Source organism: Schistocerca cancellata, chromosome 4 (genome assembly GCF_023864275.1).
Source record: "Schistocerca cancellata isolate TAMUIC-IGC-003103 chromosome 4, iqSchCanc2.1, whole genome shotgun sequence".
In the NCBI taxonomy this organism is placed as follows: Eukaryota; Metazoa; Arthropoda; class Insecta; order Orthoptera; family Acrididae; genus Schistocerca; species Schistocerca cancellata.
The window spans coordinates 81,329,374-81,906,089 of NC_064629.1; the positions used below are offsets into that span (position 1 = coordinate 81,329,374).

The window sequence follows — 576,716 nt, forward strand, 5'->3', positions numbered from 1 at the left end:
ACAACTGTCTGCTTATCCATCTATGAAACTCTCAGTGGGTCCTTCGCCCCAGCTGTTAAAACCTTTACAGAAGCTTGACAGATAACCCATCCCATTTCTTACTTTTGTCACCAACTTATTCACTGTGCTGAATGAACTTTCTACACTGAAAGTGGAAATGGGAATGGACAGCACACATTCAGCGAGTGTCCCTAGTGCTTCATGGGTGATATCTGTCCTTATAATAAAAGAAGCATCGTCAGAAGACTTCTCTTCTGATTTATTACAAGCAATGTACTTAAAAGAACACAAGTCTGCAAAAACAGAGTCAAAATTTTTAAGTCATAACATCATACACAGTTCTTCACAATTTTTATCATTAAATTCTTGAAATGTTTTAATTTTCAAAGTATGCACTTCGTTCTATCACTTTCACATTCTTGTCACTGAACTGTTGCTTATCAATTATACTTTTCACAAATTTTCCTACATTTCCCATAGTCTGTTTCCTGTCATCTGTGAGTAACACACTTTTAACTTCTGTTGCATCTACTTGCAGTTTTTTAATTTTATTCATTGTTTCATTTTCCACATTGTTTTCATCACAACTGCAAAGGCAATCGATGTGTCTTAAATGTTCTAGAGTTCCAGAAACAAGTACAGAGAGTTGTCAAATTTTGAACGATTGTGTTTGAAAAACTGTACTTAAGTTTGAGGCAGCGTTTAATGTATTGACCAAAATCAGTAAATCTACTGCACAATGACATTGCAACTCATAATTTCTAACAAGACCTTTCTTGCTAAACTTGCTAAATCCGCATGTACCTGTGCATATGTTCACATGTCGTCATAATGGTCTTGTAGTTTAGGAGTATAGCAAGAACTGTGCCCAGTGGAATGCAACAGCATCAGGTATTTTTGAAAGAGGTTGTCCTAAAGCTCACTGAATTTCACACAATACATTTTTTCGTGAAAGAGAAGCATCAAAAGGTGTATAAATGTCCTTAACAATATATAATGTGCATTTTATTGTAGGGCATTTATTTCTACAGTTGGTGACAGCAGTTGACAAAACATGTCCTCTGCATTGAATGCATGGCAACTCGTGGCCCCTTTTCTCTGTTAACTAAGCACAGACCTCAGTGACAGAACCACTAAAATGAAAAGCGCCATTGAAAGACTATGTTACTAATTTGCCACAAGAAAGATTTTGTTTCTTTAGTTCACTATCAATTGCTGTAAATACAGATTAAACTGTTTACTCTTCAATTCAACCATACAAGAAAGCCTTTCCTTCACTTCAAAGGATGGAGACAGTACAACACAACTACCTAGTAAAGACAACTGACTTTGGTTAGAAACACTTTTACATTCGTCTGCCATTAAGGAAAAGTATTTACCATGAAGAATTGTTTCATCTTTATCCTCTACAACCTCACCAACGCAATTCAATAATTCTGAAGCAGTATATTTCCTAAAATATGTAGACCATTCACTCTGAAATATAATACACTTTTCAAGATTAACGTAGCTTTTTAGTACTATCTTACGAATTAGAGATTCATATTTTGTTGTGTGGATAATTTCTTTCTTACACAGATAATACACACTTCGAATTAAAGGAGACACTGCTCCGCAATTTAAGTACATTTTGAAGTACATTGGTATTTGCATATTTTTCTGACTTGGCGTGCTTTTGTACTTTTCCTGTGCTTCCAGCAGCTTTTCTACATTTAGTGAACTATACAGAAATGAACACCCCCCCTGTTTTCTGTAGAGCTTCAGTATCGTTTTTGAAATGAATTTCACACAGTTTGCAAAAAAACCCACTCTGATTGCAGTCTAGGTACAACTTATACTTCCATTTTTGCTGGTACTTAATCTCACGTTCAACACTTTGTTTAGAATGACAACCTAAGGACAGACCAGAAATAGGGCATTTTATATTCGAAGACAGGAAGGATAACTGAAGATTCATAAAGCAATTCACCATCTCATCCACTCGGATTTTTTTTTCAATAGACTCACACTCATCTATGTTTTCTGCAATAGATTTTCCTTTAGTAGAAAAGAAAGCAAATGAAGTTTGTTTTTTAATGTAGTATTTTGGCATTAACACCTCTTTTTATACGATGAATTAACGAAGACACATGCACATTGCATAATCGTATCACTCTCCAATAGTAACCTGTGGACTGAGTAATCGTTAAAATAGCTGTATACAAGAAGTTAAAATTTATTGCAACAATTGAAGTTCATTATTGTCACAGTGTGTAGCAGGCAGTAGCCTTTGTGTTTAGATAGATCCTTCTCGTACATATTTTATCACTACTTGTCCATAGTTGATTCCACACTTCATATACAGCTTCTGATGCTGCAGTTAAAATTTGCCAAAACAAAACATGCTCATTCGTTATTACATGACACCATCCCATTATAGGTCATGGATGCACTATATGCAAGGAAGCAGTTACTAGGGTAGCAAAGTACATGTGACGTGCACATGGGGGTATTTTAGGTCAGTGAACTCCTCCCCCCCTCCTTTGGGTTCAGTGACGAATTGCCTATTGCCTACCAAAATCAAAGTTACGTCAGTCACAATGTTCTCAGAGAATGCTCGCCCACGTTGTTTAGATACAGCAAAAGTTCATATGATTTTAGTAAACTGCAGGAACATTCAAAGAATGTTCAAGGAATTAGTATCGCTTATTGAAGGTTATGATGCCCAGATAGTATTATGAACAAAAAGGTAACTGAAACCAGAAGTGAACAGCAACAAAATCTTAAGTTCAGATTGGAATATTTATCTCAAGGGTGAGTTAGTCGCCAATGATGATGGCGTATTTATTGTAGTAAAGAACTTGATAATATCTAGTGAGGTTATCATAGATCTCGAATGTGAATTAATGTAGGTGAAGTTAAGCATCAAATGTCTGTCAAAAATGGTAGTCGGATGCTTTTATAGACCACTTGGGTCACGAGCTGTAGTGGTAGGATGCTTGAGAGAGAACTTACAGAATATCAATTTTAATTTTGCTGGTTGTGGTGTTATAATGGGGGGTATTGCTGGTATAGATTGGGAGAGCTGTGCTATCGAAACTGGTGACATAGAAAGGGATTAATGTCACATTCTTCTGAATGTCTTGTCTGAAAATTACTTTGAGCAGATTTAGAGTGCCAACTCGTGAAGATAACATCTTATCAACAAACAGACCTAAACTTATTAAATCAGTTAATATAGAGACAGATATCAGTTATCACAAGGCTGTGATAGCATCTATGACTACAGGTTTTGCAAGTAATGCTAAGAAAGGTAGGAAGATATTCTTCCTTAGCAAGAGTGACAGGGTACAAACTGAGTAGTCAGAATCAAATATTCAGTGATGACGGCGAAAATATGGAGCACAACTGGAAAAAATTCAAAAGCATCATTGAATGTGCCTTCGAAAAATATGTACCGAGCAAGATCTTGGGATATTGGAACGATCCACCGTGGTTTAATAGTCGTGATAGAAAACTGTTCTGCAAACAAAGAGACATTCATCTCAGAGTCAAGAGATGTCAAAATATAGGTGAAAAACAAAAGCTGAACGAAGCGAAAATGAGTGTAAAGTGAGCAATGGGAGAAGCGTTCAGTAACTTTGAAAGTGAAATATTTTCAACCGATGTGAGAAAGTACTCTAAGAGGTATTATGTAAAATCGGTAAGCAGTTCGGAATTCACTCAGAGACCGCTCCAGCACCAAACAGAAGATAACAGAGAGAAGGCTGAAATACTGCATTCGGCCTTCCAAAACTGTTTCACTGCGGAACACTGAGTCCCTTCTTTCAGTCATCATATGTATGTTGAAATGGCAGATATTGAGATAATCGATCACGGAATAGAGAATCAATTACAATAGCTTAGTAGTGGGAAGGCATCAGGACGGGATGAGATATGTATAAGATTCTATGAGGATTGTGGGAAGGAACTTGCTCCCCCTCTAGCAGCAGTTTCTCTAGATCATTGGAGCAACGAAGGATACCTAGCGACTGGAAAAAGTGCAGGTAACACAGTTAATAGACTTACAGCATTGACGTCAGTGTGTTGTAGAACTGTGGAACATGTTTTATGCTCAAGAATTATGATATTTTTGGAGAATGAAAATCTTTATAAAAATCAACATGGATTCCGCAAACAGAAATCTTGGAACTTCAGCTCGCTCTGTTCCCCTAAGAAATCCACAGCGCTGTGTTCAACGCGCTCAGGTTGAGCCGTTTTCCTTGACTTCAGGAAGGCATTTGACACAGTCCTGCACTGCCGTTTATTGGAAAAAATACGTGCTTATCGAGAATCAGACTACGTTGCAGATAGAACTCAACACGTCGCTCGTAACGAAACAAAATCAATAGATGTAAAGGTAATTTCAGAGTACCCTAAGGAAGTGTGATATAACCGTTACTGGTTACATTATATATTACTGATCTAGTAGAAAGCGTCGGATGCTCTATCAGATTGTTCGCAGATTATGCGTTTGTCTATAACAAAGTAGCAACCTCACAAGACAGTATCGATTTACAGAACGACTGCGGAGGATTGATGAATGTTGCAGGCTCTGGCAGCTGGCAGCTTTCTTTCCCTCCCCCCCCCCCCCCCTCAATTTTGTTAGGTTGGTAGCGAAAGCGCAAGTGACCTTTCTTTGCTGCCAGAATTCAAACTCGGCGACGGTTCCTAGGAAGAGGTAGCAGTCTGGTCCTTGAAAAGTAGTTGAAACTAGGTAGTTGAAAGTATAGTGAACACCTTTTCATACCTATATGAAATTGCAAATTGAATTATTTAATATGATTAAAACTGAAATGCAATTAAGTTCTTAGCTAATTAATAGGTTAGATGCACGATGTGGGTGTTAGCCTATTTACAGAAGTTTATGTCTGGCGTGTGTATGGAGGTGGCGGCTGGGGGTGTGTGATGCAAGTGGTCGGACGCCCGCAGGCCTTTGGCGAGGTTCGTGTTCGGTTATAACCCACTCGCGCACGAGAGATAGCAGACGATCTTGTGTCATCACATAACGTCACAGTAGCATCCTCTGGCTGTCGCGATATGAAGTAGACTCTGGATCTCGTGGTGGTGGATACACTGGATGCAGCCATCTTGAATAACGGTACTTGCGTCGTGATTGACGTCAGGAGAGCACCGTCTGCTGGCACTGATATGAACTAAGCCAGTTGGATGCCCAGACTCAGTGGCGGACACATCTGCTTGAAATTGGTTAAATAATAAAGACAAGTGCATTTTCCCTGCCATTTTCCTAGGTGTGACGGATTATCATGTTGGAATTTGAACATCTCACCATTTCCTGGGGGGAGGGGGGTTAGGTTAGTGGTGGTAGCCCAATCGACCTTCTTCCCGCCAAAATTCAAACTTCCTGACAAAATCTGCCATCTTGGATGATGTCATGGTGACGCTCTCTGGTGGCGACGATACCAACTAAGTCAGTTGGGCTCTAGAGCTTGTGGCGAACACGCATACCTGAAACTGGTTAAATAATAAAGAGAAATCCATTTCTTCCGCCATTTTTTTGGTGTGACGCATTATCCTGTTGTAATTTGAAGTTCCTGTCATTTTTATGGGTGAGGGGGTCGTGGCACTTTCCCAACAATATTCAAACTTCCCGCCAAAATCCGCCATATTGGATGACGTCAGCGCCGCCATCTTGGATGACGTCATTGCCGCCATCTTGGATAACGGTACTTTGGGGCAGAATTGGTGTTGTTGTTCCAATACCGACGATACCCTTATCTCTGATGAACACTCGCTATCTTGGAGCCATTCACATATCTGTGAACTTATTCCATATGCTTGTACCTCCACTTACAGCCTGTAATGGTGTACCGTGTCAAACGCCTTCTGGAAATCTAGAAATATGGAATCTGCCTGTTTCCCTTAATCCATAGTTCGCAGTATGTCATGTGAGAGAAGGGCAAGCAGAGTTTCGCCAGAGCGATCTTTCTTTTTTAAAACAACACTGTTTCGTGAACATAAGCTGGTCAGTCTCTAGAAAGTTATTATTTTGAACTGAGAATATGTTGAAGGATTCTGCAGCAAACCGAAATTTGGTATATTGGTCTGTAACCTTGCTGGTCTGTTCTTCTACCCTTCTTATATACTGGAGTCACCTGTGCTTTTTTCCAGTGGCTTGGGACTGGGCGAGAGAGTCACAATAAATGCAAGTTAGGTAAGGGGCTAATGCCGTAGAGTACTCATTGTAAAACCGGACTGGGATTCCATGTGGACCTGGTGATTTATTTTATTTCAAACCATCCAGTTGTTTCTCAACGTCAGGGAAGCTTTTTACGATGTCTTTCGATGGTCAAATGATGGTAAGTTTGTACGATTCTGCTGTGTGAACGATTTCTTGAACGTGAAATTTAAAACTTTGGATTTAGTTTTGCTATCTTCGACTGCCAAATGCACATTGACAGCATGTTACATTTGAGGCAGGTTCTTCAGCGTGGTAGTAGGCATTCGACAACTCCAACTGTTGAACTTTTTACATAACAGCTCACTTAACATGCAAATACCTATTCATTTTAATAAACTGAAAATACCTCCACTATATAACCACGAGTTCAGTGAAGTTAATATGCCTACTCACATAAGGGAACTGAACAGTAAATGATGGGGATGTATAGTCTGCCTGTAAAGTGAAAAGCGAGTAACGCTTGTGGTGGTTGAGGTTGTCTTTCCCAGAAGAATGCTACAGCTGCCGTACCGGATGACTAGAATCGGTTTCCCGTCTAGCAGTGTATAACTGCTTGCTGGTTCTGTCTATATGTGTTTCTTGCGTTAATGTTACTAGTATCTCATACCTATATTTCATGTATATATGATGCAATTTGTGGAAAATAAATACCATCCACCCCCTCTTACCCCCCACCCCTCTCCTGTGTGTGCCCGTGCTCTCTGTTGCCTCTGATTCACAAGGAGAGTTGCAGAAAGATCTGTATAACTTTGTGAAAACCCAGTACTGGTTCTTGAGACATTGTGGTGTAAAGAGAGTGGGAAATCGCCTTTTCGCTGTCCAGTTTACAGACGTTTGAAGGAAGGAAGTGCATATCACAATCCGGCGACCTAAATACCCTCGCGCTTCTACCCTGCATCCTAATTTCTCCATCTTGTTACACCTCCTGAACACACTTCATCCCTTAATGAGGCTGTTTATTGCACTTCCATGTGGTATAAACATTTAATATCTGTTCTTAACCCACTTCATTTCACAGTAAACATTACTTTTATGCCATTAAAACACTGTTTCTAATAATTTGTGAATCTTTAATCTGCTGCAACACGGGAACTATTAGTCCTAGAGAAAAAAATTAATTGTTCCTTTTTTGTAAGAAATTTAATGTAGTTTAATTTTTTACTGGGAAACATTTTCGCTAGAAGCCGCCGTTTTCGAATTATTTAAAGGAACATAAAAAAGTGACCTTCAAATTTCTCCCATTCCCACGCTCACACCCCACCCGTGGTATTTTTAGTACGATGGTCGTGACATTCCCTTTTAGAATTCTACAAAAATTTGCAACTACACGTTCGATCGTTTTTAGTATTCGTTGACTGGGCTATTTGATTTCATGTGATACTTGAGTGCAGGATAGATAAGACGCTTGATAATTGGGTGATTGGACGTGGTCATATTGCGTGACGCCGAAACATGGGAGATTCATTTTTGACATCGAGCAGGAGCTGGTCTTTTCACGTGCACCGTGAGGACGATGTTATAACGCGTTGTCTCTAAATAGCGTCCCATCTTGCAATTACTATATTAGCTGTATAGGAAATTTTTGCCTTAGCATATGCGTATAAAACAGCTATGTGTAGTGTCCTAACGCTTACATAGGGGAACATATCTGTATGGCATCGAGACTGGTGGTCTAGCGCTAAAGTACGTGCCTAAAAACAGAAAGTTCGTGGAATTGAAGCCCAGGCAGACCACGATATGCATTGCCTGCCAAAAAAAGTGAAGCACCCAGAAGACATGGTCGGATGGTAATGTAATAACTACATACGTACTCCACAAGCCACCGTACGGTGCATGGCGGAGGGGACCCTGTATTACTACTAGTCATTTCCTTTAGCGCTCCAGTCGCAAATAGAGCGAGAGGAAAAGGTCTGTTTGTATCCCTCCTTACGAGCCCTAATTAGTCTCATCTTATCTTCCTTACGGGAAATGTGTTGGAAGCAGTAGAATCGTTCTGCAGTCATCTTCAAATATAGGTTCCCTAAATTTTCTCAATAATGTTTCTCGAAAAGAGCGTCGCTGTGGTGTCACCGCCAGACACCACCCTTGCTAGGTGGTAGCTTTTAAATCGGCCGAGCGCCACCACACGGCAGGTCTAGAGAGACGTACTAGCACTCGCCCCAGTTGTACAGCCGACGTTGCTAGCCATGGTTCACTGAGAATTACGCTCTCATTTGCCGAGACGATAGTTAGCATAGCCTTCAGCTACATTTGCTACGACCTAGCAAGGCGCCATTACCAGTATAGATATTGAGATTCTATTAATGTATCATCAAGAGCGATGTCCTACAAATGTGGATTAAAGTTAAGTATTCCAGAAGCTACATACTTTTCTTTATAGCATTCATTACGTATCCTGTTTCAGACCTCACGCCAGCCTGCGTGAGTTTAAGCGCGTGCCTTTCGGCTTCCTTTCATTGTGTCTAGGCTGTCTTGTCTAGACACAACAGTCACCTTCCCTTCAGGGATTCTCATTTCAGTTCCTGATGCACCTACGTAATATGTGCGTGTTATAACCTACCAATAAAAAATTCTAGCAGCCCGTCTCTGGATTGCTTCGATGTGCTTCTTTACTCCGACGTGATGAGGATACCAAACACTCGAGCAGTACTCAGGAATGGGTCGCACTACTGTCCTATGTTAGGTCTCCCTTGCAGATGAACCATTCTGCCCAAAAATTCTCTCAATAAACCGAAGTCGACCATTCGCCTTCTCTACTACAATACTTACACGTTCTTGCCATTTAATATCGCTTTGCGATGTTACGTCTAGATATTTAATCGACGTGACTGTGTCAAGCGGCACACTACCAATGCTGTACACAGAGGTGACAAAAGTCGTGGATTAACGACATGCAAACATACAGATGACGATAGGTAGTGCATTGGCAGAACTGTCACTTGTACTCAGGTGATTCACGTGAAAATGTTTCTGACCTGATTATCACCCCACAACTGGATTTAGCAGACTGAATACGGAACGGTTCGAGCCAACGCATGGGACATTCTATTTCGGAAACAGTTAGGGAATTCAATATTCCGATATCCAGGCATTACCTCACCACGGCCAACGCAATGGCCGACTGCCTTCACTTAACAGCCGAGAGCAGCACAATTGTCAGTGCCAACAGACAAGCAACACTGCGTGAAACGACCTCAGAAATCAAAGTGGACATACAACGAACGTATCTGTTGGGACAGTGCGGTTGAAATTTGGAGTTAATGCGCTATGTCAGCAGACGGCCGACGTGAGTTCGTTCCCTAAAAGCACGACATCGACTGCAGTGCCTCTCCTGAGCTCGTGACTATATCGGTTGGATCCTAGGCGACTGGAAAACCCTGACATGGTCAGATGAGTCCCGATTCCAGTTGGTAAGAGCTGATGGTAGGGTTCGAGTATGGCGCAGATTCCACAAAGCCACGGACCCATGTTAGCAACGCGGCTCTGTGTAAACTGATGGTGGCTCCATAATGGTGTGGGCTGTATTTACATAGAATGATTTGGCCAGCCAGGTCGCCCGACTTGAATCCCATCGAACATTTATGGGACATAATCGAGAGGTCAAAAATGGTTCAAATGGCTCTAATCACTATGGGACTTAACATCCGAGGTCATCAGTCCCATACACTTAGAAGTACTTAAACCTAACTAACCTAAGGACATCACACACATCCATGCCCGAGGCAGGATTCGAACCTGCGACCGTAACAGCAGCGCTGAAGCGCCTAGAACCGCTCCGGCACAGCGGCCGGCAATCGAGAGGTCAGTTGGTGAACAAAATCCTGCACCGGCAACACTTATAGAGACAGCATGACTCAATATTTCTGCTGTGCACTTGCAATGACTTGTTGAGTCCATGCCACGTCTTGTTGCATACGAGCACACGGAATAGGTTCCCAGATATATGCTGGGCAAAAGGCAGTCTGACACGATATTAGGAAGTATCCCATGACTTTTGTCACCTCAATGTATTCGAACATGACGGGTTTATTTTTCCTACTAATCTGCATTAAACCAGCTAGAAATTTTGCCTAAGTCATCTCGTATCTTCCTACAGTCACTCATCGAAGTCGTCTTCCTGTACGCCATAGCATCATTAGCAAAGAACCGCATATTGCCGTTTATCTTTACCGCCAGATCACTTATGTTTACAGAAAATGACACTTCTCTAGAGCACTCCTGACGATATTCTTGTCTCTGATGAACACTCGCTGTCGAGGGCGGCGTACTGGGTTCTGTTACTTAAGAAATCTTCGAGCCACTCACGTATCTGGGAACCTGTTCCGTATGCTCATACCTTCGTTAACAGTCTGCAGTGGGAACACCATGTCAAATGCTCTTCGGATACCTAGGAATATGGAATCTGTCTGTTGCGTTCATTCGTAGTTCGAAGCATATCGTGCGAGAAAAGGGCAAGCTGAGTTTCGCGTGAGCGATACTTTTTAAAATGTGCTGATTCGTGGACACACAAACTTTGGTGCATACGTATGCACCATTGGTGGGTATGTGAATGGTCAGAGTTGCAATTCTCTAAGTCCAGTAGAACGGTCAACAGAGTATATTCGTGTTGTTCATGTTTAGTGTTATTACTAGACGTAGTAGGGTATGTAAGTGGTGTAAACACTGTCAGATATTGTCACTGTAAAGGACGCAGAGATGCCGTATACTCGTCGAGCATGTCTGATTACCACAAGGGAGGCTTGCCGCATTCGTTGCAACCCCTTCACATCTGCGCCTACCATTTACGAAGAAGTAATGAACGCACTACTGTACATCATTGGTTGGAGAGTAGCAGCAGCTGCGTTATAGAATTACCATCCCATATGAAGGCTGCTGCTGACACCACAATCCAAACGACTGTTTTAGGAGTTGTGTCGTGATCAGGGAGCGTAGACCACTGATGAATGGTGTAGCATTGTGTTCAGCAACGAATCACAGTTCTTCACTACCTCAGTTGACCATCGTCGAAAAGTACAGTAGCTACCTGGGAAGATCTCCCATTCTCCAATGCTTTTTAGTGGAAAAAACGATGTTCTGTTTGCGGAGATGGTGATTGACTTGTTGTAAGGTATTTTGGTGGCACAGCAGTGTTACTCCTGGTGGCATTGTGTGGGTATCTGTTGGGTATGTCTTCAGGACACAGGTGGTAGTGATTGAGAGGACTCTGACAGCACAACAATACGCCACCGACATCCTGCGACCGCACGTGTGCCAGTACCACAGAGCCATTTTTACACAGGACAATGCTGGTCCACACATGGAGTGTGTATCTATGAACTGCCTGCACGATGTTGAAGTACTCCCGTGCCAGTGCGATCCGCAGATTTATCAGCGATAGAACATGGCTGGGACCAGCTCGGATATCAACTCGATCCCAGTACCAGTAACTAGGACATCAAGCAACAGTTACGACAGATTTGGGGCTGCTTTCCCGAGGAGATGATACAATGGCTGTATGGTACCCTTACAACAGAATCAGTACATGTATCCAAGCCGGAGGGGGCCCAACGTCATTTTGATGAGTGGACTCATATTGCCAAGTTCTTTGTAAATTTGACTCGATTTTTTACGAACTTCTCGTCCAGGTCTTGAAGACACAAGGGATGTCAACTGGACACCGTGTCATCCTCTGCCTTATGGCGTCATGCGGATGCAGTGTGGAGGTGCACATGGTCAGCACACTGCCTTCCCAGTCATTTTGCCAACTTCCCACACAGTATAGCCGCTACTTCTCATTCATGTAGCTCCTTAATTAGCACCTCATACCAGGAAAAATCCTTGCCAGTACTGGGAATCGAACCCAGGTCTTCCGCATGGCTGCTATCTACGTTGACTGCTCAGCTATGGAGGCAGACTTAGGCTCGATTTTGTAATCGGTGATATAACACCAGATACCCACTCAACTCTTGTAGTTTCATCTGGTTTCCTCCTCGCCTTCTGTGTGCTTCACATTTTTGTCAGGCAGCGCATTTCAGTCTGCCTTTGCCTCTTAATGATGTGATGATTCACCAGGAACAACATGTGGTTCGGATTACACACGAAACTTTAGGTCCCATTTCCCTGGTAGGATTACTGGGTAAGGTTAACGACACCCAAGTCGCCATACTGGCGTGGTGTTACACGGTATTTTTCATCTGAGTGGTTTAAGGTAAACTGCATTCTATAATAAGAATAAGTAATTCTGTTACGTAAAGTTTCACGTTTTGGTCCTATACAGGCCAGTCGGGTCCGACCGATCACTGTGTCATCCTCTGCGAATGGCGTCATCGGATGCGGTTTGGGGTGTAAGTGGTCCACACTGTTCTCCCGGTCGTTGTCGAGTTGTCGATTTGGAGCCGCTACTAATCGGTCGAGTAGTCACTCAGTTTGCCTTACGTGGCTGAGTGCACCCTGTACCAGTTCTTCCACCAAATAAAAATCCATGGCACTACTGGGAATCAAACCTCAGTCGCCTTGTGGCAGTCAGCTGCACTGACCACTCTGCTATGGGGGCAGACAAGTAATTCTACTGAAACAATGAAATCCAGTCACAAACATTATAATTATTTGATGTGTAATATTAATCAGAAATTTCTCGTATTAAAAGTTTACAGAAGCTATTTCACTTTGGAAATAAATAATAGTCAATGAATGTATGGAAATTTGTCAGTCATGGAGTATTGTAGCATATTGTGCACTGGCAATCAGAAACTGTGCAAGGCAGTAGCAGTTGAACAGTATTCAGTAACTCTCTAAATCTCTGGCTACGCTTTCCATTACCAGTTTGATTGCGTAAGTAAAGCTGTCCTCAAACCGAAAATTGGATTGAATGCTACAGTGCTTTTACCGTGCATGGTACTAGTAGAGGTGATACGATCTTTCCTTCCTCTAATCTCTGATCCATCTTACATAGTGAGGGAGAGGAGGCTCTAAAGTTCCACATTGACTCCAAATTACAGGGCAACTTAGAGTTTTTCAGATGTAAAAATCATTGTTTTAGATGCCAAAGGTGACAGTTACCAGAAATAAATTGTAGAACTGACTGTCGCTTGAACACTATACATTTTTCATTTGCAGCCTGACGCTTCCCTACTGATCCACAAGCTGGTTAATGTGATGGAGAGTCCTATTATATTGTACCTACACGCTGTACAAAAACAATAGAATTGATTCAACTGATTTAAACAAGTAATGGACTAACACCAACACAATCCCTTTGAAGAGGAGGCTGTGTCTGGTGACAGGGTCTCTGCAACAGGGACGTCAGACCGTGACAGCTGTTATCAACTTCTGTCAGAGCTGGACTTACCTGGTAACATATCCCCTGATAAGGCGGATACACTAGTGCTGTTGTTACGTTTCATTACATTCCATGATTCATATTCCATGAATATGATGGGGAGAAGTCCTTGGGATATAACATACAATACAATAATATAACTTTGTTACATATTAGATGTAATTGATATTATAGCTTAATATATTAATTTTAAGTCCCTATAAATATACTTTTCCATGGAGAAGAAAGTGTTATCCAACAGAAAGCTTTTTAAGCCATTCTTAGTTCCTCTATATCAGCCATGAGACATTTCATATTTTCTTATAGGTTGTTGAACACACTTGTACTCATTTATTGGACACCACATTGTTCTAACTGTAAACGCTTTAAGTATTTATAGAGATTGTTCTTGGCTCAAGTAATATAATCACGCTTTGTACTATTATCTGAGAAAACAGAAAGATTGTTCATGACATAGAAATTCTGATAATGTCGTTAATATTCCAAGTTTCTTGCATCAGTCTTTGTAGGTTGTTCTAGGGTAACACCACATACAATTCTACAAAACGCTACTGTATTCTAAACATCTTTACATTGTAAGTACAGGATCTGAAAAAAATGAAACTATAACTAATTAAGGAATGGAAATATACAGTATAAACCATTTTCTTCGATTTGTCATCACCCATAGCTGTAACTATAGGTACAAAAAACTTAGCTGGACTAGAGTACTTCATAAATCTGGAATGTGGATTTACCCATAAAAGTTGTTTCTGTGGATCGTCCCAAGAAATGAACACTATATACTGCTTGTATTTCATTGTTTGAAATACTTGTTGGTTCTGGAGTTATGTGAAAAGTACTGAATTCCATTTACTAAAACTTGTCAAATTTAATTAAAGTCCATTTACTTTGAACCATATGTTAATTTTTTCCAAGATCAAACTATCTCCCTATGCAGTAAAGAACTAACTGAATCGTTTATTCCTTTATGGGCACAATCTGCATAAGGCACAAAGGATTAATATTTGACTGTTAAAATGGAAAATCATTAATGTATATCATTATAGAAACAACAAGGAACCAAATACAGAACACTGTGGCATGCAATATTTAATTGCTAGAGATTCAGAAGTGCCCATTTGTGTGTGATGGACATTACTTAACGCACACTGCTTTCAGTGTTGCAGATAAACTGAAAACAAAATTTCTATAATATTTTAACTTTTGTACGGTGGTATACTTGGAATACTCCAGAAGACACTAAAAGATTCCAACTGGATTACCTCATGGTCGGACCGAGATTCTCGAATCAGAAATAGCTATTGTTTTGTAAGGCATAACGAGGAGCAGATATAGTCTCAGTTCACAATTTGGTAATGATGAAGAGAAGACTGAAGCTCAAGAGAGTCGTCCCAAAGAACCACTGTGGAAAGAATTGGGATACTGAAGTAGTGATGAATGATGAAGTGTGGTTGCAGTACCCTAAGACTGTAGATATGGCGATAATGAATACCACAGTGGACAGTTCAGTTGAAGAGAAACGGAGATCTCTGTAGAGGACAATTACAGAAGCAGGACTGACAAACATCGGTACAAGGAAGGTAACAGAAGAAATACTTCCACTGCTTGACAAAAGAAGGAAGTACAAAAATATTCAGAGAATGACAGGAATACAGCAATATAAGTCACTTAGGGCCAGCCAGAGCGGCTGAGCGATTCTAGGTGCTACAGTCTGGAACCGCGCGACCGTTATGGTCGCAGGTTTGAATCCTGCCTCGGGCATGGATGTGTGTGATGTCCTTAGGTTAGTTAGGTTTCAGTATTTCTAAGTTCTAGGGGACTGATGACCTCAGACGTTAAGTCCCATAGTGCTCAGAGACATTTTGAAGTCACTTAGGAACGAAATAAATATGGAGTGCATGGAAGCAAAGGAATGAAGGCGAAATGGTTACAGGAAAAATGTGAAGACATCTAAAAAGTAATGGTCGTTAGAAGGACTGAGTCAGCGTATAGAAAGTCAAAGCTAGCTCTGGAGAAACTAAAGGAAGAGCATGAACATAATAGGACAGTTGGAATTTCACTTTTAAATGCGCCGGAGAGGGCATATATGCAGAAAGAGTGCACTGAGGGCAGAGGACTTGTCTGCTGACATGATGGGAGTCGACAGGTAAAACATGGGGAATCCAGTATTGGTCAAAGTTTAACAGGGGTCTGGAAGACTTGCGATAAAATACGGCGATCGGATAGATGACATTCCTTCGGAATTTCTAAAATCATTGTGTGAAGTGGCAACCAAACGACCATTCAAGTTAGTGCAGACATACCATCAGCCACACAGTCAAGAAGAGTGGAAGATAGTTAAGTGCAAGAACCCTCATACTGTCAACTTAATAGCTCATGAATCCATGTTCCTAACAAGAATGATACCCAGAAAAATGGAAAAGAAATTGAGGATCTGTTAGGCGACGTTCAGTTTGGATTTCGGAAACGTGAAAGCACAAAAGTGGCATTTATGATGTTATGACTGATAATAGAAACAAGACTTCTGAAAATTCAGGGCCCACTCATAGGATTTATCGATCTAGAAAAAGCGATAGTCAATGTAAAATGGTGCAAGATGTTCGAAATTCTGGGACGAATAGGAGTAAGCTATAGGAAAAGTCACGTAATACACAATATGTACAAGGATGAAGCAGCACTAATATGAATGGAAAACGAAGAATAACTTGCTCGGATTAAAAAGAATGTAAGACATGGGTGCAGTCTTTCGCCCTACTGTTAAATCTATACATCGAAGACGCCATGAGAGATTTAAAAGGAAGATTTAAGAGTGGGATTAAATTTCAGGGTGAAAGAATATCGCCGGCCGGGATGGCCGAGCGGTTCTAGGCGCTGCTGTCTGGAACCGCGCGACAGCTACAGTCGCAGGTTCGAATCCTGCCTCGGGCATGGATATGTGTGATGTCCTTAGGTTAGTTAGGTTTAAGTAGTTCTAAGTTCTAGGGGACTGATGACCTCAGAAGTTAAGTCCCATAGTGTTCAGAGCCATTTGAACCATTTTTTGAAAGAATATCACTGACAAGATTCGCTGATGACATTGCTACCCTCAGTGAAAGAGATGAAGAGTTACAACATCTGCTGAATGAAATGAGCAGTCTAACGACCACATTCTGTGAACTGAGAGGAAACTGGAGAAATACGAAAATTTAAGGAGCAGCAGTAACGAGATTAGCAATAAACTCAACATCGAAATTGGTAACCACGAAGTAGATGAAGTTAAGAAGTTCTGATATCTTGGAAACAAAATAACGCATGATTGATCATGCAAGGAGGATGTAAAAAGAATACTAGCATGGGCAAAGAGGGAATTCCTAGATAAAAAAATCCAAACATGGGCCTTAATTTGAGGAAGACATTTCTCAGAACGTACATTTGGTGTACAGCACTACAGGGAATATCAATAGTGGGAAAACTGGAAAAGAAGAGAATCAAAGCATTTCAGATATGGTGCTACAGAGGGGTGTTCAAAATCAGGCGGACTAATAAAATGATGATTGATAAGGTTCTCTGCAGAACTGACGAAGAAAAGAACATGTAAAAAAACACTGACAAGAAGAAGGAACAGGATGATAGGACATGTGTTATGACATCAGTTAATAACTTCCATGGTACTAGATGGAGCTGTAGAGGGTAATAAAACTGTTGGGGAAGAGAGAGATTGGAATACATCCAACAAATAATTGAGGACATAGGGTACAAGTGCTACTCTAGAATGAAGAGGTGAGCACAAGGGAGAATTTGTCGCAGGCCACATCCAACCACTTATGATTGAAACATGAAGATATCATACAATACACAATAAAAATCTTAACTAAATCACAAAATGTTCCAAATGCTAATAATTCATTATATACTGAGTCACAAGTATAGTATGTCAAGATAAACATAATCTGTTCAGTGGACAAAACTTTTTGAAATAATACTACCACCAAGAACTTTTCCTGAATTACATATTTGTAACTCTACTATGCAAATACTTATGATAATATTTAAAAAGTATGACAATAATGAAATGAACCAGTAATTCTTTACCAATAGTTAGCTCCTTTTTTCACATGTGGCCTGACAACAATATATTTTAAGTTTGCCTGAAAATATACCACTGGAATGAGAGGCATTTCTTAAGCAACTTCATATATCACCAAGTTCAGATAGAGAAAATTTTCATATGTTAATTTTGATTTCAGTGTGACTACTATAACATTTAGAACAAAGCTGAAAACATTTAAAAATCCTTTTTTGAGTGGGGATGCAGATGAATTTTATTAAACTTGTTTTGGAAGTTTTATTAGAAGCCATTCAATGTATCCTAGGAAACTTTTCAAACACAAGGTACCTACTAATGACAGAAATAAGTCTCTAAAATAGGGCCATCCTTGATCAGTTCCTTATTTACTCTTAAAAATGTTCCTCATCTACGCAATTAAAAAAAAATGCCTGTCTCATGTTGTACTATTGTTACAAATGTTTGTTAATAAAGGATAATATTATTCATTGGGAATGCTTTTATTTTGATCGTCTGATAACTATATAGATTTTTATGAGATTCTTTGTAATGTGATTTATTATTATCCTTATTCTCTTTATTTTGCATAACTTTCTGATTCTGACCCCATTTGTTGAGAAACACAGGTTAATTTATTAGGAGAATATTATTTAAAATACTTCATGAATACATTGAATACATTACAGAAGATGGTTTATTTTAATTTATTTTGACTGTATGATGCATGATTGTTCTATTTGAATTACAAAATACCCTTTATATTCTTGTGTGTACAACTAGGACTGACTGCTTGCCAATCTTATCTGCAAATAATGCCATACCGATGTGTTTGAAAATTATGTTGCAGCCTAGGATTCATCAACCAAAGAAAAATTACTTTTACATAATTCTTATTATATTAGTGTTAACAGGAGTGAACTTAAAATTTTGCTGTTAATCCTTACCATTGGGTTGTTTAAGTTTAATCTGTCACTCTTCTGTTACAATTAATCTGTTACCTGTCTGCAGCAAATTATAGTGTATCAATTTTTTTTGGTTGTTTGAAACTAACTTGTGATTCCCAGGTCACCAATGACCCAAGGTAGTGAGATAATGAAGCTATTACTTATAAAACTAAATCATTTATTTCATTTGGTCACCTAGAAAAATATTTTATTTTGCATTTCCTTTATTAATTTTATTTTTTTACATTTCGTTTCTGGCAGTGTATTTCAAATGTATACATTAATATTGTTTGAACAGTTATTCGAAAGTACAAATAAATATATTCTATTGGCAATGACAGGGCTTTTCACTCTTTTCGTTATTTTGTATTGGGTTGTCATCTTTTGGACTCATTTTGAAAGCTTTCCACAGTACAGTAAATGTAAAAATGAAAATCTAATACAAACTGCTGATTTATGGCTAATTACGCTTCTTCATAATTTATTTTTTTTTACCACTTGGCCACAAACTCTCTTAACTATATCAGTCTGTGACAAAATAGATATTCCTCTGTATTAATATATTTGATTCACCTCAAATCTAAGCAAAATATTTAAATGTTTTATGCACTGCAAAATTTTGTACATGTGTTGTGTGTTTGCTTAAGTTGGAGAAATTTACTTTCTTCCACGATTGAAATTGAACTGCTTTCGACGAGATTTTGCATCCACAATTATTTGGGCCTGGCGTTTCAGATAACTTCTTGTTGGTACATCATCCTCTTCGTCAGTCTCTGAGGTTGGCAAAATAGAGGTCCGAGACTCTTGGTTGGATTTTTGTTGGTTCTGTTGAAACTTCCAGCTTTCTTCAGCAATCAGTCTGCCACTACTATATGCCTGTGAAGACTAAATAAACATTGTTCATTAGGTTTATATAGCTCAATGTTGCTGAAAGTGCTTTAAGATAGGCCATAAACAATAACGTGTGTTCACTCCTTTTGGAAAGTCTGTAATGCATTAGAAAACTTGTGAAAAAACTTCCTCAGATACTGAAAATAGAAAATACAGTTAGTTTTATCTGATTTGTTTTGTTATTAATGGAGGAAATATAAAATATATAACTCATGTATATTACCTTAGATTTTTTTATGACTCCCATTACTCAGAATATTATAGAAACTGAAGCTAGATGAAGTTCTGTTGATTGCAGGAAGGAAGTTATTTAATGAGTAATGTTACTCCTATTTATAAGAGTTCAATGTAGTGAATGACAACTTCAGACAATTCCAAAATAAAGCTGGACTTAGACCCTCAAGAAGAGTAAGAATGAACAGAAAAATTTGAAATTTCATAGCTGAAATGAAGCTGGATGGTGAAGAACCCTCATATGCACTCATCGACTTCAGTTTTTGAGTTTAAGCATTTACAATGCTTTCAGCGTTAAAGTCATATGCATTTGTGTCGCCAGAATATTTTAGATATGAACATCTTACTGATACAGTTTGTTGGTTAAAAAACAAGTGATGAAGACAACGAAATCTGACGCAAAATGTCCAATTGTACAATCTTCTGCACAAAATTGACGAATGAATTGCATGACTTAAGTGAGTGTCTTGTGACAGTATGCATCCATTTCTGTTGGCTCTTAATGACTAGAAACTGACATCACATAAACACCCGAACTGTTTTCTAGCCATCACGATCAATGCTTCAGTTACTTCACCACCAATTCTACTCCTAGCTTGCAGACTGTGTGCTTCAGTTACTTGCAAAACTAGTTGTTTCCATTTTGCCTTCAGTTATTGATGTTGTTATGCAGTCATTCTTAATCAGCTTTGTTATTTCACTGTTGACGTTTCATTTATTTTTCTTAAACTTGAGTTCAGCATTCACAAGGGGTGTATGTGGAATGTCCTTAAGTGTAATAAATTTAGTTCCCAAATTGTCATTGCCGAATGAGGAAGGTTCATGCAACTGATGTTATTTAAGTATTGAATACACAAAAATAATGACAGAAACTGGAAATCAATGTTTTGAAAGGTTCTAAATAGCTAATGTCTATATTTAATAGAAATGTTTTCTCCTCCCAGAAACACAAGGTACACTATCTGATGAAAAGTATGCAGATACCTATTAGTGGATATTAATATAGGTTATGACCACCCTTTGCTTTTACGGCGACTTTAAATCTTCTGGGGTCACTTACAGTAAGATGTCTCAATGTATGTGGAGGAATGGCATTCCTCAATTGCCAAAACCAGAGAAGGTGGTTTTGTTGGAGGCTGGGGTCAAGAGAGAAATATGTGTTTTAACTCATCTGAAAGGTGTTCCATCCAGTTAGATCGCGATTCTAGGTAGTCCAGTCCTTTCCACGAACATTATTGCTGACAAACCATTGCTTCACAGGTGCTGCTTTATATGAGGATGCACTGTCATGCTGATACAATCATCATCTCCAAACTGTTTCTCAACTTTACACACTACACAATACTGTAAAATGTGTTTATATCCTTCCACATTTAGCGTTTTCTTAAGTGCAATAAGGAGATGATAGTATGCAATGCTACCATGAAACACTCATTGTACTTACATGAACAAGAAAGGTGCAAGAGTTAGTGTGGGTTGTCTACATGCAGCGGTAGGGAAAATGACTTTGAAAGTAGGACATCAACAAGATGGCGCTGGTGGACAATTTAAAAATGGAAAAGGGCAGGTTGTGGGAAAATAAAATTTTCAAAATTACATGAAATTAAAAAAATAATTTCCAAAATGGAATTTAAGATTTCAAAAAATCCAAGATAATGGATCTAGCTTAGTCATGGTTTTATTAATCTGTCCTCCTCCCCTGTTCCCATCTCCTCTCCTCTGGATACAAGCAAGTATTAAAACGAAACACTCAGTTTCATCCACGATAATTGCAGAAACCTGTAAGTGCGTTATTTATGATTTAAAATAATGTGCTTGATAATTGAATAATTTAAATAATTATAACAATTTAATTAGTAATTAAATAATTATACATATGCAAAATTTAAGTAAATCACAGCTTAGTATTTTAGTGGAAATTAGATGAAATCATCTTATATGCCCCGAGAGGGCTTAAAGTAAAGTTTGTATCTTGCAGTATTTCCATATGTATAATACATCAGCAACACACACATATGCACACATCTGTCAAATATATACGGAAAATAGTACTGTAAAGTCTAAAGTAAGAACCACAATGCTATTTTCATACCTAAATATGTCAAAAGAACATGCTAAGCAGACAGTTAACATTTCATGTTTGCCTTAAAAGAGTAACATAGTAAACCTAACCTTACCAAGGAATACATTACATGTTACTTAAAATACTATACTAAAGAGGCAAACATACAAACGAATGGACAGATGAATTACTGAAAGAATCTGATTATATAGACCTACACCTGCTGTAAGGCACGATGCATTCACTAATTAATTATTTCCACATCTACATTGCTCTGTAAGTGTTACAATGGTATAGCATAAAAAGGATGATAACATTTCAGTCTGAATGCTGTGTTATAGTAGTGTTATCACCTAATGTTTTTACAAGTTGTACAGAGAAGTTTCACCGCCAATTTAGGAGGAAGATGAAAATCTATCACTAGAAAATGTAATCGATATTGTTAATAGCCTAATATTGTTTTTCATTTGTATTTAAACTGATCATAGAAGTCGTTAAGCAAAAAGCAAACAAATATTCGATTATAGTTGCAAATTACCAGTAGGAGTTGTGATGATATGCAACTACTAAATAACAACCAATATCTAAGCAAATTCCATAATGTGAAAATACCACTCTCACACGACCACCATTTTAGAACGGAAGGAAGAAGGTGTTCTGACCATTTCACTGTCGTGTATAGCTCAAACTGCATATTTTTGCAGCACTCAGGCAGAATGTCTGCCTTGTTGGCACACAACACAAGAAAAGATGGTGACAGAGATGAAACATCACCAAAGACGATGGTGCAGCAAGATAGAGTCGATAACTCGGAAGTAAAATTATTTATCAAAACACATGCACGTTCCACACAAGTGCAATTACAGGCCTCGAATATTTCAACTGTGCACCAAAATAGAATCATATTACATGCAAAATTTCGAGCACAAAACACACTTTACATGCACAATGGACCTTCAGATGAAATATTTCCACATTTTAATTGCCTGCATAACTAATTAATATACACACAGCTCACTTATTGACACTACTGAAATAAACTGTAGGTTAGTTCATGACCATAGATCGATATCTATTCCACACAGTAAACTTATCAGTACTTGGTGGCAAAACATACACCTGAGCACTACTGCTGATCTGACTTACAGCCTAAACTGTACTTGTCAACAACAATTTTTAAGATAAGCAATGCTCGTAAAAGCAGTTTATCATTCACCGACATGTCTTGGAATGAATTTTGCGTTGCTATACGATCATAAAGTATTTTTTTTTTTTGCTGATGACAGAAACCTCCAGGAAGGAGCAGTTGTTTTCTTAATCATCTTACCTAGCCTTGGTTCAGCTGGCAAGGATATGGCACAGTGGAGTAAGTTCAGCATCATTTATCTAAGCACTTCATTTCTATAGGTAAAACATAATGTTCTTACCACTGAGTTAGTGTTGATATTTGTTTTGTATGCATAATACCACGGTCTTAGGCCATATGCCCAGAAACAAATATCAACAGTAATGCTAATACCAGCTGCAAAAGCCTTCATAACTTGATTATCACTGAATGTTTCTTTTTATTTTCCGTAACTATGTATGGAATATTACCGAGCGTTACTACCATTTCTCCTACCTAGTTTCTACTACTTTTCAAGGTCACCCCGGTACTTACTTTCCCCATCGAAAAACACGTGTAGCTTATTGTTAATAGGAGATTCTTTTACTGGGATTTTGTGTGGGGTTGATAATATCAAAACAAATATTCTTCTACCAAATCTTTATTAATTTTTGGATGTGCATTTACTCACAGAAAACTACTCATTCATTATGTTTGTTTGGAGTAATTTTAATAACATCCAGCTTAATTTTTGAATGAACATTTAAATCAACATCTGAATCATCTAATTCTTTTTCCAACAAGTAATTTGACAAAAAGAAAGAAGGTCTGTTGCTGTATAGTAATTTATGTCAATAAACTATCTTCTGTAGCCCCTTAATGATTAGCACTGACCATTTCTCTAACCTTCTAGCTGACAGTGTTTGTGAATTCTAATTTTGCTTTTCGTTTCCTCTACTACACTACTGGTAAAGCATTCCACGATTTCTTGGGTGTATACTGTCAAGTCTTTTCCTCCATATTCTTGTGGAATTTCAATAGATAAATTGAAGTTTACAACTTTTGCAAATGAATCACCATTAAATGCAGTTATTGTGTTGGTTTTAAACTCTGCAAATGGCAAAATTGTAATGCAGTCTTCATATATTCTTTAATATGGTAAACGTCCTTGGATGCATTGATGTAGACATGTACTCCATGATGTGTCCACTTTCCATTGCTTTTTACAATAAATGATTATATCTTGCATTCCCCACTCGCATCCAGATTTTCACATGCACTGTTCTTAAAGTGATATGTCAGCCTTGCTTGCAATGGCTTCACCTTTTTCCAGTAACAGTTTACACTAACACAAGCTATGGCGCATGCAGTCTTGTATATTTGTTCGCTTCGCTTGCTGATGTGATGTGGATTGCCAAACCGAACTGCTGGCAACTATTTTTTATTTAGTACTTATCATTTCTTGAAGGTTCTAGAAATATCTTGCATTTGTAATATTTGTATATTCTGGAATATGTTTGTGTAAATAACAGCATTCTGGAATATTCGACGTTTGTATAAATAACTGTACTCTTTGTCCAGGAGTTCAGCTCTGTTCTGGATATATGTTGGTGTCACCAATATATGTGCTTTCAGTACTAAGTGTTGAGCTTCATTAATGACCCTGCTTTCAGATTTGGATTTGAGTGTGACTTAGATGTGACAGTTTTCTTATGTTATGGCAACTGTTTTCGGCATATACTTAAGTTTTCGTTTTTCGACATCAATCGCTTCCATTTTCATTTTTTTATATACATAATTCATTAATTGTCCTTAAAGGACTAATTTCTTTAACATGGAAAGGTTGAAGTATGTGTGAGGCACACAACCTTTTCAAAGCAGTGTATGGCAAACAGTTAAATGGTTAAACAGTTAAATGGTAAAAACTGTAAATAGCAACTTGTTAAATGGTTAAAAGCGAAATGGTAATGGTTAAATCATAAATGCTTAAATGGTGAACAGTTGGATGGTTAAATGGTTAAACTGAACTGTAAGATGAGAGTCAATGATACCAGCAAGTCAGATGATGATGATGACAATGATGAGGCAGATGTGGAAATATTGCATACAGCAGTATTTGGTACCAGGTGAGTCAGAATGTGGCAGGAATCTTATGTGAAATCCTGAGTTCCCAACAGTTTCAAGAGCGTTCCAGTGGGCGAAAAGACTATTGCTAGATGTGAGCAGAGGTATAAACACAGATATTGGTTTGAAACTGGTTCAGATATTGACTGAACATTGCAGTTCTCAATATCCCTCTCAATTCCATTGCACAAAATATTAGTTTCAAAAGTCAGGTGCTGAAATCTTGGAGAAATATCTGAAGGAAACTGGCGTTGTTGCAAAAAGGCACACTGAATGTGTCTGAATGTACTGAAACCGATTTCTCAACTGCAACAGAGATTGGGAACAGCTATTCCTAAAGAATACTGACCAAGACAGAATATGAAGCCAAAGAATGCACTGTATTTATGAAAGGGTAGGATAGGTATATGGAACATGAAAGCAGGAGCTGGAGGAGAAAAGGGATGTGGACATGAATACGATATTGAAGATGGTGGCAGAGATGAAGAAGACTCATAAAACAAAATTATAGCAGGGATAGGTGTTGAACCGAAGGTAAATTTCGCAACATTACTGAACGAGGTGGCGCAGTGGATAGTACACTGGACTTGCATTCGGGAGGACGACGGTTCAAACCCGCGTCCGGCCACCCTGATTTAGGTTTTCCGTAATTTCCCTAAATCGTTTCAGGCAAATGCCAGGATGGTTTCTTTGAAAGGGCATGGCCGACTTCCTGCAACATTCTTCTCTAATCCAATGGGACCAGTGACCTCGCTGTTTGGTCCCCTCCCCCCAATCAACCAAACAATCAATTACGTTTTTTTTTAAGCCGACTGGTTTTATTCAGGATTTCAAAACGCCATGTTATTCTACGCTCTTTTGGCTACAAAAACCTATTTTGCGATATAATCTCCGTTCGCCAGTTTACTGGAAGGACCTATTACGCCCACATGGCACCACTCTGCTGGCGACGATACCACGTTTCATTGCCGCGACGATGTTCGATAAAACATTGTCACGATCAGCCTCATAACGAGCAAGCAATTCCGCACAGCTGGTCCTTCGTTGCTCTTTATGGTCTTCTGTTAGGCGGCGAGGAAACCAACACGAACAAGTCTTTGAGTGCCCCAACCGGTGGATGAGTGTGTCAGAGACCAACAGAGACGTCCAGTTGATCAGCGCAGTGTTTGATTGTGATCCGTCGATCACTTTGAATGAGACTGTCTGCACGTTCCAAAATGCGGGAGGTCGGACAGGTTTGCGCGACGTTGTTGCGACAGTGACAGACACCTAGCCCAACGACTCACTGTGCTTTTGTTAACCGCTATGTCTCTGTAGACATTTAGCCAGCGCCTATGAATATCGGCGATGCTCTGGTTTTTGGCCGAAAGAAACTCAATGACAGCTGTCTGCTTGGAATGCACGTCCTGCAGAGACGCCATTTTAAAGGCTATGTACAGTGGCGCCACTGGAACTTCATGAAATTATAGGGACTGAAGCGCGTATATTCCACGATGTCCCGCAACAATTTCGGTATTTTTTGAACCGAAATTGGCGGAGAAAAAAAGCTGAGTTACTTACTGAATGCCTCTCGTACATTATTTTCTACACCTTATACACTCCTGGAAATGGAAAAAAGAACACATTGACACCGGTGTGTCAGGCCCACCATACTTGCTCCGGACACTGCGAGAGGGCTGTACAAGCAATGATCACACGCACGGCACAGCGGACACACCAGGAACCGCGGTGTTGGCCGTCGAATAGCGCTAGCTGCGCAGCATTTGTGCACCGCCGCCGTCAGTGTCAGCCAGTTTGCCGTGGCATACGGAGCTCCATCGCAGTCTTTAACACTGGTAGCATGCCGCGACAGCGTGGACGTGAACCGTATGTGCAGTTGACGGACTTTGAGCGAGGGCGTATAGTGGGCATGCGGGAGGCCAGGTGGACGTACCGCCGAATTGCTCAACACGTGGGGCATGAGGTCTCCACAGTACATCGATGTTGTCGCCAGTGGTCGGCGGAAGGTGCACGTGCCGGTCGACATGGGACCGGACCGCAGCGACGCACGGATGCACGCCAAGACCGTAGGATCCTACGCAGTGCCGTAGGGGACCGCACCGCCACTTCCCAGCAAATTAGGGACACTGTTGCTCCTGGGGTATCGGCGAGGACCATTCGCAACCGTCTCCATGAAGCTGGGCTACGGTCCCGCACACCGTTAGGCCGTCTTCCGCTCTCGCCCCAACATCGTGCAGCCCGCCTCCAGTGGTGTCGCGACAGGCGTGAATGGAGGGACGAATGGAGACGTGTCGTCTTCAGCGATGAGAGTCGCTTCTGCCTTGGTGCCAATGATGGTCGTATGCGTGTTTGGCGCCGTGCAGGTGAGCGCCACAATCAGGACTGCATACGACCGAGGCACACAGGGCCAACACCCGGCATCATGGTGTGGGGAGCGATCTCCTACACTGGCCGTACACCACTGGTGATCGTCGAGGGGACACTGAATAGTGCACGGTACATCCAAACCGTCATCGAACCCATCGTTCAACCATTCCTAGACCGGCAAGGGAACTTGCTGTTCCAACAGGACAATGCACGTCCGCATGTATCCCGTGCCACCCAACGTGCTCTAGAAGGTGTAAGTCAACTACCCTGGCCAGCAAGATCTCCGGATCTGTCCCCCATTGAGCATGTTTGGGACTGGATGAAGCGTCGTCTCACGCGGTCTGCATGTCCAGCACGAACGCTGGTCCAACTGAGGCGCCAGGTGGAAATGGCATGGCTAGCCATTCCACAGGACTACATCCAGCATCTCTACGATCGTCTCCATGGGAGAATAGCAGCCTGCATTGCTGCGAAAGGTGGATATACACTGTACTAGTGCCGGCATTGTGCATGCTCTGTTGCCTGTGTCTATGTGCCTGTGGTTCTGTCAGTGTGATCATGTGATGTATCTGACCCCAGGAATGTGTCAATAAAGTTTCCCCTTCCTGGGACAATGAATTCATGGTGTTCTTATTTCAATTTCCAGGAGTGTAAATTGGTGCTGAAACATTACTGAATAACGTTAGGGGACACTAGTACATTCTATAACACAGCATTCAGGCTGTGTTGTAGACTGTTTATTTGTATACCAGTGTAACACTTAGAGAACAATTTAGATGTGTAAATAATTAATTTGAGGGTGCACTGTGCTTTATACCAATAGCATACCTACATAATTACGTTCTTTGAGCAATTCAGACTGCCTATTTGTTTGCTTGTTTGACTCTTTAGTGTAGTATACTAGCTGACATGTAATATATGCTTGGTCAGGTTAGATTTAATATGTTGCTCTTTTATGACAAACTTGAAATGTTAGCTGTCTGTTTAGAATATTATTTGTAGCTATTTTCGATGGAATGTAGCATTGAGGTACTGACTTAACAGTTTCCACTTACATATATACAAATAACGTTATGATAATTGACATAAAGAATGCCATTTTTGTGATGCTAACGTATTTTTGTTAAGAGAATAATGTGACACTTGACAAGCACCGAAGTACAATTTGGATGTGAAAAATAATTTATTTGAGGCTCCATTCTGCCTTAAATTATGTAAGGTACTCATATCGAAATTTGCACTGTCACTAGTACTGCTTAACCTGAAAGTTCATGGTATAAACAGTGTGAGTATGTGTGTGTGTGTGTGTGTGTGTGTGTGTGTGTTTTGCGGATGTATTATATATGTAGAAATCCTGCGAGGTACAACCTCTACACAATGTTTGAATAAATCGTGTGGATACTATGGAGTGCTTCCAAGTGGTGGTTATACTTTAATATTCACAAAAATTGAGTCATTTAAATTTTGCACATTTAAAATCATTTAATTATTAATTAAATTATTTAAATCATAAATGACAGTTGTAGGCTTCATCGATTATGATGTATGAAACTGACAGTTTGTTTTAATACTACACTGATATTCGCTAGAGAGGAAAGGGCGAGGGAAGTTACAGACAGCAACTGAGATGGTTGCGCCATCTTGGAGTTTTTGGATTTTTAATAATTATTTTTGGGAAATTATTAATTTTTAATATCTCGCCATCTTCCATTTTTTAATTTCACTCAATCCGCCACCTTACATTTTTTAATTTCCCACCAGTGCCATCTAGATGACATGTGTTAAGGGCCATTGCCCCTGCTACTGCATGTGGACAAGCCACAGTAGCATTTAACATTTTCAAGGTACCGAGCGAGGTGGCGCAGTGGCTAGCACACTGGACTCGCATTCGAGATGACGACGGTTCAAACCCGCGTCCGCCCATCCTGATTTACGGTTTTTGTGCTTTCCCTAAATCGCTTCCAGCAAATGCAGGAATGATTCCTTTGTAAGGGAATGGCCGACTTCCTACCCTATCATTCCCTAATCCGACGGCACCGATGACCTCACTGTTTGGTCCCCTCCCCCAAATCAACCAAACGAGCTTTCCAAGGTCGTTTAAATGCAAATGGTGCTATATGGTAGCTACAGATGCTACTGGGGACTGCACCTTAATGATAGAAAACACATCCGTACCGTGACAGCAATTACTCCGTACTTCATAGTTGGCAATACACATGATGGTAAGTGACGTGCCCCGGACATTCGTCAAACCCAAATCCTTCTGTTGAACTGCCACAGCATTTAGCACGATTAATCACGCCAAAACACAAGTTTCCAGTCCTCCTCCATCCAGCACGTCGCTGTTTACGCCACTTCAATCATCACTTAGCACTGATCACAGAAATGTGTGGCCTATGAGGAGTTACTCGAGCATTGTACTCCATTCTTTTTAACTCCCTAAGCACAGTCATTGTGCTATCTGGATTCCTGATAGCACTTTGGAACTCACGACTGATTCCTTCCGCTGGTTTCATGAGATTTTCTACAGACACCCTCGATGGTCATACATGAGGTCTGTATTAGTTTAGCTGTGGTTGTTCCTTCGCGTTCCCACTTCACAGTCAAACACCAACAGATTTAGCAGGCTTAAATACCACTTTTGGATTGGTTACATCGAATGACTAACCTGTGTGCTCTCCTGGCCGAAACATTCTGCTGTTACTGTTTTTGTTTCTCTAATCACCACGCAGTACTCTATATACTGGCGGGTCCACCTCTCGTACACAGTCCGGACACTTTTGATCAGATAAGCTGATCCTTGTGTGAGTTCTTATCTCTACGAAGAGATGACTTGTTAATGAACAACCACACCAAACAGGACACCTCTTTTATTTACTCCCTCCACCTCTCTCTCCTTCTGTCTCTCTCTCTCTCTCTCTCTCTCTCTCTCTCACTCTCTCTCTCTCACTCTCCCTCTCTCTCTCTCTCTCTCTCTCTCTCTCTCTCTCTCCCCTCTTCCTGCTCTATTGTTTCTTGTCGAAAATCTGTATAACTGTCTGCAGGTGTAAGTACAGTCTTACCGTCTTCTGCATACGTTATTCTTCAGTTCAAGGGTGCGATGGGAGAAAGTGCTAACCCACAAGAGAGTTGTTATATACTACATGTTTGATTACACTCAAAGACGACAACATTAATACAATAAGACAAAACATGTTACATAGCAGGCACCTCTTTCTACCGGTAATATGGAAAAAGTTGTTACGAACATGGTGCGTCTGAAAACACTAGAGATACAGTAATGTGATAAGACCAATCCTTACATACTTAAGGGTTAGCACTATCTTCCGCCGACTGCTTCAGTTATTAACTTGACTGACAAATTTGGATATCAGCTATAACACATTTTCTGCGTTAGTGGTTAACAATATTTGGACGTTCCACGTTAACCTCTTACACCAATGAAAAATTAATACCTAGGAAGAAACGTTTTGTTAATTTCTTCGCAAGAATAATATTTTGCTCTTACATATAAGCCTATATAGTCCATTGTTCATCGTACTGTGCAATGAAAAGAGCACCCGCTAACGTAGGAAACGTAATCTAAATCAAGGAAGTGTTGTATGATGTAGGCGCTGTGAGACTTTATTGCATTTATGTAGGATCATTCTTAAAACAGCGATATGAGTAAAATAAATGAATGACGTGTATTAATAACTAAATTAAATTAGTAAAATTATTACCAGTATTCTTGCTAATACTGTGGAATGGAAAATATGCGGAACAGATAAAGCACAAGAAAGCACTAGTAAATATTTTTCTTGTCTCTAAGTTCCGCAAAATTATTGCTTTGATTATGACTAAAATAAACATACAGACGCAACTTTTACTACAAAATTCAACCTGACTACATTACTACATCGTCAGGTTCCTCATTCTAAGGCACTTCATTTTCTAGGAGACGGAGATGTGTGCTAAGGATACTTACACCTTCCTCCATGGCCTCTTTTCTTGCTTCTTCCCTTTGGCACAAAATCTGCACAGCGCTCTGTATTTTGTGCTCTAAGATGTGAAGCACTTCTTTGACAGTACCGAAGTCAGACGTCTGTGCAGGCAAAGGTACATCGTCCACATCCTAGAACGATAATGTCTTGATTATTCGCAAAACTTGTTGTAGCCTGTAAGTTATCTGTCTAAAGGCAAAATAGCTGTCAATTGCTTTTACAGGTCCGCTTTTAATTGCGCCAAACACTAGCACCAATTGAGCAGTGCAGAAAATATAACTTAAAAACAAATTTTATTATAGTGTGTCTGTACAGTTGTAACTATTTTCTTATGAGCGGGTATGCGGTAAAAGGATGGTTTTGAAAATGGTCGCACTCTAAAAACGGTCTAAAGTCTGAAAAGGGGAAAAAAAGTTATCATTGCACTTTCTCTGTTACTTCTAATACAGACTTTCAATGTAACATTTACTGTATCGGTGAGGATGCATCGTTTATTTTTCAATTTAAATACTGTATTGTTTTCTGTTTTCTTCGTTAGCTTGGTGTACTGCACTATTTCGTAATGTCGATCATCAATTAACAAATTAATTAAATGATTTACTCTATGTTATATCCACTCATTATGTTTTAAAAACATTCCCTCCACATCTTCGAATGAATTTCACTAATTATTGAATTATTGACTATGAATTCTTGACTTTACCAACAAAGATAAACACGTACAGGCCCAATATCTGTATGACAACTACGCACTTCAATAATTCCAGATCAGTTTATATCTATATCTGTACTGTGCAAATCACTGTTAAGTGTGTGGTGGAGGGTAACTATCATTCTATCACACAGAGTGGTTTTTCCTGCAGACAGCTTGTGTGGAGACTGGTTTTACTTTCTAAACCTATGGGCACGTCGAAACTATGTACTGGGCCGGGACTCGAACCTGGTATCTTTGCCTTTCATTGGCGAGTGCTCTATCAAAACCTACGTGAGAGGACGCCTGTGACTTCCTCCAGTGACGTCACAGCCTGAGTACTACGCACAGGTAAGGGCGTGATGGCGCTAACAGTTCTTAGTGTGATTTCCAGTAAGCCAGTTTGAAACGAAAGTATGATCCGACGTATAAGGGGTATAAGGGGTTTCACACAGATTACATTACGATATAGAGAAAGCGAAGATTTTTCAAAGGAATTTTACTAAATCGAATAAGTGAAAAGATAGAAAAGGAGCTGAGTGAAGAACAGCGTGGGTCTAGGAAAGGAAGAAGCACGATCGACCTGATATTTTCTATCCATCAACTGAGGGAAAAAAGTTGGGAGTATAACAAAATGGTGATAATGGTTTTTATAGACATAGAAAAGGCATTTGACTCAGTTAACAGGGAAAGGCTCTGGGAAGAAATGAAGAAGATCGATATAGAAGATGGATACATTAATGTCATAAAGACAATGTACAGAGGACACAATTGTAGAATTAGAACACCACTGGGGAACTCTGAATACTTCGAAATAAGACATGGACTTAAGCAGAGAAGTATTCTATCTCCTGCACTTTTTAATGTTGTGATGGAGGGAATGAATAGGGCAGTTAAAGATATAGTCAAAGAAAAAGACAGAAAGATGATTTTTGGAGATGATACGGTAATACGGGTGATAAAGAGGTAGATGTACAGTTACAACTTGATACGTGGAAGGAAATAAAGAAAAGGTATGGATTAAAAATAAATAAAGATAAGAGTGAAATAATGGTATTTGGAAGAGAGAAAGGGATCAACGGAAATATTATCTTGAATGGAGAACCCCTCAAAGTGGTAGAAAGTTTCACTTATTTAGGGAGTGAAATATCTAGCGATGGAAGAATAACTAACGAAATTAATAGGAGGTTACAGAAGGGAGGCAATTTCTACCAGACAATAAAACACCTGATTTCGAATAAGGAAGTTTCAGAAAAAGCAAAACTCCTTATGTATAAGAATTATTACTTCCCTATTGTCACCTATGGTGAAGAAACATGGACAATGACAGAAAGGGACTGGAGCAGACTGCAAGCAGGGGAAATAAAATTTCTCAGAGCAGTTAAGGGAAAAACAAGAATACAAATCTTTAGCATAATGCAGCACGTCAGCAACTGTGAAATGTACAGAAAATAAACAATTTTTTCAGCCTTCAGTTGCAAGGTAATTTTTACTCGTTTACCCAGGTTTAGATTCCAGTAATGGAATCTTCTTCAGAACCTATAAATTAAACCACATACGGACATATATTACTCACTGAAATGCATTATCAGTCTAATGATTGAATAATAAAGAAATCGTGATACTTACAAAAAATTAAATTATTTTGAGAGCCAAACACTGGCCATGTCACAGATTAAAAATTAAAACAATAAAGACGCATAATCATAAGATTATGTCTGTCAAAGTTAAAACCATTAAGGCGAACGTAGACGGAGCTACGCCGGCCAGAAATAAGGACCACACATGAGCGGCTAGGAAACGAGGCGTCGTGAGCAGTTCCGCGGCGAGGCTCGGCCGCGGCCAAGCGCAAGCGCAGGCGCGACAGACAAACTGTCTCAAAATTACTTACAGCAAATACACATATAACCAAAATGTGACTGAAAGCCGTCCTACAAATGGACAAACCTATCTATTGGTGTAGCAACATTAAACAATTTACCTGAGAACAAACTATAAAGCCAAGGTATAATTTTTTTTTTTTACATTTAAATATTATAGTAAGAGGGCGAAGCCCCGCTGCAGTAAGTAAAAATTAGTGTGAAACCATGCGTGCTAAGCGTAAAATGTCTTTAACATAAAAACGCCTTAGCAACTATGTGTCATTACCAAGCATATCACGAAATACAAAGACACACATGTACAATCGCACTATAATAAAGGGACAAAGCAGATAGGGAAACAGCATCGGCCATTCGCAGCGGACTGTGGGTCAACTCCACTGGAGTAAAGGTTGAAATCCTTCGAAATAACTTCTATTTTTTAGTTGCAGCTGATCATTAAGTAAGTTGTCTCTATCAATAATAAGATGTTTAAAAATTTGCAATTCTTCGAGGGTGTCTAGCCTACATCCCTTGACTTCCATATGCAAAAGCTCTGCGTCTTTTAGAGGCTTGGGAGCATGCGCCTTTTGGACCAGATGTTCAGCAAATGTAGATCCTCGTGTTCCATCACCGCTTTTTGTCGGCAGATGCTCTTTAAACCTAACAGACAGGGCCCTTCCTATCTGGCCAATGTAATAAGAAGGACATTCAGCACACGTGATCTTATACACACCTGACAGCGATGATTTATCAGTACCTCTATCCAGAGAATGAACTAAATTCTTTTTGAGGTTGGTGGTGGTAGAAATGGTTCAAATGGCTCTGAGCACTATGGGACTCAACTGCTGTGGTCATAAGTCCCCTAGAACTTAGAACTACTTAAACCTAACTAACCTAAAGACATCCATGCCCGAGGCAGGATTCGAACCTGCGACCGTAGCGGTCGCGCGGTTCCAGACTGGAGCGCCCAGAACCACTCGGCCACTCCGGCCGGCTGTTGGTGGTAGAGTATGAAACTTTACACCCTAGGTTTTTTACTAAACGACCTACCTTATAGGATATGTTACCTATAAAGGAAACTGATATGTATTTCGTTGCCTGGTGTTGATTGTGAGTACCTGAACTGGAAAGGGTGGTAGTCTTCTTTCGTGTTTTTTTGTTGAACAACTGTCTCACTATACTGGGATTATATCCATTATTCTGAGCGATGTTTTCGAGGACTTTTAATTCGTTCTGTAAGTTGAGTGGCGAAAGCGGAATAGAAAGGGCTCGATGGATACTCGAGTGAAAAAAGGCCATTTTATGGGCCTAAGGATGGGTGGAATCAGCTGGGATGATGATGTCGGAATAGGTTGCTTTCCGAAAAATTTTGAAATCTATTTTGTTGCCAATAATGGATAGAGTCAGATCGAGATAGGACCTTAGACTATCAGCTGTCTGATTTTCTTGCGTGAAACTGATTTTTTCATGGAGGTTATTGAAAGTGGTAAATAACAGTTCTAGCTCTTCATGGGAACCTTCATACACAAACAGCAAGTCATCTACATATCTCGCATAGAATATTATATTATTTGCCAAATCTGGATAATTCCGAAAAAAAACATCTGCTCCATTGAGTTTATAAAATATCTGACATGATACCAGCTAACGGGCTGCCCATAGTTAGACCACAGGGTTGCGAATATATTTTATTATTGAAAGAGAAATAATTGTACTTGAGGGTGGTGCGTAACAGAACCATTAGTTCATCGATCTCAGGGGCAGACAATTTTTTATGGTATCGCAAATTGGTTTCTATAATGTCCATCGTCTGCTCAACAGGTACATTAGTATATGATTTTTTAATATCAAATGATACGAGTTTTGTGATGTCAGAACAGGCTAAAGTTTTAAGTTTGTTGGCCACGTCTACCGAATTTTTGACGGAGAAATTTTTTTCAAACACAAAATTCTCTTTCTATTTACGGTGTAGGAACCTAGGTAGTTTGTGGTATGCACTTTTGGTACTATCAACGATCGGACGGATAGGATGGGAAATTTTGTCAACCTTAAACTGGCTTCTCAAAATGGGTGGTTTCGGATTCATGTTTATAAGGCATTTTTTATAAAACTCGGCGATTAACTTTATTGTACTGCTAAGAGCCGACCTTATCTCTTTTTGGATCACGGGTGTGGGGTTCACCTCGATTGGCACGATGCCATTTTCCTCAAAAAGCATTTCCGTTTTACGGATGTATTCGCTTTTGTGGGCGATAATTAGGGAATTGCCTTTGTCGGCCTTAGTTATCAGTGCTTCATTATTTTTAAGCTTAAGATTAATGCTCTTCAACGTTTGATGTACAGTAGAAACAGGATTTTGAACAGAGTAATCTTTTTGGACAATTTTACAGGCGTCTTAAGCTATTCTTGTTTGCGCATTTTTTGCTATTTCAGAACAATCAGGCCCAACTTTGAGGTCGACAATTAAATTTTCTACACTTTGAGAAGTACATTTAGGTCGTACATTAAACTTGAAACCTTTACATAAAAGCTCGTTCTCAGCTTCGGAGAAACAAATATTAGTCTTATTCACTACGCGTTCGTAAAATTGGGTTAGGGCGAACGCCCCATTACATGTGTTATGAACGCCAGAAACCTCAACACAATTTAATAATTTGGCTAGCTTTCTTTCATGTCTAACACTAATTTCGGTTTTACGGTTTGCTAACCATAAACTAATATGCATCCATAAAGAATCAATTTGAAAATTAAAAGTAGTCTTAAAAATTTTTGAAAGTTCAAGATACAGTTCATAAGCTTCTTCATTCAGGCTGTCTTTCTTGGAGTACAACTCAGCACTTCTTTCATTTAAAATCGGGTGTACGAGTTTCCTTTTAAGACCAGGGGACTTATTACAAACTTTGTTATTAATATAGCCTTTTACAAAATCAGGTACTACATTTGACAGCTTCCATTGCTTAATGAAAGATATTGCCATACCCGTTTTCAGTATTTTATACACTATGTTCGTATATCTGTTAGCTGCTTTACTTGCCTCGGCAGGTACAAATTTACAAATCTTTAACATAATGCAGCACGTCAGCAACTGTGAAATGATGGAGGGAATGAATAGGGCAGTTAAAGATATAGTCAAAGAAAAAGACAGAAAGATGATTTTTGGAGATGATACGGTAATACGGGTGATAAAGAGGTAGATGTACAGTTACAACTTGATACGTGGAAGGAAATAAAGAAAAGGTATGGATTAAAAATAAATAAAGATAAGAGTGAAATAATGGTATTTGGAAGAGAGAAAGGGATCAACGGAAATATTATCTTGAATGGAGAACCCCTCAAAGTGGTAGAAAGTTTCACTTATTTAGGGAGTGAAATATCTAGCGATGGAAGAATAACTAACGAAATTAATAGGAGGTTACAGAAGGGAGGCAATTTCTACCAGACAATAAAACACCTGATTTCGAATAAGGAAGTTTCAGAAAAAGCAAAACTCCTTATGTATAAGAATTATTACTTCCCTATTGTCACCTATGGTGAAGAAACATGGACAATGACAGAAAGGGACTGGAGCAGACTGCAAGCAGGGGAAATAAAATTTCTCAGAGCAGTTAAGGGAAAAACAAGAATACAAATCTTTAGCATAATGCAGCACGTCAGCAACTGTGAAATGTACAGAAAATAAACAATTTTTTCAGCCTTCAGTTGCAAGGTAATTTTTACTCGTTTACCCAGGTTTAGATTCCAGTAATGGAATCTTCTTCAGAACCTATAAATTAAACCACATACGGACATATATTACTCACTGAAATGCATTATCAGTCTAATGATTGAATAATAAAGAAATCGTGATACTTACAAAAAATTAAATTATTTTGAGAGCCAAACACTGGCCATGTCACAGATTAAAAATTAAAACAATAAAGACGCATAATCATAAGATTATGTCTGTCAAAGTTAAAACCATTAAGGCGAACGTAGACGGAGCTACGCCGGCCAGAAATAAGGACCACACGTGAGCGGCTCGGAAACGAGGCGTCGTGAGCAGTTCCGCGGCGAGGCTCGGCCGCGGCCAAGCGCAAGCGCAGGCGCGACAGACTAACTGTCTCAAAATTACTTACAGCAAATACACATATAACCAAAATGTGACTGAAAGCCGTCTTACAACTGGACAAACCTATCTATTGGTGTAGCAACATTAAACAATTTACCTGAGAACAAACTATAAAGCCAAGGCATAATTTTTTTTTACATTTAAATATTATAGTAAGAGGGCGAAGCCCCGCTACAGTAAATAAAAATTAGTGTGAAACCATGCGTGCTAAGCATAAAATGTCTTTAACATAAAAACGCCTTAGCAACTATGTGTCATTACCAAGCATATTACGAAATACAAAGACACACATGTACAATCGCACTATAATAAAGGGACAAAGCAGATAGGGAAACAGCATCGGCCATTCGCAGCGGACTGTGGGTCAACTCCACTGGAGTAAAGGTTGAAATCCTTCGAAATAACTTCTATTTTTTAGTTGCAGCTGATCATTAAGTAAGTTGTCTCTATCAATAATAAGATGTTTAAAAATTTGCAATTCTTCGAGGGTGTCTAGCCTACATCCCTTGACTTCCATATGCAAAAGCTCTGCGTCTTTTAGAGGCTTGGGAGCATGCGCCTTTTGGACCAGATGTTCAGCAAATGTAGATCCTCGTGTTCCATCACCGCTTTTTGTCGGCAGATGCTCTTTAAACCTAACAGACAGGGCCCTTCCTATCTGGCCAATGTAATAAGAAGGACATTCAGCACACGTGATCTTATACACACCTGACAGCGATGATTTATCAGTACCTCTATCCAGAGAATGAACTAAATTCTTTTTGAGGTTGGTGGTGGTAGAAATGGTTCAAATGGCTCTGAGCACTATGGGACTCAACTGCTGTGGTCATAAGTCCCCTAGAACTTAGAACTACTTAAACCTAACTAACCTAAAGACATCCATGCCCGAGGCAGGATTCGAACCTGCGACCGTAGCGGTCGCGCGGTTCCAGACTGGAGCGCCCAGAACCACTCGGCCACTCCGGCCGGCTGTTGGTGGTAGAGTATGAAACTTTACACCCTAGGTTTTTTACTAAACGACCTACCTTATAGGATATGTTACCTATAAAGGAAACTGATATGTATTTCGTTGCCTGGTGTTGATTGTGAGTACCTGAACTGGAAAGGGTGGTAGTCTTCTTTCGTGTTTTTTTGTTGAACAACTGTCTCACTATACTGGGATTATATCCATTATTCTGAGCGATGTTTTCGAGGACTTTTAATTCGTTCTGTAAGTTGAGTGGCGAAAGCGGAATAGAAAGGGCTCGATGGATACTCGAGTGAAAAAAGGCCATTTTATGGGCCTAAGGATGGGTGGAATCAGCTGGGATGATGATGTCGGAATAGGTTGCTTTCCGAAAAATTTTGAAATCTATTTTGTTGCCAATAATGGATAGAGTCAGATCGAGATAGGACCTTAGACTATCAGCTGTCTGATTTTCTTGCGTGAAACTGATTTTTTCATGGAGGTTATTGAAAGTGGTAAATAACAGTTCTAGCTCTTCATGGGAACCTTCATACACAAACAGCAAGTCATCTACATATCTCGCATAGAATATTATATTATTTGCCAAATCTGGATAATTCCGAAAAAAAACATCTGCTCCATTGAGTTTATAAAATATCTGACATGATACCAGCTAACGGGCTGCCCATAGTTAGACCACAGGGTTGCGAATATATTTTATTATTGAAAGAGAAATAATTGTACTTGAGGGTGGTGCGTAACAGAACCATTAGTTCATCGATCTCAGGGGCAGACAATTTTTTATGGTATCGCAAATTGGTTTCTATAATGTCTATCGTCTGCTCAACAGGTACATTAGTATATGATTTTTTAATATCAAATGATACGAGTTTTGTGATGTCAGAACAGGCTAAAGTTTTAAGTTTGTTGGCCACGTCTACCGAATTTTTGACGGAGAAATTTTTTTCAAACACAAAATTCTCTTTCTATTTACGGTGTAGGAACCTAGGTAGTTTGTGGTATGCACTTTTGGTACTGTCAACGATCGGACGGATAGGATGGGAAATTTTGTCAACCTTAAACTGGCTTCTCAAAATAGGTGGTTTCGGATTCATGTTTATAAGGCATTTTTTATAAAACTCGCCGATTAACTTTATTGTACTGCTAAGAGCCGACCTTATCTCTTTTTGGATCACGGGTGTGGGGTTCACCTCGATTGGCACGATGCCATTTTCCTCAAAAAGCATTTCCGTTTTACGGATGTATTCGCTTTTGTGGGCGATAATTAGGGAATTGCCTTTGTCGGCCTTAGTTATCAGTGCTTCATTATTTTTAAGCTTAAGATTAATGCTCTTCAACGTTTGATGTACAGTAGAAACAGGATTTTGAACAGAGTAATCTTTTTGGACAATTTTACAGGCGTCTTAAGCTATTCTTGTTTGCGCATTTTTTGCTATTTCAGAACAATCAGGCCCAACTTTGAGGTCGACAATTAAATTTTCTACACTTTGAGAAGTACATTTAGGTCGTACATTAAACTTGAAACCTTTACATAAAAGCTCGTTCTCAGCTTCGGAGAAACAAATATTAGTCTTATTCACTACGCGTTCGTAAAATTGGGTTAGGGCGAACGCCCCATTACATGTGTTATGAACGCCAGAAACCTCAACACAATTTAATAATTTGGCTAGCTTTCTTTCATGTCTAACACTAATTTCGGTTTTACGGTTTGCTAACCATAAACTAATATGCATCCATAAAGAATCAATTTGAAAATTAAAAGTAGTCTTAAAAATTTTTGAAAGTTCAAGATACAGTTCATAAGCTTCTTCATTCAGGCTGTCTTTCTTGGAGTACAACTCAGCACTTCTTTCATTTAAAATCGGGTGTACGAGTTTCCTTTTAAGACCAGGGGACTTATTACAAACTTTGTTATTAATATAGCCTTTTACAAAATCAGGTACTACATTTGACAGCTTCCATTGCTTAATGAAAGATATTGCCATACCCGTTTTCAGTATTTTATACACTATGTTCGTATATCTGTTAGCTGCTTTACTTGCCTCGGCAGGTACAAATTTACAAATCTTTAACATAATGCAGCACGTCAGCAACTGTGAAATGATGGAGGGAATGAATAGGGCAGTTAAAGATATAGTCAAAGAAAAAGACAGAAAGATGATTTTTGGAGATGATACGGTAATACGGGTGATAAAGAGGTAGATGTACAGTTACAACTTGATACGTGGAAGGAAATAAAGAAAAGGTATGGATTAAAAATAAATAAAGATAAGAGTGAAATAATGGTATTTGGAAGAGAGAAAGGGATCAACGGAAATATTATCTTGAATGGAGAACCCCTCAAAGTGGTAGAAAGTTTCACTTATTTAGGGAGTGAAATATCTAGCGATGGAAGAATAACTAACGAAATTAATAGGAGGTTACAGAAGGGAGGCAATTTCTACCAGACAATAAAACACCTGATTTCGAATAAGGAAGTTTCAGAAAAAGCAAAACTCCTTATGTATAAGAATTATTACTTCCCTATTGTCACCTATGGTGAAGAAACATGGACAATGACAGAAAGGGACTGGAGCAGACTGCAAGCAGGGGAAATAAAATTTCTCAGAGCAGTTAAGGGAAAAACAAGAATACAAATCTTTAGCATAATGCAGCACGTCAGCAACTGTGAAATGTACAGAAAATAAACAATTTTTTCAGCCTTCAGTTGCAAGGTAATTTTTACTCGTTTACCCAGGTTTAGATTCCAGTAATGGAATCTTCTTCAGAACCTATAAATTAAACCACATACGGACATATATTACTCACTGAAATGCATTATCAGTCTAATGATTGAATAATAAAGAAATCGTGATACTTACAAAAAATTAAATTATTTTGAGAGCCAAACACTGGCCATGTCACAGATTAAAAATTAAAACAATAAAGACGCATAATCATAAGATTATGTCTGTCAAAGTTAAAACCATTAAGGCGAACGTAGACGGAGCTACGCCGGCCAGAAATAAGGACCACACATGAGCGGCTAGGAAACGAGGCGTCGTGAGCAGTTCCGCGGCGAGGCTCGGCCGCGGCCAAGCGCAAGCGCAGGCGCGACAGACAAACTGTCTCAAAATTACTTACAGCAAATACACATATAACCAAAATGTGACTGAAAGCCGTCTTACAACTGGACAAACCTATCTATTGGTGTAGCAACATTAAACAATTTACCTGAGAACAAACTATAAAGCCAAGGCATAATTTTTTTTTACATTTAAATATTATAGTAAGAGGGCGAAGCCCCGCTACAGTAAATAAAAATTAGTGTGAAACCATGCGTGCTAAGCATAAAATGTCTTTAACATAAAAACGCCTTAGCAACTATGTGTCATTACCAAGCATATTACGAAATACAAAGACACACATGTACAATCGCACTATAATAAAGGGACAAAGCAGATAGGGAAACAGCATCGGCCATTCGCAGCGGACTGTGGGTCAACTCCACTGGAGTAAAGGTTGAAATCCTTCGAAATAACTTCTATTTTTTAGTTGCAGCTGATCATTAAGTAAGTTGTCTCTATCAATAATAAGATGTTTAAAAATTTGCAATTCTTCGAGGGTGTCTAGCCTACATCCCTTGACTTCCATATGCAAAAGCTCTGCGTCTTTTAGAGGCTTGGGAGCATGCGCCTTTTGGACCAGATGTTCAGCAAATGTAGATCCTCGTGTTCCATCACCGCTTTTTGTCGGCAGATGCTCTTTAAACCTAACAGACAGGGCCCTTCCTATCTGGCCAATGTAATAAGAAGGACATTCAGCACACGTGATCTTATACACACCTGACAGCGATGATTTATCAGTACCTCTATCCAGAGAATGAACTAAATTCTTTTTGAGGTTGGTGGTGGTAGAAATGGTTCAAATGGCTCTGAGCACTATGGGACTCAACTGCTGTGGTCATAAGTCCCCTAGAACTTAGAACTACTTAAACCTAACTAACCTAAAGACATCCATGCCCGAGGCAGGATTCGAACCTGCGACCGTAGCGGTCGCGCGGTTCCAGACTGGAGCGCCCAGAACCACTCGGCCACTCCGGCCGGCTGTTGGTGGTAGAGTATGAAACTTTACACCCTAGGTTTTTTACTAAACGACCTACCTTATAGGATATGTTACCTATAAAGGAAACTGATATGTATTTCGTTGCCTGGTGTTGATTGTGAGTACCTGAACTGGAAAGGGTGGTAGTCTTCTTTCGTGTTTTTTTGTTGAACAACTGTCTCACTATACTGGGATTATATCCATTATTCTGAGCGATGTTTTCGAGGACTTTTAATTCGTTCTGTAAGTTGAGTGGCGAAAGCGGAATAGAAAGGGCTCGATGGATACTCGAGTGAAAAAAGGCCATTTTATGGGCCTAAGGATGGGTGGAATCAGCTGGGATGATGATGTCGGAATAGGTTGCTTTCCGAAAAATTTTGAAATCTATTTTGTTGCCAATAATGGATAGAGTCAGATCGAGATAGGACCTTAGACTATCAGCTGTCTGATTTTCTTGCGTGAAACTGATTTTTTCATGGAGGTTATTGAAAGTGGTAAATAACAGTTCTAGCTCTTCATGGGAACCTTCATACACAAACAGCAAGTCATCTACATATCTCGCATAGAATATTATATTATTTGCCAAATCTGGATAATTCCGAAAAAAAACATCTGCTCCATTGAGTTTATAAAATATCTGACATGATACCAGCTAACGGGCTGCCCATAGTTAGACCACAGGGTTGCGAATATATTTTATTATTGAAAGAGAAATAATTGTACTTGAGGGTGGTGCGTAACAGAACCATTAGTTCATCGATCTCAGGGGCAGACAATTTTTTATGGTATCGCAAATTGGTTTCTATAATGTCTATCGTCTGCTCAACAGGTACATTAGTATATGATTTTTTAATATCAAATGATACGAGTTTTGTGATGTCAGAACAGGCTAAAGTTTTAAGTTTGTTGGCCACGTCTACAGAATTTTTGACGGAGAAATTTTTTTCAAACACAAAATTCTCTTTCTATTTACGGTGTAGGAACCTAGGTAGTTTGTGGTATGCACTTTTGGTACTGTCAACGATCGGACGGATAGGATGGGAAATTTTGTCAACCTTAAACTGGCTTCTCAAAATAGGTGGTTTCGGATTCATGTTTATAAGGCATTTTTTATAAAACTCGCCGATTAACTTTATTGTACTGCTAAGAGCCGACCTTATCTCTTTTTGGATCACGGGTGTGGGGTTCACCTCGATTGGCACGATGCCATTTTCCTCAAAAAGCATTTCCGTTTTACGGATGTATTCGCTTTTGTGGGCGATAATTAGGGAATTGCCTTTGTCGGCCTTAGTTATCAGTGCTTCATTATTTTTAAGCTTAAGATTAATGCTCTTCAACGTTTGATGTACAGTAGAAACAGGATTTTGAACAGAGTAATCTTTTTGGACAATTTTACAGGCGTCTTAAGCTATTCTTGTTTGCGCATTTTTTGCTATTTCAGAACAATCAGGCCCAACTTTGAGGTCGACAATTAAATTTTCTACACTTTGAGAAGTACATTTAGGTCGTACATTAAACTTGAAACCTTTACATAAAAGCTCGTTCTCAGCTTCGGAGAAACAAATATTAGTCTTATTCACTACGCGTTCGTAAAATTGGGTTAGGGCGAACGCCCCATTACATGTGTTATGAACGCCAGAAACCTCAACACAATTTAATAATTTGGCTAGCTTTCTTTCATGTCTAACACTAATTTCGGTTTTACGGTTTGCTAACCATAAACTAATATGCATCCATAAAGAATCAATTTGAAAATTAAAAGTAGTCTTAAAAATTTTTGAAAGTTCAAGATACAGTTCATAAGCTTCTTCATTCAGGCTGTCTTTCTTGGAGTACAACTCAGCACTTCTTTCATTTAAAATCGGGTGTACGAGTTTCCTTTTAAGACCAGGGGACTTATTACAAACTTTGTTATTAATATAGCCTTTTACAAAATCAGGTACTACATTTGACAGCTTCCATTGCTTAATGAAAGATATTGCCATACCCGTTTTCAGTATTTTATACACTATGTTCGTATATCTGTTAGCTGCTTTACTTGCCTCGGCAGGTACAAATTTACAAATCTTTAACATAATGCAGCACGTCAGCAACTGTGAAATGATGGAGGGAATGAATAGGGCAGTTAAAGATATAGTCAAAGAAAAAGACAGAAAGATGATTTTTGGAGATGATACGGTAATACGGGTGATAAAGAGGTAGATGTACAGTTACAACTTGATACGTGGAAGGAAATAAAGAAAAGGTATGGATTAAAAATAAATAAAGATAAGAGTGAAATAATGGTATTTGGAAGAGAGAAAGGGATCAACGGAAATATTATCTTGAATGGAGAACCCCTCAAAGTGGTAGAAAGTTTCACTTATTTAGGGAGTGAAATATCTAGCGATGGAAGAATAACTAACGAAATTAATAGGAGGTTACAGAAGGGAGGCAATTTCTACCAGACAATAAAACACCTGATTTCGAATAAGGAAGTTTCAGAAAAAGCAAAACTCCTTATGTATAAGAATTATTACTTCCCTATTGTCACCTATGGTGAAGAAACATGGACAATGACAGAAAGGGACTGGAGCAGACTGCAAGCAGGGGAAATAAAATTTCTCAGAGCAGTTAAGGGAAAAACAAGAATACAAATCTTTAGCATAATGCAGCACGTCAGCAACTGTGAAATGTACAGAAAATAAACAATTTTTTCAGCCTTCAGTTGCAAGGTAATTTTTACTCGTTTACCCAGGTTTAGATTCCAGTAATGGAATCTTCTTCAGAACCTATAAATTAAACCACATACGGACATATATTACTCACTGAAATGCATTATCAGTCTAATGATTGAATAATAAAGAAATCGTGATACTTACAAAAAATTAAATTATTTTGAGAGCCAAACACTGGCCATGTCACAGATTAAAAATTAAAACAATAAAGACGCATAATCATAAGATTATGTCTGTCAAAGTTAAAACCATTAAGGCGAACGTAGACGGAGCTACGCCGGCCAGAAATAAGGACCACACGTGAGCGGCTCGGAAACGAGGCGTCGTGAGCAGTTCCGCGGCGAGGCTCGGCCGCGGCCAAGCGCAAGCGCAGGCGCGACAGACTAACTGTCTCAAAATTACTTACAGCAAATACACATATAACCAAAATGTGACTGAAAGCCGTCTTACAACTGGACAAACCTATCTATTGGTGTAGCAACATTAAACAATTTACCTGAGAACAAACTATAAAGCCAAGGCATAATTTTTTTTTACATTTAAATATTATAGTAAGAGGGCGAAGCCCCGCTACAGTAAATAAAAATTAGTGTGAAACCATGCGTGCTAAGCATAAAATGTCTTTAACATAAAAACGCCTTAGCAACTATGTGTCATTACCAAGCATATTACGAAATACAAAGACACACATGTACAATCGCACTATAATAAAGGGACAAAGCAGATAGGGAAACAGCATCGGCCATTCGCAGCGGACTGTGGGTCAACTCCACTGGAGTAAAGGTTGAAATCCTTCGAAATAACTTCTATTTTTTAGTTGCAGCTGATCATTAAGTAAGTTGTCTCTATCAATAATAAGATGTTTAAAAATTTGCAATTCTTCGAGGGTGTCTAGCCTACATCCCTTGACTTCCATATGCAAAAGCTCTGCGTCTTTTAGAGGCTTGGGAGCATGCGCCTTTTGGACCAGATGTTCAGCAAATGTAGATCCTCGTGTTCCATCACCGCTTTTTGTCGGCAGATGCTCTTTAAACCTAACAGACAGGGCCCTTCCTATCTGGCCAATGTAATAAGAAGGACATTCAGCACACGTGATCTTATACACACCTGACAGCGATGATTTATCAGTACCTCTATCCAGAGAATGAACTAAATTCTTTTTGAGGTTGGTGGTGGTAGAAATGGTTCAAATGGCTCTGAGCACTATGGGACTCAACTGCTGTGGTCATAAGTCCCCTAGAACTTAGAACTACTTAAACCTAACTAACCTAAAGACATCCATGCCCGAGGCAGGATTCGAACCTGCGACCGTAGCGGTCGCGCGGTTCCAGACTGGAGCGCCCAGAACCACTCGGCCACTCCGGCCGGCTGTTGGTGGTAGAGTATGAAACTTTACACCCTAGGTTTTTTACTAAACGACCTACCTTATAGGATATGTTACCTATAAAGGAAACTGATATGTATTTCGTTGCCTGGTGTTGATTGTGAGTACCTGAACTGGAAAGGGTGGTAGTCTTCTTTCGTGTTTTTTTGTTGAACAACTGTCTCACTATACTGGGATTATATCCATTATTCTGAGCGATGTTTTCGAGGACTTTTAATTCGTTCTGTAAGTTGAGTGGCGAAAGCGGAATAGAAAGGGCTCGATGGATACTCGAGTGAAAAAAGGCCATTTTATGGGCCTAAGGATGGGTGGAATCAGCTGGGATGATGATGTCGGAATAGGTTGCTTTCCGAAAAATTTTGAAATCTATTTTGTTGCCAATAATGGATAGAGTCAGATCGAGATAGGACCTTAGACTATCAGCTGTCTGATTTTCTTGCGTGAAACTGATTTTTTCATGGAGGTTATTGAAAGTGGTAAATAACAGTTCTAGCTCTTCATGGGAACCTTCATACACAAACAGCAAGTCATCTACATATCTCGCATAGAATATTATATTATTTGCCAAATCTGGATAATTCCGAAAAAAAACATCTGCTCCATTGAGTTTATAAAATATCTGACATGATACCAGCTAACGGGCTGCCCATAGTTAGACCACAGGGTTGCGAATATATTTTATTATTGAAAGAGAAATAATTGTACTTGAGGGTGGTGCGTAACAGAACCATTAGTTCATCGATCTCAGGGGCAGACAATTTTTTATGGTATCGCAAATTGGTTTCTATAATGTCTATCGTCTGCTCAACAGGTACATTAGTATATGATTTTTTAATATCAAATGATACGAGTTTTGTGATGTCAGAACAGGCTAAAGTTTTAAGTTTGTTGGCCACGTCTACCGAATTTTTGACGGAGAAATTTTTTTCAAACACAAAATTCTCTTTCTATTTACGGTGTAGGAACCTAGGTAGTTTGTGGTATGCACTTTTGGTACTGTCAACGATCGGACGGATAGGATGGGAAATTTTGTCAACCTTAAACTGGCTTCTCAAAATAGGTGGTTTCGGATTCATGTTTATAAGGCATTTTTTATAAAACTCGCCGATTAACTTTATTGTACTGCTAAGAGCCGACCTTATCTCTTTTTGGATCACGGGTGTGGGGTTCACCTCGATTGGCACGATGCCATTTTCCTCAAAAAGCATTTCCGTTTTACGGATGTATTCGCTTTTGTGGGCGATAATTAGGGAATTGCCTTTGTCGGCCTTAGTTATCAGTGCTTCATTATTTTTAAGCTTAAGATTAATGCTCTTCAACGTTTGATGTACAGTAGAAACAGGATTTTGAACAGAGTAATCTTTTTGGACAATTTTACAGGCGTCTTAAGCTATTCTTGTTTGCGCATTTTTTGCTATTTCAGAACAATCAGGCCCAACTTTGAGGTCGACAATTAAATTTTCTACACTTTGAGAAGTACATTTAGGTCGTACATTAAACTTGAAACCTTTACATAAAAGCTCGTTCTCAGCTTCGGAGAAACAAATATTAGTCTTATTCACTACGCGTTCGTAAAATTGGGTTAGGGCGAACGCCCCATTACATGTGTTATGAACGCCAGAAACCTCAACACAATTTAATAATTTGGCTAGCTTTCTTTCATGTCTAACACTAATTTCGGTTTTACGGTTTGCTAACCATAAACTAATATGCATCCATAAAGAATCAATTTGAAAATTAAAAGTAGTCTTAAAAATTTTTGAAAGTTCAAGATACAGTTCATAAGCTTCTTCATTCAGGCTGTCTTTCTTGGAGTACAACTCAGCACTTCTTTCATTTAAAATCGGGTGTACGAGTTTCCTTTTAAGACCAGGGGACTTATTACAAACTTTGTTATTAATATAGCCTTTTACAAAATCAGGTACTACATTTGACAGCTTCCATTGCTTAATGAAAGATATTGCCATACCCGTTTTCAGTATTTTATACACTATGTTCGTATATCTGTTAGCTGCTTTACTTGCCTCGGCAGGTACAAATTTACAAATCTTTAACATAATGCAGCACGTCAGCAACTGTGAAATGTACAGAAAATAAACAATTTTTGCAGCCTTCAGTTGCAAGGTAATTTTTACTCGTTTACCCAGGTTTAGATTCCACTAATGGAATCTTCTTCAGAACCTATAAATTAAACCACATACGAACATATATTACTCACTGAAATGCATTATCAGTCTAATGATTGAATAATAAAGAAATCGTGATACTTACAAAAAATTAAATTATTTTGAGAGCCAAACACTTGCCATATCACAGATTAAAAATTAAAACAATAAAGACGCATAATCATAAGATTATGTCTGTCAAAGTTAAAGCCATTAAGGCGAACGTAGACGGAGCTACGCCGGCCAGAAATAAGGACCACACGTGAGCGGCTCGGAAACGAGGCGTCGTGAGCAGTTCCGCGGCGAGGCTCGGCCGCGGCCAAGCGCAAGCGCAGGCGCGACAGACAAACTGTCTCAAAATTACTTACAGCAAATACACATATAACCAAAATGTGACTGAAAGCCGTCTTACAACTGGACAAACCTATCTATTGATGTAGCAACATTAAACAATTTACCTGAGAACAAACTATAAAGCCAAGGCATAATTTTTTTTTACATTTAAATATTATAGTAAGAGGGCGAAGCCCCGCTACAGTAAATAAAAATTAGTGTGAAACCATGCGTGCTAAGCATAAAATGTCTTTAACATAAAAACGCCTTAGCAACTATGTGTCATTACCAAGCATATTACGAAATACAAAGACACACATGTACAATCGCACTATAATAAAGGGACAAAGCAGATAGGGAAACAGCATCGGCCATTCGCAGCGGACTGTGGGTCAACTCCACTGGAGTAAAGGTTGAAATCCTTCGAAATAACTTCTATTTTTTAGTTGCAGCTGATCATTAAGTAAGTTGTCTCTATCAATAATAAGATGTTTAAAAATTTGCAATTCTTCGAGGGTGTCTAGCCTACATCCCTTGACTTCCATATGCAAAAGCTCTGCGTCTTTTAGAGGCTTGGGAGCATGCGCCTTTTGGACCAGATGTTCAGCAAATGTAGATCCTCGTGTTCCATCACCGCTTTTTGTCGGCAGATGCTCTTTAAACCTACAGAGTAAGGACACAATGGTCAGAGTAAAGAATGTAGAGATTAGAAAGGACCTTAAATAAGAAAGTATGAGAGAAGAAATTGAAAAAAAAGAGATTAAGATGGTATGGGCATGTTAAGAGGATGCATGGGCAAAGACTCCCCAAAATTATGGAAGAACTAAAGTTGGATGGGAAAAGACCTAGAGGGCGCCCAAGAACACGGTGGACAATTGGAGTGAGCATATCTGTGGAAAGTAGAGGTTTGACCTGGCAGCAAGTGGAGGAAGAAAAGTGTTGAGAGGACCGAGCCAAATGGAGAGGACTCGTCAGCACCCAGACCCGGCAGTAGCTGGAGTGGGATCCGGATATAGATAGATAGAGAAACTGAGAACAACAGGTAAAAACGATAAACACTTTTCAGCAATATTACTTTAAAAACAACTAGCCCTCGATGTGATTATTTAATTTTCGAACTTTTTTGAAATGTCAAAAATGCAGTTTATATCTCATGATACAGATAAATAAACATTCAGGAGGGCGAGCTAGTAGGTCAAAGACAAGCCTTACACAGAAATATGTATTTGTTCGAAAATTTGAGTACAAGGCAGTTGTTCTGTACTTTAGAATAATTGTTTGTAAATTTATTTGTAAAAATAATTACGAGAATCACATGTCCCTAAAAAGTGAGCACAGTCAACTCTCCTTTCCAGAAACTGTTTAAACACTTGACTATGATTTGTATTGCTTAGGAATGAAGTGTTTGAAACAATTGGTACCTTTCAACGAATATTTGAAATATTAAATGAGATGGTTATTCTACGAGGGTCACTCCAAAAGGGGTGCACACTATTTTTGCAAAAACACAGTTTTCATTCTGCATGTGTGAAAGTTTTACAGTGTGTAGATACATCCTTCCCACTTGTTTTAAAACTTAGTTCAACCTGTTCCCGTGAGTGGCGCCGTCACAGCACGTCTTCAAGATGGCTGCTACACTTGACGTTCGTCAGAAGCAACGTGCTGTCATAGAATTCCGGTGCTGTGAAAACGAGACAGTGGGAAACATCCACAAGAGGTTGAAAAAGGTGTATGGAGATGCTGCGGTCGATCGCAGTACAGTTAGTTGGTGGGCAAGCAGGTTACGTGATGAAAGCAGGCACGGCAATATTGAGGATTGTCCTCGCAGTGGCAGGCCTTGTACTGCACACGCTCCAGACAATGTGCAGAGAGTTAACGAATTGGTGACTGCTGACAGACATCACAGTGAATGAATTATCACGCTACGTTGGGATAAGGGAAGGAAGTGTTTGCAGAACACTGATGTGTTGGCATTAAAAAAGATTTGTGCCAGTTGGGTTCCCAGGATGTTGACTGGCTCACAAAGAAACAAGAAAAACGGTATGCAGCAAACTTTTGGAAGAATTGTGATAGGCGAGTAAACATGGCTCCAGAGATGAAAAGGCAATCAATGGAGTGGCATCATGCAAATTCACCCAAGAAAAAAAAATTCCAAACCACACCTTCTGCTGGAAAAGTTATGGCTATAGTGTTTTTCGATTCCGAAGGACTCTTGCTTGTGTACATCAAGTCAAACGGAACCACCATAAATTCTGATGCATATGTGACGACACTGAAGAAACTTCAAGCTCGACTGAGTCGTGTTCAAGCACATCGGCAAAAGCAGGATGTTTTGCTGTTGTACAACAATGCACGGTCACATGTCAGTCAAAAAACCATGGAAGTGATCACAAATCTCGGATGGACAACACTGAAACACCCACCTTACAGTCCTGACCTGGATCCATGTGACTATCAGCTTTTTCGGGAAACTGAAAGACTCGCTTCGTGGAACAAGGTTTGAAGACGATAACTCCCTTGTGCACGCTGCCAAGCAGTGGCTCCAACAAGTTGGTCCAGAATTTTACCGTGATGGTATACAGGCGATGGTTCCAATATGGCGTAAGGCAGTTGAGAGGGATGGAAATTATGTGGAGAAATGAAAATATTGTTCCTAAAGGCTGTATCTACACACTGTAAAACTTTCAAATATGTAGAATAAAATAAAGATTAAAAAAAATAGTGTGCATTTGTTTTGGAGTGACCCTCATTATACGCCTCTCAGTAGATATAAGTTACTGTCACTGGCTATCCCACATGCAGAAAACTCATCACTACATTTTGTCTTTGAATATCTGAAGTATGTAATGCTGTCTTACATAATGATGAAGAGTTTTGAAATATTGTAAACTAGCTGTTAAGAGCCAACGGCCTTGCTGCAGTGGTAACACCGGCTCCCATCAGATCCCCGAAGTTAAGCGTTGTCGGGCTGGGTTAGCACTCGGATGGGTAATCATTCGGTATGCCGAGCGCTGTTGGCAAGAGGGCTGCACTTAGCCCTTGTGAGGCAAACTGAGGATCTACTTGATTGAGAAGGAGGGGCTCTGGTCTTTGAAACTGACATACGGCCAGGAGAGCAGTGTGCTAACCACATGCCCCTCCATATCCGTATCCAGTGATGCCTATTGTCTGAGGGTGACACAGCGGCCGGTCGGTACCGTTGAGCATTCATGGCCTGTTCGGGAGCAGAGCTGTTAAGACTTTATATAATTCTTGAAAACAAGGAAATATAAAAATGCGTCTATCATTACTTTGATTTACTCAGTTATTACACATAGCTCTGAACAAATGGCTAGTTTCAAAGAGCAAAACTATTTTTGCCGTTGGATTAAACTGATTAGGTATGAAATACTTTGCAGTATCTGTTGTGTCCTTGTGTGAGTTCACAACTCTAGATAAAATTCCCAGATAGTGACAAAACAAAAGATACTGTATTCCAACATATGTGAAATGAAATGTTTCACAGTCAATGTCCTATAGCATCTCAGGGCAGGATGTTATAGTGGATGAGTTATAGAGGTCAAGTCGAAATCAGGATGAGGCTGACAACTGACCATCCAAGAAACACATCTATGCTGACTCCGAGGGTAGATGCCCGTCTGATGCCCGAAGGCATCACTAAAACAATATTACAATATTAAACATTTATTGTATACAAAATAGAATAGCTGACGCTTCGATGTTCATGTAGCTAGAGCAGGCAATGCTGGTGGTAGCATACCACCTTGGAATGCATTGGTCAGCACCTGGCACACGGTTGGCGGAGTGTTGGCTCAGAAGGAGTGACATCACGAGGCTGGTCGCCTTGTCTACATTAACACTCAGCTGTGTCCACACCAAGTGGCACATAGATTCCGGGAAATTATGGTCAGAGCACCCACGACCCCACTGTAGACTGCAAACAGGGAAGGCAAATATCAGTTCCGTTATAAGTGCTTGAAGTTGTGCAGAGAAGTGCCATGGCCTCTAGTCAAGAGAGAGGACTGGCACCATCGAAGTCTGCACAGGGACAGAGGTGACTGGCAGCAGTGGCATGCTCACACGATGATGGATGATGATTTGCTCCTAGGCACTGCTGGTTATATCTCCAGAAGGCCTGCTGGATGATGATGGCGACAGCTTCCATCAGTCTTGACCCAGCAGTTGTCTTTGCAGCTAACAGTGACTGAGTCCCTCCATGCAGGACTTCCTGGCCCCTAGAAGATCAAAGGCGGCAACTAGACGTGCAAAGGTCGGCTGACGTAGGCCTTTCTTCTCGACAGGATGGCTGCAAACTTACTTGAACCTCACCAGAACAGAAACTGTATTTATAGAGAATGACCTGATGTGCATTGCTGTAGTGGAGTGGTAATGACATTATTCGTCCTAGTTGTTCCATTTAGTCAGCTCTCTTGCTAACTTTAGGATTTCACAACTTTATCTTTCAGACACTCTCTCTGATAATGTCATTTTGCTACGTTGCTGGGTTGTGTCCTCATCTTGTGCAGGATGTTGCAATAGCTTTAGTGTTCACTGCTGCTCCATCAGCAGTCTTTTCTCTCTGGCATTGCCAGGGCTGAACTTCAAGATTTTTCTGGCCACAGAAGTTATACTACTCTAATGTGCAACAGTCGACTAGGATATAGAAACTGACAACACAGAAATTACTATCTTCTTGACCTGATACAGATGGTTTGTTGACAGAACAATAACACTTGAAATTATGGTTTGTTGACAGAGCAATAACACTTGAAATTACTATGTCCTTGTCAGATGCCAGACACTGCTGAGACTTTCTCGGTACAAGTCTAAGACCAGTCAGTCACCTACTCCTACCTGCCATATACCAATACTGAAACATAGAGTCCACAGGACAGCAATGTCGAAGGAGGTGAAGGCTCTGGCAGCAGTGGCTGGCTGCTTGTTGAGGCTGCTGTGATGTGTCTCCAAGATTGGTGCTGTGGCTGGAACAGGTATCGCTGTGAAATGCAGATCCACATTTGGCTCTTTGATGGAACTGCTTGGTTCACCGAACTGAACTGCATGCTAGTGGCTGGGTGCTGTCTTAAGAACAAGCCAGAATCTTTTCACTCCTTGGTGGACACATGATACCTAGATGTGAAGTACAGCCCACAAATGTAGCACGGAATGAACACAGCCTGTTTATGCAGAGTCTGCCACTATTCCTCTTGGCAACAAACCAGCGTTTTTATGGTCAGCTGTTGATACTTTAATGCCTCAAGAGTAAGATTCATAAGCTTACCTGTATGAAATATCCTCATGGGTAAAAGTCCACCCATGTTTACCTGAATTTTAGTAGCAACTTTATTGCTTTCGAAGGTTCCACATAGACACGCACACCTGTACATAACTTTTGGCAAAATATCTAAGACGATATTCAAAATTTTTCATGCCGTGTCATCTGATTAGCTTTTTCTGTTAATTATGCAACCTGACGAGCTTACACTTCAACTTCACACTTCACTTGAAAGCTTTTTCTAATTCAACGAGTGCAGCAATGAAAGTACAAAAAAATTCCTAATGTTATTGCAACCATCTGGGAACGGAAAAAACATTGAAGAAGCTTTCTGATTTTCCAAGATGACAGGGCGATTTCATGCAGGACTCACCCTGGCCTGGCACCGGATTCATGACGTCGGAGGAAGTAGTTGTCTCTTTTCGAAGACTTTATGTCGCACAGGGTATGGTTCTACCGACTGAGCTATCCAAACCTCAAAGTATGCACGAGAACTTCTATCAAGTTTTGAAGGTAGGTTATGAGGTACTGCAGGAAGAAAAGCTGAGAAGGCGGGTCGTGTGCTATGCTTGTATAGCTCAGTCAGTAGAGCACCTGCCCACGAAAGGCAAAGGATCCAGGTTCGAGTCTTTGTCGAGCACACAGGTTTTTATCGGCCAGGAAGTTTCAAAGAGCTTTAGAGGTTTACAATTGTTCTCGATAATAGCCAGTGTAAAGGTTGATACTTTAGAGGACGGCAGAAGTTTCATGTCAGATTGTGGGACCTTCATTGTGATGGTGGTATATAACGGCATCGTGGTTGTATGCAGTATTTGTACATGCCCTCAGCTGTTACTAGTATGTTGAACTTCGTTTGTAGAGTTCTGGATGTCTGGAATGATAGTTACACTGACAGAGATAGAAATTATTACATCATGAAGTATCAGTCCAATACTTATCAAACTTTCTGGAGATGTTCATCACATAACGAGTGTTAAATGGTTAAACTTCCATTCCATTTGGAACATACGTCCATCATCAACATAAGTGTGAGGTGTGATCCCTCACGGCCATGATTACAGTCAGATTCATTGTGGCATGGAAATTACCTCCATATGTTATCTTGACGAGTTTCCTACCATGCCTGAACACATGCTGCGTCAATTCAAGAAATTTCTAGCTTGAGGCTTGTATGAAAGTATACGTCTTTCCATTGCTTTCTACACTTGCTCTATAGAGGGGGAGTGAGCAAGCCAGTCAGTGATGCGCAAATTTATCAAGACATTTGTGGTGTCAGCTGCAGTGTGGGTCTTGCATTATACTGCTGAAATATGCTATTTAGTGCCCTCGTTATGAAATGTGTATCTACAGGTTTTACCATTCTTGAAAAAAAGTGGTAAGAATTACACCTCCCTTCAACAGTTACCAAATCAGTTTCGTTGCCTGCTATATGGTGTCAGCGGTAAACGATGCATAACAGCATGAGATCTCAAACCAGATTCCAGCAATATGTTCTCCATGGTTCATGAAGACACTCTGCCCGGATTTCTACTGTTTTTATGTGTCTATTCGTCAGAGTTAGTGGAAAGATTCTAGGATCTTTTCGTGGTGTAGTCCTTCTGGCAGGACTACTCTTCTTGCAATATAGCATCTCCTCATTGATTGGACTGATGACCATAGATGTTAAGTCCCATAGTGCTCAGAGCCATTTTGAACCATTTTTTTTAACCTCATTGATTCTGCAGTCATTGTCCATGTGATATGTCGGTACGATGCTCCCATTTACCACATGCCAATGATTCGACCTTTCTCCAGTTCCCAGATACGGCGATAAGCTTTTTTCTGTAATGAAAATACAATGAGTTGACAGAAGTCATGGGATACCTCGTAATATCGTGTCGAACCTCCTTTTGTCCAGCGTAGTTCAGAGACAATACGTGGCATGGACTCAATGGGTCGTTGAAAGACCCATGCAGAAATACTCAGCCATGTTGCCATTACAGCCGTCCATAACTGCGAAAGTGCCGGTGCAGGATTTTGTGCACCAACTGACCTCTCGATTGTATCCCGTAAATGTTCGACGAGATTCGTGTCGGGCGATCTGGATGGCCAAATCATTCACTCGAATTGTCCAGAATGTTCTTAAAATCAATCGCGAACAATTGTGGCCCGGAGACACGACGCATTGTCAACCACAAAAATTCCATCGTTGTTTGGGAACAGGAAATCCCTGAATGGCTGCAAATAGTCTCCAAGTAGCCGAACATAACAGTTACAAACTGGAATAGAGACTCATCTGACAAGGCCACCGTTCTTACGTCGCCTAGGGTCCAACCGATATGGTCACGCGCCCAGGAGAGGCGCTGCTGGCGTTGTTTTGGTGTTAGTAAAGGCACCCTCATTATTCGTCCGCTGCCACAGCCCATTAACGCCACATTTCGCCGCACTGTCCTAACGGATACGTTCGCCGTACATCCACATTGATTTCCGCGGTTATTTCACACAGTGCTGCTCTCCCGTTAGCACTGACAACTGCATGAAAACGCTGCTGCTCTCGGTGAACCGTTTGCAGAATGTTTTAATTCCCGAAGTGCGACTGCAGTCACGTAAGAAATTTCTTCATAAGAATCACCTGAGTACATTTGACATGTCGGTCAATGCACTGCTGCGCTTTTATACCTCGTGTACGCAATTCTACCGCCATCTGCACATGTGAATATCGCTATTCCATTACTTTTGTCACCTCAGTGAAGAAATTTTAATCAGCATAGCCCGCAAGCATATGAATATTGAAGTATCAGTTTAGTACTGTTCAGTCGAGCTGTCCATGTATCAGTCTTTCCATTTGCGTCAGTGTATGTTCTCGAATTCGTATTCCTGGAGTGGACAGAGTTGAGGCTGGAGTGGACAGATTTGAGGCTCGTGTGTTTTTATAATTATTTTTCACTTACTTCTGGACTAATGGGTATGGGCTGACAGCAACCACGTTACCACTCTTCAGCTTTTCATAAAATGATTAAGGAAGAGTTAAAACTGTATCATTAAGGTAAAATAATGAAACTTCCTGGCAGATTAAAACTGTGTGCTTGACCGAGACTCGCACTCGGGACCTTTGCCTTTCGCAGGCGAGTGCTCTACCAACTGAGCTACCCAAGCACGACTCACGCTAAAGGCAAAGGTCCCGAGTTCGAGTCTCTGTCCGGGACACAGTTTTAATCCGCCAAGAAGTTTCATATCAGCGCACACTCGGCTGCAGAGTGAAAATCTCATTCTGGAAACATCCCCTAGGCGGGGACTAACCCATGTCTCCGTAATATCCTTTCTTTCAGGAGTGCTAGTTCTGCTCGGTTCGCAGGAGAGCTTCTGTAAAGTTTGGAAGGTAGGAGACGAGATACTAGCAGAAGTAAAGCTGTGAGGAGGGGGCGTGAGTCGTTCTTGGGTAGCTCAGTTGGTAGAGCACTTGCCCGCGAAAGGCAAATGTCCCGAGTTCGAGTCTCGGTTCGGCACACAGTTTTAATCTGCCAATAAGTTTCATATCAGCGCACACTCCACTGCAGAGTGACAATCTCATTCCGGAAGGTAAAATAAGGATGATATGATGCTCGTACTGTGAATTACTTCCTATGCTCTGAAGATGTTAATGTTGTGAGCTCTTCGAAATACTGGATGGGAGAGAGGGGTTGGTGTGTAGTAAGTGGTTCCAGGCAGTGCAGCCCAATCTGCAAGTGCCAGCAAGGATTTATGCAGTCTATCAAAATACAGTTACTGGTGAGAAAAGTGCATTAATTTTTTTGGCCATTCATTAATCCAGAACCAAGTGACTACAACACTATTACACGGCTTTACAAAACGCTGTCAACGACACACAGTATCTCTGAATCTGGCACGTGCCTTCTTCACGGTTAAATTTATGCGGCCTTTCTACTTTAAATCACTCAGGACAACAATTCCTGGATGCTTGAAAGTTGTGACCAATTCTACTGTATTAACTGATCGTGCTCAAGCGGAATCTAATCATTTCGGCTGATAACGTGCATTACTTAACATTTACTAATACTATGGATCAGCTGCCACTCCTGCCTTGCGATATGTGCTGTCCATCTCCAAGTTCAAAAATGGTTCAAATGGCTCTGAGCACTATGGGACTTAACATCTGCGGTCATCAGTCCCCTAGAACTTAGAACTACTTAAACCTAACCAACCTAAGAACATCACACACATCCATGCCCGAGGCAGGATTCGAACCTGCGACCATAGCAGTCGCGCGGTTCCGGACTGAGCGCCTAGAACCGCTAGACCACCGCGGCCGGCCCATCTGCAAGTCTCTGTGCATTTCTCAACAAGCTGCTAATGATCTTACCACAACTGTACTGTGGTTTCTGATGTGAAGCAGTTCGGAAGTACTACGGCCTTCATTTTAGCATCTTCTATTTTGGTGCAGTCGTGGTCAAGGTGCATCTGGACAAACAAAGTTTTCCCATTGACGTATTCCTGTGCAGAACCAAAACGTTTTAGCATTTTTGACAACACAGCTTAAAAGATCTAGTTTTTTAGTTAACTGGACACTTCTGGTTTTTGTCTTGTACAGCTTCTGTTTGTCAGGAAAGGCTCTGCACCGTTTCATACTGCTATGTAGCTCTCTATGCTTTTGTAGTACTTCCCCAATATTGTTACTGGATCGTGGTGGCTCTTTCAGATCCTCGCTATCTTCCATGCCACTGACTTATCCAACACATGGCCTGCAACACACCTCAATTTCTGTCACAGAGTATTCACTATCTCTTCCCCAGAACTGAATGTTTTCTGCAGATTTCTCGGAGAGTTTCTAATTATCTAACCAACGCACCTGTCAAGGAGAAATATCATCCTTCCATAAATTTTTCGTTAGACCCTTGTGATAATCACGTTCGCTGCATAGAAAAGTTTCGGAATGTTCGTTGCCTGCAGATCCAGTAAGTTTTGCTCGAAGGTGGGCTTGCTCACCTGCTACTCTAAATAAGTTACAGAAAATACCCTGGCTCTCGTTCTATACGTGTGAGCCTCTCTCAGTGGAAGATTGAAGTCTGCCGCTATTGCTACGGGATCAACGGGATTTTACTCGCAGTATTTTCTAAGCGTTGTCTATGGAGTGTTGCTTGTCATAGAGGCGCAACAACAGACCAAGTTTCTCAAGGGTTCCAGAGTTGGTGGAGATATGACTGGCAGACGTTATGACATACGCATACAGAGAGACAGCGGGTGTGAGCGTCACTTCAGGCTCTGGAGAAAGCGGTCAAACCGTGGAAGAACCGACGACCACGCCAACGTTTCCAGAAGTGAGGATGAGTCGGGTGTCAGTCTTCTATACAGGGTGTTACAAAAAGGCACGGCCAAACTTTCAGGAAACATTCCTCACACGCAAATAAAGAAAAGATGTTACGTGGACATGTGTCCGGAAACGCTTAATTTCCATGTTAGAGCTCATTTTAGTTTCGTCAGTATGTACTGTACTTCCTCGATTCACCGCCAGTTGGCCCAATTGAAGAAAGGTAATGTTGACTTCGGTGCTTGTGTTGACATGCGACTCATTGCTCTACAGTACTAGCATCAAGCACATCAGTACGTAGCATCAACAGGTTAGTGTTCATCACGAACGTGGTTTTGCAGTCAGTGCAATGTTTACAAATGCGGAGTTGGCAGATGCCCATTTGATGTATGGATTAGCACGGGGCAATAGCCGTGGCGCGGTACGTTTGTATTGAGACAGATTTCCAGAACGAAGGTGTCCCGACAGGAAGACGTTCGAAGCAATTGATCGGCGTCTTAGGGAGCACGGAACATTCCAGCCTATGACTCGCGACTGGGGAAGACCTACAACGACGAGGACACCTGCAATGGACGAGGCAATTCTCGTGCAGTTGACGATAATCCTAATGTCAGCGTCAGAGAAGTTGCTGCTGTACAAGGTAACGTTGACCACGTCACTGTATGGAGAGTGCTACAGGAGAACTATTTGTTTCCGTACCATGTACAGCGTGTGCAGGCACTATCAGCAGGTGATTGGCCTCCACGGATACACTTCTGCGAATGGTTCATCCAACAGTGTGTCAATCCTCATTTCAGTGCAAATGTTCTCTTTGCGGATGAGGCTTCATTCCAACGTGATCAAATTGTAAATTTTCACAATCAACATGAGTGGGCTGACGAGAATCCTCACGCAATTGTGCAATCACGTCATCAACACAGATTTTCTGTGAACGTTTGGGCAGGCATTGTTGGTGATGTCTTGATTGGGCCCCATGTTCTTCCACCTACGCTCAATGAAGAACGTTATCATGGTTCCATACGGGATACTCTACCTGTGCTGCTAGAACATGTGCCTTTACAAGTACGACACAACATGTGTTCATGCACGATGGAGCTCCTGCACATTTCAGTCGAAGTGTTCGTACGCTTCTCAACAACAGATTCGGTGACCGATGGATTGGTAGAGTCGGACCAATTCCATGGCCTCCACGCTCTCCTGACCTCAACCCTCTCGACTTTCATTTATGGGGGCATTTGAAAGCTCTTGTCTACGCAACCCCGGTACCAAATGTAGAGACTCTTCGTGCTCGTATTGTGGACGGCTGTGATACAATACGCCATTCTCCAGGGCTGCATCAGCGCATCAGGGATTCCATGCGATGGAGGGTGGATGCATGTATCCTCGCTAACGGAGGACATTTTGAACATTTCCTGTAACAAAGTGTTTGAAGTCACGCTGGTACGTTCTGTTGCTGTGTGTTTCCATTCCAAGATTAACGTGATTTGAAGAGAAGTAATAACACGAGCTCTAACATGGAAAGTAAGCGTTTCCGGACACATGTCCACATAACATATTTTCTTTCTTTGTGTGTGAGGAATGTTCCCTGAAAGTTTGGCCGTACCTTTTTATAACACCCTGTATATGGAACATGTCTGTGCGATTTAGCCCGCATGTTCTGCAATTTTAGTAGATTTGTTCTACTATGGGCTCTTTTTTCGATGGTTTGTAGGAGAAAATTCCAGGTTACTTTTAGATCAGGTATTTCTCATTGGTATTTCAGTCTTTTAGTATCAGAGATTCGAGTTTATATGCTCGCTTTCAAGCATTATGCACTGAGATGACAAAAATCATGGGATAGCTACATGAAAATATACATACGGCTTTAGTATCACGTACACAAGGTATAAAAGGGCAGTGCATTGGCGGAGCTATCTTTTGTACTCATGTGAAAAGGCTTCCGACGTGATTATGGCAGCACGACGGGAATGAACGGACTCTGAAAGAGGGATGGTAAATCGATCGGGCATTCAGTATTCCAAGATCCACAGTGTCAAGAGCGTGCCGACAATACTATATTTCAGGCATTACCTCTCACCACGGACAACGTGGCGTATGCGTAGAGTTGTCACTGCTAACAGACAAGCAACACTGCGTGAAATAGCCTCAGAAATCAATGTGGGGCATTCTACGAACAATCCGGCAGCATAGTGCGGTGAAATTAGGCCTTAATGAGCTATCAGTAGGAAACGGACGCGTGTTTGCTAACAGCGGGACTCGGGCTGCAGCGAGGGCTCGTTGCACCCTAGATGACTGGAAAAGCGTGGCTTAGTGAGATTCATTCGACGTTGCCCCTCTTAGTGTTTCGCACACGAGACATCATTGGCAGCGCAGATCACGCCGTCAGGGCACGAAGTTACATTTGTCGGATAAGGCAGTAGATTTAGAATTCTCTCTGAAAGAAGTTCATGGTGTGGCTTCCTGTAGTCATGTCCTAGTTCATGAACCACGGGCAACGTATGAGTGGCCAAGTAAGTGGTCCCGACAGTCGGGATACCAGTTACTTTGGAATAAGGCTGGGCATCTCGGACATATTCTGAGTCGTGGTCACCTTTGTGCTCATACGGCAAAGACTACCAAATCCACCGGTTAGTCCCTCAGCCGTTAGGGGTAAAACCCAATGGGACTCGGGGCAAGTAATGCTAGCAACCTGCTTCCCTTGTACTTTAAATATGATGCTGGCAACAATCAGAGCAAAATGCCTCGGACATTTGGAGGTGACGGAGTCCCACCTCTAACTGACAAACCAGGGACTCCTAAGATACGACTTGGCAAACAAATGGTAATGAGATGGGGAGCTATTAATATCAATGGGGGCTACTCTGGGAAGAAGGTAGAGCCGGCAGAGGCTGCAAGTAAGATGGGGCTGGACGTTTTAGCTGTTAGTGACATTCGGGTAAGGGGTGAGAAAGAAGAGGAAGTGGGAGAATACAAGGTCTACCTGTCAGGAGTCAAAGCAGGAATAGCACAATGGGGTGTAGGGCTTTACATCAGGAAAGAAATGGAACCCAGCGTAGTTGCAATAACGTATGTAAACGAACGACTGATGTGGATAGATTTGACAGTGTCTAGCAAGAAAATTAGGATTGTGTCAGTATATTCGCATTGTGAAGGGACAGATCAAGATAAGATGGATAGTTTTTATGAGGCACTCAGTGATGTAGTTGTTAGAGTAAGGGACAAGGACAGTGCTCTGCTCATGGGTGATTTTAACGCCAGGATTGGAAATCGAACAGAAGGGTATGAAAAGGTTATGGGTAAATTTGGAGAGGATATGGAGGCCAACAGGAACGGGAAACAACTCTTTGATTTTTGTGCCAGTATGGGCTTAGTAATCACAAACTCCTTTTTTAAACATAAGAACATTCACCGGTATACTTGGGAAGGCAGGGGAACCAGATCTGTCATTGACTATATAATAACAGATCAGGAATTCAGGAAGGCTGTGAGGGACACACGTGTATTCAGGCGATTCTTTGATGACACTGATCATTATTTAATCTGCAGTGAAATTGGGATTGTGAGGCTGAAAGTGCAGGAGGTCAGGTCCATATGTAGGAGGATAAGAGTGGAAAAACTTCCGGATAAGGAAATCAGGCACAAGTACATAACAGCGATCTCAGAAAGGTACCAGTTAGTTGAATGTAGTCAATTACAGTCATTGGAAAAGGAATGGAAAAGGTACAGGGACACAGTACTAGAAGTGGCTAAAGAATGTCTCGGAACAGTAGTGTGTAAAAGTAGGATGAAGCAAACAGCTTGGTGGAATAATACAGTCAAGGCAGCCTGTAAAAGGAAAAAGAAGGCGTATCAAAAATGGCTACATACCAGAACCCAGGTAGACAGAGAAAGTTATGTTGAAGAAAGAAACAAAGCCAAACAGATAATTGCAGCATCCAAGAAGAAATCGTGGGAAGACTTTGGAAACAGGTTGGAGACTATGGGTCAAGCTGCTGGAAAACCATTCTGGAGTGTAATTAGCAGTCTTCGAAAGGGAGGTAAGAAGGAAATGACAAGTATTTTGGACAGGTCAGGAAAACTGCTGGTGAATCCTGTGGATGCCTTGGGCAGATGGAGGGAATATTTTGAAGAGTTGCTCAATGTAGGTGAAAATGCGATCAGTAATGTTTCAGATTTCGAGGTAGAATGGGATAGGAATGATGATGGAAATAGGATCACATTTGAGGAAGTGGAAAAAATGGTCAATAGATTGCAGTGCAATAAAGCGGCTGGGGTGGATGAAATTAAGTCGGAACTCATCAAATACAGTGGAATGTCAGGTCTTAAATGGCTATACAGGATAATTGAAATGGCCTGGGAGTTGGGACAGGTTCCATCAGACTGGACAAAAGCAGTAATCACACCAATCTTTAAACATGGAAACAGAAAAGATTGTAACAACTACAGAAGTATCTCTTTAATCAGCGTTGTGGGTAAAATCTTCTCAGGTATTGTTGAAAGGAAAGTGCGAGTATTAGTTGAGGACCAATTGGATGAAAATCAGTGTGGGTTTAGGCCTCTTAGAGGTTGTCAGGACCAGATCTTTAGCTTACGGCAAATAATGGAGAAGTGTCATGAGTGGAACAGGGAATTGTATCTATGCTTTATAGATCTAGAAAAGGCATATGACCGGGTTCCTAGGAGGAAGTTATTGTCTGTTCTACAAGATTATGGAATAGGAGGCAAACTTTTGCAAGCAATTAAAGGTCTTTACATGGATAGTCAGGCAGCAGTTAGAGTTGACGGTAAATTGAGTTCATGGTTAAGAGTAGTTTCAGGGGTAAGACAAGGCTGCAATCTGTCTCCACTGTTGTTCATATTATTTATGGATCATATTTTGAAAACAATAGACTGGCTGGGTGAGATTAAGATATGTGAACACAAAATAAGCAGTCTTGCATATGCGGATGACTTAGTTGTGATGGCAGATTCGATTAAAAGTTTGCAAAGTAATATTTCAGAGCCAGATCAGAAATGTAAGGACTATGGTATGAAGATTAGCATCTCCAAAACGAAAGTAATGTCAGTGGGAAAGAAATATAAACGGATTGAGTGCCAAATAGGAGGAACAAAGTTAGAACAGATGGACGGTTTCAAGTACTTAGGATGCATATTCTCACAGGATGGCAACATAGTGAAAGAACTGGAAGCGAGGTGTAGCAAAGCTAATGCAGTGAGCTCTCAGCTACGATCTACTCTCTTCTGCAAGAAGGAAGTCAGTACCAAGACTAAGTTATCTGTGCACCGTTCAATCCGTCGACCAACTTTGTTGCATGGGAGCGAAAGCTGGGTGGATTCAGGTTACCTTATCAACAAGGTCGAGGTTACGGATATGAAAGTAGCTAGGATGATTGCAGGTACTAGTAGATGGGAACAATGGCAGGAGGGTGTCTACAATGAGGAAATCAAAGAAAAACTGGGAATGAACTCTATAGATGTAGCAGTCAGGGCGAACAGGCTTAGATGGTGGGGTCATGTTACACGCATGGGAGAAGCAAGGTTACCCAAGAGACTCATGGACTCAGCAGTAGAGGGTAGGAGGAGTCGGGGCAGACCGAGGAGAAGGTACCTGGATTCGGTTAAGAATGATTTTGAAGTAACAGGTTTAACATCAGGTGGTGGTGGTGATTAGTGTTTAACGTCCCGTCGACAACGAGGTCATTAGAGACGGAGCGCACGCTCGGGTTACGGAAGGATGTGGAAGGAAATCGGCCGTGCCCTTTCAAAGGAACCATCTCGGCATTTGCCTGAAACGATTTAGGGAAATCACGGAAAACCTAAATCAGGATGGCCGGAGACGGGATTGAACCGTCGTCCTCCCGAATGCGTTTAACATCAGAAGAGGCACCAATGTTAGCACTGAATAGGGGATCATGGAGGAACTGTATAAGGGGGGCTATGCTCCAGACTGAACGCTGAAAGGCATAATCAGTCTTAAATGATGATGATGATGATGAGAAGTACATAACAAAGTCAACCAATCCAATGACAAAAATACGTATTTCTACAAATGTCACACTGATTGATTAAATGTTGTAATAATGCAAGTCAGTAATACGAGGGGCATCCAATAAGTAATGCAACACTTTTTTTTCTCGGCCACGAAGTCCACGAACGGCTGCAAATGGTCTCAAAGTAGCCGCACATAACCATTTGTAGTCAATGTCTGGTTTGGTTGGACCATTGGACCCAGTCAATTCCATGTAAACAGAGGCCACACCATTATGGAACAGAATTTACTGTGAGACGTAGTGGAATATTTCCGCTTTAGCCCGTATGGTTCCTTGAAGTTCCGATAGTAAATGGCGCTCTTATACCTTCATAATGGCGTCTGTAACGGAGGTGCGTTCCAAGCAGAGAGCTGTCACTGGCGAAAAACCAGAGCGTCGCAGATATTCATAAGCGATTGCAGAATGTCTGCAGACACTTGGCAGTGGATGCCCGCATCGTACCATTGTACTGGTCGGCGGCGGAGCCAAACATCTTGCTGTATCAATTACGTCCACATCGTTCACGTACTGCTTCCCGTGGGTGAGCTCCTTTCGGGTGCGCATACTAATGTTGTTGTCATGAAGAAGGAGAAGTTCGTTTGAATTTTTGTTTCGACGAACACGCTGAAGTCGTTTCTTCAATTTCCTGAGCGTAACACAGTGCACTTTAGAGTTGATCGTTGCACCACGAGGGAGTATATCAAACAAAATAGCCTCTTCAGAGTCCCAGAAAACCACCACCACTATTTTACTGGCTGAGGTTGTGATTTTCGACTTTTTCTTTGGAGGATAGATGGTGTGGCTCCACTTCACGGATTGCCGCTGTTTTCGGGTTCGAAGTGATGAACCCATATTTTATTGCCTGTGACGATTTTCGACAAAAAATTGTCACGATCATCCTCGTAGCGCACAAGCAATTCCGCACAGATGGTCCTTCGTTGCTATTTACGGTCTTACGTTAGGCAGAGGGAAACAAACCTTCCAGTACCCCAACTGATAGAGCCCTACCAACAGAGACGTCCAGCTGAGCAGCGAGGTGTTTGACTGTGATCCATCGAGCACCTCGAATGAGAGTATCCGACATTGCAGGAATCACAGTTACGTGCGGCCGGCCGGCACGCGGGAGATCGGACACGTTTTGCGCGACGTAGCTGCGATGATGACAGACGCCTCTCCCAACGGTAAATGTTATGTTGGCATGGAGGCTGTTCAAGTGTCTCAGGAATTCACCGAGCTGTTCTTCACCATGGCTCCACACCACGAAAGTATCATCGACGTACCTGTACCACACCTTAGGTTTGCAAGTCGCCGAGTCCAGTGCCTGTGCTTCGAATTGTTCCATGAAGAAGTTGGCCACCATGGAAGTAGAAAAGGACAAGAAACTGACATTTCTAGATGTGCTGGTCACAAGGGACGGCGAAAACCTGGGACACAGCGTGTATCGAAAACCGACACACACGGACCGATACCTGCACAAACTGTCAAACCACCACCCGAGCCAGAAAAGAGGCATGATTAGTACGCTCGTAACGAGAGCAGGACGAATATGTGAGCCTCAACACCTCAAACGAGAAATGCAACACCTGGAAACTGTTCTGAGGAGCAATGGGTACTCCACAAATTACATTAGAAGTGTAACAGAGCCAAACACTCGGCGAAGTAAGGAACCAGAAAAAGAAATGTCGGGTACGGCCTTTCTGCCATACATTCCCAGAGTGACGGACAGAATCGGCCGTATATCGCGCAAACACGGCGTAAAGACGATTTTCAAACCGACAAGGAAGATCAAAGAGTGTCTTAGATCGGCGAAGGAGAAAAGAGACCCACTTGCAATGTCGGGAATATACCGTATACCTTGTACATGCGGAAAAGTTTATGTCGGAATGAATGGACGATCCATTAACACCAGGATCAAAGAGCATAAGCGACATTGCAGGTTGGGGCAGGTGGAGAAATCGGCCGTGGCAGAGCACGCACTGAATGAGACCGACCACGTAATAAAATTCGCCGACACGGTAGTTCTGTCTGTAGAGAAGCACTATCACACGCGCCTGTTCAGAGAAGCTGTAGAAATCCAAAAACACGCGAACAGTTTCAACAAGAAAGAGGAAAGCCTTAAGGTAAACGGATCCTGGCTTCCCGTACTGCAGCGAACGACCGTCGCAGGTAGCAAGAGGAGAAACGCACCGGAAATGACCGCGGAGAAGCCCTCGGACGTTGGCGCGCCAGGTACATATAGCCTGCGGCCGCGAGCTCGCCTCCAGTTCACCACCGGCAATGGAGGGTGAAGCTTTGACAATGCCAACCACTCGTGCTGGCGAAACGTCAGAAAAATCATTAGATGAACGTCGGCCAGAGAACCCGAGACAGAAGCCAATAGGCAGTTTGTCATCATTGTAATACTAGTACTTCCATACGTTAAACAATAAGCAAATATTGTATTTGAATTTAGTTAATTAAAATAAGCTGTTTTGACATACCTGAAGCTTCAGACAAAACCCGAACAGTATTTCATTTATTTCAAGTAGTTGCTGAGTTATCCTTTTTATTTGCTCATCTAATTTTTCTTTTCTTTTGTTCTGCTTCTCTATTAACTGTTTGAGATTCTCAACTTCTTCCATATTCCTGTAACATTTGTGTCAGTTTGTCAGTTACAAAACGTTTTCATATCGAAGACTCAACTTAAGCTTCAGTCTCAGTCTTCTGTACATTATAGCGTTTAATAAAATAAAAATAATGTTGAGAAGAAATGAAAAAGGTATTAATTTCCATAAACACTCCTTATGTAATACATATGCTTGCTTTTTTGTGGCCAATAACTAGCACAAGTCTGTGGTCATAACAGCACTAATTAATTCTGCTCCTTTTTGAAAAAGAAAACAAAAAACTCTTTAAGGTCATAGTGACTCAACCGCTATTTATGGACATAATAGTAATAAATTACTGAAAGTTATTATAATTTCAAATTTAGGTTCAGTGTGCAACAGAATTAATACATTTTCAGCATTACAAGCAAACAATAAAGTACATCATGTATAAAAAGAGGCAAATACTTTTGTTACACACTTCATTGGAAGCCCCTGGCTGTCAATAGAGTGTAACACAAATTAGTTTTTACCTAGTCTGCAGATGAACAAAATAGAAAATTGTCAACTGACTTACATTTAAAATTCCAGTAACAATAATTAGTAAATTCTCTGTTTTTGTGCTAAAATGAATAGGGTGTTTTTTGCCATAAAATAAATATTACAGTACTAAATGGTATAAATTATATTAATGAGGTGAAAAACTACTTTTTATGCTCTTATTTTGAAACTGAACAAAACAGAAATTGTTAATAACAAGGAAAATGGTAATAGCCATAGTTTCTCAAGTGTTTGTTGCCTCAGCTAAATATCAGTATAGACAATTTATTACACACCACAATTTCAGCAGTAGCATGTAACATGAGCTATGCAGACATGCTTGTTACAATTTGAGCACGTTATAGAGGTTTCTCTGTTACAACTTCGTGGACAGAATTTGCATCTGGCATGTTTGCAGTTTTCATTTTTGTATTGGAACTCTATGTTGAAGAAATCCTTGTTTGTATTCTTTGAACAATGGTCGCTGGTTGTTCATTTTGTAGCAGCTTCTTCTTATGTTCAGTGTAAGGAAAGATTAGAAGTCTTCCTATTTCGTAAAAATATATTCTTCTTTGTAAAGAATATTTGTTTTACACCCTGGATTTCGTTCCTTCCATAGCGTAAAAGCACTAAGAATATTGTAAAAGACGCTCACTGGCCAGCTGTTCATTTCCTTTTGAATGTGTAGATATCAGTAAGTTGTTTCAATGTGTATACTGTACCCTTAGTTGCATTTGTAATGCACCAACCATATTTTTTCATAAATGTGCTAAGTTGCAAGTGAATTGCAACAGCACCAGCAACAGGCAAGAACACATGTTGTGCTTTATACAGTCTTCACAATGTTGCGAGGCCAGTTGGCATGGCGGGGTGTGGAAACAGTTGACACAGCAGTACGTAAACGGTAGATGCCCTAAGCCTGAAGTGTTCAGCGTATGTGCAACAAGGCATAGCAAAGACCAAATAAGCGCAGCTCGGAAGAGTATAAATACCTTAGCCATTAAGGAGAGATCGGTACGGTACGGGCCACTTCAAGTTTAACAGTGTTTATAAAAGAAATAGCACAATAAAACACTTCTTAAAGTTATAAAAAATCACCTTGTTGTATAACCTATCTCCGCTGAAAATCACTTAAAACTATGTGTGATCTGAGGTTTTCCCGGCGTACAGAAATCTTGAAAATTTCTCGGGTATTCAACCAGGTAGCGTCGTCCAAAAGGAGCGATATTTGGGCAAGCCGACTTCTTGCCATCTTCAGGCGTTCTTGGTGTCTTAAAACTACATGTTATGTATTTTGGCACTTTTCAAAGAAATACTTGGAGATTTCCCATTCTTCTCCACCCACTGGGCAAAGTGGGATAAAGAGATTTTTTTCGAAATTATTGCATAAACAATGACATTATTAGGAATATCATCTTAAAACTAAGACAATGACGAATGAATCATTTAGACTCAGGAATACGTAATCTTAAAAAAAAGTGAACAATAAGAAAGTATTTTAATGTCATTTTCACAAATGTGCAATTGTTTTTAATGCTTACTACCAAGTTACTTTATTGAGTCGTATCGCTCTTGCATCAGTTGCATTTTCTGGCTTGTGAACACACAACATAGGATGCCTAGTAATAAATCCTATAACGTAGCTGTGCCCAGCTAGATACGTTTCTTTGCCAAATCTGTGTGGTAAACCATATTTTCTTTTAGCTAGCTCATAGGTTAATGACCTGACAATGAGATGTTTCAAAGTTGGAGTAAATAGTTTGCTGTCCATTGCCTTCAGGTAAGTCATCAGCTTCACTTTTTGTTCTACAGTGAACACATTTTTAATTATCTGTCAATTCAGTAGTTTTGATTACTCTTAGCTTTACGAACAGATATTTCTACCGTAGATTTCGGTACGTTAAACTCTTTAAATGCTTTTAAAACTCCTATTTCAGAAGATAAAACGACTGAAACTGCCATCACCATTGACTTAATATCCAATTGCTGTCTGTCAGTTTTTCTAATTTAAGTTCACATCATCTGGAAAAGCAAGGGAAGAAATAAATACATGCTCTGAAATCTACTGGCATAAATACATGAAGGGGCAGAGCGGGACAGTATCGTATTCTGCCCTGTCCTGTTCCACCCCAAGAGCACATTTCAGGTTGACAACTCTCTTATGGAGCATAACAACTGATGGATTTAAACGTATCATTTAACTAACGTACTGCGAATGGCATGCCCTTTAAGATTACATGTTATTCAAGGTGTACAATTAAGAATTAACCGCTTATCTTGCGTTTAGATTCACTAAAAGATACGAAAACACAACTATAAACGTCAATGGCAATCGTTGACTCACAAGTCGCACCCCAAACTAAGAAAAAGGGGCTGTCGCACCTCCCCTTCCATTTAGAGACATAGTTGCAAGTCACTAGAATAGGATGCAGATTTCTCCAGTCGAGAAAACAGAACAGTCCCATTTGTGCCTCACTATCCCATTCTGCCCCGCATTCTCCAATACTAAAGTCACTGTTAGTATAGCAGCTCTATCACCATGAGGCTGTTCGCTTGGTCGCCATATGGAAAGCTGTAATAAAGTATTTGGAATTAGAGACTGTTTAATTGGTGCGACATGGCGTCCCTCCCCCAACCCACCTCCCCCAGCCGCTTACAGCTAGTGTCAGAGTACTGGCCTCGCATTTTTAGCACAATGTCTGAATCTACAGCCTATGGTACAGTGAGTTAAGAAACTTAATTGTTGTCGTCAAAGTGTCTTTGTCATATCAAATAAGTTTGGTTACAGTGCTTTTTGTTAAAAGTAAGGACCTAGTGTATTTGTCACCCTTCAGATGCAATGGGGGACATGCTTGGCTAGTACCTGTCAGATATACGCAGTGTGCCCTAGAAAGTCATTCAGCACCTAGTACAGAATCACTAGCCCGTGGTATGTTTTACGTGTAAGCATTACGGGCTCATGGCTAGACAGTGCCAGGAATCAAAATGGCTGATGATTAGACGCAAGAATTAAGTTGATATATTTTATTTTGTGTTTTGTAATTGCTGGTGATCTAAAATGAGTACCGAGATGCGCAGGACTTCGGCATTGTGAGAGATGCAAGGAGTATCAGAGCCAGAGGCAGTACTATACAGCAGAATTAAGAGTGGTCAATAGGGAGTTGAATGGTCTACTAGAAGCGTAGTCACCACAACAAAATACAAATTTATCACCCGCTCCTTTCTCTTGTAAGTCAACTGAGGAAATGCAAACATTTGTAGAGGATCTTAGGGATTTGGTAGAGATGAAAGGATGGTCTGATGAGGAAGTTTTGAGGGTAGAAAAATAAAAAAAATAACTGGGGAAGCAGAAGCTTATGGGGTTTATATGGAGGCCTCGAGGGAAATGAAACATTTGAAGAAATTGAAAGTGATTTAGTTAAAAGGTGTCGCAAGCAGGAAAGTACCGAACATTTTAGAGAACAGCTGGACTTGGTAACAAAGACGCAAAGAGAATCGATGCAATAATTTTGGGATGCGCTAAGGATAAGGACAAGGATAAGGGTTGAACGTACGAGGTGGGACAGAATGCTGTGGTCAATGAAGTAACTTTAGAAAAGGCAGATGAACGCATTTTTAAGAGGGTCGCCTTCGTAAATGTCAGGGGAATACAGGCAGGGTTCCCAACTGATTTACGCAAAGTTGTCAGATTTTAATGTGGGGAAACTGACATGTCGACTGGACAACAAGTTAGACAGACAGTGTTTTCAGTCAATATAAGGCGTTACAGGTGGCGACAGATGGGGCATGTGTGGAAGAAATGTCACCAGCCACGGGACAGTGGAATGGAGGCAGCGGTCAGCATAATGGTAGCGGTAGTTTCAGAGATAGGGAACCAGGAAAGAGGCAGGCGTTAAGTGCCAAAGGGAACCCAAGGTCCGCCTATAGGCATTCCCATTAAAATTAGTTGCTACGAAGTCGTAAAGAGAGGTGAAGTGTGTGGTGGAAGGAAAGTGGGAAAGAAGAATTGCAAGATGTTGTTGGACACAAAGGCTCATGTGTCGGTTGCCAGCAGGGATATGGTGGAACATAATCCATGGAACCTCACCACAGTATAAATCGTGTGGAGAGGGGGGATAAATATCAGTTCAGACAACGCGTAGAAATTGTGTCACGTGTAAGTAAGGGCTATGGCATGATTCTGGAGTTGTATTTATTACTAACTTAACAGTATGAATCTTGTGTGTGGTGCAACTGTTGAAAGTAAATGAAGCATTGGTTCAGACACATCATTTAGTAGAAAGAAGTGTACACGTACAAGAAGTAAGTGGGGAAAAATGGTTCCTGTGCTTGTGGTTAATTTCAGAACCAAGGATTTCCTGGAGGAGGAAGAGTGGGACACGAGAGGATTGGCCATGAACAATCCCAAACTTAATTGAAACTGCATTGCGAGGGAGATTGAAGCACCTACAGGGGAGTGATAAGGAACAAGTGGAAGAATTACTGTTGGAATTGAAGAATTTGTTATTTCCAAAAGGGCTGTGGCCAGCAACACTTATTATGCTGCACTGAATACTGATGAAGAATAAATCACCGATTTACTGCAAACCATATAGAATACCGAAGTACTTCCAGGAATTCGTCGATCAGCAGCAGAAGGATGGGATTACTGGGGAAAGTAATAGTCCCTGCAGGGCCAGGATTGTTGTTGTGCCCAACAAGTCAGCAGATGAATCATGAAAATACAGGTTTTGTTGTGATTATTGACACCTGAATGCCAAAACTGCAACAAATGTCTAACCATTGGTCAACAGAATAGAAACCATTGATATTTTCCAACAGTGGACTTCAAGAGTGGCTACCCTCAGCTAAAAGTGGCACTTTCTTCACCATGGGAACACTATCAATTCAGGAGGATATCTTTTGGATTGAAAAAATGCAGTTTTGACATTTTAGAGTGTTGGACAAGGTTGTCAGAAGTTTAAAACCACATCACTATATGGTGTATCTTGATGGTATAATCATTTTTGCGAGTGACAGGGAGCAGCATATACAACGCCTAAGGGAAATATTCCTGAAATTAAGGGCCACAAGCTTAACATTGAGTATAGAAAAGTGTAATTTTGTGTTAGAATAGGTCACATAATTAGGAAGGATGGGGTTAAGATTGACCCAATGTTGGTTACAGCTGTACATGAATTACCTGTACCTGAATCGTCGAAGAAAATACAATCCTTCCTTAGAATTGGGGGTTATTGTACAAGGTTTGAAAAAAGTTTGTAGATATTGCCAGACCATTAACGCGATTGCTGAAGAAAGGTTCAAAGTTTCAAAGATTGTCAGCTTATTTTTGAGAAACTGAAAGAAGCTTTGGCGGCGAGTCCAGTCTTTGTGTTTCAAAATTCCAATAAGGAATTCATAATCACATTACAAATTCAAAACTCAAAAACCAATGAAATCCTCAATCTTTACATGAGAGACATGATTTTAAGATTTGGTTCAAATGGACAAAGTAGAAGAAAAGATAAATTTTCGGCTGAGCGTCCCATTAAGGCCTAGGAGACAGAAGATTCATGTTTTTGTGTTTCTCAGGTACATACATAGCACAGTGTACGTATAATGTAGGCGAGATAAACTGCTGTGGGGCAACAGGGGATTTTTAGAGAGAGGAAAGGGTAATAGGAATACCTGTCCTCAGGTACGGTACGTCAGGAGACAAGATGGAGAAGGTGCAGACCATAGGCATCCTACTGGTCGCTGTTGGAGTGAAAGCATTGTGGAACCAGCACCTGGAATGGGGGGACGGGGAGTGCTGGTCGTGAAGCAAGAAGCTGCTGGGTGGTATTTACCGGATGGAAAATGTAAAAAGAGATGAGAACAGAAGAAGAAGCATTAGACAATTTCCAGTAACGTGCAAAGAGCCACAAAGTGCTCAGAGGAGTCACAGGGGAGTGCATGAGGATAAATGGGACTTATGAGAAACTGTGGGATGATGCAGGTTCAGGAGATTATGCCGTATACAAAGAGGCGGAAAGGTTGGACTAACGCGAGGGGTCGACTTCTGAAAATTGTGTTCGGGACAGCTAACGAGAAGGACATCAGGAGGATGAGCGACGCAGTGGGAGTGATGAAACAGTGGGTAAAAGGAAACAAGGCAGCAAGCGTGTGCCACGCAACGCAGATCCCAAATTTAGATAAAGATGTTTTAAACAGTACTCGGTTATTACACTAGCTGACTGGGGAAGCCATGAGCTATGCGAGAAGTGGAAGAATCAGTGGACTGGAACGTAAAGATGTGCCAGCCAAAGCGGAGACATTGGATAGGGAAGTAGCAATAGGTAAGTGGCTGCAGTCCTTGGAAAACAGCATATGGGAAGCATGCAGAGAAGTAGCGGAATTGCGAGAAGCCATGCAGGAAGCTTTGAGAGGACAACGGGGGTGAACTTATTGACATTGGATCAGTACCTGTAGGGGCTATGGGAAATGCAAAACAAAAAAATCTACACCCAAATTAAGTAACCTAATCAAGCAAACCTACCTTTCTATTTCAATCTAGCCACAGTGGAAGCGAGGACTGATGGAGCAAAGGTAGCAGGAAAACAGTCACAGTGCCGATGTTACGTAGTCCATGCATACCCCATCAAGTGGGTGATGATGAAGAAGTTTGTCCGGATAGGACTGTAGTGGCTACTCCTAACTTCAGGGAACAAGAGTGGGCATGTGGAAATAGAGGAAGTGGAGTTACAAAAATGGTTCAAATGGCTCTCAGCACTATGGGACTTAACATCTCAGGTCATCAGTTCCCTCGAACTTAGAACCATTTAAACCTAACTAACCTAAGGACATCACACATATCCACGCCCAAGGCAGGATTCGAACCTGCGACCGTAGCAGACGTGCAGTTCCAGACTGAAGTGCCTACAACCGCTCGGCCACCGCTGCCGGCAAGCGGAGTTACAGAAGTGCTACAGGGGTGAAAATACGGTTTGTTCAAATAGGGTAATGAGAGAGGGTGAGAGCCCCTGTGTAATGAAGATACCTTCGATGAAGTGACTGTAGTAACCAGTTGCTACGAAGAGGGCAACATCACACCATCAAGAAGGATGGAACTAGAGGGATCGGACTGCTAGCAAATGGGACATCATGTGCAATACTGTGACCTACTTTCTATTTGCCGCTATTTCAGAAATAACACATCTGATAATTTCACGGCCTCGTTTGTATTGGCCAGGGAGCCTACAGAAGCGTTACGACCCACAAATCTGACTGCCTTGAATAAAAGCGCTAAGTCCATAGACAAAATCGTTAACGAGCAGGAGGGGAGAATTTCAGTGGACACGTGAATGCAGCATGTGGATCGATACGAGGAGAACCAGTACTAGAAAGAAACAACATTGACGTTTGTCATACCAAGCACCAAGGCGACACTTTCTCTGCTAAGCACAGTCCTTTTTCACAATTACTAGAAGCAGAAGACGAGACGATGTTCGAACCCAGCCACTATTGAAATCCTGGAGGACTGGATTCCCAGAACATATGAGGCAGCAGAGGGAACTACACTCCTGGAAATGGAAAAAAGAACACATTGACACCGGTGTGTCAGACCCACCATACTTGCTCCGGACACTGCGAGAGGGCTGTACAAGCAATGATCACACGCACGGCACAGCGGACACACCAGGAACCGCGGTGTTGGCCGTCGAATGGCGCTAGCTGCGCAGCATTTGTGCACCGCCGCCGTCAGTGTCAGCCAGTTTGCCGTGGCATACGGAGCTCCATCGCAGTCTTTAACACTGGTAGCATGCCGCGACAGCGTGGACGTGAACCGTATGTGCAGTTGACGGACTTTGAGCGAGGGCGTATAGTGGGCATGCGGGAGGCCGGGTGGACGTACCGCCGAATTGCTCAACACGTGGGGCGTGAGGTCTCCACAGTACATCGATGTTGTCGCCAGTGGTCGGCGGAAGGTGCACGTGCCCGTCGACCTGGGACCGGACCGCAGCGACGCACGGATGCACGCCAAGACCGTAGGATCCTACGCAGTGCCGTAGGGGACCGCACCGCCACTTCCCAGCAAATTAGGGACACTGTTGCTCCTGGGGTAACGGCGAGGACCATTCGCAACCGTCTCCATGAAGCTGGGCTACGGTCCCGCACACGGTTAGGCCGTCTTCCGCTCACGCCCCAACATCGTGCAGCCCGCCTCCAGTGGTGTCGCGACAGGCGTGAATGGAGGGACGAATGGAGACGTGTCGTCTTCAGCGATGGGAGTCGCTTCTGCCTTGGTGCCAATGATGGTCGTATGCGTGTTTGGCACCGTGCAGGTGAGTGCCACAATCAGGACTGCATACGACCGAGGCACACAGGGCCAACACCCGGCATCATGGTGTGCGGAGCGATCTCCTACACTGGCCGTACACCACTGGTGATCGTCGAGGGGACACTGAATAGTGCACGGTACATCCAAACCGTCATCGAACCCATCGTTCTACCATTCCTAGACCGGCAAGGGAACTTGCTGTTCCAACAGGACAATGCACGTCCGCATGTATCCCGTGCCACCCAACGTGCTCTAGAAGGTGTAAGTCAACTACCCTGGCCAGCAAGATCTCCGGATCTGTCCCCCATTGAGCATGTTTGGGACTGGATGAAGCGTCGTCTCACGCGGTCTGCACGTCCAGCACGAACGCTGGTCCAACTGAGGCGCCAGGTGGAAATGGCATGGCAAGCCGTTCCACAGGACTACATCCAGCATCTCTACGATCGTCTCCATGGGAGAATAGCAGCCTGCATTGCTGCGAAAGGTGGATATACACTGTACTAGTGCCGACATTGTGCATGCTCTGTTGCCTGTGCCTATGTGCCTGTGGTTCTGTCAGTGTGATCATGTGATGTATCTGACCCCAGGAATGTGTCAATAAAGTTTCCCCTTCCTGGGACAATGAATTCACGGTGTTCTTATTTCAATTATATGTAAGTTAAGTTAAGCTAAAAAGTAACTTTCAGAGCTTAGGATAAGTAGTTCATAAGAAAACGTAGTAGTGAGAACAGTTTTCAGTAAAGAGCAGACTAGAGCCAGCTGGGCCAGCCGCCAGGAAACTTGTCATTCTAGTTTATATAAGAATAATTTAGTTTAAGACACCCCAAGGCACTGGGTATTGTTAAAGGAGAGGGCAATGTACTGCACTGACGATATCTGGTCATAAATGCACACATTTGGAAATGATTTGTAGCAGCACCGACTGGAAGCAAGTACGGGTATTAACCTTTACAAAATATAACACAGCCTTTGCAATGTTGCGAGGCGAGTCAGCCTGAAATGGTCTGGGTGGTGGTTAGTGTTTAACGTCCCATCGACAACGAGGTCATTAGAGACGGAGCGCAAGCTCGGGTTAGGGAAGGATTGGGAAGGAAATCGGCCGTGCCCTTTCAAAGGAACCATCCCGGCATTTGCCTGAAACGATTTAGGGAAATCACGGAAAACCTAAATCAGGATGGCCGGAGACGGGATTGAACCGTCGTCCTCCCGAATGCGAGTCCAGTGTGGGCCTGAAATGGTCTGAAAACATTTGAAACAGTAGTGCCAAGCAGTAGATGCCCTAAGCCTTTCCACACCGGTAGCCACTGATATGTTTAGTGTACATGCTGCAAGGTATAGCAAAGCCCAAACATGCACAGCTCAGAAACAAACAACTATCTAATCATTTATACTAAAGTCAGATCTGCATTATCGCAGCTCCCATTACCACAGGGCTGTGTTGCTTGGCCACCCTCCAGAATGCTGTTCGTTGGCAACAGTTCGACTGTGCATCAGGGCAGTCCACATTGAGGCTGTGGAACCTGGAGCCACTGCCACAACACGCCAACACCAGCCCTGGGAAGTAGTTCGCCAGCCATCGACTTGGGGGCACTGGGTCACTGCCATTACGTCACTGGCCTGCCACCCTCTGGACAGCATGTGACATGTGAGGTGCACTACAACACGCGCAGTTGCAGCTAGCTGATGTCACGCAGAGCTGGAGTCGCTGCTGACGGAAGCAGTTGCATCACGGGCCACTGCCCAGCTGGCACCGTGCTCTGTCAGCACTACGGGTCAACAACACGCAGAGGCCGCCGAATGCCACTGCCGAGCTACTGCTTCCTGTAGTGAACTAGGGCAGGGTGCCGTAATAAAGCATTTGGAATTACAGGCTGTTTAACTGGCACTGCATGGCATCCCTCCCCCAACTCCACACAATGTTCAGTACCTGAGAGAATTTTTAGAGTTTATTGAGCACCTCTGTAGAAGATGACTCTTGCTTTCTCCAGCAGTTGGCAGAACTGTATACTGCTGGCCTGCCATTCAGTCCTATTTTATTTCAAAGGGCGAGGAAGATTGGTCAAGATTGATTTGGCAGTTTCTGGCATCAAATGAGAAACATGATGTTGAAGAAACTGCACATTCAGTTCCAGAATGCTATCTGTGTTTTCTGAGGCATGTTTTGCGCCTGTTTGAAACTGCTGTTAGAAAATTGGAAAACAGCTCTGCTACTTCTGTTGAGTTGGACAGAATGATAAGGAACCTTAAAAGCAAGCTAGAGAGCATGGAAAAAGATAAGTTATTAGAACAGAAAGTTCGTGAAATCCTGGAAGAAATACCAAAATCACAGAGGCTGAATTTTGGAAATGATTCACCATCTTTCTTCTCATGTTGGATTGATTATTTTTCTCAAAAATATGATTTTTCTGAGAACAATGTGTTCAGTCTGCCTACAAGTTTTTCACTTAAGGAATAAGAGTATTTTCGTTTGCAATGGCAGTTTTAAAGGTGACCAGCAAATTGAATCTCAATCTGGACGTAGATCAGTTATACAATGAATTTTTTGATTTCCAGAGTGCTTATGCTGGACTTGATAAAAGTAAATTAAAAGATCAGATTGGGGTAGATTTATTTAAACAGTACATCACAAATGATGTCTTTCGTTCCCAGTTGCTTAGGCTTAGCCTATATCGTACATATTTTCAATTTCTGTCAGTAACTAATTTCCTGAGAGAATCTTCAGCATGGTGAAGGACCGCTGGTCAGAAGAAAGAAAGCATCAAATAAAAGAGAACTTCGCTGGAAGTTGTGGTTAGTTGTTGAATTTTCTGAAAGAGGAGGGGGACAATGAATGACTACTGAAAGCAGCAAAGAGCAACACAAAATATGTATTCAAAAATACATAGCAGATTGCAGTGATCATGTTACTGATGGACATTTTCTTCAAGATTCCATATCTCCTTCTTTTACCTGAACTTTGAGTTGAGGTTACTACATTGCCTGTAAATGTTCATTTAAATTTTCATTTCATGTTTAAATAACAAATACACACATTAAAAATAAGAATGAAAAGGAGACAACTTCCTCTTTTATTTTTGTGTTAACACAATATTAAAACTAAATTTAGATAAGTTTAGAAATTATAAGAAGAGTAAATTGGTAATATTACTTACGATATTTATAGTAAACTATTAGCATTTTCTTCATTTCATATGATCGAGAAGTTGTCCGTCCCAGGGTTTCTTGAAAGGTGATATCCCTAATATATATGCATATACAGATTCTGTATTTGTACATGTTATTATGTATGTATGTATATGTATAAAAAGTTTTGAAGGCTGTTGTACATTTATTTTGTATTTAATCTCTGTCCAGACAGTGTCTAAGAATTGAGTTGACATGCATACACTTTCGATATGTTACCGAAGTTACAGAAATGGATGATAAGCTGCAAAATTCGCTATTAGCCCATAAACGTAAGTTGCGACGACCAAAAGAATAACAAATAGTGCGCTTTATGGTTGCAGGGTAATAACAGTGACGTTATTCTGTGCCCAGATTTTGTTTGATCAGCACATTTCTTTTTTCATTATAGAGGTGGGATAAATAAGAATAGAACCCTACTGTTTGCTTTCGACGAACTTTGGATGTCTTTCCTCTGAAGCATGAGTGATGCATCGAACTTTTTCCAGGTACCACTGTTCCTCTAATGGAGCACATTTGCAGTTGTATACACTGCGTCACTTACTTTTCGCCTTACACGCTCCACAGTCTCACAAAGCCAGTTCGTCCCACGCATCCCCCATTCGGACTACGGCTGTGGCTGCCCGGGATACTGCCCACATTGAGGCTGACCCTTCACCCATGGTAGAGGGGGAGGGCGTCTCGATGTGTGGCAGGGGCGAAAGACATTCCGGAGGGCTGAACGAAAGGCCTCTCCAGTTTGTCTGACGAAGCGGTTTCAGGTTCTGTCTCTGGCTGATACTGATCTTCGGTCGGACATGGCTGCTTGTCCTGTTCCAGAGGCTGCCCCTCAGTCTGCAAGATCCGGGCGGTCGCAGAGGGTGGGCTTACTGGTAGTTGGGAGCTCCAACGTCAGACGCGTAATGGGGCCCCTTACGGATATGGCAGCAAGAGAGGGGAAGAAAACCAATGTGCGCTCCGTGTGCATACTGGAGGGAGACATTCCAGATGTGGAAAGGGTCCTTCCGGATGCCATGAAGGGTACAGGGTGCAACCATCTGCAGGTGGTCGCTCATGTCGGCACCAATGATGTGTGTCGCTATAGATCGGAGGAAATCCTCTCTGGCTTCCGGCGGCTATCTTATTTGGTGGAGAGTGCCAGTCTCGCTAGTGGGATGAAAGCAGAGCTCAACATCTGCAGCATCGTCGACAGGACTGACTGCGGACCTTTGGTACAGAGCCGAGTGGAGGGTCTGAATCAGAGGCTGAGCCGGTTCTGCCGCCATAGGGTGGTGGGGTTTCGGGTTTCGCTGGCTACGTCAGGAGTCCACTACACGCAGCAGGCGGCTACACGGGTAGCAGGGGTTGTGTGGCGTGGACTGGGCGGTTTTTTAGGTTAGATGGCCTCGGGCAAGTACAGAAAGGGCAACAGCCTCAAAGGGTGCGGGGTAAAGTCAGGACATGCGGGAACCAAGCAGCAATCGGTATCGTAATTGTAAACTGTCGAAGCTGCATCGGTAAATTACCGGAACTTCAAGCGCTGATAGAGAGCACCGAAGCTGAAATCGTTATAGGTACGGAAAGCTGGCTGAAGCCAGAGATAAATTCTGCCGAAATTTTTACAAAGGCACAGACGGTGTTTGGAAAGGATATATTGCATACAACCGGTGGTGGCGTGTTTGTCGCTGTTAGTAGTAATTTATCCTGTAGTGAAGTAGAAGTGAATAGTTCCTGTGAATTATTATGGGTGGAGGTTACACTCAACAACCGAGCTAGGTTAATAATTGGCTCTTTTTACCGACCTCCCGACTCAGCAGAATTAGTGGCAGAACTGAGAGAAAATCTGGAATACATTTCACATAAATTTTCTCAGCATGTTATAGTCTTAGGTGGAGATTTCAATTTACCAGATATAGACTGGGGCAGTCAGATGTTTAGGACGGGTGGTAGGGACAGAGCATCGAGTGACATTATACTGAGTGCACTATCCGAAAATTACCACGAGCAATTAAACAGAGAACCGATTCGTGGAGATAACATCTTGGACCTACTGATAACAAACAGACTCGAACTTTTCGACTCTGTAAGCGCAGAACAGGGAATCAGTGATCATAAGGCCGTTGCAGCATCTCTGAATATGGAAGTAAATGGGAATATAAAAAAATGGAGGAAGGTTTATCTGTTTAGCAAGAGAAATAGAAGACAGATTTCAGACTACCTAGCAGATCAAAACGAAAATTTCTGTTCCGACACTGACAATGTTGAGTGTTTATGGAAAAAGTTCGAGACAATTGTAAAATACCTTTTAGACAGGTACGTGCCGAGTAAAACTGTGAGGGACGGGAAAAACCCACCGTGGTTCAACAACAAAGTTAGGAAACTACTGCGAACGCAAAGAGAGCTTCACTCCAAGTTTAAACGCAGCCAAAACCTCTCAGACAAACAGAAGCTAAACGATGTCAAAGTTAGCGTAAGGAGGGCTATGCGTGAAGCGTTCAGTGAATTCGAAAGTAAAATTCTATGTACCGACTTGACAGAAAATCCTAGGAAGTTCTGGTCTTACGTTAAATCAGTAAATGGCTCGAAACAGCATATCCAGACACTCCGGGATGATGATGGCATTGAAACAGAGGATGACACGCGTAAAGCTGAAATACTAAACACCTTTTTCCAAAGCTGTTTCACAGAGGAAGACCGCAGTGCAGTTCCTTCTCTAAATCCTCGCACAAACGAAAAAATGGCTGACTTCGAAATACGTGTCCAAGGAATAGAAAAGCAACTGGAATCACTCAACAGAGGAAAGTCCACTGGACCTGACGGGATACCAATTCGATTCTACACAGAGTACGCGAAAGAACTTGCCCCCCTTCTAAAAGCCGTGTACCGCAAGTCTCTAGAGGAACGGAAGGTTCCAAATGATTGGAAAAGAGCACAGGTAGACCCAGTCTTCAAGAAGGGTCGTCGAGCAGATGCGCAAAACTATAGACCTATATCTCTGTCGTCGATCTGTTGTAGAATTTTAGAACATGTTTCTTGCTCGCGTATCATGTCGTTTCTGGAAACCCAGAATCTCCTCTGTAGGAATCAACATAGATTCCGGAAACAGCGATCGAGTGAGACCCAACTCGCTTTATTTGTTCATGAGACCCAGAAAATATTAGATACAGGCTCCCAGGTAGATGCTATTTTCCTTGACTTCCGGAAGGCGCTAGATACAGTTCCGCACTGTCGCCTGATTAAGTAAGAGCCTACGGAATATCAGACCAGCTGTGTGGCTGGATTGAAGAGTTTTTAGCAAACAGAACACAGCATGTTGTTCTCAATGGAAAGACGTCTACAGACGTTAAAGTAACCTCTGGTGTGCCACAGGGGAGTGTTATGGGACCATTACTTTTCGCAATATATATAAATGACCTAGTAGATAGTGTCGGAAGTTCCATGCGGCTTTTCGCGGATGATGCTGTAGCATACAGAGAAGTTGCAGCATTAGAAAATTGTAGCGAAATGCAGGAAGATCTGCAGCGGATAGGCACTTGGTGCAGGAAGTGGCAACTGACCCTTAACATAGACAAATGTAATGTATTGCGAATACATAGAAAGAAGGATCCTTTATTGTATTATTATATGATAGCGGAGCAAACACTGAAAGCAGTTACTTCTGTAAAATATCTGGGAGTATGCTTGCGGAACGATTTGAAGTGGAATGATCATATAAAATTAATTGTTGGTAAGGCGGGTACCAGGTTGAGATTCATTGGGAGAGTCCTTAGAAAATGTAGTCCGTCAACAAAGGAGGTGGCTTACAAAACACTCGTTCGACCTATACTTGAGTATTGCTCATCAGTGTGGGATCCGTGACAGATCGGGTTGACGGAGGAGATAGGGAAGATCCAAAGAAGAGCGGCGCGTTTCGTCACTGGGTTATTTGGTAAGCGTGATAGCGTTACGGAGGTGTTTAGCAAACTCAAGTGGCAGATGCTGCAAGAGAGGCGCTGTGCATCGCGGTGTAGCTTGCTGTCCAGGTTTCGAGAGGGTGCGTTTCTGGATGAGGTATCGAATATATTGCTTCCCCCTACTTATACCTCCCGAGAAGATCACGAATGTAAAATTAGAGAGATTCGAGCGCGCACGGAGTCTTTCGGGCAGTCTTTCTTCCTGCGAACCATACGCGACTGGAACAGGAAAGGGAGGTAATGACAGTGGCACGTAAAGTGCCCTCCGCCACACACCGTTGGGTGGCTTGCGGAGTATAAATGTAGATGTAGATGTAGATAGCACAGCTTCCGTAGAGCCCATCTGAAGCCAACAGTCGGTGATTTCGTCCTGTCAATGCTACTTAACAACAGCATGATTGTGTAGAGTCCGTGGCCAACGCGCAGTGACCAGGATTCGTCCGAAGCGCTGGCCGAGTTCATTCGTTTGTTCGGAAGGGGAGGTCGATATCGGTTGTGTGCCTTCGGCCGGTCGGCGTCACACTACGAAGACAGAAATAAAGGCGCACCACGCCCTGCCACCTTTCTCAAACCGTTAGACAGTACCAACACGGTAAAAAGAAAATCACTTTTGCGTTACTTACTGCTTTATGTGTTAGCTTCTTGATGATGTGCTTTTTATGGTCATATACATTTATTGTTTGCAGTTACGTAAGACATTGCATGAAATAAGAAAAAGTTTGCAATTAAAAATGGGGGTCGCCATGATTTTGCATTTGCATATTATGTAATATGTTGCAGTATATGAAATTTAGCTAACACATTGAATTTTTCCTTAGACTTGGGTGGGGGTCTCTAACTCTTACCAATCTCGAGAAATCTGATCTGTTGTTGCACACTCATTTCCGGTCGCCCATACCAGCGATAAAGTCATCATGGAATGTCCACAACATTCCTCATACCTCATAAAAGAGTTCAGAAATCGAAATTAGGTTTTGGTAAATGAAAACACAAAGAGGAGAGTATTTTGCCATGTGATTATTATGCAGTAGCAATCGCCGACATAGTGTAACTGAGACGGAATAGGGGGAACCAGCCCGCATTCGCCGAGGCAGATGGAAAACCGCCTAAAAACCAGCCACAGGCTGGCCAGCACACCGGACCTCCACACTAATCCGCCGGCGGATTCGTGCCGGGGACCCCTCGGGAAGCAGTGCGTTAGACCGTACGGCTAGCCGGCCGGGCCAGAGCAAATTAATAGTATGGTCCTCCACCATTCACAAGTACGAAGACGAGTGAAACTAGAAAATTTCAGTCACTGTTAATGGAAGCTCACATAATAACTTAGCTGTTACAAGTGATGAGATACTCAACTTTTGCCGGCCGCGGTGGCCGAGCGGTTCTAGGCGGTACAGTCTGGAGCCGCGCTACCGCTACGGTCGCAGGTTCGAATCCTGCCTCGGGCATGGATGTGTGTGATGTCCTTAGGTTAGTTAGGTTTAAGTAGTTCTAAGTTCTAGGGGACTGATGACCTCAGCAGCTAAATCCCATAGTGCTAAGAGCCATTTGAACCATTTTGAATACTCAACTTTGGTATCCTCGGGGGTTGTTGCTTCAGGAAGTCGTCGAATTCTGCGTTGCTACTGTACTAATTTTTAAATACAATACAGAGTATAACACTTTCCTTGTCTTATATTGTGACTGATTATCAAGTACATAGGTGGAATATATTGACAGTCTGACAGCCTGCGAAAGACTCACACAACGAGCTTCCAAAAGACAATAATGCAGGCTGACGTCGTGGGTCATGCGCCACTTTCTTTTATATAAAACTAAACAATATAATACATTACTGAATGCAAGATTCACAAAATAACAGTTAAAAGTCATGAGATGATTTTAGTTACTTACATCGAAAAATGGCCACATATTGCCCTACATGTTCTGATATTCAGTTTGGAAAAGTTTACTTAATTTCATATACAATTTCAACGAAGTTTAGAGTACAACAATTTAAATTACATTTTAGTTAATTATGAACATATCACTTTCAATGAAATATTACTAACAGTATTTCGGTTTGCTTTCCAGTAGAGCTATCATTTTAAATGATCATAATGAATAAACATGGAAGCTTTTCAGAAATAGGAGAAAGGTAAATTTTTAAGAATATGTGGTGCAACATGCTGCTCACGCTAACCACGGGGTCACGGCGCTCCTGAGCTCAGCCTAGCCTTGATGTTGCCTATCTTGCGCATGGACTACTCAGTTTTTATATTTTGCTTATTTTTTTCATAGTTCCACACAACTTCTTACTGTTTTCTCGATTGATCTGTGTTCAGTTTTTCAAGGCCTATCCACTGTGCCAACTTATAACTAAATCTGAGGGGGGGGGGGGGGGTGCGATGGGGATGTTCCCTTGTTAGTGGTATTGTGTGTTGGTGGCGTTGCCAGTTTACATACTGGGCATGTAACACACAATAAATGCGTTGGATGCCTCCTGTGATGAGTTTACTTGGAAATCGTTTGTCGTCATCGTAATTTATGTAACTGGCTCTCCAACTTCCAATTTGACAATTTGTGGAAAAATTGTTTACCTTGCTAGTCCTAGTTTCAAACATTGTTTGACAGAAAACGTAGGCGTCAGTAAAAGCAATTATTCGCTATTATAGCAAACTTTTGAATCCACTGGACACTTGAATTCTCCATATTGATTCTGAGAGTGTTGTTATTTCACTTGTTGTTTACTGTCTCAATGTCATCCGTGAGAATAAAATTAAAGGCAGTTGGATTAGGTTCCTGATCTATAAACTTTGATTTAATATTCTGCACTGCTAAGTAAATTTTGAAGGTTATATTCTTTACGTAAAACAGAGTATCGGTTTCAGTCCTAGGATTGACGATAAACTTCAGAAATACAATTACAGAATAGTGGCATATCGATTATGGCTCCTCATCATCAACAATAGTTGTTACCCATAGTTTCGTATTTGCTATTTTACCGTCGTTACCCTTTAGAGACCAACCTGATCTTTCCACAATGCCATTTTTGACTTGCTTCTTAATATGTCCTATAACTACAGGTTTGTTGAAAATATTAACTGCTAAATACGCTATTCCACAAATTAAAAACTTCCAGTTACTCTTCACATCTTGAAACTTACTAGCGTTGACTTTCGCTGAAGAAAAGATACATAATAATAAAATGAAATCAAAGAGTAGAATGTCAAAGCATAGTGTGAATGGTTAAAATGAAATGAACTAAAAATCATCTTCTTGTCTAAAACACGTTACTCTTCGAGAGAACTTCGGCACCTCTCAAAATTTTTTACACCTCTGATGTTTAGCCACATGTGGACAGATAGTGGGTCTCATGATGCAGCACTGTTTAGCCGTCACAAAATAAAGCCTCATAAATCAGTAAATAAAACTATTCTTCTACTGTTGCTCCGAATCGCATATACCAAGCGCCCTCTGCTGCGACAACGACTCAAAGTCTATTGGGTATTTAATTTTTCTCTGCTTTTTCGGGCCTCCTTACCTCTCCTTCTAGCCCAACCTTTGTTCTCCAATTACGCCTTCATCGGCGAGCTTCTCCTCAATATTTTTCATTTGTGCTGAATTGTTTTGTACCCTTCTTGCATATACACGTGCGTCATGTATTTTTTAGAGACTGCATGAATATATAAGGTGAGTATTTCTTCTCTTGTCAAGTTAAATATTACATATCTTGCTGTGAATTAATTTGTTTGTCCACATTCAACTTACTGCGTTTCCTTGAAATTATATAAAATATACGTCTCTAAAAAAATAAAAACTCGAAACAGCTGTTGCAGCTAATTGGTGAAGGACTGGAAAAAAAAACCTCTGCTGATGCTGCTTAGTATCGCGTATAGCCTCCTTCGACTTCCACAACAGCTCGAAGTCTGTTGGGCATTGAGCCCACAACTCGAGCCACGTAACTAGGAGATTCAAGTAACTCATTCCAAGCGTCATGAATCACATCAGAAAGCTGTCGGCGAGTAGACGGTGACTGCCCCTTTTCTCGTATTACTCTGACCATTTCTGCCCAAATATTCTCAATGGGATTCATGTCAGCTCCTTTAGGTCGCCATTCCGTTACAGTAATATTATTATGGTCGTCGAACCACCTTTTAACCACACGTGCCATATGAATAGGCGAGCGATCTTGTTGGAACATGATCTGATCATCGCCAAATCTTGCTGTCACAGAAGGCAACAACACGTTCTCCAGAATTGATATGTAATTGCGCGCATCGAATCTTTCTTCCACTTCCCACAGGAGCCCACACCCTTCGGCCGATATCCATGCCCATACCGTTACCGACTCCCTGCCACTCCTTCGGCAACTGTAACTATATTTTCGATTATACCTAGCACCTTTAGGCCGGTAAACAAGTACTTTTCCGGTTGATGCCGTAGCGAAAACTTTTTCGTCCGTGAAAATCACTCGCCTCCAAAACTGGAGAGGTTTGTCGACATTTTCAGCAGCAAAAGCAAGGCGAGCTTCTCTGTGGGAAACAGTCAATGTCTCTTTCACAGCAGCGCTTCTTGCTCTCAGTCCACCTTCCCTTAGACGACGAGTGACGGTCTTACTGCTAACATTGAGACCCAAAGTTTGCTGAATTTGTCGTGCGTTGACAAATGGGTGGTTCTCACTGAAACGTCGTATCTGCTGATTCTGAGCTGCTGCTGTTTTGCGGCGACGGCCATGAGGCCTCCCATTCAGGTTACCACCCTCTTCCTTTCGTCTGATCCACTTGGCTACCGTCGACTTGTGAAGACCCATAGTTCTTGCTATATAGCCATTTGAAGATCCCTCTGCATGGAGTGCTATTATAGCACCCTTGTCTGCCTCAGCCAGATGGGCCATTTAGCGTTGACTTAATGATTCGTCGCGGTTAATATCTGCTGCGGAAACAGCGCTAGCAGGAAACAGACTCCCTCCTCCACGATGGCAGCCACAACGCAGTGGCCAAGTATGTGTAACACGGAAATCGATGGCATAAACGAGAGATCGCAAGCCCGTACCCGTGTCATTACATAGTGGAGCAACTTAGAATCTGTAATTTTTCTCTGAAGGGACTGGTCCACTCTTGTCATGTCTTATCCAGATATATATTACATGAAATGAAATGTTTAAGTTTTGCATATGCGGCAGGCCTAACGCAAGAAACATTTCTGAAATATCTGAGGCAACCCAAAGAACACTTCGTGAATTTTAGCTGTACAAGGTTGTGTTATAAGAAGGAAAACGTGTTTATCCTCGCTCGCCGTGCTTCCAAGTAGGCGCAGTTTACTCTGAGGCATACATAATTCTCGCCGGGCGTAAGAAGCGACTCGACTAACGAGGGGAACTCGCCAGGTGTCATAGGCTGATTGTCCGGCAACTTTGCTCAGTGAAGGAGAGGAAAAAATAAGAGAACATGTGTTTCGACTTAACTGCAGACACTCAACCGTTTCCGAGAAAACGACGGTCAAAGTTATCAACGCGCTGTTGCTATAGTGTAGATACCTTCTGCAGCCGAGAACGCAATTGAAGCGGTGGCTCAGTGGCTACCGTAGTTCCTTCTTAACTCTGATTCCCGTGTTTGAGACCATATTGGGTTTCTTTATTATTATTTTTTCCTGCCTCTCTATCAGAATTATCTACGAATGTTTTTTTCTAATTTATGTTGAAATAATGTTGTCATTAATCGCCAATTAACTTTACGTGTAATTAATGAATTAAAAAAATAATAAACGAATGAGACAAGCTGATCTAAAATCATCTGGTCTGCCTCATGTATCGTTATATCCAAATGGTTTATAAATGTTAATCTACATTCAGATCCGATGATGGCACCTTTAGTGTGTTGAAACCGGTTATCCAGTAAACAGTATTTAAGCGATCTTGGCTTCTGAATTATTTCTACAACAGAGTGATCGCCCCACTACGCACTATGTGTTCCCTTTTTAACTTATTTCTTTACACAGTAAATTAACTGACGAATAACGACAACAGTGTTTCAACATAAATTGGAATAAACATTCGTAGGTAATTCAGAGAGTGAGGAGGGGGGGGGGGGATAAAAGGAAAAACCGGGTTTCGAACTCGCAGCGCAAAGTTCCGAAGTCGCTATGGTAGCCGCAGAGCCACCGCTTCAGTTGAATCCTTACCCGCTAAGAGGTATCTACACTATAGCAACAGCGCATTTAAAACTTTGACCGTCGTTTTCTCAGAAGCGGTAGAGTGTAAGCAGATAAGCCGAGATACGTGTTCGCTTATTTTGTCCCCTCTTTCACTGAGCGAAGTTTCAGCAAGATCGGGGTATGACACTTGGCGTGTCCCCTCGTAAGTGGCGTGCGTTGGGATTCAGTAGACAGAATGCGTCCACTTTCCTCGACTACTAATTGACATGTTTGGAAACTTTCTTTCTTGTAGTGGCACTTTGCATTATGAGGGCTGGTTTTCCTGATAACGATCTACTAATGGACTTTGCTCCTAATTTACGTTACTGTGTAGTAGACCTACTGCAACTACTTAAACCAGAAATGTTTGTTTATTTGGATACTCCGCTTCTTAGTTGCTACATTTCGCTGTAATATTTTCCTTTGTTTCAAAACGGCAAGTTAAGATGACCACTGCAACTTGGTAACATCAGTAACAATTTAATACTTTGAAACAGTTATGTGTGGTGTACGAGGAGTGTACTCTGTTGAATGAGGAATACATTAAACACGAAAGCTGCGTCCAACAACAATAATTAACTTTCGGTTACATGACAAAACACAAGTCGAAGCACTGTCAGTTCACCTCAGTACCCAGTAAAACTTAAACTGGAACGATCGAAAACATACTTTTGTGGGGAAGGCAAACGAATGACTGCGTTTTATTGGCCACACACTAACAATACGCAACAGGCCAACTGAAAACACTGCCTGCACTACATTTGTCCGTCCACTGCTATAATATCCTTGACAGACGTGATTGACTGTGCACGCAAAAACGTCCAAGGAACGGTAGCACGATTTGTAATGTCACGAAATAGGGGAGAGAGGGTGCCAGATTTGATAACTGAGTTGTGGTAACATTCATGAAAACAAAAGCGTTTTTCGTTGCCGCGAGATCTTTTCACGAAATTTCAATCACCAACATCTGTTCTGAATGCCAAAACATTATTTCCTCGGGAACTTACACAGGAAGAAACCATAGTAATAATGTAATTCAAGGCTCGCAAGAAAAGATTTAAGTGGTCCTTTTTCCCGTACACTGTCAATGAGTGGGACGGTAGAGAAATAGTCCGAACCTTCTGCCAGGCACGTAAGTCTGGATTGCAAAGAAATCATGTTGATGTAGTCATGTAGATGTAACAACGAAATTATGTTGTAATTGCGACATGTGAATTTCATTTGATGTGAACATCGAAGTTGTTTGCTGTTTATTTACTTTTTGTTCATTAGTTTCAGCCATATACGAACACCTAGGCGCGTTAAATTGATATTGAAATAAAGTGTCATGCATGGACCAATAACAATAAATTCTTACCTACTTGTTATGGTACAGCAGTATCTGCCAGCGTCTTCAGAAGTGGATATCGCATACGACGTTCCTAGGGTGTTTATAAATGGATATTGCAGACGACTTCGAACAAAGTTTGAATGTAGCTTCGTAAAAGTTCCGTGATCAAACGATCAGAGTTGCTGGCGAATACAGTTTATCCTCACTAGACAGTATATATTATCATTGTACATGAGGTGAATAGGGTTTCGCCGGGTGCGGTGGCCGAGCGGTTCCAGGCGCTTCAGTCACGAACCGCACGGCTGCTTCAGTCGCAGGTTGGAATCCTACCTCGGGCATAGATGTCTGTGATGTCCTTAGGCTAGCTAGGTTTAAGTAGTTCTAGGTCTAGGGGCTGATGACCTAAGCAGTTTGGTCGCATAGTTCTTGAAGCCATTTTTTGACCTTTCGCGTAAATTTTCTTTACATAAACGGCCGTATCTTTAGATTGCGTTGACATAGAAGCTCACTTTTTTACACCACCAAGGGACCGGTTACCGCAAGAAGTGCGATACATTTCCGCTTATTATGTCTACCCGTTCTCGAGGTAAACGGGTTTTAAGGGTTGGGCAGGCCGATAGACGGTCAAGAAAGTGAGACTAGTAGGGTTCCGTTTTTACCGGTTTAGGTGACGAAATCCTAACAACGAAAACGGCTACGACAGCTACTGAAGATGAGGGCCGCATAAATAACTCCCCCCTACTCTTTATTCGAAATGTTCTAGTTGCAGTCGATACATCAGCATATTAATCGTAGCTACGCTTTCGATCCAAATCACGTTTACAGGAATGCAAATAGAATCCATTTGCCTATACACGTGGTAATTCACATCCCAGTATTAATGCCACCGCGTTTTAGAAGTGCGAACATTCCCATTGCTAGCTAGCTTCAGAAACACTTCGGCAAATGAATGTTTTCTGGCTGTGGCGAGTCTAGTGGAGAATTCGAAACATTGTAGAATACGTTTGGCAGCTATGTAGCCGTTTATTTCCTGGGGTGGTGCAGAATTATCCTACTAAATTTACTCTCTAATAACAGTATTTTGTTATTTCGATAAAAATCCCGAATGATTGTCACATAAGCGGTGACATAAAGGAAGAAAATTCATGTTTTTGAGTCTAGAAAGCTCTATGCAACAGAAACTGCAGATCATTTCGCCATTTTCATTGCGAAATTGCCGGCTTATTTATGTCTGGGGTTATAATAGAGGGCTGTTTGCCTGGGTTGTCTGCTAGCGTAGTGAAAGGAAGGTCTGGTTTGTTTTCGGTTCTAATCTCGACGGAGGCAGGTAGAATATCAGTAAAGCAATTTTAAGAAATTCTCGCGCCCCCAATACGTTTTATCGCTACCTTTATTCTGTAGTGGCGCCCTGTGGATGTCAATGTGACACTCTTGTAGAATTTCATACATGTTACTGCCTACTTTTTCCGCTTCTGTCAATAATGGAATTGACTTAAGTGTGGCACTGAATGATTTTTAACTGAATTTCGTTATGAATCTTCACGCATTGCTAAATTTGCACACTTTCATGGTAGGTCAGCAACGGTAATCCAGTATGACTGGTCTGAACGTTGACACAAACCGTTTCGCGGCCGAATGCGGATAATATTTTGCTAATTCGTAACGATCTGGGGTTCTTTGTCTTACTAAAACAGTTATGTTATCTCGATAAGTCGAAATTCAATTTTTTGTGGTACAGTTCAAACCAATTAGCGTTTCTTCTTTCAGTTCTGTCTTATGTTTACGTGTTGTATTTAACACACTAATCAGCATTAATATAATCTTACAAATTATTGAAAACAGCCTAAAAAAGTTCAGATAGTTTGTCAATTTCACGCCTGTGCATAGTATGTTGGTAGCACTTCGTCGCCTTGCCTGTTATGCTGTGTAGCAGGCTTTAAAGCCGTGCGGATCAGTATAACGAAAAGGCGAGCGGTCTCGCTCGTTTTGTCCACGACTGTACATACAAGTTGGTCCAACGGCATGATTGAGAATTCACTATTACCAGTCAGAATAGAACTAGTCAGAACTATATACGAGGAAGATGGTATCTGTTCTTTCGGACATGTCCAAAAGAACAGATGCCATCGGTGACCGTGCAGCTCGTTAGAATGAAATTACAATTGAAGCAATACAATGAAATGAATACCCTCATCTGCATACAGACGTTGATATACGTCAACAAGGGCAGTTGAAAATGTGTGACCGGACCAGGACTCGAACCCGGGGTCTCCTGCTTACATGGCAGACGCTCTATCCATCTGAGCCACCGAGAACACAGAGGATAGTGCGACTGCAGGGACTTATTTCTGACACGCCTCCCGTGAGACCCACATTCCCAACTTATTGTCCCGCACTACATTCGTAGTGCCCCTGCCCATTACACTCATTACTCGCGGCTTTACCTATTCCTGTAAGAGTTCGGGCAATGTGTGTGCATCCGCACAGAAGATGGTCAAATGGCCGGTGAGCCTTAAGTATATATATTAACATGGTATCTGTTCTTTGCGACATGTCCACAATCTACATACGAAATGTACCTAATAGATATTTGCTCATCTACTCATTACTCGCGCACATTAAGGTGACGATTACCGTAAGAGTTCGGGAAACCTGTGAGCATTCGCACAGACAAAGGTCAATGGCTGGATAGCCTTTAACTATATATGAAGATAGTAACTGCTCTCGAAAGATCAGATACCATTGATGACCGTGCAGCTTCTCTAGAATAAATGTTAATTAACTGAAACCTTCAGCTGTCGACAGGTGGGTAGACATATTTCAGCTATCTAGGTAGCTATGTCATTAAATTAGTATGTGGAAGTCATCAGAGGAAACATACTTTCGCTGCACGTTATCACAAAGACAGGAATCAAATAAACTACACTCATATCGGTTCCAGTTACAGAAAGTCTTTGCTGAATGTTAGCAACGACAAATTTGCGAGTTACTGAAAACAGAACTATTGAGGAAATAAAGTGCCATTTACCATACAACTTTCATCATCCTCTCCTTCTCTGAAGACGCAGATTTGTAATGTGCTCTGCAAGGTGCCAGTAGAGGACATTACAAACTGGTTTGAAAACGTTATACCAAAATCTTAATCTAAAAATTCAAATGTAATTTAAAATGGGTATCTAGATATGAAATGAATGAATGTAACTTAATAGCAGAGCCTACAGACTTTAGACAAAAATATACCATGAGTACCTGATTTAGAATTCAACAACAATGATTTGGTTTAGACAGTACTGAAAATGACTAAATTATTACTTAAAAGCTTTAACTAAAGGAAATAAAAGTAATAAATGACTCCACCCTGAGCTGTCAAAATCGAAGTTGGATTTTGAATACTAATGATTTGTATTAAGAACTGAGTAATGCAGTAACACATAATAAGAATAACAATTATCTTTCTTATGACTCATGCTAAATGCTTTAACGTATATGATGGAAAATGGTGAGTCAATCAACACAAAACATTTAGATGACAGTTAATGTGAGTCAGTATTAAAATATCAATGAAATGACAAACTCTATGAACTAGTAAAAACAAGATAAACTGGCATCTAAATAAAATAAGAAAAAATGGCAATAGAATGTCTATCTTGCCTTGGCTTTTAACAAAAAAATTTAAAAACTGACAACGAGGACAATCGTTAATAGATAGTGGGAAATGAAACTATTGTTAAATGTATTGATGTGGCAAGTTTCCCAGTAATAAAGAAAGTCACTCAATATGTGAAACGAATAGTACCACATAAAATAAGAGGTATCTAAAGTAATAACAAGAGACTGAAATTAGTATTAATGTTGAACCAATCTATACTTCAATGTCATAATACATGAAAATCATCAGTAATGTTCATAAAATACCAAATGTCTATAAAGAACAAGTTACGTATTTCATGTTTGCTCAGCAGCTCTTCAACACAGTTCAAGAAATTAGACTGCAAATGAATGAAATATATTGTAGGTTAATTTTTTGGGGGAAGTTTTCAATTACCTCAATTACATGTGACCCTGTTTTCTTCCTAGGAACTTTCATACAACAATAACACTAATTTTTTTTTAGTTCTTGGAACAGAGGACCAATATTTCAACACATTAGTCTCTATTGTTACAGCCACATGCTCACAAAGGGCACACTTACTTGTTTTCCTTTTGGGAAATGACGCTAGAGAGGATTCATTGTATTACTGAATTCTCATTAATTTTATGACATCGTTGGTTTTCTGTGCCACTGCAGCATTGGCAGTCTCTGACGCGCCCCATGCGATATAAGTAAGTGGATAGGTTACCATTTATCTCACGCTAGGTGAGGAGAGTCCTACATCATAGTGACGTAGGCACGCGTCGTCATGAGTTGTCCTATCGACTGTTGTGTACATTCTGCATATAGCGACTGTTGTGTGAATGCTATCCAAGTGGACAAACCCAAGGACGTTATCCTCTTGTTACATCGTAGCATACACAGCATTACTACTTCATACCATAATTGTGGCAAACAGATGCCAAGAAATAACTAAAAACAACAAACAAATTTTTAAAGAACACTATGTAAGTAATAGATATACACAAACCTAGACAAAGTTACAGTTTAATTGAAATGAAACAGACCAATATGCATCGTGTATAAAGCCATATGTAACTGCAAGGTGGCTTGCAGCAGCATATAAATCAATAAAATAAACCAGTTATATTATCGATAGCATCTGGGCATTCGGTGCAATTACAGGGAAAGGGCCAGGAGAAGGGTGGTGATGGGTGAGGGAGAGAATGGGGGAAAAAGGGGGAGGGGAAAAGGAAAGCAGTAAAGAAAGGAAAGTGGGTAAGGTAGATAGGATGAAAGGCTTCAACAACAGGGAAAGGAAGAACCCATGTGGGGGGTGGGGAATGGGATGCAGAGGAAGTCTCGGTTGAAGATTATAGCAAAGTAGGATGCAATACTCATTTACAAATGTATAAAAAATTATAAGCATAAAATATAAAATCTGTATTACAAAAGATGCATTCAATAATTATACATAAAATTTTTAGAATAATCTGCGTACCCTAAAATAAAATGATAAAGCATAGTCTCTGGGATTCACCTCTATCATATAAGCTGCTCTCAAGACAAGGACAAACGTTTTAAACCGCTTCGTAAACGCCCACATACTGTGTGACTAAGAACGAAGTAAAACAAATCATTTTAGAGAAGATGTAATCTTATCGAAGGTAAACTCAAGAGAGAGGATTCAGCAATCAGCACCCACAAATATCCAATTGTCGAAAGTTGGGTAAAGTGCAAATGAAGTCTAGGCCATGGCCTGTTAGGGTAAAATAAGTATTTAAGATGTATGGGATATAAATGAGTGTAAATTGCAAAAATGCTTCACAACAAATACATCAAACGGATATACATAAATATTTTTTGGAATAATCTATTTATTATAAAAAATATAGACAAAATAGCACAACATAGTAACTGATATGCAATGCTAAAGAGTATGAGCCACTCTGAGGGATAAACAAATATAAGGACACTGTGGAAAAGAGGTCATACCGTCTCATAAATATAGTTAAATCCAATTTATTTTTAGAGAAGATGAGATCTTACCGAAAATAGATTCAACATGCAGCACCCGCAGAGAATTCGAATTAATGTATCAAAAGTAAAGAAGGGGTTGGACGAAGAAGGGAGGGAATTAAAAATGGGACAAGGGTGGTGGGAGGGGGTGTGCTGGGGGAGGGGCGGGTAGAGAAGAGGACAAGGAGAGGAAGGGAGGGGAAAAAAGAAAATGGAACGAACGGATGGGGAAAGGTTGAGTTGCGGTTATGCGGGTGGTAGGAAGGAAAAGTTTTGGAAGCAGGATGAAGGGAAAAAGGGGACTCGCAGGGAAAAGGGGAGGAAAGGGAGGATACACAAATATTCTAAATAAATGCCAGAAAATATGGATTACAACACATTCCCGAAGAGAGCAAAGAAATTCTTAAACTAAAAATCTACGTATAAGTACCATTTATACTACCACAGAATGGCGTTCCTTTTGAAGACGCTGACTGAACGCGTTTTCCTGTTCAGATTAACATGTTCTTTAGAACGGGTGACAAAATATCCATCCGTCTAGCCTATATAGAAGGACTCACAAGAGTGATTCACTGCTTTTGCAAAAAGCAGTCACTACTTTTCCAAAAAGATTTAAGGCTGCCTTTCGTACAAGTCACTAACGTAAATTCAAATTACGATACAGGTTGGGTGCTCAGGGAAGAGGCGCTAATGTGGGTAAATTTGGTTCCTGGACGTTCTTCTGAGTCCTTCTATATAAGCCAGACAGGTAGAAACATTATCACTCATTATAAAAATCCTGTTAATCAGAACAATAAGACAGCATTTGGTCAGCATCTTCAAAAGGAGCGCTATTCTGTTGGTAATAGTTGCTTTAGAAGTCTTAATAACAAATCTAGCAGAATGCCTCTAAATTGTTTCGATGTCTTCCTTTAGTACGAGCTGGTGGGGATCCCAAACAATCGAGCAGTACTCAATAATGGGTCGCACTAGTGTTCTATACGCCATCTTCTTTTTAGACGAGTTACACTTTCCCAAAATCGTCCCACTAACACGAAGTCGAGCATTGCCCCACCTGTTTCCAACTTGACGTGTTCAATCCGTTTCATATTGCTTTGTAACGTTACGCCCAGATATTTTATTGACGCGACTGTGTCATGCGGCACACTACCAATGCTGTATTCGAACGTTACGGGATTGTTTTTCCTACTCAGCCGCGTTAACTTACATTTTTCCTACATTTAGAGCAAGATTCCATTTAGCAAACCAACTATAAATTCTGTTCAAACAATTTTCAAATCATGATTCAAATGGCTCTGAGCGCTATAGGACTTAACTTCTGAGGTCATCAGTCCCCTAGAACCTAGAACTACTTAAACCTAACTAACCTAAGGACATGACACACATCCATGCCCGAGGCAGGATTCGAACCAGCGGTCGCGCGGTTCCAGACTGTAGCGCCTAGAACTGCTCGGCCACTCCGGCCGGCAAAGATCGGTAGTGGTGGGGGTTACGGGCAGGCACTCTAACGAAAATGCGAGCGCTGGAGGGGAAGAGCCATTTTAAACTGAAGCCCACGCTCACAGTTTTTGTAAACATTTAGTAGAGCCCCTCCACACCCGCACTGGCATGGTGGCCATTCATAAAGATCTGTTGTCACCAATGTTTTGGTTACTACCTAAAGGAATTCCACTGAAAATGCAACTAAAGCAGCAATTTATTTTTGCCTGGCTTGTTAACTATTTGTAACTTACAGAGAAGCGTCATGAGTGGCGAATTTTGAGTAAAACCTACATTTTTCTTGCTGCCATATTAAAATTTGCACATTCCTGGCCCATCTACTATTTAAATTCATATGATGTTTCTGTACCAGAGAGGTCCACTTCGCTGTATGATTTTCTGAGATGGTGCACACAAGTCCTCACCGACCTGGAGAGTGTCATCAGCAAATGAGTCTGACTCAAAAATATCCATCAACTGTTAGCTATCGTCAGTCAGTCTTGTTACATACCTTGTTCTACAACCTCTCGGGAAGGTCCTTCTTGAAACACTCTGGCTACATTTGATGAATGTCTTATATATGTTGGGCTGCATTGGAATCTTGGCAGTTTCTGTATCGAGTTTGTTAGAAACCTTTCCCAATCAGCCTTCTGAAAACTGAACCTTCCCATGAAAGGTATCTCTTTTGGCACTAACATGGCATTCGCTCTGCAGATCACGGGCCTATGTTGGGTAAGGTGGATTAGGCTTACACATCATCTTCAAGTAACTCCCAGAAACTTTGGATGACACGAAAATGTGCTTTGGGTTGTAGCCTCTCTTCCACTAACCGCTGTCAAAGGATGCTGGCGACATGGGATCATTAATTAGTTGCATATTATGAGTCTCTGCGCAGGTTTCTCTTTTTCACCATTGGTGTCAGAATCTGGGTATCCTCAAGATGTAGTTTGATAGCTGTAATCATCAAGGATGAAGTCTACATCCTGGCAGTTGAAGTTTCCTGGTTTTTCAAACGTTAAGTCGACACTGGGAGGCTTGGAAAAGTTGGGCAAAAATTTCGATGTTATCCCTCCAGCCAGTGAGGTTGATGTGGTAGGTTTGTTTAGGAAAAAATGACGCTGCCATAGTTATCATTGATCGTCTCTAGAAGAAGCTCCAAGCCTGCGATATTGGGCTGATGGCTGTTGTAGCCCCAGTGAGACTCTTGAACTAGAAGGATGTCACATATACAGTCCTTTTACGAATCAGCCAATAAGGTCCTGTTGGCATACAAAGCCGCTCAGTGTTTATCGAGACCATAATAAGTGGTCTTGAAAAAGACCCTATAGGGAGATTACTATTTCTGTGTTCACTTGTGGTTGAAGAATCGCCTGCTGGTAATAAGCAATGCTGCTCAGTGTGCACCCAATTGTACTTTGAGGAGGCTTCTTCCACGCACCCATTCTCATTACCAATATCAGTTGCCTATAATGCTATCAGCATCAGCAAAAATATACTCAGAACATCAAAGTTCGCCACAGTCATACTTCTTTCAGCCACTGACAAATAACTAAAACATCAGTCAATACATACAGACACAGCCTTATTCTTTTAAGTCTACTGCCCAACTCTAATATAAGCCTACAAGGACCGACATCTCTTTGTGACAATCTCCATTTGCATGGAACCAATGATCCCCATTACACCACCTCTTACTCCTCGAGATAACGTAAAACCAATTTAGTTACACTATGCGTCCTCTACCTTTGGAGGGAATCTATCAATCCACAAAATCGGCTCAAATAATCTCTTCAGTGTCACTCAATATAGCCACAAAATCGTATCATCACGTCCTAAACTGGAGGGTGACCAAAAACTCAGTATAAATTTGAAAACTGAATAAATAACGGAATAATGTAGATAGAGAGGTACAAATTGACACACATGCTTGGAATGACATGGGGTTTTATTAGAACCAAAAAAATACATACGCTCAAACACTTTCGGACAGATGGCGCTTCATCTGATTAGAATAGCAATAATTAGCATAACAAAGTAAGACAAAGTAAAGATGATGTTCTTTACAGGAAATGCTCAATATGTCCACCATCATTCCTCAACAATGTCTGTAGTCGAGGAATATGTTGTGAACAGCACTGTAAAGCATGTCCGGAGTCATGGTGAGGCATTGGCGTCGAATGTTGTCTTTCAGCATCCCTAGAGATGTCGGTCGATCACCATACACTTGCGACTTCAGGTAACCTCAAAGCCAATAATCGAACGGACTGAGGTCTGGGGACCTGGGAGGCCAAGCATGACGAAAGTGGCGGCTGAGCACACGATCATCACCAAACGACGGGCGCAAGAGATCTTTCATGCGTCTAGCAACTTTTTTTTTGGTTCTAATAAAACCCCATGTCATTCCAAGCATGTGTGTTAATTTTTACCTCTCTATCTACATTATTCCGTGGTTTATTAAGTTTTCAAATTTATACTGACTTTTTGATCACCCGGTATATACACACATTCACTTTTAGAACCATCGTGTAAACAAATATTTACTACTACCAAAGCCTGGATAAGCTATTTATCAACTTTAAATATCCTTTGAACAACACCCACATCTAACAATTACTCTTTTCCGTCACACAACTCACCATAGCTCACATTCTGTTCTTACACTACATGTGCATACATTCTCTCTCACACGATAACTTACTTATAACAAATGTCACAACAAGAATGCTGATAATAAAGGAATTGCATTCACACAGACACAGGACAGAACAATAGTAAGGAAACAGCATGGAAAATGAAGATGAAATATTCACTGTTTCAGCCTTGGGCTTACCAAGCACATGACCTCTCTCGGTCTCGGACACTGTCGTGTCGTATTAGGCTCGTTTCACACTGGGACACTTGTGGCGGTCACCGGTGACGGTCACTGATAGAGATACCTTCGTTTGAATTGGAGCATTCACACCCGGACACTGCACTGAGTCACCGAGTCACGGTGACCCAGCAGTGACTCACCCTCGCCACATGTGACGGACACCGACACTGTGTTCGCTGTGGTCACCGCCGGACATGCATTAGCTTGTATTGGAGTGTTCACACTGGGACACCGATCACAGACACAGCAGTGCAGAGCTGCCAACAGACAGGCAGCCGTTGCTGAGCCCAGTGGTTCTCCACACAGTGCAGCCATGAGTTTAGAGTTCATCAACACAGGAGATTTTATAAGTGAAGTGGAAAGTCGTCCCGTTATTTGGGATATGAAAAGCAATGACTACAGTAACAAAGTCATGAAAATGAAAGCGTGGCAAGAAATTATTACGAAGTTTGTGCCTGATTTCGATGAAAAGAGCATAGATGAAAGAAACAAAATTGGTAAGTTCTATATTCTTTTTTTCACTTTAATACCGTATTTTTCGGACCATAAGAATAGCGAAATATATTTTCTACCCCTGTACGAGGCTCGGAGGTTAATAACCTACAAGGAGAATGCTAGTAGTTCATCAAATGAAGTTTTTGACATTCGAAAATACTGAAAAAACTTCTTCTCAGATTGTCTCAGATCGTCATAAAGGGTGTAATACAATACTTTCTCCAGCCGATCACGTAGCAGTGGATGTATGTGTAATGAACGTTTTGTCTTCATTCTCCTCCTCCTCCTCATTACAAGTACTAACAACAGTTCCTCCTCGCTCGAGTCCATTTCACCGACTAATCAGTTGGCAACAGCTGCAGTGTGGGACACCAGTGGCCCAGGAGTGTTCGCCACAGTCACCGGTGACCGTCACAAGTGTCCCAGTGTGAAACGAGCCTTAATGTGGCCACCTGTCGGCAGCCTGAATAACCACCTTTTGCAGTGCAGTGTGGACCGCTGTAGGATTTGCAGGAAGACAGTCAGTGAGGTTCTGGAGGGCTGTCGAGGCAGTCTTATGATGACTGCCGTTTTAGGACGAAATCTAAACTAACAAATTTGTATTTCGCTACCATTTTATTTAAACGTTAATCATAAAAACACAGAATGTCAATTGCTTTTCACTAAAGGACCAATGTCTCGTAGCACTTTTCGACTAATGCTACCGGAAGGACAAGCTGTTAAGTTGATGTCTATCAGTGACTATCTGTGGGTGGATTTGGTTCTCCTCATTGCGAAAAAAGGCAGCATATACATGTAAGTCTAAACATCGACATAATAGTAACTGCAGACTTGTAAAGTCGTGAAAATTTACATTGAGGGAACACAAGTCTACGAGACTAATTTTTCTATGAAAATAATCACGCAAACGTCACACAACATATGTGTAAGTTCTAACTGTAGCCGACTTTCCACACTGTGAACATACTCTGGAAATCACTGAAACTGCGCAACCCTTTGCAAGCTGAAAAGCAGTACGGTAACTCGAGCTAACAGCAGATTCATTCGCTTAGTGTTCCTCTTGAAAACAAATGTGTTTTCATAGTGAAAACGTTGGGAAAATTATTAAGACATTTATTTCTCTGCTCCCTTATGACGAATACTTTCTTCGGTCATATCGCTTAAAAGTTTTTTTTCCATAATCTTTTGCATGAAATCTGTTGTAATATTGTTATAAACTGAATTTTTTCGTTGTGTTCAAAATTTTGAAGCACCTTAATGGAACACTATGTGTATCAAGACACCATCACATATAATAAACATATCGATTAAGTATCCTGCACTGATACATTGATGTTGATGTGTCCGACCACTTTGAAGTCCCTAAACCGACAGTCATGCTACTTTTCATCCCTTTCAAGTCAGCTACATTTTAAAAGGAGACTCTATCCTAAAACTTCAATTTAAAAAGTTAATGGCTAGTTCGCATTTTTAGCGTGTTTATTCTTAGATCCCAAAACGATCTGGCTGTAGTCGAATTACAAATACATCTAAGAAATGTTTGAAATACGGATTGCGTAAGGGGCTGTGACACACCGAAAGACGCCAAAGATAATTTTTAATTTCTATCACCTTCAAACAGAACCATATTTACTCCGAACTTGGCATAAACTCAAACTGGGAAAAACAAGTTGCAAGATCTGCAGAAAAACTGAAGCGAAACTATTGGCAGTTAGTCGTTGGAAATCAATTACTTTGCTTGTTGACTGTGTAAATATAAATTCAGGGAATACACTGAAGTCCTGTTCAGTAGCATCAATAAGCTCCAAGGAAACAGCCATTGGCTTACAATCAGATATCACTACCACTGCACATCCTCAAGAATACTGAGAGTAGATTTTTATTTAGAAAATTCGAGGAAAAGGCTACCCTGATCTTGAAATTACAAGAAGAAGCCTCATACAAACAGGAAGGGAAAACGTTATGGTGCCAGTGAATTTTAATGGGTATGTGTTTTGTAGTAACATTTTGTTAAATGTTAAAATCCATTTTACTATAAGTTTTTTTTTCTAAGCTGAGTGTCAACTTTTTTACTGTGAATTGTAACCAGTCTGCATGAAATTTTTGTAGGAAGTAGTCTTCATGTGTTTGCATGCTTCTATGCATTAATATCATCGAAAATGTTATTTGTTTATTTTATGTTCTTCAACGTAAACTGGTGACACTGTAGCGTTTGTTCCTTTTGCCCGCTTCTTGTCCTGACAAAATGAATTTGCACTTCATTTGCTGCTTCATCTGGAATACAAACGTGGCTACGTTCCCCAAAAACTTATTTTTTATGGATAATCTTCCTTTGCATTTAAGCTTTTTAAAGTATACACAACGCCATTAAGTCACTTCTTGTATGTTTGTATAATCTTCTATATACTGATGTCCGTTGTAAATCAGTAAAGCCTTCTCTTTTGTGGTCTTGGTGAACTCAGTTATCTCAGTACTAAAACACGGAACACTACTTGCCAGTCAGAGGTCAACTGGGAGAAAGCCACTGGAACTACGAACTGGTGTGGGTACAGAGAACTTATGCAGGAAATGGGCTCTGGCCCCCTCCAGAACAGGTCCCAGATAGCAGCAGACAGGCCGGTGCATCCTACTTCTGGGACACCCTGTCCACTACCTACATTGTCCTGGGCTCCGTGCAGATGTCAACACATTCCGTCTCCGTAAAAGTGTCACTCTGTGCAAGTGTCACAAGCTCCATTCTTTCTGATAAAAGATTGAGATAGTTGAAAATGGACAATCAATACCAGAACTACCGAACTTGTTTCAAAAGACCAAAAAAATCCACTAGACGTTTTTCAGTGTAATATGTATACCAAATGTCACAGGTTAACCGATAGCGGTGATCTAAATGCGGTGTCTTGTTGGTATTTTCTGTTGTTTGGAAAGGACAAAAATACTAGGTGGACCAAAACTGGGTAGCCACATTTGGGAAATTTAGTGAAGTCAATAATCATCTACAATCGTCAGTAGCTATAGCTGCTTTTGGGGAAAATAGGCAACATAATCAAAAGGCTTTTTAAAGCGGTGTATTTTCTGGGAAAACAAGGACTGGCATTTCGAAGACACGATGAAACAACAAACTCTTCATCAGGGAAATTACGTACAACTGTTGAAGTACACTGCAAAGCATGATGCTCCTTTAGGGGAGCACGTAGAAATCTCTACAGTGTTTAAAGGCACATATAATCTAATTCAAAATAATCTAATACAAGCCGGATGTTCCACCGCTTTATGGATCTCCTTTGGTAGCCCTCACGGTTGATGGAAACTTCAGATATGGAAAATGTAGCACAGTTTTCTATTTCCCAACGTTACGTGTCGAAACAAGGCACCAAGAGTAGACAACATTCCATTAGAACTACTGATGGCCTTGGGAGAGCCAGTCCTGACAAAACTCTACCATCTGGTGAGCAAGATGTATGAGACAGGTGAAATACCCTCAGACTTCACGAAGAATATAATAACGCCATTCCCAAAGAAAGCAGGTGTTGACAAATGTGAAAATTACCGAACTATCAGTTTAATAAGTCACAGCTGCAAAACACTAACGCGTATTCTTTACAGACGAATGGAAAAACTGGTAGAAGCCGACCTCGGGGAAGATCAGTTTGGATTCCGTAGAAATGTTGAAACACGCGGGGCACTACTGACCCTACGACTTATCTTAGAAAATAAATTAAGGAAAGGCAAACCTAAGTTTCTAGCATTTGTAGACTTAGAGAAAGCTTTTGACAATGTTGATTGGAATACTCTCTTCCAAATTCTAAAGGTGGTAGGGGTAAAATACAGGGAGCGAAAGGCTATTTATAATTTGCACAGAAACCAGATGTCAGTTATAAGAGTCGAGGGACATGAAAGGGAAGCAGTGGTTGGGAAGGGAGTGAGACAGAGTTGTAGCCTCTCCCCGATGCTATTCAATCTGTATATTGAGCAAGCAGTAAAGGAAAAGAAAGAAAAGTTCGGAGTAGGTATTAAAATCCATGGAGAAGAAATAAAAACTTTGAGGTTCGCCGATGACATTGCAATTCTGTCAGAGATAGCAAACGCCTTGGAAGAGCAGTTGAACGGAATGGACAGTGTCTTGAAAGGGGGGTATAAGATGAACATCAAAAAAAGCAAAATGAGGATAATGGAATGTAGTCGAATTAACTAGGGTGATGCTGAGGGAATTAGATTAGGAAATGAGACACTTAAAGTAGTAAAGGAGTTTTGCTATTTGGGGAGCAAAATAACTGATGATGGTCGAAGTAGAGAGGATATAAAATGTAGACTGGCAATGGCAAGGAAAGCGTTTCTGAAGAAGAGAAATTTGTTAACATCGAGTATAGATTTAAGTGTCAGAAAGTTGTTTCTGAAAGTATTTGTATGGAGTGTAGCCATGTATGGAAGTGAAAGATGGACGATAAATAGTTTGGACAAGAAGAGAATAGAAGCTTTCGAAATGTGGTGCTACAGAAGAATGCTGAAGATTAGATGGGTAGATCACATAACTAATGAGGAGGTATTGAATAGAATTGGGGAGAAGAGGAGCTTGTGGCACAGCTTGACTAGAAGGAGGGATCGGTTGGTAGGACATGTTCTGAAACATCGAGGGATCACCAATTTAGTATTGGAGGGCAACGTGGAGGGTAAAAATCATAGAGGGAGACCAAGAGATGAATACACTAAGCAGATTCAGAAGGATGTAGGCTGCAGTAGGTACTGGGAGATGAAGAAGCTTGCACAGGATAGAGTAGCATGGAGAGCTGCATCAAACCAGTCTCAGGACTGAAGAGCGCAACAACATGTGTATGAAGGAGGGATATAGGAAAGATTGTTAGGGTTCTGTGATATAGGTAGCGACTAAGATGCCCAGGCTACTGCAGAACTTACATGGCACTTCTTATCAGAATCCCGATGAAATGAAAAATTGATTGCAGAAACGTTTGATGGTGCGGTGACCGTGGTGGCAAATCTGGATGGGGTTCAAGCATTAACCAGAATCACACATCCAGAGGCCATATTTGTTCACTATTATGCCCACAAACTAAACCTCGTTTTGTCTCAAAGTACTGGTCAATTACCAGAGAGAAAAATATGTTTTAGTTCGCTAAATGTGTGATAAATTTTTGCAACATCGTCTTCGACATGCCAGTCCAACGTGATGGAATTCATCAAGAATGGTAAGCATTACATGCAGGAACAGAATAAAACTTTGTGTTGTGTTTAGTGCTATGCCAGAACATCCTGAAGAAATTGGTTCAGATACTTTAGCGCAAAGTGCCTTTTGGCACTTTAAGAAAATTTAAAATTTGTTTTCTCTTGAGCACATTCGACGAAATATTTACCTTCACCAACGTGTTATACTACATCCTTCAGAACCAGGCAAGTGATATTTTGTAGTGTGAACAGAAAATCAAAGAAACTCGCCGCTCCGTATCCGCGTTACGTGACGACTGTCAACGAGTTGTCCAAGAAATCGTGTCTCAAGTGGGAGAACCATCGAAAACGAAAAAATATCAATTAGAAATGCATCTATTGTGAATTGTTTTATAACACCGATAGCTATTTGGATTTGAGGTTTCAAGGCTATTGTAAGGTGAAATATTTAAATTTATTCTCCCATGAAATCTGTGGGCAATATTCCAAACAGTTACCCGAAACCAACTTACAAAGTCTCTAATGCGCAGTTGGAACATTCTTCGACACCATTCCATTAAAAAATGAACTTACTGCAATGTACAGTACTGAAGAGTTCAGAAATAAAAGCACGAGTGAACTTGCAAAACTAGTGCGTACTAATTCAATACTAAATAAAACTTTTTAACAGTTTAATGTATTAGTGTCGTTACTATACACAATTCCTGTGAGTATGTCTTCAGTATAAACGTCGCATTCAGTGCTGAAGAGAATCAAGACCTATTCTCGAAACTCTACTGGAGAAGAAAGACTGTCTCATCTTGGAATTGTTTCAATTGAAGCTCGCCTACTACAAGAATTCAGCAAAAAGGAACATTTTCTTGGGGGGGGGGAGGGTTGGTTACCAAACTAGTTATTTTCTATATTTTCTATAAAGGTTAACATACAGTAATACACATTGACATTATGTCTAATTATTTCAACATCTGTTCTTTCAGTTTTTCTTTCTATTTAAACTGTTACCAGTTGTGATTTCAGCCTTCAGTATGTATTCTTTTAATTTAAAACATTATCAGTTGTGAGTGTTACCAAGATAAGCCTGTCACCTGATTTACTATTGTTTCCTCATAATTACAAAGTTAATATTCTTATTAATTAACTAACAATATAACAATAATTATGATAATACGAACATATTGTATACACACATCAAAAAAAGTTTTGAATCACTTTGGTTCCCAGAACTCCTTGAGATAGACGTCAACTGTGGATATTCTACCACAGACACCGTCCCTCTGACTGTTCAGAGATGACACTAAACCCGCCCAAAGATGTAAACAACCATGCATGAGCAGCGCCTATTAGACGGAGAAGGTCCGACAGCCGATCAGTTCCAGTCATTCCACCAGGAAAGAGGTACATGGCTCGTGTTGTCTGTCGTTCAACCATGCCTAGAGGGTCAATGCCGCAGTTCGATAGCGTCCACATTGTCACTTTGTGCCAGGAAGCCAGGAAGCCAGGAGTGTGCTCCCTGCCGCCGTTGGATAAGCAGCTGCAGCAGCAAGTCGTATACTCCTAGCTCACTCATTTGTTACATAGTTTAATTCTTAATTTCTTTGCGTGTTTTTGGTACTTGCATTGTTTAATTCATAAATTTCGGGCGTATTATAGTATTTGAGAGTTGTAGCATCGCGTTTTAGTACCTGAATAGTGTAAAATCGCGTAGTCTCCTTCCGCCGCCGAGCAGTGCGTCAGCAGTGCACAAGTGGCAGCATTACTGCATTTATTAGGCAATCTCGTATTTTAATAACCGTTTAAATTTTGTGTCGATTTGTTTCCGCTCTCTGTAGATTAGTTCAGACGATCATTGCACAACAGTTTTTAGCATGGATAGGGACTGCAACTGCTGTGTTCGGATGCAGGCTGAGTTGGCATTCCTTCGCTCCCAGCTTCAGGCAGTGTTGAGTTCGGTCACGCAGCTTGAGGCTGTTGCCAATGGGCATCACTGTGAGGGTCCGGATGAGGGTTTGTCGGGGACGGCCAGCTCGTCCCACGCATCCCCCGATCGGGTTACAACTGTGGTTGCCCGGGATACTGCCCGCATTGAGGCTGATCCCTCACCTGTGGTAGAGTGGGAGGTCGTCTCAAGGTGTGGCAGGGGGCGAGAGACATTCCGGAGGGCTGAACGGAAGGCCTCTCCAGTTTGTCTGACGAACCGGTTTCAGGCTCTGTCTCAGGCTGATACTGATCTTCGGCCTGACATGGCTGCTTGTCCTGTTCCAGATGTTGCCCCTCAGTCTGCAAGATCCGGGCGGTCGCAGAGGGTGGGCTTACTGGTAGTTGGGAGCTCCAACATCAGGCGCGTAATGGGGCCCCTTAGGGATATGGCAGCAAGGGAGGGGAAGAAGACCAAAGTGCACTCCGTGTGCATACCGGGGGGAGTCATTCCAGATGTGGAAAGGGTCCTTCCGAATGCCATGAAGGGTACAGGGTGCACCCATCTGCAGGTGGTCGCTCATGTCGGCACCAATGATGTGTGTCGCTATGGATCGGAGGAAATCCTCTCTGGCTTCCGGCGGCTATCTGATTTGGTGAAGACTGCCAGTCTCGCTAGCGGGATGAAAGCAGAGCTCACCATCTGGAGCATCGTCGACAGGACTGACTGCGGACCTTTGGTACAGAGCCGAGTGGAGGGTCTGAATCAGAGGCTGAGACGGTTCTGCGACCGTGTGGGCTGCAGATTCCTCGACTTGCGCCATAGGGTGGTGGGGTTTCGGGTTCCGCTGGATAGGTCAGGAGTTCACTACACGCAACAAGCGGCTACACGGGTAGCAGAGGTTGTGTGGCGTGGGCTGGGCGGTTTTTTAGGTTAGATGGCCTCGGGCAAGTACAGAAAGGCCAACAGCCTCAACGGGTGCGGGGCAAAGTCAGAACATGCGGGGACCAAGCAGCAATCGGTATTGTAATTGTAAACTGTCGAAGCTGCGTTGGTAAAGTACCGGAACTTCAAGCGCTGATAGAAAGCACTGAAGCTGAAATCGTTATAGGTACAGAAAGCTGGCTGAAGCCAGAGATAAATTCTGCCGAAATTTTTACAAAGGTACAGACGGTGTTTAGAAACGATAGATTGCATGCAAGCGGTGGTGGAGTGTTCGTCGCTGTTAGTAGTAGTTTATCCTGTAGTGAAGTAGAAGTGGATAGTTCCTGTGAATTATTATGGGTGGAGGTTACACTCAACAACCGAGCTAGGTTAATAATTGGCTCCTTTTACCGACCCCCCGACTCAGCAGCATTAGTGGCAGAACAACTGAGAGAAAATTTGGAATACATTTCACATAAATTTTCTCAGCATGTTATAGTCTTAGGTGGAGATTTCAATTTACCAGATATAGACTGGGACACTCAGATGTTTAGGATGGGTGGTAGGGACAGAGCATCGAGTGACATTATACTGAGTGCACTATCCGAAAATTACCTCGAGCAATTAAACAGAGAACCGACTCGTGGAGATAACATCTTGGACCTACTGGTAACAAACAGACCCGAACTTTTCGACTCTGTAAGTGCAGAACAGGGAATCAGTGATCATAAGGCCGTTGCAACATCCCTGAATATGGAAGTTAATAGGAGGAGGAGGATATTAGTGTTTAACGTCCCGTCGACAACGAGGTCATTAGAGACGGAGCGCAAGCTCGGGTGAGCGAAGGATGGGGAAGGAAATCGGCCGTGCCCTTTCAAAGGAACCATCCCGGCATTTGCCTGAAGCGATTTAGGGAAATCACGGAAAACCTAAATCAGGATGGCCGGAGACGGGATTGAACCGTCGTCCTCCCGAATGCGAGTCCAGTGTGCTAACCACTGCGCCACCTCGCTCGGTGTAGTTAATAGGAATATAAAAAAATGGGCGGAAGGTTTATCTGTTTAGCAAGAGTAATAGAAGGCAGATTTCAGACTACCTAACAGATCAAAACGAAAATTTCTGTTCTGACACTGACAATGTTGAATGTTTATGGAAAAAGTTCAAGGCAATCGTAAAATGCGTTTTAGACAGGTACGTGCCGAGTAAAACTGTGAGGGACGGGAAAAACCCACCGTGGTTCAACAACAAAGTTAGGAAACTACTGCGAACGCAAAGAGAGCTTCGCTCCAAGTTTAAACGCAGCCAAAACCTCTCAGACAAACAGAAGCTAAACGATGTCAAAGTTAGCGTAAGGAGGGCTATGCGTGAAGCGTTCAGTGAATTCGAAAGTAAAATTCTATGTACCGACTTGACAGAAAATCCTAGGAAGTTCTGGTCTTACGTTAAATCAGTAAGTGGCTCGAAACAGCATATCCAGACACTCCGGGATGATGATGGCATTGAAACAGAGGATGACAAGCGTAAAGCTGAAATACTAAACACCTTTTTCCAAAGCTGTTTCACGGAGGAAGACCGCACTGCAGTTCCTTCTCTAAATCCTCGCACAAACGAAAAAATGGCTGACATCGAAATAAGTGTCCAAGGAATAGAAAAGCAACTAAAATCATTCAACAGAGGAAAGTCCACTGGACCTGACGGGATACCAATTCTATTCTACACAGAGTACGCGAAAGAACTTGCCCCCCTTCTAACAGCCGTGTACCGCAAGTCTCTAGAGGAACGGAAGGTTCCAAATGATTGGAAAAGAGCACAGGTAGTCCCAGTCTTCAAGAAGGGTCGTCGAGCAGATGCGCAAAACTATAGACCTATATCTCTGACGTCGATCTGTTGTAGAATTTTAGAACATGTTTTTTGCTCGAATATCATGTCGTTTTTGGAAATTCAGAATCTACTATGTAGGAATCAACATGGATTCCGGAAACAGCGATCGTGTGAGACCCAACTCGCTTTATTTGTTCATGAGACCCAGAAAATATTAGATACAGGCTCCCAGGTAGATGCTATTTTTCTTGACTTCCGGAAGGCGTTCGATACAGTTCCGCACTGTCGCCTGATAAACAAAGTAAGAGCCTACGGAATATCAGACCAGCTGTGTGGCTGGATTGAAGAGTTTTTAGCAAACAGAACACAGCATGTTGTTATCAACGGAGAGACGTCTACAGACGTTAAAGTAACCTCTGGTGTGCCACAGGGGAGTGTTATGGGACCATTGCTTTTCACAATATATATAAATGACCTAGTAGATAGTGTCGGAAGTTCCATGCGGCTTTTCGCGGATGATGCTGTAGTATACAAAGAAGTTGCAGCATTAGAAAATTGTAGCGAAATGCAGGAAGATCTGCAGCGGATAGGCACTTGGTGCAGGGAGTGGCAACTGACCCTTAACATAGACAAATGTAATGTATTGCGAATACATAGAAAGAAGGATCCTTTATTGAATGATTATATGATATCGGAACAAACACTGGTAGCAGTTACTTCTGTAAAATATCTGGGAGTATGCGTGCGGAACGATTTGAAGTGGAATGATCATATAAAATTAATTGTTGGTAAGGCGGGTACCAGGTTGAGATTCATTGGGAGAGTCCTTAGAAAATGTAGTCCATCAACAAAGGAGGTGGCTTACAAAACACTCGTTCGACCTATACTTGAGTATTGCTCATCAGTGTGGGATCCGTACCATATCGGGTTGACGGAGGAGATAGAGAAGATTCAAAGAAGAGCGGCGCGTTTCGTCACAGGGTTATTTGGTAACCGCGATAGCGTTACGGAGATGTTTAACAAACTCAAGTGGTAGACTCTGCAAGAGAGGCGCTCTGCATCGCGGTGTAGCTTGCTCGCCAGGTTTCGAGAGGGTGCGTTTCTGGATGAGGTATCGAATATATAGCTTCCCCCTACTTATACCTCCCGAGGAGATCACGAATGTAAAATTAGAGAGATTAGAGCGCGCACAGAGGCCTTCAGACAGTCGTTCTTCCCGCGAACCATACGCGACTGGAACAGGAAAGGGAGGTAATGACAGTGGCACGTAAAGTGCCCTCCGCCACACACCGTTGGGTGGCTTGCGGAGTATAAATGTAGATGTAGATGTAGAAGGGTTCTCAACAAGGGAAGTGTCCAGGCGTCTCGGAGTGAACCAAAGCGATGTTGTTCGGACATGGAGAAGATACAGAGAGATAGGAACTGTCAATGACATGCCTCGCTCAGGCTGCCCAAGGGCTACTTCTTCAGTGGATGACCGCTACCTACGGATTATGGCTCGGAGGAACCCTGACAGCAACGCCACCGTGTTGAATAATGCTTTTCGTGCAGCCACAGGACGTCGTGTTAGACTCTAACTGTGCGCAGTGATGCGTAACTTCACTCCCGACGTCCATGGCGAGGTCCATCTTTGCAACCATGACACCACGAAGCGTGGTACAGATGGGCCCAACAACATGCAGAATGGACCGCTCAGGATTGGCATCACGTTCTCTTCACCGATGAGTGTCGCATATGCATTCAACCAGACAATCGTCGGAGACGTTTTTGGAGGCAACCCGGTTAGGCTGAACGCCTTAGACACACTGTCCAGCGAGTGCAGCAACGTGGAGGTGCCCTGCTGTTTTGGGGTGGTATTATGAGGGGCCGACGTACGCCGCTGGTGGTCATGGAAGATGCCGTAACGGCTGTACAATACGTGAATGCCATCCTGCGACCGATAGTGCAACCATATCGGCAGCATATTGGCGAGGCATTCGTCTTCATGGACTTCAATTCGTGCCCCATCGTGCACATCTTGTGAATGACTTGCTTTGGGATAACGACGTCGCTCGACTAGAGTGCCCAGCATGTTCTCCAGACATGAACCCTATCGAACATGCCTGGGACAGATTGAAAACGGCTGTTTATGGACGACGTGACCCACCAACCACTCTGAGGGATCTACACCGAATCGCTGTTGAGAAGTGAGACAATCTGCAATGAAGTTGTGGATAGCATACCACGACGAATACAGGCATGCATCAATGCAAGAGGGCATGCTACTGGGTATTAGAGGTATCGGTACAGCAGTCTGGACCACCACCTATGAAGGTCTCGCTGTATGGTGGTACAACATTCAATGTGTGGTTTTCATGAGCAGGAAAAAGGGCGGAAATGTTTATGTTGATCTCTATTCCAATTTTCTGTACAGGTTCCAGAACTCTCGGACTCGAGGTGATGCAAAACTTTTTTTGATGTGTGTATATAATATCCATTGCTTCAGCTATATGAACGGTCACTGTATTCCATTGGGTGAACTTAATTGTTTGAGTAGCTAAGTAATATGCATCTCTCAGTTCAAGATTTTATCAGTATGTACACACAATAATTTGGAGCATTCTACCCTTCTTACTGAGTCGTATTCATGTGCATATCAATTACTAATATGATTATCTCGTGTACAGAGCTGAATGTAGTGTGTTTTCTGTAAATTAAGGATTCCACTTAATAATTCTTTGAAAAAACAACGTTCTGTTGCTTTCTCTCTGATCGGATTTATTATAACACTAATATCATCTGCAAAAAAGTGCAAATTCTGTTAGATAAATATATTAGGTGGAAAGTCACTGACATATTAAGAATACGAGCGGACCCAAAATCGAATGTTGTTGGAATCATTTCGCGATTTCCCCAAGTTATTAAAATGTTCCATCTATTCAACATTATCTGAATTATTCACCACAGACTTTTGCATTTCGCTTATTAATTATTATTTAAACTAGTTGTGCATAACGCCATCAGTTCCCTGGAACTAAAGTTTTTCTGAGAGAGTAACAGGATCTCCACAATCAAACACTTTGGAAAGATCACAGAAAATACCAACAGGAAGTATTTTATTATTTAAAGCTTGTAATATTTGGTAATTGAGTATATAAATAGCATTTGCAGTTGAGAAACGTTTCTGGATTCCAGAATGTGATGTGGTTAGTGAATTGTTTCTACTTAAATGTGAGGCTATACTCTCGAGTACCTTACATTTTCGAATATTTTGGAAAACGCTGCTAGTAAGGAATTTGGTTGATAATTATTCAAATCTTTCTTGTCAACTTTCTTATAGGAAAGTTGAACAATTCCATATTTTCATCTGACTGGAAAAATGCACTAAGGACACTACTTATTAAGTTAGAACATTTTTCTGAATTCCATTCGAAATTCCACCAACACCAGAAGAGCTTTATTTTTTTTCACAATTTTTATAATTCTATTAATTTCAGTTGGGTAAGTTTGTTTTACTTCTAACTTCCTGAAATTTTGTGGAATGAAATTTTTAATATAATTTCTTGCTTCTTTTACTGAACAATTAATCCTGTTTTGGTGCAACATGTGGAAAGTGATGGTTAAAAATATGTTCAGCTCATGACTTATCAGTCACAACATTCTCAGCTCGTTTTGATGTACACTGAGCCTTTCACAGTATCCTATATAGTTTTAATCTCATTACTGACATTATTAATGTCAGTCAGAAAGAGCATATTTCTGAACGATTTAAAGTCTTTCCTTAAAATGTCACAGTATTTTTTATGGTATGCAAGTGATGTTGGATCTTGACTTATTCTGACCTCTATATAAATTTCCCTTTTATATGAAATTTTAGTCCTTTTATTTGAAATTTTAACCCCTTTTGTTATCCATGGCTTACTTTTTTCAGTTGGCCATCTGAATAACTTTTTATGAAACCTGGTTTCGAAAATTGACAAACATTTACAATTAAATGTGTTGAATTTCACATCAGCACCTCCGCCTCACTGCTTTGATGAATATGCCTCAGAACTGTAAGGTGCTACATTGTTTACTTCCATTAACTGTGCATCATGACCAGATAGTCCATTAACAATTTGGTACACATTAATTGTTTCATTCTAAGCACTCTCTACAAAAATGTTATCAGCCAAGATCTGCTTTGATGTTTCACGTGAGTTGGAAAATTTACAATTGAAATCACACTGAAACAGCTAAATAATGATTCTAGTACCTTTTTTCGCTTCCAGAGTCTTTTGATAACTCCACACTGAAATCTCTACGAACTACTAGCTGTCTCTTCTTGTCCGACATATAGCTCAATAATGCACCTTGATTTCTCACAAATTGCTGAAAGTTTCCTAAAATGGATCTTTAGGCTGTTAAAGTTACAAGACAAGTATTCTGCAGTAACAACTCACAAGCACATGCTTCTAGTTTTGATCTACGCAAAAACTGCTTATGCCAAGATTTCTGACTCAGTGTTGTAGAACTAGCTTCCAGACGTTGGTCAGACGTAAACATGAGAATGTAAACATCACACAGACATTCACTGATCGTAAGTATCAGATCGCAGAAAAGACGAGACGAAAGAAACTAAAACATCGTGATATTTTTAACAACAGTACTGGACGGACGCTACTGGAAATAATGAGAAAGCTTTGTAATTAATCCAGAATGACACCAACACTCCGCACGGATAGTGCTGATGTCAGCGCACTTAGAGGATGCCACCGGCCAACACGGCTGCCAGCTGCTAAAATGATTAGAGCTTAAATTTTTTGTGACAGTTGGAATGGCTAAGAGGTCATTGTTGCTGTTCGTGTTTAGTGTTGTAACCAAAAGGGCGAAGACAGCATCAGATATTGACTGATCACAGATGCTGCATACTCGTGTGAGTCAACATTACTACTACTTGACAGAGCTTGAAAAGCGCTTCATTGTGGGTCTCCATTTAGACAGCTGGTCGAATCGTGCAGTATCCAAAATTATGGGGCATCCAGATGTTACAGTGGCACAGTGGTTAAGTAATTGTCAACGTCAATAAAATTCTCCAACAGCCATGTACTTTAAGATATTTTATTATATCCTGAATGCTACCAGTTTCGGCATTTCATTATGCCATCTTCAGGCGCCATAAGCCTATATGCAAATAAACAACCTTGTCGTATAGGGCCGTAAATCACTGGATATCGTGAATTCAATCGTTATACAATTGCTTCATTCGAAGCTGTCACGTCTTGGAATGAAGCAATTGTATGACGATTGAATTCACGATATCCAGTGATTTATGGCGCTATATGGCAAGGTCGTTTATTTGGATACATGCATATGGGACCTGAAAATGGCATAATGAAATGCCAAAACTGGTAGCATTCAGAATATAATAAAATAATATCGTAAAGTACGTGGTTGTTGGTGAATTTTATTGACATTGCGTTACAACAGTTGTGGGCCAGCTTGGCTCAGAGTAGAATACAACGGGTTTATGACACCCATTCCAACCAATTCGGTGCATCCGTCCATACCACAGTGGGTACAACAGCATCTTAATAAGTGGTTGCACACTGCTCTTTTCTGGGTGCGTCGCCTTCTTTTTCAGGCAGTTCTGGGGCGGCTGGTTGAAATTTGATGCTGTTATTTAAACGTAGAATGTTATGTAGAAAAGATGCATTTCCCTGCCGATTAACCATATGTGGGGTGGCGGGTTGAAATTTGTTGTTATTTAAATGCTCCTATTATTTATGCTGTTGTTTTGCCGTTCTCAACACCGGCTCTCTAACTACAATTTTGGCAACCAGAAAGTGATTAGCAAAACATGAAGCCTGTAATTAGAATTACTAGTGCCCACTTCACCTGAGAAATACACTTATAGCTACAGCTTATAGCTCTGAGGAATTAGGAGATTGTCTGGGATTCATAATCAAAAACGATCGTGAAAAAAAAATGTTCTCTGTATTCTGAAAGTCACAGATGAAAAAAAAAAGAATCCACACAACCTGACTAACAGAGCAGTTCAGAGTCTAATGCGCTGATGCAACTATAACTGTCCAAATTAAATGTTTAAATGAATGCTCGCCATAATTTGATGATAATGTTCATCAAACGCCACGCTAAATAATGGTAGAATGTCTGTCCCGCGGCGGCACGTGACAATACGACATACGCAAACTGAAGATAGATAATTAAAGTCATCCCAGAATTAACACTTCACTCGAAAATGATTTCATGGTTACGCGTATCCCGAGTAACTTAATACGGCATCCGAGGCTGTTTATCCTTCTGTCGGGCAAGGTGTTTGCCGCAGCGAGATCGGGCGCGGTGTATCAAATTGATCACACCGTTTATTCATGTGATCATTTATTAAATTCTGTTCACAAAACATATTATAAGTGCCAATTATATTTAAAGAAAGACAAAGATGACATACGAGCACAACTGCAGTAGAAATAGTCACCATTCAGATTTCTTATCGTCAATGTTGGGCTCTAGTAACAAATGATAAAAACGTCGCTTTTTCATTTGCTTCTTTATTATATTTCACTAATAAAACACATTACAAATGACAATTATCTTTACAGAAAGGCTATTACGACACTGGAGCAGAACAACAATGATATTACAACTCATTCATTTGTTTCATCGTCACTTTTTGACTGTGGTAACAAATTGGAAATTTTTCCGCATTCAGAGCAAAAAAGTTCAATGTGTAAAAAACAGATAGGCTTCTGACACATTTTGCAACAATATCTTGTCAGTCTTTTTTTTCTGTGCAGGTATTACATCTTTTCCTCTTGATATCAGTCCCTTGTTCTTCGTTTCTGCTTGTGTCTTCTGCTTCTTCTTCACGCGTTGGCTTATACACTCCTGGAAATGGAAAAAAGAACACATTGACACCGGTGTGTCAGACCCACCATACTTGCTCCGGACACTGCGAGAGGGCTGTACAAGCAATGATCACACGCACGGCACAGCGGACACACCAGGAACCGCGGTGTTGGGTGTTGGCCGTCGAATGGCGCTAGCTGCGCAGCATTTGTGCACCGCCGCCGTCAGTGTCAGCCAGTTTGCCGTGGCATACGGAGTTCCATCGCATTCTTTAACACTGGCAGCATGCCGCAATAGCGTGGACGTGAACCGTATGTGCAGCTGACGGACTTTGAGCGAGGGCGTATAGTGGGCATGCGGGAGGCCGGGTGGACGTACCGCCGAATTGCTCAACACGTGGGGCGTGAGGTCTCCACAGTACATCGATGTTGTCGCCAGTGGTCGGCGGAAGGTGCACGTGCCCGTCGACCTGGGACCGGACCGCAGCGACGCACGGATGCACGCCAAGACCGTAGGATCCTACGCAGTGCCGTAGGGGACCGCACCGCCACTTCCCAGCAAATTAGGGACACTGTTGCTCCTGGGGTATCGGCGAGGACCATTCGCAACCGTCTCCATGAAGCTGGGCTACGGTCCCGCACACCGTTAGGCCGTCTTCCGCTCACGCCCCAACATCGTGCAGCCCGCCTCCAGTGGTGTCGCGACAGGCGTGAATGGAGGGACGAATGGAGACGTGTCGTCTTCAGCGATGAGAGTCGCTTCTGCCTTGGTGCCAATGATGGTCGTATGCGTGTTTGGCGCCGTGCAGGTGAGCGCCACAATCAGGACTGCATACGACCGAGGCACACAGGGCCAACACCCGGCATCATGGTGTGGGGAGCGATCTCCTACACTGGCCGTACACCACTGGTGATCGTCGAGGGGACACTGAATAGTGCACGGTACATCCAAACCGTCATCGAACCCATCGTTCTACCATTCCTAGACCGGCAAGGGAACTTGCTGTTCCAACAGGACAATGCACGTCCGCATGTATCCCGTGCCACCCAACATGCTCTAGAAGGTGTAAGTCAACTACCCTGGCCAGCAAGATCTCGGGATCTGTCCCCCATTGAGCATGTTTGGGACTGGATGAAGCGTCGTCTCACGCGGTCTGCACGTCCAGCACGAACGCTGGTCCAACTGAGGCGCCAGGTGGAAATGGCATGGCAAGCCGTTCCACAGGACTACATCCAGCATCTCTACGATCGTCTCCATGGGAGAATAGCAGCCTGCATTGCTGCGAAAGGTGGATATACACTGTACTAGTGCCGACACTGTGCATGCTCTGTTGCCTGTGTCTATGTGCCTGTGGTTCTGTCAGTGTGATCATGTGATGTATCTGACCCCAGGAATGTGTCAATAAGTTTCCCCTTCCTGGGACAATGAATTCACGGTGTTCTTATTTCAATTTCCAGGAGTGTATTGTTGTAACCGCCGTTGAAGATCTCTGTGAATTCCTGAGGTGTCCAAGCATCTACGAACCAAGTGAGGTAGAACTAACGCATGTGAGAGTTGCTTCAGGAATCCTTTTATTCCGATAAAATTCTCGTTGTTGCCATAGTAAATTACTTGAGAATTGATTCCACTCATATTGATCATTGCAAAAAATATGACCATGGGCCAACGGCACAAATTTGTTGCTACGTTGTATGAAGCGGTCAACTTACCTGTAATGTCGATTCCACCTTTGGTGGTATTGTAAAATGTTACAATGGATGGCTTCTGTTTATCTCCAGTATCAGCATCTACTGAATTATCTTCATGCAAACTTGATGCCAAGATAACACACTTCCCCTTTTTAGGAACGTAGGAAACTAGAGTACAGCCTTTCTTGAAGCTAAAAAGTGAACTGAAAAGAGGCTTTGTTGCTCTCAATATACTGATTGGTATACAGAACTATAATCGACAAAATGTCGTCACCTATGAGGCAATTCCAACATTACAAAGGCGTTCTCAATGCTTTCGCCGCACCTATAGGACCAGGTAACTTTCGAATAATATTGTGGGTCTGAAACGTACTCCCTGCGATAGTGGAACTTTATTCCATTTTGTCTCTTTGTCCCTTCCAGTATAATAATGCTGGCTTTCTTCAAGTACTTCCTCGTCGTTTTCCTATTCCTGCCGAACTTCAACTGCATCATCACAATCTGCCTCTACTTCATCTTCAAAATCCTCTTGAACTTCATCATTATCCTCTTCGAACAACATTTTTTGTATTTCTGCAACACGATTTGGGTCAAGGAGGTTGTACGTCTTACTGTAGCCTGCCATGATCAAGTGTCTCACACCTAAAATGATAAAATTCCTATAAAATAACGCAGTCAGGCGCAGTGTATCAATTTGATACCTGATACTCAGACATTCTTAACTGACGATTAAACGGTCCCAAAAGAAAATAAGTGCATTACACATTGTATATTAACATTGTACTACTTACTAAGTTATGTTGATAACCAAAGAAATGAATTGTTGAAATGCAACACGAACGGGCGCAGTGTATCAAACTGATCAATCAGCACATATATTGACAACAGAGCAGTCGTATCGACACTGAAGCGCGCAACAATGACAAGCGTTCGGAAAAGGCTAGCTACTAGCGAGCAGGCGTCAGTGCTGCCACTCGTTGACAAATAATTTACAGTAAACTTCGAGGTGTATCAATTTGAACAGCCGCGCCCGACGGAAGGTTATAGCAATGATACCGACGCGACGCGACTCCCGGCACACATGGTGTGCTATACAGCATCTGGAGAGAACTGGGGCCTTGCTTCCTCGCGCAGCGTTCTTATATATAAAGCCGCGGTGCGGACGGCTAAGGGAACGCTCTCCCAACTAGCCACTGTGCTAGTAATGCACCACTTTAAGTTATTGAATAAATTATCGCTTCCTTAACTGATGGCCGATGAAGCTCTCAATTTAAATGTGCATTCAGCGCACAGGTAAGTAATCATAAGAAAAGTCTGACGTGGCTAAGTAAAATATTTTGGGCGAGAGAATTATTTTAATTACACTACATGCAGTAGACGAGCCGTGAACTTGCCCTTTGGAGATACGCTATCGCTATAGTTTGATAGTTATTCAATTGAAATTTCTCACATCTTTATGATTATAGCGGATCTCCAGTCTACTTAATTATAAACATCCTAGCCTTATTTACTAGCCTACTTAATCTATCTTGCTTCCTTAATTTTTGACAAAAACCAGAAAATATTGGATTTCAACTAAAATCTTAATTTGTGAGATCCAAAGTACTGTTTCTATTAAATTATTATGAAAAAGGAATCTAAATATAAATTTATAAGTCTCTAGCTCTTTTCTGGTGCGCCAATGATTTTTACAGAGAAACGTCCAAATTTTGAAAATGGTTAAAGTTATTGAACTGACATTAAACACATATTGATTTAGTATTACTCCTGACATGCTAGAACCGTTTCCGGTTATTTACTTGATTTTTAAAGTATTGCGCAACATTTATGACGTCAGAGCTAGTTACAGCGGACTAGGCTGGCACACAATGGAAAGACTGATAAGAATTTTATAACGGGTGAGTAGGCTGCTTCCCTACACAGTGTATTACCGCTTCTCCACTTTGTTCTGCTAGTATTTCAGCCTCTCAAAACCTCGTAGCTATTACATGCGTGGAAGAAGCCACAATACTTTTACAGCACTAATTATCTGCATAGAGAACCGACTTACTGTTCCTTGTCCTTGACTTCTGCGAACTTAAATGCTTCCAGTTCAGCCATCATAAAATCCTTTTTTATTTCCAAGTCTCTTTTCTCTTCTTCGGTGATGTTTTTCAGGTACGTGAGGCGAGACATTGTTTCTCTCTGCGACAGAAACCGGTGTAGAACTTCCTCAGTCTCCGATTCTCCTGTAACAAAGTATACTGAGATTATTAACAAGTGTGAAGCTCCGTATATAGTACAATTAAAGAGAGATATCCTACCCGCCTGTCGACATCTGCCCATACTAACATGAATAACAGCTCGAAACGTCATACCATTTCACAGAAATATTTCGCAAGTAGAATATCTTTTTAGCTGAGTGTGTATTTGCCTTTCTCTATATAACAACCCTTGCATCCTGCCTACGTCTCCCGAGGAAAAAATCCAGTATTCATAGGTCCTTCCTCTTACTGCGGGTTAGACCTTAGGATAACAGTTTCCTTGGCATTCTGACAAAGTAGTGGTATCTCTCTCGGTTTCCGCAGATAGAGTCTCTGATCCGGAACCAGTCTCTCTCCCGATTTGAAAAGTTTCATAGAGTCTCGTTCCATTGCCATCTAGATCACTGAAGGCAGTATGGACTGGAAGTCACGTCTTATGTTAGCCTGGTGTCCATCTCAAGCGCGACTAAACTAGCGCTCAGAGCATGTGCTTCGACATTTGTAGCTGAAAAAATGTTAAAGCCTGGCGAAGACACACTTGAGCTCGAGACACCATTAAAGAGTGGCAACTGTATAATTTTACCAAACCCCGATAATCATTACGCTCAGCATCACGAATTCCAAGTTAATTGTTTAATACTAATATCATATCGAGTCCGTCCAGTTCATGAAAAAGTATCTTTAACCTTCCAGTTTCTAATTTTTGTCACTTCGTTTACACTTCTAATAATGTTGTCACTGGAAACGAGATCAAAATAAGGAAACTAATATCTCAACAGCATGCAATAACAGGATAGATACTACTGTTACTACCACCTAAACAACGAATTTTGTTATTACGTGTGGAGAAATTGATTTTGTAAAATTTACGGTTTCGGAGATATTGGAAGGACTAGACCAATATCGAAATAAACAAGCAAAAGACAAGACCAATATCACAATGAATAAGTACTACATATTTATTTTTCATGCTCCATAAAATATTTTATTTACAACGAAATTTAAAATAATGAATGCACACAGTCGGTTTTTGGGTATTAATCTTAAGATCCACAGTGTGCAATGAAATACAGAGTGCACAAAATAAAATTGACCTGGAAAGTACTTGCAATACGACTGACTCTGGTTTTTTGATGTTCGAATCCATCTCAGAGAGATGCGGTTTTCATTCTTTACCGAAACCGCTTCCCACAGTTTTGTCAATAAATTTTTCACTGTAAACTTTTTTAGAGGCCTTCTGCAGACTTGCGTTTCATCCAACTGGTCACTAGACACATCTGCTACTCTCACTCTCTGGCACGTAATGAAACAGGGAGCTGACTACCATGTTGTTTAGCGCCCTAACCTATAAACCGTCGTCGTCATCATCATCAACATCATCATTACTATTATCATCATCATCATCATCGTAATGACACAACAAAGTGCTCGAGACAGAGCATGCAAGAGATGCGTATGCAACAGTTTGATGCATCGGATCACGATTTCCAGCATTTTCTATGTGAGCAGTTCTCCTGATCATAAACAAAGGTCATTATTGTTATAAATATTTTACAGGACAGTTTTATTTTGCGCACTCTTTATTAGGCTAAGAATTTTTCAGTGCCTGGTGCACAGGTACAAGGTATGGCGGTTATCGCTGAACAACCGACGTTCGGTCATACCGATTTTTTTCCACGCCAGTTTAACTTTACTCTTAAAACCGCTCATAATAACCGGTTTCTGAAACAACCAATTTTCAGTTTTTTATTCCGATCAATTCTTGCTATAAACATATAAATTGAACAAAGACTGAAAAATTTTGACGCTCTTAGTTTCAAAATACGTAGAATCAAAATATTAAATTAAACAGGCAAATAAAAGGAAACTCAGCCCGTCCACCATTCGTTGTTTCTCTCAAAAAATTATAAGCGGTTGCACACTACAAAAAATCACCAGCATTCTCCTACTGATTTTAATTTTTTTAAACTCTGCTTAGAAATCATGTTGTAATCAGAGATCATACCCCTATTTGGGCATAACGAATAGTCGTTGCTAAAGGGTGAAAAGTAACACTGAAGAGCTCTGTTTTTCGTGTCAATTTGTCCGTTTTAAAGGGCTATAAGCAGGTAAAGACGTATTATGAAGACATAGACAGCAGACCAGCTATTTTCTGTTATTGTTGTACTGTCGCAGAAGAAGTTGAGCAGCATAGGCACCATGGTGTAGTGCAGTGGTTCCCAACAGGATCTACGGCAGAGGGGTCCGCAAGATGCTATTACAACAAAACGTATATTAAATATATTTCGTACGATAGCAGATTTTTTGTTTTGGCCGCTTCCTGCATGAGCACAGCTTCAGCGAACGCTAACTTCTGCGTCTAGCGTCTTATTAGAGTCTGAAGAGATCGGCAGTGAGAATGAGCAACTTCTTATTCATACGGAAGTAAGATGGCTTTCTCGAGGTAGGACCTTGTCAAAATTTTTTGAACTTAGAGACGAGGTTTGTGTCTTCCTTCTTGACACAAAGTATGCAGATTTTCTCACTAACTTCTCTTGGCTTTGCTCAGTTGCGTAATCAGCTGATGTGTTTGAACACTTGAGTGTGTTAAACTTGAGTTTACAAGGAAAAATGTAGACATGTTCAAAGTTGAGGATAAGATTATTGCTGTGGTCAAAAAGCGTCAGATCTGGGCGTCAAGGATAGAAAACGAGTCATTAACTAACTTTTCTACTTTAAAACAATTCTTGGAGACATCAGAGGAGAGTTTGCCTGACCAGATCAAGGTCAATGTAGTCGAGCATCTACGCAGCCTAGCCACCACTTTTAGAAAGTATTTCCCTGAACTTGACCCTGACGACAGATGGATTCGAAATCGCTTCAGCTGTGAAGAAATAGACAAAATCCAAGGCCTTACTGAAGAAGAGCAAGATCAGCTAGTGGATCTGTCCAGCTTTGGTACGATGATAAACATTTTCATCGGTGACAAAATTACAGACTCTGGGCATCAGCACGCAAGGACTACAAGAAACTTGGAGATAAGGCAATGAAAAAGATCCTCCGATTTGCAAACACATATCGGCGTGAGCAAGCATTTTCTTGCATATGTTTCATGAAAAACAAATATAGGAATCGGCTCGTTATGTGGTCGGGTTTCAGAGTGAAAGTTTCAAGTTTGGAACCTAATATTTCAGAAATAATGGACTCAAAGGTCAGATTGAACTCGTGTCATTAAGAACTGAAAATTAAAACTAACTGTATACTGATGGAGTACTCTGTTGTAACTGTATTTTTTTCAAATAAATTGTGGTGTCACCGCCAGACACCACACTTGCTAGGTGGTAGCTTTTAAATCGGCCGCGGTCCGCTAGTATACGTCGGACCCGCGTGTCGCCACTGCCAGCAATTGCAGACCGAGCGCCGCCACACGGCAGGTCTAGAGACAGATCCTAGCACTCAGCCCCAGTTGTACAGCCGACGTTGCTAGCCATGGTTCACTGAGAATTACGCTCTCATTTGCCGAGACGATAGTAGCATAGCCTTCAGCTACAAATGTGGATTAAAGTTAGGTATTCCAGAAGCTACATAATTTTCTTTATAGCATTCATTACGTATCCTGTTTCAGACCTCACGCCAGCCTGCGTGAGTTTAAGCGCGTGCCTTTCGGCTTCCTCGCATTGTGTCTAGGCTGTCTTGTCTAGACACAACATATTTGGCGACGAGTCTCAAAAAGGGTCTTCTTCTTCTTGTTCTTTATACTTGCTTTGCCCTAATTTACTTGTGTCATGGCTTCGCCACATTCTCCAGATGTACTGTCCGAATTTTACCGCTTGCAGAATCAGCAGACGCAGGCCTTATTGGATGCCGTTGGACAGCTCGTCTAGAGTCAACGTGCGCTGCAAAACGATGCGGCCGCCGCCGCTTCATTGCTACCGCAGCCACAACACGCAGTTGCACCAACTTTTCGGCCTTTTGATTCAGCAATGGAAAACTGGATGGAGTGGTCACGCCAATTTGGATTCCATCTCGCCGCCTACAGAATTCAAGGTAACGAGCTGCAGCCTCATCTCCTTTCTTGTGTTGGTGTGTCCACCTACCGTGTGATAGTGAAATTGTTTCCCCGACGTGACGTAGCAACTCTGTCCTACGATGAAATTTTGTCTGCTTTAGATGCCTATTTCAAGGAATCAGTCAATGTAGTTGCGAAAAGGTACACGTTCTTTCATACACAACGTACGGCCGGTCAGACTAATAGGGAGTGGGTTGCAACTTTGCAAGGCCTTACAAGGGATTGTGCTTTTGAGTGTGAATGTGGACTCCCTTATTCAGATACTATGGTGCGTGATGCAATTGCACAGAACGTTTCTGATGTTCGCATAAGTGAACAAATTTTGAAACTAGTCAATCGCTCCCTTCAACAAGTGATAGACATATTGGATCGGCAAGACACACTTGACTTTGCTCAGGAGTCATTTGAAACATCGCCAGCTGTGTGTCACATAAACCGGCCCGCCGGGCGAGCTGCACTGAACTGTAAACAGCCCTCGCGCACGTCCGCGCAGCCATGTGTGCCGCGCAAGCAAGCAAATGCAGTGAAATCATGCCCGCGGTGTGCTACTAGACATTCGCGTGAGAATTGCCCGTCACGCCAAGCTATTTGCTTTTTCTGTAATAAAAAAGGACATGTTCAAAGTGTTTGCCAGAAAAAGCTAGGATCGGACACTCATAATCATTCCAGGCCCTTTGCTTTGCGCCGGAATCGAACCAAGAATACTCGGGCTCGTGAACCTTCGATCATGGAAATTCATGTAGTTAATGCCACTCCGCCCAGTGCTTCTCTCTCTAACAGTGACTGTGTTCGTCCCACAACAAGTGTGCGTCGCAATCGACGGAAATCCCGTCACGTCGCAAGTGATTCTGTACCAGTGTCTGTTCACGTTGCACAAAACAGTCGCTCTTGTCGTCAGCAGGACAATAAACTTTTTGTAGGCTTGGAAACTAATGGCACCGTGATACCATTCCAGCTCGATACCGGAGCTGCAGTTTCATTGCTCAATAAAGACACGTACAAACAGCTGGGCAAACCTCCGTTGCATGCCGCAAATGTTCAGTTAAATAGTTATTCAGGACAAGCTATCCCTGTGTTAGGACAGTGCAGCCTTCTTGCAACATACAAGGGACAAACAAAACTTGTGTCATTTTACGTCCTTCGTTCTTCTTCTGCAGTGAACTTGTTTGGTTTAGATTTATTTCAGTTGTTTAACTTGTCTATCGTCAATCATGTCCTATCAGTGAACCAGACTGTGCCTTCAGCCAGTGTTTCTCATCTATGTGAAGAATTTGCAGACATTTTTGCACCGGGCCTCGGTTGCGCTAAGAACTATAAAGCACATTTGGAACTGAATGTAAACACGCAACCAAAATTTTTCAGAGCGCGCAATGTTCCCCATGTATTGCGTGATGAGGTCGCAACAACATTACACGAATTGGAATCACAAGGTGTCATTGAACATGTGCAGGCTTCTCTCTGGGCTTCACCCTTAGTAATTTTGCAAAAACCTTCCGGAAAATTGTGACTTTGTGTGGACTTCAAGGCAACAGTGAATCCACAACTTGTGACTGCTACTTTTCCTTTACCCCGCCCGGAAGATCTTTTTGACAAACTGTGCCCGGCTAAATATTTTTCGAAGTTGGACCTAGCAGATGCGTACTTGCAAATACCGGTGGACGAAGAATCCCAGCGCGTATTGGTGGTTAACACGCATCTTGGTTTGTACCGATTCAAACGACTGCCATTCGGGTGTGCATCCGCTCCTGCATTGTTTCAGCAATATTTACAAACTGTTTGTGCGTCGGTCCCTACTGCAGCAAACTATCTGGAGGATATTGTGATCTCCGGAAAGACGGAAGACGAACATTTAGACAATCTCCAAACATTATTTCAGGTCTTGCGACAAAATGGTCTTCGCTTGCGGAAGGACAAATGTGTGTTTTTTGCTCGTGAATTGCCATATCTGGGACATGTACTCAATGCCCAAGGCATACATCCCAGTCCAGAGCACCTTCGTGCCATACAAGACTTGCCTTCGCCGCAGAATTTGAAGCAGCTACAGAGTGTGCTGGGTAAAATAAATTATTACCATCGCTATATCCCCCATGCCTCTTCCATTTCAGCTCCGCTTCATCGCTTACGCCGTAAAGGTGTTCCATTCGTCTGGTCGACGGAATGCGAACGCGCCTTTCGCCAGTTGAAATCGGCGTTGCTTTCTAATACTTGCCTTACGCCATTCGATCCCCAGAAACCCCTTTTGTTGATGGTAGATGCATCGGATTTCGGGATCGGAGCTGTACTTGTGCACAAAGATGGTTCGCATGATCGCCCTATTGCCTTTGCGTCCAAATTGCTCTCGCCTGCGCAAAGAAATTATTCACCGATAGAGACAGAAGCTTTGGCTCTCGTATTTGGTGTTACAAAGTTTCATGATTTCTTGTATGGTCGTCACTTTACCATCATCACAGACCACACACCTTTGACATCGCTTTTTCATCCAACCAAGCCTGTACCTCCACGTACAGCGCAGAAATTCATTCGCTGGTCTATTTTCCTCTCGCAGTACCGCTACGATATCTTGTATCGGTCCACTGCTAAGCACGGAAACGCCGATGCGTTGTCCCGTTTGCCTGTTGCCGAGGATAGAGCATTCGATTCCTCCGAACTTGCTTGCATGTTCATTGATGCGGAAACCGATGACGTGGTAGAATCGTTTCCAATTGATTTTCGTCAGACCCTGTCCTTGCTACCGTTTTGCGTTTTGTTGCTACGCAATGGCCCTTGTCAAAGTCACGGGTCGAGGATCCGTTGGTTCGCAGATTTTTTGCTCACAAGGAGAGACTTTTTGTCCGACGTGGTGTTTTGCTGTTGCGTTCTGATAATGATCAGTCCAGGGTCGTGGTCCCACGTTCGTTACAGTCCTCTGTCTTAAAGCTTCTACACCAAGGACATTGGGGTATAGTGCGAACGAAACAACTTGCTCGTCAGCACTGTACTTGGTTCGGAATCGATGCTGCGATTTCGAATATGTGCTCTTCTTGCATGGCGTGTGCCGAACAACAATCCGCACCTTCGCGGAAATTCTTTGCGTGGCCGAAAGCCACTTCCCCTTGGCAACGCTTACACATTGATTTTGCTGGTCCATTCTGGAATGCTCGATGGTTGGTTGTGGTCGATTCCTTCAGTAATTTTCCTTTTGTTGTCAAGATGTCTTCCACGACGTCTTCTGCCACCATCCAAGAGTTATCCGCTATCTTTTGCATTGAAGGTCTTCCACAGACTATTGTTTCCGACAATGGCCCGCAATTCATGTCCGCAGAATTTCAGTCATTCTGCAAGGCCAATGGTATTCAACATCTGACGTCCGCGCCGTTTTCGCCACAGTCAAACGGTGTCGCTGAACGTTTGGTCCGGACTTTCAAGTCCCAGATGTTGAAGTTGAAAGAGTCGCATTCTCGGGAGGACGCGTTATTGCTCTTCTTGTCTTCGTATCGCTCTCAGCCCCGAGATGGTCGCTCGCCGGCTGAGTTGTTGCACGGTCGTCCTCATCGAACCTTGATGTCTTTGCTGCATCCGCCGCATCAGGTTCCTGTGCAGCGGCAGCCACCTGCTTTTGCTCCAGGCGACGTTGTATTGTATCGTCACTATCGAGGTTCACGGCGTTGGCTCGCAGGGCGCATTCTTCGCTGCCTCGGCCGCGCGATGTATCTGGTTTTGGGGGCCTCTGGTGAGGTGCGTCGGCATCTCAATCAGCTGCGCCTCTGCCGCTCCCCGTCTGCTTGCAGCGACGGTGCCGTCCGGTCAGCGCCCTGGGGACCCATCTACTGGCTCGCCTCATCCCCAGGTGTTCCCGACGCTGCATTCCATTTTGCCCCATGGCGACGCGCCGCCACCGCCGCCGCCGCCGCCGACTGTTCTCTCGCGGCGCCGCCCGCAGTGGACGCGTCGCTGCAACCGCCGGGCGCCTCCCTGGGTCACGCGCCGCCGATCGCTTCCCGTGACCAGTTGTCCTCCGCCATGGAACTTTTGCCCGCTCCGGACCATCTGTCGTCTTCGCCAGTCGGGTGCTCCGACTCGATGGAGGTCGACCCTTCGGCCCCTCCTGACTATCTACGGGCGCATACACCTCCTGCTGGCGTGCACCCTGGACTAGGTTTTCAGGCGTTTCCTAGCTCCCCTCGGGCCGAATGGCTCGGTGCGGGTGGCACAGCCTCGCCTGTTGTTAGGCTCCCCACCTCATCGTATACGCCAACATGGGGTCCTCCCCACGGCGGGCGGAAGCCTTATAATACAACCGTTCGCCGATTTGCAGGGGAGGAATGTGGTGTCACCGCCAGACACCACACTTGCTAGGTGGTAGCTTTTAAATCGGCCGCGGTCCGCTGGTATACGTCGGACCCGCGTGTCGCCACTGTCAGCAATTGCAGACCGAGCGCCGCCACACGGCAGGTCTAGAGACAGATCCTAGCACTCAGCCCCAGTTGTACAGCCGACGTTGCTAGCCATGGTTCACTGAGAATTACGCTCTCATTTGCCGAGACGATAGTAGCATAGCCTTCAGCTACATTTGCTACGACCTAGCAAGGCGCCATTACCAGTATAGATATTGAGATTCTATTAATGTATCATCAAGAGCGATGTTCTACAAATGTGGATCAAAGTTAAGTATTCCAGAAGCTACGTACTTTTCTTTATAGCATTCATTACGTATCCTGTTTCAGACCTCACGCCAGCCTGCGTGAGTTTAAGCGCGTGCCTTTCGGCTTCCTCGCATTGTGTCTAGGCTGTCTTGTCTAGACACAACATAAATAATACCTTGTATGGAATTAGTATTTTCTTATTTTTCATACATGTCTACTCAATGCAATCTCAAGTATGGTACGCTTGACAGACCAATACACTCAGTTTTAATTTTTTCCTGTCTTTTTCAGTTCGTAGTCAATTTTTATTTTTTTTAAGGAGTTTGTTATACTAAACACACAGATTTGAAGACAAAGATTTTGAGCAATAATCAAAAATTTAACAATAAGCATAGTGGCTAAATTGAAAAAGTTTTAACCTCAATATTTTGTCAATAATGAATATGTCACTGTTTTTTCTAAGTACCAAAAATAGAAAACGTACAAAAAGACTCTTAATTTGGCTTTCGTAGGTACTTGATACTGTGATATGACAAGCTACCAACCATGCTCGATGAGTGGGTCCTCGAGAAAGTTTTGTTAGGAGCCCCTGGTGTAGTGGTTATGACACTAGACTACAGCAGCGAGGGTTGTGAGTTCAAAACTCGCCTGAACTGTAAAATTTTAATTTCTATATTCGGTTTGAGTACATTCTAGAAGTATCGACAAATGTCAAGAATCATTGTACTGGAATTTCTGTAACTGCATACAGGGTGTTACAAAAAGGTACGGCCAAACTTTCAGGGAACATTCCTCACACACAAAGAAAGAAAATATGTTATGTGGACATGCGTCCGGAAACGCTTACTTTCCATGTTAGAGTTCATTTTATTACTTCTCTTCAAATCACGTTAATCATGGAATGGAAACACACAGCAACAGAACATACCAGCGTGACTTCAAACACTTTGTTACAGGAAATGTTCAAAATGTCCTCCGTTAGCGAGGATACATGCATCCACCCTCCGTCGCATGGAATCCCTGATGCGCTGATGCAGCCCTGGAGAATGGCGTATTGTATCACAGCCGTCCACAATACGAGCACGAAGAGTCTCTACATTTGGTACCGGGGTTGCGTAGACAAGAGCTTTCAAATGCCCCCATAAATGAAAGTCAAGAGGGTTGAGGTCAGGAGAGCGTGGAGGCCATGGAATTGGTCAGCCTCTACCAATCCATCGGTCACCGAATCTGTTGTTTAGAAGCGTACGAACACTTCGACTGAAATGTGCAGGAGCTCCATCGTGCATGAACCACATGTTGTGTCGTACTTGTAAAGGCACATGTTCTAGCAGCACAGGTAGAGTATCCCGTATGAAATCATGATAACGTGCTCCATTGAGCGTAGGTGGAAGCACATGGGGCCCAATCAAGACATCACCAACAATGCCTGCCCAAACGTTCACAGAAAATCTGTGTTGATGACGTGATTGCACAATTGCGTGTGGATTCTCGTCAGCCCACACATGTTGATTGTGAAAATTTACAATTTGATCACGTTGAAATGAAGCCTCATCCGTAAAGAGAGTATTTGCACTGAAATGAGGATTGACACACTGTTGGATGAACCATTCGCAGAAGTGTACCCGTGGAGGCCAATCAGCTGTTGATAATGCCTGCACACGCTGTACATGGTACGGAAACAAATGGTTCTCCCGTAGCACTCTCCATACAGTGACGTGGTCAACGTTACCTTGTACAGCAGCAACTTCTCTGACGCTGACATTAGGGTTATCGTCAACTACACGAAGAATTGCCTCGTCCATTGCAGGTGTCCTCGTCGTTCTAGGTCTTCTCCAGTCGCGAGTCATAGGCTGGACTGTTCCGTGCTCCCTAAGACGCCGATCAATTGCTTCGAACGTCTTCCTGTCGGGACACCTTCGTTCTGGAAATCTGTCTCGATACAAACGTACCGCGCCACGGCTATTGCACCGTGCTAATCCATACATCAAATGGGCATCTGCCAACTCTGCATTTGTAAACATTGCACTGACTGCAAAACCACGTTCGTGATGAACACTAACCTCTTGATGCTACGTACTGATGTGCTTGCTGCTAGTACTGTAGAGCAATGAGTCGCATGTCAACACAAGCACCGAAGTCAACATTTCCTTCCTTCAATTGGGCCAACTGGCGGTGAATCGAGGAAGTACAGTACATACTGACGAAACTAAAATGAGCTCTAACATGGAAATTAAGCGTTTCCGGACACATGTCCACATAACATCTTTTCTTTATTTGTGTGTGAGGAATGTTTCCTGAAAGTTTGGCCGTACCTTTTTGTAACACCCTGTATATACCGTCTGTGTTCTGGCCGGGGGCAGTTCGCTCCGCACTCTTGTATGTGCAAGTGCTGAAGAAACATTCGTTAAGTGAAGTTAGTGTTCGTCATTCATCTACTTACACCTTCCTCACGTGACTTTATTCTGGTGGAGGCGCTGGGTATTGGAACTTGTGATACCGAACATTATCGACGACACAGTGGCTCCCATCAGGCCACGACAGAGCCGCCGTTTACTTGGCGAGAAACCCGAGTTCGAGCCATATTAAATAGATCGAAATCTATCGGAGACAGAAGAAGAAGAGGACGTTACGATGACAGCAACTGTGTGCCACCACATGAGACATCCTTCCGGGTTCTCTGGTGACAATGGCCAAGATCCAAACAAGTGGCTGAAGGTATATGAGTATATAGCCAAATTTCTCAAATGGGATGACACTGTGTGTTTGGCTAACGTATTTTTCTACTTGGAGGTCACTGCCAAACAATGGCATGAGAACAACGAGGAGAAGTTCACAAGCTGGGAAGTATTCCAGGTGGAACTGCGCAAGTATTTCGGCGACACACAACAAATTAAGTGTAAGGCTGAATATAAATTAAAGTGCAGGGCTCAGCGTTCAGGAGAAACTACAGCATCCTACATTTAAGACGTCTTGGAGCTGCGTAAAATAGTGGATTCTAGAATGAAGGAGGAAGATAAGGTTGCACATCTCATGAAGAGTGTTGGTGAGGACATGTATCAAGCCCTACTTCTGAAGGAGGTTTCGACAGCAGACGACTTCATAAAATGGTGCCAGTATATCGAGACAATGCATCAAAAAAGAATTACACGAAAGAAGTTTGAACGGCTTTCAAACGTCGTATCGATGTCTGTGATGGAGGAAGGAACTGATTTCATAAGTGTTTTTCGTCAGATAGGGAGAGAAGACGTTCAGAAGGCACTTGGATAGCACGGCGGGCAAAAAACCGAGACGCTTCAAGAGGTCATAAGGGAAGAAGTGGAATAGACACTGAACCCAATCTCTCGTCCTTCATATCCCTTTAAAACGGTGAAAAAGTCGAGACCCAGGCGAATTTACGTTCCTGCAATGCCGCATGACGAACCTGTTTGGCCACCAAGGAAGACTAAAGTCTGGAGGACCCAGGATAACCAACCTGCCGACGAACGGGACATGTGGTCCGCTTTGTCGAGAAAGGCGGCGGATATTTGATGACGCCCGCGTCAGAAGACAGCAGACCTATCTTAGCCGACGCCAACTCCGGGACGACGAAGATGAACAAGAAGATGTGGGTGCAGAACGACGTAGGTCACCATCGCAGCGAGCTAGCTGCTGGACAGGACGCTCCCCGACACGTCGATCAAGGTCTCCATCGCCGTTTAGATGTTCCAGCCGATCACCTAGTAGTCGCGGCCTGGAAAACTAAAGGGTGCGACCTTCCATGGAGGTGACGCTGCCGAAGAGAAAAATCCTCCGCCGTCGATCACTACAAAAATGATAGGAAAATACGCCGATATCCTCATGGATGGCCGACCAGCCCAAGATCTTGTGGACTCTGGAGCATCACATTCAGTCAGAAGTACCGCCGCCATTTACAGAAAACCGAATTCGTCTCTGCTGAAGGTGGCTAATGGGAAATATGTAAAACATACAGGGAGGTGTGTCATTCGTGTGGGTATAAGTGGCCATACACAGCCCTTAAAATTCATCTTCTTAGAAGAGTGTAGTCATGACGTCATTTCCGGATGGGACTTTTTGAAAGCTTCTCAGGCAATTATAGTCTGTGGTCGCTCGAAGGTTATGCTAAACGAGATGAGATACTGTGGACAGGAAGATGCGCATCCGTGTGTGTGGAGACTATGTGTACTGGATGAAGTGATCATTCCTGCAGTCAGCGCTAGAAAGGTAATTGTCATGTGTCATGCCATGGATCTTGTAGTGGAATGTAAGAGAAGCACACCACTGAAGAATAACTTGGTCATCCCAGACCCTGTCGTCTCGTTTAAGAACGGATTCGGTGAATTGTGGATAGTTAACTGTCACCGAGAACCGCAGATTCTTCCAAGACGCATGTGGGTAGCAAACGCTGAGCCATTAATTGCCGAACAGCAGAGCATCATAGAAACCTCCCATGCCGAGTCTGTGGGCGAAATTGGCGCTACCACTACGAGACAAGATCTTCTAGCTCGACTATCACCAGATCTCACTAAGGAACAACAGAAGAAGCTACTTGCCATTCTTCAAGAGTTCTCTGAATGCTTCAATCCACAGGTGAAGAGCAAATTAGACAAATCGACGGTGAAGCAACGGATTAGCACTGTGGTTCTTGTCAGGAAGAAGGATGGCAGCTGGCGCTTTTGTGTTGATTACAGGAGGCTTGATAAGATAACTAAAAAGGACGTTTACCCCATTCCACGAATTGACGGTACACTAGAATGTCTGAAGGGGGCTAAGTTTTTCTCGACCATGGACATGCAAATCGAAGTAGAGGAGGCTGATCGTGAGAAAACTGCATTCATCACCCCTGAGGGCCTGTATGAGTTTAAGGTAATGCCATTCGGTTTGTGTAATGCACCAGCAACACTGATGATGGGTAATCTTCTAAGTAACCTGAAGTGGACGATGTGTCTTTGTTATTTAGATGACATTATGGTGTTCTCAGAGACATTTGATGAACACGTAAAAAGACTGAGGGGCGTTCTTAAGTGTCTCCAACAAGGCGGACTAAAACGTAATCCAAGTAAGTGTCTCTTTGGAGCAAAAGAAATCAAAATACTTGGACACCTTGTGTCAAACGAAGGTGTGCGGCCAGACCCAGAAAAGGTGAGATCTATAACGGAATTTCCTATTCCTAAGAGCATTAGAGATGTGAGAAGCTTCCTCGGATTATGTTCTTATTACACTGTTCTACAAAAAAAACCTTTTTTTTCTATTTCTGATAAAAATATTGTGATCCTATTTGTATTTTGAGTGCTGAATTGAAAACTGTTTTTGGTTTCTTTCTGTCAGGGATAGTTTATGAGTAATCGCAATTTTATTTCTCTTTTCAGTTTCTGATATAGTGCAGCAAATGTGAGGTGAAATTCAACAAACAAATGCACATCTTTATGATGTTATAAGTTCATCACATTAATGGAGGGTGGGATCTAACACATATCACAGTAACCTTTGTGTATACACTTTGGAGCATTTATTTGACATGAGAAATTACAGAAAATTGACAAACAATGAGCCACTGCTTTGTAATGCACATCACTTTTTTCTCTTGTATTGTGAATCTTTCTTCTCTCGAATGATATTCCAGCAATAATTTGCTAACATAGGAGGTACCCACTTCCCTTCATAGCGCCTTTCTATAGTAGAAATGTCTTTATGGAATCTTTCCCCATGTACATCCGATACATCACTGCAACTCTCTGTGAAGTAGTCCAGATGAGAGTCCATCATATGTACCTTCAAAGACATATTGCGCCCCAAATCCTGATATGCTTTGATCATATCCTTCACCATAGCTTTGTAGTTAGTAGCTCTTCTTCTTCCGAGGATGTTTTCCGACACCATCTTGAAACAGTCCCAAGCGGTTTTTTCTTTATCAGTTAAACATGCTTCAAAATTTGCATCTTTCTGCAGCTCCCTGATTTGTGGGCCCACAAATGCACCTTCCTTTATTTTTGCAGCTGAAAGACGGGGGAATTTGGTAGCTAGATATGCAAACCCACAGCCTGTTGGATCCATGGCCTTCACCAATTGTTTCATCAGGCCAAGTTTGATTGAAGCGGTGGAAGTAGTATATATTCAGAAGCTACCAGACTTTCACGTTGTACATTCTTTTCGCCAACTTTCCATCTTTGCCTAGGCCATTTCTCTTTCACGTAGTGAGAATTTCGGTCTCGACTATCCCACTCGCAAAGAAAACAGGCATACTTTGTGTAGCCTTGTTGCATTCCCAGTACCATAGCAATTACCTTGAAATCTGCACATATTTTCCTTTTGTGTTCATTGTATTTTAATGAATTTAGCATCATTTGTACGAATTTGTAATTCTCTTTTATCAAACTAGCGTAAGCTACTGGAACAGAGGGTATTTTATTTCCGTTATGGAGCAAAACACCCTTCAGACTTGTTTTCGATGCATCTATGAAAAGTCTCCACTCCTGTGAAATATAAGTGAAGTTCAGCACTATCATCAGGCCAGCAACGTCATTGCAAAATGTCAGTGCTTCGTCAGTTGAAAAATGAGAAATAAAGGCATGTTCTCTGTGCCTGAACACACTGATTTTAGTACTTTGGTGCAGTAGATCATACTCTTGTAATTTTAAACCAAGCAGCTGCGCCTTTTGTTTACTTAGTCCTAGATCATGTACTAAATCATTTAAATCTGCCTGTGTTAACAAATGTGGCGATAATTCACTTGTGCAGTGATACAAAGAATCATTATGCCGGCCGCGGTGGTCTAGCGGTTCTGGCGCTGCAGTCCGGAACCGCGGGACTGCTACGGTCGCAGGTTCGAATCCTGCCTCGGGCATGGGTGTGTGTGATGTCCTTAGGTTAGTTAGGTTTAAGTAGTTCTAAGTTCTAGGGGACTTATGACCTAAGATGTTGAGTCCCATAGTGCTCAGAGCCATTTGAACCATTTGAACCAATCATTATCTGTGATTTCTTCAGTACTACTTATTTCACTGTCACTCGGAATTTGACCTCGAGCTCTTGAAGGTACTGGAAAGTTGTCGGAATGCTGCACTGGCATTCTCGCTGAAGGCAGATCTGGGTAAACAATGTGCCTCTTTGACTTTTTGTTTGTAAAACCCTGAATTTTTGTTAGACAGAAATAACAATCGTTAACATGGTCCTTAGGCTCCCTCCACACCATGGGAACAGCAAACAACGCCACATTCTCTTTACCTTTCCACCACTGAATTAGTTTGCAGTAACATGTAGCACAACAGAAATGTGGTGCCCATTCTTTATCTTGGTCTCCTACCTCTGCTCCAAAGTAATGTTTGTATGCTTTCTTTATGACTGAAGAAATTTTCTTCCTATTTCTGGCAAAAGTGAACTTCCCACAGATGTAGCAGAAGCTGTCCGGCTTATATCGACATCCACAACGACGTGGCATTTCTGCAAATTTAAAAATGCCACTTTGGTAATACACCTGTATTAAATTAATAGTAGGGAACTAGAGGAACGCTGATGTGTAAAAGCTGGCCGAAGTGGCCGTGCGGTTAAAGGCGCTGCAGTCTGGAACCGCAAGACCACTACGGTCGCAGGTTCGAATCCTGCCTCGGGCATGGATGTTTGTGATGTCCTTAGGTTAGTTAGGTTTAACTAGTTCTAAGTTCTAGGGGACTAATGACCTCAGCAGTTGAGTCCCATAGTGCTCAGAGCCATTTGAACCATTTTGATGTGTAAAAAGAAGCAGTCGTTTTACCTTCAGCACCAGGCTCAATCAGTTTACACACAGGAACCAAAAAATTCAACCGCGCTCGGAAATATGACAGACAGTTACTTGTCAGCCAAAACACCCACTCGTTAAGACTGACACAAATTGCGGCTAACGCCACTGTTGTAAACTCGATGCACCTGCCCCTAGGAGGCGTGAAGCTTTACTGCCAGCGACCGGCTGTCGCCGTTCGAGTTAGTGAGATGTTTCAGGTGGTCTTAATGACATAGGTGTGGCGTGGGATAACCTAATGATGTCCGATTCTTCCCACCTGCTGTTGCACAAGAAATTATCACGTACTATCACTACTGGATGCGGCAACATACCCGTATTTCTCTATAACGTCTCTGTGTTTGCCATGAATTGTGAATATACATATATATACATATTACATAAAAAGTATCCCTGACAACGATATTTTGTTTACACATTTGAATTTCCCAGGGTAAAATGGTCTAGAAGCACATACTTTAATATCAGAAACAGAACCCATGTCGAACAGTGTTACCGTCGTTTTATCAAAGACTTTTGTATCAAAGCCAGGCGACTCCAAGAGTTGTTAAAAGCCAATGCTAAATTTATCTACGGTGGTGCTCAACAAGATTCTTTCGATATGCTGCGAAAAGCTCTGACGACTGACACTGTTCTTGGTCTGTATGATGAGAGAGCACCTACAGAACTACACACAGATGCCAGTGGGTATGGGATCGGTGCTGTTCTGGTGCAAGTTTAGGATGGAAAAGTGAAGGTTATAGCCTATGTTTCTAGGACACTTACAAAAGCCGAGAAAAAGTACTTAACTACAGAAAGAGAATGTCTTGCTGTGATCTGGGCCATGTGCAGATTTCGACAGTATCTCTATGGAAGGCCATTCACAGTTGTTACAGACCATCATTCACTTTGTTGGTTGACAGATCTTAAGGATCCAACAGGACGACTCGCCAGGTGGGCACTACGTCTTCAAGAGTATGACATTACCATAGTGTACAAAAGTGGAAGAAAACACCAAGATGCCGACTGTCCCTCAAGAAACCCTGTGCAAAATCATCAAGACTTTGATGAAGATAGCGACTGTCTCGCTGCACTCCAGGATCTCTCTGCTGAGCAGAAGAAGGACGCCAAGATATCTCAAATTATGCTTCCCTTAAATCGGCCAGAGGATGTGAAAGGACAAGTTAAGGTAGTTAATGGATTACTTTGCAAGAAAAACTTTGATCTGTTTGGAAAGAGGTGGCTACCAGTGATTCCTGAACACATGCGCTTAGATGTTCTACAGAAATTCCATGACACAACTGAGGCTGGACATTTAGGATTTATTAAGACATACGATAGGATCCGCAAGAGATTTTTCTGGCCAAGTTTATTTAGGAGTGTCAGTCACTATGTGTCGCACTGTCGAGAGTGCCAGAGGACAAAGGCAGTTCCTCAGAACCACCTGGCCGCCTCATAATAATTCCACCAGCCGAAACGCCTTTCCAGCGTGTTGGGATTGACCTCCTCGGACGATTTCCAACATCTGCTAGTGGCAATAGATGGATTATTGTTTGCACTGATTATCTGAAACGCTATGCCATTACAAAAGCCGTGAAAACAGCCGAAGCATTCGGGGTAGCAAAATTCATCGTGGAAGACATTGTATTAAAACACGGTAGCCCAAGGTTGTTAATTACGGATCGAGGGAAAGTTTTTCAATCGAATCTTGTGACAGAGATAAACCGCCGGTGCAACATTACTCATCACATGACGACTGCCTACCATCAGCAAACCAACGGGCTTACTAAACACCTTAATAAGACGTTGGCCGACATGCTATCAATGTTCGTCAATGTTGAGCAGAGGAACTGGGATGATGTGCTACCTTTCGGGACGTTTGCCTACAACACCGCCAAACAAGACACCACAGGATTTACGCCATTTTTCCTGGTGCATGGGCGTGAGGCGACTACGACGATGGATACTTTGTTTCCGTTACAACCTGATGACGTGGACGACGACTATATGGGCCAGGTGTTAACCAGAGCTGAGGAAGCTCGGCAGTTAGCTCGACTTCGCACGCTGCAGGCTCAAGAAAATGATCGGCGAAGGTATGACGCGAGCCACAGCCCTATTGTCTACCAGCCTGGTGACCTCGTCTGGTTCTTCACTCCTGTTCGGAAGGTTGGTCTCTCTGAGAAGCTCCTCAGGCGCTACTTTGGATCTCATAAGGTTGTAAGACAGTTGTCTGATGTTACTTATGAAGTTGAAGATTTCGACCCTAACACAAGACTACGAAAGGGCAGAGATACGGTCGAATGAAGCCCTATAAGGATCCTGCAGCCCAGGGTAAATTCGAAGCTGCAGTGACAGGCAACAAGCGGAAAGGTGACGAAGAGTGTAGCGGCAAAGGAAGTTCTAAGAAGATCACCGCCAGGGCGGACATCAGTCGTCGGGAGTCCGAGTATGCAGGACCGGTTACTCGCTTCCGGACTAGGACCAACACCGAGACGCTGTTCCCTTAAGGAGGGAGCAATGTTGCAACAGAAGCTGAGTAGCGCAGTCACCCTGGTGTGGTGGTTATGATACTAGACTGTTGCGTGGAGGGTCGTGAATTCAAAACTCATCTCAACTGTAGAATTTTAATTTCCATATAAGGTTCGAGTATATTCTAAAAGTATCCACAAGTGTCAAGAATCATTGTACTGGAATGTTCTGTAACTGTATATATACCGTATGTGTTCTGGTCGGAGGCAGTTCGCTACGCGGTCTCGTATGTGCAAGTGGTGAATAAACCTTCGTTACATGAAGTTAGTGTTCGTCATTCACCTAATTACACCTTCTTCTACGTGACAGTATACCATGGAGAACTGATGTTAAGTTTTGAATTTATTAAATCGTAGGAATGGCAGACAAATCTCTAATTTTTTAAAGCAGAAGAAGCATTGTACTTCATTGCTACGTCACTTCACGGAAGTGTTTCCTGAGTAGGGTCGATGCAATTCTGCAATACAACGGATGTCCGGAGACGACAGCGAGAAACTACCGTAGACAAGAGGTGGGGCCAAGTCTTACCAGCTGCACGTGCACGCGTGCCATAACCGAAACAGAACATTATTGTCTCAGCAATGCTGTAACGATTCTTATTGCATATGCTCGTCGCTCTTTTCTGTTGGCGTTGTTATTAAAATAGCACTAATCACTTTTCTCCATTTTATGTAATAATGCAACATTTCAAACCATTGCAAATTTTACGACTAAAAATTACTCCTTTTTTTAAAAAAAAAAAGCTCAATTTAAAAATGCTGCTGGTATGGTTGATTGATATTTCAGTTTTTTTCTTAGTTATTAGTAAAAATAAAAAAAAACATTTGTTATAACTGTGACCAAACGAATACCGAAAAATACCGGTTATTCTGAACGAAAATACTGGTATCGGTTTTAACCGGTCGATTTTTCTCGTCCCTAGCACGTACTTTCGTGGGTGCAAGTGCCTCTCCATTCACCATCAGTCCCCACTGAGCACTCTCCACAGTGCATCATTCTTCCTATTAATCATACTTCTCTATTGACCATACTTCTCTCCACCTAATAGTACGAAGAGTGGTGAGATATTTTTTAGATCTGTCTCGTCTACTTTACCTTTTTGTCATTAATTTCATTACATATGTGTCCACACAATATCAAAAATAATTACATACAATATTTCCACTTCTCCCTCATGATCATCTCTCTGATTTTAGCAACACAGTAAATTTCTTCTCTCCCTCTCTCCCTCCTTTAATGAGGCAACAATAGTGTAATAGACAGGGTGTATCTGAAATGAATGTAGAAACTGAGACGGCTAGTAGAGTGGGTCATTACAAGCATATTTCACATAGCGACCTATGTCCGCATGGACCCACAACATGCCATCCGAACGGTCATGGGAGCAGGTCTTTAGGGAAACGACTTCAATGTGTTCGTGACATCAAGCTAAAAGAGACGCTGGGTTGAAGTTTCATGACCTCGGCAACGCCTACATTAGACAACAAGTGTCTGGCGCAGTTGTTAGATCGGTTATTGCCGCTGTTATGGAAGGTTATCACGATTTAAGCGAGTTTGAACGTGGTGTTATAGTCGGCGCACGAGCGATGGCACTCAGCGTCTCCGGGGTACCGATGAAGTGGGGATTTTCCCATGCGACTATTTCACGAATGTACAGTGAATATCAGGAATCCAGTAAAACATCAAACCTCCGACATCGCCGAGGCCGGAAAAAGATCCTGCAACAACGGGAGCAACGACGACTGAAGAGAATCGTTCAACGTGACGGAAGTGCACCCCTTCCTCAAATTGCTGTAGATTTCAATGCTGAGCCATCAACAAATGTCAGCGTGCGCACCATTCAACGAAACACCATCGATATGGGCTTCCGAATCCGAAGTCCCACTCGTGTATCCTTGATGACTGCACGACACACAGCTTTACGCCTCGCCTGGGCTCGTCAACACCGACATTAGACTGTTGATGACTGGAAACATGTTGACTGGTCGGAGGAGTCTCGTTTCAAATTGTATCGAGCGGATGGACGTGTACGGGTATGGAGACAATCTCATGAATCCATGGACCCTGCATGTTAGCAGGGGACTGTTCAAACTGACGGTGGTTCTGTAATGGTGTGGGACGTGTGCAGTTGGAGTGATATGGGACCCCTGATACGTTTAGATACGACTCTAACAGGTGACACATACGGCGTGAGCATTCTGTCGGATCACTAGCATCCTTTCATGCCCAATGTGCGTTCCGATGGACTTGGGCAATTCCAGGAGGGCAATGTGACAGCCCACTCGTCCAGAATTGCTACAGAGTGGCTCGAGGAACACTCTTCTGAGTTTAAAAACTTCATCTGGCCACCAAACTCCCCATTCATGAACATTATTGAGCGTATCTGGGATGCCTTGCAACGTGCTGTTCAGAAGAGATCCGACCCCTCGTAGCCCTACGGATTTATGGACAGCCCTGAAGGATTCATGGTGTCAGTTCCCTCCAGCACTACTTCAGACATTAGTCGAGTCCATGCCACGTCATGTTCCGACACTTCTGCGTGCTTCCGGGAGCCCTACACAATATTAGGCAAGTGTACCAGTATTTTTTGCTCTTCAGTGTAGTTGCGGATATTCCGGGCTGGACAACACTACGGATTTTCCGCCTCTTACTGGAACGTGAAAACGTTACTTTTGGCTGTGCGAATGCCTATTTGATAGGTGTTGCACAGAGGGCAGCACCAGTGCCACAGCGGAGTCTGGTTCCACCTATGTCAATTTGTCACGAAACAGGGACACGTTCGGCGGCTTCCAAATCGTCAAGTGCCAGACCCACGCGCATTTACTGCCATTCAAAGGTCCGTACGCGAGAGAGGTTCACTTGGGGTACGTTTTCCACGGGCACGTTCTCGCAATGGCACATGTGCATTTAAAGTGTACTTCGAAACCGGGTGTATTCATTTTGTGTTACAGGTGCGAATGCCTGACGGACACGATCGTCAACGCACAGTGCGTACACCAGGGTGTGAAGAGGAGCGTTAGTACTGCTGGAAAACGCACCTTCGACAAGGTCGCGCTGTGTTGTACGGGAAATGGGTGTAAGCCATTCCACAATTTGGCGTGTGTAGCACGAAGATGATTTGCACCCCATGAGCCTTCAGAAGGTTCACGGCCTCAACCCAGGCGATTTTTCACGTCGAACTGAATTCTGTCAGAGCTTTTTGGAAAGGTGGATAGAATCCTTTACACGAGGGGGTATGTTCAACAGTCACAATCGACACGCGTGGGCACGGGAAAATCCACACGACGCGTTTGTTCGTGGTCACCGAGATCGCTTCACTGTGAAGATTTGGATCGGTTTGGTAGGCGGTAAATGGTCGGTCCATACACGTTCATCCGGTGTCTGAACGCAAACAGATACTTAATCTTCTTACGAGAATCTCTGCCAGAGTTGTTGGAACATATTCCAACGGCGTGCGACACGGAACCGACACGACGGTGCGCCTGCAATGCGAATGCACTTGGATGAAACGTTTGATAAGGACCGGATAGGGCGCGGTGGTGCGGCCTGCACGTTCCCCCGACTTGACGCCTACTGATTTTTTTTCTGGAGCCACCTGAAATCTGTTGCCTGCGAAACACCCATTGACACTAATGAAAAGCTGACAGTACGTTTTATGGCAGCCTCCGACGCAACTTCAACTTTGCCAGGAATGTTTGAAAGAGTGCGACAGTCACTGCAGCGTCGTCGTACGGCGTGCATTCGAGCAGGAGGGCGTAACGTCGAGCACTTTTTGTAACTGTTTTCAAATAAGGATTGTAAAACTTCACCCCGACTTCTCATCTACCTCGATGCCGTAAGTACACTGAAAACGTTGCAGATCTGCAGATCTGCTACCGTGACGGCTCGGATGGCATGTGGCGTGCCTGCCCTGGTGAGGCGGTCTCGCGGTTCTAGGCGCGCAGTCCGGAACCGCGCGACTGCTACGGTCGCAGGTTCGAATCCTGCCTCGGGCACGGATGTGTGTGATGTCCTTAGGTTAGTTAGGTTTAAGTAGTTCTAAGTTCTAGGGGACTGATGGCCACAGCTGTTAAGTCCCATAGTGCTCAGAGCCATTTGAACCATTTGAACCCCGGTGAGGCGCGTGACGCTCTTCAACGACGCCTACTGACGTACGCGGACAGGGCTCGCTGTGTGGAATATGCTTGTATGACTCATTCTACCACATCTCTCATTCATTTCAGATAGACCCTGTAGATTACACAGGGAATGAAAGGCTTCAATGCTTACTTTAATGAGGAAACCCGTTACAAAATACAGAGTGTCCCGGGAGGAACTGTCAGTATTCTCGAATATGACGGGAACGAGCATTTGAAATAAAAAAGCTTCATATGGACATATGCCCTATTCTAAATGGTTTCCGAGACAGAATGCATTTAATGTTCATTATTATTTATTTTCTGTATTATTGAATATAGTGTCTGGTTTATACATGTACAACAATTATTAAACATTACAAAGGGCGTGTTACAAAGTATAAATTAAAAAATGCTTATTTGTAACTGTCCTGGCGTAAGCCGGTGCCGGCACACCGTACAGCATAGAGGTTACATGAAGATCGAGGCCTCGCTGGAAACGCACCGCCAATGCCCCCTCGGCCACCAGTATGTAGATAACCGCCGCAGAGCGGACGGCCACTTAGTTCAGTTACTTCGAGTTTGTCACATCTAGTGAATTCCGGCATGTCATCGAGAGGGAGTCACAGTCTTAGCCTCTAGCGCAGAGACGGGCAGCACACAACCTTGTAGTGAACACAGCGGTCTTCTACTTCGACAGCAGTGAGGCTAACGTGGAATATACAGAGAGCTTGTACCACACAACAACTAGCTAAAGTTAAGTAGATTTCTAGTCTTATAAATAAAGAACCCAGTTAATAATTGCGTGCAGTTTTGTATTATAGAAAGAGGATACAGGCCACCAAACAACATCCTCTCCTACAGCTCTAAAGAGAAAACGAGATGACAGAACTAACACATTCACCTCTGAGCATTATCGTACATGTCACAATACGGCTGTTGTATGGTTCACAATAAATGTACGAATATCCGTCGTTCAACTTCAGTGCATTTGTGCTCTCTCTGAGCGCCTCTGCTCGTTCCCTAATGAGGGCAGCAGCGTCCACGGCGCGACCGAGCAGCTCCTCTCTTGTCTTCACCTTTCGTTTGTACGCCTCGACTTCATCCGACCCAATTATCAGAAGTCTAATGGCGCAAGGTCTGGCGATCTCGGTGGCTAATTAATTGTACTACCACGATCAATCCAGCGATTAGGGTAAGTGCAGCTGAGATGTTCCCTCACACATGTGGTAAAATATGTAGGGGCTATGTCATACTGGAAATACCTTGCAGTCCGCATGCCCATAGGAACGTTCTCGACGTCTTCGACAAACGAATTTTCCAAAAAATGCCAGTAATTCAGTCCCGCCATTCGCTATTCTAAAATGAATAGACCTATCAACATGTTACCGATCATGCAGCACCAATCACTGATCGAAAAACCAATTTGGAAATTGGTTTCCGCCGTAGCGCGTGGATTTTCCTACGATCATCGACGATTATTATATCTACATCTACATCTACATCTACATGGTTACTCTGCAATTCACACTTAAGTGCCTGGAAGAGGGTTCATCGAACCATTTTCCTACTACTTCTCTACCATTCCACTCTCGAATGGCGCGTGGGAAAAAGGAACACCTAAATCTTTCCGTACGAGCTCTGATTTCTCTTAATTTATTATGATGATCATTCCTCCCTACGTAGGTGGGCGTCAACAAAATATTTTCGCATTCGGAAGAGAAAGTTGGTGATTGAAATTTCGTAAATAGATCTTTGTTTCGGTGACTGCCACCCCAACTCGCGTATCATATCAGTGACACACTCACCCCTATTGCGCGATAACACGAAACGAGCTCCCCTTCTTTGCACTTTTTCGATGTCATCCGTCAGTCCTACCTGGTAAGGATCCCACACTGCGCAGCAATATTCCAGCAGAGGAGGACAAGTGTAATGTAGGCTGTCTCTTTAGTGGGTTTGTCGTATCTTCTAAGTATTCTGCACACAAAGCGCAGTCTTTGTTTCGCCTTCCCCACAATATTATCTATGTGGTATTACCAATTTAAGTTGCTCGTAATTGTAATTCCTATGTATTTAGCCAAATTGATAGCCCTGTGCGATTTATCATATACCCAAAATTTATCAGATTTCTTTTAGTACCCATGTGGATGACCTCGCACTTTTCTTTGTTTAGTGCCAGTTGCTATTTTTCGCACCATACAGAAATTCTCTCTAGATCATTTAGTAATTGGAATTGACCGTCTGATGTTTTTACTAGACGGTATATTACAGTGTCATCTGCAAACAGTCTAAGGGGGCTGCTTAGATTATCACCTAGATCATTTATGTAAATCAGGAACAGCAGAGGGCCTATGACACTACCTTGCGGAACGCCAGACATCACTTCTGTTCTACTCGATGATTTGCCGTCTATCACTACGAACTGCGACCTCTCTGACAGGAAATCACGAATCCAGTCACACAGCTGAGACGATACTCCATATGCACGCAATTTGATTAATAGTCGCTTGTGAGTAACGGTATCAAAAGCCTTCTGGAAATCTAGGAATATGGAAGCGATCTGAGATCCCTTGTCGACAGCACTCATTACTTCATGGGAATAAAGAGCTAGCTGTGTTGCACAAGAACGATATTTTCTGAATCCGTGTTGGTTATGTATCAATAAGTCATTTTCTTCATTGTGATTCATAATGTTCGAGTGCAGTATATACTCCAAAATCCTACTGCAAATTGAGGGCAGTGGTAGGGGTCTGTAATTCAATGGGTTACTCCTATATCCTTTCTTGAATATTGGTGTGACCTGTACTTTTCAGTCTTTAGGAACAGACCTTTCGTCAAGTGAGCGGTTGTATATGATTGCTAAGAAAGGCGCTATCTACTTTTATGTCACTCATGCTAACAGCTGTTCTGGTTTCGAATTCTGGAATATTTACTTCGTCTTCTTTCGTGAAGGAATAACGGAAAACTGTATTTAGTAACTCCACTTTAGTGGCACCATCATCGGTAACATTTCCATCGCTATCTCGCAGTGACGTTATTGGCTGCTGTTGGTTCCATTCCGTGTAAACGTGACTTTATCAGCACACGCTGATTGTCATTTAACCAGCGACAAAATTAAAGTCGTGTGGCATTGTCCCCAGTGTAAAGATTGTAGACACGCCGTATGTGAAGTGGGTACATGCTTTAGACATGTAATGTTTGCCATACACATGTCCGTGGGACACAGATACGTACAGTCCGCAGCTCGTGGTCTCGCGGTCGCGTTCTCGCTTTTCGAGCACGGGGTCCCAGGTTCGATTCCCGGCGGGGTCAGGGATTTTCACCTTCCTCGAGATGACTAGGTGTTTGTGTTGTCCTCATCATTTCGTCATCATTCATGAAAGTGGCGAGTTTGGACTGAGTAAAGGTTGGGATTTTGTACGGGCGCTGATAAACGCGCAGTTGAGCGCCACACAAACCAAACAACAACAACAACTGATACATACAGAAAGTTTCCGTGTGCTGGTACTCGGACTAAGCTGTACCATTTAAACAACTTGTTGCTGTCCCTGCACGGGTTGTGGAACTACGTGTTCAGAAGAAAAATTGGATTTTGGAAGAATGCCCGTTTCACGCAATGTGCTGAAAACTCTGGTAAGCAATCTACGATAAGGAATTCGACTTGCCGGAAGGTGCCGACAGCAGCAGGAGCACGACCGCTACAGAAGCCTTAAACATACATCACATCTGCATATTCCTCATTACCGCAGATGTATGGCAGCTTAGACAGTGCGTGTACAGACACAATTGAGCGATGCTTCTCTCTGATACATTCCCAGTCCCTCGCAATACTTCACTCACGACGCACCACGGACAACAGCACGTTTAATGTGCTAGTGTAATGGCACAAAGACATCCCAAGCAAAGAAGTTGAAAGCAAAGAGGTAAGTTGGGCTCGAATAAATCGTCAAAGAGGTTGTCTGTGTTAAGCACATACGTGCGCGCCTCTAGCCCAAAAGCAAATGTACATTAAATGTGGTCTACCCTCGAAACCATTCGAAGTTTTTTGCTTCAGATGAACGTTCCTGTCATATCCCTGAATACTGGCCATTCTTCCTGGGACAACTTGTATATAACAGAAGGAATATAGTTTTCCACTGCGGAACAGCAGTAGATGATAACTTTTTGAACTGTGCTGGTGGTAGACATTCTGATCATGTAGTTATGTATTCTTCGATATATGATGAACAGCTTTTTATGTTGTTGTCATTGTTTACTGTGTTAACTCTCAGCGTACTTTAGGCTGTAAGTTAGATCTTTAGTAGTGGTTCGATGAATTTAATGTTGTCAGTAAGCGAGCTGTATTTTAATAAGTCGTACAGACAACATAGTTGTTAAAATATTTAAACTGAAGTCCATTGTGCCTGCAAAGTATGGTACAGCACCCCGAACTCTCATTGTTCAAAAGTGATTCTTAACCTAAAAGTTTTGGTCAGTTGCGCATTTTAATAAGTAATGCAGACAGTTAAGATGTCGAAATATTTAATTTGAAGGTTGATATTTTTCGCAAAGTGTTATAAATCTTACATACTTCGAGAAATAATACAAATTTATTTTGCTCGAATTTTCGTAGAGATCTGTGGTCTGGAATATGATTCACTCAGCCTCACAATAAAATCAATCGACGTCATTTTGCAGATAGTATAAACAGAGTGGCTTGGGGCCACTAATATGAGGAAGTGTCGAACGTTTATCGTCTTTTGCAGATAAAGCAAGTTTTTGGAGTCTAATAATAAAAACAAGAGGTTGCTTGAATTGACTCATGTACTATACAGTCTTTCATACTTCTGGATCCAGAATGACGATATTCATCGCTGTTTAAGCTATTAACAGAAGACTGTTATATACCTTTTGCTTTGTGCATTATACGAGTGATCCTATACTAAGATATTAACTTCATCTTCTGGTGTCATACAATAGAAACTACATGACGATTCGATGGAATAGCATATTTCCCAATTGAAACATCAACTGCCGACTTTTTCCTACAAATGAAAGTACTTAGTCAGTGAGTCAATACTTTTAAAATCTCCAAACATGTTATGTATCATTGACTCTACAAACTGCATGTGCGATTTTCTCAAGACATGTTGAAGCTTGCGAAATCCATGATCGGCAAGTTGAGACTTGCTAATGCCTAACTGGCATGCGTATCATACTGTGCCAAACCGAGACTCAAATCCAGTATTCTCCATCACCTGTGTGCGATCGATGTTGTGAAACAGTTATATATTTTATACTACATTTTAATAACAACATTCAATTAATTTAAACAGGCATTATAAACTTCGGTGTGAAGTTGAAGTGGATGCTTCTTGTATCACATCATCTCATGATACTCTTTGTAAGCTCTTGATGTTATGAATTATCGAATAACTACATATGGTGAAATATAATAACCGTTACTAGTCGCTACAAATAGTAATAAAGTATGGTCCCGGCGGAGGTTCGAGTTCTCCCTCGGGCATGGGTGTGTGTGTTTGTCCTTAGGATAATTTAGGTTAAGTAGTGTGTAAGCTTAGGGACTGATGACCTTAGCAGTTAAGTCCCATAACATTTCACACACACACACACACACAAGTTGTAAAGTATTATAGTATTTAGAATAAGTTTCATCATGATACTCATAAACTGCAGTGAATCTTTCGATAGTATATGTACATTCTGTTTTTGCAACCCAGCTTACTGCGCGTGGCGAAGAGTACCGGGTGCCACTACCAGTCATTTCCTTTCCTGTTCCATTCACAAATAGAAGGATGGAAAAAACGACTGTCTATGTGCCTCCGTATGAGCCCTAATTTCTCGTATTTTATCTAAAGTATGTTGAAGGCAAGACCATCGTTTTGCAGTCAGCTTCAAATGCCAGTTCTCTAAATTTCCTCGAAAAGAACGTCGCCTTCCCTCCAGGGATTCCCATTCGAGTTCCAGAAGCATCTCCGTAACACTTGCGTGTTATTCGAACCTACCAGTAACAAATCTCGCAGGCCGCCTCTGAATTGCTTCGATGTCTTCCTCTAATCCGACCTAGTACGGATGCCCCTAGTAACTTACATCGTTTTCTAGAGAAATTGCGAGAACCTGTGTTTTTAAGTATTTGAGGAGATCTAGTACCTCTTTGTAACACTGTCGGTTCTCGTGTGAAATGTAAATTAGTCATCTTTATTGTTGTCAATTCTAGCTCTTGTAAGTGCTAAAGATGAAAATTTGCTGCGAAAATTCTGAATTAATAGCGAAAAAACTGCCCCGTGAGGAGAGTTAGAGTGTTTAAGTCGTATATGAAGAAGTACGGAGCAGTAGGAATATCTGTCAAGTGAGCTTAGGGCAGTGCACACGTTGCCAGCAGTGAACTACGTGTTGTCTGTTGTACTAATGGCTAAACTATGAAATTACATTGGTAAGAGACATGGTGATAATCGGAGTACGTCGAAGTTACTTTCCATACATAACTGCCACAAATATCTAAATATTGTTATCAAAGTAAAAAGATGCTTTATGTGTTTGTGAATATTGGTTGGTTTGTGGGATTGAAGGGACCAGACTGCTAGGGCCATCGGTCCCTTTTGTGAATATTGAGACAAGGGAATCTCATAATGTGACGCCTCACGAAACTGCACTATACATCTACATTAACAGATCGGAAGACGTCTTGAGAAACTCTCTGCCAAGCAAATAAATCGAGAAATAATCATCTAGATTCTAGGGGCTGAAGCTCTTTTCTTCCGTGTTTGCTTTGACAATACGTATGTTTTGGATAGGGTCCGCCTTTAGTAAAACACAGTTTTGTTTTTTAACCCAAACATGTTTCACTGCAGTTGCAACATCTTCAGTGGGCTTTTATTTTTCATCTGTTAAAGATGAAGAGTGTTCTTTGCTGTTTGTATGCATACAGCTATTAGTTTTTAAGTCGTAATTACAGGTATTTGAAAAAACACATAAATTATGAATTCATACCTTTTTTACGACGTGGTGTGGTTTTTCTGATGTGTTGTCTTTCTACAGTGACAGGTTTGTTCCTCAGTTTGTCATCTGCAACTACTTATACCTTAAAGTAGATAAATTGTTTAAGTCAAAATTACGATTTGAAAACTTGTTATTTCTATGCCACAAATTATTTAATTCTATGTGTGTGTGTGTGTGTGTGTGTGTGTGTGTGTGTGTATTTACATAATGTTTCACTTACATTTTCTTTTTAATCATCTTCATCTCTGTCAAACACCAGATATTGAGTTGCCACTGTCACTGTCACTGTAACTGTTTCACTGCTTTACCAGCTGTAAAAACAAACATGGCGGGCAGTGGAACAATTGAATGTGTAAAAACAAGATGGCTTAAAAAAAATTCTATCTCTCTCTCTCTCTCTCTCTCTCTCTCTCTCTCTCTCTCTCTCTCTCCCCCCTTTTCACACACACACATAGAATTAAATAATTTCAGGCATAGAAATAACAAGTGTTCAAATCATAATTTTGGCTTAAACAATTTATCTACTTTAAGGTATACGTGGTTGCAGATGACAAACTGTGGAACAAAACGGTCACCGTAGAAACAGAACACATCAGAAAAACCACATCATATGGTAAAAAGGTTTGAATTCGTAATTTATGTGTTTTTTCAAATACACTCCTGGAAATTGAAATAAGAACACCGTGAATTCATTGTCCCAGGAAGGGGAAACTTTATTGACACATTCCTGGGGTCAGATACATCACATGATCACACTGACAGAACCACAGGCACATAGACACAGGCAACAGAGCATGCACAATGTCGGCACTAGTACAGTGTATATCCACCTTTCGCAGCAATGCAGGCTGCTATTCTCCCATGGAGACGATCGTAGAGATGCTGGATGTAGTCCTGTGGAACGGCTTGCCATGCCATTTCCACCTGGCGCCTCAGTTGGACCAGCGTTCGTGCTGGACGTGCAGACCGCGTGAGACGACGCTTCATCCAGTCCCAAACATGCTCAATTGGGGACAGATCCGGAGATCTTGCTGGCCAGGGTAGTTGACTTACACCTTCTAGAGCACGTTGGGTGGCACGGGATACATGCGGACGTGCATTGTTCTGTTGGAACAGCAAGTTCCCTTGCCGGTCTAGGAATGGTAGAACGATGGGTTCGATGACGGTTTGGATGTACCGTGCACTATTCAGTATCCCCTCGACGAGCACCAGTGGTGTACGGCCAGTGTAGGAGATCGCTCCCCACACCATGATGCCGGGTGTTGGCCCTGTGTGCCTCGGTCGTATGCAGTCCTGATTGTGGCGCTCACCTGCACGGCGCCAAACACGCATACGACCATCATTGGCACCAAGGCAGAAGCGACTCTCATCGCTGAAGACGACACGTCTCCATTCGTCCCTCCATTCACGCCTGTCGCGACACCACTGGAGGCGGGCTGCACGATGTTGTGGCGTGAGCGGAAGACGGCCTAACGGTGTGCGGGACCGTAGCCCAGCTTCATGGAGACGGTTGCGAATGGTCCTCGCCGATACCCCAGGAGCAACAGTGTCCCTAATTTGCTGGGAAGTGGCGGTGCGGTCCCCTACGGCACTGCGTAGGATCCTACGGTCTTGGCGTGCATCCGTGCGTCGCTGCGGTCCGGTCCCAGGGCGACGGGCACGTGCACCTTCCGCCGACCACTGGCGACAACATCGAGGTACTGTGGAGACCTCACGCCCCACGTGTTGAGCAATTCGGCGGTACGTCCACCCGGCCTCCCACATGCCCACTATACGCCCTCGCTCAAAGTCCGTCAACTGCACATACGGTTCACGTCCACGCTGTCGCGGCATGCTACCAGTGTTAAAGACTGCGATGGAGCTCCGTATGCCACGGCAAACTGGCTGACACTGACGGCGGCGGTGCACAAATGCTGCGCAGCTAGCGCCATTCGACGGCCAACACCGCGGTTCCTGGTGTGTCCGCTGTGCCGTGCGTGTGATCATTGCTTGTACAGCCCTCTCGCAGTGTCCGGAGCAAGTATGGTGGGTCTGACACACCGGTGTCAATGTGTTCTTTTTTCCATTTCCAGGAGTGTATCTGTAATTACGATTTAAAAACTAATAGCTCCATGTATACAAACAGAAAACAGCACACTTTATGTTTAACAGATAAAAAATAAAAGCCTGCTGAAGATGCTGCAACTGCAGTGAAACATGATTGGGTTAAAAAACAAAATTGTGTTTTGCTAAAGGCGGACCCTATCCAAAAACATACGAAATCGAGAAATATATTGCGAGTTACTGAATAACTACCTCCTTGTAGTCTGTCATCATGACACTCATACACTGCATTCTGTAATCTAGTACATTCTCTTTACGCACTAACCTGGCAGATTCTGTCACTGATAATCTGTATCTGCTCCACCATTTAAAATTTTGGCTCAGTTAAATATCGGCTACGTTCGCTGCTTTCCATCGTCAACGAGCAAGTTTTGTTACTTCAAATTAGTATAGCTGTGAACACTATAAATCTGATGGAGCAGTAATTATGTGCTGATATTTATTCACATATGCAACAAATAATATTACATACGTAAACAGCTTCTTACTTAAAGATTGCCGTCCATAACTGCGAAAGTCTTGCCGGTGCAGGATGTTGTGCAAAAAATTGAGCCGACTATGTCCTATATATGTTCAACAGGATTCATGTCGGGCGATCTGGGTGGCCTAACCATTATCTCGAACTGTCCAGAATATTCATCAAACGTATAGCGAACAGCTGTGGCTCGGTGGCATGACATCGTTGCTTAGGAACATGAAGTTCACGAATGGCTGGAAATGGCCTCCAGGTAGACGAAGATCAACATTTCCAGCCAATAATCGGTTGCGCTGGAGCAGAGGATCCAGTATATTCCATGTAAACGCAGCTCACACCGTTATGGTGGCACCACCAGCTTCCACAGTGCCTTGTTGACAACTTGGCTCCACGGCTTCGTGGGGTCTGCGCCACACTAGAACCCTACCACCAGCTCTTACCAACTGAAATCTGGACACATTTGACCAGGCCACGGTTTTTCAGTCGTCTATGGCCCAACCGATATGGATACTACAGTCTTTTCACCGAGAGCTGGGATGAAACATAAACAGTGTCACGTGAGCGACTACGCTCGTTTCCAGAGAAAGCATTCGGTGTTCACATGATACGTAGGGGTGTGGAAAATCCTTGGCGCACGCTTTGTGGCTGGCGGCGTTCGGCTGGCTGCCGAGCTTCACAGCGGACCGTGAGAAACCTGGGCAACAATGTACGAAATAAATTTAACAATAATGTTAAAATAATGTTAAACTGAGTTCATTCTGTCGAAGCAGATTTATTTTCATTCAGGTTGTTAACAAAACGCTCCATTCAAACACAATTAATTGTTAATTTTAATAAAAATACCAGTAATAATAATGATAAAGGACGAAACAAGGTTCATTCTGTCTAAATTGAACTGTTTTCATTGAGGTTTATAACAAACTGCTCCTTTCTCTCCTCTATAATACAGTCTAATTTCCACATTTGAGTTTCCACTCATAAAGGACAAAGTGTTGCACCCATCGCTTTCGGACAAACAACAAAATTAAATTCAAATCTTTCTGAAAATTTTCTCGCTTACACCCCCACAAAAAAATTTAAAGGGGAAAAGTTTGTCGCGTACTATATTTCGGATGATGATTTGGTAAACGTTCTGCATCAGACGTGAGATTTTAATTTATTACTTCACTATTACTGACTCTATTGCGCAGCAAATTTGCGGACGTCATCAACATATAGTACTGAAGGCAATTATAAAAATATTTTGCTGTGTGATACACAGTTTAGGACATATGGCGTGATGAATATAGAGTAACGCGAAAAAGCAACTTTTCCTGAAAGCTTAAATATTTCTCTTCTTCAGTGACAATAAATTGTAATGTAATGTAAAAAAATGTGTCGGAAGGTAGTTCTCGGATCATTTTATCATGTTCAGGTGCCAAATTATAAAAAACACACTTTCATTTTTTAAATTTCTGTCGCCCCTGCCTTGTACACCCCTCGACGGCAGCGCTGTGGTCACGCGCCTTGCCGTGTTTACAGTACGTCTCTTGTTTCGGTGAATGGAGTATAGGTCCAGGAGAGGCGCTGCTGGCTATGTTGTGCTGTTAGTAAAGGCACCCTCATTGTTCGCCTGCTGCCACAGCCCATTAACGCCAAATTTCGCCACACTGTCCTAACGGATACGTTCGTCGTACGTCGCACACTAATTTCTGCGGTTGTTTGACGCAGTGTGCTTATCTGTTAGCTCTGGCAACTCGCCGCTGTCCTCGGTCTTCAAGTGAAGGCCGTCGGCCACTGTGACAGGTATGCCTGAAATTTGGTATTCTCGGCACACTCTTGACGCTATAGATCTCGTAATACTGAATTCCCTAACGATTTCCGTCCCCTACGTCTAGCTCCAACTATCATTCCCCATTCAAAGTCTGTTAATTCCGGCGTGTGGCCTTAATCACATCGGAAACCTGTTCGCATGACTCACCTGAGCACAAATGACGGTTCCGCCAATGCACTGTCCATTTTATACCTTGTGTACGCGATCCTTCCGCCATCTGTATATGTGCAAATCGCTATTCCACGAATTTTGTCACCTCAGTGTTAAAGCCCATCCGCAGTGTTCGGTGTCTGCTGAGGCGTGACATTTTAAAAATACGGCTATCTGGAGAGTAACCTTCGAGGTAGCTTTCTACATATCAGTAACTCATACTACCTACATTGCACAAATAACCACTTAATTTTCGCTCTACAGAAGCCCAACATCACCCTCTGAACGCATGATGGATACTATTACAGAGAACGGAAATGACAAATTATTTATCAAAACCGGTTAAACCCAGTTTACGGGATGAGAGACAATGATGATTTATTCACAAGGTGATACAAGAACTATAAATCTAACTAGACTTCATCGCTGAAATAAAATTCCTCACATTCACACACTAGAAAGTCATTTCGCAATGTTGCTACTGCGAGATATATTGTCAAGAAAAGTCGTGACTACAATAAACTATAGTACAACCCACAAGAAGTTTTTTTCTTATACTGTAAGATAAAAATATTCGAACATCCTTGCGTAAATCAGTAAGTGATCGATCTGTTGAATGTGCTAATAACAAAGCATTAACTTCATCTATCTATAAACCTCCATGTTTTTGTAATAGAGGTCACTCCTTTTCTTTTTTTGGACGCTGCATTTGAGTGTCGGTTTGGCGTAATACGACTGACTGACACACACACACACACACACACACACACACGTCGATTAAGCAGCAGCAAGACTGAAGTCACTGACAAAACGTTTTGCAAGCTCCAACTTGTCTGGAACTTCTCGAGTCAGTGAAATATAAAATTTATGCATTGACAATTCAGAACTCGCAAACTATGCATTTTGCAAGTCCCATCTTGCACTGACTTATAGAGCTTGTGAAATATGAAACTGCATCAATGCGCATGCCCAGACACTTTCCCTGTTGATTCAGTGTGAAGCTCCAGAACTATACGCCAGTATTCGGAACTGTTCAAGCTGGAAGGAGGATTATAAAATTAGGAAGCAGACAGTTGTGGTAAATTATATGATGTTAATTCATCATAGTCGTCATTTCAGTGCGTTCTTCTTCCTAGACACGCGAGAAACTCTCCAATAAGTGTAAACCTAACATATATATCACTATTAACAGTTTTATATATTTTTCCATCTGTTGATTACTTGCTGTAACTAAGACTTTTTTATTCACTGTTGCAGAATCTGCACTTGATGGCGGCTATAGACTACTAGATTGGAGCATTGATCGAGGAACTGCATCGGTTGTCATCAAAATTCTACAAGTGTAGGAATTCTTTACAAAGAAATGTAAGTCTGGCATCTTCCACCTACTGATTCTTCCTGAAATATTTCTGCTTATGCAGACCATTCGCAAAGTCCCTTCTAATCTCCTCTTTTTCCTGTTATGCATGTTTCTTGGCATATCTATGAATGCAATTAAGTTAGTTTTCCTAAGGCACGCTCTTCTTCTCATTCATTGTGGTAGAATCTGCAAGCAGTTGTCTGTATTAAAATTACAGCTGATCAATTGTTGACCAGCGGAGGGAGAATCTGCAGCAGCTGAAGGACTGTTGTGGCTAGAGCGTGATCGACGAAAAAGAAGAAGATCGCTAACAGAGAAGTCGCTCAGTATTCTGAACATCATCATAGTCGACTTTGAAACTTTAGCAGTAATTGGTGAACCAGCACCAAAATACATTACATGATATGATCTTCAGTGGGTTGTTGTTGGGCCTGCATTTATAAGCTGAACATATACGGATGTGATAGGAAACAGACTTGGGTTTAAGGAGTCTAGACATTTCTTAGATTCATATTCATATTTTGGAGAACATAGATCGTCAAATTAGCCAGTCTCTTACGATATATTCTTCGTTAGACCGGAGCTTTCTCTTGCCCAAGTTAGGCCGGGAGAAACAGAGGTCCCGCAACACAAAAGATACGAGTTTAATATCATCTGAAATTATTGATGATTGGTACTCGGCTAATATTGATAAACTTTTAAAGACACATGAGATTTTTCAAACGAAAGATTCTAGTTGGGTGTTGAAGGAAACAGTTCAACTGTGTGTTAATTATAATGAAAATAAAGGATTTTATGTAGGACTGTACGTGAAACATCCCAGAGTGGTAGCAAATAAATATACGGTAATAAACGTTAAGTCAAAGGACAATACCTGCTTCAAGTGGTCAATTTTAGCAGGATTGTATCTTGTAAGGGGGAAGTTGGGATGCAGACCGAGGGTCTAAATACTGGCCTCACGTAAACATATAATAATTTGCTAATATACCATTTGCTGCAGAGCTGAATTATGTTCATACATTCGAAAAACAAAAGAAAGCTGTCTTTGTTAACATCTATGACATCCAACATTCGGGTTATAATCTATGGTCGCACGTAATAAGAGAAATGAGAAAGAATTTAGAGTTGTAGCGCTGAAAACACTGTCGAGAGAGACATGTGAATCTGTTAATGTTGCAGGTCAGTAATACAGGTGCAAAACATTTCTGTTACATAAAAAACTTGTCGAGGTTAGTATGAAGTAGCATTAGTACTCATCATGAGTACATCATGATTTGTGAACAATGCCTGCGCTACTTTCGTTCTCAGTAAATAATAGATGGACATTTATTTATCAGCGCACAGTTTAAACCAGTCAGTCACCAGTGTCATGTCGAGTGAAAAAAAAGTTTATAAAATTTACGAAGTTCTGCAACAAATGAAACTGCCATTTGTGATTCATTCTAATACACAATACATATTACAACTAGTTGCAAGCTGCAGTCGTACTAGTGACTATGGTTTGCATTCCGATCACGTACATTTGCATAAACTATTCAGTATTGCTTACAACATAAACTGCCGCTATGACCAAAATAATCCGAGTTTAAATTGTATAGAAGCCGTGATTGCACGGAATGGCTCACTGAACAGCTTTATGCAACAACTTAAAATGTGAATGACTTCTTATTTCAAAACAAAAAGATGATATTAAGCCCTGAGGAAGAATCAGCATTTCGCTCAGCAGAAGTCTGTCATACACTCCTGGAAATTGAAATAAGAACACCGTGAATTCATTGTCCCAGGAAGGGGAAACTTTATTGACACATTCCTGGGGTCAGATACATCACATGATCACACTGACAGAACCACAGGCACATAGACACAGGCAACAGAGCATGCACAATGTCGGCACTAGTACAGTGTATATCCACCTTTCGCAGCAATGCAGGCTGCTATTCTCCCATGGAGACGATCGTAGAGATGCTGGATGTAGTCCTGTGGAACGGCTTGCCATGCCATTTCCACCTGGCGCCTCAGTTGGACCAGCGTTCGTGCTGGACGTGCAGACCGCGTCAGACGACGCTTCATCCAGTCCCAAACATGCTTAATGGGGGACAGATCCGGAGATCTTGCTGGCCAGGGTAGTTGACTTACACCTTCTAGAGCACGTTGGGTGGCACGGAATACATGCGGACGTGCATTGTCCTGTTGGAACAGCAAGTTCCCTTGCCGGTCTAGGAATGGTAGAACGATGGGTTCGATGACGGTTTGGATGTACCGTGCACTATTCAGTGTCCCCTCGACAATCACCAGTGGTGTACGGCCAGTGTAGGAGATCGCTCCCCACCCCATGATGCCGGGTGTTGGCCCTGTGTGCCTCGGTCGTATGCAGTCCTGATTGTGGCGCTCACCTGCACGGTGCCAAACACGCATACGACCATCATTGGCACCAAGGAAGAAGCGACTCTCATCGCTGAAGACGACACGTCTCCATTCGTCCCTCCATTCACGCCTGTCGCGACACCACTGGAGGCGGGCTGCACGATGTTGGGGCGTGAGCGGAAGACGGCCTAACCGTGTGCGGGACCGTAGCCCAGCTTCATGGAGACGGTTGCGAATGGTCCTCGCCGATACCCCAGGAGCAACAGTGTCCCTAATTTGCTGGGAAGTGGCGGTGCGGTCCCCTACGGCACTGCGTAGGATCCTACGGTCTTGGCGTGCATACGTGCGTCGCTGCGGTCCGGTCCCAGGTCGACGGGCACGTGCACCTTCCGCCGACCACTGGCGACAACAGCGATGTACTGTGGAGACCTCACGCCCCACGTGTTGAGCAATTCGGCGGTACGTCCACTCGGCCTCCCGCATGCCCACTATACGCCCTCGCTCAAAGTCCGTCAACTGCACATACGGTTCACGTCCACGCTGTCGCAGCATGCTACCAGTGTTAAAGACTGCGATGGAGCTCCGTATGCCACGGCAAACTGGCTGACACTGACGGCGGCGGTGCACAAATGCTGCGCAGCTAGCGCCATTCGACGGCCAACACCGCGGTTCCTGGTGTGTCTGCTGTGCCGTGCGTGTGATCATTGCTTGTACAGCCCTCTCGCAGTGTCCTGAGCAAGTATGGTGGGTCTGACACACCGGTGTCAATGTGTTCTTTTTTCCATTTCCAGGAGTGTATTTGCAGGGAACCATTTGAGTAAGTCAGTGTCAAACGCAGATATTATTGCCATTTCACTGGTGTGCAACACATCCTACGTCTAATGTGAACTATACTCCTCACTATACAGCGTCCATCATATTCCACAATCCGAGCAGTTATGACGGGCATTTCTTGGTCACGAACATTTGTGCACTAAAGACGACAGGTGGTGGTGAAGAAATTAAATTAAATCCAATTTTCTATTCTGCCATCGAATATGGAAAAATATAAATCATTTACCAAGAGTATTTCAGTGATGCATCAAGAGAAAAGATGCAATATAAAGTTCCGATTTATTAATTCGCTGAATTTTTGGGCGCCATTACTCAGAAAGTATGAATCATACTAAAATCCCATGAACTCAAGATAACGAGAACATATTTTCCTGATGATCGAGAGCCTAATCTTGTTAATCGAAAGGGAGTTTTTCCATAGAGTATGAGGACAAAAAATAGTTTCTGCTCTCAGTCGAAAAGTATAAAAAGTTAATTAACTGGCAAAATGATAAAGGCTAAATATCAGAGAGCTTGCATTGCGTGGAAAGCATTTAAGTGCGATACCCTAGAAGAATATGCATATTTATAATTGAAAATTGACGTGCTGTTCCTTGCTGATGTGTTCGAAAATTTTCACGCTCTTCGTCTTAAGGTACATGAATTTGATCCATTGTACTACGTCACCTGGCTTGAAATGGGATGGTCTGCTGAAAATTACTAAAGAGAAAATGCAGCTTATTACCTGTATTGAATAGCTGCAAACATGCAGTTGCCAACAACAAACTCATGGTCAATAATGATGACAAAATTGAGAAATCTTACGTCATTTGGCTTGATGTGAATAATGTGTACAGGTGGGTTATGTTGCAGCATCATCAAGTGGCCAGTTCTGAATGGCTTCCTTCAGAGAGTGTCAAAACTTTTGATGCGAAAAACGTACCAGACGGTTCGAACATACAGTACACAACAGAAGGAATCCCGAATACGCTGAGAGTAACTGGGATTTGCCTTTACGTCCAGAAGAAATGTCACCACTATCTGACAGTAAAAAACCGAAGAAATTAATTTCGATAGTATATGATAAGAAAAACTGTTATTTATTACAGAAATTTGAAACAATGTTTGCAACATAAACTAGTTTTAAAAAAGATTCATGTAATTTTATCATCTGGACAAGCTCCCTGGATGAAGATATACGTTAAGATCAACGGAAAAACCGCGTGGCTGCAAACAGTCTGTTCGAGAACTTTTTCAAAGTGATGAATAATAATGCGTTTATAAAAGTCAGGTAAAATGGACTAAAGATGCAGGACATAAGTTTGGAAACATCTTGGAAAAGCAGATTTGGGGCAACTGCGTTAATTGCCAAACCGAATCTTCACAGCAGCGTTATTTTTAACAATTTAGCTGCTACTGAACTGATCAGGCTTAATGCAGTCTTTCATAAATCCACTGCAGTAGGAATGGCCATTTTGAATGCGTCGAAAACACTTCTGTTGGACTTCCTCTAAGGATATATATTAAACAAGTATCTAGTACATCATATAAAACAGTCCTCCAAAGATACAGATAGCTTAATCTATCACATTTAGGCTCCGGATATCTAACAGGATATCCTGTTATCTGCTATCGAGCAGGAATGATGCGCATACAGGGTTCGATACATCGAGTTTCCCTGACACAATATTCCACTGGTAAGCAAAGAAGACATTGGCTTGATGAAAGACGTATTTAATGCTTACGGAATTCGTCAGTCTATGAGCAAAAATGTATGGTCTGTAGACCGAATCTGGGCACATAATGAGTAGAGCAAAAATTAAAGAACAATCTGCTGATAAAGGATTAACCATGGGCAACTACAGGCAATGTGTGCTGGATTCGTAAGTGCCAACAACTTTGCTGAACACGATTCAGCCAAGCAACATGTAGTTTCTACTATTAGACAACACAAACTTGCTTTATCTGCAGAGAATGACAAACATTTGATACTTCCTGATAAAGCAGATGTGGTGACTTGGGATCTCTATTGCATGAAAAACGATAATTCATTTTCTTGTAAATTGTAGCTTGTGATTGTAATTTAGATTGTAGATTGAAATTTGTTGTCACTACCAACTTTGTAAGTAATGTCAATTCAATGTATATACACATCTAGAATTTTTTTGTGTTCTCATTATCTTGATGTCTAATTTTGCGATAGAAACAGTGTGACGCATTGTATGTAAGATCACTGTATGAGAAAATTTTATTATAAATTTTATATCTAAAATATTTTTGTTTGAGTTTTTGTTCCCTTTGCCACTCCCTTTGTAATTTACTGACGGTGAGGTAGTACAGTATTTTGGTGTAAACATTCCTGGAACATGACATTTACTGAGTCAAATATGAGATGAAATTTACTGCCAAGTCAGAATATTATTTACCATACATATTAATGTAGGTGTGCGTTGTGATTGGATCAAAAAATTGCAACATTTTAAGCCAATTTTTCAAATATATATATATATATATGTGTGTGTGTGTGTGTGTGTGTGTGTGTGTGTGTGTGTGTGTGTGTGTGTGTGTGTGTGCGCGCGCGCGCGTGTACGCGCGTACGCACAACACAGTCTCTTACATTTACGGCCCACCACGAATTTCAGTTTGTTGAATTTCCTGCCAATTTTCAAATTTCCCCAAAAAATGGCTCTGAGCACTATGGGATTCAACATCTTAGGTCATAAGTCCCCTAGAACTTAGAACTACTTAAACCTAACTAACCTAAGGGCATCACACACACCCAAGTCCGAGGCAGGATTCGAACCTGCGACCGTAGCAGTCCCACGGTTCCGGACTGCAGCGCCAGAACCGCACGGCCACCACGGCCGGCTTGAAATTTCCCGCCTCCATCTCTTGACGCCATCTTTGAAAAGAAGCGGTGTGATTTCTGAGGTCACAATTATGACACCACTGAATAAGAAATGAGGTTTATGACACCATCGAAATGTCACTGATTTAGATCTAGGTCTATAATGTAGGTCATGTAATGTCACAAACACGTAAAAAAGAAAGTGAGCCAGAATGTACATTCGATGGTATTTTCGTCACCATCTACGATCGATCTTTTCTTTAGGACTTCACACCATCTATTTTTTTTAAATCTACATAAGCAGGAAAGAGAAAAGACCGGACAACTTTTCCTCATAGTAAGCACTGTTCTACACACATCAAAAAATGTTTTGCATCACCCTAGTTCTCGGAACTCCTGAAGATAGACGTTGACTGTGGACGTTGTATCACAGACGCAGTCCCTTTAACTGTTTAGAGATGTCACTAAACCCTCCCAAAGATGTAAACAACTATGCATGAGCAGCGCCTATTAGACAGAGGGGGTCCGACAGCCGATCAGTTCCAGTCATTCTACCAGGAAGGAAGTACACGGCTCGTGTTGTCTGTAGTTCAACCATGCCTAGACGATCAATACCGCAGTTCGATGGAACCTGCATTGTTACTTTGTGCCAGGAAAGGCTCTCAACAAGGGAAGTGTCCAGGTGTCTCTGAGTAAACCAAAGCGATGTTGTTCGGACATGGAGGAGATACAGAGAGACAGGACCTATCATTGACATGCCTCGCTCAGGCCGCCCAAGGACTACTACTGCAGTGGATGACCGCTACCTACGGATTATGGCTCGGAGGAACCGTGACAGCAACGCCACCATGTTGAATAAATCTTTTCGTGCAGCCACAGGACGTCGTGTTATGACTCAAACTGTGCGCAGTAGGCTGCATGACGCGCAACTTCACTCCCAACGTCCATGGTGAGGTCCATCATTGCAGCCACGATACCATGTAGCGCGGTGCAGATGGGCCCAACAACATGCCAAATGGACCGCTCAGGATTGGCATCACATTCTCTTCACCGATGAGTGTCGCATATGCCTTCAACCAGACAATCGTCAGAGAAGTGTTTGGAGGCAACCTGGTCAGGCTGAACGCCTTAGACACACTGTCCAGTGAGTGCAGCAACGTGGAGATTCTCAGATATTTTGGGTTGGCAATACGTGGGGCCGACGTAAGTCGCTGGTGGTCGTGGAAGGCGCCGTAACGGCTGTACGATACGTGAATACCATCCTCCGACCGATAGTGCAACCATATCGGCAGCATATTGGCGAGGCATTCGTCTTCGTGGACGACAATTCGCGCCCCCATCGTGCACATCTTGTGAATGACTTCCTTCAGGATAACGACATCGCTCGACTAGAGGGCCAGCATGTTCTCCAGACATGAACGCTATCGAAAATGCGTGGGATAGATTGAAAACGGCTGTTTATGGACGACGTGACCCACCAACCACTGAGGGATCTACCCGAATCGCCGTTGAGGAGTGGGACAGTCTGGACCAACACTGTCTTGATGAACTTGTGGATAGTTTGCGACGACGAATAAAGGCATGCATCAATGAGGGAGGACGTGCTACTGGGTATTAGAGGTACCGGTGTGTACAGAAATCTGGACCACCACCTCTGAAGGTCTCGCTGTATGATGGTACAACGTCAATGTATGGTTTTCATGAGCAGTAAAAAGGGCGGAAATGATGTTTATGTTGATCTAAAAAAATGGTTCAAATGGCTCTGAGCACTATGGGACTTAACTACTGAGGTCATCAGTCCTCTATAACTTAGAACTACTTAAACCTAACTAACCTAAGGACGTCACACACATCCATGATCGAGGCAGGATTCGAACCTGCGACCGTAGCGGTCACGCGGTTCCAAACTGAAGCGCCTAGAACCGCACGGCCACACCGGCCGGCTTATGATGATCTCTATTCCAATTTTCTGTACAGGTTCCTGAACTCTCGGAACCGAGGTGATGTAAAACGTTTTTTGATGTGTGTGTATAAAAGTTTATAAAAGTTTCGCGGGCCTCCTTATTCACCTTCTAACTCTTCCTTCGCTTACCAAATGTTCTTCGTCGATTTTACTGTTTTCTTACAAGCCTTTGTCATATCCTTATATTGGTTCTGTCTTCTCTTCCAGCAGTCATAAAAAAGGAAAAATTAAAATCTGTAAACAAATAAGGACAAGGAAAATAAATTGTATTCTTTGTTGTAGTATCCATTCCTCGACAGTGGTGTGCAGCATGCAATTCTTGTCAGCTTGCGCTAGGCTACTAATATAAGTATGTAACATTTACACAAGTGAGTGTATTCATCTCTGATGAATTTTCTGGGAAGTTGTCGTCTTTGCACGCTTTCCTCTGGATTTAATGAAAAAATTATGATTATAAGTAATAAAGAAATAAAGATTCGAATAAAATTTTTCAAGATTGTCTATCTTACACCCGTCTAACGTTTGTGCTTGTCTTCATCTTAAAGGGGACTAAGACGCACGGGCATGTCATGTGTTTGATTGTAATGGGTTTAGAAAATTTTTGAATCGTTTGGTATACCTTGCTTTGTACTTCCACTTGAGATTGTTATGTTTTCTTCGAGGTAGCGTGAACTACTGCGTGATGAGGTTATTATTGATGGCAAGCTTGTAGTAGGTGAAATGTGACATCGGGGAAGCGCATTACAATTTCCACATGTGCGTGGTTGCCCCTTGTAAATCACGAGGGCTTTAAAGCGTTCACGTAGGGCGGCATGTGCTTCTTCACATATCTTTTTGCCGACCGCACTCTGATATATACTTTAAAGTGCTTTTACCGTTCCCATTTTTCACCTTGCACATGTAAGATGGTACCATACGGCCCCAGGACCCGTTGGATTTTGTGGAAGTAGAAGGACACATCGTAATTACGAACCGTCCGATCCCAACCAGGCTCAAGTAATTCTTAGTTTGCTGATTTCTCCATTCGGATACATTAAGCTAGCCGTGCCCTTTGTGGTTCTCATTGCTCGTAAGCGTACGTCGTCATTCGTTAATTTGACATAAATCGCTTTGGCGAGGTAATCATAGTGCATTTCCAGTACTTGGGAATCTCTGAAACCGACTACTTCAAACCAACTAACGCTGTCACTTACTGTGGGTTGCTCTAGTTCATATGCAAAGCCAGAGCAGCTTGTACAGTGTCTTACTGATGATGCCACAATTATTACTCGACAAAGCAGACAGTAGACCCGGTCGTAGCGGCAATCAATTTGTTTCCTTGACTAGATGCCTTGACAACGCAACAAGTGACCGCCCGAAATCGCAGCCAGAGTTACAGTCCAGCAAAGCAGTGAAATGAATGAAATGCTACATGTCATACTTTTTTACCTACCTTGGGAACATGCAGATGAGCAAATATTATTTCAAAAATTAGAGAAACCTGGTGTCATCAGTATTCCAGATCTTTACCATGAAGGCACAAAATCATTTCTGCAAGTAATAGGGTTGGACGACAAAAACATGGAAACACCACCAGAAATGCATGCTTGAACATGTGTAAGTGAGTAGTGGGGTAACAAGGAGACGATGATAATTTCTTAGTGTGGGTTGCCTACATTCAGGAGCAAACCTATTGTGCTCTTTTGATTGTCAGGTCATTAACCTACTGTTCTGCCAATAGGATTATGACCCCGTGGGGATAATCCTTCCTTTTCATTGACAGGTCCTTAACCTATTGTTTCCTCACCCATGACCCTCCTGCTCCTCTTCTCCCTCCCACTCCCCCATCCCTGTGGTAACTACTCTTGCCATACAAGCACACTATTGATATCAACTTGATTGAATAATTAAATAGATCGATAAATTAATTAAACCTCACTTCTGGGACCCCCACCCCCTCCTTTCCCCTCCCCTTCCCCATCTGGAAATTGGGGGGACAAGGACTCAGTCTGCACTGGAGAGGAAGAACTTCATGGCAGGAAATCCACTGTGTTTATAAAATTCAATTTGCAGGGGCTGGATCTCACTTTTATTTGGTGGGAAAAGCTCACATCCAGCAACTATATGTCATAATTATGTAATTAAATTGCTGCAGATTGGAGGTGTGTTACTGCGAAATTTTCGTGCGTGTGCTCACTTTGACATGCAGGGCTCGACTGAGCTAATGTACATTGCCACCACCAGGGGATGTCCCCTCCCCCCCACCTACCCCTCGCCCTTCCTCACAACCCTCCCAGAAAAAATTGGTAGCAAAAGACTCCCTTTGTGCTGGAGAGGAAGGACCTCAACACGAAATTCAGATCAAATTCAATAACATATTTATACATATTCTGTATTTAATCAGTTTGTGGGAGACTTGGGTAGATGTCATGACTGAATCCCCCACCATTGCTCCCCATGACATAATATGACATAATAATCATAATCACGAGGTAATGCAATGAAGTGCAGTACAGTAGCCACCGTTTGGGGTCTCCTACATGTGTTTGTATCGCCAGGGCGGCGTCACGAAGGTCAAAACAGCCCAGTGTCCTAATTACGGATCACATTACTAAACACCACAGACCACAGAATGCATATAGGCTTCCTTTGATCTCACGGCCACCAGAAAAAGCATCAAGGGGTGGCCCTCCGTTGATCAGTAAATTCCAGACTCGCTTCATGTCTCTGTCTCTCCCTGTTTATCTGTGTGAACCAACATCTGCAAACAGGATGATGGAGGTTTTCATCTCTCCTCTGATACTGTATTCCTACTGCCTAATGCTGGAGACAAAGGAAATCTGACGCAATTTAGATATCAAAAATAGAGTGAAGTAATCCATATGCACTACACTATCAAATGAACTGTATAACAATTTACAGGAGTCACATAGCACTCCGTCATCAGGCCACAGGTGGCCCATCGGGACCATCCGACCGCCGTGTCATCCTCACTGAGGATGCGGATAGGAGGGGCGTGTGGTCAGCACACCGCTCTCCCGGTCGTTACGGTGGTTTTCTTTGACCGGAGCCGCTTCTATTCGGTCGAGTAGCTCCTCAATTGGCATCACGAGGCTGAGTACACCCCTAAAAATGGCAACAGCATATGACGGACCGGATGGTCACCCATCCAAGTGCCGGGCACGCCCGACAGCGCTTAACTTCGGTGATCTGACGGGAACCGGTGTATCCACTGCCGCAAGGCCGTTGCCACAGCAGTCACACAGATCGCTTCAAAAAACTCACCTCCACCTTACAATGGTCCTTCTTCATAATAAAACATATTTTCAACGTTTGATTATCACACACAAACATTATGCAAATCAAGTAACGAAATATCCATCAGAAACTGATCGTAGTGCTAAATATATCTGATTTCTTGAACACACCGACGTTTGAGAACACAAACACCCTTGTCAACCACAATGTTTCCACTAAACATATCTGGTGAAAAAAAAATCCTGCCAAACACCCAAAATCGCGATAACGAAGCATTGTGTGTGCTAACTGCAGGATAGCGCCATCTACGCTGGCCAGGAAAGAGAGACCCACTCCCGTGCTGGCCGTGCTCGCCTGGAATGTGACATCACGATTGGGGTTTTAAAACGCTATAGAATTCCTAAATTGGTTCTCTACAATACATCCCAAGAAGGCAAGCTCTACTGTGTGATAGGATGCCTCCTCCTTCCACTATTAAGATGTGTATATGTAGCATCAGTTTACTCTTCTCCTCCAGAACAAGGAATTTTGTTGATTTTGCTCAGTACTCTTTTCATGGTATTTGTCTCTAATTTTATTTATTCTCAGCCAGTTTCTGTAATTTTACTAAGGTTTTTCGATTTTACCAATTTTTGGTATTTCCCTCAATTTTTACGTGTCTCACATCAATTTCTCGTGATTGTACCAGGTTTTCCTCGAATTTTATCGATCTTATGTCATTTTCCATCCCAAAACAGGGACCCTCTCTTGTGACTGATACCCTGTGGGATACGCCCTCCTGCAGTACAGGCGATGAAACTTTTCATTGGTCCGTGCAAGCGACTTCGATCATTGACCACCTGATCCAATGGATCAATACCTTTATATTTAATAGGATCGCCACATATGCTCGATGACAGCACAAAGATAGTATTTGTTTTCGACATTTCGGAAGAGAGATATGTGGGAAAATCCTATTGACTTCTCTGTCAGATGAAGTTAGCCAAGCTTTTATAGTCTGTACTTTTTTTCTCTGTTGGATGATGACCTATGAATGCGTGAATGTGCCCTGAGGGGTGCAGATCTCCTCATGTTCAGGAGAAAGCTTCGTTTGGCGCTGGCCTTACGCATTGGATACTGTTGCTGGAGCTATGACACCAAGTGGCTAAAAAGGATGGTCCTGTCGCATTAACTCAGTTCAACCTGTTTCTCCATGGGGAGCAGCATTTGGTAGATATAGCGCTCTCTGACATCTGTTCAGTTCTGACTTAAATTGGGACGATCACGTGGACGAAGCTGCAGGGAGGGTGGGACAGAGACTGAGGAACAGTTACAAGATGCAGAGGCACTTTCTAAAACCACGTTGAAGTTTTGCTATAGCAGCTAAGTTTCGTAAAAGGTGACTCGTTTCGAGATATGAGCGTGACATGAATACGATTCACCAGTTCCTGTAATCATTAAAATATGTCTCCAGAGGATCCATTGCAAGTATGTGGCTGACTGGATAAACTTGATTCCAAATCGCAGACTGTCTTCCTACCAGAAAGCATAACGCTATCAGCGACTCTTGTGCGTGCCTGTAGAACCGAGACAGCTTTTTATGCAGGATGACTGTAACATACTCGTTTTGATCGTGTTTTTAATAATGCGTTCCTTACGTAAAATGTATGTTGCTGGCGGTAGAGTCCTTCTGTGGTCAGCTTCAAATGTCAGTTCTCAATAGTGTTACTCGAAAAGAACATCGTCTTTCGTCCACAGACTCCCATTTGAACTACCCAGTGAGTGTAATCTGACTACTGAAAAAGAAAAATTACTCGCCATCCAAAGTAACTCTCATGATCAATTTAATTAATTAGCTTGTCAATTTTACATCAGTGACATCCCCCCTGGTGGGTGTAAACGATGGCTAGGGCCCACATATATGATTCTTGACTTGGTGTTTTTCACTTAACCATAATTAAATCTCTCGCCTACACAGGGAGAGATGTATTATCGAATTTGTAAAGTGGTACGCAGTATAAACCTTATATTCACAACTTCTCTGTGGTGTTACCTTAAGAGAGAGTCTGAAAGATAGGAGGCATCCTGTGACAGTGGTAAATCTGAGCACTCCACGAGTTTAATATTCTAGTCCTGTGATGCAGGACATGACTAATAAAAGAAGACTTTTTCTACCTGTTGAAATAATACTTAGAGGGAATGTAGCCTATGCCATAGTAACGTACAGGATTTTCATACCAAGTAACGATACTTTAGCAACGTGGAAACGTGTGAATTTTCCCATTTCTTCTATCTTCAAAAATAACTCGTACAAACTGGAGGAATCTACATTTCGCGTGAGAAATTCGAAGTGTATGGTCAACAAGATCGCTGCCTCGGATTGGGTAAAGTGGATTTTTTAAACTGCCGAATCTATTTAGGGTGGAATTGTTTAGAACTACTGTAGACGTCCAAGCTGCAGTTGCTTGTTTTGCAGTGTGCTGTGGCTGGCTGCAGCGGGGTTGCGAGGAGCCTGGGCTGGGTACGAAGAATGCGCCGACCTGTCTGATCTTGCCCACTGAAGTGACCAGTGTGAGGTGAGCGCGACAGAAGCGGACGTGTGAGAGAAGATTCAAACTGACGGAAGTTTGCATTGGATGTAGCAATAACATCTGAATTCCTACCACTACAATCATCCACGGAAGCACTCCATGGCCGGGGGCGGTGCACTCTGACATAAACGCACGTCCACGATTGTGGCTGCACCATTGCTCCTCATGACATCAGAACTGTAATCACCAGGTTATGGAATAAAGTGCAGTATAGTAGCCACCGTTTGGGGTCTGCAACGTGTGTATCTACCATCAGGGCGACGCCACAAAGGTCAAAACAGGCGTCCGCGCCGCCCAGGAGAGCGAGACCCACTCCTGCGCCAGCTATGCTCGCCCGGAATGTGACCTCGCTACTGGGGTTTTAAAGCACTATAGAATTCCTAAATTGGTTCTCTCTGCTACATCTGGAAGAAGGCAAGCTCTAATGTCCTGTAGACATTCAGCGATGTCCGACATCTACCCATGGCAACTACTGCTATGGACTGCGCTGCGGTTTAAGTGTGTCGTGTTTAGTGCTTCCCAGTACATCACAGTGGACTCTGTCTTGCAGCGTTATTTGTTGTTGACTCTATCCTATCACGCAGTGGAGTTTGCCGTCTTCCAGATGTAGCACAGAGAACCAATTTAGGATTTCTATAGTGCTTTAAAACCCCAATAGCGAGGTCACATTCCGGGCGAGCATAGCTGGCGCAGGAGTGGGTCTCTGTCTCCTGGGCGGCGCGGACGCCTGTTTTGACCTTTGTGGCGTCGCCCTGATGGTAGATACACACGTTGCAGACCCCAAACGGTGGCTACTATACTGCACTTTATTCCATAACCTGGTGATTACAGTTCTTATGTCATGAGGAGCAATGGTGGAGGGTGCATTCATGATGTCTACCCAAGTGGGAGAACCCTGTCTCCCATAAACTGATTAAATAAAGAATGTGTATAAATATATTATTGACTGATTTGAATTTCATGTTGTGAGGTCGTTCCTCTTCAGCACAGAGTTAGTCTTTTTCCTACCAATTTTTTTTCTGGGAGGGTGGGGGGGAGGAGGCGAGGGTTAGAGGTGGGATGGATGCCATCTGGCGGTGGCGCTATGCACTAGCTCAGTCGATCCCTGAATGTCAAGGTGAGAACACATACGAAAATTTTCCAACAAGACGACACCTCCGATCTGCAGCAGTGTAATTACGTAATTAGGACATGTAATTGCTGGACGTGAGCTTTTCCCACCAAATAAATGTGAGATCCAGCCCCTGAAAATGGAATTTTATAAATAAACAGTGTATACTATGCTACATAATTGAATTTCCTGTCGTAAGATCCTACCTCTCCAGCGCAGACTGAGTCCTTTTCCCATCAGTTTCCAGATGGGGGGGGGGGGGATGGGCAGGGGGGGGCGATTGCCAGAAGTGGGGTTTAATTAATTTATCGATCTGTTTAATTAGTCATTCAAGTTGATATCAATAGTGTGGTTGTATCAGCAGGGGGAATTCCTTCAGGGATAGGGGAGGGGGAGGAGGAGGTGGAGGGCCATGTGTGAGAGAACAGAAGGTTAAGGACCTGTCAATGAAAAGGAAGGATTATCTCCATGAGGTCATAATCCTATTGGCAGAACAATAGGTTAAGGACCTGTCAATCAAAAGAGAACAACAAGTTTGCCCCAGTATGTACAGTTGACGCTGAATGTAGGCAACCCACACTAACAAATTTTCCTCATGTCCTTGTTGCCCCCATACTTAAGTGCTTGTAAGTGTTAGTCATGGTCGGAACAGTGTTCTGTACAGCTGTGAGTGCATTATGTCGGATCTAGGTGATGCGAACATGGGCAAACTGTTAGTACTCGTGTCGGGGTGTTTCCATAACCAAAGTACCCATATACATGGTATTCCATAGGTCCCATGATTACTCTGCTAGGTCACATTGTTGCCAAGGATTACGAGACCATTTTGGTTTATCAGGTGCATCCCATGTCGTAACGTCTGTTCCCCATTGGTGATATTGTGATCTAAGACGACAGGGCCGTTGTTCACATAGCTTGCATCATACAGGACTGGCTTCGTGAGTTTGAGGATGAATTGTTGTATCACCGATAGCTACTATATCACCAGATCTCAACATCACTCGGCCTTTGTGGTCTGCTTTGGAGAGAACTGTGCTGATCACAATTTGCCTCCGTCATTGTTACCTGAACTTGCCATTACTTTGCAGGACAAATGGTACAACATTCGTTTGAAAACTATACAGCACTTGTATTTATCCATTCCATGACGACTAGAAGCTGTTTTGGATGCCAACAGTTTTCCTACACCGTATTAGGCATAGTAATGTGTTGTGTTTGTGGTATTTCCATATTTTTGTCAAAAGTCCAGTATTATCTGTAGATTTAGTGCACGTTAACTGATAGATTTAAATTCCTAAGTGGTTACTGTAGCTGAATAAACAATTTGCAGGCTTTATACGAGGGTTACCCAGAAAGTAATGCACCACTTTTTTTTTCTTCAGCAATTCCTTATTGAACATAACGAGAATTACACACACGAAAGTACGGCGTTTCATCTACACACCCTATTTTTGCACGTAATCTCCAACCCGTTCTATGGCCTTCCTCCAGCGCGAAACGAGGGCGTGTATGCCCTGTCGGTCCTGCTGGCAGAGCAGGTGCTTCACTGTGTGAATCACCTCCTCATCGTCCTCAAAATGTCTTCCACAAATGGCATCATTTTATGGCCCAAACAAATGGAAGTCCGAGGGAGCTAGGTCAGGGCTGTAGGATGGATGGGGTAACACTGTCCAGCCCTGTTTTTCGATGCCTCCAGCAGTCCTTAGACTTGGATGACGCCGAGCTTTATCGTATTGCAGCAAAAGATCTCTTGGGTTGCTGTGGCGCCGAAGCCGCCAGAAGCGCATCTTGAGTTTTGTTAATGTGTCGACATATGTTTCTGAATTAATGGTACCGCCTCTTGGCATCACATCAATGAGAACCACACCGTCACAGTCCCAGAAAACGGTGATCATGACCTTACTGGCAGAAGAAGTTGCTTTGATTTTTTTTCTTCTGTGGGGAGTGGGAATGGCGCCATTCCATCGACTGTCGTTTTGTTTCAAAATGGTGAAACCAGGTTTCGTCACCTGTCACAATCTGGGACAAGAAGGCCTCCCCCTCTGCTTCAAAACATTGCAACAAATCAAGACTAATGTTTTTTTCTGTGTGATTTGTGACCCACCATAGTTACATCCTCACTTCCTTTGCTAATTGACAGATGCGGCGCCAACTGCCAACTGTCGGGTCGTAGTGCGTCTGTCCTCGCGAATGACATCAGCTCGCTGCAAGATGTCAGGTGTGACAGCCGTGTATGCTCTCCCCCAGCAGTTGCAAATCGTGGAGCTCCGCCGAACCGCCTTCTGATGATCTCACCCTCCGTGTCCAGTGACTAACTGTACTTCTGTCGACAGCAAATGCTCCATAGGCTTTGCACAAGCGTTTGTGAATATTTTCCATAGTTTCTTTCTCTGCCGTGAGAAATTCAATGATGGCACGTTGCTTGTCACATACATCTCATACAGACGCCATTTTGAAACTTTCCTCCAGCTACGCTATCTGTCGGAAGTGACGAAAACTTGACCCGCTCACACAGGAGACTTCAAATGATACATATGTAATGTTTCGAATTCTTAGCATTGTTTTCGGCTGAGAAAAAAAATGCGGTGCATTACTTTCTGGGCAACCCTCGTATATAAAGCGTCTAACGTTCGAATCCATATGAATCTCTTTTCTTCTTTTTCGCCATAAAAGACACATTCTTCTGGTTCAACAATTTCAAGTCTATGAAGCCCTCAGTAGTATTATATGAAACACATTTCGATGATATGCGACAGCATTTTGGCTATAAATCAGTGAGAGTTACTTCTGGTGGATAATGACCCCCTGGAGTCGAAACTTAAATTTTCTATCTCTATTTTACATAATACGTGAAAATTATTCACACAGTTTCATTGATATTAGAAGTTAAGAGATTGACAGTCTGTCGTGGCGAGTTAGGTATGGAAGCACACCATTCGTTCTATAATAGCGAATGGCAGTGCACGAGCGAGATCAAATACCTGCATCATGTCGCTTTCAGTCGAGTCACATTGTTCATGCGGCATGCCTCATCGTCACCGGGCTATTCGTTACCGTGTCTGCTCTTGTGGAGGAAAGGAATTTGACGAAATCGGAGGGTGGGGCACGGTATGACGTTCCTGGGAGCACTGCGCGACTATGGATACAACGTTATCAAGGTACTGGAGAATCCGGTAGGCGTGTGGTAACTAGATATTGGCGTTTAACAACGCCTGTTCAGGAATCTGGACTTGTCACCAAGCCACGGCAAAATCCCTTTCTAAACGCGACGCAGTTGAAACATATTACTGCATTTCCCGAGTTGATGGACACGGTTCGACTCCGGCTTCGGGAGGCCGGAATGGTTAGCAAACTAGCAGCCATCAAGGAGAGGCTCCGCAGTCATCGAGTCTATCAGTTAGCGTTTGCTGAGGACAGTGCCGATAATGACTGGCGAGACGTGACATTTCTTAGCGAACGATGGCCCGGTACGAGTATACGCGCTTTCGGTTCGACCTCAGATACATCCATGAATCGTCTTGAAATGGTGGTGTGTCTGTGACAGTTTGGAGCTGCATGTGTTCCCGTGTACTTGGGATGGATGGTCAACTTGATGCTGCCCAGTATACACATATTATAAGCAATGTTGTGGTCCCATAAATGCGACGACTATATCCTGAGAGAGTAATCTGTTTCCAGCGGGACAGCCTCCTACACATGTCAGCGATGGTGCAGGAGTGGTTTGCAGAGTAGAATGAGATTTATCTTCTTAACTGAATTTCTTCTGCACTAGACCTGAACTCTATTCAAAACGTAAGTGCAATAACGTAACTTGCCATACGAGGAAACTGGCCCGACCCCGCGCCAAGAACCCTTAATGATCTTCAGAACGTGACCCCAGCCACACAGAAGGAGGTGGCAGAAAATGAAAAATTTATTACCCACCTCATAGACTCCCCCGAAAATGTCCTGCTAACAACCGTGATACTTCTAACGCTCTTTATTCCACATCACAAAATGAAGCCTCTTAGCTAGGTAAGAAATGCTACGAATGGTAAGGCGGCTTCTCGCGTGTTTTTGTAAGGTTTGTCCTTATGATACGTGTCAAAAAGTTGTTAATCCTTCTACTTCACACGCACTCACCCGTAATACACTGAACAGCCAGAGAAACTGGTACACCTGCTTAATATCGTGTAGGGCCCCTCGAGCACACTGAAGTGGCGCAACACGACGTGGCTGGACTCTATGTGTGAAGTAGTGCTGGAGGGAACTGACACCACGAATCCAGCGGGGCTGCCCATAATTCCGTAAGGGGACGAGGGGGTGATCTCTTTACACATTGCAAAGACGGCTTGCTGTTAAGATCATTAAATGTATTGATGAGTAGAAGCAGAAAGGTGTGACAGTGCTCGTGGAAAAGATTACGGATTGCCCAAGGTCGAGTAAGTCAATGATGTGTAAATTACGGCAGGAGAGATGTAACGCTGAGTGGAGTGGGATTCGAGTACCTACACGCAACAAGATAGAGACAAGTGGCTACAATTTATATCGATTTACGATGTGGATAACTGTATCATTAGGCAGCCGTTTGTGCTATATTACGAAAAATACAAAGAATTACCAACTTTGCGAAAACTTCACAACTGCTGTTACACAAAACTGGACTTCAAGACTAGTGAGGAAGCTCGGAGCAGAATGATGCTGTCGAAGGGATTTGGTTTTAAAAGATTCCAAAACAAACAAGTCGTCAAGTGTGCGAATGAGAAGACAGTTTCAAAAAGGGCTTAATACACTGCCTGACGAGAAAGGTGAAGCACCCTGGAGAGGAGAAAACGAAATGAAATTTCCCTGTTTGAGAGGGTAGAAAGTTAATTTTACAGTGAACTTGGCAGTATAAGCCCCCTGTGGGTGTCATAATGCCCTTGTATCCTTGTATAGTGGCTCGCCAACAACTGTGGTACCCTGGATACTGGCACTGCCACTGGGCCGGAGCTGGTCCCACGTATGGGAGAGATCTGGGGAGCTTGCCGGCCACAAGAGTACCTCAAAATCATACAGACGCGTGTCACATGTGCACTTGCATTATCCTCTTGAAAAATGGCACCACCATACCAACGAATGAAAGGCAACGCATGAGAACGCAGATGACTGTGATGTACGGCTGTGCTGTCCACGTTCCCTTAATGACTACCAGCTTTGACTCGAAGCCTTAGCCGACAGCTTCCCACACCACGACTCCAGCAGTAACACTGTGCTCCAATACCTTTTGTGCTGTGATGGTAACGACAACCTGCACGTGGGACGGTAATTCCGTAGTCCAGTTGCTGTGGTGCAGGGAGTCCATTACGTGTTCTCGGATGGCAACTGCAGGTGTGAAGGAATACGGGGCACAATGCAGCGATCCTCCCTTGTGGTGTTCTCACGTGGTCGATCGGAACCTTGACGCCGGGTATGGCTGGCCTCAAGTTTCCGTGCACTTCAAATTCGGGCCACTGTCACATCTGGATGTTCCATGTATTTGGACACTGCACGACCAGCTGGCCAAATCGAGAGCCATAATCGGGCGCCTTTCGAACTCCACTAGGTGATGACGACTGTCACACATGAGTACACAGTATCTCTGTGTCCTTCACAGAAGATCACTCAACATCTGACACTTTTCATATCCCTTGTATACCCTACACAGCCTGGTCACAACACTAAACACAAGTAATACAAACGCATTCTGGTGGCCATTGCACATGTCACAGAGAACTGCAGCTCTAATCATTTACATACCAACCCGAAGTTGTTTACATGTACAAAGTTTCGTCGACATTCGAACATGTCTTCTGGGTGCTTCACTTTTTTTGTCAGGCAGTCAGGCAGTGTATATTATACACTGAAGAACCAAAACTGGTGCATCTCGTATCGTGTAGGTCTCCTGCGAGCACGCAGAAGTGCCACAACAAGACGTGGCATGGACTCGACTAATGTCTGAAGTAGGGCTGGACAGACACCGCGAATCCTGCAGGCCTCTACATAAATCCGTAAGAGTGCGCTGGCGATCTCTTCTGAACGGCACGTTGCAGGGCATCCCAGATATGTTCATGTCTGGGGAGTTTGGTGGCAAGCGCAAGTGCTTCAATTCAGAAGAGTGTTCCTGTGTCCCATCGCTCGTGCGTCGACTACAACACCACGTTAAAACTCACTTAAATCTTGATAACCTGCCACTGTAGCTGCGCCAGACACTTGTTGTCTGCTGACCGCAGCACCGTTTTCTGCCTGTTTACATATCTGTGCATTCGAAATGGCTCTGAGCACTATGGGACTTAACATCTGTGGTCATCAGTCCCCTAGAACTTAGAACTACTTAAACCTAACTATCCTAAGGACATCACACACATCCATGCCCGAGGCAGGATTCGAACCTGCAACCGTAGCGGTCACGCGGTTCCAGACTGAAGCGCCTTTAACCGCACGGCCACACCGGCCGGCCTGTGCATTCGAATACGCATGTCTATACCAGTTTCTTTGGCGCTTCAGTGCATATTTAAGTAAGAGTGGAGCGTCAAAGTTAAACCTGCCAGTGGTTTCTTAAGAGCAAACGTACACTACTGGCCATTAAAATTGCTACACCACGAAGATGACGTGCTACAGACGCCACAGGAAGAAGATGCTGTGATATGCAAATGATTAGCTTTTCAGACCATTCACACAAGGTTGGTGCTGGTGGCAACACCTACAACGTGCTGACATGAGGAAAGTTTCCAACCGATTTCTCATACACAAGCAGCAGTTGACCGGCGTTGCCTGGTGAAACGTTGTTGTGATGCCTCGTGTAAGGAGGAGAAATGCGTACCATCACATTTCCGACTTTGATAAAGGTCGGATTGTAGCCTATCGCGATTGCGGTTTATCATATCGCGACATTACGGCTCGCGTTCCAATGACTCGAGATCCAGTGACTGTTAGCAGAATATGGAATCGGTGGGTTCAGGATGGTAATACGGAACGCCGTGCTGGATCCCAACGGCCTCGTATAACTAGCAGTCGAGATGACAGGCATCTTATCCGCATGGCTCTAATGGATCGTGCAGCCACGTCTCGATCCCTGAGTCAACAGATGGGAACGTTTGCAACACAACAACCATCTGCACGAACAGTTCGACGACGTTTGCAGCCGCATGGACTATCAGCTCGGAGACCAGGGCTCTGGTTACCCTTGGCGCTGCATCACAGATAGGAGGGTCTGCGATGGTGTACTCAACGACGAACCTGGGTGCATGAATGGGAAAACGTCATTTTTTCGGATGAATCCAGGTTCTGTTTACAGCATCATGATGGTCGCATCCGTGTTTTGCGACATCGCAGTGAACGCACATTGGAAGCGTGTATTCGTCATCGCCATACTTGCGTATCACCTGGTGTGATGGTATGGGGTGCCATTGGTTACACGTCTCGGTCACCTCTTGTTCGCATTTACGGCACTTTGAACAGTGGACGTTACATTTCAGATGTGTTACGACCCGTGGATCTACCCTTCATTCGATCCCTGCGAAACCCTACATTTCGGCAGGATAATGCACGACCGCATGTTGCAGGTCCAGTACGGGCCATTCTGGATACAGAAAATGTTGGACTGCTGTCCTGGCCAGCACATTCTCCAGATCTCTCACCAATTTAAAACGCCTGGTCAATGGTGGCTGAGCAACTGGCTCGTGACAATACGCCAGTCATTACTCTTGATGATTTGTGGTATCGTGTTGAAGCTGCATGGGCAGCTGTACCTGTACACGCCATCCAAGCTGAGTTTGACTCAATGCCCAGGCGTATCAAGGTCGTTATTACGGCCAGAGGTGGTTGTTCTGGGTACTGATTTCTCAGGATCTATGCACCCAAATTGCGTGAAAATGATCACATGTCAGTTCTAGTATAATATATTTGTCCAATGATTACCCGTTTATCATCTGTATTTCTTCTTGGTGTAGCAATGTTAATGGCCAGTAGTATGGATTCATTCACACTGCACTGTGAATATTTGTTTGAATGTGTGAGAAGCGTTTTGTCAAATAGAAACGTTTCTGTGAAAGTGCTCCACTTGTAAGGTTACGGGAGTGTACGCTGTTACTACCTCAGTGCTGCCACCTCGACAAGTCTTCAGTGCACCTTGCCGGACAATATGTCGAAGGCGTGGACTGACGTCCAGGTAAACAGCTATTGTCCGGCCGGAAGAGACAGAGCGCGCTGTCGCCCGCAGAAAGCTCGGCTAGCAGGCATTGTGCCGTCCTGCCCGGTTGGGCAATAGAAAAGCGGTGGTCAGTTATTACAAGTCACGATATCGACTGTTCAGTACAATATTATTGTAACTACTACTTTAGCAGAAAGTGAAGTTACGATGTCTTCTCATCTCCCAACCACATATTTAGCTAATGGAAAAAGACTGTTTGTGGAATCTTTAGGAGTGCAGCTTGCAAACGTGGAGAACCAAACACCAACTATAAAGTAGATCAAATTTTGGTGATACGTTGTCATAAGTGATGTTGCGGTACTTGGGCATTGGTACTGCCCAAGGCGTGCGAAATCTAATATCGTAAGCATTTTACGGTTCACCTTCGCTTAACTTCCAATCCGGAATTCGATTTACGAATCACAGTTACGAAGTAACACTGACTTCATTATTGCGACAATTATGCTGTCTGACAGAGTTTGTGATGCGCGAAGTTTCTTCTGTCTTTCTGAAGTTCTGATGAAGACCGTGTAGTTACTGTTGAACTATGAGGGGCACTCAAATGGAAATCGTACACTCGCCACAACGTGATCGTGGAAAAAGTAAACTACATCTACATCGATACTCTGCAAATCACATCTAAGAGCCTGGCAGAGGGTTCATCGAACCACCTTGACAATAATTCTCTGTTATTCCAATCTCGTACAGCGCGCAGGAGAAACGAACACTTATATCTTTCCGAGCGAGATCTGATTTCTCTGATCATCACATGCGTTAAGACACCTATCCCACTGTGAGACGAGGCGATCAGTTCCCCTCTGACAGAAAGCGATTGGCCGATGACGGATCCACAACCGCACCCACTCTTACACTTCCTCTTCCGACTGAAACCGACGCCCACGCATGTCGTATTTTAAAAAAAGTGAAATAATCGTATGGCACAGGTGGCCTGGAGGCCCCAGCTGGGGAAGTTCGGCCTCCGTGTTGCAAGTTGAGGCCACATTGGGGCAACAAAATCCAGTCCCCGAGCGGAGAAAATCTGTGACCCCACCGGGAATCAAACCCAGGCACGCTAAATGGCAGTTATATGCGCTCACCATTCGGCTAAGGGGGCGGACGTCTTCCTTTAGGTCTCAAAAGATATAAAAATCTGACCACGCTGTACAAAGGGTGATTTCGCGATGATATTACAAACTTTCAGGGACGATGGAGATGGGTAAAGGCTTTGTCACACAGGGCGTGGCCTGTCGCGGCGGGCTGTGATATCTTCTCAGCGGTCGACGATATGGCACAGAGCGATATCTGTGTCAGCCACCCGGTCAGTGTTGTAGTTTTCCGCAGAGCATGTTCACAGTAATGTTTTCCATTGGTTAAAATGTTTTTCAAGTTTTTCTTGGAAAATAAGTAGTTCCGATGACGAGCAACTCTTGCTTCTTTTAGCACTACAGTTCAGTAGAAGGAAAAGACGGTACTAGGTGCACCGAATTAATGAAAAAAACAGAGCAACTTGGTTAATACCACTGTCTCTGTAGTGAACTGCAGTCACATGAACTTAGATTCTTTTTATATTTCCGTGTGTCAAGACTAAGTGTAACATCCCACCCGTCACTTATCTGGTTTTGGCGTGTGTTCACCCCAGGTAATTGACTAACAGATCAACAGAGAGTGCAAAACTGCCGCAATATCGGATAACGCAAAGAAAGTAATAAGTCCCTGTGACTCCTGATTGAACTGCGGTGGCAGTGTTGACATTAATTGATTCAGAATTGATCCCTTTTCATTAAAAATGGGTGCACATTGATGTTATATTCAGCTATTGAACATCAAATCCAAATGTTGAACATAAAATTAATTAAGAAAGTGACTTGGGATTTCAACTACTTGATTGAAAACAGATGCAGGCGATTAGCACAAATTTATTTTAACTCCCGACCTTCAGTCATCACATTACGTGACTCTCCTAACAGGCAGTGGTAATAAATTGCGTTTACGTGGAGTAAAGTGCGATAAATCAAAATTAATTCCTATCGACTGACCCAGGCGTAATGCGAAGTGCGAGAAGAATTCTACAATACACGGCCCATGAAACCCTCATGGAAACTTTGCCGACGTGATCCAACAAATTAATCAGTCGCCTAATTCAAGCCGGAGCGGGCGCAATATCACCGAATTCAGCGTGGCGGGGCGTCGTCGTTGTGTGGACGTCGGCCAACCTCGTGGTGCTGCAAGGCTGCGCTCGTCTATTCACTCCTAGCTATCTTGCTCAGTACATAGCTGAACCAAAACTTTCTATCTCCAAGCTCAATCTTTCCATTTGCTAAGTCCTAAACTGCAGAGATGTTCACTCTCTCTCAGGCAAGCTCAGTAAAGAACGCCACGTCTGCACTCTAGGCAAGCTGGGAACGGAAGAGCGCTACGAAGACTTCTCCCAGTCCGTTCTTCACCACGGTTTCCCCTCCAGCAAAATCACTTACGCCAATTGCAGCGCAAGTCGCATTAATTATGCGTCGCTTCCCAGTGCCGACGAATGCCTGCTCTGGGAAGTGAACAAATTCCTGCAAAATTTCCCTTCCTCTCAACTTCTGCTATTTAGCTCCTCCCAGGCCACCCATCAAGGTTAGTGTCTGCACAAAACACCAATTTTTCCGGAATTCTGACTCCCAGGAGAGTACTTCAAATTCCTTGGTTTTATGTTCCCATCGGAGGCCGGCGTATTTCATTCTGTCGCTCTTCGCCTGATTTACTTCAGACTCTGCAGACCATGAGTTCAGCGTGAAGTTGCTATAGATATTTTGGCCTCTGTTGACTGCTCCACCATAGCTTTGCACGGCTTTCTCGCATGTTTCACTGAAAACGGGACGACGGACATTTATCAACAGGCGTACAAGTTCTCCATCTGCTTCCTGGTACACCAGCATGGGGTGAACCACCCCACCCTCACTATTACTCATCTTAAGGCAGCTCAAGGCCATGCCCGGTTACTGCTTTCTCAGAGTTTGAGCCGTCCTAAGCTGCCTATTGTCGCTTCCCTTTGCCGCTCCCCAGCCTGCTCACAGTCAACTCTGAATACTTCCTTGGGATAAACTAGGCTCCAGTAAATCTACGCGTTTACACAAAGTTTTCATGTCATGTGAATTACTTTAAAACCATCACCCAACATTAATTATTCCAATACATCCATACTATACTCTCTACAAGATGCATTGTGCCTTGTCAGTCATTTTTGTTCAGCCCTACTGTTCACTCAACGTGAGTTTGTTGACCTTTATTGACTTCATGTAAGGGGCATAGTTCTTGCCATCTTACAAAAGTTGCTAGGAACTAAATGACCTACTGCAACAGAACATTGAGAAGATCACAACGAACTGGAGAAGATCTATTGGAACTAGGGAAATACACTCCTGGAAATTGAAATAAGAACACCATGAATTCATTGTCCCAGGAAGGGGAAACTTTATTGACACATTCCTGGGGTCAGATACATCACATGATCACACTGACAGAACCACAGGCACATAGACACAGCCAACAGGGCATGCACAATGTCGGCACTAGTACAGTGTATATCCACCTTTCGCAGCAATGCAGGCTGCTATTCTCCCATGGAGACGATCGTAGAGATGCTGGATGTAGTCCTGTGGAACGGCTTGCCATGCCATTTCCACCTGGCGCCTCAGTTGGACCAGCGTTCGTGCTGGACGTGCAGACCGCGTGAGACGACGCTTCATCCAGTCCCAAACATGCTCAATGGGGGACAGATCCGGAGATCTTGCTGGCCAGGGTAGTTGACTTACACCTTCTAGAGCACGTTGGGTGGCACGGGATACATGCGGACGTGCATTGTCCTGTTGGAACAGCAAGTTCCCTTGCCGGTCTAGGAATGGTAGAACGATGGGTTCGATGACGGTTTGGATGTACCGTGCATTATTCAGTGTCCCCTCGACGATCACCAGTGGTGTACGGCCAGTGTAAGAGATCGCTCCCCACACCATGATGCCGGGTGTTGGCCCTGTGTGCCTCGGTCGTATGCAGTCCTGATTGTGGCGCTCACCTGCACGGCGCCAAACACGCATACGACCATCATTGGCACCAAGGCAGAAGCGACTCTCATCGCTGAAGACGACACGTCTCCATTCGTCCCTCCATTCACGCCTGTCGCGACACCACTGGAGGCGGGCTGCACGATGTTGGGGCGTGAGCGGAAGACGGCCTAACGGTGTGCGGGACCGTAGCCCAGCTTCATGGAGACGGTTGCGAATGGTCCTCGCCGATACTCCAGGAGCAACAGTGTCCCTAATTTACTGGGAAGTGGCGGTGCGGTCCCCTACGGCACTGCGTAGGATCCTACGGTCTTGGCGTGCATCCGTGCGTCGCTGCGGTCCGGTCCCAGGTCGACGGGCACGTGCACCTTCCGCCGACCACTGGCGACAACATCGATGTACTGTGCAGACCTCACGCCCCACGTGTTGAGCAATTCGGCGGTACGTCCACCCGGCCTCCCGCATGCCCACTATACGCCCTCGCTCAAAGTCCGTCAACTGCTCATACGGTTCACGTCCACGCTGCCGCGGCATGCTAGCAGTGTTAAAGACTGCGATGGAGCTCCGTATGCCACGGCAAACTGGCTGACACTGACGGCGGCGGTGCACAAATGCTGCGTAGCTAGCGCCATTCGACGGCCAACACCGCGGTTCCTGGTGTGTCCGCTGTGCCGTGCGTGTGATCATTGCTTGTACAGCCCTCTCGCAGTGTCCGGAGCAAGTATGGTGGGTCTGACACACCGGTGTCAATGTGTTCTTTTTTCCATTTCCAGGAGTGTATTAGCAGTTTCTTTGAGGTAAGTTAATCAAAAATATACTCGCATCTATCTTACATGAACAGTAACCTACTTCAATATGTCAGGTAGCATTTCAAACATAATAATAAGTAATATACATTACAAACATTAGTTATTATTTACAAATACAAATATCCAATATGATTGAGAATGGGACTCATCATTGTCATAGAAGTGACGTGGATTTTCAAACGAATCATTGGCTGATGAGCCAATGGGATTTATACTGTGATAAACTGGGGCGTATCTACCGAGCCATATGCTGTTTTATTATTCATTCAGAAATAGGGAGAATTATCAGACTGCAATGGAGAGCGGAGAGTGGATACTCCATGTGAGTGAACAGGTGTACGAAGCTCTCTCATCTCTGTTCTTACGAAGAGTGTAGCCAGCTCTTTCTACAGCATTGCTTGTGTTGTTGCCTGGAATTTTCTGAACATGTCAACATAAGTGAGAAACAAGTTATCTATGCCATCGAACTCACGTTTTGCAGGTATTTGGCTACAGGCGACAGTTTGCAGACCATAACTTTTTATTTCTGCTTGGGTCGTTCAACTGTTTGCAAGATAGTGTGTGAAGTTTATCGAGAAATGTGGAACATTTTTCAGCCAATCTGTTTGTGTCCTCCAACACCACAGTGTGGACCAAAGCTGAGGAAGATTTTTCAGCACTATGAGGTTTTCCGAATCGTGTTGGAAGCATAGATGGAAAACCCATCAAATTAAAATGTCCCAAGAATAGTGTACCTGACTACTATTGTTAGAAAAATTAGTTTTCACTCGTTCTTTTAGCTTTGGTAGACCCACTCTAAAAGTTTGTGGCCGTTTATATAGAAAATTATGGACGACATAGTGGCATTACTAGTTTTGAGATTCAGTATTCTACCGACAATATATTGCTGGAAATAAAATTCTACCTCCAATCCCACTACACACATATCCCCGTTTCTCACGTTATCGTTGGTGACGAAGGCTGTGCACTTCAAACGTACCTAATCAGACCTTATCCAAAAGCCGAAAAAAAATCTCAGGATAAAAATATTTCAATGTACAGCTCTCTCGAGCATGTCGTGTCGTTGGAAGCGCATTCGATTTATTGGCTATGAAATGGCGTGTATTTCTGAGAGCCACAGATACAGATGAGTTAGCTGCAGATTACATAGTTAAAGCAGCTTGCAGTTTGCATAACTTCATTGAAGAGAGTGAATGTTCAGCTAATGATCAAAGTGGAGAAGTCATACGGCCTGTGCAAGCGGTGTTGCCAACGTATGCTACCAATCGGAGATCAACCCATGTTGCAATTCGAGTCCTCGAAACTTTTGCTGATTATTTTGTCAGTAGGACATAAATTCAACAGACATTGTTTGTTGAACTTGTCGGTGTACCTAATAATAAATAATAACTACATAACAAAATAATTTTGTGAAATAAAAACGTATTCGTACTTACTAGTGGCATTCAGCTCTCCTGCAATCATGGCTCATGTTCCTGCTTTTTTCACATTTTTGTAGAACCGATGTGAAGTGTGGTACTTTCTCACGTTTTCTATCAGCCGTTCCGTTTCGCCTCCCACCTTGAAAAAACCTATCGACGAACTGATGTAGATCTCCTGGACCGTGCGATACTTCTGTGATTTTGTACAAACTTATCGCCTGCCGCCGCTGTCAAAACTGTTTCGCTGCGACAGGCCGCTTCGTGTGTGTCGGCGCCAATGCAGAGGTGCGTCGTAAAAACGTATCGATGGATGGCGGTGGACAGACAACGTTGTCTGCCTCTACAGACCGCCTCCTGTGTGGCAAAGCCTTAAATGTGAGGTAAGGCACCCTGGTGTGAGAACGACCGAGACGAAGGTTATAAGCGAAAATCGTTCTAATACCTCTAACAGTGGACCTCTTCAACTTCAAGCTGTTTGCTTTCCATGTTGTGGTAGGAGGCAGTACGGACCAAAACAAGAAAAACTGCCTACTAAACATGGGCTCCAAAGCTTAAGAGCTGTAGCCACTTGTTCACCTTTGCGGCTGTGAAACACGTCTATTGAACAAGTATCTCTTAAGGTAGGCAGTTTAGAGCCCATTTTTATGAAACAGTCCTTTCTTGTCTTGGTCCATATTACTTCCTCCCAAAACATGGAAAGCAAAGAGCTTGCAGTAGAAGAGGTCCACTGTCAGAGGTATCAGATCGATTTTCGCCAATAACTTTTCACTCGGTCGCTTCCGGATCAAGGTCCCTTACCTCAAATTGATACATTTACCATTCTCCACCATCCCTGAAAGCTTGTCACATCACCACAGAATCACACTGTATATCCCTTGTAGCGAACACGACCCTTGGATTAAGACAACATCCACACGGTGTGACTTTAACAAGTTTCCCCACACTCGTCTACGCAGATACTGGATGGTTCGCGCTTGTCTGCTTCAGAAGCACGCTTTACAAATACATGAAACACGAGAACGAAGAAACAAAAGTTTACACAAATTAAGGGTAGATCGTGAACACGACCTCCTCCATTTGCCTTCGGGGAAATGAAGATGTGACGGTAGGATGACGTCCAGCGAAAGAAATAAAGTAATTTACGACCGCCGGACACAAAAAATGGGTGTTACCAGCAGGAAAAAGAGATATATAAGCAGGTGCTGAGCAGCTGAGTATTTATTTGCTTATATAATCTACCAGAACCATTTTTCACGAATGAAACATGAACATCAATTCACTTACAAGGTACCAGAGACTATCAGTTCCTTGCATAGATATTTAATCAACATTTCTGAACAGGCCGCTTCCTTATTGTCTGATTTCAGCTCCTATTCCGAAAAGCTCCTCGAGTATAAAATGTAATTATATGGTCATTTGGACAGTAAAGTCTGTTTCCTAACACAAAGATGCTTACTAACAGTATTATGGAAATAGAACAAAAGTTGCTTTCGATATAAATAATCCACTTCGGTAGATAAACTGCTTCATTACTGAGGCATCAGTTTAAATACTCCTTCCTCATACCATACGGTAACATGACGGGTCAACTCGTGTGCACCTGTTCACCAAATCTTAAGTTTTCAGCAACATTTCAGGATTCCTCCCGCATTCATCAAATCTTCATCATTAATTGCAAGAAGAGTTCGTTAATGCCTAAATGTCTACGTTTGTCCGCATGTAAAAGCTGTATCACGGCTCCCACTTTTACGTTGACGGAACTAACAATCACAGAGTTCATTGTTAAAAATTACTACACAATGTGAACCGCGCTAAACAAAGCACGGCTCTTCACTGAACGCACAGAACGAGTAATATGCGGCGCTAAATAGTTGCGCAAACGTTCCTCAATTTCCCAATGTCCCTTCTTTCTTCAAGTGTGTTCATAACAAACAATTACGAGGGTACTCCCAAAAGTAAGGTCTCTTTTTTTTTGTATAAGTACCGAACTCTGTTTAGAGTGCTTCACGCGCTGTGTGTAAACATGCGAACGCAGCGCTGAGGCGCTCAGTCTTGGCTTGGCAGCCGTTGAGAATGGAGCTCCCGTTGGATGTTACCGCCAAGTGCTAATTGCGCACAGTTATTCGGTTTTTGAACGCAAAGGGCACTGCGCCGATTGAAATCCATCGCCAATTGACGGAAGTGCATGGTGAATCGTGCATGGATGTCAAAAATGTTCGTAAGTGGTGCAGAGAGTTTGCAGCTGGTCGGACAGAAATTCACGACGAACAGCGTGGCGGCGAGCTGGTATGACATGGGCATACATAAACTGCCACAGCGTCTACAAAAATGCATCGACAGAAATCGTGATTATGTCGAAAAACAGCTGTAAACTGATGTAAACCACTGTAGAAATAAACAAGTCTATGTACTTCTATAAAAAAGGAGACCTTACTTTTGGGATTACCCTCGTATTTAAAATTTATTTTGGCTCTTCATTTATGTCAGATTTTAGATATCATGCTCAATGAAATATTTATAGCACCTTTATTTATTGATGCACAATGTAGTACAAATTATTCTTTTTAACTGCCCAAATCATGCGATTTGATTAAACGTTGTAATAATTACATTGACAATATGCTGTAGCCAGTGCCGCACGAACTTTTATCTTAGGGTTACTATCCTATTTTCTCGTTCAATAACAATTACTGCAACTACCTGGTGTGTGCAGAAACGAAGAGTCTACAAGCAGATCACAGGCAAAGTGCTAAACGTTGTTATACATCTTTGCCGTGGTAGAAGTGCAGGAAACGTCGCTAGTACACTTACAAAGCCCACCGAAATGTTACCGAAGAAGACTAAAGCGATTTATGGCATTTGTTTTAGCGAACTTCAGTTGTAATGAGCAGCCAAAATATTTCGTAGCAGCCCAAGAGAGTCTTAATTTCCAGCATTTCCAGTCCTGTCTATTTTTCCGTTTCGGCCTGGATGTAAAATTTCTACATTTATTATATATTATGTGTTTGGCTTCCAAAAACTGTTACATGAATGTGTAATAAGTTTTGAGAGATTTCCAATTTCAGTGCTGTGCCGTAAATATTTCACAGACTGATGTATATGTCTCAGCTATGAGACACGATTCACATTTTTTCAGATGCTCGTGCATAAAGCTAGTGGACAGCAAGTGGTGTTAAGTAGATTTTTGTTAACTGTTTCAATAGTGTAGTAGGCGACTTCGTTCCAAGACAAGTAGTGTCCTCTGAACTAAACTGTTCTACGCGAAACTACCTGCGGAGAATGTGGTTCGTAATACGTTCGAAAGACATGAAAATCGGTCTGTACAATGTTAGATGTACAGTATAGAAGCTAGAAACAGGTGAAATGATTCCCATTCGCAGGACATTAGCGAAACATATATGTAAAGATGTGGAAATTTAACATTCAGCTCAAAATGACAAATTTACTGCGATAGATATTACGAAAATAATAAAACGACAAAAAACAAAAATGAGGATTCTCTTGGACTGACCCTAAATGATCAAAATCGTTTCGTTGCTTATCACTGCTGGATGCCAATAAAATACCAGGTTACAAATCCGTTTAATTTCCCACTCTTGTTCAAAAATGTTCAAATGTGTGTGAAATCTTATGGGACTTAACTGCTAAGGTCATCAGTCCCTAAGCTTACTTAAATTATCCTAAGAACAAACACACACACCCATGCCCGAGGGAGGACTCGAACCTCCGCCGGGACCAGCCGCACAGTCTACGACTGCAGCGCCTGAGACCGCATGGCTAATCCCGCGCGGCTCACACCCTTGAATTATTATTGCTTCTTTAGCGTTTCAACAATGTTCACAATTGTTGTGCTGTATTAGTAGGTGTAATTTTATGGATTAGTACTTAATATTTGTTTTGTATTTGTTTCTATATTCGCAAACGTGTCGTATTAACATTGTAAAGAAAAATACCGTTACACCTAGGGAATGAGAAAATAAAAAATTATGGAACAATAGAAAAGAGTGTGTCACTGCAATGCAGTGCAGATTTATTGTGCTCGAGGTATCTACAAGCGAAATCACGCAGCAAGCAAGAGATAGCAGCGCTAGTATCAAGCAGCACGGCTTCACCTGTTGCTTCCTTCAGTTTGGCAAACGCATTTTCAAGGAAATCCGTCGCCGCTGCAGCTGCCGTCTCTTCGGCCATCGTCTGAGCAGCATCGTTTGAACTCGTTGAGTCTTGATGTACCATAGGGCGACTCGTAGGAAAAATTCGTCTTTCTAAGCGCTCTAGCTCCAAACGTCGTTCCTCTACCTGCACTCTGATAATTGAAGCCGACTTGTAGCTGACGCTCTTCCATAAGATACAAAACTTTATATCTCACTTTAGCAGTACACACTCGCTGGACTATGTGACCAAAATTATCTGGACAGACAAACAAAATCAAATTTTGGTATATAACGAATTTTATATGTAAACCGCTTATCTTTACTGTGGTGTAGTCGTAGCCATCGACAACATTCTTCGTATTCACATAATTTTTGAGGGCCCTGTCATCACCATTTTAGCCTTATGTCAGTCTAAATATGTTTTACTGCACGGAGTTGCTAGTTTGACAATAAACAATCAAGGAGTAGATAGTGTGGTACATAGGCGTATTCACATAAGAAAAAGTGCGACTGTGGTTCTTATTAGACGTGGTTGAATTTGGCGAGTAAAGCGCCAGAAAAGGTGTTCCCGTGAATTTGGTGGCACAAAGCTACTTCCAGGCAAGAAGTTTTGGCTCCGTTCGCCGCCTAGGTTGCTGTCAGTGTAGGATCACCCACATTGCTCTTAAGGCAAGCTCCTAGTCATACGCCATTGCTTACGTCCGGTCTGTGTATAGCGCTTTTCTGGGTAGTGTGGAGACCGAAATCAGTGCTGGTGAAGTGTATTGTAGCGTCTGAGTGTTTGTGCAGAAACATGAAAACGAAAGATAGGGTGGAGATTTTTTTTTTGTGGTTTTAGGGCGCACAACTTCAATGGTCATTAGCGCCCTGACAACGTTAACAATGCACCGCGAGGCACAAGTTTAAAGCAACAACTAAAAGGGAAAACACGATAAAAGACAGACTGACAGGCATAGGATTAAAAAACAGCATCATCAAATGTCCTTAGAGAGGTTGGTCAAATTGATAAAACGAAGAACACGAGCAACTGCTCGTGGGTCATCCGCTAAAATGGCATCGAAAGTACTTGGCAGGTTAAGATCTAGACGCAGTGTGTTAAAATCTGGATAGGACATTAAAATGTGTCGAACCGTCAGCAAGTGCCCACATGGGCAGAACGGCGCCGGCGCAGCCGTCAGCAGATGGCGATGGCTGAACCGGCAGTGTCCAATTCTTAACCGGGCCAAAACTACCTCCTCCCGCCGAGAAGGGCGTGAGGAGGACGTCCAAGCCACGGGAAGAGGTTTTATAGCCCGAAGCTTGTTGTCTGTAAGTGCAGCCCAATCGGCATGCCACAGCGATAAAATGCGCTGACAAATGACCCTGCTAAAATCGGACGAAGGGACACAACAAGAAGCTGTCCGAGGCTGGAGGACCGCAGCCTTGGCCGCGGCATCTGCAGCTTCGTTCCCAGGGATACCGACATGGCCAGGAACCCACATAAAGCTAACCGGAGAACCGACGTCCACCAGCTGCTGAAGAGAGCGTTGGATCCGGTGTACAAAAGGGTGAACCTGGTACGGATCACTGAGGCTCTGGATGGCGCTCAGGGAGTCGGAGCAGATGACATAAGCAGAATGTCGGTGGCGGCAGATGTAAAGAACAGCCTGGTAGAGGGCAAAGAGCTCAGCTGTGAAGACCGAACAATGGCCATGGAGCCGGTATTTGAAACTTTGTGCCCCGACAATAAAGGAACACCCGACCCCGTCATTGGTCTTAGAGCCATCTGTATAAATGAAAGTCATGTTGATGAACTTCGAACGAAGTTCCAAAAAACGGGAGTGGTAGACCGAACCGGGGGTAACCTCTTTTGGGAGCGAGCTGAGGTCAAGGTGAACGCGGACCTGAGCCTGGAGCCATGGTGGCGTGTGGCTCTCGCCCACTCGAAAGGTTGCAGGGAGTGAAAAATTAAGGTGTTGAAGGAGGCGACGAAAGCGAACTCCAGGGGGTAGCAGGGCAGAGACATACAACCCGTATTGACGGTCGAGAGAGTCGTCAAAAAAGGAACGATAAGACGGATGGTCGGGCATTGACAGTAGCCGACAGGCATACCGACAAAGCAGTATATCGCGCCGGTAGGTGAGTGGCAATTCGCCAGCGTCAGCATGAAGACTCTCTACGGGACTAGTATAAAATGCTCCGATCGCAAGTCGTAAACCCCGATGTTGTATGGAGTTGAGGCGGCGTAAGATGGATGGCCGTGCAGAGGAGTATACGAAGCTCCCATAATCCAGCTTGGAGCGGACGATCGACCGATATAGACGAAGTAGGACGGTTCGATCCGCTCCCCACGACATACCACTGAGAACACGGAGGACATTTAAAGAACGGGTACAACGGGCGGCCAAATATGACACATGTGGAGACCAGCTAAGTTTCCTGTCAAATGTAAGGCCTAAAAATTTGGTTGTCTCCACGATTGGGAGAGCAACGGGACCGAGTCGTAAGGACGGTGGGAGAAACTCTTTGTAGCGCCAGAAGTTAATACAGACCGTCTTCTCGGTAGAAAAACGGAAGCCATTGGCGACACTCCAGGAGGAAAGACGGTCAAGAGAACGCTGAAGACAGCGCTCCAGGACACGTGTACACTGCGTGCTGCAATAGATGGTAAAATCGTCCACGAAAAGGGAGCCTGACACATCAGCTGGGAGGCAATCCATTATTGGATTGATCGCGATGGCGAAGAGAGCGACGCTCAAAACTGAGCCCTGTGGCACCCCATTCTCCTGGCGAAAGGTGTCGGACAGGACAGAACCCACACGTACCCTGAACTGTCGATCCATTAAAAAGGAACGAATAAAAAGAGGGAGGCGACCGCGAAGGCCCCATGTATGCATGGTGCGGAGAATGCCCGCCCTCCAACAGGTGTCGTAAGCCTTCTCCAAATCAAAGAACACAGCCGCGGTCGGGCGCTTCCGCAAGAAGTTATTCATAATGAAGGTCGACAAGGTAACCAGATGGTCAACAGCAGAGCGGCGCCTACGAAATCCACATTGTACATTGGTAAGTAGGCGTCGAGACTCGAGCAGCCAAACCAATCGAGAGTTAACCATTCGCTCCATCACTTTACAGACACAGCTGGTAATCGAGATAGGTCGATAACTGGAAGCCAAGTGCTTGTCCTTCCCCGGCTTAGGAATCGGGACAACAATAGACTCGCGCCAGCATGCGGGAACATGTCCCTCAATCCAGATGCGATTGTATGTACGAAGAAGAAAACCTTTACCCGCAGGAGAAAGGTTCTTCAGCATCTGAATATGAATAGAATCAGGCCCTGGAGCGGAGGACCGTGATCGGCCAAGTGCGTTTTCGAGTTCCCGCATGGTGAATGGGGCATTATAACTTTCACAATTCGAGGAGCGGAAGTTAGGTGGCCTAGCCTCCTCTGCCTGTTTGCGGGGGAGGAAGGCAGGGTGGTAATGAGCGGAGCTCGAAACCTCTGCGAAAAAGCGGCCGAAGGCATTGGAGACAGCCTCAGGGGCCACAAGGACGTCATTTGCGACCTTCAAGCCAGAAACTGGTGAGTGGGCCTTAGTGCCAGATAGCCGGCGCAGGCTACCCCAGACAACAGAAGAAGGAGTAAAACTGTTGAAGGTGCTTGTGAAAGCAGCCCAGCTGGCTTTCTTGCTTTCTTTAATAATACGACGACACTGAGCACGTAATCGTTTATAATTGATGCAATTCGCCACTGTAGGGTGGCGTTTAAAGGTGCGTAAAGCACGTCGACGAGCACGTAAAGCGTCTCTACATGCTGCGGACCACCAGGGGACCGGTACGCGACGTGGAGAAGAAGTAGGGTGAGGGATGGAATATTCAGCAGCAGCGAGAATGACTTCCGTGAGGTGTGCGACCTGACGATCGCAGCTTGTGAAGGTTTGATCCTGAAAGGTCGCCCTGGAAGAGAAGAGCCCCCAGTCTGCCTTGGAGATGGTCCAACTAGAGGAGCACGGAGAGGGGGTATGCTGCAGGAGATGGATAACACACGGTAAGTGGTCGCTCGAATATGTATCAGAAAGTGCATACCACTCAAACCGGCGTGCAAGTTGGGGAGTACATATAGAGAGGTCTAAATGGGAATAGGTGTGAGATGTGTCAGAAAGAAAAGTAGGGGCGCCAGTATTGAGGCAGACAAGATTGAGCTGGTTGAAAAGGTCTGCTAACAAGGAGCCCCTCGGGCAGGATGCTGGAGAGCCCCAAAGGGGATGGTGGGCATTGAAGTCTCCAGTTAACAAAAATGGTGCAGGTAGCTGAGAAATAAGTTGCATCATGTCTGCCCTGGTAACGGCAGATGACGATGGAGTGTAAACGGTACAGAAGGAAAACGTAAAAGTGGGGAGAGTAATGCGGATGGCAACTGCCTGCAGGCCGGTGTGCAACGTGATGGGATCGTAGTAAATATCATCCCGGACCAGCAACATAACCCCTCCATGAGCTGGGATACCTACCATAGGGGGTAGGTCAAAACGCACAGAGGTGTAGTGTGCCAAGGCAATTTGATCGCATGGGCGTAGCTTCGTTTCCTGGAGGGCTACGACGAGCGGACGGTGCAAGCGGAGCAGCAACTTCAAGTCCTCTCGGTTGGAGCGAATGCTGCGAATATTCCAGTGAATAAGTGCCATCGTAAGAAAAGGAAGATGAAAGAAGGGGTCACCTCGAAGGCCGCTGAGGGCCTGGCTTCGAGCGAGCACTGCCGCCGCTATCAGTAGGCGGACAGTCATCGTCCATTGGGTCGATAGGTTCATCGGCCATCTCAGGAGGATGGCCGGGAGGGGGAGCTTCCTCCGCCGGTGAACGGCCAGATGTACGGCTACCAGCGGTGCGGCCAGGCGAAACGGATGACGGCCTGGGGTGGCAACCGCTGGGTGGCGCAGGAGAAGAAATGCGCCGTGGCGGAGAAGGAGAACTGTGCTTCCTATGAGCCTTTTTGGAAGGACGTTTGGTGGAAGTACCGGTCGAAGGCTGGGAGGTCGAGGTACATAGGAAGTCTGCACGGGATGGTTCCTTCTTGAAGGCCCGTGCATCTGACTTCGGGGTCTTCGTCTTAGCAGAAGCTGATGAAGGGGCTGGTGTCTGTGGGGTGATGGGAGGAAGAGGAGACGTCGACCGCGCGATCTTAGCACTGGCCGAACGGACGACCGTGGTGCTGAAGGTCAGATCGCATGTCTGGGTTGCTACCTCCCTGGTAGACCGAGGAGAGGCGAGGACAGTACTGTATTTCCCCGCTGGGAGCAGCGTGGGCTTCCTACTAGCAAATAGCTTGCGAGCAGCCGAGGTGGACACTTTCTCTTTGACCCGAATTTCTTGGATACAGCGTTCTTCCTTATAGACAGGACAGTCGCGGGAGGATGCGGCATGGTCACCCTGACAGTTCACACAACGAGGAGACGGAGGTGGACAGTCACCCTCATGGGCATCCCTGCCACAAGTGACACATTTAGCCGCATTGGAACAAGACTGTCGAGTGTGATTGAAACGCTGACACTGGTAGCAACGCGTAGGTGTCGGGACATAGGGGCGAACAGAAATAACCTCGTAGCCCGCCTTGATGCGCGATGGCAGCTTAACACTATCGAAGGTCAAGAAAAATGTCCGGGTCGGTACAAGGTCATTGTTGACCTTTTTCATGACCCTATGGACAGCCGTCACGCCCTGCTCAGCGAGGAAAGATTGAATCTCCTCGTCAGTCAATCCGTCGAGGGAGCTAGTATAGACTACACCACGAGACGAATTCAAAGTTCGGTGGGCCTCCACCCGGACAGGGAACGTGTACAGGAGTGTGGCCCGAAGCAGTTTTTGTGCCTGAAAGGCACTCTCAGTTTCTAGTAATAAGGTACCGTTACGCAACCTGGTACAAGATTTGACAGATCCGGCTATGGCATCTACGCCCTTCTGGATAACGAAAGGGTTGACAGAGGAAAAATCCTTTCCGTCCTCAGATCGAGAAACGACGAGGAACTGTGGGGCAGGCGGTAGTACTTTTGTCACTGGTGGCTGGTCACGTTTCCGTTTTTGGGCAGAAGTCGAAAGCGATGGAGTAGAATCCATTGCGGAGGAATCCCCCATGATTGCCAGCGTCTCCGATGGCGCGCTCCTTCCTTGTGGGGACCCTCTCAGAGGGCACTCCCGCCTTAGGTGAATGTTTACACCTCAGGTCACACCTCCCGAGAAACAGACGGAGGGACCAATCGGCATGGTCAGAAGGTATCAGCTCAGGCAATCACCCCTCCCCGGGCCTGGCCTTTACCAGGGGGTACGCGCGTGCCTTACATGTCTACCCAGGGCGGGGAATTACGCGTTACCCCGTCACCGGCTACGCGTGCGAACGCGTGCGTCGGCCTTCAGGCACGCACAGGGAGGAAGGAAGAAGAGGAAAAAGAAGAGAGAGAGGGAGAAAGAGGACAGACTGTCTCAAACGCCGAGGCGGAGACCAGAGAAGGCAAGGAGAAGAAGGCAATGAGAAAGCAAGGAGAAGAAGGCAATGAGAAGGCAAGGAGAAAAAGGCAATGAGAAGGCAAGGAGAAAAAGGCAATGAGAAGGCAAGGAGAAAAAGGCAATGAGAAGGCAAGGAGAAGTCAAGGGAAAGAGTAAGGAAGACAGTGAGGTGGAGAAGAGCAAAGAAAGGAACCAAAAAAAGGAAGGAAGAAACGAGAAGTGAAAAACCAGAAAGACCAAAATTATAGGTCGTGGAACCGTCCGTCTCCGGACGCAGGCGCTAACTACCCCCGTGACGGGGATGGACTCCTTTTAGTCGCCTCTTACGACAGGCAGGAATACCTCGGGCCTATTCTAATCCTCGGACCCGCAGGGGGGGGGGGGGGAGGGAGGGTGGAGATGAACTCCAATACTGGGATACAATCTACACCTGATCCAAAGAACCATAGGGACCAGAGAGTCTCTATCTGGCGGAAGAACCACCTTCAGTCAACAACACATTGAGGAAAAGTCTGATCTATACGAGGGTATTGCCGCACATACCTCTGATTAATGGATGTATGCTACCACTTCACACGCCTAATCGTCAAAACCATTCGATGACAATTTTTATTACATCGCTATTAATTTGCACGTCGTCTGCCATCGTGACCCCGCTGTTTGGCCCGTACCGCCAAAGAGACGAGTGAGGGGTTTAATTACACTTTTTTTGGAAAGATACCGAGAGTTTAATGAATTGCTTGAACTTGAGCTTTCAGTAGCAGTTAACGCCTCCCCAGAGAAATAAGTGGAACGGGTTTCAGGTGAAGATCTGCGGCTCTCTGGACACGGTCTCCTGCAGTACGACAGTGGAATCTGATACCAGCGGGTAACGGAGGAAATACAGGGCATCCACAATTAAAGTACCAGTTTCAAAACGCTGTAGAAACAGAACCACTATTCAGAATGTCGTCAAATTTGAACAGAATATTATTGACGCAGGGGAAACATCATGGAACAAAAAAAATTAATGAAACTTTTACCAGTAGATGGTACTGTAAGAGTCTTCACGTAAATGGGGTTGGCTATAAATGACAGATGAAGCGCAATACGACGGTTATGGTTTAAGTTGCCCATTAAACCATCAGTACTGTTCAATGTACATGAATGCACTAGTTCGGCAGTCAACAGTTGTGGTACTGTTAGTTAGGCAAGCCCATCCACCACGGTAAGGGCGTACCATATCAGATGGGAAAAATGGGTTTTTAATTATCCTGAGGCCAAAAATCGCACGAAAAACGAAATGAAATCGGTATTTAATTGTACTGGGGTCAAAAACAGCATAAAAAGCAAAAAGCTGTCGGGTTCAAATTGTCGAGAGACAGGCGCAAGACATGTTCAATATGCTGTCAACCGTTTTCAGCCACAAGTTGAAATCGAGAAACAGCATGTTTCACAAAAGGTCGAGTGTCTTGGGCGTTACAGGTAGGTAGGTGGTTAGTGTTTAACGTCCCGTCGACAACGAGGTCATTAGAGACGGAGCGCAAGCTCGGGTTACATTCAGAATGCGTTGCGCAATGCGTGCCTCCAATTCAGCTACGTTCGTAACTAGAAGACTGAACAGAACTTCTTTCAAATAACCTCACAGCCAGAAGTCACGCGTTTTATGATCAGGCTGTAGGGAAATGACGGATGATAATTGTAGCGTTTGTGTCGGCGTCCGCACCTGCTGCTGTGTAATGTGCGGCGGACCAGCATCTTGCGTAAAAATGGTCCTACCCATACATGCACGATGTTCAAGAGTTAGAATGGCGGTGCTGCGGAAAAGACTCTCATAGCATTTACCAGTGACTACATGTAACAGGACCGGCAGGACTCCTTCCTCGAAAAAATATGGCCGTACGATAAATGATGCCGTCAACTCGCACCATTTGCAGAATGAAGTGGTACCTGCTGATGTGCCTGCGGATTTTACATTGCTCGTGTTCTACAATTCTGTGTATTGACATGTTCTAGGAAATGGAAATGGGCTCGGCCTGTCCACAGAACGTTCCTTGACCATTCAGTGTCCTCTTCCATGCGAGCAAGAAGTTCTAGAGCGAACATTGGTCTTGCTGGCAGGTCTGCAGGAAGCAACTCACGAGTATGGGTAACTTTGTACGGATAGCGATGTAGGATGTTTCGTAGGATTTTATGCAGCGTGCTCGCAGTCATGTCCAACGTTCGGTCAATTCCGCATGCACTGCATTTTTTCACACCACCGCTCGGCCCATCCTGCAGTAAAATGAAATGAAATGATTGTACGGTATTGCTGGCCAGGAGGCCCCATCAGGGGAAGAGCGGCCGCCGAGCGCGAGTCTGACTGCAGTCGACGCCACATTGGATGATGATGAGTATAACACAACACCCACTCCACGAGCGGAGAAAATCTCCGACCTGGTCGGGGCCCGCTGCATGGGGTTACCATTCAGCTAAGGAGGCGGACCGTCCTGGAGTATTGTGGCCGCATTTTCGACAGACATTGGATCAACTGCTTTTCTCCCTCTGCCTCATTCCACTTCAGAAGATACTGTGTTTTCGGATTTTGTAATCATTTTCTCCAGACCTTTAGCCAACATCGGACCAATGCCTTGTTTCATACTCTTCAACGTCCGGTATTTCTGCTGGGCTACTGGTGCACACTCCCCGTCCTCGTAAAAGAGCTTTACCAGTAGCGTGCGATCCTTCATGGAGACAATCGTGTTGTGCGTCTCGGACGCAAACTGACGAACAGCCGTATTCGCACGTCTGTTGATGTGCGTATTCTGAGGATTACAGTCGGATAATTTTTTGTGTTTGTTTGTTCAATGACGTTTCCCTCTGTATTAGTATTACACTATTCAAATCTGACGTCATTCTGAGCAGTTGGTCTCTTTCTACAGTGTTTTGAAACAAACTTCAATTATGGGCTGATAGCAACAGACACTTCGGTATAACACAGTGATGTACCAAAGTCACGGATAGTAGCTTGTACGTACGGAAGTGGTCAAAGCATCGCACGCGAGTTGAATTAAAAAGCAATTAATCAGTTGGATTCTTTGCGATATTTCCATTAACGCGCTTAGTCTCATGCCAACGATGCAACTTAGGCGAGATCCAATGCAGAACTCCAATTGAAGCAAAATTAATAGGAAATTCCATATCGGAAATTATTCGATCTTTGAACAGTCTTCTAACAAAAATGTCAAATGTAGCGACAGTAACTACTAAAAGAGAGCATCTCGTAGCTTGTACAGACTAACGATCTGCCACGCTTGTTTTACTGTCATTTGCTGCCGACATCTAAGAAAATTCGTCTGTGGTGACAAATAAGCGACATGCATCATTTCACTTCCACAACTAATGATTTCCGACGGAAGTGTCGCCTCGCGGATTGGCCGTGCGGTTTGAGGCGCCACGTCACGGATTGCGCGGCCCCTCCCGCCGGAGGTTCGAGTCCTCACTCGGGCACGGGTGTGTGTGTGTTGTTCCTAGCGTAAGTCAGTTTAAGTAGAGTATAAGTAGGGGGACCGATGACCGCAGCAGCTTGGTCCCTTAGGAATTGACACACATTTAAACTTTTGATAGAATTGTCCATGTGAGCGGTGTAATGACGTTTGACGTTGATGGGACATGGTATCTTTCTGAACAAACGCAATACACTAACGAAAGGGCTTATTTTTCTATTGTAGTCCAAAGTTCCACAATATTTGAGTAGTATTTACCAGATATTATTTTACCGTTTCAAGGTAATCTATTAGATGAACCCCTTTTGCACCCATAACATGCTGGTTCGACTCCCGGCCGGGTTGGGGATCTTCTCTGCCCGGGGACTGGGTGTTTGTGTTGTCCTCATCATTTCATCATCACCATCATCATTTGTGACAGTGGCTGGAGTGGGCTGTGTAACAACTGGGACTTTGTACGGGTGCTGATGACCGCCCAACACATCAAGCATCATCATTGTCTTTCCGGGAGATGAAATCCATTTCGCCGTTTTTTATGCAAGGCTACCAGTTTCCAGCGATTACTGTCGCTGTTGTTTCGTTTCCTGCGTGAAGTAGAGGATCCATGTCTCATGCACAATAACGAACGAGTGTGCGTAATTAGCTGGTTCTATTACGCAACCAACGAAACGTTCGTTTTTGCAATCGCTTGTAGACAGTATTTAACTACTGCGGCATCTGTAGTGTGCCCTATCTTAGTTGACTTTGAACGATAGTCTTTCTTCCGATATGCCTTTAATGTAAGTGATATCTTATGTATTTAGTCACCAACTGTCCGATACTATTTTGTAATTGTTTCCGTGCTTGGCTGCGATTTTAGAACACTTTTCACGTGTATCTTTTTCAAATGATGCAGTGCACGTTGGAATTCACTCACCCATTTGTGAGCTGTTGAAAATGATGAAAACTATTTATAAACCTTCACCGACATTGTATATACACTGAAGCGACAAGGTTGGTTGGTTGGTTGGTTGGTTGTTTGGGGAAGGAGACCAGACAGCGTGGTCATCGGTCTCATCGGATTAGGGAAGGATGGGGAAGGAAGTCGGCCGTGCCCTTTCAGAGGAACCATCCCGGCATTTGCCTGGAGTGATTTAGGGAAATCACGGAAAACCTAAATCAGGATGGCCGGACCCGGGATTGAACCGTCGTCCTCCCGAATGCGAGTCCAGTGTCTAACCACTACGCCACCTCGCTCGGTAAGCGACAAGGAAACTGGTATACGAATGCGTATTCAAATACAAAGATATGTAAACAGATCGGCAACGCATGTGTCTGGCGTCGTTGTTTGATCGGTTGCTGCTGCTACAACGGCAGGTTATGAAGATTTAAATGGGTATGAACGTGGTGTTACAGTCGGCCCGCGAACAATGGGACGCAACATCTCCGAGGTAGCCGTGAAGTGGGGATTTTCCTGTACGGCCATTTCAAAAGTGTACCGTTAGTATCACCAGTCCGGTAAAACATCAAATACCCGACTTCGCTGCGGCCGGGAAAAGATCCTGTATGACCAACGACGACTGAAGAGAACCGTTCACCGTGACAGAAGTGCAAGCCTTCCGCAAATTGCTGCAGATTCCAATGCTGGGCCATCAACAACTGTCAGCGTGCGAAACATCAACGAAACATAATCGATATGGGCTTTTGGAGTCGAATACCCACTCGTGTATCCTTGATGATAGCACGATACGAAGCTTTACGCCTCACCTGGGTCCGTCGACACTGACATTGGACTGTTGATGACTGGAAACATGTTGCCTGGTCGAACGAGTCTTGTTTCAAATTGAATCGAGCGGATGGACGCGTACGGGTGTGGAGACAACCTCGTGAATCCATGGACCATGCATGTCAGCTGAGGATTGTTCAAGCTGGTGGAGACTCTGTAATGGTGTGGGGCGTGTGCAGTTGGAGTGATGAGACCCCTGATACGTCTAGATATGACTCTGATAGGTGACACATACGTAAGCAACCTGTCTGATCACCTGTATCCATTCACGTCCATTCTGCATTCCGAGGGACTTGGACAACTCCAGCAGGACAATGCGACAACCCACACGTCCAGAATTGCTACAGAGTGGCTCCAGGAACACTCTGTTGAGTTTAAAAACTTCCGCTGACCACCAAACTCCCCAGACATGAACATTATTGAGTGTGTCTGGGTTGCCTTGCAATGTGCTGTTCAGAACAGATCTCCACCCCCTCGTACTCTTACGGATTTATGGACAGCCCTGCAGGATTCATGGTGTCAGTTCCCTCTAGCACTACTTCAGACATTAATTGAGTCGATGCCACGTCGTGTTGCGGCACTTCTACGTGCTTGTGGGGGCCCTACACGATGTCTTCTGTGTATTTCCGTAGGCAATAAACTGCCGAAAATAAGAAATTTTATGTATAAAAAGTTTTCGGTTTGCTTCTCACGTCAATCTGGGTACAATTTTGATTTTTCGGCGAGAACATCCTTCGTCTAACGCAGCAACAGGTGACCATCGTGGCTGCCGCTATTGTAATCATATATAGCCCATAGACGGCTTGTGACTGATCGGCATACGTCAGTACATTTCGTCCATCTTGATTTTATTGATATGTTGACGACACATTTACGGAACGTACACTGATTTATATCTTAGCTCTCGGAGTTAGCTCTTTTAAGCACGTTAACAATAGCGCTGCAACTGTTTGTGACAGCGGCAACTTAGATTCCGAGATTAATAATCTGGAGTACGTGTTCCGAAAGAACGGTTATGGGGCTCTACAAGAAACAAGAACACGAAAATGTTGGGTAACCACGTGACGATCTACCTATTGAACTTCTTCCCTTCTGTGGTGCTACATCGAGCAAAACAGGTAGACTGTTGGGAAGGAAGAGGCAAAAGACCTATTTTTCGACCGCCCAACAAGATAAAGGAGATACTGCGGCCGGTTAAGCACAGTTTCCGTTTGTAAGACTCCTTGTTTGTGAGGAAACAACTACATCGGCCAGTCAATCCCTACCGTTATCGATCGCTGTGCAGAACACCAAAGGCACAGTAAAAATCAAGTTCTCTGTAAATCAGCAGTTGATGAACACAGTTTCAAAAATAAGTACAGGATTCAGCTGAATGAAACTACGTGATGGGATTCTGTTATCAAAGAAACAGTAGAAATTAGAATATGCGAGACCAGTTTCAACTGGGACAGCGGCTATAATCTTAGTAGGGCGTTGATGCGAACTCTCGAGCTCAGCAGACACAGAGACACAGAGAATACCGTGAATTGTTTACGCGTGACTTGACTTACAGATTTCGCAACCTGTATCAGCATAACAAACACAAAATTGCCCGCAGAAAGATAATGTTCTGGGTTCGAGTCCTGGTCTAACAAAGTTTTGATCTACCAGGAAGTTTCAAAATTATGCTCACTTGCAGAAGAGTGAACGATCCATTCTGGTTCCGAAAGCAGTTCGTCGCGCTATGTGGGTCATACATGACGGGTCCCAGCACACCTCAGTTTGGATGTACACCGGGTTTTGAGCAAAACCTTGTCAAGGTGAAGGGTCGGTCGCACCAGCCTGCCAGCTCTCAGTACTTGTGCTTCAGGGAACATTTGAAAAGCGTAAAATACGCTACCCAGGTTGACAATATCAACGATCTGGAACTGTGCATCTATATCAGCAGCTTAAGCGAGTCCAGGTATCACAAACAGACTTTGCCAGTCCGTGTCGAGGGGCCGCCAAGCACGCATTGTCAATAAAGACAAACTGTTTGAGCATCTCCTTGATGTGGCCAGTGCACATCACCTAAAGCAGCAGTGTTGTAGGACATATAATCAGCGGACTTGTTTTGATCTAGGCATCAGTTGCCGCCCCCCCCCCCCCCCCAACCCTCACATCTAGAAGTTTGTTACGAATGTATACATACACATTGCGTAGGTAATGAACCAATATTGCATAGAAGATGCAGAGGAAAGGAAATACGTCTTTTCCTTGATGAGAATGATTACCGAACAGTTGGTGAACGTAGTATCAGACAACTAGCCTTATGGTGCTGTAAAAGTGCGCATGTAAGTACACAGTAACTGAAATAAGCTGAAGGATGAATGAGTCGTAAAATCGGAAAAGAAAATTAGTGTCAAGCAAAGTTCAATAGTGTAAACGAATTTCAGAAATAAAAAAAACTGAAGCATCCAGAAGTCAAGGTCGGATGTCAATGTAGCTTGGTACACATTATACACTCCTGGAAATTGAAATAAGAACACCGTGAATTCATTGTCCCAGGAAGGGGAAACTTTATTGACACATTCCTGGGGTCAGATACATCACATGATCACACTGACAGAACCACAGACACATAGACACAGGCAACAGAGCATGCACAATGTCGGCACTAGTACAGTGTATATCCACCTTTCGCAGCAATGCAGGCTGCTATTCTCCCATGGAGACGATCGTAGAGATGCTGGATGTAGTCCTGTGGAACGGCTTGCCATGCCATTTCCACCTGGCGCCTCAGTTGGACCAGCGTTCGTGCTGGACGTGCAGACCGCGTGAGACGACGCTTCATCCAGTCCCAAACATGCTCAATGGGGGACAGATCCGGAGATCTTGCTGGCCAGGGTAGTTGACTTACACCTTCTAGAGCACGTTGGGTGGCACGGGATACATGCGGACGTGCATTGTCCTGTTGGAACAGCAAGTTCCCTTGCCGGTCTAGGAATGGTAGAACGATGGGTTCGATGACGGTTTGGATGTACCGTGCACTATTCAGTGTCCCCTCGACGATCACCAGTGGTGTACGGCCAGTGTAGGAGATCGCTCCCCACACCATGATGCCGGGTGTTGGCCCTGTGTGCCTCGGTCGTATGCAGTCCTGATTGTGGCGCTCACCTGCACGGCGCCAAACACGCATACGACCATCATTGGCACCAAGGCAGAAGCGACTCTCATCGCTGAAGACGACACGTCTCCATTCGTCCCTCCATTCACGCCTGTCGCGACACCACTGGAGGCGGGCTGCACGATGTTGGGGCGTGAGCGGAAGACGGCCTAACGGTGTGCGGGACCGTAGCCCAGCTTCATGGAGACGGTTGCGAATGGTCCTCGCCGATACCCCAGGAGCAACAGTGTCCCTAATTTGCTGGGAAGTGGCGGTGCGGTCCCCTACGGCACTGCGTAGGATCCTACGGTCTTGGCGTGCATCCGTGCGTCGCTGCGGTCCGGTCCCAGGTCGACGGGCACGTGCACCTTCCGCCGACCACTGGCGACAACATCGATGTACTGTGGAGACCTCACGCCCCACGTGTTGAGCAATTCGGCGGTACGTCCACCCGGCCTCCCGCATGCCCACTATACGCCCTCGCTCAAAGTCCGTCAACTGCACATACGGTTCACGTCCACGCTGTCGCGGCATGCTACCAGTGTTAAAGACTGCGATGGAGCTCCGTATGCCACGGCAAACTGGCTGACACTGACGGCGGCGGTGCACAAATGCTGCGCAGCTAGCGCCATTCGACGGCCAACACCGCGGTTCCTGGTGTGTCCGCTGTGCCGTGCGTGTGATCATTGCTTGTACAGCCCTCTCGCAGTGTCCGGAGCAAGTATGGTGGGTCTGACACACCGGTGTCAATGTGTTCTTTTTTCCATTTCCAGGAGTGTAGTAAATCCGCATTTGTACACCACGTCAGAGAAATTTTAGCAGTGTTCCTCCACTCGAGTTTCGTCACATTGGCAACTAGCATTCTGTCGTCCCTCCAAGGGAGTTTGAGGAATGCGCTCAGCTCCGAACGGAGCACAGAGAATTTCTACCGCATTCGTCTCCTACCTCTCGTCTCGTCCTAACACCGGAGTTCGAAGATGTTAAGTGTCATCTTTGCAGACACGCAGATAGGAATTGTGTTAGTCATATTTCAGAGTCCATATTCTGAGAAGCTCGCATTCAGACTATCTAGTTGTGCAAATAGAACGCAAACCTCAAAAATGGTTCAAATGGCTCTAAGGACTATGGGACTTAACATCTGAGGTCATCAGTCCCCTAGATTTAGAACTACTTAAACCTAACTAACCTATCACACACATCCTTGCCCGAGGCAGGATTCGAACCTACGGCCGTAGGAGCAGCGCAGTTTCAGACTGAAGGGCCTAGAACCGCTCGGCCACAGCTGCCGGCACGCAGACCTCAGTGTGTCAGTATATCCCTTGTTAATTTGGAAATGCGAGCTGTGTAGGTGAACACTTATTTTTTCTTCTTTCACTCTATCTCCCACCATATTTAACTTCAGTTTTCATGTTAGTTTTCATTGTTTTTAAGAGTGACATTTCAACAGGACTCGTATTGCTGATTTTAAGAAATAATACATGTTTTGGAAATTGTAAACTCATTTTACATTTGTGAACACGATTTCCTACTACATTTCCCGCGGCTAGGCGACCCTCATTTAGTAAATATAACCAGGGCTATTCTAAGTTGAACAATACGATGATGTTTCCAGTGTGCACAGTGGCCAAATAATAAGTGCAATGCTACATAATATACAAGGGTGTTAAACTGTGGTGTTCAGCTGGAGGCATTCACACACATCGTAACAGAGTTTAATATCATTTTAGTTACTAATCCTAAATTAGTTTCAACATACTCACCATTCATAGGTAGCGAGCTAATAAGAGTTGCACTTCTCTGTGACAGGTATAACAGCCACCAGAGTGCAGTTAGTACTGCGCGTGTTAATCGTTTTAATCGTTGTTTCAAGCCTCGAAGGGTATAAAAGGGAATCGGACAGTGTCAGATGCTGAGACATCAACGTCAAGGACACGAAGAGGGCACAATTGATAACCTTTGAAACAGGCCTCAATATGGGTCTCAATTTGGCCCAACGAGCAAGGTAGCGCTGTGGTTACCACACTGGACTCGCGTTCGGGAGGACGACGGTCCAAACCCGCGTTCGGCCACCCTCATTTAGGTTTTCCGAGATTTCCCTAAATCGCTTCAAGAAAATGCAGGGATGGAAAGGGCAAAGGTGACTTTTTTCACCATCTTTCCCTAATCTGTTGGGACCTGTGACCTCGCTGTTTGGTCCCCCCTCCCAGATCAACCAACCGACCGACCGACCATCAATTTGGTCAGCTGGTCGAATCGGACAATATCCAGATATATGAGCATTTGGATGTGTCAGTGGCCCGATGTCGGTTAGCATGGAAACATGACGGTAACCATACTCGTACTCAAGTTTCCGGTCGGCCACGTGTGACAACCACACTGCAGGAGCGCCGTATTGTGCACCGAGCACACTGTAATCTCTTCACATCTGTGACTACCACCAGAGAACAAGTCACGGATTCCCTGCGACATTCTGTGCCATCCCGCACCATTGCAGCAGCCAGGCGAGGGATTAGCTCGCCGTGCGTAGGTCGCCATTAACAACACGATAGTAACGAAGACAAATGTTGATGGTGTTAGGACAGCAACCAGCCACAAATTTACTTTGAGTTCCTTTATTCAAAGGAAACCGTTACCGGTTTCGAATCGTTGTGATTCATCATCAGACGGTTTACACGCTTTCTTTCTGACATTTGGTGTGTTTTTATTGATTAATTGTCCTAAAATATGAATAAAACATAATTATAAACACGCCACACACAGATGGTTGCGTTACAGATTTTCGTTGCACGTGACTTACGTGAAACGTCGGTTTCGAGTGTTTGTTTTCATAACGTTCGTCCAATCGATGTAAATGCATTCCCACTGCATCCTCGTTGTTGCACACGTAATAGTTCTCACTGTACACTTTAGATTTGTCGCTGAGATCATTTCAACCACGCACCACATGTTTTGATACATACAAAGAGCTTACAAACATATGAGTATCACAGATGCTATGATATATCGTAACATTTGACGGTGATGTCCTATGTTTGGAAAGGATCATATATTCATTTACAAAACTGTAATGCCTTTTACATTAGTACAGAGACATTGATTTTTTTAAATCTGATACTGTTAAATTAATTATAAAGCTTTTTTAAATATATTTTGAACTGTATAGGTAAAATAGTATATTATTTTATTACATTTGGCGTCATGAAAATTATAGTAACATATAAATTTGCTACTTGATCTGCAGATAGGTGTATTAATATTATTTGCTTTGGAGTAGCCAAACCTAAATATGCTACTCTCCCATACATAGGCCCACTTTCGTACCAAATAGCAAACTTATTTAAAAAGAAGAAAAGTATCAGAATCAGCTTTTCTACAAATAATAAATTACAACAAAAAGTAATCCACGATGTAAAACCTCCAGGAGTCCCTACCATAAATCAGGAATATACAAACTCAAATGTGATACATACCCAAAATTGTACATTGGACAGACAGGCAGAAATTTTGAAATTAGATACAAAGATCATATTGATGCTCTAAGACTTGGTAACTTGAACAAATCAGCATTTGCAGCCCATATTGCTGAAGAAAAACCATTCAGTGGGAAACATTGCGGACAACTTAAAAATTTTGCGTCTAACAGAAAAAGGAGCCACTATGAATATATTAGAAGAATTAGAAATGCACACACACAAAAACAGCACCCCAGACTATATCCTTAACGAACAAACAGAGTTAGCTAACACCCCTTTCCTGAAAAATTTCCAAAAATTACTTTCCATCCTACAAATCAAATAATATTAATACACCTATCTGCAGATCAAGTAGCAAATTTATATGTTACTATAACTCTCATGATGCCAAATGTAATAAAATAATATACTATTTTACCTATACAGTTCTAAATATATATAAAAAACTTTATAATTAATTTAACAATATCAGATTTAAAAAAATCAATGTCTCTGTACTAATGTAAAAGGCATCCTTTCCAAACATAGGACATCATCGTCAAATGTTACGATATATCATAGCATCTGTGATACTCATATGTTTGTAAGCTCTTTGTATGTATCAAAACATGTGGTGCGTGGTTGAAATGATCTCAGCGACAAATCTATAGTGTACAGTGAGAACTATTACGTGTGCAACAACGAGGATGCAGTGGGAATGCATTTACATCGATTGGACGAACGTTATGAAAACAAACACTCGAAACCGACGTTTCACGTGAGTCACATGCAACGAAAATCTGTAACGCAACCATCTGTGTGTGGCGTGTTTATAATTATGTTTTATTCATATTTTAGGACAATTAATCAATAAAAACACACCAAATGTCAGAAAGAAAGCGTGTAAACCGTCTGATGATGAATCACAATGATTCGAAACCGGTAACGGTTTCCTTTGAATAAAGGAACTCAAAGTAAATTTGTGGCTGGTTGCTGTCCTAACACCATCAACATTTGTCTTCAAACAACAGCCACGGTCTCCAACATGTCGTCATATGACAAAATTGCACGATAGTAACGGCTGCGTTTGGAGTCGTGCCGTGAACGAGAGTCCCGAATGGCATCGTGTTGTGTTGAGCGGTTCTGCTCTACCCAGGATAATCGGCGACCCGGGGAGAGGTCCCATGCCTCTAGCGTTCTGTAAAGGCAATCGGTGTTACTCAGTGTGGTGCGTGCGGCATCGGCCGCGGCGCTGCCACCCGAGCAGCCGCCACCGCTGCACCAGGACGCTGCCGCGAACACTTACGCCGCTACCAATATTATGCTAGAGTCACCTCTCTGGAACTCAAGCGGGGGTCTACGTAAGTTCGAACATCGACGCACAGACCCCATTTTGTACGATTGCCATTTCGTAACATTTACAGACTTTCGTAGAGGTCAGGGGTCGTCATCTACGGAATACTCATTCTATTGAAGACTGACCGAACTGTAAACCTTTGTATCTATATACACTGATGAACCAAAACATTATGACCACCTGCTTAATAGCTTGTTCTAGGCGCTACAGTCTGGAACCGAGCGACCGCTACGGTCGCAGGTTCGAATCCTGCCTCGGGCGCGGATGTGTGTGATGTCCTTAGGTTAGTTAGGTTTAATTAGTTCTAAGTTCTAGGCGACTGATGACCTCAGAATTAAGTCGAATAGTGCTCAGAGCCATTTGAACCATTTAATAGCTTGTTTGTGCACTTTGGAAAAAAAAAATGGTTCAAATGGCTCTGAGCACTATGGGACTTAATTCTGAGGTCATCAGTGGCCTAGAACTAAGAGCTACTTAAACCTAACTAACCTAAGGACATCACACACATCCGTGCCCGAGGCAGGATTCGAACCTGCGACCGTAGCGGTCGCTCGGTTCCAGTCTGAAGCGCCTAGAACCGCTCGGCCACACCGGCTGGATGTGCACTGTGGAACGGAATACATAATTAATTCTGCATATCGAGGAACCGATACGTTGTTGGCAGATTTGTGAAAGTATGTGGCATTAGAAGCCTACGCACACGTCAAGTCATTCGCGTAAATAACGGATCGCTCATTTGCGCACGCGGTGATGGCGCCCGATAGCGACCGAGATGGGTTCTATAAGACTTACTGCTACAGCGTAGAGTCGAGCGCCGGCACACCAGTCGGCAACGATAGAGAAGAGATGGTTATGAGAAGAGGTCAGCCAATCGCACACTGGCCGACCCCTCTCGAGGACGACAACTAGACAGCAGCGACTCCTATGTGAAGAGGATATAAGCGCCACGACAAACTGGTGACGTCACAGTTGAATAGCAGCTTCAAGATTAGGCTCTCGTATAGATGCAGCAACACTAGTGACTCCGCTTGTACTCTCTATGTAGCTCAGACTCGGATTATCTATACTGAGGAAGTTTGATTACATCGTATGTCGGCCTTGCTTGCGACACATCTGTTTAACAGCAAAGTGTTTTCTCTTTACTTATTGTAATAAACTCATTAATATGATTTGTTTGAATGTTGTCTAGCGATCCGAGTAAGCAGGTTTCCTAGACACCCCACATTTGACGACGAGCGTGGAGTCGTAATACAGGGTTATTACAAATGATTGAAGCGACTTCACAGCTCTACAGTAACTTTATTATTTGAGATATTTTCACAATGCTTTGCACACACATACAAAAACTCAAAAAGTTTTTTTAGGCATTCACAAATGTTCGATATGTGCCCCTTTAGTGATTCGGCAGACATCAAGCCGATAATCAAGTTCCTCCCACACTCGGCGCAGCATGTCCCCGTCAATGAGTTCGAAAGCATCGTTGATGCGAGCTCGCAGTTCTGGCACATTTCTTGGTAGAGGAGGTTTAAACACTGAATCTTTCACATAACCCCACAGAAAGAAATCGCATGGGGTTAAGTCGAGAGAGCGTGGAGGCCATGACATGAATTGCTGATCATGATCTCCACCACGACCAATCCATCGGTTTTCCAATCTCCTGTTTAAGAAATGCCGAACATCATGATGGAAGTGCGGTGGAGCACCATCCTGTTGAAAGATGAAGTCAGCGCTGTCGGTTTCCAGTTGTGGCATGAGCCAATTTTCCAGCATGTCCAGATACACGTGTCTTGTAAGGTTTTTTTTGCAGAAGAAAAAGGGGCCGTAAACTTTAAACCGTGAGATTGCACAAAACACGTTAACTTTTGGTGAATTGCGAATTTACTGCACGAATGCGTGAGGATTCTCTACCGCCCAGATTCGCACATTGTGTCTGTTCACTTCACCATTAAGAAAAAATGTTGCTTCATCACTGAAAACAAGTTTCGCACTGAACGCATCCTCTTCCATGAGCTGTTGCAACCGCGCCGAAAATTCAAAGCGTTTGACTTTGTCATCGGGTGTCTGGGCTTGTAGCAATTGTAAACGGTAAGGCTTCTGCTTTAGCCTTTTCCGTAAGATTTTCCAAACCGTCGGCTGTGGTACGTTTAGCTCCCTGCTTGCTTTATTCGTCGACTTCCGCGGGCTACGCGTGAAACTTGCCCGCACGCGTTCAACCGTTTCTTCGCTCACTGCAGGCCGACCCGTTGATTTCCCCTTACAGAGGCATCCAGAAGCTTTAAACTGTGCATATCATCACCGAATGGAGTTAGCAGTTGGTGGATCTTTGTTGAACTTCGTCCTGAAGTGTCGTTGCACTGTTATGACTGACTGATGTGAGTGCATTTCAAGCACGACATACGCTTTCTCGGCTCCTGTCGCCATTTTGTGTCACTGCGCTCTCGAGCGCTCTGGCGGCAGAAACCTGAAGTGCGGCTTCAGCCGAACAAAACTTTGTGAGTTTTTCTACGTATCTGTAGTGTGTCGTGACCATATGTCAACGAATGGAGCTACAGTGAATTTATGAAATCGCTTCAATCATTTGTAATAGCCCTGTACTTACATCAGGCGAATTTGGTCGCCGAGACATCAACGTGAGTTCACTATAATACTCCTCAAACCACATTAGCATAATACTGCCTCCGAGACACGGACACTTATACTGCTGAAAGATGACATCCCCATTGTGGAAGAAATCGAGCGATGCACGTGGTTCGCATCTGTCTGCGTGTCTTCGATTACTAACACAGGTCCTATGCAAGCGCAGGGGAATGTCTCCCGTAGTATAACACTGCTCCCACCAGAATGCGTTTGTGCATCTGCAGCGCGCTACACGGCGTTTGTGGAGACAACCATCGATCTAGTGAAGCAGAAATGAGATTCGCCCGAAGAGCCGACACGTTTCCATTGATCGACTGACGGATCGCGATAGTTCCGTGCCCACTACAATCGTAACTAACGATGTCGTTGGGTCTACATGTGAACACATAAGGGTGTGTTGTAACCGCGACCGGAACGGTCGCAGGGGTGCCGAGAAAGCGCGGCGGGACCAAACGGAGAGCGGCCCGCGAACAAACAAACAACGGAAAGGTCGGAAACGAAACAACGACGGACGATCGAGACAGACCTTACGAGGACAACACGCAAGAAGCAACCGAGTAACAGAGACAACCAAACGAGTCCGAGACGTCCACTAGTAATGAAAACAAAGAAGGATAAACACAGTCTGTTATCGAGGCGATATGTCAAGACGCACGCAATGATTAGATTCGTTGGCTGAGCTTTTTTTTTTCCTTTATTGAGTTTCGATTCCCCCTAAAGGGGACGGGCTGGCAGCAGCTTATTACGCCGCTCTGCAGCCTGGCTGAGCTTTTTTTTTTTTTCTTTATTGTAATTTTAGCACCTCATACAGGCGGGCTGTCAGCAGCATAGTACGCCGCTCTTCAGGCTTAAGTGGTACAATCATATGACAAAGAGGCGACATAGACAATACAGTGAAAATGGCGGGCAAAAAAAAGTAGAGACAAAAAACAACAAACATGAAGCCGTTCACGCTGGACGATAAAAACAGTAACACTTGTTGGCACGGCGCACAGAACACGGAGGACGGCGACGGCACATGTGAACAGTGGAGTTGTAACTGCGAAAGAACGCGAAACACAAAACGAAGCACACACACAAGACACTGATGGCGATGATCTCCGGCACGCGAATGTTCACTGAGCGTGTGCGAGTCCGGGGACCTGCTAAGAGAGGAGGAGGAGGAGGAGGAAGGGGAGTGGGAGAGGGAGAGGGGAGAGCAGAGATGCCATGGACAGGGGAGAGTGGGGGAGGGAGGGAGGAAGGGGGAGGGGAAGCCTGGGGGAAGAGGGGCGGAGGAAGGGGGACGGGGGAAAAAGGAAAGAGAAGGGAGGGGGGGGGTGCCTAAAGGAAAGGAAACAGGAAGTGGGGGGGGGGAGGATCAAAGTTGATAGGAGGGGTAAATGGAAGGGAGGAGGACATCATCAGGGAGGGGGAGCTGGCGGAAGCCACCTCGGGAGAGGGTAACCTGGCTGAGCAAGAGGCAGGCGCTTAAATACACGGTCGGGGGCGCCGCTATTGGTTGCTTGGACCACGTGTTCCACTGTGGCGCCCTCACACTAAATGTGGGGCAGGAGGCGCGCGCCGCCATAGCTTAGGCGCGATGGTACAGAGACCTGTAGGGGTCTTCGACGTCTGGCGCGCGGTACCAGAAGGTGGTCTGCTGAAGAGCTCCATGTTGAAAAACGTACGATGAACGGTCTGCTCCGAAAGACTTGTGCGTGCACCAGCATTGTGCTCTTTCGGCGTAGATACCACAGATTACCATCTATCCTCCTTTACAGAGCAGACAAGCCTACGAACCCCATGTTCTATGAAGAGTCGTGGACGTCCAACCATATAGCGCCTAGTGTCCTATCTCTTTCCGTAGATGCTCTCGACAGTAGCACGTGAACATTCGACGAGCTTCGCCGTTATCGAGATACTCGTTCGCAAGTTGTGCGTTATAGTAATCTGCCTTTTGTCGAAGTCACTTATCTCAATGGATTTCTCCATTTGCAGCCCGTATCTGCGCTAGGGTGATTCTCCGTCCGTGTCTGCTTCACTTACAAACAATGAAGCGCCATAGAAACTGACATCGGCATGCGTATTCAAATATGGAGATATATAAACAGGCAGAATACGGCGGTGCGGTCGGCAACGCCTGTATAAGACAAGTGTCTGGCGCAGTTGTTAGGTCGGTTAGTGCTGCTACAATGGCAGGTTATCACGATTCAAGTGAGTTTGAATGTGATGTTACAGTCGGCGCACGAGGAAGCGATGAAGTGAGTATTTTCCCATACGACCATTTCACGAGTGTACCGTGAATATCAGGAATTCAGTGAAACATCAAATCTCTGACATCGCTGCGAGCGAACAAAGATCCTGCAGGAACAAGATCAACGACGACTGAACGTAATCGTTCAACGTGACGGAAGTGCAACCCTTCCGCAAATTGCTGTAGATTTCAGTGCTGGGCCATCAATAAGCGTCAGCGTGCAAACCATACAACGAAACATCATCGATAAGGGCTTTTTGAGCTGGAGGCCCACTCGTGTACCCTTGATGACTGCACGACACTAAGCTTTACGACTCGCCTGGGATCAAAACATGGACATTGGGCTGTTGATGACTGGAAACATGTTGCCTCGTCGGACGAGTCTCGTTTCAGATTGTATCGAGCGGATGGTCGTGAACGGGTATGGAGACAATCTCATGAATCCATGGACCTTGCATGTCAGCAGGGGCTGTTCAAACTGACGGTGGCTCTGTAATAGTGTGGGACGTGTGCCGTTGGAGTGATATGGGACCCATGATACGTTTAGATACGACTCTGACAGCTGACACACACGTCGTGAGCATCCTGTCGGATCACTGGCATCCTTTCATGTACAATATGCATTCCGTCGGACTTGTGCAATTCCAGCAGGACAATGCGACACCCTACACGTCCAGAATTGATACAGAGTGGCTCCTGGAACACTCTTCTGAGTTTAAACACTTACGCTGGCCACTAAACTCCCAGACATGAACTTTATTAAGCATATCTGGGATGCCTTCCAATGTGATGTTCAGAAGAGATCTCCACCCCCTCGTACTCTTACGGATTTATGGACCGCTCTGCAGGATTCATGGTGCCATTTCCCTCCAGCACCACTTGAGACATTAGTCGAGTCGATGCCACGTCGTGTTGCGGCACTTCTGCGTGCTTGTATGGGCCCTACACGATGTTAGGCAGGTGCGCCAGTTTCTTTCGCTCTTCAGTACACTTTTGTTTCCGCGTCACACTCCCGCAACGCCACTTGGCGGACTCCAATGTTGCGGTGAGCAGTGGTTACAATGTTTTGGTTGATCAGAGCATATTTCAACACACAAATCTACTGTTATCAAATGGTTGAAATGGCTCTGAGCACTATGGGACTTAACTTCTGAGGTCATCAGTCCCCTAGAACTTAGAACTACTTAAACCTAACTAACCTAAGGACATCACACACATCCATGCTCGAAATAGGATTCGAACCTGCGACCGTAGCGGTCGCGCGATTCCAGACTGTAGCGCCTAGAACCGCTCGGCCACCCTGGCCGGCTCTACTGTTATCAACTGACGTTGCAGATTCAGCAAAGGTTATGTATTACTTTGACTATTTCTTATTAGATGTAGAACAAATTAATATCTGAATCCTCTGTCCGCGAACGGCATCTGTTCCTATTTCCTGCATCCGATAAAAAATCACAAAGCGTGCAAAGGAAGTTGTACAGTCACGACTGGTACCGACAGAGGGAAGTTTGACAGCACAGCGGTACGTGACGGGTGTCCTGCGACACCCCTCGTGTGACAGGATTGTGGTGCCATTTCTCAACAAAACAATGCGCGCTCACACTTGACACGTGTCTCAACGACCTGACTGATACTGAGGTACTGTCGAGCCAGAGCTGTCCCCGATGGAGCCAAGTCAGACGTCATCTCCATTCCCTTGATATAACAGCTTATGCCATGCTTCTCAACCGAATCAGTGCATGCATCCAGCTAGAGGAGGTGCAACTTCGTACTGACTCATACTACCAAGTTCTTTGTTAATTTGGCTCGATATTGTAATCGCTGAAATAACCTCACGTACACTCTCAAACTGTGAAATTTCATTTCGTTTCTGCTTACCATTCCGAGTGCTTTACTTTTTTGTCAGGCAGTGTATAACAATAAAACAATGTTGAAAAGAATGATTACTGATTAGGATGCGTATGGAATAAGACTGTTGGCTATGAGTGTTACTGATACAAACATCAGCAGTTTCTAGATATTGCCGTCTAGTTCGGACTATTCTGAGTCTGCGGTATATTTGTCATGCACTGAAAGAACGTAACAGCGGACAAATGAAGTGCTATCTGTCCAGATGATTTTAGTCAAATGAAAAAAAAAAAAACACGTAATATATGTCGCATAATAAGGAAGAACGTGGAAGATTACAGTTAAGCTTTCCTGAAAAAGTCACACCTGAATTCCTGGAGCTGTCTCTCCCTGAGTTTCCCAGCGTTCAGAGCTATCGTTTCTTGTTTCACCAGCGTCCCTTTTGTCATGTCTCGGAGATCCATTGCCTCTTTGTTTATCTCCTGCAAAAATGTTAACAGAAAGTTTTTATCATATCTCTTTTTAAAACTTGACAATAAACATCATTTCATGAATTCAAAGGTAATAGTAAATGACTTTCTGAAACAGTAGAAACCATTGACAACTTGCTGATTACCACGAACAAAGTAAAATGTCAACAATATTAATGGTTGGTTGGTTCTGAGCACTATGGGACTTGACAGCTATGGTCATCAGTCCCCTAGAACTTAGAACTACTTAAACCTAACTAACCTAAGGACGGCACACAACACCCAGTCATCACGAGGCAGAGAAAATCCCTGACCCCGCCGGGAATCGAACCCGGGAACCCGGGCGTGGGAAATATTAATGAGTAATTGATTTATCTTATGTATTATGAAGAAGAGAAACAGGAGCGGGACGATCTGAAATAAGTTTAAATGCCGAAAGGGAAATATTTGCTGCTATATGACAAAAATTGTGGACGAAAAAATAACAGGATTTCAGAAACATTCTGGTACAAAAACACTTAAGTCAAACAGACAATGAAAGATTACTAAGAACAACACAAAAAACTGAGCTTTCTATTTCAGAGTCATTTCTTCATGCTCTAAACGAAAAATTAAGATTCCGTTGAAAAACAGGATCACAAAAATTAAGAATAATTTTGTGACTGATTGAATGACTATCACTGTTTGTGGAGAAACAGAATTTCAAGCTCCGTCTGCACAACAGCCGTCACTGCCGCCTACGCAAGAGTCTGCGAAAATTTGATGACTAAAATGGGTTTCAAAGTGTGGTAACATATGTTCCAAAGCAGCTTCTTTGTGACGTGAGAACTACGAACTTTTGCGTGCTGTGAATGGTATTGGTCATAGCAGTTACAGAATTAGTGTGCAGTGCATTAGGTTGTCTACCGGATACTCCTCCGTCTGAGATAGATGAAGATAGAGAACCCTACAGTTTTCCACAAGACACCAAGTACAACAACGTTCAGGATGAAGATGGTATATGTTACTGGTATCAAGGAGTCACCAGCGAACGTTAACAGAGCACGAGAATAAACCCTCAGTGATCGGTAGCCTCCAAAATTGAAGGAGATAGGCACAAACAAGAACGGATCAAATCTGGCGCATATGTCGTCAAAACTCAGCCACCTGTTTCTGAAACCATATTCCAAAGCAAGCTGAAGATATGTCATTGAGTGTCAGTTACCAAATGTACTCACAACTTACCACAAAGCAAGTGATGCAAAGTCCATAGAACATAGCCTAACAATGACGTCACCCTATTTCAGGTCAGATGTATGTACTGCGTGACCCTAAAACGCTTATGCATTAGTCTGTCTACTTTCCACCATCAAATATGAGTGTATCTATGTAATGGAACGAGCCACAGTGTCATACAATTCCGTTATTACTATATAAGAACGAATTACGGTCTCATGTAATGTAGATATTGCTGGGGACCAAGCATATTCCATGGATCTGATGTTAGTCGGTGCCACGGATGACGTTTCCCAAGATGAAACTGCCCCAGACCTCACTGCAGTCTACTCAAACGTGGTTTAATAAACATAAAGATAAACTTCAACACTTCCGTATGAGGAATTACGTGAAAGTTCCCAAATATGTTTATTATTTGTATTTACGTTTTAGATGTTAATATATAGCTCCAAACGTGCTGATGACGTTACTTGCACTGAGAACTTGTTAATAATAATTTAAATATCATTCTATTCATCAAGAAATTCTAATTCCACATTTTAGTTACTGTTAGTACTTATTGGTAAAATGGATGGGCCAGTCAAAAGTACACCGTGAGAGGGCAGGCGTCAGAGAGCTAAGATAGCTCATTACTAGTCGACGATCGGTTTCCGACGAGGTAATACATGAATCCATACACCACATCTGATCACATGTAAAGGCGAACCAGTCTGTTGAAAAATTGCCTCGGATGACGCTCCTGTGCGATGGTATGTTAATCCAACGCAGTCTACGGTCGCCGGCCGCGGTGGCCAAGCGGTTCTAGGCGCTTCAGTCCGTTACCGCGCGACTGCTACGGTTGCAGGTTCGAATCCTGCCTCGGGCATGGATGTGTGTGATATCCGTAGGTTAGTTAGGTTTAAGTAGTTCTAAGTTCGAGGGGACTGATGACCTCAGATGTTAAGTCCCATAGTGCTCAGAGCCATTTGAACCAGTCTACGGTCGGTTTTCAGGGTAGCAACACGCTTACTAGTGTGTGAAGTGCATCTTCGCTTAAAGAGAGAACTGCTGCGGAAAAGATACTTGTGCGATCTCACACGAATTCTAAGCTCGTGCGAAGCATTTTCTGACTTTTGCGTTGGTCGAGAACTAATGATTAATGACCGGAAATCTTGTATGAACGACACACTGGCTCTAGAATAATTTTGTTTGGCAATTAAACCTTCCCACGTGCCACAGTATTATGCACTGTGTATCGCACAAGCGTTAGAGTTCGCGACCAACGAAGAAGAAACCAATTGGGGCAACGTCTATGAGACGCTAGGTAAGCAAGTTGACTACAGTTCAGTTACGAGAAGTGGGAGGCGCACACACTGGACTTTCATCTGCAAACCACACGTAGCATCGCTGTGCGTCCCCGTGTACATATTGTAGCAGACGATATTTCCAACATTCATTCCTTTGTTAGCTGTCATAGTGCTACAAAAGCTGCTCAGATTATCTCCGAAGTCGTTTATATAAATCAGAAGGCAACAGAGGAACTATAACATTTTCTAGGCGAATGCAAGCTATTACTTCTGATTTACTTGATCACTTTCCGTCAATTAATATGACCTGTGACCTCTCTGGCAGGAAATCATGAGTACCATCGGACAACTGAGACGATACGGCGTAGGCATTCAGTTTGATTAGAGGTGTTTTGTGAGGAACGCTGTCAAAAGACTTAGGTAAATCCGAAAATATGGAATCAATTTGACATCCCCCTGTCGATAGCACTCCTTATTTCATAAGAGTAAAGAGCTAGTTGTGTTTCACAGGACTATATTTTCTGAATTCCTATTGGCTATTTGTCGATAAATTGTTTATTTTGAGGTAATTCATAGTGTTCGAACACAGTATATGTTGCAAAATCCTATTGCAAATCGACGTTACTGATATTGGTCTGAAATTCACCTTCCTTTTTTAAGCAATGAGCGCATTTCGTTTCTTGAGCACTGGTGTGATCTGTGCAATTGCGCATCTTTAGATGCGGATCTGGAGCAGTGGCTTTGCCTTTATTAAGTGATTTAAGCTGTTTCGTTACACCCAGCATATCTACGTCTAAGTTACCCATGTTGGAAGTTGTTCTCGATTCGAATTCTGGAACATTTACATCATCTTCTTTGGTGAAGGAATTTCAGAAAACCGTGTTTAGTAACTCTGCTTTAGTGGCAGTATCATGAATAACGTTACCGTTGCTATCGCGTATTGAAGGTATTGATTGCATCTTGCCGCTGTTATACTTTACATACGACCAGAATCTCTTTTGATTTTATGCCAGATACGAGGATAGTGTTTCGTTGTGGAAACTATTAAAATTCGCACTGAATTTCAAGTTTCTGTAAAACATTGCCAGTTTGGGGATTTTGAGTTCTTTTAAATTTGGTATGCGTTCTTGTTGCTTCTACAACTGTGTTCTGACCTGTTTTGTGTACCATGGTGGATCAGTACCATCTCTTATTAATTATTTGGTATATATCTCTCAATTGCCGTCGATAATATTTCTTTGAATTTAATCCACATGGGGTCTATGCTTACATAGTCGGACTGGAAGGAGTGGAGACTGCCTCTTAGGAAGGCGTAAAGCGAATTTTTATCTGCTTCTTTAATTAGATACATTTTGCGTTTATTTTTGGTGGATTTAGATGTTACGGTTTTTAGTCGACCTACAACGACTTTGTGGTAACTAATCCCTGTATCTGTCATGCTGCTCCCTATTTAGTCGGGATTATTTGTTGCTAAGAAGTCAAGTATGTTTTCGCAATCATTTACACTTCGAAAAGGCTCCTGAACTAACTGGTCAAAATAATTTGCGGAGAAAGCATTCAGTATGAGTTCTGACGATGTTTTACAGCTTTGAAATGTATTTACGCCAAAATATTGAGGGTAGATTGAAATCACCACCAGCTATTAGTGTATGAGTCGGACACGTATCCTCCCTTATGGTGGACAGATATGGTAGGCCAGAACTTTGACGACGAGTATGCCTGCCTTCACGTTTCCATGTTGGGACACTGTCACATACAAATGCCCATTATTCTAGATATTGCCAGATTCGACCGGTTGGTCAAATGAAGGCCTGCTGATAACGCTGTCTCACACAAGTACGCGGAATCTCAGTGTTCTTCATAGTTATTACGCAATATCTGAGACTATGCAAGCCCTTTGTATACTCTACTATGCCTGGTAACAACATCAAACACGAACAACACTATTGCACTCTGGTAGACGTTATTTCACCCACAAATAATTGCTACTCAACTCATTTACATACCCGCGGATGGGGAGTACATATAAGAAGCTACACTGCATCTGACCATGTCTTTTAGTAGCTTTATTTTTTGGCAAACATTGTACGTATACTGGTTTGCATAAATTACAGAAAAATCACAAAATCAGCAATATCTGGATAAAACACAAAGCATTTAATTCTAATGCTGAGTGTGTTGTGGTCACAGTGGTGTTGCACGAAACAGCTGCACGCAAACTAGCGGTGCTGCAGTTTTGGATTTACGTAAATTAAGTTCAGAAGAAGTTAACAAGTAGTTAAATATTCGTCCCTCTGTTGTATTTAGACAGTAGTAACAAACAATCAAGGACATGGTCAGATGTCAATGTAACTTCGTACACATACAGATAGGATTGGGGTGGACTGGGCCTGGGCGTCGAGACCTCGTGTTAAATAAAGTCTATTTCGCTCACTGTCTCCGCTGCTTTTACATCAGAGCGTTCTTTAAGTATTTTTGCTAACGCCACATTCCATGCGGAGCTCAGCAGGAAACCGTTGTCCCAACTGACAAGCTCGTCACGTACCTTTATTTTCAGTGCCTCTGTGATGACAGACTCTGAGAACCGTTGGCGAGGTATTCCTTGGTGGAAACCCCACAGTCGGCCGCAACATCCATTCCGTAGGCACGCGACTGGCCCATACATTGAGCCCTTGGCAGAGGAATCTATAGTCCAGCGGCTATAAAGAAACCAACTGGAAATGAACCTGACACCTCGCCTGAAGATGACGGGTAGGAAATTCGTCGAAACGTTGCGACAATATGACGTCATGACTCGACCAATGACTACATACGAGTTCATCAATAAAATTCGCTGAGAAGGGCTGCATTCCTGTATACGGGCTGTATGAGAAAGAATCATCCGATTTTAAAAAATCATAACACTTATATTATTAATTGAGATATGTGCGTGAACAACGTACTGTTGGAAAGAGCAAACTCTCGAGTTTTACGTGGTTCCCACCAGGTAGCAACAGTGTGCGACCATTTCAGTTCTAGTAAAAATCGTGTCGGGACAACAGAAAGCATTTTGTGTTCTACGTTTTGTGCAGTACGGGCCAATAATAACTGTTCAGCGTGACTTTCGCACTAGACATGGTGTGGATTCTCCTGCAGCACAGAGCAGTAGACGACGGCATGAACAATTCCGAGAAACAGGTCGTTTGTGTAAAGGCAAATTGCCGGACCGTCCACGAGTGTCTGACATAGACGACGAACGCATCCGCCATAGTTTCACAAGGAGTCCGCAAAAATCCGTTCGCCGTGCAGCTCGACAGCTGAAAATGCCTCCGATCCGTCTGGCGTGTGTTGCGTCGACTTTTACACATGAAACAATACAAAAATTCAGCTACCGCCAGCTCTTCATGAAGGTGACAAGCAACAACGTGTCGAGTTCTGTAATTTCGTTCTTGGCAAAAAAGAGCATGACAGTTTTCATCCATGCATAGTGTTTAGTGACGAGGCAACATCCCATTCAAATGGAAAGGTGAACCGTCATAATGTGAGAATATAGGATACGGAACAACCACATCAAGTTGTACAAAACGAGAGGGTCTCTCCAAAATTTAATGTGTTTTGTGCACTTTCACGGGAAAATGTGTATGGTCCATTTTTATTTGTCGAGAACACCGTTACAGGAAGCACATATCTCGATATGCTTGAGAACTTCTCCCCCACAGTTGGAGACTGATTCGAATGACTTCATTTACCAAATGGATGGGAAACTGCCACCCTGGCATCTGGAAGTGCGGGAATTTTTAAATCAAAGGATTGCTGAGTGGTGGATCGATCACAGTGGATCAACTGATTAAACCTTACATTACTGGCCTCCGAGGTCACCGGACCTGACTGTGTGTGATTATTTCTTGTGGGGGTTTATAAAAGACTCTGCTTATGTGCCCCTATTACAAGCAACAATCAATTAGCTGAGACATCGCATAACAGCAGCTGTGGAAGCTGTAACTTAAGACATGCTCGCTGCAGTGTGGGAACAATTTGAATACTTCAGTGACGTATGCTGTACATCTAAAGGGGGACATATTGAAGACCTTGAAAAGGTACGAAAAAAACTTTGAGTTCCCTGTTCATCAAAACACAAAATTCATTGTATAAGTTCATTACACTACTGGCCATTAAAATTGCTACACCACGAAGATGACGAGCTACAGACGCGAAATTTAACCGACAGGAAGAAGATGCTGTGATATGCAAATGATTAGCTTTTCAGAGCATTCACACAAGTTTGGCGCCGGTGGCGACACCTACAACTTGCTGACATGAGGAAAGTTTCCAACCGATTTCTTATACACAAAAAGCAGTTGACCGGCGTTGCCTGGTGAAACGTTGTTGTGATGCCTCGTGTAAGGAGGAGAAATTCGTACCATCACGTTTCCGACTTTGATAAAGGTCGGATTGTAACCTGCCGCGATTGCGGTTTATCGTATAGCGCCATTGCTGCTCGCGTTGGTCGAGATCCAATGGCTGTTAGCAGAATATGGAATCGGTGGGTTCAGGAGGGAAATACGGAACGCCGTGCTGGATCCCAAAGGCATCGTATCACTAGCAGTCGAGATGACAGGCATCTTATCCGCATGGCTGTAACGGATCGTGCAGTCACGTCTGGATCCCTGAGCCAACAGATGGGGACGTTTGCAAGACAACAACCATTTGCACAAACAGTTTGACGACGTTTGCAGCAGCATGGACTATCAGCTCGGAGACCATGGCTGTGTTTACCCTTATTACAGCCAGAGGTGGTTGTTCTCGGTACTGATTTCTCAGGATCTATGCACCCAAACTGCGTGAAAATGTAATCACATGTCAGTTCTAGTATAATATATTTGTCCAGTGAATACCCGTTCATCATCTGCATTTCTTCTTAGTGTAGCAATTTTAATGGCCAGTAGTGTAGTTTGAGAAATGTAGACGTTCCAAATCGGATGATTCTTTTTGGTACACCCTGTACAATGAGGTGGAAAAAGTCATAAGATGCCTCCTAATATCGTGTCGGACCTCCATTTGCGCGGTATAGTGCAACAACTCTACGTAGCATGGACTCAACAACTCGCTGGAAGTCCCCTGAAGAATTACTGAGCCATGCTGCATCTATAGTCGACCATAACTGCTAAAGTGTTCTCAGTGCAGGAGTTTCTGCAGGAACTGACCTCTTGACTATGTATATAAATGTTCGATGGGATTAATGTTGGGCGATCTGGATGGTCAAATCATTCGCTCGAATTTTCCAGAACATTCTTCAAACCAATCATGAACAATTGTGGCCCAGTGACATGACATCGTTGTTTGGAAAAATGAAGTCCACGAATGACTGCAAATTGCGTTCAAGTAGTCGTACATAACAATTTCCAGTCAACGATCAGCACCCAGTCCATTCCATGTAGACACAGCCCACACTATTATGGAGCCACCACCTGCTGTACGGTGCCCTGTTGACAACTTGGGTCCATGGTTTCGTCGGATATGCCACACTTGAACAGTATCAGCAGCTCTTACTAACTGAAATCGGCTCTCATCTGACCAGGCCACGGTTTTCCAGTCGTCTAGGGTCCAAGCAATATGGTCACAGGGCCAGAAGAGGCGCTGCAGGCAATGTCATGATTAAAACTGTGTGCCCGACCGAGACTCGAACTCGGGACCTTTGCCTTTCGCGGGCAAGTGCTCTACCATCTGAGCTACCGAAGCACGACTCACGCCCGGTCCTCACAAGTTTACTTTTGCCAGTATCTCGTCTCCTACCTTCCAAACTTTACAGGTTCGCAGGAGAGCTTCTGTAAAGTGTGGAAGGTAGGAGACGAGATACTGGCAGAAGTAAAGCTGTGAGGACCGGGCGTGAGTCGTGCTTCGGTAGCTCAGATGGTAGAGCACTTGCCCGCGAAAGGCAAAGGTCCCGAGTTCGAGTCTCGGTCGGGCACACAGTTTTAATCTGCCAGGAAGTTTCATATCAGCGCACACTCCGCTGCAGAGTGAAAATCTCATTCTGGAATGTCATGATGTTAGCAAAGGCACTCGCCTCAGTCACCTGCTGCTATAGCCCATTCACGCCAAATTTCGCCGCAGTGTCCTAACAGATACGTTCGTCGTACGTTCCACATTGATTTCTGCGGTTATTTCACACAGTGTTGCTTGTATGCTAGCACTGACACCTCTACACAAAAGCTGCTGCTCTCGGTTGTTAAGTGAAGGCCATCGACAACTGCGTTGTCCGTCATGAAAGTTAATGGCAGAAATTTGGTATTCTCGGCACAGTCATGACACTGTGGATTTCGTAATTTTGAATTCCCAACCGATTTCCGAAATGGAATGTCCTATGCGTCTAGATCCAACTACCATCCCTCGTTCAGAGTCTGTTTATTCCCGACCATAATCGCGTCGGAAACCTTTGCACTTGAGTTACCTGAGTACCAATAATTTTTGTCACGTCAGTGTATAAAATAACCATATAACTGGCTACATAGTTGGGCAGCTACATGTCAAAAAAATACAAATAAAAAACTGGGAGCGCCAGAGGCAAAAGCCGCATCTGCCCAAATTCGGATGTAGGTCTTCTGAAGGAATGATGGACGACATGCTCACTGTAGACTGGAGACAAGCCTGAAACTGGTGAAGGATGAGGGGAAGGGGGGGAATGGGTGATTAACCGTGCCCTGACAAATGAACTACCCGACTGTTGCTTTAAGACATTTAGGGAAATCACAGAAAAACTAAACCTGGATGGGCAACTGGAAATCTGAGTTGCTGCCTTATGCCCTCCCGAATGCGAGCCGCCATTGGTTTGCCACTGCGCTACCTCGCTTAGGTTACGTCGTCTGAGGTTTCCCGATTCCGCTCACGACGAATGTCGAATAAGTTTCTTTGAACGCGATATGGCCGAATTTCTCCTCCATCCTTGCACATTCTGAGATTGTGCCTATTTCTAAACACCTCGTCGAAGGGACGCCAAACCATAATCTAAAGCTGGTGCTGTATGCTTAGCCACAACAACCAGGGGAGGAAATACGACAAACATTTTATTTGCCCTTCTTTTAATCTACTCGGTTCTTTCTTCCCTTCGACCATAAGAAATGTCGCAGCTCTGACGTGATATTTGTGCGAAGTGTACGTAACGCAAGTAGCACGACGGTGTGGCGTGGGACGTAATGACAGAGAAAAATTTCGTAAACATATGAGGTGAAATATGCAGGCAGCACATAGCGGACAACTGTCCTCTGTCACGTGCAGCACAGTCTGTGTTTGCGAACTGTGGTAATGTTAAGGAGGGCAGCGGTAGCCTCACTGCTTCCTGACACCCCTCCTGCAAGATAACATAATACCTCTTACTGTCATTTAAAATATTTAGCAACGAGCTAAAATTTTACTACCATTCAGATTTTCTAGTGATTGACGTCTAGTCCTAGAATTTACACTAATTTTTTATTTCACAAAGGAACCTCAGCAATCGAAGAGCAGTATTATTCCCAATGGAGCCGTTCGAGGATTTGGCCACTAGACCAGTGACTCCCAAAGTGGTCTTCATCGACCCCCTGGGGACGACTCAACCTGAAAGGGGTTCACATCAGCGGAAAAACAAATTTGGGGGGGGGGGGGGGGTCTACGAGAGTGAGTCCCATTTGGGCAGGTCGCAAACAAAATTCCGAATTCTTCTCACAGAGCTGAAGCTTGTTATTGTTTTCATCGGCTAAAAGACAGGGTGGAGCAACCCTTTTTTTCGCTGTCCTGCCCTCAACATTCAGCGACATTATTAATTATTTGTAGTTCCACTCTGTAAAGTACCGCCCCTTACCCTTCTCCGAGGTATGGGAAGACTATCTGGCGCTGCCTGAGACGGGCCAGGAACCGCTTCGTCACTCATCTAGAGGTATTTAATTTGCGACACAACACAGGACGTCACTTAAGCAAGGTTCTGTGTTACATCCCTCATGTTGGCAGCGGCCGGACACGAAACTTGAACAGGCCGAAGTCAATCGACTTCTGCCGATCCAGAATTAAGGAACCCTCGTTCGTTACTTTCTGAACAGACTACAGTCAGGTGCTATACAAATATAGGTGAATCTATGTCATGTTGTTTGAGAGTGCCAATGTTGAAACCATATGGTGTAGTTATCTGCAAACGACCCATGTCTCCATACAGCTGGACAAGTCGACTTCACCTGGTAATGAATAGCTATTATTGGAATACATTCGTTTTGTTATGGATCAAGAAATCCATGAATAATTGTTTTCTCGAGAAATATGACAACAAACACTAAAGCTGAATCAATATTTAATGTTTTGAAAGATTATTTCATAAAAAAACGATTCCATTATCAAATTTAATAACAGCGGCAGCAAAAGAAGTACCTGCCATGTTTCTGCGCTTTAAAACAGAATGTAAATGGGGTGTTTGCACTACACTGAGTAATCCATCAACAACACTTAGTTGCTAAAAATCTGAGTGGTGGATTACATCAATCTCTTCAGTTTGATATTAACACAGTAAATAAAATTCGAAGCCACGTCTTCAGTTCTTTTGCGCAGTTATGTGAAGAAAATTACGAGAAACTGGCCTGATTATTCTTTCATACTAGAGCATTCAGGTTGTCGAAAGCTTAGTTCGGCTAGCTTTTTGTCATTTGTTGAGATAGTTTTAGAGATTTGGGATGGTGTCACCGCCTTTAAATCGGCCGCGGTCCGTTACTATACGTCGGACCCGCGTGTCGCCACTGTCAGTGATTGCAGACCGAGCGCCGCCACACGGCAGGTCTAGAGACACTTCCTAGCACTCGCCCCAGTTGTACAGCAGACTTTGCTAGCGATGCTACACTGACAAATACGCTCTCATTTGCCGAGACGATAGTTAGCATAGCCTTCAGCTACGTCATTTGCTACGACCTAGCAAGGCGCCATTACCAGTGTATATTGAGATTGCACTTATGTATCATCAAGAGCGATGTACACCAATTATGGATTAAAGTTAAGTATTACTTCAACTACGTACTTTATTTGCTATATTAATTACATTGTAATGTTCCAGACCTCACGCCAGTCTGCGTGAGCTTAACGCGTGCATTTCGGCATCCTCGCATAGTGACTTGGCTGTCTTGCCAAGTCACAACAATAAAGATCCAATTTTAAAAGAAAATTTAATCAAATGGAAACTAGACATTGTTCACTTAAGAGATTTCTTTACTAAGTTTAATGACGTTAGCTTGTAGCTACAAGATGACAGACAAAATTTGATAAAAGCAAAGTCCATCATTTCAGCTTTTCTTGTCAGAATAAACTAATGAAGCAAAACATTGGTGCAAATTTTCTCAGTCTCACAATTTGTCACAGATAAACTGCCAGAATGATGTTTCAACCTACGTTCAAAATTTAAATGTCCTTCACACAGACTTTGAAACTATGTTTGAGGATGTTTTGACTATGGAAATATCACAGTGAATTATCAATCCATACAGTGATATTGAAGCCACGCCTATCATATTACAAGAAGAACTGCCTGTTACATATCGTGTGTTATGGACTATCTTGAGAAAGTTTTTCATAGTTTTTCCATCTTCATACTTCGTGGAAGGCGTTTAAGAACAGTTGCGTCAGGTTCATCCGTCCTCTTAAAAGTATGTATTAATTTTTGTATATGTGCATTTTGTGTCGTTCAAATTAATAAATATGTAAAACTTAGCATTTTTTACAGTTTTTTACTCTAAACTTTTCCAGTTAAACGTATCAAAGTGGGTGGCACTATATCAACTGTCAAAAACACATTTGAAGTTGATGCATTTGTAAACATTCGGTATATGAAAGACAGGGTGTCTATCTAAAACAGAAAAAATTGACATGTGGTCCACGAGACAAAAGAGGTTAGGGACCTCTGTGCTAAACGAATATATGCGCACAAACAAAAACTTACCACCAACGATTGCTCCAGCCGACCTCCAACACAACAAGTCGACAGAAGCTGGACACTCCATCGCCGACCTTCTTCCGTTTGGCAACAGTTGGGCCTAGGAAATCGGACCCTGTTCAGGAAACTTCCACGTGATATAGGAATGCGGAAGCGCGATTTCCTCTGCATGTTCAGGTCCAGACAGCCATATTTAAACTCCCAGAGTCAGTTTGTCATCATTGGGACATCTGGGTTACGCTATAATGCTCAACCTGGGTCTTTCGTCACTATACTTATGACACACCCTGGATCTGAAAAAACCAGGCCACTGGCAGCCTCCATTCTGCCTGCTGTCTCATGGTCTGAGGCACAAACTGAGAGGCAGCCAGCTCCGTGTTCATCAGCCTGGCCAGTTCCACACAATAGGTCTGCCTGGCTCTGTCTACCGTCCCACCACCCTAACCGAGCAGCAGTTGTCTGCTGCAGTGAAGTGATAGCAAGGCTGTACACTACCATTTACTTCCTTGAGAAACAGTTGTGGTGACGCATCTTAGGCGCGCACCTCGCTCCAAGGTTCAACGACCACTGCTTGCCCCCTACCTGCCGCAGACAACAATCTACGTTTGTTTTCGCCACCACCCATCCGCCTCCACTTGCCCACACGTTCCTGTCGACACCGCTTACAATAAAATAGTGCTCTCACATCTGATCTGCTACCCGACCTGTTATAGTGAAAGTGTTAGACACGGGAACACCACCAGCTATTCATCAGAGTGCAACCCATAAAACTGAAAATAGAGTGAAGCACAAAAACGGGGTGACCATATATAAAAGCAATTAAAACACGATAAAAGAAGAATGATGAAGGTAGGTGGCAAAGTAGGTAGAGTTAATGATCCCCCAGACCCAGCACGCAGCGGGAGACACCCCACCCCTGAAAGTTGTTTAAACCTTTATATCTGAAAATAAAATCCACTTTGTCACAGAAGACGAAGAACCAGTTCAAACGTCGTCTGCCAGTATGAGCGGCATAGAATCCAGAAGATCATACTTAGCATAGAGAATCGGATAGAGAGGGCATTCCACCAGGCTATGAGCTACTGTCTGTAAAGCTAAGCAACCACGGCATGGGGATGGCTCAACACAGAAGATAAAACCGTGTGTTAATGTAGTATGATCGATGTGGAGGTGATATAGGACGATGGATTACTTCTAGGAGCAATGGACGGAGGACAACCATGAAACAGTAGTTTCCTTGATAGTGCAGAGTTTATTACAAGAAGCAGTAGCACACCAGATGTTGTTCTATCTCTGAGTGAGAAGGGGTCTTATTTGCACCCTTACATCCGCACCTCAGATCGCAAGTGCGAATGTTGGGCGAGTAATCGATTCCCTGGAGAAACTGTTGGCAAGTTCGTTCCCCGGGTGACTCATATTACTTGGGACCCAGAAAAATACAACTGAGCTGGCAGTTCGATTAGGACCAAAGAGAAGATGACGAATAGCAGATACCATAGGTTGAGAAGAGTAACATCGATAGATAACTTGGAGGTAGCTCATTTTAGCCACTGTTAATAAAAACGTGGTCGAGGGAGATCTGGTTAATAAAATGTAGAGGTCCGTTAATGTCCGTCAGCTCGACCACAAAAACGATATAGGTACCCAGCAAAAACTCTTATTCCTGACTAGTGGGAAATGCAAAATAACATCCCGTCCTAGCCATGGTTATAGAGCCATCAGTGTAAATGACAGTAGCACATTGATACTCATGAAGAAATGAGAGGAACAGACGTCGAAACGTCATGGGGACGATTAAAACTTTAGAGCTTTAAAACAGATTGGTAGCCGTTCATGCTCTGAGTATTAATCAAGGGGAAAGAGGATGTGGGAAAACACGAGTAGCACATTCTAATATGGTTAGGCAGACGTTCCAGTAGAGAGCTGGTAATCCCATCCGAGGGCAGGTATCAGGGGATGGACGCTCCTTATGTGGAAAAAGAGTTTGATAACTTGGATGTATAGGAAATTGCCGGGTGGTGACTGCGTAAGTGAGCAAGAATTGGTACCGCCGGAGGTGAACTGAGGAGGTAAGATTCCTGCTTCAGCAAGGAGACGGTTTATGGAACTAGTCTGGAAGGCGTCAGTCGCGCGTCTTCCTCAATGATTATGGACTGAGTCCAGCGATTTCAAAGCTGAAGGTGCCCCTGAGAAATGATACAATAATAATAATAATAAAAATAATAATAATAATAATAAACCCCGTGGAGGCCCGGGAAAAGAATAGGCCTCCGGTATGTTCTGCCAGTCGTAAAAGGCGACGAAAAGAACAAACCACTAATAGGGCTAACCCCCCTTTTAGTGTGATTACTTGGTTCAGGACAGAACTAAAGAAGCCTCGGACAAGCGCCGTCATGGTCGGGGACCACGCTTGAACCCTATGCCCGCCCACAATGGTAACGACACTGCTAGCCAACTGGAAAATTATTTAAATCCGAATAGAGGTGTTTTGCAGGATATGCTTCCTGCAACCACCCTAGAAGGAAAACAAAGACAGAGGATGAGATGGTCAGATGAAGTTAATCGACACCTCATGTTCTGCTATTACCAAGCAACAAACCTAGGAACCAACACAACTGGATACAGATCACAAGTATACACAACATTTATTACCAGATACCCGTAATTAAAATTTTTAACAGAACAACGACTAGCTGATCAGATCCGTGTAATAATCAAAAATAACAGGATACCCCAGTCAGAATTAGAAAACATCAAACAACAAGTACAACAAATACTGGAACAAAATAATGTGCAATCAGAAGAAGAAGAAAACACAGTAATGGACTCAAACATCCCAGAGCAAACAAACCAAGAACAACATGCATCAATTCAACAATCAGAGGAAAACGAAATCTTAAGACAGCCACCAGAACAAGCACAAATAGAACACAAAGAGACACACGTGTTAGATATAGAAGAGAAATTTCAGCTGACATATATAGAATACAAAGACACAAATACAGACATTAGACCATTCTTGCATAGACCGCCAAATAACCCACAAGTCGAAACAACAATAAAAACTATCAACACAATCATACACAACAAAATAAATGAAAACACAACTATGGAAGAGTTACAACTACTGGTTTATATAGGAGCACTCACTACACTAAATATACACACTAGGCAGAGATCAGAACAAACCAACACACAGAAGAAACCCACAAAACCAGCATGGCAACACAGGCTACAGATCAGAATAGAAAAACTGAGAAAAGACATCGGACAGCTAACACAATTTATAAGAAATGAAATATCAGACAAAAAACGAAAAAGGTTAGGTAAAATCTCACAACAAGAAGCAATAGAGCAATTAGATGAAAAGAAGCAGAAATTACAAGCATTGGCCAAACGACTTAGAAGATACAAAAAAAGTGAAAATAGAAGGAAACAAAACCAAACATTCAACGCAAACCAAAAGAGATTTTACCAAACAATGGATAACACACACATTAAAATAGACAATCCACCAAACATAACAGACATGGAACACTTCTGGAGCAGCATATGGTCAAACCCGGTACAACATAACAGGCATGCACGGTGGATACAAGCAGAAACAGACACATACAAGATGATACCACAAATGCCTGAAGTGATAATTTTGCAACACGAAGTCACCCGAGCAATTAATTCTACACACAATTGGAAAGCCCCTGGAAATGATAAAATAGCAAATTACTCGCTAAAGAAGTTCACCTTCAACACATTCACATCTAACTAAATTATTTAACAGTTACATTGCAGACCCATACACATTCCCTGATACACTCGCACATGGAATAACCTATCTGAAACCTAAAGATCAAGCAGACACAGCAAACCCTGCTAAATATCGCCCCATAACATGCCTACCAACAATATACAAAATATTAACTTCAATCATCACACAGAAATTAATGACACATACAACACAGAACAAAATTATAAATGAAGAACAAAAAGGCTGCTGCAAAGGAGCACGAGGATGTAAAGAGCAACTGATAATAGATACAGAGGTGACATATCACGCTAAAACTAAACAAAGGTCCCTACACTACGCATACATTGATTACCAAAAAGCCTTTGATAGTGTACCTCACTCATGGTTACTACAGATATTGGAAATATACAAAGTAGATCCTAAATTGATACAGTTTCTAAACACAGTAATGAAAAACTGGAAAACCACACTTAATATCCAAACAAATTCAGATAACATCACATCACAGCCAATACAGATTAAGCGTGGAATATACCAAGGAGACTCATTAAGTCCTTTCTGGTTCTGTCTTGCTCTGAACCCACTATCCAACATGCTAAATAATACAAATTATGGATACAATATTACTGGAACATACCCACACAAAATCACACATTTGCTATACATGGATGATCTAAAACTACTGGCAGCAACAAATCAACAACTCAACCAATTACTAAAGATAACAGAAGTATTCAGCAATGATCAATGATATAAATATGGCTTTTGGAACAGACAAATGTAAGAAAAATAGCATAGTCAAGGGCAAACACACTAAACAAGAAGATTACATATTGGATAACCACAGCGACTGCATAGAAGCGATGGAAAAAACAGATGCCTATAAATACCTAGGATACAGACAATAAATAGGAATAGATAATACAAATATTAAAGAAGAACTAAAAGAAAAATATAGACAAAGACTAACAAAAATACTGAAAACAGAATTGACAGCAAGAAACAAGACAAAAGCTATAAATACTTATGCTATACCAGTATTGACCTACTCATTTGGAGTAGTGAAATGGAGTGACACAGACCTAGAAGCACTCAATACACTTACACGATCACAATGCCACAAATATAGAATACATCACATACATTCAGCAACAGAAAGATTCACATTAAGCAGAAAGGAAGGTGGAAGGGGATTTATAGATATAAAAAACCTACATTATGGACAGGTAGACAATTTAAGAAAATTCTTTCTAGAACGAGCAGAAACTAGCAAAATACACAAAGCAATCGCTCATATAAATACATCAGCTACACCACTGCAATTTCATAACCACTTCTACAACCCTTTAGATCACGTAACATCAACAAATACAAAGAAAGTAAATTGGAAAAAGAAAACACTACACGGCAAGCACCCGTATCATCTAACACAGCCACACATAGATCAAGACGCATCCAACACATGGCTAAGAAACGGCAATATATACAGTGAGACGGAAGTATTCATGATCGCAATACAGGATCAAACAATAAACACCAGATATTACAGCAAGCATATTATTAAAGATCCCAATACCACAACAGATAAATGCAGACTTTGCAAACAACAAATAGAAACAGTAGATCACATCACAAGCGGATGTACAATACTAGCAAATACAGAATACCCCAGAAGACATGACAATGTAGCAAAAATAATACATCAACAACTTGCCATAAAACATAAACTAATAAAACAACACGTTCCCACATACAAGTACACACCACAAAACGTACTGGAGAATGATGAATACAAATTATACTGGAACAGAAAGATTATAACAGATAAAACAACACCACATAACAAACCTGACATCATACTCACCAATAAAAAGAAGAAATTAACACAACTAATTGAAATATCCATACCCAACACAACAAATATACAGAAGAAAACAGGAGAAAAAATTGAAAAATACATCCAACTGGCTGAGGAAGTCAAGGACATGTGGCATCAGGATAAAGTCGACATTATCCCAATTATACTATCAACTACAGGAGTCATACCTCACAATATTCACCAGTACATCAATGCAATACAGCTACATCCAAACATATATATACAACTACAAAAATCTGTAATTATTGATACATGTTCAATTACCCGAAAGTTCCTAAATGCAATATAACATATACCATACAGTTACAAGGAAGTCACGCTTGACCGAGGTCCGCGTCACGTTCCATTTTTAACCAGACTTAAGTCTGAGAAAAAAAGTCAATAATAATAATAATAGTAAGGAAAACAAAGACAGAGGATGAGATGGTCAGATGAAGTTAATCGACACCTCATGTTCTGTTATTACCAAGCAACAAACCTAGGAACCAACACAACTGGATACAGATCACAAGTATACACAACATTTATTATCAGATACCGAGAATTTAAATTCTTAACATTACAACGACTAGCTGATCAGATCCGTGTAATAATCAAAAATAACAGGATACCCTAGTCAGAATTAGAAAACATCAAAAAACAAGTACAACAATTTATGGAACAAAATAATGTGCAATCAGAAGAAGAAGAAAATACAGTAATGAACTCAAACATCCCAGAGCAAACAAACAAAGAACAACACGCATCAATTAAACAATCAGAGGAAAACGAAATCTTAAGACAGCCACCAGAACAAGCACAAATAGAACACAAAGAGACACACGTGTTAGATATAGAAGAGAAATTTCAGCTGACATATATAGAATACAAAGACACAAATACAGACATTAGACCATTCTTGCATAGACCGCCAAATAACCCACAAGTCGAAACAACAATAAAAACTATCAACACAATCATACACAACAAAATAAATGAAAACACAACTATGGAAGAGTTACAACTACTGGTTTATATAGGAGCACTCACTACACTAAATATACACACTAGGCAGAGATCAGAACAAACCAACACACAGAAGAAACCCACAAAACCAGCATGGCAACACAGGCTACAGATCAGAATAGAAAAACTGAGAAAAGACATCGGACAGCTAACACAATTTATAAGAAATGAAATGTCAGAAAAAAACGAAAAAGGTTAGGTAAAATCTCACAACAAGAAGCGATAGAGCAATTAGATGAAAAGAAGCAGAAATTACAAGCATTGGCCAAACGACTTAGAGGATACAAAAAAAGTGAACATAGAAGGAAACAAAACCAAACATTCAACACAAACCAAAAGAAATTTTACCAGACAATAGATAAAACACACATTAAAATAGACAATCCACCAAACATAACAGACATGGAACACTTCTGGAGCAACATATGGCCAAACCTGGTACAACATAATAGGCATGCACGGTGGATGCAAGCAGACACAGATATGTACAAGATGGTACCACAAATGCCTGAAGTGATAATTTTGCAACAGGAAGTCACCCAAGCAATTAATTCTACTCACAATCGGAAAGTTCACGTCAACACATTCAAATATAACTAAATTATTTAACAGTTACATTGCAGACCCATACACATTCCCTGATACATTTACACATGGAATAACTTACCTGAAACCTAAAGATCAAGCAGACACAGCAAACCCAGCTAAATATCGCCCCATAACATGCCTACCAACAATATACAAAATATTAACTTCAGTCATTACACAGAAATTAATGACACATACAACACAGAACAAAATTATAAATGAAGAACAAAAAGGCTGTTGCAAAGGAGCACGAGGATGTAAAGAGCAACTGATAATAAATGCAGAGGTGACATATCAAGATAAAATAAACAAAGGTCGCTACACTACGCATACATTGATTACCAAAAAGCTTTTGATAGTGTACCCCACTCATGGTTACTACAAATACTGGAAATATATAAAGTAGATCCTAAATTGATACAGTTCCTAAACATAGTAATGAAAAATTGGAAAACCACGCTTAATATCCAAATAAATTCAAATAATATCACATCACAGCCAATACAGATTAAGCGTGGAATATACCAAGGAGACTCATTAAGTCCTTTCTGGTTCTGCCTTGCTCTGAACCCACTATCCAACATGCTAAATAATATTATGGATACAATATTACTGGAACATACCAACACAAAATCACACATTTGCTATACATGGATGATCTAAAACTACTGGCAGCAACAAATCAACAACTCAACCAATTACTAAAGATAACAGAAGTATTCAGCAATGATCAATGATATAGATATGGCTTTTGGAACAGACAAATGTAAGAAAAATAGCATAGTCAAGGGAGAACACACTAAACAGGAAAATTACGTATTGGATAACTGCAACGACTGCATAGAAGCGATGGAAAAAACAGATGCCTATAAATATCTAGGAAACAGACAAAAAATAGGAATAGATAATACAAATATTAAAGAAGATTTAAAAGAAAAATATAGACAAAGACTAACAAAAATACTGAAAACAGAATTGACAGCAAGAAACAAGACAAAAGCTATAAATACTTATGCTATACCAATATTGACCTACTCATTTGGAGTAGTGAAATGGAGTAACACAGACCTAGAAGCACTCAATACACTTCCACACCTACTACAGTAGTACAAGTTTATATGCCAACTAGCTCTGCAGATGACGAAGAAATTGAAGAAATGTATGATGAAATAAAAGAAATTATTCAGATAGTGAAGGGAGAAGAAAATTTAATAGTCATGGGTGACTGGAATTCGAGTGTAGGAAACGGGAGAGAAGGAAACGTAGTAGGTGAATATGGATTGGGGCTAAGAAATGAAAGAGGAAGCCGCCTTGTAGAATTTTGCACAGAGCACAACTTAATCATAGCTAACACTTGGTTTAAGAATCATGATAGAAGGTTGTATACATGGAAGAACCCTGGAGTTACTAAAAGGTATCAGATAGATTATATAATGGTAAGACAGAGATTTAGGAACCAGGTTTTAAATTGTAAGACATTTCCAGGGGCAGATGTGGACTCTGACCACAATCTATTGGTTATGACCTGTAGATTAAAACTGAAGAAACTGCAAAAAGGTGGGAATTTAGGGAGATGGGACCTGGATAAACTGAAAGAACCAGAGGTTGTACAGAGTTCAAGTGAGAGCATAAGGGAACAATTGACAGGAATGGGGGAAAGAAATACAGTAGAAGAAGAATGGGTAGTGAAGGCAGCAGAGGATCAAGTAGGTAAAAAGACGAGGGCTAGTAGAAATCCTTGGGTAACAGAAGAAATATTGAATTTAATTGATGAAAGGAGAAAATATAAAAATGCAGTAAATGAAGCAGGCAAAAAGGAATACAAACGTCTCAAAAATGAGATCGACAGGAAGGGCAGGATGGCTAAGCAGGGATGGCTAGAGGACAAATGTAAGGGTGTAGAGGCTTATGTCACTAGGGGTAAGATAGATACTGCCTACAGGAAAATTAAAGAGACTTTTGGAGATAAGAGAACCACTTGTATGAACATCAAGAGCTCAGATGGAAACCCAGTTCTAAGCAAAGAAGAGAAAGCAGAAAGGTGGAAGGAGTATATAGAGGATCTATACAAGGGCGATGCACTTGAGGACAATATTATGGAAATGGAAGAGGATGTAGATGAAGATGAAATGGGAGATACGATACTGCGTGAAGAGTTTGACAGAGCACTGAAAGACCTGAGTCGAAACAAGGCCCCCGGAGTAGACAACATTCCATTGGAACCACTGATGGCCTTGGGAGAGCCAGTCCTGACAAAACTCTACCATCTGGTGACCAAGATGTATGAGACAGGCGAAATATCCTCAGACCTCAAGAAGAATATAATAATTCCAATCCCAAAGAAAGCAGGTGTTGACAAATGTGAAAATTAGCGAACTATCAGTTTAATAAGTCACAGCTGCAAAACACTAACGCGTATTCTTTACAGACGAATGGAAAAACTGGTAGATGCCGACCTCGGCGAAGATCAGTTTGGATTCCGCAGAAATGTTGGAACACGTGAGGCAATACTGACCTTCGACTTATCTTAGAAGAAAGATTAAGGAAAGGCAAACCTACGTTTCTAACATTTGTAGACTTAGAGAAAGCTTTTGACAATGTTGACTGGAATACTCTCTTTCAAATTCTGAAGCTGGCAGGGGTAAACTACAGGGAGCGAAAGGCTATTTACAATTTGTACAGAAACCAGATGGCAGTTATAAGAGTCGAGGGGCATGAGAGGGAAGCAGCGGTTGGGAAGGGAGTGAGACAGGGTTGCAGCCTCTCCCCAATGTTATTCAATCTGTATATTGAGCAAGCAGTAAAGGAAACGAAAGAAAAATTCGGAGTAGGTATTAAAATCCATGGAGAAGAAATAAAAACTTTAAGGTTCGCCGATGACATTGTAATTCTGTCAGAGACAGCAAAGGACTTGGAAGAGCAGTTGAACGGAATGGATGGTGTCTTGAAAGGAGGATATAAGATGAACATCAACAAAAGCAAAACGAGGATAGTGGAATGTAGTCGAATTAAGTCGGGTGATGCTGAGGGAATTAGATTAGGAAATGAGACACTTAAAGTAGTAAAGGAGTTTTGCTATTTGGGGAGCAAAATAACTGATGATGGTCGAAGTAGAGAGGATATAAAATGTAGACTGGCAATGGCAAGGAAAGCGTTTCTGAAGAAGAGAAATTTGTTAACATCGAGTATAGATTTAAGTGTCAGGAAGTCGTTTCTGAAAGTATTTATACGGAGTGTAGCCATGTAGCCATGTGTGGAAGTGAAACATGGACGATAAATAGTTTGGACAAGAAGAGAATAGAACCTTTTGAAATGTGGTGCTACAGAAGAATGCTTAAGATAAGGTGGGTAGATCACGTAACTAATGAGGAGGTATTGAATAGGATTGGGGAGAAGTTTGTGGCACAACTTGACTAGAAGAAGGGATCGGTTGGTAGGACATGTTTTGAGGCATCAAGGGATCACAAATTTAGCATTGGAGGGCAGCGTGGAGGGTAAAAATCGTAGAGGGAGACCAAGAGATAAATACACTAAGCAGATTCAGAAGGATGTAGGTTGCAGTAGGTACTGGGAGATGAAGAAGCTTGCACAGGATAGAGTAGCATGGAGAGCTGCATCAAACTAGTCTCAAGACTGAAGACAACAACAACAACATGGACAGGTAGACAACTTAAGAAAATTCTTTCTAGAACGAGCAGAAACTAGCAAAATACACAAAGCAATCACTCATATAAATACATCAGCTACACCATTGCAATTTCATAACCACTTCTACAACCCTTTAGATCACATAACATCAACAGATACGAAGAAAGTAAATTGGAAAAAGAAAACACTACATGGCAAGCACCCGTATCATCTAACACAGCCACACATCGATCAAGACGCATCCAACACATAGCTAAGAAAAGGCAATATATACAGTGAGATGGAAGGATTCATGATTGCAATACAGGATCAAACAATAAACACCAGATATTACAGCAAGCATATTATTAAAGATCCCAATACCACAACAGATAAATGCAGACTTTGCAAACAACTAATAGAAACAGTAGATCACATCACAAGCGGATGTACAATACTAGCAAATACAGAATACCCCAGAAGACATGACAATGTAGCAAAAATAATACATCAACAACTTGCCATAAAACATAAACTAATAAAACAACACGTTCCCACATACAAGTACACACCACAAAACGTACTGGAGAATGATGAATACAAATTATACTGGAACAGAACGATTATAACAGATAAAACAACACCACATAACAAACCTGACATCATACCAATAAAAAGAAGAAATTAACACAACTAATTGAAATATCCATACCCAACACAACAAATATACAGAAGAAAACAGGAGAAAAAATTGAAAAATACATCCAACTGGCTGAGGAAGTCAAGGATATGTGGCATCAGGATAAAGTTGACATTATACCAATTATACTATCAACAACAGGAGTCATACCTCACAATATCCACCAGTACATCAATGCAATACAGTTACATCCAAACATATATATACAACTACAAAAATCTGTAATTATTGATACATGTTCAATTATCCGAAAGTTCCTAAATGCAATATAACATATACCATACAGTTACAAGGAAGTCACGCTTGATCAAGGTCCGCGTCATGTTCCATTTTTAACCAGACTTAACAGTCTGAGAAAGTAAAGAATAATAATAATAATGTATACATAGCCTGTAAACTGACTAGTTCCACATCATTTCGATAAAAGAATCGTTCAAATGATCTATGGAGCATGTAAATAACTAAAACTGGTAGCCAATAGTCCGATCTGGAAAAGGCCAGGGCCTGGTAAATATGGAGTAGATTGGTATGATATGTACCCCATGAGGTATGGGCAAGGAAGGAGAGAGCATTAGACTTTATGCAGCTCTTCTTTAGTTGATGAATATAGGATCAGCCATGTCAGTTTTGTAAGGACTGAGCTGCAAAGTCCAAGCACTGGGAACCCAGTAGAATTCTGGATCAGTGTTAATCATGGTACGATGACAGAAATGTATGACTCCCGTTTTTGCAGGAGAGAACAGGAATCTATGGGAAAGAGCTAAGCAGAGGCCCTTCCTTAGGCGCGTTGTAGTTGACATTCAGCCAAGGCTATAGACTGGGAACTATCCCAAATGTAAAGGTTGTCGACACACGATACAAGGACGCTCACTGGACCGGCAGATATCACTAGGCCATTGATGACGATGAACAAGAGTGTAATACTCAGCGTGGAGCCCTAGAGAATACATTTCTCTTGGACCTGTGGGTACCTAAGTGATATACCCTCTCTGCCCCGAAACAACCTGTGGGATAGAAACTGACGAATAAAAATCGGTAGGGAGCATTGAAAGCCCCAGTCATGGAGGGTAAGTAAATTGTGATGGCGAACAGTGTCGTATGCCTTTTGTAGGTAAAAAAACTGTAATGAGATGTTGGCGTTTAGGAAAAGCCTGTCGGTTGCTCTCCACAACCTAACCACTTGGTCGATTGCGGATCGTCCCTCCTGGAAACCACATTGATAGGGGGAAAAAAGGGCCCTGCGATTCGAGAACCTGGCAAAATTGTCAGACTACAATCCTTTTATGCAGTTTGCCTGAGTACGTTGGTGAGGCTAATTGGTAGGAAGCTGTCAATGAATGTGGGGTTCTCGCCCGGTTTAAGGGTTGGAACGAAGATATTATTTTGCCACCGTGAAAGGAAAACAGCTTCTAGCCAACTACAGTTGAAGACCCAGAGAAGATAGAGCCTTTCAGTAATATTCAGATGGTGGAACATCTGATTATGAATTAAATCAGGGTTGGGGCTGTGTTGTGTGATGCATCAAGAGCCTAAAGCAGTTCCCACATAGTAACAGGATCATTATATAATATGGCTTGCAGCTGGTAAAGGATGAGAGGATGTCTTCAACTTGTCTTTTATGTGTTCAAAAGGCAAGAACAGGGTGCTGTGTTGTTGCAAAGTGGGTCGCAAGAACCGCTGCCTCGGTAGGAATAGCACCATGAATGAGGAAACCCAGAACAGTTGTTGATCTTTTGCTGCCCTGCAGAGCTTGACGCAAATCTGGGATGACAGGCCGTATGTTCCAAAATATGAAATGCAGTGTTCCCAGAATTTCTTCTCACTGCATTTAATTACATAGGAAGTATGTAGCTAGAGACGCTGCAAGGCCCTTCGACGATCCTGAAGAGCTGCCGCAATGTCTTCGGGCCACCATGGCAACGCCCGGCGGCGGAAGGGGCTGTAGAAAGAGAAATAGCAATTCAAGTGGCGTAGATGATCGCGATGGATGCGTCTCGCACAACCACGATGATGAAACTTGACAAAGAGGCATGGTGATGACAACAGAAGAGTAGTATGAAGATGGTGGCATGGGTGAAATTTTGATATAATATTGATATGCAAATTAATTGAACTGATCAAGTATTTAACCTCCTGACCACTTCCACCGCCAACCCGACCTCGACCGCGCCCACCCCAGGATGACGTTATGTGTTTTTCTCAGCATGCGCGTAGGTACCCTCACCACTCACCCTTTCCCACCCCCTCTGCTACCTCCCAAGCCTACCCTGTTGGTGGAAATTTCGATTTTTGGCAAGAATTACGAATTTTTGCGGGAGTTTCAAATATTGATGGGAATTTCTTTGTCCCAGGCCCATGCAGACGTCCCACCCCACCCCCACCCGAGAACTGGCAGGGATATATAAATGGCGGTGCCCTTTCTGGGAATCGGACACTGGACCTTCTGGATGGAAAGCCCGAGTGCACCCCCCAGCACATGAAAATTGTTCAGAGGCAGGAAAGGGAGGTTATGTTAATGTACCTTATTTATTTTTGTCGGGAAAATGAAGTAAAGCTCCCGGTCCTAATTAAGTAATTAATCATAAATATCAGCCCTAATTACAAAACTATACGCATAGCACTGCACAAGGACTGCCTAAAATCGGATACAGCTCAAAAATTGAAGATACCACGCGACTAGCGTTATCCTGCTGGGAAAAATTTCACAATACTACTTGAAACTAGTGATAGACACACTCAAATTCTACCCTTCACCTACAAGCTGGTGGAAAAAAGGCTGGGCTGTGAAATACTACCTCCATTCTTTTTGGCGAGAAACATGTTCAACTGACGAGATGCTGGTGCTGGACAGAGAGAAGTTTAATAAGTGAATTACCTGTAAGCATACAGTTGAGGACAGTATCTATCGTTGTTTGACGTCAGAGTTTACTACAAATACATGCTACACAATCACCCTGCAGTCCTCGCAATCGAAGCCAATACACACTACCACAACTGATTGCAACATGCAACACTATTCACACTACATTTCGAAATTGTCGTGACAGAATCAGCACTCATAATGAACAGGTCATAATGCAACACATGTACTGGGGAAAATCGTCGTCCTCAAAAGACTGTAGAGGGAGTGGTTGTTAAACGTGCATTCTCCTCAATGGGCGTTCACGAACTAACCAACTTGGGGACAGTCTTACCCCTACCACCTCTCGTTACTTCCCCCCTCCCTTCCTCTCCTCTGCGTAGGTAGGGATAAAGGCCTGTTCAATCTTGCCGCTGGTGGTCCACAAAGAGATCCTTCTGGTGGTATTGATATACTGCCTCCAGTCTGCAGAAATCAGTCACAGACACACAAACGGTAAGAAGAGAACGTTTCTTGCAATGTGTTTAATGTATTTCTCGGAAAGACTGCACCCTTCAGGAAGAACAACGAAATTCTGGGGAATGTTGCAGATCGCTTTATCACACAGCCAGCTGCTGCCCTGCTTTGCGGCCTACCACCCTTCTAGCATGGCCGAGATCACTGGCCACCTTCAAGCGACCTTCCTTCCCCAACACAACAGTATGTATAGGCAGCTAAACAATAGGAGATAAAAGGACGGCCGCCCCAAGTGCAACTTGTTCGTCTAAAATATAGCGACACAGCTCCGCCCCCACACGCCACCCCACTGATTAGGGGGTGACCTCACACAGACTAGGTATGCCCCGACGCCTCCAATAGGTCTGTCGTTCTGTGACGGAGAATATTTTTATTTAATGTCAACGCAACTATTGTAATCAAGCATCTTTTAATGGAAAACTCAATCGCGACGATAAGAAATGTCCTCTTTCCACCAAGATAGGCGCACTCCATTTTCTTTTAGGTAATGAACAAAATAGGTATAGTTTTTACGTTCGACTGCAGGATACAATTTGCATGTCATTATTTTGCGACATCCAACGAAGTACACCACCACTGATCACAAATGATAAGAGGCCTATACACGTCCATCCTGTGTAAAATTGGGAAACAATCTTCCTTTATTTTGCTGCGAAAATTTCTATCACCGCAAAATGTCCTTATTATTTTGAAACAATCATCTGAGTGAAGAAAAAGTGAGAATTTAAACTTGAAAGAAAAAATCTATATTAAGCAATTTCTTTCAACTTGATGTACAAATTACACGACCTGAGAGCGTGTCTCGCGTTCTGACCAGAGTGTGTAAATAAGCTGCAACGCACGGTGTATCACAAATATTTCAGACATTAGAGAATACGAGCTTCCACGCCATTTGCTCACATGTCGGAAAAAAACACAATCATTTTACGGTCGACAACAGCAAGCTATAATTCAAGGGGAGATAGCTGTTTTGAACACTATGACAAGTCCCAGTTTAACAATGCGATGCTACATCATACTAGCGTTTGTGAAAAAAATCTTTGAGATCCTCTGTCTCCCTATGTTAAGAGATATAGCCACAAAAAACCCTGTCCAGAATCAATCTGTGATGCCATAGCCATCTTTTCCACCCACCAGGAGGCATATCATTGATATCAAATTGATAGGCTAATTGATTAAACTGAAAATGACAGTCATTTTTCATGGAGAGTAATTTTTTTTTCAGCAATCGGATTACACTGACCAGGTAGTTCAAATGGGAGTCCCTGGAGGGAAGACGACGTTCTTTTTGTGGAACACTATTGAGAACTGACAGTTAAAGCTGACCCACAGAAGGACTCTACCGCCCACAACGTACTTTTCGTGTAAAGACCATGCCATTAAAAACATGATCATAGCCACTATGTTACCTTCACCTTAAATAAGAAGTTGTCTTGGGTCTCCAGGCGCACACAAGAATCTTTGATAGCGTTCACGATCTGATAGATATGCTGTCTGCGATTTGGAACCATGTCAATCCATTCAGTCACATACTTGGGTTGGATTCTATAGACACATCTTTTAATGATTAAACCCACATGGGAATCATAATCGTGCCACTCTCATATCTCGAAACGAGTCACCTATTTCGAGCCTATCTGCTAAGGATCCCATACAGACAGTCCCCTCGGCATCTCGTAACTGCTGCTCAGTCTCTGCCCACCATCCCTGCAGCTTCGTTCACATGATCGTCCCAGTTTAAATCAGAACTGAACACAAGGCAGAGAGCGCTATTTCTACGACCATCTGCATCCCACCGAGAAACAGGATGAGCTGAGTTAATGCGACAGGACGGTGTTTTGACCACTCGGGGAAATGGGAACATGTCGTAGCCAATCACGTACAATATGGAAGGTCAGCGCCAAAAGAAGCTTTCTTCTGCAACACTAGGATGTAGAGAAGATAGTACGAGCAGTTAGCGTGATGTACAGGTACTGCAGTCCGAGGGAGATCTGTGTCTCTCAGGCTGCATTCATGTCTGTCACCCATACATTCTCTCCCTCTCGTTATTTAGGACCATCCAAAAGAGAAAAGCAACGAACTATAAAAACTTCACCAATGTCATGTGTTAGAGAACTCGTTCAGATATTATCGCGGCCCTGTCTTCCGATATATCGAAAACAAATACCGCCTGCGTGCCGGCATTGACCCTATGTAGCAATTGTATTAAATATACAGGTATTGGTTTGTTGGAGCAGGTGGCTCATGATCGAAGTCGCTTTCACAGACCAGTGTAAAGTTTCGTCACCTGTACTGTAGGAGTACCATTTCCCACAGACTATCAATCACATCATTATGTTTTTTGCACCATGACTTCGAGGTCTGTGTCAGGTGCTAAACCAACATTAACACGTCTCAATCCATTGCCTCTCACAGGAAACTAGACTTCCCACGGTGTAAATTATGCTGCTGCTGCTTCCACAATACACACAGGATGACTGAAATAAAGGACAGAGGTGGTTTTTCTTATTGAACAATAAATAAATATATAAAAACGATGCGGAAAACATCGAGGCGTTTCCAAACAGCTGTTCAAGGGTGATTGATAACGTTTACATTTAAAGTCATCTGTCACAGTGACATAGTAGAAGATGTCTAGGTGTCCCATTTCGATCGATCCGTCGTATTTTAGTCATGTATGCGATCACTGTTTCTGAGCAGGCCATCCCCAGAGGGTGTTGCTGCTACTAAGACACTGTCTAAATCTCAAATAAGTGATGTCAGTCAATCATCATGTGCTAATCAACAACGTACCAGAGGACGGATGGGATGGGAAAGATGCTGTGAATTTATTGTAAAAAACATCACAGTTGATAGTGCGATCAATTCCACCAGTTTTTCCGTAATTTCAAGGCCAGCCAATGACACAGCAGACTTGCTTCCCAGTTTCTACATCATCGCTAAAGCACCCCTCCACTACTTTGCAAGTATCATGTACAATATTGCGGATGCAGCTAGCTGACTGTGCAATGCGTCCATTCGACCATATACACCAAAGTATACCAGACAGCGTCCTATACGTACGAAATTATGTTATCTTCATATTTCCAGCGTCGCGATCATAGTGCGTAATTTACGATTTCGGCGTCCATCTTTCCCTGTGTGGATGGGCGTCACAAAGTATTCAGGCATTCGTAAGGTAGTCAGAGACTGGCAGATCCCTCCCACATTGTACTTGACCAATCCTCCCTGCAGCACCAACCTTACCCACAACACCCATCCAAAAGCACAAGATCTCTCCAGATGTGTGTGTGTCGAGGAGAGCAGCGCCCCTTATCGGTGTATAGCGGACATGAGTGTGTTGCAGTTAATAAGACACGCGTGGTTTGTACATGATGGAGCTCCAGACAGAAGGAGTTTGAAACATTTCACGTAACCCAACCGCGCTATCAGTTCTGAAATATTATTCCACTGTCTGGAGTCAGTACCAGGAAGGTACCGACATGAGAGAAATGATTGAAGAGCATAAACACACGCCCCTATGGTTACACAGTTGTTAATGCTATACGGTTTCTAAAGTGTTAGTTGTGCGGAATGCAATGCTCTTAATACTCTAATGCAAAAAATGGTTCAAATGGCTCTGAGCACTATGGGACTCAACTGCTGTGGTCATAAGTCCCCTAGAACTTAGAACTACTTAAACCTAACTAACCTAAGGACATCACACACATCCATGCCCGAGGCAGGATTCGAACCTGCGACCGTAGCGGTCCTGCGGTTCCAGACTGTAGCGCCTTTAAACGCTCGGCCACTCCGGCCGGCACTCTAATGCAGAATATATTTGTCCAACCTCAGACGTACAACCACCTCGCAAGTTTCCTACCCCAATCACTACGGTGACACACTTTGAAATTATGAGACTGCTTCCTTCCACACTATGCTGGTGTCCTAGGATGGCATCGTCAGTGCATATCCACCGCTAGAACTGCTTATAAACAAACTACAACGAAGTCCGGAGACTGCTGTTCTGTCTCTTAGGGAATTAATGGCTTTTATACATCCTTTTAAGCCGGAAACACACATACTGCCAATCACACTTCTCGCTTCAGTCATGCTTATATTTAGTAGTTGTATTGATTTTGATAGACGCTGCTCTATCTCACTAGGAAATATACCGAGGAATAACAAATATGAAACTTTTCTACAGCTGATACATTGAGGTACCACCCACACCCTGCTGAACGAAAATGCACACGAAGAAGCAGCACGATCAGGTAGCCACAGGAGTTGCAACGGTCTTATTGCTGACGAAGGTTTCTCGGGTCTCCAGCTGGGTGGTAGCGTTGATATATCGCGACATTTCGGGAACTGTCATACTTCCCATCTTCTGACGAAGTGACACTTCACCAGAAGTTGAGTAGTATACACTTCCCAAAACGTCACGATATGTCAACACTACCATCTGGCTGGAGACCCGAGAAACCTTCATCAGCAGTAAATGTCCGGAAAGCCTACAGTCACATATAATCTTATTGCTGTTTACAGTAGCATCACCTCATCTCTGGTAGCATTCCTGTGCACAAAGAACTCGTGGTCTGCCAGTATGTAACTTTGCTCATGTGTGGGACACCCCCTCCCCCCCCCCCCCCACCGCAGCACACACACACACACACAACCGCACACACTATTTAAGGTGAAACATGTGACATCGGTCCACTCCCCTACACAACACTCTAGGGAAACACTTAAGTCTGATAAACGCTTTGATTCTTCTCCTTAATACTTAAGGAATACCATTGTTTGTGAGAACAGTATATACACTCCTGGAAATGGAAAAAGAACACATTGACACCGGTGTGTCAGACCCACCATACTTGCTCCGGACACTGCGAGGGGGCTGTACAAGCAATGATCACACGCACGGCACAGCGGACACACCAGGAATCGCGGTGTTGGCCGTCGAATGGCGCTAGCTGCGCAGCATTTGTGCACCGCCGCCGTCAGTGTCAGCCAGTTTGCCGTGGCATACGGAGCTCCATCGCAGTCTTTAACACTGGTAGCATGCCGCGACAGCGTGGACGTGAACCGTATGTGCAGTTGACGGACTTTGAGCGAGGGCGTATAGTGGGCATGCGGGAGGCCGGGTGGACGTACCGCCGAATTGCTCAACACGTGGGGCGTGAGGTCTCCACAGTACATCGATGTTGTCGCCAGTGGTCGGCGGAAGGTGCACGTGCCCGTCGACCTGGGACCGGACCGCAGCGACGCACGGATGCACGCCAAGACCGTAGGATCCTACGCAGTGCCGTAGGGGACCGCACCGCCACTTCCCAGCAAATTAGGGACACTGTTGCTCCTGGGGTATCGGCGAGGACCATTCGCAACCGTCTCCATGAAGCTGGGCTACGGTCCCGCACACCGTTAGGCCGTCTTCCGCTCACGCCCCAACATCGTGCAGCCCGCCTCCAGTGGTGTCGCGACAGGCGTGAATGGAGGAACGAATGGAGACGTGTCGTCTTCAGCGATGAGAGTCGCTTCCGCCTTGGTGCCAATGATGGTCGTATGCGTGCTTGGCGCCGTGCAGGTGAGCGCCACAATCAGGACTGCATACGACCGAGGCACACAGGGCCAACACCCGGCATCATGGTGTGGGGAGCGATCTCCTACACTGGCCGTACACCACTGGTGATCGTCGAGGGGACACTGAATAGTGCACGGTACATCCAAACCGTCATCGAACCCATCGTTCTACCATTCCTAGACCGGCAAGGGAACTTGCTGTTCCAACAGGACAATGCACGTCCGCATGTATCCCGTGCCACCCAACGTGCTCTAGAAGGTGTAAGTCAACTACCCTGGCCAGCAAGATCTCCGGATCTGTCCCCCATTGAGCATGTTTGGGACTGGATGAAGCGTCGTCTCACGCGGTCTGCACGTCCAGCACGAACGCTGGTCCAACTGAGGCGCCAGGTGGAAATGGCATGGCAAGCCGTTCCACAGGACTACATCCAGCATCTCTACGATCGTCTCCATGGGAGAATAGCAGCCTGCATTGCTGCGAAAGGTGGATATACACTGTACTAGTGCCGACATTGTGCATGCTCTGTTGCCTGTGTCTATGTGCCTGTGGTTCTGTCAGTGTGATCATGTGATGTATCTGACCCCAGGAATGTGTCAATAAAGTTTCCCCTTCCTGGGACAATGAATTCACGGTGTTCTTATTTCAATTTCCAGGAGTGTATATATATTCGATAGCATGTGTGAGAACACAGCTACGGATTGGGATACATATGTTTTGCACGCTCTAATATAGCATCTCTGTGTAATACTTATGTCGCCTTTGTTGAAGTACGTGTTACGAAAATCTACAGAGTTTAAAGGGGGAGGTGCAGGGTTAAAACTGAATGCAGCCAAAGCATAATTTTTAAGCTTTTCTCGGTCTTGAGTGTCCAGGTACCCCAACCCACATCATTTTCCCGCATTTCGTGTTACTTTTTCTCTAATTTTATGTATTCTCAGTGAATTTACCCAATTTTGCAAGTTTGTTCGCGATTTCGTCGTATTTCCTTACGTATTTCCCATAAATTATACGACGTTTCCCTCGATTTTTAACGATTTTATGTCATTTTTCGTGTTTTTGATATTTTTCCGTATTTATATGATCATATTCCTGGCATACCCATGCGTTCTTTGATTTTATACGAGGATATTTGAGTATCCTATACAGCAGCCTACTAAAAAAATCCTAGGAATTCCCCTCTTCCCGATGATCTACATTCCTGCATTTTGGATAGGGGAGTCATGAAAAGTATAGTAACACTCGCCTCGTACCTGGATGAGTCTCAACGAGTAGTGCAGATTGGAAACTCGTAGTCTGGAGCCAAATCCGTGTACTACTATGGCACATCAGAGAGCTTGTCTGCAGACACATGTAGTGATGCACTTGATGCAACCTCAAATTCTGGCTCAGTTCTACATGCATACGCAATCTCGTATATGGTATTTGCAAAGTAGTGGAGCGATGGTGCATAAATTGGGAAGCAAGTCTGCAGTGTCATTGGCTGGCGTTGAAATTACAGAACAACTGGTAAAATTGCTAAAACTGATCGCACTATCAACTGTGATGCTTACTACAGTAAACTGACAGTGTCTTTTCCATCCTATCCGTCCAGTGGTACGCAGTTGATTACCACATGATGATTGACTGACATCACTTGCTTGAGAAGGAGAGAGTCTTACTAGGAGCGACATCCTCTGGCGATGGCGTGCACGGAAACAGTGATCGCGTACGTGACTGAAATATCACGGACCGATCATAATGGGACACCTAGACTTCTGCTACATAATTTACATCGTGAGAAGTCTAGTTTCCTGTGATAGTCAATGGACTGAGACGTGTTAATGTCGGTTTAGCACCTGACAGACCTCGAAGTCATGGTGCAAAAAACAAAATGATGTGATTGATAGTCTGTGGGAAATGGTACTCCACGATACAGGTGATGAAACTTTACGCTGGTCTGTGGAAACGACTTCGATCATGAGACATCTGCTGTAATGAAATAATATCTGTATATTTAATAGAAACGCCACATAAGGTTAATGCTAGCACGCAGACGGTGTTTGTTTCAGATGTATCGGAAGACAGGGCCGCGATATATCTTATTGAGTTCTCTAACACATGACGTTGGCGGAGTTTTCTTAGTTCGTAGCTTTTCTCTGTTGGATGGTCCTAAACAACGAGAGGAAGAGAATGTTTGGGTGACAGATATGAATGCAGCCTGAGAGACACAGATCTCCCTCGCACTGCAGTACCTGTACGTAGTTTGGAGGCATACCACAATACAGTAGCAAAACCCTCGTCCTTCTTCCATACCATGTATGATGTGGAGTCATTGTTGTGACTTGGCAAGACAGCCAAGTCACTATGCGAGGATGGAGAAAGGCACGCGTTTAAACTCACGCAGGCTGGCGTGAGGTCTGGAACAGGTCAGAGAAATAAGACTAGCAAAACAGGAGATAAGTGGTAGAATACTTAACTTTAATCCACAATTGGTGAACATCTCTCTTGACTGTACATGCTTCACAAGATAAATAGCAAAGGATATGGCGCCTTGCTAGGTCGTAGCAAATGACGCAGCTGAAGGCTATGCTAACTATCGTCTCGGCAAATGAGAGCGTAATTTGTCAGTGAACTATTGCTCGCAACGTCGGCTGTAAAACTGGGGCGAGTGCTAGGAAGTGTCTCAAGACCAGCCGTGCGGCGGCGCTCGGTCTGCAATCACTGACAGTGGCGACACGCGGGTCCGTCGTATACTAGCGGACCGCGGCAGATTTAAAGGCTACCACCTAGCAAGTGTGGTGTCTGGCGGTGACACCAGAGTCATCCTAATTTTCCAGACAAGAAACACGACGGAAACTGCTCGCAGTTTCTACTACCAAGTGTGGCAGGAGAAAGCTTCTTTTGGCGCTGACCTTCCACATTGTACATGATTGGCGGAGCTACGACATGTTCCCATGCCCCCAAGTGGTCAAAACACCGTCCTGTCTCATTAACTCGGATCATCCTGCTTCTCGATGGGACGCAGATGGTCATAGAAATAGCGCTCTCTGCCTTGTGTTCAGTTCTGATTTAAACTGGGACAATCATGTGAACGAAGTTGCAGGGATGGTGGGCAGAGAATGAGCAGCAGTTACAAGAAGCAGAGGGGACTGTCTAAAAAGCCGCGCTGGATATTTTGCTGTATGGTTCCTTAGCTGAAGGGTTACAAAAAGGTGACTCGTTTCGAGATATGAGAATGGCTCGAATATGATTCACAAGTGGGTTGTTGTTGTTGTGGTCTTCAGTCCTGAGACTGGTTTGATGCAGCTCTCCGTGCTACTCTATCCTGTGCAAGCTTCTTCATCTCCCAGTACCTACTGCAACCTACATCCTTCTGAATCTGCTTAGTGTATTCATCTCTTGGTCTCCCCCTACGATTTTTACCCTCCACGCTGCCTTCCAATACTAAATTGGTGATCCCTTGATGCCTCACAACATGTCCTACCAACCGATCCCTTCTTCTAGTCAATTTGTGCCACAAACTTCTCTTCTCCCCAATCCTATTCAATACTTCCTCATTAGTTATGTGATCTACCCATCTAATCTTCAGCATTCTTCTGTAGCACCACATTTCGAAAGCTTCTATTCTCTTCTTGTCCAAACTATTTACCGTCCATGTTTCACTTCCATACATGGCTACACTCCATACAAATACTTTCAGAAATGACTTCCTGACACTTAAATCTATACTCGATGTTAACAAATTTCTCTTCTTCAGAAACGCTTTCCTTGCCATTGCCAGTCTACATTTTATATCCTCTCTACTTCGACCATCATCAGTTATTTTGCTCCCCAAATAGCAAAACTCCTTTACTACTTTAAGTGTCTCATTTCCTAATCTAATTCCCTCAGCATCACCCGACTTAATTCGACTACATTCCATTATCCTCGTTTTGCTTTTGTTGATGTTCATCTTATATCCTCCCTTCAAGACACCATCCATTCCGTTCAACTGCTCTTCCAAGTCCTTAGCTGTCTCTGACAGAATTACAATGTCATCGGCGAACCTCAACGTTTTTATTTCTTCTCCATGGATTTTAATACCTACTCCGAATTTTTCTTTTGTTTCCTTTACTGCTTGCTCAATATACAGATTGAATAACATCGGGGAGAGGCTACAACCCTGTCTTACTCCCTTCCCAACCACTGCTTCCCTTTCATGTCCCTCGACTCTTATAACTGCCATCTGGTTTCTGTACATATTGTAAATAGCCTTTCGCTCCCTGTAGTTTACCCCTGCCAGCTTCAGAATTTGAAAGAGAGTATTCCAGTCAACATTGTCAAAAGCTTTCTCTAAGTCTACAAATGTTAGAAACGTAGGTTTGCCTTTCCTTAATCTTTCTTCTAAGATAAGTCGAAGGTCAGTATTGCCTCACGTGTTCCAACATTTCTGCGGAATCCAAACTGATCTTCGCCGAGGTCGGCATCTACCAGTTTTTCCATTCGTCTGTAAAGAATACGCGTTAGTGTTTTGCAGCTGTGACTTATTAAACTGATAGTTCGGTAATTTTCACATTTGTCAACACCTGCTTTCTTTGGGATTGGAATTATTATATTCTTCTTGAGGTCTGAGGATATTTCGCCTGTCTCATACATCTTGGTCACCAGATGGTAGAGTTTTGTCAGGACTGGTTCTCCCAAGGCCATCAGTAGTTCCAATGGAATGTTGTCTACTCCGGGGGCCTTGTTTCGACTCAGGTCTTTCAGTGCTCTGTCAAACTCTTCACGCAGTATCGTATCTCCCATTTCATCTTCATCTACATCCTCTTCCATTTCCATAATATTGTCCTCAAGTGCATCGCCCTTGTATAGATCCTCTATATACTCCTTCCACCTTTCTGCTTTCTCTTCTTTGCTTAGAACTGGGTTTCCATCTGAGCTCTTGATGTTCATACAAGTGGTTCTCTTATCTCCAAAAGTCTCTTTAATTTTCCTGTAGGCAGTATCTATCTTACCCCTAGTGACATAAGCCTCTACACCCTTACATTTGTCCTCTAGCCATCCCTGCTTAGCCATCTTGCACTTCCTGTCGATCTCATTTTTGAGACGTTTGTATTCCTTTTTGCCTGCTTCATTTACTGCATTTTTATATTTTCTCCTTTCATCAATTAAATTCAATATTTCTTCTGTTACCCAAGGATTTCTACTAGCCCTCGTCTTTTTACCTACTTGATCCTCTGCTGCCTTCACTACTTCAACCCTCAAAGGCACCCATTCTTCTTCTACTGTATTTCTTTCCCCCATTCCTGTCAGTTGTTCCCTTATGCTCTCCCTGAAACTCTGTACAATCTCTGGTTCTTTCAGTTTATCCAGGTCCCATCTCCTTAAATTCCCACCTTTTTGCAGTTTCTTCAGTTTTAATCTACAGGTCATAACCAATAGATTGTGGTTAGAGTCCACATCTGCCCCTGGAAATGTCTTACAATTTAAAACCTGGTTCCTAAATCTCTGTCTTACCATTATATAATCTATCTGATACCTTTTAGTATCTCCAGGGTTCTTCCATGCATACAACCTTCTATCATGATTCTTAAACCAAATGTTAGCTATGATTAAGTTGTGCTCTGTGCAAAATTCTACGAGGCGGCTACCTCTTTCATTTCTTAGCCCCAATCCATATTCACCTACTACGTTTCCTTCTCTCCCTTTTCCTACACTCGAATTCCAGTCACCCATGACTATTAAATTTTCGCCTCCCTTCACTATCTGAATAATTTCTTTTATTTCATCATACATTTCTTCAATTTCTTCGTCATCTGCAGAGCTAGTTGGCATATAAACTTGTACTACTGTAGTAGGTGTGGGCTTTGTATCTATCTTGGCCACAATAATGCGTTCACTATGCTGTTGGTAGTAGCTTACCCGCATTCCTATTTTCCTATTCATTATTAAACCTACTCCTGCATTACCCCTATTTGACTGTGTTTATAACCCTGTAGTCACCTGACCATAAGTCTTGTTCCTCATGCCACCGAACTTCATTAATTCCCACTATATCTAAATTTAACCTATCCATTTCCCTTTTTAAATTTTCTAACCTACCTGCCCGATTAAGGGATCTGACATTCCACACTCCGATCCGTAGAACGCCAGTTTCCTTTCTCCTGATAACGCCATCCTCTTGAGTAGTCCCCGCCCGGAGATCCGAATGGGGGACTATTTTACCTCCGGAATATTTTACCCAAGAGGTCGCCATCATCATTTAATCATACAGTAAAGCTGCATGCTCTCGGGAAAAATTTACGGCCGTAGTTTCCCCTTGCTTTCAGCCGTTCGCAGTACCAGCACAGCAAGGCCGTTTTGGTTATTGTTACAAGGCCAGATCAGTCAATCATCCAGACTGTTGCCCTTGCAACTACTGAAAAGGCTGCTGCCCCTCTTCAGGAACCACACGTTTGTCTGGCCTCTCAACAGATACCCCTCCGTTGTGGTTGCACCTACGGTACGGCTATCTGTATCGCTGAGGCACGCAAGCCTCCCCACCAACGGCAAATCCATGGTTCATGGGGGGGGGGGGGGGGGGCACAAGTGGGTATAATCATTAAAAGACGTGTCTACAGGATCCGATCCAAGTTATGGTTCAATGGATTAACTTTATTCCAAATCGCAGACAGCATATCTACCAGATTGTGCAACACTATTAGCGACTCGTGTGTGTTCCTGTAGTCCAAAGACCACTTCTTATGCAGGTTGAAGGTAACATAGTGGCTATGATCGTGTTTGAAATAGTGTGGTCTTTCCGCGAAACGTGCGTTGTGGGCGGCAGAGTCCCTCTGTGGTCAGCTTCAGTGGTCAGTTCTCAGTAGTGTTCCTCGAAAAGAACATCGTCTTCCCTTCAGGAATTACCATTTGAACTAACTGGTCAGTGCAATCCGACTGCTGGAAAAAAAAGTTACTCTACATGCAAACTGACTCTCATGGCGATTTTAATCCATAAATCAATTAACCGCCTGGTGGATGGAAGAGATGGCTATGACACCACCGAATGATTCTGGACCGGCATTTTTTTCTGTTGTGGCTATATCTTTTAACGAAATTTCAATCTCTCACCTACACAGGGGGAGAGGGGCTCTCACGATTTTTTTCATAATCGCTAGTATGATGTAGCATCGCATTGTTAAACTGGGACCTGTCATAGTGTTCAAAACAGCTATGTCCCCTTGAATTATAGCTTGTTCTTGTGTTTTTTCCGACATGTGAGCAAATGGCGTGAAATCTTGTATTCCCTAATGTTATTACATGTGTCTAAAATATTTGTGATACACCCGAGGGTTGCAGCTTACTTGAGGACTCTGATCTGAACGCGAGAGACGCTCTCAGGTCGTGTTATTTGTACATCAAGTTGAAAGAAATTGCTTAATATAGATTTTTTCTTTCAAGTTTAAATTCTCACTTTTTCTTCACTCAGATGATTGTTTCAAAATAATAAGGACATTCTGCGGTGATAGAGATTTTCGCAGCAAAATAGAGGAAGATTGTTTCCCAATTTTACACAGGATGGACGTGTATAGGCCTCTTATCATTTGCGATCAGTGGTGGTGTACTTCGTTGGAGCCGGCCGCGGTGGTCTAGCGGTTCTGGCGCTGCAGTCCGGAACCGCGGGACTGCTACGGTCGCAGGTTCGAATCCTGCCTCGGGCATGGGTGTGTGTGATGTCCTTAGGTTAGTTAGGTTTAAGTAGTCCTAAGTTCTAGGGGACTTATGACCTAAGATGTTGAGTCCCATAGTGCTCAGAGCCATTTGAACCAACTTCGTTGGATGTCGCAAAATAATGACATGCAAATTGTATCCTGCAGTCGAACGTAAAAACTATACCTATTTTGTTCATTACCTAAAAGAAAATGGAGTGCGCCTATCTTGGTGGAAAGAGGACATTTCTTATCGTCGCGATTGAGTTTTCCATTAAAAGATGCTTGATTACAATAGTTGCGTTGACATTAAATAAAAATATTCTCCGTCACAGAACGACAGACCTATTGGAGGCGTCGGGGCATACCTAGTCTGTGTGAGGTCACCCCCTAATCAGTGGGGTGGCGTGTGGGGGCGGAGCTGTGTCGCTATATTTTAGACGAACAAGTTGCACTTGGGGTGGCCGTCCTTTTATCTCCTATTGTTTAGCTGCCTATACATACTGTTGTGTTGGGGAAGGAAGGTCGCTTGAAGGTGGCCAGTGATCTCGGCCATGCTAGAAGGGTGGTAGACCGCAAAGCATGGCAGCAGCTGGCTGTGTGATAAAGCGATCTGGAACATTCCCCAGAATTTCGTTGTTCTTCCTGAAGGGTGCAGTCTTTCCGAGAAATACATTAAACACATTGCAAGAAACGTTCTCTTCTTACCGTTTGTGTGTCTGTGACTGATTTCTGCAGACTGGAGGCAGTATATCAATACCACCAGAAGGATCTCTTTGTGGACCACCAGCGGCAAGATTGAACAGGCCTTTATCCCTACCTACGCAGAGGAGAGGAAGGGAGGGGGGAAGTAACGAGAGGTGGTAGGGGTAAGACTGTCCCCAAGTTGGTTAGTTCGTGAACGCCCATTGAGGAGAATGCACGTTTAACAACCACTCCCTCTACAGTCTTTTGAGGACGACGATTTTCCCCAGTACATGTGTTGCATTATGAACTGTTCATTATGAGTGCTGATTCTGTCACGACAATTTCGAAATGTAGTGTGAATAGTGTTGCATGTTGCAATCAGTTGTGGTAGTGTGTATTGGCTTTGATTGCGAGGGCTGCAGGGTGATTGTGTAGCATGTATTTGTAGTGAACTCTGACTTCAAACAACGATAGATACTGTCCTCAACTGTATGCTTACAGGTAATTCACTTATTAAACTTCTCTCTGTCCAGCACCAGCATCTCGTCAGTTGAACATGTTTCTCGCCAAAAAGAATGGAGGTAGTATTTCACAGCCCAGCCTTTTTTCCGCCAGCTTGTAGGTGAAGGGTAGAATTTGAGTGTGTCTGTCACAAGTTTCGAGGGCTATTGTGATATTTTTCCCAGCAGGGTAACACCAGTCGTATGGTATCATCAATTTTTGAGCAGCGTTCTGGTTTTAGGCAGTCATTATTCAGCGCTATGCATATAGTTGTGTAATTAGGGCTAATCTTTATGATTAATTACCTAATTAGGACTAAGAGCTTTATTTCATTTTTTCGACAAAAATAAGTAAGGTACTCTAACCTAACCTCCTTCTCCTGTATCAGTACTGTTTCCTTGTGTTGGGGAGTGCACTTGGGCTTTCCATCCAGAAGGATCAGGGTTCGAGTACCAGAAAGGGAATTTTTAATTCCCAGCCAGTTCACAGGTGGGGGGGGGGGGGGGGTGGCGGGGGATGGGGGGATGTCAGCACAGCCTTGGGACAAAGAAATTCCCACCAAATTCGAAATTCCCATGTGAATGGTAGGCAGGGGAAGGGGGAGAGGGGATGTGGCGGCACGAGAGGCGTGATGACGCACGTACAGGCTGAGAAAAACACAAGTCATCATCTGGCTGTGGAGGTGGGTGTGGTCAGTGTGGGGGTGGGGGTGGTCGGGGGGGAGTGATTAGTTTATCAACTTAACTAATGTGCATATCAATAAGATGTCAAAATTGCACCCATGCTGCTATCCTCCTACTACTCAGAAGTATACCACTGTCTGTCGATTTTTCAAAGAACCCTATGTGCTAATTAGTCTGCTGAGTGGTGCCAAAGAAGCGACAGAATCACTGGAAAGTAGTCACTGTCACAAAGATCGGAGTGTAGTGATCACTGTAGCGAAGCCACTTACTTGGGGGAAGTGGTCGTAATCTCGATACCCGAAAAGGTGGCATGGGTGGCACTTAAGTGAGCAAGAGTAGCGTTATTGATGAGACACAGATCGAATCAGAAAGAAGTTGGGCATTCAGAAGACTTCTATGAGACGACATGGTACTGCCCCACAGAGTGTGTGCACAGTGAATCGCCAAGTAAGAAAAGGGAGAGAGTTGTTAGATTAAGGTGGTCATCTCAAGATATGTAACTGTCCTGCCTGAAGGTAAGAAAACGTTACAAATGGCGATTGCTGTGGTCATTCGCACAAGCACTGCTGCTGCTTCCAATGTAGTACAGGTCACACACAAGATGACTGCCTGTCACGAGTGACGGTGGAACAACATCAACGAACATCGGTTCAGGGTCTCAATGCGTGGGGAGATCTGGCGCCTCCAGGGTCACAAGTGTAGCGCTCTCCCGATATTTCTTCTTTCCCTCTTTGAATACTTTTGGCGATCGAGAATATTGTGAGGGATTATCTGCTGTGGGTGTAGGAACTGAAGAGGAGTGGGCATCCCTGGGACCCACAGTCCATCGCTTCTTTAGCCACCAGCTGGTGTCGAGCCACCAGTCTATAGGTTTCCAGGTAGAGGGTTTCTGAAAGGAAGTCCTGTAAACAGTAGACATCAAAGTTGGATTTGCTTCTCTGGGTTTTGTTGTTGCGGTTTTCACTGCAAATATGTTTGTTGCACCTCTCCAAGCTGGTTTAGGCTCTGCAAGCCTCTTCGTCTCCACGCAACTATTGAGATCTACATACTTACTGCAATCTAGCATTGGAGACACTGTACAGTTTTTGGCCACACCCTCTCCCCATGCTTCCTTCCACAACCAAATTGATGATTCCTTGATGCCTCAGGGTGTGTCTCATGTCTCTTAGTCGAACTGTGTCAGACATTTCTTTTCTTCAGTTCTGTTCAGAACTTCTTCATTAGTTATTATACATACCCATGTAATCTTCAACATTCTGTAGCTCCACTTTCAAAATTTCTGTTCTCTTCGTGTATTAAGTGTTTATCGTCCACCTTTCACTTCGGGACAAGGGTACATCCCAAGCAAATACATTCAATTTTTTTAAATATATTTCCAGACTGCATATTATATTGTCTCTACTCAGTCCATCGTCAGCTATTTTTCTGCGCAAATAACAAGGTGCATCGATAACTTTTAGTGTCCCGTTTCCTAATCTATCACCGTCACATGATTTACGTCGACTTCGGTAAATTATCTTTGTTTTACTTTTGTTAATATTCGTCTTATAACCTTTTCAAGGCACTATCCATTCCGTTCAACTTCTTTACCGTCTCTGATAGTATTACAGTGTCATTGGCAAACCTCAAAGTTTTTATATCTTCTCCCTGAACGATGTCTTTCCCAATGTCTCTTTAGTTTTCTTTACTGCTTGCTCAATGTACAGACTGAACAACATCGCGATAGGCTACAACATTGTCTCACATCCTCCTCAACCACTGCCTCTCTTTCATGTACGTCGAGCCTTATAACTGCAGTCTACTTCCTGTACAGGTCGTAAATAACCTTTAGCTACCTTCAGAGTTTCTAACAGAGTGTTCCAGTAAACAACGTGAAACGGTTTCTGTAAATTTACAGCTGCTACATTCTTAGGTCCTACCCCCATGAACCATGGACCTTGCCGCTGGTAAGGAGGCTTGCGTGCCTCAGCGATACAGATGGCCGTACCGTAGGTGCAACCACAACAGAGGGGTATCTGTTCAGCAGTTGCAGAGGCAACAGTCTGGATGATTGACTGATCTGGCCTTGCAACACTAACCAAACCGGCGTTGCTGTGCTGGTACTGCGAACGGCTGAAAGCAAGGGGAAACTACAACCGTAATTTTTCCCGAGGGCATGCAGCTTTACTGTATGGTTAAATGATGATGGCGTCCTCTTGGGTAAAACATTCCGGAGGTAAAATAGTCTCCCATTCGGATCTCCGGGCGGGGACTACTCAGGAGGACGTCGTTATTAGGAGAAAGAAAACTGGCGTTCTACGGATCGGAGCGTGGAATGTCAGATCCCTTAATCGGGCAGGTAGGTTAGAAAATTTAAAAAGGGAAATGGATAGGTTAAAGTTAGATATAGTGGGAATTAATGAAGTTCGGTGGCATGAGGAACAAGACTTCTGGTCAGGTGACTACAAGGTTATAAATACAAAATCAAATAGGGGTCATGCAGGAGTAGGTTTAATAATGAATAGGAAAATAGGAGTGCGGGTAAGCTACTACCAACAGCATAGTGAACGCATAATTGTGGCCAAGATAGACACGAAGCCCACGCCTACTACAGTAGTACAAGTTTATATGCCAACTAGCTCTGCAGATGACGAAGAAATTGAAGAAATGTATGATGAAATAAAAGAAATTATTCAGATAGTGAAGGGAGGCGAAAATTTAATAGTCATGGGTGACTGGAATTCGAGTGTAGGAAAAGGGAGAGAAGGAAACGTAGTAGGTGAATATGGATTGGGGCTAAGAAGTGAAAGAGGTAGCCGCCTGGTAGAATTTTGCACAGAGCATAACTTAATCATAGCTAACACTTCGTTCAAGAATCATAAAAGAAGGTTGTATCCTTGGGAGAATCCTGGAGATACCAGAAGGCATCAGATAGATTATATAATGGTAAGACAGATTTAGGAACCAGGTTTTAAATTGTAAGACATTTCCAGGGGCAGATGTGGACTCTGACCACAATCTATTGGTTATGACCTGTAGATTAAAACTGAAGAAACTGCAAAAAGGTGGGAACTTAAGGAGATGGGACCTGGATAAACTGACTAAACCAGAGGTTGTACAGAGTTTCAGGGAGAGCATAAGGGAACAATTGACAGGAATGGGGGAAATACAGTAGAAGAAGAATGGGTAGCTCTGAGGGATGAAGTAGTGAAGGCAGCAGAGGATCAAGTAGGTAAAAAGACGAGGGCTAGTAGAAATCCTTGGGTAACAGAAGAAATATTGAATTTAATTGATGAAAGGAGAAAATATAAAAACGCAGTAAATAAAGCAGGCAAAAGGAAATACAAACGTCTAAAAAAAGGGGTCGACAGGAAGTGCAAAATGCCTAAGCAGGGAAGGCTAGAGGAGAAATGTAAGGATGTAGAGGCTTATCTCACTAGGGGCAAGATAGATACTGCCTACAGAAAAATTAAAAAAACATTTGGAGAAAAGAGAGCCACTTGTATGAATATCAAGAGCTCAGATGGAAACTCAGTTCTAAGCAAAGAAGGGAAAGCAGAAAGGTGGAAGGAGTATATAGAGGGTCTATACAAGGGCGATGTACTTGAGGACAATATTATGGAAATGGAAGAGGATGTAGATGAAGATGAAATGGGAGGAGATACGATACTGCGTGAAGAGTTTGACAGAGCACTGAAAGACCTGAGTCGAAACAAGGCCCCAGGAGTAGACAACATTCCATTGGAACTACTGAGGGCCTTGGGAGAACCAGTCCTGACAAAACTCTTTCATCTGGTGAGCAAGATGTATGAGACAGGCGAAATACCCTCAGACCTCAAGAAGAATATAATAATTCCAATCCCAAAGAAAGCAGGTGTTGACAAATGTGAAAATTACCGAACTATCAGTTTAATAAGTCACAGCTGCAAAACACTAACGCGTATTCTTTACAGACGAATGGAAAACTGTTAGAAGCCGACCTCGGCGAAGATCAGTTTGGATTCCGCAGAAATGTTGGAACACGTGAGGCAATACTGACCCTACGACTTATCTTATAAAATAGATTAAGGAAAGGCAAACCTACATTTCTAGCATTTGTGGACTTAGAGAAAGCTTTTGACAATGTTGACTGGAATACTCTCTTTCAAATTCTAAAGGTGGCAGGGGTAAAATACAGGGAGCGAAAGGCTATTTACAATTTGTACAGAAACCAGATGGCAGTTATAAGAGTCGAGGGGCATGAAAGGGAAGCAGCGGTTGGGAAGGGAGTGAGACAGGGTTGTAGCCTCTCCCCGATGTTATTCAATCTGTATAGTGAGCAAGCAGTAAAGGAAACAAAAGAAAAATTCGGAGTAGGTATTAAAGTTCATAGAATAGAAATAAAAACTTTAAGGTTCGCCGATGACATTGAAATTCTGTCAGAGACAGCAAAGGACTTGGAAGAGCAGCTGGACGGAATGAACTGTGTCTTGAAAGGAGGATATAAGATGAACATCAACAAAAGCAAAATGAGGATAATGGAATGTAGTCGAATTAAGTCTGGTGATGCTGAGGGAATTAGATTAGGAAATGAGACACTTAAAGTAGAAAAGGAGTTTTGCTATTTGGGGAGCAAAATAACTGATGATGGTCGAAGTAGAGAGGATATAAAATGTAGACTGGCAATGGCAAGGAAAGCGTTTCTGAAGAAGAGAAATTTGTTAACATCGAGTATAGATTTAAGTGTCAGGAAGTCCTTTCTGAAAGTGTTTGTATGGAGTGTAGCCATGTATGGAAGTGAAACATGGACAATAAATAGTTTGGACAAGAAGAGAGTAGAAGCTTTTGAAATGTGGTGCTACAGAAGAATGCTTAAGATTAGATGGGTAGATCACATAACTAATGAGGACGTACTGAATAGGAATGGGGAGAAGAGAAGTTTGTGGCACAACTTGACTAGAACAAGGGACCGGTTGGTAGGAAATGTTCTGAGGCATCAAGGGATCACAAATTTATCATTGGAGTGCAGCGTGGAGGGTAAAAATCGTAGAGGGAGACCAAGAGATGAATACACTAAGCAGATTCAGAAGGATGTAGGTTGCAGTAAGTACTGGGAGATGAAGAAGCTTGCACAGGATAGAGTAGCATGGAGAGCTGCATCAAACCAGTCTCAGGACTGAAGACGACAACAACAACAACATTCTTAGGTTTGCCATTCTTCACTCTAACATCTAAGATAAGTCGTAGGGTCAACATTGCCTCACATATTCCTAAATTTCTCTCGGAAACCAAGCTTATCTTCCCACTGGTCGGCTTCTGCCTATGTTTCCATTCTCCTGCAAATGATTGAAGGCTGGAAGTGGGAAACACTGTAAGTGTCATAACTGGACATTTTCTTTTTTCCTTCCCACCGCTGAATGTGCTATGACTAATAACTTGAGATAGGTTTGAAGTACTTGGGAACCATCTTTTTACTTCAAAATACTTTCACTACATTTATCATTGCGTAAGTTCCTTTGTTCGTGACATGAAGACCACTGAATGTGCCGAGCGTGTGTCGCTGAGGTAGTAAATATGTTATAATAACCTGATCCTCGCTCGCTTTCCTACAATCAGTACTAAATTTTACCTCACTAAAGTAATTTTCGACGTGGTTCTTCTGTGTCCAGTGCTTTATGATGGAAACGAAAGGCAAGATTAGCAACATAAAGGAGAAAACTGAGCTAAGGATTCAAGGCAAGCCATATGGAACAAAGGGACTCCTGTAACTCAGAAAGAAGCAGCACAACGTGGTGTAAATTTAAATCATTATAATGTAATTGCGCATTGTGCAATATAATGAAATAAAGTAATTTTCGAGTTCAGACTGCACGATCTTCCCGTCCTGCAAAATATTCCTCACTTTCCATTAATCAACGAAATAATTGCTGACAAAAAGGACTTATTAGCTATGGTCTATTTTCTTGAAGGGAAGTCCAAGGAATTTCATTTCTTGTTGAGACAGTGATATCAATACCGTACTCTTCGTTATGTCTCAGAAATAAGTGAGGTTACGCTGCGCACAGTCAGTGATTCCTTAGAACTGAAGCATGGCACTTACACTTTCATTTACATATATTTTTTAATTCTAAACTTATTACACTTTTGCTACACTTTTATGTGAAGTGTTACAAATAACATGAATCTACGATAATTTGCATTTCTTCGAAAAAATTTTTAATGTAAAGCTGTCACGGTTTTTTAATGTTTTCTTACATTTTGACATTTCACAATTTCATTATTCCCCATTTCGAGTCTACAGTTCGTGTCAGTATTACCTTGCAATTAAGGACCAGAGTTTTAAATACCCTCATCCCTGAAGTTTATAAGTTAGCACTTGTACATATGTACGTGTACACTCACGTGCATATGAGCTAGATATATACTGAGGTGACAAAAGTCATGGGATATCTCCTAATATCGTGGCGACGTAGTGCAGCAGCTCGACACGGCCTGGACTTAACAAGTCTTTGGAAGTCCCCTGGAGAAATATTGAGGCATGCTGCGCCTATAGGTGCAATAATTGCAAAAGTGTTGCCGGTACAGGATTTTTTGCACGAACTGGTTCTCGATTATGTCCTATAAATGTTCGATGGGATTCATGTCGGGCGATCTAGGTGGCCAAATCATTCACTCAAATTGTCCAGAATGTTCTTCAAACCAATCGCGAACATTGTAGACCAGTGACATCGTTGTATGGGGACATGCATTCCACGAATGCAGATGGTCTCCGAGGAGCCAAATATAAACATTTCCAGCCAATGATCGGTTCACCTGAACCGGATGACCCATTCCATTCCATGTAAACACAGCCCACACCATTTGGAGCCACCACTAGCTTGCACAGTGCGTTGTCGACAACTTGGCTCCACGGCTTCGTGGGGTCTGCGCCAAACTCGAACCCTGTGATTCTCTCTTAACAACTGAAATCGAGACTCATCTGACCAGGCCACGCTTTTCCAGTCGTCCAGGGTCCTACGATGCGGTCACGGGCCCAGAAGAGGCACTGCAGTCGATGTCGTGCTCTTAGCAAAGGCACTCGAGTCGGTCGTTTGCTTCCGTACCCCTTTAACGTCCAGTTTCACCGCACTGCCCTAAAGGATACGTTTGTCGTACGTCCTGCATTGATTTACACTTGCTTGCTTGTCTTTTAGAGCTGGCAACTCTACGCAAACCCGCTTCTCTCGATAGTTATTTCACTTAACAACCGAGAGCAGCGGGGTTTGCGTAGAGTTGTCCGCCACTGTGTTGTGCGTGGTGAGAGGTAATGCCTGAAATTTGATATTCTCGGCACAGTCATGATGATGATGATGACGTTTGGTTTGTGGGGCGCTCAACTGCGTGGTTATCAGCGCCCGTACAATTACCCAATCTTTGCTCAGTCCAATTTCGCCACTTTCCTGGCTGATGATGAAATGATGAGGACAACACAAACACCCAGTCATCTCGAGGCAGGTGAAAATCCCTGACCCGCCGGGAATCGAACCCGGGACGCCGTGCTCGGGAAGCGAGAACGCTACCGCGAGACCACGAGCGGCGGACTACGGCACAGTCATGACACTGTGGATCTCGGAATACTGAATTCCCTAACGATTTCCGGAATGGAATGTCCCATGCTTCTAGCTCCAACTACCATTCCGCTTTCAAAGTCTTAATTCCCGTCGTGTGGCCACGATCACGTCGGAAACCGATTCACACGAATACATTACCACCCTGTGAGACAATATGGTCAGTGCCTTCGTGGATAGATATTTGCAGTTGTCTATGGAAACGTGGTTGCACCCACCAGAGTGCAGCCCTTCCTCCGAAGAAAATCGACTGCCACGAATATCTTTCTTCAGGGCTACAAAAATATGGAAATCGCGTGGTTAGAGATCTGAACTGTGTGGAGACCGTTTACGTGTTTCCCAGCGAAACATCTACGGCGTAGTGTAAACAACTTCGGTAACATGTGGCGGGTATTATCCTGCGACAGAGTGATGCCTTCTGTCAACCAGCTGCTCATTGGCGTTCTGGGACACAGCGCCACAATTAAAGCACAGCGGTACGTGGACACTGCAAAAATCGAAGTGCACCATCTAGTCCAAACTCCTAAGTATGTCGATGGACGGTATTACTGTGTGGCAGGATAATGCCCGCCCACATGTTGCCAAGGTCGTTTCGAACAGGCTGCAGGAGTTTCGCTGGGAAGCCCTTACACACCCTCCATACAGTTCACGCGATTTCCATATTTTTTGAGTCCTGAAGAAAGACATTCGTGGCGGACGATTTGTTTCAGACGAAGAGGTGGACGCCTGCGTACAATCGTTGTTCCACAGCCAACCGCAAACATTTTCCCACAAAGGCACCGACCTTCTCGTCTCACACGTGTTAACTGTTCTGGCGATTACCATTGACATAATAAACAGTTTACTTACTTGTGTCCATCTGTCTGCCCCTTATACTAAAAGCGGTGCATGTGCACTGAGTTCCTGACCTACATACGTCGCAATGTGTCAAATAGGTACAGTGATTCTGTTTCTGTAGGTGAAAGGTAGCAAGGCGTTTGAAATCCACTGCAATATTTGCTCTGAAAAAATATGTAATTATAAAAATAAGGGTTAGATGCGTTTAACGTTCGCCATATTATGTTTATGACGGAGAGCAGAATGGGTGACCAACTGTCATCGCTAAAAAGTACGTAGATTGTCTGAAGAATTTCCTCAAGGTACAGAAAAAAACATTATTTATTCATCAGTATTCATTGAGACGGGTGTTACGATTAATCGAGGAAAACTCCCAGTTGGGAAAAGGGGCCAAAATTAGTTGGTTACTGTCGAGTTGCAATTTACAATTTCTTTATTGATTACTTCAACCATTAAAAGTCATTTCTTTACCACTTGACCAGGAACACATCCAAAACGCTAGCAGGCATGAGTGCCGTTTCAAAACAATTTACTTTACAGTTAACGGCCGAGCCATTTTACTTAAAACCGGCTTCGATAAAACATTTGATAACAAATCAAAATTTTCCAAGTAATGAAATTAAAAACTTTACTTTACCGTTAATAGCCAAGCCATTTTACTTAAAACAGACTTTGATAAAATATTTAATAACAAAATTAAAACTTTCCAAGTAATGAAACAAAAACACCAATTTGCATACAATTTCACTACCGAACATCTAGGGAGCCACTTCTTTTAGATTTTGGCAATACAAGATATTAAATTACAAGGGCTCGCTAAGAGGGAGGCAGAACTAACATTTTCAAAGGATGCCAAGTAGATTAAAACAATCAAAGTAAAGATACAGTCATTCACCTTTTCCAATAACTAATAATTTTAAAGTCATGTAATTTTAAAAAACCCACCAATGAAAGGCACACTTAACCTTTTTAAACAGAGGCCAAAAACAATCAGAGTAAAATAGAACCATTTAACATTTTACAATAACTAACAACTTTAATACCATGTCCTACCACCAAAATGTCCTGCGATAGAAATAATTAACCGACCGGGTGTAAGGGCGGCCACAATAGTCTCCCGAAGGATGCTCAGGCTAGAAGCGGACTAACACACCCACAACGCTTCACATTGAGCAATCACATCGACCTCACGCGAGGCCAGGGGAGCAGGAGGAATCAAATCAGGAACCATAATCCCTGCCCAAAAATACACTTCCTCCCAGGCAGTACTAATAAGAAGTCAAAAGATCACTGTCTATAATTATACCGGCAACAGGGACAGGAAATCCGAACGCAGGAGGCCACAAGACATAAAAAATGTAATCTAAAACAATAATCCCTGCCCAAAAATACGCTTCCTAGCGGGCCGTACTAATAAGAAGCGGAAAAGATCACTGTCTATAAATACACCGGCGACAGGGACAGAAAACCCGAACGCAGGAGGCCACAAGGCACAAAAGACGCTGGTCGTACAAACCAAAATTCTTCAGTTAACATCTAAACCTTTAACCAACTTAACTTGCAGTTTACCAGAGAAACAGCAGGTGAACTCCGATGCAAAGGTTCCTCACACCCGACCGTGTCCACGTCGCCAGCGTACCCAACTGGGCACAGTCACGCAGCCACGCGCTCTGTCACCGGAGCCCTCGTCTTCTCTGCACCCACTCCTCAGGTTAGGCGAGTTACTAGTCCATCATTCCGGCCTCCAGACGGTAAATTTAAAGACATCCGTTGCCGCTCCCACCAGGTAGTGACTCGGAACCACAGCTGTGGCCCCCGGGTGTTCACAGCAAGAGCTTACAGGTTTCTCCCGTCAACTCGTCCCACACGTCTCGCACCGCCAGGATAGACCACGCGGCTTCTCGGAACAGCAGCCAACTCTCCACCGCCACGTCACGCCGCGGTCTCGTCGTACGACTTTCTCTAATTCCCGATTTTAAAAACCGACCGACCGACTCGTCCCCGCTACGCAACCAACCGGCCATCCCCCCAAAGATCTTACTCCCTTACACAAGGCTAACAGGAAGCAACGACTCTAAGATCGATAAGACCAGACCCGCCGACACAGGGCAATCTCAACAGAATCGTACGCAGCATAACGATAAATATGAAAGAATCAATTAATGATGAAATGGAAGGACTCAGAAAATCTTAACAGCGCGATATATGTTGAGAGACAACACGGCTCCTTCATGTTGTCACCTTGAAACTAATCCCCCACAGATACAATACACTTGTGCCAACGCTTCTTCCAATCCTCGAAGCACTTCTCATAAGCACTTTTTGGTACAGCTTTGAGTACTTCCAGCGAGGCAGTTTTTATTTCCTCAGTCGTTGAAAATCTGTGTCCTTTCATAGGAACAGGAAAAAGTCGAAGAGGGCCAAATCTGGTGAATATGGTGGCTGGGACATGATTGTCGTGTTGTTTTTGGCCAAAAAATCTCTCACAAGCAACGAAGAATGAGCAGTTGCATTGTCGTGATGCAAAATCCGTGAATTGTTTTCCCCATTTCCGGGTTTTTTTGCGTATTTCTTCTCGCAAACGGTGCACAACGTCAAGATAATACTCCTTATTGACCGTACGACCTTGAGGCAAAAATTGATGATGCACTACGCCACTGTAATTTAAAAAAACAGTGAGCAAAACTGACATTTCATCGAGCTTGGCGTGCTTTTTTCGGTCTTGTCTGTTCGGGATGCTTCCATTGGGTTGATTGGGCTTTGGTTTCTACGTCATAACCACGAACCCATGTTTCGTCACCAGTTGCGACCCTTTTGAGCAAATCAGTATCATCATTGACGTCATTCAATAGCTCCTGAGCGACGCACAAGCTACGGTTCTTCTGATCAAAATTGAGAAGTTTTGGAACAAATTTTGCTGACACACGTCTCATGCCCAAAACATCCGAAAAAATTGTATGACACGAGCCGACCGATATGCCAACATCCTCAGCAACTTCTCTTACGGTAATTCGACGATTTTCCAAAACAATTTTCATCATAGCGGAAAGGTCGGGGAAGAAGGCCAGTGTTCACTCTGTCTGCTTGCCGGGGGGTCTCATCCGAGATGTGGAGGAGGCCCTGCCGGCGGCGATAGAGAGCGCTGGGTGCACCCGACTGCAAATTGTTGCTCATGTCGGCACCAATGACTCCTGCCGTCTGCGTTCAGAGGTCATCCTCAGTTCATACAGGCGGTTGGCGGAATTGGTGAAGGCGGAAAGCCACGCTCGCGGGGTGGAATCTGAGCTAACTATTTGTAGTATCGTTCCCAGAACCGATCGCGGTCCTCTGGTTTGGAGCCGAGTAGAAGGCTTAAACCAGAGGCTCAGACGATTCTGCGGAGGTCTGGGGTGCAAATTTCTCGACCTCCGCTATCGGGTGGAGAAATGTAGGGTCCCCCTGAATAGGTCAGGCGTGCACTACACGCAGGCAGCGGGTACAAGGGTAGCGGAGTACGTGTGGAGTGCACATGAGGATTTTTTAGGTTAGAGAATTCCCTCCCTAGGCCCGACAAGACGCCTCCTGAGACGCGGCAAGGTAGGAGTAGGCAAAATGCAACAGGGAATAACAATATTAATGTGCTAATAGAAAACTGCAGGAGCGTCTATAGAGAGGTCCCAGAACTGCTCTCATTAATAAACGGTCATAATGCCCATATAGTACTAGGGACAGAAAGTTGGCTGAAACCAGACGTAAACAGTAATGAAATCCTAAACTCAGATTGGAATGTATACCGCAGAGACAGGCTGGACAGTGAAGGGGGAGGCGTGTTTATAGCGATAAGAAGTGCAATAGTATCGAAGGAAATTGACGGAGATCCGAAATGTGAAATAATTTGGGTGAAGGTCGCGGTTAATGCAGGCTCAGACATGGTAATTGGATGTCTCTATAGGCCCCCTGGCTCAGCAGCTGTTGTGGCTGAGCACCTGAAGGATAATTTGGAAAATATTTCGAGTAGATTTCCGCACCATATTATAGTTCTGGGTGGAGATTTTAATTTGCCGGATATAGACTGGGAGACTCAAACGTTCATAACGGGTGGCAGTGACAAAGAATCCAGTGAAATTTTTTTAAGTGCTTAATATGAAAACTACCTTGAGCAGTTAAACAGAGAACCGACTCGTGGCGATAACATATTCGACCTTCTGGTGACAAACAGACCAGAACTATTTGAAACAGTTAACGCAGAACAGGGAATCAGCGATCATAAAGCGGTTACTGCATCGATGATTTCAGCCGTAAATAGAAATATTAAAAAAGGTAGGAAGATTTTTCTGTTTAGAAAAAGTGACAAAAAGCAGATTACAGAGTACCTGACGGCTCAATACAAAAGTTTTGTCTCAAGTACAGATAGTGTTGAGGATCAGTGGACAAAGTACAAAACCATCGTACAATATGCGTTAGATGAGTATGGGCCAAGTAAGATCGTAAGAGATGGAAAAGAGCCACCGTGGTACAACAACCGAGTTAGAAAACTGCTGCGGAAGCAAAGGGAACTTCACAGCAAACATAAACATAGCCAAAGCCTTGCAGACAAACAAAAATTACGCGAAGCGAAATGTAGTGTGAGGAGGGCTATGCGAGAGGCGTTCAATGAATTCGAAAGTAAAGTTCTATGTACTGACTTGGCAGAAAATCCTAAGAAATTTTGGTCTTACGTCAAAGCGGTAGGTGGATCAAAACAAAATGTCCAGACACTCTGTGGCCAAAATGGTACTGAAACAGAGGATGACAGACTAAAGGCCGAAATACTAAATGTCTTTTTCCAAAGCTGTTTCACAGAGGAAGACTGCACTGTAGTTTCTTCTCTAGATTGTCGCACAGATGACAAAATGGTAGATATCAAAATAGACGACAAAGGGATAGAGAAACAATTAAAATCGCTCAAAAGAGGCAAGGCCCCCTGGACCCGATGGGATACCAGTTCGATTTTACACAGAGTACGCGAAGGAACTTGCCCCCCTTCTTGCAGCGGTGTACCGTAGGTCTCTAGAGGAGCGTAGCGTTCCAAAGGATTGGAAAAGGCCACAGGTCATCCCCGTTTTCAAGAAGGGACGTCGAACAGATGTGCAGAACTATAGACCTATATCTCTAACGTTGATCAGTTGTAGAATTTTGGAACACGTATTATGTTCGAGTATAATGACTTTTCTGGAGACTAGAAATCTACTCTGTAGGAATCAGCATGGGTTTCGAAAAAGACGGTCGTGTGAAACCCAGCTCGCGCTATTCGTCCACGAGTCTCAGACGCGGGTTCACAGGTAGATGCCGTGTTTTTTGACTTCCGCAAGGCGTTCGATACAGTTCCCCACAGTCGTTTAATGAACAAAGTAAGAGCATATGGACTATCAGACCAATTGTGTGATTGGATTGAAGAGTTCCTAGATAACAGAAAGCAGCATGTCATTCTCAATGGAGAGAAGTCTTCCGAAGTAAGAGTGATTTCAGGTGTGCCGCAGGGGAGTGTCGTAGGACCGTTGCTATTCACAATATACATAAATGACCTTGTGGATGACATCGGAAGTTCACTGAGGCTTTTTGCAGATGATGCTGTGGTGTATCGAGAGGTTGTAACAATGGAAAATTGTACTGAAATGCAGGAGGATCTGCAGCGAATTGACGCATGGTGCAGGGAATGGCAATTGAATCTCATTGTAGACAAGTGTAATGTGCTGCGAATACATAGAAAGGTATATCCCTTATCATTTAGCTACAAAATAGCAGATCAGCAACTGGAAGCAGTTAATTCCATAAATTATCTGGGAGTACGCATTAGGAGTGATTTAAAATGGAATGATGATATAAAATTGATCGTCGGTAAAGCAGATGCCAGACTGAGATTCATTGGAAGAATCCTAAGAAAATGCAATCCGAAAACAAAGGAAGTAGGTTACAGTACACTTGTTCGCCCAGTGCTTGAATACTGCTCAGCAGTGTGGGATCCGTACCAGATAGGGTTGATAGAAGAGATAGAGAAGATCCAACGGAGAGCAGTGCGCTTGTTTACAGGATCATTTAGTAATCGCGAAAGCGTTACGGAGATGATAGATAAACTCCAGTGGAAGACTCTGCAGGAGAGATGCTCAGTAGCTCGGTACGGGCTTTTGTCAAAGTTTCGAGAACATACCTTCACCGAAGAGTCAAGCAGTATATTGCTCCCTCCTACGTATATCTCGCGAAGAGACCATGAGGATAAAATCAGAGAGATTAGAGCCCACACTGAGGCATACCGACAATCCTTCTTTCCACGAACAATACGAGACTGGAATAGAAGGGAGAACCGATAGAGGTACTCAAGGTACCCTCCGCCACACACCGTCAGGTGGCTTGCGGAGTATGGATGTAGATGTAGATGTAGACGTTATCATCTGTTGTTGATGTGCTGGGGCGTCCAGAGAAAGGTTCGTCATTGGCATCTTCTCGGCCATCTTGGAAGAGCTTGTGCCACTTGTATTTTTTTTTTTTTTACTTAGAGCAGACGCACCGTATGTCAATGGCAACATTTCGAGTGGTTTAGAGAACTTGATTCCATTTTTCACACAAAATCTGATGGAAATTTTTTGCTCCATTTTTATAATAATCGAAAATCACCGAGCACACTAAAACACGTCTAACCTTTCTATCTGTCAAAAACAAACGAAGTATACTGTACGCTTGAAACTGTGAACATATTTTCTGGACATGTGTACCAACATAACAAAAAAAGATCAATAATCGAATGCACGTTGCCCGCGCAATTTGGACAGTCACCTTACTTTTTAAACATCCCTCATACAATCACAGTAAAATTCTTTTAAAATTTTTAATATAAAAATGTTGCTTGCTTAAGAAGCACGTCTTGTAGACAGCAGAGTAATGGGGAAGCGATCGGTTCACAGAAGTATGCTGACACCTCTATATGATGCGAAATTGACTACTAGACGTCACGACAGGTGAACCCGCCAGTATAAAAGAAGGCGGGGTGTATTGTGTCGTCAGTAGAGAAGCAACGGTTCGATAAGAAGAGCACAGTGACTGCGACGTGGACTAGCCTTGGATGTCACCGGAGTGACAGTTCCACCAGGGGCGCTTCAACCCTTCTAAAGCTGTCCAACGGGATTTGCGGTTACTCGTCTCCTACGCCCGCACAACGCAGATAAGAATCCGTGTAGATGAATTTGAGCCTCACATATTCTTCTGCCTTGGCTCATTGACCGGTCAGTTCATAGTGTCTGGATTGCTTCCTTTAAGATTACAGCAAACGAATCCGCACTAGACACCTGCATTCTACTTCAGCTCGGTCCAGATGCATACTGCTAGACATTTTGCGGCAGTTAACATTTCCGATGATAGCGTACGGGATTTCTAGTCTTATTAATCAGCAATAGATTTAGTTGCGTTCAGGTCAACAACCAACTCCACCCACAGGTCTTACAGCATGCTTGCAGACAACTCTATCAGCAACGAACATCCCACAACTAAAACAAATTCTCTGCAGGCGGCTGTATAGCGCACGATGGAGGGTACATTGTACCAGTATTGTCGATTACACATTTATCGCAATCTCACACGTTGATGGAGTCAAAAATTTCGTATATACCTCCATGCATACCATAATCTACCCTGCGTTTCCGGGAGAAATACGTCGTCTTTCCCAGAGCCTTTTTTCCGTCACGTATTCGAATGGAGTAAGTCAACCTATTCGATGACATGATGACAAATTTTCGATGGCGTTGAGCCACAGTCACGCAATACTTTTTAAAAGAATAAACCGCCATTTGACTGTGCATTATTATATTTATCCTTTGTACTGTCCAGATTTCGGCTTTTGTGCCATTATCAAGTACAATGCTAAAAGTTGTTAAGTCATACCCACATGATGCCTTTGCTTCGCAGATCAGTCACGTAACACGAACAGGATTGGTAGACAGCGATTATGTACTGTGGTGGTGTTGAATCGATGGTACTGTTCACCAGTACACATCATTTAACCAAAAACGGGTCTATGAGTGTTAATCTCGGTAGAGAAGCTGACAGTGACCTCAAAGTTATAGTGAAAACTGAGAATTTATAGTGACGTACGAAGGTGAGGGCGCGGCCAGCTTGGGGAAAGCTGTGCAGCAAACTGACGTATACACTGATCAGCCAAAACATTATGACCACTGCCACCGCGACGTTGCATGCCACGTGGCTGTATTGCGGGCACGTGACGTGGTGAGAAAATTAGGCAATCGGAGCAGACATGGACGAGATACACTCCTGGAAATTGAAATAAGAACACCGTGAATTCATTGTCCCAGGAAGGGGAAACTTTATTGACACATTCCTGGGGTCAGATACATCACATGATCACACTGACAGAACCACAGGCACATAGACACAGGCAACAGAGCATGCACAATGTCGGCACTAGTACAGTGTATATCCACCTTTCGCAGCAATGCAGGCTGCTATTCTCCCATGGAGACGATCGTAGAGATGCTGGATGTAGTCCTGTGGAACGGCTTGCCATGCCATTTCCACGTGGCGCCTCAGTTGGACCAGCGTTCGTGCTGGACGTGCAGACCGCGTGAGACGACGCTTCATCCAGTCCCAAACATGCTCAATGGGGGACAGATCCGGAGATCTTGCTGGCCAGGGTAGTTGACTTACACCTTCTAGAGCACGTTGGGTGGCACGGGATACATGCGGACGTGCATTGTCCTGTTGGAACAGCAAGTTCCCTTGCCGGTCTAGGAATGGTAGAACGATGGGTTCGATGACGGTTTGGATGTACCGTGCACTACTCAGTGTCCCCTCGACGATCACCAGTGGTGTACGGCCAGTGTAGGAGATCGCTCCCCACACCATGATGCCGGGTGTTGGCCCTGTGTGCCCCGGTCGTATGCAGTCCTGATTGTGGCGCTCACCTGCACGGCGCCAAACACGCATACGACCATCATTGGCACCAAGGCAGAAGCGACTCTCATCGCTGAAGACGACACGTCTCCATTCGTCCCTCCATTCACGCCTGTCGCGACACCACTGGAGGCGGGCTGCACGATGTTGGGGCGTGAGCGGAAGACGGCCTAACGGTGTGCGGGACCGTAGCCCAGCTTCATGGAGACGGTTGCGAATGGTCCTCGCCGATACCCCAGGAGCAACAGTGTCCCTAATTTGCTGGGAAGTGGCGGTGCGGTCCCCTACGGCACTGCGTAGGATCCTACGGTCTTGGCGTGCATCCGTGCGTCGCTGCGGTCCGGTCCCAGGTCGACGGGCACGTGCACCTTCCGCCGACCACTGGCGACAACATCGATGTACTGTGGAGACCTCACGCCCCACGTGTTGAGCAATTCGGCGGTACGTCCACCCGGCCTCCCGCATGCCCACTATACGCCCTCGCTCAAAGTCCGTCAACTGCACATACGGTTCACGTCCACGCTGTCGCGGCATGCTACCAGTGTTAAAGACTGCGATGGAGCTCCGTATGCCACGGCAAACTGGCTGACACTGACGGCGGCGGTGCACAAATGCTGCGCAGCTAGCGCCATTCGACGGCCAACACCGCGGTTCATGGTGTGTCCGCTGTGCCGTGCGTGTGATCATTGCTTGTACAGCCCTCTCGCAGTGTCCGGAGCAAGTATGGTGGGTCTGACATACCGGTGTCAATGTGTTCTTTTTTCCATTTCCAGGAGTGTATTTGCGAAACACTGTCGAATAGTTTCGAAACGTCAGTCCGATGGCTGTTCGGAAAGTAAGGGCCGATCGGGTGCGAAATGGAAACCACAGTAAAAATGTGACGAAGCTTTGCGCGGATGTGTTGGGCAGTGCCTCTAGTACGTCCGCTGATCGCGTCATGGCACTCTTTTCAGTGGTGAGCGCACAGTGACTACTTAAAGATGCCTAGGACAAAAGTGTCTGCCGCCAAGCATGAACGACTGGTCAGAGATTTCGCGTAATGCAATCCAACCCACATAACACAACAGTAATGCGTTTCCTTCGTTATGACAATTCTCGGCCGCTCTCTGCAGGGGCAGTGAAGAGGCTACTGCAGTGTTTGATTACCCACAATAAAGTCCGTCATCGGCTCCCCCTGGATTTAATACACGTTCACATGAACTGCTGGCTATAAAGACAGCATTTAGGCACAGGCAACGGGCTGCAGACCAGTGTAGAGAATTAGGGGAAAGAACAGGCGGCTGCCTTCTATGACAAGGATAGTGGGAAGTTGGTACAACGCTACGACAGTTGTCTGAACCGGAGAGGCGACTATGTAGAGAAGTAGCAGGAAGGTGTAGCTGACTACTGGAAACAAAACATTTTTTATTTTCACAGTGGGTTCCATTTTGCGACCGATCGGACCTTATTTTCCGAATAGCCCTCGTACAATGATATTGTGCGTGGTACTGCCTCCCACCATTAACAATCGTTCAATTAAAACTAGAGTTTTCCATGTCATATACGTGCATACAGATCCCCTTCTCATTTCGAAATGTAATTTGCTTAGGGGGAAAAAAGCAGTTATCCAGTGGTGCAAAAGGAATGAGATGTGTGTAACTTAATCTCCAAACGTTTTTCAGGGCTACTTAAGTACAGTGATGCTATCTGTTGTACTCTTTCCCGTCATTGACAAATGTTCCATTAAAACTAGAGTCTTCCATGTCATATACATGCATGTATACTCCGTTCTAATTTCGAAATGTAATTTACATACGAAGAAAAAAATACCCTGGAATCCTACGGTGCATTGACATCAGATGCGTGTGAATTGGTCCCAAACGACTGTAAGGGCTATTTAAGTGCAGTGATGTTGTGTAAGGTCCTCCCTTCCGTAATTAACAAATGTTCCATTAAAGCTATAGTCTTCCGCCCCATATACATTCCATATTGATGTTTGAAATGTACTTCCGTAACGATAGCATTTAGGCAATATCAAATTCGAACAATCCATTTCCATAGATATAAATCAGCCCTACAGAATCGGGAAGAGTCTGCAGCAGAGCCACTGCCAGGAAGATAGGTTTTCGATGAGGTGGTGACTAGAGGTTTGAAATTCTAAGAAAATGAGCATAAGCTACAGGAAAAATAATTTTAAGAACTGATATTTACTGCGACATTCCAGATATCTGCTACATCAGAACAGCAAGTTTTACCGTCAGACATTTCGATCTGATATGATTTGACCACGGGTCTTTACGTGCTTTTTGCTGTCTTTACCTACGAGGGGTGCCCAGAAAGTAAGGCACCGCATTTGTTTCTTCGACAGTTCTTTAGTGAACATAATGAGAATTACACACTCGAAAGAATGGTGTTTTATCTACACACCTGATTTTTCCACGTAATCTCCATCCCGTTCTATGGCCTTCCTCCAGCGCGAAACGAGGGGGTGTCAGCCCTGTCGTACCAATCCTTGTCCCGGTGGCGGAGCCAGTGCTTCACTGTGTGAATCACCTAATCATTGACAGATGCAGCGCCAAATGCCGAGGCGCAATGCGTCTGTCTTCACGAATGACAACATCAGGTCGCTGCAATATGTCAGGTGTGACAGCCGTGGATGGTCTCACGGACCATTGCAAAACGTGGAGTTCCGCCGAACAACCTTATGATGACTCACCCTCCGTGCCCAGCGACTAACAGTACTTCTGTCGACAGCAGATGCTCCACAGACTTTGCACAAGCGTTTGTGAGTATTCCCCACAGTTTCTTTCTCTGCAGTGACGCACGTTGCTTGTAACGTACAGAACATACAGACGCCATTTTGAAACTGTCCTGCAGCTACACTATCTGACGGAAGCGACGGAAACTCGGCGAGCACACACGGGAGACTTCAAATAATACATACGTAACGTTTCTCATTCGTAGCATTGTTTTCGGCTGAGAAAAAAAAAATGCGGCGCATTACTTTATGGGTAACCCTGATGGTATTCCTACAGCCACCACATTGTCGTCCCCATGTAGGAGACGTGGTTTATCAGCCATGACAGAGCTGAACTTGAGAAATATACCACATACACAACTGCCCATTAAAATTGCTACACCACGAAGATGACGTGCTACAGACGCGAAATTTAACCGGCAGGAAGAAGATGCTGTGATCTGCAAATGATTAGCTTTTCAGGGCATTCACACAAGGTTGGCGCCAGTGGCGACACCTATAACGTGCTGACATGAGGAAAATTTCCAACCAATTTCTCATACACAAACAGCAGTTGACCGGCGTTGCCTGGTGAAAAGTTGATACGATGCCTCGTGTAAGGAGGAGAAATGCGTACCATCACGTTTCCGACTTTGATAAAGGTCGGATTATAGCTTATCGCGATTGTGGTTTATCGTATCGCGACATTGCTGCTCGCGTTGGTCGAGATCCAGTGACTGTCAGCAGAATATGGAATCGGTGGACTCAGGAGGGTAATACGGAACGCCGTGCTTGATCCCAACAGCCTCTTATCACTAGCAGTCGAGATGACAGGCATCTTATCCGCATGGCTGTAACGGATCGTGCAGCCACGTCTCGATCCCTGAGTCAACAGATGGGGACGTTTGCAAGAAAACAACCATCTGCACGAACAGTTCGACGACGTTTGCAGCAGCATGGACTATCAGCTCGGAGACCATGGCTGCGGTTACCCTTGACGCTGCATCACAGACAGGAGCGCCTGCGATGGTGTACTCAATGACGAACCTGGGTGCACGAATGGTAAAACGTCACTTTTTCGGATGAATCCAGGTACTGTTTACAGCATCATGATGGCCGCATCCGTGTTTGGCGACATCGAGGTGAACGCACACTGGAAGCGTGTATTCGTCATCGCCATTCTGGCGTATCACCCGGCGTGTGATGGTATGAGGTGCCATTGGTTACACGTCTCGGTCACCTCTTGTTCGCATTGACGGCACTTTGAACAGTCGACGTTACATTACAGATGTGTTACGACCCGTGGCTCTACCCTTCATTCAGTCCTGCGAAACCCTACATTTCAGCAGGATAATGCACGACCGCATGTTGCAGGTCCTGTACGGGCCTTTCTGCATACAGAAAATGTTCGACTGCTGCCCTGGCCAGCACATTCTCCAGATCTCTCACTAATTGAAAACGTCTGGTCAATGGTGGCCGAGCAACTGGCTCGTCACAATACGCCAGTCACTAATCTTGATGAACTGTGGTATCGTGTTGAAGCTGCATGGGCAGCTGTACCTGTTCACGCCATCCAAGCTCTGTTTGACTCAATTCCCAGGCGTATCAAGGCCGTTATTACGGCCAGAGGTGGTTGTTCTGGTTATTGATTTCTCAGGATCTATGCACCCAAATTGCGTGCAAATGTAATAACATGACAGTTCCAGTATAATATATTTGTCCAATGAATACCCGTTTCTCATCTGCATTTCTTCTTGGTGTAACAATTTTAATGGCCAGTAGCGTAGATAACTGGCGAGGCCACTAGTTCGTCAGTCTGACAAATCCTTCAACCAAGAAGTTGAAGGCTGCTAGAAACTCCAGAGCAGACATGATGGATCACCTAACAGCCGTCCGCGGTGGCCGAGCGGTTCTGGGCGCGTCGGTCCGGAACCACGCGGCTGCTACGGTCGCAGGTTCGAATCCTGCCTCGGGCATGGATGTGTGTGATGTCTTTAGGTAAGTTAGGTTTACTTAGTTCTAAGTCTAGGGGACTGATGACCTCAGATGTTAAGTTCCATATGGTTTAGAGCCATTTGAACCTTTTGGTCACCGAACAAGCGAACCACACACACACACACACACACACATTTCAAAAATCAATATGGGTTGTACGGATATGGTGCAGAAGACTGTAGTTTTAATGAAACATCTATTAATTGTGGAAATGAGGACCCTACACAGCATCACTGTACTTAAAAAACCCTGACATTCGTTTTGTAACTGTGTTACACGCATCTGATACCAATGCACAATAGGACTACTGAGTATTTTTTTTTTTTCGTATGCAAATTACATTTCGAAACTAGAATGGGGTCTATATGCATTTCCATTGGAATGTTCTAGTTTTAATGGAACATTTGTTAATAGTGAAAGGGAGTACCACGCACAACATCATTGTATTTAAATAGCACTGACTGACGTTTGGAAATTATGCGACAGTATTTCGCAAATAGTTTTTTTATGCTTTTAATTCCACATTTATTGCATGCAAAACCTGTTGGAGTTAGTGTACCATCTTGCAATGAAGTTTCTTTGATTTTAGGATGACTGAGTGACCGAAATCACTAACAGCACTTTTTCATCTTAATGCTTCACAATCTTAAGCAAAACAATACTACAGTTCTATTCTCGCTGCACTGCAGCACTTACCACTTCCTGCAGACGACGTGTGTTCACTGCACTTTGTTGCTTTAGAAATACATCCTGTGAAACTCGAGCTGTTAATTGTAAAGTAGCGACACCAAGCACAATGAGTATTGACGCACTAACACTGCTCCTGTCGAAGACGTGGATGCTGGGACAGAGTATGTCATACTTAGCCGTCAACTGCCCCTCGAGAGATATGTCAGTTGCTGCACAGCTTCCACCACTCTATTTGAACGAGCCCCATCTTCGTACCTCACTAATTTCCACTATAGCTTTGAGGCCATTGTCAGCTGGTCTCCGCCGCGCGGGATTAGCCGAGCGATCTTGGGCGCTGCAGTCATGGACTGTGTGGCTGGTCCCGGCGGAGGTTCGAGTCCTCCCTCGGGCATGGGTGTGTGTGTTTGTCCTTAGGATAATTTAGGTTAAGTAGTGTGTAAGCTTAGGGACTGATGACCTTAGCAGTTAAGTCCCATAAGATTTCACACACAATTGAACAATCAGCTGCTCTCCTTTCATTAATACGCTGTAAGATGGCAAGAACTATGCCCCTTACATGAAGTCATTAAAGATCACCTAACTCACGTTGAGCGAACAGTAGGGCTGAACAAAATGACTGACAAGGCACAATGCATCTTGTAGAGGGTATAGTATGGACGTATTGGAATATTTAATGTCGGGTGATGGTTTTAAAGTAATTCACACGACATGAAAAATTTGTGGAAACGAGTCGATTTACTGGACGCTAGTTTACCCCAGGGAAGTATTTAGAGTTGACTGTGGCCGGCTGGGGAACGGCGAAGGGAAGCGACAATAGGCAGCTTAGGGCGGCTCAAGCTCTGAGAAAGCGGTAACGCGGCGCGGCCTCCAGCCGCCTTAAGATGAGTGACAGCATGGGTGGTTGACCCTGACCCCATGCTGCTGTACCGGGAAGCAGACGGAGAACTTGTACGCCTGTTGATAAATGTCCGTCGTCCCGTTTTCAGTGAAATATGCGAGAAAGCCGCGCAAAGCTACGGTGGAGCGGTCAACAGAGGGCAAAATATGCGTGTTCGTGACTATAGCAACTTCACGCTGAATTCACGGTCCGCAGAGTCTGAAGTAAATCAGGTGAAGAGCGACAGAATGAAATACGCCGGCCTCTGATGGGAACGTAGGACCGAGGAACTTCAAGTACTCTCCTAGGAGTCAGAATTCCAGAAAAATTGGTGTTTGTGCAGACGCTAACCTTGATGGGTGGCCTGGGAGGAGCAAAATAGAAGAAGTTGAGAGGAAGGGAAATTTTGTGGCATTTTTGTTCACTTCCCAGAGCAGGCATTGGTCGGCGCTCGGAAGCGACGCATAATTAATGCCACTTGCGCTGCAATTGGCGTAAGTAGTTTTGCTGGAGGGGAAACCGAGGCGAAGAGCGGACTGGGAGAAGTCCCCGTAGAGGTCTTCCGTTCCCAGCTTGCCTAGAGTGCCGACGTGGCGTTCTTTCCTCAGCTTGCCTGAGAAAGAGTGAGCATCTCTGCAGTTTAGGACTTAGCAAATGGAACGATTGAGCTTGGAGATAGAAAGTTTTGGTTCAGCTATGTACTGAGCAAGATAGCTAGGAGTGAATAGACGAGCGCAGCCTTGCAGCACCACGAGGTTGGCCGACGTCCACACAACGACGACGCCCCGCCACGCTGAATTCAGCGATATTGCGCCCGCTCCGGCCGCTGATTAACTTGTTGGATCCTGTCGACATAGTTTCCACGAGGGTTTCATGGGCCGTGTATTGTAGAATTCTTCTCGCACTTCGCATCACGCCTGGGTCAGTAGATAGGAATGACTTTTGATTTATCGCGCTTTACTCCACGCAAACGCAATTTAGTACCACTGCCTGTTAAGAGAGTCATGTAATGTGATGATTGAAGGTCGTGAGTTAAAAATAAATCTGTGCTAATCGACTCCATCTGTTTTCAATCAAGTAGTTGAAATCCCAAGTCACTTTCTTAATTAATTTTATGTTCAACATTTGCATCTGGTGTTCAATAGCTGAATATAACATCAATGTGTACCCCTTTTTAATTAAAAGGGATCAATTCTGAATCAATTAATGTCAACACTGCCACCGCAGTTCAATCAGGAGTCACAGGGGTTTATTACTTTCTTTGCGTTATCCGACATTGCGGCAGTTTTGCACTCTCTGTTGATCTATTAGTCAATTACCTTGGGAGAACACACACCAAAATCAGATAAGTGACGGGTGGGGTGCTACATATGGCTGACCCATGCCAGGATACGATACTTCTGGATTTGCTAGGAAGTAGTCTTAAAAAAGAAATTTTTCCACGTGATCCATTGCTTAGCCATTTTTAATTGAAAAACGGGTAGTATTAGTTACAATTAGTTAGATTGTCTTTTTCATGTGCTGTCCTTTCAAATTGACATTTATAGGTGCCTTTGCATTGTATTTGTGATTTGTTGGAGTACTTATGATGTGCAGTGCCGTAATCAGCCGATGCTGAGCACTAAGAACACAATCATTGGTACTAGCCTTTTTGGGGGAATTCTTTATGAACTGTTTGTCGCGTCATTGCTCACACCCAGTGCATCACTTTGTGTCCTGATACATGTTTTGTGTTATCTAATTATTGAGTGTAAGGGGTACCTGGGTTTTGAGTTTTCGTGGAACATAAAAGTGCAAATGATAACGAGGGGAAAAGCCAAGACAACGGCAGAATATAATCAGACTGTTACTCGGGAGAACATGGGTGATAGTAGGGAAAACTCTACCGATGAGCGTGACGAACGCGAGTTGCAACTTCCTGAAACTGCGTCTCACGACTGGTTTAGACCGCTGAATAGCAAGGACGTTGATTCAGGCAGAGATACTGAGGGCTCGGGGGACGCAGGGAGTACAGGATTAATCCATAAGTATGGAAGATCCAGCCTAAGAAGCCAGAGTGTGTTGGAACAAAACGGTGTCCGACCATTATCAAACGATTCATTCACGAGTGATCCGACGGGGGCGGGGAGACGGTACTTGTCTAGATATCGAAGGGTTCCTCAGAACAGAGGGGAAGAGTCGCATTTTCAACCACAAAAGGACGAGGATCAAAATGCGGCTACTCTCAAAAACATTACGGACCTGTTGCAACAGATGCAAACGGTGAACTTAGAGCAGAGCGCCAGCCTTAATGCCGAAATTAAAAAGGCGAATTCGGAGCTGAAAGACAACCTAATGCCGAAATTAAAAAGGAGAATTCGGAGCTGAAAGACAACCTTAATGCCGAAATTAAAAAGGCGAATTCGGAGCTGAACTATAGGCTCACAGAAGTTCATAGGGAAGTAAAAGAGGAGGTAAAGAATCTCGGCGTCAAAATAGAGAAAGAGATTGCCATCATCAAACGAACGGCAATTGAAGCCAAATTAATTGCGAAAGGTGCAAGGAAAATAGCGAGAGAAACTCGGGACTCCACGCAAAGCACGGCCAAAGTAGGAAAGGTCATGTTATCAAGGCTACAAAGCCGGATAAAACGTGTTGAATAAAAGCAACAAGAGCAACCGGACAAAGGGCCTAACGAGATGTTGAAAGAGGAGGTGGCGATATTAAAAAGAAATTTAGAGGGCGAGGTAAAACGTCTCTTTACAGAGACATCAGGAAAGGAGAAGGGTGTAATTACTGAGTCGACTGAACCGTCACTTGCCGGAACACAGATAACCGCTTCACGGTGTGACAAAGTTGACACTATAGGCAACGGGAGCCACGCCTTCATTCACAGCTCTGAGGCAACGACCGAGGTAAACAAGGACAGCGCGCAGCAGTCCAGTGAGCACAATTGGTGTCAGCTGATTAGATGTACCGAACAACTGTCGAAAATACAGAGGGGGAGAGATGACGATAACGTGTCTGAACGAATTAGTCCACGTCCCGAAGTTCATACGAATCGTAAGAACGGTCGAAATGATAACTGGAATGATGACCGGTTTGACTACAAGCATTTTGTATCAGCACGAAAGTTCCATCACTACAAGGACGAAGGTAATAGCTTGCATCCAAAAACTTTTATGGGACAATTCGAGTTATCTTTGCCCCCACACTGGCCCTTGATGTACCAGCTGGATTTTGTGTGCTCCCATGTGGAGGGCGCGACCGCTGAGTACATGAGAAATGTAGCGAAGACGAGCGTCTCGTTCGAAGATTCAAAAATGCCTTCTTGGGCAAGTATTGGTCTAAAGAAACCCAAGAAAGGATGAAACAAGAAATTATGATGTCCAGAGATATGGAAAGGGCAGGGTACCGGAGTCCGGTCAAATTTTTTGAAAATATGACAAAAAGGAATCTGTACCTAGACAACCCATTTAGCGGTGCGGAAATCATCAGATTATGCTACCTGAAACTTCCCATCTCGTATCAACAATCACTTGCCGGTCGTTGTGGTAATGATACTGAGCTATTTAAAGGCATTTTGCGCGAACTGGAATTCGCATTTCAAGAGGAACAGGCGCGGGAGAAACGCCGACAGCGTGAACAAAATAACAACCTCAGTGGGATAGTTGGCCAGTGCCGAACTACAACGGCCACAATCAAGATAAGAGTAATGGCAACTCGAAAAGAAGGCACACGGAAGATGAGCGACACTCTCCGGTGCAACATAATAAATTACAAAGGACTTGGGGCGGTAATCGGCAATCGGGAAGGAACAGGAATAATGGTTACCAAAATAACAACCAGGAAGAGGTCGAAGTCCGCCCTCCGAAGCCTGGTCCATCCCACCTTAACGGGCAGGATTACGAATGACTAGACCAGAGCGCGGACGGGAGTTGCAAAACGTCCGTAACCTCGGAACTAGTCAGTAACATAAACATTATCGAATACGAGGATGTCACCGAGTTACTCCTCTAAGAAAGGGCAGGGCAACAAAATAAAGAAATATACCCAGTAGTCAAAATCAAAATAGGTGACTTAACGGTGGCCGCTATAATTGATAGTGGAAGCCAGCTTTCAGCAATCTCAGAAGAGGTATTTAAGACATGTAAGAAATTTGCTGAACCCACCGACTCTTGCCACACAAAAGACGAAGGTCAGGGGTGCATTACTTGGAAAGAGTATAGAAATATCTCAACAGACACGTTTAGAATTCGAATGTCAGTTGACTGCTAATCTTTTTGTCATTCCTAAACTGTCCACCGGTATTATCATTGGTATGGATTTCCTATCAACGAACAAAGCCATAATCGATTTGGGTCGAGGAGAAGTCACATTAGGAGAGGGTGACAAAATCCATCTTCGTTTCGATGAACAGGCAATCCCAGGGCAGGTACAAAAGAGCTGTCTCAGACTACAGTTTCCAAACCAGGAGGAGTCAACAGGTGAAGCCGACGGCGGGCAGGACAATCGAGATAGTACTTCGAAAGAAGCACAGTTAGGAGAAATACATAAGGAAATAAGCGAGAAATTGCAGGGCATAAAGGTCATAAGAGACGCAGACAAAGAAGGGTTAGACAATGTGCTAAGAAGGAATATTGAAGTTTTTATCCCCAAGACGGGCTCCATAAAGGGCTATCAATATAAATTTGACGTAAAGAGGCACAAACCGATTCCGTGGGCGTACCGAGATCGTGTTTTTATCGAACTCCAGCGGATGCAGAGGGAGGATGTGATAGAACCAGCAAAGTCACAATACAACAGCCCCCTCAGGATCGTAGACAAAAGGAACGGGGAAATTCGACTTGTGTTAGATTCCCGGCAGATCAATACGATCATAGTTCCGGAAACCGACAGACCCGAGAGGCTCGATGAGTTGCTGCAGAAATTCGATGGAGTTTCGGTGTTTCCTCTCTGGATTTGAAATCCAGCTCCTGGCAAATCGAGTTGGATCCAGAATGTAGAAGGTACACGGCGTTCATCGCATTTGGTAGATGCTATCAATTTAAGAGACTCCCATTTGGCCTGAATATTTCGTCTGCAGCATTTATAAGAGGATTAGGAACAATTTTGGATGAGGGGTTAAAGGAGAGAATAACATGTTACGTTGATGATATCCTCATTGCGGAAAAGACATGGGAATCTCACAACAATCTTCTAGGAGAAGTGATCTCCAAAGCAAGAAAACATGGGGTGACGGTAAATATAAAAAAGTCCTGTTTTGGAGGAAGACAAGTACATTTTTTGGGTCAGGTCATCTCAGGGGAAGGAATTATGCCAGACCCAGAGCAGATGAGGGCAATCGCAGAATTTGCAACGCCTACCACAAGGAAACAGCTGAGAGGCTTTCTCGGCGTCGTGAATTTTTACAAAAAATTCATATACACTCCTGGAAATTGAAATAAGAACACCGTGAATTCATTGTCCCAGGAAGGTGAAACTTTATTGACACATTCCTGGGGTCAGATACATCACATGATCACACTGACAGAACCACAGGCACATAGACACAGGCAACAGAGCATGCACAATGTCGGCACTAGTACAGTGTATATCCACCTTTCGCAGCAATGCAGGCTGCTATTCTCCCATGGAGACGATCGTAGAGATGCTGGATGTAATCCTGTGGAACGGCTTGCCATGCCATTTCCACCTGGCGCCTCAGTTGGACCAGCGTTCGTGCTGGACGTGCAGACCGCGTGAGACGACGCTTCATCCAGTCCCAAACATGCTCAATGGGGGACAGATCCGGAGATCTTGCTGGCCAGGGTAGTTGACTTACACCTTCTAGAACACGTTGGGTGGCACGGGATACATGCGGACGTGCATTGTCCTGTTGGAACAGCAAGTTCCCTTGCCGGTCTAGGAATGGTAGAACGATGGGTTCGATGACGGTTTGGATGTACCATGCACTATTCAGTGTCCCCTCGACGATCACCAGTGGTGTACGGCCAGTGTAGGAGATCGCTCCCCACACCATGATGCCGGGTGTTGGCCCTGTGTGCCTCGGTCGTATGCAGTCCTGATTGTGGCGCTCACCTGCACGGCGCCAAACACGCATACGACCATCATTGGAACCAAGGCAGAAGCGACTCTCATCGCTGAAGACGACACGTCTCCATTCGTCCCTCCATTCACGCCTGTCGCGACACCACTGGAGGCGGGCTGCACGATGTTGGGGCGTGAGCGGAAGACGGCCTAACGGTGTGCGGGACCGTAGCCCAGCTTCATGGAGACGGTTGCGAATGGTCCTCGCCGATACCCCAGGAGCAACAGTGTCCCTAATTTGCTGGGAAGTGGCGGTGCGGTCCCCTACGGCACTGTGTAGGATCCTACGGTCTTGGCGTGCATCCGTGCGTCGCTGCGGTCCGGTCCCAGGTCGACGGGCACGTGCACCTTCCGCCGACCACTGGCGACAACATCGATGTACTGTGGAGACCTCACGCCCCACGTGTTGAGCAATTCGGCGGTACGTCCACCCGGCCTCCCGCATGCCCACTATACGCCCTCGCTCAAAGTCCGTCAACTGCACATACGGTTCACGTCCACGCTGTCGCGGCATGCTACCAGTGTTAAAGACTGCGATGGAGCTCCGTATGCCATGGCAAACTGGCTGACACTGACGGCGGCGGTGCACAAATGCTGCGCAGCTAGCGCCATTCGACGGCCAACACCGCGGTTCCTGGTGTGTCCGCTGTACTGTGCGTGTGATCATTGCTTGTACAGCCCTCTCGCAGTGTCCGGAGCAAGTATGGTGGGTCTGACACACCGGTGTCAATGTGTTCTTTTTTCCATTTCCAGGAGTGTATATAGAGGCATTGGCGACACCACGACTGTGTCAATTAACCGGAAAGAATGCGACGTGGGTACGGGACAATGATGCAGAAAGCGAATTCAGTATGCTAAAATCAGCTCTGGTAAAGGCTCCGATTATGTCACATCTTGATCTGGCGCATGAGTTCTGTATGGCCACAGATAGCGCGAAAACCGGGCTAGGCGTAATGGTCTTCCAAGAATATGAAGAATATGGAGTAAAGATACACAAAACGATCGCGCTCGGGAGTCGGGTGCTGAGTAAAAGCGAAAGGAACTACTCAGTAACCGAACTGGAGGCCCTCGCGATAGTGTGGGGGTTCCAGAAGTTCAAGTACTTTTCATTCGGACGTAAGACACATGTCTATACCGATCATAGAGCGCTGGAGTTCTTACTTACGGCCAAATTAACGCATGGAAGGCTTGCGAGATGGGTTGCTGTCCTCCAGGAATTCAATTTCACAATAGTCTACGTACCGGACCCACAAATGTAATAGCGGATGCACTATCCCGTTCATCTCTGGGGATAAGCGATTGTCAGGCTGAAGAACTGGAACAAGAACATTTCTCCTTGTTCTATCTACGAAAAGTGGCATTTGAAAATTATATCACAGTGACAATGCGTGATATTGGGCGAGAACAAGACAAAGGTCCTGTGCTGAGAGGAATAAAAGAAAAGTGGAAAGATAGAACGTAAGCCAGGCTTAAGCAGCATTATCTGTTAAGAAAGGGGGTCCTGTTTTACAGAAGAAATCCGGGTGAGACGTTGTGGGTTGTGTGTGTGCCAGAGGAAGTAATAAACAAGCTCATCTGGTATACACATCTCAGTTATGCTCACTTCGGACCCAGGAAGTGCTTCTTGAAACTAAAAAGCGTCTGTCACTTCAAAAACATGGAGAGACGAATACGCAAGGTTCTCGCGGTATGTAAGAAGTGTCAGAAGGCGAAAACAAGTACTGTAGCCATGCAGCCGCCGCTGTACCCCATTATTCCGGAGAAATTAAGACGAACAGCGGCGACGGACTTGATGGGTCCGTTACCAACCACACAAAGGGGTTATAGATACACCATGGTGGTCTTAGAATTAACGTCTAAGTACGTCACCCTGATACCATTGAAAAGAGCAACCGGGACAACGGTGAGCAGGGCGCCAAGTAAAGAATTCCTGGCACAGGTAGGGCCAGTAGAGTATATTTTGTCAGACAGTGGGCCACAGTACAGGTCGGAGGTATGGAAGAGAACACTTGAAAGTCATGGAATTAAACCAGCTTTCATATCCCGCTTCCACCCCAGTTCTAATCCCTCTGAAAGAACAATGAAGGATTTACGAAACCTTTGCAGGTTGTACTGCAGTAAGAAGCACACCACGTTGGACATCTTCATCAAAGATTTCCAGGAAGTAATTAATGAGATACCCCACAGCACCACACTGTTAGCTCCAATTACGGTACTAAAGAACCGGGACCCGCCGGACAGGCTCCGTCAGTTAGTGGAGTTTCCTCCAAGAACACGTCAGCGACATGGGACCGTCGTGGAGGAAGCCCTACAAAATATCCGACGTGCAGGCGAGAAGCGCAAAGCACGAGCGGATAAAAGGGCGCGAGTACGACAATTTGTGGTTGGGGAAAAGGTACTGATTAAGACACACCGGCTGTCAAACAAGCAAAGGAAGTTGTGCCACAAATTCTTCGCCGCGTATAGTGGGCCTGTGCGCTTGCGGAGAATAGCGCATGCCAACGCATTGGAAGTAGAATCCATAAAAACAGGAAAATCACTGGGAGTGCATCCGATAGCACATGTAAAGGCATTTGTGGAATGATGAACTGCATACTTTGTACATGGAATTGTAGTAAATATAGGCTTAGAATAAGGATTTTTGTTAAAGTGTCTTGTTTGTTTGTGTATATACTGATCTTAGTGGTAGAATGTCTCGTTTATATGTGCCGATATTTTGCGTTTTTATTATTAATCATGATATCTCGCCTCTCGATGTTGCGAAAGTAAAGTGCACTAGAGTATTTTGTAAAGACACATGATTAAAGAGTGGAAAACAAGTATTTCTGGGCGTACCCCTAGAAAAAGATTGATTAGGAACTCTGTAAATTACAGAAAAGTTCCCCGTAATTGTATCTTCGTCATTGGAGAACATATTAAAGGTGGCCAGTCCCGTAGGTCGTTACGAGGACGCACCGAGTCATCTCGTATGCCCCTAAATACGTAAGAGGTGGACAGCTATGCGCAGTTGCGTGAATTAGCGCACCCAGTGTATGTTAAAATGAACCGGATGTAGTCATCTACAGAGCGAACAGCAGCATTGATACGCCAGAAATACTTGTTGATACCAAGATAGTGTAACAACTGCGAGTGTGAGCAGTGAGCTATATTTGTGTTGTGCAATTATGACATTGCTAATCCGAAACATGTTCACAGGCCTTATAAAACCATTCGTGAGAAAAGGAGAAAACGGGAAGAAAATAGAGGAGAGAAGAAGTGTCGCAATAGAACACGATAAAGGACGCTATCCAAACTTCCAACAAAAATCTTGGTAAGACTGACACATGTCTAAGTTTGTTGTATTTTATACATGTTCGCAGGCACAATAAGAGGGACGTCTGCCACATACGGAACTCAGAAGAAAAAACAAGATTAGAACATGTTCACAGGCCTTATAAAACCATTCGTGAGAAAAGGAGAAAACGGGAAGAAAATAGAGGAGAGAAGAAGTGTCGCAATAGAACACGATAAAGGACGCTATCCAAACTTCCAACAAAAATCTTGGTAAGACTGACACATGTCTAAGTTTGTTGTATTTTATACATGTTCGCAGGCACAATAAGAGGGACGTCTGCCACATACGGAACTCAGAAGAAAAAACAAGATTAGAGATAAAAAGTAGTAAACAGTAGATATGAAGTCGGGTTGGCCAACACCGTGTTAGTCGTAGGAATTGGTAGTTAGAAATGGTGATGGGATCCTGTCTAAATAATCTTGATTCCCTATTCCTTGATTGTGTGTGTGTGTGTGAACTGTGAAGCAAGTTGTCTTGTAAATTTTTATGTTTATGTATAAAAAAAAAGTTCTGTTACATTTCTATTTTAATTGATCCTGAAGTTGATTTACAAACAAGTAAAATTATTCCTTTTGTAATGAAATAAGTTCATTGTCTTCAAGCAAATGAAAAAAAAGTATGGTACCGATGGTTAAACATGAGCACTTTCCATGTACTAAAATTAGTTATCTTAGTGTGTTAAGGTGGCGTAACTGAGCAAGAGGGAGTTGAAGCTACGACACCTGGCACACCAAACACGAGCTGACAAGGAACGAGGACGACAGCAATGAGGGGAGCACACAGCTGACGATGGTGATGGCATGCAGACCACGCCCTGAATCGACGAGGCCGGTGGTCAACTCAGCAGCCAAGGAGAGGTGAGATCTAGCACCTCTGTGTACGACAAAGAGGTCGGTCCTGGTCTCTGTACACGGTGCGGATCGGGAGCAGCAATGAAGAGGTCCAAGAAGGTTGCCATATTTGTTGCTCGCCACGTCAGGTGGAGCGACAGCCCAGCTGACCTTTTGTGCCTAATGACACCAACTTTGAGGACCTGAGCTAACAATAGGCTCTCGTCTGATCACGGTCGCTCCCTTGCCCAAAAGCGTCTATAGAAGGAGCAATGCTCTGTGGCTGAGCTGCGAGAGGTCACCGATCATATGTGCACCGATGGGATCTTGGGCCTGTCTCGGACAAGATGTCAACAACGAGCTCTTAGGTGAGAGCCATCCTGCCTCAAGAAGATGCGGGGGCCTGTGGCGCCATCTCGGTAATCGACGCTGCTCTCTTCTCAGCCGTTAGCCATCCCTCAACTTGCTAGTCAGAACTAATGTCACTCCCACTCCTGCAAGAAACTTGGGCCGTGTGTGTGAGTGTGTCAGTGTGGATTCAAATGAATAACATGCGCCTCAACGAACGTACTCATTTGTTCTGTTTATGAATTATGTTATAAGAAGGTTACGAAGTTATAAATGTGCCATTTGTTAAAACGTCATATATTTGTCAGGCCACGTCTGTTTGTGTTAGAATAAGATTTCATACTTGTACCTTGTTACAAATACACAACAGTGGTTGCTCAATAAGCAATGATTCTTGTCATTTTGCTTGTGATATATATATATATATATATATATATATGTATATGTGTGTGTGTGTGTGTGTGTGTGTGTGTGTGTGTGTGTACACAATCCAGACACTGGACTGGGCCAGACCTTGTTGAATTGTGTAAAGATGACACTTACACCATGCATAATATACCGAGCGAGGTGGCGCAGTGGTTAGACACTGGACTCGCATTCGGGAGGACGACTGTTCAATCCCGCGTCCGGCCATCCTGATTTAGGTTTTCCATGATTTTCCTAAATCACTCCAGGCAAATGCCGGGATGGTTCCTCTGAAAGGGCACGGCCGACTTCCTTCCCCATCCTTCCCTAATCCGATGAGACCGATGACCACGCTGTCTGGTCTCCTTCCCCAAACAACAATACCAACCATGCATAATATAAACGTCCAGAGACAGACACAAAAAAAACCTTTAATTATAAAATGTCAAAGGGGGGGGGTTCACATATAATTTAATGAGAGCAACTACTATCAACTTCACAAAATGTTACACGAATATTGTTCATGTATGTTTTTAGTAATTTAAGTCAAGTAGGGATGGATAACTGAGAGTGGATGGACCTTAAGTTATAATTGCGGGTCTTGCCATTCAAATGACAAGCACAGAGGTGCTTAAACATGTGTATTTGCCTTTGCGACGTGTGTCCTTCTAATATAATTGTAGTTTTCTTTTGAGTACTCTCACCAACAATTGTTTCAGGAATCGGCAGAGATTAAAGTAAAATTAGACTAAATAATGACCATGTCTTTAACAGTAAATCCAGTCATTGAAGGCAGGTACCCTAGGAATGAGTGGGATTGTGCATCAGAGAGGAGGCAGTGGTAATCAATCGCCCATAACTACTCACGCAAACGGATTAAAAATACCAGTTATGCAGATATTAATTTTCTATCACAGGTGGTAACACCATAGGAGTCATCACCTGTACTACAAAATTGATTTGAAAAGAGGGGCTATGTAAGATGGCAAGAACTATGCCCCTTACATGAAGTCATTAAAGATCACCTAACTCACGATGAGCGAACAGTAGGGCTGAGCAAAATGACTGACAAGGCACAATGCATCTTGTAGAGGGTATAGTATGGACGTATTGGAATATTTAATGTCGGGTGATGGTTCTAAAGTAATTCACACGACATGAAAACTTTGTGGAAACGAGTCGATTTACTGGACGCTAGTTTACCCCAGGGAAGTATTTAGAGTTGACCGTGGCCGGCTGGGGAACGGCGAAGGGAAGTGATAATAGGCAGCTTAGGGCGGCTCAAGCTCTGAGAAAGCGGTAACACGGCGCGGCCTCCAGCCGCCTTAAGATGAGTGACAGCATGGGTGGTTGACCCCGACCCAATGCTGCTGTACCGGGAAGCAGACGGAGAACTTGTATGCCTGTTGATAAATGTCCGTCGTCCGGTTTTCAGGGAAACATGCGAGAAAGCCACGCAAAGCTACGGTGGAGCGGTCAACAGAGGGCAAAATATGCGTGTTCGTGACTATAGCAACTTCACGCTGAATTCATGGTCCACAGAGTCTGAAGTAAATCAGGTGAAGAGCGACAGAATGAAATACGCCGGACTCTGATGGGAACATAGGACCGAGGAATTTGAAGTACTCTCCTGGGAGTCAGAATTCCGGAAAAATTGGTGTTTGTGCAGACGCTAACCTTGATGGGTGGCCTGGGAGGTGCAAAATAGCAGAAGTTGAGAGGAAGGGAAATTTTGCGGGAATTTGTTCACTTCCCAGAGCAGGCACTGGTCGGCGCTGGGAAGTGACACATAATTAACGCCACCTGTGCTGCGTAAGTGATTTTGCTGGAGAGGAAACCGAGGCCAAGAGCTGACTGGGAGAAGTCCCCGTAGAGGTCTTCCGTTCCCAGCTTGCCTAGAGTGCGGACGTGGCGTTCTTTACTCAGCTTGTCTGAGAAAGAGAGAGCATCTCTGCCGTTTAGGACTTAGCAAATGGAACGATTGAGCTTGGAGATAGAAAGTTTTGGTTCAGCTATGTACTGAGCAAGATAGCTAGGAGTGAATAGACGAGCGCAGCCTTGCAGCATCACGAGGTTGGCCGGCGTCCACACAACGACGACGCCCCGCCACGCTGAATTCAGCGATATTGCGCCCGCTCCGGCCGCTGATTAACTTGTTGGATCCTGTCGACATAGTTTCCACGAGGGTTTCATGGGCCGTGTATTGTAGAATTCTTCTCACACTTCGCATTACGCCTTGGTCAGTCGATAGGAATGACTTTTGATTTATCGCGCTTTACTCCACGCAAACGCAATTTATTACCACTGCCTGTTAGGAGAGTCATGTAATGTGATGATTGAAGGTCGTGAGTTAAAAATAAATCTGTGCTTATCGACTCCATCTGTTTTCAATCAAGTAGTTGAAATCCCAAGTCACTTCCTTAATTAATTTTATGTTCAACATTTGCATCTGGTGTTCAATAGCTGAATATAACATCAATGTGCGCCCCTTTTTAACTAAAAGGGATCAATTCTGAATCAATTAATGTCAACACTGCCACCGCAGTTCAATCAGGAGTCACAGGGTCTTATTACTTTCTGTGCGTTATCTGACATTGCGGCAGTTTTGCACTCTCTGTTGATCTGTTAGTCAATTACCTGGGGTGAACACACACCAAAACCAGATAAGTGATGGGTGGGGTGCTACAACGCATAGGACGGTTTGTGGTAAAATGATACGTACTGGTGAAAAGTAACATCGATTCAACAGCACTACAGCACTGTCTACCAATCCTGTGAGTCCACATCTGTTCGTGTTACGTGACTGATCTGCGAAGCAAAAGCATTATGTGAATGTTACCAGGAACGTAAATGTTGGCATACTCCATTAGAATATGTGATGTGAAAAAATCTCTGGGAAAGACGACGTCTTTCTCCTAGAAACATATGGTATTTTAGAGTATGTATGGAAGTATGTAGGAAATGTGCTACTCGATCAGCGTGTGAGATTGAGATAGTTGTGTAATCGACAATACTGGTGCGATGCAACCTCCACCATGCACTGTACAGCCGTTGGTAGTGTATTTGTTTTAGATTTGGGATGTTCATAGGTGCTTGAGTTGGCTCCAAACAGGTGGGAAGACCTGTGGTGGAGTTCGTAGTTGACCTGAACGCAAATAAGTCTATTGCTCATTAATAGGACTAGAAATCCCGTACACGGTGCTAAGTGTTAACTGCCGTAAATGCCTGGCAGTTAGTATCTTGTGCGAGCTGAAGTGGGATGCAAGTGTCTGGTTCGGATTCATTTGCGTCTATCTTAAGGGAAGTAATGCAGATGCTAAAAACTGATAGGTCGGTGAACTAAATCAGATGAATAGATGAGGCTCAAATTCATCTGCATGGGTTTTTAAGATGTGACGGTGTAGGAGGCGAGTGACAGCAAATCCCGTCGGTATGTCACCTAGAGACTGTGGCAATACAATCCGGATCGAGGTGTAAAAGGTTCTACGATGACTGCTGTTGCTGGACTAAACAGTGACATTAATTTTTCCTGGCTTGTACTTATTGGTTAGTTGGCTCTCCAGGTACGATAGCTGGACGAGTGTGTAAGTGCTGGGTTTGCTTCTAAATAAACAACTAGCACTATGAAACTTCCTGGCAGATTAAAACTGTGTCCCGGACCGAGACTCCAACTCTGGACCTTTGCCTTTCGCGGGCAAGTGCTCTACCAACTGCAGGAGAGCTTCTGTAAAGTTTGGAAGGTAGGAGACGAGGTACTGGCAGAAGTAAAGCTGTGAGGACGGGGCGTGAGTCGTGCTTGGGTAGCTCAGTTGGTAGAGCACTTGCCCACGAAAGGTAAAGGTCCCGAGTTCGAGTCTCGGTCCGGCACACAGTTTTAATCTGCCAGGAAGTTTCATATCAGCGCACACTCCGCTGCAGAGTGAAAATCTCATTCTGGGAACTAGCACTATGCATATGCGTACTATCCGTGTGGATATACTGTGCTCTAGACAGAATTCGGTATCATGGTCGGTCCACTATCGAACAGCGTGTGAAAGAAAAAGAATGAGCAATGCTGCGATTAGGTTCCGAATCTCCTCCTGCTCTTGCAATAGGTCTGAATTATACGTGGAGGTCTGAGGCTGTTGCTCTGACATAAATGATTCAGTGGATAGTTTACGTAAGCTATGTGATACTGTTAGATTCGTATTATGGAGGTATGCTCCATTTGAAAAAAAGGTGATATATCTCTCACGAAATGCTATGCTAACAACGAAGACTCTGGCAATCATTCGATATCGATGTTACGCTTCTGCATTTCCTTGTACAGTCAACGTGTACTCTTCTCGGTTGTGACATTCCTCCACTGCTATTTTTCTCGTTGTGATAGCTCTCTAACTCGTCAGTGACGGGACAGGTTTCTGACTCGTGGAACAGTGCTTTCGGAACGTGATGGAATTTCGAGAGAATTAGCATGGATCTGTGACTTGCCGGGAGACATCTCTCAAGTGTATTCAAATGCTATATATCGAAGACTGGAAAATTCTTGAGAATTGGGCAGCTCTGAAGAAAGGGAAATTGAGAGGTTAGCTCTATACCGCTTCTTCTAAGTGTTGTGGGCGAACATATTACACCCTCTCACAAACGTCTCAAGCAGTGACTGCAGTGATAAAATTAGGGGTTAATACGAATTTTTTTACCGAGAGAACCGGCAACAGAAGTTACGCCTTTTGTTTTCTTGATAAGTAAGAGACAACATCGTTTTGTGTGCCTATAAATGTATGGAGTGACATCTTAATAGGTACACTAAATTTACATTTTATATACAGGGTGAAAAGTATTTTTAAATACAAACTCTGGGAGGTTGTAGGGGGCATCAAAACAAATATTTTCCCCTAATGTCATTTTTTCCTTTGAGGAGTATTTAAACTGGTAGAGGAAGATTTCTCTGGCGGCAAATTAATTAAACCGCAAACACTTTTCCATTTTTTATGACCAAGACACAACAAATTAACACAACTCAATTTCAATTACAGTGCATTTTTGAAAATGCCTCCATTGACACGTGAACAAAGGTTACACCGTCGGATCATGTTCTGTCTGACACGGGCAAAAACCCCAGGAGTATCCTGAATTATTCCTGCTGCTGCTACAATCCGGGCAACCAGATCCTCTTCTGATGCAACAGGAGTTGCGTAAACAAGGTTGCACATCTCTCCCCACACAAAAAAGTCCAGAGGGGACATATCTGGGGATCGAGAAGGCCATGGTACAGGACCACCTCTGCCAATCCACGTTTCTGGGAACCGTCGGTCCAGGAATCGACGCAGACGACGACTGAAATGTGCCGGCGCCCCATCATGTTGGAACCACATGCGTTGTCTTGTAGGGAGCGGGACGTCTTCCAGCAATTCTGGCAATGCTCTAGCGTGAAAATTGTAATAGTGCCTGCCATTTAATGGCCTCGGTAGCAGATACGGCCCAATTAAACAGTCCCCAACAACATCGACCCACACATTAACGAAGAACCGCACTTGATGAGCGCTAGTAACTGTGGCATGTGGGTTATCCTCACTCAAAACATGCAAATTGTGCATGCTGAAGACTCCATCACGCCCGAACGTTGCTTCATCGGTAAACAACACAGAGGATGGAAATGTAGGATGCATTTCGCATTGTTCCAGGTACCACTGCGAAAACTGTGCTCTGGGTGGATAATCAATTGGTTCCATGTTGTGGACACGCTGTGAGTAAAATGGACGTAACAATTGCTCTCGAAGGACTGTTCTTACATTCGTCTGATTCGTCCCCATGTTACGTGCAATTGCACGAGTGCTGATCGAAGGATCCCGCTCCACATGCTGCAAGACAGCTTCCTCAAATTGCAGCGTTCTTACCGTGGGACGGCGTCCCTGTCCAGGTAATCTGCTAAATGACCTGGTCTCACGCAGACGTTGGTACACAGCAGCAAAGGTCGTGTGATGCGGGATACGGCGATTAGGATATTGTTGTTGATAAACCCGCTGTGCATCTCGTCCATTGTGGTGCGCTACGTAGTACGCACCAACCATATCAGTGTACTCACTCCAGGTGTATCGCTCCATGGTAGTAAACAGAGACAATGCACTACTACACTGGTGGACAGCAGTTGCCTACAACTGAAGAGCGTAATACGGCCTCTAACAACTGAAGATCGTAATACTGCCTCTCGCAACTGAAGAGCGTAATACGGACTCCAGCGGTTTAAATAATCCTCATACGAAAAAATGACATTAGGGAAAAATATTTGTTTTGATGTCCCCTACAACCTCCCAGAGTTTGTCGGTTTAAATACTTTTCACCCTGTATATGTTTAATTTGCAAGACATCGCACGCTGTGTGGCAGAGAGTATATTGTACCACGACTAGTAATTCCCTTTCCTATTTCACTCTCAAACAGAGTGAGAGAAAAAAGACTATCTATATGCCTCCGTATGAACGCTGATTTCTCGTATATTATCTTCGTGGTTTTTAGGCGAAATATACGTAGGCTGAAAAATCCTTCTGCAGTCAGGTTAAATGGTGGTTCTCTAAACTTCCTCAATAGAATTCCTCGAGGGGAACGCCACCTTCCCTCCAGGGACTCACATTTGAGTTCTCGAAGCATCCAGCCACTAATTTGGTGGCAACCAAGATGAATGCTTCTACAGAGCAGGAAATGCAGGTGTACTGAAGGAAAGCCAGGTCCTCAGGCTCATATACGTCTGGTGGTGGCTGCTGTTCACAAGCAAGGTCGGTGGTGGTGGCGGGACGGGGGCAGACGCGTCACAGGGCTGGAGAAGAGAGTATAGCATCCTACCACGTCTCAGCAGGATTAATTCTGGAGCAGTATACCGGATTTCTAAGTGACTCACTTCCCCCAGCTTCACAAACGAACCGACAGACAGAGCCTAATTAGCGTTGGATATCTTCAGCTATCAAGGCTTCAGCTCTCAGCTGATACGCGTCTACAGAGTGGCAAGTTAAGTGTTTATCTCTTTCTGTGGTTTCCACGTAGTATATTTATTAAATTTCGTGCGTGTTTCTCTGTTTAAGACGTTTAATCTCTCATTTGCCAGTATAAATTCATTCGTGTGATCCCGTAGATTTTCCCCGGCGTCTTATATGATTATGCTCTCCGCGGGTATGCTGCCGGATATGATCGTCTTCAATACACGTTATTTCGGCATTCCGTCTGGCCGCCATCTTCAGGTGCGATCGCTGAGACACAGTCACGCCGGAACTGAATGAACGTCATTTTTTTTCCTTTATTGTATTTCAATGCCCCATCTGGGGCCGGCTGGCAGCAGCATATGCGCTGCTCTTTAGCCAAAAGACAGGAGTTATACAAAGAAGACAAAAAAACCACACACTGGATCATAAAAGTATTGACGGACGGCGTAGCACGTAACAATCACTGACAGTAACACTATGTAGAAGTCGAGCACACAATTAAAATCACAGTTTTTGAAGTGCTTGAGAACAGCACCGAACACAACACTGACAGAGCCCACTGATGATGGTGAACAAACGGAGGATCTGCCAGGGGTATGGAGATGAGCGAGAAGGGAAGAAGGGAGAGAGGGGAGGAGAGAGGGGGAGACAGGCGGGGGCGCGCCCTAGAGGGCCAGGGAGGGAAGGATACAGTCGAGGATGGGGTGCAGGGACTCAGGGGGGAAAGGCGGAAAATCCGCTCTGGGAGAAGGAGGCGAGAGGAAAAGAGGAACCCTGGGGGGAGGGGGGGGAGAACAAGGCCAAGTTACAGTTGGAAGGAAGGGTAGATGTCACGGTGAAGTACAACATCTGGGAGGGGGAGGTGCTAGAAATTGCCCTGATGAAGGAGAGGGTGTGGAGGTAGAGAGAGGGTGGGATACAGTGATAGAGGCACGGCAATGGGCAGGGAGTGGAGAGGAGGGAGGAAACAAGGGGGAATCAAGCCTGTGGACAGTGTAAAGGATGCAGAGGTGTTGGAGGAAAAGGAGGAGGTGGGAGAAGGGGATGAGGTCATACAGGAGTCGTGGGGGGGAAGGAAGGCGGATATGGAAGGCAAGGCAGACCACGTGGTGTTTGAGGATTTGGAGGGCCTTGTAAAAGCGGGGGGGGGGGGGGGGGGCTCAGAGATCCAGGCAACGCTGGCTGAGGGATTTGTAGGTAAGGAGATGGTGGAAGGATGCAATCCCCACGTTTGGCCAGACAGGAGCTTCGGGAGGCGGAGGCTGGAATGAGCTTTCTGCTGGATGGTCAGGAGGTGAGAGGTCCACATGAAGTGACGGTCAAGGGTGAGGCCAAGGTATCTCAGGGTGGGGGTGGGCTGGATGGGACAACCATAAATGGTGAGGTAGAAATCGGGGAGACGGAAGGAGCGGGTTGTGCAGCCTATGATGATTGCCTGGGTTTTCGAGGGGTTGAGACAAAGGAACCACTGGTTACACCAAGTGGTGAACTGATCAAGGTGGGTTTGGAGGGTGCATTGGGGCCCTTGAAGGGTAGAATAGAGAGCCAGGAAGGCGGTGTCATCAGCATATTGGAGGAAGTGGACAGGTGGGGCTGGCCTGGACATATCAGTGGTGTACATGAGATAGAGGAGAGGGGAAAGGATGGAGCCCTGGGGGACACCAGAAGTGGGATAAAAGAATGGGAGTTGGTGATGTGGAAGGTGACATAGGAAGGACAGTATGAGAGGAAGGAGGCTACCAGATGGACAAAATTGGTAGGCAGGGTTTAAAGAGGAGATCGGGATGCCACACTCGGTAATAGGCATTTTGGGGGTTGAGGGAAACAAAAATGGCAGAGTGATGGGAGTTACGCTGGAGGGAGAAAAGGTGCATGAGGTTAAGGAGTTGGTCTTCAGCAGAGAAGGAGGGTCGGAAGTTACACTGGATAAGGTGGAGTAGGTGTTGATTAAGGTGCTGATGGATACAATGGGAGAGGATGGACTCGAAGACCTTACTGAAGATGGAGGTGAGGCAGAAGGGATGATAGGAAGAGGCGATGGAAGGGGGTTTGTTGGGTTTGAGGAATAAGAGGACACAGGAAGTCTTCCACAGGTTGCGGTAGACGCCGGTAGAGAGGATGACGTAATATAAATTGGCAAGGACACTCAGGAAGGAGAAGGTGCTTTCTCTAAGGTGGCAGTATGTGACACAGTTGTGACCAGGGACCGTGTTGCATTTTGACCAGAGGATAAGTTTAATGTCTTGTGCTGTGATTGGAGTGTTGATGTCGGAGGGGGGCAACTGCCCCAAGTACTGGAGACTAGGAGCAAGTGGAGACACTAAGGTATCGGCGTGCTCCATGACGGTGGGGAAAAGAGAATAATCAAAGTGGGGATCATAAGGGATGGAGAAGACCTCAGAAAGATGGGAAACGAAGTGGTTGGTCTTACTGAAGTTGTCAGGAAGGGGGCGGTCGTTACGGAGAAGGGGATAATGGGGTGCAGAATGGGAACCAGCAAGGCGATGGAAGGCAGACCAGTACTTGGAGGAGTTGATAGGGAGGGTGGCGTTGAATCATGTACAGGTATGGCGCCATTCCCATCCTTTCTAAGTTTTAGTACATGTCGCTGTATGTGCCGGTGGCGTCGGAGTGTATCCCTGTCACAAGTGCACATGAAGGAGTGATAGAGGTGGCGGGAGTTGCCGAGGAGGACAGCTCACAGAGGGAGAGTGGGATGGTGGGGGTGGATGGTTTTAGTAGGAACATGGGCCTCCAAGGCGTCAGCAATGGCCTTCTGAAGGAAGGATTAGGCGTGGATGATGTCATCAGGATGGTGATAGATAAGAGGGTGGCTTTCGACCTGGGTGACGACGGATTCCCGGTCGGCATCCCAGGTGGCGCGATGGTGGTCATGGGCTACCTTGGGAGGGGGTGGAGGGCAGGGAACCGGTGGGGTCATTGAGGAGGGATTGTGGCCAGACAGGGATATGCTTAAGGTGGCCAGTGGCGACCCCACCATACGCTCGAGGACCAGGAGCATCAGTGCGGTGGAGGATATATGGAGAGGTGCGGTTAGCATCATTGCGCTAGAGAAAGGTTTTGTTCAGGAGGAAGGTGTCGACCTGGTAGTGGGAGAGGGTGTTCGTGGGGGTGCGGAAGGAATAGGATGCAACACTCGTGCCACTCCATGATGAGAAGAGCAGGGTGGGGGGGGGGGTGAAGAGAATGGAGGGAAGAGGCTTAAACTAGAGTGTTGAGGCGGGTGAAGGTAAAGTGGGCTTGGTTTTGGCAGTAAGTGGCGAAGGTGTTCAGGTGAAAGACGGAGCGGGCGGCAAGGGAGACCTGTTGGAGGACGTGGGGGTGCTGAAAAAGGTGAATGTTTCGGACGACTATGTTCAGAACGCGTGGGGGCCAAACACAATGTGCGGGAGTTTACGGAGGGGGTCTGGACACAGGAACTGGATCATCTTAAGGCTGTCTTCAAGCTCAATGGATATACCGATCATCAAATTAATTGTGCTTTTCAGTTCAGACCATCACGTGAACCAGCACTGGATACTAGTAAATCAGTTGCTTTTCTACCCTTTGCTGGAAGCATTTCTTCAAAAATTTCTGTAATTCTCAGGAAATACGATATTAAAAGTGCTTCTTGCCTTTGGCCAAGACTAGAGCCCTGTTTGGATCTGTTAAAGATGATTTGGGATTGAGAAAGCTCGGAGTTTATGAAATTCCCTCTCATTGCGGAAGACCTATATTGGACAGACTATTCGCACTGTTCGTGACCGATGTGTTGAACATCAGCGTTACATACATTTGCTCTAGCCTGAAAAATCTGCCGTTGCCGAACATAGTCTCAACGAAGGGCATAACATGTCGTTTAAAGAGACGCAAATTGTTGCTCCGGCTTCTCGTTACTGGGATTGTGTACTCAAGGAATCCATTGAAATACGATTATCCGAGGACATTATTAATAGAGACAGACGTTTTCCTTTAAACAAGATATGTAACTCTATTTCATCTGATATAAAACAACAACGGTTAGGTTTTTGACCCGCTACATTTCAATTTGCGATTTATCACTTTCGCCAGTTTCTGCCGTCGGCGGCGCTGCAATCCTTCGCTTCGCAGGGGGCAGCTCTTGGCTTCTCGCGCAGGCGCAGTGGCCTGGACCCGGGGTATAAAGCAGCCGCCGTTTCTGATGTTCATTCTGTTCCGGCATGAGCGAGTCTCGGCGATCGCACCTGAAGATGGCGGCCAGATGGATCACCGAAATGTCGTGTGTCGTGTATATCCGGCAGCATACCCGTGAAGAGCATAATCGTAAATTCATTCAGTCAGTAGAACAGTAGTTCCTCGTTTGTCTTGTTTTGAAAGCAACCGTCCGTTCGTTTAGTAAGCCAGTCAGTAAGGCTCCAGCTCTCAGCTGATACACGTGCACAGAGCGATACGTTAAGTATTTATCTTTTTCTGTGTTTCCACGTAGTACATCTATTAAACTTTGTGCGTGTTTCTCTGTTTAAGAGGTTTAATCTCGAGTCTTTGCTAGCTTAAATTCATTCAGTCTGTAGCGCAAGAGGCTGATCGCCGAACAGCCAGCTACGTAGCTCATTAACGCATCAGCGTCCATTGGTGACTCATCAGGAGGGCAGCAAGTTGTGTATCGAGGATTGTGTGCTTTCATAGTTCACTTCTTCAGTTAGTCTTCCTAGGATGTGTGCATGCTGTGTGCGCACACAGGAGGAGCTGGCCGCAGTTTGTGAACAGCTGAATGCGCTTTTGGCTATCACCTTCAGGCTGCTGACTCGGGGTGTAGCGGTGGCGGAGAATCTGGAGCGTCGCATGGGACACCTCAGGTGTCACTTGTTTTGCACACGGGCTCTGCTTTCGAGGCACCTCCTAGTGCACCCGACGCGGTGGATCCACCCTTACAGCAAGGTGACTGGCGCACGGTAACGCGTTCGCGTCACTCGAGGCAGAGGGCCAATTTGAAGACTGGTCGCCTGGCCTCGACCATTCACTTCGTGAGTGGACAGGTGGCCGCTTCTTCAGCAGTGCCCGAGTAGGCACCCTGTGGTAAGGGTTTGCTAGTTATTGGGAGCTCCAATATTAGCCGCGTTATGGAGCCCCTTAGGCAGCATTTAGGGCTCGAAAGAAAGCCAACGTGTGCTCGGTATGCCTGCTGGCCTTGCCTGTGGCTATCGAGCGTGCAGAGTGCAGTCGTCTGCATGTTGTGGCTCACGTCGGTACCAATGACACGTGCCGCAAGGGCTCTGAGGCGATCCTCAGGTCGTACAGGCGACTGGCGGAGGTGGTGAAGGGTGAGGTTTGAGTCTGAGTCATCCCTCGGACATGGGTGTGTGTGTTGTCCATAGCGTAAGTTAAAGTTAGATTACGTAGTGTGTAAGCTTAGGGACTGATGACCTAAGCAATTTGGTCCCATATGATCTTACCGCAAATTTACAATTTTTACAGAGCTCTCAGTTTGCAGCATCGTTCCCAGAGTTCATCGGAGTTCTTTGGCCAAAGGCTTCGACTCTGTGACGGTCTTGGCTGTAGATTTCTAGACCTGCGTTATCGTATGCAGATTTGTAGGACTTCCCTTGATAGGTCAGGGACGGAGTACACAAAAGAAGCAGCTACTCCGGTAGCAGTGTACTTGTGGAGTTCACATGAGGGTCTTTTAGGCTAGGCAGTAGTTTGAGGTGCACTGATGAACATTCGACAGTCGATATCCAGCAAGGGAAGTTAAACGGCGTTCACAATAAAGGCACTTTGACTGTCACAATTTTATCAGTAAACTGTCGAAGTATTCGTAATAAAGTTCCCGAATTACTGACCTCCAGGAAAGTCCTCGCACTCAAATTATTATTGGGACAGAGAGCTGGCTGTAACCCAAAACGGAAAGATCTGAGATATTTAGCGAGTCGTAGAACGTATATCGGAAAGACAGATAGAGGCCATAGGAGGGGGGAGTGTTCATTGCAGTTAACAAAAGCGGTAGCGTTCTCGCTTCCCACGCCCAGGTTCCCGGGTTCGATTCCCGGCGGGGTCAGGGATTTTCTCTGCCTCGTGATGACTGGGTGTTGTGTGCTGTCCGTAGGTTAGTCAGGTTTAAGTAGTTCTAAGTTCTAGGGGACTGATGACCATAGATGTTAAGTCCCATAGTGCTCAGAGCCATTTGAACCAGTTCCCAAAAACATTGTCTCTATTGAGGTTGAAGCTGAGTGTGAGAGGGAAGTCATCTGGTCACGTATACCAGGTGTAAGTGAAACCAAATTAATTGTTGGATGTTTTTACCGGCCACCCGATTCTGCTGTGACAGTTCTAGCGTCATTCAAAGGAATTCTACGGTCAATAGCGCGTAAATACCCAGATCATGCAATATTTGTTGGAGGCGACTTTAACCTGCGGAGTATAGACTGGGAAGTCTTAGGATTCAGTGTTTCTGCTATATAGAGCAGATAAGCAGTTATTAACATCTCAGTTAGGAACTGGCATCACTTAGCTCCAGTAAGGTGGATGTAGAGGAAACATCGGCAGTTTAAACAGATTGTAAATCATGGTCCGGAGAGTCATGTGCCTAGTATGTGGATAAAGGATGGAAAAGACCCACCATGGTACAATAACGAAATTCGGCGGATGCTGAGGAAGCAGAGGCTGTTGCACTCTCGGTTCAAAAGGGAACGCATAAATGACGACAAGCGAAGGTTAATAGATATTCGTGCGTCTGTGAAAAGTTCTATGCGTGAAGCATACAATAACTACCACCGTCACACCTTAGCAAAAGATCTGACAGAGAACCCGAGAAAATTCTGGCCGTGTGTAAAATCGCTAAACCGGTCAGGCCCTTGTTGACCATTCTGGTGTGGCAGTTGAAAGTAGCAAAACGAAAGTCGAAGTTTTAAATTTCACGTTCAAGAAATCGTTCACACAGGAGAATCGTACAAACATACCGTCATTTTACAATGAAATAAATACCCCTAGCTGCATACAGGCGTTGATATAAGTCAACGGGGACAGTTGAAAATGTGTGACCCGACCAGAACTCGAACCTGGGAGTTCCTGCTTACATGGCAGACGTTCTATCCATCTGAGCCACCGAGGACACAGAGGATAGTGCGACTGCAGGGACTTATCTCTGGCTCGACTCCCGTGAGACCCACATTCGCAACTTATTGTCCCGCATTATATTCACAGTGCCCCTGCCCATTATACTCATTACTCGCGGCGTGTTGCCGATTCCCGTAGGAGTTCGGGCACTGTTTGTGCATCTGCACAGAAGAAGGTTGTCAATTGGCCGGTGAGCCTTATATATATATATATACCGTCATTTGACCATCGGACAGACTCTCGTATGGACGACATAGTAATAAGCACACCTGACGTAGAGAAACAACTGAATGATTTGAAAGCAAATAAATCACCAGGTCCGAATGGAATCCCAGTTCGATTTTGTATAGAGTACTCTACGGCACGGGCCCCTTACTTAGCTTGCATTCATCGTGAATCTCTTGCCCAGCGCAAAGTGCCAAGCCAATGAAAAAAACCGCAGGTGACTCCAGTGTATTAGCAAGGTAAAAGAACGGACCCGCAAAACTACAGACCAGTATCCTAACTTCTGTTTGCCGCAGAATCCTTGAACATATTCTCAGTTCGAATATAATAAACTTCCTTGAGTCTGCGAAGGTTATGTTTTGGAAAGCATCGCTCGTGTGAAACTCAGCTTGCCCTTTCTTCGCATGATATACTGAGAACTATGGAAGAAGAGCAACAGGCAGATTCCATATTTCTAGATTTCCGGAAAGCATATACACGGTGCCAAGTTCATAGGTATGTGAGTGGCTCGAAGACTTATTAAATAACAGAACCCAGTATGTTGTCCTCGACGGCGAGTGTTCGTCAGAGGCAAGGTTATGGTGAGAAGTGCGCCAGGGAAGAGTGATAGGACCCCTGTTGTTCTCTATATATATAAATGATTTGGCTGACAGGGTGAGCTGCAATCTGCGATTGTTTGCTGATGATGCCGTGCTGTACGGTAAGGTGACGAAGTTGAGCGGCTGTAGTAAGATAGAAGACGACTTAGGCAAAATTTCCAGTTGTTGTGATGAATGGTAGCTAGTCCTAAATAAGGAAAAATGTAAGTTAATGCAGATGAGTAGGAAGATCAAACCTGAAATTTTCGGATACAGTATTACTAGTGCCCCGCTCGACACAGTGAAGTCGTTTAAATATCTGGGCGTACATTGAAAAGCAATATGAGGTGGAACGAACGTGTGAGAACTATGGTAGTGAAGGCGAGTGGTCGACTTCGGTTTATTGGGAGAATTTTAGGAAAGTGTGATTCACCTGCATAGGAGACCGCATATAGGATGCTGGTGCGACCTGTTCTTGAGAACTGTCCGAGTGTTTGGGACCCGCACCAGGTCGGATTGAAGGAAGACATCGAAGCAATTGAGGCGGGCTGCTAAATTTGTTACCGGTATGTTCGAACAACGGAGATGCTTCGGGAACTCAAACGGGAATCTCTGGAGGGAAGCCGACGTTCTATTTGAGAAACACTATTGAGAAAATTTAGAGAACAGGCATTTGAAGCTGAATGACGAACGATTCTACGCCCGCCAACATACGGAGCACGTTAGGTTCAAATGGTTCAAATGGCTCTGAGCACTATGGGACTTAACATCTGTGGTCATCAGTCCCCTAGAACTTAGAACTACTTAAACCTAACTAACCTAAGGACATCACACACATCCATGCCCGAGGCAGGATTCGAACCTACGACCGTAGTGGTCACGCGGTTCCAGACTGAAGCGCCTAGAACCGAACGGCCACACCGGCCGGCAGCACGTACGGATAAGTAACGAGAAACTGGGCTCATACGGAGGCATAGAGACAGTCTTATTTCGCTCGCTCTGTTTGCGAGTGGAAGAGGACAGTAAATATCAAGTAGTGGTATAGGGTACAATCCGCAACGCACCGTACGGTGGCTTGTGGAGTGTCTATGTAGATGTATATTTGACGACTGTTACCACCCGGTTTGGTATCAGAGGAAGTGACTACCTAGCCTGTGGGCAGCTCCCAGAGACGCCAAACAAACGCCTGTAAAGGTTAAATGGCAAGTGTAATCCGACTGCAGGAAAAACAAAAATTGCTCACCGTGCAAAGGGACTCTCAAGACCAGTTTAATTAATTAGTCAATCAATTCGATACGAATGACGTGTCGCCGGGCGGGTGGAAGCGAGGGCAAGAGTACCGTGGAGCACTATTTCGTTGCAGCGAGATCTTTTAACGAAATTTCAATCTCCTGCCTGCACGGGAAGAAATGACCATCTTGATAAAATAATCTATTTCTAAAGTGATACGTAGTATTAATCTGACATTTACAACTCGTCTATGCTTAGACATCGTAGGTGACGAGGCATTTGGCTACTTTAAGAGAACTCACTCCATCATGAGCCAAAAAAGAGTTTAATATTTTAGTCCTGTGATGCAGGACATAATAGCTATTAAACTGATAAGAACAGATTTTTTTTATCCGACTAAAGAATACTTAGAGGAAATATAACTTACGCCATACTGTTGTACAGGATTTTCACAACAAGTAACGATACTTTGCGATGTGAAAATGCGTGTACGCTCAGATTTCTTCTGTCTTCGAAAATAACTCGTATAAAACGGAGGAATCTACATTTCGCTTGAGAAATTCGAGGTACACTACTGGCCATTAAAATTGCTACACCAAGAAGAAATGCAGATCATACACGGGTATTCATTGGACAAATATATTATACTAGAACTGACATGTGATTACATTTTCACGCAATTTGGGTGCATAGATCCTGAGAAATCAGTACCCAGAACAACCACCTCTGGCCGTTATAACGGCCTTGATACGCCTCGGCATTGAGTCAAACAGAGCTTGGATGGAGTGTACAGGTACAGCTGCCCATGCAGCTACAACACGATACCACAGTTCATCAAGAGTAGTGACTGGCGTATTGTGACGAGCCAGTTGCTCGGCCACCATTGACCAGACGTTTTCAACTGGTGAGAGATCTGGAGAATGTGCTGGCCAGGGCAGCAGTCGAACATTTTCTGTATCCAGAAAGGCCCGTACTGGACCTGCAACATGCCGTCGTGCATTATCCTGCTGAAATGTAGGGTTTCGCAGGGATGCGACCATCATGATGCTGTAAACAGAACCTGGATTAAACCGAAAAAATGACGTTTTGCCATTCGTGCACCCAGGTTCGTCGTTTAGTACACCATCGCAGGCGCTCCTGTCTGTGATGCAGCGTCAAGGGTAACCGCAGCCATGGTTTCCGAGCTGATAGTCCGTGCTGCTGCAAACGTCGTCGAACTGTTCGTGCAGATGGTTGTTGCCTTGCAAACGTCCCCATCTGTTGACTCAGGGATCGAAACGTGGCTCCACGATCCGTTACAGCCATGCAGATAAGATGCCTGTCATCTCGACTAGTGATACGAGGCCGTTGGGATCCAGCACGGCGTTCCGTATTACCCTCCTGAACCCTCCGATTCCATATTCTGCTAACAGTCATTGCATTTCGACCAATGCGAGCAGCAATGTCACGATATGATAAACCGCAATCGCGATAGGCTACTATCCGACCTTTATCAAAGTCGGAAACGTGATGATACGCATTTCTCCTCCTTACACGAGGCACCAGAACAACGTTTGACCAGGCCACGCCGGTCAACTGCTGTTTGTGTATGAGAAATCGGTTGGAAACTTTCCTCATGTCAGCACGATGTAGGTGTCGCCACCAGCGCCATCCTTGTGTGAATGCTCTGGAAAGCTAATCATTTGCATATCACAGTATCTTCTTCCTGTCGGTTAAATTTCGCGTCTGTATCACGTCATCTTCGTGGTGTAGCAATTTTAATGGCCAGTAGTGTATATGGAAAACAACATCTCTGTTTAGAATTCGGTAAAGTGGATTTCTTAAACTGGGGAGTCTGTTAGAACTATATGTCAAAGTCGTTTCTGCCTGTCTCCCGGCCAGGCGCGAGGCATCGGCTGAACGGAAGCCGAAGTTTTTAATGCGGCTGGCAGGTACAAAGAATGCAGCTGTCCCGGCGGTAGTGCTCACGACGCCCTCTAGAAGTAACCAGTATGCTGGTTGTGTGGCGACAGAAGCGGACGTGTGTGTGGCGTGAGAAGATGTAGTTATTTGACGACGGCTACCACCCGTTTTGGTATCAGAGGAAGTGACTAGCTAGCTGGACACTTATTCCCTCCATGTAAATTGATCGGTTGACTACTTGGCGGTCACGGTGACAATCTCTTCGGCCTCTGAGCGTTTGGTGCGGCCGGCGTGTGGACACCTGAAGACGTGCACACAACTGCTAGTGTGATCGGCGGGTGTGTGCATCTCTTAACCTTTCGTCACGCCACGGTTCCCCAGCAGTCGGCCGACGGCGCGCGCTCCGTGATCGCGAATGTGTGCTGTTGGAAGATATTTTTTACCAGATATGTTTCGTGTAAGGTGGAAACGTTGTGGTGGAGAAGGGTGCTTGTGTTCTCAAACGTCGATGCATACGAGACCTGAGACATATTTAGTGCTATAATCTATTGGTGGTGGAAATTTAATTACTTGCTTCGTAAAACGTTTGCGTGTGATTCTCAAACGTTAAAAATGGATTTTACTATAAAGAAGAATCATCGTAAGGTAATGGTGAGTATATTAAGCCTGTAAATTGTTAAACAATTAATTAGATACGGTAGTACAAATAGATTATTTCCCACCATTTTTGATATCGAAATTGCAGCAGCTCTTCCATTGTCCTCAGCATAAGCCAATTGGAACACAGTATTCTGAGAAGGGATGAAAACCTCCATCTGTATGTTTGGACGTGTTGGTTCAGACGTATTTCACACAAACAGGAAGTAACCACATGAAAGAGACAGAGGCAGGAAGTAAGTGTAATATGTCCTGAGCAAAGGATACCGCCACCTGACTCTTTGTTTGGGGGCGGTGAGAACAAATGGAAGTCTCTCAGGCAGGTAGGCGTGTCACCTTGCTCTGCAGGATTGAGGTGCAGGTGTTACAACAGGAAGTATCCACTTGAGAGAGACTGAGGTGGTTTCCCGGATATTGAATATCAAAGAATACCAACTTCTGGTCTGTGGTCGGTGCTATTTAATAGTTATTACATCATAGAATGTGGGGAGATATGAGGGGAGAAGCCATGTCTCCTGCAGACCGATAAAACAGGGGCGGGCAGGAATTCTGCACGTGTGCGGTGCACATGCACGTGTGCAGTTAACAGGTGTTGTGCGTGCACACAGGGGCAAGCTGGCCACCCGCTTCTCTCCACTCCCCACCATACTGTCTCTCCGCTTCTTCCTATGTAATGCGTTTTGTTTCCTGGCCTGTTTTATTGAATGAACGAATAAGGTTAGTAGGAGTGCTTGAAATAAATCGTGGTTTGAAAGAGTACCTATTACCTACGATACGTTTTATTTAATTATCACAAGTGGAGTTTGCAATACGTTTAATGTCTGGAACAAAATTTCTACATACAGACAAACGCAAAGAGTTACGTAAATTTTCATTATTGATATTTGCTGTTAACCGAGACTTATTAATTTTCATAACAGAAAAAAATCTCTCACAAAAGTATGTCAAGCTCAACATTGACTATCTTCACGGCTTCACGATGGAGACGAGGAAACTCTTGCTGTGGAAAGTCGTGATAAAAATCTATTACACGTCTTTCCAAAAGGAACTTGCCTCTCAGACGAGAATTACACTGTAGATCTATTAATTCCATTTGCAAACTGAGATGAATATCATCTACAGAAACCAGATTCTCTCGAGAACTGTTCAAAACCTTGGGATAAGTAAGATATATCCCCAAATCGCTTGAGAAATTCCTCTTTTATTGCACTAAGAACGGCAACATACTGAAATTATAATGGCGTTCAATATTAAACTTCTGCTCACCAGCGAGAATACTGTCACATATTGTACATTTCCAATTTTCACGTTTTGCCACAGAGAACAAATGATTTTCCCATTCCTTTTTAAAAGATAGCAAATCTCCAATTCTCCGTTTCCTTGTTTCACTCTGCATCTGCATTTTCCGGTTATTGAAATACAACGTTCACTACGTAGTGGTCGCTTCGCTTCAACGTCCGCAGCTTAGCCTGTACTACACTGCCGCAACCTGCAGGCTGTCGGCACTGTCCCGTTCGACGATTGCACGCGAGCAGCACACGTGCACCGCTGTGTGCTCATGAGCCGCGTGCAGCGTTTGCCCGCCCCTGCGATAAAATAAAGAATATGCACATTGAATTGAACAATATATTATTGACACTGATTTGAATTTCGTGTCGTGACATCATTCTACACCAGCACGGACTGAGTCTTTTTGACGCCAATTTGCATATGGGGTGGAGAGGGGTAAGCGGGCGACGTGAGAGGAGGGCTGGGGGATTTCCCAGGGGAGGGAAAAGAGGCTCAGAACCGAACTGGGGAACGGGCTATAAAAAGGTGTCCCTATTTCCTGAGAGGTGGGGAGGAGGAGGGGGGAGGGGTGGTTGGGTGTCACAGAAGGACGAGTTATCCCCAGGGGGTCATAAATCAACCTCCAAGTGATCATAATCCACTTAACAATTGGTTCAAATTTCTCTGAGCACTATGAAACTTAACATCTGAGGTTATCAGTTCCCGACAACTTAGAACTACTTAAACCTAACTAACCTAAGGACGCCACACACATCCACGCCCGAAGCAGGATTCAAACCTGCGACCATAGTGGTCTCGCGGTTCCAGACTCAGGAGCCTAGAACCGCTCGGCCACACCGGCCGGCTCCACTTAACATAACAACAGGTTAAGGGAAGGGGGAAGGGTGGTTTAACTGATCAATTTAATTAATTAGCATATGAATTTGATTTCAAAACAGCCCCAGAGCCCGCTTAATACTAATACTATTGTTTCAGTGCGAAGTAAATCAAGAAGAACAAGCTGAGAGCGGCGTCGACACGCAAGAGAGGTAATATTTCATCGCTTCCAATTTTTCAGTGATGCGGCATCACTCTTATAGGTAATCAACGTTTAGAGATCCATCAGCCGGAGAGCATGTATCGCAGTGCCGTTAACATTTTCAACTTCCTCCATGCACTGTTAGCCATCCACACCTTGCTCGAAAAGGTCAACTGCCGAAACCTATAAATAAGAATTAGGTATTGGTGCGACATGTTGCTTTAATCTGCAAACAATAATATCGCGTTCCACCTCTGATTAGATACGACTTTGTCAGTTTCCCCCACACAAAAAACTTCCTTTTCTTGTGTTTTTCAAAATACTGACACAAGTTATGTACAAAAAAATGGAAAGACTGGTAGAAGCGGACATCGGAGGAGTATACTATGGCTTCTGGAGAAATGTAGAAACATACGAGGTAGTTCTAACCCTACGACTTATCTTAGGATACCGGTCAAAGAATGTTGTTGTTGTTGTTGTTGTCTTGAGTCCTGAGACTGGTTTGATGCAGCTCTCCATGCTACTCTATCCTGTGCAAGCTTCTTCATCTCCCAGTACCTACTGCAACCTACATCCTTCTGAATCTGCTTAGTGTATTTATCTCTTGGTCTCCCTCTACGATTTTTACCCTCCACGCTGCCCTCCAATGCTAAATTTGTGATCCCTTGATGCCTCAAAATATGTCCTACCAACCGATCCCTTCTTCTAGTCAAGTTGTGCCACAAACTTCTCTTCTCCCCAATCCTATTCAATACCTCCTCATTAGTTACGTGATCTACCCACCTTATCTTAAGCATTCTTCTGTAGCACCACATTTCAAAAGGTTCTATTCTCTTCTTGTCCAAACTATTTATCGTCCATGTTTCACTTCCACACATGGCTACATGGCTACACTCCGTATAAATACTTTCAGAAACGACTTCCTGACACTTAAATCTATACTCGACGTTAACAAATTTCTCTTCTTCAGAAACGATTTCCTTGCCATTGCCAGTCTACATTTTATATCCTCTCTACTTGGACCATCATCAGTTATTTTACTCCCTAAATAGCAAAACTCCTTTACTACTTTAAGAGTCTCATTTCCTAATCTAATTTCCTCAGCATCACCCGATTTAATTTGACTACATTCCATTATCCTCGTTTTGCTTTTGTTGATGTTCATCTTATATCCTCCTTTCAAGACACTGTCCATTCCATTCAACTGCTCTTCCAAGTCCTTTGCTGTCTCTGACAGAATTACAATGTCATCGGCGAACCTCAAAGTTTTTACTTCTTCTCCATGAATTTTAATACCTACTCCGAATTTTTCTTTTGTTTCCTTTACTGCTTGCTCACTATACAGATTGAATAACATCGGGGAGAGGCTACAACCCTGTCTTTCTCCCTTCCCAACCACTGCTTCCCTTTCATGCCCCTCGACTCTTATAACTGCCATCTGGTTTCTGTACAAATTGTAAATAGCTTTTCGCTCCCTGTATTTTACCCCTGCCACCTTCAGAATTTGAAAGAGAGTATTCCAGTTAACATTGCCAAAAGCTTTCTCTAAGTCTACAAATGCTAGAAACGTAGGTTTGCTTTTATTAATCTTTCTTCTAAGATAAGTCGTAAGTTTAGTATTGCCTCACGTGTTCCAACATTTCTGCGGAATCGAAACTGATCTTCTCCGAGTTCCGCTTCTACCAGTTTTTCCATTCGTCTGTAAAGAATTCGCGTTAGTATTTTGCAGCTGTGACTTATTAAACTGATAGTTCGGTAATTTTCACATCTGTCAACACCTGCTTTCTTTGGGATTGGAATTATTATATTCTTCTTGAAGTCTGAGGGTATTTCGCCTGTCTCATACATCTTGCTCACCAGATGGTAGAGTTTTCTCATGACTGGCTCTCCCAAGGCCATCAGTAGTTCTAATGGAATGTTGTCTACTCCCGGGGCCTTGTTTCGACTCAGGTCTTTCAGTGCTCTGTCAAACTCTTCACGCAGTATCTTATCTCCCATTTCGTCTTCATCTACATCCTCTTCAATTTCCATAATATTGTCCTCAAGCACATCGCCCTTGTATAAACCCTCTATATACTCCTTCAACCTTTCTGCCTTCCCTTCTTTGCTTAGAACTGGGTTGCCATCTGAGTTCTTGATATTCATACAAGTGGTTCTCTTCTCTCCAAAGGTCTCTTTAATTTTCCTGTAGGCAGTATCTATCTTACCCCTAGTGAGACAAGGCTCTACATCCTTACATTTGTCCTCTAGCCATCCCTGCTTAGCCATTTTGCACTTCCTGTCGATCTCATTTTTGAGACGTTTGTATTCCTTTTTGCCTGCTTCATTTACTGCATTTTTATATTTTCTTCTTTCATCAATTAAATTCAATATTTCTTCTGTTACCCAAGGATTTCTATTAGCCCTCGTCTTTTTACCTACTTGATCGTCTGCTTCCTTCACTACTCCATCCCTCAAAGCTACCCATTCTTCTTCTACTGTATTTCCTTCCCCCATTCCTGTCAATTGTTCCCTTACGCTCTCCCTGACACCCTGTACAACCTCTGGTTCTTTCAGTTTATCCAGGTCCCATCTCCTTAAATTCCCACCTTTTTGCAGTTTCTTCAGTTTTAATCTACAGGTCATAACCAATAGATTGTGGTCAGAGTCCACATCTGCCCCTGGAAATGTCTTACAATTTAAAACCTGGTTCCTAAATCTGTCTTACCATTATATAATCTGATACCTTTTAGTATCTCCAGGGTTCTTCCATGTATACAACCTTCTATCATGATTCTTAAACCAAGTGTTAGCTATGATTAAGTTGTGCTCTGTGCAAAATTCTACCAGGCGGCTTCCTCTTTCATTTCTTAGCCCCAATCCATATTCACCTACTATGTTTCCTTCTCTCCCTTTTCCTACACTCGAATTCCAGTCACCCATGACTATTAAATTTTCGTCTCCCTTCACTATCTGAATAATTTATTTTATTTCATCATACATTTCTTCAATTTCTTCGTCATCTGCAGAGCTAGTTGGCATATAAACTTGTACTACTGTAGTAGGTGTGGGCTTCGTATCTATCTTGGCCACAATAATGCGTTCACTGTGCTGTTTGTAGTAGCTTACCCGCATTCCTATTTTCCTGTTCATTATTAAACCTACTCCTGCATTACCCCTATTTGACTTTGTGTTTATAACCCTGTAGTCACCTGACCAGAAGTCTTGTTCCTCCTGCCACCGAACTTCACTAATTCCCACTATATCTAACTTTAACCTATCCATTTCCCTTTTTAAATTTTCTAACCTACCTGCCCGATTAAGTGATCTGACATTCCACGCTCCGATCCGTAGAATGCCAGTTTTCTTTCTCCTGATAACGACGTCCTCTTGAGTAGTCCCCGCCCGGAGATCCGAATGGGGGACTATTTTACCTCCGGAATATTTTACCCAAGAGGACGCCATCATCAATTAATCATACAGTAAAGCTGCATGCCCTCGGGAAAAATTACGGCTGTAGTTTCCCCTTGCTTTCAGCCGTTGGCAGTACCAGCACAGCAAGGCCGTTTTGGTTAATGTTACAAGGCCAGATCAGTCAATCATCCAGACTGTTGCCCCTGCAACTACTGAAAAGGCTGTTGCCCCTCTTCAGGAACCACATGTTTGTCTGGCCTCTCAACAGATACCCCTCCGTTGTGGTTGCACCTACGGTACGGCCATCTGTATCGCTGAGGCACGCAAGCCTCCCCACCAACGGCAAGGTCCATGGTTCATGGGGAGGGGGAGGGGGGGTCAAAGAATGGCAAACCTAAATTTATAGCATTTGTAGACCTGGAGAAAGGTTTTGACAGTGTAGACTGAAATACATAAATTATGAAGATAACAGGGATCAAATACAAGAAGTAAAAGGTTATTTACGATCTGGGAAAAAAAGACAGACTGCAGTTATAAGCTTCCCTGAAAAATATAAATTTGTTGACATACTATATAAATTTAACTGTTAGGAAGTTTTTTTCTGAAGATACTTGTCTAGAATGTAGCCTTGTAAGTAAGTGAAACGTGGACGACACACTCTTCAGATAAGGAGGGAATAGAAGCTTTTGAAACGAGGTGCTACAGGAAAATGCTGGAGATTTAATGGGTAGATTGGATCATTGATGAAGATGTACTAAATTTAACTGGAAATAAATTAAATTTACGGCATAACTCGATTAAAAGAAGGGACCAGTTGATAATACATATCCCAAGGGATCGAGGATTTGTTAATTTGGAAAGGAAATAAGTATGAGGGGTAAAGATTGTAGAGGAGACATTGGCTTGACTACAGGAAGTAGCTCCAAATGGATGTAGTTTGCAGTAGTTATGGAGAGATGGAGAGGCTTGCACAGGATACAGTATTGTTGAGAGCCGTATCAAACTAGTCTTCGGACTAAGGACTACAAAAACAACAACACTGTTGTCGTATCCACAATGACAAGCCAAGTCCTTGAAACAATACTGAAAGTAACTCAAGTGATCTGAGAGGTCAGCTGTGGCAGAACCGGTCACAGGGTGCCACACAGTCAGGGCAGAGCTGTGAGCAAACAAGTGAACCTGTGAAGTAAGCAATGCTACAGAATTAATGGCGAAAGCTCCTTTAACGATAAAGGAATAAGTAAGGCGACAAAACCAATTTGGCAAAGAAGTGATGTGACAGAATGAATGATGCACGGTCCTTGGACAATAAAGGGGGGAAACTGAAACAGAGATTGGGAGCTGCGAGAAAGGAAAAGAGAAATCTCGTGGTAGGAAATGCATTACGTCATGAGAAGCCAATGAAGGGCTTAGGACACAGTTTAAGACCATAAACGGAAAGGCTCTCTAGTCCCTCGAGTCAGCCTCTGAATAATACTTGAAGTACAATGTACCAGGGCAGCCAATAAAGCTATGAGAAGCCCTTCCACTACATGTCCTGTCAGGAAAAGGTGTAGTCTCTAGTCAGCCTCTTATCCTACACAGAGTATCCAGGAGGAGTGGTCAGTATTCAGGGATATGACAGAAACGATCATTCGAAGCAAAAAGGTCAAGTAAACATAGGCTCTAAAATGCTTAGCTTAATAGCTATGAGATCTTGTTCAGTAGAAAAGATGTGTTTCAGAGTAGCAAAGACGAATATGTGCTCATCTGACCATTCATCGTGGGACACCCTGTATATCCACCGAGGGAACTTCATCCAGACACGCACATCTCCATCTCACTTCAGTCAAAAGGCTGAATTCGCTTTAGCAGGAACTCCCACTGCTCATTCCCTTGCAAATCTCACCTTCCGGATGTGACTGAATATTCATGTAGTGTGAAGCTGCCAACAACGAGGCAGCTATCTATAAGTCTCTGCATATGTTAACAGTGGTGCTGAACGGTACAATGAAGGAAGCCCACTTTTTCCTTGTTAAGACCTAAGTTCGAGCATGCTGCAAGAATATGGGAACCTTTGCAAACATACCGCTCAAAGCGGATAGGAAAGCAACACAAAGCAGTTAGGTACGTAACTGGAGGCTACAGGAGGACAATTAGTGTCAGAGAACTGATCAGGAAACTGAAATGAGAAAGCTAATAGAAGGGAAAGATTTGACTGGCCCATATTTACCAAGATGCATGCGAAGACATAAGATGCAAACCACCTATAGATAGAGGTATAAGGGAAGGAAAGACCATCATTATTGTTACTGTGTGTGTAATAGCCCGAAACTGATTCTATTGATGTTGGTACTAGAATTCCTTCAATGACAGTAGATCGATATTGTAATTAATTTCATGTATTAATTTTACTGATGATGTGTTGTGATGAGTTATTGTGTTTCTAGTTATTTAAGGCAGATGTCAGTCTGTTGTACATACCCACTAGTTCTGGGATTCTCTCGTGCTCATTCGTGACTGTTGCTGCTCCCGTCTGGGGGTCCATGTCGAGCCTGCATTGGAAACAGCTGAGTGGGCGGGCGTTCGTTTTCTGAGCGTACTTGTTGAATCTCACGAGCTTGTTTGCTCACATGAAATTTTATATTTTATATGCTAAATTATGTGGTGCCTACCATTTAAGTAACCTGTTGTGTGCCACGGTATCTGGTTGACTGAAATTTGAATTTTTTGATAATAACAATCACTGTCGTAATGAAAGAGTACATTAGTTAGATTTTAGTAAATTGTTCTTCAACTTGATTACAATTTAGAGTATATCAAAATTTAACTCATTTCAGTAAATGTATAATAGGCCATAACTGCCGTGTTTTTATGAATCTTTAAAACTGAAGTAATTTATTTTCACCTGAATGGTAATTTTTAAAGATGTGTGGTAGTTTTAAACATGTGATGGTTTTATTTGTCAAGTTCTCTTGTTTAGAGGTATCAAATAAAATTTTCGGTGCAACTGTCGGTGGTGATTGCCTGATGTGTTGCTCTGGTCCAGTCCTACCACCCTACAGTCTATTGTGCTGCGCTCGTATCGTTGCGTAAAAGGTGGAATTACATGTTGTTTCGACAATTAATTGGTAGCAGAGCGTGGTTACGTTGCTGGGTCCCTGGGTCAGGCATCACCTTCCATTATTCTATCTGGTGATAAATTAGGTTATTTATCTTAACTTTTAGTTATCTTTGTGTGAGAAATCTCTGTTGGCTGTATTATGTAACAGGACGACGAAGCCAGTCACCCGCAGCCCCTGGGGTGTCCGGGATTGAGCCAGTTGAGGAGAGGGCAGCTAGTTTATGAGCTTAAGATACGTGGGGCGCCTACTGATGGGACGGTGACGGATCTGAGCGCACGATTGCGGGGAGTTTTGGACCGTCCGGTATGCCTCGCTGGAGAAGGCATTGGTGAGGTAGGGTCAGTGTGGTCCATGTGTGCTGCGTCGCTTTCCGGTGTGTGGGAGAATCTTGAGTTTATGAGGGACAGTAACCCTTCCCGTACACAGAGTAGCTGGGTTCTATCCCAGTTCATTCACTGGATTAATAGATTGGGAGATTTAGAACAGTTGAAGTTTACCCCTGAACAGAAGGCCAATATTGGCGAGTTGCGTCAGAGACCTATGGCATTGCAGTTTGATCCTAATGCAGTAGGGTTGCAGGGGGAAGAGAGCGTAGGAGGAGGTACATTGGTACAAGAACCAGTGAATGAATCGGAGCTGGCAGGGAAATTAACGATGGTTGGGCAGCCATTGTTTGAGCCATTTGCTAACTTACCCAATCCTATATTTCTTTTAATTCAGGGATTGAGCGTTTTGGTGGTAGACGAGCTGCCACATGTTTTCGAGGTTCTGTGGTTATTGGTACGTTCGGAAACGCACAGCGATGCACTAGGTGTTGACCACCTTGTTATTCTTTAACTCATTTATCCTTTGGCAAAGGAGTTATTGAGTATTATTATTGGTGAAGTATTGTGAGTTAAGGGTAGCCTTTCCGATTTGCGGCGGAAGATCATTGAACGTAAATTCACTCCACGCATTAAACATGATTTGGCAGGCCAATATTTTTATCGTGTCCAGCGTCAAACCGAGACCCTCGAACAGTATATTGATGAAATTTGTGCCGCCATTAAAGCGCTGGATTTAAATATAACTAAGAGGGAGGCTGTAGAGAGTTTATTGCAGGGCATCAGACCAGAGGACAGGTCGCGGGTTATGTTTGCCCCTAAGCCAACTACCTTCAGTGAACTTGAGACTTCGGTTTATCAGATCGAGGGGCTTCGTTTTACTGAAAGTAAGAGAGCCAGGGTGCGAGAGGCAGATCCTATAACTACCTCGGTGCAACCTGATCGTATTGAAGGGAAGATAAATGATGTTGGCAATAGGAGCTGTTTTCGGTGTGGCAGTTTCGAGCATTTGGTGCGTGCTTGTCCAGAGAGACGGAAACCGCACCCGAGTAGCTAACGGTTAAAGAATATGGACACCTTTAGTCAGGAGCGTCCGATGAAGCGATGTAATCGCCTAAGAACAGTTGGTAGCCATCCGCTGCCGTTCATGTGCGGTACCTTGAACCATAAACCAGTATGTGTGTTAGTAGATTCTGGGAGTAGTGTGTCCTTGTTAGACCTCAATGGTACCAGAAGTATCGTTCGGTATGTAAGCTACCCCCATTGCAACCGACCTCAGAGGTATGTCGTGCAGTTAATGAGCAAGGGTTGGCATTCATGGGCTGTTGCCAGGGAAGTGCATCGATACAGGGGTTTTCGTGGCCGATTCATTTGTTCGTGGCGGAAAACCTGTCTGTTAATTTGTTATTGGGCTGTGATTCGATACAACGGATGGGTTTGGTGTTAAATTACGCGAGTAGGATGTCTTATTTTCGGTTCGCACCTGCGAAGAAGTTTACCTTGTGTTCATGTCAGGGGAAGACCGAGGTAAACAATATATCTGTTAAGGATTCTGAATTTGGGCTCAGTCATTTGCCAGGTAGTCAGGCAAAGCAATTACTGGCGCTTCTGAGTCGTTTTCCTGATGTGCTGACTAATAAGCTCGGTGTGTCAGATAAAATTAGTTACCATATACGCTTGACCAATGATGTGCCACTTCGACAACCACTGTAAAGATTGTCACCGCCAAAGATGGAGGTGTTACGCCAGTTAGTGGATAAGATGTTGGAGGAAGGAGTGATCAGGAAGTCAACCTCTCCTTATGCTTCTCCGATGTTTTTGGTGCCTAAGGCAGAGGCTGGGTATCGCCCGGTAGTGGACTACAGACGATTAAACCAGAAGGTTGTTTTGGAGTCGGTGCCGTTGGCTGACTTGCACCATTGTTTTACCTGGTTTGTGGGGGCAAGGTTCTTTACCATCCTGGATCTCAACCAGACTTATTACCAGATTCCGTTATCTGAAGAGTCTAAACCAGTCACTGCATTTAGCACGGACTGGAACCTTTATGAGTTTAATCGGGTGCCATTTGGGTTGTCCACGGGCGCGGCAGTCCTATCTCGGCTGCTAGCTAGCATCTTGGGAGGATGTCAAGTACAAGTTTGTTTATAATTACATGGACGATGTGGTAGTATATAGTCCTACGTTTGAGGAGCATCTTCAGCATTTGGATCAAGTCCTACTCCGCTTGCGGGAAGCCGGGCTCGTGGTCAAGCCTTCTAAGATAAGTTTGGCACGCAACGAAATTTCGTTTTTGGGTCATTTGGTCTGAGCAGGGGGCGTGAGGATTGACCAGGGGAGAACGAGGGATCGACATAAGTTTCCGTCTCCTAAGACTAAGAAGGGAGTCGCCCGATTTATAGGGATGGCAAACTTTTTTCGTAAATTTGTGCCCCATTTTGCGCAATTAGCTGCTCCCCTAAAGCAACTTCGGAAGAAGAACGTGGATTTTCATTGGGGCGAATCCCAGCAATCTGCATTCGATGTCATTAATTAGGCCTTAGCCAATCCACCTGTGTCGGCTCTACCAGATTTTGGTAAGCGTTTTATTGTTCAGACGGACGCGTCTAATTCTGGGGTGGCAGCAGTGCTGCTCTAGGAGGATGAAGGTGAATGTCGTCTGATAGCGTATGCATCCAGGACACTCTCACCTACCGAGTTAAAATATTCTGCGTACGAATGGGAAGCGTTGGCAGTACTCTTCGCTTTAGAAAGTTTTTGTTTCTACCTAGAACATAGACATTTTGACTTGGAGACCGACAACCAGCTGGGTACTAGCCCGTCACAGGAAAACCGGACGTACCGCCCAGTGGGCAGTCCGCATATCAGCCTTCAGATTCAGAGTTCAACATATAAGGGGAACGGAAAATTCTATAGTGGACGCGCTGAGTCGGATGTTCGAGGAGGGACAGGGAAGAGACCAGTATACTACTGGCGTAGGGAATGTAAGTCTGGTTATGGGTGTTCTAACTGAAGTTCTGGAGTTGTCTGGCAGTTTGAGAGAAAAACAAGGCATAGATCCTACCTTGAGTTCCATAAAACAGCAGTTCCTAGTAGGGAAGCAGGTGCCGGGCTATAGCATAGAAAAGGGCATCGTATGCTACCAAACTAAGAGCGATGGAAGGGTTGACATATGTCTGCTGTGTGAACTAATCCCTGCGATTTTCCATTATTTCAATAATTATGTTGTGGGAGGCCATTTGGGAGTCGCCAAGACTATTGCTAACATTCGGGAGCACCTACCCTGCGCGACATTGTATAAAGACATTTGTAGGTTAGTAGAGCAATGCCACTTCTGTAAGGAGTCCAAGCCCAACGCTAATGCGAGGAGAGGATTACTGCAATCTACCAGGGAGAGTGCACCAATGGACAAGGTGTTCATTGATTATATTGGACCATTACCGAGAAAGCGGAATGGCAATAGGTACACTCCTGGAAATTGAAATAAGAACACCGTGAATTCATTGTCTCAGGAAGGGGAAACCTTATTGACACATTCCTGGGGTCAGATACATCACATGATCACACTGACAGAACCACAGGCACATAGACACAGGCAACAGAGCATGCACAATGTCGGCACTAGTACAGTGTATATCCACCTTTCGCAGCAATGCAGGCTGCTATTCTCCCATGGAGACGATCGTAGAGATGCTGGATGTAGTCCTGTGGAACGGCTTGCCATGCCATTTCCACCTGGCGCCTCAGTTGGACCAGCGTTCGTGCTGGACGTGCAGACAGCGTGAGACGACGCTTCATCCAGTCCCAAACATGCTCAATGGGGGACAGATCCGGAGATCTTGCTGGCCAGGGTAGTTGACTTACACCTTCTAGAGCACGTTGGGTGGCACGGGATACATGCGGACGTGCATTGTCCTGTTGGAACAGCAAGTTCCCTTGCCGGTCTAGGAATGGTACAACGATGGGTTCGATGACGGTTTGGATGTACCGTGCACTATTCAGTGTCCCCTCGACGATCACCAGTGGTGTACGGCCAGTGTAGGAGATCGCTCCCCACCCCATGATGCCGGGTGTTGGCCCTGTGTGCCTCGTTCGTATGCAGCCCTGATTGTGGCGCTCACCTGCACGGCGCCAAACACGCATACGACCATCACTGGCACCAAGGCAGAAGCGACTCTCATCGCTGAAGACGACACGTCTCCATTCGTCCCTCCATTCACGCCTGTCGCGACACCACTGGGGGCGGGCTGCACGATGTTGGGGCGTGAGCGGAAGACGGCCTAACGGTGTGCGGGACCGTAGCCCAGCTTCATGGAGACGGTTGCGAATGGTCCTCGCTGATACCCCAGGAGCAACAGTGTCCCTAATTTGCTGGGAAGTGGCGGTGCGGTCCCCTACGGCACTGCGTAGGATCCTACGGTCTTGGCGTGCATCCGTGCGTCGCTGAGGTCCGGTCCCAGGTCGACGGGCACGTGCACCTTCCGCCGACCACTGGCGACAACATCGATGTACTGTGGAAACCTCATGCCCCACGTGTTGAGCAATTCGGCGGTACGTCCACCCGGCCTCCCGCATGCCCACTATACGCCCTCGCTCAAAGTCCGTCAACTGCACATACGGTTCACGTCCGCGCTGTCGCGGCATGCTACCAGTGTTAAAGGCTGCGATGGAGCTCCGTATGCCACGGCAAACTGGCTGACACTGACGGCGGCGGTGCACAAATGCTGCGCAGCTAGCGCCATTCGACGGCCAACACCGCGGTTCCTGGTGTGTCCGCTGTGCCGTGCGTGTGATCATTGCTTGTACAGCCCTCTCGCAGTGTCCGGAGCAAGTATGGTGGGTCTGACACACCGGTGTCAATGTGTTCTTTTTTCCATTTCCAGGAGTGTATATATTGGTAGTGGTGGATGCGTTCACACGCTTTGTACGCCTTATCCCTAGCAGTGGAATAACAACGGGTTTAACTATTCGCCATCTGACTAACATTTTTTGATCCACCAAGGTCGCTTGTTAGTGATAAGGCCCGTGCTTTCGTGCCGCACCAGTTTAAGAGATTTTGATTCGAAAGTGCTAGATATATCACGTCAGTACTATTCCCTACTATCCGCAACCTTCATTTGCGGAAAGAGTGAATTGCAATTTTAAGGCTGCTCTCATAGCATTCCACCGGAAGTCGCAGCGAAGATGGTACGAGACGATCCCTTGGTTGAACTTAGCCTTCAACTCTTTCAGTTATCCTGTTAACTCCTCACTCGCCAATTTGTAGTCCATCAATGATTTACTGCCCGAGGAGGTGACCAGCGAGCTCATTCAGCAGAATTGGAAATGTGCCAGAAAAAACATCGAGCTTGCACACCGGAAATTAGCCCAGAGCTACAATGACGGGTGCCACCCATTTAAGGTCCAAACGGGGGCGACCGTTTTTATTCGTAATTTTTCAGCAGGGGGCAAGGCAAAGACAAAATCTCGAGCAAGTTACTACCACGTTTCGTGGGACCCTGCCAGATGTTACAGGTCTTGAACCAGTTAGTTTACTGGTTCGGAATAGTCGGACGGGGAAACCCTCACGGGTCCACATCTCTCAGGTCAAAGGAGGAAGCTAGCTCTTGTATTTTGTCTTGGACGAATGGGGGGTGCGGGGTGGTTTCCATTTCCAGAGGAGGAGGATAAGCCGTGTGGCTCGATCAGCGATATTTCCGACGCCGGTATGGGTCATCTTTCCGGCGGTGTGCGCAGAGCGCGCGCTGGCGCCACCTATTGGGTCGATCGGGAATGGGAGCAAAAGCTGAGGCAGAGAGGGGTGATTTTGCTTTTGGATACCGAGCAGTAACGGCGTTTTGCGAACTATGGCGGACAGCTAAGGTCTGGTGTCAGCCAGCAAGCAGGGCACGTCTAAAGGGGGCTGTTGCCCGGGTGACGGCGCCGTGGCAAATATCGCCGGCGTGGAAAGAGACGTTACTGGGAAGCCGTTGGCGTTTTCCGCTTGCTTCGTGTCACCTGGACATCTGGATCTGCGGCGGCTGGCATCGTCTAACAGGCAAGAGGGTAAGGGCCTTGCTTGTCCTGTAAATTGTGGTCGGAAACTACTACTGGCTTCTGTGCGGTTGACTGTATGTTCTTGGGCAGCCGTCGCTACTCCTACTGAGTCTGGCCTTCAATGTGTTGATTTTAATTGGTTTAATACGTTATGTTTTAAGGTGTATGTGGTGTGATCATTAACATTTACGAGGACCTGGAGTGCTGAGACATTCCATTGTAGATCCCTACTGTCAAGGTTTAACCGCCACTGAAAGCAGTTTGCTGGCCCTTGTTTGAGTACCATCTGGTTATTGTATTTATATCACACCATGGAGTTAAGATGGCCAGTCGCTATTGATATATATATAGACAAAATATTTCCCTGGATATATTTATCTCTCAATTGTAATAACATTACTGTTACATTTCTGTTTGAACTAATAGTGTATCTGTCAGACACATGTATAATTTTGAAATCAGTAGTTTCCTAAATTCTTACCAGTTATTGAGAGGCCTGTTGTTATTGTATGTTTAATAGCCTGAAACGGACTCTACTGATGGTGGTATTAGGATTCCTTCAATGACAATAGATCGATATTGTAATTAATTTCATGTATTAAATTTACTGATGGAAATGGAAATGAGCGTTTGGCGTCATTGGCCGGGAGGCCCCTTACGGGGCAGGTCTGGCCGCCTTGGTGCAGGTCTTATTACATTCGACGCCACATTGGGCGACCCAGCTGGGAATCGAACCCGGGCCCATAGGACAGCAATCCGTCATGCTGACCACTCAGCTATCGGGGAAGACAATTGATGTGTTGTAATGAGTTATTGTGTTTCTAGTTATTTGAGGCAGATGTCAGTCTGTTGTAGATACCCACTAATTCTGGATTTCTCTCGTGCTCATTCACGACCGTTGCTGCTCCCGTCTGGGGGTACATGTCGAACCTGTGTTGGAAACAGCTGAGTGGGCGGGCATTCGATTTCTGAGCGTAGTTGTTGAATCTCACGAGCTTGTCTACTCACATGAAATTTTATATTTTATATGCTAAATTATGTGGTGCCTAACATTTAAGTAACCTGTTGTGTGCCATGGTATCTGATTGTTGTCTGAACTCCTATATTATTTTAATAATAACAATGAATGTCGTAATGAAAGAGTAAATTAGTTAGATTTTAGTAAATTGTTCTTCAGCTTGATTAAATTTTAGAGTATATAAAATTTAACTCATTTCAGTAAATGTGTGATAGGCCACAAGTGCCGCATTTTTATGAATGTTTAAAACTGAAGTATTTATTTTCTCCCGAATGGTAAATTTTAAAGATGTGTGGTAGTTTTAAACATGTGATGGTTTTATTTGTCGAGTTCTCTTGTTTAGAGGTACCAAATAATATGTTCGGTGCAGCTGTCGATGGTGATTGCCTGATGTGTAACTTTGGTCCAGTGCTACCACCCTACAGTCTATTGTGCTGAGTTTGTTTCGACACTTTCCTCTCTCTCCCCATCGGCCCAGTAGGTGGCGACCCTTACCGGCGGCGGGAATATCGCTCATCGAATCACACGGCTCAATTATAAAGTAAATATATAGTGCTGGAACAATAACGGTGGTGGTAGAGGAGTAAAATATTAGAATAATTTACCAGGGTATATTATCATCCCTTTCCCAGAAAGCATCAACAGATTTAAATATCTGGTTGACAAATGGGAAAATGTCAAGGAAAATAAAGATAAATGTGAATTTAATAGTAACTTTATATGAAATAGAGAGTGGGGAAAGAAAGGGAAGGGCCGGGTGGGAATTCATGACTCTCAGCCGCATATGGCATTGTGGTAATACAATGGCGAAATTTGAATATTTGTGCCAGATCAGGACTCGAACCCAGATTTACTGCTACTCATGAGCAGTTGCTTTAACTGCTTTGGGCTTCCGGACAGTCCCCAAGTGACTCGAATTTCCAATTTATTGCATGCTACAGTGCACCATCCTTCGTATATTAACCTCTTACCCACAAATTATTGATTCCCATGGTAGTTCGGACGATATTAGTGCAGACGCACTGAAACAAACGTCAAGGAGCCGTCGCGCTTTTCCAGAAATGTGCGTATTTGAAAGGTGTCTGTTCTGCCACCCAGGTTAGGTGAGTAACTCGTCTCAGCGATAATTATTCCGAAACTATTCCACCATTTTCTCACATTTGACGATAAATTATAACCACTTAAATGTACACGTAAGTCATATGTAAAAAAAACTAAGTTATAAAGCGTAGTTTGAAATGTAAATTACTGTAAAACAATACGAAGTGTACCTTTGTGACATACTGTTGGATATCTTAATATTACTGTTTGTCCACAATAAGTTGACGATCGGCGCGATGGCTGTCGGGAACGGCCGTGCCCCCGCATTACGGCTGAGTGAGGGAAAGAGGGGGGTGGGGGAGGAGCTGCAAGAGGAAGGCAGCGTCGACTGCTACCCGTGTTTTGTGCTTAACACGAAATCACAGACGGCACTCGCGGAATTATTGGCCGCTTAAGTGACATCTGTGTGGGATCGGGAAACACCTAATTCGTTGACATATTCATGCCCGAAAGTTTCACCTATAACTTACGGATTATTTGTTTATCGAAAACAATGAAAAATGAATGGAGATGAATGTGCGACTTACGACACTATGAATCTAATGAAAAAAACTGATATTTGGAATCTGTTTGCACATTGCATTTATTAAACGCAGACAGCAGTAATGTTCACAAAGTTCTATTACGAGGATCGTTCAATAAGTAATGACCTACATTTAAAAAAAAAAGCCATTAATATACACAGACAAACGTCCTTGTTGGTGCTTCACATTTGATGTTCTGTGCGCCGGTGAAGTTTCGAACCATTCTGACAGATGGTAGAGCTGTAGTGCAGCGCCAAATTGGCGTCTACATACGGCTCACGTTGCAAGCAGCGTGCTGTTATTGAATTCTTGTGCGCAGAAAAAGAAACCGTGATGGACATCCGTAAACGTTTGTGTGCAGTGTATGGCTGGAGTTGATAGTACATTTGGGCGATGGATAAAGAAAGTTACAGCCTCAGGAAATGCACAAAAAGAGTTCCATGATCAGCCACGATCGGCTCGTCGTGTCACAGCCACTGCTCTAGACATGCTGAGTCGTGTGGATGCCATTATTCGTGCCGACTGGCGCATCACAACTCTACAGTTCGCTCTACAGTTGTCGGACAGCATTGGAAGCGCGTCTGCAATGATCGAGACTCTCGGATATTCAAAGAGGTGCTCACGATGGTTTCCACGAATGCTCACAGTGGACCACAAGATTCAAAGAAAGGCCATTTCATCTGAATTGCTGTAGCGTTTTGAGACCGATAGAGAGGCCTTCCGGTCACGGATCGTTACGGGGGACGAAATCTGGGTGCACCACTTTGCACCAGATACAAAAAGGCAATCCGTGGAGTGACATCATCCTCATTCACCACAAAAGAAGAAATTCAAGACAACCCCCTCTGCCAGAAACGTCATGGTGACAGTCTTCTAGGATTGTGATGGCGTCATTCGGACTTCCATCTCTTTGGGCCAGTTAAAGATTCTCTACAGCGAGCGCGCTTTGAAGATGACGGGAGGTTCAGTTATGCAGTGAAAACATGGCTACTACGCCTACAGGACAAGAGCTCTTGCCAGCGGGGAGTACAAGCTCTTCCACAACGTTGCCGTACGGCCATAGAACGTGATGGAGACTACGTAGAAAAATAGGACATGGACAAGACATGTTGATGTATATTGTCACCGAATTCTGAGTCTTAACAATAAATACGTTCTGAGAAAAAAATGTGGGGCATTACTTATTGAACGACCCTCGTAATTGCGCCTGAAGGTACTGTCAAAATTATGTTCACTAAAAATCGCTGTCATTTACGTTTGTTTCAATATCATTATCAGCATCATCGCTTGAAGGCATGGTATTGATGATAACTTCATCGCTGGCCGCCAACATTATTCCATCTCGTGTCCAATACTCTTGCTGCAGCTTGCTTGCTGCAGCTTGCTTGCGAGAGGCGTTCAATGAATTCGAAAGTAAAGTTCTATGTACTGACTTGGCAGAAAATCCTAAGAAATTTTGGTCTTATGTCAAAGCGGTAGGTGGATCAAAACAAAATGTCCAGACACTCTGTGACCAAAATGGTACTGAAACAGAGGATGACAGACTAAAGGCCGAAATACTAAATGTCTTTTTCCAAAGTTGTTTCACAGAGGAAGATTGCACTGTAGTTCCTTCTCTAGATTGTCGCACAGATGACAAAATGGTAGATATCGAAATAGACGACAGAGGGATAGAGAAACCATTAAAATCGCTCAAAAGAGGAAAGGCCTCTGGACCTGATGGGATACCAGTTCAATTTTACACAGAGTACGCAAAGGAACTTGCCCCCCTTCTTGCAGCGGTGTACCGTAGTTCTCTAGAAGAGCGTAGCGTTCCAAAGGATTGGAAAAGGGCACAGGTCATCCCCGTTTTCAAGAAGGGACGTCGAACAGATGTGCAGAACTATAGACATATATCTCTAACGTCGATCAGTTGTAGAATTTTGGAACACGTATTGTGTTCGAGTATAATGACTTTTCTGGAGACTAGAAATCTACTCTGTAGGAATCAGCATGGGTTTCGAAAAAGACGGTCATGTGATACCCAGCTCGCGCTATTCGTCCACGAGACTCAGAGGGCCATAGACACGGGTTCCCAGGTAGATGCCGTGTTTCTTGACTTCCGCAAGGCGTTCGATACAGTTCCCCACAGTCGTTTATTGAACAAAGTAAGAGCATATGGACTATCAGACCAATTGTGTGATTGGATTGAGGAGTTCCTAGATAACAGGACGCAGCATGTTATTCTCAATGGAGAGAAGTCTTCCGAAGTAAGAGTAATTTCAGGTGTGCCGCAGGGGAGTGTCATAGGACCGTTGCTATTCACAATATACATAAATGACCTGGTGGATGACATCGGAAGTTCACTGAGGCTTTTTGCAGATGATGCTGTGGTGTATCGAGAGGTTGTAACAATGGAAAATTGTACTGAAATGCAGGAGGATCTGCAGCGAATTGACGCATGGTGCAGGGAATGGCAACTGAATCTCAATGTAGGCAAGTGTAATGTGCTGCGAATACACAGAAAGATAGATCCTTTATCATTTAGCTACAAAATAGCAGGTCAGCAACTGGAAGCAGTTAATTCCATAAATTATCTGGGAGTACGCATTAGGAGTGATTTAAAATGGAATGATCATATAATGTTGATTGTCGGTAAAGCAGATGCCAGACTGAGATTCATTGGAAGAATCCTAAGGAAATGCAATCCGAAAACAAAGGAAGTAGGTTACAGTACGCTTGTTCGCCCACTGCTTGAATACTGCTCAGCAGTGTGGGATCCGTACCAGATAGGGTTGATACAAGACATAGAGAAGATCCAACGGAGAGCAGCGCGCTTCGTTACAGGATCATTTAGTAATCGCGAAAGCGTTACGGAGATGATAGATAAACTCCAGTGGAAGACTCTGCAGGAGAGACGCTCAGTAGCTCGGTACGGGCTTTTGTCAAAGTTTCGAGAACATACCTTCGCCGAAGAGTCAAGCAGTATATTGCTCCCTCCTACGTATATCTCGCGAAGAGACCATGAGGATAAAATCAGAGAGATTAGAGCCCACACAGAGGCATACCGACAATCCTTCTTTCCACGAACAATACGAGACTGGAATAGAAGGGAGAACCGATAGAGGTACTGAAGGTACCCTCCGCCACACACCGTCAGGTGGCTTGCGGAGTATGGATGTAGATGTAGATGTAGATGCTGCACTTTCCTGCACTGACCTTTCCAGTCCTGTGCACTAATTGAAAGGAAAGCAGTATTAACAAGACACTGCAATCTTTCCTTCGACATGTCACCAGCGACATTATTCTCCCTGAAACTGTCTTTTATTTTGGCCTATGCCAATTCTTTCGGATGTAGATCGCAACTGTAAGGCGGCCTTTGTGGCCTCTGTTCTCAGCGATTTTATCCACGAGTCACACTTTCATGGCTGGTTTGTTTTCCTTTATTGGAGATAACAGTTCAACCATCCTCATAGTGTGTCGTTGCAGTTTATTTGCCCATCTTGCAACCAGTTTAATATCGTAATCCTGAAATCATACTACTGTCGACCTTCCTGCTGCGGTATGGCGCATTATCCATACAGTCACAGAACTGGGTGGAATATGAGTTTACCAATCAATTTGTTTCACCAGAAGGCAAAGTAGAACGGCAGTATAGACGTTTTTAAATTTTAGCTGATATTTTATTTGTTACTGTAAACGTATTTGTTGTTGTGGTCTTCAGTCCAAAGACTGGTTTGATGCACCTCTCCATGCTACTCTATGCTGTGCTAGCTTCTTCATCTCCCAGTACCTACTACAACCTACATCCTTCTGAATCTGCTTAGTGTATTCATCTCTTGGTCTCCCTCTAAGATTTTTACCCTCCACGCTGCCCTCCAGTACTAAATTGGTGATCCCTTGATGCCTCGGAACATGTCCTACCAACCGATCCCCTCTTCTAGTCAAGTTGTGCCACAAATTTCTCTTCTTCTTTGTTGATGTTCATCTTATATCCTAGTTTCAAGACACTGTCCATTCCGTTCAGCTGTTCTTCCAAGTCCTTTGCTGTCTCTGACATAACTACAATGTCATTGGCGAACCTCAAAGTTTTTATTTCTTCTCCATGGATTTTAATACCTACTCCGAATTTTTCTTTTGTTTCTTTTACTGCTTGCTCAATATACAGATTGAATAACATCGGGGAGAGGCTACAACCCTGTCTCACTCCCTTCCCAACCACTGCTTCCCTTTCACGCCCCTCGACTCTTATAACAGCCATCTGGTTTCTGTACAAATTGTAAATAGACTTTCGCTCCCTGTATTTTACCCCTGCCACCTTCAGAATTTGAAAGAGTATTCCAGTCAACATTGTCAAAAGCTTTCTCTAAGTCTACAAATGCTAGAAACGTAGGTTTGCCTTTCCTTAATCTTTCTTCTAAGATAAGTCGTAAGGTCAGTATTGCCTCACGTGTTCCAACATTTCTACGGAATCGAAACTGATCTTCCCTGAGGATGGCTTCTATCAGTTTTTTCATTCGTCTATAAAGAATTCACTTTAGTATTTTGCAGCTGTGACTTATTAAACTGATAGTTCTGTAATTTTCACATTTGTCAACACCTGCTTTCTTTGGGATTGGAATTATTATATTCTTCTTGAAGTCTGAGGGTATTTCGCCTGTCTCATACATCTTGCTCACCAGATGGTAGAGTTTTGTCAGGACTGGCTCTCCCAAGGCTGTCTTCATCTACATCCTCTTCCATTTCCATAATACTGTCCTCAAGAACATCGCCCTTGTATAGACCCTCTATATACTCCTTCCACCTTTCTGCTTTCCCTTCTTTGCTTAGAACTGGGTTTCCATCTTAGCTCTTGATCTTCATGCAAGTAGATCTCTTTTCTCCAAAGGTCTCTTTAATTTTCCTGTAGGCAGTAAACATATATGCGTCAAATTTGAGATAGAAGTAGTAAATACTGCTAGCAAAAATCGAAGTGTAATTAAAAGGCAGTCCCTTGGCGAGATACCGCACCCCATTTTTGTTTCCTATTATCGAATACTTCACTATACAATAGACAAGAGACGTTCGAAATTTGCATACGACATCCTCAAAGTTCTTAATCTAAGTGAGGTCCTCTGATTTTAGTCAACTGAATAGTGTTTCTTGGTAACATCAATATGCGCTCCTCTAACTTTTCTTCTGTTTTTTTTTTTATTTTAGTGTTTCGTCACGATTTTTATTCATTAATAATAATGGCTCTGAGCACTATGGGACTCAACTGCTGAGGTCATTAGTCCCCTAGAACTTAGAACTAGTTAAACCTAACTAACCTAAGGACATCACAAACACCCATGCCCGAGGCAGGATTCGAACCTGCGACCGTAGCGGTCTTGCGGTTCCAGACTGCAGCCCCTTTAACCGCACGGCCACTTCGGCCGGCTCATTAATAATAATGCAACAACAGTGGCGATTGCTCTGGTTTTTGAGAATAATTGCTCTTTTGTAACATCTACTTGCAGCGAGTTCCTATAATAAACTTGCCCCAGTGACTTGAAGAAGTAAGCTTGAGTAAGTTTTTGTTCTAATCTAAGCACCTTACAAATGCTTACGGAATTGTTTACTATGGTTCGCATCTAGGGGCAGCTAGACGTTGGTAGCGCTCGGAGACAAATGAATAACTTTCACGTAGTGCCGATTTTCTCCGCTTCTGGCAGCACCAGTGACACCGTCAAATTACCGTGACCAAACAGTACATTCACCAACATGGCAACAGCCATAGCTGGAGCTAATAAAGAAATAAAATGAAAAACCGTAACCTTTTTCCATTTTAGTTAGTTGGAATGTCTTTCTTAGAGTCTTAACTATATGTCTCAATTATAAAGTAGTAACCTGTAGATGATTTATTTCCGCTTGTTGCTTCTGTATCATGTTTTCCAGTCTTTTCAGTGTGCTCTCAAACTCAACGCTGTCATCAAGGAGACTCGTTCGAATAGAACGGTACTTCTTTTTCACATGCTCTGCTTCCATCATGTTCATCTCCACACGATGTATCTGGTTCTCTAGCGAGCATACTTGCTGTTGAAACACAAGGTAAGTGAGAAACTCGTTGCGGCGATTATTATTCCCAAACCATTCCACCATTTGCTCACCTTTGACGACAAATTATCACCCAAATCTTTTCTTTGCGTAGAAAAAACACTCTGAAGTAGCTCTTGGTACTCACTTGCGAGTTTTTTCATTCGTCTTTGTGCCTGCAAAAAAGCGGAAACGTGAAAACATTTAACACCAAACCGAGGTAACGAGTTCCGGTTAAACTGGTGCAAACACCGTACTTACCACCCTCGACTGGTGTCGTAGCACGTCCAGCTTCTTCTTCAGGCCGCATATTCTGTCATCAAGTATTCCAGCAACTTCATAATTCTTCTTTCTCCTTAAGACGTTCACTCCCTTGGCATTTCTATAGTTAGACTTCACAAGAAGTTCATCACACTGAAAACAAATTTGACATTCATGGTGACAAAATATATTGTGTATATTTAAATATTGTAAAAAATTATTACAAATAAAAAACTAAGAAACAAATCTGTATTAAGTAAAACAGAGACCATCATTAACACTCACTCAGGCATTGTTTTCAGTTATTTCTGAATTTAACTGAGTTGCATCAAACTAACACAATATTTTTTTTTGGATCAGTAAAGAGGTAGCTGTTAAATAAAAGTAGTGTTTTAATAACTTAAAATGTTAGTAAACATACTTTAGAAAGTACTTGTGTTTCCTTGTATAAATGCGTATTGTGTGTGGTGTGATATGGCCAGGTTCTCGCTGCACTCTCACAGGTCCATTCTGGAACATGGTCTACTAGATCTCAACTGGAAGTAAGAAGACAAACACGACATTCCAACAGCGACACCTTGTCATCTCATTGAAGTGATGTGGGCCTGTAGGAGGCTGGGATCATAACCCAATACATTGGATTTAAGCTGGTGCCAGTAGTCAATGGAAGGCGCACATGCTGGTTCTGAAAGGCGGCATCATAAACACATTCATATCTGCACTATTGCTTCTGGCAAGTAGTCATTGTTGAACATAATGTGAAGTCCAGAGTGTACTCAAGATCTTAGCCAGAGAGGCATGTTAGTTTCTCAATGAATGTGGGAGGGACAACCCTAGCACCGCAACTATTGATGTGCGGTGTTGGTCTGGTGTATTTTCATATTATCATACAGCTACAGGGTGACAATTATTAAACTATATCAAAAAACGTAAATTAGTTACGGACTACGGCGAGCACACACTTTATCCAACATGAAAACGTCGCTACAGACATTCAGATTCAGGTTATAGGTTATAACATGCTCCATATGCCTGCCGTCATTGATGATGACGTGACGCAGACGAATAGTGAAATCCTGCACGACCCACTGAAGTGTCGGAACATCGATGCTGTCGATGACCTCCTGTATGGCTTTTTTCAGCTCAGCAGTGGTTTTGGGGTTATCGCTGTACACCTTATCTTTAATATAGCCCTACAAAGAGAAGCCGCATGTGTTCAGATCCAGAGAATATGGCGGCCAATTGAGGCCCATGCCAGTGTCCTCTGGGTGCCCCAAAGCTAGAATCTGGTCCCCAAAGTGCTCCTAAAGGACGTCAAATACTCTCCTATTTCGATGGGGTCGAGCTGCGTCTTGCACGAATCACATCTTGTCGAAATCAGGGTCACTTTGGATAATGAGGATGAAATCATCTTCCAAAACCTTCACGTACTGTCCGGTAGTCACCGTGCCATCTCAGTGATTATTCTTTGATTGAACATTGCACTCCGTAGAGTCACCTGTTGAGGGCGAAGAGGCTTTTCGAGCGCGAAATGCGGATTCTCAGTCCCCCATATGCGCCAGTTGTGCTTATTGACAAACCCATCCAAATGAAAGTGGGGGTCGTCACCAAACCAAACCATACAGTTCTCATCATGCCCCATGGCCAACTGTGCAATTTGAACGCCCTAACGCAAACCGTACAGAAGTTATGACGATTTTATTTCATATAGCTCACTAATTGTCATCCTGTACATGCTACCTATTGAAAGAAGGTCTCGGACAATTTTTATGAAATGGCTCCCATAAGAGAGGTTCAAAATAAGAAAATCCACAGATATTCCTTTGGTCAGAAAATCAAACAGCATACCCTCGTGGACTCAAAAGGATATGTTCATGAGATTTTTCGTCGCTGGAGCTGGTTTCAGTTTCTTGGATGGTGGGAACGATGATGTGTATTTCATACCATGCACGCTTGCTTTGTTTTTGTTGTTACCTGATCAGTCTCTATAACCACGTGGCACAAGAATGACAGTTCTCATGAAACAGTATCAAGTGCGTTGGACAGGTTCAGTCTTCTGATTTTGCGACCTTTTTCATGCCTTGACCTCCAGTATGAACAAGTCTCATAGTATGGTAGTATGGTCGCTCATGACAAGAAATGTGCATATTGCCCACAGATACACTGAGTTCATTAGCAATATTAGGGGTTATATTATATTCCTAGAGTCATCATTTAAAGCTATTTCTTGAAACTTTGTAAGTAGGCTTTCTAACGATGGTTTACTCCTATCTTCAGGAGTCTGCCAGTTCAGTTTCTTCAGCATCTTTGTCACTCTCTCCCAAGGGTGAAACAAATCTGTGACCATTGACACTTCCCTTCTCTGTATACGTTCAGTATCCCCTGTTAGTCCTATTTGGTGTTGGTCCCACACACTTTAGCAATACCCTAGGACAGGTCACAGGAGTGATTTGGAAGCAATCTCCTTTGTAGACTGATTACATTTCGCTAGTGTTCTACCAATAGACCGAAGTCTGCCAACTGCTTTATCCGCTACCGCTACTGAGCCATCGTGATCATTCCATTTCATATCCCTACAAAGTGTTAATCCAAGTATTTGTATGGGTTGATAGATTCCAACTGTAACCTATTGATGTATTGTCACAGGATATTACTTTTTTTTTTTTTTTTTGCTTTTGTGAAATGCACAATTTTACATTTCTGAACATTTAAAGTGAGTTACAAATCTTTGCACCACTTTGATACCTTATCAAGATCTGATTGAATATTTGTGCATCCTCTCTCACAGCACTTCACTATGGATCAACTTGTTATTACAGATATGCCCTCAAGGTCATTAATCCTTTCAGACCCTCTGGCTATAATTGTGTACTTTAACTTTTATTGTGTCTATTAGTTGCAGCAGAAGTATTTTTCTCACTGGAAACCTGAGGTACACATTTGTGAATGTTCAACCTTTTCATCGTGCGCAAGTGCTGCCAACTGTTGGGCATCACTATGAAAATATCAACAAGGCAATATAGCAGTGCGCAGCAGCTCGTGACTGCCAGAATACATGGATGAGGTTGGTTCACTGTATTCCACTGAATAATTGAATATTTTTATTTTGCATGGAAATTAATGACTGATCATATGTTATTTATTACAACAGAGAATAATTCGTAATTAGTTATTTTAACCCATAAAATGAATCCAAGTGTACAAAGTATGTTTTGAAAACGGGTACGTATTTTTGTATCAATCTTGCATCTAAAATCATTAAAAATCACAAAAGAGCATGACCACTTAAAGAAAATTTTCCTTCCTCCAGAAAAAATTTACGTCAGGAAGGGTTAATATACAAAATGAACAGCAAGGGTTCCAACATACTTCCATGGCGCGCACACCCAAAGTCACTTTTTCATCTGCTGATGACTCACTACCTTCCTGCTATAAAAACCTCAGTCTAGTCACATATGTTGTTTGATACCCAATACGATCCTACATGGGATAATAAGCATAGACGTGATATTGAGTCCAACGCTTTTCGGGAATCGAGAAATACTGCAGCAACTTAACCTCGCCTTGCTTTCAGTAAGTCATGGGAGTAAAGTGCAATTTGGGTTTCACATGATCAATGGATTTGGAATCCGTGCTGGTGGGCGTGAAGCAGGTCTCTTGTAGATTGGTGTGACCTGTGCTTTCTACCAACTACTGGGCACGGTCGTTTGTTCAAGAGATCTATGATAGATTATAGTTAAAAGACGGGCTAACTTAGCAGCAAATTCAGTATAGAAACTGGTAGGGATTCCACCGGTTCCTGAAGGTTGTTCAGTTTAATGGTTTTGGTTCTTTCTCAACATCACCGACTCTAATATCTAGATCTCTCATCTTTGCAGTGGTGCGACAATTAAATTTGCACAATGCCCTTGGATTTTCGGGTGTAAAGAAACATTTAAAAACGGAGTAGGTCAGGGTACTAAAGCCTTCACTTGGTTCATAAAAAGCTAAATCAAATTAATTAACTAATTTTTCCTATACATTTGTGGCCATAATTTCCATTTGTATCATCGTATTAACATGTTAGAATAATGTTGCTTCTGCGTAGTCTAATAACTTTTTCTGAGATCATATAGGAGGAGTGTTTGCAAAGTAATGAATCAGAGGAGAAGACCAATCAGATGCTCACTCAGGCAATCAGACTTATTCCAATGGACTACTTTCTATGTACTTTGAGCTACTTAGATCTTCATTGCTATGACTTTCAAAATTGTCATCCACGTACCAAGAATCCCATGAAATGTCCTACAGTTTTCGTGATAGAATTGTATTAACAACAAAAGTTCTCGTCATGTATGTAATTATATACTTTTCTTGTAACACACACATACAGGGTGACAATTATTGAACCATATGAAAAAAACGTAAATTCGTTACAAACTACTGCGTACACACACTTTATTCAACATGTAAACGTCACTACAGATATTCGGATTTAGGTTATGACATGTTCGATTTGCCTGCCGCCATTGGTGATGATGTCGCGCAGGCGAATAGCGATATTCTGCATGACCCGCTGACGTGTCGGAAAATCGATGCTGTCGATGACCTCCTGAATGGCTTTTTTTCAGCTCAGCAATGGTTTTGTTGTACACCTTGTCTTTAATGTAGCCCCACAAAAAGGATCGCATGTATTCACATCCGGATGAGATATGGCGGCCAATGGAGGCCCATGCAAGTGACCTCTGGGTGCCCCAGAGCCAGAATTCCACCCCCAAAGTGCTCTACCAGGACGTCGAATACTCTCCTGCTTCGATGTGGTCAAGCTGCGTTTTACATCAACCGCACCTTATCGAAATCAGGGTCACTTTGGATAATGAGGATGAAATCATCTTCCAAAAACTTCACATACCGTTCGGTAGTCACCTTGCCATCAAGGAATATCGCACCGATTATTCCGTGACTGGGCACTGCACACCACACTGTCACCCGTTGAGGGTGAAGACCCTTCTCAGTATAGAAATGCAGATTCTCAGTCCCCCAAACGCGCCAATTTTGCTTCTTGACGAACCCATCCAAATGAAAGTGGGCTTCGTCGCTAAACCAAACCATACAGCGCATACTAATTCCCATCATACGCCGCGGCCAACCGTGCAGTTTGAACGTCCTAGCGCAAACTGTTCGGAAGTTATGACAATTTTATTTCATATAGTTCAATTATTGTCACTCTGTATTTGAATGACTAGAAAGTAGAGGAGCAGAGGTATAACCGAAATTGGTGTTATAAAATACAGAGCATTGGCTATGATAAAATGGGGAGTACCCACTGCCTTGTGCTTCACTGTGGTTTGCGGAGTATAGATTAGATCACTTGGGCAAGAACCGGGAAAAGAAATTTACGTGGCCTTACTGAAGAAATCATCCTGCAATTTTCCTTAAGTGATGTAGGGAAATGACAGAAAAATTCAATCAGAACGGGTAGGGAGTAGTTGAATTATAGTCCTCCCAAATACGAGCTGATTGTCTTAGCTACTTTGGCCCTCACTTGATATTCGGTAACTACAGAAGTAACTACCAATTTATTACTCATCTTTTCTTTTCTAAAATGGTTTGTTTTGATATACTGTGCACTATAATTTCTCTAAATCTCTAAACAGAGTTCTGCCGTTATATAGGCAAGCTACTGCAGTGTCAGCTACTTCTACGTTTGGTTTAGAGATTGTTTAACTCATAACCTGCGTTTTGTTGATGATCCCTTTACAGATTATGACTATGTGATTTCTTCTATTAAACAATAAAAGTCATGAAGACTATCGAAAGGACAGGAGGAAAAGCTACTACTGCTACAGCAACATGGAAAATGCAGAAATACACGTCAAAAACAAACTTATCGAATGTAATATTTTGGGCAGCGTTGGCAACTCCATCTAGAGAAAGAGAATTTAATACGAGGAAGGAAACAAGAGTGTACAGGCAAGAAGGCACTGGCAGAGCGACAGCCTTTATCGTAACTGCTGTTCTCATATTGTAGGATGAAGAGCAGCTACAGCGGCCACGAGAAACTACAAGACGTAACAGTAGATTTGTGAGTAGAGACTAAGAGACAACACACTCTTACACTCTTCCTACCATAATTTTAACAAATCAAAAAATATAATTTCCTAGTCACGACTTACTGAGAACCTCTCAACTGATTCCCTGTGGCTACTGCCTTTACATCAAATTTTTATTTTACATTTTTATTTATTTATTGTCCGCCTTTAAGCATATACATGCAACTGATGTCATTTTGCTTTCATACACAAATACATGCATACATTATGAGAAATATACGGTGAGATACAAAGGGTCATTACAATCACAATATAATTTCTTCAGAAAACATTACATATTGTCACATCATAACCACACTCAGATCCAAATCCGAAAGCAGGTCGTCAGTGAAAGACACTTATCCCTGAATGCATGTTTATTACGAACACCAAAGTACAGCCAGAACGGAAATGACCACCTGGACAGAGAGTACAGAAAAGCTACTACTGCTACAGCAACATGGAAAATACAGAAATACACGTCAAAAACAAACTTAGAATATTCCAGAATGGTGGCATTTATACACACATCGAATATCCCAGAATATACAAACGTCAAAAACATAAACTGTTTCAAGAACCTTCCAGACCTGATAAATACTAAATAACAAAGGATTGCCGTTAGTAATATTTGAAATAGCGACCCACAGCTGGCCTGTCAGTGACGGTTACTGCTGCACCACCCTGCATATGCCATAACTCGCGGCGCTGCTCCCTCTCCTGGATGACAACATCACCCTTGAACAAGATCTTGTCAGTTGTCCTCTACATGACGGCGCTGGTGGATCCTCAGATTCTGGTCATGTTGTTTCAGCCTCTTTGCTGTGACGAGTATATAAGAGTAAGCCTCTTTCGTCGAAGTTTCATGATCGTGAAGTGGGTCTTCAGTATCCTTGAACCTCCCATTGTCAATCTGCACCCCTGGACTGTAGTAGGGTTTCATACGGAGGACCTGGACGACGTCTCTGCACCTCTATGTCCTTGATGAAGAGTATTAATCCTCCACTTCATATACAACGTCTGACAAGCGACAAAGGATACGTTACAGCACAAAGTAGCGCTTCAGTATATTTTCTGAGAGTCCCACTTTCTGCACAGGCATAAAAATCCATACCAAACTCCTGGACTGTATCTCACTGGTTGGCGCTTGACATTAGAACGCTCATGGTCTGTTTCCTAGGTATCCAGGGGGTACGTAGGCGAGTCAGCAACCTTGCTTCTTTCGTCCTGGTGATGAGGTGTTTCACGTAGTCGTCCTGAGTATCGTCTGGTTGAAATGGGAACAGCGTATCCATGGTTGTTTTTGCCTCGCGAACGTGGAGCAGAAAGAATGGTGTCCTGCTGCACAGTGTTGCATGCAAATGTCACAACGGACAATTTTTTTCCCAACATCTCAGTCCAACATCAATGTATAGAGACAGAATATCTGTCAACGTCTTATTAAATCGTTCTCTTAGGCCATTCGTCTGTGTGTGGCAAGCAGTTATCCTGGGAGTGACATCACAACGTGAAATCACCTCTGATATAAGTCTAGAATGGAAAACTTATCCATGAACAGAGATCATCACACAGCGTGCTCCGTGCTTCAAAGTGATATATTCTACAAGAAACATAATTTCCAGAGGTCCAACAGGCGGCACAGCTTTGGTGACAGCATAGCAGGTGAGAAAGTTAGTGGAGACTATTATCCATCCATTCCCACTTGTCAACATTGGGAACGCCCCCAAAAGGTCGATTCTAGTTCTGCTGCAGTCAGGATTGTAACCAGATGTTCCATAGGTAACAGCAGTACGTGCTTTCATCTTTGGCGTTCATTACAGTGGCTCACATAGTGTATAATGGATCAGTAGGTACCTGGCGAGTGATACCTGTGTCTGTTTCTGCCTACATCTTCACAAATTCCAGCTAACTAGACATTGCAGCGTACCAGTAATACTCAGGGGCGCTGTCTGTAGATGACTTCGGATGAAGAGCAACCATTTACACCCTCTTATGCAATGCTCCATTTATTAATTGAAATTCTCCTTTGATCGGTTCCTCCTTCTTCAAGGTTTCTGTGGCTATCAACAGTGCTGGATCTTCCTTATGCTCAGCAGCAATGTCATTAAGCAGAAAACTGAGATTTCATCCACGCTGCTGTGTTCTGCTTGAAAGATTGTAAGCGTCCTTGGGTTTGCTTCCACTGTGACATCGTACTTCTGAAGCCTCAGTGCCTCAAGCCTCTTGGCAGTTGACTCGACAGACCCCTCAGGCTAGTCAGCCGACATAGGCAATGGTGATCCGTTAAAACAGTGAATGGTTTGCCAAATAAATGCATACCAAGCAACTACAGAACTCTCTTTCATGGTAGTGGAGTAGTTTATCTCGGACTCGGAGAGTATGCTGGACACATATTCTATAACCTTTTCAACACTTCCCTGAATTTGCACTAGAACTGCACCTACCTCATAACCGCTAGCATTGGTGCGAAATTCTGTCTCGGCATTATTGTCATGGTGATGATGCCGTGTGGCTAGGGCCTCCTGGCGGGCAGACCGTTCGCCTGGTGCAAGTCTGCCGAGTTGACGTCACTTCGGCGACTTGCGTGTCGATTGGGAAGAAATGATGATAATAAGGACAATACAGCACCCAGTTCCTGAGTGGAGAAAATCTCCGACCCAGCCGGGAATCGAACCCGGGCCGTTAGGTATGACATTCCACCGCGCAGACCATTCAGTTACTAGGGGGAGACATTATTGTCATACAATGCTTGGAATGGAGAAGATGTTAGCGCCTCCCTACGGACAAAGAAAGATCTTTCTCGTACCTCGTTTCAGGAAAGTTTGACATCTCCCTGCAAATTGATGGTTTCATTACTACACACACATACTACATCAAGCACAACTCATGTCTCTTTATTTCTTGTATCGAATCTTGCTTGTCAGTCTGCTCTTGCTTGTCTATCTGCCCGACCTTTTCATCATTCAATTTACACATCCACAGAATTGATTACATGTCACATTTTATACTCAAAACAAAATTGTTCATGATTACAGCACCTGTTCAAAGAGTGACATACATGTTAGTCATTATAACACAACATTATGCTAGAAAGGTGGAGTTTGCGTTTATGTCCTAAACTCAGTCTGTTGTGAACTTGTGCCCCTTAAAATCCCTCTTGTAGCTGCGGCTGTCAGAATACGGATGACGCAGGAAATAACTGTCTGCAATGTATATCCTCATCCAGATGGTGTAGTATCCCTGAATATATTAACTGCACTGATTGATCAACTCGCTAGAACTTTCCTACTTTTGGGAGATTTTAATGCCCATAACCCCTTGTGGGATGGCACCGTGCTAACTGGCCAAGGCAGAGATGTCGAAACTTTACTGTCTCAGTTCGACCTCTGCCTCTTAAATACTGGGGCCACCACACATTTCAGTGTGGCTCGAGGTATTTACTCGGCCATTGATTTATCAATCTGCTTCCCAGGACTTATCCCATCTATCCACAGGAGAACACATGACGACCTGTATGGTAGTGACCACTTCGCCATCTTCCTGTGTCACTGCCCCAGCTTCAAGCACACGGACGCCTGCCCAGATGGGCTTTAAACAATGCGGACTGGGAAACTTTCACCTCTGTGGTCACCACTGAATCTCCCCCACACGGGAACATCGATATGATGGTTGAGCAGGTGACTACAACAATCGTTTCTGTGGCAGAAAACACGATCCCTCGTTCTTTAGGGTGCCCCTGGCGAAAGACAGTCCCTTGGTGGTCGCTGGAAGTCGCTGAAGCAATTAAGGAGCGTTGGTGAGCTCTACAGTGGCATAAGTGGCACCCTTCCCTGGAGCACCCCATAGCCTTTATACAGCTCTGTGCTCGTGTTCGCCAACTTATCAGTTGCGGGAAGCAAGTATGTTGGGAGAGATATGTCTCGACCATTGGGTGCCATACGTCACCTTCCCAAGTCTGGGCAAAGATCAAACGTGTTTTCGGGTACCAGACCCCAACAGGTGTCCCCGGTGTTAACATAAATGGCATGTTATCTACCAACGCTAAGGCTATTGCCGAGCACTTGGCTGAGCACTGTGCTCGAGCCTCTGCAACGGAGAATTATCCCCCAGCCTTTCGCACTCTCAAACGGCGGCTGGTAGGGAATCCTATAACGCTCCATTTACAGAGTGGGAGCTCCTCAGTGCCCTTGCACGGTGCCCTAACACATCTCACGGACCATATCAGATCCTCAGTCAGATGATTAAACACCTCTCATCTGATTACAAGCGATATCTCCTCGTCATCTTCCACCGGATCTGGTGCAATGGTGTCTTTCCATCGCAATGGCGGGAGAGCACCATCATTCCGGTGCTCGAACCCGCTAAAAACCTACTTGATGTGGATAGTTATTGGCCCCTCAGCGTCACTAACGTGCTTTGTAAGCTGCTGGAATGTATGGTGTGTCGGCGGTTGGGTTGGGTCCTGGAGTCACGTGGCCTACTGGCTGTATGTCAGGGCGGCCTCTGCCAGGGTCGCTCTACCACTGATAATCTTGTGTCCCTAGAGTCTGCCATCTGAACAGCCTTTTCCAGACGCCAACACCTGGTTGCCATCTTTTTTGTTTTGCGAAAAGTGTATGACACGACCTGGCGACATCATATCCTTGCCAATTTATACGAGTGGGGTCTCCGAAGCCCACTCTCGATTTTTATCCAGAATTTCCTGTCGCGTGTCCAAGTTGGTGCCTCCCATAGTTCCCCCCCATATCCAGGAGAATGGGGTCCTGCAGGGCTCTGTATTGAGTGTCTCTAGTTTTAGTGGCCATTAATTGTCTAGCAGCAGCTGTATGGCCGTCCGTCTCACCTTCTCTGTATGCAGACGACTTCTGCATTTCTTACTGCTCCACCAGTACTGGTGTTGCTGAGCGGCGCCTACAGGGAGCCATCCACAAGGCGCAGTCATGGGCTCTAGCACACGGTTTCATTCTCGGGCGCAAAGTCGTGTGTTATGCACTTCTGTCGGCATCATACCGTTCATCCAGAACCAGAACTTTACCTTAACCCTAGAATAGCAAGGTGGGGTAAAAAAATTACCCCAGTCGATATAATTTTTTATCCTATGTTGGTGACACTGGCTTCTCGGACGGGAGTCATTGTTTACCTTTCCAGTCAGTATTGTTGTTCACGTTCAGGAGGCTATAATATCTCAGGCTTTATTTTCCATGCTCCTTTAACAGGTAAAGTGTGAAATTTTGCGTTCGGTGTAAAAAATCACCCCACCTTGTTATTTAGGTTAAACTTTATTGTTTATAAAATAGGTGATACTTTGTTTTGCAGGCGTAGAAAATGTCTTCTCATGAACTGTGAAGAACTCCAGAGGAAATAATAAGAGAATTTGAGCGTCAAGAGGCTGAAAACGTCTGTTACAGTGAATCAGACGAAGATGTGAGTGAACCTGAAGACGGTCATATCACAGACGACCAGGAGGATGATGAATTCGATGTACCGCCATTTGAGGTTGATTCATCAGACGAAAGAGATAGCCAAGTAAGGACAATTTTATATGGCAGAAATGGGCATTGTTGGAACACACATCACTTCAACAAAAAAGCGTCGAGAGTGCCAGCAAAGAATATAGTGGTACATGCACTTGATGCACTAGGCAAGGAAATAAACGAAACGTCTCCCCTGAAATTATTTGAACTGTTGTTCACTAGTGACATGGTTTCACTAATAGTTACGTACACAAACCAAAAAATTGCTAATTGAAGGGAAATATTCACATCACCGCAGTGGTATATTGGAGATACCAACCAAAACGAAATAAAATACTTTTTATGAGTGGAACTCTCAAAAAATGCGCATCTGAATTGTACTGATGCGTGGTCTGTAGTATACGGGTCCCCATTTTTCCGAGGAGTTATGATGAAAAACCGATTCGAGTTTTTGATCAATAATCTAAGATTTGATGACCAACATACCAGATTGCAAAGAAGAACGGCAGACAAGTTGGCTGCATTTCGTGATTTATGGTGTGTGTTTGTCAAACTTAGTCGAGAAATGTACACTCCCTCTGCCCTCCTAACCATTGACGAGACACTCCTTAGGTTCCGAAGCAGATGCACATTCAAAATGTATCTGCCAAGCAAGCCGGACAAATATGGGCTAAAGATAATTTCATTATGTGACGCGAAGATACATTTTTATGCAGGAATTCCATATTTGGGGAAAGAGACTAGGAATAAATGTTTCAGTTCCTACATATTATGTGATGAAATTATGTGAACCTGTATATGGAACCAACCGGGACATTACAATGGACAACTGGTTTGCTTCTTGTGAAGTAACCGACAAACTGGCTGACAAAAAGTTGACAATGGTTGGCACCTTACGCAAGAATAAACCAGAAATACCTGAATCCCTGCTTCAAACCAAGAATAGGCCAGTTCCTACAGGTATATTCATTTACAGGAGAGAAAAAAATGTTGGAGTCATACAGCCCAAAGAAAAATTAAAAATGTTATTCTCTTGTTGACGATGCATGAGATAGGTGAAATAGATGAGAAGACACAGAAATCGAACATAGTACTTTTCTACAATGATAACAAAGGGGGAGTCGCTGTATTTGATTTACTATGCCACAACAAGACAAGAGCACGAAAAACCAGGCGCTGGACAATGCGATACATGTATGGGCTTTTAGATACATCAGGAATAAATGCCTATGTCTTGTATAAGGATAATGGCGGCAAAAAAGCCGAAGCAATTTTCTCAAGTCGTTGGCATTCAGGGTGGTTGAAGCAGAAACGAAGGACAAAATCACGAGAAAAAATTTACCCAAAGAGCTTCGCATAACCATGGAACAGATTTTGACACATTTTGGGAGCGATATTCCAAGATCAGCAGCACAACCAGAAACGATCTCACAAAAAAAAAGTGGACGATGCTTTCTTAGCAGTCGAAAAGAAGACCGAAGAAGTTCCTTTGAATGCTGTGTCTTTTCGAAACCAGTGTGCAAGGACCATTGGAAAAATATTTGTCAAAGTTGCCATAGCAATTTAGTTTGAAAATGTTTGGTATATTCAAAATATCATCAAATTTTGAAAATAATTTATAAAATCTGTGTTTCCTTTCACATGAGGAACTATTTTTTCTTAGTTGTTAGCTTTATACCTTTTACTAATTTACATGTTATTTCCTTCAATGATTTTTATGCCTTTTGATTTATTCTATTGTGTTTTGCAATGTCATAACACAATGGGTAACTGAACGCAATACATTAGTTCAAATGGCTCTGAGCACTATGGGACTTAACATCTATGGTCATCAGTCCCCTAGAACTTAGAACTACTTAAACCTGACTAGCACACAACACCCAGTCATCACGAGGCAGAGAAAATCCCTGACCCCGCCGGGAATCGAACCCGGGCGCGGGAAGCGAGAACGCTACCGCACGACCACGAGCTGCGGACAATAGATTAGTGCAGTGTCATATTTCTGTATGTGACAACCATGATACAATAAAATGTTATAGTTTTGATTTGCTTTGTTATGTTATAAAACTTAACTATACTTTGTAATAAATGTTTCATATTGTGTGATTATTACTTTATGTGACTCCAGAACTTCCTTTGTGAAACAAATAATTCAGAAAAACGTGGGGTAAATTTTTACCCCGCCTTGTTATTTATGCCTCGGGATTAGCACCTTGTTACTCTAGGGTTAATGACGATCTACTCACTGTAGTGGAGACACATCGATTCTTATGACTGGTTTTTGACGCCCGATTGACTTGGCTTCCTCACCTTCGTCAGCTTAAGCGGAAGTGCTGGCAGCACCTCAATGCCCTCCGCAGCCTGAGCAACACCAACTGGGATGCAGATCGCTCTACGCTGCTGCAGCTCTACAGAGCCCTTGTTCAATCCCGCCTTGACTATGGGAGTCTGGTTTATGGTTCGGCGGCGCCCTCGGCGTTGCGTTTACTCGACGCAGTGCACCTCTGTGGCGTTCGCCTAGCGACAGGAGCTCTTAGGACGAGTCCGGTGACCAGCGTCCTTGTGGAAGCCGGAGTGCCTCCATTGCAGGTTAGGCGTGCACAACTGATAGCACTGATAGCCAGTTATGCAGCACACGTTCGTAGTTCTCCTGCGCATCCGAATCGCCAACTCCTTTTCCCATCCACAGCGGTTCATCCCGTGTATCGGCGGTGCAGGTCAGGGCTTCCTATTGCAGTCCATGTCCGATCCCATCTTTCCGAACTGGAGTCCTTGCCTTTATCACCTACTCTCGAGGCCCATTCACGTACACCTCCACGGTTTACGCCGGCCGTGCGGTTCTGGCGCTGCAGTCTGGAACCGGGAGGCTGCTACAGTCGCAGGTTCGAATCCTGCCTCGGGCACGGGTGTGTGTGATGTCCTTAGGTTAGTTAGGTTTAAGTAGTTCTAAGTTCTAGGGGACTTATGCCCTAAGATGTCGAGTCCCGTGGTGCTCAGAGCCATTCGAACCATTTTTTTTTCCACGGTGTACATCTAGGCCGCAGCTTCGCCCGGACCTTTCACACGGCCCTAAGGACTCGGTCAACTGCACAGCTCTCTGCTGCCACTTCCTCTCGATTCTTGACGAGTAGCGAGGCCACAAAGTGGTTTACACCGACGGTTCAATGTTTGATGCTCATGTCAGCTTCGCGTATGTCTACGGAGGACATACGGAACAGCATTCTTTGCCCGATGGCTGCAGTGTTTTCACTGTTGAGCTGGTGGCTGTATTTCGTGTTCTTGAGCACATCCGTTCATGCCCTCGGGAGGCGTTTCTTCTGTGTACTGACTCCTTGAGCAGCCTACAAGCTCTCGACTAGTGCTACCCTTGTCATCCTTTAATTGCGACCATCCAGGAGTCCATGTATGCCCTGGAATGGTCTGGTCGTTCACTGGTGTTTGTCTGGTCCCCCAAGGTCACATTGGAATCCCAGGCAACGAACTTGCCGACAGGCTGGCCAAACAGGTTACAGGGAAACCGCTTATGGAGATCAGCTTCCCTGCAACTGACCAGCGTTCAGTACTACGCCGCAAGGTTTTGCGGCTTTGGGAGACGAAATGGCATAACATGAGCATGCACAACAAACTGCGTGTCATTAAGGGGACTACGAATGTGTGGCAGTCCTCCGTGCAAGTCTCTCACAGGGACCCTATGATTCTCTGCCGGCTCTGCATTGTCCATGCTTGTGTGACTCACGGCCACCTCCTGCGCCGTGATGACCCACATCAGTGTCGGTGCTGCGCCCGGCTGACTGTGGCCCATATCTTGGTGAGCTGTCCTCCTTTGCCTGCTCCACGACAGATTCTTCAGTTACCCGACTCGTTGTCATTAATTTTAGCCGACAATGCCTCATCGGCTAATTTAGTTTTATGTTTTATATGCGACGGTGGGTTTTACCATTCTACACTCCTGGAAATTGAAATAAGAACACCGTGAATTCATTGTCCCAGGAAGGGGAAACTTTATTGACACATTCCTGGGGTCAGATACATCACATGATCACACTGACAGAACCACAGGCACATAGACACAGGCAACAGAGCATGCACAATGTCGGCACTAGTACAGTGTATATCCACCTTTCGCAGCAATGCAGGCTGCTATTCTCCCATGGAGACGATCGTAGAGATGCTGGATGTAGTCCTGTGGAACGGCTTGCCATGCCATTTCCACCTGGCGCCTCAGTTGGACCAGCGTTCGTGCTGGACGTGCAGACCGCGTGAGACGACGCTTCATCCAGTCCCAAACATGCTCAATGGGGGACAGATCCGGAGATCTTGCTGGCCAGGGTAGTTGACTTACACCTTCTAGAGCACGTTGGGTGGCACAGGATACATGCGGATGTGCATTGCCCTGTTGGAACAGCAAGTTCCCTTGCCGGTCTAGGAATGGTAGAACGATGGGTTTGATGACGGTTTGGATGTACCGTGCACTATTCAGTGTCCCCTCGACGATCACCAGTGGTGTACGGCCAGTGTAGGAGATCGCTCCCCACACCATGATGCCGGGTGTTGGCCCTGTGTGCCTCGGTCGTATGCAGTCCTGATTGTGGCGCTCACCTGCACGGCGCCAAACATGCATACGACCATCATTGGCACCAAGGCAGAAGCGACTCTCATCGCTGAAGACGACACGTCTCCATTCGTCCCTCCATTCACGCCTGTCGCGACACCACTGGAGGCGGGCTGCACGATGTTGGGGCGTGAGCGGAAGACGGCCTAACGGTGTGCGGGACCGTAGCCCAGCTTCACGGAGACGGTTGCGAATGGTCCTCGCCGATACCCCAGGAGCAACAGTGTCCCTAATTTGCTGGGAAGTGGCGGTGCGGTCCCCTACGGCACTGCGTAGGATCCTACGGTCTTGGCGTGCATCCGTGCGTCACTGCGGTCCGGTCCCAGGTCGACGGGCACGTGCACCTTCCGCCGACCACTGGCGACAACATCGATGTACTGTGGAGACCTCACGCCCCACGTGTTGAGCAATTCGGCGGTACGTCCACCCGGCCTCCCGCATGCCCACTATACGCCCTCGCTCAAAGCCAGTCAACTGCACATACGGTTCACGTCCACGCTGTCACGGCATGCTACCAGTGTTAAAGACTGCGATGGAGCTCCGTATGCCACGGCAAACTGGCTGACACTGACGGCGGCGGTGCACAAATGCTGCGCAGCTAGCGCCATTCGACGGCCAACACCGCGGTTCCTGGTGTGTCCGCTGTGCCGTGCGTGTGATCATTGCTTGTACAGCCCTCTCGCAGTGTCCGGAGCAAGTATGGTGGGTCTGACACACCGGTGTCAATGTGTTCTTTTTTCCATTTCCAGGAGTGTATATAGGTTTTAGCGTATGTCCTTTGTCCCTTTGTGTTCTCCACTCGAATGCTTTTAGGGTGGACGTTTTAATGTGTCGCAGAGTGGCTATCTTTTCCTTTTTATTCTCGTGATCGGCCAGCCACGGTCATCTGCTCTCTTGTTTTTACCCCTTCTACCTGTTTCTTCCTTCTCTCTGTGGTTTTCTTTTCCTGTTTTTGTCCATAGTAGTGTCGGTTGTCCTCCTGTCGTTCTTCTGGTTCTTCCTTTCTCTTGTTATTGTGCTGTACATCTCCTTTCTTTTCTTCTTTCCGTTGTGTAATTATTTTACTGGGAACAAGGGACCAATGACCTCGCAGTTTGGTCCCTTTTCCCCCTTCTTTTAAACCAACCGACCAATCTAACTTGCTGTTCTGATGTACGTTCCGTGCCTCATCAAATATTTCGGATCTTTCTACATTGCATTTCATGCAGCTCTCAGTTCTGACAATAATCTGAGTGCGACAGCTTTTCTGAAGGGCAGTAAATTCAGGAACTTTGTTACATATGCTATGGCAATTTACTGTTAAAATTATTTGGCAGCCAAAGTGGCTTTACTTTGTATATGTTTTGATTTTGCTCTCTGCACACTGACTGGCAATCATTCATTACAGGAGCTCAGACTATCGCCTAGCCTAAAAAGTCCCTCGTGCAGTCCACAAGTACTCTGCTATCCGAGTAGCTGCTTCCTATGTTTAGCACAACCCTGACGATCGAGAGGAATCCTACGATTCTCCACCTCACAGTCAGCGCCGAAAGTCATATTTGGTCCTTCCTCTTCACGAGGACCACAGGAGAGGCCCAATTACTCTCTGAAGGTTTAGTGATGTCACTTGCAGCAGCTTCTCCATTTCCTCCCAGATAACCTATCGTTCAGCTGGCAACACTATGTGAGCCCAATTAATAGGTGAGTGAGTCGCAGTACTCGTATGTTATTGTACCGAGGGCTGCTCTATCTGTATTTTCTCTGCTCTGGATTTTAAAGCATCCGAATACTGATGCAAATGGCTATCACTCACCAATGTTTTTCCTCGGTCAGCCCGTGTCCCACTGGGATTCTGATAGTAGCTTCCTTCCCTGCGTTGTCTATAGTGGTAGCAGAGCACAATTCTTCATCATGACAATAATTTACTTATGCACATATCTTTATAGATGAGCTACGGCTGCTCACAGCAATTACTGATCCGAGGTTCTCATTGACCACCTACAGTGCTTAAGATTGTCGATGGTATGTAGATTTCTTTTGTGAGCCTGAGTAGCTTTATGTAGTTGAAAAAAGCTTCACAGTTTAACTGAGCATATGAATTGATGATAGGAACACATTTCATTGACGATGGTGGGACAATGACTTCAACTGCAAATGACTGGCCTGAGCTACCTTCACTGTGTGTGATTGTTGAAATAGCTTTGTCAATCTGGATCTCTGATGCTCCACAGTCTATAACTGCTTGCGATGCCTGCAAGAAGTTTCACCTAAAAATAAAATCGAGACTACATTCTGTTAAAATGACAGACCAAACTGGCTGTGTTTTGTCTTTGATAGTTGTTCGTACAATACATGTTCCTTTCAGTCACAGAACACAGCTGGCAACAATAAGCGTTCAACATTATATTAAAGTTGACTAGTGCCCAGACAGATTGACCAATGATGATGATGTAAATGGGTTTTCCTGACATCTGGGTAGCTGTCACCCATGAAGGATTTTCATCTGTGGTGATCTCATCACGATAGATGGTTGCCTCACTTAGTTTTCCCGAATTTGGTGGCTAGACAGTAGTTTGATACCTCTATTACAGTGAGAGGGAGAGACTGCAGCATGTTGGGGAGCGACCTCTTCCAGGGTACTGCGATGCCTTTTGTCCCACAGGTTGACTGTAATCGACTGCAGTCGAGTGGTGCAAATGGGACTGTCATGATGGCTGACTTCTTGCAGTGTCATAGTTGTCTAGCACTTATCTTCTATCTCTGCCATAGGTTGTAAAATATACGGGGTGTCTGCAGTGAAAACTTGCATGTTGTCTTCTCTCTGCCAAATGTCTGTTCTTCTGTGGAGCACTGTACTTGGCAGACAAGTTGGTTGTACCTGCACTACTTTGGTGCTGGGTTGTCGTTTGACAATGGTGGCTTAGGTCCAAGTTGGCCAAGTCTATTCTTCATGGTTCATTTGAGTGGTCACATGTGTTGGTGCCAAAAATTGATACATCTCTTCAACATTTTCTATTACCTCTTGACTTATGAGCTGATATTTCTTGTGTACTAGATCCAAGAGTTCTGTCTGCCATAAAATGCTGCATCTTTTCTCTTAAGACCTGGCACATGAGAAAGGTGAGGACATGGTGTTTTTCCACCACTTCCTTAGGGACGACATTTGGGTGTTCGTCATACTTCTTTCCTTGGACTCTTTCTCTGTTGTCTTTCCTTCATACACTGATACCACATGATGAATTCTTCTCTTTTTGTGACTTACTTTCCCAGAAGTCTTCTGTGACTCCATCCATCAAATGTGACGTTTAGCGAACTTCTGTCAAATTAGACTTCACAATGAGGCAAAGGGCCAAAACATTCTGTATGGAATACTGTGTCATTTTGCCATGATGTTAGGCCCTGCTCCTTAGTTCTCCTTCCTCTAAGCAGATTTGCCATTGATTGTCACCAAATGTTTTCTCCAATTTGGTGTGGAATTTGTTCCAGATCTTTAGCTTATCTTCCTTGTTCTCAAACTATAGCTGGGTTTGCCATTCAAGTAAATGTATACAGTTGCCAACCACATCATGTTGTCCCACCTGTTGTATTTGGTGACTGTTAAAATCTTTCAACCATTTTATCAGGTCCTAACCAGAGTCTCCACAAAACGCTAACAATTGCCTGATGTGCAGCTGACTTACTCCTAGCTCAGAATCCATTGGTCTCCTGAATATATGGGCCACTGGAATGAAGTGCTGCTCGTATGTCGATTGGTATCTGTATAGGTGACAGCTTTTATGTTGCCTAACTAGAACCATATAGATGTAGATGTTTTGAAGTGCCCAATATCTCCACCAAACAATGCCACATTATACCCGCACTCAACTTTGAATGTGAATTGTCATCAATGAAATAAGACACGTATCACTGAAAGGGTGCAGCTATTTACACAAATTTTGAATATTCCAGAATGCTATTATTTATACATGCTGTACACTGAATATTGAAGAATACTCAAACATTAAAAAATATATCAAAACCCTTGCAGATTTGATAAATACTAAGTAATAAATAACTGCGGGTGGTAGGGTTTGAACTGGTGACCTGTAGCATGCCTGCCAGGAACACTAACCACCACACCACACTGTCTACAGCACAGCTTGTGGCAATGTTCATTTCATATACATACACAACATAAATGAATCAACATTAGTATTCAAGACCATCTTTGGGGTATATTTTAAATAAAATGCCTTTATTTAAGCTAGTTTCATGTGGTGTTTGTGAATGAACCATCACACCATAAATCTGTGCTGACACCATTTTAAAGTATTGTAAACCCAGATCTTTGTGACTGTCTTGGGTTTTCTTGTGTTTGACAGCTGGGATATCAGTCTGCTATTTTTGGCATATTTAATGTTGATGAACAGATTGTCAATATGCATAATCTTGTTCACTTTCATTTGTGTGTGGCAAACAGTTTAGAATAGAGAGGAATATAACAATTGGTATTTTTAGTTTCTTGAAATGCAGTCTACAAGACTGTTTACTTTTGACTCATCATATGCTTTTGATTGTCTTTTTACCAAATATGATTATTATTATTATTTCAACAGAGGGGTTACCCCATAACAAGAACTCCATATGTCAAGTAATTGTGGAAAAAGGCATAGTAGGCATTGAACAATAGCTTGTCAGGAACACATGACTTAAGTTTACTTAACTCTTTCAAGTCTGGTGGTACAATTTGTGTACCACGTTATGTTGCACCAAGGTTGTATGGTGGTACATTATTTGCACCACCAATTTGGATGCATAGAGCAGCGCATTCTTGTGGTAGATTACTTGAACTACTAGTAGTGCATGTTCTTTGTAGTTCTTAGACGTATGCACCAGATGGCAGTTGTTACTGGGTTCTTGTAGCAGCACCAGTACTCCATATTTCTATGTCAGGTGTGCTCAAGTATACTGTGGAGACATTGTTTGTGCAACATTGTTATTTGTTACCTGCTAGCGGAAGTTTCCAACAAAATTTCTATTGGAATATGTAAGTACATTTGTTTATTGTAGTTTTTTGTGTTGTTCAGACTATTTCTATGTGAAATTATTAAAACGTATCTAATTATTCATTGGTTCAAAATATGTACCACTGTACCACAACAGTCAGTCTACTTCAAACATAGGTAAATCTTACTCTTTACTTTTCAGTAACAATGAGGGGTCAGAGATAGCTGACTGAGTCTGAAATTTTGAAAGCCCTTGAAGAGGATATTCCATCTGACATATCATTTGATAGTGGGGACAGTGATGACACCAATGACAATTCTTATTGTCTGGAACCAACTACATCCAAAACTATTCTATTTGATTCTGATACGTCAAGTGATTCTGAGGATGAGTGACCAGCTACCGTTTCAGTGATCAGGTCACCAGAGACTGAGCTAAGTCAAACCGTCACAGTGCATCAGACTCCATCTGAGATTGCTGATCATCAGTCGAAGACTGAACATAAGTGGAGCAAAACTGAACGCCCTACTGATGCCCCTGCATTTACTTCCCAGTGTGGTCCCAGTGTTTTTATTGTGGAGTTAGGCACACCAACACCACATCAGTTATTTGGAGTTCTGCTTTCAGATGATATTATGGATTTAATTTTGTTTTAGATGAACTTATATGCGCAACAGTCATCTCTGACTACTGGTACTTATGTGCCAGCATCCATGGCAGAATTAAAAACTTTCTTAGGGACAAATATCTTGATGGGCATAAAACCACTTCCTAGTTACAGAGACTACTGGAGTTCAGGTGCTGGTCTACATGATAGTTATGTGAGTCAGCTGATGTCAAGGAGGCTTTTCGAATGGTTTCTCACCAACGTACATTTGAATGACAATAGTAAAATGCCACAATGAGGGGACACCAACTATCATAAACTTTATCAGTTGCATCCTTTCCTAGAAAGAATTTCACATAACTTTCATAAAGCACTTAATCCAAATGAATGTATGGCAGTGGACGAATCTATGATTAAATTTAAAAGAAGATCTTCTATAAAACAGTACTTCCCAAAGAAGCCTATCAAGAGAGGCTACAAGGTGTGGGTACTAGCAGACAAATCTGGCTATGCATGGGAATTGGATATTTACACAGGAAAGAAAGATAATGCTGTGGAAAAGAAACTGGGAGAAAGAGTTGTGAAAGACCTCACTGAAAATATTAAAGGTAAGGATCACAGAGTTTACTTTGATAATTATTTCAGTAGCCCAGATCCCTCCCATGAATCATGGACCTTGCTGTTGGTGGGGAGGCTTGTGTGCCTCAGCGATACAGATGGCCGTACCGTAGGTGCAACCACAATGGAGAGGTATCTGTTCAGAGGCCAGACAAAAGTGTGGTTCCTGAAGACGGGCAGCAGCCTTTTCAGTAGTTTCAGGGGCAACAGTCTGGATGATTGACTGATCTGGCCTTGTAACACTTGTTGTGGGTTGGCAAGAGAGCCAACCCGGTATACTTGAGGAAGCCGAAAGGCACGTGTTTTAGCTCATGCAGGCTAGCGTGAAGTCTGGAACAGGACAAGGAAATTAGACTTTAGAAAAAACTGACATAGCAGGTGGAATACTTAACTTTAATCCATAAATGGTGAACGTCGCTCTTGACGGTACATGTTTTACAGTATCAATAGTAACTGGTAATGGCGTAGCTGAAGGCTATGCTAACTATCGTCTCGGCAAATGAGAGCGTATTTTGTCAGTGAACCATCGCTAGCAACGTCAGTTGTACCACTGGGCGAGTGCTAGGAAGTCTCTCTGCGATCACTGATAGTGGCGACACGCGGGTCCGACGTATACTAACGGACCGCTGCCGATTTAAAGGCTACCACCTAGCAAGTGTGGTGTCTGGCGGTGACACCACAACACTAACCAAAACAGCTTTGCTGTGCTGGTACTGTGAACGGCTGAAAGCAAGGGGAAACTACAGCCGAAATTTTTCCCGAGGGCATGCAGCTTTACTGTATGGTTAAATGATGGCGGCGTCCTCTTGGGTAAAATATTCTGGAGGTAAAATAGTCCCCCATTAGGATCTCCAGGCTGGGACTACTCAAGAGGACATCATTATCAGGAGAAAGAAAACTGGCGTTCTACGGATCGGAGTGTGGAATGTCAGATCCCTTAATTGGGCAGGTAGATTAGAAAATTTAAAAAGGGAGATGGATAGGTTAAAGTTAGATATAGGGGGAATTAGAGAAGTTCAGTGGCAGGAGGAGCAAGACTTTCAGTCAGGTGAATACAGGGTTATAAATACAAAATCAAATAGGGGTAATGCAGGAGTAGGTTTAATAATGAATAAAAAAATAGGAGTGCGGGTAAGTTACTACAAACAGCATAGTGAACACATTATTGTGGCCAAGGTAGACACAAATCCCATGCCTACTACAATAGTACAAGTTTATATGCCAACTAGCTCTGGAGATGATGAAGAAATTGATGAAATGTATGATGAGATAAAAGAAATTATGCAGGTAGTGAAGGGAGATTAAAATTTAATAGTCACGGGTGACTGGAATTCGAGAGCAGGAAAAGGGAGAGAAGGAAACATGTGGATTGGGGGTAAGAAATGAAAGAGGAAGCCATCTGGTAGAATTTTGCACAGAGCATAACTTAATCATAGCTAACACTTGGTTCAAGAATCATAACAGAAGGTTGTATACATGGAAGAATCCTGGAGATACTACAAGCTATCAGATATATTATATAATGGTAAGACATAGATTTAGGAATCAGGTTTTAAATTGTAAGACATTTGCAGGGGCAGATGTGGACTCTGACCACAATCTATTGGTTATTACTGAAGAAACTGCAAAAAGGTGGGAATTTAAGGAGATGGGACCTGGGCAAACTGACTAAACCAGAGGTATACAGAGTTTCAGGGAACAATTGACAGGAATGGGGGAAAGAAATACAGTAGAAAAAGAATGGGTAGCTCTGAGGGATGAAGTAATGAAGGCAGCAGAGGATCAAGTAGGTAAAAAGACGAGGGCTAGTAGAAATCCTTGGGTGACAGAAGAATTATTGAATTTAATTGATGAAGAAGAGCAAATCTAAAAATGCAGTAAATGAAGCAGGCAAAAAGGAATACAAACATCTCAAAAATGAGATCGACAGGAAGTGCAAATGGCTAAGCAGGGATGGGTAGAGGACAAATGTAAGGATGTAGAGGCTTATCTCACTAGGGGTAAGATAGACACTGCCTACAGGAAAATTAAAGAGGCCTTTGGAGAAAAGAGAACCACTTGTATGAATATCAAGAGCTCAGATGGAAACCCACTTCTAAGCAAAGAAGGGAAAGCAGAAAGGTGGAAGGAGTATATAGAGTGTCTATACAAGGGCGATTTACTTGAGGACAATATAATGGAAATGGAAGAGGGTGTAGATCAAGATGAAATGGGAGATACGATACTGCGTGAAGAGTTTGACAGAGCACTGAAAGACCTAAGTCGAAACAAGGCCCCAGGAGTAGACAACATTCCATTAGAACTACTGACAGCCTTGGGAGAGCCAGTTCTGACAAAACTCTACCATCTGGTGAACAAGATGTATGAGACAGGCGAAATACCCTCAGACTTCAAGAAGAATATAATAATTCCAATCCCAAAGAAAGCAGGTGTTGACAGATGTGAAAATTACCAAACTATCATTTTAATAAGTCACAGCTGCAAAATACTAAGGTGAATTCTTTACAGACAAATGAAAAAACTGGTAGAAGCCAACCTCAGGGAAGATCAGTTTGGATGCCGTAGAAATGTTGGCACAAGTGAGGCAATACTGACCTTGCGACTTATCTTAGAAGAAAGATTAAGGAAAGGCAAACCTACGTTTCTAGCATTTGTAGACTTAGAGAAAGCTTTTGACAATGTTGACTGGAAAACTCTCTTTCAAATTCTGAAGGTGGCAGGGGTAAAATACAGGGAGCGAAAGGCTATTTACAATTTGTAGAGAAACCAGATGGCACTTATAAGAGTCGAGGGGCATGAAAGGGAAGCAGTGGTTGGGAAGGGAGTGAGACAGGGTTGTAGCCTCTTCCCAATGTTATTCAATCTGTATATTGAGCAAGCAGTAAAGGAAACAAAAGAAAAATTCAGAGTAGGTATTAAAATCCATGAAGAAGAAATAAAAACTTTAAGGTTCGCCGATGACATTGTAATTCTGTCACAGACACCAAAGGACTTGGAAGAGCAGTTGAACAGAATGGACAGTGTCTTGCAAGGAGAATATAAGATGAATATCAACAAAAGCAAAAGGAGGATAATGGTATGTAGTCAAATTGGTGATGCTGAGGGAATTAGATTAGGAAATGAGACACTCAAAGTAGTAAATGAGTTTTGCTATTTGGGGAGCAAAATAACTGATGATGGTCAAAGTAGAGAGGATATAAAATGTAGACTGGCAACTGCAAGGAAAGTGTTTTTGAAGAAGAGAAGCTTGTTAACATAAAGTATAGATTTAAGTGTCAGGAAGTCCTTTCTGAAAGTATTTGTATGGAGTGTAGCCTTGTATGGAAGTGAAACGGACGGTAAATAGTTTGGACAAGAAGAGAATAGAAGCTTTCAAAATGTGGTGCTACAGAAGAATGCTGAAGATTAGATGGGTATATCACATAACTAATGAGGAGGTGTTGAATAGAATTGGGGTGAAGAGGAGTTTGTGGCACAACTTGACAAGAAGAAGGGACCGGTTGGTAGGACATGTTCTGAGGCATCAAGGGATCACCAATTTAGTATTGGAGGGCAGCGTGGAGGGTAAAAATCATAGAGGGAGACCAAGAGATGAATACACTAAGCAGATTCAGAAGGATGTAGGTTGCAGTAAGTACTGGGAGATGAAGAAGCTTGCAGAGGATAGAGTAGCATGGAGAGCTGCAGTCAACCCAAGTCGAAAATCTTTACCTATGCTGAAAAGTGACAAGGAAATGAAAAGGGGTGACTATGATTGGGCTACTAGCAATATAGGCCTTAGTGTGATGAAGTGGAAAGGTAAGAGATACGTCCATCTGCTTTCAAATTTCCATGATCCAATCCAAACAACAGAGGTTACAAGAAAGGAAAAAGATGGAAATGAAATAAACGTTTCTTGCCCCATTGCTCTCTCTGATTACAATGCCAACACGAATTGTGTAGATAAATTTGATCAGCTGAAGGACGTATATGCAACTGACAGAAAGAGCAGAAAGTGGTGGCACAAAATATTTTGGTACTTTATTGCTGCCACTGTGGTGAATGCTTTCATCATCCATACAGAAATGAAGTTGCCTAAGATGACACTGAAGGACTTCAGAAGAGAAATCACAAGGGATTTAGTGGCACCTGCCTTGGTAGCTTCCAGAGGTAAAAAGTGAAGTTTGAGCAGCCATCTCCAGTTCAACAAGAAGAAACCCTATGTTCCGAAATCTGTGTGCCTTGAAAGTTCATCTCATCAGCCAGAAAGATGTACAAGGAGTAGATGTGCAGCATGTAGTTCCAACAAACAACAAATTCGCACCAACTGTATGTGTAGTGTGTGTAAGGTTCCTCTATTCTTAGGGGAAAGGAAGACATGCTTCCAAGACTATCATGCATCTTGATGCACGGTGGTACAAAAAATGAACCACCTCCCTTATGACCAACAATGATTATAAAAATTGAATTTTTGTGTACAATGGTAATAATTATGTTCATTCTATTATAAATATGTTGCTTCTATGAATTTTTGACAATAAAAATAAGTCGTGTACTTCTAGGGCAGTTTTTTGGTCAAATTAGTTGTACATGAAAGAGTTGATAAGTATGGAACATGTGCTAACAAAGATATTCAGTATGACTTTTCCATTATCATTCTGAATCAAGATGATTCTTAAGACATTTGACAGAAACACAATCATTGCCATCATCTTTAATATATAAACTAAATTTACAATTTTATCATGATTATCACACAATTCATTAATTCGAAACCATACGCTGGATGCTCTGAGATGATCCTAGCTTTGACAAATTTTGTGTCATCTACATATAGTGTGGATTTACACAACATAGTACTAGGCAAATCTTTAAAGTGGATTATGAATAGTAAAGAGACCAATACAAAACTTTGTAGCACTCCCCATGTGACATTAAGTACATTTAATCTTCTGTTGTTGAACTATACTATTTGTTTGCTACCTGTCAGGCAGGATCTGATCAAAGAGAGTCCTAAACCTTGCAACCCATAGTCTAGAGCTTTTTAATCAGAATCATGTGGTTGCCAGAGTCAAATGCCTTGCTGAGATAAAAAACGATTCAAATGAGGATAGTAAAAATGAAACAATATCTTTATCTGCTTTTGCCATTGGCAAACCAAATCTGAAACCATACTGAGAGTCACTTGGGATCTTATTTGTAGATAGATGTCCACAGACTTGGAGCTGCATTCAGTACTCTGTTACTTTTGAAAGGATGGGTACAAGATAAATTGTGTGGTAATCATTGTCAAGTGACTTAGCACCTTTTTTAGCAGATGCATAAAAACTGTCATTTTTAAGGCTGAAGGGAAACAGCCACTACTGAATAGCCAAGTAATCAGTTGACATAGTGGGCAGGCAACTATATCCATAATTTTTTACCACAAATTGGAGAGATCATAAATGTCCTTTGGCTCTGAGTGATTTAACTTTCCTACTGTTGTGGTAATATCACTCAGTTTAACCTTTTTCCATTGAAAGGCAGAAACAATATGTTCAGTGTGCTTCAGGAAGTTGTTAGCATAATTAAATTTCAGGATGTTGTCAAATTTATGGCTTTGTCCATTTGTGGCAGTATTTTTTCAATCATAGGCATTGATGAAGAAAGTATTGAAGTTATCTGGAGTGGTGCTAACACCAGAGGAAGTATTTTTGCTATTCTTATTTCTACTCTCTCGATAACATCCAATGTGATTTTCCATTTGTTTCAAGAGCTGTTAATGTTGCTTTATATTTTTTACTACTTTTGGGCAACAGATTTTAAGCATATCTGAGAGTGCATCGATAAATAAATACTGTAAATGCACCCTCTAAGTGAGAAGAATTTTAGTTTTTAACTTTAATCAGATAATTTTGTGGTCTGATAAAAATAAATATTGAACAATGCAAATTCCTACTGGTTTTCATGAACATTGGTAATTACATTAAGACAGGAAAATTACCTAGCTGAATTGCCATTAAAGCAAATAAGGTCATGTGAACTTAGCATATTACAAAAATAAGTTGCTTGGATGCCCTTAGCCTTATGTCAATATTTATGCCTATGAAAATTAGTTGTATTTTTCAAAATATGAGATCATTTTCTCTCATGACTCTGCAAATGGTTCATCTGTCTAGTATACAGTATACAGATACAATTATAATTTTTAATTCAGGGAGAACACCAGCTGTTTCTAGTGTATTTCTTATGCAGTAATCATTGTAATTGAGAACAATACATTGTAGATCTGTGCCATTACTGTTATATGATGGAAGCCCCTCTGTAGTTTTTTCTCATCACTAGTCAAGTGAGAGCAGAGGGAAAACCTCTCAGACTGGCTGTTCAAGAATGTCTTTTTAGATTAAAAAGTCGCTTTTTATGCTGTCCCACTTTTAGGTCAACACACTTTGTCCAACGTATAACAAAGTTATACTGTGAGCAGATTCAGTCCCTGAATCCAAGTGATGTGGTACACTGGTTAAGGTAATGGATTCATCTTTAGGGATTGATTACTAGCTCCCCATATCATTATGTGACAGTACTGTGCTCTCGAATCATGTCTTACAAGCATTTTGACAAAATTTATTGTTGAGCATGAATACCTGCTGCTAATTTGCAAATGAATGTATGCACTTATGAAAAAGATATCCTTTGATTTAATAACACTAATACACATTTCAGTGCTCTCAGGGGATATCACCTCGTCGGAGGCACTTTCAGTGCTGGGCGGGAAGGCTAGCATGCTCCGTCAAAGTCAAGAGGTATGTCAGCAGTAGCATAGCTACTGGTAGGGTCACCCAAGTCGGAATGGTCTTGATGGAGGAACCAGACAAAGTGTGTCCCATAACATAGGGCAGAGAGGGCTCTATAGGCGTGGTGATGCCAACTTCCCTAAAGGAGTAAACCCAACACAAATCCTGGTCCTGCAAGTTGGGGGTTGGGCAAGCAGCTAACAACATCTTCCTATAAAAAAAGACCTATTCAGAAACCTCAAAGAAAAGAAACTGGACTGATACATGGACAGCAACACAGCACCATTAAAGAGAAAGGCAAAGGCAAACTAAAAAGGAAAAGTGATGTTGTTTATTGGAACCTAGAATGTAAGATCATTATACAAGGGTGGGAGACCTGAGGTCACTGCTAGACTAGCTCGATAAAGCCAAGGCAGGCATAACTGCCCTACAGGAAATGTGATGGAATGGGCATGGAGTGCTTGATATGGGAAGCTGGGTGATTTTCTACTATGGTCCATAGAGCAACCACAAATTTGGTACAGGCTTCACAGTAAGTCAAAAATTTAAACATATAGTGGGTGAATTTGCTGGAATAACATCTATAATCTCACAAATGAGATGGAAGACCCAATCCACAATTATCAATGTACATGCACCTACAGAAATAGCAGATGACCAAGATAAAGATGCCTTCTATGAGAACTTTAAGGGAGCCTATGATTGGATGCCCTGTGCAAGATGTTAAATAATTATTGGAGACCTCGATGCATAGACTGGAAAAGAAGATCATAACCATCCAGCAGTTGGAAAGAATAGCCTCCATGAATATACAAATGATAATGGACACAGATTTGTTCAGTTTGCACTAGCACATAATATTGCTGTAGGGAGTACTATATTCCCACACGAAAGGATCCATAAAGCAACATGGTGTAGCCATGAGCAGCATGCCTTCAACCAAAACTATTATTTAATTATTGACAGCAGGCATTTCTCAAACTTACTTGATTTGTATACCTAAAGAGGAGTTAATGTGGATTCAGACCACCACCTTGTAACTGCGAAACTAAGAGCCTGAATATCTAACACAAGAAAAGAGGAGCGTCTCGAAGAAAGTATATGGTATCAAAGCTAAAAAATGAAGATATTGTTAAAACATACTCTGAGGAGATTACTGAAAATCTTGCACTATACATTCCTAGTGTAAATGGTACTCTGGATCAGGAATGGAGTGCTTGCAGGGGTGCAGTCATTAATGCAGCAGAAGAAGTGCTAGAGAAAGAAGGAAAAAAATCAAGAAATTCCTGGTTTGATGAAGATTGTAAGAGAATAAGTTATGAGAAAAACCAGATTTACTGGAAAATGCTTGAGAAATAGTATACACATTTAGTGGTAAGAAATTATCAAGATAAGGGAAATAAGAGAAGAAACTGCATTGGAAGAAGAAAAGGGAATGGGAAAGAAAGCAGACTGAAGAATTGGAGACAGTTGGAGAAACAAATTATTTATTTATTTATTTATTTATTTATTTATGTCAGAAAATTCTATTAGAAAATTAACAGTGGAAGAAGAACATTCAAGTTGTGTATTAGTATTTGTAACAGTAAAAATTAGGAATTACAAACTGATGACCAAGAGATGTTGGATGTTAGGTAGAGTATTTTAGTGAATTGCTGGATGCTCCAGAGCCCCCTATTGAAGGGATCCTGATTCACCCAGAAGAAGATGGTGAGGCCATAGTCCCTCCTCTCTCTCTCAAGGACAAGTAGGCAAAACAACTGCCCAACTGAAGAACAATAAAGCATCAGATAATGATAATATAACATCATAACTACTGAAAGCCACAGGAGTTGATTTAAATTGCAGGGTATACAGGATTTTGTGCCTCATCTGGAATCTGTTGTGTTCAACACACAAAAAAGGAGATATATTTAAATGTGACAATTTCAGAGGCAGAACACTCCTAAATATTGCATATGAAGTATTGTCAAATACCTTGTTTAGTAGACTCTGACCCATGGCAGAAAACATTATTGGAAGTCATCAGTGTGGATTCAGATGAGGAAAGTCAACTGTGAATGAGGTATTTACTCTCTGGCAAGCAATGGAAAGGGCCATTGAATTTAATGTTTGTATGCACCATCTTTTCATTGATTTCAAATTTGCATATGATGCAATAAACTGGGCTAAGTTTTAGGGCAATGGAGGAATTTTGGGTGCCTGGGAAGTTGGTGCGTTTGATAGGGGTCACCATAAGGAATCCCAAGTGTGCTTTGCGAATGCAGTCTAGGCTGTCACCCCAGTTTCCCACACGAACTGGCCTAAGACAAGGAGATGGGCATTCATACCTACTCTTCAATTTGGCATTCGAAAAAGTGGTGCATGAATCGGGTATGCAGACAAAAGGTACTATCTACTATAAGTCTATACAATTGTTGGGATATGCAAATGATTTTGACCTAATGGGTAGAACATTAAGAGCTCTACAATGTACTTTCTCAGCTCTAAAACTGAGTGCAGAGGAGATGAGCCTGAAAATTAATGAAGGAAAGACCATGTATAATGGTAAAAATCAACCCCTAAAGCCCACAGTAACACTTGATGGATTGACTTTTGAGCGAGTGGAATATTTCACTCACCTGGGCACAAAGACAGAAGTAAATGGCAGTACTTTGACTGAAATTATGGCCTGCATAAGTGTTTCTAATTGATGTTATTTTGGAATGCTGCAACATTTTAAATCCAAGCTTCTGTCATGAGAGATTGAGTGCTGACTCTATAAAATGCTGATATGCCCAGTACTTACGAATGGCTCAGAAACATGGATAATTACAAGGCAGGGTGAAAGAAGACTGAGATCACATGAAAGAAGTATTCTGAAGAGAATCTTTGGACCTGAGGATGAAAATGGTAGTTGGAGAAAGTGGAGAAATGATGAGCTTTATGACTGCTATAAGGAGTATGATGCAGTCAAGCTCAAAATGTCATGTAGATTGAGATGGACTGGACATGTAATATGACTCTATCAGACAGATACTGCAATGAAAGCCAGCTGCAATGAACTTGGAGGAAGAAGAGCAAGAGGATGACCAAGGTTGACATGGAGTGGCGATGTTGGAGAGGGCGCTGCCCAAGTTGGTTGCTGTTACGGGAGGTCTAAAGTGAAGTCCAGAGAGGAATGGTATGAAATTATCAAGGAGGCCAAGTCCCATCCTGGGATGTAGTGTCAATGGAAGAAGAAGAAGAAGAAGAAGAAGAAGAATACACATTTCATTCTTTTGCCCTGCAGAACCTACAACATAAATAAAAATTTGTTTATTGAATACAAGGAGTTCTTAAGAAAATGCATTTTACATTACTGGCTAAGACATCAATGAATACTTTAACTGTAACATAATTTTCCTCTATATCTACATCTACATCATACTCTGCAAGCCACCTAATGGTATGTGGCAGAGGGTACTTTTGGTACCACTATCTGATCGCTCCAACCCTGTTCCACTCGTGAATAGTGTGTGGGAAGAATGATTCAGTAAGCCTCTGTATTGGCTCTAATTTTTCAAATTTTCTCCTCATGGTCAATACGCAAGATGTATGTGGAGAGAAGTAATATGTTTTCTGACTCCTCCTGAAAAGTGCTGTCCCAAAATTTCAATAGTAAATCTCTCCATGAGGCATAATCCCTCTCGTGTAATGCCTGCCAGTGGAGTTTACGCCAAAATTAATTGGTGACTAACGAAAACCATTTCTGGATCTAGTACTGTATACTGTGGTTCTGTACTTACCAATTCTTTTAAACTGTGATGAGTTATTTACAATAAATTTCATTAGAGGATATATGTACTGTGAAGCTACAATTTAAAAGCAATGTTCTTTACAGTGTGTCCACAAGATCATCGGTCAGTGCCCAAGCAGAATTCTCATATCATGCTTTTATGCAATGGAAACTTATTTATAAAAGATGAGACTGTATAAATGAAATGCAGGATATCTCACCTGTCCTGGTTTTCCTCGTTCAAGGTACATTTCTTTGATTTCCTTCTTAAGCTGAACAATCTTCTCTATGTTTTGTTTCTTTTCTGCATCACATTCTTCAAAATGAGCCTTACGTTGTCCCTCTGAAATTGCATTTTTTTTTAAGGGTGGAAGAAAATGCTTGAAAGTTATTCAATGAATTTACTGATATTCAGACAACAGCAGTAAAACATTGTGTGAAGTAGTGGTAATGTAATGAACAACAAAGTATCAGTTGTTACAGATGTCATGTGACTAGCGATATCTTTTTCAGCTAGATGGGCTGAAGGCAGAAAGTAACAAAGTTCAGAGAGAGGCTAGTACTGAAACAAACACTCAGTTTCAGATAATAATTATATGGCAAAATTCTAGCATAAAGGATTCATGCAAATAGCTGTTAGCTGTAAAGTGCTGATCCAATTTTAATCCTGTTATTGTAAAATGTCAGCCATCTTCATTGTATCAGAGAATATGTAAACTAAAGAGTAATATTAATTAACTAGATTTCCATCAGTGAATTAAAGTAATTAAATGAATGACATAATCTGACTCTCTGACCATTCTGTGGCCAGTTCCATAGCTATATCAAGTGTTATGGGGTTAGGGCTAATATTTACTTCCGCAAAGCATCTATGGAAAAGATGTTTGAGAATAGTGATGTTAACAAAACCTACTCAGAGCAGTATCTGGAAGTATGTGAACACATTTATGAATAATTCATCATCCACTTTAATCCTAAATATTTATATTGCTTTTAACTCCAACACCTAACTCTGATTTAACAATGGACCACACTGCCTTTGTTGTACTTTTATGTTATAAAATGAACTTATTGTTTGCCATTTGTGTGGCTACCTTCACAGCTGCTTTAAATACAGCTTTATAACATCTAATTTACTTACTAAAAATTCCTATTTTAGTTATACCGTTGTTCATTGTGGAGTTGCCTTTTCCTGGCATTGGGAATTCTTATACCATGAGTTGTCCATTTAAGTTTAGTAGTTACTTTATTACCTGTGGTTCCAAGTGGAAAGGCTTTGCTGAACATTTCAAGAAAACTACATAAAAATTTCACAAAGTTAGCAGGCATGTTACTGGAACTACAGCTGTCAAAAGGTCATGTAACCTCTCTTAACTTACTGCTCAATATAACCGATTTTTTTTCACGCGAGTTCCTTTTCATATGACTTTTGCTGTACAAAACTTCTCTAATGATCTTTAGTACCTTAGTAAATATTGTGGAGTGGTCAGAGATCCTGAAATCTAAGCAGTATTTATAAACATCTTTAAATATACAATGACTTACAGCATTATTAATACAAGTCACTGATTGTGCATTTACTCCAGTTGCTTGATTGAAGTTGACTTTGAAGCCATAGTTTTCTATTATGTCAATGAATTTTGAAATATTATTGCTTTCAGTTATGATATAAATACTGAAGTCAGTAGCTTTTACAATCTTTTTCCTCTTATTTTATTGAGTTTTTCAAGTAGGAACTGAAATTGTCCAAAAAAGCTTCAGCTGTTGTTTCTCTGGTACTCCGTAAATAGAATCTACTGGTGTTTACGTCCCTTAATTTGACATGGGAGATCTCAGATACACTTTTCATTCAAATAAGTAAAATAATTTCTTATTTAATCTCAAAATTATGAAGTGAGCTTGAGCCTCCATGTGATTTCTCTTTACGAAAGCTATTAGCTACTTTGAAATTTTCAATTGTATTAAGAATTTTAATAATCTCTAAATCAATATTCACTAAGAAAAATAACTTAGATATTTCTACATTGAGAAAGATTAATTTGAAAATTCATTGACTTCAAAAGTTTTGTTTGGAAAATCAGCACTTAGACCATTGATATTTCAGTGCATAAAATTATGGACTTCCTATCTTATTTATGTGCTACAGAAGAATGCTGAAGATTATATGGGTAGATCACATAACTAATGAGGAAGTATTGAATAGGACTGGGGAGAAGAGAAGTTTGTGGCACAACTTGACCAGAAGAAGGAATCGGTTGGTAGGACATGTTCTGAGGCATCAAGGGATCACCAATTTAGTATTGGAGGGCAGTGTGGAGGGTAAAAATCGAAGGGGGAGACCAAGAGATGAATACACTAAGCAGTTTCAGAAGGATGTAGGTTGCAGTAGGTACTGGGAGATGAAGAAGCTTGCACAGGATAGAGTAGCATGGAGAGCTGCATCAAACCAGTCTCAGGACTGAAGACCACAACAACAACATCTTATTTATGGTTTAAAACATGATTTTTCTTAGGTGGCATTTTGATGTTACCTATTTTGATAATAAACAATGATCATTCCCATCTTTCATTATAACTTACTATGATTTAGAATTTTACATGGTTGGGTGGAATATGTTTGGCCTGCACCATCGTAAAATTTTGAAAGAACAGAGATGAAAGCTGGAAGAAGGATCAAACATGAGTCATCCAAAATTACTAAGGAAATAGGAAGTCTGGGGAAAGCAACATGATTACCTATGATCTGCGTCCTGTACAAAGTCATGTTCGCAAGGATGCAGTCCTACAGACCAATCTGCGAAAAGGTGTAGTTGGAGAGTAGAATTCCAGCATGGGAAAGGAAGGTGTACTGTAACTGCCATTCTCACAACACACTTACTCACAAAAGAGTTGTAAACCCTATTTTGAAACTTCCTGGCAGATTAAAACTGTGTGGCGCACCGAGACTCGAACTCGAGACCTTTGCCTTTCGCGGGGTAAGTGCTCTACCATGTGAGCTACCCAAGCACGACTCATGCCCCATCCTCACAGCTTTACTTCTGCCAGTACCTCGTCTCCTATCTTCCAAACTTTGCAGAAGCTCTCCTGTGAACCTTGCAGAACTAGCACTCCTGAAAGAAAGGATATTGTGGAGACATGGCTTAGCCACAGCCTTGGGGATGGTCCCAAAATGAGATTTTTCACTCTGCAGCAGAGTGTGCACTGATATGAAACTTCCTGGCAGATTAAAACTGTGTGCTGGACTGAGTCTTGATCCGGCACACAGTTTTAATCTGCCAGGAAGTTTCATACTGTGTGCTGGACTGAGTCTCGATCCGGCACACAGTTTTAATCTGCCAGAAAGTTTCATATCAGCGCACACTCCGCTGCAGAGTGAAAATCTCATTCTGGAAACCCTATTTTGTTCATGCCCATGTCATAACCTCTCTTGTGTTTGACTGATCCTCCAAGTACTTTAATGCCTCTGCCAAAATTAAAATGTGATTGACATACATTAGTGTTTTTATTTCTTCTCCGTAAACTTAAATTTCTCTTCCAAATTTCTTATTGGTTTCCTTTACTGCTTGCTCTGTGTACAGACTGAATGATCTGACAGTTAAGTTATAACACTACCTCACTCCCTTCTCAATTACTACATATTTTTCATACTTACCAATTGCTATAATTACAGTCTGGAGAAATTGTGGAATCCATTTTGCTTCCTGCACTTTATCCCTGAAAACTCCAGAATTTTAAAGTTTAGATTCCAGCCAACATTGTCAAAAGCTTTTTCTAAATCTATAGTTGCTATGTGTCTTTCTTCAATCTATCTTCTAAAATAAGTTGTACAATCAGTATTGCCTAACAAGTTCATACATCTGTTCAGAATCCAAATTGATCTACCCCACATTGGTTTCTACTGGTCATTACATTCTTTTGTAAATAATTTGTGTTGTTATTTTGCACCCATATCTGACTAAACAATATTTCAGTAGTATACCTGTGAGCACCTGGCTGCTATGGTACTGTGATTATCACATTCTTCTTGAAATCTGAGGGTCTTTCATCTGTCTCATATATTCTGCACATGAGGTGGAACAGTTTTGTCATGGTCAGTTTTCCCAAGAATCTTAATAATTCTGAGAGAATGTCATCTACTACAGGTGCCTTGTTTCAACACAAGTCTTTCAGTCCTCTGTCAAATTCTTCTCATAGCATCACGTCACCCACCTTATCTTTGTACAATTCCACGGGTTTTGATATGTATACAACAACAAAATTTTACAATAAAAATTAAGCACTACATTTATATTTTACATTGAAAATTAAATGTTTGCATTAGCATCCCACACTATTATAGAATTCTTCTGTTTCATAAACACAGCTGTCAATTAGTAGATTCTGTACATGCCACTCAAATGAATTGTATGGTAGATCTCTCACTGCCAGGGGTAGTTTATCATGCAGCTCTCTGCCAGTATATTTGAAGCTATTTTGGGACTTATTTAAACTAATATATTCTAAGCGTATATTGTTCCTGTTTCTTGTTCCACAATTGTGAACAGAACTACTATCAATTAAACTCTCTGGCTGTTCTTTTATTGAGAGGAGACAGGCTTTAATGTAGAAGGAAGCTACAGTTAATATTTTTTTGTTCTTTGAAATGTGGCCTGCACAAATCTCTGTTTGGAATACCTGTAATTGTTCTCACTTTTTTTCTTTCCACAGTAACACTGTTTTCACATCAGAAGAGTTTCCATATACGAACTGCATCTGGAAGATAAGTTAATATGACGACTGAAGCTATTCCTTACTGACACAGGGTTTTAATTTGGATAGTCAGAAAATTACACATGATAGTTTAACACACAATTGGTCAGTGTGTGAACCTCATTTCATTTGTGAGTCAAAATAAATACCTAGTGCTCTGAAAGATTCACACTCACTTTCTTTTTCACATAGTTTGTGGAGATAGAAGTATATTGTCTCAGTTTTGTTTAATTTTTCTGTAGCCACAGCGGAAACATAAAAGCCATTCTCAGTGTTTTCCTTATATATTTCAAATGGCCATCGTGAGGATTGTATCATCAGCGCATATTACTGTCTTGTAGGGCAAAGAACTAGCTAAATCATCAAGCCCAGGACTGACCCATGTGACATTCCTGTAGTGACAGGTAGGGTGTTTGAACTACAGTTGTTTCCAGTGACAACTTATCTCCTAAGAGATATGGTTTGACTAATAAAAGTTTAATATCTTTGATTCCATTTCTTTTTAAATCTAGACATTAGGTTAGTGTGTGATACAGTGTTCAAGACCTTGCTCAGACCAAGAAGAATAGCACAAGCAAAAGAATGGCTTGCAAAGAATCCCAGAACATCTATAACTAGAGATTTTACAGCTTCAGTCGTGGGTAGATCAGGCTAAAGCTATATGGTGAAGAAGAGAGATTAGCTTATTGTTGTCAAAGTAGCTACATAGTTGCTCTTTCATGCAATTTTCTATGATGTTAAATGTTATGTGGACGAGGGATGAGGGAGTCTGTAACTGTCAGGACTGTTTCTATCTCCCTTTTCTTCTTTTTTTTGTGGTTTTAGGGCGCACAACTTCAATGGTCATTAGCGCCCTGACGACGTTAAGAATGCACCGCGAGGCACAAGTTTAAAACAACAACTAAAAGGGAAAACACGATAAAAGACAGACTGACAGGCATAGGATTAAAAAACAGCATCATCAAATGTCCTTAGTGAGGTTTGTCAAATTGATAAAACGAAGAACACGAGCAGCTGCTCGTGGGTCATCCGCTAAAACGGCATCTAAAGTACATGGCAGGTTAAGATCGAGACGCAGTGCGTTAAAATCCGGGCAGGACATTAAAATGTGGCGGACCGTCAGCAATTGCCCACATGGGCAGAACGGTGCCGGCGCAGCCGTCAGCAGATGGCGATGGCTGAACCGGCAGTGTCCAATTCTTAACCGGGCCAAAACTACCTCCTCCCGCCGAGAAGGGCGTGAGGAGGACGTCCAAGCCACGGGAAGAGGTTTCAAGGCCCGAAGCTTGTTGGCTGTAAGGGCAGCTCAATCGGCATGCCACAGCGATAAAATGCGCTGACAAATAACCCTGCTAAAATCTGACGAAGGGACACAACAAGAAGCTGTCCGAGGCTGGAGGACCGCAGCCTTGGCCGTGGCATCTGCAGCTTCGTTCCCAGGGATACCGACATAGCCAGGGACCCACATAAAGCTAACCGGAGAATTGACGTCCACCAGCTGCCGAAGAGAGCGTTGGATCCGGTGCACGAAAGGGTGAACCGGATACGGATCACTGAGGCTCTGGATGGCGCTCAGGGAATCGGAGCAGATGACATAAGCAGAATGTCGTTGGCGGCAGATGTAAAGAACAGCGTTGTAGAGGGCAAAGAGCTCAGCTGTGAAGACCGAACAATGGCCATGGAGCCGGTATTTGAAACTTTGTTCTCCGACAATAAAAGAACACACGACCCCGTCATTGGTCTTAGAGCCATCTATATAAATGAAAGTCATATTGATGAACTTCGAACGAAGTTCCACAAAATGGGAGTGGTAGACCGAACCGGGGGTAACCTCTTTTGGGAGCGAGCTGAGGTCAGGGTGAACGCGGACCTGAGCCTGGAGTCAAAGTGGCGTGTGGCTCTCGCCCGCTCGAAAGGTTGCAGGGAGTGAAAAATTAAGGTGTTGAAGGAGGCGACGAAAGCGAACTCCAGGGGGTAGCAGGGCAGAGACATACAACCCGTATTGACGGTCGAGAGAGTCGTCAAAAAAGGAACGATAAGATGAATGGTTGGGCATTGACAGTAGTCGACAGGCATACCGACAAAGCAGTATATCGCGCCGGTAGGTGAGCGGCAATTCGCCAGCATCAGCATGAAGACTCTCTACGGGACTAGTATAAAATGCTCCGATCGCAAGTCGTAAACCCCGATGTTGTATGGAGTTGAGGCGGCATAAGATGGATGGCCATGCAGAGGAGTATACGAAGCTCCCATAATCCAGCTTGGAGCGGACGATCGACCGATATAGACGAAGTAGGACGGTTCGATCCGCTCCCCACGACAGACCACTGAGACACGGAGGACATTTAAAGAACGGGTACAACGGGCGGCCAAAAATGACACATGTGGAGACCAGCTAAGTTTCCTGTCAAATGTAAGGCCTAAAAATTTGGTTGTCTCCACGATTGGGAGAGCAACGGGACCGAGTCGTAAGGACGGTGGGAGAAACTCTTTGTAGCGCCAGAAATTAATACAGACCGTCTTCTCGGCAGAAAAACGGAAGCCATTGGCGACACTCCAGGAGTAAAGACGGTCAAGAGAACACTGAAGACAGCGCTCCAGGACACGTGTACACTGAGCGCTGCAATAGATGGTAAAATCGTCCACGAAAAGGGAGCCTGATACATCAGCTGGGAGGCAATCCATTACTGGATTGATCGCGATGGCGAAGAGAGCGACGGTCAAAACTGAGCCCTGTGGCACCCCATTCTCCTGGCGAAAGGTGTCTGACAGGACAGAACCCACACATACCCTGAACTGTCGATCCATTAAAAAAGAACGAATAAAAAGAGGGAGGCGACCACGAAGGCCCCATGTATACATGGTGCGGAGAATGCCTGCCCTCCAACAGGTGTCGTAAGCCTTTTCCAAATCAAAGAACACAGCCGCGGTCGGGCGCTTCTGCAAGAAGTTATTCATAATGAAGGTCGACAAGGTAACCAGATGGTCAACAGCAGAGCGGCGCCTACGAAATCCACATTGTACATTGGTAAGTAGGCGTCGAGACTCGAGCAGCCAAACCAATCGAGAGTTAACCATTCGCTCCATCACTTTACAGACACAGCTGGTAAGCGAGATGGGTCGATAACTGGAAGGCAAGTGCTTGTCCTTCCCCGGCTTAGGAATCAGGACATTAGACTCGCGCCAGCATGCGGGAACATGTCCCTCAATCCAGATGCGATTGTAAGTACGAAGAAGAAAACCTTTACCCACAGGAGAAAGGTTCTTCAGCATCTGAATATGAATAGAATCAGGCCCTGGAGCGGAGGACCGTGATCGGCCAAGTGCGTTTTCGAGTTCCCGCATGGTGAATGGGGCATTATAACTTTCACGATTCGAGGAGCGGAAGTTAGGTGGCCTAGCCTCCTCTGCCTGTTTGCGGGGGCGGAAGGCAGGGTGGTAATGAGCGGAGCTCGAAACCTCTGCGAAAAAGCGGCTGAAGGCATTGGAGACATCCTCAGGGGCCACAAGGACGTCATTCACGACCGTCAAGCCAGAAACTGGTGAGTGGACCTTAGTGCCAGATAGCCGGCGCAGGCTACCCCAGACAACAGAAGAAGGAGTAAAACTGTTGAAGGTGCTTGTGAAAGCAGCCCAGCTGGCTTTCTTGCTTTCTTTAATAATACGACGACACTGAGCACGTAATCGTTTATAATTGATACAATTTGCCACTGTAGGGCGGCGTTTAAAGGTGCGTAAAGCACGTCGACGAGCACGTAAAGCATCTCTACATGCTGCGGTCCACCAGGGGACCGGTACGCGACGTGGAGAAGAAGTAGGGTGAGGGATGGAATATTCAGCAGCAGCGAGAATGACTTCCGTGAGGTGTGCGACCTGACGATCGCAGCTTGTGAAGGTTTGATCCTGAAAGGTCGCCCTGGAAGAGAAGAGCCCCCAGTCTGCCTTGGAGATGGTCCAACTAGAGGAGCACGGAGAGGGGGTATGCTGCAGGAGATGGATAACACACGGGAAGTGGTCGCTCGAATATGTATCAGAAAGGGCATACCACTCAAACCGGCATGCAAGTTGGGGAGTACATATAGAGAGGTCTAAATGGGAATAGGTGTGAGATGTGTCCGAAAGAAAATTAGGGGCGCCAGTATTGAGGCAGACAAGATTGAGCTGGTTGAAAAGGTCTGCTAACAGGGAGCCCCTCGGGCAGGATGCTGGAGAGCCCCAAAGGGGATGGTGGGCATTGAAGTCTCCAGTTAACAAAAATGGTGCAGGTAGCTGAGCAATAAGTTGCATCATGTCTGCCCTGGTAACGGCAGATAACGATGGAGTGTAAATGGTACAAATGGAAAATGTAAAAGTGGGGAGAGTAATGCAGATGGCAACTGCCTGCAGGCCGGTGTGCAACGTGATGGGATCGTAGTAAATATCATCCCGGACCAGCAACATAACCCCTCCATGAGCTGGGATACCTACCATAGGGGGTAGGTCAAAACGCACAGAGGTGTAGTGTGCCAAGGCAATTTGATCGCATGGGCATAGCTTCGTTTCCTGGAGGGCTACGATGAGCGGACGGTGCAAGCGGACTAGCAACTTCAAGTCCTCTCGGTTGGAGCGAATGCTGCGAATATTCCAGTGAATAAGTGCCATCGTAAGAAAAGGAAGATGAAAGAAGGGGTCACCTCGAAGGCTGCTGAGGGCCTGGCTTCGAGCGAGCACTGCCGCCGCTATCAGTAGGCGGACAGTCATCGTCCATTGGGTCGATAGGTTCATCGGCCATCTCAGGAGGATGGCCGGGAGGGGGAGCTTCCTCCGCCGGTGAACGGCCAGATGTACGGCTACCAGCAGTGCGGCCAGGCGAAATGGATGACGGCCTGGGGCGGCAACCGCTGGGTGGCGCAGGAGAAGAAATGCGCCGTGGCGGAGAAGTAGAACTGTGCTTCCTATGAGCCTTTTTGGAAGGACATTTGGTGGAAGTACCGGTCGAAGGCTGGGAGGTCGAGGTACGTAGGAAGTCTGCACGGGATGGTTCCTTCTTGAAGGCCCGTGCATCGGACTTCTGGGTCTTCGTCTTAGCAGAAGCTGATGAAGGGGCTGGTGTCTGTGGGGTGATGGGAGGAAGAGACGTCGACCGCGCGATCTTAGCACTGGCCGAACGGACGACCGTGGTGCTGAAGGTCAGATCGCATGTCTGGGTTGCCACCTCCCGGGTAGTCCGAGGAGAGGCGAGGACAGTACTGTATTTCCCCGCTGGGAGCAGCGTGGGCTTCCTACTAGCAAATAGCTTGCGAGCAGCCGAGGTGGACACTTTCTCTTTGACCCAAATTTCTTGGATACAGCGTTCTTCCTTATAGACAGGACAGTCGCGGGAGGATGCGGCATGGTCACCCTGACAGTTCACACAACGAGGAGACGGAGGTGGACAGTCACCCTCATGGGCATCCCTGCCACAAGTGACACATTTAGCCGCATTGGAACAAGACTGTCGAGTGTGATTGAAACGCTGACACTGGTAGCAGCGCGTAGGTGTCGGGACATAGGGGCGAACAGAAATAACCTCGTAGCCCACCTTGATGCGCGATGGCAGCTTAACACTATCGAAGGTCAAGAAAAGTGTCCGGGTCGGTACAAGGTCATTGTTGACCTTTTTCATGACCCTATGGACAGCCGTCACGCCCTGCTCAGTGAGGAAAGATTGAATCTCCTCGTGAGTCAATCCGTCGAGGGAGCTAGTATAGACTACACCACGAGACGAATTCAAAGTGCGGTGGGCCTCCACCCGGACAGGGAATGTGTACAGGAGTGTGGCCCGAAGCAGTTTTTGTGCCTGAAAGGCGCTCACAGTTTCTAGTAATAAGGTACCGTTACGCAACCTGGTACTAGATTTGACAGATCCGGCTATGGCATCTACACCCTTCTGGATAACGAAAGGGTTGACAGAGGAAAAATCCTTTCCGTCCTCAGATCGAGAAACGACGAGGAACTGTGGGGCAGGCGGTAGTACTTTTGTCACTGGTGGCTGGTCACGTTTCCGTTTTTGGGCAGAAGTCGAGAGACATGGAGTGAAATCCATTGCGTAGGAATCCCCCATGATTGCCAGCGTCTCTGATGGCGCGCTCCTTCCTTGTGGGGACCCTCTCAGAGGGCACTCCCGCCTTAGGTGAATGTTTACACCTCAGGTCACACCTCCCGAGAAACAGACGGAGGGATCAATCGGCATGGTCAGAAGGTATCAGCTCAGGCAATCACCCCTCCCTGGGCCTGGCCTTTACCAGGGGGTACGCGCGTGCCTTACATGTCTACCCAGAGCGGGGAATTACGCGTTACCCCATCACCGGCTACGCGTGCGAATGCGTGGGTCGGCCTTCAGGCACACACAGGGAGGAAGGAAGAAGAGGAAAAAGAAGAGAGAGAGGGAGAAAGAGGACAGACTGTCTCAAACGCCGAGGCGGAGACCAGAGAAGGCAAGGAGAAGAAGGCAATGAGAAGGCAAAGAGAAGAAGGCAATGAGAAGGCAAGGAGAAGAAGTCAAGGGAAAGAGTAAGGAAGACCGTGAGGTGGAGAAGAACAAAGAAAGGAACCAACCAAAGGAAGGAAGAAACGAGAAGTGAAAAACCAAAAAGACCACAATTATAGGTCGTGGAACCGTCCGTCTCCGGACGCAGGCGCTAACTACCCCCGTGAGGGGGATGGACTCCTTTTAGTCGCCTCTTACGACAGGCAGGAATACCTCGGGCCTATTCTAATCCCCGGACTCGCAGGGGGATCTCCCTTCTTATAGACTGGGGCAACACTTGTGGATTTCATAACATCAGGTAATTTCCAAGCTTGACGCATGCTGTTTATAATACAGTTCAGAGGAGACAGTTTAACAGCAATATGTTTTAGGATGTAATTTGAAAAGACATGGATATCTTTCCTACATGAGTTACCCAGTTTAGATACAGTTCAGTGTACAATCTGGAAACTAACCCGAGTCCACTTGAAAGTAATGTGTCTCAAATCAGGTAGGCCTATATTGTCCAGACTACCTTCAGAATTATTTTCATCTATTTCTGAGGCAGCAGAATTTTCATGATTTTCACAGTTTATGAAGTTATTTAGCACCTTAGGTGAGACTACAGTCACTTGCTTGGTTCTGAGTTTCTCTGCTATAGAGTTTACTACCTTTTAAGCTGCTTTTCATTTGTTGTAAGACTTTTCAATAAGGATATCACTGGATCCCCTCTTTGCTACTTATATTTCTATCTTGTATATAATTTTGTTGTCCATTGTGCTGCAGAGGCCACTTTGTATGGTTTCCATGGTGACCTCCCCCTGGGAATGAACTATTTCTCAATGACCAGGAACAGGACCCATCATGGTAATGTCACATCAAGCCTCAACCTGATCACCACCAACACAAGATACTTCAAAAGATTGAGCAATATTCAACACTTTGGCTAAAGATGTATTCTCACACTGTGGTGCACATTGATGCACCCCCTCATCAGAAGCCCACCAAATGATGGCATCACAGACCATAGAATCAGCATAAGAATCATGATGAGCATTGATAACAAACTGACATTTGTGACTGAGGCCACGGAGTTCAGCCGCTTGAGCTTGGTAGAACTGGTAGGACTATTTAAGACAATGATAGAACTTGACACATGCTGCAATGACAAGAGTGTGCTTACAGTGATACCTGGACAACAACTTACACATATTTTTGAACAAAAGTGACACAGGTTCCAAGAGCAGGGCTAACAGGCACAACAGTTGGTAAATCCAAGGAAAAATCCAAGATAGGAACAAAGCCTTACACATGTTTGTATCAGTGACACCATAGGCAAGGAATTGTTGCCTAAGCTGCTTCTCATAAGCCTCCCAGCCTTCGTCATAACAGAGAAAAGGTACACCAATGATGTAGAAGACTGCATAATCGAAATGGCTGACAAATTCGTGATAGCAACCATAAGAGCCTGTTGCTCTGGGAGGACAGATTAGAGCGTAGTCTCAATGGACATGAGGACCAATGGAACAAACAAATAGGCTGAGCCCATGGAAGTGAACATCACGTTCATCACCAATTGTGTCATAATGCTAGACACAACCAATAGTGCAGCCACTAAGAACAAATGTTTATTTATCCACATGCCCCAACATCAGATTTGTTTCTCCTGATTACAACATTTTCCTGTTTAGTCCTTGACTAGATATGAATGATGGACTGTTTTACCTCCATAGTATTTTACTTTAAATGATTCCATCTTCATTAAATCATACAGTAGAACTGCAGGATCTCAGGAAATGTAATGGCTGCTTTCAGCAGTTCACAGTGCCAACATAGCAAAAGCTATGATGATTGATATTGGTCTATAATCTAGACAGTGGCAGCTGCATGTTACATATGACCAGAATGTCTTTGTATTTCTGCTAGATTTTGAGACAGGGCTTTAGTTGCGAAAATTGTTCAACAAATCCAACATTGAAGCCCACAAATGACATAATTTATTATCATGTATTATATGATTTACAGTAAATCAAACTATTTATTGGTTCTTCTTAAAACTGTGGTATTACCACACAGCTTAATGGTTAGGGAATAGCAGATTCACTGAGCAGGCCAGTGAAGCTTGTATGCCTCTGTATAAGGAACAATATACCTGCTATTGTGAATCGAAGTGAGATCATGTATCTAGATTATGAATTCCACTTGAATCAGGGAACTAACACTACTGTAATCAGAGAAGCAATAGCAACAAGAGACAAAAAGGCAACATCAAAGTAAAGTATACATATTGCCTGACACATAATAATGGGAAACTGTTGAGGAGCTGTATGAATAATCTGAGTGGTTCCTTAACTGGATGACTTCCTTCCTCTGTCATTGTCCTAATGATACTGATTATTATGATGTGTACCAAACAAGTCTAATTTTCAAATCCTTGTTCATCACATAGCTAAAATACAATGAATAATTCAGAAATGAAAGAAAATGGATCCACATTTGTAAATATTTTTCTTATGGTTTTGTTACCTTCTATTTGCTGGTATTGACAGCCCTTCATACAATAAAATGTCCTGTTTATTGTGCATTCACCTGATGAAACACTGTGGGGACATATGAAATGTAAAACAGGATATTGATGCACAGGGCATTGATTAAAAATGTGTACCATCACATATTTTAGACTGCACAGCAAATATCCAAGTCTGAAGTGCTCTACACCATGTAATACCAAGTGACAACCTCTTAGGCAGAACTAACATGAATTTACAGTTTAGTAACATCAGCTGCAAAGCCAGATAAAGACCTAACAATCACATTAGGAATATATAAGAAGGCATGTGACCAATGAATTATGATGGAAGGTAGCAATTTAACTTCTCATAATAGTCAGTATCATGAGGGGCAGAACAAGAGGTCAGTTGGACAAAGACAAAGCAAGGTAGTGGTCCAGTTCAGGAACCACTCTAGTATCTGTATGCCTTAATTTAGAGAAACCAGTTTAATCCTATACAAGAATGGCCTGATTAAAATTTAAACTACTGACTTTCAGTCCATTGCCACTAAGCTTATGTACTTTAAAATATGTTTCAGTCAGGGCAGAGAGACAAATAAAGGTGGCAGAGAAATAAGAAAGAATTGGTTGTTATTACCTTTATTACCAGTTCTTTGTCATTCACTAGTCATGGCTGGATAGAAGGTATCAGTTTTACAGTAATATTACCACATTTACATTAATAAAAATTTCAATGTAAACTATGATACTAAAGTGGGTACTACAAAACAGATATTTAAGAAATAGATTACAATATACATTAAAATAATAAGACAATCATGTAAAATGTAAAATAGCAGAGTTGCTGCTGTTGCCTTTGGTACTGAGTTGCAGCTGAGATAGACACTCTTCTGTCACCAAAGAAGTATTCTTCTATACTGTACAAAGATTGCTCTTTTAGTATACACATAATTTTAGTCCTAAGTTGTTTGATTGGTAGTGACTGTATATCCTCAGGTAGAGCATTAAATAATTTTAGGGCCACAATTGGGAAGCTGTTCTGCATCTTAGTTAATCAACATCTTGGCCTGTCTATACTGTCTTTATAGTGAGTGTTAGAAGCTATACTGTAAAAGTAATTGTTTACATTACAGTCTAGAATTTTAACCTGAAGTACCTGCAAGGTAAAATCAGAATAGTATAAGGATCCCAAGTTACATTATTTGGTTTCACAAACCATCCCAGCTCAGAATCAGGTAGTTTTTCAGCAAGACCATCAATAGATGTTTCCCTAATGTACATCATGGACTGTACTATAATTCAGTTTTTGTAAGGTTTAAATTATCATTGAGAGTAAATTTGGTACCATTGACATATTTTCCAGATAAAACAAGCATAAAGGAAGAAAGAACTGGTGCAGTGAATAAGGAATTGCATATACAGACAATTGTTCTGATCTAGAGAAAGTGAAGGATACTTAAGCACTGTATATAGTAGGGTGTTATATTTATGAGCCACATCACTTAGTCTGTTTTACTTGTAAGTTGATGACTAGTCTTAGATAAAATCTTAAGATAAGTAAATAAACTACCAACAGCAACAGATTCTTGTAAGAACTATTGAAAAGTGGTAAAAACAGCAAGGAGCTCAGTGGTAACATTTTATTCAGCAATACTGTGTTTGATTACCAGTGCTGAGCACTAGAGATGGGCAAAACTGTTCTTTTCAGAGATCGGATCAGAACTGTTCACTCCCTGAAATGAATTAGCTCTTTTTCATGACTCACCACTCATTTACAATAGAAAATAAATGGAAGGCACATTGCTCTTTAAACTTGGTTTATTCCAGTACTATACCTGTATTTTGATCATATTTGATCCTATTTTGAAGTAACACAGATAATGAGTAAGAATTTTGTATTGTTTATTGAAATTTCCACGATATGACAAAGTTTTTGATTATTGATTTATTTTGCACTATCGTGGTTTTTTGGGTGATCAGAAAATGTTGTAACTTGAGATTTACATTAACAATATATTTGGCTACAATGTATTAAAATTTCATTAACCTCATACAAATACATCGCAAGCCATATATTTTTAAAGTGAACGTTTCCTTCCGAAGACTCCTAAAATCGCAAAATCCGTACCAGAATAAGAAAAAAAATATAAATTTGACTGTAAAACGAAAGTGCTGCATATAGCCTTACGCAGAATAAAACAAGGAAAATATTGGTGTATCACATTTTGCGATACGTTTATCGGTTCGCTCGTAATTAAAGCGTAAATTCGAGTGTCCATAATAAAAATCCTATAGTAAGAGGAGTCGTCAGGAACCTAATCTAATCAGTTTAAACAAATAAAAATAAAATAAAAACAAATGATGTATACATAACATAATAATGTAACATACGTAGCGGTATTACTACGAAGAACAATATCCAGTAGAGACGAAGTCCGATGCTGAGTCGAGCAGGTCGAGCCGCGAGCTGTATTACTGTGAGAGCCGAGACCGCAGAGACCAGAGTGACACCTGAGTCACTTTGCTCAACGCTCTGGCTAGAGTCGAGACGGTGGGGTGAGCGTTGAGCGGGCGAGTTCCGAGGGTGGGGGGAGCGGTGAACTCACCCGCTCCGAGACAAATCGTCTGTTCTCTTGCGAGCAGGTTGTTGCAAGTAGTTCCTATGTTATCCGCTAGGTGGCTCTCTGTCCTGTTGCTCGCATCAACTGCCCAGAGGGCAGGACGTGCGACTGAAACGATCGCCGACAGAGTGCAATGCGAAGTCAAGCTGCGCCAGACACTGTGCGCGGCAGGCGACGCACAGAGACGGCACGGCATATGTGAAACACAAAATCCAATGGGGCACTGCACAATGCAGGCAGCCAAGGTAGAAGCAGGGCAGAGGCTGGCGCTGGCTGTGTTGTGTGGCGTGCACTGTGCTGTGACCAGCAGAGGCGCCGCTGATATGCTCTGTCTCTCTCTCTCTCTCTCTCTCTCTCTCTCTCTCTCTCTCTCTCTCTCTCTCTCTCTCTGCCGTGGGAAACGTTTGGAGCTACCGTTCTTTTTTTCTGAATTACTGATTGTTCACTCCTTTGAAAGATTCAACTCTATGAATTAGTTCAAGAGTGCATCCCCCATCTCTACTGAGCACCAACTTCTACAGCCAGAGAAAGCTAGTGACAAACATTTTTAATTAATGTATGATTCATGATTTCAACATGTTAAGAGGAATAGTACACACAAAGCAGTGACCCCCCAGGGGGTCCACAGCTCTTTTGTGGATACGTGCGTAGCAAGCACGGGACCCCGAGCTAATGTGGCCCTCCTTCCTTTCCGGGCTGCATACCTTCCCTTTCCTCATCCTTCCCCCTCCCCCATCATCGCCCCCCCCCCCTCACCACTGGCTCTTTCCTTCCCTTTCTCCCCCTCTGGGAGTATGGTTTGTGCCTACGTCCGGAGACGGACGCTCTAAACTATTACAAATTCCTTGCTTTCTATACTTGCAAGTCTTCGTCCTTCCTCTGTCCTTCTCTTTTCCTTCCCGCTTCTCTCTGCACTTTTCTCCGCTGCGACGTTTGAGACCCCTCTTCTTTCCTTTCCCTTTCTCTTTTTTCCTCCCTGTGCGTGTCTGAAGGCCGACCCACGCACTTCCATGCGTAGCCGGTGACGGGGTAACGCGCAATTCCCCGCCCCGGGTAGACAGGTAGGACACGTACGTACCCCCTGGTAACGGCCAGGCCCAGGGAGGGGTGATTACCTGAGCTGATACCTTCCGAAAGTGCCGATTGGTCCCTCCGTCCGTTTGTCGGGAGGTGTGACCTGAGGTGTGAACAATCACCTAAGGCGGGAGTGCCCTCAGTGAGGGCCCCCACAAGGGAGGAGTGCGCCATCGGAGACGCTGGTAATCATGGGGGATTCTTCCGCAATGGTTTCCTCACCTTCCACTATGTCTGCTCACAAACGTAAGTATACTGAGTCTCAGCCACAGACAGTTCTTCCATCATTGCCAAAGTTCCTTGTTGTTTCTCGGTCTGACGAAGGTCACGACTTCTCCACGGTCAACCCTTTCATTATTCAGAAAGGTGTCGACGCAATTGCAGGTCCTGTAAAGTCTTGTTCCAGATTACGGAATGGCACCCTGTTGTTAGAAACAGTCAGTGCCCTCCAGGCACAAAAATTGCTGCGTACTTCTCTGCTCCACACCTTCCCTGTTTGGGTGGAACCGCACCGTACCTTAAATTCCTCGCATGGAGTCGTTTATACACGCTCCCTCGACAGATTGTCTGACGAAGAAATTCAGCACTACCTGTCTGACCAGGGCGTAACGGCTGTTCATAGAGTTATGAAACGGGTTGACACGAACATCATTCCAACCCGCACTGTCTTCTTGACATTTGACAAAGTTCAACTCCCATCGAAAATCAAAGCAGGCTATGAGATAATTTCCGTTCGCCCTTATGTCCCAAACCCTACGCGTTGCTATCGGTGTCAGCGGTTCAATCACACCAGCCAGTCCTGTTCCAATCCGGCCAAATGTGTTACATGTGGCAAGGATGCCCATGAGGGTGCTTGTCCACCTCCATCCCTTCGCTGCATCAACTGTATGGGTGACCACGCTGCTTCCTCTCGAGATTGCCCCGTTTTTAAGGACGAAAAGATCATCCAGGAAATAAGAGTGAAGGAAAAGGTGTCGACCTTTGCTGCTCGAAAATTATTCGCCAGTCGCAAGCCCACCGTGCCTCAGACAGGAAAATACAGCACTGTCCTTGCTTCTCCTCGGCCAACAAAGGAGGCGGCCACGCAGACTTGCGACCTCACCTTTAGTGCCATGGTCATCAGATCGGCCAGCGCAAAGATCGCTCGTTCAACCTCACCACTTTCGCCTGCCCACTCTATGGCTCACCCTTCGTCGGGTTCTGCTAAATCTCGAGCCCAAAAGTCAGACGCCAAGTCTTCGAAAAAAGAGCATACTCGTGAAGAGTTTTTACGTACCGCAACTTCACAACCATCGGTTCCTCCTTCATCTAAACATCATACTTCCAAGAAGGCTACAAAGAAACCCAGTTCCTCTCCTTCTCCGCCAAGGCGTGTCCCATCTACAGCACCACCTGGCGGAAATCGCCCTCGGCCGTCTTCTGTGTCGCCGAGGCGCACTGCTGGTGGCCGGTCAACCGGCTGATCGCTGGTGGCAGGGGCTGCTCCTGACCAACCTATGGATCAGGATCTTCTGCCTTCGGCTGAATGCCATTCACTGCTGTCGGTCGCAAGCTCTGAGCAGTCGTTGAGTTGACCGCACCCTTGGTCACATTCCTCCATTTTCTGTTCACCCTATGTCCATTATCCACTGGAATATCCGCGGCATTCGAGCCAATCGGGATGAATTGTCGGTCCTCTTACGATCCTACTCGCCGGTCATCTTCTGTCTTCAGGAAACAAAGCTGCGTCCCCAAGACCGCTTTGTTCTCCCTCATTTTCAGTCCGTCTGATATGACCTCCCCTCTGTTGAAGGCACTCCAGTCCATGGAGGACTCATGATTCTTCTCCATGATACTCTCCATTATCACCCAATCCCCTTAAACAGTTCCTTCCAAGCTGTCGCCGTCCGTCTTTCCCTTTCTGGATACACGTTCTCTCTTTGTACTGTATACATTCCATCATCCACACCAAATGCACGAGCTGATCTCCTTCATCTTCTTGGTCAGCTTCCACCTCCCCTATTTGCTGGTTGGGGACTTCAATGCCCACCACCCGCTTTGGGGATCTCCACATCCTTGTCCACGTGGCTCTCTATTGCTAGACGTCTTCAACCAAGCGGATCTAGTTTGCCTCAACACTGGGGTCCCCACATTTTTGTCTGCCTCCACGACAAATTTCTCTCATTTGGACCTTGCGGTCGGAACTGTTCCGTTAGCTCGGCGCTTCGAATGGTTCGCCCTTGATGATACACACTCGAGTGACCACTTTCCATGTGTCCTTAGACTGCAGCCTCCACTGCCATATATGCGCTCGCGACGCTGGAAATTTGCCCAAGCCGATTGGACACTTTTTTCGTCTCTAGCGACATTCGATGACCGTCGCTTTCCCAGCGTCAACGATGAGGTCACACATATTACCGACGTTATTCTTACAGCTGCGGAACGTTAAATACCACGCATCTCCGAATTGCCCCGGCGCCCCCCAGTTCCTTAGTGGAACGAGGCATGCCGTGACGCAATACGTGAGCGGCGACGTGCTCTTCGCATTTTCCGTCACCATCCTACTTTGGCCAACTGTATCCGCTATAAGCAGCTCCATGCGCGATGCCGTCGCGTCATCCGCGATAGCAAGAAGGCAAGCTGGAAATTCTTTATTAGCTCATTTAACACCTTCACTCCCTCCTCGGAAGTTTGGAGTCGGCTTCGACGGTTCTCAGGCGCGCCTAGTTTCTCCCCGGATCTCTGGGCTCACTGTCGCGCATGATACCTTAGTGGACCCCGTCGCAATTTCTAACTCGTTGGGTCAGCACTTTGCTGAGATTTCGAGCTCTTCAAATTACCTGCCAGCGTTTCTCCCGAAGAAACGTGCAGCAGAAGTGCGACATCTTGCTTTCTCCTCTCAAAATCACGAAAGCTACAATACTGTTTTCTCCATGCGGGAACTCCAACATGCTCTCTCTTCTTATCGCTCCTCCGCCCCAGGACCGGATGGTATCCATGTCCAAATGTTGCTGCATTTATCAACCCATAGTCTGCGTTACCTCCTTCACCTTTATAATCGAATTTGGACCGACAGTACCTTTCCCAGACGGTGGCGGGAAGCTATTGTCGTTCCCGTTCCGAAACCTGGAAAGGACAATGATCTCCCATCTAGCTATCGCCCAATTTCTCTCACGAGTAGTGTCTGTAAGGTTTTGGAGCGTATAGTGAATTACCGTTTAGCTTGGTGGCTGGAATCCTGCAGTCTTTTAACACCAGCCCAATGCGGATTTCGGAAGCATCGTTCTGCAGTTGACCATCTTGTTGCTCTCTCCACTTATATCATGAACAATTTTCTCCGGAAACGCCAAACGGTAGCAATATTTTTTGATCTGGAGAGAGCATACGATACCTGTTGGAGGACAGGCATCCTCCGCACACTGTTCTCTTGGGGCTTTCGAGGCCGGCTGCCCCTTTTTCTTCGCGAATTTATGGCAGAGCGCACTTTTAGGGTGCGGGTGAACACTACTCTCTCCCGTACTTTCTCCCAAGAAAACGGGGTACCCCAGGGATCCGTGCTGAGTGTTGTACTGTTTGCCATCGCCATAAATCCAATTATGGATTGTCTCCTTCCTGATGTCTCGGGCTCCCTCTTTGTGGACGATTTTGCGATCTACTACAGCTCTCAACGGACCAGCCTTCTTGAACGACGTCTTCAAGGATGTCTCGATCGCCTCCACTCGTGGAGCATCGAAACCGGCTTCCGTTTCTCACCCAGTAAGACCGTTTGTGTCAATTTTTGGCGACGTAAGGAGTTTCTTCCGCCCTCCTTACATCTAGGTCCTGTCAACCTTCCGTTTTCAGACGTCGCTAAATTCTTGGGTCTTATGTTTGACAGGAAACTGTGCTGGTCCTCCCACGTTTCCTATCTTTCGGCTCGCTGTCTGCGATCACTTAACACCCTCCGTGTCCTGAATGGTACCTCCTGGGGAGCGGACTGAGTGGTCCTTCTCCGCCTCTATCGCGCCTTAAGCCCGTCTCACACGGAGCAAGATTCGCTGTAAGTTTCCTTGCTGGCTCGCGCGGCGGCCACCTTGCGGGCTCCGTCGTCTGCTAGCGGGCTACCTTGCTGGGAACCTTGTAAGATTTCCAGGGTAGGTCCGGTGCTATTTTTCTTGCAAGGTTCCCTGCGTGCTACCTGCGTTGGCCAATCATGAGGCGTTTCGTTTGTGACGTCAGACGCGGAAAGCTTGGGCGGGAAGGCTATGTTGATAGTCGCTTTTCTGCTGTTGTGTGGTGCGGTACGAAGTTCTTATAATTATTAAATAATGGCACCGCAGTGGTCCAAGCAAGCGATTGAAGCATTGATATGTACTTATAGGGAACAACAGTGTCTATACGTCGTGAAAAGCGCAAACTATTATAATAAACACTTGCGTGCAGAGGCACTCGAAAGAGTTGCAAATACCAATACATCCATTCGTATAAAATTTGCAAAGGATGTACGATCTTCTATCATATAAAATAAAGTCGTATATAACAGTCATTATCGGTATATTTATAAAATCAAACAGTAATGAAATCGTGATACTTTTCAAACAAAAGTACGTGTTATGCTGAGAGGCACCCACGTGCCTTGCTCATACTGTGGCATCAAGCAGTCAGGCCTGCAAGATGAATGGTCTGCCAAGCAAGTGGATTCATTCTTATTGATCGAGTAACATGAACTCTCGTACTCACAATTAAGTTACAAATTATGCTCCTGTATGAATAATACGCAACGGAAACGCACATCTGACTATCAGTAATTTACAGAACTCTGAATGTTCACTACGCATTGGCAATACCACATTTTCTTTCTTTTTTATTTAACGGCTTTTATCAACACGTGGCCATCGCACTGAATATCAGTGGTGCACACATTATAAATTCTGGATATCATGACAACATGCAATTCGAAGGAAAAGGCCACCAATCTTTTTTCTTTTCACTATCTTATTTATTCCGATAAATTCTATAACCTAAACACACAAATTCTATAACCTACAACAATAACACGTGAGAAATTCCGCCCAGTGGGCATGGCTTTACATTGGTGATTCTCTGCCTTATGGTCTCGTAATTATTTAACGCTACAGTGCACTATCTGGATAGGATGGTGGATCTTTTGCTGTATCTCACACTTCGACTCTTACAACCATCATCACGAAACTTTCCTCCAGACCGAGCGGTACAAAAGGTACCTCTGAAACTACATTGCTACTCTCCCATGCAAACCACATACACTTAAATTACATGACATACACCATACTGCAACATGAAATACAAGACAGGGAATAGTCACAACATTATCACTTTCCGCTTTCCCACTTCAATTAATATTTATCCCAGTTTCACACGACACTGCCCCACTTCGTAATTCTACTTTCCTACTATGAACTCTGGAGATATATGCACGTCTTCCTGTGCATTGCAAGCCAAGTGGCGTTGCTGGATAGACGGCTGACTCACCTTGTTTCTCTCTCAGAGTGTTATAGTTTGAATCAAGCGTCACTCGGAAACATATCTCGACGAGTAATATTAAGAACATATTCATCGCACACACGAGTCCTCAACTGATACCATGGACGAGTACTTCTCTTTATCCTTTGTCTCATACACAGATTGAGACTCACACAGTACTCACCACGTGGAAGTACTCGCCTCTAATTTCAAGTCCTGCACACGCTATTTCTTAAATATTTCAACTTATAGTACACACGCTAGTAATTCAGCTTAACTTAAGCACACGGAAGTATTTCAACTTATTGCTACACGTGGTTTCATTGTGACCGTTGGTCACTTCCGGAGATTACTACGATCCCATTAATATTACCTGCCTGACATTTAATTCTCCCCACAAAAGTTCCTGAAATAGAGAAATTATTATTTCAAACTACTCTTAAATATTCCCCATGCATACCATGTCTCCACTCTTTTGTCTTTACGGAGCACAACTAAGACAGGTCTTAACAGCACAAGATCTAGCGGCAGAGTGCTGAAACATGGCCGTTCTTCAGGACATCTCGCACCTCTGTCGAGGCGGGGGAAGACCATGCTACCGTATTGGTCAGCCACATTTCAGGCGTTCAGAGCTCCGGTACGTTTCATCTCTTTGGTTCCACCAAAGGTGGCCAAAGGAGCGTCTCAAAGATGATCATATATTCACATTCACTATCTGCGGTTAGCAGACGACCATACATTCATTCATTTCACAGATCTCACCATACTGGATGTAGGGATTTATTTTGTGGGAGTGCACATGTGATCAATTAAATAAATAAATTGTCATTCTTTCCCACACTGGTATCCGGCTTCGCTGTATTAATTGAAATTGAGTTATTTTACAAAAAAATGTGTTGTTCTGACAAAAATAATGAAGTATGTTGTACCTACTTTCAATGTCGGGCAGTACTGTACACTTTCAATGCGAATTAACCTCAACTCTTTATGAAGCATGGAGAGCACACCTTTTCCAGCGTTTCTCCTCTTAATCCAGTTTTTCGTCTATTCTTTCTTTCTTCTTCTCTCATTAGCATGCATTTCTGCATTGTTTAGCACCAAAACAGCTAATAACGCCGGTTTGTTCTGAACATCTGTACCTGAAGCAGCCATCTTCGTTCGATACAACATGCAGCCGATCTTGCACCGTGGGAGAGCTTCGGCATGGAAGGTAGCCGCCTCCTTTCCCTGCAAGCCGGCAGGCATGCACGCCATCTCGCAAACTTGCGCCAAACCTTGCTCTAAGCCCGTCTCACACGGAGCAAGGTTCGGCGCAAGTTTGCGAGATGGCGTGCATGCCTGCCGGCTTGCAGGGAAAGGAGGCGGCTACCTTCCATGCCGAAGCTCTCCCACGGTGCAAGATCGGCTGCATGTTGTATCGAACGAAGATGGCTGCTGGAAAAGGTGTGCTCTCCATGCTTCATAAAGAGTTGAGGTTAATTCGCATAACACGTACTTTTGTTTGAAAAGTATCACCATTTCATCACTGTTTGATTTCATAAATATACCGATAATTACTGTTATATACGACTTTATTTTATAGGATAGAAGATCGTACATCCTTTGCAAATTTTATACGAATGGATGTATTGGTATTTGCAACTCTTTCGAGTGCCTCTGCACGCAAGTGTTTATTATAATAGTTTGCGCTTTTCACGACGTATAGACACTGTTGTTCCCTATAAGTACATATCAATGCTTCAGTCACTTCCTTGGACCACTGCGGTGCCATTATTTAATAATTATAAGAACTTCGTACCGCACCTCACAACAGCAGAAAAGCGACTATCAACATAGCCTTCCCGCCCAAGCTGACGTCACAAACGAAACGCCTCACGATTGGCCAACGCAGGTAGCACGCAGGGAACCTTGCAAGAAAAATAGCACCGGACCTACCCTGGAAATCTTACAAGGTTCCCAGCAAGGTAGCCCGCTAGCAGACGACGGAGCCCGCAAGGTGGCCGCCGCGCGAGCCAGCAAGGAAACTTACAGCGAATCTTGCTCCGTGTGAGACGGGCTTTAGTGCGCTCGAAATTGGATTATGGAAGCATAGTCTACTCCTCTGCTCGGCCGTCTATTCTTCGGCGTCTCGACTCTATCCACCACCGTGGATTACGTTTAGTGTCTGGAGCTTTTTACACTAGCCCTGTGGAAAGCCTTTATGCTGAGACTGCTGAACCTCCGCTGTCCAATCGGCGAGCAGTCCTCCTGAGTCGTTATGCTAGCCATCTGTCTTCCATGCCTGCTAATCCAGCCCATGACCTTTTTTTCGACGCCTCCTTTGATGTAGAGTATGCAGGCCGCTCCTCCTCCCTACTACCCCTGGGAGTCCACTTCCGTCAACTGCTCCATTCTCTTTCCTGCCGCATTCCTAAAACCTTCTTGACAACTTGGGGTACAGCACCGCCTTGGCTCCGTCCCCAGATCTGCCTGCTCCGTGACCTTTGTCAATTTCCCATGGATGGTACCCCTACACTTGTTTATCGTCGGGCATTTGCTGCTCTATGTGCAGAAATGACGGACGCCACATTTATTTACACCGATGGCTCGAAAACATTGTTAGGTGTAGGGAGTGCCTATATTGTTGGCGACACCCCAAATCGCTTTCGACTTCCCGACGAGTGTTCGGTTTATACTGCGGAGCTTTACGCTGTTCTCCAGGCTGTCCACTACATCCGCCGCCATCAGCGGATACAGTACGTTATCTGCTCAGATTCTCTCAGCTCTCTCCTCAGTCTCCAAGCTCTTTACCCTGTGCACCCTCTGGTCCACCGGATTCAGGACTGTCTGCGCTTGCTCCACCTGGGGGGCGTCTCGGTGGCGTTCCTCTGGCTCCCGGGACACGCTGGTATCTGTGGGAATGAGGCGGCCGATATAGCGGCCAAGGATGCAGTCTCTCTTCCTCGGCCAGCTATTCAGTCGCTTCCCTTCACCAATCTACGGAGCGGTTTATGTTGCAAAGTTGCTCATTTATGGCATGCGCATTGGTCAACACTTCCCCGTAATAAATTGCGGGAAGTGAAAGCCCTTCCTTGCGCTTGGACCTCTTCCTCCCGAACGCGTCGTCGGGAGGAGGTAATTTTAGCTAGACTCCGGATAGGGCACTGTCTTTTTAGCCATCGACATCTTTTAAGCGGTGATCCTCCCCCACTCTGTCTCCACTGCTCTCAGCTGTGGACGGTCAGACACCTTTTAATTGAATGCCCCTATTTTAATCCGTTATGCTCCCGTCTACAGCTATCGCCTGATCTATCGTCGATTTTAGCAGATGACACGCGCTCAGCCGACCGCGTTCTCCAGTTTATTAGTGACAGTGAAATGACGTCAGTCATTTGAAGCTTTTTTGGGGACAACCACCCCCTTTCTGTAGTGGATTTTTAAGCATTCCTTTTACTTTTAGTTTCTCCAATTTTATGACTTTGTTCCCATTGCTGCTGGTTTTCAATTTCGGTTTTTTACTGTCTTAAGTCACGGGCTGGGCGCTAATGACCATAGAAGTTTTGCGCCCTAAAACCACAAACAAAAAAAAAAAAAAAAAAAAAAAAAACAAAGCAGTGAAAATATACTATAAGAAATATTGTAAAATCTTAAACTTTGTAAGGAGTTATCCAGGCTAGAATAATGATTTACAGTAAGCTTCTACTGAATATGAAAAAGGACACTGACAAATGTCACGTATTCATGAGGAAAGTGAAACAATTTCTCATAATAATTTCTCTGTGTATAATTTAAATGAATTTATACTGCTACAAGATTTGTAAAAGATGTATTATATTATAAATGATGCAATTTTTCTGCCAACATATGTAATATTATATATCTTTTATGTATATTGTTTGCAGTACTGTAGTTTTTCTCAAACCCTTGAATGTAATACTTTATATCTTGTATTTATTTGGTTTACACTCAGTGTAGTTTCTTCTCTTCTCTTTCTTCATTACTTTATTACTAGATCTGTGTCATTTACCAGTCATGACTGGACAGACTGCACCAAGATTAATTACATATATACACTCCTGGAAATTGAAATAAGAACACCGTGAATTCATTGTCCCAGGAAGGGGAAACTTTATTGACACATTCCTGGGGTCAGATACATCACATGATCACACTGACAGAACTACAGGCACATAGACACAGGCAACAGTGTATATCCACCTTTCGCAGCAATGCAGGCTGCTATTCTCCCATGGAGACGATTGTAGAGATGCTGGATGTAGTCCTGTGGAACGGCTTGCCATGCCATTTCCACCTGGCGCCTCAGTTGGACCAGCATTCGTGCTGGACGTGCAGACCGCGTGAGACGACGCTTCATCCAGTCCCAAACATGCTCAATGGGGGACAGATCCGGAGATCTTGCTGGCCAGGGTAGTTGACTTACACCTTCTAGAGCACGTTGGGTGGCACGGGATACATGCGGACGTGCATTGTCCTGTTGGAACAGCAAGTTCCCTTGCCGGTCTAGGAATGGTAGAACGATGGGTTCGATGACGGTTTGGATGTACCGTCCACTATTCAGTGTCCCCTCGACGATCACCAGTGGTGTACGGCCAGTGTAGGAGATCGCTCCCCACACCATGATGCCGGGTGTTGGCCCTGTGTGCCTCGGTCGTATGCAGTCCTGATTGTGGCGCTCACCTCCACAGCGCCAAACACGCATACGACCGTCATTGGCACCAAGGCAGAAGCGACTCTCATCGCTGAAGACGACACATCTCCATTCGTCCCTCCATTCACGCCTGTCGCGACACCACTGGAGGCGGGCTGCACGATGTTGGGGCGTGAGCGGAAGACGGCCTAACGGTGTGCGGGACCGTAGCCCAGCTTCATGGAGACGGTTGCGAATGGTCCTCGCCGATACCCCAGGAGCAACAGTGTCCCTAATTTGCTGGGAAGTGGCGGTGCGGTCCCCTACGGCACTGCGTAGGATCCTACGGTCTTGACGTGCATCCGTGCGTTGCTGCGGTCCGGTCCCAGGTCGACGGGCACGTGCACCTTCCGCCGACCACTGGCGACAACATCGATGTACTGTGGAGACCTCACACCCCACGTGTTGAGCAATTCGGCGGTACGTCCACCCGGCCTCCCGCATGCCCACTATACGCCCTCGCTCAAAGTCCGTCAACTGCACATACGGTTCACGTCCACACTGTCGCGGCATGCTACCAGTGTTAAAGACTGCGATGGAGCTCCGTATGCCACGGCAAACTGGCTGACACTGACGGCGGCGGTGCACAAATGCTGCGCAGCTAGCACCATTCGACGGCCAACACCGCGGTTCCTGGTGTGTCCGCTGTGCCGTGCGTGTGATCATTGCTTGTACAGCCCTCTCGCAGTGTCCGGAGCAAGTATGGTGGGTCTGACACACCGGTGTCAATGTGTTCTTTTTTCCATTTCCAGGAGTGTACATTTTTAAAAATATTCACAAAATTAAGACATTTATACTTAACAGAAACAATATTTGTTTGTCCATTCACTTTGGTCACTATTAAAGAATTCACCAATGGAGTACAATGTGGCATTCTTTCAGGTCCTGTGCTACTCTCCTTCTGAATGTTCCTAGCGGCAGGGATTGCACTTCTTGAGGCAGTGAGTGGAACGTCTTTAGGGCAATCACTGGAAAGCTGTCTTGCGTTCCCATCAGTCGACACCTGGGTATTTCGATGCTCCTCCTGTTACGGGTATTGTGATTGTGTATATCTTGCCTCAAGCTGAAGACTCCTTGGTTTTCTTTCATGCTGATAAGACATAAAAACACATACTGGCTGAAGACTGTCATAATTCCTAACTGCTTGAATATAGGCATGCAGTGCTCCTGTCTTTTGCTTGATGTGATTATTCTGAGAGCTTTCTTCTGTAGAATTAGCACACCCTTACAACCTGCAGAATGTCCCCATAACGGTAGGCCATATCTGATGTGGCTATGGAATAGGGCATAATATACTGTTATGAGATATTGGTCACTCAATACACCTTTTAACCTCCTCAGAAGGTATATTACATGGGAGAGCTTGGAGCACACATACACTGCGTGTTCATTCGTTGTTAGTTTTCTTTCTGTCATGAAGCCCAGCAGTTTGATAGCCTCCCTATTATCATGGCATCTTATGTTGTTAACGGTGCATATCAGATTATGTGTTTTTTCTTCATTCATTTTATTTTTGATGAACCATTCTTTAATGTTTTGGAAGAGTACATCTGTTTCTTGGAGTGATTCTGCAGCAGTTCTCCCTTTGGCAAAAAGGGTGGTGTCATCAGCAAACTGTAACATATTGTTGTTATAACCCATATCATTGACATAAGTAAGGAACAGGAGAGGCCCTATGACGGACCCTTGGGGTACTCCATATTCCAGCTTTTGTTCTTGTGATGTTACTCCATGAATTGATACCACTTGTCTCCGGTTTTCCAGATAAGACTGAAAAGTTGCCAGAACAACACCTCCGACACTTCAATTTATTGTGCAGTATCTTGTGGGAAATGCAGTCAAATGCCTTGCTAAGATCACAGGGTGTCAGTGCCACACTTTCTCTGTCTTCAAATCCTTGCCTTATTTTTATGGTTAAGTCCAGTGCTGCCATAAACGTTGACTTTCCCTTGTAGTCATTGATTTGTTCTATATGGTAGTACAATCTTTGTACAAAATGTAATTTTGCAGGACTAAATAAAAATCAATCAGTCATACCCTTCCCCCTTTCAAGTTGCTCCTATACTTCAAAATTAAAGTATGGAATCCAGAGAGGGTGATAAAAATAGAGGACTGTATTTCAAGTGTAATACTTATCAAATGTACTAGTTATTTTTTGCTATGGCTATAAAATGTATGTTAGTTACATTTCAAATTACTTTGCCTAACGTGTGTATGCCATTCCTTGTATCATAAAAACACATAATTAAAAAAAGTGAGACTACAATAAAATACTTATTTATTTATGAAAAGAAAATAATAAAAAAAGGAGACAGTGATTCGCAGATGAGCACAACAACAAGACTGCTATATATCTGAGCTTTCAGCCAAAAGGCCTTCTGCTAAAGTAGCAAACACACACATATTCATGCAAGCACAACTTACACATGCATGACCACTGTTCCTGGCCACTGAGGCTGCTGAGGTGCTATGTGGTGTGTAGCAATTTATCCTTTTCATAATATTGTTGTTATTCCATCCTGGATTTTCCATTGTTTGAAATAATCAAAAAAGCTTGTTATGTTGCAGAATATTGTTTTTTTCATGAAGCAAAGCAAAACTTTTGACATATGGTAGATGTGGCTGAAGGATAGAGGTGGTAGGTGTTGGGGGTCTTCACTCTGAAGACTGGTTTGGTGGGGCTCTCCACACTAGCCTGTCACTAGTCTGTGTTCTTCAACACTGTATAACTACTGCAATCTACAGCCATTTGAACTTGCTTACTGTATTTAAGCTTCAGTCTTCCTCCACAATTTTTACACCCTCCCCCTCCCTGCCAGTTTCTTCCATCACAAAACTGACAATTCCTTTATGTCCCAGGATGCACCCCATTAACCAGTCGCTTCCTTTAGTCACATTGTGCCACAAATTTCTTTTTTCTTAAATTTGATTGAGTATCTCTTCATTTGTACTTTGATCTATCAATATAATCTTCGAAATTCTTCTGTAGTACCACAGTTCAAAAGTGTCTATTCTTGTGTTGTCTGAACTGTTTATTATCCATATTTCACTTCTGTACAATGCTACAATCCAGACAAATACCTTCAGAAATGACTTCCTAACAATTAAATTTGTATTAAATGTTTAAAAATGTCTCTTTTTCTGAAATTCTTTTCTTGCTATAGTCAGTCTGCATTTTGTATGCTCTCTACTTAATCCTTCATCAAGTTCACTTTATAACTTCTCTTCATGATGTTACCCATTCTGTTCAGCTGTTCTTCCATGTCGTTTGGAGTCTCTGACAAAATTACAATGATATAGGCTAACCTCAAAATTTGCATCTCTTCTCCCTGAAATTTAATCCCTTTCTGAATTTCTCCATGGTTCCCTTTGCTGCATGCTCAATGCACAGATTAAGAAATATTGAAGGCTACGTATGTCACTCCCTTCTCAACCACTGCTTCTATTTCAAGTCACTCAACTCTCACAGCTGTAGTCTGGTTTCTATGCAAGCTGTAAATAATGTTTCACTCACTATATTTTATTTCTGCTATGTTCACAATTTCAAAGAGTGTAATCTACATACCGTTAATACTGTAAAAAGCTTTCTCTAAATCTATGAATGTTATAAATGTAGGTTTGCTTTTTCTCAAACTATCTTCTAGTAAAGTTGTAGAGTGAATATTGCCTCATGTGTTCCTGCATTTCTCCAGAACCCAAACTGCTCTTCCCCAAGGTTCATGTCTACCCATTTTCTTCTGAAGATAATTCATGTCATTATTTTGAAACCATGATTTATTAAACTTATGGTATTCACACATGAGACATTTGCTTTTCTTCTGAGCTCTTTATTTTCACACATGAGACATTTGCTTTTCTTCTGAGCTCTTTATATTCACACAGATGCTTCTCTTTTCTCCAAAGGTCTATTCAGTTTCTTGTAGGTAATCTCTACATATTCTCTTGCCATGCATGCATCTACAGCCTCACTTTTGTCTTCTAGCCATTCCTGCTTTGCTGTTTTGTACATTAAATCAATTTTTTGTATATTCTATCAATCTCCTTTTTTTAGAGGACTATACTCCCTTTTGCCTGCATCTCTTTATCCATTTTTGTATGCTCATTTTTCACCAATTAAATACAACATCTCCTGTGTTAGCCAAAGATTTCTACTGGGCCTTGTCTTTTAAATATTTGATTCTCTGTTGCATTAACTATTTCATCTTTCCAATCCATCCATTCACCTTCTATTGTATTCCTTTCCCCTTGCAATCAAACACTGCCTAATGCTTCCTCTGAAATTCTCAACAATCTCTGGCTCCCTCAGTTTATCCAGGTTCCATCTCCATAATTTCCTAACCATGTGCAACTTCTTCAATTTCAATCTGCATTTCATACCCAATAAGTTATGGTCAGAGTTCACATCTGGCCCAGGAAACATCTTATAGTTTAAAATCTAGCTTTGAAATTTTTGTCTTCGCATTATGTAAACAGTCTCCAACATTCCAGTGTCTTCTACATCTTCTTATATGATTCTTAAACCAACTGTTTTTGATGACTAAATTATGCTCTGTGCAGTTTCCTTGTTCCATTCCTTTTCCCCAGTCTATAATATTCTGCTATTTTTCCTTTTCTTCTTTTTCCTACTATCAAATTCCAGTCCCCCATAACAAATAAATCTTCACCTCCTTTAACTATCTAAATAACTTTTTTTTATCTCATTATACATTCTTTCAAGCTCTTCATTATCTGCAGAGCTAGTTGGCATGTACACTTGTGCTACTATGGTGGATGTTAGGTTGTTGTCTGTCTTGGCCATCATAATGCATTCACTTTGCTGTTTGTAGTAACTTATCAGCACTTCTATTTTCTTATCATATTACACCTACTCCTACATTACCATTATTTTATTTTTTTATTTATAACTCTGTACTCACCCAACCAGAAGTCCTGTCCTTCTTGCCACTGCACTACACTTCACTACATTTACATTCATCCTATCCATTTTCTTTTTCAAATTCTATAACCTAGCTTACCAGTTAAACAACCTAACATTCTGCACTCCAACCCATAGAATGCTATTTTATTTTTGGGGGATTATTTTACTTCCAGAATTTTTTTTAAATCAAGAAACTAGATGGCATCATCATTAAGTCACACAGTTGAGCTGTGTCCCTCCAGGAAAATGACAACTATAGGTTCTCCTTGCTTTCAGTCATTACAGTTTCAACACAGCAAGGCCACTTTGGGTGATATCAGATGACCAGATCAGTCTTTCCTTCAGACTGATGCCCCTGCAACTACTGAAAAGGCTGCTTTACCTCTTTAGGAACCACAGGTTTGTTTGGCCTCTCCACACACACCTCTTCATTGGGGTTACACTTACATTATGACTATCTATATCACTGAGAAATACAAGCCATCCCACCTTGGCAAGGTCCACAGCTCATGGAGAGATTTTACAAGCATGATTAACTGGTGGTTCAGCAGAATTCACACTTGCGAGCACCTGCCTTCATTTGAACAAGAATTATTAGACTTTTCTTGAAGTCTGTTGGTATATCTTGTATACGAGGTGGAAAAGTCTTGCCATGGCTGACTCTCTCATGGATCTCAGTAACTCTGAGGGAATATTGTCTGCTCCAGGGATGTTGTTCTGACTAGGTATTTCAGTGCTCTGTTAAATTCTTCTCATAGTATCATATCTTTCATATCACTTTCATTTACTTTCTCTTCCTTTTATACAAAATTGTCCTCAAGTTCATTTCTATGGTACAGTCTTTCTACGCATTCCTTCCACTAGGGTACTTATTTTTCTGGCTCTGCCTGTCATGCAGAGGACCCAGGTTCAATTCCTGGTAATGCCAGGAATTTTTCCCTGGTGGGAGGACTGGAAAAAGGTCAACTCAGCTTCATTATGCTAACTGAGGAGCTACTTGAGTTTGATGTAGTGGCTCCAAGGTCTGCAATGACAACAATGGCTAAGAGATCAGTGTGGTGACCCCACACCCTTTCATACTGCATCCAAATGGTGCCATTGGCTGAGGATAACACAACAGTTGATCAGTCCCACCTGGTGCGTCTGAGGTTAGAAAAGCAGAGAATATTATCTCCCTTAACTATTTGAATAATTTCTTTTGTCTCATCATATATTCTTTTGAGTTCATCATCATCTGCAGAATTTGTATATTCTTGTTCATTTTTAAACCTACTCCTGCTTTGATTTTTTGTTGATAACACTGTGCTGACCTGTTCAGAAGTCCCATTCTCGTTGCCACTGCACTTCACTCATTCTCACGATATATAACTTCAACCTATTCTTTTCCCTTTTTAAATTCCCTAACCCACTCACCCAGTTAAGGGCTCTAACATTCCACACACTGATTCTTAGAATATCAGTTTTGTTTCTCCTGATGAAAACATCCCTGTGAGTTATCCCTGCCTAGAGATCCCAATGGAGAACTATTTTACCTCCAGAATATTTTACCCAGGTTACCTGTTAAACCACACAGTAGAGCAACATGTCATTGGGAAATATAACAGCTGTAGTTCCACCTCGCTTTTAGATTTTCGCAGTACCAACATAGCAAGGCCATATTAGCTAATATTACGACACCAGATCAGTCAGTACCCAGACTGGTGGCTGCTGTAACTTGGATGCACAACACAACCAAGAATATTGGTACATCTTTATTAGACTGTGGCATGTATGCCAATCACCATAACACACACTGAAGACAATAAGATAAGACAAATGCATGCAACTGAGTGTGAGCATAGTGCAGCAGGGTTTAAATAGGCACTCACTCATGGCAGCCTCTGTTGGAAGTTCACAGTATTGCTCTTTCACGGTGCACTCTCAGGGATGACAACATACTGCTAATGCATGCGGCTTTCAAGTGTCCACATGTTACATTATTTCTCTTCCCTTGAGGAACAGCTTGGGTTCGTGAGATGTCCATGGCATCTTCCTCCACAAGGCTCTGACTGAGATGACATGCTGATGCTGGTGTGTATGGTCAGAAGTACTTGGGGCATGGGCAGTGTAGCAATTCGCCTTCTTGTGTCAACCCATACGGTAGGGTGGGTGATGTCGGTGCACACTGCATGTCCATATCAGGTCCAGGTCCAGATGGTGGTGGTGCCCCTGCAGTCATGGGGACCCCTAGTATGCCACAGCAGGGACTCACCTGCATCAGGTAATCCATCGAGCGATACAGACTGGTGTGGCAATGTTGGTGTCCCATCCGGGGTTGTCCAGTTGTCCACATGCAGGAACAACTGGTCATAATGACATAAATAGAGGCCCTCCTCCATACGGACATCACAGAGATGGTGGCTGCAGCTTTTGGAGAGGACGGTGGGAATCGATTTTGGGTGATGACCAAACCCATTTGCCCAGACAGCCACCCCAGGCTAGAAACTTGATGACAGCTGCACGGTTTATCATCCCTGGCTGGGCCTCAGGAGATGCAGGAGCATCTGGGGTTGATCCCCCTGGAGCAGTTCGGCGAGACTGTTGTCGCTGGATGGCGTAAACCAATAGGAAGACAGAAATTGATCCAAGGCAACATTGTATGGGGACTGACTCGTGCACTTTTCATTTGTGTTTCGGATGTTCTAACTGAACTTTCGGCCTCACCATTGGACTGCAGGTGGAAGAGCAAGGCAAAAATGTGGTGAATCCCGTGGATGCTGCAGAAGGAGGCAAACTACTGTGACACAATCTCAGGTCTGTTATCAGAAACCAACACTGGTGGAAGTCTTTTGATGGAAAAAAATTTCAACAGGCTGCCATGGTGGCAGAGGCCGACGTTGACAGGGAATGAACAACATACGGGAATCAAGAGAATGCATCAATTACTACTAGCCAGTATGCATTAAGGAAAGGGCTGGTGAAATCAATGTGGAGATGGTCCCAGGCCTGTGAAGCTTGCAGCCATGGAGACAATGTTGCCTGTAGAACAGCTTGCTGTGATGCGCACTGCGAATATGCTGCAACCAAACAAGTGATGTCACCATCAAAACCAGACCAAAAAACTTGACATAGGGCTAATGCCTTGATGCATAACACCCCCCCCCCCCCCCAGTGATCAGTGTGCAGCAATTGCAGGATCTCCAAACAGAGAACCAAGGAATCACTACATGAGGAGCTGAATAGTCCGTATCAAGGAGTGCAACACCATCAACAACAAAGAAATGATGCCAAAACACACAGTAGTTATGGAGGGGGTCGGATGCTGATGATGGAGATGCCTCAGGACGGCCATGTTGTATGACATGTATCACTTTCCATAAAATTGGATCAGTAGCATTAGCATGCACAACCCAAGCTCTTGTGTTTGGAAAGCCATAGACAGATTGTTAAGCACATTCATGAACATGGAAATGGTAATTCCTCTGAATCAAAAACAGGGGCCAGTCCAGACCAGCTGGAAGATGGGAAAGCATGTCAGCATTCCTATGTTTAGCTGTGGAGTAGAAGTGAATCTCATAGCTATACCAAAAGAGAAACAGTGCCCAACGTTGAAGTAAATTTGCTGACACTGAAGGGTTAAACAGTGAAACTAACAGCTTGTGATCCATGACAAGATGGAATTTTACACCATACAGCAAAACATGAAACTTCTTTAAGGCATAAACAATGGTGAGGGTTTCTTTCTCTATTTGTGAAAATCTAGTCTGAACTGAATTAAGCATCTTCAATGCGTATGCAATAGACCGCTTGGAGCCATCAGAATATTCATGAGCCAATACCACCCCCAGCCCATGCTGGGATGCATCTGCTTCTGACACTAAATGTTGACCTTGTTGGTAGGTTACAAGGCTAGGTGCAGATTGTAACATAGACTTCAGTTTGGAAAACACCATTTCACATGCCTGCGATCAGTGGAAATACGTCCCCTTATACAGCAAGGCATGTAACAGTTGTGCAACTGATGCTGCCCCCAGCAAAAACTGATGATAACAGGCAATCTTACAAAAAATGCACCTTGAGTTCCTTGACTAACATAGGATGTGGATGAGCCACAAATGCAGAGACATTCTGATGAAGGGGTTTGATACCAGCACAAGAGACATCAAACTGAAAATATGTATAAAGCTGAAAGAAGAAAAGAGTGTACATACGACATAAGTTGTTGAGATGTTCAGCAGTGTAGGAGCCGGAGACCACAATATCAAGATAGTTGGCAGTCAGGCACGGACTCTTGAGTTTTTCAAGAAATGGTTGAAAAATCCCCAGGGCACTCGCCACATCAAATGGTAACTGCAAGTACTGGTACAAGCCAAAATGTGTGTTAATGACCAAGAGCCCTTGAGAGTCGGCATCAATGGGAAGCTGCAAATATGCATCAGGGACATCAATCTTGGAAAAATACTGATCACCAGCAAGCTTAGCAAAAAGTTCATCAAGGAGTGGCAAGGAATACGTGTCAATGATAGATTGAACATGGACAGAAATTGCCACTAAGTTGTAACCATCATGATGGCTTCTTGACAATGACTAAAGGGGTAGCCCATCTGCTGGAATCAATCAGATGGATGACCCTGGAGACCACGAGCAGTCGAGCTCCGCCTTGACTTGGTCACAGAGTGCCATTGACACCAGGTGAGGTCAAAAGAAACAGGGTCTGGTTGAAGATTTCATGATGAAGTGGGCTTTGAAATTATTGGCACAACCCAAACCCACTGAGAAACAAAGTGGAAAATTCAGAGCATAAAGAGTCACATTGTGTATAAGGCACTTCATCAGAGATGAGATTAACTTCACTGGAAAAAGTAGGTTAAAGGTGTCCAAACCAAAAATATTTTTAGTGTATGTATTTCTCATCACCAGAAAAGTGAGCAGACGAACCACAGATTTATATGTGAGTGGCGCCAAGAAACTACCTAATATCAAAATTCTTTTATTGTAGGTGACAAATGTATATGACACTGGCACTAAAGAGGGAGAGCCCAAGTCCATGTATGTTTCAAAGTTGAGTAATGACACAGCAGCACCAGTATCAACTTGCATGTACAAAACCTTCTGTTAAACTTTGATATCAATAAAAAGTTTATTGCGTGCATTGGAGATTGCCAATACACAACTGACATCCCTGTCAGTGTCTACAACAGGCTGTTGGAGTTTTGCATTACAAACAGGAGCAATGTGGCCCATTTTATTGCACTGATGGCAAAGGCACACCACTTAGGACAATCCGGCCTATCATGAGTGACAAAACACAATGGATGAAAGGGAAGCATGGATTACTTGCGTTGTTGTTCACTACCAGGCTTGCTGTGCTGTTGCTTTGGCCAAGGGAGGTGGGCTGGCCACCATGATGTTTCGCTCATGCACAGAGCACTGCCACCATATTGATCCCTGTGAACCATCCAACAAATGGTGGGAGGAAGTGGGTTGAACTTCTGCAACCTCACATCATGATTCAATTTGAGTACTTGCAGCCCTCAAAACCTCAAATGACTGTGCAATAGTCAGAATGTTGGAAAGAGGGTGGTGGTTTTGACACTGAAGGGCCCACTCACGAACCTCACAAATGGGGGTCAACTGAATGATTGCATCATAAATCAATTGGTCAGCCTATGGCTCCTTATGGATGTCAGTGACAAAGTGACAACAATGACTTAAACTGAGAAACTCAGCTGCCCAAGGCTTATATTAATGTTCCCATTTCTCGTGACACATACAGAACTCAACTCAAGCAGCAATGAAGTGCATCCATTTACAATAGTATTTCAACAGAGGCTCGTGCATGTTATCAAAAGGGACTGAAGAGGGATCCTGCAGTGGGGCCAGTTGGCAAAGGAGTTGATACATATGAGGTGATAACCAAGACAAAAAGAAAGCACACCATAAGGTAACGCCAGTCAGGCCAAATGCATGAAAGCTCTACAACCATTTTTTGTAGGCTCCCAGTTCTTTGACAGACTCATTGTAAGCCAGAAGCTGGAAACAGTGGGGTATAAATGACCATGTGACCAAAACAGAGGCAAGCATTTGCAATACCTGGGTTTGACTAGGTAGTGCTGTGATGAATGCCTCCTGCTGTTGACTGATATGGTGCAATGCTGCAGTAAGAACCCCTTGCTGATCAAACAGCTGGTGTAAAAACTGATCGGTAGCATCATCAGACACTGTAGATACAACAGAAGACCAGCCAGAGACTGAAAACTGTGCGGAGAACAATCCCATCCTCATTGCCACCTGTGTTGTAACTTGGACACACAACACAACCAAGAATGTTAGTACAACTTTATTACACTGTGGCATGTATCACAATCACCACGACATACACTGAACACAACAAGATAAGGCAAATGTATGCAAGCAGTATAACATGATAACTGAGTGCGAGCATAGTGCAGCTGGTTTTAAATAGGCACTTGTCCATGGTGGGCTGTATTGGAAGTTCATAGTACTGCTCTTTAACAGCACACTCCTACAGATGACAACACACTGCTAATGTGCATGGCTTTCATGTGTGCCACATTACTTCAGTGGCCCTGCAGCTACTGAAAAGGCTGCTACCCTCTCTTAGGAACTACATTTTTATCTGGCCTCTCCACAGATACCCTTTCAATGTAGTTGCACTAGTACACCAGTCTTTATCGTAGAGCGATGCAAGCCATCCCACCTTGGCAAGCTCCATTTTCATAGAAGGACATAAAAGATATATATATATATACTGCAAAAACCTAAACCAATTCTTCAGAATCATCAAGCAGTCAACTGGGGTAAGAAACATTTTCAAGGTTCCTGTAACCTCTTCTGCTTACAAAGTGAAGTTGTCTTTCATACATACTAAGAACACTGTCCGGAGTGTATATACACTCCTGGAAATGGAAAAAAGAACACATTGACACCGGTGTGTCAGACCCACCATACTTGCTCCGGACACTGCGAGAGGGCTGTACAAGCAATGATCACACGCACGGCACAGCGGACACACCAGGAACCGCGGTGTTGGCCGTCGAATGGCGCTAGCTGCGCAGCATTTGTGCACCGCCGCCGTCAGTGTCAGCCAGTTTGCCGTGGCATACGGAGCTCCATCGCAGTCTTTAACACTGGTAGCATGCCGCGACAGTGTGGACGTGAACCGTATGTGCAGTTGACGGACTTTGAGCGAGGGCGTATAGTGGCCATGCGGGAGGCCGGGTGGACGTACCGCCAAATTGCTCAACACGTGGGGCGTGAGGTCTCCACAGTACATCGATGTTGTCGCCAGTGGTCGGCGGAAGGTGCACGTGCCCGTCGACCTGGGACCGGACCGCAGCGACGCACGGATGCATGCCAAGACCGTAGGATCCTACGCAGTGCCGTAGGGGACCGCACCGCCACTTCCCAGCAAATTAGGGACACTGTTGCTCCTGGGGTATCGGCGAGGACCATTCGCAACCGTCTCCATGAAGCTGGGCTACGGTCCCGGACACCGTTAGGCCGTCTTCCGCTCACGCCCCAACATCGTGCAGCCCGCCTCCAGTGGTGTCGCGACAGGCGTGAATGGAGGGACGAATGGAGACGTGTCATCTTCAGCGATGAGAGTCGCTTCTGCCTTGGTGCCAATGATGGTCGTATGTGTGTTTGGCGCCGTGCAGGTGAGCGCCACAATCAGGACTGCATACGACCGAGGCATACAGGGCCAACACCCGGCATCATGGTGTGGGGAGCGATCTCCTACACTGGCCGTACACCACTGGTGATCGTCGAGGGGACACTGAATAGTGCACGATACATCCAAACCGTCATCGAACCCATCGTTCTACCATTCCTAGACCGGCAAGGGAACTTGCTGTTCCAACAGGACAATGCACGTCCGCATGTATCCCGTGCCACCCAACGTGCTCTAGAAGGTGTAAGTCAACTACCCTGGCCAGCAAGATCTCCGGATCTGTCCCCCATTGAGCATGTTTGGGACTGGATGAAGCGTCGTCTCACGCGGTCTGCACGTCCAGCACGAACGCTGGTACAACTGAGGCGCCAGGTGGAAATGGCATGGCAAGCCGTTCCACAGGACTATAGCCAGCATCTCTACGATCGTCTCCATGGGAGAATAGCAGCCTGCATTGCTGAGAAAGGTGGATATACACTGTAATAGTGCCGACATTGTGCATGCTCTGTTGCCTGTGTCTATGTGCCTGTGGTTCTGTCAGTGTGATCATGTGATGTATCTGACCCCAGGAATGTGTCAATAAAGTTTCCCCTTCCTGGGACAATGAATTCACGGTGTTCTTATTTCAATTTCCAGGAGTGTATATACCCAACACATAGAACTGACTTCTGAATTTATCTCTACAAAAGTTATTTTGTACTGGATATCTTTTATCTATAAAATAACTGTTGTAAAGACAATGCCAGAGATCAACCTCATGTCTTTGGTCCATCTACGCGCTCTGACCAAAGTGCTGTTATTTTTTATGAAAGAAAACTTCACTTACATAAACAGAAAATGTTAGGGGGACTATGAAAATATTTCTTATCCCAGCTGACTGCTTGCAGGTATGGAAGAATTGAGTTAGATGAGTGAGACAAAGATGCAGTAGAAACAAATACAAAGCGAAGATTGATACATGCAGCAGATTGGATAACATGAGGAGAAACATCTGCATGATTACTCTCAATTCACAATTAAGTGCCCAGCAGAGGGGTCATCAAACCAACATGTATCTATTTCTCTACCATTCCGATCTTGAACAGTGTGCATGAAAACGAAAACTTAAATCTTTTCATATGAGCTCTGATTACTCTTATTTTATTATTTGGCAAACCTACTTTTCTAGCATTTGTAGGCTTAGAAAAAGCTTTCGACAATGTTGACTGGAATACTCTCTTTCAAATTCTGAAGGTGGCAGGGGTAAAATACAGGGAGCGAGAGGCTATTTACAATTTGTACAGAAACCAGATTGTAGTTGTAAGAGTCGAGGGACATGAAAGGGAAGCAGTGGTTGGGAAAGGAGTGAGACAAGGTTGTAGCCTCTCCCCGATGTTATTCAATCTGTATATTGAGTAAACAGAAAAGGAAACAAAAGAAAAATTCGGAGTAGGTATTAAAATCCATAGAGACGAAATAAAAACTTTGAGGTTCGCCGATGACATTGTAATTCTGTCAAAGACAGCAAAGGACTTGGAAGAGCAGTTGAACGGAATGGACAGTGTCTTGAAAGAAGAATAAAAGATGAACATCAACAAAATCAAAATGAGGATAATGGAATGTAGTCAAATTAAGTCTGGTGATGCTGAGGGAATTAGATTGGGAAATGAGACACTTAAATTAGTAAAGGAGTTTTGCTATTTGGGGAGCAAAATAACTGATGATGGTCGAAGTGGAGAGGATATAAAATGTAGACTGGCAATGGCAAGGAGTGTTTCTGAAGAAGAGAAATTTGTTAATATCAAGTATAGATTTAAGTGTCAGAAAGTCGTTTCTGAAAATATTTGTATGGAGTGTAGCCATGTATGGAAGTGAAACATGGACGATAAATAGTTTGGACAAGAAGAGAATAGAAGCTTTCGAAATGTGGTGCTACAGAAGAATGCTGAAGATTAGATGGGTAGATCACATGACTAATGAGGAGGTATTGAATAGAATTGGGGAGAAGAGGAGTTTGTGGCACAACTTGACGAGAAGAAGGGATAGGTTGGTAGGACATGTTCCGAGGCATCAAGGGATCACCAATTTAGTACTGGAGGGCAGCGTGGAGGGTAAAAATCATAGAGGGAGACCAAGAGATGAATACACTAAACAGATTCAGAAGGATGTAGGTTGCAGTAGGTACCGGGAGATGAATAAGTTTGATAAGATAGAGTAGCATGGAGAGCTACAGCAAACCAGTCTCAGGACTGAAGACCACAACAACAACAATGACCATTTCTCCCTATGTAGGTTGGTGCCAACAAAATATTTTCACATTTGAAGGAGAAAGTTGGTGATTGAAATTTCATGAGACGATCCTGCCACAATGAAAAAGGCATTTGTTTTAATGACTGCCATTTCAATTTGTGTATTATGTCTATGGCACTCTCTCCCCTATTTCATGATGATACAAAATGAGCTGCCCTTGTTTGAACCTTTTAATATCCTCTGTCAATCCTATCTGATGCAGATCCCACATTGCAGTTATCCATGTATTTTCCTCAGTTGCTGCTGTAGAAATGGCTACTTTTGGAAATGTGCCATCAAAAATTGATTTAAACAATGTGCAAAATTTAAAGAATTTAGCTCCTACATTGTTTTCTGTACACACTTAATTCCAGGTTTGATTTTCCAGTGTCCAAGAAAAAGTATGTATCTTATATTCTGAGAACAGCCATTTGTTGGCCCACAGTTTTGCACATTCTACCAAGCCAAACTAACAATTAGTTAATTGTTTAGCTTCTGAAATTTAAGGATGGCTTACTAGTAGTTGATATTTATGTGCGAGTTTTTGGATGCACCATGGATTATTAATTGCTCGGCCTCACTCTCACAATTATACATCACTATGAGGTGAGAAGAACTGAAAGTTATGCTTGTTGACTCTATGAACATTAATTTCCATGACAATCTCATCAATGTACCTATGGTGCACTTAATACTTAAAAAATAAGAACTCTTTGTCCTTACCATGTTGTTAGTGAAAGGTGTCATGTGAGAACACAAAATTTTTGTGATGCCATGATAAGGAAGTAGCGTATCACACATTCAACCAGTAAGCATGTTGAGAGACATGCTAAGGGCACAAGACAGTTATCTGTTTGGAGGGTATAGTAGAATACTACACACTCATGCACCACCCTCAGAAGGTGCAGGCATCAACACTATCTAATTTTATATCTCATACTGAATTTGTGAAATGATTTCTTCATGAAAATGTCAGTGATTCTGTCTTCAATGACACCTGTTATTTGCAGATGATATCAGTGTTATGTGTCGACAGAAGTGCCGACACAGTGTTATTTTGAAGGGGCCGAATAGGCGCGCTATAAGCTCACCCAGAATATCGTGAAGTCTGAAACAGGATGCTCAATGAATGCTAATAAGAAAAGTACGTTGCTTTGGGAATACTTAACTTTAATCCATCCTTTTGGTATACATCGTTTATGGTGAATACAAGTAAGACTCTCTCCAGATATGGTTAACTGCGCCTTGCTAGGTCGTAGCTATGGACTTAGCTGAAGGCTATTCTAACTGTCTCTCGGCAAATGAGAGGAAGGCTTCGTACGTCTAGTCGCTAGCAATGTCGTCCGTACAACTGGGGCGAGTGCTAGTCCGTCTTTCTAGACCTTCCATGTGGTGGCGCTAGGTCTGCAAGTACTGACAGTGGCGACACGCGGGTCCGACATGTACTAATGGACCGCGGCCGATTTAAGCTACCACCTAGCAAGTGTGGTGTCTGGCGGTGACACCACAATCAGTATTACATGTACCACTCATTTTAACAGTCATAATAGTCATTTTTGGGACTCTGGGCACTGACTTTCAGTTCCTGTTACATCTCATTATCAAAGGTTTTCTGTGAAAATTTAAGTTAGAATGGTTACTAATTACCTTCTAATATCTGGTCTTCTGCCAGCATGTGTAACTGGAGCAGCTTACCCCCAGTTCTGCATACCATACTTACATAAATAGTGTGCCTAGCACTGTTAGCTGTATTCTCTCCACAGCATGATGAAGCCCCATCACATTTCAGTGTTGAATTCATGAGTGCAGCTAACTGTTTACTTTTAGGAACACAGGAGAGGTTGAGGAAGAGCTGTTGAATAGCTGGCATATTTCCCTGATTTACATTTTTTTGGAACATGTCAAGAAAATTATGAACATTACTTCAGTTGTCACCAGAGTGGACTAGTTTGCCCAAATCAGTGTGATATAGTTTCATGATAGGAAACAGTATCCTGTCATGCTTGGCTGAGTCGGATAGTAATTAGAGTAAAAGCTATAGAGCTTGCAAAGTCCATCTGAAAAGTTCAGTGAATTGTTTCATAAAATAAAGAAAGCAGAATACCTTTACTGGCATCCAAAGTTATCATCATCAGCTATAACACACTTCTGACACCAGTTGTAAAGCTGTTAGAACATGTCAGCAAATACCTCTTATGGAAGTGTTGTGTGTTGTTAGATATACTCATCAGTACAAGAGATGAGAACTGGTGTTACCAATATGATACAGAGACCAAATGACAGTCAATGAAATGTTGTCCATGGTCTTCCCCACCTCCAAAAAAGTTGACTGACAAAATCCAATATTAAGATGATGTTGGTTACATTTTTTGACAGCAAGGGCTTGATCCTTCATGCATTGCTCCCTGAGGAACATGGGGAAGATGATGAATACTATGCCACTGACTGTTGCTTAGTCTCTGGATCATATTGGTAGCAACAGATCCCATCTCCTGTAATGATGCAGGTATCCAACAACATGTGACCATGGTGCTTTGAGCAATTCCATAAGGAGCATTTGCTGAGAGTTTCCAATAGCTTTACAGTCAATGTTGGAAGTATATTGCACCTAAAGGTGATTACTGTGGAGACAAGTAAAGGTATTTTGTTCATAACAGTTTTTTCCTTCATTTTCTGAGACTTTTCAGATGACCATGTATAATGAGCTTTAAGGAAAATTGTTCAAACACTTCTTTATAAATTTATTTGGCGATATCTTTAACAAAATGTAATTTGTGTGAAGTTGTTTTTATTCATTCTCAGAACCTTTCAGATATCTCACACACATAATTCATAAATTACAGATTAAAGATAATATGTTTCTTGACACTAAATGATTCACTGTGTGTGAGCCATCATTCCCCAAAGTTTGTTAGTGATGTTTTAAAATGCTCTGCATGCAAAATTTCAACAGTGCTTATGTTTCAACATTTGCATCGACTGCTCCCATTTTTTACCCTCTCTTTTTGGGCACATTACCTCTTTAAAGATTTTTGTTGCTTCCTTTTTCTATTTACTCTGCAACATATCCACCTGGCACTGCCTTATCATATCAAACTTTGGAATTCACTGGTTCATTGCTTTTATAATAAAACTTCTATGGTCAATTGTCTGTCATTCTCATCTTCTTCACCCTCTCTTTTCTTCATCAGTAATTCTGTTATTTCTTTTTATATATTCTCTCAATTATCCAAATGATTCTCCTTTCCCACAGCGCCTTGGTGTATTTCAGCTCACAGTGGTATTCAGTGTCTTTTTTTGTGCTGTAGGCGTTTCTTAGTCATACTATTATTGATGTTTTGTTCAGGTTGTTGACTTGTTCTTTTGGTTCCTACGACTACATTGTCTTCAACGACCAGGCAGTTCAGTTCACTATTTGTCTGTGTACTGTTGTCCTTCTGGCTTAATCCCCAACACCCTACAATTGCTTTAATTGTTTTTATGTCCATTTTGTTGTTTGTTACTTTTCACTGTCTGACCGCTTCATCCAGTGCTAAATCAAACAACTCTGGTGATGAACCATCTCCTGGTTTGACCCCTGTCTCAGTATCATACTCTTACTACAATGCTCCTTGGTATGTCACACTTGCACCAGTGTCTATGTCTATCAGAAACGACTGAGGTATTCAACCATAACAATCTTCGGCCACTTACTGAGTGATTTAAAGAATTTAGTCAATAATAAAATTAACTTCAAATCAAGTCATATCTGCTTGACAGAGAGGGAGAGAAAGACAGTGAGCATAGTTAAGAGTTTGTGTGTTAAATAAGTAAATGATAAATGAAATCTTATGAAATCATGTAAATGGTCAGCATGCCCCCATATTTTCTGCTAAGATGATTTGGTATAATTAGCTAAATTAGAATCCATTGGAAGCCTACATGTATTGAATATTCAAATTTAAAGGAGGACAGCAATCAGTCACAAAAACTGTTGTTTCTACAGTCATCAATCAGTCACTAAAATCCATAATTTACTGCATATCCAGATTTTGACTGTAATGTAATTACATGCAGGTAACTGACAATCTCAGCTGTCATATATTATTTACTCCTCTGTTCGCTAGGATTCACCTGTGTCTGCCTATCAGTTGAGTCAGATAACTTCTTGCTGTCCGTAAAGGTTACTATCATCATCTTGTTCTTCAAGGATCTGTATTCTGGCACTTCAGACAGAATAAACATCTGTTCTCTGCCTCCTTATCCTCTCCTAAAGCCTGCTTTGTAGCCTCCTGTTGTGCATTCTACCTGTTATTCTACTCTCTTCTGGAAACAATATCTAGCAGCAGGGATATCCCTTTTTTTTATTATTTTCATCCTTATTTACTTGTTTTCTATATGTTGGTACTATGACTGCATTCTTCAATTCTTCAGGTGCTTTCTTGACCTTTGTAATGTGGTCTAATGCCTTTCTGCCTTTCCACTTTGTCATCTTAACTGCTATCCCATTCTCTATGGCTGCCTTGTTGTTCTTTAGGTCACTTTGAATTGGGCCCATTCAAAGATATGAATGTCTAACTTCTACTTTTGTCCCAGGTTCCATAGTCTCTTTGGAAGGTTTACAGTTCAGAAGGTTATGTAAGTGCTCTACCAGTGCCCTACTGTTTTTCTTTTTGTGTATGACCATGTCTCCCTCCTTTCTTGTTTCCTACAGGAAGTTTGTCACCATGTATCTCATTGGTCTCTCTCTAAATTTTCTGAAAAAGCCTCTGTTGTTGTTGTTGTTCATTTTAAAGCTATTCTTGCTCTCTCCAGTTCTTACTTCATTCATTAGCTTCTCATCCATCTTATTTTTTGAATGTTTCATTCATCACTTGTATGAATAACTATTAGTTTTCCATATTTTTGTTGCTGCCCCAGTTTCTCCAAGTCTTTCTCCTGTTCTCCACTTCCCTACAGTTCTTGTATCATCACCAGGTTTTCTTATATTTTTCTTCCTTCATAATTTGGCATGTTTCCTCCTTTCCTGTCAGAAAGTCACAGTTTGTAGCAATTCACAGAATCTAGTCTAGTCTAACCTAATCTAATCTAAGAAAATTGTCGAGTAAAACAGAAGTAATATTTGATGACCGAGCGAGGTGGCGCAGTGGTTACACACTGGACTCGCATTCGGGAGGACGACGGTTCAATCCCGCGTCCGGCCATCCTGATTTAGGTTTTCCGTGATTTCCCTAAATCACTCCAGGCAAATGCCGGGATGGTTCCTCTGAAAGGGCACGGCCGACTTCCTTCCCCATCCTTCCCTAATCCGATGAGACCGATGACCACGCTGTCTGGTCTCCTTCCCCAAACAACCAACCAACCAATATTTGATGTTCCCCAAAAAAGTGTTATGGGTCCTCTACTGTTCCTGATCCGTCTAAATTTTGCACATTGTTTAAATCACTTTTTGATGGCACATTTCCAAAAGTAGCCATTTCTACAGCAGCAGCAGAGGAAAATACATGGATAACTGCAGGTATTAGAAATTTGTCCAAGACACAAAAATTTATCATTTATTTTCAAAATCACTACAGTAATACATAGTTTCTAGATTATTTTAACAGGTATAAAAAATATGTGTGTGGGGGGGTGGGGGTGGGGGGGGGGGGGTGCTGATTGCTGCAAAAAAATGTTCAATGGCAAAATAATATACACTGCCAGAAAAAATTGCAACACCAAGAAGGAGTTGTATGACACAAACAAAAGTTGGTAGGTGACCTGAAAGGTGACGTCTATTCAAATGTCTTGCCAGTCACATAAAAGTGGTGCTAATAGTACCACTATGAGCATGAAGATCAGGTTTTATTTAATACACACTGTAACAGTCATGAGTGTTAGTTAACTTTGAGATTGGAAGTGGTGAGCTGATGTTAGTCAAGAATACCTTTAAGGCAACAAAGATCCCATTATCAGCACCTCAGTAAGTTTGAACAAGGTCACGTAATAGGGCTACGAGAAGACAGATGTTCCTTCTATGCTACTACAGAAAGACTTGGCAGGAATGTAGCCACTAAACATAATTGCTGGCAGCCATGGTCATGAGAATGTATGGTTGCAAGAAGGCCAGGCCCCAAACAGCCACATAACACTACTGAGAGGAACAACCACTGCGTTTGGTATGGCTCTAGTGCATCATGCTGCATCTCCAGCAGCAATTTGAGCAGCAGTTGGCACCACAGTGACACAATGAACTCTTACAAATTGGTGATTTCAAGGAAAGCTCTGAACGCGACACCCTGTAGTGTGCATCCATTGACCCCAAACCACCGTCATTTGTCACTTAAGTGGTGTCAACCAAGGGCAGAGTGGAGGTCTGTTGTATTTTCTGCCTCGGTGCCAGTGATGATGTTGATTAGAAAGAGACCAGCTGAGGGCCTGCAAACAATCTGTTTGCATGCTAGACACACTGGACCAACACCTGGAATATTGGTCTGGGGTGTGATTTTGTACAGGAGAAGGAGCACTCTCGTGGTTATGCTATGCACCATGACTGCAAATTTGTATGTCAGTCTGCTGATTAGACCTGTTGTACTGCTGTTCATGATCGGGATCTCGGGAGATGTTTCCCAACAGGATAACACTCACCCACATACTGCTGTTGTACCCCAACTTGTTCTACAGAGTGTTGACATGTTGCCTTGGCCTTCTTGATCACTGGACCTGTCTCCAATTGAGGACATATGGGACATCATCAGATAACAACTCCAACATCATCCACAAATGGAATTAACCATCCCTCTATTGACTGACCAGGAGCAACAAGCATGGAACTCCATCCCACAAACTGATGTCCAGCACCTGTACAACACAATGCATGCATGTTTGCATGCTTCTATTCAACATTTTGTGGTTATACCAGTTATCAGTGTACCAGCATTTGACATTTGCAATGCCTTATCTGGCACTTACATTAACCTGTGATCTTGTAATGTTAATCACTTAAGTATGTTATCTCGACAAATTTGTTCCTGAAATTTCATTACTCTGCATTAATTATTTTTTGGTGTTGTGATTTTTTCCATCATTGCATAACACAGTAAAGAAAAGAATAGTAGTGTGGGATGTAATAAAACAACAAACTGTCAGACACAGGTATAATTACATACAAATCTAAGATGGGGGTAGAATAATAGAAAGTCCTCAGAAATTAGCAAATTTTGTAAATGATTATTTCCCTGTATTGTTAAGAAGCTCCAGCAAAAGCACGTGCAGTACCCACAATGATTTCCACAGTAAGTACAATGATGATATCCCAAAACAGAGACAAAAGTCAGGAAGACAATACAAAAATTAAAAAATAAGAAGCCAGCAGCCATAGATGAGGTTCCCATTTCTGTGCTGAATGCATGCATAGATAGCAAACAAGCCCCATTAACAAATGTAATAAATGAGACCTTTAGTTCATGTATTTTTCCACATTATGTGAAGCATGCACGAGTTGTGCCCTTACTAAAGAAGCATAAAGCAGAAAGCATTCAAACCTACAGGCCATTTCTGTCTTCACTCTCAAAAGAAATTGAATTAATCATGAAAGAAATAATAAAAGTTACATGAATAAATACAACCATTTTAATGAAGCATAGTTTGGTTTCCAAAGTGGGTGGAATACAATTTTGGACATTAAAGAGTTCAAAAAATTGGTACTTAAAGGATGGCTCTGTTACAGACATATTCTCACATATATCCAATGCTTTTGATGCTGTGGACTATAAAATACTGCTAAACAAACTGGGTATAAGAGGGACAGAGAATGAGTGGTTTCAGACTTACCCAGGGAACATGGTGCAAAAGATACAGTTAGTTCACACGTCTGATGATGATAAATTTTAAGTGAAACAACTGTCACACAAGAAACATATAAAGATAGGTATGAGACATGGGGAAAAAGTTCTCTTTGCTGATGACAGTAACTTCATAGTCACTGATAGAACACCAGAATTCCTAGTAGAGAAAGCAAATAAAATCCTCAAGGATGTTTAAGACTGGGCAGCAGTTAATAAATTAATGTTGAACATTAAGGAAAATAGTACGCACTTCAGTATGAAGAGATGAAACAACTGTCATGTTAGGCATAGATAGTTCAAATGGCTCTAAGCACTATGGGACTTAACATCTGAGGTCATCAGTCTCCTAGACTTAAAACTACATAAACCTAACTAACCTAAGGACATCACACACATCCATGCCCGAGGCAGGATTTGAACTTGAGACCATAGCAGCAGCGCAGTTCCGGACTGAAGTACCTAGAACCGCTTAGCCACAGTGGCCAGCAGGCAAAGATGATTGTTTAACAAACACAAATTTTTTGGGGATGAACACTGATTGTCAGCTAACATGAAATGAAGATACTGACAAAAATAATGCCATCAGTATGTTATGCTCTTAGGGTTTTAGCATCAGTTTGTAGCAGCCGATGTCTCTTCATGACATACAATGCCTAGGTGCACTCAATTCTTAGCCATGGAATTCTTTTCTGGGGTTCATAGGCACAGTTTTTAACAGCTGGAAAGGGTTGTAAGACTAATAAGCAGGAGTGGCAGTCAGGTTTGTTGTAATGAGCTATTTACAAAATTGGACCTCCTTACTGCACCAAGTGAGTACATCTACCAATATGAGGTGAATAACAGGGAACAGAAGGTTCCAAATGATTGGAAAAGAGCACAGGTAGTCCCAGTCTTCAAGAAGGGTCGTCGAGCAGATGCGCAAAACTATAGACCTATATCTCCGACGTCGATCTGTTGTAGAATTTTAGAACATGTGTTTTGCTCGAGTATCATGTCATTTTTGGAAACTCAGAATCTACTATGTAGGAATCAACATGGATTCCGGAAACAGCGATCGTGTGAAACCCAACTCGCTTTATTTGTTCATGAGACCCAGAAAATATTAGATACAGGCTCCCAGGTAGATGCTATTTTTCTTGACTTCCGGAAGGCGTTCCATACAGTTCCGCACTGTCGCCTGATAAACAAAGTAAGAGCCTACAGAATATCAGACCAGCTGTGTGGCTGGATTGAAGAGTTTTTAGCAAACAGAACACAGCATGTTGTTATCAACGGAGAGACGTCTACAGACATTAAAGTAACCTCTGGCGTGCCGCAGGGGAGTGTTATGGGACCATTGCTTTTCACAATATATATAAATGACCTAGTAGATAGTGTCGGAAGTTCCATGCGGCTTTTCGCGGATGATGCTGTAGTATACAGAGAAGTTGCAGCATTAGAAAATTGTAGCGAAATGCAGGAAGATCTGCAGCGGATAGGCACTTGGTGCAGGGAGTGGCAACTGACCCTTAACATAGACAAATGTAATGTATTGCGAATACATAGAAAGAAGGATCCTTTATTGTATGATTATATGATAGCGGAACAAACACTGGTAGCAGTTACTTCTGTAAAATATCTGGGAGTATGCGTGCGGAACGATTTGAAGTGGAATGATCATATAAAATTAATTGTTGGTAAGGCGGGTGCCAGGTTGAGATTCATTGGGAGAGTCCTTAGAAAATGTAGTCCATCAACAAAGGAGGTGGCTTACAAAACACTCGTTCGACCTATACTTGAGTATTGCTCATCAGTGTGGGATCCGTACCAGATCGGGTTGACGGAGGAGATAGAGAAAATCCAAAGGAGAGCGGTGCGCTTCGTCACAGGGTTATTTGGTAACCGTGATAGTGTTACGGAGATGTTTAACAAACTCAAGTGGCAGACTCTGCAAGAGAGGCACTCTGCATCGCGGTGTAGCTTGCTCGCCAGGTTTCTAGAGGGTGCGTTTCTGGATGAGGTATCGAATATATTGCTTCCCCCTACTTATACCTCCCGAGGAGATCACGAATGTAAAATTAGAGAGATTAGAGCGCGCACAGAGGCTTTCAGACAGTCGTTCTTCCCACGAACCATACGCGACTGGAACAGGAAAGGGAGATAATGACAGTGGCACGTAAAGTGCCCTCCGCCACACACCGTTGGGTGGCTTGCGGAGTATAAATGTAGATGTAGATGAAAACATTACTAGGTATTTCACTAATAGTTATGTACATAAACATGGGACAAGAGCATGTTTAGACTTATATTTAACAAGGAAAAAACAAATAAAAACTAAAAAAAATGCATCAGGAACTAAAATTGTATAATAACTGTGAAAGGAAATGAAAATGTTTACTTTAAAATTTTAAAAAAATAAAATAAAAAAAGGAATGGTTCAAATTGCTTTGAGCACTATGGGACTTTTGAAGTCATCAGTCCCCCTAGAACTTAGAACTACTGAAACCTAACTAACCTAAGGACATCACACACACCCATGCCCGAGGCAGGATTCAAACCTGCGAGCGTATTGGTCTCGCGGTTCCAGACTGTAGTGCCTAGTACAGCTCGGCCACCCCGGCCGGCTTACTTTTTAAAAAGGCAGCTGAAACATTCTTCATAAGTAATACATACTACACAATTAAAGATTACTTAGAGGATTCAGAGCAGGGGCTAGTAACAAAAGGGGATAACTATAACACCCTGTTCCACTTCAATACATGGTCATGGGTTACTGCTCTCACAAGGGAATTGTGTGTCACGATGTATAATGCATGATATTAATGTCATGTCTTTCTCCTGAGTTCAACATCTCACTCTTCATGGGGGGACGCCAACTCTATTTTTCAGCTCGACTATATGTGGGCATGGAGTCAGCTCTGAACAGACTGGTGTCTGTGCAAGGGGCACAGCAGCATGTTCACAGTCAATGAGTCACCAGTGGGTGTCCTCAGTGTGTGCAGGGATGAAAGATGAAATTATGTTTTATAGTACGAGTTACCTGAAGCAAATTATGTGTAAATAAAGGAACTTTGTACAATAGGGACCAAGCACATGAGGCAGTGGGGCTATTAAAAACAATGACCTCGTATTCTATAGGATGGAGTTGCTCTGATCTAGATTTTCCATGGTTTTCCTAAACCAATCAGGCAGATGCTGAGATTGATCCTCGATCAAGGTCATGGCCCTACCACCTGTGCTACATTCATAAAGTATATTATGTATTCAATGTATTGTATATTTTGAGCTATTGATTTGCACTTTATTGCCTTGGCAGTTCCTATATCATTATGAGATGATCCTTGGATGGATAAAGATAAATGAAATAAATGATGAAAGATTGCAGCCCTAGTACTACTTCACATGTAAATAAACTGAATCCATTGTCACTGACAATGGAGTAGTAGCCAGCCTGACTGTGATTTTAATAATTAACACTGGCTTGGAATTAGAAACTTCTTTCTTCTACATGGTGACAATTATTGAACTATACGAAATAAAATCATCATAACTTCTGAACAGTTTGCATTAGGATGTTCAAACTGCATGGTTGGCTGCAAGGCATGATGGGAATCAGCATGCACATTGTGGTTTGGTTTAGTGAGGAAGACCACTTTCATTTGGATGGGTTTGTCAATAAGTAGAATTGTGCATTTGGGGGACTGAAAATCTGCATTTCACAATCAATAAGTCTCTTCACCCTCAGCAGGTGACTGTGTGGTGTGCAGTGTCCAGTCACAAAATAATTGTGTGATATTCCTTGATGGCACCGTGACTACCGAACAGTACATGAAGGGTTTGGAAGATTATTTCATCCCCGTTAACCAAAGTGACCCCGATTTCGACAAGGTGTGGTTCATGCAAGATGGAGCTGGACCCTGTCAAAGCAGGAGAGTGTTTGATGTCCTGTAGGATCACTTTGGGGACTGTGTTCTGGCTCTGGGGCACACAGAGGCCACTGCATGGTGTGGGCCTCAACTGGCCACCATAGTCTCCTTATTTGAACACATGCGACTCCTTTTTGTGGGGCTATATTAAAGACAAGGTGTACAGAAATAACCCCAAAACCACTGCTGACCTGAAAACAGCCATTCAGCAGGTCATTGACAGCATCAATGTTGCAACACTTCAGTGGGTCATGTAGAGTTTCACTATTCGTCTGTGCCACATTATCACAAATGATGACAGGCATATCAAACACATCATAATGTAAATCTGAATATCTGTAGTGGCATTTGTATGTTGAATAAAGTGTGTGCACACCACAGTTTGTAACTAATTTAATTTTTCTTTTCATATAATTGAATAATTGTCACTCTTTAAATTATCCTACTGCATCTTAAACACTGTGTTCCATCACTCAGTTGTTATAAAAGTAATTAAATATGCTACATTCTATGAACAGATAAGGAAATTGCATAAGGGAATTATGTAAGAGAACAATAGGAAACCAAAAACGATATGCGTTTGTTCATAAAGAGCAAGAGTTACATTATATTTATTTATTTATTTGTCAATATAAGTATCTTTTCTAGTACATTACTTTACACACAATATTGGTCAAAAATATGTTTATCTGTTCATTTTACAACTTACAAGTATGCCATTAAAATTTTATTACAAATTACAGCTGTATATTGAATAATTACAAATTGGAGTACATGAGGTACACTTACAAGTTGTTTCTAAAATTAAAAATATTAATTATGGTACATGCCGTCATGCATGAGAATCAGAGAGATTGAGTAAAACCATTTTTGCAGTTGGTATGATGTCACTGATTTTTATGCAGTTCAGAAAAAGGTTTTCATATGTCTGGATAACTATTGTATAGTTTTGTTCATCCATGTTATTTACGCCTTTCTAGCATAATGTTGTGTTATAATGACTAACATGTATGTCACTCTTTGAACAGGTGCTGTAATCATGAACAATTTTGTTTTGAGTATAAAATGTGACATGTAATCAATCCTGTGGATGTGTAAATTGAATGATGAAAAGGTCGGGCAGATAGACAAGCAAGAGCAGACTGACAAGCGAGATTCGATACAAGAAATAAAGAGACATGAGTTGTGCTTGATGTAGTATGTGTGTGTAGTAATGAAACCATCAATTTGCTTTCATGTGAATAACACATGTTTAAACATTATATGTATTGGAGAAAAATGTAGCACAGTGCAAGAGTAAGATTGCAATCACTATATGTAATAAGAAATTTAATTTTTCGATTTATCACAGAGCCATCCATTGAAAATTATGATAATACCGGTATATTTTGCATTCATTTAATTTGAGTGATCAGTATGATCATTAGAAATAACTTCTAGTAAGCTACTACACAGCTATGTGAAAGTGGATATGATTTGTGGTGGAAATGTATCTGAAAGAAAGATGCAGCAAGACAGGTAAAAAAATTTTCGCCTGAATAAGGCAGAAAAGGGCTTCTCTCTGTGACAAAATTATTAGATAATTACTGGACAAGCAAGGGGAAAATAGTTTAACTCAGTGCACACACTAATGATAGTGAGAACGAAAACGATCCAAAAATTTTGCAGTAGATACTAACTGATTGGGATCAATGGTAACTGAGTCTACGCGTTGCCTGTTTCGCATTAAAGGCGAGAAAAGGGGGCAGCATAAAAAATAGCCCAGTTTGAGGAATGACAGTGTCTTCAGGTCTCAGTTTCATCTGCTTCAATACATCCGCTTAGTAAGTAGCGAAAAAAAGATCTCTGCGTCGAAGTTAAATCCAAAGTATCAAAATTGGAACGGACTTTTATATCGAGAAGAGAACAAATTTATACGATGCAATCGCTAGAAATAATCCATGGGTCACGATTGTCTCAATTCAATAAACATTTGCTGCCTGTCATCTGAAACTACTTGAGTAATATAGTCTGCTGTTGTAATTCCGAGCACAGGTGTGAGGATTTAGCTAAAGAGAGCACATACACAAACACTGTTGTGGTGGGTGCGTCAGACGCCGTGCTGAGGCAGTGCAACAACTGGAAGCGTTATCGCGAAACATTTGCGCAAGCGAATTTCAAGTTGGTTTGTACCTGATAACTGGATCTTCTTTTTCATCTCAGCAATTTTTCTGTTAATAACTGCCAAGTCTTTCTCGTTGTTTTTACTGAAAAGCGGCATACTTCCCAATACAATTTCACTCGAGTCGTAGCAAAGCGTGGGACGAAACCATGGCAACGCATCGTAGTACACAACAGGGACAGCGAACGGGAAGCCTGACTCGTTTCGTCGCTTTCACGAGGACGATTGTATTCTGTCTGTGGTATGACTAACGTACGTTTGCACTTATCGGTGATGGGGAATCAGCTACGATTGTTTAGTACTGGAGTACGTCAGTTGTCCGTAGGACGCTATCTATCGAACAAAAGAAAAAAAAAACTGTTGTAACGCACAGACACATTAGGTGTGTATCATATCAAAATTAACATAGATTTATTAGACTGTACACAACTTCGATATTGCATAAGACACCGTCAACACTGTCACAACCATAGAAATAGTTTACATATGTACATTGCTACTTAGATATTACTTTTCTTACACCTATCACGTGGTTTATCTGCTACTGGTACTTTACACAAATTACATGCAGCAGACTACAAATTAAATTATGCCGTTAAGATAGAACATCTATTGTTTACAGTCACCTTTTCAATTAAATATCACACTCTTTTCATTATCTATAAACTCATTTGTGTTATAGAACGATTTTTTTTCTACCATGTCTCTGCCACCATTTCAAATTTATTTTCATACAGTTCGATTGTGTCATGTGGTATGTTCCTTAGGGTGTTGTATGTGTATTCCAATGGATGAAACTGTGGAATTAGTGATACCACGAATTGAAAAACATAGGTACTTGAAATCCCTGTCTGGTCCTTATTATATATTTTCCGCACCTTAAGTTAGTCACTTGAGATGACTGCAGGGGCTGATGATCTTTATCTCGTCCCTTCCTTACTAATTTTCAGCATTGTTGTTCCTTTCCAGGTATTGTTTCGAGTGTAGACCGTATTACATACAACACGTTGTGCAGTGATACACTCGGAACTACCGTAAATAAGTTGGCAGAATTACTTGAACATGCAGAAATTCCAGGGAAAACAGGTCAGATATTGTGGGGGAAAAACCTAACTTTTCTTAACAACTTATTAGGTCTACAACTTTGCTTCCGCCGTTTTGCAATAAAGGGCAGTAGCGGCAAGTGGGGTTCGGGTGGTTGGTCATAGGTGTAATACAATAAGCTTAGGCATCTGTAAACAAAATGCCATAAAAAAATTAGTCGATTTGTGATTGCATCATAAGGTTATTCTCGATTAAGTACGTCAACTTACGTTCCCATTTCTCGCCATTTGCAGGAAGTTTTAATTTTCTGCTTTAACATGAAGAAATCTGTGGCTGTGGCTCTTAAAATGCTGGGTAAGACCAATGGTGAGGGAACTATTAGTGGAAGAACGTGCAGAGAATGTTTTCAACGCTTTAAGAACGGTGATTTTGATGTCGAAGACCGGCATGGCGGTGGAAGACAGAACGTTCTCGTAGCTACTGAAACAGGCGAAGACAGTCACAGGACATCATTATCGAAAGCAATTAATGCCTTCGAGCCCAGCACTGAAACACAAACGGCCGCAGTACAGCTATAGACACGTAAAGGTAATTTTTACAGCAGGTCAGTGCTCGACCCCATGTCGAAAACCCATCAAAATACACTTCTGGAAATTGAAATAAGAACACCGTGAATTCATTGTCCCAGGAAGGGGAAACTTTATTGACACATTCCTGGGGTCAGATACATCACATGATCACACTGACAGAACCACAGGCACATAGACACAGGCAACAGAGCATGCACAATGTCGGCACTAGTACAGTGTATATCCACCTTTCGCAGCAATGCAGGCTGCTATTCTCCCATGGAGACGATCGTAGAGATGCTGGATGTAGTCCTGTGGAACGGCTTGCCATGCCATTTCCACCTGGCGCCTCAGTTGGACCAGCGTTCGTGCTGGACGTGCAGACCGCGTGAGACGACGCTTCATCCAGTCCCAAACATGCTCAATGGGGGACAGATCCGGAGATCTTGCTGGCCAGGGTAGTTGACTTACACCTTCTAGAGCACGTTGGGTGGCACGGGATACATGCGGACGTGCATTTTCCTGTTGGAACAGAAAGTTCCCTTGCCGGTCTAGGAATGGTAGAACGATGGGTTCGATGACGGTTTGGATGTACCGTGCACTATTCAGTGTCCCCTCGACGATCACCAGTGGTGTACGGCCAGTGTAGGAGATCGCTCCCCACACCATGATGCCGGGTGTTGGCCCTGTGTGCCCGGTCGTATGCAGTCCTGATTGTGGCGCTCACCTGCACGGCGCCAAACACGCATACGACCATCATTGGCACCAAGGCAGAAGCGACTCTCATCGCTGAAGACGACACGTCTCCATTCGTCCCTCCATTCACGCCTGTCGCGACACCACTGGAGGCGGGCTGCACGATGTTGGGGCGTGAGCGGAAGACGGCCTAACGGTGTCCGGGACCGTAGCCCAGCTTCATGGAGACGGTTGCGAATGGTCCTCGCCGATACCCCAGGAGCAACAGTGTCCCTAATTTGCTGGGAAGCGGCGGTGCCGTCCCCTACGGCACTGCGTAGGATCCTACGGTCTTGGCGTGCATCCGTGCGTCGCTGCGGTCCGGTCCCAGGTCGACGGGCACGTGCACCTTCCGCCGACCACTGGCGACAACATCGATGTACTGTGGAGACCTCACGCCCCACGTGTTGAGCAATTCGGCGGTACGTCCAGCCGGCCTCCCGCATGCCCACTATACGCCCTCGCTCAAAACCCGTCAACTGCACATACGGTTCGCGTCCACGCTGTCGCGGCATGCTACCAGTGTTAAAGACTGCGATGGAGCTCTGTATGCCACGGCAAACTGGCTGACACTGACGGCGGCGGTGCACAAATGCTGCGCAGCTAGCGCCATTCGACGGCCAACACCGCGGTTCCTGGTGTGTCCGCTGTGCCGTGCGTGTGATCATTGCTTGTACAGCCCTCTCGCAGTGTCCGGAGCAAGTATGGTGGGTCTGACACACCGGTGTCAATGTGTTCTTTTTTCCATTTCCAGGAGTGTATTCATGGAAGTGTTGAAATGAGAAGTCCTATCCCTCCCGCCGTATTCTCCGTACGTTGCTCTCTCTGACTACCACCTTTTTCGATCAGTGGCATACAGTGTGGCTGACCAGCACTTCCGATCGTATGAACAAGTGCAAAATTGAATCGATTCGTGGATCCCCACAAAAGACGCCCAGTTCTTCCGCCACGGGATTCGTATGCTATCCGTGAGATGGGATAATGTAGTGGCCAGCAATAGGGAACACTATGAATCATAATTTTTTGTAAATTTTTTTACAATAAAGCCCCGAACTTCGAGAAAAACGGCGGAAGGAAAGTTGTAGACCTAGTAGTATGAACTCAACAACAACGGAATACACTTGTCACAATGAGTCCCGCGAGGTCTTGCGCACCTTGTCACGGTTCGAGCGCGCGCGTGTGTGTGTGTGTGTGTGTGTGTTGTCTTTAGCGTAAGCTAGTTTAAGTTAAAGTCGTATGTAAGGCTAGGGATCGATGACCTCAGCAGTTTGGTCCCGTACTACCCTACCACAAATTTCCAAAATTCCAGAATCAGTAAAATAACCTAAGACGTTTGGCAATACAGATTAAACAAATAGTTACAACCGATACTCTGGGATATGCTCTGCACCAGTTTCAGGACGAAACCACCTGACAGCTTTGGACCACTGCACGGTCAGCGCGGTAGTTTGCTGAGCGAAAGGTCCCGGTTTCGATTTCCGTCCGGGTCGGAGATTTTCTTCGCTTAGGGGCTGGGTGTTGTGCTGTTCTTACATTCGTATCGTCATAACTGACATTCTCATTGAGATGGTTCAATGTTGAAAAAAGCCTTAACGCAACATTCCTGAAGTCTCTTTCCACGAATTGATAGTTCGCTCCTGCAGGCGGAAGAGGTATTGTCAGCAATGTAAACACCTCCTGTTCGGCCAGTGTTCACTATATGGTAACAATCGTCTTGGTAGTACTCTAGCAGTAAACCACTGGTAACCCATTAGAACACTTACGTTGCTGTCATCATCATGTACGGTGGCGATTAAAGCACAAACGCTGCACAAAAGTTGTGTAACCGGCCTGTCCTGCGTAGAGGAGGAGTACCACAGGGGTAGTATCTCCTCACCACACGTCAGACAACCCTCGACAGACGACACAGCGTACTGTTGCGACGCACCAACTACAGGGTGTTACAAAAAGGTACGGCCAAACTTTCAGGAAACATTCCTCACACACAAAGAAAGACAGTATGTTATGTGGACATGTATCGGGAAACGCTTACTTTCCATGTTAGAGCTCATTTTATTACTTCTCTTCAAATCACGTTAATCATGGAATGGAAACACACAGCAACAGAACGTACCAGCGTGACTTCAAATACTTTGTTACAGGAAATGTTCAAAATATCCTGCGTTAGCGAGGATACATGCATCCACCCTCCGTCGCATGGAATCCCTGATGCGCTGATGCAGCCCTGGAGAATGGCGTATTGTATCACAGCCGTCCACAATACGGGCACGAACAGTCTCTACATTTGGTACCGGCGCTGCGTAGACAAGAGCTTCCAAATGCCCCCATAAATGAAAGTCGAGAGGGTTGACTTCAGGAGAGCGTGGAGGCCATGGAATTGGTCCGCCTCTACCAATCCATCGGTCACCGAATCTGTTGTTGAGAAGCGTACGAACACTTCGACTGAAATGTGCAGGAGCTCCATCGTGCATGAACCACATGTTGTGTCGTACTTGTAAAGGCACATGTTCTAGCAGCACAGGTCGAGTATCCCGTATGAAATCGTGATAACGTGCTCCATTGAGCGTAGGTGGAAGAACATACAGTACATACTGACGAAACTAAAATGAGCTCTAACATGGAAATTAAGCGTTTCCGGACACATGTCCACATAACAGCTTTTCTTTATTTGTGTGCGAGGTATGTTTCCTGAAAGTTTGGCCGTACCTTTTTGTAACACCCTGTATAACTGAGAGCAAACTGCAAACTCACAACTACTTAAACCAATTCGAAGACAGCTTCATAATTGGAAAATAAAGCCTAACACCATAAACACACAATTAATTATCTTCAGATCTAACGAAACAACACGATTTATGAAGCAAAAACCAGAAGACGTAGCGCAAAGCAAAGCCTATTCGAGCACACCGTCCTCTCAAAAGACACCGCGAAATATCAAGGAATCATCCTAGATAAACACACGTCGTGGAATCAGCACACCAAAGACATCGCAACCGGAGCTAAAGTAAGACTGAACGTACAACTAGTATAAAGAGGCAGAACAAATGAGGCAAAGAAAGACACAATTGTGTGCGGTTGCAAAGCCTTTTCTGGTCAAATCTTAGAGTCTGTTTTCCCAAATGTGGATGGCAGATGAATCAACATACACAAAATTATAGCGACAGAAAGTAAAATACTAAGAACAGCCACGAAAACGAAACCCAGTACCACCAACTAAATGGTCCACAGTGACACAAAAATAAAAACCAGTAGGGAAAAGATGGATAGAACGAACAGCGAAAATAGACGCCAACAGATACACTAAATAGACGTCCACAACTACACTACACGAAGTACAGTATATGCTAAAGCACTTAGATATCTCAGAACGAAATACACCTTACCCATATCACCCGAAGAGCGTCAGATCCTGTTTTAAAACAACTGATACACAGACAACAGACACGATAAACACTGGAGACATAGACGCAAAGAGAAGAAAACACCTACTAGAAAATGAAATCCAACGGAAGAACGTAACTGAAAGTAATAAAAAATATAAAACAAGACGAAACAATACTAAACAAAAGATGAAGAAGGTTACTAAAAGTAAGAAAGAAAACAAGGACAGAAGTAAGAGATCCTTGCTGAGGTTTTAGGGAGGTTTCCTTGGGCACTATGCTAAATACCAGGATCAACAGTCACCCTTCTACACGAAAAGAAGCGATAACTAGGGAGTAAGTGCTCAGAAAAACAATAGGAAAACTCCACTGAAGAAATCAAACGTGTCCACACAGTATAACATTACACAACAGAGCAATAAGCTCTCCATCTTTCCGCCTCCTTGACCCGTCCCTTCTAGTTAAGGAATGAAATATGAAAACATTGGGTACCTACATGTTACAGGAACACTTCAGGAAATGCAATAATCGTGTCACGTAACGGACAGAAGTATTCAGCACAGAAACACACCGACAGCAGCAGACCCAACTGGATCGCAGAGGGCTTCACGACAAACGAGGTGAAACACAGAAAATGCTTTGGACAGCTGCCGCCCTAGAACAAGTCAAACGTCTCAACAATGTGTAAGTATTCACAGCGCCACTGTGTCTACAGCTAACTACAGAGGTACTTTTATTTTACTTGTTGAGAACAGTGTGAAGAACATAGGTGGGGCGCATCTTGACAAGCTTCTTAGGTGGGAATGTGAGTCAGTTCTCGAACAAATAGTTAATATTACAGCAGCAAGGAGAACCCAAATGAAAATCGAGACTGTATCAGAGACAACCACAAATGTCCTTACAAAACATATGATCAAGTGAAAATCCGCAACTGAGGAACATATTTATACTGGCAACTGAAGCTAATTTTTATTCTGTAAACAAATGTCCTTGTCCAGAATTCTTCAAAAGCAAAGAAAATAAAAGCCATGTAGAATTTTTTAAAGGGCATCATATTTGCCGTTGATTGCAATTTAAGCCTTAAGGCCATTATCGAGTGATACTACAAAAAATAAAGTACAGAGTGCACATATAGAATTGCAGAAACATGCCGTGTATGCAACAGTACATTATTAAAATGGTAAAAACAAACACATCACTTACATTTTGCTTCAGAACATGTCAGACTTTAAAATCATTCAACATGTATACATGTTATCGTCAGAACCGAGCCTTTTCACTATCAGAACACAGCAAGATTAAACGAGCGTGAAGTTCCGTAGATCATGAAATGATGTAAATTACATGAACTGTTTTCAATGGTAACATCCTTATTTCTATTCCACTGTTACAAATAAATGGACGGCCGCTGTGACCGAGCGGTTCTAGGCGCCTCAGCCCCGAACCACGCTGCTGCTACGGTCGCAGGTTCGAATCCTGCCTCAGGCATGGATGTGTGTGATGTCCTTAGGTTAGTTAGGTTTAAGTAGTACTAAGTCTAGGGGACTGATGACCTCAGATATTAAGTCCCATAGTGCTCAGAGCCATTTGAATTTTGTAATGTAGTACTGTATACATGACACGTTTGTGCAAGTCCAAGTACACACTCTGTACTTTGTATTTTGCGGAATCACTTGATAATGGCCTTAACGCAGAAACTGCAATTGTGAAACAAACATTTTCCACGCTCAAAGGCGAATGTGATGTGCTTGAACAGAAACATGGCTTTACGACCCTCCATCTACATCCATAGTCTGCAAACCATGGAAGGCGGTACTTGTTACTGTACCATATCTTACGGTTTCTTCATGTACGGAGCGCGGGAAGATTAACCGCTTATGTCATGTTCTCATTCAAATGAGCAAAAAATAAGCAAAGTTTGGATTTTTTTGAGATAATGAAAAGACATACGAAGGATCTGTTTGGGGAATACGACTGGCCATATTTTGAACTTTACTTTAGATTTTCAATACAAAAAAAAGGTGCTCCGTAATTATGGTTTCATCAAGGGCCTGCGAGCTTAAACACACAGTCTGTGTGCAGTGTCACCCATCAGGAGTTGTCTGAAATAAAAAATGGATAACATCAGTCGATGCTACGTTAATTTTATGGGAGCTTATACCTAACCACAATGAAATAACCTTAAATTTAACTATATGGCTTGAGTTAGATGTTGGGGGGGATATTTTTCACTCTTTATGGCATTACAAAAAATAGTTAATATTAACAAATTTCATATATTACTGGTATAAGCTCCCAAGAAAAGTGTTTACTTTTCGTTGGTCAAAGGTGGAAGTTAATAAGGTTTTACACACATCAAAAAAAGTTTTGCATCACCACGGTTCCGAGAGTTCCGGGACCTGTACAGGAAACTGTAATAGAGATCAACATAAACACCATTTCCGCCCCTTTTATTGCTCATGAAGACCACACATTGCATGTTGTACCACCATACATCGAGACCTTCAGAGGTGGTGGTCCAGATTTCTGTACACACCGGTACCTCTAATACCCAGTAGCACGTCCTCTTGCATTGATGCATGCCTTTATTCGTTGTGGCATAGTATCCACAAGTTCAACAAGGCGCTGTTGGTCCAGATTATCCCACTCCGCAACGGCGATTCGACATAGATCCCTCAGAGTGGTTGGTGGGTCACGACGCCCATAAACAGCCCTTTTCAATCTATCCCAGGCATGTTCGATAGGGTTCATGTCTGGAGAACATGCTGGCCACTCCAGTCGAGCGATGTTGTTATACTGAAGGAAGTCATTCACAAGATGTGCACGATGGGGGCGTGAATTGTCGTCAATGAAGACGAATGCCTCCACAATATGCTGCCGATATGGTTGCTCTATTGGTCAGAGGATGGTATTCACGTATCGTACAGTCGTTACGGCGCCTTCCATGACCACCAGCGGCGTGCGTCCACCCCTCATAACGCCACCCCAAAACAGCAGGGCACCTCCACGTTGCTGCACTCGCCGGACAGTGTGTCTAACAAAGGCGTTCAGCCTAACCGGGTTGCCTCCAAACACGTCTCCGACGATTGTCTGGTTGAATGCATATGCGATACTCATCGGTGAAGAGAACGTGATGCCAATCCTGAGCGGTCCATTCGGCATGTTGTTGGGCCCATCTGTACCGCGCTGGACGGTGCCGTGGTTGCAAATATGGACCTCGCCACGGACGTCGAGAGTGAATTTGCGCATCATGCAACTTATTGTGCACAGTTTGAGTCGTAACACGACGTCCTGTGGCTGCACGAAAAGCATTATTCAACATGATGGCGTTGCTGTCAGGGTTCCACCGAGCCATAATCCGTAGGTAGCGGTCATGCACTGAAGTAGTAGCCCTTGGTCGGCCTGAACGAGGCCCGTCATCGACAGTTCCTGTCTCTCTGTAACTCCTCCATGTCCGAACAACATCGCTTTGGTTCACTCCGAGACACCTGGACACTTCCCTTCCTGGCACAAAGTAACAATGCAGATTCCATCGAACAGCGGTATTGGCCGTCTAGGCACGGTTGAACTACAGACAACACGAGCCGTGTACCTCCTTCCTGGTGGAATGACTGGAACTATTCGGCTGTCGGACTCCCTCCGTCTAATAGGCGCTGCTCATGCATGCTTGTTTACATCTTTGGGTGGGCTTAGTGACATCTCTGAACAGTCAAAGGGATTGACTCTGTGATACAATATCCCCAGTCGACGTCTATCTTCAGGAGTTCTGGGAACCGCGGTGATGCAAATCATTTTTGATGTGTGTATTTTATGCTGCACCCAGTTTTGAAGAATCATTTCTCGAGAAAAACCTGTTTAAAGTTTGTGGATAGCTTTTATATGTATTATTAGTTCAAGTTGCATAAAAACTACATGTTATTTTATATTTTTGATGTCGCTGAACACAAAACTGAAGTTAGATTTTCAAAATTCAAAATGGCTAATCCAATATGGCGGACCAAAACTTATGTTTTAATCAATTTCGACCGAGAAAAGTGTTTTCGTCTCATACATTTAGTCTGCAATTCCATTACTGAACATCAACGTTTACTCCAACACGAGTTAATCCTGGAGAGCTACTCCGTTGTTCTTGTTGGGGAGAAAAGCCGATCTGGCTGAGATGGGTATGCCTGCACACGTTGTTCGCCATCTTTGCTTGCGTACTGCAACATAAACGTGCCCCAGCCAGGCGTCTCGGGCCGAGAGCGTCCCACGCTTTCAACAATGGACTGTGCAAACTTTTGAAACGCATCGATTAGAAAACCTTTTCGTCCCATCATTCTAGACACACGTGCCTATAAAAGAATGCAATAAAATCTAATTTTCGATCATTTTAAATGAGAATCTGACTTAAATAAATCCATTTTTGCGGCCTGTAATTAATCTAATATTGCCGTCGAGATCCCGGTGGGAGGCATATGTAAGGGGCTGTAGTACATTCGTAGATTCCTTACATAATACTGCTTCTCGAAACTCGGAACGTAAACTTCAGGTTTTTCAGTATCTCCCTGACGCTCTCACGTGGATCAAACAAATCTGTGACCATTCGCGCTGCCTTTCCTTCAGTATCCAAAAATGGTTCAAATGGCTCTGAGTACTATCGGACATAACATCTGAGGTCATCAGTCCCCTAGAAATTAGAACTACTTAAACCTAACTAAGCTAAGGACATCACACACATCCGTGCCCGAGACAGGATTCGAACCTGCGACCGTAGCGGTCGCGCGGTTCCAGACTGAAGCGTCTAGAATCGCTCGGCCACACCGGTCAGCTTCCTTCAGTATCCCCTGATAGTCCTATTTTGTATGGATTCCACACATTCGGGTAATATTATAGGATGGGCGTCTTTCGTAAGCAATCTCTTTTGCGGACTAACTTCATTTTCTCATTATAGTACCAGTCAATCGAAGTCTGCACATGCTATAACGTCAGCTGAATCTATGTGATCATTATATTTCACGAGTTGACTAATTCTCATTGTACGATAGTGCAGTGCTTGTGTTGTTAAGAAGAACGGAGCAGTCTTCCTCTAGACATGCAAGTCTTATTTCAGGTGACGCGACATTGGGCGACTTGCGCGTCGGTGATGATGAAAGGCTGACGAGAACAGCACAACACACAGTCCGCTCTCCAACCCGGCCGGGAATCGAACCCGGGCCTGCTGCATGGGAGGCAAACACGTTACCACTCAGCTAAGCAGGAGCCATTACCGGGCCGCGTCGTTCAATTGAATGTCCTCTCTTGTACGGGAATCACATAATGCGTGTACGAGTACAGGTTGTGACATACGGAAGTTCGGGTCCAGCCGCGGGCTGCGCACGGTTAACGCGACCTCTCGCGTAATGCGGCAGTCCCTGTCCGGCACAAGTTTTCGTTGTCTTCATTTCCTGATGCAGTTGACTGTTGCTTCAATTTGCAACTGCGAATACATTACATGTCATTCTGATTGTGACTTATTGATTTGGTAGTCATAGGCTGCCACTATTATGGGCTGTGTGCAGTGCACAATGTTTATATTTCTGTACATTTAAAGCAAATCACCTATCGTTACACAACTTTGAAATCCTGTCACGTTCTGACTGAACTGTTATACAGCTACACGAGTAATTCAGTGAAATTACAAAACTGTCAAAGTTTGTTTTTATTTAAATGGCGACCACTTTCGGACTTATGTCGATTATCATGCCAACCTGTAGAACAGAGTGTACCGTGTTACAAATTACCTATACAGTACATAAGGTCAACCAAAGTACAAGTACGTTTGACGAGGTTACATACCATATAAGTTCTACCATAACACCGTAATGTGAGTATGCTGGCCACTTTGTTCGTATGAACGGATAAGTGCAAGGTACTACTTGCGTAGGAGAGTGCAGTGCTGCGTGGAGTAAAACAACGTTACGTGAGCGTTGAACATCGTTACGTAAACGAAGGTAGGGGGCGCGAAAAGAGTGCGCCACGGGCAGGTTGTTTGTTTTTATTTTACAGAACTAAAAAATAATGGTTACACGTGACCGTACTAATATCCATTCAACTTGACGTTAAAACACTCACGCTGTGAAACATATATGTACAAAAGAGATCTTGCGAACGTATACTCGTAACGCCGCGTAGCACCGCCAGTGGTCAGTCAATGTAACACTAAAATGACCGTAGCCTACATTATGGTAAGCAACTAATGTTTCTTTATAACAGTGTTTTGTTGCATTGTACGTTACATGCAGCACTGGACTGTCGTACGCAAATACGCAATCAGAGAGCAACGTGGCCAGCGTACACACGTTAGGTAGGACTTATGTGGCATGTAATCTTGTCAAACGTACTTGTACTTTGGTTCACCTTATGTACTGTGCATGTTATTTGTATCACGGTACACTTTGTTCTACAGAATGGCTCGATAATGGACAAAAGTCCGAAACTGGTCGCCATTTAAATAAATACAACAGTCAGAGCAACTTTGACGGTTTTGTAATTTCATTGAATCATAGTAAGTTGCTGCCTAATACCATAGATCACGGTGGAAGTGAGTATACACGAGTAATGTTGAAACCTCAATAGCAGTGCTTGAATTGTAAAGTGAAGAGCATGTTGCTGCCAGTTTACTGCAGTTCGGCGATTTAGAAAAGTTTAGATGAGGAATGAGTTCGCGGCCTAATGTAATCAGGTCGTTGAAAAATATTTATTGCAATTGTAATTTTGTATTTTGTCATTCTCGAGTATACTGAAAGCAAACATTGGCACCAACTGAAATACGCCGGCATTAAAAATAAAATAACAGAGCGTTAAAACAGTAAAGTTAAGTAGTAATTACGTAGGATGTTCAAGTTCACTCTGTAATGTTAAGTCGTTACGTGCTGGAACTTCGTTTGAAGCAGTCTGACTGTAGATACCTATACTGGTATAACTGCACTTCCACACACAATTTGGGCGCGAGCCATGTTTCTTTTTTTCTTTTTTAATACTGCTACTGTACCAGATTTCAATGATTTCTATCTCAATACAAACGTTAGTTTTATAAACCTAGCCTAGCATGTACCACGAAGCCGAAGACACAGCGGCTTCCGGCGGCTACACCATCGAAAGTACCCACTTCCCCTGCTCAGCAGCACAACTACCTGCAACAGCAGCATCCTGTAACATATTAATATCACAGAGAACCACATGAGAATATGGAGCAAATATACCAACCGAGCTTCCTTTTGTTCCAGTGCGTACTGACTTTTATTTACCACAATATCGCAGACTAAATTAACTGAGTGATATTGGTAATTCATCAGGTTAACAACAGCTTAAATTAAATCGTGCCTGTAATGAATGGTGTATCGTCCCAAAACACTCAGCGACTACAAAAATATGGTGTAACGAAAGCGTATGGCACGAATTTGCAGGACACATTCCTCACATGTAGACGAAGAAATTACGTTATATGAACATGGGTGTGGAAACGCTTTATTTCCTTGTTACAACTAATTTTCTCCAACTCATTAACCATGGTAAATGCACACAAACCGAACGAACCAGCATGCCACATGCAACTCTTTCTCTCAGGAGATGTCAATATAGTGAATCGCGGATGCGCTGATGTATCCCTGGAGTATGTTGTATGGTTTGGCACCCTTCCATAATGTGGGCACGGAGACTCTCAACATCTTGCACTGGGGTTCCATACACAAAAGCGTTCAAATGCCCCCACATATAAGGGTCCAGTGGCTTTAGGCCTGGAGACCATGGAGGCGATTCAATTGGTCCTTCTCTATCTATCCATCCTTCATCGAATCTGTTATTTAGGAGCCGACAGACATTAACACTAAAATGAGGAGGTGCTCCAACGTACATGAAGTACATGTTTTGTGGCACAGATGAAGGCACATCTGCTAACATATCAGGTAGAACATTCCCTGCGAAATTATGATAACTTTGCCCTGTATGAGAAAGTGAGGCTGTACCAAACAGTCACCAACAATGCCTGCCCAAACATTGACAGAAAAACCGTTTTGATGATTTGCTTCAACAGTTACGTGAGGATTGACGTCTGTCCATACATGCCGATTGTGTGTTTCCCATGATTAATGAGTAGGAGAAAATGAGTTGTGACATGAAAACAAATCTTTTCCAGACACGTGTTCATATAACATGTGAGGAATGTGTCCTGCAATTTGTGCCGTACATTTTTGTTACACCCTGAATATTCCATTCGGATACTGACCGTAATATGTTGATACCCATACTTAAATCCAAGCATATCCTGTAAAACAGTCTGGAATGCGAGGCCAGGCAAAGCAAATAACGACAACCTACAACAATTTTTGCTAGAAAGTAACCTAGACATTTGCTCTACCTCCGAATCATTGTTGAAGCCGGATGAAACTTTCGAATTTCCGGACGATTATGTAGTCCGATAAGATAAGGGTGATGGCTTCGTTGGAGCAGAGTTATTAACAAAACAAACTATTCATTTTCCATGCCGGATACTGATTGCAAAAGTGACACGATAAAAATGGTAGGGAGTCGTCTAAGGATCAAGGAACTCAGCCTTCATTTTAATTCCGCACATGACAGATGTAACTACAAAGTTTCTGAGCTAGCAGAAGTAATCGGTACCTCAGAGAAGTCCATCCTACCTGTTGGATGACTTCAAGGACTACCATGTTCTGTGAGGCTTCAAAAACGAGAACGAAATGGGCAAAATAATAGCGATAATATTACTTTCGGCAAACGTCATGGTCCTAAATGGACCTGAACGTTGCGCCCTGTTGAATCAATGTGGAAACTGATTACGGATACATTAAGTTTAAATCACATAATAGCAAAATGAAAACACGACCCAGTACAACTATTAAGAAAACGTAATAGTATAATGAAACACAAAGAAATCTAACTGTAATAAATTCAAAACATCGTTGGAAGGGAAACTGAAACAAATAAACGAAACAAGAGTTGCCAACAGAGCTTACAGAAACTTGGTACTGCATATAAATTAGATAACCGCATCATCGACACCGTATGTTGGAAACACAGGTGGGATGAAGAACAGTAGTAATAGAACGGTTCAAATGGCTCTGAGCACTATGGGACTTAACTTCCAAGGTCATCAGTCCCTAGAACTTAGAACTACTTAAACCTAACTAACCTAAGGACATCACACACATCCATGCCCGAGGCAGGATTCGAACCTGCGACCATAGCGGTCGCGCGGTTCAAGACTGTAGCGCCTAGAACCGCTCGGCCACCACGGCCGGCAGTAATGGAACGAAGGACCCTTTAAGATAATACAGAACTGCCTCTAATTACGTTAATTTTCGAGACTTCAAGGATCCACAAGCAAAACAAAACAAAACAAAAATAAACACCAACTCTGGCAGAACTTTCGCACTGAAGTGAGGAAAAAAATCTTGTCAATAAAAGAACTCCATATTGCGTTACCAAAAGGAAAGAGTACAGCTCCTTACCCCGATTAGACTGACTACCAAATGCCAAATTACATCCCACACAAAGGAAAACTACTGTTCGTCATAATCTACAGCAATGTATGGACACGAAGAGTCAATATTGATTTCATGGATGCATGCTATGTGGTTCCCATTTATATAACGGGAAAAGAGAAGGTAAATGAGTTATATCAGTCCACCATATTGTAACTATACTCGACGACTGGATTCCAGAAAGGAAATGTGCTACTGAATTTCTGTTACGGCTTGTACCAGCATACAGCTGAAGCGATAGTTGTGCTCATAGACTGAAGCAAACCACACAGTAACGTTCTCAGGAGTCTTAGGGCAAATATGGAAAATCTCACATTTCCAGACATGGTCGTGAATGGCATTCTGATCTTTCTGAGCAACAGGAAAGAATTCATTCTCTAAAACAAAATTTCAGTAGTATCGAGGGAAACTAGCAAGGAAGATCCACGGTGATCATTGTTAAATCCTTTGCTGTTTAACCTGTATGTTGCAGATCTCCCTGAATATTTTCACAGTGTTATCCAAATACTGAGATACACAGATGAAATATGTATATATACTGCAGACATAACTCTCCGGGTTCACCAACAAAAATTGGCACAGCTATTAGACGCGTACACATAATAATGATGTTGTACGGTTCCCAGCCAGGTGCAAGACTTTCGATTTGACGATACGTCAGTAGCTTGTGAGCAAACTTCGCTACTTATTTTATCAAGCAGCTTCTCATTTGGCTTCATGATGGAGGGTGCACCTTGTTCCAGATGATACACAACAGAAAAAATCCTGGGTGACCACAGGAAATTGAGCGAGGTAACACGGCGGCTGAACGATCGCGTGAGTGTTATATTGAAAACGTCCACGAAATATTTGATAATAATATTCACTGGACACAGAATTCTCATGAACCAATCAGTGCGACTGGTGCAATACAGTTGCGACGTTTATATATGATGACTCCAATGGGTACATCATACCTGACATATGAGGGTAAGTCAACTATTATCCGCAACGTAGTTATAAAATTTTATTGTAATCAAATAGGAAACTTACAAGAACATCATTTTTCGACATAGTCTCCTTGCGTTTCAGCGCACTTGGTCCATCGTTGTACAAGTTTCCTGATACCCTCATAAAAGAAGTTTCTCGGTTGAGCTGCGAGCCAGGAATGCACCGCTTCTTTCACTGCTTCGTCCGAGGCAAATCGACGGCCCCTTAATTCCTGTTTGAGTGGGCCGAACAAGTGATAGAAGGGGCAAGATCGGGTCTATATGGAGGATGATCCAGTACTTCAAATTTGAGTTTCTAGAGCGTTTCAGCAGTGTGGGCAGCAATATGCGGAAGGGCATTGTCGTGCAACAACACAACACCTTTTGACAGCAATGCTCGGCGTTTGCTTCGAATTGCAGGCTTTAGCCTGGCAGTAAGCATCTCACTGTAACGTATACTGTTTATTGTTGTGCCCCTTTCCCCATAATGTTCCAGTACTGGACCTTGTGCGTCCCAAAAAACCGTAAGCGTCAGTTTTCCTGCTGACGGTTGGATCTTGAACTTTTTCTTGCACGGTGAATTTGGATGTTTCCATTCCATACTCTGCCGTTTATTCTCCGGCTCGTAATGATGGATCCATGTTTCGTCACCGGTAATGATCCTGTCTAAGAAGTTGTCTCCTTCGTTACCATAGCGATTCAAATGTTTTTTGCAGATGTCCAAGAGCGTTTGTTTATGCAACTGTGTGAGTTTTTTGAGGCCCATCTTGCATAAACATTATGAAACCCAAGCCTGTTGTGGATGATTTCGTAGGCAGAACCGTGACTAATTTGCAGACGATGTGCCACTTCGTCAATAGTTAATCGGCTGTCTAAGATAATCATTTCAAGTGAACGTTCAATGGTTTCTTCATTTGTGACGGTAAACGGTCGTCCGGCTCCTTCATCGTGCGTAACACTTGTGCCACAATTTCGGAATTTTTCAATCCATTCGTAGACACTCCGTTGTGGCAAAACACTGTTCCCGTACTGAACCGAAAGTCTTCGATGAATTTCGGCCCCTGATACGCCTTCCGACCACAAAAAATGGATCAGTGAACGTTGCTCTTCTTTGGTGCAAATAGACAGCGGAGCAGCCATGATTAACAGCGCAGCAGCGATAACGAAACTAACACAGCAGCTTGAAAATTTCAAAGATATAACAACAAATAAACGAAGCATGCGTCATCAACGTAAAACGACAGTACTACCGAAATAAAGAAAAATATAACTAAATTGCGCATAATAATTGACTTACCCTCGTATTATTACAAGATGTGAGAAGCAAGTACTACAAATTGAATACTGTGGATTTCTGGCCGGTGAACAGAACTCTTCAATTAGTGTCATATGTGCTATGTATCGGTACCCAGAATCGAACCCTAAACTCGACATTATGCCTTGCCTTCGGTTGTAGGTGCTATTATGAACACATTACCGGTTGAACCAAGCGAAGCACTATTAAGGGAACGAGGGTCATTCCTTTGCGAGAAATTTTTTTTTCAGTGCCTATGTTCCGACAAGATATGACGAAAAAATTTATTAATTAACATCGTACTGTAAATTCAGAAGACCTTGGGTGGATAATCATCTTCCACCTGTGTATTCTGTGTGTATACGGACGTTCAAAATTTAAAGCACAAGGTGAGGAAAGCTTTAAAACGAAACATCGACTCGATAGGTTGATACTAGGACAGGCTTTGAATTTTAAAAAGCACATCTCAGTAACACAATAGTGAAAACTTTGTTCTTCGAGACATGAATGATAGATGAGTACAAGTGGCGAAACTGGGCCTCCAAAACCAAGCGATAAGCAGAACCGTCGTGACTGCCAAGCAGATTTCCGTGCTGGAAGCTTTAATATTTACGCAGAAAGTCACAGATGAAACAATGCTCGTAATATCTGACAACATGCCAGCCTTGATACTGATAAATCTCAATAACAGTTATATACAGTACATCGAATAGAGAACACAGTCATTGTTACCATTTTGGAAATGAAGAGAATACTTTGTAAAAATGTAAAGTAGACGAAAGCTTACTGATTTCCCTGTACATGAAAAAGAAAAGTTCTAGGAAAGTAAGTACAAACGAGTTTTTAAATATGAAAAAATTCCAGCAACAAGTGTAATATCCGTAACCAGCAAGAAATGATAGCGAACTGGCAAGAAGAAAAGTCAAGAACATCTCACATCAAATTCACACAGCAATTGCAACATTAACGTGGTTTCGTAGTGCAAAAACAAGAAGCAGTTTTACGACATCTGTGGTAAGATTAAGTTTTAATCACAGAAACATCTCAGGATTAACCTAAAGTGACATACTTCCATGTGTCTGCGGGAAAAAGAAAGACACAAATCACATTTTTTTCTGCGCTGTGCTAGAAACAGGAAGGACACGAGAATATTTGAAAATAGTCTGCTTCTGTGAAGTGTGGAAGATAAGAGATGAGGTACTGGCGGAATGAAAGCTGCGAGGAAGGGGGCCGTGACTCGTGCTCGGGTAGCTCAGTCAGTCGGGCTGCGGAGTGCGCGCACTCGCTGTTGTTCACTTTTCAGCGGCCGTCACCTAGGTGTCGCTTACGTGTAGTAGAACCACGGCCAACCGTTTTAGAAAGTCAACACTATGATTCAGCTTCTGCAACGACTACACGCGACCAAAGGCCTCGGAAGTTGAGTGCTTCCTACGCGACGTTGCTAAGATCCCAGTTTCCGACGTTTTGGGCATCCATTTGTCCATATTAACCAGTACGGTGTACGTCAAAGTCGTCAGTGACGCGGTGTGCGAAAGAATACTTCGTGACGCCAAACACAGACTATGCTTTTGCAACGCCGACGGAAATGTCGGTGCGGTCACTGTCAACCACGCAGGTTTGGGAATGCGCACCATACGAGTTTTCGAACTTCCGTCCGAGCTCCCGGCGGAAGACGTTATCGTGGCTTCCCGCCCCTATGGCACTGTACGTGGCCACACTGCCGAACGCTGGGCGCGATTCCAAACGTATCCCGTTCTTAACGATGTACGACAGATCACCATCGATCTCTATCGCCACGTGCCGTCTTACCTGCAAATTAGCGGGTGCCGCGCGTTCGTCATATACGACGTCCAACCCGAGACCTGTTCCGGCTGGACTCCACCGTTGCGACTGCCGCCGAGACGTCCTCCGCTCCTACGAACGAAGTGGACCGTAAGAACATCACAACGACAGCGCCTTCAATGGCGTGGAGTAACGACGGCGACGAAGTCCCGAACCACACGCTGGGGACGGAGTTACCCCAGTCGGAAGCCCAGTCACGACGCCGATAACGCAGTCAGGTGGCGTACGTCACGACTCGCCGTTGCCTCGCCCCTCTTCACCCTCCGCTGATGGAGTTCCCCTCCACGGCGGGGTACGACTGCAAACCTACCGAGTAGCGACGATCGACACTAACACCATTAGCTCCCCCGTGAAAATTCAACTGCTGCGAGAGATGATATGGGCGTCGGACGCCGAAATCGCACTACTACAGGAAGTGCACTTGGCCACACTTCCAGACGTCGCGGATATAACACTTATACTTCTCCTGGTGACCACATGGGACGTGGCGTAACCATCCACGCCCGAGAAGGCATTCCGGTGGTTGATATCACATACCTTCCATCCGCCAGAGGCATGGCCTGATGGACGCGTATTGTCAACTTTTACGCTCCGTCAGGCTCCACCCGCATACGAGACAGAAATCGGCCCTTTGTTTCCTGGACGCTGTGATCATTACTCGCTTGGGGGTGATTTTAGTTGTGTCTTGCACCCTAAGGATCAAATGCCCCACTAAAACACCTGTTAAGAACTGTACCTTGTCGTCCGTGATCTGTCGCTCTGCGACACTTGGGATGTTCGGCACGGCGATGCACCTGGACATACTTACCAGACGAGTCACTCCGCGAGCCGCCTTGATAGGATTTACGTCTCTCGGGAACTCATATCTGCAGTCCAAGGTGCAAATCTTTGGCCCTTGACCTTTTGTGACCGTTGCGCCTACATCTGCAACATTCTCCTCCCGCAACAAGTAGGCTGACGCAGCCGTGCACCGTGGAAGCTAACCACCTCCCATCTTCATGATCCCGAATGTCTTCAACGTGTTACCGAGACATGGACCACCTGTGAACGTCACTTACCTAAGTACAGCACAACCTTGACTTGGTGGCTGGAATGTGCCAAACCTGCCATTCGATGTACCTCGATTCAGTATGGCAAGGAAGTAGCTGCGTGGCGCCGGCACACCACTATTTCTACGCCGTTCTTAGCGGCCTGCTCGCCCAGCCGCCCACCCCTGAAACCCAGAGTGAACGCAGCAGGATCAAGGCACAAATTGTAACGTTGACACGCCGTAGACTGCATGGGACAATGGTGAGGACTCGACTTCAAGATTCGGCGGAACAAGAACATCCCACCATACATCATCCCACCGACGACAACGACTCGTCACCGAGATCTACAACTGTCGCACCGAGCAAGTCACTTGCCAGGCCGAAATCGTCAGAGCCTTCGTAGACCACTACCGCACAATGTACCAGGAGGAGACTACCAACAACTGCGCTGAGGAGTTTGTGTTACCACACGCAACTTGCACCCTCGCCAGCGACGAAGCGGACGAGCTAATGGAACCAGTTACGCGCGACCAAGTCCACGATGCAGTCAACAAAGGTGCTGTGAATAAGTCACCTGGTGTCGACGGGTTGCAGATAGAATTTCATCGCGCTTTCCTCGCACTAATGGCGTCACGGTGGACAACGACGGTTCATGAACTGATGACGATGGGCAACGCCGTACCGCCGTCCTTTGTCACGGGAATCATTATACCCATCCACAAGCCGACACCGGGAGTGAAGACAGCCCATTACCGTCCCCTGACTCTGCTTAACGCAGACTATAAATTTTTATACGACTCCTGGCGACGCGATGCCGCAAGATCCTGCCTAGCATCCTCTTCCCGGAACAGACAACTCCGGGTGGCTCAGTTAATACACAAACGGCCCCAGGAGAATGTAGTGATTTAATTGCACTGGCAGCGGCGTGCAGACTCCGCGCCGCCGTGGTTGCCGTTGATTTCGACAGCACATTCGACAAGGCGCGGCATCGTTTTCTGTTCTCAGTAATGAGCCGAATGGGTTTTCCATCCGCCTTTATCGATGTTATCCGGCGCCTGTAAGGCACCGCCGAATCGCTGATTCAGGTCAATGGTCGTGTGACGGGACCAGTCACGATCCCGCGTTCTATAAGGCGAGGTTGCCCACTTTCGACCCTGCCGAATGCGATAAACCTGGAGGCACTCATCGGGAGCCTGACGAGCCACCTTTCTGGTCTCACTTTGCGACAGCACAGTTTTCGGTGTCGTGCGTATGGGGACGACCTCCTCCTCTCGGTCCGCTCACGGAATGAAACACAAACGGTGCTCGATTTGATATCAAAGTACGGAACTGCAGCGGGTAGTAGCACGAATGTGGCTAAATCCACGGCGATGTCCATTGGACGCGGCCTCTCACACATTTTCACCTCCACCGTGCACCACTCCGCTGCCATCAAATTTCGGCCTACACTCCGAATTATCCGCGACAAAAGCTCCTCCGCCGACTCGATTCTTTACAACGGGTCCAATACCTCAATCCACAGCGCACAGGTACTCCCACTGCCATCAACCACTGGACGCAGCTTCCAGGCTGCTTTCGGACACTTCCTTAAGGAAGGTACGCTCTTTAAGGTCCGTTAGGAAACGCTCACCCTCCCCTCGCGAGCGGGAGGTCTCGGCCTTGTCGGTGTGCGACTACGAGCGGCGTCCTTGCACGTGTCCACTGTGCACAAACAGTGGAGCGGGGGCCCTCCCTTACGCGCAGCTTGCTGGAAATTCTCGTGCCCGCGATCATAACGGCACCAGTACCAGTCGAACACATCGAGCACCATCTGACGCACATTCCTGATTTCATCGTCGACTTCAGTTATGCTCACACACTGTTACCGATCACGCGTTCTCCTCGGCCTAAAGATTTTTACACCCCACTGCTTCGCTACATATCCAGCAACAACATCGAACTCAGACATCCATCGAAGCGGTGGCCCACGGTTTGGCGTCATATCAACGTCCGGGCAACATAGTAACACGTCGCATGTGGAAAATTGGCTTCAAATCGACGTCTTCACTCCATCGGATTAACGGACTCTCCTCTTTGTTCAATTGCCACCTCGTGGATGACGATGTCTACCAACCGACTTGTGCTGCCACCAGCGACGTCTGGAAACTTGGTCGACAATTCGTTGTCGGTTACCTCCACGTTCCGCCGGATTCGATTGACCCGTGGACTTTTATCCATCCTGAGGATACTTACATCCCCGCCACCAAAAATCATGCGATTGTATGGGTCAAGGGGTGGACGATCACCTACATGTACAATGATGGCGACAGATCACACGCCTTGACGTCTGGCAGTACCTACAAACCGCCCACAGTGAAGTCGAGTACCTACCGCGCTACCGCGCCTTCTTCGCCAATTACCTACACGCGATCTTTACGTGACCCCCACTCAGCTGGACGGTGCCACACGCGGACGACCCCCCCCCCCACCCCTCCCCCCTGCTGACATCTGAGACTCTCCGCGCTACTTTCTATATCGTAGCCCACAGTGGAGTAGGCACATTGACACGCGCCTCCTTTCTTTTATGCATTTTACCAGAGTGCCCCGGTAATTCCCCCAACTCTACCGTCCCCTCTTCTTTGGCTTCTACCCCCCTTTCGGGCGCTTCTTCCCGGTAGTGGTGCCGGGGAAACCGTGGTCAGGCCTCGCATGTTGACCCCTGCCCTCTCTGCCTCCACGCTCCATCTGCCGGGCAGTTGCCTGCAGTTCTTATCATACCCACGCACTTTCTTCGCCTTTTGTCTATTGCCTCATACCTCTTAGCTTACTTCAGTTTTATCGTTATTATTTTTTCCCGACACCTTGTTAATAAAGACTTTTGCTCGCCTTGTTCGATTGTAATGTCTCTTTGTCTCTTGTTGATTCCGCCGAAAGAATGGCATTTCTGTTGTATCTGTGCCTGTACAAATAAAGCTGTTTTGTTTTCATTACCCTGTTCCCGGTAAAGAAAAAAATCGGTAGAGCACTTGCCCGCGAAAGGCAAAGGTCTCGAGTTCGAGTCTCGGTCCAGCACACAGTTTTAATCTGCCAGGAAGTTTCACAAGAGCGCGCACTCAGCTGCAGAATGAAAATCTCATTCTGGTTATTTGAAAATAGTCTTACGTAACTTCGCCGTCGGTTCCCATTCAGCCTCCAAATAATGTAGCAACACATAGACGATCGCAATGATTCGTAATTAAAGACAAAAATATCAGACAATATTTGTTTCATGATCAATTAAATGGTGAACGGTATTCTGAATTTCTACATCTCCTGCAGAGTCGCTAGAAGATGTTAATGTGATTGCAGGAAGATGGTTGGTTGGTTGGTTTGGAGGGTAAAGGGATTAAACTGTAGGGTCATCAGTCCTTTTTTCCTCATTCAAACAGGTCTCGGATTAAAACCATTCCCCACAAGAGTCTGGGAAAGTAGAAAAAGTTTCAAACTATCGGGGAACCGCACTTAAAGATAAAACGGAGGAAGAAAGCCAAAAGGGGAAAACCAGCACTAAAAGCGGAAAAAAGCGGTAGAAGGTATTAAAATAATATAACAGATCGCCTGGGCTGGCTGATCACAAAAATAAGAAAAAAAGGATGAGCCAGCCCCACTGCAACACACTAGAGCAACATAGATAGTGGAAAGACAAACAGCAAGACGAACAAACAGCAAAGAAAGAGCGAGGAAGAGTTTAAATGGAGGGAGGGTGTAGGCCTGGGAAAGAAGACCACACGTCCACGCTAAGATTGAGTGATAACCCCCCCCCCCCCCCCTCGAATAAAACGAAAGACTAGATCAGCCGTTGAGGCTTTCTCGCCTAACACCGTAGGGAGTCAATCAGGAAGGGTAACAGACCGCCTCTAGGCGGCTAGATTGGGACAGTACGAAATGATGTGGGCTGCTGTCGATCAAGAACCGCATTGACACGGGTGGGTCCTCGCGACGGAGGAGATGACCTTGAGTCAGCCAAGTATGGCCGATGCGAAGCCAGCAAAGGACAAAAGAGTCCCTGTGAGTAGCTCGCGTAGAAGACCTCCACACATTCGTTGTTCCCTTTATAGCACGTAATTTATTTGGCGTACGTACAGTGTGCCATTCGGTATCCCAGATCCCAAAAACTTCATGGTGTAGGACTGATCGGAGATCAGTCTCCCGTGTGCCAATGTGCAGAGTCGGTTTACCAGTAGCCTGTTGGCCAGCCTATCAGCAAGTTCATTTCCCAGGATTCCGACATGTCCTGGAGTCCAAATGAAGGCCACTGAACGTCCATGGTTTTTGAGGGCATAAGCAAGCTCCTGGATAGTCATTACCAAAGGATGGCGAGGGAAGCACTAGTCGAGAGCTTGTAGGCTGCTCATGGAGTGACTATAGATGATGAAGGACTCACTTGTGCAGGAGCAGACATGTTCAAGAGCGCGAGAGATGGTTACCATCTCCGCAGTGAAAACACTGCAGCCATCTAGCAAGGAGCGCTGTTCAGTATGTCCAGCGTGACCATAAGCGAAGCCAACGTGACCATCGACCATCAAGCCATCGGTGTAGACTATTTCCGAGCTCTGAAGCTCTCCAAGAATAGAGCAAAACTGGCGGCAGGGAGCCTCAGGAGGAACTGAACCTTTTGGAATTCGCAATAGGTCCAGACGCAGCTGTGGTCGAGGCACGGACCGTGGACTTGTGCGTGAGTGAACTGGAGGGAAGGAGGTAGAGGGAAAGATTCGAGTTCAGTGAGAAGGGAACGGACACGGACGGAAATCATAATCCCCCATCTTGGCCGCCGATGCGGGAGATGAATCGCCTCATTAGGTAAAAGGAGACTGTAATTTTGATGTTGAGGTGAGCTGCGAATGTGCGCGACTTAATTTGCAAACAGTTGTTGTCGCCTGATCCGCAATGGAGGAATCCCAGCTTCCACGAGTAGGCTGTTCACCGGACTCCCATCGCAAGTCGATCTCCACAGTGGTGTATAGGGTCCAGCAGCGACAATGAACCATACGCCAGGCTCCCATAGTTAAGACGGGATTGTACAAGGGCTTTGAACAGCTGCAACAGTGTAGGGCGATCTGCACCCCAGTCTGTGTGACTCTGGCATCGAAAAATGTTAAGATGCCGCCAGCACTTTTCGTTAAACTGACGAAGGTGCGGACGCCAAGTTAAGCGGGCGTCGAAGAACAGTTCTAAAATACGATAAGTCTCCACTACATTAAGCAGTTGGTCATCGAGGTAAAATTCGGGATGTGGGTGGACAGTACGACGACGACAGAAGTGCATGACGGAAGTCTTGGGAGCTGAAAGCTGAAAGCCGTGTGTGAGGGCTCACGATTGCGCCTGTTGTGTGGCTCCCTGCAGTCGACGTGCAGCCACACCAACTGCATATGAGCAAAAGGAAATACAAAAGTCGTCAGCATATATGAAGGGCGATACTGAGGACCCCACTGCTGGGAGACCATTAATGACAGTTAAAAAGAGTGGGACACTCGGCACAGAGCCCTGCGGGACCAAATTCTCTCGAATATGGGGGGAACTGTGTGAAGCACCGACTCGAACTCTGAATGTCCGGAACAACAAAAGGTTCCACATAAAAATCGAGAGCAGGCCCCAGAGACCCCACTCGTGCAGAGTAGCTAGAATGTGGTGTCGCCAAGGGGTATCACAGGCATTCGTCAGATCAAAAATACGGCAATAAGGTGATGACGACGGGTAAAGGCAATTTGGATAACATACTCCAGGTAAACCAAGTTAACAGTCGCGGAGCGACCTTGGCGAAAACTGCCCTGGAACGGAGCCAGAAGGCCCCGACACTCGAGGAGCCAACACGACTACTGGCTTACCATTCATTCGAGCAGTTTCCACAGAACGTTGGTAAGGTTAACGGGACGATAGCTATCCGTATGTAGCGGGTTCTTACCAGGGTTTAACACCGGAAGGATGGTACTCTCTCGCCATTACGACGGGAATTCGCCATCATCCCATATGCGGCTGAAGATGGCAAGGAGGTGGATTTGACAGGTGTTTAATCATTTGGTGATGGATGCAATCTGGCCTAGGGGATGTGCTAGGACAATCTGCAAGGACACTGAGAAATTCCCACTCACTGAATGGAGCATTATAAAGCTCAGGATTTCATGTAGCAAAAGATAGTTGTTGTCGATCCACCCCCTGTTTTACTCTACAAAGGTCACGATGGTAATTGTCAGATGTAAAGGTTCGAGCATAATGCTCGGCAAAACGCTCCGCGATTGCATCTGAGTCAATATAAACAGCACTATGTGTGGAAATACCAGGTATACCTGCAGGGGTGTGATATCCATAAAGGCATCTGTGCTTGGTCCTGACCTGCGAAGGAGGGGGTTCGTGTACCAATGGTGGAGACATATCGTTCCCATAACCCCCGTTTCCGTTGCTCGATTAGTTGACGGACCCGGGCACAGAGTCGTTTGAAGGAAATGACGTGCTCTATTGATGGATGCCGCTTATGATGTTGCAGGGCCCGCCGACGATCTCTGACGGCCGCTGCGATTTTCGGCGACCACCAAGGCACTGTCTTCCACCGGGGGCAACCTGAGGAACAAGGAACTGCCGATTCAGCTGCAGACACAATAGTAAGAGCCCACCAGGGCAAGTGTCCAGGTGAGTGACAGAAAGAGCGAAAAGTGGTCGCTACCACACAGGTCCTCGTGAGCTCTCCAGTGGATAGACAGTAGAAGGCGAGAGATCAATGGCCGAGTACGTGCCATGTGCCACACCGAAATGAGTGGGGCCACCTGTATTTAGGAGGAAAAGGTCGAGTTGAGTTAGTAGATCCTCGTCATCTTTACCACGGCCAAAATCTTGGTTCCACCTCACAAAGAGTTATGGGCATTGAAATCATCCAAAAGCAGGAAATGTGGGGGGCCGAGAAGTTAGTGCACTCAATACATACTGTGGTACGTCAACATATGGAGGAAAGTAGATATTGCAGATGGCAATTTCCTGCATTGTCCTTAAGCTGACAGCCACAGCTTCTAAAGGTGTTTGAAGGGGCACAGGGTCGCTATACAGAGAGGTAAGGACATAGATAATACTCCTCCTGACAGAGTGTTACAGTCATTACGTTTTTTGTAATACCTCCGATAGCCGAGAAGCGTGGGGGTCCGCATTGCAGGAAACCAAGTTTTCTGAACGGCAACGCTAAAAGCAGGTGTAATGCTTAAGAGTGGTCGTAACTCAGCCAGGTGGGGGAAAAACTGCCGCAATTCCACTGGAGGAGGACGCTGTCTGTGGTCGGGGAAGGCATGAAGTAACCAAAGAGGCAGTTTACGCCTCAGGGTCCCTGCTGCTACCACTTGAGTAGTTGTATCCATCTCCATTGCGGCTGAGGCGTCGGTGAGAGCAAGTCCTCAAATCCCCACCTCATCCTCAGATGCGTAACTAGTAGGGAGTGTTGGTGTGGGGGCCACCGGAATCACACGTTTCTTAACAGTCTTCTTCTTAGACTGTTTGCCCTCTCGCTGCTCCTTAGGAGCTTGCTCTGAGAGGGCTTCTCTGGAGTAGCTTCAGGTACGGACGAAGACTGCAGGAAGATGAGTGGGTCTTTCCTGATCGATTTACTGGTAGAGGAGAGTCAGTGACTTGGCCACCTTCGTCGATGTATTTAGCTGTCATTCACTACTAGTTTTCCTGAGATATCAAAGATATTTTTTATGAAGAGCGTCCTACAACGCGAGATGATATGAAAGACAGATATCGCGAAGCATGATAATCACTTCACATACAGAGATACTTGGTCATACTGAATGTGCGTAAAGGCGAGCACTACACTGTTTAGAACAAGCCGGAAAGCGTTTTGAACGCAGTTACCGTAAATCTAAACAGAAAAAAGTTATATTTTCTAATGAGTGATAATAAATGTTAAGATTACAACTAAATTTTATTAACAGTAAAAACATGAAGGAAAAAGATTTCAGTCGCTGCAACATTAAGAACAACACCCACTATTACTAATTTATCCATTTTTTTGTTGTTGAGGTCCATGGCTGTAGATTATATTACTTCATGAAATATAGCAACCAGCTACAAATCTTTATTTCTTTTCTTAAGCTTCGCTCAAAACGTCAGCTTCAAGAAGAATTTCTTGATAATATAACCGAAAGGCTATAAAATACAAAATAAAAAAAACCTCAGACAAAAAAATATTCATTTTTAACAGCTCTCCGCGATGATACTAATTTTTTTCCCTTATTACCATTAGAAATACTGACGCTGTTTTCGTTTTCTCCGTTTTCCAAGTTTCCAAGCAACGTAAGGTTCACCATTCTATTTGCCCTTATCGATTTGCTTGTAACTCAATTTAAATAAAAATTGGATGCAACAGTTCTGAGAAAATAGTGCTACTACTGTAAGTCTGAAGCAGGCTGATTATTATGAGATGTGTGAGTTTCGTGAAATGCTGATCTTGCAGTACCAATTCCGTTTCATATTTCCTATCATTGTCATATTTTTTCTGTGACACTGCGTCCTACGTATCTTGTGGTGTCACCGCCAGACACCACACTTGCTAGGTGGTAGCTTTAAATCGGCCGCGGTCCATTAGTACATGTCGGACTCGCGTGTCGCCACTGTCAGTAATTGCAGACCGAGCGCCACCACACTGCAGGTCTAGAGAGATGTACTAGCACTCGCCCCAGTTGTACGACGACTTTGCTAGCGACTACACTGACGAAGCCTTTCTCTCATTAGTCGAGAGACAGTTAGAATAGCTTTCAGCTAAGTCCATGGCTACGACCTAGCAAGGCGCCATTAACCATATCTGAGAGTCTCATTTGTATTATCAAGAGCGATGTACCACAAGGATGAATTAAAGTTAAGTATTAAAGAAGCTACGTACTTTTCTTTATAGCATTCATAACGTATCCTGTTTCAGACTTCACGCCAGCCGGCGTGTGTGTACGCGTGCCTTTCGGTAACCCGTCACTGTGGACTGGCTGTCTTGTCAGTCCACAACATATCTAAGTTTTGTTTCTCTGTCAAGTAAGATACAGTCCAAGAGTAAAATCACATTATTGCCTTATGCTTGCTGACAAATATATTTTTTTTATTTTCGGAGACTGGTGTTAAGAGTGAACTCTTTATTGGCTTTGTTAGTTCTATCTAGAACAGTTATTCCTATCATGGGGGTAATACCCCATGAGGGTTACAATGAAATTTTCTGCGGGATGAAAACGAAAGGATTCGATTGTGTTTTTGTCATGAAACTAAATTATTTTTAAAAGATCAGTGCAGTTAACATTGTATTTCGTGAGACTGTAATACTAATTATTCACTGCAGGAAAAAAATTAGCGCACCTGAGAGACGACGTCGATTTTGATCAAATAATGGGATGCGCCACCTGGGGGATAGCAGATGTGCTGATAATGGTTTCAACGTCGTCCGCCAACGGATAGCGTAGTGACACAGCTTCCTCAGCTCCATCTGTGTCTACTAGGGAATTCTCACAGCCAGAAGACTCGGTGTGTAGCAAGCAGGCGACCATGACACGGAGACGCATTCATGCTTCCAACAACCTAGTGAGCGAGTTTTAAATGGTCAAAGTGTGGTCTTCCGAGTAGCGGGATGGTCCTTTCGGAGAATTGCTACACATGTTGGACGTGCTGGGTCAGTTTCGCAACGATACGTGAACATTCTCACACCTGTGGACGAGGTTCTGGTCGTCCACGCAGCATAGACACCCGCCATGATCGTCGAGTTGTAGAGGCAGAAGTGGCAAGTTGTACAGCTGCCACAGGGCTTGTGAGTTCAGACGGGTCAACGCGAACTGTTGCGGTCCGTTTATTCACACACACTTGTAGCCCGTCTTCCGCTCATGCCACAGCATCGGCGTGCACGGTTCGACTGGTGCCGTCAGAGGATCACTTGGAAGATGGAGTGGTGCTCCGTGGTCTTCAGTGATGGAAGCAGATTCTGCTTGCACCCAACTGATGGTCGTTTGCGCGTACGGCGTAGACTTGGTAAGCGCAGTCTCGTAGAGTGCACGTGTCCAAGACACATTGGCTGCACCGCAGGCCTTATTATCCCGGGTGCGATAAGCTACAACTCTCACTCAGCTTTAGTGTTTCTGGAAGGGACGCTAACCAGAGCTCGGTACGAGCAGAATGTTGTTAGACCCATACTTTTGCCGTTCGTGCAACAGGAAGGTGAGGTGTAGTTCAGACAGGATAACGCTCGCCCACACACAGCCCGTGGAACTCGACGTGTTCTGCAAGACGTGCAGCAACTTCCCTGACCAGCACACTCTCCGGACTTGTCTCCAATCGAGTATGTGAGGGATGTGATGGACGAGATGTTCCCGGGTTCGATTCCCGGCGGGGTCAGGGATTTTCTCTGCCTCGTGATGACTGGGTGTTGTGTGATGTCCTTAGGTTAGTTAGGTTTAAGTAGTTCTTAGTTCTAGGGGACTGATGACCATAGATGTTAAGTCCCATAGTGCTCAGAGCCATTTGAACCATTTGGACGAGATGTGACTCATATGACTCAGCAACTAACAACTCTTACACAACTACGTGAACATTCGAGCAGGCGTGGAATAACGTATCCCAAATTAGTATTTGGCATCTATACGATCGACTGGCTGCCAGAGTCAGCGACTGCACTGCTGTCCGTGCAGGCTACACCGTTCCAGCATGGGTCAATACCTGGTACCTCAGACCCACTTTGCTATTGATCTGTAAATGTAATCATTTCACGTACTCTATATGCACTGTTGCAACAATAAATCTTGAGTGTATTAGAAACCTTTAAAACGGTGTACTATTTTTTTCAGGCAGTGTATTGTTTACCAATACTTATATTAATATCTGCGCATTACTAGACACAGTTCGTGCGTTTCTGTCAGGGTCTACAGTAGAGTTACGCAGCACGTGCCGATAGTCCGTTTATCTGCAAACTTCAGTTTTCCACGGTCTGTAGTATGGACAGGGACTGCTGTTGTTCTGTGCGGATGCGAGCCGAGTTGGTGACACCTCGCTCTCAGCTTCAGGCTGTGATGGCTTTGGTTACACAGCTTGAGGCTGCAGTGGATGGGCACCACTGTTGTGGGCCGGCCGTGCGGATCCAACGGACGTCCAGCATGTCCGAGTCCTCCGATCGGTCCTCACCGGTGGCCAACCCAGTTACTGCTCGCACTGAGTCTGACCCCTCACCTGTGGTCGAGTGTGGCGAAGCAGGCGGCGAAAGGCTTCCCAGGCGGCCGCACGTAAGGCCTCCCCGATTTGTCTGACAAACGGGTTCCCGGTGCTGTCTGTGGCTGACACTGTCGCTGAGCCAGATGCTGTCGCCTGTCCTGTTTCAGAGGAAACCTCTCAGCCTGCAAGATGCGGGCAATCGCAGAGGGTGGACTATTGGTAGTTGGGAGCTCCAACGTTAGGCGCATTATGGGGACTTGGCTGACAAGGATGGTAAGAAAACCTATGTGCACTCCGTGTGCATACCGGGTGGAGTCATTCCAGATGTGGACAGGGTCTTCCCGGATGCCATGAAGAGCACTGCAGGTGGTTGCTCACGTCGGTACCAATGATGTTTGTCGATTTTGATCAGAAGAGATCCTCTCTGGTTTCGAGCGGCTAACAGAAGTGGTAAAGGCTGCCAGTCTTACTCGCAAGATGAAAGCAGAGCTGACCATTTGTAGCATAGTCGACAGGACCGATTGCGGACCTCTGGTACAGAGCCGAGTGGAGGGTCTGAATCAGAGGCTCAGACGGTTCTGCGACCGTGTAGGCTGCAGATTCCTCGACTTGCGCCAAAGGGTGGTTGGGTTTCGGGTTCCGCTGAATAGGTCAGGTGTCCACTACACGCAGGAGTTGGCTACGCGGGTAGCAGGGGCTGTGTGGCGTGGACTGGGCGGTTTTTTAGGTTAGAGGGTCTCGGGAAAACGCAAAAAGGGCTTCAGTCACAAAGGGTACAGGCTGAACACAGGAAGAACATAGATACAGGAACCATTGGTATAACAGTTGTAAATTGTCGTAGCTGTGTTGGGAAAGTACCAGAGCTCCAAGCGCTAATAGAAGGCAGTGATGCTCAAATCGTTATAGGCACTGAAAGCTGGCTAAAGCCGGATATAAGCTCAGCCGAAATTTTTGCGAAGAACCTAACGGTGTTCCGAAAGGATAAGCTAAACACGGTTGGCGGTGGCGTGTTTGTTGCTGCCAGAAGTAGTTTAACTTGTCGCGAAATTGAAGTAGATACTTCCTGTGAGTTAGTATGGGCAGAGGTCATTGTTGGCAACCGGAATAAAATAATAATTGGATCCTTTTACCGACCTCCCAGTTCAGATGATACAGTTGCTGAAAGGTTCAAAGAAAACTTGAGTTTGATTTCAATCACGTACCCGGCTCATACGATAATAGTTGGTGATGATTTTAATTTACCCTCGATATGTTGGCGAAAATACATGTTTAATTCCGGAGGTAAGCATATAATATCATCCGAAATAGTGCTAAACGCGTTCTCTGAAAATTATTTCGAGCAGTTAGTTCATGAGGCTACGCGAATAGTAAACGGTTGTGAAAACACACTTGACCTCTTAGCAACAAATAATCCTGAGTTAATAACCAGCATCAAAACCGATATAGGAATTAGTGAACACAGGGTTGTCGTAGCGAGACTGAATATTGTAATCCCCAAATCCTCGAAAAATAAGCGAAAAATATACGTTTTCAAAAAAGCAAATAAAAATTCACTTGACGCCTTCCTGAGAGACAATCTCCACTCATTCCAAATTAATAATATAAGTGTAGACCAGATGTAGCTTAAATTCAAAGAAATAGTATCGGCAGCAATTGAGAGGTTTATACCAAATAAACTAACAAACGACGGAGCTGATCCTCCGTGGTACGCAAAACAGGTTAGAACACTGTTGCAGAAACAATGAAACAAACATGCGAAATTTAAACAGACACAAAATCCCCAAGATTGGCGATCCTTTGCAGAAGCTCGAAATTTAGTGCGGAGTTCAGTGCGAGAGGCCTATAATAGTTTCCACAACAAAACTTTGTCTCGAAACCTGGCAGAAAATCCAAAGAGATTCTGGTCGTATGTGAAGTAAGTTAGTGGCAAGAAACAATCAATACCTTCTCTGCGCAATAACAATGGAGATACTATCGAAGACAGTGCTGCCAAAGCAGATTTACTAAACACAGCCTTCCGAAATGTCTTCACAAAAGAAGGCGAAGTAAATATTCCAAAATTCGAATCGAGAACAGCTGCCAACATGAGTAACGTAGAAGTAAATATTCTCGGAGTAGTGAAGCAACTCAAATCACTTAATAAAAGCAAGTCTTCTGGTCCAGACTGTATACCAATTAGGTTCCTTTCGGAGTATGCTGATGCATTAGCTCCATACTTAACAATCATATACAACCGTTCGTTCGACGAAAGATCCGTACCCTAAGACTGGAAGTTGCACAGGTCACACCAATATTCAAGAAAGGTAGTATGAGTAATCCACTAAATTACAGGCCCATATCGTTAACGTCGATATGCAGCAGGATTTTAGAACATATATTGTGTTCGAACATTATGAATTACCTCGAAGGAAACTATCTATTGACACACAGTCAACATGGGTTTAGAAAACATCGTTCCTGTGAAACACAACTAGCTCTTTATTCACATGAAGTGCTGAGTGCTATTGACCAGGGATTTCAGATCGATTCCGTATTCCTGGATTTCCGGAAGGTTTTTGACACTGTACCACACAAGCGGCTCGTAGTGAAATTGCGTGCTTATGGAATATCGTCTCAGTTATGTGACTGGATTTGCGAGTTCCTGTCAGAGAGATCACAGTTCTTACTAATTGACGGAAAGTCATCGACCAAAACAGAAGTGATTTCAGGCCTTCCCCAAAGTAGTGTTATGGCCCCTTTGCTGTTCCTCATCTATATAAACGATTTGGGAGACAATCTGAGCAGCCGTCTTCGGTTATTTGCAGATGACGCTGTCATTTATCGACTAATAAAGTCATCATAAGATCAAAACAAGCTGCAAAACGATTTAGAAAAAATATCTGAATGGTGCGAAAAGTGGCAGTTGACCTTAAATAACGAAAAGTGTGAGGTCATCCACATGAGTGCTAAAAGGAACTCGTTAAACTTCTGTTACACGATAAGTCAATCTAATCTAAAAACTGTAAATTCAACTAAATACCTACGTATTACAATTACGAACAACCTAAACTGGAAAGAAGACATAGAAAATGTTGTGGGGAAGGCTAACCAAAGGCTGCGTTTTATTGGCAGGATACTTAGAAAATGTCACAGACCTACTAAGGAGACTGCCTACACTACGCTTGTCCGCCCTCTTTTAGAATACTGCTACGCGGTGTGGGATCCTTACCAGGCAGGACTAGCGGAGTACATCGAAAAAGTTCAAAGAAAGGCAGCACGTTTTGTATTATCGCGAAATATGGGAGAGAGTGTCACAGAAATGATACAGGATCCAGGCTGGAAATCATAAAAAGAAAGGCGTTTTTCGCTGCGACGGAATCTTCTCACGAAATTACAATCACCACCTTTCTCCTCCGAATGCGAAAATATTTTGTTGACACAGACCTACATAGGGCGGAACGATCACCACGATAAAATAAGGGAAATCAGAGCTCGTACGGAAAGATATAAGTGTGCACTCCTTCCGCGCGCTATACGAGGTTGGAATAATAGAGAACTGTGAAGGTGGTTCAATGAACCCTCTGCCGGGCACTTAAATGTGATTTTCAGAGTATCCATGTAGATGTAGCTGTAGATATTTTTAAATACTAGCACAACATGTCACACAATGTGAGCATATATATGAGCATCATCGCTCATATATATGCTCACATTGTGTGACATGTTATGCTAGTATTTAAAAACATCTACAACTACATCGACATGGATACTCTGAAAATCATATTCCACCCGCTACACACATACTTTGTACAGTGCATCTATGGCATTCAAATTGAAGCACATACGTCACATACGTTAAACATCTCATGAAAACGCAATGGATCAGAAATTGTTTCATTACTAACTTCACGAAAAATAAACTAATTAAGAGTACAATACAACAGTAACTATGTAATCGTTACTACACTGCTGTAGGGTCTGCAGAGTATTATTATTGTTATTATTATTATTATTGTTGCTATTATTAGTGTTAGTGGCCAGACACAAGGCATTACCAGCCTGAAGTCTTCCAATTTCTGTCGTATCAGAAGTAGGAGTCCAGCAATCAAGTCATTTACATACGGTAAGTGTAGTGCACACATTTTAACTTGGTTGTTTTTAAACTGGGTGCAGGTTGAGGTTGAAGCAAGCGTCGCATAGGGAGAGGACTGGTGCAGTGAACCTTTAGCGCGGATGGTTAGCTTTTTTTCTGATAAGTAGTTGTAGATAGCACTCGCGATGCGTGAAATTACTTCATCTTATACAGGGTGTTACAAAAAGATACGGCCAAACTTTCAGGAAACATTCCTCACACACAAATAAAGAAAAGATGTTATGTGGACATGTGTTCGGAAACGCTTAATTTCCATGTTAGAGCTCATTTTAGTTTCGTCAGTATGTACTGTACTTCCTCGATTCACCGCCAGTTGGCCCAACTGAAGGAAGGTAATGTTGACTTCGGTGCTTGTGGTGACATGCGACTCATTGCTCTACAGTACTAGCATCAAGCACATCAGTACGTAGCATCAACAGGTTAGTGTTCATCACGAACGTGGTTTTGCAGTCAGTGCAATGTTTACAAATGCGGAGTTGGCAGATGTATGGATTAGCACGGGGCAATAGCCGTGGCGCGGTACGTTTCTATCGAGACAGATTTCCAGAACGAAGGTGTCCCGACAGGAAGACGTTCGAAGCAATTGATCGGCGTCTCAGGGATAACGGAATATTCCAGCCTATGACTTGCGACTGGGGAAGACCTAGAACGACGAGGACACCTGCAATGGACGAGGCAATTCTTCGTGCAGTTGACGATAACCCTAATGTCAGCTTCAGAGAAGTTGCTGCTGTACAAGGTAACGTTGACCACGGCACTGTATGGAGAGTGCTACGGGAGAACCAGTTGTTTCCGTACCATGTACAGCGTGTGCAGGCACTATCAGCAGCTGATTGGCCTCCACGGGTACACTTCTGCGAATGGTTCATCCAACAATGTGTCAATCCTCATTTCAGTGCAAATGTTCTCTTTACGGATGAGGCTTCATTCCAACGTGATCAAATTGTAAATTTTCACAATCAACATGTGTGGGCTGACGAGAATCCGCACGCAATTGTGCAATCACGTCATCAACACAGATTTTCTGTGAACGTTTGGGCAGGCATTGTTGGTGATGTCTCGATTGGGCCCCATGTGCTTCCACCTACGCTCAATGGAGCACGTTATCATGATTTCATACGGGATACTCTACCTGTGCTGCCAGAACATGTGCCTTTACAAGTACGACACAACATGTGTTTCATGCACGATGGAGCTCCTGCACATTTCAGTCGAAGTGTTCGTACGCTTCTCAACAACAGATTCGGTGACCGATGGATTGGTAGAGGCGGACCAATTCCATGGCCTCCACGCTCTCCTGACCTCAACCCTCTTGACTTTCATTTATGGGGGCATTTGAAAGCTCTTGTCTACGCAACCGCCGGCCGTTGTAGCCGAGCGTTTCTAGGCGCTTCAGTCTGGAACCGCGCGACCGCTACGGTCGCAGGTTCGAATCCTGCCTCGGGCATGGATGTGTCTGATGTCCTTAGGTTAGTTAGGTTTAAGTAGTTCTAAGTTCTAGGGGACTGATGACCTCCGCTGTTAAGTCCCATAGTGCTCAGAGCCATTTGAACCATTTTCTACGCAACCCCGGTACCAAATGTAGAGACTCTTCGTGATCGTATTGTGGACGGCTGTGATACAATACGCCATTCTCCAGGGCTGCATCAGCGCATCAGGGATTCCATGCGATGGAGGGTGGATGCATGCATCCTCGCTAACGGTGGACATTTTGAACATTTCCTGGTACGTTCTGTTGCTGTGTGTTTCCATTCCATGATTAATGTGATTTGAAGAGAAGTAATAAAATGAGCTCTAACATGGAAAGTAAGCGTTTCCGGACACATGTCCACATAACATATTTTCTTTGATTGTGTGTGAGGAATGTTTCCTGATAGTTTGGCCGTACCTTTTTGTAACACCCTGTATAAAAATAAGTCGTTAGAAGTCAGCAGTAACATTTGTCTCATTGATTCATTAGGTGCTAATATTGATGATTGTGGCATGAAAAAGGGGGGGGGGATGTACTAGCTAATATATGATGTTACCAGGGTGTCACAGAAAGTTTGGGAACCGCTGATCGAGAATGACGTAGAGATTGCGTGTGTTGTTAGTAAGTGTCAAAGTGTCATGTACGTGGCGCTAGTTGCTCCACCGTTATAAAATCAGCGTTTTCACTAACCTGTACGTGCCACCAATGGAAATGTTTTACCTGTTTCATCTATCGCCATCCGAATCATTTCGTTGACGCTCATGTTTTCATATCTGGACGCCAGAACACCTACATTTATATTTGATTAACGGTTGCAATGACACTTTTATATGTTTGTTGTTTGGTACAGAAAATGCCGCACGACCCTCTCGGTGTTGGCTTGCGAAACAGGCAGGTAAGCCACATACGGATCGAATCCGCTCAGCGCGTTGGCGGCCGTGGGCTGGTGCACCTTCAGCCTGACTGATTTTTAGGCTGTTTTCCACGTTCATTTAAGTAAAGAGCGTAGGACCCGAACCTCCCGCGGTCAATGAAGGAACCCAGTCCTCCTGTTCAAAGCAGCTTCTAGCCGATCCTGTAAAACATTTTTCTGTCGCAAGTAATAAGGAAATACGACTCTGATTATCCTGCATCCCGATATGGAAAGAAAAAGAGCCTCTGTTGCTTAAATAGGTATTAGTGGTTTTTGTGCCATTTTATTTAACGTTACCGAGGATGCATCAGGAGGAGGCGAACTATCTCACATCCCGAAAGTATTTAGAAATTTACATATTTATTTTTAAATGAGAGAGGCATTCAATAAATAATGCCCCCTTTTTTTCTGAAAGTGGGTTTGATTTATTCAGGATTCTAGACACCATATTATTCCCCACTCTTTTGGGTACAAAACCCTATTTTTCAGGATAATCGCCGTTCAATGCGACGGCCTTACGTCACCTAACTTGGAGGCCCTGTATGTCCGCACTGTCGACGCCGGAAGCGACGTCTTGCTGCATCAATAACCTGCCCATCATCCACGTGGATTGGGCCAGACAGATGGAAGTTGGAAGGTGCGAGATCCAGGCTACAGTTTTGTAAGCTTCTCTCGGCTGCCCAGACTTGCGTGAGGCCTCGGGTTGTCGCGGAGAAGGAGAAGTTCGTTTGCATTTTTGTGGCTGAAGTCGTTTCTTCAGTTTCCTGAGGGTATCACAATACACTTCAGAGTTGATCGTTGCACCACGAGGGAGGACATCGAACAGAATAATCCCTTCAGAGTCCCAGAAGAGTCGCCGTGACTATACCGGCTCTGAACTTCTTCTTCAGAGGATTACGATCGACCACGTAACGCGCAAGCAATTCCGTACAGCTCGTCCTTCGTTACTCTTTACGGTCTTCTGTTAGGCGGCGATGAACCCAGCGGGCACACAACTTTGAGTACCCCAGCTGGTGGACGAGTGCGTCAACTATCAGCACGCCAAGTTGTGCAGCGAGGTGTTTGGCTGTGACCAGTGGATCACTTCGATTGAGAATGTTCGCACGTTCCAACAGCTGTGTGCGGCCGCGACCTTGTTGCGATGACGATAGATGCCTCGCCCAACGACTCACTTTGCTTTTGTTCAGTGCCGGGTCTCCGTAGACATCTTGCATGCGTCTAAGAATATAGTATCTGCCATGCTCTAGTTTTACGCCAAAAGAAACCCAATGATAGCTTTCTGCCCGGTATGCACCTCCGTTACAGACGCCATTTTGAAGGATACGATAGTGCCGCCCCCTATCGGAATTTCGTGAAACAAAAGGGGCTGAAGCGGGAATATTCTAAGATGTCCCACAACAAATTTCACATTTTTTCAACAGAAAAGGACGGAGAAAGAAAAGTGTTGCGTTACTTGTTGAACGCCCCTCGTGTATTTACAAACTTACATTCTGCTCCACATGTATGCCCGCCATTAAAGTTGGCAATATGTGTCACTTTAGTTTGTTCTCCCAGCTTTTTTGAAGTTTCACATCTGTTGCTTCATTAATTTTAAATCCAGACAAGTTCTTACCATCTTTATGTTTGTAGAAGAATTGATTTCAATTTTTGTGTCGAGTTGAATTTGCCTCAGTTCCTCAAGAAAACACAGAAGTAGAACTGACTATTGTGCTTTCTGTGGAAACTTTCCCAAGCACCGGTGGTTCTGTGTCTATTGCAACGTCGTTGTGCGCACACGGATAGAGGAAAGACCGTGTTTTCGTCTATATAAGTATCCACTAAGCAGTTGCAGAACGTTCGTAGTTTTTCACACACGGGCATCGCTCACATTAAGTCCTCAGAAAACCAGTCACCAACCACATCAGGATCCACCATTACCAAAGCAAATATATAAGACAGAAACTTCCCGATTTCATTTCTGGAATAGTAGTCATGTGCAAGTCCCAACATTTGTACGAGTATATTTCGCTACCCGCTGTGCGTTGGATGAAATTTACAACCTCGAATTCTTACACGATTCCACACTTCACTTCCAGATTTCAGAACTCTTTCTTCAAAGTCTGAAAACATTGCTGACGGAGCTAATTTCAGACCTAGATAATCACATTTATGTACCACTATTGAAAAGACATTTAGATATGATGAAGTTTTCTTATCGTTCTACAAAGAAAAATCCACTGGAATATAATGTCCACGAACAAGCCCACGGATCTCAAACACGCGACAAAAAAACTTTGTGCAATACTTGAAAGTTCCATCAACATATAGTGTGTCATATTAAGCATTTTGAGGTTTTGCAACGTTCTTCGCAGCATCACTAAGTAACAACAAATACGCCCCATCTGTAGTTTTCACACGTAGTGTGTTAAGAACAGTGTGAACCTCCTGAACACTTGGAGGTAATTTCGGCAGAAATTTCTGCCTAGCTTTGTAGATGGATTTATGAAAGCTGTCGACATTTTCAGTGGTTATGTCTTCCGTGTGTTCTCCATTCAACTGATCATATATAAATTCTGATGGTCTCTCTAGTACATCCTCTGTGGCTGTCGTCTTCAGATAATAGATTATTTCTGCCTTTAAATTTTGTCACCAGCTATTTCTGCGTTGTTGTAGTCGTCTTGACTCCCGAGCACGTCGGTGCCTTCAATGGAGGCAGTTTTGCACTTCTTAACTGCACATCCGTCGCGCTGCGCCATCTTTTAACAATTTTTGGAATCCGATAGCGTAACCTTTCTGAAGTAGCATTTTCTATCCCTTTGTACAAACAGCCACTGCAACAGCGTTGCTAATGAAGCGATCTGCCACAGACTGAAACCTGAGTCCACAAACTACGACTCCGAGGAGGCACGGAGAGCTCTTGGCTACTACCTGCTGGCACGAGTCCTGCCACCTGCTAGGCTCGGGTCCTGCGCCCTAAGCAAATTCTGGGCTGTTCTACAAATTCCGCTTCAGAGAATACGACATTGAAACTCCCGTCCAGGCCATGAATATCCAAGGGATGTCGTCCACTGCCTTGCGGCGTCATGTGGATGCAGTATGGAGTGGTATGTGTTTAGCACACTGCTCTCCCAGCCGCTTTACCCACTGTCCAGACCGTGAGGCCGCTACTCCTCATTCGAGTATCTCCTCATTTGGCATTACGAGGCTGAGTGCACCCCACACCCGTTCTCCCACCGAGGAAAAATTCTTGGCAGTACTGGGAATCGAACACGTATCCTCCGCACGGCAGTCATTTGTGCTGACTACTCAGCTATGGAGGTGGACTATAATAGAATAACAAACAGGAAAAAGTTTACACGAGTCACAGACTTTACTCCCTTACGTTTGCTTGAGAACTGTGGCCCCAGGGAAGACACCCGGCCAAATAAGTTAAACGAAAACTCAAAGCAGTCCCATATTCAGGAAACGAGCATGGGAGAACGGATGCAGGAATGCTGTATCGCCATACTAGGCAAGTTTCTAGAGGAGGTGGTTTGTCGTAGCCTACCTCCGACAGTAATGATGCAGGCTGAACAATGAATTAAAATGTGTACCAGCTCCAGGATTCGAACCTAGGTCCCTACCTTCTGCGCCACAGTAGCAGCAGAGCAAAGTTCGAATCCCGGCGCTGGTACAAATTTTAATTCACTGCTTCAGCCTACATTATTATTGCAGACAAAGGTGAAACTCAATATGACTCACGAACATCAACTATAAATTATTAATTCCTTGGACCATTTATGAGGTGTTAAGAGTATATCGTTTCGTGTGGATGACTATGACGAGTGCTTCTACAGAGTAGTGTTCGTGGGGTGTTGTTATGGATGAAGGGAAGGAAGAGTGTGGAACCTGGTGTCCGCACATATCCTACCCCTTTCGAATAGCACCGAGAGGCCGCCGGGCTCAACGTCTCCATACGCGGGACGGATCACTGTCAACAGTGTCACACGCCCTCGCTTCGTGAGACAATAAGAAGAGGCTTGGAATTTAACGCAGGACATAGGGCCAGGGACCAGTGATCAGGAACTGTGCGCCACCACCGATCCTTCCCTTGTCGTCCAAATAATAGCAGTGAGCAACAGCAATTGAGAGATTTATACTTCATAAATTGGTAAGAGATGGAAAAATCCCCCGTGGTACACAAAACAGGTCCGAACGCTGTTGCAGAGGCAACGGAAAAAGCATGCCAAGTTCAGAAGAACGCGAAATCCCGAAGATTGGCTAAAATTTACAGATGCGCGAAATTTGGCACGGACTTCAATGCGAGATGCCTTTAATAGGTTCCACAACGAAACATTGTCTCGAAATTTGGTAGAAAATCCGAAGAAATTCTGGTCGTATGTAAAGTACACAAGCGGCAAGACGCAGTCAATACCTTCGCTGCGCAGTGCCGATGGTACTGTTACCGACGATTGTGCCGCTAAAGCGGAGTTATTGAACGCAGTTTTCCGAAATTCCTTCACCAGGGAAGACGAATGGAATATTCCAGAATTTGAAACACGAACAGCTGCTAGCACGAGTTTCTTAGAAGTAGATACCTTAGGGGTTGCGAAGCAACTCAAATCGCTTGATACGGGCAAGTCTTCAAGTCCAGATTGTATACCGATTAGGTTCCTTTCAGATTACGCTGATACAATAGCTCCCTACATAGCAATCATATACAACCGCTCGCGCACCGATAGATCTGTACCTACAGATTGGAAAATTGCGCAGGTCGCACCAGTGTTTAAGAAGGGTAGTAGGAGTAATCCATCGAACTACAGACCTATATCATTGACGTCGGTTTGCAGTAGGGTTTTGGAGCATACACTGTATTCAAACATAATGAATCACCTCGAGGGGAACGATCTATTGATACGTAATCAGCATGATTTCAGGAAACATCGTTCTTGTGCAACGCAGCTAGCTCTTTATTCGCACGAAGTAATGGCCGCTATCGACAGGGGATCTCAAGTTGATTTCGTATTCCTAGATTTCCGGAAAGCTTTTGACACCGTTCCTCACAAGCGACTTCTAATTAAGCTGCGGGCCTATGGGGTATCGTCCCAGTTGTGCGACTGGATTCGTGATTTCCTGTCAGGAAGGTCGCAGTTCGTAGAAATAGACGGCAAATCATCGAGTAAAACTGAAGTGATATCAGGTGTTCCCCAGGGAAGCGTCCTGGGACCTCTGCTGTTCCTGATCTATGTAAATGACCTGGGTGACAATCTGAGCAGTTCTCTTAGGTTGTTCGCAGATGATGCTGTAATTTACCGTCTAGTAAGGTCATCCGAAGACCAGTATCAGTTGCAAATCGATTTAGAAAAGATTGCTGTATGATGTGGCAGGTGGCAGTTGACGCTAAATAACGAAAAGTGTGAGGTGATCCACATGAGTTCCAAGAGAAATCCGTTGGAATTCGATTACTCGATAAATAGTACAATTTTCAAGGCTGTCAATTCAACTAAGTACCTGGGTGTAAAAATTACGAACAACTTCAGTTGGAAAGACCACATAGATAATATTGTGGGGAAGGCGAGCCAAAGGTTGCGTTTCATTGGCAGGACACTTAGAAGATGCAACAAGTCCATTAAAGAGACGGCTTACACTACACTCGTTCGTCCTCTGTTAGAATATTGCTGCGCGGTGTGGGATCCTGACCAGGTGGTGTTGACCGAGGACATCGAAAGGGTGCAAAAAAAAAAAAAAAAAAAGAAAAGGGCAGCTCGTTTTGTATTATCGCGTAATAGGGGAGAGAGTGTGGCAGATATGATACGCGAGTTGGGATGGAAGTCATTAAAGCAAAGACGTTTTTCGTCGCGGCGAGATCTATTTACGAAATTTCAGTCATCAACTTTCTCTTCCGAATGCGAAAATATTTTGTTGAGCCCAACGTACATAGGTAGGAATGATTATCAAAATAAAATAAGAGAAATCAGAGCTCGAACAGAAAGGTTTAGGTGTTAGTTTTTCCCACGCGCTTTTCGGGAGTGGAATGGTAGGGAGATAGTATGATTGTGGTTCGATGAACCCTCTGCCAAGCACTTAAATGTGAATTGCAGAGTAATCATGTAGATGTAGATGTAGATGTAGTGAAAATTTTCCACCACCAGGAAAATTTTCCACCACCGGTTTAGCTCCTAGTCGAGCGCGACCGAACAGATGTGCGTTGGGACCTCGGCCACGGAGGCGCCGTAGAGTTGAGCAGTTAAATAAAGCTTGCTGCATCCTGGAAAGAGTTCCTGGCTATACTTGACGGGATAAACGCTAGCGAAAAGGAGAAGACAGAATATGCCATATACCAGGGAATTGCTACGAGTCCAAATAATTTCACGACACTGAGAACCTGCTCTAGGACCCTAGAATGCTTCATATTATCAGTAGAAGTAACTAGTTTGTACTTTACAGTACACTCATATGCTGCCGAAGACACATAAGCCGAAGCAGTTTTGTTTCAAAAAGAAATAAGCTTCTTGCAAACTAACCGAACAGTAACGGAGTTTTATAAGAAGGCAGGTATCCCTGAGCCTTAGTAGTTACACAACGCCTTACTTGAAGGGGAAATTGGTGATTTCCGTCGTTGTCTGTTTACGACAGTCTGGCCGCTATTCTCGTGTGCATGTGTCACGCAGAAACGTATGTGAAAGAAAATGATGTCGACTCTCGAATCATTTCTTGTGTAGCAATTTGTGAAGAATTTTGAGAACGAAGGTAGTTGCTTGTACAGACAGTCTCTCCGTTTCAAAAATGTTGTTGCAAACTACCATGTACCTCATTTCGTGTGTGTATAAAAACCTGCAGCTGACGCTTTTGTACATTACATCACCAGCATTTGGCTGGCAAGGAGATATGAGATGATGGCGCAATTTTCCCGATCAACAGAGCTCGTACTAACGTTCAAGATTTCAAGATTAAATCCGAAACCCTTGCGTAGAGGCTCATGGAATGAGGGAAGTCCCACTGTTCATGGAGACCTGTTCATCGGATAGAGACATTAAGTTCTTTTCATTCGATATTTATCTATAATAACAGAAAGACAACACCGCACTCCACAACCAGTGGTGTCACTAGTCTACAGTATACGAATACACACTCGAAACTTCGTAACAGATCGAAAGCAAGCAACGGCAAACCATCTTGGCCATGTCACCAATGCGGCATTTCGCGCTCATTGCCGCATCATGGGACTGACTTTGACTTTTCCTATCTAGCATAAACCACTCTTTGTCTGTTGCCTCCCTTAATCGCCTTTAATCCATCCTGATTTCATATGTAGGTAGATATACTTCAAGGGATAGTAGGAAGTATATAGTGTAGAGATAGTATGAATGCTGATCTTCACAGTAGTGGAGTAATTAAGAAACACGTGAAATAGCCACATTTGTTATTACGTAATGCGACGTCTTCGCCGTGAACAATAAACACTTTGCCAACAGTGGATTCAATGAGATTATGGAAGAGTTGGCAATGGACATTTTCCGATTTATCAACACCACCAGCTCTGGAACAAGTGTGGGAGGCGCTGGCCTAGATACAATAAGTCTTAATAGTTAGTCTCATGCATATTTATTAAGATTAATGTTTGCAAAACAATCATACTATAAAATTTGAGCGATATCTTTGTCTTACAACATGTCGTATACTATATAAACTTTATGAGAGCGAGCATTCTTGTCAATGAATCGGAAGCAGTGGCACCAACATACGACAGAATAAAAAGTATTGACGATATCGTCACCATATCTTGCCTTAAGGCCTTCAAACGTGGGGCCTGTATGTCTGTCGGGGCTAATATCTGTCCACAATATGAGTGAGCTATTTCGTCCTAAAACGTTGACTTGTTTCGCATTCCCGGCTCTCTCGAAATGTAATCGGGTTGGATCTCAATGTCGACACTAAATCACACATCAGAGAACAAAACGAAGCTCTATTTAGTGTTCTCCGACCATTATATCATTCGTTCATTAATCTCGACCGTAATAGTACTGGTTTGTTAATGGGGCATCCAACATGGACCTATGTGATTAAAGGTAACCACCACGAAAACAACTGCGGATTTTTGAGACAGGATAACATTCTGCGACCCGCCGCTTCCTACCGAATTTCATTCTGCCGACAATTTGAACAGGCTGACAGCAAAAGAAAACGATCATCTCCGGATATAGGTGCTGAAATGTAGCTTCTCCTCATCTTCGATTACCTCCCATTGTGTGAAATCGAGTACACAATCATATATCACATTCTGAACGCTCGAGCGACAGTTGGTATACCAATCAGTGATTATCCAATTACCATTTTCCTAAAGTCTCGCCATGATACATTTTCAATTTACACTCATGCTCATGGTTTTGTTGTGGTCTTCAGTCCAGAGACTGGTTTGATGCAGCTCTCCATGCAACTCTATCCTGTGCAAGCTTCTTCATCTCCCAGTACCTACTGCAACCTACATCCTTCTGAATCAGTTTAGTGTATTCATCTCTTGATCCCTCTCTACGATTTTTATCTTCCACGGTGTCCTCCAATGCTAAATTGGTGATCCCTTGATGCCTCACAATATGCCCTACCAACCTATCCCTTCTTCTACTCAAGTTGTGCCACAAATTTCTCTTCTCTCCAATTCTATTCAATACCTCCTCGTTAATTATGTGATCTACCCATCTAATCTTCAGCTTTCTTCTGTAGCACCACATTTCGAAAGCTTCTATTCTCTTCTTCTTATCGCCCACATTTCACTTACATACATTGCTACACTCTGTACAAATACTTTCAGAAATGACTTCCTGACACTTAAATCTATTCTCGTTGTTAACAAACTTCTTCAAAAACGCTTTCCTTGCCGTTGCCAGTCTACATTTTATATCCTCTCTACTTCGACCATCATCAGTTATTTTGCTCCCCAAATAGAAAAACTCCTTTACTACTTTAAGCGTCTCATTTCCTAATCTAATACCCTCAACATCACCCGATTTAATTCAACTACATTCCATTATCCTCGTTTTGCTTTTGTTGATGTTCATCTTATATCCTCCTTTCAAGACACTGTCCATTCCATTCAGCTGCTCTTCCAGGTCCTTTGCTGTCTCTGACAGAATTACAATGTCATCGGCGAACCTCAAAGTTTTTATTTCTTCTCCATGGATTTTAATTCCTACTCCGAATTTTTCTTTTGTTTCCTTTACTGCTTGCTCAATATACAGATTGAATAACATCGGGGAGAGGCTACAACCCTGTCTCACTCCCTTCCCAACCGCTGCTTCCCTTTCATGCCACCCGATTCTTATAACTGCCATCTGGCTTCTGTACAAATTGTAAATAGCCTTTCGCTCCCTGTATTTTACCCCTGCCACCTTCAGAATTTGAAAGAGAGTATTCCAGTCAACATTGTCAAAAGCTTTCTCTAAGTCTACAAATGCTAGAAACGTAGGTTTGCCTTTCCTTAATCTATTTTCTAAGATAAGTCTTAGGGTCAGTATTGTCTCACGTGTTCCAACATTTCTACGGAATCCAAACTGATATTCCCCGTGGTCGGCTTCTACCAGTTTTTCTATTCGTCTGTAAAGAATTCGTGTTAGTATTTTGCAGCTGTGGCTTATTAAGCTGATAGTTCGGTAATTTTCACATCTGTCAACACCTGCTTTCTTTGGGATTGGAATTATTATATTCTTCATGCTCATAAATTACGGATAATGCTGATACATGGTGAAACAACGCTCTGGTTTAAATCACATCGGGGTATGACCATGTGGTGCATTTGAAATGCGGTCGTCGCATGGTGGGGCTGGCAGCAGTCCACATACGCAGAGGTGGGTTGGTGCATGTCAGAGTACGGTGCAGCGAGTAAGTGTGCAGACGTTTTCACACGTACTAATGGTGACTGTGTGTTGAAAATGGCTCAAAGAACACATATTGATGACGTTATGAGGGGTAGAATACTAGGGCGACTGGAGGCTGGTCAAAGACAGTAGGTCGTAGCACGGGCCCTCCGTGTGCCACAAAATGTGATCTCAAGATTATGGCAACGATTCCAGCAGACAGGAAACGTGTCCAGGCGCTACAGTACGGGAAGTCCACAGTGTACAACACCACAAGAAGACCGATATCTCACCATCAGTGCCCACAGACGGCCACGGAGTACTGCAGGGAGCCTTGCTCGGGACCTTACCGCAGCTACTGGAACAGTTGTCTCCTGACACACAGTCTACAGACGACTGAACAGACACGGTTTATTCGCCCGGAGACCTGCAAGGTGCATTCCACTGTCCCCTAGTCACAGGAGAGCCCCTAAAGCCTGGTGTCAAGAACACAGTACATGGTCATTGGAACAGTGGTCCCAGGTTATGTTCACGGAAGAGTCCAGGTATAGTCTGAACAGTGATTCCCACCGGGTTTTCATATGGCGTGAACCAGAAACCAGATACCAACCCCTTAATATCCTTGAAAGTGACCTGTATGGAGGTCGTGGTTTGATAGTGTGGGGTGGGATTGTGACTGGTGCACGTACACCCCTACATGTCTTTGACGAAGGAACTGTAACAGGTCAGGTGTATCGTGATGTCATTTTACACCAGTATGTCCGCCTTTTCAGGGGTGTAGTGGGTCCCACCATCCTCGTGGCGGGTGATAATGCACGGCCCCACCGAGCTACCATCGTGGAGGAGTATCTTGAAACAGAAGATATCAGGCGAATTGTGTGGCCTGCCTGTTCTAGACACCTAAACCCCATCGAGTACGTCTGGGATTCTCTCGGTCGACGTATCGCTGCACGTCTTCAAACCCCTAGGACACCTCAGGAGCTCCGACAGGCACTGGTGCAAGAATGGGAGGTTATACCCCAGCAGCTGCTCGACCACCTGATCCAGAGTATGCCAACCCGTTGTGCGGCCTGTGTACGTGTGCATGGTGATCATATCCCATATTGATGTCGGGGTACATGCGCAGGAAACAGTGGCGTTTTGTAGCAAATGTGTTTCGGGACGGTTTTCTCAACTTATCACCAATACCGTGGACTTACAGATCTGTGTCGTGTGTGTCCCTATGCACCTATGCTATTAGCGCCAGTTTTGTGTAGTGCCACGTTACATTCTGTAATTATCCTTAATTTATGAGTATGAGTTTATTTACTGAGACATTGCATCACTATTACTCATATGGAAATTCACTCAAGCACCGAGCTTTAGCGGCCACTGGTGCATCGGTGAATGACAGATTCTGTTCTAATCGGCCACGTGCTAGGTCGATATGTCCATGTTAGTGGAAGGATGTTTTTATTTCTTTCGTTGTTTTACAGTTGGGTTGTACTTCAGGCAGCCTCCGACAGGACATTCTCCTCCAAGGATGTCCTGGACATCCTGACAACCTCTCATGAACCGTGGACCAGGGTGCGGTTGGGTAAGTTGCGTGACTCAACGATACGGAACGCCAAACTGTAGGCGCAACCACAACGGTGACATATCTTTGGAGACCCCCTAACCTACAGCTTCTGAAGAGGGGTAGCAGTCATTTCAGTAGTTGCAGGAACAACAGTCTCGGTGACTAATCTGACCCTATAACAGTAGCCAACATGGCCTTGCTGTGCTGTGCCGTGAACGGCTTAAAGTTAGGGGAAACAGCAGCAGTTGTTTTTCCTTAGAGCATGCTGCTGTGCTGTATGGTTAAATGATGATGGCAATCTCATGAAAAATATTCCAGAGGTAAAATAGTCTCCAATTCGAATTTCCGGGTGGGGCCTTCTCAGGAGGATGTCTTAATCAGTAACAGCTAAACTGTCATTCTGCGGGTCGGAGCACGGAGAGACATTGTTTTTAAATGACTAAAGGAGAAAATATAGAACTGCAGCAAATGAAGCGGCCTAAAGGGAATGCAGACAGCTACAAATGAGATTGACAAAAAATGCAAAATAGGCACGTAGGAATGTCTAGAGGACAAATACAAGCCATTAGGAGCATGTATAACTAGGGGGAAAGATGAATGTCACCTATAGAAAAATTGAAGAAACCTTTACAGTAAAGAGAAGCGCCTATATTCAAACCAAGAGCTCAGGTGGCAAGCAAAGGAGAGACAGCAGAAACGCGGAAGAAATATAGACAAATGCTATATGAGGGGAATGAACTTGTAGGCAATGTCATAGAAAGGGAAGAAGAAGTAGATAAAGATGAAATGGAGGAAACTAGAGCGCAAGAAGAATCTGACAGAGCGCTGAGTGGAAACAACGCTGCTGGAGTGGGCGACATTACCTGCGGATTACTGAGATCCCTGGGAGAGTCATCCGTGACAAAACTATCCCACCGGTTGTGCAAGGCACATGAGACAGGTTAAATACTCTCATTCTTCGATAAAAACGTTATGATTCTAATCCCAAAGAAGACAGATGCTAAGAGGAATGAATACTACCGAAGTATCGGTTCAGCAAGTCACGATTGCAAAATAATCGCTCGAATTACGTACAGAAGATTGTAAAAACTAGTAGAAGCTGACTTCGAGGAAGATCAGTTTGGATTCCGGATAAATGTAGGAACAGACGAGGCAATACTGATCCTACGACTTATCTTAGAAGATAGATTAAAGAAAGGCAAAAATACGTTTACAGCATTTTGGACATCTGTGTAATTACAGTGCCGAACTCGGCACAGCTCGTGTGGATTTTCTTGAAGAAAAGACTTCCCAACAGGACGATTCACGTTAAGCCATCAGGCCACACGGGTTTGCGACTATCCTGACTGTATTTTTCCTACGGCCCTCCATCGCAGAGAGGCTGGTAGGCGTTTTGAGGAAAGCTTTGAGAATGTTGACTGGAATACACTCTTTGAAATACTGAAGGTAGCAGGGATAAAACATAGGGACTGAAATGTTATTTACAACTTGTACAGAAATTAGACTGCAGTTGTAAGCATCGAAGGACCTGAAAGAGAAACATTAGTTGGCAAGGGAGTGAGACAGATTTGTAGCCTGTCACCGATGTTATTCAGTCTGTACACTGAGGAAGCAGTAAAGAGACCACGAAAAAATTTGTAAAGGGAATTTAAGTTCAGGGTTAAGAAATAAAAACTACGCAGTTTGTTGACGACGCAATTGTGTCAGAGACGGCAAAGGATTTGGAAGAGCAGATGAACGGAATGGACAGGGTCTTGAAAAGGGATTAGAAAAACAAGGGTAATGGAATGTAGTCGAATTATGGCACGCGATGCTGGGGGTGTCAGATTAGGAAATGAGACATTAAAAGTAGTCTATGAGTTTTGCTATTTGGGTAGTAACCGCTGATGGCCGAAGCAGAGAGGATACAAAATGTAGACTGGCTACAGCAACAAATTCATTTCTGGAAAGGAGGATTTTGTTAACATCGAATCTAAATTTAACTGTTGGGAAGTCTTTTCTGAATGTATTTACCAAGAGAGCAGCCTTGTACAGAAGTAAAATTCAGACGATAAGGAGTACGGACAAGAAGAGAATAGCAACTTTTGAAATGTGGTGCTACAGAAGAATGCTGAAGATTAAATGGATAGATCGTATAACTAATGAGAAGGTACAAAGTGGAATTCGGGAAAAAAAAAGAAATTTTTAGCTCAACTTGTCTAAAAGAACGACTCAGTTGATAAGACACATCCTGAGGCACCAAGAAACAGTCACTTTGGTAATTAATGGAAGTGTGGGGGGTAAAAATTGAACTGGGTAACCAAAGGACGAATACAGCAAGCAGTTTCAAATGGATGTAGGCTTCCACAGGATGGAGTAGTGTGGAGAGCAGCATCAAACCTGTCTTCAGAACGAGGACCACAGCAACATAATACGCGTACACAAAGGACCGCTTCATGTGCAGTGTAGAGAGCCTGTAGAGGGAGAGTGTGGCCAACCGGACGATACGGCGGCCATTTTTCTGCCAAACTGCGGGCGGGACTTTTGAATGGCCAATAGTGGAGTAGCGGAGTACACACTCACCGAATCAAAACCACGAGACAATATGGCGAAATCATTCGTTAAATGCCTTTCTTTACAGCTATAATATACTCGAAGTAGCCTACTACGTACACCACAGGAAAATTTGATACAGTGGCTGCAAAAGTTATTCGTTACTTGCATGTATCTCCTTTAAGGTTCGTTTACTAGACATATTGCAATGAAAGTAACGTAAATAAAAAAATATAGTGTATAGCATATGTTTTGTATCGGAAGTGCATAACGCTCAAGATTTAACGTACCTGTATTACGTCAGATGAATGGTTCAAAATGGTTCAAATGGCTCTGAGCATTTTGGGACTTAACTTCTGAGGTCATCAGTCCCCTAGAACTTAGAACTACTTAAACCTAACAAACCTAAGGACATCACACACATCTATGCCCGAGGCAGGATTCGAACCTGCGACCGTAGCGGTCACGCGGTTCCAAACTGAAGAGCTTAGAACCGCACGACCACACCGGCCAGCTTCAGATGAATGACAGTCGTAAGCAGTTGTTTATTTGTGACATGCAGAAAGTGTGAGACGTATTAGTACTTCTTGTCACGTCTTCAAACTTTTTGCTTGTCGCAAGTGAACAACTGCTTACGACTTTCTTTTATATATATATATATATATATATATATATATATATATATATATATATATATATACTGAATATCTCTCGTAGATAACAAACGAAAAAGATTACAAAAATCAGGTAACGTTAAATGTAGGCTACTGTAATAACGACCAAATATAACAAGAAAACTACCGTATCCCTTCTATCCCACAGTAAGTAGGCCTATTAAAAACTGTCTTCAAGAGTACCTACAATTATTTACTACGAATAATGTTTCAGCAACCACAACTGCGGAAAACGTGCTTACAACTTGCCTGCGTCAACAGTCAGGCAATACGTTTACGAACGTCTGCAGAACGAATTACAGATGTCAAAAACAATACTGTACAATTACTAACGTGTTTACTTCAAACATGTAGGCCTACCGACTTCATCAAAAAACGCTTCATTATTTCAACTCGTATTTAAGTTCGCAAACGCGAATTACGTACTAAAAAGATATACAACTAAATCGAACATGCATGCACAACGCATAACAAGTCTCTCAATAATTAAAATACCTTTTAATCGTTTCCAAAAGTCCTTTGAACTTCAATTCAACTAAAAAGCACGGCGAACATAGGAAGCGCGAGAGACGTTTGGCAGAAAAATGGCGCCAAAGCTAATCACCAATCACGGGCAACTTCACCTATGGCCACTCACTCTGTATACAGGCTCTCTCGTGCAGTGCGGTATCGGCCGCCATCTGGTCGGCCGCACTTTGAAACATGCGCGCTGCCAGTCACGCCGCAGCGTTTCCTACAGCCGCCACCACGCCACGAGGGCGCTGCCTGCCACGAACGCATACACCGCTGCCAATGATATGCAAGAGATCCAGCAGCGGGTCTTCTTAAGTTCAAACATCGATGCACAGAGCCCATTTTTGTGTGTTTGCCATTTCATCACATTCACACGTTTTCGTAGCGGTCAGGGCTCGTCATCTACGGAATTGTCCTTGTATTGAAGAATGACTGAACTGTAAACCTTTGTATCTAGGGTGTTACAAAAAGGTACGGCCAAACTTTCAAACTTTCAGGAAACATTCCTCACACACAATCAAAGAAAATATGTTATGTGGACATGTGTCCGGAAACGCTTACTTTCCATGTTAGAGCTCATTTTATTACTTCTCTTCAAATCACATTAATCATGGAATGGAAACACACAGCAAGAGAACGTACCAGCGTGACTTCAAACACTTTGTTACAGGAAATGTTCAAAATGTCCTCCGTTAGCGAGGATACATGCATCCACCCTCCGTCGCATGGAATCCCTGATGCGCTGATGCAGCCCTGGAGAATGGAGTATTGTACCACAGCCGTCCACAATACGAGCACGAAGAGTCTCTACATTTGGTACCGGGGTTGCGTAGACAAGAGCTTTCAAATGCCCCCATAAATGAAAGTCAAGAGGGTTGAGGTCAGGAGAGCGTGGAGGCCATGGAATTGGTCCGCCTCTACCAATCCATCGGTCACCGAATCTGTTGTTGAGAAGCGTACGAACACTTCGACTGAAATGTGCAGGAGCTCCATCGTGCATGAAACACATGTTGTGTCGTACTTGTAAAGGCACATGTTCTAGCAGCACAGGTAGAGTATCCCGTATGAAATCATGATAACGTGCTCCATTGAGCGTAGGTGGAAGCACATGGGGCCCAATCGAGACATCACCAACAATGCCTGCCCAAACGTTCACAGAAAATCTGTGTTGATGACGTGATTGCACAATTGCGTGCGGATTCTCGTCAGCCCACACATGTTGATTGTGAAAATTTACAATTTGATCACGTTGGAATGAAGCCTCATCCGTAAAGAGAACATTTGCACTGAAATGAGGATTGACACATTGTTGGATGAACCATTCGCAGAAGTGTACCCGTGGAGGCCAATCAGCTGCTGATAGTGCCTTCACACGCTGTACATGGTACGGAAACAACTGGTTCTCCTGTAGCACTCTACATACAGTGCCGTGGTCTACGTTACCTTGTACAGCAGCAACTTCTCTGACGCTGACATTAGGGTTATCGTCAACTGCACGAAGAATTGCCTCGTCCATTGCAGGTGTCCTCGTCGTTCTAGGTCTTCCCCAGTCGCGAGTCATAGGCTGGAATGTTCCATGCTCCCTAAGACGCCGATCAATTGCTTCGAACGTCTTCCTGTCGGGACACCTTCGTTCTGGAAATCTGTCTCGATACAAACGTACCGCGCCACGGCTATTGCCCCGTGCTAATCCATACATCAAATGGGCATCTGCCAACTCCGCATTTGTAAACATTGCACTGACTGCAAAACCACGTTCGTGATGAACACTAACCTGTTGATGCTACGTACTGATGTGCTTGATGCTAGTACTGTAGAGCAATGAGTCGCATGTCACCACAAGCACCGAAGTCAACATTACCTTCCTTCAGTTGGGTCAACTGGCGGTGAATCGAGGACGTACAGTACATACTGACGAAACTAAAATGAGCTCTAACATGGAAATTAAGCGTTTCCGGACACATGTCCACATAACATCTTTTCTTTATTTGTGTGTGAGGAATGTTTCCTGAAAGTTTGGCCGTATCTTTTTGTAACACCCTGTATATTTCAACATTCAAATTTACTGTTAGCAACTGACGCAGCAACTACAACAAAAAAGTTACGAATTACCTTTACTATTTGATATTATATGTGGAATAAAGTAATATCTGAATTCTCTGTCCACGAACTGCATTTGTTCCTCGCTCCTGTATCCACTAAAGAACGACAGCGCGCAGAGGATGTTACAACATGTAGAACTATTAGGGATCTGTCACCACATTTCTCCTTTGTTTAGTCTGAAGCCCAGCATTGCTTCAAATTATATTTTCTATGTCTTTGATTGATTACTGGGAATTTGCATTCAGAGTACACTTGTTGAGAACAGACTCAACACGGTACGGTACTGTCTGCCCCATATACTTTTCGTTCCGTAGATCCATAACAGGGTGATCCTTAAGGATCCATGCACTGCATTCCGCACCCACAGCAAATCCTCTTTTTTCGAAACATTGATGCTAGCGGAGCAGTCCGAGATCGTTTTCTCCACTGGAATCCTTTTTCTTCAAGAAAATCCACACGAGCTGTGCCGAGTTCGGCACTGTAATTACACAGATGTCCAAAATTAAAGGAGCAATCGGAAATTTTACAAGGTTGTTTTTATTTTGCCACGAAACAGAGTAACAGGTGATAGTAAAGTAAAAACAATGTAAAGAACACAGAACATACACAAATGCAACATGCATAACGGTAGACAACTTAATGGATTTGCTCATACATTCCGACAACTGGTGAATGTGCTGACAATGGGGTGTTAGCACCTCTGGTAGCAATACAGGCCCGACAACGACGGGCATGCTGTGAGTGATGTCACGAGTCTTACATTGAGGCAATAACGCCCATTCTTCCTGCACAGCTGCTCGCAAGTCTCGGAGAGTCCTTCCTAGGAGTCCCGGGCGTGCTTTATGGATTCAAATCGGGAGAACGAACAGGCCACGCCATGCTTGTAGTATCTTCCGTTTCCAAGGGAACACTAACCACCCGTACTGTATGAGGTCGTCCATCAATACGAAATGTGGGCCCACACCGCCTCTCAACGATCGCACATGAGGTCCCAAGATCTCGTCTCGATACTTGACAGCAGTTAAACCTTGCCGATTCACCAGTACAATTTCATGAAGAGGTGTTCGAGTGGTCACACAATCCCTGCCCATACCATTAAGGATCCTGCTCGATATCGGTGTCTTTCCACAATGTTTGGATTTCGAAACCGTGTTCCATGTTCACTCCAGTTACGAATTCGTCGAGAATCACCCTCGAGACCAACTCGGGACTCATCCGCAAAAAGAATATTGGCCCACTGTTCGACCATCCAGGTGGCATGTTAACGACTTCACTCTAGACGTTCCCTTCTGTTTAGACTCGTCAGAGGTACACATACAGAAGGTCTCCGACGATAAACGATATACTGCCGAAGCCTTCTGTACACCATTTGTCTCGATACAACAGGTCCGGTGGCTGTTGCGCGGTCAGATGCCAGTTGGCATGCAGTAGCAAGGCGGTAGGTACCGTTCTACTCATACAGCCAAATAATGGGTCCGCAAACGAAACGCTTTCAAGTTCATTACAGACGGCTAAGAGCCGCCATTGATTTCAGTATGGAATATTTTCCGAATTAGTGCATTTGTTTCTAAAATGTAAACTTTTCGATATAAGTAATCAACTAATTGGGCTTCAATTCCACTCATGGCCTACCTGAACATTAATTATAATACTGATTCAGCACGTTACATGTTACCAATTACTGTAGACTCGTACCTGTTAAAGGAGCCGTTCCATGTGCTGTCCGCGGGTTAGTATGCAGTACTGCATTCGTCTCTGCACAGAGATCTTCCAAACACGTCCGGATTACCGGGTAAATCTTGACAAGTCTGTAGAATTCGCTTCTCCAGTTCTTCAGTCTTATCGATAGTACTGTACACTTCACTTTTTACATAAAGCAAACAGGAAAATCCAGGGGACTGAGGTCAGGTAATCCTGGAAGCCAAGATACAGGCCCTACTTGACCTATTCATCTCGGACCATATTGGCATGTTAGATGTCTTACATCAGTAGTGAGATGTACTGGTGCCCCATAATTGATCTGGCTCATTCCCCATGGGAAAAACAATTTTACTGTCTCGGACAATATTTCGTGCTGAAATCAGTGACAACTCGTAACCAACATTCGAAGTTATCTCGTTTGCGTACCCATATATACTGGAACTTTTTTGCTCGTATCAGCGTATACTTTCACCCGACTCAATTTTCGCTGTTAGGATACATCATACAAGTAGGGCGCAGCAGCAAAGACAGGCCACCTCAAATACAACATCTGATCAAAAGTCTCCAGACAAGTATTAGCGGACATTATTATATGGTGCGTCCATCGGTCGCTTTTGTGACTGCTCGAACTGCTGGGGACACTTATGACGAGGGTCAATGTCTGTGGAGGAATGGCAGACCAATCTTCCTCAACAGCAACGTCGACGTATTAACTCATCCCAAAGGCGTTTCACTGGCTTCAGGTCGGGACTCTGGGAAGGCCTGTCCATTTCAGTACTGATATTGTCCACAAACGCTTGCTTTATGGTAGAGTACACTGCCATCCTGATATAATCAATCATCGTCTCAGAAATATTTCTCTACTGTACACAGCGCACAGTGCTGTAAAATTTGTTCATGTCCTTCCACAATTAGCATTTCTTAATAGCAATAACTCATCAACCAGGAAAAATACCCCCATACCGTAACTCCACCTCCTCTGCACTTCACTGTCGGCACTACACACGATGGCAAGCATTCGTGAAACCCAGACTCTTCCATCGGATTGTTGCGGCATATACCGCGGTTCATCACTCCAAATCACTTGTTTCCAGCCATCCATCATCGAGTGGCATCGCTCTTTACACCACCTCAAAAGGCGTTCGGCAATGGCTTCAGAAATGCGTGGCTTATGAGGACCTACTCGGCCATTGTACCCCGTTTCCTTTTAGCTGTCCGCCGCTCGTGGTCTCGCGGTAGCGTTCTCGCTTCCCGAGCACGGGGTCCCGGGTTCGATTCCCGGCGGGGTCAGGGATTTTCACCTGCCTCGAGATGACTGGGTGTTTGTGTTGTCCTCATCATTTCATCATCATCCAGGAAAGTGTCGAAATTGGACTGAGCAAAGATTGGGTAATTGTACGGGCGCTGATAACCACGCAGTTGAGCGCCCCACAAACCAAACATCATCATCATCACACCTTTTAGCTCCCTACGCACAGTCATTGTGGTAACTGGACTGCTGGTACAACTTTGGAATTCACGAGTGATTCCTTCCTTCGATTTTTACGACTGCCTTCAGCAACTCTCGACCGTCCCTGTCCATCAGTAGATGAAGTGTGCCACGTCTTAGTTTAGCAATAGTCGTTTCCACTTCACGGCCATATTACCAACAGTCGACTTAGGCAGCTTTAGCCAAGGCTCGAAATGTGTTTGGTTAATATGTTACTCAGGCTCCATCCAATGACTAGTCTACATTCGAAGTCACTAATCCCTCCTGACCGACCCATTCTGCTAGTACTGCCTCTCCACTGACAATGCGATGCTTTCCGTCTCCTTTTATACTGGCGGCTCTGCCTCTCGTCACATCTAGCGGTCTATTCCGCATTATTTACGGGTGTCTGGATATTTTTCATCAGAAAGAGTACATCGAAAAGGAGTAAATAGTCGAGTCCGCTAACACACTCTGAGCTGTTGGCGCTCAACTGGGAGGTAAGCCGTTTCGTATCCTGCTGCTGGACGAAATTTTCGCTGCGAGCATTTGGCCGACAAGAGAGCGAGAAGTGGTAGCGTAAAGTTTACGATCACCATTATTTGCACCAACGGTCTAAATTAAATTCCAAACTTCTCCGAAGTGACTGTCCGAGTGAGTGTATGTGAAATTGTTGATAGCGATCCTTCCGTTGGATGGGGACGTTAAACTCGGTGGCTCCCTGGGAGCAATTCGGAAGGAGGAGGCTCTGTGCTGGTACCGATTTATACCCTCTCCCTTCTCTCACCGTCATCGTACAACACGTGCATAACGCTAGTCTATACACGTATCCATCACACGTACACTTCACAGACATGGCACATCTCATAACCGAGGAAAGAGGCCAGTGTACGCGAAGGAATAACACCCTTTCCTACAGGTGGATAAACCAATTCCGTGGGATTTCCGAGCCAACAATGCTATACGAAATTTACATTTTTATATTTGCCTAAAACCCCTCACAGTGTGCATTGCGTGTCATGTTGTTCCATTTTCTCGACGTACTTGCTGACGACGACGGTACTGCTCACCTCGCCCTCAATCCTTCATTCACTGTTGATAGGATCTGTGTCGCGTTTGTTTTCCCGACAGTGTTAGTTGTACGTTAATAGCGACACACAACTGAACTGACGAAGAGTTGGCCGATTTGCAATGGAAGAATGCACGAGGGCGCTATGCTGAGCTGTTCCCGAACCGACGGCAGCCACGTCACAGTACAGTGGGTGGAGGAAAACGTGGAAACACCAAAACAGAACACATTACAGTGCCTAACACGGTGTAGAAAAGCTGTTGGCATTCAAAACAGTTTCCAGTCGGCTCGGAATGGATTAATACAGAGCCAGTATGGTTTCCGAGGGAATATTATACCATTCTTCCTGCAAAATACATTTCTGTGCAACAAACCGCTATTTCCCCGTCCTGCGTCTAATTCAAACTGTCGACAGATGTCCGTACGATCGTGTTCTCCACGGAAGATGGCATTTCGGCCAACGGAAAACCCAGCCAATGATGACGTCAGGGCAGTTAGCAAACGGAGTAGTGTTTGCCGCGTAGGCTCACATCCCCAATCACTGTATACACAGTCACAGACGGTGTAGTGTGGCATAGAGAAGACGCCTACCAGCCTCTCTGCGATGGAGGGCCGTAGGAAAAATACAGTCAGGATAGTCGCAAACCGGTGTAGCCTGATGGCTTAACGTGAATCGTCCTGTCGTTTGTTGGGTGCGGCGACACGTTATAGAGACCGAAACTGTATCCCGAAGACCGGGGCGTGGCGGACCACGTGTGACACGAGGACCGTTATTTGGCTGTAAGGGCACGACGGTACCGCCTTAGTAGTGCGCAGCAGCTGGCATCCGACCTCGCAGTATCCGCTGGACGCGTTGTATCGAGCCAAGCGGTCTAGAGAAGGCTCCGACAGAGTGGTATTCATCGTCGGAGACCTGCTGTATGTGTCCTCTGACTCGTCTTCACAGAAGGGAACGTCTAGAATGGAGTCGTCAACATGCCACTTGGACAGCCGAAAAGTGGGCCTATATTCTTTTCACAGACGATTCGCGATTTGGTGTGGAGAGTGATTCTCGACGGATTCGTGTCTGAAGGAAATGTGGAACACGATTTAGAGACCCAAACACCTCGACAGATTCATATGTGAAGGAAATGTGGAACACGATTTGGAGACCCAAACACTGTGGAAAGAGACAGATACCTAGAAGGATCAAAAAAAAAAAATTGTTCAAATGGCTCTGAGCACTATGGGACTCAACATCTTAGGTCATAAGTCCCCTAGAACTTAGAACTACTTAAACCTAACTAACCTAAGGACATCACACTCACTCATGCCCGAGGCAGGATTCGAACCTGCGACCGTAGCAGTCCCGCGGTTCCGGACTGTAGCGCCAGCTAGAAGGATCACTAATGGTGTGGGCAGGGATTATGTTAACCACTCGAACACCTCTTCATCAAACTGTACGGGTGAATCTGAATGGTTTAATTGCTGTCAGGTGTCTTGACGAGGTCTCGGGGCCTAATGTACGGTTGTTGCGAGGTGCTGTGCGCCAAGACTTGGTACTGAAGGGACGATAGCGCTCGAGAACTCCGCTGCAGAGTGAAAATCTCATTTTGGAAACATCCCCCAGGCTGTGGCTAAGCCATGTCTCCGCAATATCCTTTCTTTCAGGAGTGCTAGTTCTGCAAGTTTCGCAGGAGAGCTTCTGTAAAGTTTGGAAGGTAGGAGACGAGGTACTGGCAGAAGTAAAGCTGTGAGTGCCGGACGTGAGTCGTGCTTCGGTAGCTCAGTTGGTAGAGCACTTGCCCGCGAAAGGCAAAGGTCCCGAGTTCGAGTCTCGGTCAGGCACACAGTTTTAATCTGCCAGGAAGTTTCATATCAGCGCACACTCCGCTGCAGAGTGAAAATCTCATTCTGGAAACATCCCCCAGGCTGTGGCTAAGCCATGTCTCCGCAATATCCTTTCTTTCAGGAGTGCTAGTTCTGCAAGTTTCGCAGGAGAGCTTCTGTAAAGTTTGGAAGGTAGGAGACGAGGTACTGGCAGAAGTAAAGCTGTGAGTGTCGGACGTGAGTCGTGCTTCGGTAGCTCAGTTGGTAGAGCACTTGCCCGCGAAAGGCAAAGGTCCCGAGTTCGAGTCTCGGTCAGGCACACAGTTTTAATCTGCCAGGAAGTTTCATATCAGCGCACACTCCGCTGCAGAGTGAAAATCTCATTCTGGAAACATCCCCCAGGCTGTGGCTAAGCCATGTCTCCGCAATATCCTTTCTTTCAGGAGTGCTAGTTCTGCAAGTTTCGCAGGAGAGCTTCTGTAAAGTTTGGAAGGTAGGAGACGAGGTACTGGCAGAAGTAAAGCTGTGAGTGCCGGACGTGAGTCGTGCTTCGGTAGCTCAGTTGGTAGAGCACTTGCCCGCGAAAGGCGAAGGTCCCGAGTTCGAGTCTCGGTCAGGCACACAGTTTTAATCTGCCAGGAAGTTTCATATCAGCGCACACTCCGCTGCAGAGTGAAAATCTCATTCTGGAAACATCCCCCAGGCTGTGGCTAAGCCATGTCTCCGCAATATCCTTTCTTTCAGGAGTGCTAGTTCTGCAAGTTTCGCAGGAGAGCTTCTGTAAAGTTTGGAAGGTAGGAGACGAGGTACTGGCAGAAGTAAAGCTGTGAGTGCCGGACGTGAGTCGTGCTTCGGTAGCTCAGTTGGTAGAGCACTTGCCCGCGAAAGGCAAAGGTCCCGAGTTCGAGTCTCGGTCAGGCACACAGTTTTAATCTGCCAGGAAGTTTCATATCAGCGCACACTCCGCTGCAGAGTGAAAATCTCATTCTGGAAACATCCCCCAGGCTGTGGCTAAGCCATGTCTCCGCAATATCCTTTCTTTCAGGAGTGCTACTTCTGCAAGTTTCGCAGGAGAGCTTCTGTAAAGTTTGGAAGGTAGGAGACGAGGTACTGGCAGAAGTAAAGCTGTGAGTGCCGGACGTGAGTCGTGCTTCGGTAGCTCAGTTAGTAGAGCACTTGCCCGCGAAAGGCAAAGGTCCCGAGTTCGAGTCTCGGTCAGGCACACAGTTTTAATCTGCCAGGAAGTTTCATATCAGCGCACACTCCGCTGCAGAGTGAAAATCTCATTCTGGAAACATCCCCCAGGCTGTGGCTAAGCCATGTCTCCGCAATATCCTTTCTTTCAGGAGTGCTAGTTCTGCAAGTTTCGCAGGAGAGCTTCTGTAAAGTTTGGAAGGTAGGAGACGAGGTACTGGCAGAAGTAAAGCTGTGAGTGCCGGACGTGAGTCGTGCTTCGGTAGCTCAGTCGGTAGAGCACTTGCCCGCGAAAGGCAAAGGTCCCGAGTTCGAGTCTCGGTCAGGCACACAGTTTTAATCTGCCAGGAAGTTTCATATCAGCGCACACTCCGCTGCAGAGTGAAAATCTCATTCTGGAAACATCCCCCAGGCTGTGGCTAAGCCATGTCTCCGCAATATCCTTTCTTTCAGGAGTGCTAGTTCTGCAAGTTTCGCAGGAGAGCTTCTGTAAAGTTTGGAAGGTAGGAGACGAGGTACTGGCAGAAGTAAAGCTGTGAGTGCCGGACGTGAGTCGTGCTTCGGTAGCTCAGTTAGTAGAGCACTTGCCCGCGAAAGGCAAAGGTCCCGAGTTCGAGTCTCGGTCAGGCACACAGTTTTAATCTGCCAGGAAGTTTCATATCAGCGCACACTCCGCTGCAGAGTGAAAATCTCATTCTGGAAACATCCCCCAGGCTGTGGCTAAGCCATGTCTCCGCAATATCCTTTCTTTCAGGAGTGCTAGTTCTGCAAGTTTCGCAGGAGAGCTTCTGTAAAGTTTGGAAGGTAGGAGACGAGGTACTGGCAGAAGTAAAGCTGTGAGTGCCGGACGTGAGTCGTGCTTCGGTAGCTCAGTTAGTAGAGCACTTGCCCGCGAAAGGCAAAGGTCCCGAGTTCGAGTCTCGGTCAGGCACACAGTTTTAATCTGCCAGGAAGTTTCATATCAGCGCACACTCCGCTGCAGAGTGAAAATCTCATTCTGGAAACATCCCCCAGGCTGTGGCTAAGCCATGTCTCCGCAATATCCTTTCTTTCAGGAGTGCTAGTTCTGCAAGTTTCGCAGGAGAGCTTCTGTAAAGTTTGGAAGGTAGGAGACGAGGTACTGGCAGAAGTAAAGCTGTGAGTGCCGGACGTGAGTCGTGCTTCGGTAGCTCAGTTGGTAGAGCAATTGCCCGCGAAAGGCAAAGGTCCCGAGTTCGAGTCTCGGTCAGGCACACAGTTTTAATCTGCCAGGAAGTTTCATATCAGCGCACACTCCGCTGCAGAGTGAAAATCTCATTCTGGAAACATTCCCCAGGCTGTGGCTAAGCCATGTCTCCGCAATATCCTTTCTTTCAGGAGTGCTAGTTCTGCAAGTTTCGCAGGAGAGCTTCTGTAAAGTTTGGAAGGTAGGAGACGAGGTACTGGCAGAAGTAAAGCTGTGAGTGCCGGACGTGAGTCGTGCTTCGGTAGCTCAGTTGGTAGAGCACTTGCCCGCGAAAGGCAAAGGTCCCGAGTTCGAGTCTCGGTCAGGCACACAGTTTTAATCTGCCAGGAAGTTTCATATCAGCGCACACTCCGCTGCAGAGTGAAAATCTCATTTTGGAAACATCCCCCAGGCTGTGGCTAAGCCATGTCTCCGCAATATCCTTTCTTTCAGGAGTGCTAGTTCTGCAAGTTTCGCAGGAGAGCTTCTGTAAAGTTTGGAAGGTAGGAGACGAGGTACTGGCAGAAGTAAAGCTGTGAGTGCCGGACGTGAGTCGTGCTTCGGTAGCTCAGTTAGTAGAGCACTTGCCCGCGAAAGGCAAAGGTCCCGAGTTCGAGTCTCGGTCAGGCACACAGTTTTAATCTGCCAGGAAGTTTCATATCAGGGCACACTCCGCTGCAGAGTGAAAATCTCATTCTGGAAACATCCCCCAGGCTGTGGCTAAGCCATGTCTCCGCAATATCCTTTCTTTCAGGAGTGCTAGTTCTGCAAGTTTCGCAGGAGAGCTTCTGTAAAGTTTGGAAGGTAGGAGACGAGGTACTGGCAGAAGTAAAGCTGTGAGTGCCGGACGTGAGTCGTGCTTCGGTAGCTCAGTTGGTAGAGCACTTGCCCGCGAAAGGCAAAGGTCCCGAGTTCGAGTCTCGGTCAGGCACACAGTTTTAATCTGCCAGGAAGTTTCATATCAGCACACACTCCGCTGCAGAGTGAAAATCTCATTCTGGAAACATCCCCCAGGCTGTGGCTAAGCCATGTCTCCGCAATATCCTTTCTTTCAGGAGTGCTAGTTCTGCAAGTTTCGCAGGAGAGCTTCTGTAAAGTTTGGAAGGTAGGAGACGAGGTACTGGCAGAAGTAAAGCTGTGAGTGCCGGACGTGAGTCGTGCTTCGGTAGCTCAGTTAGTAGAGCACTTGCCCGCGAAAGGCAAAGGTCCCGAGTTCGAGTCTCTGTCAGGCACACAGTTTTAATCTGCCAGGAAGTTTCATATCAGCGCACACTCCGCTGCAGAGTGAAAATCTCATTCTGGAAACATCCCCCAGGCTGTGGCTAAGCCATGTCTCCGCAATATCCTTTCTTTCAGGAGTGCTAGTTCTGCAAGTTTCGCAGGAGAGCTTCTGTAAAGTTTGGAAGGTAGGAGACGAGGTACTGGCAGAAGTAAAGCTGTGAGTGCCGGACGTGAGTCGTGCTTCGGTAGCTCAGTTAGTAGAGCACTTGCCCGCGAAAGGCAAAGGTCCCGAGTTCGAGTCTCGGTCAGGCACACAGTTTTAATCTGCCAGGAAGTTTCATATCAGCGCACACTCCGCTGCAGAGTGAAAATCTCATTCTGGAAACATCCCCCAGGCTGTGGCTAAGCCATGTCTGCGCAATATCCTTTCTTTCAGGAGTGCTAGTTCTGCAAGTTTCGCAGGAGAGCTTCTGTAAAGTTTGGAAGGTAGGAGACGAGGTACTGGCAGAAGTAAAGCTGTGAGTGCCGGACGTGAGTCGTGCTTCGGTAGCTCAGTTGGTAGAGCACTTGCCCGCGAAAGGCAAAGGTCCCGAGTTCGAGTCTCGGTCAGGCACACAGTTTTAATCTGCCAGGAAGTTTCATATCAGCGCACACTCCGCTGCAGAGTGAAAATCTCATTCTGGAAACATCCCCCAGGCTGTGGCTAAGCCATGTCTGCGCAATATCCTTTCTTTCAGGAGTGCTAGTTCTGCAAGTTTCGCAGGAGAGCTTCTGTAAAGTTTGGAAGGTAGGAGACGAGGTACTGGCAGAAGTAAAGCTGTGAGTGCCGGACGTGAGTCGTGCTTCGGTAGCTCAGTTGGTAGAGCACTTGCCCGCGAAAGGCAAGGGTCCCGAGTTCGAGTCTCGGTCAGGCACACAGTTTTAATCTGCCAGGAAGTTTCATATCAGCGCACACTCCGCTGCAGAGTGAAAATCTCATTCTGGAAACATCCCCCAGGCTGTGGCTAAGCCATGTCTCCGCAATATCCTTTCTTTCAGGAGTGCTAGTTCTGCAAGTTTCGCAGGAGAGCTTCTGTAAAGTTTGGAAGGTAGGAGACGAGGTAATGGCAGAAGTAAAGCTGTGAGTGCCGGACGTGAGTCGTGCTTCGGTAGCTCAGTTGGTAGAGCACTTGCCCGCGAAAGGCAAAGGTCCCGAGTTCGATTCTCGGTCAGGCACACAGTTTTAATCTGCCAGGAAGTTTCATATCAGCGCACACTCCGCTGCAGAGTGAAAATCTCATTCTGGAAACATCCCCCAGGCTGTGGCTAAGCCATGTCTCCGCAATATCCTTTCTTTCAGGAGTGCTAGTTCTGCAAGTTTCGCAGGAGAGCTTCTGTAAAGTTTGGAAGGTAGGAGACGAGGTACTGGCAGAAGTAAAGCTGTGAGTGCCGGACGTGAGTCGTGTTTCGGTAGCTCAGTTGGTAGAGCACTTGCCCGCGAAAGGCAAAGGTCCCGAGTTCGAGTCTCGGTCAGGCACACAGTTTTAATCTGCCAGGAAGTTTCATATCAGCGCACACTCCGCTGCAGAGTGAAAATCTCATTCTGGAAACATCCCCCAGGCTGTGGCTAAGCCATGTCTCCGCAATATCCTTTCTTTCAGGAGTGCTAGTTCTGCAAGTTTCGCAGGAGAGCTTCTGTAAAGTTTGGAAGGTAGGAGACGAGGTACTGGCAGAAGTAAAGCTGTGAGTGCCGGACGTGAGTCGTGCTTCGGTAGCTCAGTTGGTAGAGCACTTGCCCGCGAAAGGCAAAGGTCCCGAGTTCGAGTCTCGGTCAGGCACACAGTTTTAATCTGCCAGGAAGTTTCATATCAGCGCACACTCCGCTGCAGAGTGAAAATCTCATTCTGGAAACATCCCCCAGGCTGTGGCTAAGCCATGTCTCCGCAATATCCTTTCTTTCAGGAGTGCTAGTTCTGCAAGTTTCGCAGGAGAGCTTCTGTAAAGTTTGGAAGGTAGGAGACGAGGTACTGGCAGAAGTAAAGCTGTGAGTGCCGGACGTGAGTCGTGCTTCGGTAGCTCAGTTGGTAGAGCACTTGCCCGCGAAAGGCAAAGGTCCCGAGTTCGAGTCTCGGTCAGGCACACAGTTTTAATCTGCCAGGAAGTTTCATATCAGCGCACACTCCGCTGCAGAGTGAAAATCTCATTCTGGAAACATCCCCCAGGCTGTGGCTAAGCCATGTCTCCGCAATATCCTTTCTTTCAGGAGTGCTAGTTCTGCAAGTTTCGCAGGAGAGCTTCTGTAAAGTTTGGAAGGTAGGAGACGAGGTACTGGCAGAAGTAAAGCTGTGAGTGCCGGACGTGAGTCGTGCTTCGGTAGCTCAGTTGGTAGAGCACTTGCCCGCGAAAGGCAAAGGTCCCGAGTTCGGGTCTCGGTCAGGCACACAGTTTTAATCTGCCAGGAAGTTTCATATCAGCGCACACTCCGCTGCAGAGTGAAAATCTCATTCTGGAAACATACCCCAGGCTGTGGCTAAGCCATGTCTCCGCAATATCCTTTCTTTCAGGAGTGCTAGTTCTGCAAGTTTCGCAGGAGAGCTTCTGTAAAGTTTGGAAGGTAGGAGACGAGGTACTGGCAGAAGTAAAGCTGTGAGTGCCGGACGTGAGTCGTGCTTCGGTAGCTCAGTTGGTAGAGCACTTGCCCGCGAAAGGCAAAGGTCCCGAGTTCGAGTCTCGGTCAGGCACACAGTTTTAATCTGCCAGGAAGTTTCATATCAGCACACACTCCGCTGCAGAGTGAAAATCTCATTCTGGAAACATCCCCCAGGCTGTGGCTAAGCCATGTCTCCGCAATATCCTTTCTTTCAGGAGTGCTAGTTCTGCAAGTTTCGCAGGAGAGCTTCTGTAAAGTTTGGAAGGTAGGAGACGAGGTACTGGCAGAAGTAAAGCTGTGAGTGCCGGACGTGAGTCGTGCTTCGGTAGCTCAGTTGGCAGAGCAATTGCCCACGAAAGGCAAAGGTCCCGAGTTCGAGTCTCGGTCAGGCACACAGTTTTAATCTGCCAGGAAGTTTCATATCAGCGCACACTCCGCTGCAGAGTGAAAATCTCATTCTGGAAACATCCCCCAGGCTGTGGCTAAGCCATGTCTCCGCAATATCCTTTCTTTCAGGAGTGCTACTTCTGCAAGTTTCGCAGGGGAGCTTCTGTAAAGTTTGGAAGGTAGGAGACGAGGTACTGGCAGAAGTAAAGCTGTGAGTGCCGGACGTGAGTCGTGCTTCGGTAGCTCAGTTAGTAGAGCACTTGCCCGCGAAAGGCAAAGGTCCCGAGTTCGAGTCTCGGTCAGGCACACAGTTTTAATCTGCCAGGAAGTTTCATATCAGCGCACACTCCGCTGCAGAGTGAAAATCTCATACTGGAAACATCCCCCAGGCTGTGGCTAAGCCATATCTCCGCAATATCCTTTCTTTCAGGAGTGCTAGTTCTGCAAGTTTCGCAGGAGAGCTTCTGTAAAGTTTGGAAGGTAGGAGACGAGGTACTGGCAGAAGTAAAGCTGTGAGTGCCGGACGTGAGTCGTGCTTCGGTAGCTCAGTTGGTAGAGCACTTGCCCGCGAAAGGCAAAGGTCCCGAGTTCGAGTCTCGGTCAGGCACACAGTTTTAATCTGCCAGGAAGTTTCATATCAGCGCACACTCCGCTGCAGAGTGAAAATCTCATTCTGGAAACATCCCCCAGGCTGTGGCTAAGCCATGTCTCCGCAATATCCTTTCTTTCAGGAGTGCTAGTTCTGCAAGTTTCGCAGGAGAGCTTCTGTAAAGTTTGGAAGGTAGGAGACGAGGTACTGGCAGAAGTAAAGCTGTGAGTGCCGGACGTGAGTCGTGCTTCGGTAGCTCAGTTGGTAGAGCACTTGCCCGCGAAAGGCAAAGGTCCCGAGTTCGAGTCTCGGTCAGGCACACAGTTTTAATCTGCCAGGAAGTTTCATATCAGCGCACACTCCGCTGCAGAGTGAAAATCTCATTCTGGAAACATCCCCCAGGCTGTGGCTAAGCCATGTCTCCGCAATATCCTTTCTTTCAGGAGTGCTAGTTCTGCAAGTTTCGCAGGAGAGCTTCTGTAAAGTTTGGAAGGTAGGAGACGAGGTACTGGCAGAAGTAAAGCTGTGAGTGCCGGACGTGAGTCGTGCTTCGGTAGCTCAGTTGGTACAGCACTTGCCCGCGAAAGGCAAAGGTCCCGAGTTCGGGTCTCGGTCAGGCACACAGTTTTAATCTGCCAGGAAGTTTCATATCAGCGCACACTCCGCTGCAGAGTGAAAATCTCATTCTGGAAACATACCCCAGGCTGTGGCTAAGCCATGTCTCCGCAATATCCTTTCTTTCAGGAGTGCTAGTTCTGCAAGTTTCGCAGGAGAGCTTCTGTAAAGTTTGGAAGGTAGGAGACGAGGTACTGGCAGAAGTAAAGCTGTGAGTGCCGGACGTGAGTCGTGCTTCGGTAGCTCAGTTGGTAGAGCACTTGCCCGCGAAAGGCAAAGGTCCCGAGTTCGAGTCTCGGTCAGGCACACAGTTTTAATCTGCCAGGAAGTTTCATATCAGCACACACTCCGCTGCAGAGTGAAAATCTCATTCTGGAAACATCCCCCAGGCTGTGGCTAAGCCATGTCTCCGCAATATACTTTCTTTCAGGAGTGCTAGTTCTGCAAGTTTCGCAGGAGAGCTTCTGTAAAGTTTGGAAGGTAGGAGACGAGGTACTGGCAGAAGTAAAGCTGTGAGTGCCGGACGTGAGTCGTGCTTCGGTAGCTCAGTTGGTAGAACAATTGCCCGCGAAAGGCAAAGGTCCCGAGTTCGAGTCTCGGTCAGGCACACAGTTTTAATCTGCCAGGAAGTTTCATATCAGCGCACACTCCGCTGCAGAGTGAAAATCTCATTCTGGAAACATCCCCCAGGCTGTGGCTAAGCCATGTCTCCGCAATATCCTTTCTTTCAGGAGTGCTAGTTCTGCAAGTTTCGCAGGAGAGCTTCTGTAAAGTTTGGAAGGTAGGAGACGAGGTACTGGCAGAAGTAAAGCTGTGAGTGCCGGATGTGAGTCGTGCATCGGTAGCTCAGTTGGTAGAGCACATGCCCGCGAAAGGCAAAGGTCCCGAGTTCGAGTCTCGGTCAGGCACACAGTTTTAATCTGCCAGGAAGTTTCATATCAGCGCACACTCCGCTGCAGAGTGAAAATCTCATTCTGGAAACATCCCCCAGGCTGTGGCTAAGCCATGTCTCCGCAATATCCTTTCTTTCAGGAGTGCTAGTTCTGCAAGTTTCGCAGGAGAGCTTCTGTAAAGTTTGGAAGGTAGGAGACGAGGTACTGGCAGAAGTAAAGCTGTGAGTGCCGGACGTGAGTCGTGCTTCGGTAGCTCAGTTGGTATAGCACTTGCCCGCGAAAGGCAAAGGTCCCGAGTTCGAGTCTCGGTCAGGCACACAGTTTTAATCTGCCAGGAAGTTTCATATCAGCGCACACTCCGCTGCAGAGTGAAAATCTCATTCTGGAAACATCCCCCAGGCTGTGGCTAAGCCATGTCTCCGCAATATCCTTTCTTTCAGGAGTGCTAGTTCTGCAAGTTTCGCAGGAGAGCTTCTGTAAAGTTTGGAAGGTAGGAGACGAGGTGCTGGCAGAAGTAAAGCTGTGAGTGCCGGACGTGAGTCGTGCTTCGGTATCTCAGTTGGTAGAGCACTTGCCCGCGAAAGGCAAAGGTCCCGAGTTCGAGTCTCGGTCAGGCACACAGTTTTAATCTGCCAGGAAGTTTCATATCAGCGCACACTCCGCTGCAGAGTGAAAATCTCATTCTGGAAACATCCCCCAGGCTGTGGCTAAGCCATGTCTCCGCAATATCCTTTCTTTCAGGAGTGCTAGTTCTGCAAGTTTCGCAGGAGAGCTTCTGTAAAGTTTGGAAGGTAGGAGACGAGGTACTGGCAGAAGTAAAGCTGTGAGTGCCGGACGTGAGTCGTGCTTCGGTATCTCAGTTGGTAGAGCACTTGCCCGCGAAAGGCAAAGGTCCCGAGTTCGAGTCTCGGTCAGGCACACAGTTTTAATCTGCCAGGAAGTTTCATATCAGCGCACACTCCGCTGCAGAGTGAAAATCTCATTCTGGAAACATCCCCCAGGCTGTGGCTAAGCCATGTCTCCGCAATATCCTTTCTTTCAGGAGTGCTAGTTCTGCAAGTTTCGCAGGAGAGCTTCTGTAAAGTTTGGAAGGTAGGAGACGAGGTACTGGCAGAAGTAAAGCTGTGAGTGCCGGACGTGAGTCGTGCTTCGGTAGCTCAGTTGGTAGAGCACTTGCCCGCGAAAGGCAAAGGTCCCGAGTTCGGGTCTCGGTCAGGCACACAGTTTTAATCTGCCAGGAAGTTTCATATCAGCGCACACTCCGCTGCAGAGTGAAAATCTCATTCTGGAAACATACCCCAGGCTGTGGCTAAGCCATGTCTCCGCAATATCCTTTCTTTCAGGAGTGCTAGTTCTGCAAGTTTCGCAGGAGAGCTTCTGTAAAGTTTGGAAGGTAGGAGACGAGGTACTGGCAGAAGTAAAGCTGTGAGTGCCGGACGTGAGTCGTGCTTCGGTAGCTCAGTTGGTAGAGCACTTGCCCGCGAAAGGCAAAGGTCCCGAGTTCGAGTCTCGGTCAGGCACACAGTTTTAATCTGCCAGGAAGTTTCATATCAGCGCACACTCCGCTGCAGAGTGAAAATCTCATTCTGGAAACATCCCCCAGGCTGTGGCTAAGCCATGTCTCCGCAATATCCTTTCTTTCAGGAGTGCTAGTTCTGCAAGTTTCGCAGGAGAGCTTCTGTAAAGTTTGGAAGGTAGGAGACGAGGTACTGGCAGAAGTAAAGCTGTGAGTGCCGGACGTGAGTCGTGCTTCGGTAGCTCAGTTGGTAGAGCACTTGCCCGCGAAAGGCAAAGGTCCCGAGTTCGAGTCTCGGTCAGGCACACAGTTTTAATCTGCCAGGAAGTTTCATATCAGCGCACACTCCGCTGCAGAGTGAAAATCTCATTCTGGAAACATCCCCCAGGCTGTGGCTAAGCCATGTCTCCGCAATATCCTTTCTTTCAGGAGTGCTAGTTCTGCAAGTTTCGCAGGAGAGCTTCTGTAAAGTTTGGAAGGTAGGAGACGAGGTACTGGCAGAAGTAAAGCTGTGAGTGCCGGACGTGAGTCGTGCTTCGGTAGCTCAGTTGGTAGAGCACTTGCCCGCGAAAGGCAAAGGTCCCGAGTTCGAGTCTCGGTCAGGCACACAGTTTTAATCTGCCAGGAAGTTTCATATCAGCGCACACTCCGCTGCAGAGTGAAAATCTCATTCTGGAAACATCCCCCAGGCTGTGGCTAAGCCATGTCTCCGCAATATCCTTTCTTTCAGGAGTGCTAGTTCTGCAAGTTTCGCAGGAGAGCTTCTGTAAAGTTTGGAAGGTAGGAGACGAGGTACTGGCAGAAGTAAAGCTGTGAGTGCCGGACGTGAGTCGTGCTTCGGTAGCTCAGTTAGTAGAGCACTTGCCCGCGAAAGGCAAAGGTCCCGAGTTCGAGTCTCGGTCAGGCACACAGTTTTAATCTGCCAGGAAGTTTCATATCAGCGCACACTCCGCTGCAGAGTGAAAATCTCATTCTGGAAACATCCCCCAGGCTGTGGCTAAGCCATGTCTCCGCAATATCCTTTCTTTCAGGAGTGCTAGTTCTGCAAGTTTCGCAGGAGAGCTTCTGTAAAGTTTGGAAGGTAGGAGACGAGGTACTGGCAGAAGTAAAGCTGTGAGTGCCGGACGTGAGTCGTGCTTCGGTAGCTCAGTTGGTAGAGCACTTGCCCGCGAAAGGCAAAGGTCCCGAGTTCGAGTCTCGGTCAGGCACACAGTTTTAATCTGCCAGGAAGTTTCATATCAGCGCACACTCCGCTGCAGAGTGAAAATCTCATTCTGGAAACATCCCCCAGGCTGTGGCTAAGCCATGTCTCCGCAATATCCTTTCTTTCAGGAGTGCTAGTTCTGCAAGTTTCGCAGGAGAGCTTCTGTAAAGTTTGGAAGGTAGGAGACGAGGTACTGGCAGAAGTAAAGCTGTGAGTGCCGGACGTGAGTCGTGCTTCGGTAGCTCAGTTGGACACAGTCTGCTTTTAGGCGGTGGCGCGGCACGGACCTGCTGTCCCGGCCGCGGGCGCGCGTGGACGAGGAAGTGTTTACACCGTCGGTACTCGCGCGTGTTGTTGTCTGACTCGATCACCATGGCACACAATTTTCGAAAGACTACGCTCCAATTTACGTTCGACAACGAATTTGCCAGACCAAAAGCTTTCGAAATAGAGCGTTTTTTGAGGGAAGAAGTTCGTTTACCTGCTACGGACATAATTGGAATACACCTGTCCATTGTAAGCAGTACAATGTACGTAAAGATGACCGATGAAGCTGCGTGTGAAAGAACTCTCTCCGCTGCTCAAAGAGGATTTAAATTTCGACACTCTGATGGCCATATCAGCGATGTAACAGTAGCTCCTTCAGGATTGGGTGTGAGGATGATTCGGATCTTTGAACTGCCGTTTGAGGTGCCAGAATCGATGGTGACTGAATCGCTGCGACCATATGGAACGGTACTTAGTCATACGCCTGAACGCTGGGCAAGTTTTAGTACCTATCCTGTGCTAAACGGCGTGCGACAGGTGCGGATCGTCCTTACTAAACATATCCCGTCTTATTTATACATTGGCGGGTGTCGAGCTATTGTGATCTACGATGGCCAGCCACGCACTTGTTCTGGCTGTGGTGGAGAAGGACATATCCGCTCGGAGTGCATACAACGCCGCGTCGTGCAACTGCCACATGGAGACGCGTCACAGCGAGAAGTTCCCACGCAACTGCCGATAACGTACGTGTCGGTGGCTCGCCGGGAGGTGTTGCCCAGTTCGGAGCGAGACGAAGACGTGTTTATGCAAGAGCCGACCGAGTTACGGGAGCGTGGAGGTGACTCGGAGAATGTCCCTACGCCCATGTCACGTCGGTTGAGGGAGGAACCTTCTGACAACTCACATGAAGCACGCGACTTGGAAGTAGAGGTCGAGACAGTGGCGCCGGCAACGGACCAACGAACGATCGACGAACACAGTGAGGCAGCAGAGGGCAGGGCACGCAAACAGCGATCGCCGAAGCGTCGCAAAAAGCGTCGCCATAATTCGGGTGACACGTCCCCCCCTAGCCTAGGGGACACGGAAGTTATCCTAGCCGACGAACTGTCTGACACAGAACACGTGCCTTTAGAGAACGCTGACAGGATTCCGTCAGATGGAGACCGGATGTCCTGCCTTTCAGATGGTCCCTCTTCATTGACACCGACTGACCCAGACCTGCCGACGAAGGAGTCCGGGATACCAATGTCCCAGCAACCTCGTCGAAATACATCAGAGGACGTTTCTCGGATGGATGACCACTGTGATTGGGCGGAACCAGTCGAGGACATACAGGAATTGCCAACCCCTAATGATGACCACTCACCTACAGGATGCACACCACGGAACGACAACAAAGGAGGGCAGCCCGTTGGCGGACACCCCTCTGAGCACGAATAGTGGCCTAACGCCCTTGGAGTTCTCAGTGACATGACACGAGCATGACAACGACAACGAACCAAGCATATAAGGTGGGCACAGTGAACATTAACACCGCACGTTCGCTTGCAAAGATGCAACTTCTCCGGGACATGATTTACGCCACTGACGTTGATATTCTGCTGATGCAGGAAACCTGCAATGCTGCTTTTCCCGACGTGCACGGATACAACACTTACCTAGCGCCGACTCCAGATGGAGGACGTGGCACAGCGATACTAGTCCGGGAAGGGATTCCGATGTGTGACCTCGATTACCTTCCTTCGGCTCGGGGTTTGGCTATGACCGTGAACGGCATTCGTATCGTCAACATCTATGCACCCTCCGGATCTGACAATCGACAGGCGCGTGCACGATTCTACTCGGAGGAGATTGCCCCCCTGTTCCATGGACGGTATGACCACATCTTGATAGGGGGGGATTTTAACTGTGTACTCGCCCCGAAGGATCAAACTCCTAATTTCAGCTCATGCCACGCATTGAACACGATCTGCCGGGACATGGCCCTTATGGACACGTGGGAAAAGATCCATGGGCAGCGAGAGGGCTACACGTATTTTACTAGCCATTCGGCGAGCAGGCTGGATCGGATTTATGTTTCTGACGGATTAAGAGATCACGTGTTGGCTGCTGAACGTTGGCCCACAGCTTTTACGGATCACCTTGCATATTTATGCACGTTAACCCTCCCACGGCAGAGGGTCTGGCGGAGTCGTAGTTCCTGGAAACTCAATTCATCCTTATTGGTGGATCTCGAATGTCGCCAGCGGATCGAAGAAACATGGCAGACTTGCACTCGCCGTCTGCCGCTGCACCGTACGGTTCTTTCGTGGTGGCTGCAGTGTGCAAAACCGGCGATACGAAGAGCTCTCATCACGTATGGCAAGGAAAAAGCGAAATGGCTCCGAGATACACTTGACTATTTCTACATGGTGCTCCGCGACCTGTCCTCCATGGCCCCATCGCTCGAGCGTCAAGCGGAAGTCCATCGCATTCAGGCCTGTATTTTATCGATCACGAGACGTCGACTGGAGGGACTTTCGATCCGTGCTCGGTGCTTGGACAACGTCGATGGCGAACGTATCGGCATGCATCAAGTGTCCAAGGGAAATGCGCGTAATCGCCGATCCCTAATCACAGTACTCCATGATGACGATGGTCGGCCCTTGACGTCACAACGGGACATTGCTGCTGAGTTTCTGGAGCATTATCGCCTCCTTTTCACTGGGACGCCGACGGACAATCGGACAGGAGAAGAACTTTTGCGACAGATGCAAACGGAGGTGGATGGTTCAGATGCAGAGGCGCTATTGGAACCCCTAACGGAAGATGACATCCGGGGCGCACTCGCGAAGGGTGCGGTGCATAAATCCCCTGGGCCAGATGGGTTGACACTCGAATTTTACCGCGCATTTGCGGATTTAATGATGTCCCAGTTGGTATTGAAGTATAATGAGTTATTGAGCCCTGACATGGACGTTCCGTCGCAGTTCATGGCGGGACTGCTTATACCAATACCGAAATCGACAGCGAGTGTCAGCGCCCATCAATTTAGACCGCTCACGATGCTCAATACTGATTATAAGCTCTTTGCGCGAATGTTGGCGGCAAGGCTCAAGACTGTAATATCCAAGACAATACCACCTGACCAGGCTTGTCTAGGGGTTCGGAGCAACATACATACTATCCTCGGCGAATACCGTGACGTAATTTCACTGACGGAAGCTTGTCGCATGCGAGCGGCGTTCGTATAGGTGGACTTTGATCGTGCCTTTGACAGGATCAACCATGATTTCCTTGACTCGACCATGCGACGCATGGCGATACCACAGGATTTTATTACCGTCCTCATGCGCCTCCTTCGCGGCGCTTCTTCGACGGTGAGAGTCAATGGCAGGGAGGTAGGACCGATTCCTGTTTGCAGCTCAGTTAGGCAGGGATGTCCCTTGTCGATGTTACTGTTTACAATAGCGCTCGAACCATTGATGCAGACTCTTAGACGGACTCTAACAGGCGTCCGACTCCGTGCGAGCTCCTTCACGTGTCGTGCATATGCCGACGACTTGATGATACTCGTCCGGTCGGAGAACGAAGTAAGTCAGGTGGTTACCCTTCTTACTACGTACGGCGTAGCTGCGGGAAGCAGGGTCAACATGAATAAAACCAAGATCATGCACATCGGTCGAGGGCTGGACGATCTGCACAGTCCGTTTACGACGGTGGACATCTTGCGATGCTTAGGTGTATTGTTCACCCGATCGCTACGGCAATCAGCGGCGGCGAGCTATCGACGTCTCCTCCAGAACGTCCGACTGCACATACGCAACAATTCACTCCGAACGCACGACCTGCTCCAAAGGGTGGACTACACTAATGTTCACCTGGCCTCGCGACTGCCGCACCTGGCACAGGTACTGCCCATGCCACATGGTATTGCTGACAGATTAATGGCGGCCTTTGGATACTATGTAAGCCAAAGAATGTTGTTTAAGGTCAAATACAAGACTTTAACTCTCCCACACCATGCTGGAGGACTTAACCTCACGGATGTGCGGAACAAGGCTCTAGCTCTATACCTGCGAGCGACGCTACGCACTTGGAACCAATGGCAACACGCCATCACGTCGGCCATCCTGGATGTGCTTCATCCCACGTCCTTTGAACCACCGGTCGCTGTAGGCACAATCTCACCCTCTTTTTCTCACGTCGCGCGATTTTTTGTTGATTTTAGTTATGTTCAGTTACAGATACCTTCTACAAGAATCCCCACTACCCGTGAGATATATCGATACTTGCGGCGTCATCATGGCAGCAATGTTGTCGAACTTAAATACCCAACACGAAACTGGCGACAGATTTGGCGAGCTGTCCATACACCTCTCCTCACCACAGCAGCGCGATCGTCATGGTATACACTAATCAACCGCAAGACAGTCAACCGCCAACGTTTGTACGACATTCACATGGTAGATTCCCCGCTCTGCCTTATATGTGGCATGCAGGACACCGACGAACATTCTCTGCAGTGCGGTGAGGCAAAGGATGTTTGGAGGCTGACGCAACGCATCATGGCCCTCCTCAGACGCACCGATGAATCAACGATCACGACGGACGCTTTATTTTTCCCTGACGCTGTATTTTTCCCCTCACAAAAAACTTCGGCAATCCGATGGATTGGTGGACACGCATCACACTACGTGCTCTCGCGGACATTGATATCGGGCATGGACTATTGGCATTATCTACTAGAACAACACGAAATCATCCGACGCCACTCTAAATATAAAACGAATTTTGCGAACTTTCTAGGCAGCATGTTTCATAACCCCCGAAGCGGTGGGGAGTCCCAGGTTTACGTTGTTTCGAGGGATAGAATGTACTCCCAGTGAAGTGACGAGGATGTCACTTCAGTCCTATTTTTCTTTTCCTTCTTGTTTATATATGATTTTTCTTTTGGGACATTAAAATAAAATAAAAAAAAAAGCGTAGTGAGTAGCATCACAGTAAAAAAAAAAAAAAAAAAAAAAAAAAAATGTTGGTAGAGCACTTGCCCGCGAAAGGCAAAGGTCCCGAGTTCGAGTCTCGGTCAGGCACACAGTTTTAATCTGCCAGGAAGTTTCATATCAGCGCACACTCCGCTGCAGAGTGAAAATCTCATTCTGGAAACATCCCCCAGGCTGTGGCTAAGCCATGTCTGCGCAATATCCTTTCTTTCAGGAGTGCTAGTTCTGCAAGTTTCGCAGGAGAGCTTCTGTAAAGTTTGGAAGGTAGGAGACGAGGTACTGGCAGAAGTAAAGCTGTGAGTGCCGGACGTGAGTCGTGCTTCGGTAGCTCAGTTGGTAGAGCACTTGCCCGCGAAAGGCAAAGGTCCCGAGTTCGAGTCTCGGTCAGGCACACAGTTTTAATCTGCCAGGAAGTTTCATATCAGCGCACACTCCGCTGCAGAGTGAAAATCTCATTCTGGAAACATCCCCCAGGCTGTGGCTAAGCCATGTCTCCGCAATATCCTTTCTTTCAGGAGTGCTAGTTCTGCAAGTTTCGCAGGAGAGCTTCTGTAAAGTTTGGAAGGTAGGAGACGAGGTACTGGCAGAAGTAAAGCTGTGAGTGCCGGACGTGAGTCGTGCTTCGGTAGCTCAGTTGGTAGAGCACTTGCCCGCGAAAGGCGAAGGTCCCGAGTTCGAGTCTCGGTCAGGCACACAGTTTTAATCTGCCAGGAAGTTTCATATCAGCGCACACTCCGCTGCAGAGTGAAAATCTCATTCTGGAAACATCCCCCAGGCTGTGGCTAAGCCATGTCTCCGCAATATCCTTTCTTTCAGGAGTGCTAGTTCTGCAAGTTTCGCAGGAGAGCTTCTGTAAAGTTTGGAAGGTAGGAGACGAGGTACTGGCAGAAGTAAAGCTGTGAGTGCCGGACGTGAGTCGTGCTTCGGTAGCTCAGTTGGTAGAGCACTTGCCCGCGAAAGGCAAAGGTCCCGAGTTCGAGTCTCGGTCAGGCACACAGTTTCAATCTGCCAGGAAGTTTCATATCAGCGCACACTCCGCTGCAGAGTGAAAATCTCATTCTGGAAACATCCCCCAGGCTGTGGCTAAGCCATGTCTCCGCAATATCCTTTCTTTCAGGAGTGCTAGTTCTGCAAGTTTCGCAGGAGAGCTTCTGTAAAGTTTGGAAGGTAGGAGACGAGGTACTGGCAGAAGTAAAGCTGTGAGTGCCGGACGTGAGTCGTGCTTCGGTAGCTCAGTTGGTAGAGCACTTGCCCGCGAAAGGCAAAGGTCCCGAGTTCGAGTCTCGGTCAGGCACACAGTTTTAATCTGCCAGGAAGTTTCATATCAGCGCACACTCCGCTGCAGAGTGAAAATCTCATTCTGGAAACATCCCCCAGGCTGTGGCTAAGCCATGTCTCCGCAATATCCTTTCTTTCAGGAGTGCTAGTTCTGCAAGTTTCGCAGGAGAGCTTCTGTAAAGTTTGGAAGGTAGGAGACGAGGTACTGGCAGAAGTAAAGCTGTGAGTGCCGGACGTGAGTCGCGCTTCGGTAGCTCAGTTGGTAGAGCACTTGCCCGCGAAAGGCAAAGGTCCCGAGTTCGAGTCTCGGTCAGGCACACAGTTTTAATCTGTCAGGAAGTTTCATATCAGCGCACACTCCGCTGCAGAGTGAAAATCTCATTCTGGAAACATCCCCCAGGCTGTGGCTAAGCCATGTCTCCGCAATATCCTTTCTTTCAGGAGTGCTAGTTCTGCAAGTTTCGCAGGAGAGCTTCTGTAAAGTTTGGAAGGTAGGAGACGAGGTACTGGCAGAAGTAAAGCTGTGAGTGCCGGACGTGAGTCGTGCTTCGGTAGCTCAGTTGGTAGAGCACTTGCCCGCGAAAGGCAAAGGTCCCGAGTACGAGTCTCGGTCAGGCACACAGTTTTAATCTGCCAGGAAGTTTCATATCAGCGCACACTCCGCTGCAGAGTGAAAATCTCATTCTGGAAACATCCCCCAGGCTGTGGCTAAGCCATGTCTCCGCAATATCCTTTCTTTCAGGAGTGCTAGTTCTGCAAGTTTCGCAGGAGAGCTTCTGTAAAGTTTGGAAGGTAGGAGACGAGGTAGTGGCAGAAGTGAAGCTGTGAGTGCCGGACGTGAGTCGTGCTTCGGTAGCTCAGTTGGTAGAGCACTTGCCCGCGAAAGGCAAAGGTCCCGAGTTCGAGTCTCGGTCAGGCACACAGTTTTAATCTGCCAGGAAGTTTCATATCAGCGCACACTCCGCTGCAGAGTGAAAATCTCATTCTGGAAACATCCCCCAGGCTGTGGCTAAGCCATGTCTACGCAATATCCTTTCTTTCAGGAGTGCTACTTCTGCAAGTTTCGCAGGAGAGCTTCTGTAAAGTTTGGAAGGTAGGAGACGAGGTACTGGCAGAAGTAAAGCTGTGAGTGCCGGACGTGAGTCGTGCTTCGGTAGCTCAGTTGGTAGAGCACTTGCCCGCGAAAGGCGAAGGTCCCGGGTTCGAGTCTCGGTCAGGCACACAGTTTTAATCTGCCAGGAAGTTTCATATCAGCGCACACTCCGCTGCAGAGTGAAAATCTCATTCTGGAAACATCCCCCAGGCTGTGGCTAAGCCATGTCTCCGCAATATCCTTTCTTTCAGGAGTGCTAGTTCTGCAAGTTTCGCAGGAGAGCTTCTGTAAAGTTTGGAAGGTAGGAGACGAGGTACTGGCAGAAGTAAAGCTGTGAGTGCCGGACGTGAGTCGTGCTTCGGTAGCTCAGTTGGTAGAGCACTTGCCCGCGAAAGGCAAAGGTCCCGAGTTCGAGTCTCGGTCAGGCACACAGTTTTAATCTGCCAGGAAGTTTCATATCAGCGCACACTCCGCTGCAGAGTGAAAATCTCATTCTGGAAACATCCCCCAGGCTGTGGCTAAGCCATGTCTCCGCAATATCCTTTCTTTCAGGAGTGCTAGTTCTGCAAGTTTCGCAGGAGAGCTTCTGTAAAGTTTGGAAGGTAGGAGACGAGGTACTGGCAGAAGTAAAGCTGTGAGTGTCGGACGTGAGTCGTGCTTCGGTAGCTCAGTTGGTAGAGCACTTGCCCGCGAAAGGCAAAGGTCCCGAGTTCGAGTCTCGGTCAGGCACACAGTTTTAATCTGCCAGGAAGTTTCATATCAGCGCACACTCCGCTGCAGAGTGAAAATCTCATTCTGGAAACATCCCCCAGGCTGTGGCTAAGCCATGTCTCCGCAATATCCTTTCTTTCAGGAGTGCTAGTTCTGCAAGTTTCGCAGGAGAGCTTCTGTAAAGTTTGGAAGGTAGGAGACGAGGTACTGGCAGAAGTAAAGCTGTGAGTGCCGGACGTGAGTCGTGCTTCGGTAGCTCAGTTGGTAGAGCACTTGCCCGCGAAAGGCGAAGGTCCCGAGTTCGAGTCTCGGTCAGGCACACAGTTTTAATCTGCCAGGAAGTTTCATATCAGCGCACACTCCGCTGCAGAGTGAAAATCTCATTCTGGAAACATCCCCCAGGCTGTGGCTAAGCCATGTCTCCGCAATATCCTTTCTTTCAGGAGTGCTAGTTCTGCAAGTTTCGCAGGAGAGCTTCTGTAAAGTTTGGAAGGTAGGAGACGAGGTACTGGCAGAAGTAAAGCTGTGAGTGCCGGACGTGAGTCGTGCTTCGGTAGCTCAGTTGGTAGAGCACTTGCCCGCGAAAGGCAAAGGTCCCGAGTTCGAGTCTCGGTCAGGCACACAGTTTCAATCTGCCAGGAAGTTTCATATCAGCGCACACTCCGCTGCAGAGTGAAAATCTCATTCTGGAAACATCCCCCAGGCTGTGGCTAAGCCATGTCTCCGCAATATCCTTTCTTTCAGGAGTGCTAGTTCTGCAAGTTTCGCAGGAGAGCTTCTGTAAAGTTTGGAAGGTAGGAGACGAGGTACTGGCAGAAGTAAAGCTGTGAGTGCCGGACGTGAGTCGTGCTTCGGTAGCTCAGTTGGTAGAGCACTTGCCCGCGAAAGGCAAAGGTCCCGAGTTCGAGTCTCGGTCAGGCACACAGTTTTAATCTGCCAGGAAGTTTCATATCAGCGCACACTCCGCTGCAGAGTGAAAATCTCATTCTGGAAACATCCCCCAGGCTGTGGCTAAGCCATGTCTCCGCAATATCCTTTCTTTCAGGAGTGCTAGTTCTGCAAGTTTCGCAGGAGAGCTTCTGTAAAGTTTGGAAGGTAGGAGACGAGGTACTGGCAGAAGTAAAGCTGTGAGTGCCGGACGTGAGTCGCGCTTCGGTAGCTCAGTTGGTAGAGCACTTGCCCGCGAAAGGCAAAGGTCCCGAGTTCGAGTCTCGGTCAGGCACACAGTTTTAATCTGTCAGGAAGTTTCATATCAGCGCACACTCCGCTGCAGAGTGAAAATCTCATTCTGGAAACATCCCCCAGGCTGTGGCTAAGCCATGTCTCCGCAATATCCTTTCTTTCAGGAGTGCTACTTCTGCAAGTTTCGCAGGAGAGCTTCTGTAAAGTTTGGAAGGTAGGAGACGAGGTACTGGCAGAAGTAAAGCTGTGAGTGCCGGACGTGAGTCGTGCTTCGGTAGCTCAGTTGGTAGAGCACTTGCCCGCGAAAGGCAAAGGTCTCGAGTTCGAGTCTCTGTCAGGCACACAGTTTTAATCTGCCAGGAAGTTTCATATCAGCGCACACTCCGCTGCAGAGTGAAAATCTCATTCTGGAAACATCCCCCAGGCTGTGGCTAAGCCATGTCTCCGCAATATCCTTTCTTTCAGGAGTGCTAGTTCTGCAAGTTTCGCAGGAGAGCTTCTGTAAAGTTTGGAAGGTAGGAGACGAGGTACTGGCAGAAGTAAAGCTGTGAGTGCCGGACGTGAGTCGTGCTTCGGTAGCTCAGTTGGTAGAGCACTTGCCCGCGAAAGGCAAAGGTCCCGAGTTCGAGTCTCGGTCAGGCACACAGTTTTAATCTGTCAGGAAGTTTCATATCAGCGCACACTCCGCTGCAGAGTGAAAATCTCATTCTGGAAACATCCCCCAGGCTGTGGCTAAGCCATGTCTCCGCAATATCCTTTCTTTCAGGAGTGCTAGTTCTGCAAGTTTCGCAGGAGAGCTTCTGTAAAGTTTGGAAGGTAGGAGACGAGGTACTGGCAGAAGTAAAGCTGTGAGTGCCGGACGTGAGTCGTGCTTCGGTAGCTCAGTTGGTAGAGCACTTGCCCGCGAAAGGCAAAGGTCCCGGGTTCGAGTCTCGGTCAGGCACACAGTTTTAATCTGCCAGGAAGTTTCATATCAGCGCACACTCCGCTGCAGAGTGAAAATCTTTTTCTGGAACATTTCCGTTGTTAAAATCACGCAACACACACTTTCGTCCGCGTTGTAACTTAGCGGATGATGTTTCTTCGCTTTCACTGTATGTGGTATACAGTGCCTCTTGAAACACCAAACATTTTGGATATCGTGTTTCAGAAGCACCAACCATACGACCATCAACTATTTGCCCACGTTAGAATTCACTAGTTTCCGACATAATGCACTCACATCTACATAGAACGCTTTTCTGAACACAAATGGAACTTGAAACATGTTGAGGACAGAGTACATTTTTGACCACGAATGACACTTGAAGTGTGCTGAGGTGAAGTGTCCTGAGGACTGTGCTCGGCCATTGTACGTGGTCAAATACAGCAGCGCAACCTGCACCTTTCAATAGCATCTGCATTTATTTTCAGGCAAGTATTTCTCGTGGTGTTTCCATATTTGTCGTTCAAGCCCTGTACTTTGGCATCTGAGGATTGTCTCATACCGGCCGGAGTGGCCGAGCGGTTCCACGCGCTACAGTCTGGAACCGCGCGATCGCTACGGTCGCAAGTTCGAATCCTGCCTCGGGCACGGATGTGTGTGATGTCCTTAGGTTAGTTAGGTTTAAGTAGTTCTAAGTTCTAGGGGACTAATGACCTGAAAAGTTAAGTCCCATAGTGCTCAGAGCCATTTGAACCATTCTTTTACTGTCTCATTATTGTGTGTTTACGTTTTAGTGATTGTTCGTTACAAGACTTTTCACTAGTGTCAAGCTAGGTTAACAGAAACAGGAGTAACTGTAGTTATAAACCGAATCTATACAAATTATGAATCAAAGTCCTTGGCCGCGTTTTTCCGTCTGGGTGTGAAGGCCAGTCTCAGGAAATACTGTCGGGATTTTGATACGGTTTTCACTAATAGGGAGACGGATTCACGAGGAAGGTTTGAGCATATAGTTTACTACCACTACGTCACACAAGTCGTCCGGCTGTAGAAACTCAGTGCTACCCTTGCGAAGCCGGGGTGCGTCGCTTGAAAATCGTAATGACGTTATTACTTTAGAACTAGCTACAGGAGACCGTGATTCAGTTACGTGCAAAAATGTGATGGGGTATAGGCCTCATAAAGTAATTTTAGTGTAGTAGGGGCTTTCTCCACCACCTGAAATATTGGGTAGAAGGAGATAGCGAAAGTACTGATCTTACTATTTCAGAATTAGCATAATAAGCATTTAAGAACCAAATTTGACATTGCAACATGGTTTTATTTGGAAACAAATAGTGTTACGAAACTGATTTATTTCCATTAGACACGAGTTCTGCTTTGCATCTAAATAGATGAAGGAACATCGGTCAAGTCAAACTTTATCAGCAAATGCAGCTGCCGGCAGCAAGCGAGAAGCAGTCATCGGAAGAGTAAGAAGGAACATTACGACTTCACTTCCCGTCGACTCCGATCTGTTTACAGAGGAAGAACAAACGCTGATAAAGTAAACCCAACGCGTCCTCTTCATCAACACGGGATTCACTCGAATTTACTTAGCGGAACCACGGGACACCTAATTCTGTCCATTGCTGTACCCACTACGCAACTTTGCACAGTTAATACAGAAGTAAGCCTCGATCTTTCGATGTCAACTTCAACATTTCTTTCCTCATCTGAAGGTCCTTTCTGATACCGATCTGAAACGTACGAAAAATCTGTGTTAGTATCTGTGTTACAAAAATATGTTATTGCGCCAGTTATGGCCACTTGATGCTGCACCTGCAGATGTATCGATTCTGTGACGTTCTGTATTTCTCGTAGAATTCACCGGCCATAAAAGAGTAGGCAGCCCTGGTGATAGGATGAGGTGCAGCGGCAGTTAAAGTGCCGTGTTACACACCAACCACGTAAGGACAGGTCAGGGAGAATGTCGGAACTCCATTCGTGACCAATAGTAATTAGGTAATGCTGCATTTGCTTAAGGGGGAACGACAGCGTGACGATCGAAAAAACTCGAAATCTTTTTTTTATTACGGAATTCGAATGTATATACATTGAAGAACTATTTCCCAAAATATTATGCGCGGACTCCAAAAAGTAACGGTTTTGTGTGCGTTTGAAGCCGAGCGTGCACGGCACGCGTCGGCGTTAGAGAACCGGTTCCGCGCACGTGCTCCCTATTTATACTGATTTGAGTAAACCTAATTTGGTGGAGCGTTGTTTTACTCAGAATGTGAACGAAAGCTTCAATAGTCTCATTTGGAAATATGCTCCAAAAATAACATCCAGCCGAAGCGAAATTGTCAACACTGCTTCTAATTTGGCCGTATGTCTATTCAATTTTGGTCACACTACATTAATGCACGTGTCACAGCCCTTCATATCAAAATCGGCGATGAAATGCGCCGATTCTGTGAAGATAGAGACGCTAGCGGCGATGCCCTCGTCGACGAAAAGGGCTTTAAGGACGAAAATGAGGCCTTATTAGGTCAACGTAGCAGAAAGCGGCCATCCACTATTCGGAGCGATAGCTATTATGGACCAGGCATCAATGATATGCCATAAGTTTCAAGATTTGTCCCTTTTTAAATGATAAATACTTGTCAAACTTTAAACGCGTTTTTCTCAAAACCATGTTTTTCGGCATGGTTGTCGTCGCCCACGCTACAGTTTTCATCCGATTTTAATGATTTTTGGTCTCCCTTGAAGGAAACTGAATTCTCTTCAGTTCTTTTTATGTTGATATTTAGTATTTTTTTCGGCGAAAAAAAGAGGGTTCCAAAAATGGCCTTTTTTCAAACATCTATAATTTCACTTTTTTTTTTATTTCAAATCCCTACGATGAACTAATATAACATCTGTAAGGATCACGGTGATATGTTAATTTCATGTTTCAGGTAACCACAGCCGTCGATCTACCTTCTTTCAGCGCTGCCTCACGAAAATCCCAATTACACAATGAAGATATTAATATTTTTCAATAGAAAAATACAAATAAAAACTTCAGTGTGTGCTTTATTCATTACAGCAAACTCAGTTTCTCTACGACGTTCCAATACGGAATAAAAAATCCAGAATTTGAGCAGTATTTTCGTCCGTCACTCTGTCGTTCCCACTTAAGTGACTATACAGCCAGAATGCTGACATGTCCACGTTAGTGTGTCACCTGCTGGAAATCAAGGTGCGCAAATGTTAGCCGTAGCAGTACCAGTAGCTACGAGAAGACTTGCACAAGTAATCTACACATTTACACATTATTATGGCAGACCAAGTAATTGAATGCTTCACTACACTACAAAGTGACACAAATATGACACTGTTTCTCAGTATAATTACCAAGTCCGTGTAAACAGCTTTCGGAAAGTTCTACGAATCACTGAGAGAGGTCGACGATTCAAATCCGCGTCCGGCCATCCTGGTTTAGTTTTACCGCGATTTTCCTCAATCATCTAACCCTTTGAGTCCCAGCAACATGACAAAAATATAATTTTAAAATTTTTCACGAAATTCACCTTTATTATATCGTAAGCAACGAATACTAGCAGACAACCAACTGTTTTATTGAGGATGTTTCCTTTTGGAACCACTGGCACATACCGTTATCAATTCCTGTGGATACAAGCTTGGAAGCACTTCCACTGGAGATACACAGCCTACGTCAACTTTTGGTCCGACCTCCTCAGAGATGTCGTGCACAGCTGCTAATTTGTACGACGTCATCATGGACTGCATTTTCAAGGCGTAGTTAAGGATCTGGCAAAAGCGTTGAAGGTCTTGATGCATTTGCCACTGTAGAACATTCACAGAAGCACCCTCAGGGTCCATTTTTGCCTCAGATATCTCTGAATCCATATCACTCGGAATTTATTCTGCTAAATGACGGACGTTTAGATCATAGGTGACACCTCGAAACTTCCATGAACATATAACGCCTAAAACAAATTATAGTCCTGAATAACAATGAAATAACGGGCCTCAAAATTAACAAATTTACATTCGATTACAAAATTAGTTATAAAGCCCTAGAGATTTCCTGTCAAAAACACTCATAAAATCTGTAGCTATACTTACTATCACAGTTAATAATCTTGTCAATATGATCACTGTGCTAAAACTACACGTCATGTAAATAATTTAACAAACATCTACAGACAAAAATTTTCTACAAACACTTAGCAAAACCTCCACGCCGACTGTTGCTTTGAACGCTGTCAGAGACTGCTGCATAGCACTACGTTCGTAGAAGTACCTCGGTGTACCACTTTTAGTCTGTGTGTTGCGGTAACATAGTTGGTTTACGTCGAAGTCATTGGTACTTAAATAAAATTAATAAAATTTATGGAATCTGATTATGGTAGAATAAAAAACCAAATGATCTACACCTAAAAAACTAACCTAACAAGGGCCAGAAAAATGGAGATGGCTTTTCAACTAACATAAAAACCTGCACAACAAGAAATCTATCTTCATAAATGCGAAACTTCGGCACTGCAATACTATCATTAAACCAGAATGCCTTTATGCATCAGAATGGCTTTCGTTAAATACAGCCAAACAATAAGGTGAAATAGAAAAGAAGGAAAGGAAAATAATAAGGAAAATATTAGGACCAAACTATGAGAATAGGGAACGGAAATTAAGAAGTAATAAAGAAGTTTATGAAAAAATAGAGTGAGTATCAGACACGATGAGGAAGAGAAGAGTTGAATTCTACGGACACCTAGAAAGGCTAGATGAAAACAGGATCTCAAAAAGAATTTTTAATTTCTTTGAAGCAAACCACAGAACATTAATGACGTGGAGAAATGAAGTTAAAGTAGATCTGAGGGAACTGGAAATAATTGAGGAAGAAATAGGAGAGAGAGAAAGGTTCAGAGCAAAAGTAAAAGGTTTCAGGGGCTTCAAGGAGAAAACAAAGAAAAAGTCAGGTGGAATATGGACAGAAGAAAGAAGAGGAAAACATAGGGAAAGAATGAAAAATATCTGGAAAGAAAGAAAGGAGAAAAGAAAGAATACATAAGTTATTTTATGTAGTACTTAGCTGGCTAAACCAATTTTTAAAAAAATTGTGGTTTGAGGCAGAAACCTCTGGGGCTCACAGGATTGAGGAAAATGCCGGGATGGTTCCTTCGAACGGGCACGGCCGATTTCCTTCCGCATCCTTCCTTAATCCGAGGTAGAGTTCCGTTTCTAATGACACCGTTATCGATGGGACGTTAAACACTAATCTTCCTTTCTTCTTTATTCCTTTCGTTCTGCCAGTCGTTCAAATCCTCGACAACAGAAACGTGCTCTTTGGTCACAGAGCCACTCGAGAACCGCTGTGTGAACGTCCTCACCTCGGAAAGTCTGCAGCTGCTGTGGATCCGTTCCTCACTTGCCTAGACATTGTCGTCTGTCGTCGATGTCGATGCCCTCCTTCCTGATTAGCATCAACCGCGTCGTACGGTCTTGGACCAATTCTTGGCACCATTTCACTACTGGTGGAAGCGAAATTGGATTTGGTCCATGTATGGCCAAAATTTCAAGCTGATTCTGTGTGCAATTGAGAAGTTTTGCCCACTAGAATCGTACTGTTCAGAGGATTTCAGCTTTGGTTTATGTGTGCAGTTGACGCGCCATTTCCCTCACACACAGTGCAGCAGCAGAACTGTCTCTGCAAGAAACCCGGAACACTGAGCTCGTAGTGCACAGAAGATGATATGAGGTATGTGGTACACGTTCTTAAGATAGCCTTATTTCAGATATCTATGTAATGTAATAAAAGAAATTTGATAAACATTTCACGATAATTTCTATAAAACAACATACACTATGACTAGATCGTATTGCACGTTTGTCATGCAGTACCGGCCATCCGATTGACTGAGTATCAGCCAGAAGTAATTTTGAAACACAGGGTGTTTCAGCTGCCCCTACCGATCGGTTTTATGCAACCCGCAATATCTTCGTATATCTCTGCTGACAATGGGCCGAGAAGAAGTCGTAAAGGAGGACTCCGTTTTATAGCCTTGACGAAAAACACCCGCGGTTGGCTGTAGGCACCAAATTTTGCTTATAACGTTTGATTTGGCTATTTCTGGACCATGGTTCCTGATCTTATTTGGTTACCTTCTTGCTTCTCCATCGTCCGTGAAAGTTCGTTCCACCCTCACGGAAATAAATAGTACTTTCTTCTAGGTAATGCCGATCCATACTTGGAATCTATGCACTGACAAACTATCTTACTTAGATAATTTGAAGCCATATTGACTATTGATCGACCGTGACTGTTTCAAAAATGTGAAAAGCTTTTCAAATAGCGCAACCGATTACAAAATTTGAGAAATAAATTATTTATTTAGCGACATGTTTCGAGATGATACCTCATCAACAGACTGTATTGGCATTACATTCTTTACATGACTGCTGTTGTCATCTGTGTTCTTGTGGCGTGGCAATTTTGCTGTGATGTATTGAGGCATCGCTATTTCCACGGCTCTTCTGAACTTCTTCACCATTATTCACAGACTTCACAACGGTGTCTTTAAAGCACGTACACTAAACAAATCAGCAGCACAGAATCTGATGATGAGATATCATCTCGAAACATGTCGCTAAATAAACAGTTTAGTTGTCAACAAATTTTGTGACTGGTAGCGGTATTTGAAAAGCTTTTCATATATTACTCAGCTGCTTCAAACTGTAAGCGCACATTAACAACACGTCTACCTAAAAGCTCATGTCATTTCAGCCACAAGTTTTTATTCTAGAAATGTTTACAGCTGGCAATCAAAATTAAGGTTACTTATTCATAATTAATCTGTATATATTTTTTCCTGTTGGTAGCACTTTATTGTCTGTAGTCTACTTTCCTTCGAATAGCACCCTGAAATATACCAAAAATTACAGACCTCCAGCACAAATAGATTTTTTGTGCATAAAATAAAAGGTCAGAAAACATAATTCTCGGGAAATTCAATTCAAAGCTATATTTGATCAACGACTCCTCTCTCTTGTTCATAATACACTCTAGTTGCATAATCTTCTTAGTTTACATGTTCCTCACCTTCTCTCTTCCTTTGCTTGTTTCTCCTCGTTATTCTGGTGTCTTTAGTTGCCTCCAGTACCCATTTTTCAGCTTCAGTCACTCTCATGGAATCAGTTTCCAACGATGATTGTCTCATATTAAACTCAAAACATAGCCCTAGCAATTCTAGAACTTCACACATGCTAACTGCCCCACATTAAAACAAATTACAGGCATAATAAATTTAGAGAATGACAAAATAGCAGCAATTTGAACAACAGAAAAGTTTATAAGGAAAATTGTGCTCGAGATCCAAAAATATGCGTGGGAAACATAAGAGCATCGGAAAACATATCTTCTAACAGGGGCATAAACTTGAAAAACAGTTGTATAGTATATGTTTCTCGAACAGGAGTCTAATGCCAACATTGACGTGTGAAAGCAGCAGAAACATGGATGTGAACGCACACCAAGAGATCTTTAAGTTGTTTTTCAAACAACTTTCTATGGTCCAATTCAGTTCTTTTAACTATAATTTTGTTCAAGAAACTCTAAATATCGGTGTAATATGAAAGACAAAAAGTCGATTTTTTAAAGTGGATTATCAGGCAAGTTACCTTAAAGCTTCCCCACGATTTGGAAAACTAGAACCACCCGGTGTTTATTGAGATGAGTAGCGATACTATTTTCAGTGGGATGAGAGATAGAAAAAGGCCTTGAAAACTACCCGGAGTTCGCACTGAGTGATTTGGGAAAAACAAAGAAAACATAGATCAAGATGGTGCCGCTAAGATTTGAAGCACCTCGTACGTTAAATACATTTCGAGTTTCTTCGATCTTAGTCTTTTACCTTGCAGAATTACGAAAAACTGACGCTTCGAAGAATGACACACTCGTCAAGAATGATCTGTCGTCCCTGTTTGGCCTACCCTTACTTTAAAGACAATTCTCTGATCTGTCCAAGTAGTTGACATGTTGCCCAAAGTGAAAAAGTCTGATACAATGAAAGTAAAGACCCGTTAATCTGCATCAAACTTTCAGTAGTCTCATGTCGACGATTTATGCGAACTTTGTCACAATACGTACCGAACTTCATCTCGCCATGTTTATAAGGAAACTTACTTCGTTCTATGATCGAGAATAAGTGCTAACATTGGCTACAGTTTGCAGTTGAGGGTTGGGAAAGTGAATTTCGTTAGTACTTCGAAATGAGAATTCCGAAGCAGGAATATTGCGCCCTATAGAATGTTGGAGTCCTCTTGTAAGTTGAACTCGCGGAGCTTTCTACAGACGGAGAGTTAGTGTTCTCGGCAACAACGAGAACCACATTAAGATTCATCTCGTGCACCTCATTTCAGAACGAAGGACACAAACCACCACAGTCCACTTGGCTGCACGGTTTGCCAAACTTGTCGATTGCATTATGCAAGATGGATTCTGCATTTTAAGGTGCACGACCACACGGTCATTACCAATACGAACTTTTTCTTTAAAGAATCTGTACAAACCCTTCTTGTCTGTCTTTCTTCTTTTGTGAATTTCAAATTAGCGATTTCTGCTTTACAAATTCTCTCCTTATCTATCTGCACCAAGGATTTTGCAGTATTTCCATTAGATGTTATACCCAATGTTTCCAAAACATCCTGTGTCCTTGTTGCTCAATCACTGAAGCATAAAATTCCATCATAAACAACAAATGCGAGATCTGTAACTGAACAAATACAGCTTTTGGTAACTGGGACCAAATGACGGAACTTAAACAGTCATTTAAATTTTATGTATCTCCATTAAGACACGTCTTCAAGAAAGTATCTTTCCAAAGGTATCTAAATATAGATTTAATTTCATTCATTACTGCAGCAAGTAAAGAATGTTTGTGGTTATTTGTTGCACTTCTCCTGTACTTGCACCAAGTGTCTGGATCATTCGAGTAAAGAAAGTGCTGAGGATTTTCATTTGTGGAAAGATAATGAAAAAAGATAGCCCATACAGTTTTCTTCGTGTTTTCTAAACTACCAACATTTCTTCTTTCGCCAAGCCATAATTCTGAAATCTACTTCAACTTTTGTCAGACGACCTTTACCAGCCCGCATCTCGTGGTCGTGCGGTAGCGTTCTCGCTTCCTACGCCCGGGTGCCCGGGTTCGATTCCCGGTGGGGTCAGGGATTTTCTCTGCCTCGTGGTGGCTGGGTGTTGTGTGCTGTCCTTAGGTTAGTTAGGTTTAAGTAGTTCTAAGTTCTAGGGGACTTATGACCACAGCAGTTGAGTCCCATAGTGCTCAGAGCCATTTGAACCATTTTTTACCTTTACCACCTATCTTCTTACCATTAATCAATACTGCTTTTGACTTTTCTTTTAACAATCTCCTCAGTATGGTCCTAGTTATCTTCTGCACATGCCCAATGTATTCTAATCTGGAAATTGTGAAATTAGGACCATTAGGGTTCTTCTTCACATATCAGGTCATAAGCCATGGTGTCACTGTCTCCTGGATATTGTATGTATCTAACACCTCTATTTGCCAATAAACGTTTAACAATCCTGAGAACTCCTGCTACTTCCATCCCACAGCTTGAACTACTATAACTCTTCTCACAATAATGTTCATCCTCTTTCTCAGTTTCACTACCACAAATTATGCGGCACTTGCTTAGAATCCCTGCATCAAGTACCTTGCTGGTATCATGTAGCCGTCACAACACCATTTAGTGAGGTATGGCCACGTTTCAGCCAGGTGCCATTGAAACACGCACAAGTATCACCACTTTCACTGTCATCACTCTCCTTCAGTGCTTCTTCAGCTGCTTCCTTCATTGAGAGGTTAAAGACTTCAGCAACAGCAGTTCCAGTATTTAATTATAAGTAAAAATTTTTGCAGATGGATGTGGAATTTCAAAGACTGCACAAAAGAATTTGCCTGCCTCCGTCCTCTTACCAACCGAACTGAGATCATAGACTAGCCTTATGTTATTCTCATACAGATTATTATTTGCTATTTGTTATGTAATTGTTGTAGCAACTGCTACAAAATTTTCACAATTCGGTGTCAGTTTTGACAAAAGCCCTTTGCGAAGACACTGATTCTCTCCCAAAGGTACACTATGTGATCAAAAGTATCCCGACACCCCCAAAAACATACGTTTTTCATATTAGGTGATTGTTCTGCCACCTACTGCCAAGTACTCCACAACAGCGACCCCAGTAGTCATTAGACATCGCGAGGGAGAAGAATGGGGCGCTTCGCAGAACTCACGGACTTCGAACGTGGTCAGGTGATTGGGTGTCACTTGTGTCATACGTCTGTACGCGAGATTTCCAAACTCCTAAACATCCCTGGTCCAGAGTTTCCGATGTGCTAGTGAAGTGGAAACGTGAAGGGACACGTGCAGCAGACAAGCGTACAGGCCCACCTCGTCTGTTGACTGACAGAGGCCGCCGACATTTGAGGAGGGTCGTAATGTGTAATAGGCAGACATCTATCCAGACCATCATACAGGAATTCCAAGCTGCATAAGGATCCACTGCAATCACTATGACAGTTAGGTGGGAGGTGAGAAAAATTGGATTTCATGGTCGAGCGGTTGCTCATAAGTCACACATCACGCCGGTAAATGCCAATCGACGCCTCGCTTGGTGTAAGGAGCGTAAACACTGGACGATTGAACAGTGGAAAAACGTTGTGTGGAGTGACGAATCACGGTATACAGTGTGGCGATCCGATGGCGAATCCTCAGTGAACGTCATCTGCCAACGTGTGTAGTGCCAACAGTAAAATTCGGAGGCGGTGGTGTTATGATGCGGTCGTGTTTTTCATGGATGGGGCTTGCACCCCTTGTTGTTTCGCGTGGCACTATCACAGCACAGGCCTACATTGATGTTTTAAGCACCTTCTTGCTTCCCACTGTTGAAGAGCAATTCGTGGATGGCGATTGCATCTTTCAACACAGTCGGGCACCTGATCATAATGCACGGCTTGTGGCGGAATGGTTACACGACAATAACATCCCTGTAATGGACTGGCTTGCATAGAGTCCTGACCTGAATCCTATAGAACACCTCTGCGATGTTTTGGAACGCCGATTTCGTGCGAGGCCTCACTGACCGACATTGATACATCTTCTCAGTGCAGAACTCCGTGAAGAATGGGCTGCCATTCTCCAAGAAACCTTCCAGCACCTGACTGAACGTATACCTGCGAGAGTGGAAGCTGTCATCAAGGCTAAGGGTGGGCCAACACCATATTGAACTCTGGTATTACCGATGGATTGGGCCACGAACTTGTAAGTCATTTTCAGCCAGGAGTCCGGATACTTTTGATCACATAGTGTATGTCAACACCATACATTCTGCACACAGTATTTCTGGAAATAAAATCATGGAGCACTGTGAAGTTCATAACAATATTTTCAAATGAGTGTTCACCTTCGCAAGCTGACTGCGAAGAAACGGCTTGAAAATGCTGCAGTTTCTTTCTTGAGGTACTGATTTTGCTTACATCTGACATTCGTGGTTCCTTTGACCCACTAACGTCATTTGCCTATACTATTTGTTTGCTCTGAATTTTGCTGTAAGCGAGAATTTATTTATTTTTATAAAAACGTGCGAAACCGGAGAAAATGTAAACCAACGCTTACTTCACTCGCTACCAATGTCACTGAGTACAAACAATAGCGCTCGGAAACAATAACAAACACGATCGGAACGAAGGGACTCGATTGTAGACACGATAAAGCAATGGAATCAGCAAATGGTGTACAAGGAATATCAAAATCGGTGCAATTTTCTCTGCATGGCGCAGATCGAACAGAGCATCGCGAACACAATCATAGCTCACGAACACGTTTTGGTATTTATATAAAGCAAACTGTTTTACGCAGGGAATAGCGGGCTTTTCAAATATGCAAACATTTAAGAATCGATTTTTTGAGCCCATTTGTCTTCCGTCTCCTGACCTTTTCAAAGGAACTGCGCTGCTCCTCAACACCCACTCACATGTCTAGGAGTATTACCGTCTGATCCTCCAAGCCTAATCATAATAAACAGAACAGCAGCGTGGAAGAAGATAACGGCGCTTTGTTTGTTTTGCTTGCTATCTACAACAAGCTCAGTGTTCGTACGCATTCGGTTGCCGGACACGGGCTTTATGCAGACGAAGCAGCGTTCTCTGTTTGTCAGCAATGTCGTTCCTTACACCCACGTATGAGCTCACCGGACAATATATTAGTCAGTCCTTTAAAAGAGCAGACTGGTCGCTTTGGAGCACTGTAGGTATGTAGAACTGGTAGCAGGCTCTCATGTGATATCCGTAACGGCAGTGAAATGGTGTCCACAGGGGGTGGACAAATACGAGGGTTGAATGAAAATTAGTGCCTCCACCTTCGTTTATTGGGTTTGGATGGGAATATTTTAATAAATCAAACGCGGAAATAATCCTTAGGATGTGATCTTTAATTACCAATATTCACTTTTCCACATAATCACCAGCCAACTGGATACATTTCTGCCAACGATGAACAAGTTTTCTGAAGCCGTCACGGAAGAAGTCGACACTCTGTTTGTGCAACCACAGTCTCACAGTTCTCTCTTCATCAAAAGCATGATGATGTTCCCGCAGCTCGTCTTTCATTATCGGGAAGATGAAGTCAGGCGGTGCTAAATCTGGACTGTATGGTGGTGAGAGTCCTGCTGTGGTGGCACGCGAAGTGTGTGGTTTGACATTGTCATGCTGCAGAAAAACATTTCGCTTTTCCTTTCGGACCCTTGTTAGCCGTCGTTTCAGAGTTCGCAGCGTTGTGAAGGAAATCGACATGGATAACAGCATCTGCGTCACAGAACACTGTGTCCACGATTTTTCCAGCTGAGGGGTACGTCTAGAATTTCTTTTTCTGGAGCGAGTCATCGTGTCGATATTCCATAGACTGACGTTTCTTCTCCGGGTCGTAACGGTGTACCCACGTTTCGTTTCCTGTCACAACTGAATGGAGATAGGCGTCACCTTCATTCTCGCAACGCGAGAGGAGTTCCTGGCATTCATTTCAGGAGTCAGCATCCGGGGTACCCATTGTGCACAGATCTTCCGATAGCCAAGCAAAGCAATAATGTGGCCCACACGTTCTTCTGAAATGCCGATTGCGATTGCAATTTCTCTCTGAGTGATACGACGATCGTCCTGAATCAATCTGTCAACATTTTCCTTGTGAAACTCGGTGGTTGCTGTCACAGGCCGTCCAACTCTTTGTTTGTCACGCAGAACAGATGTTCCTGGCTCAACATCTTTAAAGTTACTCGTCCAACGACGCACAGTACTCACATCAACAGAATTACCACAAACTGCTTTCATTCTCTGATGAATCTTCTTTGGGGTGACACCTTCTGCTGTCAAGAATTCAATGACTGGACGTTGCTTAAATCCCAACGACCCACAGTCTGCGCAGGGTTCCGTACTTTACACTGTAACAACACAACCGTTCAATTCTAAGGCTTCCCCCCAACTGGAGCTGTAGAGAAGAGACCACGGAACAAGCCAGTACCTGCCGCATACCAATGATGCCAACTGTTGAAGAGTTACGAAGGTGGAGGCATTACTTTTCAGTCAACCCTCGTATATGGAAACACCAAATACACAACACGTTATCATCCCTAATACGGTGTTGGAAAGCTGTTGGCATTGAAAACAGCTTGCAGTTTTCTCGGACTGGTCCTGCATGGTTGTCGAGGTTATCTTATACCACTCTTCCTGCAAAATGGTGGCAAGTTCAGGCAACAATATTGGAGGAGGATAGCGAAACGCGCTCTTCTCTCTGAAGTAGACCACAATATTGAGATATTGTGTGATGCCTGAGGGAGGTGCGCCAATTCATAATCGTGTTCACAAACCATTCCTGTGTGAATAGGGGCCCTACAGTCTTGGAACACAGCATCACTATTACGAAACAAAAACTATATCATGGGATGGACGTGATCAAGGTTTTTTTCGAATGTGAAAAACTGTTCCCATCTACAACATGACAGCTACCTAAGAACAAATATTCTACTCCAATTTAAAACTGTTATAATCGAGAGAATATTATCAACGATGTGTTTAATAGTCTACGCGTTACCTTATTATGCTGCTATTCACCAATAATCAGTGCGTGAAATCAAATTAAGAAGAAGTGTTACCAAAAAAAGTTAGAAGTCAACAACATTTGCAAATACAAGCTATTGGCAGCTAACACAAATTTCCATTTTCAAGATAGGGAAATATTGTTGACACATTAAAGAAATTCAGTTCATTTGCAAATATCCCGTGTTCCATAGTAGAAGAACTTCTTCCGTTTCACTGTACAAGATGGTGTAGTATAGCATAACTGTCTAGAAGTTATGTAACTAGTTTTAAAAATAAACATAATTTTACACAATATAAAACTCCCTAACTGAAGAATTACCAATGTCCTCCAAATAGCTTTAACATATTACGCACTGCTTACATGCGTAGAATATTTCGAAACGCTGCATAAAACGCAGCTTCATGTAGCACAACAACGAAAACAGTATAAAATACCGGAAACCACTTACGGCGGTCTCTGATGCAGATTCCTTTATGTTGTTCTAAAATCAGTCACTAGATCGATACATTGACCAGGAAACATGATGTGTTCCTAGGTACATTGTCCTGCAGGTACAATACTCTTCCCTACTGTATGTGGCTGGTGCTACCGAGTTTTAAGAGGCTTATTGCACGTTAACCATTTGAAAATGTCCCAGGAACAGAAATCAGTTATGACAGCAAATAATTATGCGACTGGATTTTCTATTTAAAAAAAAAAAAAAAAAGATTACTCAAGCACAGTTCAGGATCGCTCTACAAACGACTACTTCCACTCCCGAGAGTCTGTTGAGATCGTGGCTGAACGGAGTAGAGTTCTCTGGGAGAGATCATTTGCTGTTGATACGACAGCACCGCCATACAAGTACGTCGCTGTGTTCCAGGAACTGTAAACCGTGTAGAGTTTCACGAGTGTGAGAGGAGAACGGCTCTCAGTGACCCTTCGTGGGAAACGCCGCAAGGCGTTCTTCTCGAGAAAAGCATGTGACCAAATTTCGGAAGACAAGGTTCATTTCAATTTGTGTGACACTCCACTGGGCACCGCACGCGTTTAGGAAATGCTATTATTTCTGCCGCTCTGTCGAAAATTCCCTATGCGCTACCACACAAGGCGATCAGCAGGTAATTCAGTTTTGTGATTACGACTGTGTTTAGGAACGCTGACCTTGCCATTCCATTACTCACCAGTATTACTTCCTCGTTGTGCTTCCGTCTCATATGATTACGGGCTACGAGTAGCAGACGCTTTCCACTCCCGAAATGGGACGAGAGAATGTCCTCTCAGATTTATTAATACGGTCTGCTGCACATCTCACGATTCCTGTGCCACTAGCTATGCGCAGTTTGTGATTGACCTTTTGTTTTTGCGAGATTGGGAGAGACAGTTCCAATGCTAATGAACAAGGCAATCGATTTCCAGCGTCGATGCACCATGTCGCTGCCAATTAACTGTCGTATCTCTGACAAACGTGGGACAGATACGTAACAGACGTCGCCAAGTAGCACACATGCACAGAACTTCACCGTTTTTATAGGCGTTCCATGACTTCATACTATTTCTCTTGTAATTGTAGCTTTCTACAGTCGTGAAATCGTTGTAGATCTGATCTCGGACAGACAACAAGAATGTCAGCTGAATAAATTCACTTCTTCTTTGCAAGAAACTTGTTCACAAGGTAGTGGAAGTAGCTGAAAAGTCACCAGATTATTGAATGTGACGCTGTACACCGAACAGATAACTAAGGTAAACACAGTAAGTGAACTGTTTGCATACAACACTTCATCTGAGACGCTAATCCAGGAATATTAACAAATGAGTCGTTTCTTTGTTGCTAAGTGATAAACTGAAGATTTAGATATGAAGTCGTTATACAATTTCCTGAATTATTTGTTGGGTATATTTCATTCCTGTCTTCCCCTACAAACATACTCCGCAAGTCACCTTATGGGGTATGGCAGAGGGTACCACTTACCACTTCCTTTCCTGTTCCACTCTCAAATGGAGCGCGGGGGAAACGACTGTCTAGTGCCTCCGTACCAGGCTGAATTTGTCTTCTCTTCGTGGTCCTTACGCGAAAAATGCGTTGGCGGTAGTAGAATCCTTCTGCCATCACTTCAAATGCCTGTTCTATTAATTTTCTCAATACTGTTTCGCGAAAAGAACACAGTCTTCCCTCCAGGGATTCAGATTTGAGTTCGTGAAGTACCTCCGCAACACTCGCGTATTAATCGGACCTACCTGTAACAAATCTAGCATTGTGCTTCTGAATTGCTTTGATGCCTTCCTTTAACCCGAGCTGGTGAAGAGCCCATATTCTCGAGAATTACTCAAGAATGGGTCGCACAAATATTCTGTACTCGGTCTCTGATGTAGAAGAGCTACACTTCCCTAAAACTCTCCCAATGCACCGTCATTAGGTACTACTTTCATTTCATATGTTACATTTTTCTATATGTAGGGCAAACTGCCATTCATCACACGAAACGGAATTTCTGTCTAAGTCATCCTATTTCCTTCTAAGTCGCTCAACGACGATACTTTCCCGTGTCATCAGCAACACGCCGCAGACTGATACTCACCCTGTCCGTCATATCACTTACGTATAATGAAAACGGAGTAGATGGGAAAAAGTAAGGAAATTTTATTATTTCAAAACTAATCGCTTTAACTGTTAATCCGTTTAACACACTGTGAGACAAGACGGTCAATGCCTTCACGAAAAACGTTTGTGGTTTCCAACAAAACCGCTATTGTACCGAGGCATGTACCTTCTCATTTGAAAAAAATCGAAGGCCGCCAATGTCTTCCTGTAGGTCACCAAAAATACGGAAGACGCGTGGGGAGAGATCGGAAACAGCCTGCCAGCAGAGTGCCCACACTAAGGTTGTGTCAAATACACTGAGAATCCCTTACACATTCTCCATACAGTCCTCATCTCTCCCCATGCGATTTCCGTATTTTTGGATCCCTAAAGATACACACGTGGCCGTCCATTTGATGGGTACAGTCGTGGTTCCGTAGGCAACTGCAAACATTTTTCCATGAAGGCATTGACCGACTTGGTGGAAGTGGAATAAATGTATTAATGGTATTAATACCCGAGTAGCTGCTTCCTGTGTATAGTACGCACCTGACCTATCGATGGGAATCCTACAATTCGCCACCCCACAATGCACGTCCAAAAACTGGGGCCGAGCCCGACACATAATAGATGGAGTCTCTGGTTGAAACCCTACAATACGAGGACCCCGATCAATTATGGGTACGATACTTCAGATGGTGAGCTCTGCTTGCACCACTTCTAGATCCTAAGCGACGGGAGTCATCGGTGCCGATACGAACCACAACCGGCAGATGACTGCACCCTGCATTCACACCTCGGCAGACACATTGAACGCACATTGGTTTTCGTTCCAGTCCTAGGCGCTATTTTCCTAAGGGGGCGCATAACCAGTGAACTTCTCACCTCCCATGTGCCTGCTCGCACACTGTTGAAGGAGGGAATTGCAGCCAGCTCCTCCAGTGTCCTCACACGGCATACACACGCCCTCTCCATCCTACTACTACTAATTTGAGAATTAAACTGTAAAAGCGCAAATAAAAAGCTGACTGTGTAACCTGATACTCTCCTGACGTTTCACAAGCGGCAGTTGGAATCCAGATATATTAACACATGTAGAATAATCCTGTCCCTTCTTCTCCTTTGTATTTTCTATGTATTTCTTTCCTCGACGATTCTGCAGAGAACCTCTTCATTTCTTATCAGTCCACTTATTTTTCAGTATCCTTTGACATTTCGAACGCTTGTATTGTTTTCTTTTCTGGTTTCCCCCCTGTCCACGAATCTCTTACATAGAATGCTGTGCTACAGGCGTGTATTCTCAGAAATTTCTTCCTCAAATTAGGGACAACGTTTGATAGTAGCAGACTTTTTTTAGCCAGGAATGCCTTATTGGCCTGTGTCAGTCTGCTTTTTGTGTCCCCCTTGCTTCGTCCATTATTTTGTTTCCACGGTAGCAGAATTCCTTCACTTCCTCTGCTTCGTAGTCCCCGATTTTGATTTTGAGTGTCTCACTAATTTCATTTCTGTATCTCCTCATTGTTTTCATCTTTGTTTTGTTTACGTCGAATCCATATTCTGTGTTCAGAAGATTGTTCGTTCCATTCAGCATGTCCTGTAATTCTCCCTCGCTTTCACCGAGGATAGCACTGTCATCAGCAAATGTTACCATTGATTTTTTCCGCCCTGTCACACTCCTTAACCAATCTTTCATTTCTTGCTTCTTCGATGTACACATTGAACAGTAGGGGGAATGATTGCATCCCTGTCTTACACAATTTTCAGTCCGAAAACAATCGTTCTTGGCCTTCCATTCTTCTTGTTCCTTCTTGGTTCTTATATATATTGTATATTACCCGTCTTTACATGTAGCTTACATCTATATTTCCGAGAATTTCTAACTTCTTGCACCATTTATTAAAATTACCATTTTAGTTGGTCGAATGCTTTTTCTAAGTCGACAAATAATATGAAGATTTCCTGATCTTCCTTAAGTCTTTCATCCGTTATCAAGCGCAACACCAGAACCATCTCTCTGATGACTTTACCTTTCATAAAGCCAAACTGATCGTCAACTTAAGAGATCCTCAATTTTCTTTTCCATTCTTCTGCACATTATTCTCGTCTGTTACTTGGAACCATAAGTTGTTAGGCTGCTTGTGGGATAATTCTTACAGTTATCTGGTCTCGATCTCTGCAGAATTGTCTGGATGATATTTACCCGAAAGTCTGATGGTATATTTCCAGTCTCATGTATTCTGCACACCAAGTTGAGTAGCCTTTGTTTGCCATTTCCCTAGTGATTTTAAGAAATCCGAAGGAATGATATCTATGCCTTTCGCCTTATTTGACTGTAAGCCTTCCATAGCTCTATCAAACTTGGACTGTAATAGCAGAACTCCTACGTCTTCTAAATCGACTTCCATTTCTGCTTTTATCACTCCAGGAGACTGTCCCCTCGTAGAGGCCTTTAATGACTCTTTCCACCCATTTGCTCCCTCCTTTACGTCTAACAGCGGAATTCTCCCCGCACTCTTTTAATGTTGACACCTTTGCTTTAATTTTACCGAAGGTTGTTGTGACATTTCTATATGCTGAATCTGTCTTTCCGGTCACCGTTTAGTTTTTGATTCCTTCGCATTTTTCCTGCAGCCATTTCCCCTTAGCTCTCCTGCACTTATTTTAGTTCTAAGTGACATATTGCTTGTTCCTGTTTTTTCTTGATCATTATTGTAATTTCTTTCTTCGTCTATCAGTTGAAGTATTTCTTCCGTTATGCAGTGTTTCTTCGCAGTTAGCTTCCTTGCATCTTTATTTGTCTGTCCGAGTTCTGTGATTGCCCTTTTAGAGATTTCCGTTCCTCTCCAAGTAAGCTGCCTATTGTGGTTTTCATTACCACAGTACCTGCAGCTTTGGAGAACTTCGCCGGCCGCGGTGGTCTCGCGGTTCTAGGCGCGCAGTGCGGAACCGCGCGACTGCTACGGTCGCAGGTTCGAATCCTGCCTCGGGCATGGATGTGTGTGATGTCCTTAGGTTAGTTAGGTTTAATTAGTTCTAAGTTCTAGGGGACTGATGACCACAGCTGTTAAGTCCCATAGTGCTCAGAGCCATTTGAACCATTTTTGAACTTCAAGAGCGTATCATTATTTCTCAGCAGTTCCGCGTTCTACTTCTTTCGAAGAAGATTCTTCCTGACGATTTTCTTACACTTCAGCCTAGTCTTCATCATTGCTAAATTGGGGTCTGAGTCTATATTTGCTCCTGGGAACGCCTTACAATCTAATATCTGATTTCGGGATCTCTATCTGACCATTGTGTACTCCAGCTAGTATTTTCTCGTGCCTCCAGACCTTTTCCAAGTTCACCCCCTCCTTCTGTGATTTCTGAACAGCATTTTCGCTATTACTAGGTGAAAATTATTGCACAGCTCAACTAGTCTTTCACCTCTCTCATGCCACTGCCCACTCAGCACATATTCTCTTGTAACACCATCTTTAGTTCCTTTCCCTACCACGGCGTTCCAATCCCCCATAACAATTAGCTAATTATCTGCTTTTATAAACGAGTAAGTTATCCGTTCAACGCCCTCATATACTCTGCCTCTTCGTCTTCGGTTTGTGACCTTGGCGTGCGCACTTGGTTCAAATGGCTCTAAGCACTATGGGACTTAACATCGGAGGTCATCAGTCCCCTAGGCTTAGAACTACTTAAACCTAACTAACCTAAGGACATCACGCACATCCATGCCCGAGGCAGGATTCGAACCTGCGACCGTAGCAGCCGCGTGGTGCCGGACTGAAGCACCTAGAACCGCTCGTCCACAGCGGCCGGTATGCACTTGAATTATTGTTGTAGACGTTAGTTTTCGATCTGTTCTAATGAGAACAGTTCTAGCACTGAACTTCTGAAAGTTACACGGTCTCTGACTTACCGTCCTATATATAACGAATCGCTCTCCCATTGTCCTATTTTCTGCTGCTGCCGATGTTACCCTTTGTTCGTCTGCCCAGAAATTTTTATCTCCTTTCCGTTTCACTTTACTGATCCCCACTATATCTAAATTGAGCCTTCGCATTTCCTTTTTAAGATTCTCTAGATTCCCCACTACATTCAGACTTTTGACATTGCGTGCTCCGATTCGTAGAATTCTTTTTACCATGGCTACCTCCCCCTTGGCAGTCTTCTCCCGGAAATCTGAAATCTTATGTCTATGGAGACACTTTATCAATTAAAGGTAATGCAATTATTTCCATTGCCTTCTGCATCCTCGTGCTGTTGATCACTGCTGATTCTTCCCCCTTTCAGGAACGGTTTCCGACTCAAAGGGCAAGAGGGTGTCCTGAACTTCTATCCATTCCTCCACCCTGTTTGACAAGACCGTTGGCAGAACGAGGATGCCGCCTTATGCTGGAAGTCTTCGGCTATCATTGCTGATGATTTTTATTCAAAATTTACGCACTGGCTAGGCTCTACATCTAAATGTATACTCCCCCAGCCACCGTACGATGCATGGCAGAGGGTACAACGTACCACTTCCAGTCATTTCCTTTCCTGTTCCACTCTGAAGTGAGGGAAAGACGACTGTCTAAAAGCCTCTGTACTAGCTGTATTTTCTTGTATTTTGTCTTTGTGGTCCTTACGCGAAATATTCGTCGATGGCAATAGGATCGTGCTGCAGTCGTCCTCAAATGCCGGTTCTCTAAATTGCCGCAATAAGGCCTTGCGAAAAGATCGTCGTCTGCCCTCGACGGATTCTCATTTGAGTGTACGAAGCATCTCGAACCCGGGATCCAAGATGGTTACATTGCTAGTTTCATATGGAGCGTGGGAGTAATGGTTCAAATGGCTCTGAGCACTATGGGACTTAACATCTATGGTCATCAGTCCCATAGAACTTAGAACTACTTAAACCTAACTAACCTAAGGACATCACACACATCCATGCCCGAGGCAGGATTCGAACCTGCACACAACACCCAGTCATCACGAGGCGTGGGAGTAATGCATGATTGTTTCTACGCCTGCATATGAAATGGTATTAGTCAATTTGTTTTCCAAACCTCTACGAGATCTATATGTAGAGCGTTGAAAAAACTTTGAATACTGAACCCCCTAGTTAAGTGATGTTCGACATTCACGAAACAACACGCTTCACAGAGGTAAAGTATGCAATAAAAGGTTCCTGCCAATTCAGTGCCTGCAGACATCGTGACATGCGCACCACGCATACCGAACAATTGCCCATGGACTTTGTGTAGTGTCCCTCCGCCGGTGACTTACAGAACGTCGATATGCTTTGGGCAGCAATACCAAGTGGAAACGGCTCCGAGCACTGAGGATCAGGCACAGATTGTTGTGACGTCTCTCATTGATGGACAAGACCTCTCTCTGTCCCTGTCTCTCTTTCTTTCCTAGCGTTTCTCACCTCGCTGTGTGCATGATTTGGTAAATTCATTTTTACTTAACTTTGTGACCGGATTGGCCGGATGCTCTCCCTGTCGCCACATTCTTCAGTTAAGTTAAGGAGGCAAATTCATGTTCTTCATCTGTCTGTGAATTGTGCAAACTTTGTTCTGTGCGTTGTCGTATATTAATTGTCTCTCTATCATTTTCGCGGGCAGCGACTGGGGAACAGCGCTGTGTTTGCCTAACGAGAGTGGAAAAAAAACCAGCTAAAAGGCACACTCAGCCGGTGTAGCGTAGATCCATATACACCGTGAGAAAGGCGCACATACTGTACGAGCCACCATCCCTATAGACTGGTACGTTACAGTATCTCTGCAAACGGCATTCAGCGGAGTGCATGTTAGTGACATCCACCCCAGGCAACACTGGTGCCAGTATTGGAGCAAAGGGGGTTTTGGGGCACTCTGTATTATTGCCAGATTTATCCAAGATGGCGGCGATGACGTCACAGATGATGGCAGCTGTGATGTCATTCAAGATGGCGGATTTTGGCGGGAAGATAGGTCGATTGGGCTACTTTCACTAACCTAACCCCCTCCTCTCCCCAATAAAAATGGCGGGAATTTTAAATTCCAACAGGATAATGCAACACATCTAAGAAAATGGTGGGAAGATAGTTCAGTTGGGCTACCTCCACTAACCTAAGTCATCTGACCGCCACTTCTTCCTCGGAACCAGTGCCAAGTTTGAATTTTCGCAGTAAAGATAGGTCAATTCGTGTATCTCTACTAAGCTAAGAAAATGGCGTGAAAGAGAGGACACTTGCACTAACCTCAGTCACCCGACCGCCACCTCCTCCTAAGGATTTGTGGGAAAAGGACTCAACGGGTGCTGGATATAAGTCTTTATTTAAACAATTTCATGCAGTACAGCCATCCAGTGTGTTCACCATGAGATCCGGACTCCAACTGACTTAGTGCACAGTACCACCACCAGAGGGCGCTGACATCCAAGATGGCGGTCATGACATCAGCTGGTGATGCAAATACCTTTACCCAAGATGGAGGCAAACTGTGTGTTCACCGCATGGTTTGGTATACAGCACCGGCACCAGAGGACGCTGTTGTCTGTAACATCATCCAAGATGTTGGCAAGCATTGTGCTCGCCATGTAGTCTAGGACACAGCCAGAGCAAGCTCCCATTACATGATCCATGATCGTCGCTCACAGTACGTGAAACACACGTTACCTCTCGCCCCACCTGTAGTTAAGCACTGTGAGAGAGATGCTGCAATGGCTTCTCTCTCATGTGTTTCTAACAGTGCATGCACCACGTGTATAGCCTGCGAGCACGTGAATGCTGACGTCATGGCCTCTAGCCTGCACACTCATACTGATGCCACAGATTGTCTTCCAGCAATATGCTAACGATTGTAATGGAGCACATCTAACATATGAATTACCTAAGTACGTTAATGGACTGTATGTGTGTTATATCTGTTTTGGACCGCAGTCTGTGCAGACTACTGCGTCCTTTAACTGATTCTATGTGTTTTATATCTGTTTTGGACTGCAGTCTACACAGACTGCTACGTCCTTTAACGGAATGTGTGTGTGTTATATCCGTTTTGGACTGTAGTCTACACAGACTGCTGCGTCCTTTAATAGATTAGGTGTATTTATGTGTATGTGCGTGCTACAGATATTTTTTTTCCATACTGCATATTATACTCAGTCTTTTCCGTCTTTCTAGAATTCATCCCTCACATGTTGGCTGTGCTAGCCCATCAGCTAGAGGTCGAGAGGGCTGGAGCATGGCTAGAATGTAAGTACATTGGTAAAATGTAGTTCTTAGATAAAATAATTTCGTGTAATATATATTGGTTTTCCAAGTGCCTAGATTAAGCTGTCTGATACATATTCTTTTCTTTTCTTTCTAGGTGATTCTATGCATAGGGAGAGGGATGCCGAGGGTGTCGTGCAAGGCGGGGGTGAAATCTGTAATTTGTTTCACGAGATGGCGGCCACTGCGGATGAAGAAGAAGAAGAATCCGAAAGGCGCAAGCTCATGGCCCTTTTAGATGAGGCAGCGGATATACCTGAGTGGGTGGGACACCTCACTGAATGTGCTGATGAGTTGCTCAAGCCATGGAGCAAGAGTGGAGAAAGTGAATATTTTTTGAACTTCATCATTACAGCAAATAATTACCATTATTTAGTCTTATTATTTATTCTTTTAAATCTAGGTCATTAAACTAATTTTTTCTTATTTATGTTACAGGCATATCATATGAAGTACATCACGTGTCTAGAGCAGTGGAGTGGGGGTGGGAGTTGGCTGCACACCACAGAGACACACTGCGCCATGTATAGCGCCGATCACAGCTGTGCGAGAGGCGGCAGCAGCACCAGCCCCCACACCGTCGCAAGCCCTCCGGCGCCCACGAGAAACTCAGCCGGCAGAAGAAGACGAGCAGGGGCATCTGCCTCCCATCAGACCCCGGGGGCCATCGCCGCAGCCCGGCTGTTCCCGTGGAGCGTCATCAGACAGCTTGCTCCTGCCATCAATGAAAGGTGTGTGTACCAAGACGTATACCCCTCCATACTGCTGGCGCACCGTCACCAGCCCCATCATCGACGGGATGGACTCGTAACTGTAGTAGTAGTACTAATAATATTGATTATCCTGTGGCTAGTGGTAGTGCTCTCCCCCAGCCTATTGACAGTGAAGGACATCAGAATAACGGTATAATGACCCCTCTAGAATACTCAGCACTTGCTAGCGCTTTTGAGGGGCGCATCTCATTCACAAGGGTTGAGGATCCGGGAGGGAGGTATTGCGGCCTGGTCGGGTTTTTAGAGGCATGCCTCCCTGTCTTGGAGACCGAGCTCGTCAGAGTCCTAGATGATCCGAGATTTAACGTCATTAAATGCAGTGCAGTACTAGGCTGCTAGTTGAATCACCCACGTAAACATCCAGGTGATGTAGAGGCTACAGCTTTGCACTACATATGGGGTGATAATGGCGTTATTTCCCAGAGCACATCTATTGCTGAGTGGTATCATGAATACACATTGAGCGCTGTTATGGCCTGATTTTCCAAGATGGAAGTACATGGGTCCAGTAAAACGCTCAGATTTATACCACACCTTGACATCCATATGCATGTCCATGATACGGTAAATGGAGGGTCCGGTTATATTAAGCTCCCTGAGGATATAGCTCACAAGGAGACATGCATTAATGTCCAAAATACAAAGGATCAGGCTTGTTTTGCATGGTTAATCCTGGCTTGTGAGAGAAATTACAAGAAAGATCCACAGCATCCGAACAGTTACAAAGTCAGTGATATTAAAACGTATTATAAATTTAATGGTATAGAGTTCCCCGTAAAGATGCAGGACATACCTAAATTTGAGGCGCAGAATACTGGAATATCAGTTCATATTTATGGCCTGGATAAGAATAATGACAAGTGATATGAGCAAGACAAGCGCACTGTCGTCAGCACCCTCCATTTATCAAAATTTGCAGGTGAGCAAGAGCTGCATGTAAACATGCTGCTCTTCTCTGAAGGTGATAATTATCACTATGTTTAGATCAAAGACATATGCCACCTCTTTTATTCCCAGTTAAGTAACAACCAGTGTAAAAAGCATATTTGTTTAAGGTGTCTGAATTATTTTTCATCACAAGAGTTATTAGCGATATATCTATTAGATTGTGCTTCCAAGGACCCAGTACATGTTATAATGGCCACAGAGGAAAATAACTTCATTAAATTTCAAAATGCTCACCACCAGCAGCGATGTCCTTTTGTAGTGTATGCCGACTTTGAAACCCTGCTGGCTCCTATTATTCCTTGTGAATGGAACGCCTTAGTCTCACATACTACCTTCACACAAAAACACGTACCTTATGCGGCAGCGTTCCAAGTTGTATGTGGATATAATTCTAAAGTTAACCACTACACCGGCCGAAGTGGCCGAGCGGTTCTAGGCGCTATAGTCAGAAACCCCGCGACCGCTACGGTCGCAGGTTCGAATCCTGCCTCGGGCATGGATGTGAGTGATGTCCTTAGGTTAGTTAGGTTTAAGTAGTTCTAAGTTCTAGGGGACTGATGACCTCAGAAGTTAAGTCCCGTAGTGCTCAGAGGCATTTAACCGCTACGAGTCTTATGTTGGGGATGATCCTGCAGTTTAGCTCCTCACTGAGCTTCAAAAACTTTCATGGGAAGTTGATAAGCTCTACAGCACCAACATTCCCATGACCAAATCAAAGGAAGATGATGAATTGTATGAAAAAGCGGTTAATTGTCATATTTGTGGGCTATTGTTAGATAGAAAAGCGGAAACTCCCCGTAGAGATCATTGCCATCTTACGGGAAAGTTCCATAGTGCAGCTCATAACGCATGCAACGTGAAGTTTAAGTTACCATGGCACATACCTGTCTTTTTTCATAATTTGAGTGGGTATGACGCTCATTTTCTCGTTGAGCACTTGGCTAATTTCGGTATGAAGAACGACCAGGTCAGTATTCTCCCTGAAAGTGTCGAGAAGTACATTTCATTCTCAACACGAATGACGCCAAAAATTACACTTTGCTTCCTTGACTTTTTACGCTTTACGCAGACTTCATTCCAGAAACTCGCTGAATTTTTACCTCAGAATGATCTGCATTTCTTGATGACGATAAGTTCCGACTTGTGACTAGGAAAGGAGTTTTCCCGTACGAGTATGTTGAAAATATGGCAAAACTCAATGAAACCAGTCTTCCCACCCTATCTGCATTTACCAGTACTCCCACAGGCGTTGCCGTAACTACAGCAGATAATGTGCATGCAATGAATCTCTGGCGGGGAATTCAACATTCCCAATTTGGGAGAATATGCAAGACTACACATGGACATAGACGTGCATTTGCTTGCAAATGTTTTCGAAAAGTTCCGGAGTGTATGTATGGCCACGTTCTCTCTGGACTCCACTTTTTATTACACGGCACCTGGGTTGTCCTGGGATGCTATGCTAAAAAACGGGGTGCAGAATCGAACTTTTGACTGATGCTGCAATGCTTCTATTTTTGAGCACAGGGTCCGGGGGGGGGGGGGGGGGGCGACTTTGTCAATGCGTTCACAGGCATGTCAAGGCAAATAACTTGCGGATGGGTGTCAGGTTTAACACATCCCTTGATTTGAGTTAAATTTTGTACTTAGATGTGAACAACTTATATAGGCCTGCCACGGTGCAGCCACTGCCAGTTGGTGGGTTTTGATGGGTGCCCGAAAACGAATTGAAGGGATTAGGTAGAAAAATACTGGGTCTTGCGGCCGATTCTGATGTAAGGTATGTGCTTGGGGCAGGCATCACATATCCTAATAATTTGCATGGAGAGACAAGCGACTTGCCGTTGTGTCGAGAGCAACAAATTCCGTGAGGAAGCAACATCCCTAAACTGCTGGCTACTGTTGGAGAAAAGCAGAGATATATTATCCATTATTATAACCTCCAGCAGTGCCTCAGCTTAGGGATGAAGCTAGTTAGAATCACCCGGGCTACCTCTTTCAAGCAATCCCCCTGGTTGAAGGAGTATATTGAACTAAATACCGAAAAGAAGGCGGTTGCGAGTAAAGATTTTGAAAAAGATTTTTATAGATTAATGAACAATTCCATTTTCGGGAAATCTATGCAGAATGTAATAAATGAACACGATATTTTTATTAGAACCGCATGGGAAAGGCGTTATGGCGTGAGAAAGTGTATCGCCAGGCCAGATTTTAAACGTGCCACCATCTTCAATGAAAACTGCTGTGGAGATGTCAAAGACTGCAGTAGAGTTTATGAAGCCTATTTATTTGGGGATGTGCATACTGGATATCTCCAAATTCATGTACCGCTTCCACTACAAGTTTGCGAAACCTCATTTTGTAGAAGCAAAGTTGCTTTATATGGATACAGACAGCTTTATCTACTGGATCAAGAACTGTGATCCATATGAAGTAATTAGGTGCCACTGTAAAGAATTCGACATATCTTCTTATGAGGTCGATAATCCTTACGGTATTGTTCCTAAGAACAAGAAGGTTATCGGCCTCATGAAAGATGAGGTGAATGGTTTATCGATTGTAGAGTTTGTGGGATTGAGGTCCAAAATGTGTGCATATTGTACAATAGACGGGGGCACCCAGAGGCGGACAAAGGGTGTTACATGTGCGCATCTTGAGCTCTCACGGTTGAAGACTATTTGCAGTGCCTGTATGGCTGCAGTGTTCAAGTTGCTCCTCCACACATAGTTCAGCAAACTAGTATTCGATCGCGAGGCCACGAAGTGTACACTGTGCTGCAATCTAAAGTCGGATTGTCTCCTCATGACGATAAAAGAGTCATTTGTGAGGAAGGGGTGGAAATCCTCCAATACTCACACTATTTACTTGAAGCGAAAGTAGGTGTGGGGACTCTGATTGAGAGAGAGAGAGAGAGAGAATGAGTGTGTGAATGGGGTGAGGGGGTTTATGCATCAAATAGTATGGCTCTTTTATCATAGTGTAATTATTAGTTGTGTGTGTGTAGTGTGGTGTGAGTGTGTGTGCGTATGAGGGGTTGTAAAAATATTAATTGTTTATATATATATAAGCATCATGTGCTAGGAAATAAAAAAAAATTACTGCAACTTTATTTATATATAAGCACAATGTGCTGAAAAAAATTAATATTATTGTCTCTCTTTCTATATCTATGTGTGTGTGTCTGTGTAAATATAGTTGTGTTTAAGCTTCATCTACCGCTAGCCATCCAGTCAAAGTAGTTTTACTTCCATCGAGATAGTTTTTTCTTTAGTAGTCTGTGGTGGAAAATGTCTAGAGCCACCCAGTTCAAAAAATATTTAGAGCTGCTCAGTTAAGTTGGAACCATCCAATTAAATGTTGATGTTATATATATATATATATATATATATATATATATATATATATATATATATATATATATATAAAACTTGTCTCATTAAGTCAGAGCCACTCAATTAATTATTTAATTGAAAATAATTACAGCCATCTAGTTAAGTAGGAGAACGTTAATTCACAGAGCAGCTCGGTTCAATATAGCCTGTTTGGATGGAATTTCTTTAGTAATAGTATTTAGTGCGTAAGTAAGTTAGTCAGTACCTCTACTTTAGTTTTAAGTATGGCTCAATAAGGAAAAAAAATATTATTTTCGACAATCTCCAACATGTGTTGTATTCTAGTAATAATAATAAATTAAGGGTATCACTGCACTGAACTGAAAATGCATCTCAAGAAGATATATAAGTATATATATATATATATATATATATATATATATATATATATATTCCTGGAAATGGAAAAAAGAACACATTGACACCGGTGTGTCAGACCCACCATACTTGCTCCGGACACTGCGAGAGGGCTGTACAAGCAATGATCACACGCACGGCACAGCGGACACACCAGGAACCGCGGTGTTGGCCGTCGAATGGCGCTAGCTGCGCAGCATTTGTGCACCGCCGCCGTCAGTGTCAGCCAGTTTGCCGTGGCATACGGAGCTCCATCGCAGTCTTTAACACTGGTAGCATGCCGCGACAGCGTGGACGTGAACCGTATGTGCAGTTGACGGACTTTGAGCGAGGGCGTATAGTGGGCATGCAGGAGGCCGGGTGGACGTACCGCCGAATTGCTCAACACGTGGGGCGTGAGGTCTCCACAGTACATCGATGTTGTCGCCAGTGGTCGGCGGAAGGTGCACGTGCCCGTCGACCTGGGACCGGACCGCAGCGACGCACGGTTGCGCGCCAAGACCGTAGGATCCTACGCAGTGCCGTAGGGGACCGCACCGCCACTTCCCAGCAAATTAGGGACACTGTTGCTCCTGGGGTATCGGCGAGGACCATTCGCAACCGTCTCCATGAAGCTGGGCTACGGTCCCGCACACCGTTAGGCCGTCTTCCGCTCACGCCCCAACATCGTGCAGCCCGCCTCCAGTGGTGTCGCGACAGGAGTGAATGGAGCGGGAGACGTGTCGTCTTCAGCGATGAGAGTCGCTTCTGCCTTGGTGCCAATGATGGTCGTATGCGTGTTTGGCGCCGTGCAGGTGAGCGCCACAATCAGGACTGCATACGACCGAGGCACACAGGGCCAACACCCGGCATCATGGTGTGGGGAGCGATCTCCTACACTGGCCGTACACCACTGGTGATCGTCGAGGGGGCACTGAATAGTGCACGGTACATCCAAACCGTCATCGAACCCATGGTTCTACCATTCCTAGACCGGCAAGGGAACTTGCTGTTCCAACAGGACAATGCACGTCCGCATGTATCCCGTGCCACCCAACGTGCTCTAGAAGGTGTAAGTCAACTACCCTGGCCAGCAAGATCTCCGGATCTGTCCCCCATTGAGCATGTTTGGGACTGGATGAAGCGTCGTCTCACGCGGTCTGCACGTCCAGCACGAACGCTGGTCCAACTGAGGCGCCAGGTGGAAATGGCATGGCAAGCCGTTCCACAGGACTACATCCAGCATCTCTACGATCGTCTGCATGGGAGAATAGCAGCCTGCATTGCTGCGAAAGGTGGATATACACTGTACTAGTGCCGACATTGTGCATGCTCTGTTGCCTGTGTCTATGTGCCTGTGGTTCTGTCAGTGTGATCATGTGATGTATCTGACCCCAGGAATGTGTCAATAAAGTTTCCCCTTCCTGGGACAATGAATTCACGGTGTTCTTATTTCAATTTCCAGGAGTATATATATATATATATATATATATATATATATATGGTGAGTCACCTAACGTTACCGCTGGATATATTTCGTAAACCACATCAAATACTGACGAACCGATTCCACAGACCGAACGTGAGGAGAGGGGCTAGTGTAATTGTTTAATACAAACCATACAAAAATGCACGGAAGTATGTTTTTGAACACAAACCTACGTTTTTTTAAATGCGACCACGTTAGTTTTGTTAGCACATCTGAACATATAAACAAATACGTAATCAGTGCCGTTTGTTGCATTGTAAAATGTTAATTACATCCGGAGATATTGTAACCTAAAGTTGACGCTTGAAACCTCCGACGTTCAGTTGCGTGTTGTAACAAACACGGGCCACGGTCGGCGAGCAGCATCTGCAGGGACATGTTTACGATGACAACCGTATTTACGAGTGTAGCTGTAGTGCACTGTTATGGTTTGGTCTAGCTGTCGCAGTGTCCGCATGTAGCGCTTGCTGCTATTGTTATTCTGCATTCGTCTCCGCACGCAGACCAACTGTAGTACACCGTGTTACCAGGCGTCTGTGATAGTGTAGTGTTGTAGGAACTGTGACCATGGTGTATTCGAACACTGAAAAGGCGGAGATGATACTCATCTATGGCGAGTGTCGACGAAATGCAGCTGAAGCCTGCAGGGTGTATGCAGAACGGTACCCGGACAGAGAGCATCCAACGTGCCGCACATTGCAAAACATCTACCGCCAACTGTATTCAACAGGTATGGTCGTAGCACGCAAACGGGTCCGTAACAGGCCCGTCACAGGAGAAGCGGGTGCAGTTGGTGTGTTAGCTGCTGTTGCCATGAACCCACACATGAGTACACGGGACACTGCGAGAGTCGGTGGATTGAGTCAAAGTAGTGTCATGCGCATACTGCATCGTCACCGCTTTCACCCGTTTCGTGTGTCGCTACATCAGCAATTACATGGCGATGACTTTAATCATCGAGTGCAATTCTGTCAATAGGCATTAACAGAGAATGCGTTGAAGTTCTACCTGTTTACCGATGAAGCGGGTTTCACAAACCGCGGGGCAGTGAATCTACGGAACATGCATTACTGGTCCGTGGACAATCCTCGCTGGCTCAGACAGGTAGAGCGACAGCAACCGTGGACTGTAAATGTATGGTGCGGAATCATTGGCGACCACCTCATTGGTCCTCACTTCATTGCAGGGGCCCAAACAGCTGCAACATACAGCGCGTTTCTACAGAATGATCTGCCAACGTTGCTCGAAAATGTCCCACTGGAAACGCGTCGACGTATGTGGTATCAGCATGATGGTGCACCTGCACATTCCGCAATTAACACTAGGCTGACCCTTGACAGGATGTTCGACGGGCGTTTCATAGGACGTGGAGGACGCATAAATTGGCCAGCCCGTTCTCCTGATCTTACACCTCTGGACTTCTGTCTGTGGGGTACGTTAAAGGAGAATGTGTACCGTGATGTGCCTACAACCCCAGAGGATATGAAACAACGTATTGTGGCAGCCTGCGGCGACATTACACCAGATGTACTGCGGCGTGTACGACATTCATTACGCCAGAGACTGCAATTGTGTGCAGCAAATGATGGCCACCACATTGAACATCTATTGACCTGACATGTCGGGAGACACTCTATTCCACTCCGTAAATGAAAACGGAAACCAAGTGTGTACGTGTACCTCACCCCTCACGGTAATGTACATGTGCGTCAGTGAAAAAGACCAATAAAAAGGTGTTAGCATGTGGACGTAATGTTCTGTTCCAGTCTCTTCTGTACCTAAGGTCCATCACCGTTCCCTTTGGATCCCTACGTAATTCGGTGCTATCCGATACACACGATCGAACAGCGGAGGAGTGGTACTCAAGCGTCAACTTTAGGTTACAATATCTCCGGATGTAATAAACATTTTACAATGCAACAAACGGCACTGATTACGTATTTGTTTATATTTTCAGATGTGCTAACAAAAGTAACGGGGTTCCATTTAAAAAAACGTAGGTTTGTGTTAAAAAACATCCTTCCGTGCATTTTTTTATGGTTTGTATTAACCAATTACACTAGCCCCTCTCCTCACGTTCGGTCTGTGGTTCAAACCGTTCAAATGGCTCTGAGCACTATGCGACTTAACTTCTGAGGTCATCAGTCGCCTAGAACTTAGAACTAATTAAACCTAACTAACCTAAGGACATCACACACATCCATGCCCGAGGCATGATTCGAACGTGCGACCGTAGCGGTCACGCGGTTCCAGACTTGAAGCGCCTTTAACCGCACGGCCCGGTCTGTGGAATCGATTCGTCAGCATTTGATGTGGTTTACGAAATATATCCAGCGGTAATGTTAGGTGACTCACCCTGTATTGCATATCACGAAGTAAATTGTAGACTCAAGAACTGAATTAAAATGAATAAAGGATGAAAAATTCGTTACGCTACATCACTGTTCTTATTTTAAAAAACCGTAATCATTATGTTTTTGTTAAAAAATATATATGTTTGAAAATTCTGCAGTTACATCTGCATTGCACCGTGCAAGTCTACAAGACTTGGCGTATTTAACACACACACGCACACACACATAATTTAAGAGAAATTATTGCATTCAGATCTGCAGCGCGCGCGTCTAGAAGACGTGGTGCCTTTAAGACACAATTTCAGAGAATTCACTTCAGGCGATGGGTGAGGAATTGTGAAAGTGTACCTATTAATAGCACAGGTAGCGCTACTAGTCTGGTGACAGCGTGCAGAGGCTGTGGTAAGTGAGTCAGACAGGTGTAGTATCATCTTTAAAACCTAGATGCTAAAGACGCAGGTGTCAAAAAGAAAAAGTATACAAGGATTGTTAGAAAAGAAGAATTATTTATTTCTCATACAACTTTTAAGTAATTTTACATTTTCATAAGCAGATACTGTAGCACTTTTTTGATACATATTATTGAGTCGATGGATAGATGGACAGCCGTAAAATTCCATGTCTTGAATGGAAGGAAATTTAAAGATTCGACGGATCCATGAGATCTTGTCCTTCCCCTTCACATAGATGATGGTGTCCGTGTGATCGAGTACATTAAGCGCAGTCACCATATCTTTATAGGGTATGCCAGGATCATCCCAGTGAAATCCGTGGTAGAAATGTGTTAACCACTTTGTGCTCTTCCTTGTCTTAGCACACTTCACTTGCTTGAAAGATCTTGGTGATGCAATGTTTGCGGAGAATATCTCTATTATTCCAGCATGTTGTGTGTACGCCACAAATCCAACATCTTTAAGTACAAACTGTCTACGCTGACCATCATAGAAACTCTGAGCATCCATAATGATGTTCATAGCATGACATATCATCTTGAAATGCTCTAGGTACAGAGCAGTGCCTATTCATTTATACAGCTCGTTGCACAACACCTGTGAGTGAGCAGTAGTTAATCACACGGTCATGCGGAACTAGAGCATACGTAGCAGTGTGTTCTGGGAAATTTGTCGATGATTCAAATTCAATTCGCACATATATAGGTCCAGACTTAATTATCTCATTCTGCTTCGAGCAGTCTATTACAATGATCGGTGAAAGCTGATTGAACTTAAGCGGACCGAGTAGACACCCTCGCCCCTCTGCTTCAACAATCTCATAGTAAGAAGTGCGAAACCTTGCACACATGTCGTACGCTAGACTGATACATTTTGATTCTACTGTAGATGTAGATTGTCATATGGGTAGAATTCTGAATTGAGGTAGACTGTGGCATTAATTAACTTGAAGTTATCGAACACGGTGGAATCATTTGCTGTACTACCTCTTCTATCAGTCTGAAACGCAAGTATGATGAATCTGGGTGTCTCTAGATGGCTGGAGGTTTTAATAACCCATGTTTGTCTGCTCTCAATCAGTAACACTGGGTACTCGAAAATCTCCCACGAGCGAAATGTCAGTGACAGAAATGTGAGTCGATTCAGGACTTCTAAATGCTTCAAACGCTCCTCGTGTGATACACTGATGTGACGCATTTTCCATTTATCTTGCTGAATGTGATCATATTCTCCTCTTGATCTCCTTGAACATATGAGGTATTGTCTGTTGCACACCGCACCAGAATGAGTTCCTGTTTAGCGTTCATAATAATCTGTCTCGTGTCCTCAAAGTACGCCATAAGCATTTTTAGAGATATGCAGCCTGTAAATCGCTTTTACTCTGCAACTGTCCTATTCTCTGGATCATCTATAAACCATCCTGCATTTTCTAAACTGTGGAAACCTACTGGTGATGCCGAGTCATATGTTTTAAGGGTTGTCGTTATGCCGACATTGTGTGAATGGTCGATCTCAGACCCGTTGAGTTCATAGCGCATCTCTTGGAACAGGAATGCTAAAGCATTACGTGTCAGCTTGGATCCCACTGTATTGCTGCCGTCGGTTTTCTTGAATGACCCCTCTAGATATATGAAGCTCTTGCATGGAAGCGTGCTGGATGAGAATCCTGATTTCATCGTTCGTGTTGTGGTTGAAGAATAAGGTTTATGAGAGAAGTATTCCTGACGTATAATTCTCTCATCATAGTCTACCGGACTGATTATACTGAGTGAGGACGTCATTGCGTGGTTTCAGCCAGTTGATTTAAGAAACTTGTAGTTGACACGTGTTATCATTTTACTGTTTGGTAACGAAGTGGCATGCTGTGGACTGCGTGCACTTGTTTTATACCGTACGCCCATCCTGCCTCAGATGTAATCGTACGGTGATTTCCTCACCACGAAAGTCGACAAGTTGATTAATCTGGTCTACAATATGCAGCTCCAAATAGTCCAATGTCTGAGCTGTCATTCTAAGGTGTATTCCGTTTTCAGGGGTTTCAACAATCTTATACCCCATTGCAATTGAGGGGAAGAATCCGTAAATAGTGTGAATGAGACTATCGTTGAGACAGGAGTACGCCGCAATGTTACACTCGACACGGATTGTGCTGACGGGGAGAATGTCGACCGTCTGATCTGACTTGTAAAATTCACTAGGATCCTTCGTCAAAATCTGCCCTTTTGTGAAACATAGCGGGCGTCCTATTGAACCTTTCTCGTTAAAGTCAATCGTTGCATTTACAGTCCTTATTTCAGATTTAAGTGTATTGATGTTTCCATATAGTTCAATACCTTTTCCAGAATGTTTTAAGACATCGTTTAAATCGTCGATATCGTATGCACCTGGATCTATTTCCTCAATATCTTTTTCACCATTAATATCCAGATGGAGTTTATTGTTTGTCTCTGTAATATTTGGGATACTGTTGTATGTCTCTAGTCCAATCGATGCAATACTCCGTTCACCAACGCTGAAATCAATTCCAGGGAAGTAATTTGCATGCAATACAGATGATGGTTCTTTTAACGTCAAAGTGTACGAGACTGCATCTGAATCTCAACTGATGAATAAATGTTTAAACCTCCTCCTGATATAGCATGCTTCTTCTTCTTCATCATCTTCTTTGTGAACGTCAAGAGAAACATGATGTAAAGATGTCTACAGAGGTGTGTTTTAAAGTCCTGATAGCGTCGATAATTGTAAAGCACAAATCTTCTGAGGGTGAAGTATTGTTGTAATTCTTCTGGTGGTTGTAGGTCGCAAATGAGTCGAAATAGTACACGGTATCCGTAGTTTTCCTAAAATACGACACCCAGTGGGTGCCGGGGCCTCCAACAACATCTAAATTCACAATGCCGCATTCACCAGTTTTCCACATAGTCTTCGGTAATGTATCCTGCATAAAGAGACCACGAAATCTTGGTATCTTTAATTTGTCTCTAACAAACTTAAGAAGATCGGTATTTCTGAGTGGTCGATCTGGTAGTACCGCTAATGGCCTTTTTTTTAATTTATAAATAGACAAAGCCCTTTCCTGTACGGTTTCAAGTATAGTCCCTTTCCGATGGCTGTGGCTCCAATCATGCGGTTATGTCTTCTTGCCTGTACTAGGGAGTATCGCGCGTTCTTGAGCTTTCGAGCAATAGCTGCAGCTCCACCAGTGAATGAACCTACCACCGAGAGCGTGTAGAGAGCCGGGATGAGAAATGGAATAAAACCTCCAGATGTCTTAGGTAATGGTAGTAGTCAAGATGCTTTAACCGATCCTCTTCTTCTCCTTCTTCCAGCAACTTTCTGCTTCAGTCCGTTTTTAGCTGCATACATCGCTGTCTGGATACAGTTCTTCAAACAGCCCTTCTCGTTCTTCTTCTTGTTTAGCGCACAACGTGCAGCATTCATTACTCGCTTGAAATTCATCACTCCTAAACTCAACTTAATTTTTCCACGCATGGTTTTATCATTGCAAATGCCGCGATGTGTTACCTACACCAAAATCCTTTCTTCTCCGTATCGCCTTAGCCTTATCAGCTAAAACCCTATCTGAAATGTGACGACTTGATTTTCTGAAGCTTTGTCCCAGGTCCACAGCAGTTATACCCAGGGATGTGTAATTCCACTGGCAGTTTGTCTAGAAGACCACCACCTACATCTACATCTACATACATACTCCGCAATCCACCATACAGTGCGTGGCGGAGGGTACCTCGTACCACAACTAGCATCTTCTTTCCCTGTTCCACTCCCAAACAGAACGAGGGAAAAATGACTGCCTATATCCCTCTGTACGACCCCTAATCTCTCTCATCTTATCTTTGTGGTCTTTCCGCGAAATGTAAGTTGGCGGCAGTAAAATTGTACTGCAGTCAGCCTCAAATGCTGGTTCTCTAAATTTTCTGAGTAGCGATTCACGAAAAGAACGCCTCCTTTCCTCTAGAGATTTCCACCCGAGTTCCTGAAGCATTTCCGTAACACTCGCGTGATGATCAAACCTACCAGTAACAAATCTAGCAGCCCGCCTCCGAATTGCTTCTATGTCCTCCCTCAATCCGACCTGATAGGGATCCCAAACGCTCGAGCAGTACTCAAGAATAGATCTTATTAATGTTTTATAAGCGGTCTCCTTTACAGATGAACCACATCTTCCCTAAATTCTACCAATGAACCGAAGACGACTATCTGCCTTCCCCACAACTGCCATTACATGCTTGTCCCACTTCATATCGCTCTGCAATGTTACGCCCAAATATTTAATCGGCGTGACTGTGCCAAGTGCTACACTACTAATGGAGTATTCAGACATTGCAGGATTCTTTTTCCTATTCATCTGCATTAATTTACATTTATCTATATTTAGACTTAGCTGCCATTCTTTACACCGATCACAAATCCTGTCCAAGTCATCTTGTATCCTCCTACAGTCACTCAACGACGACACCACTCCGTACACCACAGCATCATCAGCAAACAGCCGCACATTGCTATCCACCCTATCCAATAGATCATTTATGTAGATAGAAAACAACAGCGGACCTAGCCGGCCGAAGTGGCCGTGCGGTTCTAGGCGCTGCAGTCTGGAACCGTGAGACCGCTACGGTCGCAGGTTCGAATCCTGCCTCGGGCATGGATGTGTGTGTGATGTCCTTAGGTTAGTTAGGTTTAACTAGTTCTAAGTTCTAGGGGACTAATGACCTCAGAAGTTGAGTCCCATAGTGCTCAGAGCCATTTGAACCATTTGAACAGCGGACCTACCACACTTCCCTGGGGCACTCCAGATGATACCCTCACCTCCGATGAACACTCACCATCGAGGACAACGTACTGGGTTCTATTACTTAAGAAGTCTTCGAGCCACTCACATACTTGGGAACCAATCCCATATGCTCGTACCTTAGTTAGGAGTCTGCAGTGGGGCACCGAGTCAAACGCTTTCCGGAAGTCAATAAATATGGCATCCGTCTGATACCCTTCATCCATGGTTCGCAAGATATCATGTGAAAAAAGGGCGAGTTGCGTTTCGCAGGGGCGATGCTTTCTAAAGCCGTGCTGATGCATGGACAGCAACTTCTCTGTCTCAAGGAAATTCATTATATTCGAACTGAGAATATGTTCGAGAATCCTGCAACAAACCGATGTTAAGAATATTGGCCTGTAATTTTGAGGATCCGTCCTTCTACCCTTATTATATACAGGGGTCACCTGCGCTTTTTTCCAGTCGCTCGGGACTTTACGTTGGGCAAGAGATTCGCGATAAATGCAAGCTAAGTAAGGAGCCAATGCAGTAGAGTACCCTCTGTAAAACCGAATTGGAATCCCACCAGGACCTGGCGATTTATTTATTTTCAACCCATTCAGCTGCTTCACAACCCCAGGGATGTCTATCACTATGTCCTCCATACGGGAATCTGTAAGAGACTCAAACGGCGGTATGTTTGTACGATTCTCCTGCGTGAAAGATTTCTGAAATGCTAAATTTAAAATTTCAGCTTTCGTTTTGCTGTCTTCCGTTGCCAGGCCAGACTGATCAGTGAGTGACTGGATGGAAGCCATCGACCCGCTTACCGATTTTACGTAAGACTAGAATTTCCTTGGGTTTTCAGCAAGATCTTTTGCTAAGGTATGACGGTGGTAGTGGTTCAATTCTTCGCGCATCGCTCTTTTTACAGCAGCACGAATTTCTACTAACTTTTGCCTGTCCTCATTCTCCCGATCTTTCTTGTACCGCACCGGCCGCGGTGGTCTCGCGGTTCTAGGCACTCAGTCCGGAACCGCGCGACTGCTACGGTCGCAGGTTCGAATCCTGGCTCGGGCATGGATGTGTGTGATATCCTTAGGTTACTTAGGTTTAAGTAGTTCTAAGTTCTAGGGGACTGATGACCAGAGATGTTAAGTCCCATAGTGCTCAGAGCCACTTGAACCATTTTTTTTTTTTTCGTGTACCGCGAGTGCAACTGCCTTTGCTTCCTAAGCATTCTCCGAATTGCGCTGTTAAACCACGGTGGGTCTTTTCCGTCCGTAACCCACTTTTTCGACACATACTTGTCCGATGCGTGATTTACAATGTGTTTAAAGTTTGCCCATAATTCTTCCACGTCCATCGTACCGGAATTAAATGAAGTCGATTCATTTACTAAGTGGGATGCTAACAACTGCTTATCTGCTCTTTCTAGTAAGAATACTCTCCTAGCCTTCTTGACCGACTTTTTAACTTTCGTAACCATAGTAGTAATGACAACATCGTGATCAATAATCCCTGTCTCAACACTGACACCGTCGATGAGGTCTGGTCTGTTCGTGGCTACCAGATCTAAAATATTTCCATTACACGTTGGCTGTCGATTTAGCTGCTCAAGACAGTTTTCGGATAATGTGTTCAAAAGTAATTCACATGACGGCTTGTCTGTACTATCTGTAATGAATCCATAGACATCCCAGTCTATACTAGGTAGGTTGAAGTCACCTCCGACTAATCTAGCATGATCCGGGTACTTCTGCGATACAGAATGTAGACTCCCTTTGTATGATTCTAAAACTGTCACAGTGCAACCTGGTGGCCGGTAATAACACCCCACAATTAACTTTATTTCCCCTAGCCCTGTTAAACGTGTCCAGATAACTTCACAGTCACACTCTACTTCGACCTCAGTAGACTCAATATTTTTGTCAACTGCAATGAAGACACCACCTCCTACAGTGTCTAATTTGTCTTTCCGATAGACGATCCAACCCTCAGTAAATATTTCAGAACTTCCTGTCTCAGGGTTCAGCCAGGTCTCAGTCCCAAGAATAATTTGCGCGCCACACGCTTCCTGGAAGGCAGTAAATTCAGGAACTTTATTCCAAACACTCTGAAAATTTACTGCTAATATCTTGATAGCTGAAGTGTCTTTATACTGAGCGCGTCCAGATTTCCCTGCCTGCACGTCGGCTGGCGAGTGTTCATCAGGACACCTCGCACTACTGCCTAGCCTAAGAAACTCCCATGTGCACGCCACAAGTACTCTGCTACCCGAGTAGTCGCTTCCTTTGTGTGGTGCACCCCTGACCTATTTAGGGGCGTCCTACAATTCCCACCCAATAGCGCAAGTCTAGAAATCTGCAACCAAGACCGTCAAGGAGTCGACGAAGCCTCTGGTTGAGACCCTCCACTCGGCTCCAAACCAAAGGACCCCGATCCACTCTGGGAACGATGCTGCAAATAGAGAGCTCTGCTTGCACCCCGCGTGCGAGGCCAGTGGTCTTCAGCAAATCCGCCAGCCACCTGTACGAACTGAGGATCGCCTCAGAACCCAAGTGACAGACATTATTATTGGTGCCGACGTGAGCAACTACTTGCAGACGACTGCACCCCGTATGCTCGAGAGCCCCAGGCAAGGCCGCCTCCACATCTCGGATGAGGCCCCCCGGCAGACAAACCGAGTGCACGTTGGATATCTTTCCAGCCCTGTACGCTATTTCCCTAAGGGGCTCCATCACCCGCCTAACGTTGGAGCTCCCAATAACCAGCAAGCCTTTGCCCCCGTGTGCCTGCCTGCTCGGGGCCTGCTGAAGGAGCGGCCACCTGCCCAGTGACAGGATGAACGGGTGACGCCAGCCGGCCAGCTTCCACATTGGCCCTCCGCCTCGAGCGACGCGAACGTGTTGCAGTCCGCCGCTGACCTTGAGGTGAGGGTACACTAGAAGGTGCCTCGGCGGCGGAGTCGCTACTGCACTGTTACTGCACTGCTGCTGCACTGATACTTCACCAGCGCCTGCTCAAGACTCACTGAGCTGTGTCAAAAGCGCACTGGCTTTCCAAAACAAACAACTGACTAACGACTCCGCGAATTTATACTCTACGGCTATCAATAAGCAATATTACTCCTCTCAAATACGAGAATGCGCAAGGACTTTATGTAATTAAATATGCAAGCGCACAAACACTCGGAAAGAAATTAAGAATCAAACTACAAAACAAATATGAAAGCTAAATATGCGACTCACTACTGCACTGCTGCTGCACTGGTACTTCACCACCGCCTGCTCAAGACTCACTCCTCTAATGCGTCTCCTAGCACGCATGTTACGCTTCTGTGGTGGTTGTGGACTATGCACGCCCATTATATAGCAAGTCGCCGGCATCTATCCAGCTGTTTTGTGTAGCCGGAAAAAAGGTGCAAATGGCTATGAGCACTATGGGACTTAACATCTATGGTCATCAGTCCCCTAGAACTTAGAACTACTTAAACCTAACTAACCTAAGGACATCACACAACACCCAGTCATTACGTGGCAGAGAAAATCCCTGACCCCGCCGGGAATCGAACCCGGGAACCCGGGCGTGGGAAGCGAGAACGCTACTGCACGACCACGAGCTGCGGACTGTAGCCGGAAAACCTAGCCATTTGACTAGTGCTTTATTTCCCCGATGTCTTATGAGTCTCTCCACGAGGAATCGTGCGGTTCTGAGCTTATCTGCAACTCCTCAGTGTAGAAACAGCCTGTAATTTCTTCGCCTTTACTATCCTTTGATATATGAGTTCTAGGATTCGTTCGTTGCACCTTTGAAACTGTAAATATCTCCATTGACCAGTTCGGTAGGTATGATTTCTCAAATGCCGTCTTGCATTTTCAGATACGTACCAATTTCTGTCTGCGTGGATCCAGCATCTTAATGCGACACTGCACTGTAACCATGAGTCCATTATCACGAACATCGATTGGTCTCATTTTTATTGAGGTATGTTTGACTAGAAGAAGGGATCGGTTCGTAGGACATGTTCTGAGGCATCAAGGGATCACCAGTTTAGTTATCAGCGCACACTCTGCTGCAGAGTGAAAATCTCATTCATTTTAGTTCAAATGGCTCTGAGCACTATGGGACTTAACATCTGAGGTCATCAGTCCCCTAGAACTTAGAACTACTTAAACCTAACTAACCTAAGGACATCACACACATCCATGCCCGAGGCAGGATTCGAACCTGCGACCGTAGCAGTCTCGCGGTTCCGGACTGAAGCGCCTAGAACCGCACGGCCACTGCGGCCGGCACCAGTTTAGTATTGGAGGACAGCGTAGAGGGTAAAAATCGTAGAGGGAGACCAAGAGATGAATAAACTAAGCAGATTCAGAAGGGTATAGGTTGCAGGAGTTACTGGGAGATGAAGAAGATTGCACAGGATAGAGTAGCATGGAGAGCTGCATCAAACCAGTCTCAGGACTGAAGACCACAACAACAACAACATGTTTGGTACGATTATACTGAGCAATTATTTCTGGTACGATATCTGTCATCCACATTCGACCTTTTACTGTTCTCTTCAGGCGCTCCACGATAATTGCCTTCAGGTGAATGAATGTCGTGTAGTGATGTATTCCGTACCGCTGAATCAGTGTCTTGAAATACTTGTTGTAGAACTGCCCCCGTGCTCGGTTTGGAGTTTGTCTGGGCATCGATTCGTTCCTGTTTGTAGCAAACGCTCAAAAACAACCGCGACATTTCTGCCTGTTTTTGTTTTGACAGGCAAACTTGGGGTATGTATCAATAACTATTAAAATATATTTGAATCCATTATTCTCACGTGAATATTCCCTCATATCTACTAGATCAGCTTGCCACAGGTCATCCAAACCTTTAATCATAACATGCCTGCGAGGGTATGTTTTACGTGCTGGTTTATGCAGTTGTCGAACTACTGTCTCCATACTTATTCGTTGATACCTCTCTTTCTAAGCTCCGAGATTATTGAAACAACCTCATTCGAATGAGCTGTATTACCTGCAGCAGTTGATGCCATGAGCAGTCGTAGTGGACCTATTCGTTCGTTGGGGTCGTGATAATATATATACTGCACGATTCTATTGTTCACTGCTTTATGATCAACGTCAGTACCATCACCGCTGCTAGTGCTGCTGATGTTGTTGTTTCTGCCTTCAAATATTGGTTTTATATTTCTTGTTGGTCAGGCTTTTCGTTATCTTATGCACACCAGTCATGTGCAATATTTCTCGGTACGTTTCCCCATCATTAACTAAATAATTTATAGGTTTTTCGGTAGGCCTTAGGAAAATAAGATTCATTAAGCCAGGTGTTCTCTCAACCCGGGTTCCCGGGTTCGATTCCCGGCGGAGTCAGGGATTTTCTCTGCCTCGTGATGACTGGGTGTTGTGTGATGTCCTTAGGTTAGTTAGGTTTAAGTAGTTTTAAGTTCTAGGGGACTGATGACCATAGCTGTTAAGTCCCATAGTGCTCAGAGCCATTTGAACCATTTGTTCTCTCAAACCGCCTATCACCAGTCTGTATTGTGTCGTCAGTTACAGTTATAGGATAAATACCCAACATGTATGGTCTTCCCCTGCAAACGCCGAATGTGCTATCTATCTGATCGGGGCTGTGACGAATAGCGAATTCATCAATGGCAACACTCTCGTTATCGTGTGTTTTTGTTTTTGCTGAGAGTTGTCAGAGAGATTCAGTAACCGGCTTAAAGGTCTCTCTTAGTGTTTGCTGTCGATCCATACGCCCTAACCTCAGCTGCTATAATTTATCACGTTACGCGCCTGAATCACTTTCTGTTTCGTTGACATCTCGGTGTATATTAATCAGACATCTCCGCAGCGTGAGGCTTCATATATGCGCTCATTTTCTTCTTCCTCTTACTATGTATCTGCTCCCCCTTCTCAACAACAAGGAACTCTACATCTATTTTCCCCTCAATTACCTAGACCTTTTCAGTTAAGTCGTCTACTTTCTTACTGACTTAATTTCTAACATTCTGCGTGGTGTCTGTTTGTTCTATATCGTGTCTCCCTACCACTTTCGCTCAACGACGCTCTGAGCGTGTTTTTTAGGGAATTGACTAGTTTGAACCTGGGACCTGTTGCTGGTAAGGAGACGTCAGACCACACATGACATGTAGAGTTCAGAAGAGTTCAGTGAGACTAGCGATGATATAAGCAAATACTTAATGATTTCAGCGTCAGCTCCACTGCACTCCCTGTAAAAGAATCTTAATACTAACTAAATTTAGTGGAAGGGGTTCAAGGCTTTCCTATTTTTAGGTAGCTGGTAAAATAACGTCGAAAAAGCAGTTAAGTTTACCAATGGAAATTTTATTCTACTCACAAAACATTGTTTATAAATTGCACTATTGATAAAAGGAAATGTTTTAATACAGGATGATAAAAACCAACTGCGTTCAACAAAAATGTGAACGAATATTCCCTGAGTGGGTTTCCAAGTTCTACAATGGATCGAAGGATGGCCTATGCCATATCACATCTATAATCTAGGTTTAAATTAAGTTTCACAAAAGAGAAAACTATCAAAATGGTCTACAGTGACCCTCAATTATCTTTAATTACTTATCTAACTTGTAAATTACAGTGGCTGATGTGGCTTCTCAATAACTATATAACAGAAAAACCATCGCGTTTCAGATTTTTACTTCAAGTGACAAATGTGAACACCATGAGCTTTAATTGACGATCGACACTAGTATTACGCAAAAAGGGGGTGTAACAGATGAGACTTCTGCAGTTCTGAGTGAAGCTTTATGCGCTGTTATGCGGCATCGCGTGCGTTCATTACCTTGTCGGTGTTCGTCAGCGGGCGGCGTCCGGCGCAGCTCCCCTCACCTCGCCGTCTCGGAAGCAGCTCTCTCCTAACTTCTCCTTACTACAATTTACCGAAGTTGGTTTAAAAAAACTATCTGACTGTGTTTTCATCTGACCAATCAGGGTCTCAATGTTAACCTTAAGCTCCGCCTACAAAAATTCTGTCTATCCAATGAGAAACGTTATACTTTTCATGGTGGGGCAATGTTTTTAAAGTTTGCAACGTAACAGAGACACGAAAAAGTCTCACGCTAAAACTTGCAGCTGGTGTGGTCCTTTTAGCGTTATCGTAAGATCTATACTGTTCTTCTGGAGGGCTCTATCTTTTAACATGGGCTGGGGGGGGGGGTGGTCCTGACGTAACAGAGACGCGAAAAAGTCTCACGCTAAAACTTGCGGGTGGTGCGGTCCTTTTTGTGTTGTCGTAAGATCTATACTGTTCTTCTAGAGGGCTCTAGCTTTTAACATGGACTGGGGGGGGGGGGGGGGGTGGTCCTAACGGTTAGCTGGCAACGTGGCTGTCCGTCCCTTATCGTAGGGCCTTCTAACTTAACACGGTTCTGCTCTCGGCTTCTGTTCTCGCTTCTCCCCTCGGAACTGCGTCTGTCTCACGGTGGGAGGGTATAACAATCATTTAGGCATTCTTGTGTTAGTCTGTGGTATTCCATTTGCTCACTCGTTCCTCGTATTACTTTGGTTAATTTAATGTCACGATATATTCGGAGCTATGTGACATACTACTGGATTTGCTTATCATGTCAGGGTTTTCATGGAAGGTGTTGGATTTGCCTGACACCTTACAAATTAACTAATTCATTTAACGCATTTACCATTCTGAAAAGAGTCTAGTAATACGTCTCTAGTTCCCTGCACATACGTGCAACTTTATGCACAATAGACTGAATTTTCGCATCCATATACAGGCGAATGTTCTGTCTGTGTACACCCATCCTCTCGGGTTGAGAGGTTGACATACGCGCAAATGTGTCCATGGTGTAGCGTAGACTGATGTACCAACCTCTCTTACCGTGCTATATATGCAAAAACTCTTTAAAGTTTCGCCTGTCCCTACTATCATCACTCACTCAGTTTTCATGTTTTATCAATAACGAGAAACCCACACGGCGAATGAAAAACATGGCTCTGAGCACTATGGGACTTAACATCCGAGGTCATCAGTCCCCTAGAACTTAGAACTACTTAAACCTAACTAACCTAAGGACATCACACACATCCATGCCGGAGACAGGATTCGAACCTGCGACTGTAGCAGTCGCACAGTTCCAGACTGAAGCGCCTAGAACCGCTCGGCCACACGGTGCGGCTACTGTAGATGATTCCAGCAATCTGCACATATCTTTACAAAATCATTGAACGACGTGTCCGTTCCGACATGTGCCTGGTAAATATGTTTTAAGTTCAGGTTGTCTTGTTTGAAGGCTGTATTGAGGTTTGCGTTATCCTTGACCAACTGTTTGGGGATTCTGGAATGTGTTTGACTTAAATAAAATACATCGACACCCATATGACGACCGAAACAGAAATATTTTCGAATTTGGTTTTGGTTTTCCACAGCAACATCGTCAAATATGAAGAAAGTGTTTTTCTTTGCTTTTTCAGGTGGAGGGATATCACCGCTTTCACTGAATGTCGTGTATGTAACACCATCTACACCGTGCAATATCTCCTGCAATAGCTGATACTTGGGTTGGAAGAGTGTTTTTGGGAATACACAAACTTGTTCAAATCGGACCCGATCTACATGTGTTATCATAATCATGAGGACATCAGTCTTCCCACAATTGGATGGACCTACAATAATTGCTCATATATTATCGGGAAGGAGAATTCCGTTCTTCTTGTTCTTCTTTTTCAGGTCCTCGTTTGCATCTTCACAGGACCAGTCACTGACAACAAAGTCCTTGTGGCAGCGGTTCTTCACCCAACCTGCCATGATACCTACTGTGCGAGGTACTGGCGTTCAATAGGCTTTTATATGATAAACAATATGTGTGTAGCCACTATAGCGCAGTCACCTTACAAACTGAGCTACAACGGATACACGATAGAATGAACTCCAAGTGGTATATTTCAAGCGAAGAGCGTCACATACATTTAACGTGTGCTAACGTGTACTAACGTGCACTAACGTGTACTAACGTGTAATAACGTGCACTAACGTTCACTAACGTGCACTAACGTGTACTAACATGCATTAACGTATGTGAAATTTTGTTTACAGAAATAAAAACACAAACACAGATTTAAGATTGTAAATATATTTACACTCCTGGAAATGGAAAAAAGAACACATTGACACCGGTGTGTCAGACCCACCATACTTGCTCCGGACACTGCGAGAGGGCTGTACAAGCAATGATCACACGCACGGCACAGCGGACACACCAGGAACCGCGGTGTTGGCCGTCGAATGGCGCTAGCTGCGCAGCATTTGTGCACCGCCGCCGTCAGTGTCAGCCAGTTTGCCGTGGCATACGGAGCTCCATCGCAGTCTTTAACACTGGTAGCATGCCGCGACAGCGTGGACGTGAACCGTATGTGCAGTTGACGGACTTTGAGCGAGGGCGTATAGTGGGCATGCGGGAGGCCGGGTGGACGTACCGCCGAATTGCTCAACACGTGGGGCGTGAGGTCTCCACAGTACATCGATGTTGTCGCCAGTGGTCGGCGGAAGGTGCACGTGCCTGTCGACCTGGGACCGGACCGCAGCGACGCACGGATGCACGCCAAAACCGTAGGATCCTACGCAGTGCCGTAGGGGACCGCACCGCCACTTCCCAGCAAATTAGGGACACTGTTGCTCCTGGGGTATCGGCGAGGACCATTCGCAACCGTCTCCATGAAGCTGGGCTACGGTCCCGCACACCGTTAGGCCGTCTTCCGCTCACGCCCCAACATCGTGCAGCCCGCCTCCAGTGGTGTCGCGACAGGCGTGAATGGAGGGACGAATGGAGACGTGTCGTCTTCAGCGATGAGAGTCGCTTCTGCCTTGGTGCCAATGATGGTCGTATGCGTGTTTGGCGCCGTGCAGGTGAGCGCCACAATCAGGACTGCATACGACCGAGGCACACAGGGCCAACACCCGGCATCATGGTGTGGGGAGCGATCTCCTACACTGGCCGTACACCACTGGTGATCGTCGAGGGGACACTGAATAGTGCACGGTACATCCAAACCGTCATCGAACCCATCGTTCTACCATTCCTAGACCGGCAAGGGAACTTGCTGTTCCAACAGGACAATGCACGTCCGCATGTATCCCGTGCCACCCAACGTGTTCTAGAAGGTGTAAGTCAACTACCCTGGCCAGCAAGATCTCCGGATCTGTCCCCCATTGAGCATGTTTGGGACTGGATGAAGCGTCGTCTCACGCGGTCTGCACGTCCAGCACGAACGCTGGTCCAACTGAGGCGCCAGGTGGAAATGGCATGGCAAGCCGTTCCACAGGACTACATCCAGCATCTCTACGATCGTCTCCATGGGAGAATAGCAGCCTGCATTGCTGCGAAAGGTGGATATACACTGTACTAGTGCCGACATTGTGCATGCTCTGTTGCCTGTGTCTATGTGCCTGTGGTTCTGTCAGTGTGATCATGTGATGTATCTGACCCCAGGAATGTGTCAATAAAGTTTCCCCTTCCTGGGACAATGAATTCACGGTGTTCTTATTTCAATTTCCAGGAGTGTATTTATTCACCATCTACAATTATAATCATCGAAAAAAATAATTTGATTCTTTTTTAATCGGCGCAGTATTTGGAAAACAGTTGATTTTTGTATTCATCAAACTCAGCACGTATATCTCGTAATGCTATCGGCGCATTGCAATAATCTGGTATTTCATCAGTAAATTTAAGTTCAACATTTTCAACATCTATTCGAGGAGTCGCACATGACTTCGGCACTGCAGTTATACAGGTGCTAAACCAACAATCTATATCTTCTGTGTAAATGCTGCAAGTGCGAAGCCAGTTCATCTACATCTACATCTACATTTATACTCCGCAAGCCACCCAACGGTGTGTGGCGGAGGGCACTTTACGTGCCACTGTCATTACCTCCCTTTCCTGTTCCAGTCGCGTATGGTTCGCGGGAAGAACGACTGTCTGAAAGCCTCTGTGCGCGCTCTAATCTCTCTAATTTTACATTCGTGATCTCCTCGGGAGGTATAAGTAGGGGGAAGCAATATATTCGATACCTCATCCAGAAACGCACCCTCTCGAAACCTGGCGAGCAAGCTACACCGCGAAGCAGAGCGCCTCTCTTGCAGAGTCCGCCACTTGAGTTTGTTAAACATCTGCGTAACGCTATCACGGTTACCAAATAACCCTGTGACGAAACGCGCCGCTCTTCTTTGAATCTTCTCTATCTCCTCCGTCAACCCGATCTGGTACGGATCCCACACTGATGAGCAATACTCAAGTATAGGTCGAATGAGTGTTTTGTAAGCCACCTCCTTTGTTGATGGACTACATTTTCTAAGGACTCTCCCAATGAATCTCAACCTGGTACCCGCCTTACCAACAATTAATTTTATATGATCATTCCACTTCAAATCGTTCCGCACGCATACTCCCAGATATTTTACAGAAGTAACTGCTACCAGTGTTTGTTCCGCTATCATATAATCATACAATAAAGGATCCTTCTTTCTATGTATTCGCAATACATTACATTTGTCTATGTTAAGGGTCAGTTGCCACTCCCTGCACCAAGTGCCTATCCGCTGCAGATCTTCCTGCATTTCGCTACAATTTTCTAATGCTGCAACTTCTCTGTATACTACAGCATCATCCGCGAAAAGCCGCATGGAACTTCCGACACTATCTACTAGGTCATTTATATATATTGTGAAAAGCAATGGTCCCATAACACTCCCCTGTGGCACACCAGAGGTTACTTCAACGTCTGTAGACGTCTCTCCGTTGATAACAACATGCTGCGTTCTGTTTGCTAAAAACTCTTCAATCCAGCCACACAGCTGGTCTGATATTCCGTAGGCTCTTACTTTGTTTATCAGGCGACAGTGCGGAACTGTATCGAACGCCTTCCGGAAGTCAAGAAAAATAGCATCTACCTGGGAGCCTGTATCTAATATTTTCTGGGTCTCATGAACAAATAAAGCGAGTTGGGTCTCACACGATCGCTGTTTCCGGAATCCATGTTGATTCCTACATAGTAGATTCTGAGTTTCCAAAAACGACATGATATTCGAGCAAAAAACATGTTCTAAAATTCTACAACAGATCGACGTCAGAGATATAGGTCTATAGTTTTGCGCATCTGCTCGACGACCCTTCTTGAAGACTGGGACTACCTGTGCTCTTTTCCAATCATTTGGAACCTTCCGTTCCTCTAGAGACTTGCGGTACACGGCTGTTAGAAGGGGGGCAAGTTCTTTCGCGTACTCTGTGTAGAATCGAATTGGTATCCCGTCAGGTCCAGTGGACTTTCCTCTGTTGAGTGATTCCAGTTGCTTTTCTATTCCTTGGACATTTATTTCGATGTCAGCCATTTTTTCGTTTGTGCGAGGATTTAGAGAAGGAACTGCAGTGCGGTCTTCCTCTGTGAAACAGCTTTGGAAAAAGGTGTTTAGTATTTCAGCTTTACGCTTGTCATCCTCTGTTTCAATGCCATCATCATCCCGGAGTGTCTGGATATGCTGTTTCGAGCCACTTACTGATTTAACGTAAGACCAGAACTTCCTAGGATTTTCTGTCAAGTCGGTACATAGAATTTTACTTTCGAATTCACCGAACGCTTCACGCATAGCCCTCCTTACGCTAACTTTGACATCGTTTAGCTTCTGTTTGTCTGAGAGGTTTTGGCTGCGTTTAAACTTGCAGTGAAGCTCTCTTTGCTTTCGCAGTAGTTTCCTAACTTTGTTGTTGTACCACGGTGGGTTTTTCCCGTCCCTCACAGTTTTACTCGGCACGTACCTGTCTAAAACGCATTTTATGATTGCCTTGAACTTTTTCCATAAACACTCAACATTGTCAGTGTCGGAACAGAAATTTTCGTTTTGATCTGTTAGGTAGTCTGAAATCTGCCTTCTATTACTCTTGCTAAACAGATAAACCTTCCGCCCTTTTTTTATATTCCTATTAACTTCCAAATTCAGGGATGCTGCAACGGCCTTATGATCACTGATTCCCTGTTCTGCACTTACAGAGTCGAAAAGTTCGGGTCTGTTTGTTACCAGTAGGTCCAAGATGTTATCTCCACGAGTCGGTTCTCTGTTTAATTGCTCGAGGTAATTTTCGGATAGTGCACTCAGTATAATGTCACTCGATGCTCTGTCCCTACCACCCGTCCTAAACATCTGAGTGTCCCAGTCTATATCTGGTAAATTGAAATCTCCACCTAAGACTATAACATGCTGAGAAAATTTATGTGAAATGTATTCCAAATTTTCTCTCAGTTGTTCTGCCACTAATGCTGCTGAGTCGGGGGGTCGGTAAAAGGAGCCAATTATTAACCTAGCTCGGTTGTTGAGTGTAACCTCCACCCATAATAATTCACAGGAACTATCCACTTCTACTTCACTACAGGATAAACTACTACTAACAGCGACGAACACTCCACCACCGGTTGCATGCAATCTATCCTTTCTAAACACCGTCTGTACCTTTGTAAAAATTTCGGCAGAATTTATCTCTGGCTTCAGCCAGCTTTCTGTACCTATAACGATTTCAGCTTCAGTGCTTTCTATCAGCGCTTGAAGTTCCGGTACTTTACCAACGCAGCTTCGACAGTTTACAACTACAATACCGATTGCTGCTTGGTCCCCACATGTTCTGACTTTGCCCCGCACCCGTTGAGGCTGTTGCCCTTTCTGTACTTGCCCGAGGCCATCTAACCTAAAAAACCGCCCAGCCCACGCCACACAACCCCTGCTACCCGTGTAGCCGCTTGTTGCGTGTAGTGGACTCCTGACCTATCCAGCGGAACCCGAAACCCCACCACCCTATGGCGCAAGTCGAGGAATCTGCAGCCCACAAGGTCGCAGAACCGTCTCAGCCTCTGATTCAGACCCTCCACTCGGCTCTGTACCAAAGGTCCGCAGTCAGTCCTGTCGACGATGCTGCAGATGGTGAGCTCTGCTTTCATCCCGTTAGCGAGACTGGCAGTCTTCACCAAATCAGATAGCCGCCGGAAGCCAGAGAGGATTTCCTCCGATCCATAGCGACACACATCATTGGTGCCGACATGAGCGACCACCTGCAGATGGGTGCACCCTGTACCCTTCATGGCATCCGGAAGGACCCTTTCCACATCTGGAATGACTCCCCCCGGTATGCACACGGAGTGCACTTTGGTCTTCTTCCCCTCCCTTGCTGCCATATCCCTAAGGGGCCCCATTACGCGCCTGACGTTGGAGCTCCCAACTACCAGTACGCCCACCCTCTGCGACTGCCCGGATCTTGCAGACTGAGGGGCAACCTCTGGAACAGGACAAGCAGCCATGTCAGGCCGAAGATCAGTATCAGCCTGAGACAGAGCCTGAAACTGGTTCGTCAGACAAACCGGAGAGGCCTTCCGTTCAGCCCTCCGGAATGTCTTTCGACCCCTGCCACACCTTGAGACGACCTCCCACTCTACCACAGGTGAGGGATCAGCCTCAATGCGGGCAGTATCCCGGGCAACCACAGTCGTAGCCCGATCGGGGGATGCGTGGGACGAGCTGGCCGTCCCCGACAAACTCCCATCCGGACCCCCACAGTGATGCCCATTGGCAACAGCCTCAAGCTGTGTGACCGAAGCCAACACTGCCTGAAGCTGGGAGCGAAGGGATGCCAACTCAGCCTGCATCCGAACACAGCAGTTGCAGTCCCTATCCATGCTAAAAACTTGTGCAAAGAACGTCTGAACTAATCTACACAGAGCGCAAACAAATCGACACAAAATTTAAGCGGTTATTAAAATACGAGATTGCCTAGTAAATGCAGTAACTTGTGCACTGCTGACACACTGCTCGGCGGCGGAAGGAGACTACGCGAATTTACACTATTCAGGTACTAAAACGCGATGCTACAACTCTCAAATACTATAATACGCACGAAATTTATGAATTTAACAATGCAAGTACCAAAAACACGCAAATAAATTAAGAATTAAACTATGTAACAAATGAGTGAGCTAGGAGTATACGACTTGCTGCTGCAGCTGCTTATCCAACGGCGGCAGGGAGCACACTGACTGTGGCCAACCGACACTGGCCGTTCAAAACAAAAACATAAGACAGACGACTACGCGAATTTACACTATTCAGGTACTAAAACGCGATGCTACAACTCTCAAATACTATAATACGCACGAAATTTATGAATTTAACAATGCAAGTACCAAAAACACGCAAATAAATTAAGAATTAAACTATGTAACAAATGAGTGAGCTAGGAGTATACGAGTTGCTGCTGCAGCTGCTTATCCAACGGCGGCAGGGAGCACACTGACTGTGACCAACCGACACTGGCCGTTCAAAACAAAAACATAAGACAGACGACTACGCGAATTTACACTATTCAGGTACTAAAACGCGATGCTACAACTCTCAAATACTATAATATGCACGAAATTTATGAATTTAACAATGCAAGTACCAAAAACACGCAAATAAATTAAGAATTAAACTATGTAACAAATGAGTGAGCTAGGAGTATACGAGTTGCTGCTGCAGCTGCTTATCCAACGGCGGCAGGGAGCACCGTATACAGCTTGAACATATGGGCGCCATCTATTTAGTCTCTCTATCGTACTAGTTACCACCATGTCTAGATTAAACGAGTTATCACAGTCGGGTGCTGCATGAAAATACTCTGACCCTCAGCACTTTTAGTTGTTAGTGTAGCATTGCCATACAGTGATAGAATACTCACAGTCAGACTGCCGCAGTACATGTCCTGGTAGGAGTGGGATGCAGCGTATTCGGTAGTCATATGCTTCTTGATGTATGTTTTTACGAGACAGAGTTCATCCCACTCGTAGTCTGAAAACCGCAGTTGAATATTTTTCGGCACATTTTCGAGCACTGACGCAGTTGACAGGCTACCGTCTTGTGAAAATTCAAGTCCTACATGAAGACTTTTGAACCACTAACCACATAGCGTGAAGCGAATAGTAAAGGTTGCGGTGCGCTGAGGGTCGGTATCTTCTCACCCACATCAGCGCGATTAACCACATGTTCTTGCAGTGATGGTTGTACATCTCTTGTGTGATGATCAATGGACAGCGCGTACGAAGGAGTCCAATACTGTGAAGTCCCTTCAAGCGCAGTCTCTGGCACTGAAATTAGCACCTCGCTATCCTGCTCCAGCTGCACCACAGGATCCTGCGTGGGAGAGTCCGGGGCCACCATGTGCGCGGACCCCGACAGGTTGGAGCCTGCTGATGCTGACGTCACGGGTGCAGCTACCAGACAAAGAAGCATCATATGCTGCTGCTACAGAAATAATAATAATAATAATAATAATAATATAGCGAAATAGATACTTACTTTTCTGCTACTTCCTCCTCCTATTCTGCTGCTGCTGCTGGGGTGACTGACACTTCGTCTTGAGTGACTGACCGGAACAGAGATCGAGCAGTTGCTGAGTCCTCCTTATATACCATCCACCTACATCATCATGATGCCGTGTTCCTATTGGCTGAATCGCATGATCATGTGACCTATCAAAGTGCTCTCTAGCAGAGAGATCGTGAACTATCTCAGTTCTTCAGTCTGCCGGACTGGAGGCAGTCGTCTCTTGTGGACTGGGAGCTCATATGTCGGCTTTAGAAAAGGTAGACAGTTCCAACAGTAGCAGATGTTTCCATGAGTTGGGTAATGCATTCTTTAAAGTATGTCGATACAAAGCATTTATTTGCAGGACTGTATTCTTCCTCTTAATGCTCGCTTCCATTCTACATGTAGGAGGCTATGGGGGCAGTCCTCAGCTGTATGCTTACAAACAACATAGCTGTTAAACTCGTCCCTGTCAAACACCAATAACTCATTGATAGAACACATTCGGCCCGACCACTGGAATGGGGGTGACCAGATGCTCTTCAATGGTATATATCGCGCATCACCAAATCATCTCACACTAGCAAGATATTACGCACCAGAAACCGTCTCTGTCTACGTGGAATCCATGGTCATACTCAAGTAGCGTTACAGGACTGCTACAAAGGCATGGAAATGTAAAAGTGGGTGCAGATGTATAACGAAATCAAGTTAATAACTTATTCAGTGCCATTATTAAGTCAATACAATAGTTTCTTCATAAACGACTAAAAATTATCTCGGCAGAAGCAGAAAGTACGGCGCTTAAGAAGTGTGCAAATCTACAAGTCTTAGATCGGCCGCAGTACCAAATCAAGATAGCAAGAAAGCTTATGAGAGAGAATTTTGTAAGGATTTTCTTACAGATTGTCGGTCTGTCTATACGTAGTTTTGTCACAGAAGATATAAAACAGTTACCACAGCCTTCCTTTTCAAGGGTGAACGTTTTACCACTAAGCTAGCGTGTAACTTGAACAGACCCAGCTCCCTCTTTGCCCCAGTGATGTCTAGTACAGATAATTCGCAACGTAAAAGAGGAGAGTGGTTGCAGTTTCATTTCGGAGCGAGCTCATTGGACTCAAAAACGTAAATTTGTTAATTGTATGTCATCCCTCAAGTAAGAATCATTCAGAATATTTAATCTAAATGGTACAAAAATATCAAGTGAAGATAGTAGGCAAATTCTCAGCCACTCCAAGAAGTAAGTCAATGCTGCCATACGTATTCTGGGAAGTTATCATGTCCCAGCAAGCGGCAGGAGAAATACATTTCCACAGTTGAGCTGTTTCTTGAGCATCTCCTATTTGCGTTTGAAAGATATGGGGCAGATAGCCGCCGAATTGGCCAAACGAATAGCACAATGAATCTGATTCACATTTCTGTAACTGAGGGTCAGAGCTAATGCTTTCTTACGAATAATTTTCAGATTCACCAACTCCAATATGAACACGATAAAGTAATATGGTGGGGAAGTATTTGGGTGGCTCTACTCTTCAGCAGCCTGTGTAATTTTTTTCTGCCTTATGTATACTGCAAACTTTTAAACTCATTGCCGGACGCAGTTCAACAGCAGCCGTACATTGTATCATTATAAACCGTACTTAATTTCTGACGGAGAAGACTTCAAGAAGAAAGTAATAATTCCTATTTCAAAGGTGGCGGTTGCGGACAGATGGGAATATTACCACGCTGTCGGTATAGTAAGTCATGGTTGCAAAGCACTGACACAAATTATTTATAGAAGTATGGAAAAATTAGTCTTTGCCGAGCTCATGGAAGATCATTTTTCATTCTGGACGATTGCAGGAACACGTGAGGCAGTATTGGCCCTTTCTTAGAAACCAGGTTGAAGAATGGAAACTTATGCTTCTAGTATTCGCCGATTTTCAGAAAACATTTGACGGTGTTGGTTGGAAGGCACACTGAAAATCTGAAAGTAGCAGCTAAAATACAGGGAACGAAAGATAATTGACAACTTGTATAAAAACCAAACCATAGTCGAGGGACATGAAGGACAGCAGTAACTGAAAAGAGTGAGTGAGTATTGTAGCCTATCCCTGATGTTACTGAATCTGTACATTGAGCAACCACTAAAGGGTAAAAAGGAGAAATTAATGTTCAGAGAAAAGAAATAACAACTTTGAGGTTTGACGATGACTTTTTAATTATAACGGCAACGGCGAAAGACTTGGTAGAGCAGTTGAACGGAATGGATAGTGTAATAAAGAGGGGTTATAAGATAAACATCAACACAGGTAGAAAAATAAGTAGAGAGCCAAGAAAAAGCAGGAAGCAATAGCAAGGAAAGCATTTCAGAAAAGGAAAAAATGGCTTACATGCAATATAAATTTAAGTGTTAGAAAGTCTTTTCGGAAGGTATTTGTGTGGAGTGTAACCTAGAACGCAGTTGAAACATGGACCATAAATAGTTGAGCCAAGTAGGAAATAGAAGCTTTTTAAATGTAGTACTTCAGAAGAATTCTAAAGAGTAGAAGAACATAATGTCTAAGGAGGAGGTACGGAATCGAGTAGGGAAGAAAAGAAATTTCTTCCTCAACTTGACTATCAGTAGGGAGCCCACCGGGTTAGCCGTGCCGTGTAACGCACGGCTTTCCGGATCGGGAAGGAGCGCCTGGTCCCCGGCACGAATCCGCCCGGTGGACTTGGGTTGAGGGCCGGTGAGCCGGCCAGTCTGTGGATGGTTTTTAGGCGGTTTTCCATCTGCCTCGGCGAATTCGATCTGGTTCCCCTCATTCCGCCTCAGCTACACTATGTAGCCGATTGCTGCGCAAAAAAAGTTCTCCACGTACGCGTACGCCACCATTACTCTACCACGCAAACATAGGGGTTACACTCGTCTGGCATGAGACGTTCACTAAGGGGGGGGGGGGGGGGAGGGGAGGGTCCACCAGGGGTCGAACCGCACAATAACCCTGAAAGAGTGGTTCGGTGTGGGGCGGTGGAGGGGTGAAGTGGACTGCGGTAGTCGTCGTGGGGTTGTGGACCACTGCGGCTGCGGCGGGGACGGAGCCTCTCCGTCGTTTTTAGGTCCCTGGTTAACATAGAATACAACACAATCAGTAGGGATCGTTTCATAGACAATTCCTGGGGCATCAACGGATCGTCGATTTGGTAAAGGGGGGAGTTGTACGGATGGGGAGGGGGGGGGGGCGGTCGGTAAGGGCAGTTGAGGAAAACCAAGGTTTGAATACAATAAGTAGGACCTAGTGGACGCAGGCTGCAATAGTTATGTGGAGATAAAGAGAATGCACGTATTGGATTAGCATAGAGAGCCGCGTCAAATTACTCTTCGTACTGAAGACTATAACAACAGCAACACCACACAGTATGCATGTTCTCCAATGAACGTTTTCCCCCAGTCTTCTGAATGATTTAATGCAACTCGACAAGACTTCCTCTTCTGTGCCAGCCGCTTCACCTGAACTAAACGTTTTCAGTTGTATAGTGCATGTATTCCAATGTATGTCTTCCCCTACAGCTTTTATCCTCTACGGCTCTCTATAGTGCAGGGTGTATCAAAAAGAATTTTTAAAAAAATCATAACTATTACGTTATTTGAAATATGTGAGTGAACAACCTACTGTTGGAAAGAGTAAACTCTCGAGTTTTACATGGTTCCCGTTAGGCAGCAGCAGTGTGTGCCCAGTTCAGTTCTAGTAAAAACGGTGTCGGGACAGTAGAAAAGCGTTTTGTGGTCTACGTTTACGCATTGCGGGTCAGTAATAACTGTTCAGCGTGACTTTCGTACAAGGTGTGTTGTGGATCCTCCTGCAGCATTAGACGATGGGGTGAAGGATTCCGAGCAACAGGTTGCTTGTGTAAAGGCAAATCCCCGAGCCGTCCCTGAGTGTCTGACACAGACGTGGAACGCTTCCACCAAGGAGTCCGGCGTGCAGCTCGACAGCTCGACATGCCCCCGATCTCCGTCTGGCGTGTGTTGCGTCGACGTTCTACGCTTCACACAATACAAAATTCAGCTACTGCGAGCACTTCGGGAAGGTGACAAACAACAACCTGTCGAGTTCTGTAATTTCATTCTTGGCAAGATGGAGGATGAAAGTTTTCTTCCAAGATTAGTGTTTAGTGACGAGGCAACATTCCATTTAAATGGAAAGGTGAACCGTCATAATGTGAGAATATAGGATACGGAACAACCACATCAAGTTGTACAAAACGAGAGGGTCTCTCCAAAATTTAATGTGTCTTGTGCACTTTCACGGGGAAATGTGTATGGTCCATTTTTCTTTGCCGAGAACTCTCTTACAGGAAGCACATATCTCGATATGCTTGAGAACTTTCTTTTCCCACAGTTGGAGACTGATTCGAACGACTTCATCTACCAACAGGTTGGAGTACCGCCACACTGGCATCTAGTAGTGCGGGAATTTTTAAATCAAAGTATTACTGAACGATGGATCGATCGCACTGAACCAAATGATTAAGCCTTACATTACTGTCGTCCAAGGTCACCGGACCTTACTGTGTGTGATTATTTCTTGTGGGGGTTTATAAAAGACTATGTTTATGTGCCTTCGTTACCAGCAACAATGAATAGAATGAGACATTGCTTAACAGCAGCTGTCGAAGCCGTAACTCAAGACATACTCGCTGCAGTGTGGTAACAATTTGAATACCACATTGACATTTGTCGTGCATCTCAAAAGAGGCATATTGGACGCCTACGAAAAGGTATAAAAAAAAGCTTTTCGCGATTCCCGTTCATCCGATAACAAAATTCAGTGTATATGTTTAATGCTTTTTTTATTCCAGACTCTGATCACAAATGAATTCTTTAGATGACCACCTTCAGATCTAAAATATATACATCTAGTGAGCAGTGTGTCTTTTAACATAAAACAGCAATATGTATCAAAATATACTGTCATACACCAGGGAAATGTACAGATAAAATATGGTATAACGTACCTTTTTTACACCATGTCCTAAAGTGATACAGCCATAATGGCATCGTTAAAACACATAAATATAATCAGTATAGCATCGTCACATAGATTTAAACTATGGTGTAGAATAGGCCACATCGTCCACATAGTGATTATTGCCAACTAGCTACTGAGGTACAGTAGCATCCAGAGACCTGTTTGCCTGCACCCTCCCTAGATGTCGCTACTGTGGGCTTGCTTATATGTAGTCATCGTTTACGCAAAAACATAATATGATAAAAGCACATTATATAAAATGCATGTAGCAGACTTATTAAATTTGATGACTATCATAGAAACCAATTGTGATACATTAAAACATGAATGCAGTTACCCATGTAAAATTATTAAAAGAAAGTATATGAAGAGTATAGGTCCGACCCTTTTTTTATGGTGAATTTACGGTCAACAATCAATATAGCGTAATACATTGCCTGTGGCAACCTATAAATTACTTATGAAAGATAACATGTCTATATGACAGCTGAAAAAGAGACAGATCAATGAGTAGCGCCTTCTGTTGGGGCGGCCGCTAGGATCTTACGTAGGCGCGCACCGTTCGTAAGAACTTAATCAATAGAGGGCTTTACATACATCGTGACATGTCTCCCACAGAAAACTTTTAAACAACACATAAGCGTTCAATAAATAAAATTATATAGTTTGGCTATACATTCCATGAGTAGGTAGGAGGTAATCAGTTACAAGATTAGAGCGACTACTGTGCGGAAGTAAGGGAAATGCCTTCTGTTCTCAACATAACTCATCAAGTAAGGCTAGGTATAAACACGCGAGGGATTATTTAGTTATCATCCCTCCAAAACCCAGGCGATCATTGTAGGCAAAGCCACCCCTTCCTTCCGCCTCCTTGATTTCTATCTCACCATCTATGGCCGTCCTATCGCCCTCACCCCCACCCTTAAGTACCTTGGCGTCACCCCCGACCGTCGCCTCTCCTGGACTCCCCATCTCCGGACAATCCAAGCCGAGGCACGCTCCCGACTCAGTCTCCTCAAGCTCCTCTCCGGCCGTACGTGGGGTCTGGACTCCTCCACCATCCTCCACACCTATCAATCCCTCATCCGCCCTATCCTTTGTTACGCCCATCCAGCTTGGATCTCCGCCCCCCCTACCTTTTATAAATCCCTCCAAATCCTCGAACGCCATGCTCTCCGCCTCGCCTATCGCATCCGTCTCCCCTCCCCTCCCCCACGCGGATCCTGTACGATCTCATCCCCTTCCCCCACCTCCTCCTTTTCCTTGAAAGGATACGGATCCTGTACACCTCCCGCAAACTCGATCCTCCTCACCCGCTAGTCTCCCCGATCCTTTCCCACCCCTGCCCGCTGCCGCACCTGTATTCCCACGTCCCACCCGGTCTCCATCTCTACACCCTCCTTACCCTCTCCCAAGGTGGCTTCCGCCAGCTCCCTCTCCCTGATGATGCCCTCCTCCCCTCTATCTACCCCTCCTACCAACTTCGATCCTCCCACCCTCCTCCTGTGTTTGCTCCTCTGGGCAACCTCCCTCCCTTCTCTCCCTCTTCCCTCCCTCCTTCATTTCTCCCAACTCCTCCCCCGGGCTTCCCTACCCCTGTTCCTCTCCTCCTCCTCCCATCTCCTCAGCCATTGGCATCCTTGTTCTCCCCTCTCCCCCACCTCACCCTTATTCCCCTCTTGGCAGGTCCCCGGACTCGCACACGCTAAGTGGACATTCGCGCGTTGAGATCATTGCCATCAGTGTCTCGTGTGTGCCGTCGTGTTTAGTGTTCAGTGTTCACTGTCACACTCCATTGTTCACCAGTGCCATCGTCATCTTCAGTGTTTGTGTTTCGTGTCAACAGTTTGTAGTGTGGATTGTTATCGAGTGTGAACGGCTTCATGTTTTTTTTTTCTGTTCATGTGTCTAATGTTTTTTCCCGCCGTTTTTCCAAGTCATGTATCTTCTCTGTTTATATCATTGTACCATCTTTGGCTGAAGAGCGGCGTATTGTGCTGCTGCCAGCCTGCCTGTTCTACAGGTTTTAAAATCACAATAAAGAAAAAAAATATTTAGTTATCAAACAAAGCAAAGTAGGCGTTGAGCACAAAATCGCTTTGTCCATTGCGTACCCGAGTGGGTTCATGCCTTTTGGCTTGACATTCAAAATAGGTACAACATACTTCATTATTCTTGTCATATTTTTTGTAAAAATAACTCGATTTCAATTAATACAGCGAAGCCGGATACCAGTGTGGTAAAGAATGACTATTTATTTAATTGATCACATGTGCACTCCCACAAAATAAATCCCTACATCCAGTTTGGTGAGATCTGTGAAATGAATGAATGTATGGTCGTCTGCTAACCGCAGATAGTGAATGTATGATCATCTTTGAGACGATCCTTTGGCCACCTTTGGTGGAACCAAAGAGATGAAATTGAACGGAGCTTTGAGCGCCTGAAATGTGGCTGACCAATACGGTAGCAAGGTGCTCCCCCACTTCGGCAGAGGTGCGAGCGGACCTGAAGAACGGCCATATTTCAGCACTCTGCCGCTGGATCTAGTGTTGGTAAGACCTGTCTTAGGTGTGCTCCGTAAAGACAAAAGAGTGGAGACATGGTATGCATGTGAAATACTTAAGAGTAGTTTAGAATAATAATTTCTCTATTTCAGGAACTTTTGTGGGGAGAATTAAATGCCAGACAGGTAATATTAAGGGGATCGTAGTAATCTTCGGAAGTGACCAACGGTCACAATGAAACCACGTGTAGCAATAAGTTGAAATACTTCCGAGTGCTTAAGTTAAGCTGAATTACTAGCGTGTGTACTATAAGTTGGAAATATTTAAGAAATGGCGTGTGCAGGACTTGAAATTAGAGACGAGTACTTCCACGTGGTGAGTACTGTGTGAGTCTCAATCTGTGTATGAGACAAAGGATAAAGAGAAGTACTCGTCCATGGTATCAGTTGAGGACTCGCGTGTGTGATGAATATGTTCTTAATATTACTTTGCGCGTTATGTTTCTGTGTGACGCTTGATTCAAACTATAATACTCTGAGAGAGAAGCAAGGTGAGTCAGCCGTCTATCCGGCAACGCCACTTGGCTTGCATTGCTCAGGAAGACGTGCATATATCCTCCAGAGTTCATAGTAGGAAAGAAAAATTACGAAGTGGGGCATTGTCCTGTGAAACTGGGATGAATTTTAATTGAAGTGGGAAAGCTGAAAGTGATGTGATTATAACGCTGTGACTATTCCTTGTTTTGTATTATATGTTGCCAGTGTGGTGTATGTCATGTGATTTAAGTATGTGTGGTTGGCATGGGAGAGTAACAAGATAGTTTCAGAGGCAGTGGGTTATGCATGTTCCTTTTTGTACCGCTCAGTCTGGAGGAAATTTTCGTAATGAAGGGTGTGAGAGTCGAAGTGCGAGATATAGAAAAAGATCCACCATCCTACCCAGAAAGTGCACTGTAGCGTTAAATAATTACGAGACCATAAGATAATCACCAATGTAAAGCCATGCCCACTGGGCGGAATTTCTCGTGTGTTATAGTTGTAGGTTATAGAATTTGTGTATTTAGGTTATAGAATTTATCGGAATAAATAAGATAGTGAAAAGAAAAAGATTGGTGGCCTTTTCCTTCGAATAGTATGTTGTCATGATACCCAGAATATATAATGTGTGCGCCATTCATATTCAGTGCGATGGCCACGTGTTGATCAAAGCCGTTGAATAAGAAAGAAAATGTGGTATTGCCAGTGCGTAGTGAACAATCACGAGTTGTGTAAATTTTTAATAGTCAGATGTGCGTTATCCGTTTCTGTTGCTGAATATTCAAACAGGAGAATAACTTGTAACTTAATTGTGAGTACTAGAGTTCATGTTACTCGATAAATAAGAATGAGCCCACTCGCATGGCAGACCACTCTTCTTGCAGGCCTGACTGCTTGATGCCACAGTATGAGCAAGGCATGCGGGTGCCTCTCAGGCTTTATAAATTTCTAACTCCTCCAACAAGTCGAGAGCGCGACCCTTCTCTGGCCTGTGTAAAATACGCAGACAACTCTCGATATTGTCTACAGTGTGGCCGGTTTCTGCTAAATGCATTCCTGATGCAGTTTTATTATGTGCTTGCAAATGCTCCCTGAATCTAATTTTAAAAGAGCGGCCAGTTTGACCGATGTAAAATTTGTCACAACTACTACAAATGATTTTGTAAACCCCAGAACCGTTAAATTTATCAGTCTTTACTCAAACTGTGTTTAAACGGAGTTTCAGAGTGTTTTTAACTTGAAAACCACATCTAACCTTAGATTAATAACACACTTTTCTATTTTTTGGGACATTTTTCCGTAAAATTTCATTGGAATAGATTTCAGGTTTTCTTTATTCTTTCTTTTTTCTAGATGATTGTGGGTCGGCCTATTATTTACTCGTACTTTCTGTTTTTTTATCCTATTGCAAGGGCGCATAACATATTTAGCTGCAAAACCGTTGGATACTGCAATTTGCTTTAATATACTAAGTTCTTGGTGTATTTCACTATCGGCCAATGGTAATCTAAAAAGTCGGTGGATCATAGAGGTGTAAAAAGCCCTTTTATATCGAGGCGGATGGCATGAACTGCCTCCAATTAGAATATCTGTACATGTACGCTTTCTGAAAATCGAAAATTTATGTCTGTTATCAACCTTCTTAATGGTAAGGTCTAAATAGTTAATTGAGCCCGCGTCTTCTATTTCTGTGTCGTTGTTGTTGTGGTCTTCAGTCCTGAGACTGGTTTGATGCAGCTCTCCATGCTACTCTAACCTGTGCAAGCTTCTTCATCTCCCAGTACCTACTGCAACCTACATCCTTCTGAATCTGCTTAGTGAATTCATCTCTTGGTCTCAAATGGCTGGCTCTGAGCACTATGGGACTTAACAGCTGTGGTCATCAGTCCCCTAGAACTTAGAACTACTTAAACCTAACTAACCTAAGGACATCACACACATCCATGCCCGAGGCAGGATTCGAACCTGCGACCGTAGCAGTCGCGCGGCTCCGGACTGCGCGCCTAGAACCGCGAGACCACCGCGGCCGGCCCTCTTGGTCTCCCTCTACGATTTTTACCCTCCACGCTGCCCTCCAATACTAAATTGGTGATCCCTTGATGCCTCAGAATATGTCCTACCA

At 44.0% G+C, this 576,716-nt stretch overlaps 1 protein-coding gene, 1 non-coding gene and 1 pseudogene across 2 annotated transcripts; 1 reads left to right on the plus strand and 2 right to left on the minus strand.

Annotated features, from left to right (window-relative positions):
- Positions 1-18,808: 18,808 nt before the first annotated feature.
- LOC126183913 (outer dynein arm-docking complex subunit 3) lies at positions 18,809-428,643 on the minus strand. The gene is made up of 11 exons (XM_049926257.1): positions 428,513-428,643; positions 372,401-372,522; positions 339,324-339,476; positions 339,137-339,238; positions 338,877-339,062; positions 219,483-219,600; positions 192,726-192,914; positions 123,096-123,273; positions 68,675-68,819; positions 31,281-31,427; positions 18,809-19,415 (listed from the first exon to the last, which is right to left on the minus strand). Exons 1-11 carry the CDS (start codon positions 428,598-428,600, stop codon positions 19,188-19,190), a joined length of 1,656 nt encoding a protein of 551 aa, XP_049782214.1. The 5' UTR covers positions 428,601-428,643; the 3' UTR covers positions 18,809-19,187.
- LOC126185877 (5S ribosomal RNA) lies at positions 52,509-52,626 on the plus strand (annotated as a pseudogene).
- Positions 312,897-313,084, minus strand: LOC126186538 (U2 spliceosomal RNA). The gene has a single exon (XR_007537618.1). It is a non-coding gene; the product is annotated as a U2 spliceosomal RNA (small nuclear RNA).
- Positions 428,644-576,716: the final 148,073 nt, after the last annotated feature.

Excerpts from the sequence above, each read along its gene's own strand:
- LOC126183913 (XM_049926257.1), bottom strand. The coding sequence starts at position 428,600 with ATGCCGCTTTTCAGTAAAAACAACGAGAAAGACTTGGCAGTTATTAAC. Across the intron at positions 219,601-338,876 it reads CGGAAATAAATCATCTACAG|GAGATAAACAAAGAGGCAAT; the intron begins GTTACTACTTTA and ends ACATTTTTGCAG. Across the intron at positions 31,428-68,674 it reads GGTTTTGTCTGAAGCTTCAG|GATGTGGACGATGTACCTTT; the intron begins GTATGTCAAAAC and ends TTATCGTTCTAG.